Raw genomic sequence first — 422,410 nt, forward strand, 5'->3', positions numbered from 1 at the left:
CTTCTGGAGAGGTCAGCAGAAGCTGCTCTTCAGGCAGAACAGAGCCAAGAAGGCAGCTCCTACCTCAGCCATCTTCTTCTCATCTATGCCCTGCCAAGAGTGCAGCTCCAAGAGGGCAGATCCAAGAGGGCAGCTCCTACCTGGGCCATCTTCTCCTCATCTATGCCCCACCAAGAGGGCAGCTCCAAGAGGGCAGAGCCAAGAGGGCAACTCCTACCTGGGCTATCTTCTCCTCATCTATGCCCCCCTATGCTCCCCCACCATCTCCCTCCCCCCACACTCCCATACCCCAATCCTCCTAGGCAGAATGGGAGAGAGAAAGAAAGAAGGCAGGAGGGCCCATTCGCCTTGCCCGGGTCATTTCAAAGATGCTGAAGGCAGAAAACCCTCCTGGAAACACAGAGTGCCTGCAGGAGGCTCCACCTGCCACAGATGTGCAGAGGGGCGGGGCCCACCCCCTCACACCCACCCCCTCACCCCCTCACCCCCTCACCAGAGAAGACTCCTCATCTGTCTCTGCCTTAGTGATCACCCATGGGATGAGGGCTTCCTTTCTAACCCCTTCTCTGCCTTGCAATAAGAAACCTTGAGTTCGTGTGCACCCTCCCGGCAGGAGTTCGGCCTGTCCCTCAGCCCCTGCATCCCAAGCCCCCAGCTAGCCTGGGTACAGCCAGGGACCAGTCCCCAGAAGGGGAACCCCAAAATCATGGTCTTGAAGGAAGGGTCCCCAATAAGCCTCCTCAGGAGCCACCTCCAGACCCTGCCCTCATGCTTCCCGTCCTGCAGGCCGGGATGGGCATCTTCCCAGCTGCACCCTCACCCCCAGGGCCTCGGTGTGGCATCTGACTCACAGAACCATCACCCAGCTCTGTGTTCCACCACACACCACTGACAGTGACTCCCTCACCTGGGTTGGCTCCAAGTTGGCATTCAGCATCCTCCTGTACCCATTCATTCAACAAAGGATGGAGCCCCTAGTATGCACCAGGCTCATTCTTGGCACTGGGGACATGCCTATGAAGACAACAGATGAGGAGCCCTGCCGCTGTGGAGCTGATATTGTTAGAATGCTGAAATACTTCCACGCCGATTGCTAAACACCTATCCCACCCAGCACTTCTCGCCCCTACCTCCCCACGGCCCAGCACCTAAAGGTGAACCCCTGTCACAGCTCAGGGGGCTTCTAGGACCCTGCCCAGCTCCATGCCTGGTGTCCATCCTGATGAGCCAGCGCTGGCGCCACAGTGCTGTTAAAGATTTTGACTCTCACCCCTGGATGGCATATCGGTAGCCCATCCTGCAGGAATTAAATGAGAGCTTCTCTGTGCAACAGTCAGCATTGGCTTCCTCCCTTCCTTTCCTCCTTCCTGCCCTCTTCCCCTCCTCCCTTCCTTTCCTCCTTCTTTCTCTCCTTCCTTCACTCCCTCTTCCCCTCCTTCCTTCTCTCCTTCCATCCTTGTCTTTTCCATTCCTTTCTTCTTTGCTTCCTTCCCTCCCTCTTTCTCTACCTCTTTCTCTCCTTCTTTCCTTCTTTCCCTCTTTCTTTTCTTTCTGCTTTCCCTCTCTCCTTCTTTCCCTTCTACCTTCATTCTTTCCCCCTTCTCTTCCTCCTTCCCTCCTTCCCCTCCTCCCTTCCCTCCTTCTCTCCTTCTTTCCTTGCCTTCTTCCCTTCCTTCTTTCTCTCCCTCCTTCCCTCCTTCTCTTCCTCCTTCTCTCCATTCTTCCCTTCCTCCCTTCCTCCTTCTCTCCTTTCTTCCCTTCCTCCCTTCCTTCTTTCTCTCTCCTTCCCTTCCTCCCTTCTTTCTCTCTCTCCTTCCCTCCTTCTTTCCCTGCTTCCCTTCCTCCCTTCCTCCCTTCCATCCTCTTCCTCCCCTCCCTCCTTATCTCCCTCCTTCTTTATTTCCCTTCCTCCCTTCCCTCCTTCCTTCTTGTTTGAGGCCCAGGGTCTCCCTCTTAGCTACCTTACCCTCTCCAGACCTTCAGCTCTGGGCACAGATCTGAGAGACCACCTGTCAGTGCCCACAGTCTCCCTCCCTCCCACACAGAGCCATCTCCCGGATCCTGAGGGCCAGGAAATATGGAGAGCAGGCTCCAAGAGTGCCAACTTATCCCCCACCTCCCCGCCCTCTCCACTGCTCCCTAATGGACACTGATAGCCCATTCCCCTCTCTGCCTCCTCTGTCCCTCTTCCCAACACTCTTGGTTGGCTGCCCTGTCCATGGAGGGCAGGCCCCAGGGCTGGAGGAGGCTGCAGGGCGCTGGCCTAGCCCCTCCCAGGGTATGAGGAAGGGGAGAGGAAAAAGGGGGTGTGCCCCCTGCCAGTGTAGCCTAAAGCTGGAGAGCAATTAACTTGGCATTTTCAAACAAGGGCAGAGGAAGCGGGAGCCACAGGACTGAGTCAGCACATCAGAGAGGCGGTCGCCAAGCTGGCTCAGCTCATTAACAGGACAGGGCTGAGCCAACGAGAAACAAGGTCAGAGAGAAGGGGTGGGAGACCCAGATGAGATGGGCTGGGGGAGGACGAGTCAGGAAGGCAGCAGCAGGCCCCGCACCATCCCCGCCCTGCAGCCAGCCTGGATTCCATCCTGACTGCCCACTGCCCAAGATCCGCCCTCACCCTCCACGCCCCCACACAACCTCTGCCCCCACCCACCAATCGGCACACATTTCCCAAGCACCTGCTTCAGGACTGGAGTAAACCCCTCCAGGACTTGACCTTCCAGGAAGATGTGGGCCAAAGCCCTGGGGCCTAAGAAAGAGCACAGGGCTAGAGAGGATGGAGGCAGATGAGGGCCAGGAGACTTCATGGAGGAGGTGGTCTTTCAGTAGCTACATTTAAAGTAAGGTTGCATATCCTGCCTTTTTCCTAAAAGGAAACAAAGCAGCTGAATCCTGCTATGTGCTGAGTACCTTACCAGGTGCTGGAGGCACGACCCACATGGCCTATGATCCTTACCTCATCAGCCTGCAAGGTTCTCTCACTTGTAGAGGAGGTGAGAGGCACAGAGAGGCTGAGTGGGAGGTAGGGAGGTAAGTGACTCACTCAAACCCATATAGCTAGAAAAGGGCGGGGCTGGGATTTACACCTGGGTCCGTCTGACTCCGAAGCCTATGTTTTGTTTTGTTTTGTTTTGTTTTGTTTTGTTTTGTTTTGTTTTGTTTTTGTTTTGTTTTGAGACAAAAATCTCACTCTGTCACCCAGAGTCTCACTCTGTTGCCCAGGCTGGAGTGCAGTAGTGTGATCTCGGCTCACTGCAGCCTCCGCCTCCCGGGTTCAAGCAGTTTTCCTGCCTCAGCCTCCTGAGTAGCTGGGACTACAGATGCCCGCCACCACGCCTAGCTAATTTGTGTATTTTTAGTAGAGACAGGGTTTCACCATGTTGGCCAGGATGGTCTTGATCTCCTGACCTCGTGATCTGCCCGCCTCGGCCTCCCGAAGTGCTGGGATTACAGGCATGGGCCACCATGCCCGGCCAGCCTGTGTTCTTTCTAAGGCAGGGCTCCTGCAGGTAGGATTTGGCAAGGCTGAGAACAAGGAAGATCCCCAGAGAAGGCAGGGTGTGGGGACAAGGCCCAGATGTGAGAATAAATTGAGTGAGTTCCAGCAACCAGGCCACCAGCCAGGCTAGAGGTGAGGCTGAGATGTCTCCAGCAGCCTCCAGCAGCCCCAGGACAGGGCTTCACACTCAGGGGGTCAATGACCAACGTACCACAACTTGGGAGGATCTCCTGAGCCACACAGTAAAGCATCCTTGCAGACAAGAACCAAGAATGCACCAGAATATCACACTGAACCACGGCATCATGATTGCCAATTCTACTGGCCTGCCCGCCTTTCTTTTCTCCTTCCTTCTGTCTTCCCTTCCTTTCCCTCTTTCCTTGATTAATTATTGACCCTTGAGAGAGGGACCATCTCCAAGAGGCTGTGTGTGGCTCTCTCTGGTTCTGATGTTACTGCTCTTTTCTAAGTAAGGATGGTTTAGGCAGAAGGCTCAAGGCAGGGGCCACAGGCTGGGGGGAAGTTTAGTGACAGTCAAGAACTGGACAAAATCTCTGGAGTAAGCCACACCATAACTGTGTTGGCCATAAGACACGGGCTCCCAGTTGGGTAGAGTCTGGAGGAGGAAGGGATTCCCTTGCTCAGCTAAATTCCTGGTCTGAATTTCTCATTAGCATCAACCTCAGAAGTCCCCTCTTTCCAGTCTCATGATATGGCTGTCCCTATACTCCCATCTCCTCATCTAGATATAGACAGATCTTCCCTTTTCTTCATAGCCTGCTCAGGTGAGGTTAAAACATTCTGCAAATCAGTTTTATTAAAAAAAAAAAAAAAAACCAGCCGGGCGTCGTGGCTCATGCCTGTAATCCTAGCACTCTGGGAGATAGAGGCAGGTGGATCACGAGGACGGGAGATCGAGACCATCCTGGCTAACACCGTGAAACCCCGTCTCTACTAAAAATATAAAAAATTAGCCGGGCATGGTGGCAGGCGCCTGTAGTCCCAGCTACTCGGGAGGCTGAGGCAGGAGAATGGCATGAACCCAGGAGGTGGAGCTTGCAGTGAGCTGAGATCGTGCCACTGCACTCCAGCCTGGGCGACAGAGCAAGACTCCATCTCAAAAAAAAAAAAAAAAAAAAAAAAAAAGGTACATAAATGCAAAATCAATGGACAGGTATCCCAACACGTTTGTCGAATGATACAATTATTCCACTAGATTTCACTAGAGTAAGTTCTTGGAGGCAGGAGTTTTGACTTTTTGTATGCATCTGTATCCCTGATGCCTAGAAAAGTGCCTGCCACATAGTAGATGCTCAATACATCTTTGTTGAATGAATAAATTCATAAAGAAGGAATGGATGCGGCCAGTTCCAGTGGCTCACACATGTAATCCCAACACTTTGGGAAGCCGAGACAGGCAGATCACTTGAGGTCAGGAGTTCAAGACCAGCCTGGCCAACATGGTGAAACCCCAACTCTACTAAAAATACAAAAATTAGCCGGGCATGGTGGCGTGCACATGTGGTCCCAGCTACTTGGGAGGCTGAGGCATGAGAATCACTTGAACCCAGGAGGTGGAGGCTGCAGTGAGCCAAGATGGTGCCACCACACTCCAGCCTGAGCAACAGAGCCAGACTCCATCTCAAAAATAAAAAATAAAAAAATGGGGGATGAATGGAAAGAATACCTGCCCTGCTTGGTGCTAAACGTGGCTCTCCCCTTCACCAAAGCTCATTTCTTTCATTTTCAGCTCTATACATCTCCAACCTGATGAGGCCACAGGACTCCCTGCTGCCCTCAGTATGACTTACAAACAAGCCCCACCTCAAACCCACCCTCCTTCCTTTGCAGATTCCTTTCTCACCCCCTCCACTCTGCATCATACACCCTTCACCCTGCTGACCACACCAACCATACCAGCACTTGCTGCCATCCTCAATGACAACTGCCACCTGCTATATACCAGGCACAGAGGAAACACTCCTTTTGTGGAATCTACAAAGGGTGCTAAGCACTCTATGGGAATCACCTCATGCAATCTTCACAGTGCTGTACGCAGGTACTAACCTTGCACCCATTGGCCAGGTGCTGTGGCTCACACCTGTAATCCCAGCATTTGGGAGGCAGAGGTGGGTGGATCACCTTAGGTCAGGAATTCAAGACCAGCTTGACCAACATGGTGAAACCCCATCTCTACTAAATACAAAAAAATTAGTCGGGTGTGATGGAGGGTGCCTGTATTCCCAGCTACTTGGGAGGCTGAGGCAGGAAAATCGCTTGAACCCAGGAGGCGGAGGCTGCAGTGAGCCAAGATTGCACCATTGCACTCCAGGCTGGGCAACAAGAGTGAAATTCCACCTCAAAAAAAATAAAAAATAAAAAATAGGCTGGGTGTGGTGGTGCACGCCTGTCATCCCAGCACTTTGGGAGGCCGAGGCGGGTGGATCACCTGAGGTCAGGAGTTTGCAACCAGCCTGACTAACATGGCGAAACCCTGTCTTTACTAAACACACAAAAAAAAATTAGCCAGGTATGGTGGCGCATGCCTGTAATCCAAGCTACTTGGGAGGCTGAGACAGGAGAATCGCTTGTATCTGGGAGGCAGAGGTTGCAGTGAGCTGAGATGGCACCATTGTACTCCAGCCTGGGCAACAAGAGTGAAACTCCGTCTCCAAATAAATAAATAAATAAAGAAGATTGCACCAATTTTAGAGACAAAGAAACTAGGATGAGAGAGGCTCAAGGTTACACAACCGGTATATACCAGACTCAGACCATTAACTGTTTCCAAAACCCATGCCATCTACCTCTAAGAGTGATGGTGGACCTCTGACTCCCACCAGGACAGCTTTTAAGGTCTTCACGAAGCATCACATTCAAGAATTTCCATGACATTGAATTTGCACTTGCCCCAAAGACATTCATTCAATAAATCCTGAGCACCAACTATGTGTTCAGTGGATGTGTAAATGGTGGCCATCAGATCCTTGTCTTGGAGTAGTCATGGTCCTTGTGGTAGACGTCGCCTTTGCCTGGGGTCTGTGGTGCTGACAGCAGTCCTTCCATCTCTAATGCTGCGGTGTGTGCATCAGTCTAGGGAAACCCTCTCTCCTTTGGTTTTCCTGGACATGGGCTAAGGTGGCCTGCAGTTCTCAGCTTGCTTGCAGAACTGACCTGCCCAACAGGTCTTTTGCTCTAAGAACAATCAAACACAAGTTACCTTGCTTCCTAGAGAGCTCTCTGACAAGCCATCACTCAAGAGTTCCCCTTGAAGAAGGTGTTGTGGGGCCCTAACACTACACTCTTGCAACATAAACCACTTCACACACTTCAACAGTGAGAAACACCATCTCCTCCAAGCAAAGCAGCATGGTGTCCTAACGGAAGTGTCCAGCAGGCATGGGTCAGAGATGAACACATCATTCCACCTGAAAGGGGCGAATGATTCTACTTTCTGAAAGTTCCTAAGTGATTACTGGTCTACCCTCTCACTTTGCAAACAAGGACACCTGAGACCTGTCAGAGAAGGTTAGAGACTCATCCCACCTCCTAAGAGATGGAGCTGGGACATGGACCCGCTTTTCTGGTCCCATGTCAAGGGCCCCTTCCCAGGTCAAGGGCTCCTTCTCCTATCACGACATGCTCAATGTGACAGGGTCAGGTCAGCGCGGGTGCTGGGGTAGAGCAGGGTGGGGCCAGGCCTGATGTCAAGTAATAGCATAGCAGCCACCAAGGCGCCCTGGCAGGGTTGTCTTAACTTCAAGGAAATTGCAAGAGAATGTTGCTTCCCTACACACCTATTCTGGCAGCTGACTGGCTTTGGGCTTGTCTGGATCTGCTGTGGGCTTGCAGGGTCCTCATGCACCCAGGCCCACAGGGTCTTTGTCTGAAGGAAGGGTCCCATTTCTACAGCCAGGCCGGCGTAGAGGCCAGGAGGGTGGGAACAGCCCAGCTTGTCTGGAGGGGCCCAGAGTCTTGAGCATCAGAGCCCTGGGGAGCAAGTTGTCTCCTGCACCCAGGACAAGGGGGTGCAATGACACCCTGACACCTCCCCTCTTCTTCTCCCCAACCCGGCCCCCAGCAGAGCCAGTTGTCCTCCTCCCTAGCCCAGGCTGGGGGAAGTTTCTCCTGTTAGAGTTGAAAGGAGCCTCTTCAGTGATTAAGCCAGACCTGTTCTTCAAGTCCTCCAGCCATAATGAGATTTTTGCTGTTCCCAATTAGCTTACTTTTTGACAACATTGTGCCTTCTCTTCTGTCATTTCCTCCTGCCCTGTCTCAGCCCGTTGAAATGCGGCCCATCTTTTAAGACCCATTTCAAAGCTGGCCTCCTCCACTGTCCCTGTGGGCAGTCTCTCTCCCAGCCCAGAGCCTCTGGCCCCTCCAGACCCACACATCATTTTCTAGTGTGTGCTGTGACATTTGTAAATGTCTTTTTCCTAGCCCAGTGCCTGCCACAAAGAAAGCTCAAAATTAGTTTTTAATTGAATAAATAACTCCAACATACTCATTATGTTACAGATGAGGAAACTGCAGCTGGAAGAAGCTGAGTGGCTTCCCCAAGGTCCCATAGCTAGTCAGTGCCAGAGGCAGCTCCAAAACTCATAACAATTGTGATCCCACCCTGTCTTCTTTCCCTGACCCCATAACTCCTCTTACTACCTGCATCGAGCCAGAGGCCACAAGCTCAGGATCAGTGATTTTTTAATTGCCATATGTATCACACATACAGAAGAAGATATAAATATATAAGTACAGTTAAAAGGACAACAATCAGGGTCAGGTGCGGTGGCTCATGCCTGTAATCCCAGCACTCTGGGAGGCTGAGGCAGGCGGATCACCTGAGGTCAGGAGTTCAAGACTAGCCTGGCCAACATGGTGAGACTCCAACTCTACTAAAAATACAAAAATTAGCCAGGCATGGTGGCAGGCGCCTGTAATCCCAGCTACTTGGGAGGCTGAGCCAGGAGAATGCCTTAAACCCAGGAGGTGGAGGTTGCAGTGAGCCGAGATCATGTCATTGCACTCCAGCCTAGGCCACAGAACGAGACTCCATCTCAAAAAAAAAAAAAAACAAACAAACAAAAAGGATAACAATCAGTCACCTATCTGTGTCTCCACCACCTGGTTAAGACATGCAGTGTTACTGGTGCCTGGGAAGCTCCCGGTGTGCCCTTGCTCCCCCGCTGTGCCCCTCCTGCATTGCCCTGGAGTTAACCACTCTGCTAACTTTTGTGTGAATCATTCCCTTGCTTTGCTTTATGGCTGTGCCACTTTTATGTGTCTCCCTAACAATGTATCACCTTTTGCTTACACAGCTAGGTTTGTGCTTGCTATTCTGTTTTTCAAAACCACACAGGATCTGTGATCGCTGCAGTGCTTAACACTGTTACGTTTAAGTCTTCCCAGTGCAGTGAACTCTGAGCAGATGCCTGTTATAAAACCAGGCCACAAACACATGTACAGAGTCCTCCCATCAGATCTCACGCGCTCTCTCCTAAAAGCCACTTTATTTTAGGCACTGAATTAATGATATACAAATGACATGCACAGTGATGTGGAATTAGCATATGTCTTGGATTTTTTTTCAGGAAGAGATTTTGTATGTGTGTGGAAAAGTCAACTGCTCAGGCCCTTTCCAAACGGTTTGTTTTGATCCCAGTTGTCTGACAACGGGGACCTGCCCTTGTGTTTGGAGGCAGAAAAGAGCCCCCAGGAGCGTGTGAGGAGAAGCAGGCTCAGAGGGTCCCCCAGGCCCCTCTTCCCTTCCCCCACAGCCAGCTTTCACCACGGTGGCTTTGGCCCACAGCTGCCCTAGCCCAGGGACCCGATGGCAGGCAGAAGCAGACCTACTTTGGTTTCCATGGTAACCGCGGGAGTGCGCCGCAGCCAACAAGGCAGCTGGTTTGAAGGGTGTTGATCTCTCTGCAGACCAGCAAGGCAGAACCACTAGGGACCAGAGGTGGCAACCGAGCCAGAAGGAGCCACAGGAGCTGGGTATGCAAAGTTCACGGGGACCTGTCTGAAGAGCCCAACCGCTCTTCCCCAACCCTCTGCCACCCATCCACCCAAACAGAGGCACTCGCTGAGCAGAGCACATCCAGGCTCCACTGTGAACACAACTCAGACCCGCATTCACACCAAATACATCCCAGCTTCACATCTGTGGACCCATTTTCACCAAGGAGACACATGAAAGTGGCACAGCCATAACACAAAGGAGGGGAATGATTCACACAAAAGTTAGGAGAGTGGTTAACTCAGGGGCAATGAAGGAAGGGTCATAGTTGGGGGTTGGGGTGGCACAGGGAGCTTCCAAGGCACTAACAACATTCGATGACAAAAATACAGACCCCTGGGGCTGGGTGCGGTGGCTCATGCCTGTAATCCCAGCAATTTGGGAGGCAGAGGTGGGGGCATCACTTGAGGTCAGGAGTTCCAGACCAGCCTGGCCAACATAGTGAAACCCCGTCTCTACTAAAATTACAAAAATTATCTGGGCGTGATGGCTTGAGCCTGTACTCCCAGCTACTCGAGAGGCTGAGGCAGTAGAATTGCTTGAACCTGAGAGGTGGAGGTTGCAGTGAGCCGAGATCGCGCCATGGCACTCCAGCCTGGGCAACAGAGCCAGACTCTGTCTCAAAAAAAAAAAAAAAAAAAAAAGACTCCTGCATATAAATGCTTATTCACACATAGTATATAAGATTGACACCCAGAAAGATCCACATTCACCCCAATCACCTTATCTATACGCACCCCCCTACTGTACAGACACTGCTCAGGTGGGGCATGTACTCCATTCACCGCATGCATGCACAGACCCATATCTCCCTGACACACCTATGCCCACCTGTGTACTCACAGGGACACCCCCAGACACATACCCAAAATGCAGATCACAACCTCCAAATGTTACAACTCAGAAGCTGAGGAGCCCAAGCTTTCTGAAACGACTCAAAAACAAGATTGTGCTTCCATTCAGTGCTGGAACCAAATCACTAAACCCTAACAAAGACCCCCCAGGCTTGTTGCCTCGTAAACCAGGCCCATCATGGAGGGAGGCCTTTCTTCTTCTCTGTTTATTTACTCAGAGCAGTTTTTTCTATCCTCCATAAATGCCAAAAGGACAAAAATGTGTCACTCAGACTTGAAATAAAAACGCTTATGATAGCCTTACAGAGACACACACTCCTCTTTAAGACGCCCATGTGTGGTGCCCACCATGAGCATGCCCCACGAGGTGCGCCACCCACCACCCCACAAGACAAGGACAAGATGCCTTCTGGGTACTGCTCTAGGAAGGCAGGAAATGTTGTAAGAAGCACGGAGTATCTTGCTAGGCCGGGGGTCAGCTCCTGACCTGGCCGGGACACCTCACAGCCATAGACTCCATCCACATAGGCCCTTGAGAACAGGAGGTCACAGAGACACTTGTGGAGGACATTTGGTTGAGAATCTCTTGAAGCACATTTGAAGATTCGTGGCATTATTTTCAATATTGTCTTAATAATCACTTTTTTTTTTTTTTGAGACGGAGTCTCGCTCTTGTCACCCAGGCTGGAGTGCAGTGGCGCAATCTCGGCTCATTGCAACCTCCATCTCTCCAGCTCAAGTGATTCTCCTGCCTCAGCCTCCCGAGTAGCTGGGATTACAGGCACCCACCACCATGCCCAGCTCATTTTTGCATTTTTAGTAGAGAAGGGGTTTCACCACACTAGCCAGGCTGGTCTCGAACTCCTGACCTCAGGTGATCTGCCCACCTCCGCCTCCCAAAGTGCTGGGATTACAGGCATGAGCCACTGTGCCCAGCCGATCACTTCTTAATGTGCAGAAATTGAAAGGTGTATGTAGCATGTACACATGTCTGTATGCTTATTATAATAATGACCATATTTATTGGGCACAAAAGGTCAATACATGTTAGCTATTGTTATTATTGTAATTTTACATGGTTAATGAAAATAATGTAGAAGTAGGGGGTTGTTAAGATGAGCTTCCTTTATTTCCTAGGGTTTTGATTCAATAAACTCTTTTCAGTTTTAGCAGTAGCAATATTGCATTGTGCTGTATTTTACAAAACAATTTCACGTACACTATCTCCTTTCAATCCTGGAGCAGCTCCTGGGTGAGGGAATGATGCTGGGGGAGGGAGCAGGTCATAGATGAGTAAGACCCAGACCCAGGCCTTCGAGAGCTCACAAGCTAGTGAGGAAGGGTTCCAGGAGCAGCTTTGAAACCATACCACGAGGCCTCAGGTTGTCACAAAGGACCTGCCAAAGGCAGTGAAGCACAGGAAAGGGAGTCATTCGTTGCTCGGGAAGAATCAGGAAGGGCTGGATAATCAAAGAAAGCTTCACGGAAGAAGTCCCACTGGAGCCAGGCCTAGAAGCATAAGTAGATTGAGGCAAGCCAAGTTCTGGGCTGGAAAAGGGCACTGAGGTCCCAGGCACAGCTGCAGAACAGAAGTTGGTGGGCCTAGGTAGCCTGACTTGAGGGGCTGGGGCAGGAGCAGGGGGAAATAAAGCTGTGAAGGTAGACTGAGGCGGGATTCGGAAAGGCCTTGCACCAGAGGCCAAAGCATCTGGCCCCAGCAAATGACCAAGTGTTTGAAACAGCCAGTCTTGTGCTCCAGAGAAACACCTCACATACCCTAAGGTTAGTGGGGATTTAACCCGAGCATAAACCAGTAGGATTAAATCATGACATACACACAGAGAACACCTTTTTTTTTAAACTAGATTCTTTGATCCCATAGAACTACCCAACTCTTCTTGTCCCTACCATGACTTGTGGGTATCTGACCCTACTGTTCATGGAATTTTAGATTTTCCTGCTTGAAAGGGAAGGGACGGCCAGGCGCAGTGGCTCATGACTATAATCCCAGCACTTTGGGAGGCCGAGGCAGGTAGTTCACCTAAGGTCAGGAGTTCCAGACCAGCCTGGCCAACATAGTGAAACCCCATCTCTACTAATAATACAAAAAATTAGTCAGGCATGGTGGCAGGCACCCGAAATCCCAGCTACTTGGGAGGCTGAGGCAGGGGAATCGCTTGAACCCGGGAGGCGGAGGTTGCAGTGAGCCGAGATTGCGCCACTGCACTCCAGCCTGGGCAACAAAAGCGAAACTCCGTCTCAAAAAAAAAAAGAAGAAAGAAAAGAAAAGAAAAGAAAAAAAGAAAGGGAAGGGACTTTCTCTGTCTAAATGTCACTCCTGGGTCAGGCTGCTGTGTCCTCTTTTCCCAACGCTGGTGATTAGAAACTTCTTGCTTCTCTGCCATGGTGGTGGGCATGGTGATGTGGGGTACAGCTGGGAGCCTCAGGTCCACACGGGAGATTTAAGATTGCACCCTCTCAGGAACAAAGCCAGAGCCCCCGTCCAAACCCCTACACCTAGCTCAGGCCCTGACCCGTAGAAGGTTCTCCATAAATGTCTGCTGAACTGCCCTGCGTTGCTGGGTCACGCGAGGAAAATGGAATTAAGAGTCCGCTGACCCGGAGGGCTGGTTCCGGCGCACTATTGACTGGCTCCAGGGCCTTGAGCCGGGGATTTAACCTCTCGGCTTCTCGATTTCCTCGCTGGCAAAATGAATCTGATACCGCCCTGACCGCCCTTGCTTAGCAGGGGTGAGTCTCACTAGAGGCTGAAGGCGTGAGAAAGGCACAGAGCGCTGTCCAGGCAGGGAGCCACTCGGGCTGCCACCTCCCGCGCCCGCTGGAGACCGTAAGCCAGGAGAGCTGGCTCAGCCGTCAGCAATTACCTGCGCCCCGAACACAACACCTGCGCTCCACTTCCGCACAGGCAGATGGTGCAATCTGGCCGCGCCGCACCCTCCCGCACCCCACCCGCGGCGGCCTTGCCGTGACAGCGCTCGCGCCAGGTGTCGGTGTGCAGGCTGGTCCGGGACGCTGCGACTGCAGCCGGCAGGAACCCGCGCGAGGGGAAAGGGGCGCTGGGACCAGGCCATGGGATGCCCAAGGCACCCCTCTCAAGTCCAAGGGAATAAGGCCAGCTTCTCCTGGATTCTTAAAACCCCTCTGAAAGGAGAGCAGGGAGCAGGTATCAGCTCCCTGCGTTCCACGTGGAGAGACTGGGGCTCAGAGAGACGAGGTGGCCTGAGGATGGACACACACATATTAAGTGATGGGGGCGGAGGGAAGCCCAAGTCTCTAACTCCGGGTCCACCATTCCTCCCCGGGCTGGCACTGCTCTGACTGCACAGACCAGCTGACTCGTCTTGGGCAAGGGTGGAATTCTTCCTTTTGCCCAGGGCTGGCTTTGCCTCCTTCCACCCCGTGGCCTTGCCACTCCTGTGCCACCCAGCCTCCTCCCAAACACCACGCCCATCTCACATACCCTAAGGTTAGTGGGGATCTGAGCCAAGCATAAACCTGTAGGATTAAATCATGACATACACACAAAGAACACTTTTTTTTCCTTTTTTTTTTTTTTTTTTGAGACGGAGTCTCGCTCTGTCGCCCAGGCTGGAGTGCAGTGGCGCGATCTCGGCTCACTGCAGGCTACGCCTCCCGGATTCACGCCATTCTCCTGCCTCAGCCTCCCGAGTAGCTGGGACTGCAGGCGCCTGCCACCACGCCCGGCTAATTTTTTGTATTTTTAGTAGAGACGGCGTTTCACTGTGTTAGCCAGGATGGTCCCCATCTCCTGACCTAGTGATCTGCCCCCCTCGGCCTCCCAAAGTGCTGGGATTACAGGCATGAGCCATCGCGCCCGGCAAAAGAACACCTTTTTTTAAAAGTAGATTCTTCAGTTCCATTGAACTACCCAACTCTTCTTGTTCCCCAAGAATCGTGGGGAGCTGACCCTACTGCTCATGGAATTTTAGGTTCTCCTGCTTGAAAGGGAAGGGACTTCTGCTGTCTAAATGTCACCCGAGTCAAGCTGCTATGTCCTCTTTGCAGCCTGTAATCACCTATGCTGGCAATTAGAAACTCCTTGCTTCTCTTTCACTGAAATCCATCAGTCTCCTGAAGGACCCAGTCGTCCCTATTGGAGCCACACAACAAATCCACTCTGCCTTTTTCTGCACCATCCAGCCTGTGTTCGGAGGCAGCTCTGTCTCTTCCCAACCAAGGGCCTTCCTTCACCCGTTCCTCAGAAGCCATGCTTGCGAGTTCCTTTCTCTGTCTGCTCATGTCCTTCAGAGCTCAGCACAAACCTGGGTTTTGACCATGTGTCAGGCAGTGTGCTCAGTGCACGGCCTCCTGACAACCACCTCCAGAGACGAACACTACCGTTAGCCCCATTTTACAGATGAGGAGGCTGAGAAGTGGAAGAACTTAGTAGGAGTTACACAGCAAGCAGCAGAGCCGATGCTGCTTCTCCCCGCTGTGCCTTGTGACCCCCAAGGAGAGCTGTTCTCTCACCCAGCAGTTCCATTGAAGGACAAGGCCACTGTGCTTGGAGTCAAAACATCTGGCTTTGCACTCCACTGTGCCATTTATTTCTATTTATTTTATTATTATTTATTTATTTATTGAGACAGCGTCTCACTCTGTCACCCAGGCTGGCATCCAGTGGAACAATCTCAGCTCACTGCCACCTCCATCTCTTGGATTCGAGTGATTTGCCTGCCTCAGCTTCCTGAGTAGCTGAGATTACAGGTGCCCACCACCAAGCTGGGCTAATTTTTGTATTTTAGAAGAGATGGGGTTTCACCATGTTGGTCGGGCTAGTCTCGAACTCCTGACCTCAAATGATCTGCCTACCTCGGCCTCCCAAAGTGCTGGGATTATAGGCACCTGGCCCCCACTGTGCCATTTATTATTATAGGCACGCCTGGCCCCCACTGTAGCATTTATTATTGTGTGACCCAGGCAAGCCACATGTCTCAGTCTCCTGGTCTGTGAAATGGGGATTATTATAGTATCACCTTCCAGGCTGTTTTGGAGGCTAGGACGCATGTCTGCGTGACCTCAGGACTGGTACTCCACATTAGCTCCCACTTCCCCTCCCAACTGGCTCACAGGAGCTAGAGCAAATGAGGAGATTCATGCTGCACCCTATGGGGCTCGAGCACCTCCCAGGTTAGGGAGCCAGGTTCAAGCTTCCAGGTCCCCCACCTGGCGTGGAGTCACTCTCTAAAATGATTTGTCAAGTGACAAGCAAAAATATATTACCAATTTAAGAGTGTGATTTGCCTGCAACTTTTTAATCCTCGGGCTGTTGTTGAATAGATTAAAGTGTCTGCTTTGATCCATGCATTTAGATGGAAACATAAATATAGCCATCACTTATTCTCCCGGCCGCCAGGATGGGTGTCCTGCTGCATCACTCCGCTTCCCACCCAGCCAGGCTAATGCATGAGAATGTCCTTTTTGTCATTCACATCCCTCTTGCATTTCACCACTGACTCTTCTGCTCCGGCCAGCACCCCTCAGCCCTGCCTAATTTGACCACGGCTCACGCTGGGAGATCATCACCACGGAAAGGGTGGGGGCAGTCCCGCAGGGCTTCCCAGCTGCCCGATGCTGCAAACTTCCCCCAGCTTGGCAGAGCCCTGCAAGAATAAATCTCTGGAGAAATAGATTTTGAAGAGGAATTTGGTACATAGATCTTCTGTCAGCGGAGCAGACTCCGGCTCAGCTGTTTTTCAAGTTCGCTGCTTATCCAGAGATACATCTATTTTTACATGGATCTCTGGCGAGATTTCCTCTTCCCTCACAGGGTAGGAGGCCTTTGAGGGAGCCCAAGGGCTGGCAGCGGTGGTAGCCATGGGGACACGGGGCAGGGGGAGCCAGGGAGGGGCTGGTGCAGTCCTGGGCTTCCTCCACCTGCAGCATCCTCCCTCGGCCCTTCTGCTGAGCAATGGGACCGGCCTCCCTGAGCCTCTATCACTGCACTGGCCCCTCTGCGCCCCCTCCACCCACCCAAAGGCCCCAGCCATCTCCGTGACCCCCAAGCCTGAAGTCCCCTGAGGAGGCCAAGGGCTGGGCTGAGCTGTGGACAAGTGTTGGGCGTGGACACATACAAATGTGCACACTGGAGGGTCCCCACCATGTGCCCACAAAGACTGGCAGGGCCTGCCCACTGCCCCAGGTTCATCCTGGACCTACCTGTGGAGCTGCTGCAAACAGTAGGAGCCAGCTCTGAGCTGTGCCAGAGGAGAAATGGCTGGCAGGGGTGCCAAGCAGGGTGCTCTGGCAGGCAATTAGGCCCCAGACAATGGCCCGCAAATGTCAGAAGTGGCGGGAAGGCTGGAATTCACTGAGGCCTTGGGCATATGGAGGAGCACATGGAAGGGCACAGGGATGACCATGTGCCGATGGAGCCAAAAGCCATGGAGCTGATGCTTTCCTGCTCCCCATAGAGCCCTCTGGCAGGCTGGACACCCTTATGCTTCCTCTTCCCAAGTCCCCTCGAAAAAATCCCCTCACTCCAGGAAGCTCTGTGCTGTGAGGCCCAGCCCCCCAAGATAATCAGGGAAGAGAAGATAGTCCCAGGATAGGAATGACCGCACAGTGACTACATCTGCTGCCCGGCCTGGCTCTGTCCCTGCCCAGCTCTATCCCTGCCCCTTCCCCACAGGCCGGCCTCCACCTCCAGAGGGTTCTGTTTCCAAGATGCCCAGAGGTCCAGACCCAGCCAGTCCTGCCCAAGTACCCAAGCCCTGGGGGCAGACTTCCAGCCAGGAAGTAGCATTGGGCCAGGGTACAAACCTCCACCTCGTAGCCAGACCAGCAGGTCCTCCATGGGCTCAGCACTACCCAGCAATGATCATGGATCCACCCTTGGTCTCTTCCCCCTGAAGCTTCCAGTTCCATTCTCAGCCTCATCAGCCCATTCCCCTGTGAGAGCCTCGTCCCTGAAATTGTATCGCCTCTCTCTTCTTCCAGCTGTGCCAGTCTCTTCCTCTACCCTGCTTTCCAATGCCCCACGCCCGCCCCTTCTCTCCCTACATGCTGACACACAGTTCCTGTGGGCCCTGTTGAGCCTTTTATGTGTTCTTAGTCCTTCTCTCCCTCCTTCCTTGGCCCCTGCACTCAGAAATGCACATTCCCATCACTACCAACCATCCCATCACCAGCTCATGGCCTTTGTACACCCTCCTGCCGGGCCTCTGCTCTTCAGCTCTCCCTGGCCTCACAGATGGGACCTCGCCTGGCTCCTCTCCTTCCTGGGCCTGCTCTCTCTCTCTTTACTCTTCTTCCTCTTTCTACCTTTTCTTTGGTCATCCCCTATGGCTCTTGCCCAATTTTCTTTCTACCCTCTCTCCCCAAGCCCCAAAACATTGCTGCCATGTGAATGTCTCACACATTTGTATCACCAGGTGTGACATTTCTGGTGTCCTCAACTGCTCCTAAGATAGTTCCAGGTTGGCAGGAACTCTCCTGTTATCCCTAAGTCATCCTGTCTGCAACAAATGCATCATCTACCCTCAATAACCAGCTCCTTGGCTGGGCGCAGTGGCTCACGCCTATAATGCTAACACTTTGGGAGGCCGAGGCAGGCAGATCACTTGAGGTCAGGAGTTCGAAACCAGCCTGGCCAATGTAGTGAAACCTCATCTCCACTAAAAATATAAAATAATTAGCTGGACATGGTGGCGGGCACCTGTAATCCCAGCTACTTGGGAGTTTGAGACAGGAGAATTGTTTGAACCCAGGAGGTGGAGGTTGCAGTGAGCCGAGATCGTGCCACTGCACTCCAGCCTGGGCGACAGAGCGAGACTCCATCTCAAAAAATAATAAAAATAAATAAATAAATAAATAACCAGCTCCTCCTCCTAGAGTGACAAGTGAGGTTTTTTCTCTTGTTTCCTCACCGGATCCTAGGTTTACTCCTCCTTTCCCCTAACTCTCCTGCCCCTCACCAACGCACCCATGTAACCAATCATCATCCTCTAGTTGTCTTTGAAATGACTCAGCACCTGCCCAAGCCATTCCATTCTCATTACACCCCAGGTTCTAGCCCTTATTTCCATTCATCAGGACTATGGCAGGTGCTGCCTAATCTGCCCTGCCTCATACAGTAGGCAATACTGCCTCTCCCGCAAAAGTCCATGCCCTAATCCTGGAACCTATGAATACGTTACATGACATAGCAAAGAGGGTTTTGCAGATGTAATTAAGGTTACCAACCTTAAAATACAGAGCTTAGCCTGGATTATCCAGGTGGGAACACCTAATCACATGAGCCCTTAAAGGCAAAGAATTTTCTCCAGCTGAAATCAGAGATGAAGCAAAAGACAAAGTGCCAAAGGAAATGTGGCAGAGGCCGGGCACAGTAGCTCACACCTGTAATCCCAGCACTTCAGGAGGCCGAGGTGGGTGGATCACCTGAGGTCAGAAGTTCGAGACCAGCCTGACCAACATGGAGAAACCCCATCTCTACTAAAAATACAAAAATTAGCTGGGTATGGTGGCGCATGCCTGTAATCACAGCTACTCAGGAGGCTGAGGCAGGAGAATCACTTGAACTCTGGAGGCGGAGGTTGCGATGAGCTGAGATCGCGCCATTGCACTCTGGCCTGGGCAACAAGACTAAAACGCCATCTCAAAAAAAAAAAAAGGAAAGAAAGAAATGTGGCAGAAGGGAAAGCCAGAGAGCTTGCAAGCATGAGAAGAATTTGATGCACTGATGCTGGCTCTGAGATGTAGGGGCCCATGTGCAAGAAGTAGAAGAGGCCTCTAGGCAATAAGGGTGGCTCCAGCTTGCAGCCAGCAAGAAAATGGGATCTCAGTCCTACAACCACAAGGAATCTGAATGAATTTGGAAGCAGATTCTTCCCAAAGCCTCCTCATAAGAGCCCAGCCAGCTGACATCCTGATTTCAGTCCTGTATAATCTAGAGTGGAGAAACCAGTCAAGCCAACCTGGACTTCTGACCTGCAGAACTGTTAAGATAGTACATTTGTGTTATTCTCATCTGCTAATTTTGTGGTAATTTGTTGCAGCAGCAATAGAACACGAATTGTCTTCGTTCATTCCTGCTACTGTAACAAAAATGCTTTGGGCTAATTTTTTTTTTTTTTTACCAATTCCTCCATTACAGACTGGGTCATTTATAAACAACAGAAATGTATTGCTCACAGTCTTGGAGGCTAGGAAATTGAAGATCAAGGCACCAACAGATCTGGTGTCTGATGAAGGCCTGTTCCTCATAGATGGCACCTTCTCTGTGTCCTCACGTGGCAGAAGGGGCAAAGGGCAAACAGGATACATCAGGCCTTTTTCTAAGGGCACTAATCCCATTTATGGTGGCAGAGCCCTCCTGAGCTAATCATCTCCCAAAGGCCCCACCTCTTCATACCATCACTTTGGGAGTTAAGTTCCAGCATATGAATTTTGGGGACACCCATACTCAGACCATAACACTAATACACCTTACCATCATCCATTCCGCAAACTGCTGCTATAAGTCACCTTGCACCCCCGGACCTGTCAGAACTCCCAGCTGCATACCATGTATGCCCCAAACCCTCAGCCTGGCATTCAAGGGAGTCAGCCTCCAGATTTTCTTTTTAGCTCATCTGCCCCAGAAACCGCCACTTAAAATGCACTGGCCACCTTCACATCCTCCAGAATTGCCTCCAGCGTCCCACCTCCAGGTCTGTGCTCATGCTATGCTCTCATCTGGAATTCCTTCTCCTTCCCACCCCCTCCCCCAACCTCTCCATCAATCCAAATCCGCCCTCTGTTAAAGCCTCCTGTGAGCCCCCTCCTCCCAGAATCCCCCCTGAGCCCTCCAGCCTCCAGAGGCCTCTCTCCCCTCTGGTCTCGCTGCCTCACCCACTTAGCTCTCGGTGCACACAGCTTTGTGTTAGATTCTGTTTCTCCTCAAGACAATCTAATAGCAAGATCCACAGCTTTTACTTCTCTTATGTCCTCCACGATGTCTAGCGCAGTTCTGGATATAGAGCAGGGGCAGGAGAGCAACAGAAAGAGGTTGAGCTACAAATAAAATGAACCTGCTTCCAGCCAGTGCCCTGTGGAGCACTGGGTCCTAGATGTGACAATCTGAGGGCCCCCATCCGGCCAGGGCCTGGCTGCCAGAGGCCAGGAGAGAAGGCAGAGGCCTCAGGCCAGGAGGCTCCACTGAGTGTGGAGAGGGGGAAAGGGGCAAGAACAATTTCAAACCACATAGCAGCTCCCTGAGAAGGATAAGGGGCCTCTGAACCAGGCCAGAAACCAACCTGAGCCAGGAGCACTGGGCCGAGAGCACATCCAGGTCAGACACAAGAAGTTCAGAGCAGGAGCGGACAGAAGCCGATGGAAATAGGCAAGCTAGGCTCAGAGAGCAGGGCGGATCAGCCTACCTATCTGGCAGTGAGAGGGACAATGTGGGCTCTCACACAAAGCGACAGACACCCATGAGGATGAGGGCAAGGCTAAGCGGGGGTGGGGGAGCAAAGAGAGAAGAGATTAAGAAGGCAGGGAAAGGGAGGGCTGGAGCGGGAGGGTGAGAGAAGACAGAGAAAGGGTGTGGGGAGGAGAGGAGAGGCGGGGATTTCTCCCTTGACAGCCACCGTGGAAATACCACAATCCCTAGATGACTCCTAGCCCACCAGGGTTAAGGTGAGGTGAGAAGATGGCAACACCCCACCCCCCTGGCCACCACAACTAAGAAATTATGTAGAGTAATTAATCAAAAGCTAATGAGAAATGTGTTTTCTCTCCCAGCCTAGCCCCACATCATATTCTTATTAGCTGAGGTTATTACAATAGTAATCATGCATGCTCCAGGTGCAAATTGGGTTTTGTGCTCCACTGCCACCAATTTAGAAAACCATTAATGGCAAGATAAAGCCCCCATGGCTCCCGCCAGGCTGAGCCGAATCAACCTCCTGCAGGTTCCTTGCTCCCAGGGCCGCATGCCCATTGTCCAGGGGGCGCTCTTCTGAGCATCCCAGGAATCAGGAGGCCTGCAGGCAGGAGACAAACACTGAGGGTGGGTGGGACAGGGGCTGGGCCTGGGGTGGAAGATCTTAGACCTCTCTCTCTCTCTCTCTGTCCACACACACACACACACCGGTGTAGTTGCTAGGGCAGAGATAGCTCCATGAAACAAAGTATAAAGCCAGGTCTGCCTGGGAGGTCCAACCTTCCCAATTTTCTCTTGAGCCCTTCCCCCTTGTGAACCTGCCCTCTGGAAAGGGTTAACTAAATCTGTGGTTCCCAAACACAGGTACACAACCAGGGGCTGCCCTTGATAAAGTTTCCACTAGTAAAAAGAAGGGCAATGTAGTACATTTTTCACAAAGCTAAATGTACTCAATTTTATAGATGTTCTTTTTCTTTTTTCTTTTCTTTTTTTTTAAGATGGCGTTTCACTCTGTTGCCCAGGCTGGAGTGCAAAGGCGCAGTCTCGGCTCACTGCAACCTCCGCCTCACGGGTTCAAGTGATTCTCCTGCCTCAGCCTCCTGAGTAGCTGGGATTATAGGCGTGCGCCACCATGCCAGGCTAATTTTTGTATTTTTAGTAGAGATGGGGTTTCACCATGTTGGCCAGGCTGGTCTTAGACTCCTGACCTCAAGTGATCCGCCCACCTTGGCCTCCCAAAATGCTGGGATTACAGGTGAGCCAACGCACCCGGCCTAGACGTTCTTTTGTGTACTTAGAGAGCATTGTGATAGTATATAGATGTTCTTAATTCTGAAATTGTCCTTCCTATTTTGTTTGTGGTTTTATATCCATACATATACTTGTGTGTGTGTGTGTGTGTGTGTGTGTGTGTGTGTGTGTAAGGTATATATATAACCTTACCTTATTACTCAGGACTCATTCAGCTGCAGGGAATGGATTTAAAATTATATTGTAAAATTGGAGATGTATTGGTTCACATAACTAGAAAGAACATGGGAAAAGCAGAAGTCAGATGGTGTTGTCAGGCCTCTCTCCCCTTCTCCAGCTCTCTTTGCATTGTCCTTCTTCTGTCTTACTAAATTTGAGCTTCCTCCCTGGGGCAGCGTCATGGAAAGAATGGCCCCTGGGCTAGCATGGCCAAAGGCTGCTCTGGGGTACATTGTCACTGCTTAAGATCTCAGAGAAGAGAGAGCTTTGTTCTCCCTCCACACCCATGGAAAAGTTCAGGGCAGGGCTCCGACGGTCTCACCTTGGGCCATATATACATTCTAAGGCCAATCACTGTGGGATTGGCATGTTGGCCAGATCTGAGTCATAGGATTACTCCTGAGACAAGGTAACAGCTCTGCCCTTCTGCCCCACTAGAATAGGGCAACAGTCAGTGCTCTAGAGGAGGCAGGAATATGGTCATTGAAAAACAGGGGTAAGGGATCCCGGGCAAAGACCACAGACATCCACTATACCCAGAAAATTAAAATAAGAAGAAGAAAGTCTTGGGAGCTCCTGGGTCAAACACTGAGCCACCACGAAATGTCAGAGACTATTTTGCCCATGCAAATCTCCCAGGATTCACATAGAAGAAAGTTACATTACACTAACCAAAGCAATGAGGTGCCAATGGTAAGTTCTCAGCAAACTCACTAGTTGAGCTGAATATCAGAGGGCCTGTCTGTGACAGCAGAACATATTGGTGATTCCTCCAACCCATTCCAGATTATTCTGCACAGAAAACCAAAGTGTCGATCTAGAAGATGTTCATAGCCATAGTGCGATGAGAGTAAGCAGAGTGGTGGAGAGCAATTTCTTTACAGAGGAAACATTCCAGGGGCCCAAAGACCTCATGGAAATCCAGTCAAGACAATATTTCCAGAATACTAAGCCCTTGGGCAAAATGACCTCCCCATGGTCCCACAGAGTCAGCATGCCTATGGCTCATCCAGTCAATAGATCAGAAGTATGCTCAGAACATCCTTCTCTTAAGGGGTGCTGGTTTGGTTGTTTCTATCATTTATTATTATTTAGTAGTTTGAACCTGTTACCTGCATAAGTCTCCCCAATTAATAAACTGCCCCCATAGGCCTGACTTTGAAGTCTGTCTCTATTTTTTTTTTTTTTAAGACGGAGTGCAGTGGCCTGATCACAGCTCACTGCAGCCTCAACTTCCTAGGCTCAAGTGGTCCTTTCATCTCAGCCTCCCGAGTAGCTAAGACTATAGGTGCGCACCACCATGCCCAGCTAATTTTTGGGTTTTATTTTTTTGTTTCTTTGTTTGTTTGTTTTTGTGACGGAGTCTCGCTCTGTCGCCCAGGCTGGAGTCCCGAGTAGCTAAGACTACAGGTGCACACCACCATGCCTGGCTAATTTTTGGGTTTTGTTTGTTTGTATGTTTGTTTGTTTTTTGAGACAGAGTCTTGCTCTGTCACCCAGGCTGGAGTACAGTGACACTATCTCGGCTCACTGCAACCTCCGCCTCCCAAGTTCAAGTGATTCTCCTGCCTCAGCACCCCGAGTAGCTAGGACTACATGTGCACGCCACCACGCCTGGCTAATTTTTGGATTTTTTTAGTACAGATTGGGTTTCACCATATTGGCCAGGCTACTCTCGAACTCCTGACCTCATGATCTGCCCGCCTCAGCCTCCCAAAGTGCTGATATTATAGGCGTGAGCCACTGTGCCCAGCCTCTAATTTTTGTATTTTTAGTGGAGACAAGGTTTCACCATGTTGCCCAGGCTGGTGTCTCCACTTCTTACTGGCTATTTGGCTTTGAGAAAAACTAGTTGGCCTCCCTGACCCTCAATTCCTTCATCTGTAAAATGGGAATATACCTCCATGCACCTTCATAAACTGGCCTGAGAACACCCAGGAGGCCCAGAGACACTCTTACATTGTCTGGATTCACTTCACTGAGCACTTACTAAGTATCAGGCACTGTGTAAGGCAGTGTGTGTGAAGTGAGGACTTAGGTGGAGGTCTCCCTAAGAATGGTGGCGAGAAAAGACCCATGCCCAACATGCATGATGCAAAAGAGAGCGGGATACATGCATAAGCAAGGCATGAACCAAGCGCTGTGGGCATTTAGGGAAAGAAGGTATTGCTTCCAGCTAGTGGATAGGGCAGATTTGGTGGAGGAGGCTTCTTCTCTGGTCTGGAAGGACAGGTGAAATGTGGTGATGAAGAAGGTAGGGCATTCCACAGAGGCAACAGCCCACACTGAGATCTGGAGATGAGAATACTAAGAAGGCGGGGAGAGTACCTCCCCTGAATCTGGAGAAGGAAGGCAGCAGTTGGAAGGGTCCTCTCTTCTGGGCCATCCGCTTCCTCCTCCACTACCATATAGCTCTACCCTCTCCACTGTGTGTTCATGGGTGATGTTAGGTGGGCACAGCCAAGGGATGGCATGGAAGAGGGGTTATCTCAGGGCCTGTCCTAGAGAAGCTTGGGCCTAGGACACCCTCAACAGGACCATACATGTACCACCCCCGTTCTGCCACCTCCCTTTATCTGCCTCTCCAGCTTGGCCAAGGTTCAGTGGTGCTAATTAGCAGCAGTTAGCTCAGCTCCCCCATCCGGCCCCTCCGCCAGGGCAGGGACGTGACTGATCACTGAGGTTTCCTTTCTCTCCTGCAGGGAAGACACAGCAGGAAGCTAGAGGCAGGGGGCAAGAGGAAGGAGAAGCAGCTCCAGGAGTTAGCTGAGGTGGATAATAGAGAGGGAATGGACTTTGTTTGGACTAAACATTGTCATAGGCTTAAAGAGCTGAAGGCTTCTCTAGCTCCTGCTTGGGCAGGACTTCTGATAATAAGAACTCCTAGCAAGAAAGTGCTTGTAAAACCCCTCTCCTACACTGTCTCATTAGTTTAGTCCCCAAACAGCCATAGAAGACAGGCATTATCATTATATTATCATTATTATTGTTATTATTACTTAATGTCTTTCTTCCTTGGTCAATCTAAGATCCACAAGGGGCAGGGATCATGTCAACCTTGTCACGCTGTGTATCCTCAGTGCCACATACCGTGCCCAGCATAGAGGTGACATTCAATAAATAGTTGCTGGGTGGGTGGGTGGATGGATGGAAGGATGGATAGATGGAATAATGGATGGACAGAAAGGCAGGTGGATGAAGGATAAATTATCCCATTTTACAAATTAAGAAACTAAGGACCAGAGAGAAAAAGTGACTTACCCAAGACTAATCAGACAGCGAGTGACAGAGCAGCACCCAGTCCCAGTTCACAGCCTCCCCATCGGGCCTGCTCGCAATACTCAAACTGTCTCTCTTCTTTGATTTCTTGAACACAATCCACCAAGAAAGGTCCACCCTTCTGAAGATCTGATTCTCATCCTTCTTCCAGCAGCTGGTCAGAAGCCAAGCTCCTGCCAACTCGGCTCCCATAAAAAGAGCAGGATCCCGAGAGCCTAGTGACCAGGGACTAGAGACACAGAGGCCCTTTCTGATCACTGGTCTGGAAGAATCTGGCTGCCAACTGGTGAGGTAAAGGTAGACAGCGACAGCCAGAGTGCAAGTGCCCATGGAAGAGCTGGCACCGACGGCCCTGTGTGAGCAGCACAGCACTAGGAATCACACAGATGCCAGTTCAAAGCCCCAGCACTTGCCCTTCCACAAGCACCTGCCTCTGCAACGTCTTCCCTTCTTTCCTCCACCTCCATGCCCCTCACTCCCAACTTCTCCAAGCCCAGTCTCCTTATTGATAGCATGGAGTCATGACGGCTCTCACACACATTCCTCTGAAGGTTGAATTCGAGGAGGTGATGGGTCCTTTCACACCCAAGTCTGGTGATTTTCTCACAGCAGCCTCCCTGCCCCACCTCCTGACCCCGCCCACCACCCTAAGGGATGGAAGTTCTTCGTGCCTGGTTCTGTTCCTACCTCTGCCCCCAGTGCCACATCAGAGCCCTCTCCCCTTTGGCTCTGTGTTCTGAGGCAGCAGCCTGCTTACCTTCGCAGTCCCAGGATCAGTCCTCCGTCTCCAGACAAAACCTCTCCCACAGAGGGTTCTGTCTTCCTAGGAGGCCCCCTCAGATTTCCCACATAGACCCTGGGCGGGCCATCTGGCTCCCACTGTCCCTGTTGCCCTCTCTTCCTGTCTGGTTTTTCTAAAGCCCACATGTCTTTGCCCGGACCGGGCAGGAATCCTCTACCTCAGGCCCAGGAGCCCAAAGCAGGCCTCATTGCATTGGGGTTTGGAGGCGCACCTGCACATTTTCCAGGAAAGGGATCTGTAGCTAGAGGGAACCTCCCTAGAAAGCTTGAGCTTCACTGCCTGGAGACCCCCTCCCACCTTCCACTCTGCCATGAAAGACAGCTCAGGTTTCATCCACTGTAACTCAGTGTGAATTTTGCCCTTTCAGGTGCCCTGTTAACATGATTCCTCCCACCTGGCCTGACACCTATGTGGATTTCAAGGGCATAAGGCTCTGCCACTTAAATCGCCTCAACACCCCTGTCCCTTCCCCCGACTGTGGTCCTCAGCACAGGACATGGCCTTACTGCTCCACCACGTGCTTAGTATTCAAGCCATGCGCTGCCACCATGCTTCCCACCATGTCTCCTCCAAAGCAGAGCCTTCCGCGGTGTGCCCTGCAAGGTCCTAGTGGGTATCCTTGATGAGAACTAGATTCTGTACACAGTGGATGCTGCATCAATACTGTGGCCACTTAGAGGTTAGAGGGTGTATTAGTCAGGGTTCTCTAGAGGGACAGACCTAATGGAATAGATATATATATAAAGGAGAGTTTGAGTATTAACATATTAACTCACATGATCACAAGGTCCCACAATAGGCCATCTGAAGGCTGAGGAGCAAGGAGAGCCAGTCCGAGTTCCAAAACTGAAGAACATGGAGTCCAGTGTTCGAGGGCAGGAAGCATCCAGCACGGCAGAAAGATGTAGGCCAGGGGGCTAGGCCAGTCTCTCTTTTCACATTTTTCTGCCTGCTTATATTCTAGTTGCACTGGCAGCTGATTAGATGCTGATTAGATGCCCACCCAGATGAAGGGTGGGTCTGCCTTTCCCAGCCCACTGACTCAAATGTTAATCTCCTTTGGCAACACAGTTACAAACACACGCAGGATCAATACTTTGTATCCTTCAAGCCAATCAAGTTGACACTCAGTATTAACCATCACAGAGGGCCTATGGTTACAGCAGATGGAAATGGGGACCCTGGTAAAAGTGGGGATGCTGTAGAATCCTGGAGTTAACCTCTGAAAGAGATCCAAAGAGGTCATCTGATTCAAAAAAATTACTTCTTTAGTCCCTTCCATGTACCTAACACCGGAGACACAAAGATAGACAAGGCATGGTCCACTGAGATGAAATTAGTGTTATTCCTGTTGTACAGAAGAGGCAACTGAAGCCAGGTAAAGGTTAATGTCTGTCTAACTTACCAGCAGCTGGTAAGTAAAGGGGAGGAACTAGATAATACTCAAGTGCCCTGGCTTCTTTGGTTGATTCAAGGGTTCAAAATATGCCCCCAGTGTAGCTGCCAGCCTTGGGGCCAGCCTCTGTGTCCTGCTCCAGATGTGGCAGAATGACTGGGAGGGTTGCCTGCGAGTGGGCAGACTCTAGCACTATCAAGTCTCTGTTTTGCCTGAGGCACATACAGGGCTCCTGGCAGAGGAGAGTGGGCGAGAAGCTGGGAAGCCACAGCCTGTGAATGCAAATGAGGCTATTGCATAATTAATTAACATCAAACAGTTTCATTAAGAGATGGAGCTGTGCGGCGGTTTGTCTTGAAAAAAAATTGAAACAACAGAAATGGGACAAGAGAATGGAGGTTCCAACCACCTGGACCTAACTCAGAAGCGAACAATTCTAACCACTGAGGGTGGCGAGGGTGGCTTCAGCCCCCAAATCTTACATGTGGGCTTTCTGGAGCTCCTGTTGTCCCTCCTGGCACCTCCATCCAGGCCTCCTCCAGGAGCTGAGGTTTGGGGAAGGATGGTGGGCACTGCCAGGCGGAGCTCAGGGACCCACAGCAGCAGAGTGGGAGCTCACTGGGAACAGAAATCCCTAGCTTTGAACAGTGGCTTTGCCCAGGGAGGGTGCAGACACCCTAGACACACTCCAAGACTCATGCGCTCAGGCTCCAAAATGGTCTCAAAGCACTGTGGGACAGAAAGAAGCCACTTGGAAAAACCAAATCAGGGCTCTATTTATCTCTAAATCTCCATTTCTCCTCCCCTTCCCACCCCAACACCCACTCTTTCACTCTAAAATCCCCTGTCCTCTAAGAAAAAGGGCAGGGGAACAGGGATCTCCTTGCCACGCCTTCTAGGAGTTAATCCCACAAGGAAGGAGCCTCCTTGGGAACCAGGCCATAGGGAGTGGCCCCCCAGTTGCCTGGGCTAAGATCCCATGGGCAAGGGAGGTCACCTCTTAGAAGAAATCCTATCAACCCTTCATGACCTGGCTCCCGCTTCTCTTTCCAGCTGCCTCCTCATTCTCCCTGTGTTTCATCCCTATCAAGGCACTGCCCATTCCCCAGCAGCCACAGCCTCTCATGCTTCCTGCCATCCCTCCTGCCTTCAGGCCTTCCTACACTCCATCTTAGCAGCCTAGGGAGCTCCTCCTGTTTCATCAGTGCCCAGTTTAAATACCCCTCCTCTGGAAAACCTGCCCTGACTGCCCACACCCTACAAGATTAGGTATTTTTTTTCCCCTACGCTCTGCACAGTTTGTGTTGTAATTATTTGTTTACTTCACTGAGACAATGAGCTCCTTGAAGGCAGGAACCATTATCTTTCTTCAGCTTTGTATCACTAAGACCTGGGCTAGACTTTAAAAGTCTGTCTAACGAATACATATTTGAACTAAAAAGATCACAGATACCTCGTCTAGATGCCTGACTCTTGACAAATGTCTAAACTGTTCAGAATGAGACATTTATTCCCTTCCTGACTGTATCTCCAATCCCTGCGATTGAGAAGCAGTGGGGATGGGAGACGTGACCCTCAGCAGGGTGAGTTTCTAGGATCGTGAGCCCAAAGGCCCCGGGTAGTTCCTAACAGGGAGGTGCCTCGGGCTGAGCAGCTGCTGCTGCTCCATGGCAAAGGCTTGCGGTGCTGGAGAGAGCCACAGGCTCTCTTCCCCAGGTCGGGGGCCCAGGTGACCCATCCAGTTGTTGTGCAGGAATATGGAGGGGCTGAAGGGATCCCAGTACCTCTGGACTTCCACAGCAGCCGGGCCCCTTAGAGCATGCCACACAGCCAGCCACAGCCCTGCCTGCCCACCACAAGGGCCTCCCACCCAGCATCCTCTCCTCTCCTGCCCACCCTCTCCTGCTCCCCCAAACCTGCTGACCCCTGGTGGCTTTAGCCTTCCTTGAGAGAGCCAGAAGGGAGAGCATCCATTTTAAATTAACAAGGTTATTAGCAGTTAATTACCTGAGGTATCATTGTAATTGAAAAGAAAAAGAGAGAAGAGAAGCTCATAAACCCAACCCTTTCTTTTCACCATCCCTGGGGTGGTGCGGGTGACCCCGGCCCCCTCCCCACAATAGGGCCCTGCACACACCATTGTCCTTTCTTTCTCCATGTTCCTCCACCTGCCCCCACTTCACAGGGATATTGAGGAGAGGGAACCAGACCCAAGGAGAGCAAGCCACCCGCCCCGCAGGCACTTCAGGGATGCTGAGACACACTTGGAGTCCATAAATGCAGAGAGATTTATCTCATATTGGGGTGTGCAGGGAGGAGGCACAAATCTGAAGCCTTTAGTCAATATTTTTAGTGATTTTTTTTTCCCCTAGATTGTCCTGTTATTCTACAAGTTAGTATGGCTGGCATCTGTCAGCATTAATGATGTTTAGTCCCAAATTCACTGCAACCAGAGATCACAGACCATCTCCCCTCCCTCCTCCCCACTGCCACCCACCCCTGCCCTGAGGACACTGGGCTGCAGGGAGGGGAAGGGGTGCAGAGAGAACACAGAAGACCCCTCCCTCAGGCTGGCCATGTGAACTCCAGCACTTGCTGAAGAGCTCCTGAGGCAAGGATGCCACATGCCAACAGTTCTTGGGTTCGTGTCCTGTCACTGAGACTTCACAGAAGGAGCCCCAGACTCACGGAGTCCGTGAAGTAACCCACCTATAACCCTCACAGCAGCCTCCCATTCTCCCCAAACTCTTCCCTGCCTAGGGTACACCAGAAGGAGGAGCATAACCCAAGAGAGCCAAGAATCCCCCCAAAAAAAATCTCCCCCAAAGGCAAGCAGTAGGTGCAGGTGGCCCACACCCCCTGGCCAGTGGCCTTAGCAGCACTGCTGGGTGTCTGGTGTGGAGGGCAGTGTGGGGGCTGGACGGGTGAGCCCGAGTAGGAAGGCAGCACCCCCAGCTCCTTCATGCCTCTGAGATGCCCTGACTCCTGCCATACCCAGCCACCCTCCCTGTCCTCCTTCCCCCTGCCCCCTTTTCCTTTCCTCTGTAAGGCCCTGGCTCCCTCGCTTAGGCCAAGTCCTCTCTCCTCTGCTACCTACTTTCCTGGGCAGCACTCAGCCCCTCAGTAGTCAGCATTGTCAGGAGCAGACCCCTCACCTCCCTCTCAACCTTCTGGAAGCAACAAGGACAGACAGCAAAGCTGGGGAAGGGCAGAGCGCACAGAAAGCCCACACATAATCGCATATGTGCGCCAGTGTGATTGTATGAAGCATCATGTACATAACAGAAAATGGCATTCTCATGTTAGCCTTTTCAATTGAGCATTTACCATGTGACAGGTAAGTAACATTATTAGCCACATTTTATAAATGGAGAAATCAGGGTTCAGAGACCCTAAGTGATATGTCCAAGAATGAGATAGAGAAGGACATGAACCTAGGCAGTCTGTCTCCAAACTGCCTAACCCCTCCATTAATATGCCTTCCAACAATGTCTGCCGTGGTGGGGGTGGGGGTGAGGGTGGGGAGGAGATGGTCAGGAGTCAAGGTGCGTTTCAACTTTCCCCTCCCCACTCCGTGTGGGAGGCTGCTGCTCGACACAGCACCAGAGAGAGCCCTTCCTCTTCTCCCTGACAGGCTGAGGAACAAGGGGCAGAGTCCTTGCTAGGGAGGCCAAGCCACCGGGCACCGTCTCCCCGACCAGGGCCCTCACCCAGGGCGCTGGACCTCATCCTCCCTGTCCAGCTCCCTGCCCTTCCGTCCACACTCCCAAGGGCAAAGGGACCCCGCCGGGTCAGGGAAAGGAAAGAACCAGCCTTGCTCCCCTGTTTCCCCACCTGCAGAGTGGCTCCATCGCCCCACCTGCTGAGTCAGCGCTGTTCAGAGTCCCCTGGCACTAGCAAGGTCACCCATGCCAGGGAAGGCAGCCAGTGGGAGAGCAGCAGCGAGTGTGGGAAAGGGGCAGAAAGGCGGATGTACAACCCAGGACCTGGAGTTTGAGGTTGTGCCCAGGGCTGAGGGCAGGCCCAGGAGGGAGCCCAGAACCCTGAGGCCGGCCCTGGAACTGGGTCATCTGAGCCGGTGGGTGGGTCTGGTGAGCCACTGGATGTGGAATGTGGAAGCTGAGTAGGCATGTGAAACTGGAGGGGATGGATCTGACCCCTGCAGTCCCCAGAGAGCCAAGACGTTCCGGGAACCACAGCTTCTCTCCAAAGAAACCAGGACAGCTCAACCAGTCCTAACCCCTTTCCTTTCTTTCTCAGGAATGAATACGCCTGCAATCCAAAGGAGAAAACAAAGTAGGGAGGGAAGGAAGGAGCCTAGAGCCCGCTGCCCACCCTCCCCCGCCCCTACCCTGTGCATCTCTGGCCCTGGGATTTGCCTTCTCTGGGTCTCTGCAGGCTCCGGACAAGCAGGGATGTCAGACCTGACAGAGCTGCCCTTCTGATCACTCCCTGCCACTTACTGCCTTTGGAAAAAAATTACTCCACTCTCTGGGTAACAGTTTCTGAGTCTATAAAATAGGGATACCACCCACCTTGCAGTTTATTGCACAAATAAATGCCTAAGCCACGGCTATCACTCAACAAATGTTATTCCCACTCCTTTGCCTTCCCTACCAGCCTCCCAAAGCAGGAAAGCCCAGGTGTCTTGCAGGAGGAGTAGGCAAAGAACCTCTCTTCATTCCTGGTGGGCAGGACAGCAGATTCTCCTCTAAGCACATCAGTGGCATTGGTGGAGATAACTTGAGAAGTAATGGCATCTACTGGAAATCTTGCAGGAATAGTGGAATGTTGATGCCATGTGTTGGAGCATTCTTGGGAACATGCTGGAACGTTCTTGGGGGAACACCAGGTGCTCCTGGGTACACAATGTGATATCACTAGAAGCCCACTGTGAGGTATGGGAGCAACCTGGCACTACTGGGAGCTCACTGGGAATTACTGGAGTGTTCCTGGGATTCTGTGGGAAGTAGCTATGAATGCCAGTAGCCTGATAGGGATTCCATCAAAGAGATATTGGGGCAATACTGATAATGCTGAGTTGCTGGAGACATATTAGAAAGTGACCAGGAGCTCTCTGGAGAGCAAAAGCACATGGACTTTCCTAGGGCACTGTGAGAACTGCAGAGGGCATAATGGAGACACTGGGGACCACTAGGGACTCCTGGTGGGGTCTTCATGGGTCCCACCAAGTGCTGCACTCTGGGCTGTTTACTCTTAATGAGGGGCACAGGTGGGTGGGGGTGCAGCCCTCCCGGGGGAGCCAGAGGCAGGCCCACACTGCCCTGGAAGAAAGAGCCACTGCCCTTCAACTGTTCGGCAACCACAAATGTGTGCTTCCCAGGGGTGGCGGCAGCCTCAGAGGAATGGGAAGCTGGTTTAGAAAGTCGCTCTGAGGAGGGAAGCAGTTCCACCTTACTGCTAGGAGCCCTGCCTGGCATCAGTCCCCTCAAACTCAGACCCCAGGCCTTATCTCCACCCCCGAGGTGAGGGGACAGCCTGAAGTAGTGCGATTCAGGGGTCTCAGCAACAACACACCGCCCTCCGAGTAGCCTCAGAGCGTGGGCACTGGGGAGGGGTCTAGAAAGGATTTACAGCCAGTATCTGCCTGTTAGGACTCAGCAGAGAAGAGCCTTCTTCCCCATGGCACAGAATAGAGGTAGCAACAACCCAAGTCCAATGCCATAGGGTCAAATGTGGGTTCTTCCAACCTGCCCAGAGCCTGTGGGAATGAATGTAGACACAGCTGAATAACTGAGAAGTGCATCTCAGAAAGTCCGCAAGCAGGCGCCCGCTAACCAAAATGTTGAAAGGTAGAAGGTCAGGGTCAAGCTTCAGGATAGGGTCAAGCCTCCTTTCAAAAGATCTAGGTATGGTCAGAGTGAGAAATAAAACAGGCAAGGCAGATGAAGCGCCAAATTCAGCATGTTCAATATCAAATATTCAATAGCAGATATTCAATTCCCACTCCGTCCCAGGCAACTAAACCCAGGGTGGTCATTCCCAGGATTCCCAAAGCAACACCATCATCATCTCTCCTTCTTCCCTAGATCCCTCTTCTCAAAGAAGAGCATTGCTCCATGCCAGAAACCCAGGTGTCACCCAAGACGCCCCCTCGGTCACCCTCACAGTCACTGAGATGCTGCATCCTGCCTTTTCTGACTCATGACAAAGCTCTCTCCTCTTCCCGTGACTCTTGAGCCACACCTGATGGCTGCAGTTCATCGTCTTTCATACAGACAGCAGCAGCTGCCTCTGGGTGGGGACCCTGCCTCCAGCCTTGCCCATCTCCACACTGCTGCCAAAACGATCTTTCTAAAACACAGTGTTAGTCCTGCCTGCCACCCCAACAAAGTCCTTTCTTACCTGCTCAGAGCCCACAAAATCGTATTGAAATTCCAGGGAACAAAAGGCCTCCAACTCTACCACTCCCCAGTGCAACCTGTCCTCCTGCCATCCCAAATCCCTTGCCAGTCTCCACACTTCTATTCTCCTCCCTCCTCCGGGCCTCTGCGCGTGCTGTTCCTTTATCTGCCTCCCAACAGGGCTCGCGTTCCTTGAGACCATCTGCAGCTTTGCATCCCCAGCACTTGACGCGTAGAAGTGAAGTCTTGATGGAATAAATGAACTGATGAAGATGGGAAAGTGAAAGATTCCATGAGATTGTAGCATTTTCCCAGTTATAACAATGAGGAAACAGAGAGGTGATATAGCTTGTCCAAGGTAAACACAGAATCAGTACCATACCCCATCACCCTTTGCTGCCTCAGCAGAGCCCCAGAGAAACCAAAACAAAAGAAAAACAGAATAAGAACCCAGGAGGGGTTCAGGGTAGCATAGGGCAGGAGTCAGGAGCGGGCAAAGAGAGGAGATGGAGAAGGGAGTTTGTTGAAGGTTGGCAGCTATGGCTAAACAGTTCACAGTGAAGGGAGAGCCTTCAGAGTCCAGGAAGCTTTAGCCAGAAGTCAGAGGGGTGGACTTGCAGTCCCAATAGGAAAGAACTTTCCTCCTCCAGGAATCAGAAAGGGACTAGAGAAACCCAGGAACCAGAGTGAAGACATGAGGCTGGCAGAGAGGGGGTGGGAAGAGGGGCACTAGTGGCTGTGGTGACAAGGCTGTGTGCAGGTTATTAACCCTGGGATAACTGCGTGAGTCCTGAAACAGAAATAAACCTTTCTCACCTCCAAACCCTCACCAGGAAAAAAAAATTAATTTTACACCACAGTCTCAGGAAGAGAAATTTAGGGACACACAGGCTGGGCCTTTGGCCTGTGAAAACCTCAGCTTCTTAGCCCCGTTAGGAAAATCTGGGCTCTTAGAGAGAAGGTAAAGACTTGGATAATGCTATTCTCTCTATTTCTCACCTCCAACCCTCTTTTCTGAGTCCTCTACATCTTTCAAAGGCCAGATTCCCACCTTGGCCCTGTCCAGAAGCCTTCCCAACTGCCAGAATTTCCAGCATCCACTGTTCCTCTGAAGAGCAAAAGCTCTTCACCAGGCTCTTCACCTCCCAGCTTATTCTGTGGTCTTCTCTGGACAAGGAAGACCATCTCCCTAAGGTCCATGGTGACTGGGGGTGGAGCAGGGAGATGGATTTCCCATCATCAGCCACCTTTCCTTGAGCCTAGACCCAGTCCCATCCCCTCCTGCTCAGAGTTCAGGGCTCGGGGACTGGCAGGGGGAAGCTGTACTGTGGCTGGCTGGTATGTTTTGTCAAGAACATATCAGCTGCTTCCCTATTTGGGCAGGAGGAATCCAGGAGGGCTGCATGCCCTGGAAAGCACCTGGTGCTGCTGGGCCCAAAGAACTCGGCCTCCTCTGTCCCCTGCCTTGCAGCAGCCATGCCCACCCAAGCCAAAGTGACTCCTAAGCATTCCCTGCTGCGGGGCGCTTGGATGCAGGTTGAACATGGCTAAGGGCAAGTCACTTGGCTCAGGACACTGACTTAGTTTCTATGTGCCCAGCAGAGTCAGGGAAACTTGGACCCAAGGCAACCCTGAGGCCCCAGGCAGCATCATATACCTGTCTATCCTCCCTGGGACCTTTCAGCATTGGGGACGTGCCCTGTGTGTCGCTTCACTAAACCCTGAGGAATATGCCTGGCTGAATCAGGATGTGCCCACAGTTCCTCACCCAGGGGCCTCCTCACCAACACCCCTGACCCACACCTGAGGACTTAAATGACAGAGGTAGCAGCGGGCAAAAGGCCAGTGGAAGGCGGCAGAGAAGCTTTGCACAGCACCTGCTCCTCTATGGTGTCCAGCCTTTCCCCAACCCCAACCCACCCCTCCTCCTGTGCAGCCAGCTCCAGCCCCAGCCACAGAGCAATAAGGAGGAACTGGAGAAAAACCGAGGATCCAGCACAGACCGCCCAGGCCCTGGCCACCAACTCCTCCACCCCTGGCAGCACGGAGCCCCATCATCAGGCGCTAATTAAATCCCCCTAATGAGGAAATAAGGATGCAGGAGCCAGCTCCGCCATGGCCTCCCCGGCCCACCGCTCTCGCCTCTCCATCGGACTTATCACTCGTCACAGGATGTTTACAATAATTTTTAATTTGTGCAATTATTAATCACTTTTCTATCTGCCTCATTTGCATAATAATTAGTCATCTCACTGTTTGGCATGCCTGTGAATGACAGTGTTTTAAATTGAATTAAGATTTTAATATTCTATTTTCCTGCTTTCTTCCCCCTCCACACGCTAATCAAAGTCAGATTTGGCAGCGAGAGAGAGGGTGGGGAGGAGGTTGGCAGGCTCTGGACTTGGCCCGCTCTGCGCTCCCGAGAACTGTGCTAGGAGGAGGGCGTGCCTGTAGAAGGTGACAGCAATCCCCTCTCACCCAAATCCTGGCTCTTGAGGGGTTAACCCAGCCTTGGCTAATTGAGTAGAGGTAATGAGTGAGAAGTGGGCAAAGGCAACTGGGGAGGGAGGGAATCACACTGGCTCAGTGGCACCAGAGACCAAGAAAAGCACTTTCATTTATTTTTTTTCCAAATAGGCTGCTTTTTACAATGGGAAGTTGGAAAGCATATTACAGGTCTGTAATTGATCCCCGGTTACTAGTCTAGGTTAACTTTGATGGCTCAGAGTCCCCCAGGTAGAAAAACGCAGGCTGGCGCAGCCTAAAACCCATTTCTATTCTTCAGATGTACTGAGAAAACAAATCTCTGCAGTTAAGTTTGATTCCCCTTCCCCCTCTCCACACACCAACAAGGCCCTCTGCCCAGGCTGGACACCTAACAGACATGTACCAGGGGGTGTCAGATTTCCACTGACAAGGGGCCAGGAGCAAAGGCAGACTGCCCTCTGTCGGGGCAGCTGTGGGTTTATGGATCTCTTGCCCTCCAGCCCTCTCCTGACCACCCCAGGAATTCAGCTCTAGCCTAGAAAACGCCCTGCTCCATCCCGTCTCCCGCTGCTGCTGCCTCGCGTGTTGCCATGGCAATCCCTGTGGCTGCCTGGGATACCCACTGCTGCTCCAGAATTCTCTGCTTAAGCAGGGCAGCTCTCCCGCAGCCTGTGTGAGACACCGCCCTTTGCCATGGTATGATCACCAGCACGTAGCCTGGAAAGCCTGATACTGGCCTCTCCCTTCAGGTGAGCAGGGAGAGAAGATGGGAGAGAGGGGCTGGTACTGGGCAAGCAACTACAGGTCAGGCCACAACAGCTTGCGGGGCCAGACTCCAGCTCAGCAGGTCATGCTTCCCCTGGCCAGGGGAGCGGAGGGACCCCATCCTGGTACAGCAACCCCTTCCTCCCACAAGGATCAAGGTCTCCCAACTGCAAGAGGGGTCAAGGGAGGGAAAGTCTCCCACATGGGGAAGAGGAAATGAGGTCTTTCTGCCAGAGTTAGAACTGGGTGAGAGGAAGGAGGGCTAGAAGATTCCAGGAGCCCTTCCCCTTCACAGGACTCCAAGGCTGGTCTGAATTCCCCCCTGCAAGTCAGGCAGAGAAACTGTCAGGCATTCCTTGGGTCCCCTCTGGCCAGGGCATCCTGGGGCCGACCCATGAGTCCTCCTGCCAATGTATCCAGGAAGGCCAATAATCCACCCAGAAAGGCACCAGCCTCAGAGCTGGCAGTGCTAGGAAACTGCTTGCCCAGTCTTTGCCTGAAGGGGCAGGAACAAGAAGTGTCAGAATTCAGGAAAGGCACAGTCCAATCCAGGATGATGGGGAGTTTCTGAGAAGGTAGGCCCTGGGACTTTGGGCTGTGTCTCCCACCCAGACTAGAGGAAGCAGGCGGCTTTCTTATCCCATTGTGCGCCAGGCCCAGGTGAGCAAATCTGGTACAATCACTACTCAGGGGACCTTAGCCCTGTACGACAACCAACTTCACCCACCACAGTCCCAGCATGGCAAAAGGAGCTTTTTAGATAGTGAGGCACATAACAAGTGCCGCAGCAGCCTCTGCTGGCCGCCTTAGCCTTCCACACCTGACGCACGGCCGAAAACGCCGGCGGACCCTCGGAACTATGCTTACCATGAGTCCCCGCTGGCCCGGGACAATTCTGGTCTACAGCTGTTGTCTCTGCATAATTACTAATAGCAAGCACACACACCCTTCACTCTCAGAAGCATCCCAGTTTGGACAATAAATTCAGTGGCCTCTAATCGCAGCCAAGCGCAGGATCCCAGCAAGCCAAGCGAGAAGGTGGAGAGACTGAACATGGAGATGAAAAGCCTTCTCTCTGGCCTCAACCAGGGATAGCTGCTCCCTTTCAGTCATCACCAAAGGAGGAAATTCAGAGTCCCCAGCCCTGGGCCAAGACAGATGCATCTGGGTAGTCACACCTGAGGGAAGAGGGAAAGCAGGTATGCGGGCCGGGGCGGAACTAGGCGGAAGGAGGAGAAAGAAGGAAGAAAGAAGAGCAGGCGCAGCTGGAGGGTAGGAAGCATGAAGGAAGCAGAACGCTATGACTCCATGTGTCCAGCAGGTGGCTACACTGAGCGGTCTGTATCGGTCCATCCCCATTGCAGCCGGGCAGCCCCATCCAGCTTGCCTTGTAAGGCTCGGGGTGTGGCTTCCTGTCCTTCTGCAAAGCCCACCTAAGTCACAAAGCCCCTCTTTCCCCTTTACCCTACTTTTCATTCGCTTTTCTCCGAATGACTCCCTAGCCTGAATTACAAAATCACGAAGACATTTCACAAACCCCCATGCCCTCACCCCGCACAACCCCGAGAGACAAGAAAGAGACGCCAGAGCAGTGGGCTCCGGGGTAGTGGGATTCCTGGATCGCTTCCTCCTGGGCTGGTGCCTGCTTGATGCAGGGCTCCTCAGAAACCCCCTGGTATCTGCCCACCTGGGTTGGGAGTCCCTGAGTACAGAGGTATAGGGACCACTGTGGTTTTTTGTGGTGTGGAAGTGAGGTCATAGAAATCAGGGAATTTCTATATGTCTGTCATTCAGAGAAGTTAATGCAAATTAGCTGCAAAGTAAAAAACAAATGTACACTATTTACATCAGAAGTCAGCAGTTATGGCATTTGGGGGATCAGGACAGCAGCAACAGTCCACACTCCACAGGGCCTCATGAGGTAGTGAGAAGAGGGAGCCCCAGGCTGGTGCGGATGGGTTTTCCTGCACTGCTGCCCACCCCTGATTCCCCAGTCCCAAGTCACTCCAGGTGAAGCAATGGCCATATGTGTGGGAGGGAGGGGAAGTCACATCCTGCACTCAGGCAGCTTGCAGTCTGGTTGATGGCCTTTAGGCCCCAGTCCCATGCTTCCTCCCACCATGGCCCCCCAGCCTAATGCCAAGATTCTCCCCAGGCTGGGGCCAAAGTGCGATTTTATCCCCCTTTTTCCCAAGTAGGAGAGGATTATTGTGAAAAGGAAAAATAAGGATCACAGAATCCTTGGGAAGATTTCAAAGATGCCCTACCTACATCTGCATATCACTAATAAATAGCTGCTGAGTTCTGGAAGTTTACACTTGCCCAGTTCTTACCTGCAGTGGAACCTCAACCTAGCATTCAGTTTAATTCAACAAATTAAATGTACTGAGTGTCTTGTACAGGCCGGGCTTTGTGCCGGATGCTGAAGACTGTGGTCTCTGCCTTGAATAAGCCCTAAGTCTGGCCGGGGGAGAAAAACACGTCAAAAACACTGTAATTTGAAGAGACTCACATTAGAGTCAGGTAGGTACAAGTACAATAGGAGCAAGTCTGAAGAGGAAGCATTTGATTCTGCCACTCTGCGGGTAGCACGGGGGCCAGGGGGAACTCCACAAAGGAAGTGACATTTGAGCTGGACCCTTAAGGGTGAATAAGGATTTGCTAGGGAGAGGAAGACCAGCGCAGAAGCAGGAGCTTGGAAAAAAGCACAGAGGCCTCAAAGAGTGGTGCAAAGTCCAAAGGCTGTAGGGAAGAGGTCGATGAACCAAGGGCCTCGAGGCGGAGGAGACTGGACACATCTTGTAGACAGGGCTTCATCCTGAATCTGCTTCCCACACGACAAAGCAGTGGACCTTCCTGTTCTCAGGGGATCCTTGTCAATACTGGGATCATCATGCTTCCCCACCCTGTTTCCAAGAAAGCAGCAGGCTCCTGTGGCTGGGCCTAGGTTGGCTGGCAGAGCCCCTCCAGGAATATCTGACAGGAGAGTTCATGTGCTAATTAAGCATGCATCTGATATTGCAGACACGACAATCAATTAGCATAGCTGATTAGACACCTCCACGAATGAGCTGTGGTGGCTCCTGAATGCCCTGAACCCACTCTGGCCCACTCTCACTCAGAGCAACCGCCCCCGACTCACTCATTCATTTGAAGAAAGAGCAGAGGCTTTGGTAGAGCTGTGGTCTTTAGCCTCAGTTTCTTCACCTACAACATGGAAATATTAGCATTAACCTTGTTGGGTTGTTGTGAGATTAATATATGGAGAGTACCTAATTTTAGTGCCTAAGTTAGTACTTAATAAATGATAGCTATTAGTTCTGGGGTGTAATACCTTGGCTTTGGAGCTAGGGATTTGAAAATGAATAAGAAATAGTTTCTGGCCATAGGAACTCCCAACGCACAAAATAGTATGATAAATGCTGTCCTCAAAGTGCCATGAAAACTCAGAAAATGGCTGAATTGGTAAGCAGATCCTGTCCTGGGAGCAGTAGCAAGAGTTCAAATTCTCAGTTCCTAAGTATAACTGGGCAGACAGGGCCCTTCTAGCCCCTGCCACAAAGCCCGGGGGTCTCCTAGCACCTCAGATGAGTGCTTGAATAGTAGTTTTGTCTTTGCCAACAACTTTTTTTTTTTTGAGACAGAGTCTTACTCTGTCACCCTGGCTGGAGTGCAGTGGCTCAATCACAGCTCACTGCAGCCTCAACCTCCCAGACTCAAGTGATCCTTCCACCTCAGCCTCTCAAGTAGCTGGGGCTACAGGTGGGTGCCACCATGCCCAGCTAATTTTTTAACTTATTGTAGAGACAAGGTCTCACTATGTTGCCCAGGCTGGTCTCAAACTCCTGGGCTCAAGCAACCTACCCACCTCAGCCTCCCAAAGCACTAGGATCACATGCATGAGCCACTGCCCCCAGCCCACACTTTCTCTTTAATTCATATTAAAAGACTTTTCAAATTGACTCAGAAGCTAAGTCCTCTCCAGCATGAGGCCATGTTGGCCGGGCTCATCTGAGCCTCAGGAGTATAACCGGGCCCAAGTTGTAACCCCCATTCCGGCCTCCTCCTCTCCTGCACCAAGAAAAACCAGAACAAAGCTTAGCATCCTACCACTTTCATGCTGAGAAAGCATAGAAGAACAAGAAAGTAGGATTTCTAGAGGTTAAAGGTAACTATACTGAGTCCAAAACACCAACTGCACAAATAAAGAGATGGATGCAACATGGCTCCATCTCCTTTCTCACGATATGTGTAAAGGAGACACGGGAGCTTCTGACGATAGTGCAGTGGGAATCCGTGGTGTGATGTGGTCACCATGAAAGCTAATCCAGGCCGGCCATGGTAGCTCACACCTGTAATCCCAGCACTTTGGGAAGCCGAGGCGGGTGGATCACCTGAGGTCAGGAGTTTGAAACCAGCCTGGCCAACATGGTGAAACCCCATCTCTACTAAAAAATATAAAAATTAGCCGGGCGTGGTGGTAGGTGCCTGTAATCCCAGCTACACAGGGGGCTGAGCCAAGATAATGGCTTGAACCTGGGAGGCAGAGGTTGCAGTGAGCTGAGATTGTGCCATTGCACTCCAGCCTGGGCAACAAGAGTGAGACTCCATCTCAAAAAAAAAAAAAAAAAAAAAAAAAAAAAAAAAGAAAGCTAATCCAATCTTAAATACACTGATTAAAATAGAATATCTATCTAGGCCTTTTTTCAGACATCTCTCTCTCCTTCACAAGGAACTGCTCTCCTCTCTGCTTTCTTCTGTCTATTAAACGTTCCACTCCTTAACCCACTAAAAAAATTAATTAATTAGTTAATTAAATAGAATATCTAGCTGAGTGTGGTGGCTCATGCCTGTAATCCCAACATTTTGGCAGGCTGAGGTGAGAGGGAGCCCAGGAGTTCGAGACCAGCCTGGGCAACATAGCGTGACCCCCATCTCTACAAAATATTTAAAATTTAGCCAGGCATGGTGGTGCACACCTATAGTCTCAGCTGCTCAGGAGGCTGAGGCAAGAAGGATCTCTTGAGCCCAGGAGTTTGAGGTTACACTATACATATAAACACACACATACAAACACGCATAATGTCTACACTGAGGGAAGTGATACCCATTGTACTCTGATCAGCACACTTTGAACATTACGGCCCAGCTCACTCCAACTGGAATGAGTTCAGAGAAGTCAGTGTGAGACTCGAAATCATGCATTAAAAAGGATGGTTGAAGAAACTGGGGGAAAAAAAAAGTCAGATGGGCCCAGCAGCTTTCTTCTAATGGCAACATTATGGCTCTTCTAGGGTCCTGCATCCTTTTCCTCCTGCCTCTCCCTCTGGTGTCAGCCTCTGGCACAGGTTGTCACGCTTGGTTCTGCTGTTGAACTGAGGGTAGAGGAGAAGGATGAGGCCCTCTAGGGGAGGTGTCCATGAACACCATTAAACCTTCTGTGTGTGCTCATATGTCTATCACAGCACTGTTCACAATAGCAAAAATATAGAATCAACCTCAATCTAAGTGGCCATCAATGGATGATTGGATAAAGAAACTGTAGTATATATACACAATGGAATACTATTCGGCCATAAAAAAAGAATGAAATCATGGTCTTTTGCAGCAACATGGATGGAACTGGAAGCCATTATCTTAAGTGAAACCAAATCAGACACAGAAAGACATATATTGCATGTCCTCTCTTGTAAGTGGGGGCTAAATAATGCGTACACCCTGGGCACGGTGGCTCATACCTGTAATCCCAACACTTTGGGAGGCTGAGGCAGGTAGGTCACCTGAGGTCAGGAGTTCAAGACCAGCCAGGCCAACAACGCAAAACCCTGTCTCTAATAAAAGTATTAAAAAAAAAAAAATTAGCCAGGCATGGTGGTGTTTGCTTGTAATCCCAGCTACTCGGGAGGCTGAGGCAAGAGAATCGCTTGAACCCAGGAGGTGGAGGGTGCAGTGAGCTGAGATCGCGCCACTGCACTCCAGCCTGGGTGACTAAGTGGGACTCTGTCTCAAAAAATAATAATAATGTGTACACATGGACATAAGAGCATGGAATGATAGACAATGGAGACTTGGAAGGGTGAGAGGGTGGGAGGGGGGTGAATGATGAGAAATTACTTCATGGGCCTTATGTACATTATGCAAGTGATGGATATCCTAAAAGCCCTGAATTCACCACTACACAAGCTGTGCATGGAACAAAATTGCACCTCTATTCCATACATTTATACAAATAAGAATATAATAATTTCAAAAATAAAACTCCGTGTATGAAGATTAATTTCCTACTACCTTATTATGTAAAAGATTGTCTGCTTCCTTTCCTGTATAAGTTTTAATGCAAGACTCTCCTCCTATTAGCTTAATGCTGTGGGCCCAGGAAGGGAAACAGGTAGGGCACAGGGAGAAAAATTTATCCCAACACATCTAAAATTGTGTCAGATAGAAAGGAGTTAGTCTTTTTTTTATATAAGCCCCAAGTTGGATAATTCAGACAAATGGTGAAGCCATGGGGAAAGACAACTGGAAAAAAGCTAGAGTTGCTCAGGAATGGAATACATATGTTCAAATGTGAGTGGAACGGCACATCACATAAATGTGTTTTGCCAGGGGATCCTGGCACTGGGGTGAGTGTGAGGATTAGCTCTTGTCGAAGGCTCTTTCCAACTTTGATTCTAGGATTAATCGAATTAACACTGCATTTCCATGGTACTAGAGGGGAACAGCAGTTGAGCTAGTGAACTGATGGAAATACTTACACACTAATTGGTATGGGGAAGGTGGAATAACTAGAAGCCCTTTAAGGTATCTTCCAACTCTGAGATTCTTATTTTGTGATTCCAGATTCTGAAAGGGAGCCACTGTAGAGCTACTGGCAGATCTACACAGCTGACAAGATGCAGCTCACCCCTCTGTCTCAGGTCTCAGGACAACACCTGGTGTGTGCACGTGGGTGGGGGGTGGGTGTGGGAAGCAGAGATGAGGGCAGGAAAAGATAGACATCTGCAGGGCCAGAGCTTGGGCACACACACACACACACACACACACACACACACACACACGGTGGAGATCCAGAGTTGGACCCTTCCCTTAGCTGCTGGCCACAGTCATCTATTGTTGGGGACACAGCTGCCTCTACCTCCTCTCCCAAAACCAGTGCAGGCTTGAGGCAACCTAAGACACCAAACCTCAGAACCAAAGTCCATTTGCCAAAGCATAGGTGCCCCCTCAAAAGCTGGGGGACAGAAGATGGTGCTGAGCACAGAAGCTACTGCCAGCATGACCAGAAGGTATCACTTAAAGTGGCATCCTTCAGCCATCTCTGTGTGCTCTGAGACTGTGGATAAGAGTCCTCTAGTCACCCACTACCTGGCATCCCCCTCTCACTCCCCTCCCTGTCCCCAGAGCTCCTGCTCTCTGCTTCCCTCCCTTTAATGCAGGGTGGATAGGCAGAGAACACAGGACGCTTCCTGCCCTGGGCCCTGCTCAGACCTCAGTGGTTCAAACACAGCCCTCCCCACAGAGTTCTCACTACCTGCTCCCCATTATGACCACAGCCTCTCTGCATCACCCACAGGTAACATGGCCCTTGGCAGACTGCTTTCTCCATCCCACAGGACTCCCACACACCTCACCCCACTCTGCCTCCTCCACTTTATACTGGCCAAAAACGTGACTTTCTTAACAAGCCAAAAAGCTGCTCATCCTCTCCCAATATCCCACCCTTGAACTTTGAAGGCTGAGTCAAGAGTTTTACTTCTGTCAAAACACAGCCAGTGCAGAGGGCCAACCTTCTTCCCTCCCACTGAGGAACTGGAGGGGCTTCCTCAAGGTCTCATGGACACAGCCTTGCAGCTTTGGAAGCAGAGAGAGAACAAAACCCCTGACTCAATTCTCTTCCTCTTTTGCTCCTAGAGACTGTTCTTTTTCCTGCCCCTTAGGAGACACAGACACCGTAGCAACCGCACTAAGCCCAGCGGTAATGTGTTTTCCTATATGGAGTTCCACCCACCTATGCAGGAGTCCACCACTGACTATCTTCATCATAAGCCACCCTGCCCCCAACCAGCACTATGCTCAAAGGCAAAAGAAACAACCAAACAAACATGAAATGCTGGTGAAAACTGCTTTTGAAATTCCACATGCCCTTAAATGTTAAATGCAGAGAACTCCTCACCCCTCCCCACCCCCACCACTAGTTCTTATGTCCCCAGCTTCAAATAAATTCAAACTGGGTCCTGTCTGGACACCACCACCAGCACCCACCTCTCCCCTGACAAGGGGCAATGGGTAATAGAAGGCTACCATGAGACAGGCAAGAATCACTGGAACAAGCCAATCACTTCTCCCCCGCCTCTAGACACCCCCTCTCCAGGGGACAGAAGATCCCCACCTGTTTGACTACTCTTCTTCAAATAGTACATCCCTCAATCCCACCCAGCAAGAGACACTGGCTCTCCAAACACAGCCAGAGAACTGTGACCCTGGTGTTCAGGTAAAGCCAGGAATAAGACAAGAGAAGGATCAACAGAGACTGGGACATGTGCCACTGAGGCAGCAGACATGCTCTTTAAGTATCTATTTTAAGAAACTATTTATTAAGCACCTACTACATGCCAGACACTATGCTAGATAACTTTATTTCAGATCCTCTCAATAACCAGAAAGGGAGGTATTACCCTGATTTTACAAATAAGGAAATTGTGTGGCCAGGTGCAGTGGCTCACGCCTGTAATCCCAGCACTTTGGGAGGCCAAGGTGGGTGGATCACCTGAGGTCAGGAGTTCGAGACCAGCCTGGCCAACATGGTGAAACCCCGTCTCTATTAAAAATACAAAAATTAGCCGGGCATGGTGGCAGGAGCCTGTAATCCCAGCTACTCAGGAGGCTGAGGCAGGAGAATCACTTGAACCCGGGAGGCGGAGGTTGCAGTGAGCTGAGATTGCGCCACTGCACTCCAGCCTGAGGGACAAGAGCGAGACTCTGTATCAAAAAAAAAAACAAAAAATAAATAAATAAGGAAACTGTGGCTCAGAGAAGTTAAGTAACTTGATAGGAGGTAACATGGACTACTTTTTGATGACCTCTCACTCTAGGAGACTGACCACCACTGACTTCCCCTACTAAGCCCAATTAATGAAGGGAAGGTCAGAAGGACCCCCCCTCGCCCCCCCTCAACCCCCCACAAACTGAACTTCCCACTGGGGGGAGCAGCAGAAGGGAGCTGCTTTTCAGCAGTTGGAAGCCCAGGAGGAAATAGCCCCAGGAGATGTTAAATACCACCTGAAGCCCCTTGGCATGGCTCCATCCTGCAGCATTATTTTTACCCCGGGCAGCAAACATATCCAGCATGTGCAGAAGGAAACTGCCCCCGGCTGGCAGCCCACTACTTAATCTGCATGAAGAGCTGAGCTGGCCAAAGCAGGAGACGGCCATCCTGGCTGGCAACAGCACTGTCAAATTTGATGGGGACACAGTGACCAGGGTAAAGTGCCCAAGCTCTCTGTCAACAAGTAATCAGCATGAAGGTCCTATAACTTCAGGATGTATGGGGGAAAACAAGGAAGAGTTTATCCTGCTGGGATATCCCAACCCCCCTTTTCTTGGGAGACCCAGAAATGTGGCTCTCCCTAATCTACAACCATTCACAGACTGATCTCTCCCTGACAACAGAGGTAATGTAAGTACGCACTGAACATACACGTTTGACACACAGTAAGTACTTAATGAAAGAGAGCAATTAAAACAATAATTTTTTTCCCAGACAGGCATTCCTCTCTTCCCAGAGGTCTTGTCTACCACCTCCCAAGCCCCTGGCAAAAAGAGACAAGGGGCCAGGCGCAGTGGCTCACGCCTATAATCCCAACACTTTGGGAGGCAAGGTGGGCGGATCACCTGAGATCAGGAGTTTGAGACCAGCCTGACCAACATGGTGAAACCCGGTCTCTACTGAAAATACAAAAATCAGCTGGGTGTGGTGGCGCACATCTGTAATCCCAGCTACTGGGGAGGCTGAGGCAGAAGAATTGCCTGAACCCAGGAGGCAGAGGTTACAGTGAGCTGAGATCGCGCCACTGTACTCCAGCCTGGGTGACAGAATGAAACTGTCTCAAAACACACACACACACACACACACACACACACACACACGAGTCAAGGGCACGTGCCCCTCTAACACACTTGGTTAGGATCTTCAAAGCCGAGTTCCAAACTGAAACTACCAGCAAGCAGTTCTTCCAGGACTGGGGAACTCAGCTTCAAGTACACTAGGACCTCCTTGCAGAGGCTATGAGAACCCCTGGTAAGAACTGCTCTGGACAGGAAACAGTCCCTTGGACTGCCCCCTCACCTCTTACCTTGCTACTGGAGTGAAGATAGGTGGGGGTGACAACTGCAGGGAGAGGAATCTGTTGTTTAAATTCTGACTCTTTCCCAACTCAGAGCGATTTTGAGCAAGTTAACCTCTCTGCACAATTGCTTCCTCTCCTACTAAAAGGAAAATAAAGAAAACAGGCCCTGTTTACTAAGCACTAGAGATTGCATTTTTACGTGTGACAGGATAAAGTCACACACTTTGTAATTCCTTAGCTGACAGAGGGCGCTGGATGTGATATGCGGAGGGAAAGACTGACTCCTTTTTCAGCAGACTGCTCTCTGTCCCCTCCCAAGGGGGTGGGTTCACAGGTACTGCCTGAGTATCAACCTACCACCAAGATCGCCCACGTGCCCTTGTTTTCTGAAAGGGTGAAGCTGTATAAGGCCAAGATCAACACCATCAAGTTTGAATCATTCAGGAGAGATAAAGGAGAGACTGAGTCATTCCAGTCTATTACTACGTCTATTACTACTATTATATTCTATCTGAGCCAGAGTGTCTGCTCAGTGATTCTTCTTTTTTGTTGTTTTTACATTTTTTAAATTTTATTTATTTCATTGAGATGGGGTCTCATTGTCCAGGCTGGTCCTGAACTCCTGTGCTTAAGTGATCCTCCCACTTGACCTCTTGAGTAGCTGGAATTACAGGAATGCACTACCATTCCCGGCCTGTTTTAATATTTTTAAATTCAGATATAATTATCATACCATAAAGTTCACCCTTTTAAAATGTACAATTCAGAGGTTTTTCACATTGCTCATGGCTTCTTAAGTCTAAACTTGAAAGTGGAGGAGGCGCAAGAAAGGAGATTTGATTAAAAGGAAAAAAAAAATCTTCCACGTAGAGAAAGGTTTCCAAAGCCCAAGTAAGGGAGATTCTGGTCAAAACCTAAATACTAGGTCTCTCTCTTGAAAATCTTTTCCATATTGGAAACAGGATTATGTTCTAGATCTAAGGCCTACTATTATTAAGTGTGTATAGACCCAGGGCTCCGCTTTCGCCAGTCTAGAAAAGGCATATCACACTGCCCTCTAGTAGACAGCCTAGGAAATGACAGTCAGCTAGGGACTGGACAGGCTTGCGATCTCTGCCCTACAAGATGTGCTGTGTTCTCACACTTACAGGCAGAGAAATTGGAGGGGGTGGAGTTTTTAAATGTTCACTAATGCCTACTAAATAAACATAGAGCTCACCTGAAACAGAATCTAACTGCTTTCCCTACACCTTAATCTCTGCTTAAAAATAAATAATACATTCCTGCGCATGCCTGTAATCTCAGCTACTCGGAAGACTGAGGCAGAATTGCTTGAACCCAGGAGGTGGAGGTCGCAGTGAGCCGAGATCGTGCCACTGCACTCCAGCCTAAGCGACAGAGCGAGACTCGGTCTCAAAAAAATAAAAAATGAATAAATAAATAAATAATACATTCCTTTGTTAAGGGAAAAAAAGTGATTTCAGATTTCTAAAGCCTCTGAGCCTCTTAAGAGTGAGGTGTTCCTAAGAAACAGCGTGAGGGTCCCACAAAAATGAAGTTAAAACCCGAACCCATACAGAAACAAAACCTAGCTGTGCAGAAGGGGTGTGACAATGAGCTAGGAGTTGAATGCCTCCTCTGCCACCTTGGGAAGGCGAGACAGTAGGATCACAGCCCACAAGTTTCAAGCATGCCATAGCACTCCAGCCTGGGCAACACAGCAAGATCTGAGCTGTAAAAATAAATAAAGTACTTCCATCTCATAAATGCTGATTCTCGACACAATTCCAGTTTACATTTTATCTCCCTACCTAAGCCCTTCTCTGACAATCACTGGCCAGAGTTAGGGAAGAGACATCCCTAACTTGGTAGTGACCCCAACTGATACTCCCTTCGGGATTTTCAGGTCTCAAAACTATTTAAAAATCTATGTATGTCTCAAATGGCTGGGGGATGGACAGCCTTTCTTTACAAGTCTGAGAAGTATATAATGTGGCAAAGATAATATGTTATGTGTCCAACAACATCCATTTATCCCTTCTTCCTGATGCATATTATATGCCTCGGGCTCCTTTGCATTAAGAGGGAGCCTTGTGACTAGGTTCTTACCAACAGAATATGAGTAGAAGTGTGTGCCGCTTCTAGAGCTAGCCGGTAACATCTGCCAAGCAATCCTTCACGTTCTGCTCAACTCACTAAAATGGTAATGCCCAACACAACCTTGGAAGCCATAGTGAAGCTGGCATCAGCCTGATCCCTAAACAACTTCATAGAGTATCTCACTCCTACTTTCTCAACCTGAAACGACCTGCATGTTACACGAGTGAGCAGGGGGGAAACACATGTCTATTTGGAGTCTGCTTTAGCAGTTTAGTCTACCCTAACTAATATGGGTACTAAATGTCAATTCCATGAAACCAGACCTTGCTTCTGGAGCTGCACTTAGGGCTTCAGGTGCACAGAACTGAGTTATCACAGGCCTGAGTTCATGATACACGATCACTTTCATCCATGCAAAGCCCTCTTTGCTTCCCTTTCCCCGCTTCATTCTCCATTCTAGTCTCATTCTGTTCCCTCCCACAAACCTATTCTACTGATTAAGGTGTATATCCTCCTTATAAAATAATATCACTTCATGTGTTTATATAGCTGATTTTTGCTTTAAATTTCACTGTTCCTTATTTTTTCACTTGAAGTCTACCATTTCACGAAATTCCTAACAGCTTGCATTTGACTTAAAAAAAAAACTCCATTATATGCATATACCACATTTTACTTATCAATTTCCTTAGTGATGGACATCTAAGTTTTTTCCAAATTCTTGCCACCCAAACTATACATAGAAAAACATCCTTGTATCTACTCCTCAAGGATTTATGCAAATTTCTCCGAAGGATATAGCCAGGAGTGGAACTACTTTGAAGTATGTACATAAAGTATTAGTTATCTGTTGCTGTATAACAATTGTTATGGTTATAACTGTAACTGCTGTTGCTTACCTACCCTAAATGCAAACTTCCTTCCCTAAATGCTTGAGCAGCTTAAAACAATAACAACCCATAGAATGAGAAAAGTATTTGCAAATCATGTATCTAGTAAAGGACTTATAACCAAGATATATATAAAGAACCCTTTACGTAAGAGAGTGCCTGTGTATGTGTATATATAACCAATAACCCAAATGAAAAATGGGCAAAGGATTTGAATAAAGATTTCTCCAAAAGATATATAAAGATGCTCAACATCACTAGCCACCAGGAAAATGCAAATCAAAACCATAATGATATACCACCTCCCACCCATCAGGATGGCTATAATCAAAAAGACAAATAATAAGTGTTGGCAAGCATGTGGAGAAATTGGAACGCGCATACATTTCTTTGGAATAAGTTTGGCAGTTCCTCAAAAAGTTAAACATGGAGTTACATATGACCCAGCAATTTCACTCCTAGGAATATATCCACCCCTAGGAATATAAAAAAGAAAATATACATCCATACAAAAACTTATACATGAATTGTTCACAGCAGCATTATTCATAATACCCAAACAGTGGAAACAACTCGAATGCCCATCAAATGATGCATAAATAAAATGTGGTATATCCGCACAAGGGAATATTATTCAGCCTTAAAAAGGAATGTAGGGCTGATACATATTACAACATGGATGAACCTTGAAAACATTATGCTAAGCACAAAAAGCCAGACACAAAAGGCCAAATATTATATGACAGTCTCACTCATATCTTATTAATATATGAAAGTCCAGAACGGGCAAACTATACAGGCAGAAAGTAGATTAGTGTTTGCCTAAGGCTGGAGAAGTTAGGGGAAAGTGGGGAGTGACTGCTAATGGGTACAAGGTTTCTTGTACCCACAAGATGATAAAAATGTTTTAAAATTAAATGTGGTGATGGTTGCATAACTCTGTGATATATTACAAGCCACTGAATCATACACCTTAAGTGGGTGAATTGTGTAGTATGTAAATTATATCTCAATAAAGCAGTTTTTAAAAAATACTAAACATGGCCAGGCGCAGTGGCTCATGCCTGTAATCCCAGCACTTTGGGAGGCCGAGGTGGGCAGATCACGAGGTCAGGAGTTCAAGACCAGCCTGGCCAACATAGTGAAACCCCACCTCTACTAAAAATACAAAAATTAGCTGGGCATGGGCACCTGTAGTCCCAGCTACTCGGGTGGCTGAGGCAGGAGAATTGCTTGAACCCGGGAGGCAGAGGTTGTGGTGAGCCAAGATCACACCACTGCACTCCAGCCTGGGAAACAGAGTAAGACTCCACCTCAAATAAATAAATAAATACTAAACATTTATTATCTCAGAGTTTCTTTGGTTCAAGAATCTGGAGCTGGATGTTCTGGGTCAGGATCTCTCACGAGGTCGATCAGGGCTGCAAGCCTGAGGGAGGGCTTGAGTAGAGCTGGCGGATGCACTTCCAAGGTGATTCACTCCTACAGAAGGCAATTTGGTGCTGGCTGTTGGTGAGAGGCCTCAGAGCTTCTCTACCTGGGCCTCTCCAGAGGGCTGCTTGAGTGTCCTCATGATATGGAAGCTGGCATCCTCCAGAGCAAGGATCCAAGATAGCACAAGGCAGATATTTTAATACCTTTTATGACCTACCTTCGTAAGTCACACATTTCTAGTACATCCTATTGGTTACACAGGTCAACCTTATTTATTGTGGGAGGGGACTATACAAGGGTTTATATACCAGAGGGCAGAGATCATTAGGGGCCATCGTGGAAGCTGGCTGCCCTACTTGATGATAATGATGACAATGATAATAATAACAGCTAATAATTCTGTGACACTACTGTGTGCCAGGCATTGTTCTAAGCTTACAATAAACCTATGAGGTAGGTACTATTATGTCTATTTCACAGACGAAAAAACTAAGGCATAGAGAAGTTAACTGGCTTACCAAAGGTTACACAGCTAGCAAACGACATAGCTGGGATTCAAATTCAGGCAGTATAGCTCCAGAGCCACACTATTAAAAACTGCAATATCGCTCCCTAGGTATTACTTGATTTCAGTAAGTTTCATTCATTTGTTCTCCAAAATGAATACACCAGCTGAAATATTCCATGTAGCCGGGCACAGTGGTTCATGCCTGTAACCCCAGCACTTTGGGAGGACAAGGCGGGCGGATCACCTGAGGTCAGGAGTACGAGATCAGCCTGGCCAACATGGTGAAACCCCATCTCTACTAAAAAAACAAAAATTGTGTAGCGCATGCCTACAGTCCTGGCTACTCAGGAGGCTGAGGTGGGAGGATTGCTTGAACCTGGGAGGCAGAGGCACCACTGCACTCCAGCCTGGATGACAGAGTAAGACTCTGTCTTTTTAAAAAAAAAAAAAAAAAGAAAGAAAGGAAAAGAGAAAAGAAAAGAAGAGAAAATATTCCATGAGTTCTGATTCCCCATCAGATCAGTCTCTTGCTTATTTTTGCCAAACTAAGATGTAAGGTAGAAACTCAGTGTTTTAATTAGCGTATCTGTAATTACTAGTGAGGTAATATACTTATGAGCCACTCTGGTTTTCTCTTTAGATTTTACCTATTCATATTTTTGCATATTTTTATTTCATCTGTCTTTTTCTTCATGATTTGCAGAAGCTCTTTCTATATTCTATCCCTTGTATATGCAATCCTTGTCAGTTTTAGACACTGCAAATATTTTCTCCTAATCCGTATCCATCTTTAGCTTTGACTATGGGATGCTTTGCTAAATAGAAACCTTTAATTACAAAGTAATCAAAGCTATCAAATCTTATGCATTGTGCTTTGGGATCTTATTTAAGAAATTTATCTTTACCCCAAGGCACAAAAACATTTGCCATTTGTTCCTACTAGCTGTATATCACGTTATCTTTCATTTAGGTCTTTAATCACTTTGGGATTTTTGTTTTATATGGTATGAGGGTTCAACTTTATTTTTGTCCATATAATAAGCCAATTTTCTGAGCACTATTATCCATCTCTTCCCTACTAACTTGTGACACTATCTTTATCATACACCATGTCTCCAAATATCTGTGTGTCTATTCCTGAGTCTAGTTTAGTACTAATTCCTGTTTTCTCAGAGGAAGGATCTATCACTAAGAAAGTTTTTACTCACACTGCTTTCTAGATTAGTGAAAAATTCAACCACCACCCCCCAAATCCCCACAGGTTCAATATTAGCCTGTATTCTTCCCAAAACAGAATACCCAGTTAAGAAGATAATTTTAAAAAAATAAATACATGTTTATTTAAAAAAGAAAAAGAAAAACCCTACCAAGAACAAACCCTGGTCAATGAGAAATCAATGCTTCCTCTGAAAGCCAGCAACAGCCGGTGCTGTCACACCCAAGAAGTACAGGTACCTCAGTCCAAACATCAGGTCTCGAATATTCTTCTGTGGTCAAAACTGGCATTCAACAAGTTGCTGGTCTGTGTGGGCTCCAATTATTAGCACAGACAACTGTTACCACTGGATATCTCGCTGCCTATGCCCACTACCACAGCCCAGCCACCCCCACAGCCTCAGGAAAGTTACATATCCTCAACACTCCATTTGTAGGCAAGTTCCTCCACTGCCTTCTTGCTGGCAAGCCTGGCAAAGCGCTTCTGTTCAAATCCATTGGATCTGCAATCAAAAGAGACATACTATTCAGCTAGAACCCTGAAAGGGGCATTTGTTTCAAAAGAAAGGGAAGAGTTCACAATATAATGAAAAGGGGGGAAAGTAAGGAGTCATATGAAAATATTTTAGGCATGGCCGGGCACGGCGGCTCACGCCTGTAATCCCAGCACTTTGGGAGGCCAAGGCGGGTAGATCACGAGGTCAGGCATTCAAGACCAGCCTGCCTAATATGGTGAAACCCTGTCTCTACTAACAATACAAAAATTAGCCAGGTGCAGTGGCAGGTGCCTGTAATCCAGCTATTCGGGAGGCTGACGCAGGAGAATCGCTTGAACCTGGACAGCAGAGGTTGCAGTGAGCGGAGATCGTGCCACTGCACTCCAGCCTGGGTGACAGAGACTCTGTCTCAAAAAAAAAAAAAAAAAAAAAGAAAGAAAGAAACAAAAAAGAAAAGAAAATATTTAAGGCATATGCAATAGAATCAAAGGGACAAAATATATCATTCATCCTTTTCTTAGTCCTTGTTCACACCCTTCCCCCACTCTGACAGCTATTTCAAACGTTTGCCACTCTAAAAGCCTGGTTCTCTCTCAGCTGATGTCCACATCTTATATTTTATCCATTCATTACACAAACATTTATTGAATTTTCATTATATACTAGGTACCATGGTAGACACTACATGAAAATGAGTATGACACAGCACCTGTCCTGATGAACTCCCAGACTAGTGGAAGAGAGAGACATTTAAACAAATAAATTAAAAGAACAGCATAAACTCTGGTAGAAATACGCATGGGGTGTCATGGAAACAGAATGGGTATCTTAATCAGCTTGGGGGAGGTATGATAAAAAGGTGACATGAGGGTTGGGCAAGAATGATCAGTAAAGGCTCTGTGTTAACTACAGCACTGGGGATGGAAGGGCCAGAAAGGGTCTGGAGGTCATTTCAGAACAGAATGAGCAACAAGAACAAAGGCACGGAAATAAGAAGTGGCCTGGTATGTGCAGCAAACCAAAGGCAAACTGGTATGGCTGGAACCTGAAGTATGACAAAGGGAACAGCCATGAGTCAAAGTTGGAAAGGCGCAGAGGCCAATGCATAATGAGCTGCGTAGGCCATGGTAAAAAGCTTAGATTTCATCCAGAAACGATGGGTTTAAAGCAAGAACTTAAACTGCATTTCAAAGAGATCACTCTGGAGGGGATCTGGGGCAGGAAAATCACTGCAATGGTCCAGGCAACAGATGATGAAGGCAATGATAAAGAGGGACGGAAGAGAGAAGACACAGGAGGCAAAATTAGTAAGACTAATTAGCAGCACTAATTGATTAGGTACACAAGGACAAAGAAGGAGGAGGCAAGTTAGAGAGCACAAGAGTAGGAGCAGGCTTACAGTAGAAGCTGATGAGTTCAGCTTTGAATACAATGCATTTGAAATCTCTCAAGTCTAAATCAATAGAGAAATCCAACAAACAGCTAAATACACCAGACCAAGATGCAAATACTGATTTGGAAATCATGTACATATAGGTCATAGTTGAAAACATGACTAGGTAAGAATCAGCCAGAGGGAGCACATAGAGTGAGAACAGCTAAAAATTATGGATGGAGCCCTGGGAAAGACTTAAGAGGTGCACAGAGGAAGAGGAGTTTGCAAAGGTGGCCAAGAATGATCAGAGAAAAGAACCAGGAGTAGGGTGTCATGGAAAACAATACAGGGGTGAATTTCAAGGAGGTAGTGAGTGGACCTCAAATCCCTTTAATTACCATGCATTCTCTTGGTCTTCTTATCTAAACTTCTTAAAAAGCCTGTATTCACTATTTGTTTCCTCACTTTTCATTCACTCCTTAATACATTAGAACCTGGCCATTGTTTCACTACACAACGGAACTAGCCCTTTCAGGTCATCACTGACATTCCTTGTTGCCAAATCCAATGACTCCTCCTTCCTCTTCCCCAAATCAGCAAACAGGTCCCACCAGCTCACCCCTGACCACATCCCCACTTCCTATTCTCTTACTAACCATCCTTACTACCACTGCCTGCAAGTCGTAGTTCAGACACTCATTACTTTCAGCCTGAGCTACTGCAAAAGCCTTGTATCTGTTCTACTTCCAATCTTGTACCTTTCAAATCCTTCATATTACTGCTATAATGGATTTGTCTATCTAAAATGCAGAGCTGTTTTTAATCCTTCCGTGTCTCCCCTTTACCTCTAGGGTGAAGACCAAGCTCCTCAGATAGGCTTCCAGGGCCTTCTGTGATCACGGTCTGCCAACCTCTCTCATCCATCTCACGCTTTATGCTATCCAACAACAGCAAATTACTTAGGGACCCCCACCACCTGGTAACACCATGGTGTCTCATAGCCTTATGACTCTGCACATATAGGACCCTCTTCCTTTAATATCCTTCCTTTCCTTCTTATCTTGGCTGGTTACCAACATCCCTTAAAACTCAGCTCCCACATTTCATCCGTTAGGAAGCACTTCCTGATCACTCACATCCTCCTAAGGCTCAACTTACTCTTCCTTTGTGCTCCCAAAACATCTTGAAAATCTTCTATAGTAACACTAACCAAACAGCGTTGAAACTGTCTGTCTTCTATTCTAGATTGAAAGTGAGCTCCTGGGCTCAGGGGCTATCTCTCTTTAATCATGGAATCCCTAGTACCTACTACCTAGCTGCTTACACTTATAACATGTATGCTAAGACTTTCCCTTAAGGGATGAGTGGAGTGAGTAACAGAGGGCTTTAAGAAGGGAAGCTTGGCCGGACATGGTGGCTCACGCCTGTAATCCCAGCACTTTGGGAGGCCGAGGCAGGTGAATCACCTGAGATGAGAAGTTCGAGACCAGCCTGGCCAACATGGTGAAACCCTGTCTCTACTAAAAATACAAAAATTAGCTGGGCGTGGTGCTCACGCCTGTAATCCCAGCTACTCGGGAGGCTGAGGCAAGAGAATTGCTTGAACCTAGGAGGCGGAGGTTCCAGTGAGCCAAGATCGTGCCATTTTGCACTCCAGCCTGAGCAACAAGAGCGAAATTCCGTCTCAAAAAAAAAAGAAGGGAAGCTTATTATAAATGGCATCCTCTCCAACCTTAGAAGCATGGATGGTATTCCAAAGCACCAAGGAAACCACTGTTTTTTACCTTGGAAATAAGGTCTTAAGAGAGTTACACTAATATGATAATACAAAGGACATATGAATAACAAACACCAAATCCTAAGCAGAATCAGAAAACAAATTGCAGGAGAACTCACAGTGGAAAGAGCTTTGGACCAGAGAATCAGGAACGCAGAGTTCTAATTCCAGCTTTCTCAGGGAAATTGCATGACTCTAGGCAAACTGCTTATTTATTGGGCCTCAGTTTCTCTTTTTTTTGAGACGGAGTCTTGCTCTGTTGCCCAGGCTGGAGTGCAGTGGCACGATCTCGGCTCACTGCAAGCTCCGCTTCCCGGGTTCACGCCATTCTCCTGCCTCAGCCTTCCGAGCAGCTGGGACTACAGGCGCCCGCCACCACGCCCAGCTAATTTTTTGTATTTTTTTTAGTAGAGACGAGGTTTCACCATGTTAGCCAGGATGGTCTCAATCTCCTGACCTCGTGATCTGCCCGCCTCGGCCTCCCAAAGTGCTGAGATTATAGGCATGAGCCACCGCACCCGGCCCCGTTTCTCTTTCAATTAAGAGAGGCTGGGTAATTATCTTATGGGTTTTTCCAACAGATACTATATATCTGTTCCGGAAATATTCCCTTGCAGCAGGCCGAAAAGAGACAAAACTAGAAAAGATGATGAAAGATGAATAACAAAAAGAAAGCAAGGGTGACAAAGGGAAATAAGAGAAGAAATCTAGGATAAAATCAGAACAAGAAGTGGAAAAAAGCAACTGAGAAAAATGAAGACAAATTAAATACTAGTAAAAAAAAACTAGGTCAGGGAGAATTCTAAGTTTTGGGTCCAAAAATTAAAAAACAAAAAACAAAAACTCGGTAGCAGGGAACATCTGTAGGGTTGTGCTATAAAAAGATCTACTTCTGGCTGTATGTATGGCAAATGAGTGTTCTGAAAAATCCTCCTTCTACCAAAAAGCCTACATACAGTGAACTGCAAACGGAACTAGTAAGCTAGCCTGTAACCACAGCTACCCTAAAGATATCTGCCAAGATGAGGAACTACAGTCAACTTATAGATATCTGCCAATATCAGAAAGAAGAGCCTTAAATTTTTTTATTCTGGAGTTGGGGTCTCACTATGTTGCCTAGCCTGGACTTAAACTCCTGGGTTCAAGCGATCTTCCTGCCTCAGCCTCCCAAATAGCTGGTACTACAGACACACGCCACCACACCTGGCTGTTGGATTTTGACGGCACCCCGAGGGACAGAAGACAACGCCTTAGGCCCATATAAGGTGGGGAGACAGATTCTAGACATTGCAGAGTAACCCGAACAGACTAACCTATCCTCAGTTAGCAACTATAAAACCTAGACAAAACAAAAAAAATAGGTATTTGAAGGTGTGGAAGAGTGACCAAAAGTAAGTATGAACTGGATGAAGTCTATATGTGAAAAGAGATTTGCTGGAGGGCAACTTCCCAAACAGCATGGCTCATGAAGGCAGAAAGCCACAGGCTTACTGGCTTGAGGAATTAGTGCAAAGTGGGCAGAACAGCTAGGAAATTAGGGGGGAAATCTTGGAAGAGAAGGAACTACAAAAGAGATGAACCTCAAAATCTACATACAAACCCTAGTCAAATCCTTGGCTAACTGTTAAATGACACATGTGCAGAGAAAATACCATCAGGCCAATTAAAAAAATGGCAGCTAGAAACTAAAAGAACTGAGCAAAGATTGTAGCTGCCGTCCACTGCAAAGGAGACAGTTTGGAGTTCAGCTATGTTAACTACCTGCTAGAATAAAAACTAACACACTTAAGAGGAATACAGTGTAACAGAACTCAAAGTCTCTACAGTGTATCATTCATGATGCGTAGTAACAATTTTAAAAAGTGACCAGACAGGTAAATAAACAGGAAAATGTAATACACACTGAAGAAAAAGCTGTCAATAGAAACCAATCCTGTGGTGAATCCAATGTTGCAATTAGCAGACAGGACTTCAAAGCACTAATTACATATCATAAATATTTTCAAGAAGAGGAAAATGTCTCATAATGAACAGATGGGAAATCTCAGCAGAGAAATGTAAGCTATTAAATGGAAATTTTAGAGTTGAAAAACAAAATAAACCAGCTAAAACAAAAAATCCACAATTGATAGTAACTGATAGAAAAATACAAACACAAAAAACCCAGAATACAGGCGATCTAAGATCTAAACACCTTGACCTCACTGACTTTTATAAAACACTACCTTATATAGCTACAGAATATACGTTCTCTTCAAGTGCAAAGGAAACATTCAGAAGATAGACTATCCACTGGGCCATAAAACACACCTTAACAAATTTCATTTTTATTATTGTTTTTTGATACATGGTCTCACTCTGTCATCCAGGCTGGAGTGCAGTGGTGCAATCACAGCACATTGCAGCCTCGACCTCCCTGGGCTCAGTGATCCTCCCACCTCAGCCTCCACAGTAGCTGGGACTATAGGCGTGTGCCACCATGCCCGACTAATTTTTGTATTTTTTTGTAGAGACAGGGTTTTGCCATGTTGCCCAGGCTGGTCTCAAACTCCTAGGCTCAAGCAATCCGTCTGCCTTGGGCTCCCAAAATGTTGGGATTACAGGCATGAGCCACTGTGCCTGGCCAACAAATTTCAAAAGATCAAAATATTACAGTATATTATCTGACCAAAATGGAATTAAATTATAAGTAAATAGCAGTAAGATATCTAGAAAAGTCCAAATATTTGGAATTAATGCACTCCTAAATAACCCATGGAGCAAAGAATAAACCAAAAGGATAATTAGAAAATATTTTGAACAAAATCCAACATACATTCCTGAAAACAAAACTCTCAGCAAAACAGGAATAGAAGGGAACTTTAACTCCATAAAGGATATCTACAAAAAACCTATACAGCTACAACACATTTAATAAATGTGTTGTAAAAACTAAATGTTTTCTTCCTGAGATTAGGAACAAAGCAAAGATGTCTGCTCTCACTACTTCTATTCAACATCTGCACTGAAGTGCTAGCTAATGCAACAGGGCAAGGAAAAGAAACAAAAAGCATCTAGATTGTAAAGTAAGAAATTAAACTGTATGCAAAGATGGAAGACCCTCTAGGTACAAAATCTGATGGAATCTATAAAAAGCTATTGTACAAAGTGAGCTTTACCTGAAGGAAAACAACTGACAATACAGTGTAACAGAACTCAAAGTCTCTACAGTATATCATTCATGATGTCCAGTAACAATTTAAAAAAGTGACCAGACAGGTAAATAAACAGGAAAATGTAATACACACTGAAGAAAAAGCTGCCAATATAGAAACCAATCCTGTGGTGAATCCAATGTTGCAATTAACAGACAGGAAGGACTTCAAAGCACCAATTACATATCACAAATATTTTCAAGAAGAGGAAAATATCTCATAATGAACAGATGGGAAATCTCAGCAGAGAAATTAAGCTATTAAATGGAAATAGCTCAAGCAATGGAAATGCCAGTGATAACATTTAAACTTTCAAGTGTAAATTAGAATTCTGAAAAACTGTGAACTCTTTAACTTCCCATTATTTAAAGAGTTTTGTGATAAGACCGGAAGTGATGTTAACAAAAGTGATTTTCTGATATTGTATAGTGGAAATATGTCAACATTTGGAAGGTCTGAACAACTCAGCAAACCAATATTTTACAAATGACCAATGCATGATGTTATAAAATCATGCATGGGTAAAAGATCCACTCAAAGTATTAAAAAAATTAATATAACAGTAAGGAAAGTTCTTTGATCTGGTTTCAGGTTCCACATAGCTCACCTTTAAGAAACCAGCACTTGTTGAGTTTTTGTGTAACATTAAGAAATATAATATGCCTTCTCTTTCTAACTACCTATGTGTGAGGCTAAATTTTCTTTCTATACTTCAACTGAACAAATCACAACAGACAAATACAGAGTCAAGTTACCTATTATTAAGTCAGACATTAATGAGATTTGCAAAAATGTAAATCAATGCCATCCTTCTGTTTTTTCACTTGGAAAATGTAATTATTTTTCATTTAAATATACAGTAATTATGTTAACATAATTAGTTTATTTTTTTTTGAATGAATAAATACTTTTTAAATGTCTGAGTTTTAATTTATAATATGGTAAATATCAATATATATAATCCACATCAACAAAAGCTTTTTGAGGTCATCAGTAATTTTTAAGAGCGTAGGCCAGGCACGGTGGCTCAAGCGTGTAATCCCAGCACTTTGGGAAATCGAGGCAGACAATCATATGAGCCCAAGAATTCAAGACCAGCCTGGTCAATGTGGCAAAACCTCGTCTCTACTAAAAATGCAAAAATTAGCTGGATATGGTGACACATGCCTGTAATCCCAGCTACTCAGGCCACTGAAGCATGAGAATTGCTTGAACCCGGGAAGTGGAGATTGCACCACTGCACTCCAGCCTGAGCAACAGAGCAAGACTCTGCCTCAAAAAAAAATAAGAGTGGTTGGGCATGGTGGCTCACCTGTAATCCTGTAATCCTGTAAGCCTGTAATACCAGCACTTTGGGAGGCTGAAGTGGGCGGGTCACCTGAGGTCAGGAGTTTGAGACCAGCCTGGCAACATGGTGAAACTCCGTCTCTATTAAAGATACAAAAAATTAGCTGGGTGTGGCAGCGGGCGCCGGTAATCCCAGCTACTCGGGAGGCTAGGGCAGGAGAATCGCTTGAACCCAGGAGGCAGAGGTTGCAGTGAGCCGAGACTGCGCCACTGCACTCCAGCCTGGGCGACAGGGCGAGGCTCCATCTCAAAAAAAAAAAGACTGTAAAAGGGTCCTGAGATTAAAAAGTTTAAGAATTATTGTGCTAGATACTAAAACAATGTCCTTTAGTAGGCAAGAGGAGATGGGATCTAATATGTGAGTATACAAACTGACTTTGGATGGAAGCAAATATTCATCCATCATAACAGGAAGTTAGAGTACGTGGGTACAGATGTTGGTAGGTAGACAGATGAGGTGGGGTAGAGGACTGGAAGACATTAAAAGTGACTGCCTCCTAAAACCATAAAGTGAATAAAGATTCAGAGGCTACATTTTAAAGATATATCAGGTAGAAGGCTCCAGACTACAACTCATCACTCAACCCCTCTAAACCTTACAAAATATCATTAAAAGTAACCAATGTCCAAAACAAAGGGTGTCTTATCTGAACCACCTGAGGTGTTTGTCCAGAGCTTTAAAAAGTATTATGAAAAGGAAACAGAAGGAGGAGTGTTCCAAGCATGAGAAATAGGATTTGTGGACCTCAGAAAAAGAAGCAAGCAAAGTGCATATTTTTCACCTTGTGATTAAAGCAGAGAATGAAATAAAGTGTGGAGCAACTTACGAGTGGTTAGGGAAGGTTACAGTCAGGTAGAAAATGTAAGAAATACCCAGGCTTACCTGTCCACTCCGTCCCAGCGATATCCAGGCCAGATATTAAATCTGTTGGGAGGAGGTGCTGGACCACTGTAGCGAGGTCTCACTAATGAGAGGAGTAAGAAAAAAGTATTCAGTTAATGACATAGTTTAATTCAGAGCTGGATGGCAATGTGGAATTTTCCTTTTTTTTTAGTAGAGTCTCACTCTGTTGCCCAGGCTGGAGTACAGTGGCACGATCTCAGCTCACTGCAACCTCTGCCTCCTGGGTTCAAGCAATTCTCGTGCCTTAGCCTCCCAACTAGCCGGGATTACAGGCGTGCACCACCATGACCGGCTATTTTTTTTTTTTTTTTGTATTTTTAGTAGAGATGGGGTTTCACCATGTTGGCCAGGCTGGTCTCGAACTCTAAGGTGATCCACCCACCTCGGCCTCCCGAAGTGCTAGGATTACAAACATGAGCCACTGCGCCTGGCCTGGAAAAATTTTTATATAGAAAGACCAATTGAGTTGAATCTAAACTCACAAATACAATGAATTTAAATTATTTGGGAAATCCTTCTTTGCATATAGCTATGTATCAGCATCCTAATGATTCTCTCTTCACAAGTCACCTCCAGCTGATGATTCCCAGAAGTCCCACCTTTTTTATTCTTGTTCTCCTTGGCCTTATTCTTCTTGATGAAGTTGGCCATAGGGTCCCCCTCTCTTTCCTGTTCTCTTAGCATCCTATCCAGATCTTCGTCATCAATATAGCGGGCCAGAGGCTTTTGCATCTCTTTCATTGCATCCTCCACATTTTGTTGCTGTTGCCGGCTCTGGGCAAGCCTGGGCAAAAAGGAACCAAGAGTGTTTGCTATCCTGTATGACATTTCCACTTCTACACGAGATGGACCATACTGCTAAGTTTGGACAATCTCCTCTTTCTAGTACCCTAGGGCAAATACTGAGCAGGGTAAAATTCCCAGAATACCCACTAGAAGCGTGGAATATATCAATATCCTAGGAAGAAGATTCAGCACACCAAATTTCCCATTACTGATAACAGCTCTGAAGGCATAATAAGAAAGTGAGTGATCAGAAGAGCAGAGAAATGACTTGTTCCAGTCACTGCCATCTTGTTTACCCTTTCAGTGGTTCCCTTACCCTTTTCCCCACTGGGCATACAGCTCATCTCTCTCTGAGTCCTTTTCTGCTTTCCTCCTTTGCTCTAAACGTTCGAGTTTCAAATTCCTCTTACGACCAGACTTATCTCGAAATACGGTTTCAGCATATTGAAATTCAGCTGCAAAGGAAAATTATACTCAAATATCAGGATCAAAATCAGAAATAACATTCTAAGAGATCAAATCAACCGCTTGGGATTCTAATGCTAGATAAGAACTTCTGCAGCCAGACCAAAGTAGTTCCTACCAACATCTTGGTGCATATTGGCACTGGGCCCAAGAAATGGCATTTTCCTTTTTTTTTTTTTTTTTTTTTTGAGATGGAGTCTCACTCTGTTGCCCAGGTTGGAGTGCAGTGGCGCGATCTTGGCTCACTGCAACCTCCACCTCCCAGGTTCAAGCGATTCTCCTGTCTCAGCCTCCTGAGTAGCTGGGATTACAGGCATGCAACACCATGCCTGGCTAGTTTTTTTTTGTATTTTTGGTAGAGACAGGGTTTCATCATGTTAGCCAGGCTGGTCTTGAACTACAGACCTCAGCTGATCCACCCGCCTCGGCCTACCAAAGTGCTGGGATTACAAGCATGAGCCACCGCGCCTGGGCGAAATGGCATTTTTCAAGAAGGAAAGAAGCACTGGGATTCACTGAGAAATTACAACAATGCATAAAACCAGAGCTGAAATTTGATAGCAATTAAAAGTTCAAAATATCAGGTACAATAAGCTAAATTAAAAAAAAAAAAACAGTATGAGCCTAAATTGGTCTCTGCACTTTCATATTTTTACCTTCAAATGCCATGGTTTCTTGATCCTGTTCCTTGAGCTCCTGCTGTTCTCGCTGTATGTCAGTTAACACCAACCCAGTTTTAGCCCCAGAATACATGTGTGCAGCCTATGCAACGGAAAAGGGAGCATCCAACATTAATGAGATGATGTGACAGTAGGCTCCATGGGTACACAGTTAGTTGCATTTGTGTCTAATGACCAGCAATAATTAAACCTAAAACTCTAGCTTTATATTCTCAATAATTACCATAGGATTCAAAAACTATAAAAGAAAACCATCATCAAAACCATCAAGTTTAAGAATAAGCAGAAACACTAACAATATATTAAATGGAGGGCTACGCATTTGTATTTCTGACTTTTCAGTATATAAACTGCACACATGAAGACTATCTCAGGTCATCTGATCAGAAACCAGTATAAAGCACTAAGCCTTCCATTAGAGACCCATACTGATAAAATATTCCATTTACAGTACAAACTCAAGCAAACCTAAGATCCTTAAATTGTGGATATATTTCATGGTAATAACAGAAGATCTAACAAATGAAAACTTTTTGCTAATTTCCACTTAGCATCAAGATAGCAAATCAGCCCACGAATGAAGCACACAGTATATCTTGATATCCTTCAGCAACGAAATTGGAATAATATTAAGTTGTCCATGAACTAAATGGATATATAAAATGCCAAGAGGTCCAGCTGAAACAGAGACCTCTTTTTTCCCTAAAAAAGAAGAATCTCACTTCCTGGGTAAAGAACAGGCTGGTCTACCCTGCCAGGACCAGTCTTCTCAGAGTCTTCTACAGACAAGATTTACCTGATAAGTCTGCACTGGGGAGAAAAATGCACATCACAGGCTCTATCATTCTGTTTCTTAACCACTTACAAATAAGATTCCTTTACTACTACCAATGTTCTTTACAATATAATTACTCAAGGTTCATATGGATTTTGGGGTTTTTTGGCTAATTCATCAAGCCTTATCATGAATTTAAAACAAACCATTGACTTCTCAGACAACATGATTTCTAAAAGTGGTTTCATATTTTAAGTGCCTCTCCTTAAGCTCTGGATACAGAGACCTATAGTCCAATTTATACTAGTAAATCACTAACACTAGATGCTTACTTTGTCCCAGACACTGTGCTAAGAGTTTTACTTACACTGGCTTAATTATCATAACAACCTTACACAGTAGGTACTACTATTATCCACAATTTACAGATAAAGAAACTGAGGTTTAGAGATATTAAGCATCTTGCCCAAATCTCACAGACAGTAAGTGGCAGAAGGAGAATTTCTGTATGTGATCCGTTTGACACAATGCTTGTGCTCCAAACTTCACTCTGCAAATTACAGTCCTCGGTTTATTCCTAAGAAAATAGGAAGTTTTTCTAGACCTGTTAAAATGAGATTGTAGAATTAAGAGGCTATAAACGCAGAAGCTACTTGGGAAATCTGGTATCTGTAAGTCCATCTGGGATGGGTTATAGCCAGTTTGCCTTCAGAAGGAAAGACCTCCAAAGGTCCTTTTAACTAAGATTTACTACACTTCTCAGAGCTACATCCTTCTTCTTGGCTTGATTCTCTGGGACATATATAAAGCTGAGAGAGAAGAGTCACACGAAAAGAAGGACATGGCTCCTGAAAATCCTGACCTTCTTTCCAGGAGGCTGACTCCTTCGAGGCGGGGACAGGTCAGAATCAGAAGATTTGGTCCTCTGTCTCCTCCTTGGTGGAGAGAGGTCAGAATCAGAGCTCCGGTGTCTAGGTCTATTCCGTGGAGGTGACAGATCTGAATCAGAATCCTGGTGCCCTGGACTTTGTTTATGCCGTGGAGAAGAAAGGTCTGAATCAGTTGCTTTCTGGCAGTCACCTGGATAGGAGCAAAGAATCTGTGTGACTCTGATGTCCTCTAGGTGAAGAACTTACATGAAATCTCCTATGGCTGGGAGAAGAACCTAGAAATTAAAGAATTCCTTACATTATTATTATTTTTTTTTTTTTGAGACAGTCTCAGGCTGGAGTGCAGTGGCATGATCTCAGCTCACTGCAACCTCCGCCTCCTGGGTTCAAGCAATTATTGTGCCTCAGCCTCCCAAGTAGCTGGAATTACAGGTGTGTGCCACCACGCCCAGCTAATTTTTGTGTTTTTAGTAGAGATGGGGTTTCGCTATGTTGGCCAGGCTGGTCTTGAACTCCTGACCTGAGGTGATCTGCCCACCTCGGCCTCCAAAGTGCTGGGATTATAGGCTTGAGCCACCATGCCTGGCCAAAGAGTTCTTTAATCCCCTTGGAAGAATCTAAAAAGATAACTTACCAAGCTAATGTACAATATTTATTTAGTTTTCCTATGAAGAATTATCATTAACCTAAACATAAGTATGGATGGCACAGGAGAAGAGCAAAGTCAGAAACAACTTTTAAGACCAACAGGTAGAATATGGCATTCTATTCCCAAGTGACCACTGACTGTAACTGGTGTGTAAAATCTCCACACACTCCTCTATGTCAGTAACCCCACCCATGGAAAGACAAAATAACTTGTAGTCAGCTCTCCATAGTGTGGCAAAAGTCAGAAATACCTGGAATATAGTCTGATATCCTTGGACTAAAGGATAACAAAGTACTTTAATTTTAAAATTAAAATAGTTCCTAGGAACAAAAGAGGGAGTAAAAAATTTCACTGCACAGGCCTAAGTTCTAGCGACTGTATAAGCATCACAAGTCACCTCCCAAAGGGCATTCTGCAATATGTATCGACAGTCTTTAAAACGCCCACATCTTCTGACCCAGTACATCAACTTCTCAGCTTTCTAGGAAACTTATATAGAAGTAGTTGAATTTCGAGGAAATCTATCTAGAAGTAGATAAGGAAATAATCCAAAATGGGGACAACAGTTTATGTACAAGGATGTTCATTATAGAATTACAGAAGAAAAAACTTAGAAATAACCAAAAACATTCATTATTAGGAAAATGGTTAAATTTGTAATTAAACACTATTAAAAATTATACTAACATAAAGATGTTTTATGGCCTGAGGAAGACTACGTTAAGAAAGGACAGCAGGCAAGATTGCACATGCAATACAAATGTTCTACACAGCCAGAGCTCAACTATATAAAAAATGCAAACCAAAAAAGACTAAGATGACCCTGGCCACAACACTAACAATAATTGCCTCTGAATGACAGAATTTTGTGTCACATTTTATCTTTATATACTTCTGTACATTCCAAAGCTTCTGCAACAAATAAATTGTACTTTTATATGGGGTGGAGCGAGCACATAAAAAGACATATGAAAACCTTCCTCCCTGCCACCATAATTGTTCAACTCTCCCAAACCCAGCCTCTCACTTTTCAAAACTTTCCCAAAGAAATTCCATTCTTATACCTAATAAATCAACTAAACGGCCAAAAGAAAGCTCCCAGGGATACATACATCCCTCTCATGGACAGTCATATGCTCACCTTTGGAATCAAGCTGCTTCTTGTCTCCAAAATGGGATTTTGCTTGCTTTTTTCGTGGAGGAGAGATGTCAGGGTCATACTCATATTTGCTGTTCTTTGGGAATGACAAATGGGAGGCTCCTGACTCCTTCCAATGTGGAGAAGTCTTGCTAGAGGCTCTTTCTGGGGCTTTACCACTTTTGGTTCTGGGCAGGGAATAAGTGACATTAGGAGCCAAATCAGGGGAGTCATGACGGGCCCTTCTGAGTTGCTGTGTGTCTGAAGAGCCAAGAGTCCTCCTAGATGTGTCAGGGGAGTTGTTATGGACCCTTCTGGGGGAAGAGATATCTGAGGAACCATGACGGGCTCGCCTAGGAGGAGAGGGATCTGGTGAATCATGACGGACTCTCCTAGGAGATGCACCTGAAGAATTATGCTGAGGCCTCCTTGGGGGAGAAGGATCTGGAGAATCATGACGGGCCCTCCTTGGGGGTGAAGTGTCTGAGGAGTCATGACGGATCCTCCTGGGAGGAGATGTGTCTGAGTCATGACGAGCCCCTCTGAGGGGAGAAGGATCCGGGGTGTCATGACGGGCCCTCCTAGGAGATGGATCCGGGGTGTCATGACGGTCCTTCCTAGGAGATGGATCTGGGGTACCATGACGGACCCTCCTAGGAGATGAATCCGGGGTATCGTGACGAAAATGTCTGTTTGAGGGTAGGTCTTCGTTGTGGCCTAAACACAAATAACAAAGAGTCAGATTCCCACAAATGCTCTGTCCCTCTGTCCACCCCCACACCCAGTTTCAAAAGATGCTCCAGTAGCACATACCTCAGAACTGCTCAGAAAGCCCAAAAGGCCTGCACAGTTTTCTTGCTTAGGGGCAGCAAACCACCACTCATGAATATCTTAAGAATAACCCCTCCGCCTACCAAGTCATAAATTTGCAAAGCATTTTCAGCACATTTTTCATATTATACCCTTTAAGGTAAGCAGGGCAGGTACCCTTGTATTACAGCATGAAAACAGAGGCCACAGCCTCTGTTTTCAGCTGAGGAGCTGAGTGATTTCTTACCTAAGGTCACAGCTCCTAAAATGAAGACACAGGCTAGAATCCAAGTCTTCTAACTCCCAGTCCAATGTTCTTTCTAAAACCTCATTTGTGCAGAGTTCCCAGCTAGTGGCTCCTACTGATATTTTGCCTAGATACTTTATAGTTTGTACTCACTCTTCTTTCAATAGGTAAATTGACTAAAACGGTGAATATCAAAATAAAATGCTGTTAACTATTTAATCCATTTCACTGTGCTCTTTCTTAGAGAGGGGAAAAATCACCATAAAAAAGAAAGGAGCAAGTAATTACCAATCACCTACTGTGTGCCAGTGTTTCATAGAGATTACCTGATTCAATTCTCACAACAAGCCTAGGACATAAATACTGTCATTTCATTTATAGATGAGGAAGTTGATACTCAGAAAGATTAACTTGCCAAAGTCATATTGCTAATAAGTGGTAGAGGAATATTTAAATCCAGCTCTATTTGACTCCAGAGTCCATGTGCAATCTTTAAAATATGTAAAGCTTTAAAGTTAAAATACATAGTTTGAGACCTTCCATATTCAAAGGCACCACAGAATGAAATATCTATAGCAACTGGAACAGTTTCAAAATCCAGTTCTTCCTCTACCTCTATTTCTTGTCATTGAGCTCCACAGCCCAAATACAAATAAAAGCTGGGTAGGAACTGATGAATACTTGTTAAATGGATGAATTAAACCAAGTCAACTCCTTTACTTTGGGGAACAGCCCTATCTGATTGGAATCCACTCCACAGAGAAAAGTATGATGTCTGTGGGGGGCCTAACAGTAAATCTGAAGGAAGCAAGGGTCAGAGATTGGTAAGCGTACTTCCAATAACAAATTGGGATGGGGGAGTGAAAGCAAGGCAGAAGAAAAGGAGTGAGTGAGTGTGAGTGTGACTGTGTGTGTGTGTGACTGACCTTCTAAACATTCAGATACACAAGAAAAGGCACCGTGTGTATGTGTGTGTCTGTGTGTCTTCCTAGACAAACAGACATGGAGACCAAAAGATTCTCTTTGGAAAAGAATTCTGATTAGGCTACAAAAATCAAATACCTACTAGCAATTAAACAATTCTACAAATATTTATTAAAGGTAGCTCCTTGTGCTAGATAGGGGAATATCATGGCAAATAAGACTAGTCTATGCTCAAACAGATGTGACAAACAAATGCTTTTTATCCAATTCTCAAGGACTCAAATTTTTTTAAAGAGAGTTAAATTAAGATTATTAGCTTAGGAAGAGTCCAAAGTGGGCAAGTGGAGGGTAATGCACTATAAAACACCAATACTTAAGGAAAGAAGAGAGAAATTTACTAACACAAACAGAACAAAATACACTGGTCCTTGACCCCCCAGAAATGAGTTGCTTCATTGTGGAAGAGGATAGTGGTAGCTAAAGTCCCCAAATTCTGCTCCTGTTTCTTGTAAACTCCTCCCAAAGTCTTGCCTATACACCAAGTGCTCTCCTATTCTGAGTCAAAGAGGAATGGGTGCTCAAAGGCCTCCAAATTAGTCACCAACCTCAGTAATCCTAATGCCAAAATATAAGAGAAAGAGGAATATCTGGTCTATAAGTTCCTATGTCTTACTACCTCTGAAGAAGTCCAACTTCCTTTTTCCTGCTTTATTTTTCAGGATCAATGACATGCTAAAACAAACTATGCATTCCTCTAAAGAAAAGTATAGAAAAGGAAAAAAGATCTCCCCTACTAATGGAAATTTAGATTTATCTATTGTTGGAACTCACCTCCCAGAAGCTTCCATTTGGCACTGGAACGAAAGGCCTCCATCTGCTTTACCTCTTCTGGCCGCTCATCCACAAACTCTGCCACCTGTGAGAGTAAAGATTTCCTATCTTAGGAAATCCACAGGATCCAGCCAAGAAGCACTGTCTCAAGAACCTGAAGTTACAACCATTCCGATTCCTAACACAAGGGCGTACATATATCCAAAATGGTCATGAAGAAGTAAGTAGGGGTCTTCAGTTATGTTTGCTCCATAAACATCTGATTGTCACTGTATTGGTTTAATTGTAGATCCTTCTCTAATTAATCAATTACCCTGCAAAGGTTAATTTTTTTCATTACAAACCTTTTTATTAACCTGCTAGGTACACAACAGCCACTTGTAAACTAACAACTAAATTCCTTTTACACTTTTACTTCTACATTAACAGTGGAAACATAGGTGGCTCCCCCCATCATGCCTAGCACTAATCAAGGACTTTGGGTTTCTATGAATCCTTTCTTGTTGTAGGTAGTCACAGTGATAGGTTTTCTTGAATACAACCAAAAAGAGCCACTGAGATGTACACAGAATCATTAATCTTTAAGAGCTAAAACCACATTTCATATCTTCTAAACTTCTGAACAAATCAGAATCTTCTCTATAGTATTCCTAATAAGTGGTCACTCGCCCAATCCCTTCCTGACAAGGAACTCATTATCTTACAACACAGTCCACTGCATTTTTCAAAAATGTTAGAAAGTTCTTAGTTTTACTAGTACCGTATCTGCCTTCCTATAACTTCTTTGAATTCATTCTAGTTCTGACCTGTGATGTAAGTCCACATGACAAACTTTCAAGATTGCTGGCATAATAAATCCTAGTTACAGAGTAGCAACTATGTGCAAGGTACTGTGTTTTGTGGTTTACTCATATAATCTAACTCGATTCTCACAATAATCCTGTAAAGAAAGGCTCCACACTACTGAATAGCAAACTGATTCGGAGAAGTTCAGTAACTTTCTCAATGTCACAAGCTAACAAGTGGCAGAACTGGAATTTAAATCCAGGTCATAATAGCCCTCTACTTCTCCCAAAATCCTACCATCATTCTTCATATAACCCAGTTTTGAGATCTCTCACTGAGCGTTAAAAGCACAGGTTTCGGGCAAGATGAATTAAGATCTAAACCCCAGCTCGGCCACTTAGCATTTGTGTAACCTTTGGTAAATTATTCTAAGCCTCAATTTCCTCATTTGTAAAAGTGGGATTCAAAGGATTGCTATAAGGATTGAATGAGATAATTCACGTAAGCTTAGCCATGCTTGGTACATGATAAATGCCCAATAAATGACACCTATTAATTATTCCTGTGCTGCCACTGCTATCGTAATCATCATAATCGTTTTACCATTATTACTGGTGGTGGTGGTGATCTTGCAGTTACAAAAATGAATTCAGTAATCAAGATCTGTTTTAACCAATGCAGAGAGCAGTGGCACTAAAGCCTCCTTTGTTTAGGTTTTTGGGCCATCATAAAAGCAAGACAATATTATAAAAGAAAATGGCCAGGTGCGGTGGCTCATTCCTGTAATCCTAGCACTTTGGGAGGCTGAGGCGGGTGGATTGCTTGAGCCCAGGAGTTCATGACCAGCCTAGGCAACACGGTGAAACCCCGTCTCTACCAAAAACACAAAAATTAGCTGGGCATGGTGGCAGGCGCCTGTAATCCCAGCTATTTGGGAGGCTGAGGCAGGAGGTTCACTTGAACCTGGGAGGCAGAGGCTGCAGTGAGCCAAGATTGAGCCACTGCACTCCAGCGTTGGTGACAGTGTGAGAATATGTCTCAAAAAAAAAAAATAATAAAAACAATTATGAACTAAGTGAAAAGGCAAATGATAAAATACACCCACAACATAAGCCTAATGAACATATAAAAAATGATTCATTTCACTAGTGTTCAAAGAAACTGGGCCAGGCACGGTGGCTCACGTCTGTAATCCCAGCACTTTGGGAGGCCGAGGCAGGCAGATCATGAAGTTAGGAGATCAAGATCATCCTGGCTAACACAGTGAAACTTCATCTCTACTAAAAATACAAAAAATTAGCCAGGCATGGTGGCAGGTGCCTGTAGTCCCAGCTACTCGGGAGGCTGAGGCAGGAGAATGGCGTGAACCCGGGAGGCGGAGCTTGCAGTGATCCGAGATCACGCCACTGCACTCCAGCCTGGGCAACAGAGTGAGACTCCACCAAAAAAAAAAAAAAAAAAAAAAGAAACTGGATACCATTACTCACTTGCTAAATCAGCATAGGTTTGCTATTGGTTTTGTTTTGTTAATAATCCTTCAATATTGGTGGGGCATGTGGCTAACACCTGTAATCCCAACACTTTAGGAGGCCTAGGCAGGAGGATCACTTGAGCCCAGGAGGTCAAGACCAGACTGGGCAACACAGAGACCTCATCTCTACAAAAAATACCCAAAATTAGCCAGGCATGGAGGTGCGCACCTGTGGTACCAGCTACGTGCAGGACTAAGGTAGGAGGATTGCTTGCACCTGGAAGGTAGAGGCTACAATGGGGCATGATCACACCACTGTATTTCAGCCTGGGCAACAGAGCAAGACCCTGTCTCAAAAATAATAATAATAATAATAATAATAATAATAATAATAATAATAGTGCTCTAATATTGACGACGTAGGCAAACTGGCATTCTCATCACCTCTAGTGGGAGTGTAAATTGGTAGCACCTTTTGGAAAGCAACATGGGAATATAACTAAAGCGAACCATACCCTTTGATCCACTCATTTCATTTTATGGGAATAAAGAAATAAACTGATTTCTACAAATGATTTATGTACAACGATGTATGATATTTTATAAGTGGAAACAATCCATGTATCCAGTAACAGAACAGATAAAATATATATATTGAACTACTACATAACCGTTAAAAATCATACACTCAAAGAATATTTTAAGGTCTTACCAGAGTATCCACAACATATTATTTAGCAGAGGAGTAGACTCCAAAACCCTATGTACAATATGATCCCAATTATGTTCAAAAAAATAAAATACAAGCGTGTATAATCTCTAAAGAGAAAAACCTGAAGAGATATGCATCCAAGTATTAGCAGTTATCTTTGGATGGTAACATGCAAGTGTTTATTCTTTTAAAAACTTTAAACTTTTTTTAATTCCCAAATATTCTGTAATAAATATGCATTGCTTTTATAAAATTAAAAAAAAACAACAAACATTGTTAATATTTACTTCTTCTGACCAAAACTAAATTGGCTCCCTAAGATCACTATTTCCCTTCTAATTACTAGCAAGCCCTCTTTTAAATAATCTATTTTAGAATTTTGCTGGGAATTGGCCAGGTGCAGTGGCTCACACATGTAATCCCAGCCCTTCAGGAGGCCGAGGTGGGCGGATCACGAGGTCAGGAGATCAAGACCAACCTGGCTAACATGATGAAACCCTGTCTCTACTAAAAATACAAAAAAAAACACAAAAAATTAGCCGGGCGTGTTGGTGGGCCCCTGTAGTCCCAGCTACTCAGGAGGCTGAGGCAGGAGAATGGTGTGAACCCAGGAGGCAGAGCTTGCAGTGAGCCGAGATCATACCACTACACTCAAGCCTGGGCAACACGGTGAGACTCCGTCTCAAAAAAAAAAAAAAAAAAAGAATTTTGCTGGGAATTAATATTAAATACTCACTGGAATCCATCTTTACCAACTTTAGTGGAATTCAGCCTATCTACAGCTCTCCTTTCCACTTTGTTTCTCAGAAATTCTCAGCAATGGTTTCATGAACCACTGGGAGGTCATTTGCCTATGATTTTGTCCACCTGGCTCTTACTTACCCTTCAAAACTCAGTATTTACATCTTTCAGGATATCTCCCAACAGAATACAAAGTATGCTACCTCCCCGGGCTCTAATGGTACTTGGTACGTATGTGAAACATCCCCAACATTTACCATACTGTTGAAATTTATCTGAAATTCAGTTTTTCATTCTAGGGTATAATCTCTAAAATACAGCTATGTTCTATTAATCTACATATCTCCAGTACTTAGGCAAGAATATACAATTTGAAAGCTTAGTTAAAGCACTGAAAAAAGGAGCAAATAAAAAGTTCCCTATAACTGAACCTCAGCATTGTTTTTAAGAAAGATTCCAACAAAATGAACCACAGCTAAGTCTCATCATTACTCTAACACTGATGTCGAGAAGTCCTCTCTCTGTGATCCATCTCATTTCTAGGCTGATGGACCCTCCATAAAGAGACAAGTTGGTGTATAGGCATCAGCAAAGAAAACTATTTTAAACAGCTCTTTGGAAACTGTCACCTCTTTTCTGTTCTCAACTAACCCCCCTACAAATCTACCCTAAGCTGGAAAAATAAATTTGAGAAGCTTGGCCTGGCACAATGGCTCACGCCTGTAATCCCAGCACTTTGGGAGGCCAAGGTGGGTGGATCACCTGAGGTCATGAGTTCAAGACCAGCCTGGCCAACATGGTGAAACCCCATTTCTACAAAAATTAAAAAAAAAAAATTAGCCAGGCATGATGGCGGGTGCCTGTAATCCCAGCTACTCAGGAGGCTGAGGCAGGAGAATCATCTGAACCCGGGAGGCGGAGGTTGCAGTGAGCCAAGATCATGCCATTGCACTCCAGCTTGGGTGACAGAGCGAGACTCCGTCTCAAAAAAAAAAAAAAAAAGGAAATTGAGAAGCTTGCTTCATTTCAAAATCCTGACAGCCCCAAAGATACATACCACAGGCAAATCTCCATCATCTTCCTCTTCCTCCTTTTCTAGTTTGGTTGTGGAGATAGCTGTCCAGCTCACATCATCATCCACAATCCGCATTCTAAATGAGAATAAGAAGATCAAAAAGAGTCATTCTAGGATACCAGCATAAAAACATTTATCTATTGGTTTTAAAATAAAGTTCAAAATCCTACAGGATCCTGCATGGTCCAGTCTTTGTCTACAAGGTCAACTTCATCTCCTACTGCTACTTCCTTGGTTGAACACCTCCCTGGTCATCCTTTGGTGCTTAGAAAGGAGCCAAGTTCCTATCACATCAGTTTTCACATATGCAGTTCCTTCCCTCTGCCTGATCTACTCTTTTCAATCTTTTTCTTTTTTTTTTTTTTTGAGACGGAGTCTCGCTCTGTTGCCCAGGCTGGAGTGCAGTGGCACGATCTCAGCTCACTGCAAGCTCTGCCTCCCGGGTTCACACCATTCTCCTGCCTCAGCCTCCTGAGTAGCTGGGACTACAGGCGACCACTGCCACGCCTGGCTAATTTTTTGTATTTTTAGTAGAGACGGGGTTTCACCGTGTTAGTCAGGATGGTCTCGATCTCCTGACCTCGTGATCCGCCCGCCTTGGCCTCCCAAAGTGCTGGGATTATAGGCGTGAGCCACCGCGCCCGGCCCTAGTCTTTTTCTTTTTTGAGACAGGGTCTCACACTGCTGCCCAGGCTGGAGTGCAGGGACACCATCATGGCTCCCTGCAGCCTTGACTTCCCGGGGTTAAGTTATTCTCCCTACTCAGTCTCCCAAGTAGCTGGGACTACAGGCATGTGCCACTGTGCCTGACTACTTTTTTGTATTTTTTGTAGAAACAGGGTTTCACCATGTTGCCCAGACTGGTCTCAAACTCCTAGATGCAAGCAATCCACCCGCCTTGGCCTCCCAAAGTGCTAGGAAACTCTTTCTCATTCCAGGAAACTCTTCCTCATTCTTCAGGTCCTAACACAAATTTAACTTCCTTTGGCAAACTTTTCTTGACTGCTTCACCCAATTCCCTCACCATCCCACACTCACTCAAGACTAAGAACCCTTGTTAAAAACTCTTGGAATACTTTCATTGCATTTATCATAAAGAAAATATATCGATTAGTTGTGTAATTAGTTGCTTAAAGCCTGTATTCCCATTAATCTATAAGCTCCACAAGAACAGGGACTATGTTTTTTTTGTTCACAGAGGCATCCTCAACACCCTACAGTAACTGGAATACGAAATATTCAATAAATGTTTGTTACGTGGATAAACTATATAGCTGAGCCCAAATAATAACAATGACTGCCATGATGTGAAGTTATTCAAAAAGCCAGGGTCACTTAATGCAATCCCTCTAATCACAACCACCACTTAATAAAACCATTATTATTATTATTCTCATTTTAAAGATAAGGAAACTGCAGCTCAGTGAGATGAAACACCTTGCCCAAGGGTACACAGCCTATAAAGTGGCACAGCTAGGATTCGAACTCTGACCAGTGCTGCTCCAACACTCAAGCTACTTTCATCACATGGCACTGCCTCCAAAGGATCCACACAAGTCAGCGAGGCAGAAAGACGAAGACAATAATAAGGCAAGCACCAAACCAGAAAAGAACTTGGACTAGTTCTTTAGAACAATGTGACTTCACTGGGTATCTCAGTGCCTTAGGGTTACTGTAACAAAGTACCACAAATTGCGTGGCATAAAACAACAGAAACTCTCTCGCAGTTCTGGAAGCTAGCAATCTGAAATCCAGGTGTCTGCAAGGCCATCCTCCCTGGAAAGTCTCTAGCAGAGAATCTTTCCTTGCCTCTCCCAGCTTCTGGTAGCCCCAAGCATACCTTGGCTTTTGGCAACATAAATCCAATCCAATCTCAGCCTTCATCTAGACATGGTCGTTTTTCCTTTGTTGCTGTGTCTGTATCCATACTTCCCTCTTTTTAAAAGGCAAACAGTCATCTTGGATTTGGCACCCACCTTAATCAAGTATGACCTCATCTTAACTGATTACATCTCCAAAGACCCTATTTCTAAATGTCACATTCTGTGGTTCTGGGTGGAAAACGATTTGGTAGGGCCCACTACACTGGGCCACAAAGTTGTCCCATATGAAAATAATACCCACTTCATGGTAGTGTGGTGAGGCTTAAATAAACTTATATATGTTTAAATTTCTTATAATGGTGCCTGGCAAGAAAAGTATAACTATATAAATGTTAGCTTCTCACGTTAGGACTATTACTAAGAGTAACAGGAGGTGATCAAAGGTCTCTGATTCAGAACCAAGTCCTTGGGATCTGGGAATCCCCACAGGCAGGTACCGGGCCCTAAAGATCCAAGCACAGAGGCTTTGAATCCGCTCCATTATTCTCGAGGCACAATATTCATTCTCTATGGGAGAGGACGGAAGTCTACCAAGGCGGGAAAAGAGTAATCAAAGTTACACCCCGGCTTTAACGCACTGACGCTACTGCTCAGAGGCTCGAGATGTAAGCGGGGCGGCAGAGGCAAGGCGGGGGGCCTCAAGCGATGTGAGTGGGGCCCTGAGCATGAGCAGGGGTCGGCGGAGAAGCCGAGAGACCCGCCAAGAGGGAAGGAACTGCCGGGCGGCCGAGGGCGGAGTTGGGAAGGGGTGGCTAGACGTCGCAGGCCCCGCCCCGGCCGGTACCAACTCACCCCTTGCCGCCGGCCCCGCCAGGCTTCGGCCGCTTTTTGCGACGCTTGCGACCGGACTCAGATCCCCGGTCGACGCCGGCATCTGCCCCGGACAAGTAACGCTTCAGATACTCGGCCTTGGAAAGCGGCGGAGCTGCCGCCATGGCAGCGGCGGGGGCAGAGAGACGGGTCGGCGCTGGGGACAAAATGCCTCAACGCGTAACGGACGCCAGCCACCCGACAGGGCGGGGCCACGGCCGGAAGTGGCGGAGAGTGCTAAGAATCGCGCGGCTGGCAGGTGCGGCCACCGGGACGCGCTCGCAGGCTAGCCAGGGACGTGCGCACCTTCGGGGCGCTCCACAGCCCTGGGACGACGCCACCAGGTTTCTTCTCTTCATTCACTCACCCACCCACCCACCCATCCATCCAACCGCAGCAAGCGCTGTTCTATGAGGCCACAACCTGACCCAAAGGACCCCGCCCCCATCGGCCGCCTAAACTCCAGAGCACGAGCAAGAAAGTGGAGGGCCACGGGCTGCAGCGTAGCCGAGTTTGAATACTGGTTCCATAGCTGGCTAGCTGTACGACCTCGGGCAAGTTATCACAAAACAGGGAGAATCCCGGCACCTAACTCGGAACGGTCACAGGCTGAGATGATATTACTGTGTGAAGTGCGCAGAGCGGTGTTGGGCACATGGTCATCGGAACTATGTTCGTTATTTTTATAAGTATCTTTAAGTGGGGGGAATCTGCTCCACTAGGCTTCCAGGTACCTACCGTCCAAGAAAGGAAGCCAGGAAGTGCAAACCAACATAATTACTATGAAAAACGTAGTTTCTAAGACCTGTGTAACTCTTCTAGTGTTCTATTACAAGTAGCCCCCAGTTATCTCTTGAAGGAAACTGTAAAACAATCTTGCCAATGAGAAGGACGGACCTGGATCATTTTTTAGCATAGTAAAAGAGAGAAACCAGAGAGAATGAATTCTAACACTCAAGTTTTGGGGGGAAAGAAAAGACTTTATTCTTTGCAGGGGGTTTAGAGCTTTACCTGAATTATCTCATTTAACCCTCACAATTCTCAAATCGTTTCATTATCATATTTTACAGATAAGAACTGAAGCGTGGCAAGATTAAGGAAGTTGCTCAACTTCACATAGTCAGAACATGACTCTAGGGAGTAGAGGCTAGCGAAGTGGGGTGCAAGAGGTCATCCAAATTTCTTGAAATACCAGATCTTTTTACCTCATCATATATGTTAGATTGTCAGTTTTATCGTTTTCTTCCCAGCTTTATTATTTGACAAAAAATTATATATATTCAAGGTGTACAATGTGATGACTGGATATAATTATACATTGTGTAATGATTACCAAAATCAAATTAAGTAAAACATCCTTCACTAATTTATGTAGTAGTTCGGTGGGGGGGCACTTAAGCAAATTTGTCTTAGCAAACTTCAAGTAAACAATACAGAATTATTAGCTATAGTCAACATGTTGTACATTAGATTCCCAGAACTTGTCTTAAAACTGAAAACTTGTACCATTTGAGAGAGAAGTTTTAGTGTTACTGAAATCACAGACTTCTGACAGAATTTGCAGGATGCTATACACAACTACACAAAAGTGCAAACAATAGTTTCTTGGACCAAGAGTCAAAAAGGTCACTTTTTTAATATATTAGTCAAGCAGACAGGGCTATACTTTATAAATAAATACACATTATCTGGGGATAAGTGTTTAAAAAATTCTTTACTCATATAATACAAAACAGGCTTGGGGATCAGTCTTGAAGCATGAATTTTTACCCAGTGGGCCATGTTGAGGGGGTTGCAGCACAGGCCCAGAAAGGAAAGCAGGCTGGGGCTCTGAGGGCTTGTGAGACGAGGACGCTGGGCTGAGAAGATAGGGCTTCACTAGGCGGAGGGCCCCAGGGTACCCCATACACAAGCCTGCCTTGGCTTCTCGTCCAATTTGGTGCATCTCACACTACACAGCCCTGCCCCACCCTGGTGTCAGCAGGCATTCAGAAAGCCTCACACTTCTGCTCCAGTGAACACTGCCAGGATAGCCCTCTGAACTTCCACCCACCCATCTTCTGCCCATTTGTTTTCTTTGTCTTCAATTCCACTGCTACCCATCCTACCCCAGTCCCTTAGCCTGACAAGGCCCAAGTGTCTCCACCCTGTGCTGCAGGGCAGTTAAGCAGGATCAGATGCCGTGCCAATGGCCTGCTCTGAGCTTTGGCCTCTCTCTGCAGTTGTATCTAATAGAACAAATACAGTAATTGTGGAGCTGAGCTTAAAATATTCAGACCTCAGGTTTCAGAGTCTGACTGGCATGGGTTTGACACCTGCCTCTTAGAAGCTCTACTTCTGGCCAGGCACGGTGGCTCACGCCTGTAATCCCTGCACTTTGGGAGGCCAAGGCAGGTGGATCACGAGGTCAGGGGTTTGAGACCAGCCTGACCAACATGGTGAAACCCCATCTCTACTAAAAATACAAAAATTAGCTGGGTGCAGTGGTGGGCGTCTGTAATCCCAGCTACTCAGGAGGCTGAGGCAGGAGAATTGCTTGAACCCAGGAGGCAAGGCTGCAGTGAGCCAAGATCGCACCACTGCACTCCATCCTGGGTGACAGAGCAAGACTGTCTCCAAAAAAAAAAAAAAAAAAAAAATTAGCCAGGCATGGTGGCGTGCACCTGTAGTCCCAGCTACTCAGAAGGCTGAGGCAAGAGAATCGCTTGAACCTGGGAGGCAGAGGTTGTGGTGAGCCAAGATCACGCCACTGCACTCCAGTCTGGGCAACAGAGTGAGACTCCGTCTCAAAAAAAAAAAAAAAAAAAAAAAAAAAAAAAAAAAGCTCTGCTTCCTTCTGGAAGTAACCTCTCTGAGGCTGTTTTGTCACCTGTAAAATGGGGATAATTTTGTTTATCCTAATTATCCCCATTTTACAGACTAGGAAAACAAGCATTGGAAGTGCCAATACTAAACTGAGGTGAACGCACAAAATAAGCAGCTTTTTCTCTCCACAGTTGGAAACACTGCCATTTGCCTTAAAAAGAAGTGTGTAAAAAACATTTTTTAATAGGAATAAAGCCAAGTAGTCTTAGCCACCACTGCCCTAAATGTAAGCAGAGACACCATTTTCTGCAGTGTGCATCAGGCACATACCACAGGTGTACAAAGAAGGAAATATACTGATGTTAGAATGAAAGTGTTGCCATCATTAAAGTTTTCAGTTGGCCAAGTCAACTGCCCTTCATACTTGCTCCCAACACTCACCTCCCCTCCTCCACTCATCATGACACAGATGTACATTCAGTACCTACCTGTATGTTCGTCCACACGTCTAATGACCGAACATGGCTGCATTTCACATACTTGACCCATGAAAGTAGGAGGCGTGCCCTCATGCATGAACCACTTTCCTTTTTTAACACAATCACAAACCTTTTCCACTTAAATGTTACTCATGGCTGTGAAACTGAATCCACATGTTCCTGGCACTTTGACTCACCTACCCTGGCCTTAAAGCGAGACCCTTTCCCTATCTTTTTACCTATAGATGTTATCCCTAGTGTCCTAATAGGGTTTAATCTATGATGGAGGATTTTAACAGATTTTATTAACCATGTGTCATATGCTGGGTGCTGTGGAGCAAGACTCAGTTAACTATATGTAAGCTCCCATCCTGACACACTTTATGAAATGAGAAAGGAGCTGAAAGATAATTCAAGAGAAGGGTATGAAACTGAAGAATGCCTTGTCATCAAAGGGCAGGAAGTACCTTAGCTGGGTTATCCCAGTCTGGCACCTGGTCCTCAGTCTTCAAGTTCAGAAACTCAGGTCATCATTTCCTAGGAACTGGGTGGATTCTGGGAGATTGCCTCACACCAACCAAACTCACAAGAGATTCAGTAATAAGCCAGAGTGCCATTTTTTTTCCTTCACAATGGAAAATGAACCTGATACTGCAGTTTATCTTAACAGAGCACACCTACACTATGGGGAAGTCTACTTAAGAGACCAAATGATAGATCAGAGGGTTGTCTGGTAAACTTAGATTCCCAAGTCAGCTGGAAACATACCTAGAGATAATCTCTTAGGGTAGAATAGTTGCCTGTGAGAAGTTTGCCCAAAGTACTGAAGCTTTATAGTTTGAATGAGTCATTTGCTAACCTGAGTCTCCAAACACCTTACTCTCGCCCTCACTTACAGAAATTAGAGATACAGGTATGGAAGTTAGTCCCACATGATAGTAAGATGCCAAAGAATCTGATATGGAGAGATGTCTGAAAGCAGAACTCTCAGAAACAAATTTAGTAAGAGGGGAGGAGGCAAAGTGTCCAAATAAGAAATATTCAAAGTGAAGGGAAAACCAAGGGTACAGTATCTCGAGAGCCAAAAGAAGGGTTAAGAAGAGATGGTCCACTATCAAATGTGACAGAAATAGATAACACTTTCCAAGTGGAAAATCACTTGTGACCTTTGAGAGTAGTTTAACAGAGCAACGAGAGTAGATGTCTGATTGCTAAATCATCTCTAACTCATTCTTCAGAGTTAAGTTTGCAACACAGCCGGACGCGGTAGCTCACGCCTGTAATCCTAGCACTTTGGGAGGCCAAGGCTGGCGGATTGCCTGAGCTCAGGAGTTCGAGACCAGCCTGGGCAACACGGTGAAACCCCGTCTCTACTAAAATACAAAAGAAATTAGCTGGGTGTGGCGGCGTGCGCCTGTAGTCCCCGCTACTCGGGAGGCTGAGGCAGAATTGCTTAAACCCGGGAGGCAAAGGTTGCAATAAGCCAAGATCACACCACTGCACTCCAGCCTGGGCAACAGCGCGAGACTCTGTCTCTACCAAAAAAAAAAAAAAAAAAAGTTTGCAACACAAAGCAATAAGGTTTGTGATAACATCTTAATCAATGAACTGGTCTTTATTGAACAAATACCCTGCAGTCTGCACCACAGGAGTCACCTTTTGTTTATGAGAGGCAGGAGACTACAGTGCAAAGAACACTGGCTGGGAAGTCCAGGGCCCAAGCAGCAGAGTGTTCACTGGTCCTTAACTTTCAGAAGAACTGCAGAGAGCCTCCTTTCTCTCTGGATGAATGTGTTTCAACATTTCTAACTGAGAGTAGGGCTAACTGATCAGGTACCCCCACTGGCTCTAACCTCACAGCTCTAGCATTTGCAGTTCCCTCTGCCAGGAAATCTCTTCCCCCAGATACCCACACAGCTCACTCCCTGACCTCCTCCTCAGCTTTGCCCAAATGTCAAATTATCACCTTCTTGTTCAGAAGATCTTCCCTACTCCCCATTTCCTTGCACAACCCAGCCCCATTCCCTGCTTTACATTCCTCCATGACACTAATCACCATCTGATGTACTGTTTTCCTGATCTGTTTATTGTCATTTTTCCCCACTAGACTTCAAGTTCCATGAAAGAGATTTATTTTGTCCTCTGTTCTGTGGTGTGCTTGGCATAAAGTAGATAAGCAAGCATCTGCTGAAGGAATGAATTAAATGCCAGCTGCAATCCCCAAATTACAGTAGATACACGGGAAAATTTTCTTTAGGAGGCTGAATTCTAACAGCATGATATCAAACAAGGATAGGGTCAATACAGAGGCCAGTGCTGTTTGAAAGTCATCATTTCAATGGTAACTCCTTCACTTGTGCTGGACTCGGTCTCCCCTCAGGAGACTCCTTTCCTGTTCAAAGTCAGTATTTTATATACTCAAAACCAACAACAAACTCCAGGTGTAACTTTATTCCACCTTCTCCAACTTCAGAGTTCCAACCTTAGAGGATAGAGCATTATGTGGAAGGAGGGTGAGGACTTGATATGAAAAAAGTGATGACATACCCCTGGTTCATTTCTGGGTTTCCTCCTAGGCCAATTCAAAACTTCCAAAATAAGGTCAAGTAACACAATAGGCTCACACTTGCATCACAAGCTGTTTAGAAAGTGTGCACAGATCTCTGACTCAGACCAGATGTCCTCCCCACCATGGGCAAGGGCTGGTGGGAAAGACACTCCCAGCCTTCGCCTTCATCCAATACTAATAAATAACCTACAGAAAGAGCAGCGCTGGAGGCTGGCCCTTGAGCCACCCACTGCTACCGTTGCGGAGCCAGGCCTGCCTCATAGCCCTCTGTCTTCATGTCATTGAGCCCTAGCTCCTCATTTTGGTCAAAGGTGCGCTTGTAACGCTCCACCTTCATCTCAGGATCATCTTCAGGCGCATACACATTCTGCAAGGTCAAGGAGAGACAATCAGTGCCGCTGTGCCACTCCCCCTCTCTGCAGGCAGCTTCCAATTCCCACCTTCCCAAGAACAGAATGAGTTTTGGGTTTTTTTCTTTTTATTGGCCTCCAATTTCCCATGGCTAGACTGAACTAGTGGGTAGCAACAGAGCCCACATGGGCCAGGGGTAGAAGACCCCAGCCCCAGAATCAGGGAACAATCCACCTATTTTGTTATATCTGCACCTTCTTATGAAAAGTATGACAAATGGTCTTAATCTTGGAAAGAACTTAGAAGAGTTTTGCCTGACCCATGGTAAGTATCCAATAAATGGTAAAGGTACATCAATCACCAGACTCTCTCCTCAGTCAACTTAAAGCCTATCAGTTTCCTATCTTGGCCTCCGGACAAGGTACCATTTCTCCTCAATCCATAATCAGATTTGCAAAATGAAAACTCCAGAACTGGGACAAGAGCTTGACTACAGAAAAAAAAGGGGCCTCAGAGTATCCTTTTTTTTTCCTTCTTTACATACACTTAAAAAAAAAATCCCCTCCCACACCCCCCTCTTTTCTCCCTTATGTATCTTCTAACTTCTGCCTCCTTGGTAAAAAGCAGTCCATTTAGAATCAAGTCTTTCAGTTTCTAGGGAAATGATACATATTCAAGGAAGATCAGAAAATGTATCTCTATGAAACATCAGGGAAGGTCTACTATACCTGCAAGTAACTGTTTCCTGCTGGATCATCCATAATAAAGTGGGCCTTCATGTTACCTTCGATGATCTAAAGGAGAGAGAGAACACAGCAAGTAAATTTTACATAACCCCTGGTAAAAAGAGGCTATGTCGGGGGAGGGGGGAGGGATAGCATTAGGAGATATACCTAATGTAAATGACTAGTTAATGGGTACAGCACACCAACATGGCACATGTATACATATGTAACAAACCTGCACGTTGTGCACATGTACCCTAGAACTTAAGTATAATAAATATATATATAAATAAAAAAAGAAATGAAATAAATGAAAGTAAAGAAAAATTTTTAAAAAAAGAGGCTATGCCTGCCAGACAAGAACCAACCCAATTTATATTACAGAATCCCCAAAAGTTTTAAGAATTGGTGAAATTAGGTAGCTCTGAAAGTAGAGGGGAAAGGTTCTAAAATAAGGACTGTTAGAAAAGCCAACATCAGCAAGCTGTGGACTAGGGGGTGCTGGCCCAGTTGAAGGTAGAGGGAAAGGAATCAAGAACAAGTAGGTTAAATGAATGTAAGCTTATGGGAAACAGAATACATACACACCCCAGCCCCCTTCCCACAGCTCTCAGAACACTGCCAGCCAAGCCTTTACCCTCAGGCCAGGAAATGGAGCAGCCACAGTCATTTAACCTCCTTGTTCTTGAGTCCTTTCCCTCTACCTTCAACTGGGCCAGCACCCCCTGGTCCACAGCTTGCTGATGTTGGCTTTTCTAACAGTCCTTATTTTAGATCCTTTCCCCTCTACTTTCAGAGCTACCTAATTTCACCAATTCTTAAAACTTTGGAGGATTCTGTAATATAAATTGGGTTGGTTCTTGTCTGGCAGGCATAGCCTCTTTGTCTGACTAGCCCAAGAGGAAAGACCTAACAATTCTGGCATTGGAGGCCACCTCAGCAAAACAGCTAAGTTAAATTCCCCTGTAATAAGCCCCATGTCAACAAGGCTCACCCCCTACTCAGGTCTTTAGCCCGCTACTTGTAAGAAGACAATCAATGATTATCAGACATCTGAGCAAAGCCCTTAACACTGAAAGATGGGAAATCAAATGGGGAAAAAAAGGATGCAAGGAGAATAAAATGTCAAAAAAGATCCAACATCAGTATCAATAAGTGCTATATAAACTGCATGCTGAAAAAATTTAAAAAATAATAATCCTCAAGAAGAAAAAATACTACATCCTTAAGACAGGATGCTATTTTTTAAAAAGCTCCTTGGAAAATAAAAGTTTTAGTGGAAATGAAAACCTCAATTGAAGGGTTGGAAAATAAAGTTGAGGGAATCTCCCAAAGAAGAACAAAAAAACCAAGAAACCAAAAATAGGACCAAAAAAAGAGTAAATTATAGAAGACCAGACAAGTAAGTCTAATATCTAAAACCCAGGAGTTTTCAGAAAGAACAGAAAAAAAAAATCAGAAAAAAGATAATCTTCAATAGAATAATTCATGAAAGCTTCCTAGAACTGAACCACATGAGTTTTCCAGACTGAAAAAATACATCTACCAAGTGCTTAGCCCAGTGGATGAAAACTGACCCACACCAAGGCACACCCTGAAATTTCACATCAAAGGAAACGAAGAGATCACAAGACTAGGTCACATATAAAAGACCAGGAATCAAATGGCTTCAGACTTCTCAATAGCCAAAGTGGAAGACTATAGTACAATGTCTTTACCAAACTGGAAGACCATAGTGCAGTCTTCGAAATTCTGATAAAAAATTATTTCTATCCTAGAATCGTATTCCCAGCCAATAATCACTCTAGTGTGATAACAGAATAAAGACATGTTCAGATGTGGAAGGTCCCAGAAATTTTATTTCCCATGCACTTTTTCCCAGGAAGCTACTGGAGAAGATGCTCTAACAAAATAAGGGAGAAAAACAAGAAAGAAGACGTGGAATATAGAAAACCAGAAGAGGGCCAGGTGCGGTGGCTCACGCCTGTAATCCCAGCACTTTGGGAAGCCCAGGCAGGCAGATCACGAGGTCAGGAGTTCGAGACCAGTCTGGCCAACATAGTGAAACCCTGTCTCTACTAAAAATACAAAAAATTAGCCAGGCGTGGTGGTGTGCGCCTGTAATCCCAGCTACTCGGGAGGCTGAGGCAGCAGAATCGCATGAACCCGGGAGGCAGAGGTTGCAGTGAGCCGAGATCACGCCACTGCACTCCAGCCTGGGCAACAGAACGAGACTCTGTCTCCAAAAAAAAAAAAAAGAAAAGAAAACCAGAAGAAGAATCCCCAACATGATGGTTAGATGTTCAAAAAGTGGCAAGACATGAGCATGCAGCCTCCTGTTCACTGGAGCCCCAGGATTCTAAGTACTGACTGGCCAGTGACCTCTTACCTGGTCCATCTTCTGGCTAAACTCCTGTAGTCTCTCCGTCTGTCCAGGATTGGAACTGTCGCCCAGTGTGAAAGGATTTTTGGTCACCTGCAATAAATGATAATCCAAACTATGTGAATACTGGCTTTATATTTGTTAGGCCTGACCATAAACTAGGCAGGGGGTGACAGTGGGTGCCCTGTCAGGGAAACTTGGTTTCCATTTAGCCCACACCACCTTTCTGACCAAGGCAGTCACTCCTAGGAGTCTATGGGATAATGTGCCAAGATAACAAAACTGGCAATGTAAAACAAAATCGAAACATGTTCTTAGAATATGATCTCTGATACTAATTTGGAGAAGAAATGCAAAGAAAAAGTACAATTTACAAATACAAAATGCCCAACAGAGAATCAAGTGAAATAATTCATCAAGGAGATAAACATTTGGGCTAAGTCAACCCATACATGTATGTTTTTTATGTTGGGAAGTTTTAGGTGCTAGAAGGACCCTCATCCCCTAACTTTACAGTAAAATAAATGACTTGTCCAAGACCACAAAATAACTATAAAGTCCCAAAGTTAGGCCTGGAATTTCCATTCAACATTTCCCATAAACTTGTCTTCACCATCCAAAGTAATATTTAAGTCTCTTAAACCAGCTTTAAGGCAAAGAAACCCACAGTTACCAGCACCGAAAATTAGGATGTCTGAAGTCTTCCAGTCCCTCTTCACACAGCCAAATTGCTCAAAGGTGGTTTACACACTACTCAAGTGACTCACCAGTTCCCGGATGTCTTTCAGCAGCCCTTCCAGTGTGGTGAACTTGCCCCCGAGGACTGCCATTCCCAGTTCAAATTCTAGCTCTGGGATTTCCACACTGCAAGTCTCAGACTGTGAAATGAGAGGTCAGTTTAAGCTTTAAGTCAGAAGCAAAGAAAGCCAACCAGAGGCCTCCTGCCCAATTAATACCAGCAGTGATAGACTGCGGACAAGGGCAGCTGTCTCAGTTTTCTCTGACTCCCTTGTTAAAGCTTGAGACTCACTCCTGTCCATCTGAACCACGGGAATAGATCCAACTTAATAAAGGGAAACTCAGTCATAGCTTCGAGCTGTCAGGTATCCTGTCACTAGGGGACAGACAGAGAAGAGGACCCAGATAGACACTGGAGGCCAAAAAGCTACCAGGTCATCAGAAAGAGCTAACAGGGTCACCTTCTAAACCTGCAATTCCAATCTTAGATTAACTCCCTCTGCTCAGGGGTCCTCAAAGCCAGGGAAGTAGGAGATACCTCATGTCCCTGAACATTATTTCTAAAAGACAACTTCCCCTAGATAGAGACAGTTTATCTAACTTATGAGGACAACAGTGACTTTCCCAAGCAGACTGTTACCTTGAGGAGGTCTCTGGTCATATCTGAGGCATCTGTGATGTGGAGGGTGATCCTGGTGCCCAAGGGTTCTACTGCTCCTCCAGATTTCACCTGCATCGATAACAGTCAGGAGCAACAGAGAGAAGACCTGAGCCTCACTTGGTACCCAGGAGACCTGGAGTGTAGGCTTGGACATCCAATCAGTTAGGGCCATTAATAGCTACCAAAGAAAGAGCCTTCTAAACAGCAGTCGCCCAAACCAAAAACACCAAGAGCTGGCCAGGAACAGTGCCCAACCCTGGTAACGTGCCAAAACTTATCCCAAATTGCCAATAAACTCTGAATTTACCTTAAAAAAAAAAAAAAAAAAAAGACTTTTGGGGTTGAAAGAGACTTTTAAGCATTTATTGCAGTCCTTTCATCCACTGCATCCAATGTGTGGGTCTCCTTTATAATATTCTGGTTAAAGAATTTAATTAGCTTATACTCAGATACACTCAGGGGAAGGGAATTTATAATTCTCTAAGGCAGCTCATTCTATTTTCAGACAGCTCTATTGAGTTCTTCATTGTGAAGTCAAAGTCTGCCTCCCTGAACTTCCACACCTCTGAGGAGTGGGTCAAAAGACTTCTCTCTTCCATATCATCAACCTTTAATATGTCTTAAACAAGTTATAGAATCTCTAACTTTTCTTCTCTAGGCTAATTCCCATTCCTTCAAGGGCTCATCACCCTGCACTAGACCTAAGAAAAAGACCCAAGCTACTCTACACCCCCTGCCCCCGAGTACTGAAGTACTTAGGAAGAATGATAGTTAAAAGGGGGTTACCCTTAAGCTAGTCTTCTTCCCAAATAATGGCGCCCACCCACCTCATTGGTCCGATGCCCACAGTTCTCGCAGTTGGTAGCCATGATGATAACCTCCTTAAAGTGAGGGATTTCTGGAAAACGGAGTTAAGGAAATCTACTTCCAGGCGAACAAGACCACCATCTGGGGAAAAACAAAGCCAAACCCCACACAAACATATGCTGGTCCCAGAACTGCAGGAAATATTCACAAGAGGCAGCCCACAGAGTCCTCCAGAAGAGGGCAAGTTCCCAACCCATGGCAATCCCTGTTCACACATTTGAAGGCATGGCTCAGGTCACACACACACAGCCTAGTGACCATGGCCTAATTTTCTCTTTGAACACAAAACCCAAGGTACACAGTCTAATCAAAGATAATATCTTCCTTATCACTGGGTATAAAGCATGTGTTTTCCTTGAAAGGGATGCTCCCAGCCTGATTATAATCTTCATGCCTGAGTCAGATGAAGAGCAACCCAACTGCTTGGCAAAAGATACGTACTAGCTTCATGTTGGTCTGAGCGGGGGCATTGCATTCTGGGCAGTTTGTGCTGAACTGGAGCACCTGGAACACAACATGAGGACAAAGGGTGAGCCCTCCCAGATGGGATGTTCAGGCTAAAGACACTCAGTTGGTATGCTAGTGGTCATCTATGTTGGTGACAAGGAAGACAGATGCTGAACAGCATCAGTCTCAGCCCACAACTCTGCTCCTTCCTCACCAGTAGCCAATGTGACTCACTTCATTTCTGAGATCTTCCTCTTCTGGCTTCTCTGCTGGTGCTTCTTCCTAAAATAGCAAAGATGCAGGTCGCAAGTTGGCAGGTATACCTCAGTGTCCCCAACACCCTGCCCTGGAGTGGGAGAAATGCTCAGGTGCCACCTCATCAGTTATGTCAGGTGCCACCTCATCAGTTAGAGAAACCACAAAGTAAAGCCCCAACCAAAGGAAGAACAGGACTTAAGATAGGATCACAGCCACTGCCATCCTTTCTGTGAAGTTTACCCAAGTCCTGGACATAAGCAAGATGAGAAGCACAAACAAGCTGAGATAGGGCACACAGAGCAGCAGCAGCAAAATAAGTTCCACTGACTCCAAGCAATCCAGAGTGCGCGATAATTCCAGAGCATTCTTCTGGATCCTTCAGTCCACTTACTTGAAGCCCCAGCATCTCTTCCTGCTGTCGGGTCCGGTTGTAGTGTGTGATCACCAGGGCATCATCTTTCTGAGGAGCATGTGGGTTTTCCACAAAACTGTTCCCTGAGGGATCATCAATGATCTAACAAATGGGAGAAGAGAGAGTCACTGCAAAAGAAAATCATAAACAATCCTACATCACCTACTATCAGACCACGCAGGCATCACAGTGGAAAATCCCAGCAGTCTTAATGGTCCCTCCTCCCCTAATCAAGGGCAACTCCAGCCTCTCAATACTCACCAGAGTGAAAGGGGAGGCTACTTGCTTTAGCTCCTTCAGTTTGACAATGAACTCATCAATTCTTTCAGCTGTAGCATCTTTGTTTGCCTGCCATGAACAGAGAGTAAAGCATCAGCCCTGGTGGTGTACCTTATGCCCTGCCCCTTGTCATGCCCATGTTACTTCCATTAGGAAGTCACCACCTATCTCAGTGTGAGTGGAAACAGAGTGACTCAGGCTTCACAATGAGATGTAGCAAACAAGCCTGAAGTTGACGGGTGGTGACAGGTGAGCCTCCTTTTTCTCACTCATTCAACCATTTAGCCCAGGCACTCATGCCACGTTAGAGATATAATAGTATATATATCAGTCCTCTCATGGGACTCCCCAACCAATTAAGGAGACAAATAACTAAAGATGCAGCTATAATATATTACTTCTGTCATAATAAATATAAGATGCAGTGGAATACTCAGGAAACACAGATAACCCAAGGGGATTAGGAAAGGCTCTTCAGAGGTAATGTTATATTGTCTGATGAGGCCTGAATATATACTGAGGGAGGGAAGTGGAAAAGACAATAATTATAACATATGCAACATTCTAGCAGCTCCAGCACCACCATATGCTTACCCAGCAAGTTTCCAACACTTAGTCAGAGACTCTTCAGACACATGGGACACTCTATATAAGCAATTATTCCTTGAGCTGCTACAATCAGAAAACCCCAGCTTACCCTTCGTGCAGGCTGGTCCTGCTCCAGGCCAGAGATAGCACGGGTGATCAATCCTTCAACAGTGGTCAGAGCTTGTGAACAAGAACAAAAGACAAGTGTGACTTAGCCTCAGCTCTGCTATCAAGTCCCTGTATGACCCTGGGCAATTCACTTGAACTCTCTGGGTCTTAATTTCCTCATCTGTAAAATGAGAAGGCCAGGTGCAAGGTTCCATTCATGTCTGATAATAGTGATGCTAAAATTCTACAATAAACACACTATGGTATTACCATTACTTTCTACCATCTCGAGCTGTTTTACCTAAGCTTTCCACTCATGATTAACTAATGAAGATCACAATGATTACATGGTAGAACCCATACACAAACCACTAGACCTGGCACCAGGGGGTTTTGCAAGAAAGAGGGTAAGATTCTAGCTACATGCGAACAGCCCAAATACTCTGATCTTAAACTTACCTCCTTTCTGGCTAAAGGCAGGAATTTCAAAATCTAGCTCAGGAATCCTTGTGGCAGCAGAGTCAGTCTTCACCACTTCTCTGTTCATGTCCTGGGAAGAAAAGAATACGTTCAGTACAAAGAGACTGCAGAACAGCTTCTCCTCAAGTAATAACCAGACCGTCCCCTTCCATCAGACCGCAGCCCAGCTGTCTCTCCCTCTCGCCACTCCACAGGGTCCAGACTGCTCCTTTCGAATAGTACAGGTGGTGTGAGCCAGGCTGTCCAAATGGTGAGAATACTATTCATAACAACTACTGCTCATTTCATACCCTCAGACAACATTTACAAAGCATTTTCACAAATCTTATCTCACTTGAGCTGATGACAACACCAGTACCATTTTACAAAAGAAACTAAGGCTAGGAGACATAGGGGGATTTATTTAAGATCCGACCGCCTGGACCAGAGCTCTGACCCCAGTACCGAATCTCTCTCTAGAATACTGAGGTACCTGCTCTGAGGTCCTCTCACCTCCAGAGCCCTGACAGACAAAGTGTAGCGCACTCCCTGGTCCTGGATCCTGCCTGCCGACTGGATCTCCGTGTTGTTCCAGCCACAGTGCTCGCAGGAAAAGGAGCTCACTATTATTTCTCTGAAGAAGGGAATCTTGGTGAGCAGGAGGCGCGTCATGCCCTGGTGAAGTAGAAAGTAGCTAAGGAAAAAAATCAATGAAACTCCCTTTCCCCGCCCTACTATCTCCGGGCGCTCCTCGGGGTCCCCGGCCGGGCCCACCTGGCTGGGTCTGACCCCCGGCTCGTCCCGGCACAAGCCCTACCCACCCGCCGCTCGCGGCCGCGCCCCCGCCTCACATTGCAGTAACAGTTCATGCATAGCGACTCGATCTCGGTGGGCTGCTGCTCCTCGTCCTCGGCGCTGATGGGCCGGAACAGGTGATCAGGGGCAGGCGGCGGGGCCGGGGCGGGCGACGGGGCGACGGCAGCCCCCGGGGGCCCTGGTTCCACAGCCCCGCTGGCCGCCATGGCCACCACGCGCAATTCAGACCTCGGCTTCCTACTTCCGCCGCTCTCGCGGCCCCACCCCTCTCCCGTCACTTCCGCCAGCTGCCACCACCCCAAAAAAAGCCGCAGACTCCGGGCACTCGGGGAACAATGTCGTCAAGGGCTCCCGGTTCCCGGGTTTATATGGCTCGAACCTTACATCGCCAGCCGGATCCACCTCAACTCAGCCGTCACTTCCCCTAAGACGTCCTCTTAGAACCAGGGCACTTTTTTGCTCCTTCACAATAGCTCCACCGCACGGGGTTCTATTGGTCCCTACGTCGGTCTACAAGAGCCTTGACGACAAGGGGCTGGACTTGTCCCTGAGGAATCCCTGAGAAGGTGCGCCCGGAGCCGGGCTGCTTGGTTCCAGTGTTGGGCCACATACTGCTTGCGTGCTAGGTCGCCCCTCCGGGTGGCTCAGCCTCTTCCCCTCTCTCACAATCCCTGAATCCCTCTGTCCCTTTCTGTTCTTCCCACTCCCTATTCTGTCCTCATCACTACCTTCCCCAATCCCAGCCTCAAGTACACAGCCCTCATTTTCACTCCTACCTCCTCATCCCCATCATAGCCCTTGACCTATGCTTTTCCAGTTTCCTAACAACAACAAAAACACCTTTTATTATTTCTACCTTTCTAGCACTTCCTCTCTCCAGGTGCTGGGTCCACAACCCAGTTCTGTTGCCAACATTGTCAAAATCCACGGTGTCAGGGAAGACCAGCCTGCAGGCATGATGAGCCTACATATGTGTGGGGTCTGTGCTATGGGGTTGGGGAGCAGGCAGGTGCTGAGAACCCGGGGACAGTAGGCTGAGCTGGGAGGAAAGGGGGCCGGACAGGGAAGTCCAAAGACAAGGAGCTGTGTTTACCCTTTCCACGTCCTCCACCACACCCCAGTTTCAGTTCCCAGGGGATCTATAGGGAGCATTGGTGCCCCTGAGTGAGGGGAGTCCCCAGAAGAGAGTCCGGCATAAAAAGAGGCCATTCAAACTCTAGAACAGCAGGAACAAAGGAGGCAGCCCACCTCAGGAATCTTAGGTCCACCAGGGCCACAGCTCTTCCAGACACAGCCTGCATTCCATGCACAGTGTCCTGTGGGGGAGCAGGCTAGTGAACAGTGCAGGTGCAGAGGAAGGGCCCGTAACCCAGGCCCTCCTGCCAGGTGTGACAGACAGCCGTTGTCTAGCCAGGATCCCTGAAGCAGAGCCCAGCCAGACCCCCTTTGACAGACCTGGACTGGGAGTGGGTGGATGAGAAAGAGCAGCAAGGGAATGGAGTGGGTGATGGGTGTGCTTTGGGGATAGTGGTGAGGCCACTGCTTTCAGACATGGTCCAAATGAGAGTCACGCCAGGCAAACTTCTATCATAAACATCTATTTCATTTGAGCCAGAAGTCTAGGCTTCAACTTGGGAACCCAGAGGGAGGGGCTGGAGATGGGGAGAGCACACAGTATGCTCCCCAGAGGGTTTAAGGAGCTCCCACAGTTGGGAGGGTTCAGTCCCTTATTTAGGTGTAGAGCTATGTCAGGAAACATGGGCTCTGCCCTCTCCTATCACAGCCCACACCTTTCGTACCCACCAGCATCAGAGCCAGCAGGGATATTCACACACCATCACATGTTCTCCCCATGATATTCTCTTTCTCCCTTCTATTCCCCTGATAGCTGCCATGGCAGCCCTGGGGAGACAAGTGCTCCTCTCTGTGGACCAGCTGTAGCAGTGGCCACCAGGCAGCCAGAAGTGACTAGAGCCAAACTCCAGGATGTAGTGGCACAGGCTTCCAGCATCACGGCAAACAGGCTTGCAGATAATCACCCACATGCATGGTGCCTCTCCCTCCCTACTCCCTCACCCTTGAATGGAGTAACTCATGAGCATTCCCAAATGAGCACTGGGAGGCTGGGTTTGCAAAGCCTGGTGAATGTAATGCATCCAGATTGGGGAGTCGCAGGAGGCTGGATGTGCAGGAGACAGCAGCCCCTTTGGTGGCCTCCCTGTCCTGCACAGGACCTTCCACCCTCCACCCAACAGGCCACTTTCAAGGACTGAACCATGCTAGAGGCTCAGAGCCAAGGCTCCCCAGACAAGGAGCTGGGAATGGGCCTGGGCAGGTAGATCCTCAGGGGTCCCCCAGATGGCTGTGGCCCTGGTCATGAAGGCTGTGAGTGATGTCTTCCCACAGGTCATCCAGACGGGCCTGCAGCTTGCTCAGAACCTTGCCACTGTCTGTTTGTTGAAACTCTGGGGCGAAGGCACTGTGGCCTGGTGGAGGTGGCGCCAGCTGCTGCTGGACCTCCTCAGTCTCCTGGTCGATGGCGCGAGTGAAGGCAGCTATCTGCAGGTAGGTGTCCTGGCGGAAAGCCTGAAGTCGCTGGCGCACCTCCTCGGAGAGCATCTGGGGGTCCGGGCCGGCCCCTTCCTCAGTCCCAGTGCCTGCAAAGGCTCTGCTGAGCTCTTCGCGCAGCTGGTCCAGGTTCTGCTGGATGCGTGCGTGCAGGGCCTTGGCCTTGAGCGTGAGCTTCCGGGAGAGCACCTGCACGCAGCGACTGAGGCGCGCGGGGCTGGCGGGGGCGTGCGGAGCCACACTGCGGTGCAGCTCCTGCACGTGGCGCCCGATGCCGCTCACCAGGCTCTCGGCGTATGGGTGGAAGAGCTCTTTGAAGCGGCCGGTGTGGTGCACCACGCGGCTCTGCAGTCCCTGCAGCAAAGCCCAAGCCTCGTCCACGCCCCCCAGCAACTGGGCCTTGGTGTCTTCCCCCACCACGCGCAACTGCTCCTGCAGCTCCTGCACGCGCAGGGCCACCTGCTCCATCAGATCCATCGTGTAGGGCTTCAGTTGCTGCCGCAAGCCCTCCAAATTCCAGCCCACCAGCTCGTGCGCCTCTGCCATGTAGGGCTGGAGGCGAGCCTTCACCTCCTCCAACTCCTCCTGCAGCTGCCGCCGCATGCCCACCGGGTCCTGTGGGAGCCGAGGAGCCTCGCTCCCACTCAGAGGCCTCAGCTTTTCCAGGAACTTGTTCATATTGTTGAGGTCTTGCTCAAGGCTGTCTTTCAGGGTCCTGGAGAAGGGGACAGATATCCAGGCCGTCAGACTGCTAGCCTCCATCATCTCCTTTGTCCCCAAGTCATCGCGCACTGATCCTCTGGGGGAACCAAGGACGCAGGGCGTTGGCCCCAGGGTCGAGGGCTCTTGTCCTAGCCCTGGCCAGTAACAACTCACGCACGAAGCACAAACACATTGCCCATACAAATCCAGACCTACAACACTCTCCAAAGAAACATAGATGCGCCACATCATCCTTTGATTCTGGGGACTGCAGCGGGCGTCCTCCCGATTGATCCCAGGTCCCGCGCCTCAGTGAGCAAGGGGGCAACAGCTACGGAGTTGTCAAGGCGGGGGCTGCAGGCAGAGGGCGCTAAAGAGCCCAGGATGGCCGGGATCTGCAGACAGAGCTAGCACCGCTCCTTTCCTCTGTCCCAGCAGCGGCCACAGAGGTTGAGGCAGCAGAGGCAGGTCATCATGGCATGGCCCAGCTGTCTCCTCCCTTCGCCTACACCCCTTCCCCTGGGCACTCACGCGGGCTCGCGAGCCATCTTCTGCTGATGGATCTGCTCCACCCTGCCTTTGTCCCCGCTGGTCTGGCTGAAGTAGTCCCAGAAGCCTTTCCGTGCCTGGGTGGCCGAAAACGCTGTGGAGAGGGACTAGGTAATCAGGGCCTGGGCTCTCCTCCCCCAGGGTGGACAGGGCCCTCTGGCCAGCCTCCACCCACACCCCCACGTTGAAGTCAGGGTCGGAGACCCACCTGAAAGAAGAGCCAGAGCCCAGGTGAGCACGGCAGCCATGCTTGCCATTACCTGCTCTGAGAAGACAGGTGGAGGGAGGCCTGGTTAGGGGAAGAAGGAGACGAAGGGACATGGCGCAGGGGACTTGCCCAGGGGGCCTCTGCAGGGGCAACTGCCCGAAATCCTGTTACCCCTTCCTTGGGCTGGGGAGCACAGAGCTGTTGGGGCTCAAGAGGACTGACCTAGGTGAGTCAAGGAGGCTAGGGTGTCTTCCTCAGACATGGGAAGAGGGCGTGCTCTTGCTACCTCAGTCACATAGCAGGGAGCGTGGTGCTCTAACCCCTTCGCAAAGGTCCCAGACCCCAGGAACAGTTCTCTAGGCCACTTCTACCACCTCTCCCCTGCCCACCTGTCTCCCTCCCTCCCATTTCATGGTGGAAAAACTGAGCCATAATGAGGGCGAAGAGGCAACTCTGCCAAAATGTTCCAAGAGGACGTCTTAGGGGCCACCCCAGGCTCTCCCCTGAGGCCACCTGCAATGCCCTCCCTTAGGACTGTGACCCCCATCCCTCTGCCCCAGCTGCTCACCTGCTCACGTCTGGGCACAGAGAGCAGACATTCTGCTTTATACTCCAGGGCCCTGAGCCTCTGGCACCAATTGCTCTGAGTAAATACCACGTGGAAGTTCAAAAGAAGTTGACCTCAGCTGCCTCCCAGCACTCACCTCCTGCCCTTTCCCTGGCACCCAGAGGGTTAATGAGTGCCCTGGTATCAGGGGCTGCCCCAGTAGAGAAGTGCTTCCCAGGAGCTTTACGGGGGATGGGGCTGAACTCCTCACCCAGTTTCTCCCAAACCCCATGACCTTTAACCTTCCCACTGACCTGCTGGCTGGCCCACCAACAGAGAAGAACCTGTTTGTCTGCCAAGGGCCCCTCTCTTACACAACTACCCAGAGTCACTGTGTCCCAGCCGGCAAGATGGACAGTGTTCACCTACCAGCCAGAACCCGAGCAGCCCCTGAAAGCTTCACTACAGGTTCCGCAGGCATCCTCAGCCAGCATTCATAGGGTTAAAGACCAACCACATCCCTCTTTATGAAACAATCCTGGAACAAGCAAGGGAAGCCAGGCAGGGTGAAGATGAGATGGCAAGAGGCATCTGGGCCAGGGACTCTGAGCCCCAGGAACTGGAGCGAAAGTGAGATTTGCCCCATGAGGAAAAGCTGAACTCCACTCGCAGGGCCTCTGAGGAGAGCAAGCCCAAATGCTCAGATCTTCTCTGATGACACACCCACTCCGTCTACAGTACTCATACACACGTTCACAAGCTCCCGATTCTTGGTCCTAAATGCATCTTGAATCAATCCCCTCTCCTCCATTTCCACTACCATCATTGCACCAGTTGTCTGTCACCTTGATTGCATTCATAGCCTCCAACAGGTCTTTCTACCACACTCCTGCCCATTTAATTCATCCTCCACTGTGGCTCATCCTGACTCATTTCCAGTCTCATCTGCTGCCACATAAAACCACGGCATTCCCTGAGCCTTTATACAGGCTTCCCTCTGCTTGAAATAGCCTATCCCCTGGTGAATATATATTCATTTTTTAGAGTTAGTTTGTATTAGTTAGAATTAGACTTGGCTGCAAGGGACATATATATGTGTGTATATATATACACACACACATGTATATTTTATATTCTTGCATACATATATGTATATATATGTGTGTGTGTATATATACACATATATATATACAAGATACTGCTCTTACCACTCATACTGACATCCCATTGGCCACAAGTTAGTCACATGGCTACACTTAGCTGATATATATGTGTATATATATATGCAAGAGAATAGCTTAAACAAAATGGAGTCTTATTTCCTTCTCATGTAAATGTAGGCCAGCTCGGGCTGCTTTTATCTTGTTGCACTATTATCATCAACAAGACGCTCATATCCAAGTTCCAGCTGCTTCACCTCCAGCTACCAAGTTCACCTCCCAGGGAACAGGAAGGAGGAAAAGGAGAAGGACATGTTCCTTCCTTTTAAAGACACATCCCAGATATTGCCATTACCACTTGTACTGACATCCCATTGGCCACAACTTAGTCACATGGCTACACTTAGCTGAAAAGGAGGCTGGGAAATATAGTTTTTATTTTGGATGGCTGTATGCCTAGCTGAAAAAGGACTCTATTACTCAGGAAGAAGAGAAGAAAGGATTTGAGGGAACAGTAGTAGCCCCTGCTACACAGCTCCAGTATCACTCTGAATGCCTTCTTCGGCCTTCACCTTTTTCTGCTCTGGAGATAAACTGATTCCACATTATTCACACAACACTGTATATTCCTGGATTATAGCACTTACTATCTAACTGCACAATAATTTGTTGATGAATCCGAGAGCTCTTTGAGTGCAGGGGCTTTTTCTTATTCATCTCTATATCCACTAGTATGTTTTGCACAGTGCCTACCTACTACATACAAAGTTAAGTGACTGAATTCAATCATTCATTTGATTTAGGAACTGAGGTTTGAGGAGATCAAGTGGCCTGTCCATCATCACGCAGTAAGAGTTGCAACCAGAATCAGAACCCAGGTGCTTGGCTCTGGTGGTTCAAGAGAGCAGACTATGACCAAGTCACAAAGGGGCTTGTGCAAGCAGTCACTGAAAGGTACATGATGGAGAGATCACTCAGGAGGGTGGCCAGAGAGAAGGCAGAGGAACTATTTAGGGATATTTTAATAATCCAAGTGAGAAATGAAGGCCTGAAGTATGGCATAGCAGTGATGGTTGATAGGTAAGTATATATTGAGGGCTACTAAGGCAGCAGAGTTGATAGCACTTGGTGACTGATTGGATGAGGAAGGTGAAGGAGAGGAAAAAATCCCAATGATTCCCAGGTTTCTGAGCAACTAGGGGGATGATATTTTCTTTCACCAAAAAAAATAAGCAGGTTGGGACAGGAAGTGAGAGCTCAGATTAACAGGAGTCCTAACTCGAACCTAAGCTGGGTTTCAGATAGGCATAGGGCAAGCCCAGTTGAGGTCTATTTGCTTAATGGCTAAGAAGCCTCCTAAGAGAAAATTCATTTGAAAGGAAAAAAAGCAACAGGAGCTACCATCCAGTCACAAAACCACAGTCATGAAAAGAGAAGAGAGACTCAGAGTATTTGGGAAGGGAACATTTCCAGGGGTTGAAAAAATGTGGGAGTGGAGAGCCACTGAAATTGACTTTGGGTGATTACTTGTACCCACAAGCTAGTGTGGCCTTGTGCCCAAAGGCTGTCCACTGGAGATGTTCTGGCAGTTGGATACATATGTCTCAAGCCCAGGAGAGAAGTCTCGGCTGGAGACTGAGTTTTGGGAGTCATCAGCAGATAGGAGCAGTGGAAGACTTGGGAGTAGATGAAATCTCTAGGGAGAGTACATGGCAGGAGAAAAGAAAAACGCTGAGGTCAGAAAACACCAGTATTGGCCGGGTACAGTGGCTCACGCCTGTAATCCCAACACTTTGGGAGACCGAAGCAGGCGGATCACTTGAAGCCAAGAGTTTGAGACCAGCCTGGCCAACACGGTAAAACCCTGTCTCTACTAAAAATACAAAAAAAATAGCCAGGTATGATGGCACACGCCTGTAATCCTAGCTACTTGGGAGGCCAAGGCTGGAGGAGTGCTTGAACCTGGGAGGTGGAGGTTGCAGTGAGCTGAGATAGGGCCACTGCACTCCAGCCCGGGTGACGGAGCGGGACTCCATTTCAAACAACAACAACAACAAAAGAAGCCTTTGGCAGAGAAAATTAACGCTTTCCAAAGATCCATGTGCTGTGCTGTACTTCCCAGACTCCTTTGCAATTAGATTGGGGCCATACAGTTAGTTCTGGCCAATGGGCTGTGAGCAGAACAAAATGGGTTACTTCTGTTTGAGGACAATGAAGAGTGGATGTGAGTTCTCCATATTTTTTCCTTCCTTCCCCTACAGTGGAAGCAAAGAACTCCAAGCTGGCACTATTACAAGAGGGAGAGGGTCTATATTCTGAGTTAGTGCTTGGAGCAGCACCTCCCACCTAAAAGAGGGGCAGAGAAGTAGAAGTATAATCAAAATAAAGAAGAATCACAGAAAGAAAATATATTAGTTAAATTATATATTTGGCTGCTCTGAGAGAGACCCAAAATAACAGTGGCTTACAAAAGCTGGAAATGTATGTTTTCTCCCATACAAAACTTCACGCTGGTATGGGAGCACTGCTCCACAAAGCTGTCCAGGGTCCTAAGTTCCTTCTGTCTGGAGGTTCTAATATCCCTATGTGTTTCCCTTGTCCACATGATCTAAGATAGCTTACCACCATGTCCACATCCAGCCACTGGAAAGGGGGCAGGGTGGAGGAGAGGAGAGTGTAGAATGTACTCTCCTTTCTTTCTTTTTTTTTTTGAGATGGAGTTTCGCTCTTCTTGCCCAGGCTAGAGTGCGATGGCACAATCTCGGCTCATCACAACCTCCACCTCCCAGGTTCAAGCGATTCTCCTGCCTCAGCCTCCTGAGTAGCTGGGATTACAGGCATGCGCCACAACGCCCAGCTAATTTTGTATTTTTAGTAGAGACGAGGTTTCTCCATGTTGGTCAGGCTAGTCTTGAACTCCCGGCCTCAGGTGATCCGCCCACCTCGGCCTCCCAAAGTGCTGGGATTACAGGCGTGAGCCACTGCACCCAGCCACTCTCCTTTCTTTTAAGGACAAAACCTAACTTCTTCTCCCATCTCACTGGTCAGAACTACTTGTAAGGAAGGTTAGGAAATGTCATCTTTGTTTTGAATGGGCCTGAGCTCAATGATCAGTTAAAAATCAGGGATTCTACCCTCATACATTGCTGGTGGGATTGTACAATGGTGCAATTTCTTTGGAAAACAGTTCGGCAGTTCATTAATGGTTAAACATGGAGGAGTTCTCCTATGACTCAGCAATTCTACTCCTAGGTATAAAACCAAGACACATGAAAATACACATCTGCACAAAAACTTGTGCATTAATGTTCATGGCAACATTATTCATAACAGTCAAGAAAATGGAAACAACCCAAATGTCCATCAATTGATGAATGGATAAACAAAATGTTACCTATCCATATAGTGGAATATTATTTGGCAATAAAAAGGGTTGAAGTACTGATACCTGCTACACCACAGATGAACCTGGAAAACATTATGCTAGGGGAAAAAAGCCAGTCACAAAAGACTACATGTTGTAAAATCTCATTTGTATAAAATGTCCAGAAAAGACAAATAGGTAGAGACAGAAAGTAGACTGGTGGCTGCCTAGGGCTATTGAGGGGAGGGGAGGTTGATTGGGGAGAAATAGTGAATAACTGCTAATGGGTGTGGGGTTTCTTTGTGGGATGATGAAAAAAGTTCTAAACTTAGTTTGTGGTGATAGTTGTACAAATCTGTGAATATACTAAAAACCATTCAATTGTAGTGAATGTTATGGTATGTGAATTATATCTCAATAAAGATATTTCTAAAATCAGGGATTTTATAACTGAGAAAGAAGGGAAGAATAAAGTTGCAGAGGAGACTTGCAGCCTCTGCCACACCAAGGACGAAAAGGTTTCAAGAGTGAAGAATTAATGGCTTCCCACCATGGCAGACTGAGCTGAGCTGAGGCTGTGTTTTCAATGCTTTTCTATCTCTACTCTTTTTTTTTTTTTTTTTTTTTTGAGACAGAGCCTTGCTCTGTCACCAGGCCATACAGTGGTGTGATCTCGGCTCACTGCAACTACCGCCTCCCGGGTTCAAGCGATTCTCTTCCCTCAGCCTCCCAAGTAGCTGGGAGTGCACACCACCACACCCAGCGAATTTTTGTATTTTTAATAGAGATGGAGTTTCACCATGTTGGCCAGGCTGATCTCAAACTCCTGACCCCAAGTGATCCGCCCACCTAGGCCTCCCAAAGTGCTGGGATTACAGGTGTGAGCCATCCCCCTGGCCTCTATCTCTACTCCTAAAAGAACCATTTCTGACCACTTAACACCCATTAGAATGTTATTTTAAAAAATAAAATAAAAGCCAAAAATAGCAAGTGTGGGTGAAGATGTGGAGAAGCTGGACCGCTTGTACGCTGCTGCTGGAAAGGTAAAATGGTGCAGCTATGGTGGAGAACAATACGGCAGTCCCTCAAAAAATTTAATCTAGAATTACCTTATGACCCAGCAATTCCACCTCTGGGCATATATCCAAAAGATAAAAGCAGGGACTGGAGCAGATATTTGTATGCTCGTGTTCCTAGTAGTATTATCCACAATAACCAGGGGGTGGAAACAACCCAAATGTCCATTGACAGATGAATGAATAAACAAAATGTGGTATATACAGACAACAAAATATCACTTAGCCTTAAATAATGACAATCGGGGGCCAGGCATAGTGGCTCACGCCTGTAATCCCAGCACTTTGGGAGGCCGAGACGGGCAGATCACTTGAGGCCGGAAGTGCAAGACCAGCCTGGCCAATATGGTAAAACCCCGTCTCTACTAAAAATACAAAAATTAGCCAGGTGTGGTGGTGCATGCCTGTCATTCCAGCTACTTGGGAGGCTGAGGCACGAGAATTGCTTGAACCTGGAAGGCAGAGGCTGCAGTGAACTGAGATTGTGCTACTGCCCTCCAGCCTGGGTGACAGAGCGAGACTGTGTCTCAAAAAAAAAAAAAAAGAAAAGAAAAGAAAAGGAAATCTGACACATGCTATAACGTGGATGACCCTTGAAGACATGATGCTAAGTGAAACAAGCCAGTCGTAGAACGACACATACTGTGATTCTGAGGTATCCAGAATAGTCAGATTTGTAGAGACAGAAAGTATAATTCTGGTTTCTAGGAGAAGTGAGGAAGGAGAAGGTATTGGTTAATAGGTACAAGTTTCTGTTTGGGAAGATTAAAAGTTTCTGGAGCTAGATAGTGGTGCACAACAGTGTAAATGTATTTAGTGCTACTGGGCTATATACTTAGCTACAATGTACAATAGCTACAATGGTAATTTTTATGTTATGTATATTTTGCCACAATTTAAAAAGGAATTTCTCATACTCTAATGGTTTTTTGCTGATAACCCAAACTTAAAGAGCCTGTGCTGTAAAATACAACTGCGCTGGATTGTCTTTTTGCAAATAGCATTATCAGTGCCCTTTCTAAGGTCTTTTATGAGATGCAGAGGGGACACTTGGAACTATTAATACATTTTCTAGAATCCCTTCTCTATATGAGCCTAGGTTAGAGTCAGCCAGCGTGAGACGGAAGAGGAGAGGCCATTATGTTTCAATGCCGGTTGCAGACAGAAGCATGGACAGGCTTGGAGTTTAAAGCAGCTTCTGGGTGACCTTCCCAGGAATCACATGCATTGATATTGCAGGCATAATAAGGCGAGCTTCCCATTTGTAGCCACTTACTAATGAGCGTTTGAGAGTCACTCCTTCTGAACTGCAAACCAAGGTGGTCACTCCTCCAGCCCTTCCAAGAGTTGGATAAACCTTTAATTTTTTGTTTTAAAGCCTTTCATACTTGAAATACGTGGAATGGCTTTTGTTTTTCTGACTGAACCTGGATTGATACAATGGGTAGATGCAACACACACTCATGCTTCCCTGTTTGGTGGCATCTTATAGTTTCAGTGTTGAACATGTTTTGAGTTGGTTGGAGGTATATGTATATGTGTATGTGGTATGTGCTTTGTGTGTGGAACCATTTGAAATAATTATAGCCAACATGACACTTCACTCTGAATACTTCAACATACATTGTGAAAAATAAGGACTCTTTTACAAAAGAAAAAAACATTATCATACCTTTGAAAATTAACACAATTCCTTAATATCATCTAACATATCCTACATATTCAGATTTTCCCCAAAATGCTTTCATAGTTGTTTTTCTCTCTCTGTAAATTCAAGCTCTAACACATCTCATCTGGTTGTTATCCCACTTTAGTTTTTAAATTTAGAACCGTTCTCCCCAACCCCACCATTTGTTTGTTTTCATGACATTGATTTTTTTTTGGAAGAGTGCAAGGAGGACATCTTGTAAAATGTCCCACATTCTGGATTTGAGTGATTACTTTCTCATGATTAGATTAAGGTTAAACATTTTTGGCAAAAATACTAGGTGATATCTGGCCATTCTTACTGTATCCTAGCTGGAGGTTGCACTCTATTTAGTGATGTTAAGTTTGATCACTCCGTTAAAGTGATAACAACCAGATTTCTCCATGGCTAGTAAAGTTTGGTTTTTTACGTTATTGATAAGTAATTTGTGGAGCAATACTTTGAAGCCATGTGAGCATCCCATTCTGCAACAATTTTTCACCCAATGGTTTTAGCATTCATTGATGATCCTTGCCTGAATCGAATATTATCCTGAGAGTTGCCAGATAGTGATTTTTAAAAAATTCTAGGCCAGGTGCAGTAGCTCATGCCTGTAATCCCAGCTCTTTGGAAGGCTGAGATGAGAGGATCACTTGAACCCAGGAATTTGAGACCAGCCTTGGCAACATGGCAAAACCTGTCTCTACAAAAAAAAAAAAAAAAAAAAAAAAAAAACTAAAAATAAAATACAAAAATTAGCCTAGCATGGTGGCACACATGCTTGTAGTCCCAGCCACTCAGGAGGCTGAGGTGGGAGGATCACCAGAGCCTGGGAGGTTGAGGCTGCAGTGAGCCGTGATCAAGCCACTGCACTCCAGCCTGGGCCACAGAGTTGCCCAAAACAAAATGAAAACTTAAAGAATTCCATCATTCCAGCTACATTTATTATCCGATTTCTTCTGTAAGTAAGAGCTTTTAGGGAACTTGTTCTTAAATCCAGAGACTTTGAACAGATTCCTTCCAGGTGAACTTGTTTGTGCTGCCCTTTCCTTGACTGTCGTTTTGTATCACAGTGTTTGCGGATAGCTGCATTTTTAAGAGAGTTGCCCCTCTATTTTGTTTTGTGTTTTTGTTTTTTAATACACAAGAATTGCTGACTCATTCTGGATGTGTAGTAAGAAGGATTTTAAAATGTAGATTGGTAAAGGTTAGCAGGTACCTTATTCCTTACTGCTCAGCAGCAGCACTTTTGCCTTAAACACATGGATTAAGCAAGTGTATGGGTCTCAAATAGACACTTGATATGCACCAAGTGAGAAGATCTTCTAGAGTCTTTCTTTTGTGACCTGTTCTTTAAAGCAACATTATGACTTCTCCTTCTGAACAGTAAGTATTTTTTTTTTTTTTTTTTTTTTTTTGGCAGAGTCTCACTCTGTCACCCAGGGTGGCTGGAGTACAGTGCTGTGATCTCGGCTCTCGGCAACCCAGTCACTTGGGTTCAAGCGATTCTCCTGCCTCAGCCTCCTGAGTAGCTGGGATTACAGGCGTGTGCCACCGTGCCTGGCTAATTTTTGTATTTTTAGTAGAGATGGGGGTTATTCCATGTTGGCCAGGCTGGTCTTGAACTCCTGACCTCAGGTGATCCACCCACTTCGGACTCCCAAAGCTCCCAAAGTACTGGGATTACAGGTGTGAGCCACCACACCCGGGCCAAGTAAATCTTGTTACAAATTGTTCTCCTTCAGTCTTGTCTTCTAAGAACTCAGATGTAAACTGTGAGGTAGCAGTCTTTACTTGGTGTTCCTGGACTCCATCTCAGAACGCACCAAAAACATCTATATGATTGTGGAGCCACTCTACATTGTTTCTACTGCTATCACCAGACCTTAATGGAGGTGTGGGTTTTTTAAAAATCAATATACATCTCAAATACATTTCAGAAAGAAAGGTGTTTATGCTTAACGCAGTGTTAAAACTATCCCAGCAAGAAAGTAGTAACCTGTGTAAGCATTTTTTTGTTTCTTTGCTTGTTTGTTTATTTGTTTTTGAGACAGGATCTCACTTTGTCACCCAGGCTAGAGTGCAGTGGCATGATCACAGTTCACTGCAGCCTCAACCTCCCAGGCTCAAGCAATCCTCCAGCCTCTGCCTCAAGCAATCCTCCAGCCTCTGCCTCCCAAGAATCTGTAGTTTCTGGGACTACAGGAGTGTCCCACAACACCCAGCTGATTTTTTATTTTTTTGGTAGAGAAAGGATCTCACTATGTTGCCCAGGCTGGCCTTGAACTCCTGGGCTCAAGCAATCCTCCTGCCTCAGCCTCCCAAAGCACTGGGATTACAGGCATGAACCACCATGCCTGGCCTTTTGTTTGTTTTGAAATAAGTTCTATTTGTCAAAAAGAAAGAGAATTAAATAGAACATCTATAAGTGAAAAAAATATAGTCATTATAATATAAAACACATTTAGCTACAGTTGGAGAGAGAATTAGTAAGCTAGAAGGTAGATCTGAGAAAATCACACAGAAAGAATCACAGAAATAAAAAGGAGGATATTGACCAGGCACGGTGGCTCATGCCTGTAATCCCAGCACTTTGGGAGGCCGAGGCGGGTGATATTGGCCAGGCATGGTGGCTCATGCCTATAATCCCAGCACTTTGGGAGGCCGAGGTGGGTGGATCACCTGAGGTCAGGAGTTTCAGACCAGCCTGGCCAATATGGTGAAACCCCGTCTCTACTAAAAATACAAAAATTAGCCGGGCGTGGTGGTGCATGCCTGTAATCCCAGCTACTTGGGAGACTGAGGCAGGAGAATAGCTTGAACCTGGGAGGCAGAGTTTGCCGTGAGCCAAGATCATGCAATTGCACTCCGTCCTGGGCCACAGAGCAAAACTCTGTCTCAAAAAAATTAAATATAAAAAGGAGGGTATGAATAGACGGTAAGAGACATGGAGGACAGAATGGGAGGTCCAATATATGCCTGTAGGATTTCCACGAAGAGAACACAGGGACTGTGGAAGAGGCAATATTCAAAAGATGATGGCTGAGAAATTTCAAACATTGAAGCAAGATGTGACCGGAATCCTCAGGTACAGGAAGCATCCTGAGTCTTGGTAGGAAAAATTAACACACAACCAAATGAGGACACATCGCAGGAATCTGCAGAACACTGAAGGCAATGGATATCTTAAAATCAACCAAAGAGAAAGACTAATGATCTACACACGAAGCATGATTAAACCGGCAACTGATTTATCATCAATGTACCTTCTAAAGACTGAAAGGAAATTAATGGCCAACCAAGACTTATACTCAGGTGAACTATTATTTGAGAGGAAGAAGTTAATTTCAGAGAAAGAGAGTTTACCACTCACAGATCCTCACTGAAAAGAACTACTAAAAATCTGAAAAGGAAACAGAACCCAGAAAAAAGGAATAGGATAGAAGGAGACATGGGGAGCAATGAAATTAGTAAACGTTTAGGTAAATCCAAAAAACATTAGTGAAAATACACACACACACACTTATGAGACTAGTTTTCACTAAAAATTGGTCAAATAGTGGCAATTTCATATAGTTCTACCTAACAAAAATGTATTTACACATAGTTTAGTTTGTGGGGGTTTTGTTTGCTTGTTTGTTTGTTTGTTTTTTGAGACAGGGTCTCACCGTTGCCCAGGATGGAGTGCAGTGGTGTAATCACTGCAGCCTCGACCACCCTGGGCTCAGATGATCCTCCCACCTCAGTCTTCTGAGTAGCTAGGACCACAGGCATACACCACCATGCCCAGCTAATTTTTATATTTTTTTGTAGGGACGGGGGTCTCGCTATGTTTCCCAGGCTGGTCTCGAACTCATGGGCTCAAGCGAGCTGCCCGCCTCGGCCTCAAAAGTGTTGGGATTACAGGTGTAAGCCACCCTACACCTGGCCAAGTTTATCTCATTTCCTACTGTACTCCCAGTGCCTAGACCAGTGCTTATCACATGGTAGGGAGGGCTCAAAAACATCTATTGATGAAGGGACTACTTTGGAGGAGGTGTTAAAAGTAATGAGGAACTAAAATATCAGACCGAAGCAACCTGGAAATGGGAAAGGAGAGATCAAAGTGAAAGCATTCAGCAGCCTTTGCATTATTCGGGAGGAAGATAGGGATATTGATTATCTATAGACTTTGTTAGGTCAGACAAGAATATTAAAATTTTAAGGATAACCCATAAAACGAATAGAAAGAATGGATAACTTTTAAACTAGTATATGGGGAAGAGAGACTAAAGAGCATCCGATTGACTTCTAGTAACGGACGGTGGATTAATTGCATGCATTAGCCTCTGCTGTTCTCTGAAATCTCAATAACGTGGCATTGAAGTGCACTTTTTACAAAATGCATAAACCCAAAGGGAAAATAGAAAAGGAGACAAAAATAACAACATTTGGGAAGCTGGAAAGCTTCCAAATGATCAAACGGTGGTGACAGGCACACCTGACATGAATTTTGAAGCAGCAGTGGAGAAAGCCAAGAAGGCCCCTGATTTTCACTACTAAACTCTCCAAATGCTCTGACATTAGTGTCAACATTCTTCTGGAAGAGTGGGTGGCAGTGGGACTAGAAATATGGCAGTTGGTCGAGAGTCTGTTTGAGAAGCAGCTGTTCTCTTCAACTCTACTTGGCTGGGTACCCCCAAAGCAGCAGAAAACCAGATGCTTATTCTCTCTGAAAAGGGTAAAAGAGTGGGACTCCGGCCTGGAGAAAACTAGGTATTGTTGGGGGCCAGGGTTTTTGTGCTAAGAAAAATTAAGGAAAACTTTATACATTAAATTTTGAGGCTGGGCACAGTGGCTCATGCCTGTAATCCCAACACTTTGAGAAGGCAAGGCAGGAGGATCGCTTGAGCCCAGGAGTTCGATACCAGCCTGGGCAATGTAGCGAGACCCAGTCTCTGCAAAGAATACAAAAATTAGCCAGGTATGGTGGCACCTGTGGTCCTAGCTACTCAGGAGGCTGAGGCAGAAGGATTACTTGAGCCCACGAGTTAGAGACCGCAGTGAGCCATGATCATGCTACTGCTCTCTAGCCTGGGCGACAGAATGAGACCCCATCTCAAAAATAAATTTTTTTAAAAGACTCCTCAGTTCACCATCTTTCCCCATATTGAAAATGGAACAACATTCTCCCTGAGAAATTTGGCTGGCCCAAGGAAATAGGCCTAAAGAAACTGACTTTTGGGGGTTCCCTGCTCTCCAGATGGTCCCTCCTAAATTGAACCATGGACTCAGGATTTCACATCAGCTTCTTCTAATTTATGCAGCTTTCTTCTAATTTACTGTGGGGTTTTTTCGGTGTTTTTTGTTTTGTTTTGTTTTTTGAGACAGGGTCTTGCTCTGTCATCCAGCTGGAGTGCAGTGGTGTGATCATAGCTCACTGCAGCCTCAAACTCCTGGGCTCAAGTGATCCTCCCACCTCAGCCTCCTAAGTAGCTGGGGCTACAGGCATGACCACCACACCTGGCTAACTTTTTAATTTTTTGTAGAGGTGGGGGTCTTGACATGTTGCTCAGGCTGGTCTTGAAATCCTGGCCTCAAGCGATCCCCCTGCCTCAGCCTCCCAAAGTGCTGGGATTTCAAGCATGTGCCACTGTGCCTGGCTAAGAATACTTAAAGGTGAAGTGAGAAGTTCACATGATGTCATATCAGGAGGTACACAATGGCTACTTGTCCCACTAATAGCAATCCTTAGTTTTTTCACTTCGTGAGGTGGTCACTAGCAGACCTCTTGGTTGGAAAGATAGGTTATTTCCCTTTGTAATTAACAAGTAACAGAATTGGGATACTTTGGCATCTTAAAATACCTTGGCAACCTGATGAACATAGCATACATTCAAGATTTTTGCCTGAATTAATTATTACATTAGAAGAGTTGCAGAATGAGAATGTTCTAATTCTACTATTTCTTTTATATATTTCAGCTGATGTTATTCTATGAAGAAAAGCTCCCTCATCAGTGAAGATGAACTGCACTTCTTTCTAAAGAGGCAATGTCAGACGGGCACGGTGGCCTATAATCCTAGCACTTTGGGAGGCCGAGGAGGGTGGATCACCTGAGGTCAGGAGTTCGAGACCAACCTGGCCAACATGGTAAAACCCTGTCTCTACTTAAAATACAAAAATTAGCCGGGCATGGTGGCACATGCCTGTAATCCTAGCTACATGGGAGGCTGAGGCAGAAGAATCGCTTGAACCTGAGAGGCAGAGGTTGCAGTGAGCTAAGATTGTACCACTGCACTCCAGGCTGGGTGACAGAGTGAGACTCTGTCTCAAAAAAAAACAAAACAAAACGAAACAAAAAAACAGTTGACAGTAGTTGTTTTTGTAGAGTGAAAAATAGAGGTGGGGGTTGAGATACTGCTGCTATTTTAAACTAACTTGTAGATCTGTTTGACTCTTTTTTAAAAAACAATTTTTTGGAGAGATGAAGCCTTGCTATGTAGCCCGGGCTGCTCTCAAACCCCTGGCCTCAAGTGATCCCCCTGTCTCGACCTCCCAAAGTGCTGGGGTTACAGACATAAGTCACCACACCTGGCTCTGTTTGACTCTTTATGTGCAGTTTGAACTTTTTAACTGAATTTTTTAAAAGGTGTGAAATTAGTCTTTAAAGGAACACAAAACCAACAGAGAAGCAAGCAGGAAGATACAAGAAGCAAAGAAATATCATAGTAAAATGAAAATACAAAATAATATGACATAAATAAAACAGTAATCACTATCAAATTAAATAGATTAAGTGAGCCCACAAGGCATTGTCTCTGGGACTAGTCCGCTGGGTCGAAGTCCTGCCACTTATTGGTTCTGTGACCTTTGGCAAATTAACTTCTCTGTGATTCCATTTCTTTCTTTTGTTTTCTTTCTTTCGTTTTTTTTTTTGAGACAGAGTCTCACTCTGTCACTCAGGCTGGGTGCAGTGGTGCAATCACCAATCACAACTTACTGCAGCCTCCACCTCCTGGGCCCACGCGATCCTCTCACCTCAGTCTCCTGAGTCCCTGGGAACACAGACATGTGCCACCCTGCCAAGCTAATTTTTAAATTTTTTGTAGCGATTGGGTCTCACTATATTGCCTAGGCTGGTCTCAGACTCCTGAGCTCAAGTGATCCTCCCGCCTTGGCCTCCCAAAGTGCTGGGATTACAGGCATGAGCCACTGCACCCAGCCTCAAACTCTGTAAAAGGGGAATAATGATAATACTTGCCTCATAGGGCTTGTGGGAAATAATGCTTTATTACTGTAGGTTAAAAAGCACACAAACATGCTTGACACAGTAGGTGCTACATCAGTTTACTATTGTTGTTGTTTTCAGATTGGATTTTATAAAAACTCTACTTATTTGCAATTTATAAGAGGCATACCTAAAATATAATGTCAGAGAAAGGTTAAAAAGTGGAGCCAGGGAAGGAATTTAAGAAGACATACCAGACCAATAGTAATCAAAAGAAAGCAGGTATGCAATGTAACATCAGAACAAATAAGCTTTGCTTATTTGGATTGATAGGGATAGATAGGATTGATAGGGATAAAGCAGATCATTATTTAATGATCAAAGAAGAAATTTGGCTGGGCGTGGTGGCTCACACCTGTAATCCCAGCGCTTTGGGAGGCCGGGGCAGGGGGATGGATCACAAGGTCAGGAGTTTGAGACCAGCCTGACCAAAGTGGTGAAACCCTGTCTCTACTAAAAATACAAAAAATTATCCGGGTGTGGTGGTGCATGCCTGTAGTCCCAGCTACTCAGGAGGCTGAGGCAGGAAAATCATTTGAACCGGGGAGGCAGAGGTTGCAGTGAACTGAGATCGCACCACTGCACTCCAGCCTGGGTGACAGAATAAGACTCTGTCTCAAAAAAAAAGAAAAAAGAAGAAGAAGAATAAATTCACTGGGAAGATAAAACAATTCTGAACCTGACAACATAGTCTCAAAATACGTAAAGCAAAAAGCCACTGAGTCCCAAAGAGAACTTGACAAATTTGGTAGGAGATTTTAATACCATTTCCTCAAACTGATGGAATCACAGAAAAAAAATATAAGAACAAGTCAGCAAACTTGATATGGAAAGAACAGCATCCCCACCTGAGAGTCAGCAGCCTCCATGCAGGAGGACCGAGGGGAAGCCAGGGAGCAGGGCAGCCTGAGCCAAGGCCAAGCCCAGTTGAGGACAGGAAGTGGAAGGAGGCACCTAGGAAGGCTGAAGATGCAGAGGAGTGTGTTCCAGAGGCAGTGGGAAAACTGGGAGGGAATAGTTCTCGGGATGTTGGATAGAGAGAATAAGCAAAGAACAATGCAGGAAGAAGAGTGGGGTGGGAGGCCGTGACCTTGCTAGAGAGCCTTATGTTTTGGGCTATGACCAGGGCTGACAGAAGTGTGAGGCATGGCGGGTTCAGAAGAGAGATCAATGATGCATCGCACATCTCTAAAGCTGATGAAGGCAGCAATTGGCACTGAGGCCAACCTGGTTGGGACTCAGAGAGGTGGGACACATATTGTGTGCCAGGCACCCTGCCACATCTTGGAGAGAATAAGACACAAACCCTCATCTAGTGGGTTGGGGAAATGATGCAGGGCTCAGTGTGGCTAGCGCGTTGGGGTGGGAAGCAGCCTGGGCACGCCCACAAGGCTCTCTGCCTTCCAGAATCTGGCCCAGTTGGGTTTGAAAAGATTTAATGACAATGAGCTCTCTATGGACCTACCTTGTGCCCAGTATTTACCTTTCTTATCTGTAACGCTCAAGTCAATACTCTAAGGTAGGAATTGTTATCCTCATTTTATTTACAGAGAAACTGGAGTTCAGAGAGATTCTTGCCCAAGGTCTTGCCCTGGGCCAATTCCAGGTCTATCTAACTCCAAAGTCCATGCTCAGTACACTGTCTCCTGCTTGGGAGCAAAGAGAGGACTTTGCTCCTAAGACCAGACCCATACCACAAAGAGCCTCAACACTTAACTACTGGGAGAAAACACCGTCCTAAGTAAAAAGCCAGGTGCTCTTCCCCTTACCCCAGGGGGTTTAGGATTTGGGAGAAAGAGGCCTGATGGAATATAGGGGTACCAGGTCCATGTGTTAACTGATCTGGGTACAAGAACAGTAACTCAAGGCCAGCCAGGGAAAGAACAGCCAAGCCGAGGCACAGCTGCCAAGTCATCACCTCTCGTTCCTTGTCCCACCATGCCTTGTCTCAGCACGAACATAACCCCCTCAGTTTCCCTCTTCTCCTGTCTCCTGCATAGGCAGAACCAGTTCTGAGTGATAGCCAGGACAGCAGGTCCTCGGGTCCTCAGGCTTGCCACTACAACCTGTTTACCCTGCGCAGACCATGATCCATCAGGTCGAGAAATGCCCCACTGCTAGATGTTTGTGTCAAAAATGCCTGCCGGTGGTGCAACAGCTGGGTGGGACCAGTGACGTGGACTTGAGTGCCACAAAATGTACCGAACACATTCTGAGTCAACATAGTGATGGTGTGCCAACTCCAGATAAAGATTTTCATTATTATTTGTTTGGGTTTTGTTTATATGTACTCCTCTTCATCACCAAAGATTTGAGGCTACAGAAAATGAAAATTGAAATGGTAATAAAAGAGAGGGGCTTGCAGAGAGGACCACAGGATGGGGAAAATAGAAATAATCGCAGAAAATCATGACCCGATGAAGAGCACAATCATAGAAGCACTAACAGATGACAAGGTTGCCAGATCTTCACCATTGGTTTTGGGTTTCGTGAAAACCCGCGAAGAGAGGGATTCAGTCAATTACATATTTTTTTTCCTTCTTTCTTTTATTTTTATTTTTTATTTTTTCTTGAAATGGAGTCTCATTCCGTCACCAAGGCTGGAGTGCAGTGGTGCAATCTTGGCTCACTGCAGCCTTCACCTCCTGAGGTTCAAGCCATTCTCCTGATTCAGCTTCCTGAATAGCTGGGACTACAGGCATGAACCACCATGCCTGGCTAATTTTTGTATTTTTAGTAGAGACTGTCACACGCGAGACAGGGTTTCACCATGTTTGCCAGGCTCTTGAACTACTGACCTCAAGTGACCCGCCCACCGCAGCCTCCCAAAGTCCTGGAATTACAGGCATGAGCCACCGTGCCTGGCTTGTTTTAATTTTTTATTATAAACAACACTGTGATGAACATCCACATAGCTAAATGCATGCATTCCATGATCATTTTCTTAAGATAATTTTTTTCTTATTATTTGTGTATTTATTTATTTATTTTTGAGACGGAGTCTTGCTCTGTCACCCAGGCAAGAGTGCAGTGGCACAATCTCGGCTTACTGCAACCTCCACCTCCCAGGTTCAAACAATTCTCCTGCCTCAGCCTCTTAAGTAGCTGGGATACAGGCACAAGCCACCAAGCCCAGCTAATTTTGTATTTTTAGTAGAGACAGAGTTTCGCCATGTTGGCCAGGCTGGTCGCCAACTCCTGACCTCAGGCAATCGCCTGCCTCGGCCTCCCAAAGTGCTGGGATTACAGGCGTGAGCCACCTCACCTGGCCTTAAGATACATTTTTGAAGGGAAGAACATTTTCTGTCCAAGTACATTCCTGTTCACAAACCCTTTTCCATAACACTGGAGACTTCCTGGGGAGGTTGGAACCAATGGCTTAGACTCCAAAGGAATGAATGTACCATAAAGCTTTCAGCAATCTTCTGTCAATGCTACTTGTATAGACTTCCAGACAAACATTGAAGATTGAATGCATGCATCTAATTTCACTTTTTTTTCCTGAAATCCTCCTGAAACTATAATGAAGAAATGTTTGGGAAAAGATGTAGCCAGGCACTGTGGCTTATGCCTGTAATCCTAGCACTTTGGGAGGCCAAGGTGGGCAGATCGCTTGAGTCCAGGAGTTTGAGACTAGCCTGGGCAACATGGCGAAACCCTGTCTCTACTGAAAAAATACAAAAAATCAGCCAGGCATGGCAGACCTGTAGTTCCAGCTACTCAGGGGGCTGAGGTGTGAGGATCACTTGAGCCTGGGAGGTAGAAGCTGCCGTGAGCCCTGATTGTGCCACTGAACTCCAGCCTGGGCGACAGAGTGAGACCCTGTCTCAAAAAACAAAAAAAAAAAAAAAAAAAAAAGAGACGGGATCGGGAAAAGGAAGAAAAGACCACAGCACAATTTTGGATGTTAGAAAGCAAATGGACCAGTTGTGACTGATTTAGCCGGCCTTGGGAATGCTGGTCATGAGCTGGCAGTGAGAAAAGATGAGTTCCAGCCTGACTTACACCGCTGGATTCTCAAAAGGCGAAGAGATGATAGTAGGGCTCCTGCCAGCCCACGCTGCACCTGTGTGTGCAATAGAAACAGCCTCCCCTTTCTCAAGACACTCTACAGCCGTCTGCCAGAAATTTGACATGATAAATATACAAATCTGTCATGTCTACCCTGTGAGGGAGGTGGCCTCAGAATGATACAGTGCACAGCTTGCACAGCCATATATGACTGTCCTGAATTGGGACACCAGTTTCTACTGAAAGTAGAGGTGACGGAGGAGGCTGTCATAAAACATGAAAGATTGGTTGAAACTATTTAAGGAGCAGTTAGAGCTTTAGCTTCCCTGTCTCACCTTAGTAGAAGACTGGAAGTTTATTCTCTTGAACGTCAGGCAGAGTTGAGGGCAGGAGACCTGTACTAGCAAGAGGATTAAATCAAAGTATACCCTCTGAAATGCTGAATCACCCTCCTGCTTCTTCCACTTGGCCCCAGGGACACTGTATTCAGGCCTTTACCCTCCAGGCAGAAGAGTGAAAGACATTTCTTAGGGGAATATGTCCAGCTCAAGAGGTAAGACCCAAAGATTTTCACAATGGGGTTCCCCAGCTAAACATCTCAGTGGATCACCCTGCAGTGACATTCATAGTCAATAAGTACTACGCACGTATTGGAGCTTCAAATCACCTTTAAAATCTCCCATTCTTTTCTTTTTTCTTTTTGAGACAGAGTCTCGCTCTGTCACCCAGGCTGGAGTGCAGTGGTGCGATCTCGGCTCACTGCAAGCTCTGCCTCCCGGGTTCACGCCATTCTCCTGCCTCAGCCTCCTGAGTAACTGGGACTACAGGCACCTGCCACCACGCCTGGCTAATTTTTTGCATATTTAGTAGAGACAGAGTTTCACCATGTTAGCCAGGATGGTCTCGATCTCCTGACCTCGTGATCCACCCACCTTGGCCTCCCAAAGTGCTGGGATTACAGGCGTGAGCCACCGCTCCCAGCCCAAATCTCCCACTCTTAAACTTAAGCAACCAAGGATTACCAGTCATTTGAGGAAAGATTCTAACATGAAAGATAGAGACCCAAAACAAACAAATATTTAAAAAGGAAGTTAGAGAAAACTGAGAATATACAGAAAGAAGAACATTGAAAAATGCCATTAATAACATCAGAGAATGAAAAGATTACATTGATTAAACAAGAACAGGATAGTATAAAAAGACCTTCACAGAATAACAATAACAAAAACTCTTAGAAATTAAAAAAAAGATAGTAGAAATAAAAACTGAATAGAGAGTAAAGAAATAGTTCAGAAAGGGAGAGCATGTAGAGATTGAAGTAAGAACAAAGATAAGAAAATGAGAGGATCCACGCCGGGCGCAGTGGCTCACGCCTGTAATCCCAGCACTTTGGGATTTAATATAAATATATTAAATATTTTAAATAATATAATTTTAAATAATATAAATATATTAAATATATTAAATATTTAAATATATTAAATATTTAAATCTTTTTGTCTTGCTGAGTTGTATGAGATATATATATATTTATATATAAATATAGATATAAATACATATAAATATAAAAATATATATATATCTCATACAACTCAGCAAGACAAAAAGATTTATTAAATTCATTCAGTCAACAAATATTTATTGAATACCTACTAAGTTCTAGTCATCATGCTAGGCACTGACTGTTCAAGAATAAACATAGACAAGACTTCTGCCCTTTCAGAAACCAGCCAAGATTCTTCAACCCAAGGCAGCTGTGAAGTATAACACATCTCTGGCTCAATTTTCTCCATATGGTTTGGGGTTCCATGAATGAGTCTGTGGGAAGATTTCCTGTACGTAGAATGCATGTATAAAGGAATAATTATTCTATGGTTCGAAAGAGAAAAAAAGTAAGATCAAAGTGTAGAAGCTATGTTAAGAAAGATTCCAGTTTAATGATTTTTGAAAGAGCAGTAAAAATAAGACCAAGATGTGGAAGCTGTATTGAGAAAGATCCAATTTAATTCTAATAATCTTTAACAGAATTGCCCAAAGATAGAATGAATTGTTTTGAGAGATGGTACAGTTAGCTGTCAGTGGGAGTGTTCAATACTAAGCAAGATTCACTCGCTCAACCATTGAGTGATGACCACATGCAGGCACTGTGCTAGGCTCTCTGTATTTTCAGTAAGCTATTGTTGTACAACAAAGCACCCTAAAACAGTGTCTTAGAACAACAGTAAATGTTTATGATCTCTCACAAAGTCTGTGGGTCAGCAGCTTGGCTGTGTGTTTCTGGTTCAGAGTCTGTCATGAGGTTGCATCTGAAGGCTTGGCTGAGGCTGGAGGATCTGTTTCCAAGGTGAATCACTTTACATGGCTGGCAAGTTGGTGCTAGCTGTTTGGAAGGGGCTTCAGTTCCCCCCTGTGTTGACCTCTTCACAGGGCTGCTTGCACGTCCTCCCAACATGGCAGCTATCTTCCCTCAGAATGAGTGATCCAAGAGAAATCAAGGTAGGTGCCACAATGCCCTTTATGATCTAGACTTAGAAGTGAAATACCATGACATAGCCTATTGATCACACATCAGCCACCATTGTGAGGGCTAGCTACCACATCCTGCAAATACAATGATGAACAAACAAATGGTGTGCCTGAGCTCGAGGGCTGTTAGCCTAGAGTTAAGATCATTCCTTAAATGATATCAAAGGAATTAGGGCTGAGAGACAAGGTTGTTCCCTCCAACCCTAATGCCCTGTGATCTTATGATTCCAGGTCCTAGGTCTTTTGTTCCCATATCACCAATCCATTATCTCAGAACCAGCAGCTCACCAAACCCTCGCTCCTCAGATGTGGGCCATTCGGGGGTTTTTATTGTGCCCCTGCATTGTCAGCTACTTGTCATCACACAGCAAGATAGCATGACTCCACCCTGCACGCTCTCAGACAGGAGACAAGGGAGTGCCCAAATAACCCTAAGCTTGTTGTTTCTGTCCCCAGGACATACCTCAGCCTCCTCCTGGGAGCACAGGGCATACTATGATAACAGCAGGAGGACACGGCGTCCCCATGCAGGAGCTGCTTTTGATCCTGCCAGGACAATCCCTCAAGAGCAGCAAGGCCCTGTATGTACAGGAAGAGAGTGGCCCTCAGATCACTTCCCTTTGCCCTAATCAGGGCCACGTAGTACACCAGAGACCTCAGGGGTAGTGACCCTGGATGTTCTCAGAGGACTTCTGACCTTTGAACTTGGGGATGGGCATAGGAGTGTGGCTAGCATCTCAGCCTGGCCCAAACCAGTGCTGGTCAGCATGCCTTTGAGGCACTAACCCAGGCCCACAGAGGAGTCATCTACTTCCAAGTCACCTGAGGAGCCAGTGGTGACCAGGGAGATAATGGCCTGAAATTGTGCTGGCTCTGAGGGACTGTTGGGTAAGCTAATGTGGGCTGGGCTGGAGTTCAAACACACCTCCCTGGTGCCCACAGGGACCTCCCAGCACACGCTCTCCTATGGGTCTCAATGATTCAGTCTTTCCTGGTGGCATAGACTGTAGCCTGGAGAAGCTCTGGGGAATATTTCTTTTCTTACTTATTTCTGGTTTTAAAAGTACTACTCTCAGGATGACTATTGTTAAAAACAAAATAAAACAAAACCAAAAAATAACAGAAAACAACAAGCGTTGGAGAGGCTGTGAAGAAATTGGAACCCTGGGCGTCACCAGTGGGAATGTGAAATGGTGCCACTACTATAAAAAAACAGTTTGGCGGTTCCTCCAAAATTTAAATATAGAATTACCGTGTGACCCAGCAATTCCACTTCTGGATATTTGCTCAGAAGAATTGAGAGCAAGGACTGGAAAGATATGTGTACACCCCCATTCATAGCGGCAGTTTTCACAATTGCTTAATGGATAGAGTTTTCTGTTTGGGGTGATGAAAAGATTTTCAGAAATAGTGGTGGCGGTGGTTGCACAACATTGTAAATGTAATTAATGCCACTGACTTGAACACCTATAAATAGTTTAAATGGTAAATTTTATGTTATAAAAGTAATACTAAAGTGGTGGCATTTTTTTCTTTTCTTCTTCTTCTTTTTTTTTTTTTTCTTGAGACAGGGTCTTCCTCTGTTGCCCAGGCTGGACTGCAGTGGCATGATCTCAACTCACCCCAGCCTCAACCTCCTGGGCTCAAGCAATCCTCCCACCTCAGTCTCTCGAGTAGCTTGGACCACAGGTGTGCACCACCACACTTGGCTAATTTTTGTATTTTTTGTAGAGACAAGTTTTCGCCATGTTGCCAGGCTGGTCTCGAACTCCTAGGCTCAAGCAATCCACCTGTCTCAGCCTCCCAAAGTGCTGGGATTACAGGTGTGAGCCACCACACCTGGCCTAAAATGGCATATTTTTTTCTTTCTCTTCTTTTTTTTTTTTTTGGAGACAGAGTCTCACTCTGTCACCCAGGCTGGCAGTGGCATGATCTCGGCTCACTGAAATCTCCGTCTCCCGAGTTCAGGCGATTCTCCTGCCTCAGCCTCCCTAGTAGCTGAGATTGCAAGCACGCACCACAAAGCCCAGCCAATTTTTGTATTTTTAATAGAGGAGGGGGTTTCGCCATGTTGGCCAGGCTGGTCTTGAACTCCTGACCTCAAGTGATCCACCCGCCTTGGCCTCCCAAAGCGCTGGTAAAAAAAAAAAAAAAAAAAAAAAAAAAAAAATCCCATTCCACCACTTGCTAGGTAATGTACCTCACCATTCTGAAGTGCCTCTTCCTCATCTATTGTGTCTTTGATGTGATGGTCGATCATGAGAATTATATGAGCCAATATGGTAATATAAGGTGGTTTTTAAAAGCACCTCACACTACCAGCATTGCAGTCAGCAATGAATTGCCATCCTTGCATTGAAAAGCTCTACAACCGTTGCCACTGGGCATTTCTTATTGGCCATCATTTGTAGGGGGCTTTCACCTCCTCATGTATTCCCTGTTTTCCCTTCTGTGACCTCCCCTCCTTTCCTACTCTTCATTACCACCTCAAATGCCAGTGCAGGGAATGCACGGAACAATTGACTCCATCTCTCTGCCTTGTGGTCTCTTTCCAGCCAGTTCCTCTGGGTGTCCTGGTCAACAGCTAGCATGCACTGTCAATGACATTCTCTCTTTCAGAGGTATTCTAGGTCTAACTGTTAAGCTAACAGGATTTTCACTTCCTTACACGTTCACATACCAATATGTATGTGTGTTCCTTGACCGGGTTGTAAAGTACATAATAGTTGAAACCTTGCTTTTTTTTTTTTCATAAAATATCTTGGACATCTTCCCATAAATAAACAGATTCCCCAAACCAAACCAGAGTGTTTTGCTTGAACTCAGGACCTCATGAGAGATCTGAGACCAGCTGTTAGAGAATCTCTGAGAAGGGCAGGTAGAGGCTGTTGCCCAGGTCCCCAGTCAGCTCAGCCGCTGGAGAGGAGCAGAGGACTGACTGGCCACAGGGGGACTAAGTCCACCTGCTAGCTCAGAACAGGAGGAAGGCTGCTTTCCTTGGAAGATGGGACCAACCCTAATGAGGACTAATAAGTGTATCTCAGACAAACCAATTGACCAACTGGAACAGGCCAGAGATGAGGGTGTGTCTTCCAAGGCCCAAAGCAAGAGAAACATCCCTAAGAGGGAAGGGGTGTGTGGGGTGTGTCAATCAAAGTGATGTGTGTGTGTTTGTTTGTTTTTGAGACAGAGTCTTGCTCTTTCACCCAGGCTGGAGTGCAATGGCCTGATCTCAGCTCACTGCAACCTCCACCTCCTGGGTTCAAGCAATTTTCCTGCCTCAGCCTCCTGAGTAGCTGGGATTACAGGCGTGTGCCACCACACCTAGTTAATTTTTGTATTTTTAGTAGAGACGGGGGTTTCACCATGTTGGTCAGGCTGGTCTCGAACTCCCTATCTCAGGTGATTCACCCACCTCAGTCTCCCAAAGTGCTGGGATTACAGGCGTGATCCATCACGCCTGGCCTCAATCAAGGTTTTTAATTGCTAGCCACAGAAACCTACTCTGGAAGACATAATCAGAAGATGAACTTACTGACATATTTCCAGGAATTTCAAGGAAATGTCTAGGAAAGCTGGAGTACTTGGTTTGGAAAATAAACAAGAATAAGGGGAGCTGAGGGAGAAACATGGCCATGCTCATGCCACAGAACTAGAGTGATGGGGACGGCTGTGCTGTCACCACTGAGCCAGGATGGGGACAGCCCAGTTTGCCCACCAGCCACTGCCACGCCTGGTCCCTGGCCTGAGGCTCTAGCCTGGCCGCAAGCTGCCTGTTGCTGCCGCACTGTTCCTGCCCACCCCAGAAAAGATTCTCCACTGTCTCTGTTTCTTTACACCAGTCTGGGGCAATTACATCTGATTTGCTGAGCATAGGTCCCATGTCCCATGCTGGAGGTAAGCGAGGCTAGAAGGCAGGCGACTGGAGTTGTTAGTGTCTGTAATGGAGGCAGCCTCTGACTCCCACCAAAACTCATCAGCGAGACACTTTCGAAACAAAACAGGAGAGCTTCAGAGGCTGGGAAAGTGTCTTAGATCTTTTGGGCTTCTATAACGAGACACCAAAAACTGGGTGGATTACAAACAACAGACATTTATTCCTCATAGTCCTGGAGGCTGGGAAGTCTAAGAGCAAGGCACCAGCATATCCCGTGTCTGGTGAGGGCCCACTTCCTGGTTCATAAATGGCACCTTCTCGCTGTGTCCTCGCACGTGGAAGGGGCAAGGGATTTCTGTGGGGCCTCTTTTATAAGGACACTAATCTCATTCATGAGGGCTCCCCCTTCATGACCTGATCACCTCCCAAATGCCTTCTCTCCTAATGCCATCACCTTACAGATTAGAATTGCAACATAGGAATTTAGGGGGACGCAAACATTCAGTTCACTGCAGCAGCCAAAAGCAAAGTTACTACCAAGAGACCTCTGCCAGACCCAGGGGATTGATGAGACATCTTGGTACAGGAAAGAGAAGGCATTCCTCATCCAGGAGGACGAGGACTGTGGCAGGACCCTCAGAGACCTGCAGGATGGCCCTAAGGGTGGTGGGAGAGGTGCACGGGTCTAATCCAGGATTCATATATAGATATATTCATATCTATATTCATATAGATATGAATATATATATATGAATATCTATACATGAATATCTATATGAATATCTATATATGAATATCTATATGAATATCTATATATGAATATCTATGAATATCTATATATGAATATCTATATGAATATACATGAATATATGAATATATATGAATATATGAATATCTATATGAATATATATGAATATCTATGAATATCTATATGAATTATATATGAATATCTATATGAATATATATATGAATTATATATGAATTTATATATGAATATATATATGAATATATATATGAATTATATATGAATATATATATGAATATATATGAATATATATATGAATATATATATGAATATATATGAATTTATATATGAATATATATGAATTTATATATGAATATATATATGAATATATATGAATTTATATATGAATTATATATGAATATATATGAATATATATGAATATATATATGAATTATATATGAATATATATGAATATATATATGAATTATATATGAATATATATATGAATTATATATGAATATATATGTGTGTGTGTATATATATATATATATATATATTTTTTTTTTTTTTTTTTTTTTTTTTGAGACAGAGTTTCTCTCTTTTTGCCCAGGCTGGAGTGGTGCAATGGCGCGATCTTGGCTCACTGCAACCTCCGCCTCCTGGGTTCAAGCGATTCTCCTGCTTCAGCCTCCCAAGTAGCTGGGATTACAGGAGCCCACCACCACGCCCAGCTAATTTTTTGTATTTTTAGTAGAGACGGAGTTTCACCATGTTGGCCAGGATGGTCTTGATCTCTTCACCTCATGATCCACCCACCTCGGCCTCCCAAAGTGCTGGGATTACAGGCATGAGCCACCGCGCCCGGCCCAGGGTTCATATTAAGAACCAAGTTCTGGGAGACACTGAGGCCCCCAGGGGTTCTGGAGTCAGCACTAAACCAGGCAGCCCTCAGGTGAGGTCTGAGAGCATCTCAGAAGCTTCCAGACCCTCTTGGAACCCGGCCCACCCTGCATCTCACTTCCTTTTGGTGACTCGTTGCTCTGTTTGGCCTCATTGGCCCTTTCCTAAAGCCATCCAGTAAACCTCCAGGTGCCTGGTGGGTTTGTCAAGGTGTTTCCCCATAGGTTCCTGTGCTTCTAGTGGGGGTAGGTATCAAAGTGGCCGCAGCAGCCTTACTGGCCTGGTATGCAGGAGCGAGAGCAGCTGGGGCAGGGGAGACCCGGGGGTCTACCCTTGGCCAGCTGTGGCGGTCTCATTAATAGAGTGTGGCCTGGAGGTGAGCGGGATGAGGAAGTCACATTTACTGCAGCACCAGCTATTGCACGGTTATTCTGTGCCTGATGTTAAGTGCTTGACTCCGTTGCTCCATCAAACCTTCAGCACAACTCCTCTCTAAGCAGAGGATTGTCATTACCCATGTCTTCCAAAAGAAGCTCAATTATTCGCCCCACATCACCCGGTAGTCGGTCAAAAAGCCAGGATTCAAACCTAGGCTTGTCTGATTCCCAAGCATACATCCCTCCCACCAGGCCAGCACCAGGGGCCAGAGGGGTATAGGCCTGGGCCAGACCATGCTGGGGGCCACTACCCTGAGGGCACCTTGAGAGGGAAGGAGGAGGCCCCAGGACACCCTCCAAGGGGACTTCCCCCTCCTCCTTAGCATGTTCCAGGCCTCTTCCAGGAAAGCCCTGAAGGGCCTGCATCCCCCTGTGGCGAGGAAAGGGAGGTGGCTAGACTCGCAGGGCTGGGGTCCACGGGTAACAGGCTGTGGAGTCGTTTGAGACAAACGCTTGAACTGGCTCTTTCCTTGTGAGGTTTTCGAGTCTCTAAGGGTGGGGTGAAAGACCACTCCAAGGCTGCAGCTGCCCACAGCTGGCTGTGCTGATGAGACTGCTCAGGCCCCCTGACTCTCTGCCCCTAACCCCAGTGGCTGCAAACTCAGCCCCAAACTGGCAGGCCACCTGGCAGGAGGCCCCTGGACAGAGCAGACCAGGGCCCCGCAGGCTCCAGCACCTGCTCTGCCCCTCCTCCCCAGACTCGTCTCGGTCCCCAAGCCTCAATCCCCAATTCTGGATGGAGACCACAGGTTTAGCAGTCAAGAAAGTTCTGAAATAAGCATGAATCGCTTTCATAATGGAACTGGGGTGGGGTGGGTTAAATGACACTACATGAATAAGTTAAAGGCACTGAAGATCTCGTGCAAGGAGGAACCATCTCCCCCAGTGTACTGTGAGCCCCCCAGGGCCAGGGACCCTGTTCTGCTCGCCTCCAGGTGTCCCCCTCAGTGTGAGGCAGAGTCGGGCACATGGCTGCACAAAAGCTGTTTGCTGGTTGTCCGGTGCCTAGAATAATGACTGGCGCATCGGAGGCATTCAATGCATATTTGTTGGCTAAATGAATATAAGTAGGTTGCATATTTTGTCTTGGGATAATGTGTGACATCTTTTTCTGCCTCCCCTTAGAGGACTCCCCATGTACTCGCCTCCAGTCCACCAGGCCCTTACCTCTCCTGCAGTCTCATCTCCCCAATCCTGGGTGTCTCCTGCCAGGCCGCTGCTAAGCTCTGCCCAGTCATGGTTACCTCCCCACCTCCCCAGCTGCAAGGAGGATTCATCCGGCAACCAGTTGAGGCTAGATTCTCAGCAGCTTTATTGAATATTGAGAGGTGGTCTCACCTCCCACTGGACATGTGTCCTCAAGTTCATACCAGAACTTCTTTGGGACAGACAGACAGACAGGTGGCAGGGCAGGGCAGGTGTCCACGAGGGTGGGGCCAGTGCACCAGGGGCAGCTCAGCTCTCCAAAGGGGCCAGCATCTGCACCTGCTCCTGCTGCTGCTCCTGCTGCTGTTCCTGCTGTTGCTCCAGCTCAGGGAGGGAGAGAGTCTTGTCCTGGCTCTCTTTCTCCTTGAAGGTGCTGAAGAAGGAGTTGACCTTGTCCCTCAGGTCCTTCTCCAGGAAGCTCAAGTGGCCTTCCACGTCCCCCGCATGGGGGCCCAGTTTCTGCCTGAGCTGTTCCATCTGCTGCACCAGGGCTTTGTTGAAGTTTTCCCCGTAGGGCTCCACCCGGCGTCGGAACTCCTCCACCTGCTGGTCCAGGTGCCCACCCAGCTCTGCCAGTGACTTCTGCAGCCCCTCGGTGTTGCCCCTCAGGTTGCCACGCACGTCCTCGGCCAAGGGCGCCAGCCTCTGCCGCAGCTCCTCGGCACTGGCCGAGATCCTGGCCTTGAGCTCCTCGGCGTTCTTCTTCATCTGGAAGGTCAGGCCCTCAAGCTGGTGGTTGAGCTTCTCCTGCGTGTCCTGAGCATAGGGAGCCAGGCTGCGGCGCAGCTCCTCCACGGTCTGGTCAATCTTGACTTTGAATTCGTCAGCGTAGGGCGTAAGGCGTCCCTTGAGCTCCTCCACGTTCTGGTCGATCTTGGCCTTGAGCTCGTCGGCGTGGGGCCTCAGCGAGGCCTGCAGGCTGTCGGCGTTCTCCCGCAGCACTCTCTCCATGCGCTGTGCGTAGGGGGTCAGCTGGCGCCGCAGCTGCTCGGCCTGCGTGCTGACCTGGGTGCGCAGCTGGTCCGCGTAGGGCTCCAGGCGCTGCTGAAGCTCTCGCAGGTTGTCCCCGATCTTCTGGCTCACCTCATTGGCATGGGGCAGCAGCCGGGCCCTCAGCTCCTCCAGCTCCTTCCCAATCTCCTCCTTCAGTTTCTCCGAGTCCTTGGCCAGGCGTTCATGCAGCTCGGTGGCAAAGGGCACCAGCTTCTTCTGCAGGTCACCTGCGTAAGTGTTCACTTCTCCAAGTTTGTCCTGGAAGAGGGCACTGTGGGGAAGGGCACAAGGAGGCCACGTTACATTTGGCATTTACACGGCAAGACTTTGTCTGCTTGTATACCACTCGCCTTATGCACACGTGCTAGGACAGGTGAGTGCTCAGAGGTACCGAGTTCACCCTCCCTATGGTGGTGCAGATTGGAGAGGATGGGTGTCACAGACTAAGTTACGATGCTGAATTTCTATCTCAGGATCTCCCACATAGTTTGTCTCAGAATCTACCCACCATGTCACCTCCAGCAGTTTGCTTTCCCCTCCTTGTCTGCAGAGGGTGGGACTTTGAGGTCCTTCCCAGAGGGAGTGTTCTGGGCCATAGGATCACATTGTGTAACACAATGTTGTCTTCTTGACCTCTGCTGGGGTCTTCCAGTGGCACAAGGTGCTGCTTTCCTTGCCTGTGCCCAGGGGCCTCCCAAATATTCCCACCTCCCTCCCCTTGATTCCACTGGGGCCTGTCTTTCTGAAACGTATTAGAAATCAGCTCACGTGACATTTTCCTCCCTCCCTCTCTTCCATGAGCCTGAATGATAGGATGTGGCCATTTGTCAAACTCTAGAACGTCAAAGCAAAAGGACATGGCAGGGATTATTCGGTCCAAACTTCCGGTTTACATATGTGGATCCTAGGTTCAGAGGCCCGGCCAGTTAGTGGCAGGGCAGTGGGTATCCTAAGCTCAGGGCTCCTGTCTCTAAGCTCAACCCTTGCCAGTACATTGCATGGCCTTTAAGAATTCCCCGTCACCACCGCACACTGTAGTCCCTCTTACTTGAGTTGCTGGGTGAGTTCAGATTTCTGGAGATGTTCCACGGCCTCCTTGGCATTGTTGCTCAGCTGGCTGAAGTAGTCCCACATCACCGTGGCCACCTGGTCAGCACTGACCTCAGCCCTGGCTCCTGGGTGGTAACAGAGAGCAATTCATGAGGCCCCGTCTCCTGTGTGGCCCCTCTGCTCCAGCTCTGAGCTGCAGACTGGATGATGGTGGGGGTGCCTCAACCTGCCATTTTCCCTGTCTGAGCTTAGCTTTTTGGAAGCCACAGGGATATGTGAAACTGGTATAGCACCAATGCCAATGGGCCCACCACTGGGACTGGGCCAGCTCTCCTGTGAGCCACTTGGCAGCCAGGCAGACCTCATGTCCAGCTGGGGGCTGATGGGCACTCAGAAGTGTCCTTTTGCTTTGGCTCAGCCTCCATCCTGCACTACTCAGAGCAGCAGCCCAGGAGTGCCATCCAAAGACAGCTTCTACTCACCGGCGACAGCCACCAGGGCCAGGGTCAGGACCACGGCCTTCAGGAACATCCTGAGCTGCTTGCTGGGCTGGAGGAGTTTCTTGCCACACTGGATCCTCCCTACAATCAGGGGAGCTGACAGAGAGGTCCTCAGGAGAGCTCACCTGCGCTGCAGTGGGAACTGACTGAAGCTCAGAGCCAGCCAGACATTTAAACTCTCTCCCTATCGCCACCCCCCTGGCTGCCCTCCCCTCCTCCTTCCTCAGTGTGACTCCACGCTGGAAGGTGACACATTCCCAAGAGGCCTCTTGGACTTTTGTGACCCTGAGACTACGTGGAAGCTGACAGCAGATCAGGGCTCAGGCGATAGTTAGAAGTGGTGGCTGTTCCGTGCGTGGGCACCCCCACCCCCACCCCACCAACCTCAGCATGGAAGGGAGGAGGGGAACGGAAAACAGTAGGAGAAACACCTCAGGGAGCCCATGAGCCCGGGACTGATGCCTCGAGGCCCTGCTGGCGGCTCTGGGTTTGTGCCGGGCTCATGGGGGGCAAAGTCCACATCTCCTCTGTCTACCCCAGTGAAGACAGGTCCCCCCAGTCTCCACATCCGCCACTAATGCTGACTCCATCTCAGAGCACCAGACACTGGAGTGGGACCATCCAGGACTGCAGACAGCATAGTGAGCTAAAATCTAGGTCTCTTGTCAAGGTACACCCAAGAGGAGGGGGCCCTGGAGAGCCTTTGGGCAGATGGGTGTGGGAGACAGGGCCTTGTCCTGAAAGGGTTAATTGTAGAGTGCTTCATGTCCCACTCCCATGCTGTGCCTCCTTGGTCTAGTTATTCAAAGCCCTGAGCTTCAGTTTCTCCTCTGAACAATGGGATGGTTCAGTACATTAAAGAAGACATTGCTTGCGAAGTGGGTAGTACGGTCATCTCTCAGTCTCCATGGGAAATTGATTCCAGGACCCTCTGCAGATACCAAAATCCATGGATGTTCAAGTCCTTGATATAAAATGGCATAGTATTTGCATATAACCTAAGCACAGCCTCCCACATACTTTAAATCTCTAGATTACTTATAATACCTAATACGACGGAAATGCTGTGTGAATGGTTGTTATACTGTATTGTTTAGGAGGTAATCACCAAAAAAGTCTGTATATGTTTAGTACAGGTGCAATTTTTTTTTTTTTTGAGATGGAGTCTTACTCTGTCACCCAGGCTGGAGTGCAGTGGCACGATCTTAGCTCACTGCAATCTCTGCCCCCCAGGTTCAAGTGATTCTCCTGCCTCAGCCTCCTGAGTAGCTGGGATTACAGGCACCCACCACCACGCCCAGCTAATTTGTGTATTTACAGCAGAGACGGGGTTTCACCATGTTGCTCAGGCTGGTCTCCAACTCCTGGCCTCAAGCAATCCTCCCATGTGGGCCTCCCAAAGTGCTGGGCTTATAGGCGTGAGCCACTGCGCCCTGCCCAGATGCAATTTTTTTAAAACATTGTTTTTAATGGAGATGGGGTGTCGCTATGTTGCTCAGGCTGGTCTCCAACTCCTGGCCTTAAGTGATCCTCCAATCTCTGCCTCCTAAAATGCTGGGCTTACAGGCATGAGCCACTGCACCCGGCCCACAGATGCAATTTAAAAAAAAAAATATATATATATATATATATATATTTTTTTTTTTTTTTTTTTTTTTGAGATGGAGTCTTGCTCTGTCACCCAGGCTGGAGTGCAGTGGCACGATCTCGGCTCACTGCAAGCTCTGCCTCCCGGGTTCACGCCATTCTCCTGCCTCAGCCTCCCAAGTAGCTGGGACCATAGGCGCCCGCCACCACGCCCGGCTAATTTTTTTTTTTTTTTTTGTATTTTTAGTAGAGATGGGGTTTCGCCGTGTTAGCCAGGATGGTCTCGATCTCCTGACCTCGTGATCCGCCCGCCTCAACCTCCCAAAGTGCTGAGATTACAGGCGTGAGCCACCACGCCCGGCCTAAAAAATTATTTTCAATCCAAGGTTGGTTGAATCCATGGACACAGAAACCAAGGATACAGAGGGCTGCCTATAGAGCTCCTGGCACAGAGTAAGCTCTGAAAAATAGTTGCTGTTATTATAATAATCATACTGTATAATAATCATACTGTGTTCCTGATTTGGAGCAAAGCAGGGAGGGTAGCAGAGTGCTCCCTCCTCTAGTGAGAGTGGCAGAGTGAGACTCAGCCCTCTGAGGGGCGCCAGGTGGGCCAGAGGCAGGGTGATGGGTGGGACCAGCCTGAGGCCTGACTCCTGCCCTTCTTGCCCCCCAGCCACACTCCCTGGGCAGGAGCAGCTGGCTTGAGCAGAATCTTGGGACCTGAGGCTCTCAGGGGACCTCCCATTGGGGGATGGAGGGCAATGGTGGTGGTGCCCAGGAGGTCTTCTACTTAGATGTCTATTGGATCTCTAAATGAGGCTGCATGCATAATCACACACAAACATCCACTGAGAAGGTGACACACCACGTCAGCATGGGTCCCTCTGCCGGACCACACCACTCCTAGTGACTATGAGGTGACATCCAGGCACGTTGCACTATTGGCTCCTGTCGGTGAGTGCAGTGCCTGACAACAGTGAGCTACATTTATTTGTAAAAATGAACGCCATCAGAGTAGACCACAATTGTACTAACTCTAATTTGCTTTGTGTTCATTTTTTCAGTTTCCAGAAGTGGCTTAATGTTTCCTAGGGTCAAAGGCAGTCAAATGACCTCCTGACTCTGGCACCCCTTCTGCTGGGTCCCCACTGCCCTGTAGTGGTCCCCACGCTACCATGCTGCCTCCTTTTTGATGCAGCCTGTGCCATCTCTCCGTGATTGTTGGGGTCAGATGCTGGAGTCCACTCCCTGGCTTGGCATCCAGGCTCCAACACGTACTGCCTGTGTGTCCTTGGGCAAGTCTCATAACCTCTCTGAGCCTCAGTTACCTTGGTGAGACATAACCATTGTACCTGCCTCCTAGGCTGTGAGGATTCACTGAGATGATCTTATAGTGCTTGCAACAATGTCTGGCACATAGGAAAAGTGATCACTAAATGTTAGCCACGTCTTACTCCTGCAAGGCTCACCTCCCTGGAACCCATCGGTCCCAACCCTGCTCCTGAATCAGGCACAGTCCAGCTTGCAGCGGGAGCAAAGGTCAGTACTCAGTGCCCCTGTCCCTTCCCCAGGCCAGAGGGGAGGAGGAGACTGAGTCACGAATGACACCTCAGCCGCAGTTTGACCTCCAGGACTTACAGTCCTAGCAGCCGGTGCCACTAGCATGTGAGAGGTCCAGAGGCGCTTCTGTCTCACCCGCCCGCCTGGGTGCACCCATGCTGGGAGCGCCTGCACCATTTGAGCATGTCCGAGAGCATCCACCAGAGTGTGTGTGGATTCACAGAAGTGTGCAAATCACTAAGAACCAAGGGACTGGCACAGCCCATGCGTGCACCCACGCTCGCGAGGGGACCTGCTGCCTTTCAACGTGGCGGGGACGTGACCTGTTAATGAATGTATTTACTTCCCAAAGTCTGAGGGTACGTTTTGCATCAATCTGTAGATGGATTTGTTTTGGGGAGCAGGGAGAGAATGAGAGCCCCCTGTGCTCAGTCTTAGAGGGTGCAAGTAGCTGATGGGAAGAGCAGACTGCCTTCCAGCCAGGCCTGGTCCTGTGAGTCAGGGACGTCCATCTTAGTGGGCATGAAAGGCCTGTGTGATCTCGAGGGAGACATCGCCTCTCCAAGCCTCTCCTTATCTGTGCAACAGGCAGACTTAATGATTGGTGAGGCAATGAGGCTGATAGCTCAGCATTAGCTACAGCCACCCCTCCTGGCCAACCACACAGGGATCAAACCAGGGGTCAGTCCAGAGGTCAGAGTCAGGAGCAGACAACTCAGATCCAGCCAGGGACAGGCAGGTCACACGGACATGTGCCTCACGTATGCTTCAAGGGGCCCTCCCCCGGGCAGAACTGAAGGACAGCTCCTGTTGCCATAGGAGGGAGCTGGGTGAGATACTAGGAGGAACTTCCGGCATGATGATGTGTGATGAACAAGGGCCTCTGGCCAACAGGTCTGAATCAGGGCTGCCCAGCCCAGCCTGGTGGGAAGGGCATGGAGCATGGGGGCTCATGTACTAAACCTCACCTGGACACAAGGTGAAACAGCCCAACCCCAGAGGACCATTTTTGGCCCCGGATGGTCAAATCCCCTCTTCCTCCCATCTACCACTGGCTTCTCCCTGGAGCAGTCTTCATCCCAGGGGAGCCATGATGGGAGAGAGGGGCAGCGCAGGCTGGCCACCAAGAGATCCCCTGCCGGGGTGCAGGTTGGACTGTTGGTGAGGGGCCACAGGTATTCTCAGGTACCAAGCCCTTGGAAGGAGACAAGGTACCAGGCTTCCTGGAGGTGTGCTACATCTAGCTCAGCACCCTGCCAGGTCTCTCTACCCACATGTCCTGACCTCCCTGGGTCCGTTGCCATGCGGGAGAGAGAGGCCAGGCTCCTCCAGACCCTCTGCAGAGATGGAAAGGCTTGGAGGGTCTGGGGCCACGGGACCCCGCCAGCCCATTCTAGCACACCCGGGCCCATAGACCTTGTTGCCTGCCCCTGCCTGGATCTGGGTCCCCACTGTGCCTTTGCCTCTGGGGCTATGGAGCAGGCCGCAGCAGAAGAGGAAAGGGCATCCCCAATACCAAATCCTCCAGTGACCACTTCTTCACCTTCTACCCCACCACCAAAGTCTGCAGGAGACTTGAGACAGGTTTGTTCTGGGCGTGTGACTGATGCCTCTATAGGGGTCTCAGTGCTCTAAGCCGTCTGGTATTTGCCTGGGGTGTGTGAAGACCTGGATTAAGGTTCCCAGCCTTACTACTAATGGGCTGTGCACTTGGAGCCCTTAGAGCCTTAGGTTTCTAACCTATAAAATGGACTTAACGTCTACTTCACAGGGTTCTATTTGCATTTTAACAGAAAACAAAGTCTTAAGTCAAAGGAATGAATCTCTCTCTCTCTCTCTCTCTCTCTTTTTTAGACCAAGTCTAGCTCTGTCACTGGAGTGCAATGGTGCGATCTCTGCTCACTGCAACCTCCACCTCCGGGGTTCAAGCAATTCTCGTGCCTCAGCCTCCTGAGTAGCTGGGACTACAGGCGTGCATCACCATGCTCGGCTAATTTTTTGTATTTTTAGTAGAGACTGGGTTTCGCCATGTTGCCCAGGCTGGTCTCGAACTCCTGGCCTCAGATATCCGTCCGTCCCAGCCTCCCAAAGTGCTGGGATTACAGGCATGAGCCACTGTGCCCAGCCAGGAATGGATCGCTAATAGAGGAATTCCAAGTCTCACCCACCGATAAAGAATTCTGAGGGCAGAGCCGGGCCACTTTCTCAGGCCTCTGATTTCATACTGTGGTGTTAGTTACTTCTGAGAGGACAGCTTGCTGCCAGAGCTCTATTTTTTATGTTAGAGGCTCCTTCTGCCTGCAGACTCTGCTGTCTGGGAAGGGCACAGCGTTAGGAGGGAGAGGGAGGTGTGAGTCCCTCCATGGACCCGCTGCTTTGTACTTCTCTATCTCATTTCCTTTTCAGCACCACTCTGGGCAATCAGTATTCCAGCCCCATTTTATCCTCAGAAAATTGAGGCTCTGAGATGTTATCTCTGTGACCTGGGTCCTATTACGTGCCAAAGGCATCATTTAAGCCTAAGATGTCCTGGCTCCAAGGTGTCAGCATCTGGAAGACAGGCGCCCTCATCCTGCCATCCCTGCTGCGGCTTCACTGTGGGCCCAGGGGACATCTCAGCCCCGAGAAGGGTCAGCGGCCCCTCCTGGACCACCGACTCCCCGCAGAACTCCTCTGTGCCCTCTCCTCACCAGACCTTGTTCCTCCCAGTTGCTCCCACAGCCAGGGGGCAGTGAGGGCTGCTCTTCCCCCAGCCCCACTGAGGAACCCAGGAAGGTGAACGAGAGAATCAGTCCTGGTGGGGGCTGGGGAGGGCCCCAGACATGAGACCAGCTCCTCCCCCAGGGGATGTTATCAGTGGGTCCAGAGGGCAAAATAGGGAGCCTGGTGGAGGGAGGGGCAAAGGCCTCGGGCTCTGAGCGGCCTTGGCCCTTCTCCACCAACCCCTGCCCTACACTAAGGGGGAGGCAGCGGGGGGCACACAGGGTGGGGGCGGGTGGGGGGCTGCTGGGTGAGCAGCACTCGCCTGCCTGGATTGAAACCCAGAGATGGAGGTGCTGGGAGGGGCTGTGAGAGCTCAGCCCTGTAACCAGGCCTTGCCGGAGCCACTGATGCCTGGTCTTCTGTGCCTTTACTCCAAACACCCCCCAGCCCAAGCCACCCACTTGTTCTCAAGTCTGAAGAAGCCCCTCACCCCTCTACTCCAGGCTGTGTTCAGGGCTTGGGGCTGGTGGAGGGAGGGGCCTGAAATTCCAGTGTGAAAGGCTGAGATGGGCCCGAGGCCCCTGGCCTATGTCCAAGCCATTTCCCCTCTCACCAGCCTCTCCCTGGGGAGCCAGTCAGCTAGGAAGGAATGAGGGCTCCCCAGGCCCACCCCCAGTTCCTGAGCTCATCTGGGCTGCAGGGCTGGCGGGACAGCAGCGTGGACTCAGTCTCCTAGGGATTTCCCAACTCTCCCGCCCGCTTGCTGCATCTGGACACCCTGCCTCAGGCCCTCATCTCCACTGGTCAGCAGGTGACCTTTGCCCAGCGCCCTGGGTCCTCAGTGCCTGCTGCCCTGGAGATGATATAAAACAGGTCAGAACCCTCCTGCCTGTCTGCTCAGTTCATCCCTAGAGGCAGCTGCTCCAGGTAATGCCCTCTGGGGAGGGGAAAGAGGAGGGGAGGAGGATGAAGAGGGGCAAGAGGAGCTCCCTGCCCAGCCCAGCCAGCAAGCCTGGAGAAGCACTTGCTAGAGCTAAGGAAGCCTCGGAGCTGGACGGGTGCCCCCCACCCCTCATCATAACCTGAAGAACATGGAGGCCCGGGAGGGGTGTCACTTGCCCAAAGCTACACAGGGGGTGGGGCTGGAAGTGGCTCCAAGTGCAGGTTCCCCCCTCATTCTTCAGGCTTAGGGCTGGAGGAAGCCTTAGACAGCCCAGTCCTACCCCAGACAGGGAAACTGAGGCCTGGAGAGGGCCAGAAATCACCCAAAGACACACAGCATGTTGGCTGGACTGGACGGAGATCAGTCCAGACCGCAGGTGCCTTGATGTTCAGTCTGGTGGGTTTTCTGCTCCATCCCACCCACCTCCCTTTGGGCCTCGATCCCTCGCCCCTCACCAGTCCCCCTTCTGAGAGCCCGTATTAGCAGGGAGCCGGCCCCTACTCCTTCTGGCAGACCCAGCTAAGGTTCTACCTTAGGGGCCACGCCACCTCCCCAGGGAGGGGTCCAGAGGCATGGGGACCTGGGGTGCCCCTCACAGGACACTTCCTTGCAGGAACAGAGGTGCCATGCAGCCCCGGGTACTCCTTGTTGTTGCCCTCCTGGCGCTCCTGGCCTCTGCCCGTAAGCACTTGGTGGGACTGGGCTGGGGGCAGGGTGGAGGCAACTTGGGGATCCCAGTCCCAATGGGTGGTCAAGCAGGAGCCCAGGGCTCGTCCAGAGGCCGATCCACCCCACTCAGCCCTGCTCTTTCCTCAGGAGCTTCAGAGGCCGAGGATGCCTCCCTTCTCAGCTTCATGCAGGGTTACATGAAGCACGCCACCAAGACCGCCAAGGATGCACTGAGCAGCGTGCAGGAGTCCCAGGTGGCCCAGCAGGCCAGGTACACCCGCTGGCCTCCCTCCCCATCCCCCCTGCCAGCTGCCTCCATTCCCACCCGCCCCTGCCCTGGTGAGATCCCAACAATGGAATGGAGGTGCTCCAGCCTCCCCTGGGCCTGTGCCTCTTCAGCCTCCTCTTTCCTCACAGGGCCTTTGTCAGGCTGCTGCGGGAGAGATGACAGAGTTGAGACTGCATTCCTCCCAGGTCCCTCCTTTCTCCCCGGAGCAGTCCTAGGGCGTGCCGTTTTAGCCCTCATTTCCATTTTCCTTTCCTTTCCCTTTCTTTCTCTTTCTATTTCTTTCTTTCTTTCTTTCTTTCTTTCTTTCTTTCTTTCTTTCTTTCTTTCTTTCTTTCTTTCTTTCCTTTCTTTCTTTCCTTTCTTTCTTTCCTTTCTTTCTTTCTTTCCTTTCTTTCTCTTTCTTTCTTTCTTTCCTTTTTCTTTCTTTCCCTCTCTTCCTTTCTCTCTTTCTTTCTTCTTCTTTTTTTTTTAATGGAGTCTCCCTCTGTCACCTAGGCTGGAGTGCAGTGGTGCCATCTCGGCTCACTGCAACCTCCGTCTCCCGGGTTCAACCCATTCTCCTGCCTCAGCCTCCCAAGTAGCTGGGATTACAGGCACGCGCCACCACACCCAGCTAATTTTTGTATTTTTAGCAGAGATGGGGTTTCACCATGTTGGCCAGGTTGGTCTTGAATTCCTGACCTCAGGGGATCCTCCTGCCTCGGCCTCCCAAAGTGCTGGGATTACAGGCATGAGCCACTGCGCCTGGCCCCATTTTCCTTTTCTGAAGGTCTGGCTAGAGCAGTGGTCCTCAGCCTTTTTGGCACCAGGGACCAGTTTTGTGGTGGACAATTTTTCCATGGGCCAGCGGGGATGGTTTTGGGATGAAGCTGTTCCACCTCAGATCATCAGGCATTAGATTCTCATAAGGAGCCCTCCACCTAGATCCCTGGCATGTGCAGTTCACAATAGGGTTCACACTCCTATGAGAATGTAAGGCCACTTGATCTGACAGGAGGCGGAGCTCAGGCGGTATTGCTCACTCACCCACCACTCACTTCGTGCTGTGCAGCCCGGCTCCTAACAGTCCATGGACCAGTACCTATCTATGACTTGGGGGTTGGGGACCCCTGGGCTAGGGGTTTGCCTTGGGAGGCCCCACCTGACCCAATTCAAGCCCGTGAGTGCTTCTGCTTTGTTCTAAGACCTGGGGCCAGTGTGAGCAGAAGTGTGTCCTTCCTCTCCCATCCTGCCCCTGCCCATCAGTACTCTCCTCTCCCCTACTCCCTTCTCCACCTCACCCTGACTGGCATTAGCTGGCATAGCAGAGGTGTTCATAAACATTCTTAGTCCCCAGAACCGGCTTTGGGGTAGGTGTTATTTTCTCACTTTGCAGATGAGAAAATTGAGGCTCAGAGCGATTAGGTGACCTGCCCCAGATCACACAACTAATCAATCCTCCAATGACTTTCCAAATGAGAGGCTGCCTCCCTCTGTCCTACCCTGCTCAGAGCCACCAGGTTGTGCAACTCCAGGCGGTGCTGTTTGCACAGAAAACAATGACAGCCTTGACCTTTCACATCTCCCCACCCTGTCACTTTGTGCCTCAGGCCCAGGGGCATAAACATCTGAGGTGACCTGGAGATGGCAGGGTTTGACTTGTGCTGGGGTTCCTGCAAGGATATCTCTTCTCCCAGGGTGGCAGCTGTGGGGGATTCCTGCCTGAGGTCTCAGGGCTGTCGTCCAGTGAAGTTGAGAGGGTGGTGTGGTCCTGACTGGTGTCGTCCAGTGGGGACATGGGTGTGGGTCCCATGGTTGCCTACAGAGGAGTTCTCATGCCCTGCTCTGTTGCTTCCCCTGACTGATTTAGGGGCTGGGTGACCGATGGCTTCAGTTCCCTGAAAGACTACTGGAGCACCGTTAAGGACAAGTTCTCTGAGTTCTGGGATTTGGACCCTGAGGTCAGACCAACTTCAGCCGTGGCTGCCTGAGACCTCAATACCCCAAGTCCACCTGCCTATCCATCCTGCGAGCTCCTTGGGTCCTGCAATCTCCAGGGCTGCCCCTGTAGGTTGCTTAAAAGGGACAGTATTCTCAGTGCTCTCCTACCCCACCTCATGCCTGGCCCCCCTCCAGGCATGCTGGCCTCCCAATAAAGCTGGACAAGAAGCTGCTATGAGTGGGCCGTCGCAAGTGTGCCATCTGTGTCTGGGCATGGGAAAGGGCCGAGGCTGTTCTGTGGGTGGGCACTGGACAGACTCCAGGTCAGGCAGGCATGGAGGCCAGCGCTCTATCCACCTTCTGGTAGCTGGGCAGTCTCTGGGCCTCAGTTTCTTCATCTCTAAGGTAGGAATCACCCTCCGTACCCTGCCTTCCTTGACAGCTTTGTGCGGAAGGTCAAACAGGACAATAAGTTTGCTGATACTTTGATAAACTGTTAGGTGCTGCACAACATGACTTGAGTGTGTGCCCCATGCCAGCCACTATGCCTGGCACTTAAGTTGTCATCAGAGTTGAGACTGTGTGTGTTTACTCAAAACTGTGGAGCTGACCTCCCCTATCCAGGCCCCCTAGCCCTCTTAGGCGCACGTGAAGGGAGGAGGCCGGATGGGCTAGAGGTTGGAGTAAGATGCAACGAGGCACTATTCTTGGCTCCACCACTTGATATCAGCCTCAGTTTCTTACATGTAAAGTGGATACAACCGTACCCCCTCCACCGTAGGTTTGCCGTGAGATTGAAATGAGAGAGCGTTCGAACCGTTTGGCACAGCACCTGCACGTAAAGATGCTTGATCAATGTTGTCATGATTACAGTTGAGCTGACTGGGCCCTTGGGACCCGGACTGGAGTGGTGGGGGGCAGTGTCCTGGGACCAAAAAGAAGCACAAGGTCTCCCAATAGAGGCTGCTTCCTTTGTGTCCCCACCACCCGAAAGATGTCAGGTCAGAGAGCCCGAGAGCTGCAGATGGCTTGAGTAGGGCTCCACTCTTCAGATCAAAAAACTGTGGCCCGGAGAGGCGAAGGCACTTGGCCAGCATCACAGAGCCAGCACGTGGCAGGGCCAGACCTTGAGCCCAGGTCAGCTGCGTGTATTCTGCTCAGTTGGTGCAGAAAACAGTTTTGTCACTCCTATGTCAGGTGTTAGGGACTCCTTTACAGATCTCAGTGGCATCAGTACATCCAGCCCCACCTGGAGACTGCTTTCTCTCTGAAAATTCCCCAGGGCTTCTCTCTGGGCTGAGAGATCTCAGCACCCGTATCTAGAAAATGTTCCCACCCAGACCTGGCTGGATGACTGCTGTTGTAGCTCTGGAAGGTTAGGAACTAAAAAGCCCACTCCTTTACCTAGGGTAGCTAAGATACACTGGAGATGGGGACATGGGGATGGGGCCGATTATCCAGGGGCCTGCATGAGGGGGCAAAAGGCCCTGCAGAGAGAGGGTAGGGAAGGCACTGCCCAGATCTGTGAAGCCATGTGCGTGCACGCGGGGACATTCAGACATGAGTGCAAGGAGGGACCGTGAGCAGGGAGGTCATGTGAGAATACACAGGCATGCCTGCACACCCATGTGAACTTGAGTGCCAGGCCACACACTCTTTTTTTTTTTTTTTTTTTTTTAGCTGGAGTCTTGCTCCGTCGCCCAGGCTGGAGTGCAGTGGCATGATTTCGGCTCACTGTGACCTCTGCCTCCCAGGTTCAAGCGATTCTCCTGCCTCAGCCTTCCTAGTAGCTGGGATTACGGGTGCAAGCCACCATGCCCAGCTGATTTTTTTTGTATTTTTAGTAGAGACAGGGTTTCACCATATTGGCCAGGCTGGTCTCAAACTCCTGGCCTGAAGTGATACGCCCACCTCAGCCTCCCAAAGTGCTGGGATTACAGGCTTGAGCCACCGCACCCGACCCGCGCACTCTTTTCAATAATCATGGATGGCCAGGGGTGCAGGGTCTAAAAAGCGCGGCCTAGCCCATCCTGCTGTTCACTGGGCAAGCGACGTCACAGGTCCAGGCTTCAGTGTCCTCATCCATGCTCTGCGTCTGATGGCAATCTAGCCAGGATGTGGGGAAGGGAGGATGCAGTGAGAGCACAGATATGAGAGCATCTTGGAAATAAAAATGTACCTGCAAGAGGTGGTGGTGAATTTTCTTACTCAGGCCAGCTTCTGCCAGGGCTGGCAGAAAGAGGGGGTGGCATGGCATGGAGCCGCAGGGGGTGGAGGACTGGCTTCCACTGCTGTGCCTGAGGAAGCCGCGGCTGTTTCTGGGCGGGATGGGAGTAGTGGGAGGGGGATACTGGCCTTGTGAGAAGAAAAGGGAAGTGTCTGTTTGAGAGGTTTTTGAATTAGTAAAGGAGGACAGGCGCAAACTCCAAGCGCTTCACTTGCACCCGGGACCAAACCCCAATCCCAGTGGCTGGCTCCCTGAGGCCGCCCCGCTCCGTCCCGCCCCGCTGACAGCGGCTGGGCTGGAGAAGGCTCTATACGGACACACCTCTGGGGACGGGGAACCCACTGCTCCCAGCTAAAGCAACCCTGTTTCCTGGCCCGCCTCAGACAGGGCTGCAGGCCTTGTTTGAGCCCCTTTCAGGGCACCTGGCCTTGGATTGTCTGTGGCTTTGCCTGGTCCGCTGTGACTTCCTTTCTACTTGAGCCTTGCTAAGGCAGACTCTACTCCCTCACTCGTAAGCAGCCAGGCGTCCAGCAGGTCCTCCAACGTCGATCTTGGCCCTAAGACGTCCAGTCTGGGCACGGAGTTGTTGAGATCCGGCAGGAAGTCCCTGCTCCAGGGCCAAAGGCCCCACCCGGGCTCCCCCGGATGTCCCCGCACCCCCCTCTATTCTCCCAAAAGAAAGAAGCTGCTTCCCACTTTGGAAACGTTTATTCTGAGCACCGGGAAGGGGGGCGGCGGCGGGCGCCTCACTGGGTGTTGAGCTTCTTAGTGTACTCCTCGAGAGCGCTCAGGAAGCTGACCTTGAAGCTCTCCAGCACGGGCAGCAGGCCTTGGCGGAGGTCCTCGAGCGCGGGCTTGGCCTTCTCGCTGAGCGTGCTCAGATGCTCGGTGGCCTTGGCGTGGTACTCGGCCAGTCTGGCGCCGCCGTTCTCCTTGAGAGCCTCAAGGCGCGCGGCCAAGCGCTGGCGCAGCTCGTCGCTGTAGGGGGCCAGATGCGTGCGCAGCGCGTCCACATGGGCGCGCGCGCGGTCGCGCATCTCCTCGCCCAGTGGGCTCAGCTTCTCTTGCAGCTCGTGCAGCTTCTGGCGCGCGCCCTCTTGGAGCTCTGCGCGCAGCGGCTCCACCTTCTGGCGGTAGAGCTCCATCTCCTCCTGCCACTTCTTCTGGAAGTCGTCCAGGTAGGGCTGCACCTTGGCCTTCACCTCCTCCAGATCCTTGCTCATCTCCTGCCTCAGGCCCTCTGTCTCCTTTTCCAGGTTATCCCAGAACTCCTGGGTCACAGGGCCGAGCTGTTCGCGCAGCTTGCTGAAGGTGGAGGTCACGCTGTCCCAGTTGTCAAGGAGCTTTAGGCTGGAGGGTGAGACAGAAGGGTTGAGGGCTGGCCTCCCAGCGCCCCAGCCTATCAGGGGTGAGCCCTGGGTGACACCTGTCCGCGGAGGTGCAGTGGCCTAGCATTTCCAGTACACTCTCAACCAACACCCCTGCCCCGCCAGGCCATGCCCCGTTGTGCAGCTGGACCGAGGCACAGAGAGGAGCTAAAAAGGAGACAGAGCTGGGACTAGTGCCCAGTTACGTTGGTCTCCAAAGTGGGCCCTTGAAGGACCTCGCTTCTATGCCTCCAGCGCATTCTCCTCTCCGAAGACAGCCCACAGTCTTGCTGGGCAGGAGCAGAGGAGGTGGTGAAGAAGGGAAAGGGGCTTGCTACACTTGCAGGCACAATGTGGCTCTGTGATCACGCATCGGGCAGCCCTGGTCTGTCCTTTGCAGGGGACATGGGCTGTGACCCTGCCTGGAGATCCCATTCCAGTTTCTCCATCCAGACCATCTGTGGGGCCCAGCTCATCAGATATTAGGTGAGGACTCGGCCAGTCTGGCTTCAACATCATCCCACAGGCCTCTGCCCCCTACCCCTGCCCTCAACCCCAGGCTGGGTCCTTACTTTAGCTGTTTTCCCAAGGCGGAGCCTTCAAACTGGGACACATAGTCTCTGCCGCTGTCTTTGAGCACATCCACGTACACAGTGGCCAGGTCCTTCACTCGATCCCAGGGGCTCTGGGGGGGTTCATCTTGCTGCCAGAAATGCCGAGCCTGGCTCCCTGAGGGTGGGAGGGGAGACCCAGATCAGGCCAGCTGTGGGCTGAGATCTGAGCCGAAAGGCCAAGCTTGGAGGTGGGGGAGAGGGGGCCAGTGAGAAACCTGCTGCCTCTGCCCAGGAGGGTGGGCCACGGGGATTTAGGGAGAAAGCCCCCCGATGGTTGGCTCCCTAGGTTAGGGGACACCTACCCGTCAGGAAGAGCACGGCCAAGGTCAGCACCGCAGCTTTCATCCTGAAGGGCCGTGGGGGACCTGGAGGAGAAGAAGGGCCTGGCTGAGTGGGGTGCCTTCAGCATGCAGAAGCCCCGTGCTCCCCCACTCATTGCAGCCAGGTGAGGAGAAGGGCACAGAGCGGGAGAAGACCTCAGGTACCCAGAGGCCCGGCCTGGGGCAAGGCCTGAACCTTGAGCTGGGGAGCCAGAGTGACCGGGGCAGGCAGCAGGACGCACCTCCTTCTCGCAGTCTCTAAGCAGCCAGCTCTTGCAGGGCCTATTTATGTCTGCAGCCAGGGTCTGGGCTGGGAGGCTGATAAGCCCAGCCCCGGCCCTGTTGCTGCTCACTGGTCCTGGCAATGTGGAACTTAAGAGTTCAAGGATCAGCTCTGTCCCTGGGGCTGGGCAAATAGAGTGGGCAAACAGCAAGCTGCGGGGGCTGCAGGGCAGGGGTCAAGGGTTCAGTGGGGGCGGGAGGGGAGTGTCTGCAGGCTTGCAGGTCTCCCGGGTGGGGTCGGGGTTCCCTGCACTCATCCCCTTCCCCTCCATGGGAGTGTGTGGGCAGTTGCCATTGTCCATTGTGTTGGCAGAGGAGGGGAGGGGAGGGACGCTGGGACTCCTCCACCAAGGAGACTGCCTCCCCCACCACCAGCATTCCAGGGAGACTACTTCACTCCCCTCCCCCTTCCCCCGCCCTGTCCTCCCACCAGTGCTCTTCTTTAGTCCCCAGCAGGTCCTCCAGGCCTCTCTCCAAGCCTCCCAAACTGGTAAACCTGGGGAGAGGGGAGAGCCCTCCGTGGCTCCCAGACTGAGGTTTCGGAGACCTCTTGCATTTCAAAACACTCCAGAGATCAATTCGGAGCTGCCAACTTTTAATTTTGTCATGTAAAGATATTGTCCGCCTCCAAAAAACCCTCACCATCTACAGTGACCATCACTTCAAAAAGGAAAGGCTTTAACAAAAAAGGGCATAATCTCAGAATTACATTACAGAATTGAAGCCCCTTAGATTGAAGACGTCTCCCTTTGCATTGTTCACACTTATATTTGATCACGCACAGGTGTGACTGGATCTCAGCCCTTGGGAAGCCCTGGTGTGGGGAGAAGACCTCTGGGCAAAGGAAGTGGCAGGAGACCTGCTTTCTCATTTCACTTGGCCTCCATCTTGCTGGAGGAAGATCGTGGGCAAGTTATATAATCTCTCTGAGCCTCGGTTTTCTATCTGCAAAATGGGGCAAGAATGGTCAGGGTTGTTGGAGGCCCCTGAGACAGCCTGTGAATGTAAAGTGCTGTGTGTCCGTTGGTGTTTGCAGCACCATCTTGTCAGGTTTCTCCTGGAAGGCCCAGACCTCCCCCAGCAGGTTACTGATAGGACCTGAGTCCTAGAGCCTGTGATGCAGGCTGAGAGGAACTGTGACATCACTCCAGCCTCTCCCCATGCCACCATCTCACAGATGAAGAGACTGAAGAGCACAGAGGGACTTTGCCCAGAGGCTGTCATCTCTCAGGGAGTTAGAAGAAAGGCTGGACCTAGAACCCAGTCTCTGGACTTGGGATGCAGGGCAGAAATGTACCCTGTACCATCACTCCAGGAAACTCCCTAACACTAGAAACCAGGCTGACATCTCTGTTTACCAGATCAGGGAGTGGTCGGCCTCATGCCTTTCACTTCAGAGAAGATTCTGGAGCCAGAAAACCTCAAATCTAAGGGTCAGGCAGGTTCAAATCCAGCTGCCTGACCCTGGATGAGTTATGATACATCACCTCCCCACACATCAGTTTCTGATTGAAGATAATGATAGAATATGCCATCGCCCTGAGTTATGGCAGGGGTTACTGTGTGGCAAGCAGAATAACGCTCCCCAAAGATGTCCACAGCCTCATCCCTGGAACCTGTGGCTTTGCTACCTTCCATGGCAAAAAAAGATTTTGCTAGTGTGATTAAGGACCTGGAGATGGGGTGGTTGGCCTGGATTCTCCAGGTGGGCCCATTGTCATCACAGGGGTCCTTAATTATACAAGAGGGAGGCAGTGGCCTCAGAGTCAGAGAAAGAGATGTGAGGATGGCAGTGGAGATCAGACTCGTGACTGCTGGAAGGGGGCCATGAGCTGAGGGACATGAGCAACCCTTCCCTAGAAGCTGGAGAAGGCAAAGGATTTTTCCCTGCAGCCTCCAGGAGCACAGCTCTGCTGCCACCATGATTTTAGCCCAGTATGACCCATTTTGGACTTCTGTCCTCCATAACTGTAAGATAATAAATTTGTATCGTTTTAAGCATGAACTTTGAACATATATGCAAAACTGTTAGAAAGGTACCTAGCACTTAGTAAACAGTAACTATTCTGTTTTCTAGAATCCCAGTTTCTGGTAATGTATTCCCTTATTCCCACTACACTTGCTTTATCAGATCTGAGACCTCAGCTTCTGCAGCAGGCATGAAGGCAGCAGTCCCACATCTCTCTGCTTGTCCTTGACTTGCAGTTGCTGAGATATGGAACATCTTTTCTAGGACTGAAGTGGCCCCAGATGTCTATGGGACTGTGTAGACAGGGAGGTGGCCTTGGTGAGCCATCAGCCTGGGCTGCCTACTTGACCATCCCAGCTGTCTGTAGCTTTAGAAAGTGGGAAGGTGGCTGGTCCCCTGCTGGGACAGCTCACAGGTGTCTCGGGCCAAGAGAGCGTCTTTTCTTTTGGGGGGTAGAGTTTGTCCCAGTCAGCACATGGGGGAATCTCAGAAGCTTACTGGTTGGACTCCAAGATACTTGCCAGTGTTTCACCCTTCTCTTTGGTTTGTTACTAAAATGATTGTTATGGCTAAACCTAGTATTTAACATTTGCGCAGTTCTTTGTGGCCAAAGCACTTTCACAACTTAGAATATCCCTATAAGGCTGGAGGCCAGATTTTACCCTTGTGATTTTTGCCTGTGGGAAAACTGCAGCTCACAGCTGCCCTGCATCCTTCAGCGGTTACTATTTAGCGCTGGCAGGGGTGGGAATCGGGAGGCCTGGCTTCTAGTTCTTTGAGGGTGGCCTTGCACCCTTGCGGAGCCTGCAGCCTTTGCAGTCTGATCAGGGACTTCTCAGTTTCCTGGCTCAGGGACTGCGAGGCATCAGGATAGGGGGTGCTGTTGAACAGCATCTTACCAAGCAGGCAGTTTCCTTTTCTAAATATACTTATTCACCAGGGTGGCTACTCCATTTTATTGCAAGGTATTTGGCTTAAACTAGTCTAAGCCCCCTTTACTAATATTTTGGAAAGGAAGGAGGTCTTTCTGGACAGAGCTGATGGAAAAATACATAACAACAACAACGACAATAACAAACTGGGTTGATGACACACTCAGACTCAGGGTCCAGCCAGGCATTGTTCAAGGCACTCAGTGGCCACGGGTTGGACTGTTTGGTGGCTGCGGGGCCCACAGTGTAGGCCCCTGTTTCCACCCATTTCTTTCCCTCGTCTTGGGAGTCTCCAGAGCGACTGCTCCTGAACAGGGTTACCAAGTCCTGGCCCTGGATGCCCTGACATGTGTAGGAGTGTTGGCGGTGACCGCAAGAGTGGATTTTGCACAGAAAGATTAGCAACTCCTTTCACAATTTATGTCCAAACATACTGGTCCATCTGTATCGGGAGGACTCTGTCCCCTGCTAGGTCTGGCACATAACAGACACCTGCCAAACATCTGCTCAGTGAATGGCACTGGCACCCTAGAGGGAGGGTCACCAGCCTGGTCATAGGGAGGAGTGGGTCCTGGGAGGGGAGGCAGTCTCATACCAGCCCCTGCTCAGAACGTTTCTTCTGGGAGCACGTGGTATGAGCCAGAATGAGAGTTAGGGAGGGGAGGTGGTGACTGAGCAGGGGAGACAGGACCCCCACCCCCAGTAGTTCCTACTTTTGGCAATTTTGCTGCAGCTTTTGTGATAGAGCCCCAAGTTAGACCCTTGGGTGGGGCACCGTAGCCAGCTATGCAAGATTCTCTCCTGCCCTCCTGCTTGGAAAAGACTAAGGCCAGGACAGAGCTCATCTTTGATCAGCAGGAGGGAAGCACAGTAGCCCTCTGAGTTCTTGATCTTTGCAGTTGGGGTGGGGTGGGGGCTGGCACAAAGTCAGAAAGAAAACTGTGTAGAGCACGGTTTTCTGTCAACATGGCTCCTGTTTTCTGGAGCTAAGCTCTCCAGTCTGTATCCAGGAGCCAGTGCCCTGCTTCCTACAAAAGCTCACCCTACCTCTGGTCCAAAGGCACCCTGGCTGATTTTAGGAGGGAGTGGCACCTATTGCAACAGGTGCTACAATTTGCTGGAAGGCATCTGGGTATTATCACTGTTTGATTCTAGAGACTCACCTAGTCTTGCATGACAGCGTATACAGACTCAGAGGAGTTTTAGAAGGCCCTTCTTTTTTTTTTTTTTTTTTTTGAGACGGAGTCTCGCTCTGTCGCCCAGGCTGGAGTGCAGTGGCGGGATCTCGGCTCACTGCAAGCTCCGCCTCCCGGGTTCACGCCATTCTCCTGCCTCAGCCTCCCAAGTAGCTGGGACTACAGGCGCCCGCCACTACGCCCGGCTAATTTTTTGTATTTTTAGTAGAGACGGGGTTTCACCGTTTTAGCCGGGATGGTCTCGATCTCCTGACCTCGTGATCCACCCGCCTCGGCCTCCCAAAGTGCTGGGATTACAGGCGTGAGCCACCGCGCCCGGCCAGAAGGCCCTTCTTGAGAAGGCTCTTTTCTTCTCTAATCTAAATGGCCCTACAGCAACTTTCTAGCCGCCCTCATGGACTTGAAATCTTTCTTTTCTCTTTGCAGGAGTGCAGTGGTGCGATCACAGCTCACTGCAGCCTCAAACTCCTAGGCTCACATGATCCTTCAGCCTCAGCCTCCTGAGCAGCTGGGACTACAGGCATGTGCCACCAAGCCTGGTTATTTTTTGTAGAGGTGGGGGTCTTGCTATGTTGCCCAGGTTGGACTCCAACTCCTGGGTTTACCTAATTCTCCTGCCTCAGCCTCCTGAGCAGCTGGGATTACAGGCGCACGCCACCATGCCCAGCTTGGAAGGCTTTCTAAATTCCCTCCTCTCATTCTTCCTTCTGTGAACTCAGATGGTCTTTCCAGCTTCAGTAAGCTTTCTTCATAGAAGACCTTCAACCACCTGTCTCTTAGCCATGCCTGGAAACTTGCTGGAAACTCTACCCTGCCCTTTGGAGTTCAGGTGTGGGATAAAGGAGAAAACTATAGGAAAATTCCACCCCCGCTCCGCTTTTTTTTTTTTTTTGAGATGTAGTATCCCGCTGTCACCCAGGCTAGAGTGCAGTGGTGCAATCTTGGCTTGCTGCAGTAACCTCTGCCTCCTGGGTTCAAGCCATTCTCCTGTCTCAGCCTCCTGAGTAGCAGGGACTACAGGCACCTGCCACCACACCTGGCTAATTTTTGTATTTTTAGTAGACACGGGGTTTTGCCACATTGGCCAGGCTGGTCTCAAACTCCTGACCTCAGATGATCCACCCCCATCGGCCTCCAGAAGTGCTGGATTTACAGGCGTGAGCCATGCCAGGCCCCTCCCTTTCTTTCCAAATACTTATTTGGCTATCCTTTCACTCGGCCAATGGGGGTCACGTCATGAAGGGTCCAGCCTGTGTCCACTCTTTAAGGATCCTTCCCTGTACTCTTCAAAAGTGCCCTTTCAAGGAAGCTGTTTTCCACCTGGCCCAGCAAATTCAAATGCTCCCTTCTGACAGGGCAGAGTCCGAGCTGGGTGCCCAGGGACACAGTGTGAAGCAGAGTTCAGGCTTCTAGAGAATGCGAGTTTCTTAAGTCACTCAAAGCCCCACCCTTAGCCTGGGAGACCTCTCCAGCCTCCACTGCTCCAGCTCCCACCTACCTGAGGCTTCTTCCAACTAGACTCCAAACCACAGGCAAATAATCTATCAGCCTAAGAACACAATCAGGCTCCTATCTACACAACTTCCTGCTGTCCAACTAAGTAACCAAGTTGTAAGTAAGTGCCTCACAAAAGGAAGGACAAAAGGCAGGACAAAAGGTCTTAGCAACTTGAGTCTGGAGATTTTTTTTTTAATCCTTTTTAGTTCAACATAAAATGAGAAAGAAAAAAATATTTCTGACATTTTCAAAGAACAGAAATAGGAAAGTATGTTCATATACATTCAACGTATACTGCACATATTGGTTACTACAATACAAAGCAATGAGTTTTTTTTAAAGTGTAGTTTGCAAGATGGCACGGTTAGTAGGCTCACTGGCTTTCATCTGTTGTTGCTGGAGGGTGCAGTCTGCTCTCCCATACATACAGTACCATGTAAACACATCAGGCTGAGCGCGTGGTGGTGGTAGGGCAGGTTGGGGGCATAAGAGTTGGAACAAGCGCAGATAAGTCAACAGCTTTTTAGGGCTTTCTTGGTAAGCCCCCTTCTGGTGAGTAGTTGGTGACCCCACCAAGTGGAGGGGAGACTGGGGACCATGGAAACATGGGACAGCTCCCACGAAGGGCTCTTGCACTGCAGAATTCCACTCAAGGGATCTTGGGTCCAGGAGCCGAGCTGCCAGTATCAGTGGAGAAGGACAAGGTGCATGGGGATCCCGCCAGCAACATCAGGATGGCCATGCCGGGCACCCGCTTTCCTCTGTGCAAATTCAGGATGAAAGACTAGGAGGGGACTCGGGACCTCTTGCTCTCCTTTCCCAGAAAAAAAAAGGGTGGAAGAGTCAGTGTATTCAAGGTCTCTCTCTTGTTTTGAAGATCAGAAGGAGATAACCCAGACCCTCTCTCAGCCCCAGCCAGCAGAGAAGACTTTGGTTTCTAACAATGAAGAGAAATAAAGATAACACAAATAATAGCTACTGCGTATGCACTGCTTCAACTGGGGAAAGGAGACCACTGCATCTGTCACTGGCACAAGTAAGAGCTGTTCACAATTACAATGCCTAAAGGAAATACTTTGAACAAAAGGTGCAAGTCACAATTCAAATAGAACAGAATCTGGTTAAACATTTCTCATTTAAACAAAAATTCCTTTTCTCTTTATTTATTAATAATGATAATAACAATAATATCAACATTTACCAAAAACAATTTCTACATGATCAAGAATTAAAATATAGGGGCTGAGGGTACCCAGTGGGGAAGAGGAGGTTAGGAGAGAGGCAGGGCCCAAGGCAACCTCCTACACTTCTTCCCTGTGACAAAGAGGCTGAAAGAGGAGAGCATATATATATATATTTTATATATATATTATATATATAATATATATATAATATATTATATTATATATTATATATATAATATATATATACACATATATTATATTATATATATACACACATATATAATATATATATGGAGAAACAATCCTTTTTATAGCACAATATAAAATGAGAATGAAAGATGCCATAGAAAGCATAGTGCACTGCTGTTGGGTGTTCAGTCCATGGATAAAACCAGCAGGATGATAAAGGCAACCAACTTTCCAGGTTACAAGAGGGGAGCTGAGTTATCCACCAAAAGCAAAGGCTCAAATTGAGACATCCTAACTGGCAAACCATCTATGCCAGGTCATTCTCAGCCTCCGTGCCAAACTCTTCATATGATCTTGGCTAGGACAGACATGTTTTCCGTGGATCCCAGCAGTAAAGACCTCTCTGCGTTCCAGGCTTGGGGGTTTCTCTTTTTTTGTTCTTTTTGTTTTCTAAGTGCCAGAAGCCGTCACCCTTCCTCTCTCCCTTTGCCTGCCATTAGGATTCCAGAGGATGGCATCCTTTAGTATTTGCTTTCACAGAAGAGCAATGCAGGGGGATGGAGGGTGCTCTGCTGATGAAGGCTAGGGAGGGAGTGGCCCTGAGGCCGCTGGCCTCTGAACTCTAACTGCTTTGCTCTCCTGTTTCAAAAAAGGAACGAAAGAAAAAAAAGAAAGGAAGAAAAAAAAGAAAGTATATCACCTCTGGAAGAAAACATACCAAAAACAAAACAAAACACAAACCCCCAAACAAAACAAAAAACCACCAACTCAAATATACTTTCACAAAAGATGGAGAACATGGATTTCCTTCCTGTTTATTTCCTTGGTGACTTGGTCATACAAGCAAACATGGCAAAACCCTCTCAGAACCCAAAAGAACAGCACACGGATGAACCAAATGTGAGGAAAGCAGCTGTGATATTTTGGGTGGAGAGAAACACAAGGGCAATTTGGCACAACGCTGCTAGATACTGTGGGTTTACAATCAACCTTTTCATTCCCAAGCTGTACACAAAACCTGGAATAAAGCAGACACAGAGGAGAATTAGTTTGAAAAGAGAAAGGCTCAAATATTCCATTTAAAACCTTTTAAAAAATGCAACGGGTTTACTTTCCCTCAGGTGTTCAGGTAGCTTGCCATACTGAGGCTCTGATGTGGATTTGCCAAGTGGCTTCCCTTTCATCAGGCCTCTTCTGTCAAGGATTTTCCAGATACAACCAATGGTGCCTGCTGTGTACTCTTTGCATTACTCCAGCCAAACAAGCCAATTTCCCCATTCTTTCTACCATGGGCCTCTCATCACACATTTCCCTAATCTGGAATATCCTGCCACTTGCTTCTGTATGGCCTTAAAAAATATGGCTGGACATATTTTCCTGCCAGGTTTTGTCTTTTAGGACTGAGTTTAAGGACTTCCTCCTTTCCTCATTATGCTGACCGGAGGTCACCTGCATCCTCTGGAGCCGTAGCTCACTTCTGTCGCTATGAAGGCTAGAGCACCTGTAACACACGGCGAGTCTTGTGTCTTATTCCCATAACCGAACCAAGAGACTGTGTTTAGCATTTCTTCTGCACACCCCCACCCCTACCTCGCGCCCTAAAACTAGCAGCGTCGTTAATGAAAAGCAAGAAACTGTGAAGGCCACGAGGGGAGGCGTGGTACTGTCGACTGCACTGGCCACCACAACACATGGGCTGAAGCTCCTGATGGGATTGGGAGCAGGCACTGGGCCACAGGGCTGGTTTGGCTCTGGCCAGGGTGACACTCACTCTCTGTTTCTTGTTACACGCCTGCCTGCTCCATGCTGAAGGAGACTTCGGGGTGCTTGTAGCTGAGCAGAATGTCTGTAATACACGTAGATGGATAGCAAGAGGAGTTTAAATGCTGGCTGCCATCACTCAGGTCTGGGTGCTCATGACCTCCCAGGCTTGCCCCACATTCTGCAAGACCAAAAAGAACGTATGAGGTTGGCAGGGAACTGGGGGACTAGGAGAGCAAGGGGGAGAGAGAGGAGGAATTGAAGGCAACCTGTCGAGCATCCCACAGCCTGACTCCCAGCCCTGAATTCTAGCTCACAGCAGGCCCTCAAGGTGTTGAGTGACGATGGGCGGGGGCCAAGATTCTTCCTATATTCTCCTCTACCTGTTCTGCTTTTTTCCCTTTTCCTTTACCCTTTCCCATCCTTAGGTAAGATCAACTACTGTAGTGTGAGAGAAGATAGAGGACTCCTTCAGAAAGGATCACCTCTTAAAGAGTGAAAGGGAGAATAATTTTACTGCCTGCAGGCACCCATTCCTGGGCACTGTCTGTCTTCCAGACACTGTGCTAAGCACTTGATACTCACTAAGCCAGCCAGCCCTCAGGGCACAATGTAGGATAAAGGCTCTATCGTTTTTGCCACTTTACAGATGAGGATCTCGGGGTCCAGAAAGCCAAGTGCCTCACCTGCAGAGCCTGAAAAGGACAGCCTTGGGACTGGTGGCAGACCTGCCCCGCCCAAGGCCTACGCCTATTATTTGTTATGACACCCTCCCTTGACTGGCTCCAAGAAGAGGTAGAAATGTGCCATTAGGACCTGATGCCCTCTAAGCAGAACTGGAAAAAGTGATTGAAGGCATATCATCACAGAGATGAGAGACAGGAATGGGAGAGCCCTGTGCCATCTGGCCAGAAGCCACACCTCCTTTACACACCCACACTCAGGGAAGACCAGTGGGGAAAGGGGCTGTGTCCAGAACCTGTGGGATGCTGTGGCTCTACCTCCCCATGAGCTCTTCCTACGAAGAGAGGAGCAGTTACGGAAGATGGAGGGAGGCCCCTCCAGGAACTTCTCTGGAGTGCCCCATGCATAAGGCTCCTCACCCTCATTTTCCCCATCCTGAAACTGCTGGCTGCCCATGAGCGAAGACTGACTGAGAACTGCATCCGACATCCGGGCAGAGCTAAGTGCTTTCCCAGCCACGAGACTCATTCCTGGCAAGTTATCCAGCTGTACCTGCAGAAAACAGTTAAGAGAAGAAATAAGCACACAAGACACCACTCTCAGGCAACCCCTAGAGACAGCTGGTCCTTCTGAAGGAGCCCAGGCAAAAGACAGCCCGGGGCCCCACTCCAGACTCCTTCCTCTAAAGCACCACCCAAAGGGGGTGCTCCACAGCGACAGTGTGGGAAGCTGCTTGGCTCTGCCCAGTGGGGGGGCTGAGGGTGGGGCGGATGTGGCAAATCTCAGCTGGTGGTGACATCTTGATACCTACATGGCCTTCTAAAACCAGGTTTCTGACCTATCCCCATCTCCACTGGGACTTTGTCTTAGGACAGCACCGTCCAGTCACACTCTGCAGTGATGGAAATGTTCTCTGTCCTGTCCAATATGGTAACCAGTAGCCACAAGTGGCTACTGAGCACTTAAAGTGTGACTGGGCTGGGCACGGTGGCTCATGCCTGTAATCCCAGCACTTTGGGAGGCTGAGGCTGGTGGATCATGAGGTCAGGAGATCGAGACCATCCTGGCTAACACGGTGAAACCCCGTCTCTACTAAAAATACGAAAAATTAGCTGGGCTAAAAAAATTTAGCTCTACTAAAAATACAAAAAAGGGTGGCGGGCGCCTGTAGTCCCAGCTACTCGGGAGGTTGAGGCAGGAGAATGGCGTGAACCCGGGAGGCGGAGCTTGCAGTGAGCCGAGATTGCGCCACTGCACTCCAACCTGGGTGACAGAGCAAGACTCTGTCTCAAAAAATAATAATAATAAAAAATAAAGTGTAACTGGTGTGACTGAGGAACTGAATTTTAAATTGTTTTTAATTTTAATTGGTTTAGATTTGAATAGCCACATGTGGCTAGCTACTAGACTAGCACCACCCTAGGAAAACAAAACTTTGCTGAGGCCCACCAGCTCCCCTGATCTGAGTAAGCTCAATGTAGCTGCTGAAAAATAACCAGAAGCCTATGGGCTCATTTGCTGGGGCCTGAGTTTAGACTGAGAAGAGGTTTAATAACCAAAACTACAGGGAACAGATGGCAACTATTTCTGATTCTTTGGTCTAAAATTTGGAGCATAGATTCTACTTGAATTAAGGTTTGGTCTGTTAGGGTGACTCAAAGAAAATGCTCTTAAGGTAGGCGAATTGCCTGAGCTCAGGAATTCGAGACCAGCCTAGCCAACATGGTAAAACCCCATGCCTACTAAAAATACAAAAATTAGCCAGGTGTGGTGGCAGGCACCTGTAGTCCCAGCTACTCAGGAAGCTGAGGCACAAAAGTCACTTGAACTGGGGAGGTAGAAGTTGCAGTGAGCTGATATCGCGCCACTGTCCTCCCGCCTGGGCGACAGAGTGAGACTCCATCTCAAAAAAGAAAAAAAAAGAAATGCTCCCCACCGTTTCCAGAAAGGCTGAATGCTGACTGAGGAGAGCGGCCAAGAGAGGCTACCCCACATCACTATACTCTGTTTCAAGGCTGGGACTGGGAGGATCCACCTCTGTGCAGCAGGTGGGACCAACATACATAAGCATCGTCGCTGTTCTGGATCGTGTGGTGTCTCTGGAGGGCCCGGGGCCTGTGGTGCTCATGGACGGAGGGGCGTGCTGGGTACCCGAGCCCATTGTGATCCGGCAGCTCCACTGCTTGTCCTGGAGAACTTCTATCCATGCAGTTCCCTATGACAGGCTCTGAGGAGACACAGCAGAATAGAGTCAGTGGGGCGGAACTTCTCCCAGCACTGGAAACTCCCATCCAAGAAATGTCTTGCAAGGGACAATGGGCAAGGCTGAGGAGATCATGTACACCAACCGCTGATCCTCAGCCGGCGTCATGGCTTAGAGGAGCCTGGACCAGCCCTCCAAAAGACGAGCTGTAGGGGAGGGGACCACACCCTTAGGGAAAAAATTCCACGTAACAGGGCATGGCTGGACCCCACCGAACCTTCTCTTCTTTCATTTCTCTGTTGAATTAACAGTGATCTATTCCCAAACCTAAATGCACATGAGAATTACTCTCGGAGCTTTCAGGACCCTCTAGCCCTAGAGGATGCATCTGTTCTGTGGCTGGCTGCGTCCTCTCTCCTCCCCCGGTGACCTCAGTGTACCACGCTGCTACTCTCCTCTTTCTACTTCTCTAACTGCTGCTTCTGACTCCTTTGATGGCCCCTCCACCCTTTCTAAGCAAGTACTCTCCACATTTTTGTCCTTGACCTTCTCTCTCCCCACACTTACTCTGGCAACATCATCTATTTTCATGGCTGTACTGCCTTTATGTAAAGAATTACTGAAGTGCTCCTTTAAGCCCCAGATCCATACTTCCAGCTACTTACTAGGTATCTTTCCCTGGATATCTAACCAGCATGTAACACTTACCATGTCCAATTCCAAACCCATCCACTTCCCCCATAACCTGCTACTCCTTCAGACATTGTCGTTTTGATGCCTCATTTTCCAAATCTTCCAGGCATAAGCTCTTGGGGCCACTATTGATTCCTTACTCCTGGTGCTGAATCTAACTCTGCAATGCTGGTCACTTCAGTCCCTTTGTTGCCAATCTCATGGAAACCTGATTACCTCTTGCCTGGATTATTATGCTAGCCTCATAACCAATCCCCTACTACTACCCTACAAAGACCAACCGTTCTGTAGTCCATTCACTTTCATTTTACAACACTGCCCTGGGCTATCTTCCAATCAGTGTCTCATATTCCCCTCTCCATACATTCTAAGCTCTAGTCAAATGGGACCACTTAACTGTTCCCCATCTATGCACAATTCTATGCATTTGCCCTCACTGTTCCTTCTATCTGCAAATAACTGATTCTTCTGCCTTCACTCCTGCCAATCCAAAGCAACTCATCATTCTACATCCATTATCATATGCTATTGTTTTTATTAAACTTTTCCTTTCAAACAGAAATAGATCATCTCTTCCTTTAAACTTCAAAAGACTTTGTCTCTGATTGCTCTAACATTATCCTTGGTACCATGTTCAATTATGTACTTAATCATTCACATTAGACTATAAATTCTTTGCAGGCAAGAACTATATCTCATGTATGTCTGTGAATCTTCAGTGTTCTAGAACATTGTCCTATACCCAGTATTATGATCTCTTTCACTGATGTCAGTAAATGCTCTTTAGGCCGGGTGCGTGTAATCCCAGCATTTTGGGAGGCCGGGGCGGGTGGATCACCTGAGGTCAGGAGTTTGAGACCAGCCTGGCCAACATGGTGAAACCCCACCTCTACTAAAATTACAAAAATTAGCTGGGTGTGGTGGTGTGCACCTGTAGTCCCAGCTACTCAGGAGGCTGAGGCAGGGGAATTGCTTGAACTCAGAAGGCAGAGATTGCAGTGAGCCAAGACCATGCCACTGCACTCCAGCCTGGGCAACAGAGTGAGACTCTATCTCAAAAAAGAATAATAAAAATAAATACTCTCTTAATATGGGTTACTATCCTGTCAGAGCATACCATTCTATGGACTAGAATTGGAGAGAAAAAGGAATGAGTACTTCTTCTTGATCAAGGATAGTCAAGAAGACTATCAAAGCCACACCTATGTTGACAGGATCCTCCTGGTAGCACTTTTGACTTCAGTCTTTAAAAGCCTGGGACTTGAAAATAAGTTGTGTTTGCTTGGTTGGTTTTCTGAGTTAAAGCTTCTTGGAAACTACTGAGCTTATCTTGGATGAACTGACTCTTGGTGGGACTAAGTTTAAAACAAAAGCTCTTAATAGCAAACACAGCTGTAATGCTAACTGTGCCATTCCAATGATCTATTTAAATAATGAAAGTAAAGCATACTTCTTGAATGTTGGGTAAAGGATTTCAGGTCTCTGTATTTCAATGGTTTTCTATAATGATTAAGGTTAGGCTGGGACTTAGGGGCAGAGGCAGGATGGAAAGGGAGGGGAGCTAACTGACATGCCCATTGCTAGTAATGCAAGACATTCTGGAGAAAAATTAGAGGAGGGAGCTTCCCAGCTACCAAAGATGATGGCAAGTGAGAAATCTTTTGAAAGTTCTCTGAGCAAAGAGGTAAAAGGAACAGCCAGAAGCCAACTATTTTGCTACAGAAAGCTAAAAGCCAGCAGAGAGAAGATAAAAGAAAACCTACACCAGGACTTGCTCTGTGGGATTAGCCCGCCCGTCCTACCCACTCTGCCCAATTCCTCTCAGTGGGCACTGCTCGCATGTTGGCGCCAGGGCCAACCAAAAACCACTGGCAGGAAGTGGGGCAACATGGTTGTGTGGGAGTGAGGAAATGGTGATTCTGTCTGCTTTGCCAAGAAGCAATGCGAGCAGCCGCTTCTTACTTTTTCAAAAACCTATATTGTCTTCTTTGATAACTAACATCATCCACTCAATTCCTCGGGGTGCTTTTTTCCTTTAAGCCTGATTATATAGTTGGATGCAAATCTCATCAGTTGCATCTCTTTGCTCTCCGCAAGGACAAACATGAGCGCTCTCCTGTTTAAAGATTTTTAAAACATCATTACTAACCATGAGGAAACAGCAAAGCTAACAAAATGTATATAGTCCTGGTTGGAGCCTTCCTGCCTCTTCTGGAGGCCTCAGTGTTTTGGTTTGTTTGCTGTGTCTTTTAAGGCTCTTTTCCTTCCCTCTCTCAGACTTGTTTTTATCCCTGAGAATGGGGCCTCTGCAAACCAAAACACCCACCCTCCTTTGGGCTCTGCCTTGTCTGCTGTCTTCCCCGCCTTCAGGTCTGATGCCTGTAGGCACCAAGACAGAGCAAGCAACCACCTGACAAATCATGTAGGGGGCCTTCCTGACTCCCAGCCCAGAGCTCATCCCTCAGCCAAGCTGGAGTTGAGCACAAGGGTCATGAGCACAAGTTCTGGGGTCAGGAAGAGTTGGCCGTGAATCCTGGCTTAGCTGCTTCCTGAGGAGCAGGAGCTCGGGCAAGTTATCTTGCTTTGCTGGGTCTTAGTTATCTGTACAACTGGACTGACTCCATGGGTGTGGAGTGCTTCATAGAGGTTACTACACTGTAAAGGCTCAATAAAGTCTAGCATGATTTATATTCAGTTTAGAGATGTTATTTCTGAGTGCATAAGGACGTGCTGAGTCAGCTGACAAAAACAAACAAGGAAATTGATTTAATCACAGAACCCTGCTTGCAGAATTATGAGGGACAATATACCCATATGTAAATGAACAAATGACTCAGGGAAACTTTAATTTCCAGGAGAAGCCTCTGATTCAGGACAGACAAATGTCAGTTAAAAGCCAGATGAAAAAGAGTATTAATAGGAGTCAGGGGATACCCCAGGGCTCTGTCTGCTCAAGTTTCAGTATCATCAGTAGGTCAAAGACCTGGAAGGGCTAGCATCTTTCACTTGGCAGCTGTGCTTGGAGGGTGCAGAGTGGGCAAGGAGGCGTAAAGGAAAAAATACATGACCAGGGGATCAGAAAACTTGAAGTCAGGACCCAGCTCCCTCACCAGCAAAGTGTTGGCAAATCTTTCAGCTTCTCCTCAAGGTTCCTGATCTGAAAAATGACGGTTGTTTGGGGGCTCGAAAAGACAACACATGTGAAAGAGTCTTTAATCAACTGTAAAAGACCAAATAAGTCAAGTCTGATTTTTGGTAAGAATGCTGACCCTGAGTCTAGAAGTCCTTTGTGACACTCTATAAATAAGACCCTATCGACCATTTTGGGGGGTACAAACAGACTAACCCACTGCCCAAGGAACATGACATTCAGGATCAAATCTTTGGCAACCCTTTATGCCAATTCAGCAGCTACCAAAGTCATGGAGGAAAGATGGTTCCCAAGAGCTACATGCTCGAATATTTATCAAACTAAAGCTAAGAGAGTGCAGAGGTGGGATGATCGTCCGATCACACAAGGGGAAAAGTGCACAAATGGACACAATGCACGCCACCCACCTTCCCGGGGAACTTTGGGGCAACCTGCACAATTCTCTATTGAATCTGTCAATGTTGACTCGTCCTGACTCACTTACTGGGTTTTGAGAGAAAATGGGAGCAATAACGTGACTGCATACTCCCCTTAAAGGTTCTGGGGTAACCCCTCCCACTCTGTCAGCATTTTACTGCTCTATGAGGCCTGAGTAATAAAGCTGAGGCTGACTGAGCTCAGAGAAGAGGATGTGGTTTTCTTTGTGAGTTCCAGTTGGTAATCTCATGGTGTAGATTGGTTATGCTGCTGTGTTTATTTGCAAAGTCAAAAAGATCAAGTGTGTGTACCACTATAGAAGAAAGACAAACCTTGTTTTTCCTTCTAGGGTGGCAGGCAGGGAGATTACGGACAGCATGGGGCATGTGAAATCCTGACACTTCTACAAATTGGGAAGAAACCTTTGGCATGCTGCCTGCTTAGTGCTCTCACAGTGCCTGGCCTCATACTGGCTGGTGGCAAATCGCCATCAAGGAAATAGGTAACCATGGACACTGATATGATGGCATCTAATTTTCCTTTACTAATACCAATATGGCTGGGTGTGGTGGCTCATGCCTGTAATACCAGCATTTTGGGAGGCCAAGAAGGGAGGATTGTTTGAGCCCAGGAGTTCAAGATCAGCCCCGGCGACATAGCAAGACCCCATCTATACCAAAGGAAAAAAAAAATTAGCTGGGTGTAGTGGCACGCGCCTGTAGTCCCAGCTGCTCAGGAGGTTGAGGTGGGAGGACTGCTTGAGCCCAGGAGGTCGAGGCTGCAGTGAACCGTGGTTGCACCACTGCACTCTAGCCTAGGTGACAGAGCAAGACCCTGACTCAAAAAGTAACTAAATAACACCAACAATCCCTGTTCATCTACCCTTAAGAAATGCTAAGAAGATCACACTAGCTCTGCTCTTCTCAGTGATACTTCTTGCAGCACTCAGTACCTAGCACTTCATAGCAAAGCTGTTTATGAGCTTGTTTTACATCCCCTAGTAGAGTAGAAGCTCCCTGAGGACAGGTTATCCTTTCATCTCTGCATTCTCACAGCACCTACAGTAGAGTCTTGTGCAACACAGTTGAGATGGAGGGACCATTAAAAGAAACAGCAGGCATTCCTTCCTGGCAAAAAGGTTGAGAAGAGTGAGCTCCCCCACTTGCCTGCAGAGTGGTGGGGGCACAGCATTATAAGCCTTTCGTGACAGAAGTGAACAGCAAATTATCTGATGATTTTTTCAGTAAAGTAAAAATGTAAGCTCTGGAGTTTTTAAAAGAAACCTGAAAGCCAGGCATGGTGGCTCATGCCTGTAATCCCAGCACTTTGTGAGGCCGAGGTGGTTGGATCACTTGAAGTCAGGAGTTCAAGACCAGCCTGGCCAACATGGTGAAACCCCGTCTCTACAAAAAAAAATTAGCCGGGTGCGGTAGTGCACACCTGTAATCCTAGCTACTTAGGAGGCTGAGGCAGGAGAATCGCTTGAACCCAGGAGGGGTAGGTTGCAGTGAGCCGAGATCGTGCCACTGCACTCCAGCATGGGTGACAGTGTGAGACTCTGCCAAAAAAAAAAAAAAAAAAAAAAAAAACTTGAGTTTTTTTCACAGTACAGCTGAATCTAGACGATGCATTTTAGAAAACCTCTGTCCTTAGCTTCTACTAATGCCTTCATGTACACTGTACTTCAAACCAGCCAAGCCTGCTGCTGTCCTTGGAAAATTCCTTGAGACAGTCTCACCCATTGTTCTTTTCTCTTGCTTCTCCTCTAGATCCAAATGGCAAACCTTCTTCATCCACCAGGACCCAACCCACAGGCTACTTATTGCTGGAAACCTACGTTGTTCCTTGGATTGAAGTAATCTCTCCCTCCTCTGGTGCGCCCACAGCACTTGCACCAACAGTGGGTACTCAACAGACTAGCGTGCCTGCCGAAGAAGGGGTCCTCTGACAATCAGGGGACAATGGGGAATTATGCTCTCCAGACTTTCTACACACACAAGTCACACAGGAAGGAAGGTAAAGAGAAACTAGAGAAAATAATTTTTGAAGAAAAACATTTCAGGAAGTATTGAAAGTACACGGTAACTCAGCCTGGGGCAGGGGTGGAGGGCAGCAGCACTGTTTGCTGCAGCTATGCTCCTTCCTCAGTGCCCTGCACACCCGGGACTTGCTCGGTGAGCATCTCTCGTGTCAGTGACAGCTAGTGTGAGTACTCTTATGTTCAGCTGCCCCTGACTACCTCTTGACTTTGGGGACAAGTTACTTAATCTCTGTGCCTCCGCTGTTTCACTGGTAAATGGGAATAAGAGTTGGTTATTCTAGGGTTGTAGGGTTGTTGTAAGGATTAAATGAATCCGTATGTGAACAGCATTTGGTGCCTGGCACATGTGAGCTCAGCCGGGCGCGGTGGCTCATGCCTGTAATCCCAGCACTTTGGGAGGCCAAGGCGTGCGGATCACGAGGTCAGGAGATCGAGACCATCCTGGCTAACACGGTGAAACCCTGTCTCTACTAAAAATACAAAAAATTAGCCGGGCGTGGTGGCGGGCACATGTAGTCCCAGCTACTCGGGAGGCTGAGGCAGGAGAATGGCGTGAGCATTGTAGGCAGAGCTTGCAGTGAGCTGAGATCGCACCACTGCACTCCAGCCTGGGTGACAGAGCAAGACTCCGTCTCAAAAAAAAAAAAAAAAAGAAACGTGAGCTCATCTCCTTTTCATGCCAACTATAGTGTGCTAATCTGCTGGAAGCTTCCATTTGCAGGGGAATCTTTTCCACAACATCCCCATACCATTATCCCACCTCTGTTAGAAAGCTCCCAGGCTGCTAAGGCAGCCTGTTCTGGAGAGTTCTTATAAAGGTCTTCCACAGGGTGTTGAAATTTGCTGCAACTTCTATCTTGATCTTGGTTCTGCCCCATAATATGAACCCAGAAAAATCTAATCCCTTCTTCCATCTAACAAGCGTGATGTTTCTCTTAGTTTTTCCTCCCAATCCTAAACACCCTCAGGTCTGTTAACCATTCCACCTATGATCTGGTTCTGAAAGCTCCCACCCTCCTATGTCTACTAAGAATACAGCAGCCACAGGTGAACACAGTACATCTCACTGGAGCCAATCTCTCAGCTGGATGACACCCATCTGTTCAAAAGGTCAGGATTGAATTGGCATTTCAGGCAACAATTCCCCCCTAAGAGCGCATAATGAGTACAACCTGGCACCACCAAGGCGTTTTCACAGACACCGCTTTACAGCAAGGCCTTCTCTACTGCTCTGTGCTGCAGGACCGAATTCCCCCTGGGGCTGAGTTTTCAGCACTGACTTTAAATGACAGGGCAGGAGATGCAGGTAGTTCCGGGGAGGGAAGGATGGAAGAAACTGCTCAGTCTCAGGGTTGTACAGTTTACAGATAAATTGCTTTTTATTCCCTTGGATGGCAATGGTGAGGAGTGGTAAATTGCAAGATTCCTGATTTTGTCTAGGATGAATGCCGTGATGCTAATGGAACTATATTTTCTAAGTATAACTTACTAATTGCAATCCTGATCTCCTTCAGAATGATAATGAATATACTCATTAATTATAAAGTGGTACAAAATGAAATGATAATGGGGGCCCTTATGATGCTGTAATATTCTGCATTTAGCTCACTAATAAAACGACCAGAGTAATAATACCTCACATTTATGCACTGAACTCAAACATTTCAGATGATCTGAATGTGCCTCTCTCTCTCATGCAAACATTATGTAGAAACAAACACATATATACATGTTTTCATCTCCACAGATACACCGTAAGATACTCCATTGTTCCTCCAACACCTTCTTCACAGATGAGGAAAATCAGAATCAGAGGGATTAAATGACAAAGTTATCGTATTTATGATAGCTGCAAGAGCAGAATTAAGGTGCTCTGACTCTTGTTCCCACACTATTTACACTAAATTATGTTGGGCTGACTTTTTTTCTATTGCACAAGTTTAAAGTTAGCTGTTTGGATGGCAGTCAGGAATTTCTGGATTCCAAGAAACTGTGGTATGAATAAGGGAAATGGATCATCTATCTTATTGACTAAGTGTTAATTTTGTATCATGGTCCTTTGATTTTGAAAATGGACCCCTTGCCCACCAATACCCACTTCCTACATGCTTCTCCCCAAGAAGGTCGTGAAGCTCAGAAATTCTTTTTTTCTTAGGAACACAGAATACTAGCTGAAAAAAGATAACATTACTGAGTCAGTTGATTAGGGCAGACTGGCCCAGGACTTCCACTGTGAGGAGACACTTACCTCTGCTGGGCACCTTATTTTTACTGAATGCAGCAGTTGGCTGATGACCATAGGGATGTATCCCCAATTCTTGGGCATGACTCACAGTTCCTAGCAAAGATTCAGGGTCCCCAGGTCCACCGGTACTCAAGAGCAGAGGGCTGTCATGGCAACCTTTGGTCAATGTACTTGAACTCTTACTGTCTTGGAAGCCATCCTTGGCCCCCTCACACGAGCAGTCCTCCTCCATGCTCTCTGAATGCATCAGTGCCGGCTGGTGAGCATACCCGTGGGGCGGGGTGGGTGAGGAAGCCTGTGAGACACATTCTTGTGCCCTGATTTGTAGCAGATGCTGGGGGCTGGTGTGATGGTGATAAGAGTCAGCATTTTGATAAGATAAAGCCTGGCGCTCTGTCATGCTCTGTCCCCCAAGGCTGGGAGCCAGACTCCCCGCATCCCCTTGGTTCATGTGCCTGAACAGTTCCTGGTATTCTTGCTGTTGCTGCTGTTGCTGCTGCTGCTGCCGTTGTTGCTGCTGCCTTTTAATGAGCTGTGCAAACTCTGTTGGGGGCAGCCGGATGTCCGAGTGGCCGGTGAGCGAATGCCGGGGAGAAAGCAGTCCTTGAAGGATGTGGGGTACCTGCTGGTGTCTTGTATAGTCTGGCGGCGTGGGAGACAGCAGGGCCTGCTGTAGTGCCGACGTGGTATAGTGTGGCGGCTGCTGATGTGCACTGGGAGGGAAGGTGGGGAATTGGTCAAGTGGAGGGACTTTCAGGGCTTGGGTTGGAGAGAACCCCACTCCTGTTGAAGGGCTGTAGCTGCTGGGGGAACCCCGGGACTGGTCCGAAAACAGATGGGGGTGTAAATGCGCCTGGTCGTAGTTAGCAGGGGAGAACCGATTCACGTTCAAGCTGCAGACACAAAAGGGAGTACCAGACATCCATGTAACAAGTACTAGACTTCCTGGGAACAGCTCCTCCTCCTCAGTAGGGAGAACCCACTGGTACAGAGAACTGTGGTGTGACAGAGAAGTGGCAGATGTATGCATTGTCCCTATTTATTCCATTACTGGCTTGTCCAGTAACCTCCAAGGGACTGAGGGCACTGCGTGGGTAATAGATCTAGCTCATTTTGAAGGAAGCAACTTCAAGATGCTCCCTTCAAGAAAAGGGGAACTGGAATTTTTATACATTCCTCTAACAGGCCATTTTCTTCTTTGCAAGCAAATAATAAGGTAGCAAATAATAAGGTAGCTTTCCCATTTTCCACCTCAGTCTCATTAGAATTTTAACCCTGGGTCAATAAAAAGCTGACAAGTTCATTCCAAACCCAGCATCCTGATTTTAGAAAGCGTGAAACAAGAGCACAGCCTAGTCAGACCCATTCTCCTTCCCTCCTTTTCTCTCACTCTGCTAAGGGGCTTCCTCCCACCTGGATCCCATGCATAGATGGCTGGGTGACGTTAGGCGGTCTTACCTGTGAGCCTCTGCACTGTCAGCACTCAGCTGCTTGGACAAGGGACGGTGCCCATAGCTGAGGGTGGCCATCAGGTTGGTACGGTGCTGCATCTGCATCTGACCAGCACTGGGGCTGATGGAGATGCCGCGCCCACTGGAGCCTGCAGCTGTGCCTGGCATGTTGCTGAGCATGTCAACAGGCTCTTGGACTTGGATGGTGACCTGCTGTGACTGAGCAGGCTGCTGCATACCCAAGCAGGTTAGTGCCACGTTGGGAGGAGAGGAACAGTTCTCAGGTTGCTGCTGAAAGATTGCACTGCGGGAAGGTAAGCCTTGAAACTGGGAAGAAGATGCAGCCCCTGGAGAGAAAGGAACCTCAGAGTGACCAAGTGCCCAGGCCACCAGCCAGCCAGAAGTAATGAGAGCTAATGAGAATACTCAGACGACATACCAGCTAGAACAGTGCTTCTCAAACTGCACTGAGCATAGGACAAGTCTGGAGAACTTGTTAAACAGAAGATTCCTGGGTCCTATCTATATAATTCTGTTTCAAACTCTGATTCAGTAGGTCAGGATGGGCCCCTAAGAATTTGTGTTTCCAACAAGTTCCCTTAAAAGCTGGTCCATGGATTACATGGGGTAACTCGGATCTAGGCAGTGCTTCTTGAACTTTCACATGCACACAAATGGCCTGGCATCTGGTTAAAAATGCAGACTCTAGGCCGGGCGTGGTGGCTCACACCTGTAATCCCAGCACTTGGGAGGCCGAGGTGGGCGGATCATGAGGTCAGGAGTTCGAGACCAGCCTGGCCACCATGGCGAAACCCTGTCTCTACTAAAAATACAAAAATTAGCTGGGTGTGGTGGCGGGCGCCTGTAATCCCAGCTACTTGGGAGGCTGAGGCAGGAGAATCATTTGAACCCGGAGGTGGAGGTTGCAGTGAGCCGAGATCATACCACTGCACTCCAGCCTGGGTGACAGGGGGAGACTCCATCTCAAAAAAAAAAAAAACAGACTCTAACAGGTCTGGAATACGACCTGAGATCTTACTTTTTCTCCCAATATTGGTGGCTGGGGGACCCCACTTTAAGTAGGAAGAGCCTAGAGGCCAATTCAGACTCTTCTCAAGGATCCTAGGGAGACTGACTAGGGACGTAGCTCGTGGAGTGTTACTCAAGAGATCCTAAGACGGCTGACCTCTGAAGACTCACAGTCACATTATACTTATCTTCACTCCCATCTGTACACCCACAAGAGAGGGGCCCACGTGTATAGTAGACAGCCAAACGGAGGCATGTCTATAAGGAAGGTTCTGGTAGCTGCTTTTTATTTGGTAGGGCTGGAGGTTTTGTTAAAAATATTAATAATAGTAAACCTTTATTGAGAACTATTTTGTGCCAGAGACTGTTCCAAGTGTTTTACGTATATCTACATACTGTACCATAATTATCCTCAGTTGACATTTGAGAAGTAATATGGTTTGGCTCTGTGTGTACCCACATCTTGAAGTGTAGTCCCCATGTGTCAAGGGAGGGACCTGGTGGGAGGCGACTGGATCACGGGGCAGTTTCCTCCATGCTGTTCTCATGATAATGAGGGAATTCTTGAGATCTGGTTGTCTGATAAGTTTCTGGCGCTTTCCCCTGTGCAATCTCTCTCCTGCCACCATGGAAGATGAGCCTTGCTTCTCCTTCTGCCATGGTTGTAAGTTTTCTGAGGCCTCCCCAGCCATGTGGAACTGTGAGTCAATTAAACCTCTTTCCTTTATCAATTACCCAGTCTCAGTCAGTTCTTTAGAGCAGTGTGAAATGGACTAATTCAAGAAGTCAAGTTAACTTACCCAAGGGTTTACAGCTAAGAAACTGATGGAACCAGGATGCAAACCAAAGCAGCTTGGCTCTAGAGTCCATACCCCTGAATACTATGTTATTCTGCCTTTCAAATGGTTTATGGTGCTCAAAACTGAGACCATCATTTTTTCCCATGTGGCATAAAATGAACTGTTTGGTCTGAACCTCTCCACTCACCGTGAGGCTGGATCATGGCACTGCTCATGGGGGGAGGACTATTACTGGGCTGCCTGAAGAGATGGTTGTTGGGGTGGTTGGGGGGTGGGCTTGAAGGCTGAATCCTTAACCTTAAAAATAACAAAAGAGATACACAAAGAAGCTTCCTAAGGTGACAGTACAATCTTAAGTTTCAGCCATACAACATATATCAGTGGAAACTATTTTTTTTTACTTTGATAAGCCTCATGTTAGAAAAATATACATAAGCCATCCACCACAGTGTATTTAAAACCTATCTACATCTTGTTTGAAAAGAACTCAGCCAAAATGGCAGAGTTCATTGTGGGCCTATGTCTGGCTCCTGTATTAGATATCAGATTACTTTGCTCATGGGGCTAAGGAAATGAAGTGGCACAGGAAGTTGGGATTTCAAGAAGGCTCCTGAAATTTACAGTGGTTTCTCTCCTTTTCAAATAGATTCTTGCAAGATGAATGCTCAAGTCAGTCCATATCTCCCAGTGAGTCAAGCCAAGGGTACCAGGCTATCGAGACAATGGCTTAGGCACAACACAAAATGACTCATACCTCTGGAGCTGATGGGTAAGGAGGGCTGGCTGATTTTCACATGCAGCCTGAAGAGGTGGAGATGGCTGAGGAGGACAGATAGAGTCCTAAAACATATATGGGGAAAGGAAAAAAATTATTGTGAGCTTGAAGATTACTCAGAGCTATTCTCAGGAAGGGAAGAAACAGAAAGAACTATCTGTGTCTCAGATTTATGCTTTTGTTGTTCACCAGAAGGTCTGATTACCTTTACTCAAACATGTCAACCATAAACAGACCTCAAATCCACTTTGCACTGAGTGGTCTCCTCCAAAATGCACAGGCAAATCAGCCTGAAAGCAAACTCCAAACAAGTTGGAGAAAGCAAAGAGTGAGGGCCTACTTGAATTTGTTGCTGGAGAATTTGATGGTGCTGCTCCTGCTGGTATAACATATGCTGCTGCTGGGTCTTCTCCAGGGTTCTTTCATCAATCTGCCCCCCGTACATCTTCTGCAGCTGCTCACACTCCTGAAGGGAAAGTAGTTAATACAGATGGGATGCAGCCAGACCCGCCTCATGCAGTGATTTCAGCAGATGCAGATCTGCCTCCAAGCTCTCATGGGCAGAAAGAGCCGCAAGAGAACAGTGTCCTTGATGAGCAATTAACTCATTTACCTAAGTATCTGGTGCACTAAATAGATTCACATCCTGTTCTGTATGAATGAATGGAAAACATCAAGGATGGCCTTTGTATGAGTACAAGTGTCCAATGTGAAATCTGTGTACAAAGCACACGCCATTGGAAGCTTGGTCATCAGGAAGGCAGAAAGGAAATTGGCTCTTTATAGAATCTTTATAGTACAGAAACATATAGAGGTACATTTCCTTCCTCTGAGAGTGCCGTTCCATACCACCTGGAGAGAATGCCAGGTGGTAACAATGTACAGCAGGTTTAATCAAGACCCAGCATCCTAAATCATGCGCAGAGTGCCAGGCGCGCAAGGTGGCTCACGCCTGTAATCCTAGCACTTTGGGAGGCCGAGACGGGCGGATCACCTGAGGTCAGAAGTTCGAGACATAGCCTGGTCAACATGGTGAAACCCTGTCTCTACTAAAAATACAAAAATTAGCTGGCATGGTGGTGCACGCCTGTAGTCCCAGCTACCCAGGATGCTGAGGCAGGAGAATCTCTAGAACCCAGGAGGCGGACGATGCAGTGAGCTGAGATTGTGCCACTGCACTCCAGCCTGGGTGACAGAGCAAGACTTGGTCTCAAAAAAAAAAAAAAAAAGTAGCACCTTCTCTGGTGGTTCCCACAGAAACCCAAGCCCAGAAATTCCTTTCCAATGAACTAGAGACAGGAGAAAAATTTAGTCCCTTCACAGGGGAAGGAAGTTTGATCCTGGGGAGGGCTGTACATAACACAAAGTAAAGAAAGTGCATTAGAAAGCTATACTTTCTTTTTCTTTTAAGACAGAGTCTCGTTCTGTTGCCAGGATGGAGTGCAGGGGTGTGATCTTAGCTTACTACAACCTCTACCTCCCAGGTTCAAGTGATCCTCCCATCTCAGCCTCAGGAGTAGCTGGGACTATGCTAATTTTTAATCTTTTGGGGGAGAAAGGGTTTGCCACGTTGCCTAGGCTGGTCTAGAACTTCAGGGCTCAAGCAATCCTCCCACGTTGGCCTCCCAAAGTGCTGGGATTATAGGCGGGATCCACTGCGCCCGGCCCAGAAAGCTATACTTTTTTAACCTATAAAACTGCAATGTTGCTGACATAAAAGGGGTACGTTTACCACCCCAGTCCTCCTGCAATCCTGGCCTCTGTCACCCATGCTCCTCCAGGGATGCCTGCCACCTCTTCCATTACCTGCTGCAGCTGTTTGATGCTGCTGTTGTTGCCCATTTTTTCCAGGTGAGCTTTGAAGGCCTGGATGCTCGCAGCCCCATCTGAGAACCGGCGCACAGGGGAGAAACGCTCCGTAGGGAGGTGCAGAGTGTTGGAGTCCTTGTAGGTAGAGCTGAATATATGGGAAGAGAAGGTTAGAGGCTAGGACTCAGGGGCTTTGACCAAATCACACAGGGACTGCTGTTCCAGATGAACATAAAGACGGCTGGCTGCCCAGGTAGCCCTGCATATTATGCCACTTTCATGCCATTTCCAGACATCAGTCGTTTCCCTAGCCTGCTTCCCTTTAGAGGGCTCCAGGTGTACATCTTCCATTTCTACTTACCTTCGGTTGGCTTACTTTCCAAGCCTGGTGAGGTCCCGAGATCAAGTACATCCAGTTCTTATAAATACACTAGGCCAGAGAGAAAAGCTTCTCAATATCCTCCAGGCCAGACTGTACAGAAGCTCTTGCTTTTATAATCATATGTCTATCTAGTGCCTTTAGAAACCTTAAATTCACCATTTGAGCCAAAGTTTTCCCTGAGCAATGATCTCCGTATGGCCAGAGGGAAACAACAGTCAGTTTTGTGGTCAAAGGTCTGGCCTAGAACTCATAGGTTCTGTGACAGAAAATAGAAGGTGGCGATTGGGGTGGGGGAAAATGAAGACTTCTGATCCTGGGATGGAGACAACAAATTCTTAAGGAATGTGGGCCTTGAGATCCTGCACGTACCTGGTCAACAAATAAGGTCACCTACTGTGAAAATCAACTTCTCAGAGCAGCAGCACTCACCCAACCTCCTAATGAAAGAGGAATCATATGGATTACCTTCAAAGACCCCACTGCTCAACTGGAACACAGCCAGAATCTTACAGAAAGAAAGAACAAGCTATTGATAAGGAATGCCTAAGACAGCATCGGGGTTAGAAGCTAACACCTACTCTTGTGACCTGATGATCAGAAAGAGATGTTTATGGGCTGAGGTAAGCAGATAAAAGACTGCCAAGGCAGCAGCATTCCAGTAGCAGATGGAAAGGATCAGGGTTTCATGTCCAGGGCAGAGATGCCATTACACTGAACTTTGGATGAAATGATGTGCTACCTTGCCAGTGATTCATTTGGGACTGAAGCAGAACCACAGCTCAGGAAGCAGGTTAACAAGCGAGTTCAAATACAATGCAGACAGCGCGGGACCAGGAGGAATCTAATGACCGTGCAGAGGTATCCAGAGAGTTCTGGCAGCAGGTGAAAGCCTTTTACCCTGTCTTTGCTAATGATGGCTTTTGTTTCAGACTCTACCTGAGGCTTGACCCAGCAGTGAGCTAATGAAATGAGCACGAACATGTATTTGGTTCAGCAACACAAAAAACAAATGAATTTGGCGGGCCACAATCCAGGAACAGGGATCATGAAGGCTGTGTTGAGAAGCATTTCCTTATAACTTGTCATTTCTGTTTCTACTTCAGGTTGAAGTAGAAGCAAGTAAGTACTATTTTCTCCTAAAATTTGATTCCTATGCTTTCAATGTTTTCTGAAATGGACATGTTTCTGATCCCCTCAGAAAGCCATGTTCTTCAAGTAGCAATACAGTCTTTCTGCACAAAAATAATTCTCTCCCATCACAGAAAATCCCAGGTCCAGGTATTTCATGACTTTTTCAGAAGCTCAGGTTGTGAAGAGACTGATACCCAGGTCAGTCCAGCACAGTAACCTCAGAGGAACGGTTCTGATGCAGTTGCTCATTTGAGAAGCACTGATAAGTATCAATTGTGCTTGATTTTATTTTTATTTGCAATCACACTCAAATTCAGGATGGCCTCGCATTAGGCTGATACTCCCACACTATACTCTTCAAGGAGGGACTTGGTTTCCCACCTGGATAAAATCTATCTTGTGTTAGTTTAAAAAAATTTTTTAGTTACACTTTTTAAAACATTTTTAACCTTAAATTACACATTTCCAGAAATGAAAAGGTTGATTAGACCACTCTTCTGTTTCCATGTTGAACTTCATCTCTTCTACCCCAGAAGGATAGCTATATATACTGTTCTTTAATCATTTCCTCCAGAAAATGAAAGGAATTCAAGAACCCATGCAGGCCACCCGTATTCCATGTTTTATAGCCTTGGAAAGTTTCTCATTTCCCCTGAAGACTGGCTTTAATCTCTTTTGCTGCATATTTGTATAGTGATCCCATCAAGACATGCTGGGTTTGCACAAATGCCCCATCTTATGCAATTTGCCACTCATAAAACATCATTTTCTTCCAATTCAAATAGGCTTGGCCACAGGCAACCCTCAAAACACCAAAAAGGTTCACATGAAAACAGACAGCAGATAGATTTCCAGCAGGCAAGGCCTTGACAATGACTCTAGGCAGGGTGGATATCACACAGACAGAGCTGTGGTCCAGTGTGGACCTCCTTGAGTAACAAATGTCAACAGAATATAGGGTCTGTGATAAAGCCTGACTCTGGAAATGTGACGATCTTCATGTTCCCCTCATAAGAAGACCTCCTGAGGAACACCTAGCATTCAACAAGGATACCTAAAGGACTTCAGCTAAACAACAGACTCAGACAAGGGCTGAAACATTAAGTGTCAGGCTGTGGAGGAAGGGAAGAAGGAGACAAGGAGAAAAGAAGGAATAAAGGGTGTATTAGATACCAGTGTAGAGCTTGAAGTTATGAGAAATCACAGGAAACGTATAGGGGAGGAGAAGGCAGGTCTCCAGTAATCACTCAAAGTGCTCTTTATTTATTTATTTATTGAGACGGAGTCTCACTCTGTTGCCCAGGCTGGAGTGCAGTGGCATGATCTCGGCTCACTGCAACGTCTGCCTCCCGGGTTCAAGCAATTCTCCTGCCTTAGCTTCCCGAGTAGCTGGGACTACAGACGCCCACCGCCACACCCGGCTAATTTTTGTATTTTTAGTAGAGATGGGGTTTCACCATATTGGCCAGGCTGGTCTCGAACTCCTGACCTTGTGATCCACCCGCCTCGGCCTCCCAAAGTGCTGGGATTGCAGGCGTGAACCACCGTGCCTGGCCTCAAAGTGCTCTTTAGTGTGTACGAACACTGTAAGTCCTGAGAGACTTTCATTAGAAAAAGCCTGTCTTTCTGTGCCATCAGAGTTTTATTTGAGAATTGTCATTCTTGCTACTCCTGACAGACCATTTTTACCAAGTTACTCATAGTCATTTATGAAAGCTTATCTTCCTTCTTTTAGGGTTCCAACGTGGCACTAATTATGTCCCACTCTGCTCAGAGTTCACTTGCCTCTGCTGATTATGTTGATGCCAAATGGGTAACCAGCCTCAGTAAAAAAAATGTGTCAAGCTTGCCAGTGCAAGCTGGCTGCAAGATTTCATAACACCACATATATAAACCTAGTTTCCTTGGAATCTGATTGCTTTTCAACCTTCCCAAGGCTGCTTTTCAGTGTCCTCCCCAAAAGACAGAAATAAAATACGCTCTAGTAACTGGTGGTGGCTTTGAACGTGTGGGCCATGAGCTTGGGGATAGCTTCGGAGTGGCCAAGACTGAGATTTTTAGTCATCAAGATAGTCACAGAAGATAATCATCTTCTTCAACTAGCAAAGTGTCATTCCGCAGCTGCTTCCAGGCTTACTTGGAGTCAATGAAGTTTTCTTGGTCAGGAAGGTTAAACTTGCTTTTATTTCTTCAAGAGAATGGATTATAACCATAACCGAACCTAGCAAAAGATTTTTGCCATCAGAATATTGAAAGAATGACCTCTTAAATACATCGCTCAAGAGGATCTCTGCTCTACTATTCAGAAGGGGCTTTGTCTTCATTTCCAGGCTGGCGGTTCAATGGTAACACGATATGAAATGCTCATTCTTTTGAAGGTGATGGATTATTAAAGGTCAAGTCTATCGATATGGCTAAAAATCTTCCTGTTTCCAGGTGGCCTTCTGAGAGTTTCACTTTCTTGCAGGTCTCAAGTTCAATTTTATCTATGAATCAACATCTAGAATCATGGGAATCAAATGCAGACAATAAACAGGTCTGCAAGGTAATGGGAGAGAGGAATCTCGCATTGCTCCAGGGCGCAGTAAAAAACCTTTGCCCTGTGCATTGCTTACTGCAAGGAGCTGAGAAGATGTGAGTTCAGGATGACAGCTGGCTTCTATTTAAAGCCACGATGCTAGTCACCGTCGCTGTGAGACTAATCAGAAGGGTGCCTGTCCGATGAGCCTCAAGGAGCTCGCACAGCTCATGTGGCTACTCACCGATGCTGATCAGGTACCAGGTGAGGAGGCCAGACCCGGGAACGGAAAGGCTGCTGTCCTAGCTGCCGTTGTAGGTCCGGTGGGATCTCAGCTGTAGGGTTGGTCATGGCCAGTGTATGTCTTTTGGACCTATTTGCCAAGTACCTGCAACAAGCAGGAGCACATTTCATAGTAAAAAAGACAGACAGGAATATTCCTCCACAAGAAGCATTAGAAGTTAATCCAAAGCACTCAATGAAATAGTGCCAGAGCTCACGAAGGCTTGATGGCAAACAGATCCCTGCCTGGATGGAAGTGAGACACGTCTAACTGGCCAACAGAAGTTGGCTTGACAATGAAGTGGCTGAATTTTGAACCTAAGAATAGCCATTGAAGAGAAGAGAGAAAGTAGATCTAGCTCACAAAGATGAGATCACTTTTCCTTGCTTCATTCTACTCGGTAGAAGAATTTATTTTCTCCATGTTAATTTATTCATCTTTTCCCTCCAAATTTCCAAAATACAAGTCAGAGGAAATGAGCCCTAAGGACTATTCCTAGAGATGAACCTGGGGAGATATTCAGAAGGACTCTGTGCATGTCTCTCGATCTCACAGGCCCCAGGTTTGAGACTTTCTTCACTACAGGTCACAGAAAACTGATCCTTCCATTTGAGGATAAATGAATTCCAAAACCACCCTTTCCCTCTCGCTTGGTGACTATAACTCAATCATCAGAGAAGAAAAACTGATGTTGTCCTTGGGGAACCAACATTCTGTGGAGGATGAAGAAATAAAACCACATGAAATGTTTAGTTAGGGAGGGAAAAAGCAAGGCAAAAAATAAAAACAGAAGAGTCTCACAAGACGAAGAGTTCCCAAACTGATGGCTTTTATTCGGAAGATCTTTCAGACCCAGCACTTAGTTAATACCATCAATAAGATATTGTCCCTCTTTGTCTGGTGGATGACTTCCTCCACCGCTGCTGCTCTTCTGGAGGCATGAATAAAAGAGGCACTACACCTTTTTTATTACATCAAAACTGATGGGCATTATACCCTTGAAATGTTGGTCTAAAGAAGAAAGAAGGTAGACCTGGAGGAAGGAAAGTCTAAGACAAAGAAGATAAAATATTGCTGTCTCTTTTAAGGTAGAAAGGCAGTAAATTTCCTGATTTCTCATTTCTTCATGACCCAGTAGGGCCCATTTGTAACCTTATATACCCTCTTATCAGCAAACTATAGAAACAACAGCATCAAGGAAAAAAAAAAGTTACCAGAATTTTCCTTCTATTGGCCAAGCTGTAGAAGGAGCTGGCCCACCTGCCAACACCCCTGTTTGCCATGGTTTTCTTTCCACATAGGACCAGCTGCTTTCTGAATAGCAGCTCTCACACAGAGCTACTGGGGATAGGATGAGAGTCCTAGCCAGCAACTGGCAGGTTCTTAAAAAATGGTCTCATTTCATTCTTAACTATCTTGCCCCTTTCAGCTAAAATCAGTTAACAGACTGTAGAGTAATCAGTGTTATGTGAACTTGCCAAAGAGTAAGCCATTAATGTTTTAATAACCATTGGATAAAGACACCCAAAGTTCCCCAAAAGCCCATGAAAACCATTTTATTTCAACTTCCCTCAAAGGAAAAAACATATAATCTTGAAGAACACCTGTATTTCTGGGAAAATACATGCTGGATTCTGGTGAAACCCCCTCCCCGGATAATAAGAAAATCAACTCCCACAAGGGGGCATGCATGGAGCTAAGGACCAGGGCTAACGGAACTGAGGCCAAATGAACAGTACAGCATGCCTGATGGTCACTGCCGTTCTCTGTGAGTTAGGCATCTCTCAACAAGGTTCTGTAAACAATGGATATTTGCATCTGTCCCTGGCCCGAATCCCATATTCTCTTTTTCAATATCTCTTTGTTGGTACAAGGGGGTGGAAGAAGCACACAGCAAACAGTACAAGAGGTATTCATTCTCCTGGAAAGGAAAAGTCCATGCCAGAGGTCCATGGCCAGACTAGCTAGGATCACTGTCATCCCACATCTCCAATTCCTTTTCAGTAAACAGTTCTTGGCAGGTACGAGCAGGCTTTGTGCCTTGTGAATACTATCAGAGTTGCAATATGAAGGCAGGGGACAAGGAAGAAGGAGGGAGGAAAGAAAAAGTTCTTATGGTTATTGCTGTCACTTAGGGGACTTCCAATGGTGCTTACAGAAATGACATTTTCTGGGTAGTCTTCTGTTACTTCCATGTGGGGTGGAACATGCCATCTGGCTTGAGCAAAGAGACCACACAAATGTTGAAGCTGCACTCTACCACCTCCTTGGGCAGAGGTGACCTTTCGCTGGTTGCAGGGGAGCCTGCCCAGGGGCTTCTGCAAGCACTGCCAGATGTCACATTACCTCTGCACAGCTTCCTGGTCTGGCTCCCCGTCTGAGCTCTCCTCGTCCACAGGGGTAACTGCTGGCACTGCCTGAAGAGAGACAGGAAGGAAAAGCTCAAGGTGGCAGCTTATTCTGTCATGCCTCTTACTCTAGTAACTGGGCTTGGGGCAGGACTTTCTGTTAACTTTCTTATTTACAGAACTTTTCTAGACTCCTGGGTTATACAGGATTTTCATATACCTATTTTTCCATTTTTACCTTGCTTAGGTAATACTAATTAGAATTTCTTCCTCTTATTTATCTTCATTCATTCATTTATTAATCTAACAAATAGCCAAATGCTTACTGTTACAGGATAAAATGTGAATTTACAGACATAGACCTTGCCCTCATTTTACAGTCTAGTAGAGGATAGAGACAAGTAAACAATTACAAAATAGCATGATCAAGTCTTCTAATGGGGGTGTTTGGGAATTAAGGAAGGCATCCTGGAGGAGGTAGCACCTAGCAGGAACCTGAAGGATGCACAGGAGCTGGTCAGGCAAAGAGGGACAGGAGTTACAGGTTTCCAGGCAGAAGAAAAGAGAAGGCCTGTAGGTGTTTGAGGACCCGAAAATACAGTAGAAGATTGTTTACCTGAAATGTCTAGGACTTGACCTGTTGTTTCATATTAATGTGATTTCCGGAGTTTAAATGTCTTAACTCCAGGAAAGCATAGTGAATTACTGAAATTACATTTTGGTACATAAGATACAATTGTGTAGTATCAATTCACTGCTTTAAAATAGTTGTTACTCGCCAAAACATGTGAGTGAAATGAGAACCACCACAATGCTTGTATCACTGTGACTTTCCCATCTGCATCCTTGCTAGCTACCCATAGCCTGGGTGCCCACATCATCACCATGCCCCAGTCACTAGAACAAAAATCACACTTCAATTATTATAAAAGAGTATTTTACAAAATGGCTAATTACAAAACAAAACAAAACAAAACACTCCTGGAATAATTTTGTCGGAAAGCTCCCAGGGTTCCTGGATCCCTTCCCACAGTTCTACAAGGGTGGAGTGAACAGGGTGAGGCAGGAAGTGGCTGTAGATGAGGCAGGAGAGGAACGCTGTGGCCAGTGACAAATGGTCTTGAATAACACACTAAGAAGTTTGAGGAAGAACAGTGGTGAATCACTAAAGGATTTTAAGCAGGGGCATGATGTTATAAAGATTTATATTTGCAAAAGCCAGCTTACTCTAGCTGCAGTGTGAAAAGGGCTGGTGGCAGGGATCAGGGGACATGACTGGAAGCAAAGAAGTCAGTTAGGATGCCGTGGTGTTCATCTACACAATGGATGACAGTGACCTGAGTTAAGGAAAGGAAAGTGGAGAGGATGTTTCATTCACAGGCACTGGACAACTGACTTGATATGGCAAATAAGAAAGACAAGAGTTAAAGATAAAATTCACATCCCTAGCTTGTGTAACCCGGAGAATGACAGTGCCATTCACTGTCACCCAAGAGGAGGAGCAGGTTTTACAGAGTCATGGTAAGTTCATTTGGGACATGCTGAATTAAAGTTGTGAATACTTGTGGAATAACCAACTAAATCTATCCCATAGGCAGTCATGTACACGTATGTGTAGAACTCAGAGGAGCATTCTGGGCTGGAGAATCAGAGAGTAACTGAAATTACAGGAGTGGACAAACTCATCCAGAGAGAGTACATCAAAGGACATGGGAATAGGGCCTAGGATAAAACTCTGGGTTTTGCCAACCTCAAGGAACAAGCAGAAAGGAAATGTGAAAAGGAGAGGTGGGGGAAAACACAGGGAATGTGGTGCCACAGACACCAAGAACAGAAAATATTTCAAGGAAAAAAGAAGTCAACAGTGATTAATACAGTTGGGACGTCCAAAAAGATAAAAGGTTAAAAATGTCCACTGAATTTATCAACAAGAACTTGTTAGCGACCTTGGCAAAAACAGTTACAGTAGACACAGTAAGTCACCCCACGTCCCATAAAGCTGACCATGATCCTTCCAAACCTGTCTTGCCCATCTCTGAATGCCTCTGCCACCTAATTTTCCATGTTATTACTGTGGTACTTAATCACATATGATCTTGTACTATTAGTCAAATACTTCACATATGTTGATCTTGTCAGTGATGGCAAGGGCTATGATATATAATTCTTTCATTACTGAAAGTGTGGCCCATGGACCCATGCCCACAAACTGTTTTGTTACCAATTCATGATAAGGTAAGTACAGAAATCAACAAAAGGCTTTCAGAAACTTTTAGCAATTTAAAAAAATAAATAAAGAGACACTTTTAGCAATTTAACAGAGTAATTTTGTCTGTTGAACTCAATAAAAAATGCCTTGTATTTTATATGTGTTTAAATTTTCACTGTTCTAATGTTTCACTTTTACTATATTTTACAAGGGATTAACCCATGATGGATTAAAGGAGGGAAAAGGGTCCTCAAAGCAGCACTGCCCTTACAACATCTCCAAGGGTGATGGATATATTTACTACCCAATCTTATGGTACTATGAGATTGAATGAATAAATGAATGAATGAATGACCTATGACAGGAAAATAAACAGAACCCAAGGGAGAAAAAAAATCTCTGAATGTGACTATCATATGAAGGACATGTGACTAAGATAACTGACTCGGCTAAAGCTGTGGGAGCAAATCATCAAGTGATCCAGGTTATGCCAAACATGTGAGGTGTGTTTATCAATGGAGAAAGCATTAGTGAAAAGGCAATTTTGGAAGCCAGTCTAGAAACCAATTAATTTAAGGGCACTTTGGCCTTCTGGCAGGGAAAGGTTGCCTGGGAGAAGGCTCTGAGTTAGGCTGCTACCTGCCCCAAGCTGGCAGGAGTGCAGCTGGACTTAACCAGGGTACCTGTGAGCGCCCATTGAGGAAAAAGCTCTCCAGGAGTGGAGTTCAATGTAGAAATAACTTGGCTAAGTAAGTAAGTTCGCCAAAAATAAAGTGTGGAAAACTCTACTGGCCTGAAGAAAATGGGCTGGAGCATCCTAAGTTTGGAGAAAAAGGAAATTCAGACATGTAGGTTGGCCCTGGGTTCCCAACCCCAGGCTCACAACCTTTTTATCAAAAGCCTCTGAGACAGTGAATTGGGCTCTGTGCTGCTACTCACTGGTGTCATGGTGACAAGCGGAGAGGGTCCCCGTGGGCGCTTCAGCAGCTGCTGGGCATGCAGTTGGATGTTGGCTCCTCCATCTGATGCCCTCCGGCCAAGGGGGCCCATTCCATTCAACAGCTGTAGCGTGGGCGGCTGTAGGAGAGACTGCTCCTGCCAGGAACAGAGTGGGGAGGACGGACCATGAGATGAGGGGAAGGCGGGGAGAAAGGGGCAAGCCACTCATCTATGGAAATTAAGGGAGCCATGGGTCATGACAGAGACTAGAGGACGCTTCCCGCTCACCCGAGCTACTTTGCAAGATAAATCATCTTTCTCTATAAGTAAACCCTTAAGTCCTAGGGAAGGTGCCTCATAGCCTCTCAAAGGAAGCTCAAGTTTGTTTCTTCTGGAGCCAGCCCTCTTCCATGTCTAGGTACCTTGTACTCAAGTTGCCCGGTTGGTTGCAAGTTTTGCATAGGCAACAGGTTGTGCATGAAGTTCACATTAGGGGCCACCTGCAGGAATGGAGCCTGGGGGTTGACTCCAGGAAAGCCAGGTAGGAGCTTCTGCAGATCTTCCATAACTTCCGTGCTGATACAAAACAGAATGACAGAGAAGTTTAGTTAACATTCTTACTCAAAAGTGCTTATATCCCAAAACTGATGGCATTGCTATGTTCAGTACAACTTATTTTATTTTCTTCCTGAATTTATGTTTCTCTTTAAGATCCTAAAGCAAAGCAAAAGCCTAAAGTGTGGAATTTAACTCTCTGCTCCTTTACTATTTGGGACGAAGGATTGCTATTCTTTATTGGCCATTCATGTAAAACCAACAGCTCTGAGCCAAGAGGAAATAGTGGCACCAGTCCAGTTCAGGTTTTCAAATCCTGGAGGTGAACACCAAGTTTCTGGAGAACATGGGCCATCCACTAAGATAATGGCTGCCTGAAGTAGCAACTGATTCACCAGGGAAAGAATGCAATTACTCTTGTCAGTGCTGATAGGACAGATAAGTACTAGATGTACAGGGCTATCTTGCTACAATGATAGGTTTTACAGCATACTTTAAAGTAAGACATCTTTCCACTAACAGAGCGACTCAGGGCTCCACCCCTTTAAAGCTATCTCAGTCTGTGGAGCCAGAATGTTCCCCTATTGCCTATTTGATCATAGGCTGAGAACAAGAGACATAAAGCAAGCACATCAGCAGGCATGGGAGTCTTTTTTGGAAATTCACTGGAAGAAAAGAGATATTTATAAGAAAACCAGCTTTGCCCTGATTTGACCTCTCAGGAGAATTCTTCCCACAACCTTCTCTTCCTACTCAGCAAAGAAAAAATCCAGAAAAGAGGTAAGGCTATTTTAATGTTGAGAGTCTTCAACCGTGGAACAAAAATGGGGCGAGCTGGCCTTCAGTCCATTTTTTCCAGTGTGCAGGCAGCAGGGAACATCATGAAAGACTATTTTGGGAAAACACTTTGGGAAACTGTTGTTATTGGATTTTGGATCCTTATTCATTTAAATTTTAATTGTCTACATACATAAGTTACATCATATCATTTGTCCACTTGGCCACTGGATTAGATCTCCTCTGGGGATACAATGTAGTAGGAAATGTGCCATGGTAGACACTGAAAGTCAGGTGACAATTCTTTGCCCCAGTGTTAGTGAGGGCTGTTGGCCGGATACTCACCGTGGGTCAGCCACACCCACTGTGTGCCTCCTCATTGACAAATAGCGCACCAATGCTTCAGGGGAAGGCTCTTCACCCTCATCACTGTCCAAATTCAGTGTCCCATCCGGCTGAGGTGGAGGGAAACACCATCGAGTTAGAAATCAGAAGGAAGGGAAGCAAGGATATGGCAAAGAAAGTGGTTTCAGCTGACAGCTCCCACAGGTTGCTACTTGCCTCCACAATTTGGTTCTCTGGGTTGATCAGCTGCACCTGGGGAACGCTGATGTTCATAGCAGTACCTGCCTGCTCCGCCTGGAAAGCAGTACATACATATACACGCATACCTTTAACACTAGAGAGAAATAATGAGTCTTTCCAAGTAGTCTTGATTGCTAAAGTCTATGTTTCCCTGATTACTAAAGTTTTTGGTTCATCGGCCCTTAGAAGTCACAACAAGGAAGCATCCTGTGAAGAGGATAGCATCGCCTCATGATTTGCTATTTCTTCAAAAAAACAAAAGGCACAACTATTGTTGCTCATCCCTCCTCTCCATCAAAAAAGGTTCAGATCTTTGATTGGCCTCTGACAAAGGAAGAGATGACAAATGGGAGGAGACAGAGGTAAGGAAGAGCAAGAAACTCTCGACTTAGGGTTAGTGAGCAACAGCTAACCTTTACCCCCCTGGTGTTACTTGTCCTGAACTAGGTCACTGGAGTTATTGCCCACCTGGATATTGACTGGTGCTTGAAAGGCCAGGGCTCGGGGCATGCTAGGAAGTGCTCCGAGACGCAGGGTTTTATGTCTCTTATGTCGATCACACAGCAGGCTGTAGATTGCACTATAGTGATCATAGGCATCTGATCTTAATGACTACCAAGAGAGAAGGGAAAAGAGTACAAAACCCTGGTGAAATGGCATGTTGATGACCAGAACCCTTTCAGTAATAACATTAGCCAAAGCACCTTCTTTCCTTCTTTCCAAGGCCCAGGAAGGGGCAGAGGAAGAAAAACAGGAGGAAAAAAAAGGCCCAAGTTCCCGAGAAGGCGAAAAATGGAAAAAGCAGGTTAGAGGAACTGCTACATCCCACTTTGTTCTCCACTCCTTCGGAGATACCTGCAGTGTCTGTTCTTTGTCCAGTCCCATGTCCTCCATGGCCAAGAGGACATCCTCATTCAGGGGGTCCACCTGTCTTTCTTCCTTTAGTTGTTGGCATTCAGCTATTAACTGTAACATAAAAAGGAGGAAGCTGTCAACCCCCCAATTAACCACATCAAATGTGGCACAGCATATATAATGACCAACCTGTTCCATGCCCTCTGGCTTGGGATATTTTTGGCCTCAGACAAAGTCTAAGGAAGAGAGCCCTGAGTGATCAGCTGTAAACAGACAACAACTCACTGTTTCCTGAGCTCCCTGGCATACCTGGCATGGCCATAGTGGTTTAAATAAAAGCATGCTACAGAAGCCACTGAATTGAGCACACTAAGACAAGAGGAAGGCGACATCCCCATGGTAGGTAAGCTGCAGAACTGCAGGCTGTGCTATCTCAAAAGCCAAAAACAGACGATAATTTGGGGACACATGGTAGGGAACCATGATCACTATTCTCCAGCAGTTTAACTGGTTTTACATTCCTTCTTGCTTGCTTCACGTGCTGCTTTAGTGTTACATAATAGTTTGTTCCCAGTGTCCGCCTTTCAGGTTATGGCCTGATTACAATCACATGCAAAGGAGGCTGCAGCAGCTTTCAGAGGAGTCCCCTGCAGCAGCGGTTCCCAGCTCACCCTGTCAAAGTTGGGATCGGCGTCCCCTAGCTTCATCCACTTGTGCTTGCAGATCTGCTCCATGGAGAGGCGCTTATTGGGATCTAACACCAACATATGGCGGATCAAATGCTCACATTCTGCAATGGACAAACAGCCTGCCTTCAGTCTCTGGTGAGGGGAGGCACCAGGGGAGTAGAGGAACCAGGGGCAAAGCCAGCAGGGAGGCTATCCAACTCCCTGCTTCTAATTTTGTCTCTCTTGCTCTTTGATCCTTACCTATTCTGTTGCTTATGCCACCAGAAGGGGCTAAGCAAAGGCAGAGAGAGGTGGAGAAAAAGAAACTCAAGTGTGGTAGTCTGGTTGTTGCCTTCACCAAAAGGCTGACCAGAAAAGGTCTGGGGATAATCCATGGATTTCATTTATTTATATTATGTATATGGCCCTATTTAACACAAGTAATGAAGAGTAGAATGGCCTCTAAAGAGATTCAGTATCTTACAAGGTTCTCAAAATATTCAGTTCTATCCTCCTAAATGTACCACCACGCGCATACTAATGCTTTTGGCTTAGGTGTGCAATACCCTTCTTCAAAACTCAGGGAACTTGAATTTCTGATGGCACAAGGTGTGTGGGGAGAGAGCCACAGGCTACTTCTCTCCTATGCCCTGGGATTCAGCTAGCCTTATTTATCATTTTCTTCTCAATGTTATTTAAATAGTCATAGGTATTTAAAACTGGGCTGTGAGCTACAGATATTCAGATCTATAGAAATTTTTCTCTGGGAGCTCGTATTACAGATTACATTGCAGAAAGAACAATGGATTCAAAATCAAGAAACGTATATTCTGATTTCAAAACCACCCTCTAAGTTTTCTCATCTATAAAATGTGGCTACTGAGGGTGATGAGAGTAATAGTTGTGATGAAGGCAGTGATGATGATACCAAAACAGCACTATTGATGCATCTTCTGAGCATTTTACAATTATTATTTCCTCATTTAATCTACACAGCAATCCTAGGAGGAATGTACTATCATTGTTCCCATTTTAGGAATAGCAAAAACCAGGCACAGGGAGGTAAAGAAACTTGTCAAGGTCACATGGCTATTAAGTCAAACCAGATAGCCTGACTCTTCACCTGGTTCTCTTAACCACAATGCTACCCTGCCCCTGTGGTGCAGAGTTGTTGGGGGATCCAAATCCCCCAACACTAATTCAGCACTGAACCATTAATTCAACATCTTTATCCAAGCCACCATTTCTGACTTACACGCTGCAAAAGTCTCCTACCCGGTCTTTCTGCTTCCATTCTTTCTCCATTACAATCTGTTTTCTATAGAGAGGCAAAAGGAATTTTTCCAAAGCATAAATTTGGGCATATCACCACTTTGCCTGTAACTCTCCAATCTCTTCCCATAACCCTCAGAATGAAATCTAAAGTCCTGGGCCTCCAAGGCTCCTACTTCTCTCTCTCCCTTTTTTTTTTTTTTTTACATAGAGTCTCGCTCTGTCACCCAGGCTGTGGAGTGCAGTGTGCGATCTCGGCTCACTGCAACCTCCGCCTCCTGGGTTCACGTGATTCTCCTGCCTCAGCTTCTCCAGCAGCTGGGATTACAGGCCTGTGCCACCACGCCCAGCTAATTTTTGCATCTTTAATAGAGGCGAGGTTTCACCATGTTGGCCAGGCTGGTCTCGAACAACTGACCTCAAGTGATCCGCCTGCCTCAGCCTCCCAAAGTGCTGGGATTACAGGCGTGAGCCACCGCGCTTGGCCCCCTACTTCCCTCTCTGACCTGGTTTCCTGCCACTATGCACATTTCTAGTTTTTGCACATGTTTAACACACTCTCATCCAATGGCCTTTACATGTGTTTTTTTGTTTGTTTTTTCCTTTAGTGGAAATGGCCATTCCTCAGATCTTCATATGATTGGCTCCTTGTCATTCAGGTAAGAGTTTAAACGTCACTTCCTCAGAAAGCTCTTCTTTAACCATCTACTCTAAGATGGGCCTCCAGTCACTCTCTATTACATCACATTCATTGTCTTCACGCAAATGATTTCTTTGGGAAACCATCTTGTTTATGTATTTACTTATTGTCTGACTCCTCCACTGCAATGCAAGGCCCATGTCTTTCTTTCTGTTGTACCCAGTATCAACTCTCCAGTACCTAAAATGGTTATTATATCTAGACACTTAGGAGCTGCATAAATATCTACTGAATATGTAAATAAATATTTGTTGAGTATTTAATCAAATGAGATTGTAATTGTGAAAATTTTTTTAAAATAAAATTTTCTATAGGTTTTTAAATTTTCTGCTTCTATTTAATCACAACCGTCCTGAAAACAAAACTGGCCAGTGAAAATAACAACAACAGTAAGACATTATTACAAAAAACTACTTTTGATATACCAAGCACTGTGCTTACCAACTTTATTACATTTAACCTTCACAACAACCTTAACTTAGAGACTATAATTAGCTCCACTTATAAATGAAGAAGAAACAAGATTTTGAAAGTTAACATATTCAACATGGCAAAGAAATGGTAAAGTTGGGACTTCTAAGCTGTGCTCTTGACTACCCTATTATACATCTCCACATGGATATAAATTGATCTACTTTTCTAGGGTGAATTCAACTCTTCAATTTCTATACCATTTGGCAAACACCATTCTATATTACTGTTGTGAAAAGAATACTACAAGTAACTAAGATAAATTACTCTTATTTTAATTTACTCTAACTTCAAAAGATAATACAACAAAGTTCCTATATCAAAATGATTTCTTACATCAGGCATCAATTTGTTGTTGCTTTACAATTAAAACTATATTCAAATGCAGTGTACATCTCAAAGACTTCTACATTCCTATAGAATAAAGTAAATGCCATCTACAACAGTACGCTTTATTAAAATTACATTTCCAGAGTAGTAAGGCTAGAGCCACAACTGTAGCAGCACCTGTATAGATTATAAATGTCATTGACACATATGTTTATCGTTTGCAGTTACTTAAGAGGACAAAAGTGTTCTTAATTTAGGAAGTTGTTAAAGACTCCTGTGTAGGGAGAAGGCTAGGACCAAACTGTTGTTAAGGCCTCTAGATGGCACTCTCCTGTTTTCCTTTGGTCTCCACACACAATTTAGTGCATAAGATGACCAAAGCTGAATGGTGTTCAGTTACAGGCTTGCTTTAAAACAGATTTTTTCCAAGGCAATTTCCTTAAAAGCAAACAACAATAACAACAACACCACCACACACACAACCAAACCAAAAACAGTACCATAATAATTCCTAATTAGAAGATATATCTAGTTCAATTTCAGGATCTTGAAACCTCTATTCAGTCATCCTTAACCATTATTTGGCCTCAGATGCCTTGAAAATTCTCCAAAAAAAAAAAAAAATCTGCACAAGAATTTATACACAAGACCTTGCATGTAACTTTAGACTACTCAACGATGTCCTATGAAGCCTGCATAGATCCCCCAGACCCTGGTGTCTACAGGCCCCAGATTAAGAACCAAAACAATTCTTGGTTACAGTGTCAAGGGCAAGAGCTTTTTAATCTTGACTATCCTACATAATATCGAACGTGCCAAGGAACAGAAATTTAACATTTTTCATATGTGGTGCAGATGGAAAATATGACAAAATGCAGAAAGCTAGAGTATCATCATCAATTCATATTTCCTAAGTGTCATGTAGTTCATGAAATTAAATTCAGATGAGATTTGAAGACACCATTCTACATAAAACATGGAAACAGGGTGAAAACGAGGGGAATAGATGCTCTCAAACCTAAGAACACAATCACCCACAGGACATTCAATTTACAAGCATGGAAAGATGGAGCCCTCACATTAAACAAAACATCAACTTTTCCAGATACCAAGAACTACTCTATTTTATTGTCTAAAAGGTCCCTGTTGGCCAGGCATGGTGGCTCACGTCTGTAATCCCAGCACTTTGGGAAGCTGAGGTGGGCAGATTGCTTGAGGCTAGGAGTTCGAGACCAGCCTGGCCAACATGGTAAAACCCTGTTTCTACTAAAAATACAAAAATTAGCTGGGTGTGGTGGTACACACCTGTAATCCCAGCTACCCGGGAGGCTGAGGTAGGAGAATGGCGTGAACCTGGGAGGCGGAGCTTGCAGTGAGCCGAGATCGCACCACTGCACTCCAGCCTGGGCGACAGAGCGAGACTCCGTCTCTAAAAAAATAAATAAATAAAATAAATAAATAAATAAAAAATAAAAGGGCCCCATTATTTGCTCCCACCCAAAAGGCAGGGCCTCTGATGCTAAATGAAACTGAACCACTTTGGGCAATGCAAGAATATGCTCCTCTGCTTGTGTGTGCCAGAGAAGCAGCTTCCCTTCAGAGCTGCTTTCATCTGCTCCATGCAAGACGCCAAGCGGTCTCCGCAGTGAGAGTCACTGTGGGCCCAGGAAACCTGATCTGCCAACAGAACGTTAACTAGAGGATGTTCAGCACAGGCCTTGCCCTGCTGCGCTGCCAGGCATTTGGATGACTTTGTGGGGAGAGAGCTGCTGTATGGGCAGGGTCCTAAAATGAGAATTAAGTTGACATAGCCAGTGTGAGTCCGTATCTGTGAAAGCAACATTTTTTTTCTTTTTTTTTGTCCTTGATAATAAAACAAATTTCTCTAAGTGGTTACAACAAACCAAAACAATTCTTGGGAGATAAGTCTTCTCCATAAGCCGTGTGGATTTGACTGAAAATAGTAATGTCCCTTTGGCATACCAAGAGAGCAAAAATGAGAGAAAGATACATAGAAAAGAGTAAAAAAAATAGGGAAGAAGAGAATGAAAGACTAATAGAGCAATTCATTCAACAATATTATTTAATCATTACTAACATTTATTGACCATTTACATGATAGGCAAAGTGCTAAACCCTTTAAGTTAATTTAAGCATCTACTTCACAAACCAACCCAATACTATTATCTCAATTTTATAGACAAAGAGAATTTAAAATCAGAGAAGTTGAGAAACTTGATCAGATAATAAGAGGCCAAAGCAGAATACAAATTCTGGTCAGTCTTACTCCAGGGAGCTCTTAACCTACATGGTACCTAAAATAAACACATTATTGGTATTCTGGGTTATGAAAACAAACCAAAACAATTCTCTCCTCTGGCAGATCAGATGCCATGTCATCTTCACAGGTTCCATCATGACAGAATCACCCACAAGCTAGGTTAGTACAAAATGGGCCAGGCAAATAGATGGTGCAAAGACCAAGAACTAGCTTTAAGGGGAGACGGCAAGTTGGATGGATTAATGAGGCAGGGACATGAGAACACTAAATGGGGAGCGTTGTCTTATTCATAATTTTGCTGGTGAGGATTAAATACACTGTGGTAGAGCAAACTTATTTATATACTCTAGTTGTTGCAAGGTGATGAAGACTATGATGGAAGGCTTGAAACAGAAGGCTTCCCGAATCAAGGATCAAAGATAAGAGGAGATAGGTAAAAATTTAAGGAACCAGATCATCAGACTCTTCAGGCTGATCCTATGAAGGAGGGAAAGCCATTTGTCCCTGAAACCCTGCATGTGACACCAAAGAACAGAACATGGCAAAACAATCCTTTCCAGCTCTGTGGTGAGCAATGGCATAGAAGAAACTGAGTCATGGATTCTTTCTGACCACATAAAGCTGCTTTGAGCTGGTGGAAACAGAAGACATCTGTGTACCAGAAGGCACAGAAAGGCTTTCTTGCAGGCAAGAAAGTGCATGCTGCTTACAGGTGCTCAGAAGAAGGGGATGATCTAGTTTCTTATGTACTTGGTCCAGTCAATGGTAGGTGTGTTCAAAGGTAATTCTAAAGCACCCAGCCCAAGAGTTCTATATTTTCAATAATTTAAACAAACTTCTTAAAAATGTTTACTTCTTAGTAATGAATTGCTTCTGGCACAATTCTCACTTCAAAGAGGGTTCTATTTTTTCTAAATTTCAAAATCTAAAAAGGAAACAAAAATAAATTGGCGATTAAATCTCTGAAACATGTTTCTATGGAAAATGAATTACTTGACAAAAACCTTTTAAAAGTTAAATGACATTAAAGTCTTAAAGTTTTCAGAACAAGGATGCTATGCAATACACTGCTTGATGCTGTTATCCACTCACTTTGTCCAGCTCGGGTACCAGCCCTGGGGGAGAAGTGATGCTATTATAGCAAACAGAACAAGACCAATGGATGGCCTGCAACAGCAATCTCAGGATGGAGCCACATGGCTTTGATAAGAGTCTATCCCTGTATTTTAGATGTTCTGGATTTAAAAAATGTTTGTCTCAGAGCACCTCTTTAATGCTGCCTGCCTTTTCCTAAAAGACAAACTGCACACAAAACATGCTGTTTTTCCTCATGAAAAGAAAATAAAGTCTGTTATAATGTCCTGATCTTGTTATAACATGGACAGAACAGTGTGACTATCTTGCAGTGCTATGATCCCTGCAGAAATAATTAAAAAGTAAATCAATAAGAAACCAGGGGTGTTTTCTGCCAAGATACCTTCTTTTGCTAAGAAGCCAGCCAGAGTTAGGAATCTTCACTCTGCTTGTGGACTAAGCCCTAAAAATGATGTTTTATTAATACGCTCAAGAAACACTGTCAATGTCAACTGCCAGCTAAGATCAAACCTATTTATTTAACATAGTCACTATTTAAAAATGTAAACAAATAGACAAATGGTCCTCAAAATAAGACATTTGGGCCCGGCATGGTGGCTCACGCCTATAATCCCAGCACTCTGGGAGCCCGAGACAGGCAGATCACTTGAGGCCAGGAGTTCAAGACCAGCCTGGCCAACATGGTGAAACACAGTCTCTACTAAAAATACAAAAATTAGCCAGGCATGGTGGCGTGTGCCTGTAATTCCAGCTACTCAGGAGGCTGAGGCAGGAGAATCACTTGAACCCGGGAGGCAGAGGTTGCAGTGAGCCGAGATTGTGCCACTGCATTCCAGCCTGGGTGACAGAGTGAGACTCTGTCTTAAAAAAAAAAAATGACATTTGTATATATAAATAACATACAGTAAATGTGCTAACCTATAGATACATTCAGAGATTGTATAAATGTTAACTATAATAATACAAAATACAGGGATTTTGTTGTTGCACTGAAATTTTGTTATTTTGGGTACTGCTAGAACAATGGTGTTATAAGGATTGGAATGCTTTTATTCTATACATTAAATTTTGACATATTACTGCTATAATAGAAATAAACATTTCTAAATACCAAGTTAAAGGACTAGTTATTTATTTTTATTTTGAAATGGAGTCTCATTCTGTTGGCCAGGCTGGGTGCAATCATAGCTCACTGTAGCCTCGAACCCCTGGGCTCAAGTGATCCTCCTGCCTCAGCTTCTCCAGTAGCTGAGACTACAGGCACACACCACCACATCTGGCTTTTTTTTTTTTTTTTTGATGGAGTCTCGCTCTGTCGCCCAGGCTGGAGTGTAGCAGTGCGATCTCGGCTCACTGCAACCTCGCCTCCCGGGTTCAAATGATTATCCTGCCTCATAAACGATAATATGCCTCCTGAGTTGCTGGGACTACAGGTGCATGCCACCACGCCCAGCTAATTTTTTGTATTTTTAGTAGAGGTGGGGTTTCACCGTGTTAGCCAGGATGGTCTTGATCTCCTGACCTCGTGATCTGCCCATCTCGGCCTCCCAAAGTGACATCTGGCTATTTTTTTTATTTTTATTTTTTAGAGACAGGGTCTTGCTATGTTGCCCAGGCTGGCCACCTTGATCTCCCGGCCTCAAACAATCTTCCCATCTCAGCCTCCTGAGTTGTTGGGATTACAGGTGCATGCCACCAAGCCTGACAAGGATGTAGTCAATGCCACAGTTTTACACAAACAAAGAAAATACACAACCTTGGAACTTAACCTATGACAGCACTGACTGCAGTAAGATCCGACTCATAAAAAATAAGCATTGAGATTAGCTTCTCTTGACACAATGGCACTAAGAAAAAACTGTCATGTTTTGAAACATTTATTTTCAGTTGCTCGGGGGAAGAAAAATGGAAGTCCCACACTTCAGTAAAATTTCAAAAATGATATTCCAACAGTAAGATATCAGAAAAGAAGGTGGAGAATTATCCATTTAACTATAAATTCCAACCCTAGTGGTTTCTGCAAATTATTGTAATCAGAATATCCTGGAATAGAAATAAAGTTCTTTATATCTCTAAATTCTGTGAGACACTTTCAGTGACTGAACATAGAGGCCATAGGGAGATGGCCTGGAACACTTTCGCAAAGAGATGGAGCCCATAAGAAAAGTTTCTTTAGGAATCAATAAACATGCACTGAGAGGCTTTTCTCTTCAGTTTTACCAAGTTTATCAACCCGAGACAGACCACAAAGAAAAGGTTTTGACCCATGTATATCCATTTATTAGAAAAATGACACCTATTTCTTGAACTTCCTTACTTTCGATCAGTTTTTCTAGGTGGGCATGATGCTGCCAGAATTAAAATTCAGAAATCAGGAAATCCTGGCCTAAAGGGTAGGGATGCCAAGATTTAGCTCTAGCCCAACCCTGAAAAGATCCTGGCTTGCTATACTGTTTTACAGGAGGCTGTCCATCTTGTGGTTTACATTCTAGTATCTTTTGACTCCTAGTATCAGTCATTACAGTTTAAGAAAATTCTGCCTCCAGGTCCAATACAGAGTTCCTGCTACTCGTTTTTCAGTAAGTAATCCCGATGCAGACAAATATATCCATTCTATGACTCTCTTGATTCTTGGACTAACTTACTATGTATTTATTGAGAATGAAAATACAAACACATATGGTTAGATGGTCTCTGAAGCCAGACTGCCTGGGTTCAAATCTCAGCTTTGCCACTTACTAGATGTGCATCTTGGGCATGTTACTTAACCTTATCATGCCTCAGTTTTCTTATTTATCAAATAACCTCTCATACAGTTTACCTCATAAAACAGCTTACCTCAGACAGTTGTTCTGAACATTAAATAAGGTAATGCAACAGTGCCTGGTACATAGAAAGTGGTCAATAAATGTTGACTATTATCCATATCTCTGAAGTCCTTCCACTTGGAATGTCCTTCTTTTATTTTTCTATTTAGGGTTGCCATAAGCCAGGAGACAGCTGGTTTGAAAAGGCTAATAATAAATAGGGCAGTACCACTATTTATCTACTGGTTTTTAGTTATGTTAGGTCATGGGAATGAACACGGCTGGCCTGTTTCACTCTGAAGTAGTTCTTAACCTCTTTTCTGACATCAGCTGTGATTTCTACATTCACTGACATGAAAGCACTACATAGATTTTTCTCTCTGGCGGTGCAGTGTGTCTCAAAAGGTATGAGAAAACTGCTTTGAGGACTCTGAGCCCCTCGGTATATGGAGACTTGGTGGGTGAGCCAATTTAATCCCTTGCCCCATTGGTTCTAAACAAAGTGCTTTTAGCCAAGCAAGATGCTGTGTGGTTCTTGATGAGTAAGCCTATCAGGGCAGAGTTGTTTGCCTCTAAGTAGAAGCTTTTTGGCAGTAGCTGCAGGTTACATTCTCCATCAGAAGCATTATGTAAGCCTGGGTTTTGCGTTCCCAGTAATAAAATGCTCATGCAGTATTACAATTAATTAAGTCACAATGAAGTCTAATCAATAAAGACTCAAAAATATTGTCCACAAGAGATCTCTATGCCTTCACTAACGCTGCAGTTTTTTCACTGTAAATTAATTTTCCTTCAGTTAAATAAACGATCTTAGTATGTCTGCTAGCAGGTGGTACAACAGGGGAATAGGGTAAACTAGGCTTTAAGTATGTTGTTAAAAAAATATATTGAATGAATCTGGTGCTCAAAAAATTTAAGTTATTTGCATCCATCGGTGGAAGGGCAGATCAGAGGAAATATTTGCCAACACATGAAGCCAGGCCAGGTTTCACCTTCCACAACAGCTCAAGAAAACAGCAAGTTTCAACTTTTAATCCTTCTATAATTTAGACTCAGGGTTTTATCAAACTGCTCTTTGGGATGCTCTGAGAAGTTTAATCCAAAAACACTGGCCTGGATCAAACTTATTTTACTTAAGGAATAGGAAGCAAACTCTACAGTAGATCAAAACACCCTTTTACACCTAAAAGTCATTTGACTTGGTCACCTTCACAATAACTCATATAACAAAACTACATAAAACCATGGCTGGGCGTGATGGCTCACGCCTATGATCCCAGCATTTTGGGAGGCAGAGCCAGGCGGATTGCTTGAACCTAGGAGTTCAAGACCAGCCTGGGCAACATGATGAAAATCTTGTCTCTACACTAAAAAAAAAAAAAAAAAAAAAGTATATAAAACCAAGTGGTTTGATGAATAAATAATTTAGATCATGTTAATAATATAATACAAGAGTCTGGCAGGGCACGGTGGCTCACGTCTGTAATCCCAGCACTTTGGGAAGCCGAGGCGGGCAGATCACTTGAGGCCAGGAGTTCAAGACCAGCCTGGCCAACATGACGAGACCCCGTCTCCACTAAAAATACAAAAATTAGCTGGGTGTGGTGGCACGCACCTGTAGTCCCAGCCACCCAGGAGGCTGAGGCAAGAGAATCACTTGAACCCAGGAGGCGGAAGTTGCCGTGAGCTGAGGTCGCACCACTGCACTCCAGCCTGGGCGGCAAAATCTGTCTCCCAAAAAAAAAAAAAAACAAGAGTCTGATATAAGATTCCATAGTTAAGTAGTGATGACTCAGTTTTTCATTCAAAAACACTTACTGAATGCTTATGTCTTACCAGGGGCTGTCAGGTTTTATGGAAGGTATTGAGTGTAAAACACAGCTCTGATAATCAAGAGGCTTACATTCTAGTGGGGAGAGGAGGAAGACACATACATAATTATAAAAACTAGGTGGTATACAATCAACCTAGCCTCAAATAAATCCTCTTTTAAATGTATGCCACTGTCATTCCAACTTGAAAATATATGTCTTTAGTACATCTCAGGATGCCTATGAAAGGAAACTTGTGTCAAACAAACAACACCAGGCATAGAAATATACATGAATTGTGAGGATACTTCATTCCACACATTACTGACAATAGAGAGCAGCTTAGAATTCTTGAGCTAACTATATCCATTTGCAGAGCATGGCCTCCCACACAGCTGTATGTAGCTACTCTGGAATTCAACTTGGCTAGAAGCAGCTACATGGTAGAGGCTTTGCCCTCTGGTCTTCCAAGTGATCATTTAGAACACTATACCAGCTCTGCTGGAGTTTCTAGACCCTTCAGGAAGAAAAACAGATAAACTCAGCTCAAGCCTATGACAACAGCTGAGAAAAGGAAGGATCTTGTGCATAAGGAATTCTCTCAATCACGCTATCTCCCGTAATACAGCAATAGCAGCTGGCCTCACAGGCTGAAAAGCAGCCAGCACTCGCCTCCATCAGAAGACTATGCTCCAGGTCTACTGAGATACAACTGTGCCCAGAAACACGAGGCGTAAGCAGAAAAAGGACTCTGGGACAGACTCTAAACTTCCTTCACCTGACACTTTCTGGTACTTGAAGGTTGTCTAAGCTAAGAAAAGCCTAAATAACCGATGAATTCATTTTCTGCTATGCCTTATCCTTTTGAAGTATTCTCTAATGGGCCTTGGGATTTAGGCCTATGACATTCAGCAATGCCAAGCACATGTATATTACCAAGGGCCAGAGAGATCATATTGGTAATATAGCAAGTATCTACTGACTTCCTACCCTGGTTGTTTCTCATTCTCTGTACTAATCATACAAAAACTTGTATTGCTACTTAGGGAATTATTTAACTGGGATTAAAGAGCGACTACGTTTAGGATAATCCTGTTGGCTTTCTCTGAGTCTTGAAGCTTTCAGGTTAACTAACATCATATTACAAATAATAGTTCTAAGCAGTTAGACTGTTAGTTTATTTCTAAGCACTAATAGACAGTGTGGCTGACAGCATGCTTAGCTGTTTTCTAGGACCCCCTATCTGAAGCCGGCTCCGGGAAGGGTTCAGTAAGAATCTCTTGCCATGGTGTGAGGTGATGGGGGTGGAGGATAGAAAAGATCCAAGTTGCTCACAGGAAACACTGTGGACATTGGAAAAGTAAAGGAAGTGGTTTATCTTGCTCTTTTTGCAACAGTATGGTGTAGTAAAACAAACACTAAATTTGAATACTGACCTAGTTACTTATTACCTGTGTGGCTTTGGCAAGTTAACTCATTTCTCTAAACTTCAGCTTCCAAAACTTCATCAGCAAGATGATAAAATATGTGCTATTACCTATTCTAAAATATAGTTATGTAGCTCAAATTAGATTAAGTAAAAGAAAATAATTTAGGTTGCGTATGCTGGCTTCTGCCCATAATCCCAGCACTCTGGGAGGCCAAGGTGGGAGGATTGCTTGAGGCCAAGAGTTCAAGACCAGACTGGGCAATGTAGTGAGACTCATCTCTACAAAAAATCTTTTAAAAAATTAGCTTGGAATGGTGGCACAGGCCTATAGTCCTAGCTACTTTGGAGCCTGAGGTAGGAGGGTTGTTTGAACCCAGGAGTTTGAGGCTACAGTGAGCTATGGTCATACCACTAGGCTCTAGCTTAGGTGACAGAGCAAGACCCTGTCGCCAAAAATATAAAAACTGAAAAATTGAAATATTTTTAAAAAATATATTGGCTGGGTGCAGTGGCTCACACCTGTAATCCCAAAACTTTGGGAGGCCGTGGTGGGCGGACTGCTTGAGTCCAGGAGTTCAAGACCAGCCTGGGCAACATAATAAGATCCCATCTCTACAAAAAAATACAAAAATTAGGTGGGCGTGGTGGCGTGCGCCTGTAGACCAAGCTACTCAGGAGGCTGAGGTGGGAGGATGGCTTGGGCCCAGGAGGCGGAGGCTGCAGTGAGCCAAGATCACGCCACTGCACTCCAGCCTGGGCGACAGAGATCCTGTCTCAAAAAATAAACCTATTAAAAAAGAAATTATTTTATAAACTCAAAAGCCCTAAACAAATGTAATTATTTGATATTACTACTGATATTATGATTTGGATAAGACTACTCTCCAGAGGGGCTTTTGGAGTCAGTGTTCGAACAACCCTATGCATTAATTCATTCAACAAATATTTACTGAGTGCCTACTAGAACTCAGGCACCGTCCAAAGCCCTGGGAACATAACAGTAAACAAAAACCAAATGCTTATTATGGTCAAGTGGTGATAGGAGGTGAGGAGACAATAAAGTAAGTGCTATGAAGAAAAAGCAGAATTACAGAAAGAGAATGATGGGGGTAGCCAGGACAGGCCTCTCTGAGGGGACCTATGACTCCTCTCTGAGGGGAATGTATGTGTTTGGCAAGTCTGAGAAACAGCAAGGAAGGCCCTGTGACTGGAGCTCAGAACCGGAGGTGAACAGTAACAGGAAATGAGACCAAAGAAGGGGCAATGACAGCTGTGCCTTGTAGGCCATAGTAATAATGACTCCTTGAATTTTATTCTGAATGTAAACAAATGCCACTGGGGATGGGGTGGTTCTGATTCAGATTTCATATTTACTAAGTCCTACTACACACCAGATCCTGTGGTAGGTTATTGACAGTTGTGAAAAAGACATGTTTCGTCTGTACTTTCACTAAGTTCAGTCTGGTGTGGAAGACATACAATGAAAGAAGTAGTTACAATATAAAGCTTGGTAAGCACCACGATAAGAGAAAGTTTAGAGACATGAAGAGTGAATAGAAATTATCTAGATTCTTATTTCTATCCAATCTAATTTTTTTTATTCTGAATTCTAGAATACAGGAGTGGGTGGAGTGGGGTGGGATAGGGAAGATGTATTCTCGGCAGTGGGAAATGCTCCAGAAAACAGAACTTGTTCAGGGAACGAGAAGAAAATTAGGGTGACTGGTGGGAGAGTGGGAGCTGGGGCTGAAGAGCTAGGCAGGAGTCAGGTTATAAAGGTATTTCTATGTCATTGTTTCTGAAATAGCAGATAGGAGATCAATTTAGTAAGTCGAAATCAGCATTTTTTAAAATGGAATAGAATAAAATATATTGAAATGCACTGTACATAGTAAGGTAAGTTTTGCTTTTTTAAAAAAATTGTTTGCTGGCTGGGCGCAGTGGCTCATGGAGGTCAAGGAGGGAGGATCGCTTAAGGTTAGGAATTCAAGACCAGCTTGGTCAACAGAGAGAGAGTCCATCTCTATAAAAAAATGTTTAAAAATTAGACGGGCATGATGGTGCTTGGTGCTTGCCTGTAGTCCCAGCTACTTGGGAGGCTGAGGTGGGAGGACTGCCTGAGCCCAGGAACTGGAGATTGCAGGAAGCTATGATCACATCACTGCACTCCAGCCTGGGTGACAGAGCGAGACTCCGTCTCAAAAAAAAGTCTTTTGTTTTCAGTCATGGTGGTATACGCCTCTAGTCTCAGCTACTTGGGAGACTGAGGCAGGAGGGTCACTTGAACCCAGGAGTTCGAGTTCAGTCTGGACAAAATAGCAAGACCCCATCTCTAAATCAAGCAAACAAAGCTTTTGTTCATTTGTATCTATATATGCGTGTTCTGGGTCACAGTATAAAATGTACTTTTTTCTTATCATAGCCAAAAATGTTTGTAAGCCAATGCTTTGCCACCTTATGGAGTAAACTTTACCTTAGAGGCAATGGTAAACCACTGAAAAGTTTCAGGCTAGAAAATGATATAATCAGATTTGTGTGTTTAAGTAAGAGAGAGAGAAAGAGAGAGAAAATGTACGTGTATGTGTGTGTGTGGTATGTTTTATTTATTTATATGTTTGTGTTCTGGAAAGATTAGTCATGTAGCAAAGTTGACAATAGATTAGAGGGGGACAAGACTGGAGCCAGGAATCCATATAATTGGCTATTGTTTAATTGAGGCAAGGGAAGATGATAGTATGGTCTTAGAAGTGCCTACATGAATGGAGGGTTGAATTGACAGGATTTGGTAACTGATCAGCTGTGGCACTGGTGAGAGAGGAAACATCAAGGCTTGTGCTGGCCTTGGTCAGATGGTGATGCTATTCACTAAGGCAGCAAATACAGAATAGAGCAAATCTAGGGAGGGGGAAGTCAAGTTCATTTCTGAATATGTCTCCATTGATCTGACTTCAATACATGAAAGTGAAGATAATGGTTAGCAAATACTTGGATATGTCGCCCTAGATCGAGAGGTCTGGGACAAAAAGTTAACTGAGGACTGATCACCACAGTGATCAGTGAAGCTACAGCAGTAAATAACATGGCTCCAGAAAGATGTTGTAAAGATGAAAAGATCTAAAGGATGAGCAGAGAAAAATAAGTCTGGTAGAGAAGATGGAGAAGGTGCTTCCAGAGGACAGGAGGAAAACTGGAGAATATGGCGTCTCAGAAGCAATGAGAAAAAGTGTTTTAAAATGTAATGAGTGACTCAACAATAAGAAAATAAAACAACCTGAAGTTAAAAACGACCAATAGACCTGAAGAGACACCTCAACAAAGATATATAGATGGCAAATAAGCATAAGAAAAGATGCTCATCCTCATACATCATTAGAGAATTAAAAATTAAAACAACAATGAAATATCACTATATACCTATTAGAGTGGCCAAAATCCAAAATGCTGACACCACCAAATGCTGACAAGGATGTGGCGCAGCAGAAGCTCTCACTCATTGCTGGCAGGAATGCAAAATAGCATAGCCACTTTGGAAGACAGTTTGGCAGTTTCCTACAAAACTATCCATGCTCTTACCATATGATCCAGGAATTGTGCTCCTTAGTGTTTAACCAAATGAATTAAAAATTTATGTCCACACAAAAACCTGCACAAAGATGTTACAGTAGCTTTATTCATAATTGTCAAAATTTGGAAGCAACCAAGTCATCCGTAGGTGAAAGGATAAAGGGTGGTACATCCAGGCAAGGAAATATTATTCAGTGCTAAAAAGAAACGGGCTCTCAAGCCATGAAGAGACATGGAGGAACCTTATTGCATATTACTATTTGAAAAACACCAATCTGAAAAGGCTGCATCCTGTATGTTTCTACCCATATGACATTCTGGAAAAGGAAAAACTTGTGGAGACAGTGAAAGGATCAGTAGTTGCAGGGGGTTAGGGAGAAATGGATAAACAGGCAGAGCACAGAGGATTTGGGGGCAGTGAAACAATTTTATATGTATTATAGTGGTGAATACATGTCACTATACATTTACCAAAACCCACAGAATGTGTAACACTGAGAGAAAACCCAAATGTAAGCTATGGACTTTGGGTGATAATGTGTCAATGCATGTTCATTGATTGTAACAAACATACCACTCTGGTGGGGCACATTGATTATGACAGGGGTCAGCAGGGGAGGGAGGCAGGACAGCACAGAGGGTACATGCAAACTGTGTACCTTCCACTCAATACTGCTGTGAATCTAAAGCTGCTCTAACATATAACTCTAAAGAGACAGGGCACAGTAGCTCACACCAATAGTCCCAGCACTTTGGGAGGCCAAGGCAGGCAGATCGCCTGAACTCAAGAGTTTGAGATCAGCCTGGACAACATGGCAAAACCCCATCTCTACCAAAAAAAAAAATTAGTCAGGCATAGTGGTGTGTGCCTGCAGCTCCAGCTATTTGGGAGGCTAAGGGAGGATCACTTGAGCCTGGGAGGTCCAGCTGCAGTGAGCCACGATCACACCACTGCATTCCAACCTGAGCAACAGAGCAAGACCCAGTCCCAAAAAAGGGAGTTAGGGAGGAAGGGAGGAAAGGAGAGAGGGAGGGAGGGCAAGGGTGAAGTGTTAATCACTGCTGGGCAGTGATTAAGAAAAAGACTAAGGATATGCAGTTGATCAATAACGAGATCACTGGTGACCCTGGCCAGAGCAATACTGGACCACTTCTCTGCTTCCTTTTATAGTAAACTGGAAAGAGCGTGTCGTCTATTTTCCTTCTATTCCTTTTTTGTTGCAACCACATGATTAAGCTTTTGCTCCTGTTCCTCTGCCAAAAGTGTACTTCAGAATCATTAATGATCTAGGAAGGTGAGGGTGTGGGGGGATAAAAAAGAAACAAAATCATTAACGATCTCCACATTTCTAAATGCAACATTCAGTTCTCAGTCCTCTTACCTGACTTGGCAGCAGCATTCACTCCCCACAGCTCCTCACTCCCTCCTCCCTCCTCCTGGGAACAGTCTCTTCACTTGTCTCCTAGGACAGCAGGCCCTCTGGCTTACCTCACCAGCAACTCTTATGATACCTCTTCACCTGCTTGTTCTCTAAATAGCGGTATGTTCCAGAGTTTAATTCATGGACCTCTTCTCTTCTCTGTAACCACTGCCTAAAAAGTGAGCTCACCTCATGGCTTTAACTATTATCTATACACTGGGGATTCCAAACATACATCCCCAACCCAGAATTCTCTCCTAAATGCGACTGCCAATTCATATCTTAACTCTGATGTCTAATGTGCACCTCAAACATGACATGTCTAAAACATCTCTCCAAAATGTAAGTATTCTTCCCCAGTCATCCCCATCTCAGTTGGCAGTAAAACCATCCTTCCATTTGCTCAGGATAGAAACTCTGGAGTCTTTCTTTCATATCAAATCCAACACTAAATGTTATTGGAGCCAAAATACCTGGGTTCAAATTCTACTTCAGCCACTTGGTAGCAGTGTTATCTTGGGAAAATTGCCTAATCTCTCCTGGCTTCAGTTTTATCACCAGTAAAATGGAGACAATAATCTTGTGTATCTCATAGGGTTGTTAAAATAATGAAGTGAGTTAATGTTTGTGAAGTGCTTTGAACAGTGCCTGCCACACATGGTAGGTAGCATCTCTTGAATCTGATCACTTCTTACCATCTCCATCTCGACACCCCAGACTGGGAACCAGCCACCAACATCTCTTATCTGGACTATTGTAAAAGTCTCCTCCTAACTGGTGTCCCTCCTTCAGCCTTTGTACCTTTTAGCCTACCGGCAACATAGCAGCCAAAGTGATCTTTTTTAAACAAAAGTCACTGCAAAATTTTTCAATTTTTTTGTATGTTTGAAATTTTTCATCATAAAATTTGGAAAAAATAAAACTCAGATTACATCACTCCTGTCAAAACCCTCCAATCCTGTATACTTCAGTCACAGTAAAATCTAAAGTCTTTACATTAACTAGGCCCTAAAATTAAGCTCCCTCTTACCTCTCTGACCTCATCTCTCTTCCTCATCTCTCACCGCTCCTTCCTTCCAGGCACGCAGGCCTCCTTCCCGTTCCTTCACATGCAGCCATGCTCCATCCCCGCGGCCTCTGCGCTGACCCCTCAACAGCCAGGGGGTGCTCTTCCCCGGACTGCACAGCATTCACCCTCACCTTCTTTCAGGCTTTGCTGAAAGGTCCCTTTCTCCATGAAGGGGTTTTCATGTAACTTACCAACCACTATCCTAACTCCTTCTCTATTTTATTTGTCCCACAGCATTTAGCACTATCTTCTACACTATGACGTTATCAGTTCAAAGGAGCCAAGTTAAATCTACTCCAAGGTTCACCTCTTTGTTCTAAAATGCAATTACCATGGGCTTCTACCTTGTTGTCAACCCAGTGGACACATGTTCTTCCTTAAAATGAAAACAGATGATTAAGCAAAACTATATGACTTTTTGCGTTCTCTAAAATGTTCCCTTCTTATGTGCAAATAAATGGTGATAAAATACTGTTAATTCTGAGTATCTTGTATCTATTTTCGGTGTTAAATTTTTCCAAGACCTGCCTACCTTACTGCCCACTCGTTAAATAAAATTTTTTAAATTTGATTCTGGAGGACAAAGAGCACAGAAATAGGAAATGAAGCAGTAGCAAGACTAAGATGCAAAGCCTACTTTATCCTTGGCATTTAAAACCACATTGCAATGAGAACCCAATAAGTGGAAATATCCTGAAAAAGGGTAGGAAGACAGAAGTGAAACAAAAGCATTTATTGCATTACTGCTATGCCATGGGCCTACTGAGTCTTCACATACATTATCTCATTTAATCCTTACAGTAATAGCAGCCCTCACAAAACTCTCAGCCAATTTATAGATGAGGACACTAAAGCTGAGACAGACTTAGGGCCCAGATTCAAACCCAAGTAGGGCTCTCTGATGCCAAAACCTATATACTGTTTCTACAGAACCTTGCCTCCTGGAGGCATCAGGTCAGCAAGCTGGAGTTAAAAAAGGTTGTAAGTGGGCCATTTATACTCCATCACTAAATTCCTGGGATAACTGAGTGGGTCTAACTTTCATGAACCCATTCATAGCTGTGTGCTAGCGACTCCCTTACCTGTGGACATAAAAAATGGGATGCGGAACTTTCCACTCAGCACGCGGGCCCGCAGATTCTGCAGTGTGCTTCCATCAAATGGCAGGGCACCGCACACAAGCACGTAGAGGACAACTCCAAGGCTCTGCATCCCAAACAGAGAGGATGTACAATTAATCACATCAGGGGAAACAAAAAAGACTACTGTAGTGTGTGTATGCAGATGATGGTGAGTCATGCATACGATTATGGAACAAACTTTTTCTTCCATCTTAGAACAGTTAACAATCTTCTTTGCTTCTAGGCATTAATTTAGGGTAACATCCTGAATTTTTCTCAGTACTCATTCTCTGGGGATAAGGTAAGTGGCCACAGTAGAAATAATCTCTCTTCTTGGCAACGGCCCCCATCCAAGCTGGCCCTTGGGCTTCTTTTGCAAATGCAAAGGGGAAATTTGAAATATGTGGCTCAGTCCACAAGGTAAGTATTGGAGGAAAGATTTTGCACGAGTAGGCCGGGTGCAGTGGCTCATGCCTATAATCCCAGCATTTTGGGAGGCCAAGGCGGGAGGATCACCTGAGGTCAGGAGTTTGAGACCAGCCTGGCCAACATGGTGAAACCCTGTCTCTATTAAAAATACAAAAAATTAGCCAAGTGTGGTGGCTTGTGCCTGTAATCCCAACTACTTGTGAGGCTGAGGCAGGAGAATCACTTGAACCTGGGAGGTGGAGGTTGCAGTGTGCCAAGATCATCCTGCTGCTCTCCAGCCTGGGCGACAGAGTGAGACTCTGTTTCAAAAAAAAAAAAAAAAAAAGGCTTTGCACAGGAATTGGGACTTGAAAGAACAGGTGACCAGGATCTCAATTCATGTTGCATCATTATGTATCCTTCAGGATGCGAATAGCTGTCATCAACCAAGGGTAGCTAATGCTGTGGGGTATAAGAGAAGGCAGTTACTTACCCAGATGTCCACTTTGGGCCCATCATATTCTTTTCCTTCAAAGAGTTCAGGTGCAGCATAGGGAGGGCTGCCACACCAGGTCTTCAGCAGCTGCCCAGGAGTGAAGAGGTTACTGAAACCAAAATCTAGAAAGGCAAATGGACATAATTCGTATTATTGTAACCTTTTATTATAACTGAGCAAACACTAGTCTCTAGTCACTAAAGATTCCAAATCATTGTCTGAATATTAAATGCAAAAAGAGAACATTTAGAAACCACATAGCCAGACACTTAAAACAATAATAGTGAAACAGAGATATAGATGAGCTGAAATATAAACATGATCAGTTTATGTCAGCAAAAATAGTACTGCTCCCTTCATAAACCTAGGCAGAATAAAGCGAGTGGTACTTGTTCCTTTAAGAATGCAAATGGGCCTGGGGGCAGTGGCTCATGCCTGTAATCCCATCACTTTGTGAGGCCGAGGTGGGCGGATCACGAGGTCAGGAGATCATTCTGACCAACATGTTGAAACCTCCTCTCCACCAACATACAAAAAATTAGCCGGGCGTGGTGGCGTGCGCCTGTAGTCCCAGGTACTCGGGAGGCTGAGGCAGGGGAATTGCTTGAACCTGGGAGGCAGAGATTACAGGGAGCCAAGATGGCGCCACTGCACTCCAGCCTGGGCGACAGAGCAAGACTCCGTCTCCAAAAAAAAAAAAGAATGCAAATGAAACTGGATGATGTTAAGACCACATTAGAATCAGGAAACACATGTAAGCCTACTCAGCTGGACCCAGAATTTTTTTTTTTATTATACTTTAAGTTTTAGGGTACATGTGCACAATGTGCAGGTTAGTTACATATGTATACATGTGCCATGCTGGTGCGCTGCACCCACTAACTCGTCATCTAGCATTAGGTATATCTCCCAATGCTATCCCTCCCCCGTCCCCCCACCCCACAACAGTCCCCAGAGTGTGATGTTCCCCTTCCTGTGTCCATGTGTTCTCATTGTTCAATTCCCACCTATGAGTGAGAACATGCGATGTTTGGTTTTTTGTTCTTGCGATAGTTTACTGAGAATGATGATTTCCAATTTCATCCATGTCCCTACAAAGGACATGAACTCATCATTTTCTATGGCTGCATAGTATTCCATGGTGTATATGTGACACATTTTCTTAATCCAGTCTATCATTGTTGGACATTTGGGTTGGTTCCAAGTCTTTGCTATTGTGAATAGTGCCGCAATAAACATACGTGTGCATGTGTCTTTATAGCAACATGATTTATAGTCCTTTGGGTATATACCCAGTAATGGGATGGCTGGGTCAAATGGTATTTCTAGTTCTAGATCCCTGAGGAATCACCACACTGACTTCCACAATGGTGGAACTAGTTTACAGTCCCACCAACAGTGTAAAAGTGTTCCTATTTCTCCACATCCTCTCCAGCACCTGTTGTTTCCTGACTTTTTAATGATTGCCATTCTAACTGGTGTGAGATGGTATCTCATTGTGGTTTTGATTTGCATTTCTCTGATGGCCAGTGATGGTGAGCATTTTTTCATGTGTTTTTTGGCTGCATAAATGTCTTCTTTTGAGAAGTGTCTGTTCATGTCCTTTGCCCACTTTTTGATGGTGTTGTTTTTTTCTTGTAAATTTGTTTGAGTTCATTGTAGATTCTGGATATTAGCCCTTTGTCAGATGAGTAGGTTGCGAAAATTTTCTCCCATTTTGTAGGTTGCCTGTTCACTCTCATGGTAGTTTCTTTTGCTGTGCAGAAGCTCTTTAGTTTAATTAGATCCCACTTGTCAATTTTGGCTTTTGTTGCCATTGCTTTTGGTGTTTTAGACATGAAGTCCTTGCCCATGCCTATGTCCTGAATGGTAATGCCTAGGTTTTCTTCTAGGGTTTTTATGGTTTTAGGTCTAAGGTTTAGGTCTTTAATCCATCGTGAATTGATTTTTGTGTAAGGTGTAAGGAAGGGATCCAGTTTCAGCTTTCTACATATGGCTAGCCAGTTTTCCCAGCACCATTTATTAAATAGGGAATCCTTTCCCCATTGCTTGTTTTTCTCAGGTTTGTCAAAGATCAGATAGTTGTAGATATGCAGCGTTATTTCTGAGGGCTCTGTTCTGTTCCATTGATCTATATCTCTGTTTTGGTACCAGTACCATGCTGTTTTGGTTACTGTAGCCTTGTAGTATAGTTCGAAGTCAGGTAGTGTGATGCCTCCAGCTTTGTTCTTTTGGCTTGGACCCAGAATTTTTATGTTATATTTACTTCTTATGACAAACACATCTATGACCATTTAAAAATTAGACAAAGTGACATTATTATAATTAAGTAGTTTATTCAAAAGGAAGAATATGCAACTTATTTACAAACTGAAGCAAGAATGCTTACATTTTAATTTTAACTCTCCTTGTGCTTCAATTTTCCTCCCTTCTTCTCTCCCTCTCCTACTGCTACAAGACGCAGCAGATGGGAGGTAGCAGGGATGAGTCTTCAGGAGCTACACTAAGACAATGAGCAAGGATGGCTGGCCAAAGGATTGAGTCTCTGGTGTAGAAATGCTTTTATTTATGTATGTGTACCCATGTGACAGGCTAGAAATCCCTCATGCCCCAGGGACACCATGCTCCCTGAAATCACAGCATCTGAAAATGTTAAGCACCCACCTACTCTCTGAAACCCGTCCCTCTCTTTTCCAGTTTTACTCTTGTTGACAACTCTCCTTTTGCTATTTGCTTTCCTTCTTTCTACCTTCTACAGAAGGTGTTTTTCAGCAGGCTCTGCTGATTTTAACTGCCTCTCCTTGCTCTATGTTTTCTCAGGGCTAACTCTTTTAATCTCGCTACTTCTACCAGCATTTGATATAAATACCCCAAATTTATATGTCTGGCCCTGGTACCACTCTTAAGTTCTTGGCATGAATCCCCAATACTTGCTTGGGAAGAAACACCTCAAACCCACCATTTTCCAAAGTCATACCTGCGCTTTCAGTGCTTTTACCCTCATTAGTGACATCACCACCTGTGTTACTAGAAACACTGGAGTCATCTTCAAGTCCTTTCTCCCTCGTTTCCCATTTCAACCTGGTAATAAAACTCTTACTGCTTCAACTCCATGTGTCTTGACTCCACCTCCTCTTTTCTATTTCCATTTCTACCACTGCAGTTCATACTCTTATCATCCCTAGCTTGACTGATGCTATTGCTTACTTCCTATTTCATTTTCCCCTAAGCTATCCATTCATAGCACAAAGTTACACAAACCAGATCCTGTTACCTCCTCGCTCAAAAAACATGGGCTGCCTCCCTTCTACTTACAGAAGAGTCTTCATCTCAGCATTGTCATTTAAGGCCCTTCACAACCCAGCTCCATCCTATGTTTCCAATTTATCCCTGGCCATGCTAGCATCACTAGACTATTCACATCCTGTGTTTACATGCCTTCCACATGCTATTTCCTCTCTGTACCATGCCTTTTCCTTTCTTTTCCATCTTTAAAGTATCACTCATTTTCAAGGCCCAGTCAAATATTACTTCCTGTATGAAGGCTTAACTGATTTCCACCAGAAAACACCATGTCAATGGCTTCCTCCTCCGTGCTTCCACAGCCTTTTGTTTACGCCTCTACATCCCATTACTGTTCTGTCATATACATATACATATATATTATTTATTTTTTTTTTTTTTTTGAGACAGAGTTTCACTCTTGTTGCCTAGGCTGGAGTGCAGTGGTGCGATCTTGGCTCACCGCAACCTCCACCTCCCAGGTTCAAGAGATTCTCCTGCCTCAGCCTCCCAGGTAGCTGGGATTACAGGCATGCATCACCATGCCTGGCTAATTTTTGTATTTTTAGTAGAGACGGGGTTTCTCCATGTTGGTCAGGCTGGTCTCGAACTCCCGACATCAGGTGATCAGCCCACCTCGGCCTCCCAAAGTGCTGGGATTACAGGCGTAAGCCACTGCGCCCAGCCTCTGCCTTATATTATACTTAATTGTATTGTGTGTTTATACCCTCCATTAATTAGTAAATGGAGGAGATACCGTTTTATTTATCCTAGTCTCTACACAGTGGTTCTAATACATAGCAGAGACTCAAGAAAGGGTCACGAAATTAAACTGCAATAAAATAACTGGGCCAATCCTCTTGTCACCTCCTGACTACTGGAGACTTCTCAAACTGACAATGGCAGCTGGCCAGCAACGAGAGCCTCTGCCTCCTAGCTGTCCCTCCCAAGGTTCTAAAATTAACTTAATGATCATAAGGGGTGTGGCAGTCAGGACCACAAATAGAATCATTATAGCTTCTTCTATGAGAAGATGAATACTCTCATTCATTAATGGAAATAAATAATACTTCTTCTGTGAAGTCCTCCTGGATCCCCTACAAGAAATGTCCCCTATCTACTCTGTCTGTACTTTCTTTCCCTTTATTATTTGAATACATAAATAATGTATTCTTCTAGCTCCTGAAAAACATCCTCTCTTGTAAAGATCTACCCTCTCTCTCTAGTTCCTTACCTTATTCTTCTCTCTTTCACAGTATCTAACAGTGTTTAACACAGTGGGCACTTAATGTTGACTATGAACAAAACTGCATTTAATGCTCTACCAACTAACCTGCAACTTTTGAAACACCGTAACTTTCACTTACAAATTAAAGTCTGCACACACTGGTCACTATTAAGATTTTTTTCTTAGGAGAGTGGGAACAGGTTGCTAAAAATCCCAACAACTGAGATTCAGCAAAGTTGACGTCTCTGGGAATTATCCAGAAGGAAGATCCTTAGGTTTGCAAAAATAAAAGACAGAAAAAAGATCCTTAGATTTGCAAAAAACCTTCACCAGGTCCTTTTCCATGATCAGCCTTCCTCTTCTCTCCAGTGCAGAGGAGAAATGCGAATGATTCTGTTCTGCCTGATGGATTCTGGCACTGGAATGACTGGATAACAAACTCTAGAAGAATCATGGCTAGAAGAATCATGGAGTTTTTTGTTTGTGTTTTCAATGGAGCATGCAACAGGCTAAGCAATGAATTTAAACCAGTTGAGTTTAAATTCGCCTATAAGCAGATAAAATGTACAGACTTCTCATTTTGAACCACTAATGTTTAGTAACCTTTCTAGCATGTTACTTTGCCAGGGAGGTGAAGGCACAAACCTAATAGTGTGAGCTTGTTATTTTATCTACCAAACAGGAAACTGTTACAAAGAAAACAATATCAAAGGGAACCAGCTTCAGCAATGTCTGCAGGCTTAGACTGCTAATAGTTATAAGGATTTTATATGAGAAATGAGTGTATGAGAATGAATGATATATTACAGCCAGACAACTAGAGAGAGCCACATCTGCAGAAGCACCTGCTTCCACTATGTTACATCCAAACAGCTGGCTTCAACAGCTAGACCCAATAACCAAATGCAAGATTTCTGTAAGATTCAACAACAACCAAATACTACTGGCTTGCTCTCATCTCCTATTATGCACCAAACAAAATCCTCTAGTCTCAGAAACCTGTCGAGAGGTCTTCTATAATCATTCCAAGTATTGTTACTCCCAACTCTAAGGTGTACATTCAAGCAAAATCTTGCTATTCCCTGCCTACAAGACACCTTTTACCCCCCAATTATGGGCAGATTCCTTTAATTACTGAGCCTGCGGTATCCTAATTCTTTCTTTAACGTACCAAACCTAACAGGATCTGATCCACTCTCCCTTTTCAATATACATATTATTATAAATTGACGGTTTCATTGAAAGCATATCGCTGTCTTCTCTTCCCTACCAGTGGCTCTTTACTAGTATTTCACATTAATCTTCACTATTGCTATGCATCTTGTAAGTTAAAATTCTGTCTAATTTGCTGCCCATTCAGCTATAACATAACTTATTTTCTGAACATTTAAATTATCCGTGTGGGAAAGCCTCAAATTATTACCATGTACTAAATCTGGAAGTCATTTTGAAAATTCAGTGCCTTCCAATCAATACTTCTGGGACTGAGTAACTGTGATGGGAGAATACCTCCTCTTCATTCTCTTAGCTGCTTGCCTTTGGGGACATTTTGCTGCACATTTTAAGAGGACTGGAAAGAAAAATACAGTTAAAACAAACTAGTCTATTTTAGGTTCTGTTGATAGTTTAGTGATGTACTAGGGGAATGCTGGGGTGTGTGGTAGGAAATGGAGGTGGGGAACAGATAGACATGGAACAGAATCACTAAGAGCTTTGCTGTTTTCAGTTATCTACATGTATAGACAACTGGAAAAAATTGAAAGATCATCCAAGTTGGAGGAAAAAAATTCTCATAACACAAATTCAAGCAATGAGTAAAAAAGAATGAGGAAGAATTCTCACTGGCTTAAGTCAGAAATGCCAAAGAAAAAGGTAAAGAAAAACTTTTTTTTTGGAGATGGAGTCTTGCTCTGTTTCCCAGATGGGAGTGCAGTGGCACAATCATAGTTCACTGAAGCCTTTACCTCCTGGGCTCAAGCCATCTTCCTGCCTCAGCCTCCTAAGTAGCTGGGACTTCAGGCAAACACCACCATGCCTAGCTATTTAAAAAAAATTTTTTTGTAGTGATGGGGGTCTTGCTATGTTGTCCAGGCTGGTCTCAAACTCCTAGGCTCAAGCGATCCTCCTGACTAGGCCTTCGTAAGTGCTGGGATTACAAGCAACAGCCACTGCACCAAGCCAAGAAAAGCTTTAGAGCTTAAGTTTGATCTGAACTTGAACCTAGAAAACCATTTCTATTTAATAGGCTTTTTCATCTTATTTTGGCTCTGGAGCTACTCTAATTCACAATATCTTTCATTATTTACTAAAGCTTCCTATTCTTAATGTCTCTTTTATAAGTCTCTAAGTAAGTTCCTCCATTTCCTTCACTCTTTATGTAACATGTATTTATGGAACTCTTCCAATGGGAATAGCAATGTGTTAGATCTTCTAACAAACCAAAGGCATAAAACATAGTTCTAGGGAAAGGCTCAAAGGAAGCAGAACTTGGTTGAATGGCCAGGATCTGGAGAGGCAATGAAGGAAGGTGGAAAGGGTGCTCTGAATGGCAGTCAGGAGGGAGCACGAGCAAGGGCAGAACACTTAGAATTAACTCGCTAAGTTCAAGTGACAAGCAAGACACTGCCCTGGGTACAATAAAGGGTTTGTAGGGGCATATGGCAAGAAATAAAGAGTGCACAGCAGCATCATGCCAGATAAAATACAGCTTCAAATGACAGAATGAAGACCTTGGACTTCATCCTGTGAACCATTACTATTTTTTCTTTCCTTTTTTTTTCCTCCACATTTAAAAATTTTATTAGACTTCAGATACAAAAAAACTTGATTATGAATTTATTATAACCTTTGGCTCATGACACACTCTCCATGCTCCACTCATTTACTGCTTTTATTTCAATTGTTTTTTCCCTACAGCATTATTGAGATAAGGAATACGAAATATATTACTTCATATTCTTAATGTCTCTTTTATAAGTCTCTCATAAAATATTTTCTTATAAAATGTTATTCTTTTTTCTTTTTAATTTTTAAATTTTAAAACATAGAATAAAATAGAGACAGGGTCTTGCTGTGTTGCCCAGGCTGGTCTCGAACTCCTGAGCTCACATGATCCTCCCACCTCGGCCTTCCGAAGCGCTGGGATTACAGGCATGAGCCGCTGCACCTGGCCATAACATATTTCTTGTATTCCATATCCCATACAATTCACGCATTGAAAGTGTAATGCCCAGCGGCTTTTAGCGCATTCACAGAGTTGTGCGACGATGACCACAATCAGTTTTAGAACATTTTTCACCTTGTAAGGAAAAGGCAGTGAAAAAACCAAAGAAGAAATTTTAGAACATTTTCATCACCCCAAAAAGAAACCCTGTGCTAATTAGGAGTTACTCCCCAACACCCTTCAAGTCTTTCACCAATGGCCCAGCCCTAGGCTTTCTACTTTCTGTCTCTATGAGACTTGTCAATTTTGGACATTTCACATAAATGGAATCATACAATATATAAGCTTTAGTGTCTGGCTTCTTTCACTGAGCATAATATTTTGGAGGTTCATCCATGTTGTTGCCTATGTCAGCACTTGAGTCTATTTTACTGCTGAATAACATCCATGGTATGGACATTCCACATTTTATTTATCCATTCATCATCTGTTGAACATTCAGGTTGTTTCCACTTTGCAGCGACTAAAAATAATGCTGCTATGAACATTTATGTGAGTTTCTGTGTGGCCATATGGTTTCATTTCTCTTGGATATATACCTGGGAGTGGAACTGCTGGGTCATATGGTAACTCTGCTTAACTTTTTAGGAAGTATCCAAACTGCTATCCAAAGTGGCCGTACCATTATACATCCCTACCAGCAACGTACAAGGATTCCAATTTCTCCACATCTTTGCCAACACTTATTGTCTTTATTATTATTACTTATTATTGTCAATTCAGCTGTCCCAGTGGATGTGAAATGATATCTTACAGTGGTTTTCATTTATATTTCCCTGATGGCTAATAATATTGAGCATCTTTTCATGTGCTTTTCAGCCATTTGTATATCTGCTTTGGAGAAATGTCTATTCAAATCTTTTGTGCAGTTTAAAATTGGTTATCTTTTTATTATTGAGTTGTGAGTGTTCTTTATACATTCTGGATACAAATCTCTTATTAGATATATGATTTGCAAATATTTTCTCCCATTCTGTGGACTTTCATTATCTTGATGATGTCCTTTGATGCACAAAAGTTTTAAATGTTGATGAGGTCCAACTTATCTGTATTTCCTTTTGTCACTTATGCTTTTGGTGTGAATATAAAGGTACCAGTAAAACACAGTTCTTTCTGAAGAGGTTTGAGAGCCACACTTACAGGCAATAAGGAGTTGCTAGGACTTCTGAGCAGGCAGGTGAAGTGGTAAAATAAACTAGAAAGCAAGATTAGGTTAGGTGTGAGGTGAATATTGAAGGCTGTGATCAGATGAGATATTGAAAATGAAAAAAACAATTCAAAAGATGTTCTGAAAGGAGCGGACAGTACTTGATAACAAACAGAATATATGGGATGAAAAAGAAGGAGAAGTAGAGAATATGGCCCTGAGCAGATGACAGACTTAAGGAAAGCAGAAGTTGGTTTGGGAAGAAAAAAAATTACTTTTTCTTTATGTCCTGAGTTTGAGAAGGTGATCAGAAATTTAAGTGAAGATATTCTGAGAAACTGAATTATAGTAGTAAAAGGATAAAATATTTTTGAAAGAAAAAGTAGAGAAAAGGGAAGGATGAGAATTAAGGCTTCGAAAACACCCAGAGGTACTTCCTATTCCCTAGGTGCGAGAACAGAAAGAGGATGCAGCAAAAAGGAGAGAGAAAGCGCGGCTAAAGGAAGAAAGTCAGGAAAATGTAACAAGGAAGCCGAGAGAGCAGAAAAGCAGAAAAAGGTGGCTTACAGCATCCATGTAATCTCATCCAAGTGTTATGTAACTTTGATCTGAGGGAAAACAAATGATGACATAATTATTCTCGATGAGAAATGGTATCATTTTCCCCTCAGAATTTTTGTTTATTTGTTGTAAAGACAGGCTACATCACAGAAATGGACTACAAATATAATCCAGATCCATTCAGAGTTATCTACAATGTCAAGCTGTGAATAAAATTAGGCATTTCTTACCAAGATTGATGACAACCAACAGATACTAATCCTAAGTTATATACAAATATATTCAGAGTACTTAGAAACGAACGTCGTGGCCATGCAGGTGAGTGGCAAGAGCCCTGGAGGGAGCCATGTATCCCAGAAAGACTTGGAACTGGACTGTCCTTGACTCATCTCTCCAGTGCAACAGTTTTCCTATTTGTGCTGCACTTTGCAGTATTAAACAGTTGTTTTTCAAAGGACCTTCTGTTGAGTGCTGCGCTACAGCACCTTGTATTTATTACCTCATTGAGATGAGCATTATTTTTGTTTTATGCCTGAGACGTGAGGTTCAAAAGTAACATTCCCAAGTATAAAGGTTAAAGAAAAATTAGTATGAATCAGATGCAGCCTATAACGCCAGTTCTCAGTGCCCTCAAAATCCAGCCCCACATTGTGCTTTCAGCATCATGTATGTGTTTATATTTAAGTTCACGTACATCCCATAATTATTTTTATTGAAATTTAAAAATTTGCCAGGCACAGTGGCTCACACCTGTAATCCCAGAACTTTGGGAGGCCAAGGCTGGCGGATCACTTGAGGTCAGGAGTTTAAGACCAGCCTGGCCAACACGGCAAAACCCCGTCTCTACTAAAAATAAAAAATTAGCCAGGTGTGGTGGCAGGTGCCTGAAATCCCAGCTACTCGGGAGGCTGAGGCAGGAGAATTGCTTGAACCCAGGAGGCGGAGGGTTGCACCAGAGTCGAAATTGCACCCTGCACTCTAGCCTGGGTGACAAGAGCAAAACACTGTCTCAAAAAAACAAAAAACTTGCAAATTCCTTAGTTATTACAGTTTACTGTTTTTCATTTTATTATTGACTGCCACCCTTTGCTCTGCTTATGTTAATTCCCAAAGACACATAATGCTTCAGGAATACTGCGTCAAGTTTCTTTTAAAAACATGCATAGAAAAGAATGGTAGACACTGTATATCAATGGGAAAAGGATAAATTTCTCAAAAAGTGGCACAGGAACAACTCGTTATTCATATGGAAAAAAATTACAGAGGCTGCCATCCTCACACTCTATCCCCAAATTAATTCCAGGTGGATTATAGCCCTAATGTGAAAGGTAAAACTATCACGTTTTTATTTAAAAAAAAAAAAAAAAAGCAGGTATCTTTACGGCCTCAGGGGATGGAAGAATTTCTCAAACAAGAAACAAAAAGTGCTAATCATAAAGGGAAAAGTGGTAAACTTCGTTACATTAGAATTATGCCAAAATTTATACACACGTTAAACAGAAAGTGAGAAACCACAAAGTGAGGGAGGATATTTGTAACTTATAAAATAAAGGACTCGGCTGGACGTGGTGGCTTACTCCTGTAATCCCAGCATTCTGGGAGGCCAAGACAGGAGGATTGCTTGAGCTCAGTAGTTTAAGACCAGCCTGGGCAAATACAGGGAGACCTCGTCTTCACAAAAACTAAATATAAATTAGCCAGGCATGGTGGTGTATGCCTGTGGTCCCAGCTACTCGAGAGGCTGAGGCAAGAGGATTGCCTGAGCCTAGGAAGCCGAGACTGCTGTGGGCTGTGATCACGCCACTGCACTGCAGCCTGGGTGATGGAGTGAGACCCTATCTCAACAACCAACCAACCAATCAATCATCAAAAAACAAAAAACAAACAAACAAAAAAAACAAAGGACTTGTATCCAGACTATCAAAAAGAAACAAACTCCTATAAATCAATAAGACCAATAGAGAATCCAGTAGAAAAATGAGCAAAAGACTATTGACAATTGACAAAAAAAGGCCAAGAGACACAAAAAGAAGCTCAATCTCATTATTAAAGAGAAACAGTAAAAATTAAAACCACAACAAGATAATCATTACACAGTTGCCAGATGGGCAAAAATTTAAGAGTAGATAATAACAAGCACTGGAGAGGACATGGAGCAAGTGGAACTCTCACACCTACTGGAAACAGTTCAGCATTACCAAATAAAACCTAAAAACACACACCATATGACCCAGCAATTTCACTTCTCAGTTTACACTCTTAAATGTTTAAGAATACACACTAATGTTTAAGAGTATACCAGGATAAATGTTTAGGAATGTTCGTTGCAGCTGTTAGTAAGTGCCCCAAACTGAAAGCAATAGGGGCTTCTGCTTTTAAAATAGCTATTAATAGGTACAATGGAAAAATAACTTGTGGTATATTCATATCATGGAATACTATATAGAAATAAAAATGAATAAATCGCAGCTATACAAACAACATGGATAAATCTCACAGACTGTTGGATGAAACAGACAAAAAATAATATAATCAATATGATTCTATTCATGTATCATTCAAAACAAGCAAAACTATATTGTTTAAGGATGGACCCACTACACATTATATTCAGTATAAATGGCATCCCTTGGAGCAAAACTCCTAAGTAATGCATTACATCAGTGGCAAAACTACTAAAAGAAAAAAAAAAACACCTATAAAGTAGAGCACATAAGTGATTAACACAAAAGTACAAAAAAAATTTTTTTTCTCTTGGGGGAAGGATATGGTTGTGATGAGGTGTACAGCCTGGCTGATGAAATTTTCTAGTTTTTTGACCTGAGTGCCAATTACTACACAGGTATTTGCTTCTAGTGATTCACTAAAGTATACACAGATGCTTAAAGAAAATTTATGTATAAACATAATATTTCATAATAAATGAAAGACAAAAGAGACAAGAATAGCTCCTTTTCCTCCTCCACTGCTATTTCTCGCCACTTGGAACCACTGCTCTGGGATCTAAGCTCCACAATCATTAGGGCTTTTGAGGGCAGAGGTTTTTCTCACCACTGATTTCCTAGGGCCTAGCACAGTGCTGACAGGAAGAGAAAGCACTCAATAAATATCTTAAAACAACTCACTGACTAACTAAGAACAGAGAGGGTGGGAGAAAGGGAAGAAAAGAGCGATACAGTTTGAAATAGGAAATGAATGTATCAGAACTCAGAGTGTAGGAACTGGGAACTACTTGGTAAGACAGAGATCTCAACTAAAGTTTTTGTTGAAAATAGCAATTTTCATATATGAAGAAAAACTGTAATCTAGGAAGAATATATACAATGATGAAGTTTCCAGTTATCATTAAATATAATTTTAAAGGAAGAGTAAATATTTTAGTGATAGGTATAATCATTAATGCTAAAATGGCAATTAGGTGTGAGTGATATGCTTATTAGTCACATGATTGAAAATATTAGTATTACTCCCACACTAATAACTATTTCTCAGTAACCCATATTAGTAAGAGACAAAGCTAGTATACACTACATATAATTTAAAAATTCATTTTTGTCTATAATATCACTTGCTTCCTTAGTTCTAACAAGAGCTGTTAACGAAGAACACTAAAAAAAATTAGGTTTTCCTTCTTTTCCTTCAATATGTAAACTATCAAATGAAAAAACATAGCCAGAAAAGAAGAAAAAAAAACCTAGATAATATTTTTAAAAACCTGTATAACTGAAAGTTGACATAGTTTTAGTAATCTTTCAGATAATCTTAACTCTCCCCATTTTTTTTTAAGAATCTATTTTTTTTCTGATTATAATCTTTAAGTTATTCAAATCCCAAAGGTAAGCAGCCAGTAAACACACAGAGCCTCATCATCTCCCCAAAACCACAGGCACTTTGTATTTGGTAACAATCTTCTTTCACCATTCCAGAGCTCATATCGCTCTAAGGAACACCGGAGTGCTGTACTGCTCCAGCTCAAGTCAGCCTGGGAAAGAGAAAGGGACAAGGCCTGGGATCATTACCACTAGCTGGATTCCAGAAGACATAAAGTAAACTAGACTACCATAAGCTGAAGTTTAGTTCACATGGCTCAAGATGAAGAGTGCTAGCAGGCCAAATGCTGGTGAAATATAAAGGAAAAAAAATCCAGAAGAATGACAACTTCAATGTAAGTGAAAAACAAGAACAACAACAACAAAAAAAACACAGAAACTTAAGGCAAAGAAAGGATTCCCTGTACGTTCAAAAGGTTAAGTAAACACACTTTGAAGTTTTAGAATGCAGTAATAAATGCCAAAGAAAAAGTGAGGATTGTGCTAATACCAAGAATTGGTGAGATCATAAAACAATATGGTGCCTGGTGAAGCGGCGCACACCTGTAGTTCCAGCTACTTGGGAGGCTGAGGCCAGAGGATCCCTGGAGCCCAGGAGTTCAAGGTGCAGTGAACCATGATCATGCCACTGCACTCCAACCTGGGTGACAGAGCGAAACCCTGTCTTTTAAAACAAAACAAAACAAAACAAAAACAATATGGGGTAGATCAGGTAAATTATGGTACATCTACTTGATGTGCACTCATTAAAAATGATGAGGCCAGGTGCAGTGGCTCATGCCTGTAATCCCAGCACTTTGGGAGGCCGAGGCAGGTGGATCACCTGAGGTCAGGAGTTCGAGACCAGCCTGGTCAACACGGTGAAACACCATCTCTACTAAAAATACAAAATTAGCTGGGTGTGGTGGCACATGCCTGTAGTCCCAGCTACTTGGGAGGCTGAGACAGGAGAACTGCTTGAACCCGGGAGGCGGAGGCTGCAGTGACCCGAGATGGTGGCACTGAACTCCAGCCTGGGCAAGACAGAGCCAGACTCTGTCTCAAAAAAAAAAAATGATGACTATATGGAGCAACATGGGAAATATAAAATTGTAAATACACTGATTATAAGTATGAAAAACATGCATAGTAAAAAGACAAAAGAAAATGCATTCAAAATGTTAACAATGGTTTCAGAGGTGGGATTGCAGCTTGAATATTTAAAACGGTTTTGTTGCTGTTTAAATTTTCTATAGTATGCTTACATTATTCTATAACTAAAATTTTTATTTTAAGTATAAAGACTTTAAGACATCATCTTGAACAATAAGAACAAAAACACTGAGCAGTTAGTTTTATGTAATTCTCAGGTACTGATGCCGATAAAATACTTGATATCCCTTACTGCTTATTTACTGGCAATGGGAAAGATGTATGACCTACAGAGTCAACATTAAAATGATGAATATTCTAAAGAGTTACGGAAGAACAGGGAGAAACAGAAGAAGCTGGTTAAGATGGATACGCACACCTACACAACAGAAGCCATATGAGTGGAGCGAAGTTGGTCTCTTCATGTGGCCATGGTCATTTATTTCTCCACTCGCAAGTGGCTCTCAATATAATTTGTTAAGTTGCTTTCCAACCCCCAACACCCTAGTTGGTTAGCATTTGTCCGCAGGCTGAAATGGCAACTTAAATCCCTTTCTCTTAATACAGAGCAGGAGACTTTAATTTGAACCATATGACTGTCTTCTAGGAAGGCTTAAATACCAGAGCTTACTATCAATTTTGAGACTTGGAATTCTTTGTTGGAGGTGAGATCAGGAGCCTGGGGATATATAAGGTAGTGATAACTGATATCCCTAAAAATAAGTATATCATCAACTGGATATGTCTATGTGGTAAGGGAAAAGAGCAAAACGGGCGGCATTAATTTATAAATCAGGGCAACTGCAACAGGCAATTTTCTTATTTGGTCTACCACTTTAGAGCAATGAACTTGACTTCTTTTTTGGCTAACCAAAGAACAATCCAAAGCAGATGTAAACAGATTAGGCACAACTTTCCAGCCAGTACTAGTGTTCTCAGTGTCTCTAAGGCAATACAGTACAGCTTTGAGCGACGGACAACCCTGCTTTCCAAGGGTAACTTGTGCTTCACTTCCTTGCTGTATAAGTAAACAGCTTGGAAGCAGGGAGCAGAGGGGAAAAAGTGAAGTGGGAAGATATTTACTTACCCTAAATGAACAACCTCACCAAAAATCACTGTGACAAGATCCTTCATGTTTTCAAAGCTAAAAGCTTCTGAGGATTCACAATCCCAATACTGCATTTGCAATTAGAGACCCAAAGATGAAGACAGAAATAATTAGGTCCTTGATTAATTTCCAATTATTAGAAATTTCTAATAATTAGAAATGTTGCTGCTAGAAATGATGCAAAGAACCAAAGATCAAGACTGGTGTAAGAACAGTATATAAATAGGATTTAGAATGTTCTCCTGACTATTAAAATGGAACATGACGCTAATAAGGAATTAAATCTGCTTTTCCTATATAATGTCACTGGCCAAACCATATGACCTAAGGGCTTTATTTGAAATTGAACAAAACAAAAGTCAAGTGTGTGGATCTCAGAATTGTGGTAGTGACAAAGGATGAGTTTCAAAGTTCTCAGAAGTCACAATATTAGTTCACTCTTAAAAACAGATATTGGGAAGTCCTCAGGATTTAGTAATCACTTCAACCCCTGGCTGAACTTCCTCACTAGGAGCTAATAGAGAAGTAATGCCAAAAACTCCTGACTCACAGCCTTAGCATATATACACAAGAGAAAATTCCTTCAAGGAAAAAAAAAAAATCAAGTAATCATCTTATTTGGGGGGAGATTTGGATCAGCATTATATTGGCATTTCCAATGAGTGACTTATGTATTTTTATCCCAAAACACCTTAGCAGGTACAATAGCTGAACTCAGCTATTTTAAATGAAGTAATAAACCAGTCTTCTCCACTCTATTTATTTTAGATAGCAACATCCAACCCTTCTCATATAAATCCCCAAACACCTCCTCAATATAGGATCTTTGCATCAAACTCAGTACTGACTAGATGTATAAAGGAAAGGATTATAATGAGACACTTTCTACAACACATGCAAACAGTACTCATCGGAATTCTTAAAAACATTAATGAGTATATCATAGTCATGATTGTAAAGAATATCAACAAGAACAATAAAAGCCTAATCATTTAATCAGGTAAGTTTCTAATAATGATAGGTGAGCATGGTATACAAAATTTTAGTGTGCCTTTTATAGAACAGGATGAATCAGTGTCCCCTTAAATTCTCTTGAATCACTTGAACCCAGGAGGCAGAGGTTGCAGTGGGCAGAGATCGGGCCACTGCACTCCAGCCTGGGTGACACAGTGAGACTGTGTCTCAAAAAAACAAACAAATAAACAAAAAACCACAAACAAAAAAACAAAACAAAAACCTTTTTCCAAATTAAAAACTAAGACATATGGTCTGATAAGCAGAAGCCTACTTTTAGAGAAAAGAAGATAGGATTGTCACTTAAGAAGCTCTAAGGTGTTACCTAGAAATTAAGAGTAGGTAACAAAATACTATCTTAGATTAAAGCTAATAGGAAACAAACAAACAAAAAAAAACTTCAAATGAGAGCAGACATCTGAAAAGTAACCCAACTGAAAGGTGATGTGAAAATATGATAATGGGAATAAAGTACTCCCCTTCTCAATTTTTTTTTTTTTTTTTTTTGAGATGGAGTCTCACTCTGTCGCCCAGGCTAGAGTGCAATGCCACCATTTTGGGTCACTGCAGCCTCCACCTCCTGGGTTCAAGCAATTCTCCTGTTTCAGCCTCCCAAGTAGCTGGGACTACAGGCATGTGCCACCACAGCTGGCTGATTTTTGTATTTTTAGTAGAGACAAGGTTTCACCATGTTGGCCAGGCTGGTCTCGAACTCCTGACCTCAGGTAATCCGCCCAGGTCCCAAAGTGCTGGGATTACAAGCATGAGCCACCACGCCCGGCCTGCCTCCTCAATTTTTTGATGGACCACAAATGTATTCTCAGTACAAGGTGAACAAGACAGACATGGTCCCTGCCCTCATGTAGCAGATTAGTCCAGTGGGGGAGATACACATGAAACAAGCACACATGTAACTATATAATTATAACCACTGGATGAGTTTTAAGGAAAAGTTCCAGAGGGGCAATTGGTATATTCTAGAGAAATGGGGCTTTCCTGAAGAAGGTTCTATCAACAGTTCAGAGACTCACTCAATCTGATCAAGAAAACCATGGTATACTTGGATTAGAATGTAAAGAAATCAGTACAGTTACCTTTTTATTTTCCAGCTTTTCTGACTCACAAACTCCTTTCAAAGGAATGTATTATCTTAAAAACCTCCCGGGAAAGAAATTTTAAAAATAATTTTGTCATTTTTCTATGATTTATGATACAGAAGAGACTTTAGCTAAAAGACATTTTATTTTACATTAGTACATTAAAAATTAATTTAAAAGTTCACTATGAATTTTAAGACAAATTCATATTATCCCATCATACAAGTGACCCACACTATTTATTTCAATTATTCAAGAAAAAGTATTTATTTAAAATTGATATATCATGTTTAGTAGGAAGCCATATATGTGTGTGTGTGTGTGTGTGTGTGTGTGTGTGTGTGTATGTGTATTTTTTCTTTTTGATGGGGCGGGGGGGCAGGCGGTGGGATAGAGATGGGGTCTTATTATGTTGCCCAGGCTGGTATGCAGGGATCCTCCCGCCTTGGCCTCCCAAAGTGCTGGGATTACAAGCATGAACCACGGCACCTGGCTTTGGAAGCCACAAATATACTGAGATTATAATACACAAAACAGATGAATACTTTTCATGACCTAGGATTTGGAACACTTACATGTTTGAACCTAAAAACCAGACTTGATTAAATGAATTATTTTCATGCCTTGCTTTTAAATAATGAAATGGATTAACAAATATTGGGTCATTACTTATTAGCACTTCTTTGCAAATAATATACTATGAATGTAGATAGTCTTTATTCCCAATAAATCAAACTGGATATAATATAGATAGATAGATATAGATACGGATATGTGTGTAAAAAATGTATATACATGTGGTATATACATATTTTGTGTGTATGTATGTAATGTAACATTTTTAAACTTTGTTTCTTGAGGCCCTAGAAACAATTTGATGTGCTGTGTAAGAACCATGGCCAAACAAAGACAAATCATGAATTTGGTGAAGGTTGTCTTGAGGCATTACAGAATTATCATTTTTATCCTCATCAATTTGAATTTCAACATTAGTGTTCTTTATGCTTTATATAATCCAGTGATCCATAATAGATGTAAACTTAATAAAATACAATGAAAAACTGTACCCTGGTCAAAGCTATTATGATAACCAACTACTTGAACAATAAATGGAATGACCAAGTCATAAGCATGCTCATTAGCGCCCTGCCAGCAGGTAGACTCGATTTATACTCAGAGGCTCTCAAACTATTCCATTTAAGAAGGGCGGAAAGACCTAAGTAATTATTTCATTTATTAACTTCTAAAAAATAGAAAAGTCATTATCACTTTGTATGACATGAATCTCTTGGAACACTGAAAATCTCTGAGGATTCAGAAGTCACTGGCTGGGAAAAGATCCTGTATACTACTTGAGATGGTAAATTAAGGATGGTCTGTGTATAACCTCCGCAAAGACGAGCCAAAGACCACTCAAATCAGGATATTTTAAAAAGACTAGATGAAATACCCATGCCTACCACTAGCAAACTGTACTTTTTGATGCTAAGAAAACTGATACAAATATTATACTCACTCTCTTATGATTTTAAGAGAACTGATAAGGTATATTTCAGAACTCATAAATGACAACCAGATTCTGATATAATGGGGACCTTTACTAATATTCTGCCACCTTGCAAAGGCTTGCCTAAAAAGTCAGCCTCACTCTTTTTGACATTGCTTTAATTTTAAATTTCTATAATATCACATCAAATTTTTTTTTTTTTTTTGAGACAGAGTCTTGCTCTGTCGCCCAGGCTGGAGTGCAGTGGCGCAATCTCAGCTCACTGCAAGCTTTGCCTCCCGGGTTCACGCCATTCTCCTGCCTCAGCCTCCTGAGTAGCTGGGACTACAGGTGCCTGCCACCACGCCCGGCTAATTTTTTGTATTTTTAGTAGAGACGGGGTTTCACCGTGTTAGCCAGGATGGTCTCGATCTCCTGACCTCGTGATCCGCCCGCCTCGGCCTCCCAAAGTGCTAGGATTACAGGTGTGAGCCAAAAAAAAAAAAAAATTTTTTTTTTAGGTCAGGCACAGTGTCTCATGCCTATAATCCTAGCACTTTGGGAGGCTGAGGCAGGAAGATCACTTGAGCTCAGGAGTTCAAGACCAAACTAGGCGACAGAGCGAGACCTCATCTCTACAAAAAGTAAAAAATTTTATTGTTTTTTTTAAGAGACAGGGTCTCGCTCTGTCGCCTAGGCTAGAGAGCAATGGTGTAATCATAGCTTACTGCAGCTTCAACCTCTGCGGCTCAAGCGACCCTCCCATCTCAGCCTCTTGAGTAGCTGGGACTACAGGTGCGTGCGACCACACCTGGCTTCCAACACGCTTCACACAACACAATAAAGACTCCCTCAGAATCAGAGTGAAGGAGCACTCTGGGTGATTCGTTAGTCCCTTCCCAACATCAACTTGCATTTGAGGAGCTTACGATCCTCATGAGGACACATGACCTTGGGCAGACTTATATAAACGTTCTTAGAGTTCCTATAAGAACTGTAAGTTTCTATAACTTTTCTATAGTTCTTATAGTTTCTATAGCCACTAATAAAAGTAAAACACTACTCTAAATGGATAGAATATCAATGTTCTTCTAAAACTTCTTAAACTAGAAACTACAGGTAAGAGGCTGGGCACAGTAGCTCATGCTTGTAATCCCAACAGTTAGGTAGGTGGGGTGAGAAGATCTCTTGAGCTCAAAAGTTCAGGACCAGCCTGAGCAGCAAAACGAGTCCCATCTCCACAAAAAATTTAAAAATTCGCCAGGCATGGTGGCAAAACACCTGTAGTCCCAGCTACTTGGGAGGCTGAGGTGGGAGGATCCCCTGAGCCCATGAGTTCAAGGTTACAGTGAGCTATGACTGCACCACTGCACTCCAGTCTGAGCGACAGGAAGGGAGGGAGGGAGGCAAGGAAGGAAAGGAGGAAGGGAAAGAGAGAGAGAGAGAGAGGAAAGAGAGCGAGAGAGAAAGAACGAAAGAAAGAAAAGGAGAGGACAAGAGAGGAAGGAAAGAAGGAAGAAGAAGGAAGGAAAGGAAAGGAAAGGAAAGGAAAGGAAAGGAAAGGAAAGGGAGAAACAAACAAACTATAGCTTAAGTGTACACCTAATTTCCTTAAACCATACGTTGCTTGAGATTTTTCAAAGCTGTCATTTTCTGCAGCTTCAATAAAATGCCGATAAAATTATTTTTCTTTGTTCTAGATATTATACAGATTAAGATGAAACTTTGGCTTTTAATCATCACTGCTCATGTTTTATTTATATTTTGTTTTATTTTAATGGGCAAATTACAATAGTTGTATATATTTACAGGGTACATCGTACATGTTATGATACATGTATACACTGAGGAATGATTAAATCCAGTGAATTAACATATCCAGCACTTCACATACTTATTGATCCACACTTTATTCAATGCTGTGCCCAACACAGTCTCAGAGACAAAGAGCAGTCTGAAATTTCCAGATGCTTTGGTAGGTCAGAAGCGCATGCCATCCACCCTCTTACACTCCGCTCAACTCCCTTTCCCTGTAGAGGGAGGAGGCAAGCTTTTGGGCTCAGGCTTCTCCTACACTTTTTTTTCCACCCCCACCCCCACAAGACCTCAAAGCAAAAGCTTCCATTTCTTTTCTGCCCTTTGCTTCTCTCCCTTTTTCTATTCCCAACCTCTCATTCCCCCTTTTTCTAATTATCCCCAAAATAAGTGACGTGCAATTAATAGATAATGGCATGAAAATCCTTGAGGCTGAGGAAAAGTAATAGAGAAGTCACTCTGCACAAACTAGAAGTGTGAGTAAGAGGAATCTATGGTTGAGCATCAAATTCTTGATTCTCAGCTTCTCAGGCTGGCCTCTGTTTACACAGCCTCAGGTGTTACACTTCAGTGTTCCAAGATATACGAGAAACCGTAGGCTAAATAGGGTGCACCTTCCTGGAACATCAACGTTTTTTCTGTGTTAAACTAAGTTAATAATCTTAATATTAAAAAATATAGATATGACATTAAGTAGAATACAAATTTGTAAAGTTCTAGTCTCAGGAATAGGATTCAAGAGAGATAATATTTCAAATTTTCTTTTCCCAAGGGTCAACGTGCAGGAAGGTTATTTAGAGCCGCTTCTTGGTAATGGTCATATGCCATTTCAGGGCAAGAACACAGGTCTAGCTATTAAAATTCCTAGACTCTATTATGAATTCAGGACAAACACAAAGGCCTCTCTGGTCTCAATTCACTGGACATGTCAACCTGGGAGGTGCAATGAATGATAGCCTAAAAAGAGGGCATTAGAATCATGAAATACAATTTAGATTGATATAATGAGTATTGCATAACTACTTCCTGTGACCAGTCAGAGGCACTGTCAGTCAACACACTGTGGAAGGGTACTCAAAAATCCAAGGTTTCCAACCTTTCTTTTCTATATGATGGTATCTCAGTATATTCATACTAAGGGTGAAAGGTCAATTGAGTTAGGAAATGTTTTAATTTCTCCCTAAAAAATAATAAAATGGTCTAGCTCTCACTGCATTAAGGTCAAAATTTTCCATGGTACCTTAAATCCATGCTCTGAAAATTCTTTCCAGGATATTGGCCTTTCTATAGTTGCATTTCTGATCTTTGCTGTCTACTGATTGCCAACTAAAACAATAACACGAGAGTGGAAACTATCTCATGGAGACCATTCTGGGAGTCGACATTTAAAGACAAAAGTTTCCAACTTCCTTAGGTTTAAAAAAAATGTTTCCACAATTTTCAGAACATTCTTATAACGTCTAAGCATTTGAAAGAACTTTTCTTCAGGGAGTAAGCCAGCTACATTTCAGTTTTTTCTCAGGCAATCTATTTTAAATATAGACACCTTGCTACTTAATCTTTGGGGACAAGGACATTAAAATTACTTTCGAATAGCAATACATTAACCATTTTCAAAACACCATTTTTTTGATAGCTTAATATAATCCATCAGTAAGAAAATTTCATTTCTTTATTTCTAAACATATCTTTCAAAATTCCCTCTTCCTGGTCAAGACATATGATTGGTTATCTGGTCCTAGAAATTCTCGCTTGCTTTCTCTCTTGAATTTGTTGCCGTTTTCTTCCTTTGCATGTTTACTGCCACCATCACCCTCATGCGGGATTTTACCATTCACAGCCTTTAACTGGCCTTCCTATTACCAGGAGGCCCTTCCCTTCCCTCAGCTTCCAGCTTTTTGCCGTCTCCATACTGAATTGGATTAATTAAGCCTTATATCTTATATTCAAATGATTTCAATCTAATATAAACATCTACTGCTCCTGCCTTCTCGGGGAGACTCCTCTCCTTTAGCCTTCCCTTCCACTGAGCTGCTCACCCTTTTTTTTTTTTTTTCAAATAGACCTTGTGCATTCTACTGCTGCCCACGCTGCTCCAACTCAGTGCCCACTGGAACCTAAATGAAATCCCACATCCTAACCACGTGCAACTGGCCTTTGCCATCTCTCTCACCCCAACTTCTTCCAATCCCCATTTTATTCATTATCTCCAGCCATGCTGGACTTTCTTCTACCCCTTTCTTCTATGTTGAATTTATCTCTCTCAGGCCTTTGCATTGTTCTTCTTTCTGCGTGGAATGTTTTGAAGATCCTGGCTAAAAGCAGTACCTCTCGCACAAATCATTCTGCCATGTTACTCGAGTTTATCTTTGTCACAGCCCTATGAGAGCTTATTTGTGTTTACTGTCTATTTATCCCCATTAGAATATAAGTTCCAAGGGGTTATCTTACTGACTGCTGTACCCCCGTGCCTGTATCAGTGTCTGCAACTGACAGGTGCCTTATTAACACTTGCTGGAATTCTCTCCTCTACACCTGATCATCCAATCACATGACACTGGACGCACCTCAAATGCCATGTCCTCAATACAATATTTATGTCCTTTATCAGTACCGCCTGAACTTCAGTTCGACAAAGCTGGGGAGCACCTGCTACAGAACAGGCATGTATGAGCCAGTGGGAGTGTGACAATAAACAGGACATGGTTACAGTCCTTGTGGAACTGACAATCTTGTGGAATCTTACAAACTACAGTACTTCTATCATCCTCTGAACTCCTATGCTAATTAGACTGTACAATTAATGTGATAATGAGTCATGACATGCCTTGTAACATCTCTTCTATTGTATCCAACTATAATTTGGTAGCTGTTAAGGATACTATCATCCAGCGATGCCGGCTCCATGCTGAGTGAGCTGTGTTGTGCCTCGTCAGTCCTTCAACTGCTCTTCTGTGGATCCTTACACATCTCAGGCAAGAAAAGTTAAAAGTCGGAGGCCAAGAATCCTACTCTTTTCCCAGCATTGGGGTTCTCTATACCTTGCCTGGGTGCTCTTTACAAGAAATTCAGAAGTTTTGGAGAGTTAAAAGTGCCAGAAGATGAAGAGATTTTACTTTTTTAATAAGATATATTTGCATGCCAATAAAATTAGGTGATACATGTAAAAATGCTTTGTGAAGTACATTATATATATGCAAAGCATAATTTTGGTGTTACCAACTTTTCAAAGATCTAATGTTTGCTGCCCATATAGCCTCAGTTCTTTAGGGCTGGAGTCACGTTTCACGCTTCTTTTTTCTCTTCTGTGCCATTATGCAAGGAGGCTTCGTTAACAAGTAAGATTCTAGATTACCTCCACAAATTCTTAGTTCTAGACTTGGTAACTGCCTTTAGAAATAAAATTCTTTTTTTTTCTTTTTTCTTCTTAATAAAAAAGAGATGGAATCTCACTATGTTGCCCCAGGTCTCAAAATCCTGGCCTCAAGTGATCTTCCCACTTCGGCTTCACAAAGTGCTGAGATTACGGGCATGAGCCACCTCTCCCTGTCGTAAAATTCTTTATTCTGAAAATGATCAAGGCTTCTTCTGTATTACTAATGACAGAAACATCTCTTTAAAAATTCTACAGAAGACAGGTTTGCTACTGCCATTAAGAACACGGATTTGTTACTAATAATTCTAAAACCAGAAAGAAAACAAAGTTATTCACCTGGGCTTTATTCTCTCTAGAAACAGAACTAGAACAAAAATTCATAAATAAGAATTAAGCACAAAAAAAATCATAAACAGTGGAACAATGGTTCAATCTTTTTTTTTTTTCAGTAGACAAGGTATCACTATGAGGCTAGACTCAAACTCCTAAGTCCAAGTAAGACTCCTGCCTTAGCCTTGATCTCAACTAGCTGGGACTACAGATGCATGCCACCTTGCTCAGCTGAATCTTATAGTATTTATGACTGAAGATATAACTTATACTATAATTATAACTTATAATATCTATAACTAATATCTATCTATCCAGGGAACACTTATTCTCTCGAAGAGAACTAGTATGGACAGTTGTGATAGCTAGCTTTTTACAGTATCAAATATCAAATGTAGGCCAGGCACGGTGGCTCATGCCCATAATTCTAACACTTTGGGAGGTTAAGGAGGGAGGACTGGTTGAGGCCAAGAGTTTGAGACCAGGCTGAGGAACATAGTGACAAAAAATGTTTAAAATTAGCGAGGTGTGGTGGAACATGCCTGTAGTCCCAGCTACTTGGGAGGCTGAGGCAGGAGGATCACTTGAGCCCAGGAGGCTGAGGTTGCAGTGAGCCATGATTATGCCACTGCAGCCTGGTCAACAGAAGGTAACCCAGTTTCTTAAAAAAGAAGGGGGAAGGGGCGGGCATGGTGGCTCACACCTATAATCCCAGCACTTTATGAGGCCAAGGCAGGAGAATCGCTTGAGGCCAGGAGTTTGAGACCAGCCTAGGCAACATAGTGAGATTCTGTCTCTACAAAACAAACAAACAGTATCAAATGTAAATCACCACATTAATACAAAATGTAAAAATAAATTAATGTAAACACAAATATCCACAGACCAATTTATTCATCTTCTACACGAAACTGGATGCATGATTATTTTCATTAAAATCACTTAAACAATGGCATACAGAAAACATGAATCTTTTATACTTCCTAATCTGAGTTTTATTAGTTCCAAGTTATTTTGGTACTATAACATATACGATTATTTTAAAGATGAGCTGCTTACGACTAATTTCTCCTTTTCTTTTCTCTTTTTTTTTTTTTTTTTTTTTTTTTTTGAGATGGAGTCTCGCTCTCTCACCCAGGTTGGAGTGCAATGGCGTGATCTCAGCTCACTGCAACCTCTGCCTCCTGGGTTCAAGTGATTCTTCTGCCTCAGCCTCGTGAGTAGCTGGGATTACAGGCACCCGCCATCATGCCCAGCTAATTTGTGAACTTTTGTAGAGACCGGTTTTCACCACGTTGGCCAGGCTGGTCTCAAACTCCTGACCTCAGGTGATCCACCCACCTTGGCCTCCCAAAGTGCTGGGATTACAGGCATGAGCCACTGCGCCCAGCCAAGACTAACTTCTTAAAATAAAACCAAAAAACCCTTTTTCTCTCTTGCATGTTTCTTTCATATATAGTAGTTTCTTCTTACTGACATTTAAGATACTTTACCAAAAGGGAGGCCATTGAAAAGATCAGGAATCTGAAAGTTACTTTTGGCTTTTAGAATTAAAGTTGATTTCGTTACCTATCTGACCTTATCCTGTCAAAAACATCCAACCTACCTCTCCAAAATTAGTCATGTTCTAGTTGGCTTCAACTAGAAGCATTTCTCCCACTAGTCCATTAAGTTCAAAAAAGAACTGGGAGGTGAGAATGATAATTCTATTTAATTTATGTGCAAGAAAGGAGGTTCAGGCAATGACTGAGAAACTGAGTAACGATGGCATATAAGAGAAAGACTGCATGAGCAAAGCTAATGTTAGGTATTGTAGCAGGCCGCAAAACTAGAGGTGCTCATTTATTTTTCTGTTTTGCTCTTAAAACAAATAATAAAAATGTACGCTTTGGGTTAATGAACTTAAAAATCTTGCCAAAGTATATGTGTTAACACAGAGAGAGCCCAAGGCTGGCTGCCAGCACCCCGGAGTCTGTAATTATATATCAGCAGGTAGACACTCTCATTGTGACTCCTTGAATTTGTTTTAACTATTAACAACAACAACAACAGAAAAGTCTTTAAAAATCTCCTTACCAAATATTTCAGTAGAGTTTCCAACTTCAATTATCAATAATCTCTGTTTTTACTCTGAGTTTCTCAATGTAAAAACTAAAGGATATAAAATTTCCTTAACAGCCGGGCGTGGTGGCTCACGCCTATAATCCCAGCACTTTGGGAGGCTGAGGCGGGTGGATCAGGATCTTGAACTCCTGAGGTCAGGAGTTCAAGACTAGCCTGGCCAGCATAGTAAAACTCGTCTCTGCTAAAAATACAAAAAATTAGCAGAACGTGGTGGCGCATGCCTGTAATCCCAGCTACACGGGAGGCTGAGGTAGGAGAATCGCTTGAACCTGGGGGAGGCAGAGGTTGCAGTGAGCGGAGATCATGCCACTGCACTCCAGCCTGGGCAACAGTGTGAGACTCCATCTCAAAAAAAAAAAAAGAAAAAAAAGAAATTTCTTTAACTAAATCAAAATCATCCTAAATTCAAAATCAAGAACCAAGGGAGCATTAAGAAAATTTTTAATCTTGGGTCAGCGGACGGAAAATAAAACTAGAGAATATAAAGAAGGCCTTCTTTTTGTTTTGTTTTGTTTTCTACTGAAACTTACTATTTGTCATTAAGAATTGCAAACTATACTACTAAGAATGAACAACATTCTCTTCATTAAGCCTTTTTCAAAACACACAAGACAAAGCTCCCCTTTGGTCAAGGTGTTCCACACACTCCCACTGCAGCAGGCCCCACAGCTCGCAGCACAGTGGTGCACCATGGACTCGGGCACAGAGCCCAAGGAATGGAGATGACCCCAGTCTTCCCTCCTTCCCCACCCCAACTACACCCAAGGAGAAAGGATATGAGGAAATAAACTATGTCTTCAATGCTTGGTGGGGGCTGGGGGTGTCCTCTGCTATCCAGGTGGGCTGGTCAGTGCAGAGTGGGTGGTGCGTGTCCAGAGGGCCTTCTTTTAATTCACTACCCTAATCTATAATCCAAAGAGCCTTACAGTGACATCTGTGGCATGTTGAATAATGGCCCCCAAATACATCTATATCCCAATCCCCCATACTTGTGAATGTGTTACCATACATGGTAAAAAGGACTTGTATTAACATGATTAAAGATCTTAAAATGGGGAGATGAGGACAGACACGGTGGCTCCCAGCACTTTGGGAGGCCAAGGTGGGTGGATCGCTGGAGACCAGGAGTTCGAGACCAGCACGGCCAACATGGTAAAACCCCATCTCTACTAAAAATACAAAAGTTAGCTGGGCATAGAAGCGCGCACCTGTAGTTCCAGATACTCAGGAAGTTGAGGTTGCAGTGAGCTGAGATCACGCCACTGCCCTCCTGCCTGGGCAACAGAATGAGGCCCTGTCTCGAAAACAAAAACAAAAAAAGGTGGGGGTGGGAGAGAGATGATCCTGGATTATCTGAGACAGCCCAATGTAATGACAAAGGTCCTTGCAAGAGGGAAGCAGGAGGGTCGGAATTAGGAGTAGGAGATGTGACAATGGAAGCCACAGGTTGGAGTGAAGGAAGGAAGGGGCTGAGCTAAAGAATGCAGGTGACCTTTAGAAGCTAAAAAAGGCAAGGACACATTTTTCCTTCAGAGCCTCCAGGAGGAACAGCCCTTGCTGCTGTTTTAACTTTCACCCTGTGAGACCCAGCTTGGACTTCTGACCTCCAGAACTACAGGCTAACAAATCTGTGTTTTTCCAAGTCATTAAGTTTGTGGTAATTTGTTATAGTAATAATAAGACACTAATCAATCTTTTATTACAGTTTTAAGGGTTGTGAAGTTTAGTAGGTATTATTAGTATTAATTTAATTGAAGCTACAACAAATAATTACAAAAGAAGGTTTGAAATTGCCAGGCTTTTCCATGCCACACACCTTTGTGGGAACTACCAGTATCTATAGAGCTTTGGAGAAAATAAAACCGACATGAGAGCAAAGGAAAAACATGATTTTATATAAGATAAAGAAAGCCTTTAATTCCTGTGTACTCTGTAATAAGCTAGTGCAGGAGTGAAAGAACTTATAAATGATATGAAAGTTCTAAACAAAAGTGTAGCTGTCAGTTTCAGATATATAAAAAGCTAGGTGATGCTCCAGGATGTAAAAGTGAACAGGCTTATCTACACAAAAGCAACTCTCAGAAGAATTGTGACCCTGCAAAGGTACCCTTAGGTAACTTTGACCTATGATAAAAATCCAAACTCTCAAATCCCACCTCTACTAAGGAAGAAAATCCTTAGAACTGCTTTATACCTTGCCTTTTCTAGACAATTACATTCTAGCTATATTTTAGTTTTCTATATGAGATGTCCTTCCTTTTATCTGGGAGACCGGGGATACACGATGCTATACCGGAAAGTGTCGGCAAACATAAATGGCTTATTTTCATATTTACAGTTTCTCTATAGATTGCAGTCACTTAATTTTATTAGTAAATGGTGAGTCTGTATTCATTAGGCAAAATGCTGATAGTTTACTAAAATTAAGCATGAACAGATCAAGGCAGTGAAAAGTGCTCTCAAGGCACTGTCAGATAAGCAGACTAGTAAAATTTGAGAAGACAAAAAGCTGGACTGCCTATAAGCCACTCTAAGATCTATTTTTCCTAAATTATCATACAATTACAGCCTTTAGAATAAGTATGCTCTGTGTCAGCAGTGACATAAATCAACCTTCTCAAGTGAAGGTGAGAGGGTATACAATTTTAGTAGTTTTCCTTTCCACTTTATTACATATTTTATTTCTTATGTAAAAAAGGACCCGTTAACCAAAGTAATAGTATTTTAAATATCACCTTTCCCTTCTTTCTCCCCAGCCTAGTTCCAGCTGATACTACATTAAAAATAAACAGGCCGGGTGTGGTGGCTCACGCCTGTAATCCCAGCACTTTGGGAGACCAAGGCAGGCAGATCACTTGAGGTCAGGAGTTCAAGACCAGCCTGCCCAACATGGCAAAACCCCAACTCTACTAAAAGTATAAAAATTAGCCAGGCGTGGTGATGCGCACCTGTAATCCTAGCTACTTGGGAGGCTGAGGCAGGAGAATCGCTTGAACCTGGGAGATGGAGGCTGCAGTGAGTCAAGACTGCACCACTGCACTCCAGCCTGGGCGACAATGAGACTCAGTCTCGAAAAAAAAAAAAAAAGGGCAGGGGAGGGGAAGTACTTTTAAAGTTTATCAATTTTCAGGCTATTTTTTTTTTCATCTTAAATTGTCCTTACTTTCACAATAGTTCTTTCTGAAGAGATGGAAACAGATAATCCCTTGCTTATAGAACCCCAAGGAAAAGCTCCTTTGTCCCTATCTGACATCCTCAGTACAGTTCTCACCTGCTATTTTGATATTCAGATTGGCATCCAGAAGTAAATTTTCAGCTTTTAAATCACGATGAACAATGTTCCGACAGTGACAAAAATAGACAGCTGTGACGATCTGTTTGAACTTCCGACGTGCCTCCTTTTCTGCCATTCTACCATGGGCCACCAGGTGGTCTGTGTTGAAGAAGAATACAGTCAGTTTTCATTTTGGACACTTGTGTAATTTCAAAAGGTAGACTTAAGGAGGGCTACAAGGGGCCCTCTCGAGTGAGTTAAAGAGGCAAAATGAGCAATGAGAGAACAACACATTGATAGTCCTGGTTTGCATCTATCAAAATTCATTAGTAATAAGTATCCAAACTATTTTAAGTATAAATCCTGTTATACAAAAGTATGCATAAGAACACACTTGTACTTTCATTAGGAAAAGAGAGTTCTGGTGTTTTTCAAGGGTCATAGAACTCACTACCTTTCTTTTCATATCCTCACTGCAGAAGACTGCACAGACATGAGCAAACACACACATGAAGATAAGTATCAGAAATATTTCCTGTGTTAAAGAGGAGGTAAAAAAGCAAGGCCCCAATATTAAATCATTTAAGGAAAGGGTGGACAGAAATTCGTCACTGCTAGGGGGAGAAAACTCCTCGACAGAGCACTCTGTTTAGGTTACTATCTTTCTGCTTTCTCAAAGTTCTTCGATTTGACATAAAAACACACTTACTCGGTAACTGTTCTCTGGAGTGCATAGCGATATACCTACATCTTTATATCTGCATTTATGGGGCTCACCAAATGGTTCTTACAAAATGATAATTTTTACAGATAACATCAATCAAAAACCAAGTGAAGTTTCTACCAACTCAAATAAAATCATTTCATTGGCCATGTTGTTAACTAAGGTATATCAAAAGAATTTACATGTGATAAAATCATAATACTATAAAGCAGGCTATCCTCAATATTCAAAAATGATTTGATGGATTAGCAGGTTCTTTAAGAACTTTCTAATAATAGCAGTAGGTTTATACCAAACCAACAACATACATATCTTTGACTCAGTTCTTTATCAAACCAACAACACATATAGGTCATGACAGCTAGTGGGATTAGAAATGTCAGCTATGATACAGTTGTTCTGTTAGAAATGTCTAATAGTCTCATGAGCACTGTCCTTTAATCAACTGATCTAGCTGGGAAAAGGACATATTTGCCATCCTAAGCATCCTGAGACAGTAGGAAAGTGAAAAATGAGGGAATATAGATAAATATATTGTGATTTATCAACAGTTTTGGTAGAATACACAATTGTTTTGGTGACATCTCACTCCCTCACAGGACCAGTCAGGTGTATCTTTCCTTCACCACAAAGAGGAAGTTCAGGGTAGCACATATTTACTAGCAATAACTGCCAAGACTGAGCGCTTGTGGCAAGAAATGGTAGGGGAGAAGGTTGAAGAAGGGGAGTTAGATGCCAGCCCATCTACAGAGCAGATTGCAAAATAATTCAAACTGCATTCTGACCACAAGAAATATAACATTCTGGAATGCAAATACTGTAGTCACTTTAAGAACATATCTTATATGTAGATAATATAAATCATTAAGAAAGATCCTCAAAGGAATTATTGTAATTTTTGTTCGCCACACACAAGGCTTTTGAAGCATCTCCCTCAAAAATACAAGTCATTGTTATAGCCAAGATTATCGATTTAATAGAAGAAAAAGGAGAAAATAAGAAGTCTTCCACTTAGCAGTTAAAAGGACTAGAATCAAGCTTTCCCTGGGAGGTCAGAGGTGGGGATAAGTAAGCTCCCACTCGGGTGTGTTTAGGCTTCCGGTGAGGTCTGCTATGAACTTTAAACAACACGAAGTCCAAACTAGGGAGAGTAACTTAACAGAAGCTGTGAAAGAACTGGCCATCCATCAGAGGTAGAATGCTATGTTTTAAGAGGCCATTTTCTAACAGTACCTGCTCCTCTGACCCCCTATTTCTCTTAACCCAAGGCCTAATTATTCTAATAATATGTTTTAGTTGCTAAACCTTGTCTAATTAAAGAGCTTTGAAGAGACAGCTATTCTTGAGAAACATAAAAATAAACCCTTATGAAGGTTTACCATCAGAAGCTCATTTGGCCAAGCTACCCATTAATTAAAATGCCCAAGAGACATTTGTCTGGCAGTAAATACTAATTACCAGAACACATCAAAGTGCTTCTTAAATGCTGCAGAATGATTAATTTCACAATTTCCAAAATAAGTGATTTCTTTTATTAAGAAAGTCTTTATAAATTTCTAAGTACCTTGTTTTCCTAAAGTGATTGGAAAGTTCTCAAAACTGTTATACGGGCCAGAAGCTGCTGGAATGCAGCCTAGTTCTGTTTTATCTCTACAGTGACACATCAGTTGTCCCTGGACAAATCATTTATCCTGCCAATACCCCCACCTCTTGATCTTCTAAATACAAGTAAACTCTGTTGCATGCTATACCCAAAGAAAGAACAGAATATTTGGGAATAAACGTGTACTCTGATTAAGAGTATCATACGTTAAAACTTTCACTTTCAAAGATGTTGCAAAAGACATTTTTGAAAAGGTCCACTGAATACTATATAGGGAATACTTAAACATCTAGTCAATAGAGCACAAAGTCCTTCAGGATTCTGCAGAGCTTAAAGGTGATTTTCTACACATCGATTGTCACTGTTAATGGTTCTGGTTAAAAGGTAGCTGTAACAGCGCACTGGGTAGTACAGCTTAAACTATAATACTTTCCCCAAAGTTACCTTCAGTACCCCTATAGTTATAGATACAAAGAAGATAAACAAATCACTTTTTTTTTTCCCCTGGACTCTAAATACACTTACGGAACAAATCACTTTTTTTTTTTAAAGTGTTCACATTAGATATTTGCTCCTAGCCATTGTGTTTAGGGTTCAAGTTTTCTTCTCTTTGGGAGCACTGTGCTCTTCACATGCAAGCTCCTTCCAGTGGCTCAATCGCATTCAGACCTCAGCCTCTGCCCTGATTTTTGCCCATCTTATCCCCCCAACCCCTACTCCCATTGGTTTGCTTTCACTGTAAACCTACGAGGTCTAGTGGGTGTGCCAGGAAGCCAGCAGCCTGCAGTGGTTTTCACTCCCTGCTGAAAATCGCCTTTCAGCTGCCTGCTGACAAATAGCTGCTTTATATTCGTATATGCTCTAGAGGCAGGCAGCAAACATTCTTCAAGTTCAAATGTGATATTTAACTTTCAGTGAAGAAATCCAGAGCTGTAGACCAGCCTGGACTTAACACATAGTCACAGCATTTTTACAAATACTGCAGTACTTTCAGAAGGCAAATGAAACCAAATGGCTCCTGAATCCACTCAATACGCAAAGTAAAATGTACGTTGAACCTTGTCAGGATAAACTCCAATTGCAAGGAACTCCAGAGTTGTTCTGCTTCTTCCAGGCAATTCAGTGAACTACCTCTCCTAAATACTGAGACACAAATACTACCCATATCCTCATCCCAATCATCCACACTGCAGCCATGCCCCTAGCTAGAGTCCTGCCCCCTCCCCACCCCCACCAATCTAAACAAACCTCAAGTAGACACCTGCTGCATAAAGTCAAGTCCATCACACTAAGCTTTTTTCACCATCAATCAACTACTTATCTATTTAGTTGCCATTATAGGTCTGGGACAAATTTAAAGTTTTCTTTGACCACAATTTCACTCCAAACATGTACCCAGACAGGGATGAGGTGACTCTCGGTTAAAAGGAAAAAAAATGGTTCTCCTGTTTCAAGTGCTTTTCAAAAGTAAAAAGTAAAACAAAGTAAAAAAAAGTAAAAAGTACTTTTAAATTCTCTTTCTCACTTTCCCATGACCATGACTTGGCATTGGTCTTCTTTAATCTTTTTGGTCTGCCCTTCCTTGCAAAATGAAAAGAAGTAAGTGACACTAAGAGATTTACATACCCGACGAAGAGTAATATTGTTAGAAGTACAGGAAATCGATTTTGAATTTTCTAAAGTATTAGAGCACCAGCACGTAAGTTTGCTTCAGAATTCACTGTTTGTAATTTTGTCCCAATCTTACTCAGGAAGAAAATATCTTGTGGTACATTTAGGTTCTGACCTTTCAAAGAGCAAAAATACACAGAAGCCAGTCTTACCTTCCCTAGGCCAGCTTCAATGGAGTGTCAGAGGTATGCCACTAATGGGATAGTGGTGCGGAGCCAACATTTCTTAAAATAAGTCACTTTTCCACTCTAAACAGACAGTGTCTCCATTTGTCTGCTAAGTCTACAACTCATAGTTGATGCAAAACACTAGCTGAAAATGAACATACCCTGACAGCAGGACAAGCAATAGGCAGAAATACCACATTTCAGTGAAGAATGAACCCAGCCTAGAAAAGGGAAAAGGCAGTATGTGTGCTCATCTTCATCTTAGGTGACTACCTGAAAAAACTTCTGCCAATTCCAAACTAACCACAGCTAGTAGTTCTTTGCTTTGCCACTCAGTTCTATCATTTCTTCTTCCTACACCCATGGAAACGACTTCCTGTTTATCAAACAAACGCTTCTTTCCAAAAAAGCAGGGCGAGGCCAAGATAACTCAGCTCCCCCTAAGCAGGTTAATAAGAGTGCAGTCACTTTAATATCCTATTGTCCTCTAACTCCCAGGCGTGGCTGCCACTGACTAGAGGAAGAGGGTTTGTCATTTTGTCTTTCTTGCCAAGAATCCAACTACCTCTTACCGGGCTTCTTGACTTGTTGCTGCTTCTTGTTACTATCTCTTTTCTTTGCTCCTCCATTGACCAGGCCAAAAACTTTTATGGCATCTTTCATTCTTCTCTTTCTCTCACACCCTGCATCCTATCCATCAGCAAATTCTATTAACTCTACGTTCAAATCATATTCAGAATCCAACTATTTCTCACCCCTGCCTTCACTCCACTCTAGTGCCACCAGCCTCATTTAACAGCAACTACCTCACTCCTAGATTTCTGCAATAACCTCCTAGGATTACTCCTCAAAAGAGCAGCCAAGGTAGTAATCTTTTTTTAAAAACTTTTTATTTTGAGATAATTATAGATTCACAGGAAGTTGCAAAGACAGTGCAGAGAGGTCCCGTGTACCCTTCGCCCAGTTTCCGCCAATGGTTAAATCTTATATAATTATAGAACGATATCAAAACCCAGAATTTGACATGGGTACAATGCGTATGTATAGTTCTATGTCACTTTATCACATGTGTAGATTTGTGGAACAACAACTGCAATTACTACAATAGCAATTACAACTATTCGGACTCAGTCATTACTGAGTACTCTCACATATATGCCTGCATGTGTAAACGGATCTTGCCTTTCCCCTGTTCAATTTTTTGTATCAAAAAAAGATACAAAAATATTTCACCACCACAAAGATCTCCGTTGCACTACCCCTACACAGTCATGCTTGTTCCTCTATGCCCCACCATCCCTAACTCCTAGAAACCACTAATCTGTTTCCCATTTATGTAATTTCATCATTTTAAGAACACTATATAAACAGAATCATACAGTCGGCGACCTTTTGAGATTGGCTTTTTTATTTTCTTGTTTTTGTTTGTTTGTTTTTTGAGAAAGAGTCATTCAAGCTGGACTGCAGTGGCAAGATCACGGCTCACTGCAGCCTTGACCTCCTCCCACCTCAGCCTCCCAAGCAGCTAGGACTACAAGCATCTGCCACCATGCCTAGCTAATTATTTAGAGGTAGGGTTTCACCAAGTTGACCAAGCTGGTCTCAAACTCATGGGCTCAAGTGATATTCCTGCCTAGGCCTTCCAAAGTGTTGGGATTACAGGCATAAACCACCATGACTGGCCTGATATTTTTAGTCACCATAATGTCCTTAAGATCCATCCAAGTTGATGTGTCTATTAACCTTGCTCCTTTTTTTTTTTTTTTTCTTTTTTGAGGCAGAGTCTCACTGTCACCCAGGATGGAGTGCAGTGGTGCAATCTTGGCTCACTGCAACCTCCACCTCCTGGGTTCAAGTGATTCTCCTGCCTCAGCCTCCCAAGTAGCTGGGACTACAGGCGTGCGCCACCACACCCGGCTAATTTTTGCATTTTTAGTAGAGACAGGGTTTCACCATATTGGCCAGGCTGGTCTCAAACTCCTGACCTCGTGCTCCACCCGCCTCAGCCCCCCAAAGTGCTGGGATTACAGGCGTGAGCCACTGCACCTGGCCCCATTTGCTCCTTTTTACTGCTGAGTAGTACAGCATGGAATAGATGTACAAGAGTTTCCTTATCCATTCACCTACTGAAGGACATTTTGGTTGTTTCCAGTTCTTAGCTATTACAAAGAAAGCTGCTATCAACAATTAAACAATTGTGTATAGAATTTTATATGAATATAAGTTTGCATTTTCTCTTTTCTTCCTTCCTCTCTCTCTCTCTCTCTCTCAAGAGACAAGGTCTTGCTGTGTTGCCCATGTTGGAGTGCAGTGGCCCAATCATGGCTCATTGTAGCCTCAAACTCCTACACTCAAACAATTAAGTCTGCATTTCTATGTAGCAGGGTAATTCTCTTAAATCTTAAATAAGATCACATCATTTTTTTCTGTCAAAACCTCCGGATGGGTTCCCAGCTCATGACCTTTGACCTTACCTTCTTTCACTGGCTCTTTTGTTCTACTATAATCACATATGCCACCTTGCTATTTCTCAAACACAGCAGAAATACTCCTGCCACAGGGCCTTTGTTCTTTCTATTCTTTCTACTTGGAATGCTCCTCCCCAAATAGCTGCATGATCTTTTACAAAAGTATAACCTTCTCAGAGAGGTCTTTCCTATCTCTATTGTCAGCTTACCTCCTGATATTTCAATTTCATATTCACTTCCCCTACGCACTTTATCATTTTCTAACAAATGACACATTCTACCCTACTTAGTTGGTGTACTATCTGTCTTCTCCACTAGAAAACAAGCTCCATGAGGGCAGGCATTCTTGCCATTTTGTTCAATACTGTGTCTAGTACAATGAACGGTATCTGACGCATATTAAGCACTTAATAAGTATTTATTAAAAGAACAAAAGATGATTGAATACATTCCTATCCCTGTTTATTAAAACTATTTCCTGAACCTTAGATTTTATTAGCAAAATGAATGCTAAATGCTATTGCTCACCTCAATGAATTCAAGAGTCTTCCCAACTAATCTAAAAAGGCACACTAACATATATGACCTGTCTTCATATATCCAAGTCTGTACTTGGCATACAAGCAAAAAGTATACTAAATTTTCTTCTGTCTCTTCCAAATAAACTAAACTTTTTCCCTGAGAGTTTTGAGACAACACAATTTCTTCGTGAAACACATTATCACAGGATATGCTTTAGTTTTGAAAATGTGGAACTAGAACTATTTTTTTCTATGCCTCCTTATTACACATAAAATAGTACTCTGCCTATGATGGATACTTAATAATTATAGATTAGGCCAGGCATGGTGGTTCACACCTATAATCCCCGCACTTAAAGACCAGCCTGAACAGCAAAGCAAGACCCCATTGCTACAAAAAATTTAAAAATCAGCCAGGCATAGGCCGGGCGCGGTGGCTCACCTCTATAATCCCAGCACTTTGGGAGGCAGAGGTAGGTGGATTACCTGAGGTCAGGAGTTCAAGACCAGCCTGGCCAACATGGTGAAACCTCATTTCTACTCAAAATACAAAAAAAAAATTAGCCGGGTGTGGTGGCGCATGCCTATAGTCCCAGCTATTCGGGAGGCTGAGGCAGGAGAATCGCTTGAACCTGGAAAGCAGAGTTTGCAGTAAGCCGAGATCGTGCCACTGCACTCCAGCCTGGGCGACAGAGTGAGACCCAGTCTCAGAAAACAAACAAACAAAATCAGCCAGGCATGGTGGTATGCACCTGGTAATCTGTTGAGAGGCTGAGGCAGGAGGATCACTTGAACCCAGGAGTTCGAGGCTGCAGTGAGCTATGAGCATGCCACTGCACTCCAGCCTGGGCAACAGGGCAAGACCCTATCTTTAAACTATTATTAATAATGATAAATTATTATTAATTATATTGATTATTAATACTTATTAATTTATTATTATAAATTAACTCAAGGAATACCAATGAGAGAAGAGACTATAAGCTTTTACAAAAACACTTTTTTTACTCTTCATTTTGCTATTAAACAAGGTTTGTAAACTACACACTTTTTAAGTTGTCTTCATAAAAAACATGCCATCCTTTTCATATCAAGTCCATTCACAGTAATGTATAAGGAAGGATTTGTTTTCTTATGGCTTCTTAAAAAGTATTTCTAGACTAAGCATAAACCCAGGTAGGCTTTGAAATAGAATCTCATATATTACAAAAGGCCTTTCAAAAATGTTATTCAAGTTTTCTCATATAGTACCAATGTTTCTCATGCTACACCAAGGTATTAGCAATACTTGGTTTGCTAATCCTGTAACAGAGGTTCTAATCAGATCCTAGTATAACCTGCATGCTCCAAGTCAACAGAGGTACCTTTCGATTTGTTAAAATATTGACTATCAAAATGTTGCAATCCTAGCTCTAACTAGTCTTCCAAAGGGAACAGCTCAAGTACATGTCTCCAGGGAATTTTATGTAGCATGAGATGGTAACTAATGCCAATACATAAGGCTAATGGCTTCCAAATTCACTGTTTCTAGTCATCTAACCTCCTGAGCTCCAAACTCCTGTTTTCAAATGTCTACTGAAAAACTTCATCTAGGTATCATAAATATATCTAAATTTAGGCCAGGTGTGGTGGCTCACACCTGTGATCCCAGCACACTGGGAGGCCAAGAAGGGAGGATCACTTGAGTCCAGGAGTTCAAGATCAGCCTGGGCAACATAGTGAGATCCCATCTTTATTTTTATAATTTAAAAAAATTTGAAAGATATCTAAATTTAACATGGACCAAACTGAACTAGCGTTCTCTTTGTTTGTTTGCATTTTTGAGACAGAGACTCACTTTGTCATCCAGGCTGAAGCGGGGTGGTGTGATCTCGGCTCATCACAACCTCTGCCTCCCAGGTTCAAGTGATTCTCCTATCTCAGCCTCCCAAGTCACTGGGACAACAGGTGCCACCATGCCCAGCTAATTTTTGTATTTTTAATAGAGACGGAGTTTCACCATGTTGGTCAGGCTGGTCTCAAACTCTTTACCTCAAGTAATGCACCTACCTCAGCCTCCCAAAGTTCTGGGATTACAGGCGTGAGCCACAGCACCTGGCCTGAACTAACGTTCTCTTTATCTTCCTGCTGTAACCTAGTTCTCCTCCTGAATCCCTATTACCATCATCTAGATGTCCATGAAAGAAACTTTGGAATCATCTTCAACTCCTCTTTCTTCCTCACTCTTAACATCCAATTACTTACAAAATACGCTAAATTTTCGACTTACATTTAAAGAGTATGCCTCCTCTTCTCTATCCTTCAGGTTTCCCTTTCTGCCCATCATCCTTTACATTGTTACCAGTTATTCTAACACATTTCTTTGGTCGTGTCATTCATTTAACTTAGAACTTTTCAACAAAATCTCACAGCCTACAATATATAGTTCTAATTCATAAACATAGTTCACCTGCATGTGTACTTGCTGTTTCACCAACATGCTGTACACTTTGCTCAGGGTTTTACTTCTTGCTGGAATGCCTGTCTCCTATTCTCATCCCCATCCCCAGCTGAACTTTGGAATTCAAGGTTATCCTTTAAAGTCCAGCTTAAAGGTCATTTCTCTGAAGCTAACCCTAACCTACTCACCCGCCCTAGAAAAACTGCTCCATAATTTGTGTCTAATGACATTTAATCTATCTGCCTCTATGACATCAGCAAACAATTATATTACAGTAATTTCTTATCTTGTGTGTCTTCCCTCCTAGCCCATGGATTTTTGGTCCATGGATGGGTTTATATCCATGAAGCACTGCAAGACGTAGAAAAATATGTAGAGTGTGTTTCTGTTTGTGTAGGAAGGAAGGGAAAATACAAATATGCATGTGTATGTATATGCATATATTTATTTAGATTTGCCAAAAGGAATAATGTTAAATAAATGGTTACTTACGGAAAAGGTGTGGAAGCCAGACATATGAATGCACCTTGTTTTGTAGCTTTAACTTTGGAAACAAGTAATGTCTTACATAACTGAAACAATTCAGAATTGAATCAAATAGAAGAACATTTCTAAAAATTGAAAGCAACCTGTAAAAAATCAGTAGATTACGGTACATAATACCTAACTATACATAAAGTTAAAAGTATTCTGCTAGAGCAGCCCAAATAGACTAAGACAATTCTTCATGGGATATATCCTAAGAACAAAAAGAACCACAAGTCTCCTTATTATTTGTAATACTACTGGTATTGTTTTCAATCAATCAGTCTCTCCCCTCACTCATATCAAAAAAGTGACTATGTTAACGTCATCTGGAACCACAATTTTCAACATAAGGGAAAAGAGAACTAAAGATATAATATTTAAGAAGTAAAAATGCTGAAATCTTACATTTTAATTGGAGTGTTAGTATAAACTTGTTTCATTTTCCTCTCCATTAAAAATATATATTTCATAGCTCTGTCCCCTCCTCTAAGCAATAATAACCCAGTAGCACTAACGAGCATCCCTGAGGCCCAAATTCTGGTCTTTAAATGCTATTTTCCATTTAAAGAAACCAGAGTTGGCTGGGCACGGTGGCTCACGCCTGTAATCCCAGTGCTCTGGGAGGCTGAGACAAGTGGATCACTTGAGGCCAGGAGTTCAAGACCAGCTTGGCCAACATGGTGAAACCCCGTCTCAACTAAAAATACAAAAATTAGCTGGGCATGGTGGCGTGTGCCTGTAGTCCCAGCTACTCGGGAGGCTGAGGCAGGAGAATCACTTGAACCTGGGAGGCGGAGGCTGCAGTGAGCTGAGTTCACACCACTGCACTCCCGCCTGGGCAACAGAGTGAGACTCTATCTAGAGGGGAGGGGAGGGGAGGGGAGGGGAGGGGAGGGGAAGGGAGAAGAGGGGAGAAGAGAGGAGAGGAGAGGAGAGGAGAGGAGAGGAGAGGAGAGGAGAAGAGAAGGAGAGAAAAAGAAAAGGAAAAGGAAAAGAAGGGGACGGGAGGGGAGGGGAGGGGAGGGGAGGGGAGGGGAGGAGAGGAGAGGAGAGGAGAAGGAGAGAAAAAGAAAAGGAAAATGAAAAGAAGGGGACGGGACGGGAGGGGAGGGGAGGGGAGGAGAGGAGAGGAGAGGAGAGGAGAAGAGAAGGAGAGAAAAAGAAAAGGAAAATGAAAAGAAGGGGACGGGACGGAAGGGGAGGGGAGGGGAGGGGAGGGGAGGGGAGGGGAGGGGAGGGGAGGAGAGGAGAGGGGAGGAGAGGAGAGGAGAGGGGAGGGGAGGAGAGGAGAGGAGAGGAGAGGAGAGGAGAGGAGAGGAGACCAAACCAGAATTCCTAGGAGAAATGTTTGATTCCATGTCTGGTACAGGAAATGTTCAAGATAAGCATAGGACATCTTGCCTAAAAGCAACAAAAATATCAAAGACTATTGAGCTCACATCAAAAGGACACAGGAGTCAGCCTGAAGAGGCTCCAGGCTCCCACTGGCTAAGTGGAATAATTTCAGTTTCAAAAGAAGAATGACTTAATGGACTGAAGCACATAAAATATACTAAAATCCATAATTGCATAATTATGTTACAAAATAGAAAACCAACTTCCTTAGTCTCCACTGGAGATTGCAGAGAACCAATTCATTATTCTAAAAACTGATACATAAGGAAAAGAAAGAATCAAGCATTTATCTTGTCATTACTATAATTTCTAAGTAGTTTATAAGGCAAAGTTCTTTACAGAAGAAGAATAACTCATAAATGTTGAATGAATGAGAGAATTCAAATAATCACCATTTTGCAACTTCTTTTTTGTTTTGTTTTGTTTTTAAGACAAGTCTCACTCTGTCACCCAGGCTGTAGTGCAATGGCGCGGACTCAGCTCACTGCAACCTCCGCCTCCTGGGTTCAAGCAATTCTCCTGCCTCAGCCTCCCAAGTAGCTGGGACTACAGGTGTGCATCACCATGGCTGGTTAATTTTTGTATTTTCAATAAAGACAAGGTTTCACCATGTTGGTCAGGCTGGTCTGAAAATCCTGACCTCGTGATCCACCTGCCTCGGCCTCCCAAAGTGCTGGGATTACAGGTGTGAGCCACCAAGCCCGGCCTTGCAACTTCTAATGAAATAGCTAGGCAACTAAATGACAGGAGTAGATAAAACATTACGTAAAAGACTGATGGGAAACTTTATAAAGGATCAATTTGGTGAACAATAACTATACCTGAAGATTATTCTAAGTATCACTAAAAGTGGGAAAATCAGATATTATACAACTCTTGAAGTGATGCAATAAAAAACTATGGAGCACTCCTGCTTCCCCTCCAAAAACTGAACTAAGCAAATTCCTAAATATAACTTCCACTTTCCAAGAAACACTGAACTACAGGAACATGTTGAATGACACAATAAATATATGATCAGCCAAATTCCAAATGTAGGACATTTTTTAAGACAATCCAGTTTCTTACATAAATAGATAGCATAGAAAAAAAGTAAATGTTTGTAGGGAAGAGATGAGGTTGTCACAGATTATTTAAAAATTTAGATTATAAAAAATTTAGACATTTTTCAACTCAATGGATGTATGGATTTCTTGCATCGTAATTTGTACAAACTATAAGAAGATGTTTTGAAACATCTGCAGAAAGCTAAACATGCCCTGGCTATTACATGATAGTAAGGAATTACTGTCAATGCTGTTGTATGTAAGAATGGCATTGTAGACTTCTGTTTTGATTATGAAAGAACAACTGATATTGAATTTACTTTACCTAACTATAGAAGCTGGGCTGTTTGTAGACACTGGATAATAACAAACACAGGGTTATGATTTTCAGAGAAAGTAAATGTTAATGTAGGAGCCAGGCAAAAATATTCCTTTAAGGTTTTTTTGTTTTTTTTTTTTTTTTGAGACAGAGTCTCACTCTGTCACCCAGGCTGGAGTGCAGTGGTGCGATCTTGGCTCACTGCAACCTCTGCCTCCCATATTCAAGTGATTCTTGTACCTCAGCCTCCCGAGTAGGTGGGACTATAGGCGTGTGTCACCACGCCCAGCTAATTTTTGTATTTTTTAGTAAAGACGGGGTTTCAACATGTTGGCCAGGCTGGTCTTGAACTCCTGATCTCAAGTGATCTGCCCATCTCAGCCTCCCAAAGTGCTGGGATTACAGAAGTGAGCCACCATGCCTGGCCCTTTGGGATTTATATATACTCAATACAGCAAAAATAATTTGATTTGTTCTCTGGGGCTCTTATTTTTATGTCATGGTAGAAATGACTGGATGATCAGACTATAAATGAATGTTTTAGTGTAAAGTGAGGTCAAAGCACAGGTGGCTTCCTCATACATCTTGGCCAGTTACAATATAAATGCTGGTCACAGACCCACCCCCGCCAGCTCCCCTCCTTCATCCATGCATCTCTCCACTTGCACACTCCTGGTGGGGGCATTAAAAAAAAAAAAGGATAAATAAATAAAATAAATGTTAGTCATATCTGATATTAAGAAAACAGAACAAAAAATGAATAATAATAAATGGGAAATTAATTAGGGAAATAAATACAAGTCAATTATTTTGATTCAGAGTGACTAAAGTTCAGTAGCATGGTTACTTGCTTGTTAGGAGACCCTTAGAAAATAGCTAAGTTTTTGTTTGTTTGTTTGTTTGTTTTGTTTTGATTTTTTTGAGACGGAGCCTCGCTCTGTCCCCCAGGCTGGAGTGCAGTGGCGCAATCTCGGCTCACTGCAAGCTCCGCCTCCTGGGTTCAGGCCATTTTCCTGCCTCAGCCTCCCAAGTAGTTGGGACCACAGGTGCCCACCACCATGCTCGGCTAATTTTTTGTATTTTCGGTAGAGACGGGCTTTCACCATGTTAGCCAGGATGGTCTCAATCTCCTGACCTCGTGATCCGCCCGCCTCAGCCTCCCAAAGTGCTGGGATTACAGGCGTGAGCCACCGCGCCTGGCCGAAAATACCTTTTTTAATAATCAAAGGAGTAAATAAACTAGTGGGAAAATGGTAGTTTAGTTGTGAAGACATAAAGGATGCTGCGGATTAAATAAAAACATGTAAAAAAAAAAAAAAAGCCACAACAAACCAGTACATAGTAGTGTTCAAACAAATGTGTTGTATTCTTGAACTTCCAGGCAGTCACAAGATAAAATAACCTATGTGAAACACTTAACACAGTATCTTGTACACAATGGTTATGCAAGTTAGTCTTTCTGATCCTCTGTCCTAATAGTTTTTGAGTGACCTATGGCATAAATGAATGGCTTTGTGAGAAGTTCAGGGTTCCATACATGTTGGCACCATTAAGAAATATTATTTTTAAGACACTGAGAATGTTCATAATAAATCATACACATTTCAACAGACTCCTCTTAAATTAGTAATTTGTTTTAAATGCCCATGAGTTCTGCCTGGTATTCAGGAAATTTTGCTTGATAAAGTGCTGGATTTATGACTTCATGGTCTCAAATAGGAAGTTTGGGGATATATATCTAAAGATATCAGAGTGTGGAAGTTTTAAATTATAAATTTAGTGGTTTACAAAACTAACCAGTTTCTCAATTCTGTTTGTAACATTAAATAAACCCACACTGTCATCACTGCTCCTTCATAATATAAGGCTGAATAGTATGCAAAAATAAACTGGATAAGTCAATTGAATGAGTAGTAAATATTCATGAAATAACCAATTACTGAAGTCTATTTATTACACTGCTTAGAATTCATAATCTTCAATATGTCTTTCTCTATACAGTTACCCAAAAAAGGTGCTTTCCCCATGTCAAAAACTCATTTAACTAAGATGTTATTAAATAACATGCAAATTCCATGCTTGACTTAGTTATATTTCATTATGACACAATGAAATACATTTACTGAGTGCCTACTATATGTTAGACACTACATTAAACAAGGAAGACACAGATGAATAAAACTTAAACGCCATAATCAGCAATCCAGTGATGTTCTTTCATTCACTTAGTATTTTATTCAACTTATCAATAAATATTTATGGAACATGCATTCCCTGTAGGCACTATTTTGAGTATTGAAGATTTGGTAGGAAACAAAAATGACAAAGTCTTTAATGGCACGTAAATTTTATTGACTCAAGACAGTAAAAAAACAAATAAATATATGTCAGTTCATGATAAAAACCAAAAAGAAAAGTAAAGCAAGACAGAGACTACAGAGCAATGGGCCAGTAGGAAGAATGAGATTTTAGACAGCATGGTGAGCAAACACCTCTCTAATGAGATAACATTTGATAAGAGACTGGCAAGAAACAGGAGAGACAGCCATGTGGATATGTAGGAAAAGAGTAATTCAGGAAGAAGAAATGGAATATATGGTCTTAAAGCGGGAGCACAGCGAAGGGTTTAATGAAAAAGAAAGATGCCGATGTGAGGAGGAGAGTGCTAGGAGCTGTGGTGAGAGACAGCAGGAGACCAAATTATATAATCTTATAGGCTATAGTAGGAATTATAAATTTATTCCAAATAGATGGGAAAGCCAACAGAAGTAGCTCAGTGGTAAGGTCCCACTTGAATTTTAAAAGAATCCTTCTAGCTATAATCGGGGGGGAAGTCAGGGCAGATTCAGAGAGACTATTTAAAGGCTACTGCAGTGATCTTAGCAAGACATGATGGTGGCTTAGACCAGATTGGTAGTTATGGAGGTGGTGATAAGTGATTGAATTCAGCATATATAGTCTTCCCTCTCTATCTGTGGGCACCACATTCATGGATTCAATCAAGCCCCTTGGAAAATAGTCAAAGGAAAAAGAAATGGACCAGAGTCTAAATTACCAGTAAAAGACAAACTTAGAAATGAAAAAAAAAATTACTTCAAAAAGTGCTATAGGAGAGGTATGTTCAAAGTGAAGAAAAAAAGGTAATTAGCTATTTGGCAAAATCAGAGCAGAGTTCACAGGGGGAATAACATTTGAGATGGGTCACAAAAGTTAAGGAGGGACAAAGAGGGCAAAGAAGGGCAGCAGGGCTTTTACATCGGGGCCAACACCTCCCATTGATAATCACTTTTCCAACCAACTCCTCTAAGACTAGCAATTCCTTTACAGGCCTCTTGAGGTAAAAAGGGACAATATTCCACCAGGGATTAGGAATTAATGTAACCTCTTCAAGGTCTCCACTAACAATACTACGCCATATGTTTGGGCAGCTGGTATACTCCCTTTCTGCCTCTCTTGCCTTCACATTCATCAAAGACACTCACCGAAACCTAGTTTGTAGTCTATTGCGCCCTCCACTCAAATTCTGCCATCACCTAGGGAATGTGAACATCAATGAGGATAACTTATTTGACAGTTTGCTTCATGGTTCCTTTAGCCTTCTTTCTCTCCGGTGACCTAGAACTCTACCAATGTATAGCAACTATTCCTATGGCCACATCTTGAACTTGTCTTTGCTTGACATTATTTTAACTCTGAAATTCTAAACTTCCCCCTCTCTTATCTTAACCTTCTAAATTAGCACTATCAAATAAAATACAATGTGTGCCATTTATATAATTTCAGATTTTCTTGTAATCACATTTAAAAGTAAAAAAAAAAAGCACTCATTTTGAAAATCAGTAACTTACTTTAACCAAATACATCAAAAGATCATTTCAGAATGTAATCAATAAAAATAATAGCAATGAGATAGGGTACCTTCTTTTTTCATAGTAAGTCTTCAAAATCCACTGTGTATTTTATACTTTATAAGCGTATCACAACTAAAATACTAAGTTGTCTATAGCCAAGGTGTAATGTAGTTTTATCAAAATAAGAGTTGCGTTTAATAGAAAAATATTTTAGACTCTGCAGAGTGAAGAACTTGGCCTTACCCAAAGAGAAGGCCTGGCCTTCCCTTGGCTTCTGGGAAGCAGTCTCTGGGTTCTTGGAATGTTATGTCTGCTCGGAGTGTCTCTGTCTGGGAGCCTTGGGTCATGCCAGAGAGTCTAATAACATGATTTAGGCTGGGATTCGCCACACCCATATAGTCTCAGGGTAGAGGCTGGATATACATTGTTGGCTGCACAACAGCGTGACTTGACGTGTGGGCTTTGGGTCACGAGCATCAGTTGACCGAGACACACAGATCAATCATGTGAGCAATCAATCAATCAATCAATCAGGCTTATGTAAAATAAAAACACTGAACACAGAGGCTGGGCTGAGCTTCCCTGATGGGTACTGCTCTGTACACAATGTAACACATCAATACCAGGAGTGTAACATATCTTGTATCCACATGGAAAGGACAACAAAAGTTCTGCATTTCGTACTTCTCCTGGACTCTGCACTTCCTTCCCTGGCTGATTTTAATCTGTATCCTTTACCTGTATTAAACCAAACCGGGAGTATATTAGCTTTCAGTGAATTTTGTGAATCCTTCTAGCTATTTATCAAACTGAACCGGTTTTGGGAATTTCCTGAACTTGTAGGTGACAGCAGAGTGAGGGGTGATCTTGGAGACTATGCTCTCTTAGTCTGTAGTTGGCTAACTCTCACAGCTGGCCTAAAACTTTTCATAATACCTCAGTTTTTAAATTTAAATGTAAATTAAATTCAAAACTCAGTTCCTCAGGGGCACTAGCTACATTTCTTTTTTCTTTTTTTTTTTTGAGACGGAGTCTCGCTCTGTCCCGTAGGCTGGAGTGCAGTGGCTGGATCTCGACTCACTGCAAGCTCCGCCTCCCGGGTTCACAACATTCTCCTGCCTCAGCCTCCTGAGTAGCTGGGACTACAGGCGTCCGCCACCACACCTGGCTCATTTTTTGTATTTTTAGTAGAGACAGGGTTTCACCATGTTAGCCAGGATGTTCTCAATCTCCTGACCTCGTGATCCGCCCGCCTCAGCCTCCCAAAGTGCTGGGATTACAGGCGTGAGCACAACAGCAACATGTGGACAGTGGCTGTCGTGTTGGGCAGTGTAGTTTTAGACTTTCATCTCTCCAACCTTCATATGCCCAACACACTAACACACTTGCTTTTCAACTTCATCTAGACCTGTAGCTTCATGAATTCTTTTTTTTTTTTTTTTTTTTTTTTAAATAACAGAGAATTTCTCCATGTTGCCCAGGCTGGTTTCAAACTCCTGGGCTCCAGTGATCTGCCTGCCTGGGCCTCCCAAAGTGCTGGGATTAGAGGTATGATCCACCATGCCCAGCCAGCTTTAAAAATTCTTATTTAAGATCAGTCATCCTGGTCTCACTTGCCTTCCCAACCCACTTCAGCCTAAGCCCAAAAGCCCACACTTTAATTACATTATTGCTAGTGGCCTCAAAACCCTTGTCACCTGTTGCCTCTTCATTTGCACATGTCCTGTAAACTCTAAACAGGATCAGTCCAATTGTCTGTCTTATTCAATTTACACACAGGTAATTGAGCATTGGTGGTAGGGGAAAAAAATCACTCAATTCTGTATAATGGAATAACAAGTTAACTGTTTCCTATCTCTAAGGCCTTTAATCAACTTATTTAGCTATTCTTAATTGCCCTCTCTCTCATTCCTCCCTGCAGCTAATTTCACTTTCTCCATGCTGATCCAGGTCTCTACCCTCTCACCCTTAATTCATCTGATAACATAATCTGCTACTCTCAATAGAAAATTATATGAAAAGCATGAAACATCTTTTTCACATTCTTCTACCTAAAAAATTGCCTACACCCACATGCATCCTTTATCTTCTATCCTTCTTCATGTGCAAGGCTAATTTCTTGCAATTATGCTCATCCCTCAGTTCCTCATTGATCTTGCTTTAGAGATTGTTTTCCATATCAATTATTTTCAAACTCATCTTCCCCACTACTGCATCTTCAACCTCAACCTGTAATCAAGTCTCATATTTAAACGAATCAAAATAAAACAAACCCCTCCTTATTTCCTGTCAAGTATCAAGAGGGTCTGAGATCTCACCATTTCTGCAAGCTAATAACTCAACCTGCCACAATTACATGGGTGATGGCAGAAGATAGGAAACCCCTCTGTCAGAGACAAAAGACTTTGTCACTTACGGCACAGCAAGCAGCATGAACATCAACATATTTGCTTCAGTTCCCCAAGCCCTAATTTTCACAGGGCACTGCAAAGGGGACCAGATGACGCCTACACACACAGTCGGGTCCATTATAGGAGAGGAACCCTGAGCTTGGAGCTTAGGGAATCTTTCACACTGGGCAATAAACAGATCTTTGAGCTGTGGAGGGAGATACTATCTCTGTCTTTCAAGGGTGCTCACTATATAAACATCCTTGAGAAAACAGTCTAGAACAAAGGCAGTCAGTGCCTTACTCATGAAACATGAAGAAATGTGAGATATCCGTGGAGAACTCTCTCCCAACAACCTTGCTTCCTGTACAAACTACTGTCTTCTCCCTTCTTTCCTTCAGAGCAATGCTTCTCAAAATAGCACCCAATGCCTCCACTTCTTTAACATCTGTCTCCACCTCTGCCATTTTATTAATATTTCCCTAGCCAGGCCAGGAGCGTTGGCTCACGCCTGTAATCCCAGCACTTTGGGAGGCTGAGGCGGGCAGATCACAAGGTCAGGAGATCAAGACCATCCTGGCTAACATGGTGAAAACCCATCTCTACTAAAAATACAAAAAATTAGCCGGGCATAGTGGCGAGTGCCTGTAGTCCCAGCTACTTGGGAGACTGAGGCAGAATGGTCTGAACCTGGGACGTGGAGCTTGCAGTGAGCCGAGATTGCGCCACTGCACTCCAGCATGGCCACAGAGTGAGACTTCGTCTCAAAAAAATATATATATAATATATAAATTATTATTTATATATAATATATTATATATAAATTATTATTTATATATAATATATTATATACAAATTATTATTTATATACAATATATAATTATTTATATATTTTATATATAATTATTATTTATATATTATATATATATATAAAGTCAGAGAATATGCTACAACATGTCAACATGTTCTAGCAGTCAGAGAAAGGAGGCCCAGCAAAAGATACTAAGAAGGAACAGTCCGAACAATAGAAGAATCAGAAGTTGAACATTTGTGGAAGTCAAAACTAAGAGCTTTAGAAGGAAACAGTCAAGAATTCAGATGCTACAAAGAGGTCAAATGAAGTAAAGACTATCAATTTGCAACCAGAACACCATTTTTTACTTTAGCTAGGGAAATATATATATATATATGTATGTATGTATGTATGTATGTATGTATGTATGTATTTTTTTTTTTTTTGAGACAGAGTCTTGCTCTTTTGTCCAGGCTGGAGTGCAGTGGCACGATCTCGGCTCACTGCAAGTTCCGCCTCCCAGGTTCACGCCATTCTCCTGCCTCAGCCTCCCAAGTAGCTGGGACTACAGGTGCCCACCACCTTGCCCAGCTAATTTTTTGTATTTTTAGTAGAGACGGGGTTTCACCGTGTTAGCCAGGATGGTCTCATCTCCTGACCTCGTGATCTGCCCACCTCAGCCTCCCAAAGTGCTGGGATTACAGGCATGAGCCACCGTGCCTGGCCTCTATTTCTTCTTAAGTCAGTTGTTTCAACAGTTGGTATCTTTCTAGGAATTTGTCCATTTCATCTAAGCTGACTTTTTTTTTTTTTTTGAGACAGGGTCTCACTCTGTTGCCCAGACTGGAGTGCAGTGGTGCAATCATAGCTCACTGCAACCTCCACCTCCTAGGCTCAGGTGATCCTCCCACTTCAGCCTCTCGAGTAGCTGGGACTACAGGTGTGCACCACCATGCATGGCTAATTTTTCTATTTTTTTTTGTAGAGATGGTGTTTCACCATGTTGCCCAGGCTGGTCTTGAACTCCTGAGGTCAAGCAATCCACTCACCTCAGCCCCCCAAAGTGCTAGGATTATAGGCATGAGCCACCAAGCCCAGCTGATTTGTTGATGTATAGTTGTTCATAATATTCCTTTATAATCATTTTTATTTTTTTTTAAGACAGGGTCTTGCTCTGTTGCCCAGGCTGAAATGCATTGGCACAATCATGGCTCACTGCAGCCTTGACATCCTGGGCTCAAGTGATCCTCCTGCCTCAGCCTCCTAAGTAGCTGGGACCACAGGCTCATGCTACCACATCCGGCTAATTTTTTATGTTTAGTAGAAATGAGGTCTCACTATGTTGTCCATGCTGGTACTGAACTCCTGGGCTAAAGCAATCCTCCCACCTCAGCATACCAAAGTGCTGGGATTATAGGCGTGAGTCACCATGCCCAGCCCATTTTTGTTTCTTAAGGGACTGTAGTAATGTTCCTTTCTTTCACTTCTGATTCTAGTCATTTCAGTCTTCTCTTTTTCTCTTCTCTCTCTCGTCAATCTAGCTAAAGATCTGTCAATGTTGTCGATTTTTTCAAAGAACTATCTTTTGGTTTCACTGATATCCTCTATTGTTTTTCTATTCTCTATTTCATAATTTCTGCTATAATCTTTATTTCCTTCTTTCTGCTTGGCTTCAAGACACTAGAAGAGGAAGAACAAACTAAAACTGAAGCAAGCAGAAAGAAGGAAATAACAAATATTATAGCAGAAATTATGAAATAGAGGATAGAAAAACAACCAACTATAATGGAATGAAATTGGAAATCAAGAGTAGGAAACATTCGGGAAATTCACAAATATGTGAAAATTAAACAACACACTAATAAATAAATAATGAAACAAGACATCAAAAGTGAATTCAGAAAATACTTTCAAATGAATGAAAATGAAAATACGGCATACTAAAACTCATGATATGCAGCCAAAGCATGCTTAGAGAGAAATTTATAGCTGTAAAATGCCCACAGTTAGAAAGATCTCGTATCAATAACCTAAGGAGCTATGACTACAGGCGCATGCCACCATGCCCAGCTAAAAGCTAGATTCTTCTAGTGAAGTTTATTTCTCCATATTTACAGTGTTCAGCCTCTAATGTGATTCCTCTGGAACAGGCAGCTTCGGTATGCCTACAGTTAGTTACCTTGGGATCACAGTGTTTTTGCTAGGACTTTCTTCCTCTCATTTACTGACCATACTCAGCCGTTAAACTCCACTAGTTGCTGGCTGATTGCCCTTTTGTTTTGAATAATGCCCTGGGGCACAAATTGGTCTACAAACAATACAATCAAATTCTGGTTCCTTTGAAGAAATAATTTTTGCCATCAGTGTTTTTTTGTTTTATTTTTGTTTTTATTTAAGACAGGGTCTCCCTATGTTGCCTATGCTGACCTCCAACTCCTAGGCTCGAGCCATCCTCCTGCCTGAATAGCTAGAATTACAGGTGTGCACCCAGCCAGTGATTTATTTTCATTCTAATCCCAGAGAAGCTCTTTCTAAATTAATTCATTGGTTCTCCCCCTGCGAACTAGCAAACCTACCATTTGGCCTGTTTCATGAATCTCTTCTCAAATGTCCTTTACCACAACCTCCACTGTTCTTTTTCTTTTTTCTTTTCCCTCTACTGTTCTTGAGAGTACAATCAGGTTTGAACTTCTTCACTCCCTGTTGCAAATGAAGTCAGTTCCTTTGGGAAGAAATTAGGAGCTGTTTTATGGTTTGTTTTTCTCCACAGGTAAAAATCTCAGAGTTAGGGCTCTGGAGCTGGGGTTGGGGACAACAGCAAACTTCTCTGAGTGACGCTCCCACTCTAGGAACTGAGAGTTTGGTGGATGGAGAGCGGGGGAGGACAGCAGCCTGGGGTCCTCTCAGCTTGCCTCTCCTAGCAGCAAAAGACAGTGAAACCACTGTCTTAATACCCAAGGCAAGAGTGATCTGGGTCCTAGTATTCTCGGCATACCTGATCAAGTTCCACAAGTGGGGGCTGAGTAGAAGAAGGGGCCCCCATCTCTTAACTGCACTTCTCCAGGACTCAGCAATAGGCAGCTCGGGGCAGAATGAGAATTGCTGATGTCCAAATCCTCCTGGGAAGAAAGCTGCTATTCAGATGCTGGAGAGAATTGAGGAGAAGTGACAAATAAAAATTACAGGAGACCATTGTTTTCGAATAAACTTCTGCACTAGGCACCAACAGACCAAACTAAATATCAAAATGGAGTCACTCATGCTAAAGTTCCAAAGCGAAAACTAGGTTGTTATCTGACCTGAGAAATCAGGAGAAAGAGATAACAGCCAATTTCCCAAACAGCCCAGTCTAAAATCTTTAACTGGCACAATGATGAAGTTCCCTCTGCTTTAATCCTTACTAAAAAAGGTAGCCCGAAGTAACCTGATGTTAACTGGTTAATTTTCTATTGTTCTGTTTAAAAGTAACCAATACACTGTTCAGACTTCTTAAGCCCTTCTGTCCATAAGCCAAACTCTTCTGCTCAACTTACTGGAACACTTATTCTATGAAATGAAATGTTGTCCGATTCTAGAATCGCAAATAAAGCCAACTGGGATCATCAAACTAAACTTGCAATTTTGTCTTTTGACAGAAGGAAGCCCTGCGTTCTTGGCTGCAGTAGCCTGGACGGGAATTTCCACCTTGCTGACCAGACTTTGTTTCTTACCGAATTTGCACAGATGTTCTTGAATAATGTTCCTTCATTTTCTGCTTACTCTTAGGACGATTTCCAGAGACTTTAAATGACTGGGTTTTGTTTTCTTTAATAGTTTTCACTTGTTTCAGCAAGCAAGGCAGGTCAGCAGAGCTCCTCACACCTTGACGGCAGAAGTTGATCTCTCTCTCACATGAAGGCGTAAGGAAGCACTGTGCTAGAGCTCTATATATGCGATCTCATTTAATCTTCACAACTATAATACAAATATTCTAGATCTTACCTTATACAGACCTGGAACCTGTGCACCAGAATCATCTAGTAATTTGCTCTAAGTAAAAGGGCAAATAGGTGACAGAGATCTGATTCAAACCTAGGTCTAAATACATCCAAAGCCCAGGTTTTCTTGACTAAGCCCCTTTCATCTTTTTTACACAGACATTTTTAAAAATCAGAGCTCATGAGACAGTTCTATCCCTGTGCAGTCTCAATAATTTCTTTAGGTAATACACTATTTTCTTCCACATCTGGATCTTTTATAATAATATTACTTAATAGTATCAATAATAACATTTCAAATTCTATTGTTATATATTACATAATATGTGTTACAATATATAATTATAGGTTGGTGCAAAAGTAATTGCGGTTTTTGCCATTACTTTCAATGACAAAAGCCACAATTACTTTTTCACCAACCTAAAATATTTTGTTTTTAAAATAACATTATCAGAAGTGGTATTCTGTTTGTTCATCCCTTGAGGTACATTCACATGAAGTCCAGGACCAAGAAACGGATCTCTCTAATACTGCTTCCTGCTGGGTGCAGTAGCTCATGCCTATAATCCCAACACTTTGGGAGGCCAAGGCAGGAGGATTGCTACAGCCCAGGAGTTCACAACCAGCCTGGGCAACATAATGAGACCTAATCGCTATAAAAATTTAAAAATTAGCCTGGCATGGTGGTGTATACCTACAGTCCCAGCTACTCAGGAAGCTAAGGCAGGAGGATTACTTGAGCCCAGGAAGCTGGGGGTGCACTGAGCTGTGATCCCGTTACTGCACTTCACCTGGTCAACAGAGCCAAGACCCTAGCTCAAAAAAGAATAAATAAATAAATAAATAAATAAATAAATAAATAAATAAATAAAATCTGCTTTCTTAAAGAGTAAGGTAGATTGATGTGCCCTGTGTTTGGGTCTTTTTTTATTACAAACATTAAGATGACATGATCTTTTTTCTCCCCAAATTACCATTGTTTCCCCACCAATAAATGTCGTTCTATGAAATAAAATACCTAACAGGCAGCTCAAGGATTTGGGAGATGTTTGACTTTTTATAGAATAAAACTTGTAAAAAGGTATCTTCCAGCCTGAACAATATAGTGAGACCCCCGTCTCTACTAAAAATTTAAAAATTAGCCAGGTATGCTAGTGCACAGCTATAGTATCAGCTACTCAGATGGCTGAGGCAGGAGGATCACTTGAGCCCAGGAGTTCGAGGCTGCAGTGAGCTAGGATTGCACCACTGCATTCCAGCCAGGGCAGCAGAGCAATACCTTGTCCAAAGAAAAAACCTTATCTAGATAATGAAAGTTTTCTATTTGCCTTTGTATACATTTGTGATCTTAATTAAGGCAGGTTTATCATAACATGTGCCTGGAATGTCAGACCATAGTATAGTCTCCCAATAACATGACTGCTATTTCTCTCTCTCCAAATATTCTCTCTTGTGCTTTCATTTTCTGGTTCATAAATTTCCATATAACCATGCCCTCCAGGAAGATTTCCCTGATCTCCAAGAGTTAACCAAACTGCCATCTGCACTACTGTTCTCTACTATACAGAGTTTTACAGTTTCCATTCTCATCTTCAAAGTAATATGTTGATTTCCCTGTCTGTTTTCCACCAGATTTCTCCACGGAAAGGAAAACCAGTGTCTTAATTGAGTCAGCATCTCCAAGGCACATGATTGGCATATAATTATCATACATAGTGAAGGCCTACTATACCTTCTTGACAAACAATGCTATCCTTCAAATCTTGTAATGCTTTCATTTCTTTAAAATAAAGTATCCCCTCCCATACTATATTGAGTATAAATTTCTATCACCATTAGCTTTGACATTAACTAATCACATATACAAAGCCAATTAAATATAAAATTAAGAAATAATGATACCTCTTTTAAAAAGGACTAGCACTTACCCTAAAGATACTTTGACACACAAAAAAACACTAGATCGCTAGGGAAACTTTAAAAACACAAACACACACACACACACATCCATGCAGCCACAACTGACTAGTCATTAATAAGAAGATTCATTTTAAAAGTGATTCTATGCTTTTAAATACATTTTATCGTGCAGGAAGGAGCAAATGTTTAAAATAAAAATTAAAAAATTTTAAACTAGCAAGTGTTCATATTGATAAATTTTTTTTAAAATGAGGAAATTAGACAAATAAAGTATATAAAGAAACTTTTCTCTGTAGTTAGTTGCCAAAAGAAAAAATAAAAGACACATCAATTTAGATTTGGAAGTTTACCCTTTAACTCTACTTGGCTCCATTTATCACTGTTAGAAAAAAAATCGTTTTGTCAGTTTTTAGCATCTTAAAAATCAGATTTGTCAGTAACAAAGTCTCTTGCTTATTTCTGACATTGTGCTAAAGCTAAGTGTGAGAGGAAAATATAGCTACTGAAGGCAGAACCCCCAAAATTACAAGAATTACTGAGGGGAACTGTGAACACATGGTAAATAATATAGTTACATGTTATATTTAAACAAAGTTTAAGGAACGCACTCGGGTGAGATTATGTGCTCTAAGTGGCTCTTTCTGACACAACAGAGGCCCACACACTTGTGTGAGTTCTGTCGCACTTGGTAACCTCAATTAAAACCTGCAAACAGGAAAGACCCTAAGTCCCACGTTCAGAAAGGATGCTTGTTTTTGGAGATCTTTAATCTCAACTGTCAGCGCCTGACTGAAATAAACAAAACACCTTTGCTAAGGAAACAAATGTGTTAAAGGGATTTTACTAGATTAATCAAAACAAATTAAAATGCCTTTGTTGATAGAAAATGGCAGGATTGAAGAACAGCATCAAGTGACTGCTGCTCAAGTGACAAAGGCACTGAACAGCTATTTTAGGTTTGCCATAGTGTGCTCAATAGCTGTTTAAAGAATGCAATAAATGTACTTACCAAATATTTCCCCTCCACTAGCATATTCTGTCACCAGATAAATCATCCGTTCTGTCTCCATAACCTGGTGCAAAGGCAGGAAAGTGACAGACAGTGACACAAATGACAGGCTGATACAGGAAGATAAACTAATGACTCCTCTTTTCTCATTTGAAATATTAATAACCACTATAGATTAAAGAAAATTTAAAACATTTTTGGGGAAACAAATATAAATGTTATTAAGAAGAAAGGGAAAATTAGATATTCCTCCAAGTTCTTAAAAGTAGGAAACATTTATTGCTTGAGAGAGATAGGCTTTTTGATGTTCCATGAGGTCTCTGCAATCTCTTAAGCTCCATAAAACTGAGAGGCAAAGAAGTTGTCAAGAACCAAAACTTAAACTTCAGATTCAACATCAATCATCTGAAGCACAAAAATGCCCTATCAAATCAAAAAAAAAAAAACTAAAGCAAAAAGAAGCCTTTGGGGAAAATAATGGGAGTCACATAAGAACGCCACAGAAATCACATATGTCTTTCTTTTTTTTATAGAAATGACAACTTTCCTTTCCACTGCCCATTTATTTGAAAAAAAGAGAACAGTAATTTAAAATACTCAACCTTTTAAAGTAACGTAAGTGATTTGTGTTTTGTCTTGGTCCCTTTGTTGCTCCTTTTTAAAATTCATTGTAGTATGTTGTCAGTCCTTTCTTCCTTTTTACATTTTCCATCAAACATTTTTAAAAGTAATAATGATTACATACACTCATTATAAAACAAAAGACCAAAGGCTTTCCTCTTCCCAATCTCCTCCATCTCAATCCCCAGAGGAACACTGTTCTCTGCTTATTGTATATCTTTCTACAACAGTGCTGTCCAATAGAAATATAATATGAACTGCATATATTATTTTAACTTTTCTAGTAGCCACATTTAAAAAGGAAAAAGGAAAAGGTGAAGATAATTCTAATACTACTTTTTATTTACCCCAATATATCCAAAATACTATCATTTCAACAATTCTTTTTAAAATTATTTTTAGTTTTACACTTAAATTAATTAAAACTAAATACAATTAAAAATTCAGTTCCGGCCAGGCGCAGTGGCTCACGCCTGTAATCCCAGCACTTTGGGAGGCCGAGGTGGGTGGATCACTTGAGATTAGGAGTTCGAGACCAGCCTGGCCAACACAGTGAAACCCCGTTTCTACTAAAAATACAAAAATTAGCTGGGCGTGGTGGCACATGCCTGTGATCCCAGCTACTTGGAAGGCTGAGGCAGTAGAATCACTTGAACCCAGGAGGCGCAGGCTGCAGTGAGCAGAGATCATGCCACTGCACTCCAGCCCGGGCAACAGAGTGAGACTTCGTCTCAAAAATAAATAAATAAATAAATAAATAAAATTTAAAAAACCCAGCTGCCAGAAAGCAAAATTAAAGCTTGAAAGAAGGCACTGCTCAAAGCTAGCACTGGACCTGTGGAAATCCTCATAGGCTAATCTTGGGTAAGACAGGCAAACTTGCAGAATTCAGTTACAAGGGTAATAGCTATAAGTCAACCTCTTGAGAAAGGTCAGCCTAAGCCCCACAATTATTTAAAGATGATTTATTTTAAAAGGTAAGGTCAAGAAATTTATTCAGCCCATCAGGATAGGAAGGAAGCTGAGGTTAGACACCTGTGAGCTCACAGATATAGGTCTTCAGGCAGCACCAGGAAGCTTTCATAAGTTTGCTTGTGGGGCAGAAGGTAGGCGTTGTTCAACATAATTTAGGCTGATAAATTTCAACAGGTCTGCTCCTGTTGACCTAATTTCATTATGTGAGCAGCTGATGCCAGGGAAGAGCTCTAACGCTGTAGTTTTAACCACACATGTTAATATCACAACATGTTTTCTTTTCCATAAAACTAAGAGGCTACGAAAGCTTGCCCATAGAGCCTTGGGTGTACTTTCTCCACTTTTACACATGGTCCTATGTCTGGGCCAGTAACCATTTACTGCAGACTAACAGCAGCAAAATAACCAAGTGGGTGGCCACGTCCTTCAGAACTAAGAGATGGCTGTTCTGGCAGAAAGCAGCAAGTAGAGTTGGGCCTATGCAGAGGCAAAGTTCTCGGCTGCCAACACATTGCAATTTGAGAAGCATCCCGAAGCCCCACCTCTCCCAAAATATCTCTTTCACCAGCCTGCTAAGGCAAGGTCCTCTCCTCCTATCCCGCTTGAAATTCCAGCCATCAGATTTACTGCTTTTGTAGTTATGCTAGGGAATCATTTTGATGATGGCATGAAATATGCATGTTTCTTGGGAAGACCAAAAAAAAAAAAAACTAAAATAGAAATCTCTCCTATTGGAGAGATCTGGTCACTTGATCTGGTCTCTTGATTATCAAAATAATTACTACCTTGGAAAACTAAGTCTACAATCCTATTAGAATAGAAAAGAGGTAGGTTTTGATTGATCCAAGAAGCAGTCCTTTGCCATAACAATTTATAACATGATCACAGAAACTAGTATTCAAATAATGCTATTAAAAAAATGTTATATTCATCTCTAACTTTTCACCTCTCTAAATTCTCTTCTTTTTGAGTTTCCCATCCTGTGTTAGAACTCTGAACTAAATAAAATAAATTCTCATCATCTTCTGAATTAACATTTTGTGTAGTTGTTGCTAAGAATGGCATCAAATTTTAAAGAACAAATTAAAAAGACCTACCTGGGTAAGGAAAACGTACTAGTAAATGGCCAGGGGAAACTTGAGGATACTAAGTGCTGAGCGCGTAAACAGAAGGGTAGGAAAGATAGCAGGATTAACATAGAAACAAAAAAAGTCACAGATGTTCACCCACCCACATTTCTTCAAAGGGAGCCATACATACAATATTCTGGGTTCTTTGCAGCTATCTGCTATACACTAATGATCCTACCTGGTAGAGCCTGATGATATGGGGGTGGCAAAGCATCTTCATAATTTGAACTTCCCGGAAAATCTTCTTCAAGTTTTCTTCATCCAGCTGGGTCTTATCTATGATCTTGATAGCAACCTGACAACAGAGGGAAAAAAATTACTCTGATGCATTATTAAAAGCAGTTTACTAAGAAAAATTAGGTTCACTTTAAAACATTACGTTCCATAAAATATAAGCTGCCAGTATTCTGTTTACAGAATGTCAATGAGGAAAATTAATTTACTCTTTTTAAAAAGATAGGAAATGGATTCCTAGCAAGTTGGTCTCAAAGGAACAGACTCCAAAAGCTAATGGGTCTTCTGCCATTTCTTCAATTGCTTATACGGTAAAATCCTATGAAAAAATACTTTATTACTCCATAGATGTCGTTACGGTCTGGGTCAAATCATGTTTCAGTGCAGAGTGGTATACAGGGTCTCTCATTAAGACAAGAAGCTTTAAATAAAATAAAAAATTTTTAAAAAGGCAAGAAGCTTGTATCATAAATACATGGTGTCTTACTAAGGTTCTATGAGAACTTTCACAGGGGCTTTACACATCTCACCAGATGCTTGTAGAACTCAATAATAATAATAATAGTAGCAGTGATGGTGGTGGCAGCAGCAGTAGCAGCATCTACCATATACGAAATGTTTACTATGGGCCAGGCATAACTCTTAGTGGTTTGGAAGTACTAACTCATTTAAACCTCCTAACACCCACCTTATCATTAACCTTGCTTTAGAAATACAGAAACTGAGGCACACAGAGATTAAGTAATTAACCCAAGATTAAGTAATTTACACCTAGTATGTGGCAGGTGCAGGATTGAAGCCTAGGTAGCTTGGCTTTAGAATCAAATTCTTAATAAGAATGTTATAAGAATCTGAAGATCTTTCTTTAGCATACATGCACTGCATCATAAAACATATCTTTCCAATGTGCCCCCTTTTAATAAGATACTCATCAGCAAATACATTTTAATGAAGAATGAACGATGAAGGACTTTTAAAAATTTACTAAATCTAAACTTCCTCAGTGAAATACTTAAAATATTTGTGTTGCTCCAAAATATGTCTATATCTCAGTTTCAATTATGTAATCAGTATGGAAGCAATACTGGTTAGATGAAGAACCTAGACTAGTCAAACTCTAGTCCTCTCCAAATCTTAACATTCTAAGATTCTATGCACCAGAGAGGTAAAGGGAACATATACAGTACTTACTGAGGAAAAAATCAGGAAAACAAAATTACAAAAGTAAAAATGTTTAGCTCAGAGAAATAAAGACTGTTTGGAGCCATACGTGGCAGATTATTCAGATGTATAAATGGCTGGCATAAAAGTAACTTTATCTGAAGCTGTTTCAGGTGTTAAAATGAGGACCCACGGGAGAAAGGCACAGGGAGATAAATTTCAGCTGTACTCAAAGAGCATTCAAGCCATGCCTAACGAGGGAGTGTGATGAAAGGAGCTGGGTGTGGCTGGAGCTACAAGGATTAATCAGACACAGCCTAAACTTCAAGGAGATCACAGTCTAAAAAGGAAAAAAGATGTGTGGAACTGAAAACAATGCAGCATTGGAAGTACAAGCAATGGAGCTATGTACCAGGTATAACAACAGACAGAGGATGGTGAATGACCTTCACCTACAGGAGAAGAGGTAGAAAAAGTCTGGGAAAGACTTGACAAAGAAAGCAGAATTTCACTACAGAGAGAACTGGGATAGGCAGAGAAGAAGGTAGAGAATTTAATGAGGATCTCACCAGCTGCTTGGTTTCCTGTAAGAAGTCTTGGATAATATAACCCTTGACCACCTGCATTTCTACTTCTCCTCATTACTGCACCAGATCACATACAAGACCTTAACTCCACAACTGGTCTAGCATCTGCTCCTGCTTCTCTCAGGACAGCTCCCAAAACAACAACAAAAAAAATCATGGTACACAATGTCTCTTCCTAGAACAAATAGCTTGGTCTTAATAGTCATTATTAATAAAATCTTACATGTGAATGGCACCTTGTAATGTACAGAATGCTTTCATAAATATAACAAGCTTAGAAACTTGCAGATATATCCCCATAGCAGAGCTGCCAAACAGCTGTAATCCCAGCACTTTCGGAGGCCAAGGAGGGCAGACTGATTGAGTCCAGGAGTTCAAGACCAGCATGGGCAATATGGTGAAACCCCATCTCTACTAAAAAACTTTTTAAAAATTAGCCGAGCATGGTAGCATGTGTCTGTAGTCCCAGCTACTCAGGAGGCTGAGGTGGAAGGACAGTTTGATCCCGGGAGCTGAAGTTGCAGTGAGCTATGATCGTGCCAGCAACAGAATGAGACCCTGTCTCAAAAGAAAAAAAAAGAACTTCCAAACAAGTGTGTTGGAAATGGGTTACAAGCAATAATGGATCACCTCCAATCTCAACTTTCTGTGCATGCCATGATGTGCAAAAGGTGGGAAGAACTGCTAGGATTTATTTACCTTAATAACAGAGGGCATCAACTGTCTAAGGCCTGTGCCTGAAATCTTCCACCTCTGCCCACCCCCTACTAATTGATGGCATGTACAATGTAACTGGGGAAAAGCGGGTGACCTTCAGGTTAACTTATGAAATTTGTGCATTCTTTCACCTCCAAGAGATCACAGGGAGTCATATAGTGGGGCCTCCCTGATTCACAAGGCACTCACTCTAAATTTCATTTGCATTCTGAAGCAATAGGATCTTCATAATGGTAAACAGAGATTGTGTGGCTCCCAGTCAGCCACACAATCACGTGGGTAGATAACAATAGAGTGAATTAAATGCATTTCTGACTTACCATATTTTCAACTTATAATGGGTTTATTGGGACGTAACCCATCATAAGTCAAGAAATATCTGTACTAGCAATAATGCCTTTTGTTGGCTATAATTAACAATAATTTATTACATATTTCAAAATGGCTGAAGGAGATTTGAAATGTCACCAACAGAAAGACATGATAAATGTTTGGGGTAATGGATATCCTAATTACCCTGATTTGATCATTACATGTTGTATCCATGCAGCAAAATATCAAATGTACCCCATAAATATGTACTATAATAAATAAATACATACATACATGAATTTTACAAACAAATGTACTTCATCTTTTCAGGAAAAATTGCATTGAATATAATCTGTTCTTAGAAGGCACGTACAAAGAAGTTTTAATAGATTAAAACATCAAACTCCTGTCTACTCTTCAGTGAGAGTTCAGATTCCAGAAGACATTGAAAAGTGAAGCTTTGGGCCAGGCACGGTGGTTCACGCCTGTAATTCCAGCACTTTGGGAGTTAAAGGCAGGCGGATGGCTTGAGGCGAGGAGTTCAAGACCAGCCTGGGCAACAAAGTGAGACCTCATCTCTACAAAAAATAAAAAAATTAGCCAGGTGTGGTAGTGTGTGCCTGTAGTCCCAGTTACTCAGGAAGCTGAGACAGAAGGATTGCATGAGCCTAGCAAGGGTGAAGTGAGCCGTGATCACGCCACTGCATTGCAATCTGTGCAACAGAATGAGACACTTTCTCCAAAACAAAAAAACAAAACAAAACAAAAAAACCAAAGTGAAGCTTTATTTAGCAGTTGAATATAGTACTGAAAGCAAGGACTCTGAAGACAAGCTACTTAGATTCAAAATCTTGGAACTATCCCTTAATATATAACCTAGAACAGGTTACTTAATTTTCCAATGGCTCCCTATCTGTAAAATGTGGGCAACAATGGAACCTACTTTAAAGTGATTTTGGGGATTAACAAAGCTAATACATGCAACCTGATTAATATAATGCCTGGCACAGTAAACAGGCAATATATGTTAATTACAGGTAGTGCTGTTGTTATTTTATTTTCTTCTGGAATCAAGCCTTCAACTTTAGGCATTCCTTGGCAAGGATTAGATTTGCTTCACTAAGCAACATAATCCTGGATCTGAAACACATCAATTCCTTATTCAAGGGACAAATTGAGGGACCAAGAAGCAAAATAGCTAACAATTTGTGGGCAGCATTCAGAACCAACTGGCTGCCGCCAGCTGATGTGGGAAGAACATGGAAAGAACAGAGCTGGAAAAAAAATAAACGCATTCCATTCAGGAAAGTCACAGTGAGCCATAGGATGGAACCCACAGCAAGACCCGACCCTGAGGGCTGTGGCAGAGAGACACTGGTCTACTTCTTCACAGCAGGCCAGGCTCCCCTTGCCAACCCTACCTACTAGCTAACACCTGAGAGGAGAGAACTTACTGTTGCTTGGCAATGGCATAACTGCCTGATAAGACCACTTAACAGGGAAAGGAACTCAGCTCCTACCTTAGCTGCAAACTGGAAAGTGGGAGTTTTCTAAAAAGCAGAAAAATAAAGTTGGAACAGAGAAACTGCCAAGTCAGACAGCAGGTGGCTGGCACACAGGTATGATTGTTTTGAGAATATCTAAACAGATAAATGAGTATGAGTTTCACAGCTACAGATTACTGAAGACTATATAATAAAGGTTTTGGTGTAAAGTACACACCAGTTGCTTGAAAAACTGAATGTGTCCACAACAAAGGTAAATCAGTAGGTAAAGAAAAGATAAACTCTCAAAGAATGTTATTATATTGGGGTTGAAAATCTATAAATCTCCTAATTGTACTTACATATGAAAATTATAACAAAGCAGAAAACTTCCAACATGTTACCAAGAGACCATATATTTCCTAAGTTTGCCTGTTCTACACAGAATTCTTTTATCTTCCAAAGAGCATGATTTTGTAAATTGACATTCTAATATTAATTAAACATGACACTGTATCAAGTATGCTACTAAAGAGATAACAGATTGTGAGAGTCCTTAATTTCCCTACTCAAGACATTCCCATTCAACAAATTCTTCTGTTTCAATTGGCATGTGGTAGGAAAAAAATTAAATTTAGATCATGCCAAATTTAAAGTCATAGTTCTTTATTATTCATTCTATGAGAGGAAAAATTACTATTTCTCCCTTTTAATTCTCACTTCTAAAAAACACAGTTCTTTTTAACTCAACTCACTTTTGTAAGCACAATAATGTTCATAGTGAATGAAGCTGAAAAAAATAGTGGTTTCTTCACAACAGGCAATAAATTCACTTGCATATTCTGACACCATATTTGTAAGCAAGATACGGCAACAGAGTAAAAGACAATGAACTAAGGGACAGTTCAGCATTAAGATCAAAACAAACCACCCTTCCCCATCAGAAATAAATGCCCTATAGCAGATAGTACGGATTCAGGGATATGCCAGGACAAATGGACAGTTCAAGAAAGAACTACGTAGGAGGGAAATGCAAAGATCACAAGGGCTCAAATTCTTCCAAGACGAGAAAGAGGATCTCCTTACACTGGTATGCAGATGAACATACAGTAATTTCAAAGAATATAGTGAGCAGACTGCATGCTTTTTAGAAGGAAAGAGAAAACATTACAGTTTGAAGAAAAGCTTATTTTTTTAAAAAATTTGTTTTAAGGAAAGAGCTCTATTTCTTTTAGAAATGTCTTTAGAATTTAGGCAGATATCAAACATTTTGTCATTGTAAGCTTTTTTCAATGGGGTTATGTTTTTATACTAACTTCTGTAGCAAAATTTTTATTCTCTATTTTTATGACAAAGCTTATCTACTCTAGAACATTCTCGGCTCAGCTCTACAACTATTTTATGATCTAGATCTGTACAGTGTAATACAGTAGGCACCAGCCACGTGTAACTATCCAGACTGATGCGCTATAAATGTAAAATATATACCAGATTTCAAAGATAGTAATATAAAAAAGAATTAAACTATCTCCCTGATACATTTTTATATTGATTACATGTGGAAATTATAATATTTTAGATATATTAGGCTAAACAAAAGATATTAAAACTAATTTCACCACTTTTTACTTTTTTAATATGATTATTTAAAAATTGTAAATAATATATGTGCCCTCTTTCTCTTGGACGGCACTGATCCACATAATGCCAACAGGCTACATAATTAATCTACCAGTTAAAGGACGTATTCCTTGAAAATGACTTCTGAAATCATTGACTTGATATTGAGAATTGCCAACTGTCTATCTCACAGAAACCTGGCCCAAGTTACAAGGCTCTCAATGCTCAAACATTGCCTTGGGAGAAAATCTCAAATAAGGTCTCAAAAGTTATATTCTAGGAGCTCAATTTAATTCAATTTTTAAAATGTCTATTGAGCAACTGACTGGTTTACTGTACTGCCCTTGTGTGCAGCCATTCCCAGGAGGGGTTCTCTCAGAGAATTAAGTCTTACAGCCTTAAGACAGCAGTTCCCAAACTGTTTGGTCTCAGGACTCCTTCTCTTAAAAGTTAGGAGAAACTTCAAAGAAGTTTTGATTATGTGAGTAATATCTTTCAATATTTGCTTAGAAATCAAATTAAAAATCAGAAATTAAGACAAAAATTTAAAAGACACGTGTATACAACCACACATCTCCTTGGTCATCAGAGCAATTGCAGCATCATACATAGCATAGTCTCTGGAAATCTCTATTTTATAATTGTGAGAGACTATGAATGAAAAGTGAAAATAATGTTGTGGCATTTCTTTAAAAATGGTTTTGACCTAGGGGACCCACTGAAACAGTATTGGAGTCTATGACATCCCTGAATCAAACTCTGAGAACAACTGCCCTTAAAGCATCACTGTATGTAATGAATTGACTTCTCTTCAATGCATCTAGAATAGTACCATGTTTGGGAGAACTGAGAAAATAGTCACTCAATTTTCTTTTCTATAGGGCATAATGCTTTCACAGGACCCAGCTAAGAATGGCTGGCTAGAAAGGAACTTAAGTACCTTTGGAATCAGCCTTAATGAAAAAACATTTTTATTTAAAATTTACTAGAAAATAGAATTGTCAACAGAAAACAAATTTAAAAGAACCCCAAACCAACACAAGCTAGGCTCTTGAATGCAACCTGTTACACATTAAATGGCCATGATTAATAACGTGCCACATGACCAAGGTCAGGATGTAGGCTGGCCACATTCTTGGGAAGATCCTAACGTCTGCACTGTTACCCAGGCTGGAGTGCAGTGACACGACCATAGCTCGCTGCAGCCTCAACCTTCTGGGCTGAAGCCATTCTCTCACCTCAGCCTTCTGAGTAGCTGGGACTACAGGGACACACCACCACACCTGGATAATATATATTTTTTAATTTTCTGTAGCAACAGGGTCTCACTATGTTGCCCAGGCTGGTCTCAATGGATCCTCCCACCTCAGTCTCCTAAAGTGCTGGGGTTACACGCAACAGCCACCACACCTGGCTTCCAATTTTTTAATTGAAGTCTATATTTCAGCTTGAAACAATTAGTCAAATCAAGTACTAAGGGGCAAAACAGGGATGTATATTTGGAAAGAACAGGTTATTCTATTCATTATACACACCAATCACAACTGTTTCTGGGAAAATATGCAGCTGTCAAGCCTAAGGAATGGCTGGGATGCAAGGATGCTAGCCAACTCGAGACACAAGGACTCTACATGGCCAGCAAAGATAAGGGTCAGGCAGCTTTCAATAAACTCCACAGAAAGTGGTTAACAACTATAATTTAAAATGTATAGCACTCCAGGCACGGTGGCTCATGCCTCTAATCCCAGCACTTTGGGAGGCCGAGGTAGGCAGATCACTTGAGGTCAGGAGCTCGAGACCAGCCTGGCCAACATGGTGAAACCCCACCTCTACTAAAAATACAAAAATTAGCCAGGTGTGGTGGTGGGCACCTGTAATCCCAGCTACTTGGGAGGCTGAGGCAGGGAGAATCGCTTGAACCCAGGAGGCGGAGGTTGCAGTGAGCCGAGATGGCGCCGCTGCACTCCAGCCAGGGCAACAAGAGCGAAACTCCATCTCAAAAATAATAATAATAATAATAATAAAATACAATAAAATGTATAGTGCTTTTTAGGTGAGTGGTTGAACTTTTATTTTTCTGCCCTCTAGGCTGTACTGAATGGTGACTGTAAAATAGTTCATGCATTTCCAATGTCTGGATAGAGAACAGAAAGTTTACTGAAAGTGGGAAAATAAGTTGGAAAATGGTATACTGTGCAAAATTAGTAAATGGTATCTGAAGCAAAGGAAATTTTCTGTGATTACTTGAAATTCAAGATATAGAAGAGAAATTTTTAAAGACAAAAAGAAAATGATTTCTCAGTTCCAGTAATTCCCATCTGGTTGACATTTACCCTCTCAGAAAACAGAAGCCTACGAGTGTCTCCAATATTATGAGCAACTCTCTCAGGCATACTGACATGATTGTTATTGTTGCAAAGTGCCAACAATGTTTTATAGTTAAATCAACTCTTGTCCTACAGGTTTATCACTTAAATGTATTCAACAATTTTTTTTTTTTAAAAAAAAGGAGTGGAGGAAAAGAGAGTTGACAATAAAAATAAAGGTCAATCAGGATTATTTACAAAATATAGATATTCAATTTTCTATTTTCAGGTGTTTATTTCAGATTAAACAAATTGCAGAAGTTTAAGAGGGAGATACTTAGAATGGGATTGATGGCTTAATTTTAAGGTTAAGGAGCTGTTGAAAAGGATGCCTCAAAGCCCTAAAAAAAAGAGAGGGAAGAGGCCAGGTGCAGGGCTCACACCTGTAATCCTAGCACTTTGGGAGGCTGAGGCGGGCAGATCACTTGAAGTCAGGAGTTCAAGACCAGCCTCTCTAACATGGTGAAAACCCGTCTCTGCTAAAATATATATATATATATATATATATATATATATATATATATATATATATAAATTAGCCAAACATGGTGGTGTATGCCTGTAGTCCCAGCTACTTGGGAGACTAAGGCAGGAGAATCGCCTGAACCTGGGAGGTGGAGGTTGCAGTGAGCCGAGATGACACCACTACATGCCAGCCTGGGTGACAGAGCAAGACTCCGTCTCAAAAAAAAAAAGAGGGAAGAGCAGGAAAGAAGGAGGACAGAAAGAGAATGTAGGACAAACAGGAAACACTCTGAATAGAGAGAAAGGATTGGGCAGAAAAGTATTAGGGATCTGGGGAAGAAAAGGGCAAAAGCTAAATGGTTTAACAAGGCAGTTCTAATAGTTCAAAATGGCAACCAAAGAACACTGTCTAAGAAAGTGGCATAATGACAAAATAGGCCGGCCTGGTGGCTCATGCTGTAATCCCAGGAGTTCGAGACCGGCCTGGGCAACACAGCAAGACCCCCAACTCTACAAAAAATTTTTTAAAAATTATCCAGCCATGATGGCATATGCCTGTAGTCCTAGTACTCAGGAGACTGAGGTGGGAAGATCATTTGAGTCCAAGAGCTCAAGGCTATAGTGGGCTGTGATCACGCCACTGCACTCCAGCCTGGGCGAGAGGGAGACCCCATTTCAAAAAATAAAACAATAAAAATAATAAGAATAACAATACAGGTTGAATATCCCTTATCCAAAACGTTATGTTTCATATACACCTTATACACATAGCTTGAAGGTAATTTTACACAATATTTTAAATAATCTTGTGCATTAAAAACAAGTTTGTATTAAGTGCTTATGCATAGAATTTTCCACATGGTGTCATGTTGGCACTCAAAGAGTTTAAGATTTGGGGGCATTTTTCGTTTTTGAATTAGGGGTGTTCAACCTACAACTTATAGAAATATTTTGAAATTTTTAAAAAAGTAGTTTATTTCCAAAGAAAAATGTCAAAGTTATGGTGGGAAATTAAACTATAAAAAATGAAATTTTGCACTTTGGGAGGCCGAGGTGGGCGGACTGCCTGGGGTCAGGAGTTTGAGATCAGTCTGGCCAACATGGTGAAACCCCGTCTCTACTAAAAATACAAAAAAAAAATTAGCCAAGCATGGTGGCGTGGGCCTGTAGCCCCAGCTACTTGGGAGGCTGAGGCAGGGGAATTGCTTGAACCAGGAAGGTGGAGGTTGCAGTGAGTCAAGATCACACCACTGCACTCCAGCCTGGTGACAGAGCAAGACTCTGTTTCAAAAAAAAAAAGAAAAAGAAAAAGAAAAAGAAAAGAAAAAAAGAAACTTTAGTCCCAGGACAGAAAGACGGGAAATAACTTGGCAATAGGGCCTAAAATACAAGGTTGTCAGAAGACAAAAAGCTGAATAAATTTTAAGATGAATTTTCTTAATGAGTACATGCTACTCTTTCCTGGAATGCCAACTCACAGGTAAAAATAACACAGACTCACAGAAGGATTGTACTCTTCCCAAGAACAGCATTTGTCAAGAAGCCTGTGTACTGTTAAGCACATTTAGATGTAGAACCTAGAACGCTCCAAGACTTAAGGCTCCAGCTGAAAAGAGAGCTGAACTCAACTGCCGTAACATAATTTTCTTAAACTTCCCCTATGGAGATTTATTATATTGGGTATCTTGCTAACCTTACAATGGTAGTGCTGTTCCTGTTGAACAAAATCAGCAACAGTTCATATTTTAAATTGTTTTAAATTATATCAATATGCCCTCAAGGACTAATAACACAGTCTGCGTGAAGTAGCAGGAGCTGAGTGAACCAAGGAAACAGAAAACAGTTGAAAAACTATCCTAAACCCTCATCTCTTGACATCTCCCAATTATTTGACAATGAAGACTAAGGAAAAACAGGAAGCAATATCCATTTTCAGACTGCATTTCATCCTCCTATTTCTGAAAGTCTCACTTGTAATGCATCCTCGGATGTCAGTAGTGTGCTCATTGTTTGTCAAAAGGTGCATCGTTGTGAAATCATGCATTTCTTGTCTGGATGTTTATGATACCAGACTATCTTCCCTGAGCAGCCTGGAGTAAGAAGCCAGCCTCCCTGTGCCCATCAGGAACATGGCACCAACTACCTTCCAAGGTGTTTTCCGAAGAACAGGTGCACACTACCAGCGCTGACAGATAATGCCCCTCTGGGATTCCTTCAAAATGGAATGTTTTGTGTGATGGCTTGTGCATTTATTCCAGTTTCAATGAGTTCCTTATATTTAGTAATCATCACATTTTCAAGTCAAACAAATGTTATTTCCATAATGAATGTTTGCATTTCATGTGATGAATAGTGTAATTTAAGTAACTTAAATCAATCCCTGGAAGTCTAATAGTAAACATTAATTAATTCTTAAATTTCTGGGTTTTTTTGTTTTTGTTTTTTGAGATGGAATCTCGCTCTGTCTCCCAGACTGGAGTACAGTGGCGCCATCTCGGCTCACTGCAACCTCCACCTCCTGGGTTCGGGCAATTCTCCTGCCTCAGCCTCCCAAGTAGCTGGGACTACAGGCGCGCACCACCATGCCCGGCTAATTTTTTGTATTTTTAGTAGAGATGGGGTTTCACCATGCTGGCCAGGCTGGTCTCAAACTCCTAACCTTGTGATCCACACACCTTGGCCTCCCAAAGGGCTGGGATGACAGGTGTGAGCCACCGTGCCTGGCCAAATTTCTGATATTTATTTTAAAGGTGGTAAGCGGACAACTGATAAACAACATTGCCATAGAAAAAACTGAGAATGATTCCACTGAAATATAAAATTATTATATAGGTTAAACATAGCCACAACAGATGTCAAAAGACAGCTACATGAAGTATATGCTTAATATAACAGAGTTAACATTTAACAAGATTCTTTGTGTTTTCCTGTAGCAGGATTACAGACATCCTAAATACTGACCTTCTCTGATGGTCCTAAATTTGCATTAGAGTACAAGTGTAGAATTTCAAAAAGATGCTAAGGTAGAACCAAGGATTTTATGTAAAGGAAATTGTCGTAACTGTGTATCAATTCATTAAAGTATTGAGTATAGTTAATAACATTGTGGGTTTTTAAAAATCATTAAAAGCATCCACAATTTAAGTAAAACCCAACTATTATACTATTAGCCCCTCTTTTATGTCTTATGACAATACTACTTTTAAGCCAATTAACATGACCCCTAATTCATTGCCAATGAGATCCAAAAGAATCTCCAGATATCAGAAATAGTTTCATTTAAGATAGACAGACGGCCGACGCGGTGGCTCATGCCTGTAATCCCAGCATTTTGGGAGGCCGAGGCGGGTGGATCACAAGGTCAGGAGATTGAGACCATCCTGGCTAACACGGTGAAACCTCGTCTCTACTGAAAATACAAAAAATTAGCTGGGCGTAGTGGCAGGCGCCTGTAGTCCCAGCTACTCGGGAGGCTGAGGCAGAAGAATGGCGTGAACCCAGGAGGCGGAGCTTGCAGTGAGCCGAGATGGCACCACCGCACTCCAGCCTGGGAGACAGAGCAAGACTCCGTCTCAAAAAAAAAAAAAAAAAAAAAAAGACATATTTGCATAAATATTGTTCTAGGAAAATAAGAGACCGTAAGTAACACATCCCCACCAAAAAATCATAAGGAATGAGATTTATGAGATGAGAAAATGAAAATGTAGAGAGCTAGAAGGAAGTAAAATGTTAATTGATAATAATGTCATAATAAAACTAATTATCCCTCCATATTTAAAAGTCTTTGTGCAACTTTCCTGAGGTCTCTGGGTCACAGGTTTCTTGATAGATCAAGTTGGCATTTTTTGAAACTAAGAGATCAAGTTGGCATTTTTTGAAACTAAGTAAAAAAAAATCCCTTCAATGAATCAAATGTACTTTTCTGGGTAGAAAACAGCACAGAATAAGGAGCTCAGAGTGTAGGAAGGATATAAAAATGATCATACACAGCAGTAGAAACTTTTTCCTTCTGAACAAAATCACACATAAACCCTAACACATAAGACAGAAAAAAGAGTATCCATCCTGGTTACAGACAAAACTTTTTAGAAGCCTAGGGCTCTGCAGAACAGTTTGGAAATCACTGTGACAGCAAAAAGACGAATGCAGTGGGTGCTGAGATTGAGAGTTCAATTTCCAGCTGTATCTCTAAGATATGTTTGTGACCTTGGGAAAATCACTTTACCCCTCTAATCCTCAATGTTTTCATCTATTACATGACTTGAAAGCAGAGGTATCAGCTGGGCACAGTGGCTCACACCTGCAATCCCAGCACTTTGGGAGGCCAAGGTGAGATGATCGCTTAAGCCCAGGAGCTTCAGACCAGCCTAGGCAACATAGTGGAATCCTGTCTCTACAAAAAAAATTTCAAATTGGTTGGGCACATTAGCATGTGCCTGTGGTCCCAGCATTTTGGGAGGCTGGGGCACAAGAACTGCTTGAGCTCCGGAGGTCAAGGCTGCAGTGAGTTGTGATCAAGCCACTACACTCCTAGCCTGGGTGACAGAGTGAGACCCTGACTATAAAAAAGAAAGAAAGAGAGTTATCAAGATAAGGTTCTCACTGTGCCAATTCCTAATTCGAACTCTGGGAGACTTGGGTTTTGACTTTTTTAAGTTTTTAAATTGACATTTAAGTCCTAAGGGTTCATTCACATAAATCAGAATCACTACTAGTCATACAACTCTCAATCTTGGTTAGTTAAAGTAATCAAGCCATTTAGTTTTAGTTATTATTTCTTTTATTTTCTCTTATCTGTTTATTATTTACTTATTTTTGTAAAGATGAGGTCTCACTATAGTCCAGGCTGCTCTCAAACTCCCGGGCTCAAGCAATCCTCCTGCCTCAGCCTCCCAAAGTGCTAGGATAACAGGCATGAGCCACCACGCCCGGCTGTATTTGTTATTTCTTTTAGAGACAGAGTCTTGCTCCGTTGACCACGCTGGAGTGCAATGATGTGATAATAGCTCACTGCAGCCTCAAACTCCTGGCCTCAAGAGATCCTCCACCTCAGCCTCCTGAGTAGTCAGGACTACAGGCATGTACTACCATGCCCAGCTAAATTAATTTTTTTTAAGAGAAGGGTCTTGCTCTTTTGCCCAAGCTGATCTGGAACTCCTGGCCTCAAGCAATCCTCCCACCTCAGGCTCCCAAAGCACTGGGGTTACAGGCATGAGTCACCACACCCAGCCCTAAGTCATCTAGTTTTACAGTGCTATATAATGTAGGACCATATGATAATAAGCAGAAAACTGCATTTACCACATTTGAGATAACCTTGGTGAATAAGTGTTTCTTTCCTCAATTAAATACATTAAAACTAAAGCATAACACCACTGTTTGCCCAGAAAAGCCTTGGCATTTGCTAATATTTTCACTATTGGTAAAGTCAATGTTTCCCACTGTTAAAACTAAGAACACTAAATAATAATATTGACATTAATTTCCATCCCACTTACAGAACAAACAATGGCAGACTAAATTAAATGGAATGTGAAACGGGCAACAAGTAGGTCAAATTAATTAAACTGTAAATTACAACCACACCAGAAAGACATGAACACAGAAACCAAGAATCCGAGTCTAAGAAATGTTGCATAATCCAATGTCAGCCAAATTTGACGATGTTTCCATTATCAAATTTCTCACTTAGAAATGAGAAACTCAAAGAGTCAATTTTAGTTTGTTTTATATTTTTTGTTTTAGACTAGTTAATTCCAATATATTAAACATAAGCATAGTAAGAATAGGTAAAATATACTGAGCACCTAATATGTCCCAAGGCACTAAATTTTTTTGTTACTTTTTGTAATGAAAATTTTCAAATATTAACAAAAGTAGACAATAAAATAATTCAAAGCATCAATCAGCTTCAAGAATTATTACTTTATAGTCAATTGTTTTATCTATATCTCTACCAAGTTTCTCCAAAATCCCAATCACCGTATCATTTCATCTGTAACTACTTCAATATACCTCAAACAGGAGTCTTTCTCTTTTTTTAAACATAACTATGACATCTTTACTGCACTTGAAAAAAATGAGGAATAATGGCCAGGCGTGGTGGCTCACGCCTGTAATCCCAGCACTTTGGGAGGCCGAGGCGGGTGGATCACGAGGTCAGGAGTTCAAGACCAGCTTGGCCAAGATGGTGAAATCCCGTCTCTACTAAAAATACGAAAAATTACCTGGGCGTGGTGGCACGCGCCTGTAATCCCAGCTACTCCAGAGGCTGAGCAGAGAACTGCTTAAACCTGGAGGGGCGGAGGCTGCAGAGAGCTGAGATCGCCTCACTGCACTCCAGCCTGGGCAACAGAGCGAGACTCGGTCTCAAAAAAAAAAAAAAAAGAAAAGAATAATTACAGGCATTAACTCTTAACCCATACAACAACCCTATGGAGTAGGTACTATTATTCTCATTTTACAGATGTTTCTGAGACACCTACCAATGAAGTTATGTGCCCTGGATATACAGTACTGAATGGCAGAGGCAGGAATCGAAGCCAGACAGTCGAGCTCAAGAACCTGAGCCCTCCACTTCATTATGTTTTGCTCCTTCTCAAAAGTAGATTTTATGGTAATGAGTTGTTAAATATAAACAGAGATAATTGACTAATAAAAGAATGGATGACTGACAGCATCAGACTTTAGCAAAATTTTGAAACAAGGAAAACATATCCCCGTATTTCACCTATCCTCCAACTTCTTTCTTCATCCCCAGCTGGTATGCTGCATTGAACAGCTCTACCTACCTCCATTTAACCTTGTACCCAATATTTTTAAAAGTAAAGTTTATTCTTTTTACTACAACCAGCTCTATTGGGTTAAACTAACATTTGGGATGTACTCTGTGACTAATTTTCATCAAGACAGACTTACTGGATGCAGTCCTACTCAAAATTAAATATTCTCTTCAGAAGTCATATTATGAAATATATACACCTACTATGTACCCTCAAAAAAAATTAAAAATAAAAATAAAAGTCATATTCTGTGTGACAAACAGACCCCATGATGACTGGCCCCCAATGGTTCTCTCTCACACACACATACACACACACACACACATAATGACAGACCTATTCATGCCTTTATGTAATATCCTCCCTTTCTTCCAAGTGGAGCTAGAGAGCTTAATGAAGTAAATGGCCATGTTACGGAAGCCCTCAGGAAAAGGAACTGTGGGTGGCATCAAAGAACTGCGGGCAGTCTCTCTAGGATCAGTCTCTTTAGAAGCCCCAGCCAACAGCCAACAAAAAGCTGGGATCCTCACTCATAAAGCAATTCTACCAACTACCTGAACGATCTCGTAAGTAACTACTTTCCCAGTTAAGCCTCCAGGTGACAATGCAGTCCATTTAATACTGTACAGCCTTCTGAGACCCTGAGCAGAGGGCTCAGCTAAGCCATGCCAGGACTCAAGACCCATGGAAACTGTAAGACAGTAAATGTGTGCTGCTTTAAGCTGCTAAATTTGTGGCAGGTTGCTACATAGTAATAGAAAACTAACAGCTCATGGTTCTTTATAAGGTAGACAACTATCATCTCCAAGAAATTCTAGGCCAAGGAAATCTCTTCCATAATTTATAGTACAGAACTGTAGCAGTTTCAAGCAAGAGTTCAAGCATGTGAACAAAACTAAAGCTCTTTCTTGAGAAAAGCTTTGCTTTAGCCTTACTTGTAGAGATTCCAGCAAACTCTGTGTAAACATAGGTAAGCTCTCCACTGGAAAAGTAAATATGTCAGGCTCCTTAGTTTACCAAACAAAGTTACTTTTTTCAATTGCACAAAATGCTATCAAAAGCATGTGCATCTAATGACTTCCTTCCAGACAGTACATTATGAAAGGGGGGGAAAGAAAGAACTTTACAGTGGAAAAACTTGACAAACACTACCTGAGCCAGGTGATCAAGGTTAGCATCAACAGTAATAAGTCATGTTGATAGTATGTGCCCTTGGTATGATGTGATGAAAATGGCGCTTTACCTTGGTTATCTTACCACTCAAAACCTATAACCCCAATCTAATCATGACAAAGACATCAGACAAATTCCAACTGAGGAGCATTCTACAATACCTGACCAGTACTACTCAAAACCATTAAGGTCATCAAAAACAAGAAAAGACTGAGAAACTGTCACAGCTAAGAGAAACCTAAGGAGACATGGTGACTAAATGGCGTGTGGTATCCTGGACAAGATCCTGACACAGAAAAAGGACATTTTGGTAAAAACTAACGGAATTTGAGTAAAGTATGAACTTTAATAAGGATGTACTAATATTGGTCCATTAATTATGACAAATGTATCATATTACTGTAAGATAATAAGAATAGAGGAAACTGACCGTGGGGTATTTGGGACCTCTGTACTGTATCTGCAATTTTTCTACACATCTAAAGCTATTCTAAAATAGTTAACTGCAAACATCATAATGGAATGCTCTGCTCTTCTAGCACTACATTCAAATTCAGTCTTAAATTGTTTTGTTAGGAAACTTCTATTTAATGTTGGAGATACCAGACTAAACAACAGCTTTCTGCTTTCCGTCAGTTCAAGTAACCAGATCGCTTAACAAACAACATTTCTTCACTAGACTCACTAGACCTATATCCAGAATCAAAATGGTTTCCATATAAAGAACACTTTGGAACCCTTTTTTTCCCCCTTTTGAAACAGGGTCTTTGTCACCCAGGCTGGAGTACAGTGGCACGATCACAGTTCACTACAGCCTCAACCTCCTGGCCTCAAGTGATCCTCCCCAGCGACTGGGCCTACAGGCATGTGCCACCATAGGGGTTTCTGTTTGTTTGTTTGTTTGTTTTTGTAGAGACAGTGTCTTGTTATATTGCCCAGGCTGGACTCAAACTCCTGGCTGTAAGTGATCTGCCTTGGACTCCCAAAGTGCTGGGATTACAGGTATAAGCCACCGTACCTGGCCTTGAAATCTTTTTTAAAAATGTATTATTGAAGAATTTTTCTTTTAGACATAGTTTTGTGAACCTGATATCAAGTCACAGGGTATTAAGTTTTGACTTACAGTGTGGTGCTGGGAAATCGGTTTTCTCAATTGTATTTTTTCCTTTTATTTAATAATGTTAGTTAAGGAATCCATGTTTTCTTGTTGGCCTGTACTGCCAGAAAGCAAAAGCTAAGTGAACTGTGGTAGCTCTACTTAGCCTAAGTTTTCTGGTAAAATAGTATCCATCTCTCCTCTTCCCTAGACTATTTGGCCCTAATTCTTTTAAATTTGTTTTAATCTGTTGATCTTCTGTTAAAGATACCTGAAACTCTTTCTGAAAGTAGATTTTTTTAAAAATTGACAAATATTTAGCCCGAACGAGGACATGAAATTCATTAACAAGACAAATAATCACATTAGTATTTCTCCTCAGCAAGAATTTCCCTGCTTTCTTTGTATTCTAGTTATTTAAAAAAAAAAGCAGCTTTATTGAGATATTCACATACCATGCAATTCACCAATTTAAAGTGTAAAATTCAACGTGTTTTATAAATTCACAGGATAGTGCAACCATCACAATCTAACTGAACATTTTTGTTCCGACTGAAAAAAACCTCATACCTGTTTAGCTGTCACTCCTCATTCCCCCACTCCTATCCCTCCACCAGCCCTAGGCAACCACTAATCCACTTTCTTTCTATAAATTTGCCTATACTAAATATTTCATCTCAATGAGATCATACAATATCTGGTCCTTTTGTGACTTGTTTCTTTTACTTGGCATAATGTTTTCAAGGGGCATTCACCTTGCAGCATGTATCAGTACTTCATTACTTTTTATTGCCAAATAATATTCCATTGTATGGATATATTAATTTTAATTATCCATTCTTTAGTTGATGGACATTTTGGTTGTTCTGCTTTTTGGCTATTATGAATAATGCTGCCATGAACATTCATAAAATTTTTATGTGAATGTGTTTTCACTTATCTTGGGTTTATACCTACCAGTGGAATTGCTGGGTTATATGGTAATTCCACTTTTAACATTTTTTGGAACATTAAACATTTTGAAGAAATGACAAAGCTGCTGCATCATTAAATTCTCTCTCACCAGCAATGCCAGAAAGTTCTACTTTCCACATATCCTAACCAACACTTGTTATTGTCCATCTTTTTTTATTACAGCCATCTTAGTGGATACGTGGTATCTCATTGAGGATTTCATTTGCATTTTCCTAATGACTAATGATGCTGAGAATCTTTCCATGTGTTTGTGGACTAACTGCATACACTTTGAGGGGCATTACACATTGAAATCTTTCCTCTATTTTTAAATTATTAGACTTTTTACTATTGAGTTATAAAAGTTTTTATATATTCTAGATACAAGTCCCTTATCAGATGTACGATTTGCAAACATTTTCTTCCATTCTATGGGTTGTCATCAATTTTCTGATGGTATTGTCTGCAGAACAAAAGTTTTTAATTTTGATGTAGTCCATTTATCTATTTTTCCCTTTGTCCCTTCTGCTTTTGGTAGTCTATTTAAGAAACCACTGCCTAACTCCAAATCAGGAAGGTTTGCTCGTATGTTTTCTTCTCTTCATAAATGTGAGAGCTAAAACTATAAAACTCTATGAAAACTCTTAGAGAGTTTTGTGGTCCACTTGAAGTTAATTTTTGCATATGGTATAAAGCAAAGGTCCAACTTCATTCTTTTGAACATGGATATACACTTATTCCAGCACTGTTTGGTGAAAAGACTCTTCTTTCTCCAATGAATTATCTTTGCAGACTTAACAAAAGTCAAATGACCATAAGTGTAAGGTTTTATTTCTGAATTCTTGAATCTATCCCATTTATCTGTCTGCTAGGACCACATTATCTTGTTTCTTCTAGTTCTTGACATTCCAGATATTGATAGTTATCTTCCTCTGCTAAGGCTGGTGTTTAGTGAAGTTGTGTGAGCCCCCCTACAGGGCCTAGGACCCAGAACGCAGTTGTGGTGTTTTAGTAACTGTTAATGAATCAAATGAAAAGATTTCTGATTGTGGTTTAGGAGAATTTTTTTCTATTTTAAAAAATGTCAGTAGACAAATATTAAAAATTGTTTTCACAATAAACTATCAAATTAGCAAAATAACAACAGGTAAATATAACTAACACAGAACTAAAATAAGTTACAGGGCAGTGACAATGATAATGGAATAATAGTTTGGACTAGTCATCCAGCTGATTTATTAATTAATGAGAATATATGTTTATATTCCAACTATTTCTTTTTAAAAAGGGCTGAGGTGTTTACAAAAATCAAACATATAAAATAGGACAATTAAAAATAAAAAATAAATAGGTATTTCATCATTATTTTCCCAAAGCCATAGAGCCTTGGGAAAAGGCCAAATATTTCCGGATCAGCAGACATGCAAAGGCTTCATTAGAATCAAGTCCACTAGCCTACAAGCAGCACACACAAGGGAAAACTTCTCTCTTCTTCCTCCCTCCCTCCCTCCCTCCCTCCCTCCCTCCCTTCCTTCCTTTTCATACAGACAGAGTCTCGTTATGTTGCCTGGAATGGTTTTGAACTCCTGGGCTCAAGGCATCCTCCCTCCTCAGTCCCACAAAGTGCTGGGATTACAACCATGAGCCATCATGCCCAGCCAGAAATTTCTTAGGTGAGTTGGGCTCTTCAAAGAAGAATAGATACAGGAAGTTCTGGCCCTCGCCTCCCAAAAATCTCTGCTTTTTAGTTAAAAAAAGACGAAGAAATCTAGGGTTTCTTTGTCCTCTGGTTCTTCCAAAGTAGGTCAGGTCTGTGTGTAATTATTGGGTTTCACATTCCTTCGGAAAAGGAAGAGATGTCAATTCATGGAGGTATTTAACAAACAGCAGATGCAGGCTAGGGCTAGGGGCAAAAGAGTGCTTCTGCTCCTGAACAAAAAATAAAAATAAACAAACTAAGAAACAGTCTTTGGTTTTTAACAATAATAAGCTAATTTTAAGACAGGTAGAATAAAAGGCCTAATTTCTCATTCTAAGGCTACAACCATTGAACTTAAGCTTGTGGATGAATTCTCCTAGTTTCATCTTCTTCCTAGGCACGCTCTCTATTTAGCAAGGTTGACATAAAGAAATTCAGGAAAAAAATGAAAAATATATTTACTGTAAAACTTTATGTGCAAGAGCATGTACCAAAAGATTAAGAATTACTATCTGCAAGCCGGGTGCGGTGGCTCACGCCTGTAATCCCAGCACTTTGGGAGGCCGAGGCGGGTGGATCACGAGGTCAGGAGATCGAGACCGTCCTGGCTAACACGGTGAAACCCCATCTCTACTAAAATTACAAAAACTTAGCTGGGCATGGTGGCATGCACCTGTAGTCCCAGCTACTCAGGAGGCTGAGGCAGGAGAATTGCTTGAACCGGGGAGGCGGAGGTTGTGGTGAGCCGAAATCGCACCACTGCACTCCAGCCTTGGTGACAGAGACTCCGTCTCAAAAAAAAAAAATTACTATCCGCATTACCAAAAGTCTTCTTCAGAAAAAAGAATCACCTCAGGGTTCCTTTCAACAACAAGCTTATAAAAAATTTTATTGTAAAATATGTCATATTCAAACCATAGTTCCTACGTACTCTTCCATTCCCCAGTACCACCTCATCCCACTCCAAGAAAACCACCATCCTGAAGTTTGTTCATTTGCTTTTCTTTATAATCTTACCATATATGTATCCCCAAACAACATATTGTTTAGATTTGCCTGCATCTAAACTTTATGCAAATAGAATCATACTCGTTTTTTTTTTGAGGCAGGGTCTCACAATGATGTACAGGCTGGAGTGGAGTGATATGAGCATAACTCACTGTAGCTGTAAACTCCTGGGCTCAAGAGATCCTTCCACCTCAGCCTTCTGAGTAACTAGAAATACGGGTACACACCACCATGCCCAGATAATATTTTTTTTAATTTGTTGTAGGGAAAGGGTCTTGCTATGTTGCCCAAGCTGGTCTTGAACTCCTGGGCTCAAGGGATCCTCCTGCCTCAGCCTCCCAAAGTGCTGGGATTACAGGCCTGTACCACTGCACCCACCCCGTATTTATTATTTCTAACTGCCTTTTTTGATCCCCACTATTTTGGAATATTCCTCTACGAAGATGCATGTAGTGGCACTTAAATTCCTTTTATGCTCAGAGGTCACCCTTTTATAAATATACCAACTGTATTTATGCTTTACAGTTGCTAGACATTTGAGTTGTTTGGATTTTTAGCTACTATGAACAATAATTAAAATATTCTTACATATGTCTCTTAAGCCATGCGCACAAGAATTTCACTAGGGGACATACCTAGGCATCACTAGGTAAAGCCAAATTGTTTTCAAAAATGAAGGTACCTAACAGTATGACTGCTCCTACTGCTCATATCATCTCTAACAACTGTAACTATATTTTTAATTTTTCCCTGTTTGGTGGGGGAAAGGAGACGAGCAGGAGATAGACAGTTCCTTGCCATTTTAATTTGCATTTTCTTGATTACTAAAAGGGTTGAGGATCTTTCATATGTTCATGAACCATTTGTTTCTACTCCTGTAAAATTAACTTTTTCATGACTTTCCTATTTCCATTTTTCCTAATTTTTTTTTTTATTTGAGGAGTTCTTTTATATTCTGGCTAACAAACCTTTGTTAGTACATTTCCCAAGTTGTGGCTCACCTTCTCACTCTATGATGTTTCTTTTTTAAAGTAAACTTTTAATGGATCTATAACATATATGCAAAAATGTGGCCAAATTATAAGTGTAACTCACATAAACAAAAGCAATTTGGGTCCTCAATAATTTTAAAGAGTAGGCTGGGTGCAGTGGCTCATGCCTATAATCCCAGCACTGTGGGAGGCCAAGGTGGGCAGATCACTTGAGGTCAGGAGTTCAAGACCAGACTGACCAACATGGCAAGACCTCATCTCTACTAAAAATACAAAAACTAGCCAGGCGTGGTAATGGACACCTGTAGTCCCAGTTACTTGGGAGGCTGAAGCAGGAGAATCGTTTGAACCTGGGAGGTGGAGTTTGCAGTGAGCCAAGATCATGCCAGTGCACTCTAGCCTGGCCAACAGAGCAAGACTCCATCTCCAACAAACAAAGAAAAAAAAGAGAGAGAGAGAGCATAAGGCATAAGGGATCCTAAGATTTAAAAAGTTTGGGATCCACTAGATCAGACAGATGTTATCGTCTCATTCTCTATGTCACTAAACCTCTCATATGTTCCATCTCTTCTTTCTCTGTACTAAATTCTAGAAATTTTCTTCAGATCCATTTTCCAGTTCATTAATTTACTCTACTCTGTATCCTCTTTCCACTGTATTTTTCGCTGCAAATGCTCCTCAATTTACAAGGGGCTTATGTCCTTATAAACCCATCATAAGTTGAAATATTACTAAGTCAAAAATGCATTTAATACACCTAGCCTACCAAACATCATAGCCTGGTCCACCTTAAATATGCTCAGAACACTGATGTTAGCCTACGACTGAGCAAAATCATCTTACAGGGGTGTCCAAGGGAGGGAACACAGGCTTGGGTTCTTAGTTCCTGTTTCTGGTTGGTTCGGTAAAGCCCCTTCCTCAACCCTCTTTTCCGCTTATCACTAGAGAGAGAAACTAAAAACAATGGCTTCACACTGCTAAAAGCCTAAAACAAAACAAAACAAAACAAGGTGGTTTAGACAGCTTGAATTCTAACACAAGGCCTATTTTACAATAAAGTGCTGAATATTTCATGAATACTGTACTGAAGTATAATTTCTACTGAATGAATATCACTTTCACACCATCGTAAAGTTGAAAAATCATAATCAGGTCAGCTGAGGTGGCTCATGCCTATAATGCCAGCACTTCGGGAGGCCGAAGTGGGCAGATCACTTGAGCTCAGGAGCTCAAGACCAGCCTGGGCAACATGGTAAAACCCTGTCTCTACTAAAAATAAAAAACTTGCTGAGTATAGTGGTGCCTGCCTGTATTCCTAGCTACTAGGGAGACTGAGGTGGGAGGATCACTTGAACCTAGGAGGCGGAGGCTGCAGTGAGCTGAGATCATGCCACTGCATTCCAGCTGGGCAACAGAGCAAGACCCTGTCTCGAAAAAAAAAAAGAAATAAAGAAAGAAAAATTACAATCAGATCATCATCATAAGTCTGGGGGCATCTGCATGTTTTTTATTTCTAGAAGTTCTACAGAGACTGAGTTCTTCTTCCATATTTTCCTCATCAGTTTTAAGAGTCTCCTCATCATATTTTTAACCTCCTCCTTTATTTCTTTAAACATCTGTAGGCTTTATAAGACTGATGGTTACCACCGATGTTTAGTTACCTGTCAATCGATGCATATCAAACCACTCCAAAATTTAGTGGATCAAAATAACAATAATTACTTATTTTGCTCACAAATTAGTAATCTGTTCAGGGCTTAGAGAGAAGAGCTTGCCTCTGCTCCACATGGCATCACCCAGGGCAGCTTGATAGAGAACTGAAGGATCCACTTGCAGGATCGCTTACTTAAAAAGATGGCAAGTCAGTACTGACCATCAGCTGGAAGCCTATAGCTGGTGCCACTGGCCTGAGACCTCAGTTCCTTTCCACATGGATCTCTCCATGGGCTTCTTCAGAGTATGCTGATGGGTTCCAAGAATGAGCATCCCAAGAGAATAAAGAAATGTGTGGTATTTTTATGACTTAGCCTCAGAAATGAAATAATATCACTTCTGTCATATTCTTTTGGTCAAAGCAGTCACAAAGGACTGCCCAGCTTCAACAGAAAAAGATTCTACTTCTTGATAGTACAATAGTGAGGTTCTAGAAGAGCAGGAGTCAGGAAATACTGTTTCCATATCTGGAAAATAGAATCTGCCCCATCTGACTCAAAATAACCAACTCATAGTTGCTTATTTTCTTACGCAAACTCACATTTCTTGCAACTTCCTCTATTAAAAGTCTTTAAGGCCTGACTAGAAAGTGTGTTTTCGCCAGGCGTGGTAGCTCATGCCTATAATCCCAGCACTTTGGGAGGCCGGGGCAGGAGGACTGCTTGAGCCTAGGAGTTCAACACTAGCCTGGGCAACATAGCAAGACCCTGTCTCTAAAATTAATTAATTAATTTAAAAGAGATATGAATTTGATTCTCCCAGACACTGGGAACCATAACCAAATAGGAATACTTTCAACTAAGTTTTCAGTTTAGAGATTTTCAGTCCTCACAGGTAGTATAAAATCTGACTGCAAATCTTTGAGTATGGGCGTCTGCTTAGGCAATCACATGGGAGGCTTCTTTCCCCTCTCCAACCAGATCCAAGACAGTAAGAGGCAAGTCTCTGCATGCAGGACATCTTGGACATCTTTTTTCTACTCATGCACTGAAGACTTGCACCCTCCAGGGTCCCAGTTCCATCTGGGACAGTCTCCAGTAGGACCTTCCACTATGCTTAGGTACTACTTGTCTCTTGTCCCTCCACTTTCCTCTAATCCTACAAGAAACCCTCAGAACCACCACCACCTTCAGGGCTTCCTCTGCCTTATGAAATGATGCTTTTTTTTTTTTTTCAGACGGAGTCTCACTCTGTCACCCGGGCTGGAGTGCAGTGGGGCAATCTCAGTTCACTGCAACCTCCACCTCCTGGGTTCAAGCAATCCTCCTGCCTCAGCCTCCCGAGTAGCTGGGATTACAGGCGCCTACCACTACGCCCAGCTAATTGTTTGTATTTTTAGTGGAGACAGGGTTTCACCATGTTGGCCAGGCTGGTCTTGAACTCCTGACCTCGTGATTTGCCCACCTCGGCTTCCCAAAGTGCTGGGATTACAGGCGTGCGCCACTATGCCCGGCCTCAATTATTTTTCTTACACTAGTTCCAGAACGTTATATGTATATTATATGTGCTCATACATTTTTACCTTTCCTAGCCTCATTTAAAAATGTTCCAGCTGGCTCACACCTGTAATCCCAGCACTTTGGGAGGTTGAGGCGGGCAGATCACAAGGTCAAGACATCAAGGCCAACATGGTGAAAACCATCTCTATTAAAAATGCAAAAATTAGCTGAGCATGGTGGCACACACCTGTAGTCCCAGTTACTCAGGAGGTTGAAGCAGGATAATCGCTTGAACCCAGGAGGCGGAGGTGGCAGTGAGCTCAGATCACACCACTGCACTCCAGCCTGGGTGACGGTACGAGACTCCGTCTCAAAAAAAAAAAAAAAAAAAAAAAAAATTTCTGACCCGAGGGGATTTCTCTGAATATCTAATCTACTATATTACTGAAAAAGGAATTACTCATCATTCATCTTATTTCATTTCTTAAAAATTGAAATATAAAAAATTAGCCGGGCGTGGTGGCAGGCACCTGTAGTCCCAGCTACTCGGGAGGCTGAGGCAGGAGAATGGCATAAACCCGGGAGGCGGAGCTTGCAGTGAGCCAAGATTCGGCCACTGCACACCAGCCTGGGCGACAGAGCGAGACTCTGTCTCAAAAAAAAAAAAAAAAATTGATCGGCCAGGCATGGTAGCTCACACCTGTAATCCCAGCACTTTGGAAGGCTGAGGTGGATGGATCACTTGAGGTCAGGAGTTCGAGACAAGCCTGGACAACATGCCAAACCCATCTCTACTAAAAATACAAAAATTAGCCAGGCATGTTGGAGGGCGCCTGTAATCCCAGCTACTCGGGAAACTGAGGCAAGAGAATCGCTTGAACCCAGGAGGCAGAAGTTGCAGTGAGCCGAGATTGTGCCACTGCACTCCAGCCTGGGCGACACAGCAAGACTATCTCAAAAAAAAAAATTGGTCAATAATTTCAAGAATACATCTGTATTTTAATAAGGCAGCTATGTAAAATATATCAGTTGAATGAAAATGCTCTGGAAAATGTTCTTAACATACTTCCTATAAAGCAAATCCGAGGGAATTTAAACTTATTAGAGGTGCTAACTTCTGCCCCGATACTTCACATGTTTTAAACACTATTGGGAGCTGTGCCCCTGTATCTACTGTAAACATGGTCTAGAACTGAACCACAACTGAAGAAAAGCAAAGCAAAGGAAGGCCGGGCATGAGGGCTCACACCTGTAATCCCAGCACTTTGGGAGGCCAAGGTGGGAGAACTGCTTGACCAGCCTGGGCAACATGCGAAATCCCATCTAAAAATTAGCCAGGTGTGGTGGCACACGCCTGTAGTCCCAGCTACTTGGGTGGCTGAGGCAGGAGGAGCACTTGAGTCCAGGCGGCTGGGGCTGCAGTGAGTCATGATCATGCCACTGCACTCCAGCCTGGGTGACAGAGCAAGACCCTGACTCAAAAAAAAAAAAAAAAAAAAAATTAAACCATGGTAGCATTCAAGGTTCAAAAGAAGCAGCAGCGGTTTGTGGGGGAAAAGGGATCTGTAAACCACTGGGATAAGAACTTTTAAATGTTAGATCTCCCCACCACACTGAAAGTGATGGCTACAAATTACCATATTCCCAAAAAGATGACAGCCAAACTCATATATCCCAGAAGAGAAATAGCTATTTTGGCTATTAGTAGGCACTGGCAGTAGGCTTAACAAGTCACTGAACAAACCATTTATTGTTATTCATCTTGAGCAATATGACCTTTTAGCTCAGCCTACTAAACGTCACAGTGGTCCATAAGGGGAAAGGCTACATGGATGCAAATTCCTCAATGCAATTTACCCTATAAGCAGCATGCGTTTCCAGATTCTTCATCCTACTTCACTTCGCTCCCCTCTGGGTCATAATAGAACTTAGCAGATGTCAGAATTTGCTATGAATAAACTCTGGAGCCCAGATACGAAAGCTCAGCAAAGTATGCATTTGGTGCTGGCAAAAATGGTTGTTTCGTGTACTGATTTGGATTTGCTAACTTAGAATATCTACGGTTTCAAAAACGTGGCTAAGATTGATTGTTGAGTTTTTTTATAAGTTGGAAAAAAAGCAACACACACACACACCACAGACACCCCAAGACAGGCCTACAAGTCTTCTGAGATCATCCTTCTCTCCATACCAACAAAATACCAAGGCCATTACGCAATTTGTGGTTTCTTCTCATAACTGAAGAAATTAATAGCTTTTGGATACAAAACTTAGATAGCTTTACCCTGAGATATTTTCCTAGCCTTGGATCTCTGTGTATAGAGTCCAGAAGCACCAGTTACCGCACTCCCAAATAGGGACCTACAAAAGGTTCTTTCAGTCACTGGCAAACTTTCTTCATAGCGAAACTTCAAAAATGTCTTTTGGAAAAGTTTTCTATGTGTGAAAAGAGTCTGCAGCAAATCCCTGTTATATAATGGTTTATATTACCAAGCTAGTGGTATTCATCTATTTTGTGTTTTATCTCATGTTTATTGGTAGTTGTTTTCCTAATGTTAAAATCAAAGTGTTAGGCAACATAGCAAGACAGACAATAGGGCATGGAGAATTCATTTAGCCTAATGAGATGTTACCAAGTTTAAAGAGTCAAACCTAGAAGAGGGAACTGTGCAGCTCCAATTATAAGTGATCTGACATACACAGATTTGGGAGGCAAAGTTACATTCTCTATGATGCTGGCTGTGGGTTTGTCAAAAAAACAAAAAAAGTTACATTCTCCAGTTTTAGGCAATGCAAGTCTAATCTACAGCACAGTTATGAGGTTTCCCATCTGAATAACAAGAATATTTATATAAATTCATTACAGCCTAGAAATTAGTTAATCTTACTAGTTGAGTTTGCGCTTGTAAATTAGCACTATGCTTACTTATCCATCTAGACATCAAAATGCTAGTCAGTGTAGAGGTACAGTATAATTCAATCTGTTTTGGTCTGCTTTATGTCAAACTGTTTTGGCCTCCATTTGTATCTTTGGAAATAACCTTCATGTATGTCAAATAAAAACAAACAAATAAGAAAACTTAAGCTTGCATGTATGATACTAAGAAAACTGGGTTTTTCTTTTTCTAAATTTCAATTTATTTAGGGCAATAATGAACACGAATCAAGAGAAGCCATTGTTTAGGGAAAATAAACACTTTGTAATATAGTCTTCTAGTACAGATTAGAAGTACAACTAATAACTGTTCAATAAATAGAATAATTACAAACAAAAAGGTCCTCATTTTTCCCTACATAGAAATTGAAGAATTTACTGACATGAACCTCAATCCAGTTATTTCAGATGCGGGCTATTGGAAGAAAATCAATTTATAATTTCAGATACCTCTATTAAGGTCACACAACCAGATCTGGGTTTCTACTGGGCTGTGGTAACTCACTTTATTTAGTGAAATGACCCATCAAGGGCATCAATCATTCTGGTGGCAAAAAAAAGTCAACATAATTGTGATATTTTAGACATATAGCGTTTACTTCAGCCCACTCTTCCTCCTTTCTCTGAAGAACAATTTCTAAAAATTATACTCTAAACTTCTGGTTTGTAGTGTCAGGCAGACACTCCCAATGCCATTAACAGTGCAGAAAAAGGAAAGAACACCTGGGCTTGGGGCAGCAGAGTGACACTGGCATCCTAACTCTGCAACTTAGTCTCTTACCTGTAATAACAACTACTTTAATAAGGTTGCTATAAAGATTACAACATAAAATGTAGCTGGCATAGAACAGATAACTAGTCATTATTAGCTGTTCTTGTTGTTGTTATTATTACCACTAATACTGTTAGTATTATTCTACTTTCCCTGATGAGTCTCTATCCCATTTCCTGGTAATTGCAAACATCTGTCACTTTATTTAAACCTCCTAACCAACCTGAGCCCCCTAACTTTCAACAGATGACTTAGCTTTGAGCTTAACAGAGAAAACAGACAAGAACTTCCTTTATGTATCTATACATTGTCATGCACCCAATCTTTCCTTTACTCTTTCTTCCCAGAAGCAGGTCTTTCCTCTAACCTCAGGCATGTAATAAGTACCAAGTAAGTGTTAGTCACTAGCTATTGTCATCATCCTCAAACACAAGGAATAGCAATTTCCAAACTGCATTACAGAAGACTGACTGATACTCTAATTTCGGGGTTGGCAACTACCAACACTCATGGATCATGAAGAGTGGCTACCAGTTTTACTGGATTACTCTCCTCTTCATGTTCAACATCCATTTAGCTGTCATAAAGAAGGTCAAGTTCTCAAGACAAAAATGAAAAAGCTAAACAAATACTGGCTCAAACTCATAGAAACAGAAAGCAGAATGGTGGTGCCAGAGGCTGGAGGGAAGGGGAAATGAGGAGTTGTTACTTAATGGGTACAGAGTTTCAGTTTTGCAAGATGAAAAGAGTCCTGGAGATTGATTGCACAACTATACAAGTGTACTTAACACTAGTGAACCGTACACTTAAAAATGGTTACAATGCTAAGTTTTATATTATGTGCATTTTACCACAAAACAAACAAACAAATTGGTACTAGCTCAGTGACACTCCAATATGACCCCTCACCAACCTCTGCCCTAACTTCATTTTCTGGAACTCTATTCAAATTAGGGTTAAAACTTGCCATTTCAATTTGTTCAAACAAATTCCTGGCCAGCATCTAAGAGAAATGTGTGTATTGTATGTCTTCATAAAAGATTAAAAAAAAAAAAAAAAACACAGAGAGCCTGTTTCTAAGGTATATTTTGGGGGTTAGGATTGAATAGATGTTCTGAGAGATAATGAGTACAACATCTACCTCCTTCAATCCAGCAGAAATAAATACAAAAATAACTCTTCAAGAGTACTACTCAAACTGCCAGTATTCTGACATCAGTAAACAAGATCCTTGGGGCAGAGGTATGGAAAAGAATAAACAGGTACTAGGAGAATGCCCTCTTAACACAACCTGCTTTCATGGAACTCACCACATGAAATCCATGTGGTAGGAAAAAATTTACTTGAGATGCAAATATTTATAAAAACTACGCTTTAGATAAAGACCATCTATTTTTAGGAGAGAAAATATGCAATAAAACTAGCACAGCAACAAACTAAAACACAGGGGGAGGAGGTAGTAGTAAACCACGTCCACCAGAATAAGAAACTATACTTTTGACTGTATTTTTAAACTGAAATATTCACTCTTTACCTCAAACTGTTGAAGAATCATTATGCAGAGAACACGGTAAGTTGAAACACATGCAAATACATGTGAACAAAGCTGTTTGGTTGTATTCACAGAACTTATGTGTGGTTTGGATGGTACAACTAGCACTAACTTCATGAGGTATGTAAAGGACGTTACCTCGACACAGCACCACGTACTGTGAGAAGTAGAAAGATCTTTGGAAATTTCTTATTCTAACCTAACCCCTTTGTTTCACAGATGATGAAACTAAAGCAAAGAGGGAGCAAGCAAAGCCTAAGTACAAAATAAAGAGATCCTGGTGCAGAAAAATGCAGTAACGCCTGTAATCTCAGCACTTTGGGAGGCCAAGGCAGGTGGATCACAAGGAGATTGAGACCATCCTGGCTAACACCATGAAACCCCGTCTCTACTAAAACTACAAAAAATTAGCCGGCACGGTGGCAGGCGCCTGTAGTCCCAGCTACTAGGGAGGCTAAGGCAGGAGAATGGCGTGAACCCGGGAGGCGGAGCTTGCAGTGAGCCGAGATGGCGCCACTGCACTCCAGCCCGGGCAACAGAGCGAGACTCTGACTCAAAAAAAAAGAAAAAAAGAAAAATGAAGTAACTTTCTAATGATAATTTTTAAAAGAACACATTCAGAATAGCCACAAAGTATCAGAAGAAACATTATAAGAGAAAAAACATTGGCCCAGCCAGTGGTGCTCACACCTATAATCCCAGCACTTTGGGATGCCGAGGCAGGTGAATTGCTTGAGCTCAGGAGTTTGAGACCAGCCTAGGCAACACAGCAAGACCCCATCTCTACAATAATAATAATTTAAAAATTAAAAAATTAGCCAAGCATATTAATGTGCACCTGTGGTCCCAGCTACTTGGGAGGCTGAGGTGGAAGGATTGCTTGAGTCTTTGGGGTTGAGCCTTCAGTGAGCCATGATCATGCCACTGCACTCCAGCCTAGGTAACAAAGCAAGACTCTTTCTCAATAAATAAATAATATATATATTACATATATATGTATAAATATAAATGTGTGAGAGTTTTATGGAGAGGAGTACAAAACTTCACTGAAAAATCTAAAAGAAGACAACATATGCCCTGTACATCAATGAACCTAAATACTGGAAGAAAAAACAAAACAAAACAAAAAAAAACCCTCAAGTCTCCCTTTCTGTCCCTACATAATCCACACTCTAGTCTGTCTCCCAAATAAGACTACAATAAGTAAAGGAGTATTCTCCTGTATTTGGTGGTAATAATGGCAAGAGAACACAGATGGAAAAAAACATGAGGATAAACCAGGAAAACATGTCTTACCCAAGCAGTTTAAACTTTAAATGCAGCTTTCTAGTCTATGATGCCCAGCCAGCAGCACCTTTCCTTCCACTTTTTTTTTTCCCCGCATGTTCGAATGTCTCTCAGATGATATGTGTTTCCAAGCAGTTCTCTATTCGCTTTTTAAATCAGTAAGGTCTTTTAAAATGCAAAGTCAACTTTGGAAACAATGTGGGCCAGCCAGAAACTAATTTAACATTGTAACTTTATAGCTCACCATACACTTATTTAAGGTCTGCACAACCTTGCAATTTAGTACTCTGCCACTCTGCCTCTTGAAAATAAGCAAAATGTTGCTGGCTCAACACAATAGAAACTATCGTTCTAAATCCCAAGAGCAAACAAGTAGAACCAGGTCAGTCCTCTGAGACCTCCAGTACCAAAAAGATACAGTATCAGTAAAATCCTAATAAAAATTATAAATTGAAACTAAAGGCAACCCAAGTTTTTTTTTTTCAATTAGTATACTAGAAGTAAAGAAGGGATTGGAAAAATTAAAATGAAAAATTAGACTTGACTGTGAGTTCCTATTACTGTGAGTAGTTACTGTGAATACCCTGACTGGGAGTTCCTATGACTTCCCACTACTGTGGACTTCCAAATTAAAAATATCAGGCAGATTTTGACACATGAAGTAAGATGTGGTTGGGCAATTAACAAGAGTAAATTTTTAAGTTAAGCAGATAGTTTCTGAAAGTTTAACTTGAAAAGGTAACTAAAAACACACATAGGATTTTAGGTTCAAACACTACTACAAACTGGGAAGTAAAAGCAATTGAAATTTCAAGTCTAATAGAACAATTTCTGTGTCTCAATCTTTTATTATATAGGATCCAAGGCAGCTGAAATTTAAATTTCAGTCTGAAAACAGTGGCAAAAGACCTTTTCTTCTCACTCAGAAAAAAATAAGCTTGGAACAGTAGACCTTCTGTGAGAAGGCAGCAGGCCATTCTGTATTTCAGCGGGGTCGTCATATAAAGAAAAGGCTATGACTGAACACATGAACTATGCAACTTCTTGGCAGCAATACATGTACTTACCAATACCAATCACTGTTGTGATCCCGCCTAGCCAACTACCAGCAAGTCTGCACTAAGTCTACAATTCAAAGGTGAGAACTTTCCTGAATAAAACCACTGTGGAGGCCAAGAGTGTCTAGACCTGAGGAGGAGTAGACCTGCCAACATCAGAGCACTCCCCAGTTCAAAGAATGAACTTCTTTTTCCCTTTGAGAGATAGAGATAATGCTGTGAATGGGGCCAAAGGTCAGGAGGCTTACCAAAACTGGGTATAACCTACATACATTAACGAGTCAAGCAACAAATCTGAACTCAGAATACGTGGTCTAATACCTTAGTATAACAGTGCAAATTACTTTATTGGCAGTATATTGAAAGTAAATTTTTTAAAAAAAGAAAACATTAATAGGCCACTACTCACTCGATCACTCTTCCCAGACACAAGTATCTCCAACCAGACAGCAATAACTTCCACATTCGTACCTCCAGGCTTCGTATTTCCAACAGCCACCTCCACAGTATTACCTTTGTGTCCTTGGGTACCTTAAACTCAACCCATCTACAACTAAACTGATTATATTTTCTTCTCCTACCAAACCTCCTCTTCCACACTGAATTCCCTTGTCACCTAAAAGCACTGTTTGGACAAACCAATAACTTCCTAATTAATCTACTTAACAAGGTCTCCTCCCCTCCACCTCCCAAAATCATTAATCCTTCACATTCCATTAATTTTCTTCTACAATGAAAGCTGTTACCACAAAATAATCACTACTATTTTTCAGCTACATTTACAGTGTGTCAAGAGCTGTGCTTTACATATTATCCCGTTCAATCAAATCCTCACAACAGTTCTTTCAGGTAGGCATTATTATGCTTGTTTTACAAATGAATTAAACCAAAGTTTAAGGCTCATCCAAGGTCAGAGAGAGAGCTGGTTAGTGGGAGACTAAGGATTTAATATCAGGCACTCTTTTAACCAATATAAAAGTAACCTGCCTTGGCTGGTCATGGTGGCTCATGCCTGTAACCCCAGCACTTTGGGAGGCCAAGGTGGGCGGATCCAAGGTGGCCAGGAGTTTGAGACCAGCTGGCCAACATGGCAAAACCCCGTCTCTATCAAAAATACAAAAATTAACCAGGCATGGTGGCACACGCCCGTAATCTCACCTACAAGGGAGGCTGAGGCATGAGAATCACTTGAACCCGGGAGGCGAAGGTTGCAGTGAGTCGAGATCATGCCACTGCGCTCCAGTATGGGCAATAGAGCAAGGCGCTGTCTCAAAACAAACAAAAACCCCTGCCTCATTAGAGAATGCTTTCTAAAAATTGAGGGAAGGGAGAGAAACAGGTATAATTTGAACACTCTAATAACTAAGTTACAAATTCATTATTTAACATATAGTTTCAGTCAAGAAGTACAAATAATTCTATACTATTAGAGATACTCTCAAAATACTGATCTGATCTAAAAGGTCTAACCAACCTATTACTTAAATGATAAAGTAAGTGAAACTATTTCACAATCGGCCTTCAACCTATCTTTCAACTAGATTTTCCAATATTCCCAGCCACTTTCCCCTCCTATCCCCATACTTTTTGGTACAAACCACTATACACAGCTAGTAAGGCCCATTCAATCTCCTATCACCAGGTCTATGGCAAATTTTTTCAATGCAGCCTTCTCTGACATCTTCAGGCAAAATTAACTCCTCCTTCCTCTTGCTTTTATGGCAGGTTTTTCATTTCTAACTCATAGCATACATATCTATATACATATACACCCATACACGTATATCACTAAATTTATTACAGACACCAAAAAAGGGGGTAAATCTTGTCTTTCTACGTATTTAGACATACATACAAAAAACTCGTGGCCGGGCATGGTGGCTCATACCTGGAATCTCAGCACTTTCGGAGGCCAAAGCGGGCAGAACACTTGAGGTCAGGAGTTCGAGACCAGCTTGGCCAACATGGTGAAACCTCATTTTTACTAAAAATACAAAAAATTAGCCAGGCGTGGTGGTGGGCGCCTATAATCCCAGCTACTCAGGAGGCTGAGGCAAGAGAATTGCTTGAACCCAGGAGGTGGAGGCTGCAGTGAGCTAAGATCCTACCAATGCACTCCAGCCTGGGCAACAGAGCAAGACCCCCCCCCCCAAAAAAAAACACCTCATATATTTGTGTGCATTTACAGGGAAAGGCATTTATATAGCAATTCTTACTATTTCTGATTCTATTGTTTCCTTTCTTATCCACTCCTTACCTATATCCCATACACTCTACAGCATTAAAAAAACAAAATTACATTGAGGCCAAAGTAAAATACTTCCAAATGTAAAAATAAATGATATGGCAATTAGCACTACTGTTAGGATGGACCATGCAGCACCCAATACATATTAATTGTACAATCTGTTTCATTTGTATACAGAGAAGCAGGGCTTTTCACTGTGCTTTACCCAGCAGAAATGGTTGTCTTTGCCTAGGATGCTAAAGGATCAAGGAATTGGAATTCAAAAAGTTATCACTAGGTCAGGAGCAGTAGCTCATGACTATAATAATCCCAGCACCTCGGGGAGCCAAGGCAGGAGGACTCTTGAGCCCAAAAGTTCAAGACCAGCCTAGGCAACATGGAGGGACCTCATCTCTACAGAAAAATTTAAAAATTAGCCAGACATAGTGCCATGCACCTGTAGTCCCAGCTATTTGGGAGGCTGAGGTGGGAGGGTCACTTAAGTCCAGGAGATAGAGGCTGCAGTGAGCCGTGATCATGCCACTGCTCTCCAGCCTGGGTGACAGAGTGAGATTCTGTCTCAAAAAAGTATCTCTAAAGGACCAAATGTGAACAACAACTAAACAGATTTTTATTTTATTTTATTTCTACTTTTATTTTTATTTTAATAAACAGAGTCTCACTATGTTGCCCAGATGGGTCTCAAACTCCTGGCCTGAGGTGATCCTCCCACATCAGCCTCCCAAAGTGGTGGGATTACTGGCATGAGCCACTGCACTCACCCAAAAGCTAGATTTTTAAAACTTTAAAAACCCCTCCCCACAGTAACAGAAATGCTTTTAACAGACACAACTGATTTTTTAAAAAAATAAATCACAGCATAACCATCTAGAAACGCAACTATGCCCACCATTTTCAGACTGTTTTTTCCTATACAACACCTTACATTCCTAAAATAGCTTAATTATGGAATTCCTGGTTTAAATGGACAACAATTTCTTTATTATTGTTTAACTTTAAAAAAGAAAACCAACCTAGAAACAACAGAATAAATTTAGCCTTATATGGATGAAACCCTGTTATAACTGACCTAAAAATACAGGTTACTTAGCTTCTAAAAATGATTTTTTTTCTTCCCATCCTTCTAATATATTCTAAAAAGTATAGAGGAGCAGATATTTAGGAAAACATGTATATTCCTTTAGTGCAATCCTAAAGCAGCAATGAAAAAACAACTTGAGTAATGGGAGGGGTAGTGGAGAGGAAGAGGGGCTGAACAGACGTCAGCAGGGTGCAAGGGGAGGATGGGTTGCCTAGGAAACCAAACAGTAAAGAATGAGCGGAAAAATCATTAGCTGAAAAACCTCTGAAATGCTTTTACAAGAGCTCAATCCTTCATCCCAAAAGATGTACAGCAAAGAGACCAATTGTCACAAATGACAAAGGGAACTTACAGCGTGACAGCCAAGCAAGTGCCTTTTCCGAACTGTGTGGCACACAGACATCAGGAGGAGCAACCATGAGTGAGTTACACATCCGTGACGAAACAGACATGTGTTTGTGTGCATGTATTCTTTCAGAGAGCTTTTGTTGGCTTAGCATTTAAACAGGTATAAACAGTATATTTAAACAAGTATAAATATAAAAAACCATTCCTATTTATGATACAACTAGGGTAAAGAAAATCAAACTTCAACAAATTTATGAAATTAGCTAGCCTCCCTTCTCCAGCCTTAAAATCTATTTAAAGTTGTTTTGATTTTTCAGTTATTGAATTACAAAGTGTTATTTGTAAGTAACCAGTAACTGTTTTTGAAGAGTCTGAAATGGACAAACCTCTTTGAAGTCTCCAAGCCAAACCTTTGTCCTAAGATCACTAAGCCACATTGTAGGTAAGGAGATAGGGAATTAGCAAGGAAAAAAATACATCGAAGGAAAGAATGTTAATCTTCCTTTCTCTGAAAAACACTTTAGAGCATAGTGGTTAAGATTCTGGTTCCTGGAGCCACACTGACTGCTCTACTCCTTCCTCGTTTTGTGACCCTAAGAAAGGTGCTTGCCCTTGCTGGGTATCAGCATTCTCACTTGTTACGGTGAGGATTATAACAATATCAAACTCACAGGGCAGTTGCCAGGTTTAGATGAAATAATGATTCATGACAAAAAGTGCTTGGTGGTAAGGATTCAATAAATGATCACGAAATCCCTTTGGGATTAGCTAATTAATCTCCTCATCTTGACCACAATCATATGTACTATAAGCCATCACTGTCGGACTAAACTGCGACAAACACTCCTGTTACAGAGCACCAGGAATCTACGTTTACTCACACCAAACTAAAACATACGGGTTCAGCTTTTAAGGCTCTCTAAAAGTTTTCCCCACGCTACCTATACAATTATTAATACCAACCCCAAAACAATCTGTTTTTGTCCTGCTATTCTTCATTCCTCAAACAAAACAGCCCCAAATTTTTGTGTCCACCTCTGCAGCAAGCTCAGTTTAAAAGTCCCGTTTTCCAGGCACTTCTCACCTCTACTTTCACTCCTTTTTTTTTCTTTTTTTCTTTAAGACAGAGTCTCAGGCCGGGCATGGTGGCTCACGCCTGTAATCCCAGCACTTGGGAGGCTGAGGTAGGTATGTCACCTGAGGTCAGGAGTTTGAGACCAGCCTGGGCAACATAGTGAAACCTTGTCTCTACAAAAATACAAAAATTAGCTGGGCATGATGGCGCATGCCCGTAATCCCAGCTACTCAGGAGGCTGAGGCAGGAGAATCGCTTGAACCCAGGAGGTGGAGGTTGCAGTGAGCCAAGATCGCACCATTGCACTCCAGCCTAGGCGACAGAGCAAGACTCCGTCTCAAAAAAAAAAAAAAAAAGACAGGGTCTCACTCTGTCACCCAGGCTGGAGTGCAGTGGCGTGATCTTGGCTCATTGCAACCTCCACCTCCCAGGCTCAGGAGATCCTCCCGCCTCAGCCTCCCGAGTAGCTAGGACTACAGGTGTGCACCATCACACCCAGCTAATTTTTGTATTTTTGTAGAGACAAGGTTTCACTATGTTGCCCAGGCTGGTCCCAAACTCCTGCGCTCAAGGCATCCACCCACCTCAACCCTCCCAAAGTGCTGGGATTACAGGTATGAGCCGCCACACCCGGCTCACCCTACTTCCTACCTGTGCAGATCTTATCTACTATTCTAGATACACTTCAGATGTTTTGGAAGTCCCCAATATTCTAATCGTCTAGTGATTGCTCTTAATCCTCTCAACAACCTGGCTCCTAAGAATAAATTTATATATCATCTATTTTGTCTGTTAGCTCTAACTCTACAATAATTATCTTCTTCAGGGGAGGAATGGCATCTTCCCTGAAAAATCATCCACAGTATCTAGCAAAGTGCTGTGTACACTTTGATAAGCCTTTATTTCACTTGCTTATTTTCAACATCTAAAATAAGGAACAAGTCAGGTGTGGTAGAACCTGCCTGTAGTCCCAAATACTTAGAAGGCTGAGATGGGAGAATCATTTGAGCCCAAGGAGTTCAAGGCTAGCCTGGACAACATAGTGAGACTTCATCTTAATTAATTAATTAATTAATTATTAAAAAGGAACAAAATTCTGGCTGGGTGCAGTGGTTCATGCCTATAATCCCAGCACTTTGGGAGGCCAAGGCAGGCAGATCATTTTAGGCCAGGAGTTCGAGACCTGCCTGGCCAACATGGCAAAACCCTGTCTCTACTAAAAATACAAAAATTAGCCAGGTGTGGTGGTGTGTGCCTATAATCCCAGCTATTCGGGAGGCTGAGGCATGAGAATCGCTTGAACCTGGGAGACAAAGGTTGCAATGAGCCGAGATTGTGCCACTGCACTCCAGCCTGGGTGACAGAATGAGATTCTGTCTCCAAAAAAAATAGAAGAAGGAACAAAATTTTATTCAATAAACAATAAATAATAAATCTCCATTTCATGTTATGGCTTGATTATGTCAAGAGGGTGAAAATAAAAAAATATTATCTTAAATATAGCTGCACTTTTGTGGCCAGAAAAATATCAATAATTTATATAAACTTGCTCAAATACAGTGACAGGAGAAGGGGGAGACCCAACAGGATTAAAAATATGACAGTTCTCAGGCCGGGCACGGTGGCTCACGCCTGTAATCCCAACACTTGGGGAGCCCAAGGCGGGTGGATCACCTAAGGCCAGGAATTCAAGACCAGCCTGGCCAACATCATGAAACCCCATCTCTACTAGAAATATGAAAATTAGCTGGGTGTGGTGACGGGCACCTGTAATCCCAGCTACTCAAGAGGCTGAGGCATAGGAATCGCTTGAACTCGGGAGGCGGAGGTTGCTGTGAGCCAAGATCGCGCCACTACACTCCAGCCTGGGCGCCAGAGGGAGACTCTCTCTCAAAAAAAAAAAAAAAAAAAAAAAAAAAAGACATTTCTCTATTTCTCTACTTGTTATAAAAAGAATAAACAATAGATGCTATCTAGCTATTCTCAATTAAGTTGTTAATGAAAAGTATTCAAGCTCAAAATTTAACAGGTTCATGTTCTCTGACCATATGCACATCCATCCACAACAATATCATAGAGGACCTTCTCATTTTTTCCCATTATCAAAAAAGAATTCCCAAATCCACCCAAATGAAAGCAATTTTACATCTCTCTGATGTGAACAACTTGAGCAAACAAGATTCAGGGGAACCACTGGCCATTATTATTAGATTACCTCTTTAAGATATCTTCACTGCCAGTCTTCCTTCACCTTGCCATACACTTGACTCCTTGGCAACTAGTTTAAGAGCAGACATCAATCCATGCGCACAAGCAGGTGTGCTGAGCAAAACACTAGCTATATACTCAGCCAGCCCATATGGGTCTAACAGGTGGGCAGTCAGTCTGCTTGACAAGCCAATCAGATGCAGGCAAAAAGAAGACCCCAAACAGCTGACTTAGCTCATATGTGTAGTAATCATTCATTCAACAAATATGCAAGGCACTAAATGCATATCTACATCTATGTACCGTATTCTATATCAAAACACTTTATTCAGTATTATAGGATAAAAAGTTCTTAAATCACAGTACTTACTGACTTAAAAATTTGATAAAAGGAATAAAATATACACTATTAAAGAAGCAAACATTTATTAATTTATATTTTGCTTTGATTCAGAAAAAGTTTATGGTAGCTTACATAAGTACAACTGGATAAAATGACTAAAGAAAAAGATTAGGAAGGTGATATTCTGAAAAGTGAGATATCAGTATACTAAAATGAGAACATTAACATTCTTAACATTTTCCCAGAGATGGCCAAATGTACAATGTAAAGAAAATAGTATACAATGAATTTAGAGGAAAAACAGATCTCATACGACCAGGACAGTCAAGAAGGGGACAAAAACGGCACAAGAGTGCCTTTGTTGACAGTGAATGTTAATTCCATTTTATTTTATTCTTAGAGATGGGGTCTCACTTTGTCACCCAGACTGCAGTGCAGTGCCATAATCATAGCTCATTGCAGCTTTAAATTCCTGGGCTCAAGCAATCCTCCTGACTCAGCCTCCCAAGTAGCTAGGACTACAGGTGCACACCACCCAGTAATTCTTTTTATTTTTATAAAGACAGGGTCTTGCTATGTTACCCAGGCTGGTCTCAAACTGTTGGGCTCAAGTGATCCTCCTGCCTCAGCCTCCAAGAAAACAACAGTTTATGTTTTTACCTCCACAGGTAGTGTATATGATAATTTAAAAAAAAAAAAAAGCTATTCCAATATGCAAGGAAAGAAAAGTAAGTAAAATACTGACAACTTTGGGAGGCTGAGGCAGGCAGATCACAAGGTCAGGAGTTTGAAACCAGCCTGACTAACATGGTGAAACCCCGTCTCTACTAAAAATACAAAAAATTAGCCAGGCATGGTGGCGCACGCCTGTAGTCCCAGCTACTCAGGAGGCTGAGGCAGGAGAATCACTTGAACCCTGGAGGCGAAGGCTGCAGTGAGCTGAGATCATGCCATTGCACTCCAGCATGGGCGAAAGAACAAGACTCCGTCTTAAAAAAAAAAAAAAAAAAAAAATTGACAACCGCTCTTGGAAAAATATCTGAAATTCCTCCTCTTAGCTATAATGGATTTGGGATGTAAAGAGAAACAAATATTTAAAATCTCAATTTCACTATCATGAGAGTCAGGGACTTCAACCATGATCTCATAAAGAAAAAAAATGGCAGGACAAAGGTATGGCTTTCACCATTTCCTCAACCAACTTTATCACTCTAATGCCTCGAGAAAGCCCAGCTAGGGCCTGGCACACAGAGGTTTCATTTAATCTAGTGCTCTGCTCTTTCCACAACTCTAAGAGCACTGAAATTTTTAGAGCCACAGAATCATAAATCTATAGGAGTACAGATATATAAATTTTTGTTTACTATAAGTATGAAATTATTGATCATACAAATATAGAAACTTAGTCAAAATCCCAAACTAATCCAAAAAGCTTAATCAAACTAAAAGTGTATAGTTAGACAATTATTTTTACTAAGTGACCCATTTTGAGTAAGTTAAGATAAAACTGACAAATACAGGTAGCCTCAAGAACAAAGGTATATAAAATCAAGGCAAATTCCAAATCCAATTCCAGATTTAAACAACTAATGAGAGTGTTTAGTTTTTACTTCAGAAGATGTATGAAAAATATAGTTTCACAAACACAAGGGAACCAAACTTGCCTAGAGTTTGACCATATTGTTTAAAATGTTAGAACAGTTCTGGAATCATAGGTTTGAATCCAAAGTTTTAAAGCATTTTGTTTCTTATCAGTTGATATACTTCACTTGTAGGTCCATCTCTTCTTTATGCTAAGTTGTACTAACAGAACAGACATTTTGTAATTAAGACATATATGTGTTTGCACTCCAACTACGGTTGTAAACTTAAATGTCTGACTTTTCTGAAACTCAACTTCAATTCTTTCTAAAAAAAATTTTTTTAATCTGTGATTCCTCTGAGCACAGGGCAATCATCAATGACAACTAAGTTTCAAATTCTAACTGCCCACTATTGAATTTAGATGGACACCTGTTTGCATCAGTTTGAAGTGCAACATATTCATATGTCTTGTGAGATCTCTTTTCATTTTCATCTCTTTGTTTTTTGTGGCATTTTGTTTTCTTTTCTTTTCTTTTCTTTTTTGTTTTTTCAGTAGAGATGGGGTTTCACCAGGCTGGTCTCAAACTCCTGGCCTCAAGTGGTCTACCCACCTCAGCCTTCCAAAGTGCTGGGATTACAGGCGTGAGCCACTGCACCCAGCCCATTTTCATTTGTTTTCTCCCTCTTCTAAACAACATTGCAGTAAATACTCTTATGACTACATTCTTGTTTTGACCTACTATTATTTCTATAAGACAAATTCTTAGAAATGAAAATCCTAAGTCAAAGAATATATACTTTCCAGGTTGTTGATACATTATTGAGACATACCATTACTAAATTATTTTCCATTGAAATCATGCCTACCTAGTCCCCAAATCCCAGAGCAACAGTGGGCATAATTTGTTTAATAAAGTTTTTCCATTATGGCAAGTAAAAAAGAATGTAGTTATAATTGCCATTTGTTTGATTGTGCATGATATGTAAGTAAGGTAAATATCTAATATTAGATATGTATATTAGATAGTTATAATTTTTTTCATTGTTGCTAAAACTTTCTATCAGGTCACATTTAGCTCAAGGGCCTATTGCCCAACCTTAATTTTAGCAAGCTTATATAAAAGGGGAAAGTACAGTATGGAATAACACTGTTCTACTATTTCTGTCTTAAAAACGACTTCCTCAAACCTAATGTTGGGCAAGATAACATCTCCATTACTTATGCTCCAATACAGAAGATGTGCACAGGAGACTTGACACAATACTGTGAATAATAAAATCTATCTGCAATTAGCTACACATTGTTAGAGTTTGTAAGTCAGATCAAGCCACTTGGGATTTGTTTGTTTTTTAACCACTTTCTTAGATATCCCTTTTAAAATCTTAAGTGCCTTTTAATGCACAGTTCTGTCATGAAGCCAAGAAATAATAAAATAAGGGGAATATCAATTCTGTCTAATGCTGTCAGATTACTAAAACATTAATGATGAAGCATCATATTAAAGTGATGTATCTTATAAAAGTAACATTAGATCCCATCAAATTATAACTGATTCATCTCTTCCTACCTTGCCCAAACCAAGCTGAAAGACAAAGTAGCTTTCAGGTTCAAGATTTTCTCTAACTTGTCCAATTTATTCAGACACTGCCAGGACCAGCTCCAAAGTGATTACCTGGTTTTTAATGAATGCATTTCTTACAGACTATTAATGTGCTTCCTGATGCCAGCATCGCTGGAAGGGAATAACTAGCCCAATGAGATCATTAGTCATTGACACCAGATTATAGTAACATTAGGAAATGACGACGGGTTGCTTAGCTGCAGTTTTCCAAATGCTGCTAGGATAAAGAGAACTGACAGTAATCACCTCCACAGAGAATCACAGACTAAATCTATCCATTAAACAGTGTTCCTTCATCTTCTCAGCAAAGGAGCTCAGCTACAGAAGTTAACCTTCTTGGCAAACATTCTTTATCTATAGGAACTAGATTATAATATCACTATTCTATCTCCCTCAAAGTTCTTCCACTCTAGTGGGTGGGGCGATAGCACGGAAACCTTCCTCTTCTCTGAGGTTTATGTCACTTGACTGTATGACTATCTAAATTAATGTCTTGACTAATTTCTAGGTCATCTTTCAATGTATAAAAAGTAATCTGAGGCCAGGTGCAGTGGCTCACGCCTGTAATCCCAACACTTTGGGAGGCCAAGGCAGGTGCATCACCTGAGGTCAGGAGTTCAAGACCAGCCTGACAAATATGGTGAAACCCCATCTCTACTAAAACTACAAAAATTAGCCAGGCATGGCGGTGTGCACCTATATTCCCAGCTACTTGGGAGGTTGAGGCAGGAGAATCACTTGAACCCAGGAGGTGGAGGTTGCAGTGAGCTGAGATCGCCCCACTGCACTCCAGCCTGGGCAACACAGCAAGATTCCATCTCAAAAAAAAAAAATTTAAAATAAAGTAATTTGAGCTGGGCACAGTGGCTCACGTCTATAGTCCCAGCTACTTGGGAGGCTGAGACAAGAGAATCACAAGCCCAGGAATTGGAGGCTGCAGTGAGCCATGATCACACCACTGAACTCCAGCCCGGGCAACAGAGCAAGACCCTGCCTCCAGGCCTCAAACGATTCTCCCACCTCGGCCTCCCAAAGTGCTAAAATTACAGGCATGAACCACTGTACCTGGCCTAGGTCATTATTTCTTGCTTGAATGATTACAATAGTCTTCTAACAATTAATGAGTCTCCAATGAATACAATACTCTCCCTACCTTCAGTCCACCTTCTACATTGTCACATGAATTAACAAAAGCAAACTTGATTCTATCTGTCCACCTAAAAAAAGAAAAATCAGAAGTTCCCCATTATCTGCAGAAACAAATCCACACTCCTCAGCATCAAGTACAAAGCTCCTTCATTGTCTGGGCTCCACTGATTTATCCTTTCCCATTGCCTGCCACTTCTTCACACTGACATTGCGCTTTGGTCTTAAGAAACCATTTGCAGTTCCCTGAACTTGTATGCTTTTTCAAACCTGTCTTTTTATCTCACCCAAAATTCCTTTCCCCACTTTTAAAGTTTGCCATTTGAACATTGTAGTAAAATCTAGAAAACTTCTAGACCAAGCTTGTCCAACCCAGCCTGTGGGCTACATGCGTCCCAGGACGGCTTTGAATGTGGCCCAACACAAATTCATAAACTTTCTTAAAACATTATCACACTTTTTTGCAATTTTTTTTTTTTAGCTCATCAGCTATTGTTAGTGTTAGTGTATTTTTATATGTGGCCCAACACAATTCTTCCAGTGTGGCCAGGGAAGCCAAACAATTGGACACCCTTAAGGGACAGCCCTTAAGTAGGCTGAACTTAAGTTGCAAACATTGAGATAAAACATTAGTCTCCACCTGCCCAAAATACCAGCATCCGTCTTAGATCATTTTCCCAAACAGAAGCAAAATCTACTTGCTTATTTAAGTTACTTTCACTAAGGTCCATCTGGGCAATAGCTCCTCATTCTACACAATAAGCCTGCATCTTAGTCCATTACAAGAAAAAAAAACCACATTCTGGAAAAAGAAAAAAACATTTCACAATATTGGCTTCATAATAAATACATTTTAACTTAAAACAGTATGAAGTAGAATTTTTAATATAATAAAATGCTTGTCACTAGCAGTTCTTTTATAGAGAACATGTAGGAGGAAGGCTTGTCATCTGACAATATCTACCAGGTTAGCATTATGCAAGTATCTGAATTAATAAGCAGAAAGTAACAGTTACTGTCACCAAAAAGTCTGTATCCCTAAGTGAACTCTACTGTGAAATGAGGTGGAAGTTGTGTTTTTCCTGTTCTAAAATCCAACATGCTCACATTCCTTACAGGTAGCCAGTACTGATGAAGTCCGGATTTGCCAGCAATGAAAAGCAGTCAGTGTTCTGCCTTAAGCATACACGCCGTGTCAAGTAAATGCTGCCTTTGTAGTTGCCAGAGCAATAGCCACCACCAATAACAACAAAAATGAGGTAGCTGAGAGAGAACAGTGTGCCTACCACAGTAACATCTCGTTTCCTATGATACTGATTTTTGCTACATTAAGTCTCTTGCAACGAATGATAAGAAATTCACATTGACTTTATCAGATCTACACTACTCAGAATCTGACCGGGTTTACATAGAATTGACCAAGCTGCATGTGCCCAACTCTCACATACTTCTGTTCAAGAAGCCTTTAGTAAATAAGAACATAAAAGAAAAGCTTGACTCAGGCAGATCTGGTTTGGAATTCAAGCTCCAACACACTGGTTTTGCACTTTGGGCAATTTGCTTAACATCTTAAAGCACAATTTTTCTAGTATAAAATGAGGGTAATAAAAGTATGACCTGAAAGTACCTCATAAGGTTGTTCTCAGGATGAAATAAAAAAAAAAATATATTCAATGCTGGCTGGGAGCAGTGGCTCATGCCTGTAATCCTAGCACTTTGACGGGGCGGAGGCAGAAGGATCACTTGAGGCCAGGAGTTCAACACAAGGTAGGCAACAAAGCGAGACCCCAACTCTATTTATTAAATATATATATTTATTCAATGCCATGCCAGGCACACAGTAAGCACTATATAAACATAAGCATACGTTGTTGTTATGGTATTTCATTTTGCTGGTGTAGCTATTCTACTTGCTTTAGGTAGGGTCAACATCACAGAGGGTCATAAATTCCACACACAAAAAAGAAACAATTCAAGCTGAGAATTTAAAGTCGGAGCAACCTATTTATTGACAGACTACAGATGAGGAGTATAGATTGGTCCCCATTGCTGAACATTATACTTTAACGAGAAATGTTAAAACAAACAAACAAAAAACTCTGATTATCCATGTGCTACTGCTGCCTTCGTCTGAGCATCTATCTACAAAAATTATGGAGAATATGGGGAAAAAAGCTAAGAAATTAAAGTATTTATTAAGTAACAGAATGCCACCATAAGATTCACATATATTAAAAATCCTCTCCAAATATCATCTGATCATCCACTGATTAGAAACAAAGTTGACAGAATGCAACCCTGAATTTAACTTGTCTGAACTAAGACAGGACTGATCCTTAAGCACTGACAGGCAAGTTCAATGAATCTACCTTTAGGACCATAGGTTGATAAAGGTAACTAAAGGCAGGGAGCAGTGGCTCACACCTGTAATCCCAGCATGTTGCGAGGCCGAGGTGGGCAGATCGCTTGAGCCCAGGAGTTTGAGACCAGCCTGGGCAACATGGTGAAACCCCATCTCTACAAAAAATACAAAAAATTAGCCAGGCGTGATGGTGCACACCTGTGGTCCCAGCTACTCAGGAGGATGAGGTGGGAGGATTGCTTGAGCCCAGAAGGTCGAGGCTGCAGTAAGCCAAGATTGTGCCACTGCACTCCAGCCTGGGTGACAAAGTGAGACCCTGTCTCCAAAACAAAAAAAAAGAACAACGTTATTTAGACTATCCAAACAGGGACCCTGAAAATACTTGGGTAAGTGCATTTTGCTAATCAATTCTGACAAAAGATAATGGGGTGGAGGAAATAACATAGAGGCACTATTATTAAGACCTGACTCATTACTTTCCTTCAAATCTTACAAGGGAACAACCACAGAGTCACAGGAATACTTCTTCCCACCTGTCAATAACTTTACTCCAACCAACTCTTGTAAGATTCCTACCTCTTCTCCTCATCCCACCTTTGGCCAACTCTAGTCCAATTCCTGCTGGGCAATAAGAAAGGAAACAAGGTTAAAGCCTATGGGAAAACAAAGAGGTCCCAAAACCAAAGCTTTCTAATTAAAGCTTAATGTCGCATGATGTGAGCAATGAAAGGCATGTTAGATAAATCTAGTACGGCTACCTCAATTTAATTGGGAAGGAAATGGTAAATGTTGCCTAGTCTCATACAGCTAGTTAAGGGCACAGCCAGGCAGGATTAGAACTTAAAACCCCTATCTCCTAATCCAGTGTTTTTCCTACTATATCATTGAGATCAGTTTTTAAAAGACTGTATCAATGAACTCTTCTCCTTTTTTACTATATAATACTCAGAATATAAAAACAAAATGTGGGCTGGGCATGGTGGCTCACACCTGTAATCCCAGCACTTTGGGAGGCTGAGGCGGGCAGATCACCTGAGGTCAGGAGTTCGAGACCAGCCTGGCCAACCCAGGAGGTGAAGGCTGCAGTGAGCCGAGATCGCACCACTGCACTCTAGCCTGGTGACAGAGCGAGACCCCGTCTCAGAAAAAAAAAAAAAAAAAAAAAAAAAGATAAAAAAGATCTTCACAAACATTTTTAAATGGTAAAAGGAAAGCATGGAGGTGGGAGGTGTTTTTGCAAATACAGGACTATAAAGATCCCTGCAAGAGCCAGAACCTAAACGTTTCTTAGAAACAGAACAGTGACTGGTTCACTGGGTCAGTAACCTTCAGACTCAGTAGAGATCAATGCACAGATTTTGAAGTCAGGCTCTCTTGGGTTTGAATCCAGTCATGTCATTTAATAACTCTGGAACTTCAGGTATAACCACTCTCTTAATTTACTTATCTCTAAAATGGGATAATAACATCTGATTCATAGAATGAGAGTAATAAAAATCTTACTTCTATTACTATCTTTTGCTGCTTTTGATAATATAAAGTATCACAAACCCAAAGGACATAATAGTTATATAAGCAGCAAGTCAAAATGACCCCAGGAAAGATGCTTCAGCAGAAAGAGGCAGGATATCCAGCATGTTAAACACTCCATTCAAGCAAAGGAAGACGAAGGCTGATCTACTGAAACTGACACCACTGCAGTTATTAGTGAACAGAAGAATCTCCACTGTAGGGCTAAAGTGAGGTGCTGGGAGAATGACCAAGAATACAGGAAGGAAGAATCATGATGCCACAGTAAAGGGAGGGAAGGGAAGGAAGGGGAACAGAAAGCAGAGGCCAACAAATAGTGTTCCTTGCTCAAACTAAACAGTTCTATACTTTCATTTAGAGTTAACTACTAATAATTAAAAAGAAAAAAGCAGAGAACAAATGAGTTTGAATACACAGCCTTCCCCTGGTCTTTGGCACAGCAGGGTTAAGCATTCCTAAAGATCATATAGTCTAAAATGGAATATCACAAAGACCTCTACCACAATACATTGAAATTGATTAAGTGAAAGGAAAGAAGGCTGCTCAATGGATGTTTCCTTATGGGCTATGTAGCTTTGATCAAGAGGGGCAGAGATTCCATATCTACCCAACAGCAGAATGCAGGTAAGCTCAATGTCCAAGTGTTGTGATCAGGCTTGGGCCAGGATTTATTCAAAGTCTCTCCAAAATACTCCACTTGGAGACTACTCAAAACAAAGGATCCTTCTATTAAACAAGGAAGGGGTATGAGGAGTGAAAGTGCGAGGTGGTGAGGGAGATCAGAAACTTAAGCTGCTGCACACTGCGGCTCACACCTGTATTCCCAGCACTTTGGGAGGCAGAGGCGGGAGGAACCCTTTAGCCTAGGAGTTGCAAACCCAAACAAACAACACAGTGAGACCCTATCTCTGTGTTTAAAAAAAAAAGAAAGAAAGAAAGAAAAAAAAGATCTTCACAAACAATTTTAAATGGTAAAAGGAAAGCATGGGGGTAGGAGGTGTTTTTGCAAATCTAGGTATTTAGCTCAGGCTGTCTAAACTCACTTACCTAAGGATGGGATAACAAAAATGCACACTGGCCATGCTGCTCTATTTTTCTCCCATAATGAAAATAGTAACTTTCACAGGAAAGCCCTTGGCCCAGATTAATCTTGTTATTAAATACTATTAATACACTTACCATAAAGGAAAATAAAGTGATTTGAAAATGATCCTAGCAAAGCCACCAATAACAGAGCAGCCAAATTAATCCAGGAATTGCAGACTTAAGCCTCAAAACTGGATTATCACCCTCAATTCACTACTATCCCATGGTGTTCCCTTTGGACATGCTCGTGCTTACAGCAACAGTTTTATATTGAAAATAAAAGGATCGGCTGGGCACAGTGGCTCACGCCTGTAATCTCAGCACTTCGGGAGGCCGAGGCAGGTAGATCACCTGACGTCAGGAGATTGAGACCAGCCTGGCCAACACAGTGAAACCCTGTCTCTACTAAAAATATAAAAATTATCCGGGCTGGGTGGTGAGCACCTGTAATCCCAGCTACTTGGGAGGCTGATGTGAGACAATCGCTTGAACCTGGGAGGCAGAGGTTGCAGTGAGCGAAGATCACGCCACTGCACTCCAGCCTGGGTGAGAGAGCAAGACTCTGTCTCAAAACAAACAAACAAACAAAAAAGGATCAAAACAATATTTTGGTGAACTAAATAAAACCAGTTTGCTTTCTTGTCACCAAAAGGACTCTCTTTCCCACTCCTCACCAATTCAAAGCAACACACCTGTACTCATGATAGAGGTGAAGGAAGGGAGAGGAGGGGTGAGCACACAGGTGTACATGTGCCAATGCACACTCAATCACAAGCGTTTGTGTTATGTGTGTTGGGGGATCCTATACTCCATTTTATCTTTATAGCTGCCCCCTCAGGGACTCACAATTAATGTTATGGAGTGTCATACTAACTTTTAGATTTAGATAATTTTTTTCTAGAAATTTGACATTAGATGAACTGTAAGAGTTCAGAATATGAGCTCACCCTTCTGTCAAGTTGTTCAATCTTCCTCATTAAAAAATGCACTGCCACCCAGGTGTGCTGGCTCATGCCTGTAATCCCAACACTTTGGGAGGCTGAGGCGAGTAGATCACCTGAGGTCAGGAGTTCGAGACCAGCCTGGCCAACATGGTGAAACCCCATCTCTACTAAAAATACAAAAATTAGCTGGGCATAGTGATGTAATCCCAGCTACTCAGGAGGCTGAGGCAGGAGAATCGCTTGAACCCGGGTAGCAGAAGCTGCAGTAAACTGAGATCGCACCATGGCACTTCAGCCTGGGCAACAGAGAGAGACTCCATCTCAAAAAAAAAAAAAAAAAAAAAAAAAAAAAATTGGGAAGGAGTTAGACATATCAAAAGTCTAACTGAAGAAAAAGCCTAAAATTAACCATAAAATTTGGGTTCATTCCAAAACAAGTAGGCAATTTTGCCCTAAAGCCTAAATAATTGCCAAAGGAAAATAAACTAACATTTATATGCTATGCTAAGCACTTTCATCTGATTTAATCCCCACAAGAACCCCAATAGATGGGTAATATTATTCCATTTCATAGCTGGGGAACCTGTGGCTTGGAAAAATTAAGTAACTTGCTCATTAAGCTAAAATTTGAACCTAGGACTTCCTGACTCCAAACCCTATATACTCTTTCTATTATAACCTTGCAAACTCACAAGTTTGTTAACATAAAGGCAAAAGAGAAAAGTCAAAACTCCTAAACTACAAAAATATCAACTCGAATTCTGCATGGAGAAAAGTCAAACCCTCAATTCAATTAAGGACACAGGGTACTATATGTATATTTGATTAAAAGCTTTCTCTGCAGAAAATGAACTCTGGTTTCTTTTTAAAAATATTAATCTCAAACTCCAGAATTACCTCAAAATCCTTTTGGAAATGGGCTTAATTCTACGCAGTTAAGACAGAAAATAAGGAAGGCATTTGAAAAATGTTTGGTTAAATAATGAATAATCAAATCCAGCACAGAGTTATGGCTTCTGAATCAGAAAACTAAATTGCAAATAGCCTTGCATTTGGTAAAATTACTTTCCTGAAGCCTGTTGTGAGTCTGCAATTCTACCAAAAGTACAGAAACTAACCCAGAAATAAATTATTAAAAATTAGACTAATTAAAATAGGAAAACATAGATAACAGTTGGTGATTTTAAGAAACTATGATGTAGCCAGGTGCGGTGGCTCACACCTCTAATTCCAGCACTTTGGGAGGCCGAGGCAGGTGGATCACCTGAAGTCAGGAGATCAAGACCAGCCTGACCAACATGGCGAAACCCCATCTCTACTAAAAGTACAAAAATCAGCCAGGTGTAGTGGTGTGCGCCTGTAATCCCAGCTACTTGGGGGGCTGAGGCAGGAGATCACTTGAACCCAGGAGGCAGAGGTTGCAGTGAGCGAGATTGTACCACTGCACTCCAGCCTGGGCGACAGAGTGAGACACTGTCTCAAAAAAAAAAAAAAAAAAATCTATGATGCAGGGCCAGGCATGATAGCTCATGCCTGTAATCCCAGCACTTTGGGAGGCCAAGGAGGGAAGATTGCTTGAGCCCAGGAGTTCGAGACCAGCCTGGGCAACAAAGCAAGACCCTGTCTCTACAAAAAATGAAAAACTTAGCCTAAAGTGAGGCACTGGGAATGGTGGCACGCACCTGTGCTCTCAGCTACTCAGGAAGCTGATGCAGGAGTATCACTTGAGCCCAGGAGGTTGAGGCTGCAGTTAGCAATGACAGCACTGCTGCACTCCAGCCTGGGTGACAAAGCAGGTCTCAAAAAAAAAAACAAAAAACAAAACAGAGAAACTCTGACGCAAAAGTCAAGATTTATTGTTTAAAATATAACCAATTCATAAATACCATAAAAGGCACAATTACTTTATAGGCCACCAATCAAAGTACACTATTATTATAGCATTCTCTAATGTATCAAATCAATATAAAACCTTTAAGAGATTCCCTACTTAATGATTAGTGAATCTTTATCACCTTCCTGAAAATTTTCTGAGTCTAAATTTTTAACCAACTAAATATTCAACTACTCCTCAAAAACATTTCTTTCAGATGCTTTGTTTTAATGCTGATAAGGTACTATTCTTGTTTACTGCCCAACTTCTAGATTAACACTTACCAATCCCACAAAACCTTATCAACCTCCAAAGCCTACATTTTGAAGATGCATCTGGAAAAAAATATCTAAAAATTTAAAAATAACACTAACGACAACATCTATTACCAGTTCATCCCCAAAGAAGCTGATTCTGGCTGCATGGAGAAAAGGGTCACATGATCATCAAGGGGACGGTGGGAAGTGGCTTCTTCCTGGGAAGCCCAGTACCCAAAAAGCCTCTCCCAGACAGGCTTCCCCTCTTCCTTATTCACAATGGGCCCTCCTTCATGAAGATGAGAGAGGGAAGGAAAGAAAGGGCAGCAAATTAAGGCTCCAATGCATTCAGAATTTACTCTTTCCCATTCTCCCATTCCAAATACCTATAGCACTTTCAGCATGAGTAATGAAGGTTTTAGAGATTCTTCTCTGCAAAACAATGGGTGGGGTGGGCAGAAAAGTGTGACTTCCCCAGTCCTGGAATAAAAGCTGTGACAGGTATCCCCCATGTGGAGAGCACCGATAAGCCAGGGAGGACTAGGATGCTGTGTTCTCATGGGTATTGGGGGTGACCAGTACAAGGCCTGCTGAGGGTACTCAAATCTGACTTTCCTTTTTTCTGTGCCTAAACCACCTACATCACCAGGGTTGTGTCAGTTTACTGTGGGACTCTTCTCTGCTGGCTTATCAGGCTGTATGGCCACCATGCTCCCAGTCCCTGCCACCATGGCCTTGGTCCTCTTTAATTTTTCCTTTAAGTATTTAAGTGCTATTTCCTGGGGAGGAAGGTCAAAGTAAATAACCCCACTTCATTAAAATGACTGAGTCTTAATTAAAGCGACTCAGTCCACCAAAAAATAATTTTTTAAAGAAAAAAATATATGTAAATAACATATGTATAAATGTACATATACATATACTTTAGATTGAGAAATGTCAGAGACAAAATGTAGGCCAGGCACGGTGGCTCATACCTGTAATCCCAGCACTTTGGAAGGCCGAGGTGGCTGGGTCACTGGAGCTCTGAAGTTCGAGACCAGCCTGGCCAACATGGACAGATCCTGTCTCTCCAAAAGCTACAAAAATCAGCTGGGTGTGATGGCGCATGCCTGTAGTCCCAGCTACTCAGGAGGCTGACGTGGGAGGATCGCTTGAGCATGGGAGGCAGAGGTTGCAGTGAGCCAAGATTGCGCCACTGCACTACAGCCTGGGGGACAGCGTGAGACCCTGTCTCAAACAAAAACGAAAATAATCACCCTCCTCCTGAAAAAAGGAAATTATAAATTTTAAAAGAAGAAAAAAGAGATGAAATCTGCAATCTCCACACTCCTTTTTTTTTCCCCCTGTAAACAGAAGCTGCAAACTTTCTGCATTAAGGATGCTGATGTGCTGCAAATAGATTAGTCAAGCTAAACCACAGCGGAGTGAGAAGGGGTAATAAAAAGAAAGGCAGAAAGGGACTGTCTGAGCACGTACATATGAGTATGAGTGTATTACGATTACATTCTTAATTCCAAGAGATGATTTGGGATGAGTCATTGTTTTGTACCAACAACAGTAAAATTTCTGTCCATTGTTACACATAACAGAGAGTGGATTCTGAGTGGTTATTTTCTACAGAAATTAAACGGAAATTTTTTTTTTTACCCCGAACCAGAAATTCTGTTGAGATTGGTGAGATTTACAAAGAATTCAGTACCATTTATCAGCCATGTGTTAGTACTGAGAGAAGCTGTTTGGGATTTACTGAGGATTCACATAAAAAATTCTGCAAGGTATAGCTGAACAACTACCACAAAATAAGGTTTCTGGCCAGGCATGGTGACTCACGCCTATACTCCCTTGGGAGCTTGGGGAGCTGAGGCAGAAGGACTGCTTGAGACCAGGAGTTCAAGACCAGCCTGGACAACACAGCAAGACCCCATCTTTTAATTTTTTTTAATTAGGCATGGTGGCAGTACCTGTAGTCCCAACGACTGTGGCACTCCAGCCTACGCAATAGAGAGAAAGAGACTCCAACTCTTAAAAAATAAATACATAAAGTTTCCTGCTTGGCGGTCTGGCTATCAATACAAGCCCAATCTGGTTATCCCCTAAACACTTTTTATTTTCAGAAACAGGATCTCACTCTATCACTGACTGGAGTGCAATGACATGATCACAGCTCACTGCAGCCTTCATCTCCCAAGCTCAAGTGATCCTCCCAGCCTCCCAAGTAGCTGGGACTACACGCATGTACCCCCACACCTGGCTAATTATTTTTATTTCTTTGTAGAGGCAGGGTCTCCCTATGTTGCAGGCTGGTCTCGAATTCCCGGACTCAAGCAATTCTCTCATCTCAGCCTTCCAAAGTGTTGGGATTATAGGCATGAGCCACCATGCCCAGTCCTCAAATACTTTTTAGAAAAGTTTTTTTAATGTTTTCAATGATGCCAGGCAGCACCATTATATTGGAGCATAGAGGGCATCCTAAAGCCAATGGCCCCTGCTTGGCTTACAGAAGAACTAGAATCTTCATTACACCATCATACTTGTAACTGTTAACTTTTCCAAAGCTGTATTTGACCTTATGTTTGAAGAAGGCTTTCCATACTTTAACTTCAGACTACTTTTTCATCATCTTCTAATGCTAAACTGATTCATCTTCTGTCCCTAAAAATGACCTGTACTTTGCTATTTCCGTATCCTTGCTTACACTGCTCTGTCCACAATTCCCTCTTTCCCATTTTTCTCCATACATAGAAACAATCCTTCTCACTGCTCAATCCTAGCTCACCCTGGTAGCCTTCCTTCTTTGACTACCTCAGTCAACAAAAGGTTCTCTGTCCATCCTCACAATCTCTATAATAGTAATTGTCCAGATCTCTCAATTGGGCACTTAGGGAAACAAAACAACAAATACTATATTTTCACTGACTCATAATATATTGAAATTCTTAGGGTTTTTTTTTTTGCCATTACTGCTTTTTTTTTTTTTTTTTTTTGAGACAGAGTCTCGCTCTGTTGCCCAGGCTGGAGTGCAGCGGCGTGATCTCGGCTCACTGCAAGCTCTGCCTCCCGGGTTCACACCATTATCCTGCCTCAGCCTCCCGAGTAGCTGGGACTACAAGCGCCCGCCATTTGCCATTACTTTTAATGGCAAAAACCACAATTACTTTTACACTAACCTACAGAAGAGCCCTTAAAAGTTATTAGAATAGTAGGTACCCAACTTTTTAATCACCAAAGATAGTTTCTGTTATTTAATACCTTCCCCCTACTCCTACCACTCTTTGGTTTCTAAGTTAAAGTCAGAAGGCCATGTTATTTAAAACTTTGTATAAGGTCAGGCACAGTGGCTCACGCCTGTAATCCCACCACTTTGGGAGGCCAAAGTGGGCAAATCACCTGAGGTCAGGAGCTCGAGACCAGCCTGGCCAACATGGTGAAACCTCGTCTCCACTAAAAGTACAAAAAATCACCAGGGCATGGTGCCACACGCCTATAATCCTAGATAGGCTGGGACCCACTTGAACCCAGGAGGCAGGGGTTGCAGTGAGCCAAGCCTGTGCCACTGCACTCTAGCCTGGGCGTCAAGAGTGAAACTCCATTTCAAAAAAACATAAAAAAACTTTGTATACCAAACTGGGATTATCAATAAACGAAGTGTATTTTTTTGAAAAACTAAGTTAAAACTTTTATTGTAAATCAAAGCTGTTAAACTCAGTTCTCACACAGAAAGGACACACGACTCCAGTTAAAAGCAAAGATATTTTATTTTTTGGTTAACCTGTGTGGCATCACCATGGCTAAAAATGTATACTTTTAGCTTTAAAAAAAAAATGCTTCCAGTGCTATCTACTCAGACCCCTTATCAATCTGAGGAACCAAAATCAAGAACTACATACTTAAGCCAATCCCTTATTTTACTGATAAAACTGAGACCCAGAGAAGGAAAGGAGATTTCTAAAATCACAAAGGTGGTGTCACAGCCAGGTCCCCAAAAGGACATGGATATAAGTCTCCAGATTCTGAGGGGGGGGGGGGGAGGGTGTGTGTGTGTGTGTGTGTGTGTGTGTGTGTGTGTTTTATTTCTTTTTTTCTTTTCTTTTTTTTTTTTTTTTTTTTTTGAGACAGGATGGTCTTGCTCTGTCACCCAGTCTGGAGTGCAGTGTTGTACTCACGGCTCACTGCAGCCTCAACCTCCTGGGCTCAAGTGATCCTCCCACCTCAGCCTCCCAAAATGCTGGGATTACAGGCATCAGCCACCAGGCCCAGTCCAGTCAGTGTTCTTTCTATTACATCGTGCTGATGCCAAGGGCCTTACTTACACAAACAGAATGTTGATTATTTTAGGGCAGGAACCAAGTCTTACATCTCTTAGTATCTACCACTGACTCTTCTACATAGCTGAAGTCACAATAAATATTTGTTTACTAATTACATATAATCAACTAATACCTAGTTATCTAATAATTTTAGCCCTTAAGAAATCTAAATGTGAAAGGCAAAGCAATAAAACTTTTAGAAGATAATATTAGAGATTATCTTTATGACTTTATGTCATAACTCACAGAAAGCACTAATCATACAGAAAAAAAGATTAAATTTCATTACAACATTAAAATTAAGAATTTATTTATCAAAAGACACAACTAACAGGGAAAAGACAAGCTACAGAGGGGAAAAAAGATATCTGTAACAAGTACAATAAAAAAAAGGGGGGCTCATCTCCAAAATATAGAGGGAACTACCGGCCAGGTATTTCCTCAACAATTTATTAACAAATAAGATTTGTATATATTCAAGGCATACACCATGATGTTTTGATAGATGTATACATTATGCAATGATTACCATAACCTAACCAATTAACATGAAGAACATTCTTTTCATTTTATTTTTTAAATTAAAACGATTTTTAAGTGGGTAGTTCACACCTGGAATCTCTCACTTTAGGAGGCCGAGGCAGGTGAATGGCTTGAGCCTAGGAGTTTGAGACCAGCCTGGGCAACATGGCAAGACCCTGTTTCTACTAAAAATATGAAAATTAGCCGATCACGATAGTGTGCACCTTTAGTCCCAGCTACTCAGGAGGCTGAGGCAGGAGGATCACTTGAGCCCAGGAAGTTGAGGCTGTAGCAAGCTGTGATCACGCCACTGCACTCCAGCCTGGGCAAAAGAGCAAGGCCCTGTCTCCAAAATACACAAAAGTTTTTAATTTAAAAAAAATTTTTTTAAGAACTACCACAAGTCAATAAAAGACAAATAACCCAAAAGAAAAATGTGCAAAAGACTTGAATATCACAGCTAATAAACTCATGAAAAGGTGCTCCTATTGTTAACCAGAGAAATGCAAACTAAAACCACAATGAGATACCACTATATTCCTACTACATTAGGAATTTTTAATTTAATTATTTAAATTTTAAAATTTTAAATTTAGAAGTTGACAACAGCAAGTGTTAGAGAAGATCTGAAGAAATGGGAACTCACCTATACTGCTGGTGAGTACCTTAAACTGCTATAACCACTTTATTTATTTATTTTTATTTTTTATTTTTGGAGACAGAGTCTCGCTCTGTCACCCAGGCTGGAGTACAGTGGCACGATCTTGGCTCACTGCAACCTCCACCTCCTGGGTTCAAGCAATTCTCCTGCCTCAGCCTCTGGAGTAGCTGGGATTACAGACATACAACCCCATGTCCAGCTAATTTTTTTTTTTTTGAGACGTTGTTTCACTCTTATTGCCCAGGCTGGAGTACAATGGCACAATCTCAGCTCACTGCAACCTCCGCCTCCTGGGTTCAAGTGATTCTCCTGCCTCAGCCTCCCAAACTAATTACAGGCATGTGCCACCATGCCCAGCTAATTTTGTACTTTTAGTAGAAACGGGGTTTCACCATGTTGGCCAGGCTGGTCTCGAACTCCTGACCTCAGGTGATCCGCCCACCTCAGCCTCCCAAAGTGCTGGGATTACAAGCGTGAGCCACCGTGCCCAGCCTACAACCACTTTAGAAAAATGTTTGACAGGCTGGTCCTATGGTAGTGGGTTATCAGAACTTATTAACTTTAGTGTCACTAAAGTTGGTATACAACCCCCCATTGCTAAATTTGACTGGCTTTTAAAAAAGAAAAAAGTTGGGCAGTAGCTAATAAACTGAAGATAAAGAAATCCTGGCTAGGCATCATGGTTCACATCTGTAATCCCAACACTTTGGGAGGCCAAGGCAGATAGATCACTTGAGGCCAGGAGTTCAAGGCAAGCCTGGCCAATGTAATGAAACCCCGTCTTTACAAAAAATACAAAAATTAGCCTAGTGTAATGGTGTATGCCTGTAATCCCAGCTACTCAGGAGGCTGAGGCAGGAGAATCGCTCGAACCCAGGAGGCGGCCCTTGCAGTGAGCCGCGATCACGCCACTGCACTCTAGCCTGGGCGACAGAGAGAGACTCTGCGAAAAAAAAAGGAAGGAAGGAAGGAGGGAGGGAGGGAGGGAGGGAAGGAGAGGGAGGGAGAGAGGGAGGGAGGGAAGGAAGGAAGGAAGGAAGGAAGGAAGGAAGGAAGGAAGGAAGGAAGGAATCCCATGACCTATCTATTTTTGGGTATATCCCCAACACAAATATGTGCTGAGATGTGCCAGAATAAACACATAAGAAAGTTCTTGAGCTAAGCACAGTGGTTCATGACTGTAATCCCAGCTAATTGGGAGGCTGAGGCAGCAGGATAATCTGACACCAGGAGTTCAAGACCAGCCTGAGCAAAACAGCAAGACCCTGTCTCCGAAAAAATTGTTTTAATTTAAAAAATAAAATAATGTTCTTTATGTTAATTAGTTAGGTTATGGTAATCACTGCATAATGTATATATCTATCAAGACATCATGGCGTATACCTTGAATATACACAAATTTTGTTAACTGTACGTCAATAAAGCTGGGAGGGTGAGGAAATGTTCTCAGCTGCAAATTCATAGTATCCCCAAACAGGAAAACACCCACAAATGTCCACCAACAATAGAATGAAGAAATAGTGGCATATTCATGCAGTGGAATACTATACAGCAATGAAAAAGAACAAACTACTGCTACACATAATAGAGAAAAATATAAAACAGGATGTAAGAAGCTGATACAACAGAATACATATTGTGTAATGCCAATTATATAACGCTAAAAACTAGGCAAACTATATTGTTTAAAGATGCTTGTTTAGGAAGTAAATCAATAAAGAAAAGCAAAGAATTAGCTGAGTGCAATGGCACGTGCCTATAGTCCCAGCTACTTGGAAGGCTGAGGTGGGAGAATCACTTCAGGCCAGGAGGCCAAGGCTGCAGTAAGCCATAATCATGCCACTGCACTCCAGGGTGACAGAGCAAGATTCTGTCTCTAAAAAAATAATAATAAATAAGAAGAAGAAAAAGAAGTGAATATCAAAAAGTTAGCATGTTGATTGGACACAGCACACAAAAAGCTGGCTCCTAGGCATGCTAAAAATGTTCTATTTCTTGATCTGTGTGTTGTATATAGGAGTATTTATAACAGCTCATTAAGCTGTGTATTTTATTATACACTTTTCAGTATACCTCTTTTCTTTCAAAACAAAAAGGTTTTTGAAAGTGCTAAGCACAGGCCTAGTACATAGTAAACATTCAATAAAACAAATGTTTTTTTAAGGCAAGATACTATCAAATTGGTGTAACACACATTGAAAGAATCAAAGTACCTGTGAGTATGAAGAAGTCACACATGAAGTAAAAGTCATTTACTCCTGATTAGGTCATCATTCTAGTAGAAAAAAAACTGGTTATACAACTCCTTTGCACCTAAAGGAGGTAGGATCTACAAATCCTATAAATGAGAAAGGTCGTATGGATTTCAATTAGCTACTTGGAATTGAACAAATTAATCTCTATAAATCTCAGTTTCCTCATCTGTCTGAGAAAATACCTGTCTAGATAGCTTATCATGAGGTTCAAATTAAACAATATTTGTAAAAACACTTTATGAATGGCAAAGTACCAAATGTATAGCATTATTAATATACTATTACATGACATGATTTTAGATATAAATAAATCGAGCATGAGAGGAAATACCATAGAACATGAAAATACGAACACTTCATATCCTGCTTTTCATTTAGGATTTGGAAAACACGATGTCCCTAAATTGGTATAAAATCTTCGGGGGTAATATGAGAACAGAGGAAACCCCAGATAATGTGAAAATTGAGTAACAGCTTGGGGGGAAACCCGCAGCTGATATCTCAACACAGTTGTCCCTCGGTATACTGGGGGACTGGTTCCAGGAAGGACCCCTGAGTACACCAAATTACACACACACTCAAGTCCTGCAGTCCCCCGAGGAACCTGCATATACAAAAAGTTGGCCCTCTGTACAGACAGGTTTCACATCCTGCAGATACCACTGTTTTGATCAGCATTGGGATGAAAACAAATCCACATATAAGTGGATTGTTTTAAAAAGAAAAAACGCAGCTCAAACCTGTGTTGTGCAGGGGTCAGCTCTACAACAGCATTCACTAATTCTGACCAAATGACAGTTCCAAAAGAGAACTCCACCCTTAAAATACTGTTGACTTCATCCTAAACTGGATTATCTTTGATGGCAGGAACTAATCTAAATCATCTTCATGAGATGCTTTAGGTGTAACACAAATGGAACAGGAAGGAAAGAGCTCCAAACCAGCCTAATTAACTGCAGTCCACAGCAAGTGGGCAAATGTTGCTGGGAAGGAGGCAAGAAGAAGAAATGCTATGGCCAGAACACTCAGAAAATGGCAACTCTAAACAAGACTGAATTATTGTATCATTGTTTTTATTTTATTTTATTTATTTTTTTTTTTTGAAACAGTTTCACTCCGTCACCCAGTCTGGAGTACAGTAGTGCATCTCAACTCACTGAAACCTCCACCTCCTGTGTTCAAGTGATTCTCCTGCCTCAGCCTCCTGAGTAGCTGGAATTACAGGCGCCTGCCACCATGCCCGGCTAATTTTTGTATTTTTAGTAGAGAAGGGGTTTCACCATGCTGGCCAGGCTGGTCTTGAACTCCTGACCTTAGGTGATCCACCCGCCTTGGCCTCCCAAAGTGCTGGGATTACAGGGTGAGCCACTGCACCTGGCTTTTATTGTAACTTTTTTTTTTCCCTTAGAGACAGAGTCTTACTCTGTGGCCCAGGCTGGAGTGCAGTGGCATGATCTCAGCTCACTGCAACCTCCACCTCCCGGGTTCTAGCAATTCTCCTGCCTCAGCCTCCCAAGTAGCTGGGACTACAGGTGCACACCGCCACACCTGGCTAATTTTTCATATTTTAGTGGAGACAAGGTTTCACCGTGTTGCCCAGGCTGGTCTCGAACTCCTGAGCTCAGGCAATCCACCCACCTCAGCCTCCCAAAGTGCCAGGATTACAGGGTGAGCCACCGCACACGGTCTTTATTGTAACTTTATTTTTTTCAATTGTAACATTTTAAAGGAAATGTATATATCACAGAATTTCAGAAAGGGAATGGACACCAATACAAGTACTAATTTTACAAATGAAGAAATGTGAAGCCTCAAGAGTAGAACTGACCTACTGGTTACAGTAAGTAGCTGTTTTATGAGTAAATAATTACTAAGTAAATTTTAAAAGTAAAAGTCTTGTAATAAACAGTCACGGCTCATTAACAAAGCTCCATAAAAACTGAAATCTCCTCATCTCCTGCCAATATTTAAACTTGGCAGTCAACCCCTTCTTTTTTTTTTTTGAGACAGAGTCTCGCTGTTTCCCAGGCTGGGATGCAGTGGCGTGATCTTGACTCACTGCAACCTCTGCCTCCCGGGTTCACGTGATTCTCCTGCCTCAGCCTCCTGAGTAGCTGGGACTACAGGCGCGTGCCACCACGCCCGGCTAATTTTTGTATTTTTTAGTACAGACGGGATTTCACCGTGAATCCAGGAGGCGGAGGTTTCAGTGAGTTTAGATACACCACTGTACTTCAGATTGGTCAACAGAGAGAGACTCCGTTTAAAAAAAAAGAAAAAAAGGAAGAGAAAAGGAAAGCAAATAAAACAGTTTATTGATACTATTGAGCCATAAGGAGCTACACTATTTGTACTTGAAAGATAACAGCCATTCAAAGCTGTACCTTCCCCAAAGAAAAGCCCCACCTCAACCACATCAACTGCTACTAGCTAAATAAAAACATACAACCTTCCAAACCCGGGGTTTGACGAATGAGCCAGATGAAACTACACATTCATTTGCTCGAAAAAGTAAGTGTAACAGCCAACTCAGCCGTTTATCAGAAGGCACAGGCCCTTGAGAAGAGCATCATGGGTCGCGGTGATATTTGTATGTGTATATGTGCATATATATATACACATACATATATCTCCATGGTTCCTGGCTTAAAGCTCCTATATAACCCTTGTAATTTCCTAAGTGACTTTGGTTAAAATACTGTATTCGGCCTCTTGCCACTGGTTCCTGAACAGCTCCAGAGTGATAAAAGCAAAAGACAGTCTTTTGCTATTTATAACAAGCCCCTTTCAACCACACCTGAGCTTATGTTAATGAGATGATTTTTGCAAAGTCCCTAGATAACCACAGGACTGGTGGCCAATTGCCAGGGGAATCAACCCTGTGCTCATACAGTTAGAACTCAAAACCCCACCCTCAACCTCCAGGGAAAGGAGAGGGGCTGAAGGTTGCACTGATAACCAATGGCCAATGACTTAATCAATCATGCTTACCTAATGAAGCCTCCATAAAAACCTAAAAGGGGGCATCCAGGAGAGTGAAGAGGAACACATCCACTTGCTGGGAGGGTGAGGCACCCCAGCTCTACCGGGATGGAAGCTCCTGCGTTCAGTACTCTTCCAGGCTTTGCCCTGGGTATCTCTTCATCTGGCTGTTCACTTGTGTCCTTTAAAACATCCTTTCTAATGAACTGGTCAGTATGTTTCCTGAGTTCTGTGAGCCACTCTAACAATTTCATGGAACCCAATAAGGGGATATTGGGAAACCAGTTTATAGCCAGCAGGTCAGAAGCACAGGTAAAACCACCTGGAGCCTGTGACTGGCACTGAAGACTGGGGACAGACTTGTGGGACTGAGCCCTCAATCTGTGAGATCTGACGCTATCTCCAGGTAGACAGTGTCAGAACTGAACTGAACTGAACTGCATTAGAGGACACCAGCTGGCAGCTGCTGCAGAACTGGTTGACTGCTTGGTGTGTGGGGACACACTCCCACACATTTGGTCACAGAAGTATTTTGTGTTGAGAGTACAGGAGAAACCAATTCTGTTATTCCTATATTCTAGGAGTCATCCACAGTCATTCGAGCAGTTTCTACACGAGAGAAGAAAGTCTACTGCATCGTAGTAAAAAATAAACATTAAACCTTCAGAACTATTTGCACAAAAGAAAAATGGAATCACAGGTCAGGTGGGGAAGGAGTGGTGCTTATCAAAGGTCAGCCACTTAGTACAAATTTGCTAAACTGCCTTGGTCAGAGCACATTGTCAGAACCCCACTCTTTCCACAGAATTTTCCAAACATTAACCCATGTCCGTAGCACGCTGATGAGGTAAATGATGTTTTACAGATAGGGAGGAACAAAAAAGTGAGGGCCTGGCTGAGCCAATATTCTCTCTGCCTTTTAGTTAGCATACAGATCTCTGTTTATTATTCTAGAAAGCTGTTCTCAATTTCACACATAGGGGATTATGTTTTAAGATGTAAAGTCTATATAAGGGCTGCTTTGCTTACCACTATCTTTGTCAACCATTATCAAAAACTCCATTAATTAAGCTAGGCACCATGGTGTGCACCTATAGTCCCAGCTACTCAGGAGGCTGAAGCAGGAGAATCCCCTAGGAACTCGAGTCCTGTCTGGGCAACGTAACAAGACGTCATCTCTAAAAAAACAGAATAAAATAAAATAAATCTGGGCACAGTGGCTCACACCCAACACTTTGGGAGGCCGAGGCAGGAAGATCATTTCAGCCAACGTGTTTGAGACCACCCTGGATAGCACAGTGAGCCTCTGTCTCTACAAAAAAAAAAAAAAAAAAAAAAAAAAAAAAAAACCTAAAAATAACAAAATAACAAATAAAAAATAAAAATAATCCATAAATTAGTTAAGAAACCAGCTTTTGAGCACCTTCTACCTGTAACAACAGGCCTGCCTACAAAGAAAATATTAGTTTTAAGTAAATCCTACTTTATTTTATTCTACCCATTGCTACAGAAACAAAGATCTGATCATTTTGTAGTTGGGTATGTCAAAATCTTTTTATTATACAAGTAAATGTGTCTAGAGATTGACTGGAAAGAGGCACAAGGGAACTATCTGGGATATAGAGATTTTCTCTATTGATTAAGGTGGTGGTTATAATAATTCATCAAATCTCATTAAACTGTATATTTAATATCTATGCATTTCCTGGTATATAAATTTTACCTAAAAAGTTTAAGAGTCAAAGACAATTATTTAATAGTGAAACCCCTGAGTTGGGAAACACAAAGGGTAAACCCCATATAATTAAAAAAAGACAAAAAGCCTAACTGAAAAAACATATTCTTTCCTTTGGTCTACATTTCAACTTCTGTGTACTGATTAATTCTTGAAAAATCAAATACCCATGGGGCTTTCATAACACCACTAAGCAGAAAGGAGAGGGTCTCAGGGCAGAGTGGACACTTTCATCTGCCTGTGAGCATATAAACCACATTCATCAACTAGAGCTGCCCCATCCATCAGCCAAAGCAAAAACAAACTGTCCTTGTGTCAAAACGCAACATAGAAAGTCACCCTGTGATATCTCCTCTGAGACGGGTTAAGAGAAGAAGAAATGAATTGAAATCTCATTTATAACCACACGGCCTAAATTAGTCTCTCATAGTCATCAATGAGATGCTTATCAGATTGTGGAGGGCAAGGGAGGAAATGTGAAGAAGTTAAAAAAAAAAAAAAGGTACAAATGTAAGTAACTAATATTGTAAGTGAAAAACCCACTTCCATCTTACCACACAGGTTTATTTTGTTCAGAAACAAACGCAAAGTGAATACATAACTGGATCTATTTCAAGGGTTAATATAATAAAAATACCTTTACTCTGGAAGCAAAAAGAGTTCCTTCTTGATAGAAATGCCAGGTTTAACCATTGGCAGATTGTAGAAAACACAAATGACAACTAAGATAACTAGTGTGGGCTAAACAATAACATTTTCACTTTTTGAAATAACTCCAAGGCAACTCCAAAGTCAATCATTCTTATTAGCAGTTGTTGAGGCCCAGAAACCGATACCTCAAAATATGGCACTTTGACATGCTGAACTGTACAATCCTCAAGGCCTCTCTGACCATCCCCTCACCACCCCCAAAGCACAGGGAGAAGTTGTTCTCTGAAGTTCCCTTATCTGCCTAAATCTGGACCTGCCAAAGAAGAAAATAGTTATCTCTGTCCCTTCCCCGAGTTTTCATTAACTGAACTAATATTGCAGGAAGAGAGACTGAAGTATGTCAATACACCTGATGATTTTTTTTTTTTTTTTTAGACAGGGACTCACTCTGTCGCTCAAGCTGGAATCACAATCACAGCTCACTGCACCCTTGACCTACTGGGCTCAAGTGATCCTCTAGTCTCAACCTCCCTGGTAGATGGGACTATAGTCATGTGCCACTATGCCCAGCTAATATTCTTAAAAACAAACAAACAAACAAACAAACAAACAAAAAAAAAAAAATATATATATATATATATATATATTGCACACTGCACTATGCCAGTGCTTGGGAGTAACTTTTATCTTTTTTTTGACACAGGGTCTCTCTGTGTCACCCAGGCTGGAGTGCAGTGGCGCAATCTCACCTCACTGCAACCTCCGCCTCTAGGGTTCAAGTGATTCTCCCACTTCAGCCTCTCAAGTAGCTGGGATTACAGATGTGCGCCACCGTGGCATAACTAATTTTTTGTATTTTTAGTAGAGACGGGGTCTTGCTATGTTGGCCAGGCTGGTCTTGAACTCCTGGCCTCAAGTGATTCACCTGCGTTAGCCTCCCAAAGTGCTGGAATTACAGGCATGAGCCACCACACCCGGGCCTGGACAGACTTTTGTCACAAACCACTATCTGCTCTGTAGGCCCAAAAAACTTTGTCCCAGACCACTGTATATTCTCCAAGCCCACTGAATAACTTTAAAAATCATTTACTAGCCCTGTAAAATCATCCATACCTCCCCATCTCCCTTCCTCTAAAAACAAGGGTACATAAGCATCTGTACCCCACTGGGTTGTGGGCAATCTCTCTGTGATTTTCCTCCATACATGTTAATAAAAATGTTTATGCCTTTTCTCCTATTAATCTGACTTTTGTCAGTTGATTTTCAGCTAACCTCAAAGGCGGAAAGGAAAACTCCCCTTTCACTCCTACACAGTCTTTAAAAAAAAAAAAAAAAAGCATTACCAATATTGGCTGCATAAATATACTAATAATAACACATGCTCATTTCTGCCATTGTGCCTCTTTTCCCTAAAGATTACTAAAAATAGCCACCTTAGCAAAGAAGAATAAAGACTATCTTGGAAGATAAACAGGGCTTCAATAATGCCCCATAACTCTAAACTGATGTAAGCCTGCAACAGCTGTAAAGTCATCAGGGATTCATCAGGTAACACCACCAAAGTTAAGGTTGCAATATTTTACAAACTCACAGGCTGAAAAATTCCTTAAAAACCATCTGGCTGGGCATGGTAGCTCACACCTGTAATCCCAGCACTTCGGGAGGCCAAGGCAGTTTGTTTGCTTGAGCTCAGGAGTTCAAGACCAGCCTGGGCAACATGGCAAAACCCCAACTCTACCAAAATATACAAAAATTACCCAGGCGTGGTGGCATGTGCCTGTAGTCCCAGCTACTTAGCAGGCTGAGGTGGGAGGATCACTTGAACCCAGGAAGCGGAGGTTGCAGAGAGCTGAGATCAGCGCCACTGCACTCTAGCCTGAGTGACAGAGTGAGACCCTACCTTAAAAAAAAAAAAATCATCTAATGCAGTAGTTTGCAAGCTTTAAGTAGCTATGGAATTCTACCCCATTCTTTAAAAAACAAAAACAAAACCTCAAAAGTTTATATCAGATGTCTTTCCACTTTCTTTTTGTCCAGTCATACTAAAGGGACACAAACTCATCCATCGGTAATAACATGCAGTAGTTTCTCAACTGTCAATGAGCAACTACTACCTCACTCAGTGTGGATACTCTGGTGCAAAGCTAAGCACCTTTCCCTATATTTCAATCTTCATTCCACAAGCAAACCTGGAGGCCACTCAAAAGAATCCTAAGACTCTCTGTAAATGTAGCTTGAAAAAAATCACTGATCCGGTCCAACCCCCTTATTTCATAACTGATACCCATAAAAGTAAAATGAGAGACAGCATGGTATGACTGAAAGGAAAGTGATAAAAATCAATGCTAGTTCTAGCCCTTACCGGTATGTGACCTTGAGCAAATCTCTTAAAGTCTTTGAATTTTAGTTTCCTCATCACAAAATGTGAATAATCATATCTATGCCCAATACAATTTTTTTTTTTTGAGACAAGATCTCGTTCTGTCACCCAGGCTAGAGTGCAATGGCACAATCTCAGCTCACTGCAACTTCTGCCTCCCAGGCTCAAGCCTCTGGAGTAGCTGAGACCACAGGCATGTTTCACCACACCCAGCTACTTTTTTGTGTTTTTGGTAGAAACAGAGTTTCACCATGTTGTCCAGGCTGGTCTTGAACTCCTAATCACTCAAGTGATCCACCTGTCTCAGCCTCCCAAAATGCTGGGATTACAGATGTGATCCACCACACCCAGCCTATACTTTCTTTAAAAGTGCTCTGCAGACTGCAGAGCATTATATAAATTAAGGTTATTATTTTTATTGTTAGGTGATTATTAACCAAGATGACGTGGTGAGTCAAGTGCACAGTCAGACCTGGAACTCAAATCCCCTGACTACCTCTCTAAGGCTTTTTCCACAACTTTATGTAACACTTGTGTTCAATACTAAGCCATTGTTATCAAATTCTCAAATTTGGGTTTTATACTAACCATTTGTATTGAAAAAAAATGGTGCCATGCATAAAACAAAATCCTTTAAGATTACATGAAATAAATGTAAACCCAAGGAATTGATGGTCTATCCAAGCCAAAAGGGGGAAATGTAGATAAAGGATATACAGTCGTGCACCATATACCAACAGAGGTCCTGTAAGATGATAACGCTGTATTTATACTGCACCTTTCCTGTTTAGCTGTGTTTAGATACACAAATACTTAACCGTTGGGTCACAACTGCCTACAATATTGAGTTAGGAAAATGCTGTATAGGTTTGTAGCCTAGGAGCAACAGACCATACCACATAGCCCTAGGTGGGTAGTAGGCTATACCATCTAGGTCTGTGTAAGTACACTCTTATGATGTTCCCACAAGGAAACAATCACCTAATGATGCATTTCTCAGAATGTATCCCCATCGCTAAGCAGTGCGTGACTATACTTGCATTCTACAATATGATATATCATGAATGGTTGTTAAGGCACTAATGAAACAATTTTGACCATTCTGAGCTGCTGTGTACTATTGACATGCTGAAGAAAACCAAAAAAGCCCATAATGTGGCTAAATAAGAACTTCAGCATGTACATATTGATCAGAACCCAACTATGATTTTTAACAATTAAAAATGTCCCAAAGCAAAACATGGTTGAACCTCCAGGTCAGATGTAAATATAATTTGATGAAGTCATCTAACCTACAAATTACATATTAATAAATGACTGAATGGGCATACCTCTGCCACAAGCCTTACGTGGACAATGAAGAGAAGGCTGGTGCTGGCAATTTAGTGCTCTAGTGTCTACCAGCTCTCCAGCTGCTAAGCTGTCCCTTTCATCAATCTAAAATGAGTCATCATTGTTTCACCCGTCTAAAGGGCAAGGCAAAAACAGTGAAATTAAGAAACTCCATGGAAAAAAGAATGGAGAAAATAAAGCCAGAGATGTCATTAAATGTAATACAAGTAAGGGGGTAAAAACATATTATTCAAGGAATTTCTAGGGCTAATGCAAAGCTACTTCTTACGGAAAACTTGGAAAATACTACCAACGTAATTTTGTTTCAGAACACAAGAATTTTTTCTAAAAAGTTGTGTTTATAAGCTCATGCATATTCATAAAGTGATTCATTTGGTAGGAACATACAGTCATCCAGATGCGATGAAAAAGCAACAGCTTTAAATGCTCAATCTACCCATCAGACTTAAAGGTTATAGTAGCATTTCTTGAAAACACATTAGTCATCTCTGCTCTAACTATACATCTCTGTAGAGAAAACATGGAAAACAGGGTTGACTGGTAGTACACAAGTTTGTCACTGCTGATCGTTAGAAAAGTCAAACCACATTCAAAAATAATATGGAACACTATTAATATCTGCATGTTTCATCATCCTGTAAATTTCACATCCTAGACCATAAGCATCACAAACAACTTTCAGGGAAGGCTGTTTTCTTTTTTTTTCTTTTTTTTATATCTGTTTGTTTGTTTGTTTGTTTGTTTGAGATGGAATTTCACTCTTGTCGCCCAGGCTGGATGGAGTGCAATGGTGCAATCTCGGCTCACTGCCACCTCCACCTTCCAGGTTCAAGCAATCCTCCTGTCTCAGCCTCCCGAGTAGCTGGGATTACACGCGCCCGCCACCATGCCCAGCTAACTTTTGTATTTTTTTTTAGTAGAGATGGGGTTTCACCATGTTGGCCAGGCTGGTCCTGAACTCCTGACCTCAGGTGATCCACCTGCCTCAGCCTCCAAAAGTGCTGGGATTACAGACGTGAGCCACTGTGCCCGGCCCAGGGAAGGCTGTTTTCTAAAACTGACTCCCCCTGACCCATCTTCAGCGTCTGAGCAAGTGATGAGACAATGGGACAATAAAGCAATGGGTCAACAATGGCAACCAAATTATAGCAAAACCAAGTAAATTGATCTTGTAATTGATGAGTACGTCTACCCAAAGTTTTAAGTAATTCTCCTCTCACTTCGTTCAAGACAATGCATTATGCATGTGCAGCCTACATATAGAAGATGCTTTTTATTACTGTTAACAATATTAACTAAAATTTGCAGAATATTTATTTTAAAAGCACTTTTATTATTACTACTACTACTGTTAATAGTATTACTACTACTACTACCACCTCCCTTTTGCAAAAGAACTAAAGATCAGAGGAGGGAAACAACCTGCTTAAAATTATATCAACACTAAGAAATGACGGTAGGACTCAAACTCAATTCCTATGACTCCAAAATCTGTGACTTTTTTCTTAAAGTTAAACCCTTTTTTCATTTTTCAGCATGAAACCCTTCATTCATTCACTCATATCTTCATCTACTCAAGAAATATTTATTAAACACCTACTACATGCCAGATGCTAATCTCAAGCCCTCAGGAAACAATTAAGAGTACACAGTTCCTGCTCTAGGCGGTAGAAAGCATGTGTTACAATCTAGTATAATAGGGACAGCTTAACAACAACAACAAAAGTACACCAATGTAGGAGGTGGCAGAAAGAAGTAGGTACATGGCACAGTGGGAACACAGACAAGGAAGCCCTTAACAATTCCTATAGAGGGCTTGCTTTCCATAGGAGGTTATGATGTTACCTGAATCTTAGGATGTGAAAGAAATCTGGCAAATGGATAGAAGAAAGAAGCATGTCAAGGAAAAAAAAAACATGAGCAAAAGCATAAAGGCCTGAAAAACAATTCTAATATGTTGAGGAAACTAGCTCAGCATGACTGGGAGCCATATCAGGCATGGCCAGGGATAAATCATGAAAGTAGCCTGGAGGAAGGAAATCAAGACCAGGCTCATGGGTGCCATGCTACAGAGAACAGGCTTTATTTTACAGGAGACAGAAGACAGTGACGGTGAGAAACATGCTGACATGCATGCATTAAAATGACAAACTGGGCCAGGCATGGTGGCTCATACCTGTAATCCCAGCATTTTGTATATTTTGTTTTTGAGATTGAATCTTGCTTTGTCACAGTGGTGTGATCTCGGCTCTCTGCAACTTCCACCTCCTGGGTTCAAGTGATTTTCCCGCCTCAGCCTCCCGAGTAGCTGAAATTACAGGCACCCGCCACTACGCCCGGCTAATTTTGGTATTTTTAGTGGAGACAAGGTTTCACCATGCTGGCCAGGCTGGTCTCGAACTCTTGACCTCAAGTGATCCGCCAACCTCGGTCTCCCAAAGTGCTGGGATTACAGGTGTGACCCACTGTGCCCAGCCTATCCCAGCACTTTGGAAGGCAGATGCAGGTGGATCACTTGAGCTCAGGAGTTTGAGACTAGCCTGGGCAACATGGTGAAACCCTGGATCTACAAAAAATTAGCTGGGCATGGTGGCAAGCACCTATAGTCCCAGCTACTTAGGAGGCTGAGGTGGAAGGATGAATTGAACCCAGGAGGCAGAGGCTGCAGTGAGCCAAGATTGCACCACTGCACTCTAGCCTGAGCAACAGAGCCAGACCCTGTCTCAAAAATAAAATTAAAAATTAAAAGACAAAATGGTTTTAATGTGAAGGATGAAACTGAGGGATGGAACTAGGTCAGAAATGGGCGTATCAGTTAAGACACCAATGCAGCAGTACAAAAAATATGAGGGCCTAAATTAAGGCAGTGGAAAGGGGAGGTAACAAATTAGAGAGCTATTTTGGAAGCAGAATCTTAAAATGTAATGATTGACCAGTGGTACACAAAATTCAAGGAGAAATCTAGGCTAACTCCCAAACTTCTGGCTTCTACCACTGGATGGGTCATACTGCCATCAGTGGAGATGAAGTTAGTGTGGTTGGATAATGAGTTCAGTTTTGGATAAGGGAGTTACATTTGTGATGGCTATGTAGCATAAGGTAAAAATATCTAGTATGGTGTTAGAACTGGTTCCCAAAACTCAGCAGAGATATGGGATTTAGGAGTCATTATGATGTAAACTGTAGTTGAAGGCAAGGGGCTGGTTCTGATTAGCTCAAAGAAGAATATACATAGAGAGAAGAGGGAGAGCACAGAACCTAAGGAAACCCAGATATCTAAGGAGTAAAGAGAAACAATTTTGGAAAGCTGAGAACAGAGTTGTAGGAGGAGAGCCAAGAAAAAGTGTTTGGAAACCTTGAGTGAAGGTGAGTAACATGAACATTTATTTTCCTAGAGAAAGGAGAAATGTAAGAATATAAAAGGGGCATAAATCGAAACTATATTTCTGCAAAGTATTTTGGCAATGTATAGTTAACAAAGGCCTCTAAGATGCCCACGTCGTGACACAGTAATTCTACCTCTAAGAATGTATTGTAAGGAAGGAATCAGAAATCCTGACAGAAGTTTACATACAAAAATGTTTCTCACAGCATTATTTGCAATAGCAACAAAATGGAACTACTTTAAACATATGAAAGGAATGGTTAAATAAATTACTGTACATCCATACAACAAAGATTATGAGCCATTTAAAATCTATATTCATGGATAATTTTAAGTGATAAAAATACTCATGATATTGAGTATTGTGAAAAAAGCAAGACACAACTGCATATTCAGTTAACTATATAATATAAAAATGCAGAGGGCAAAAAAATGTATAAAATACAACAAAATGTTACTGGAAGTTATATACAGTTATTGAGATCACATGTGGTTTTTTTCTGCTTTAGCCTTTTTTCCTGCATTTACTGAATTTAATGATATTATTTTTTCCTTTAAAACAATTTGTTTTAAGACACAGTCTCATTCCCGTTGCCCAGGCTGGTGTGCAGTGGCAGGACTACAGCTCACTGCAGCCTCGACTTTCCAGGCTCAGGTGATCCTCCCACCTCAACCTCGCAAAGTACTAGGATTACAGGTGTGTGCCAGTGCACCCAGGCTTTTTAAAAATTAAACTCTATTTTGAGATATCTCACTGTGGTTTTAATTTGCAGTTCCCTAACGGCTAATGATGTTGAACATCTCTTCATGGGGTTACATGCCATCTGTATATCCTCTTCAGTGAAATGTTCCTTAACATCTTTTGCTGTTTTCTAATTGGATTACTTGGGGTTTTTTAATACTGAGTTTGGAGTTATTTATATATTCTAGACAGTAGTCTTTATTGGATATGTGGTTCAAAAATATTTTCTCCCAGTCTGTAGTTTGCCTTTTCAGCCTTTTAACATGGTCTTTAGCAGACCAAAATGTTTTAGTTCTTATGAAGTCCAACTTACCAATTTTTCCTTTTCTAGATCATACTTTTGGTGTCAAGTCTCAGAACTCTTTGCCTAGCTCTATATCCTAAACATTTTCTCCTGTTATTTTCTAAAATTTTTTTTAGTTTTATGTTTTACATTTAAGTCCATGATCCACTCTCAGTTAATTTTTTTATAAGGTGTGAAGTTTAGGTCAGATTTTTCCTTTTTTCCTTTTTTTTTTTTTGTCTTATAGCTGTCCAGTTGCTCCAGCACCATTTATTTAAAAGGCTATCCTTCCTGCACTGAATTGCTTCTGCATCTTTATCAAAAATCAGTTGGGCAATGGCCAATGAATACAGCATTTTATTTTATTTTATTTTATTTTTATTTTATTTATTTATTTGAGACAGAGTTTTGCTCTTGTTTCCCAGGCTGGAGTGCAATGGCGCGATCTTGGCTCACTGCAACCTCCACTGCACAGGTTCAAGGGATTCTCTGCCTCACCCTCCCAAGTAGCTGGGATTACTGGCATGTACCACCACACCCGGCTAATTTTTTTTTTTTTTTTTTTTTTTTTTTGTATATTTAGTAGAGACGGGGTTTCACCATGTTGGTCAGGCTGGTTTCGAATGCCTGACCTCAGGTGATCCACCCACTAGGCCTCCCAAAGTGCTGGGATTACAGGCGTGAGCCACCGCACCAGGCCAGCATTTATTTTTTAAGTGATGATCATGTTCTGGAATTAAATGATGGTGAATGTTATACAACTTTGTGAATATAATAAAAAACCACTGAATTTTACAGGTATGTAAGTTATATCTCAATTTAAAAATTTACTGAGGATATCTGTATAGGTCTCTATTCTGTTATTCCTGCTTTTCTATTCTGTTTCATTGATCTTTGGTCTATCCTTCTACCAATATTACACAATCTTGATTACTGGAGCTATACAATAAGTCTTGAAATCAGGTAGAGTGATTCCTCCAATTTTTTTATTCAGTTTAGCTATTCTAGTTTCCTTGTATTTCTACACACAATTGATAATAATCTTGCCTATATCTACAAAAAATCTTCCTGGGCTTTTGATAAAAATTGCATTAAACTTGTAGATTAATTTGAGGAGAACTGACATCTTTACTATGTTGAGTCTTCCAATCATGAACACAGTATCTCTCACTATTTTGGTCTTTGATTTCTTTCATCAGCATTTTGCAGTTTTCAGTATACAAGTAAGTCCTATATACGTTTTGTTAGATATATGCTCAAGTATTTCTTTTGATTGAACTGTTATAAATGGTATTGCATGTATTTCCATGTGTTCACTGCTAATATATAAAAATGCAATTGATTTTTGTTTTTTTGTTTTTGTTTTGCCTTGTTTAGAGACAAGGTCTTGCTCTGTTGCCCAGGCTCCTGGCTAGAGTCCAGTGGCATGATCATAGCTCACTACAACCTCAAACTCCCGGGCTCAAGCAATCCTCCTAGCTCAGCCTCCCGAGTAGCTGGGACTATGACACGCATCACCACACCCACCTTTTCTTTTTTTTTTTTTTTTAAAAGAGATGGGTTCTCACTATGTTGCCCATAATGTTTATGAGATTAAGTTCATCTTTTTTATCTGAGTAGTATTTTATTGTATGAATATACCACCATTTATTTATCTGTTGGTTATTTCCAGTTTTGGGCTATAATCCAAAATGCTTTTTTCAAACAATAGGCTATATATCATTAATGTCCGTTTATCAGCAGTATAAAATATCTTACCATAAATATTAATAAAAGAAGCATTCATATATAAAATATAGATATTTCAAACCCTACAGAGGGCCTTTTAATGATTAAATATTTTGTCCTTACAAAAAGGTCCAGGTAATTACACCCATGAGGTTAACCTGCCTTAGTGCAGGACTTAAAATAAGGCTTCTCCTGCCATCTCTCTCCATTTGTAGAATGTGAAATTCTTTAAAATGCATCCTATATTAGGAATACTATAGCTGTGCACTGGTGTTTGTTCTCTTCTTTAAACTCGGGACCGTATATATCTGCTCAAATTGCCCAAGTATACATATGCTGCACTCCATCAAGTGTCAGGCCACATTCTATCAGCACAGCGTGACTGCCTATCAGTGACAATATAAGTGAGCTCTATTTGGATCCCTCTTACCCTACCTTTTATATTTATGACAGCATTATCATAAAACTCCAATATTCTTCAATAACTTACATGTTTGTTGTAGGATAAAATTATTACCCTCAATGAACTACATAAAAATATAGAAAAAATAGCTGGGTGCAGTGGCTCACACCTGTAATTCCAGCACTTTGGGAGGCCAAGGCAGGTGGATCACGAGGTCAAGAGATCAAGACCATCCTGGCTAACTCAGTGAAACCTCGTCTCTACTAAAAATACAAAACAAAAAAAAATTAGCCAGGCGTCGTGGTGGGCGCCTGTAGTCTCAGCTACTCAGGAGGCTGAGGCAGGAGAATGGTGTGAAGCCAGGAGGCGGAGCTTGCAGTGAGCAGAGATTGCGCCACTGCACTCCAGTCTGGGGGGAAAGAGCGAGACTCCGTCTAAAAAAAAAAAAAAAAGAAAGAAAAGAAAAGAAAAAAAAAGAAAAGGAAAAGAAAAGAAAACATTTTCAGATTTGAAGAAAAAAATCTGATAATGGATATAAGAAGATTGATCAGGCTCAAGGCAAATTATTAATTAGTATTAGAAACCAACACCAACTGGTTCTTCAACCATTATCAAACACATTGATAACAGTATATGAAATGAAGGAATCTCACATAAATAATGTAATAGCCATTTGTCACTGGAGGTCACCTTTTATGACAAGAAAAATAATCCCACGTTCTTCATATGTTTAATGAAGTTAAGTTTTATAAAACAGATTTATAATCGCTGCCATGTATCATTCTGGGGGAGAAAAAAACAGTAAGCACAAAAAGAAAGCCTAAGATTATGGACAGAAAAAAAATTCAAAGAAAACTTAAATCTAACAACAAAAATACCATAGCACTGTATAAGTTATCACATAGAACATGAAGAACTAGTATACATTCCAGAGGAAAAGCTTGTTAAATCCTACACTGCTAACACTATAACTATATTGAATAAACATACTGCCCCTTAAATATAATTAGCACCATTATTTGAAAACAGAGACAAGAGAAAAGCATCTATAAGACTTGAATGATAAAAGCTGAAATTATGTGAAATCCTTATACTTCAGGCAAGGACATGAATGCTAAAGATCTCAAATTTTCTCAGTGACATGCAAGTAAATGAAAGTAAAGATACGGTTTATTTGTAAAACACGATGCACAATTGAAGGGAGAAATTAAGTATTTAGATCACTTTTTAGCATGCCCTCAAGTAAGTCGGCCAAAACATAATGAGATCAGTACTGGTGGTTAAGAAAAGAGTAACACCAAAAACTTCAGAAAAAGTGGGTCTTATAAAGGCTGTTTCCTAAATGTAGTAATGTATAAGTAATCATGCCATGCTCCACAGACAAGCAAGAGATGTTAAGAAGATGCCAGCACGATTCCAATTATCAATTGTATTAAGGCATGGTCTTTACATTTCAAACTTTACAGAGTTACCTGGAATTATACAGTAAGTTCCAGAATCTCCTCTTTCATTTGTGAATCTGTTCGCTACCCAAAGGCAAGTTCTATTATAAATAGTCAATTAAGATCCAAAAAAACCAAACTTATTTTTTGCTTTTGGTTAACAAGAAATTCCTTTAGCTTAATTGTAACATGGCTACAGCAATCAGTGTACCTTGCTAATATTTTTAATAACTTTGTAACATAAGGTTGTGATGTTACCATGTTTTACAACTGCAAATAATGCAATGATAAAACTGAAAGTTTTGAACTGAACTTTTTTATCTGAGTAATATTTTATTGTATGAATATACCACCATTTATTTATCTCTTGGTTGTTTCCAGTTCTGGGCTATAATCCAAAATGCTTTTTTCAAACAATAGGCTATATATCATTAATGTCCATTTATCAGCAGTATAAAATATCTTACCATAAATATTAATAAAAGAAGCAGTATAAACAAAATCTGTTTATTTTAAAACTGAGTGAATAAAAGGCAGAGATAGGCAATGAGGAAATGAGGAATTTTTTAATGATGCAGATAATATGTTCTAAAATATAATGAAGACCTAAATTAGCTGAGAAATGTGTTCAACAATCACTCCAAACTAAGTATGAATTAATGATTCTATCAATTCATTAATTCTATTAAATCTATTAATGATTCTATTAAACATTAATGATTCTATTTGCAAATTAAAACTTCCTGCTATTCCATTTTAAAGCTTTGGCTATCCCCCATCTGTGATTTTTGTACTGGTTATTTTAACTCAATGTCTGTCAGTTCTTTTCATTTGTAAAATGCAGATAAAAGTAACTACCTACATTATAGGGCTATTGTCACCCAGGCTGGAATGCAGTGATGTGATCATAGCTCACTGTAACCTTGAGCTCCTAGGCTCAAGCGATCCTCCCACCTTAGCCTCCAGAGTAGCTGGGACTACAGGTGCATGCCACCATGCCCGGCTAATTGTTTTAATTTTTTTTTTTAATCCAAAATGTGTTTATTGAGATGGTTTCCCACTCATCTTGATTCAGAGTGCTTTTAGTGCTGCTTCCTCCTGAAGGAACATCCTTCTGTAAGCCTTGCTTTTCCTCCTGTAGGCTGGCAGAGGACAGTGGAGCAGCCAACACACAAAACTACCGTTTGTGCATGGCTAAAGACCGTGATGATTTTATAGCATCCTGGGCATTTCACATCCATGAAGCAGGAATTGGGGCTCTGCACCAGGCGTTTCTTCTTGTGTTTCCTCTTCTCCTTTTCTGGAGAGGGATGAAGGAGACCCTTTGCAAGAGGCATGTTCTCGTGTGGGTAGGTCATCACCGCCGGAAAGGTTAATTTTTTTTTTTTATAGTCAAGGTCTCACTTTGTCACCTAGGCTTGTCTTGCAACTCCTGGCTTCAAGCAATCCTTTCATCTCAGCCTCCCAAAATGTTGGGATTGCAGGTGTGAGCCAATGTGCCCAGCCAAAAATAAAATTTAAAAAAAAATAATGTAGGTAGTTTCTCATAGTAACGTAAAGAATATGTAACCTGTGTTTTCCTGAAAGTTGAGGGAAAGCTGAGGCAGCTAATGGGCTCATACAAAGGTTTGGAAGACCCATTCTGACTACCTAAAGGAGAGTCAGCATTCTGACCATTCTGATTGTGCTTATAGAAGAGTCAGAACTTGTGAAGAAAGAAGCCTTAAAATCCAAGGTAGTAATCATCCTGGGAAATATTTCAGGAAATAACTTAAGGTTTGTATTTTCCCCTAAAATTGTTAGAAGAAAAGAAATGAAGATCTACATATATGCTCTTTTAGAGCTGAGAATAGCTTCTATAAAGCAGAATTTTAGACTTTTCTCCCCAAAGGAAAATAGGCATATTTATTGTAATTATTCTATCACAGTCAACTTGTGTTAACATATCGTTAATTCTTCCAGAACTGCTACATGTCACCAAATCAAAGCCAGTGTGAAAAATATATTAAATGACTCTTCGGCAAAATACGGTTTCCAATGGGGCAATGAAAAACATGAAATAACTCAGATGAAAGTTGGGATAGTATATAAAAATACGCAGATTCTTTTTCAATGTGAAACCTCTGATTCATTAAGAAATAAATCCCTTAAAGGAAAACCAATACCATATGAATCAATCAATTCATTTCTAATGTAAGAATGGGTACAACAAAATTTAAATGTGTTTTATACAGTACTAATTAGTCATGCAAGATCTTAACATTTTGCTTGTTTGCCTGCCCCCATACCTAACTACTATATATCATTTGTTTCTATCTTTAAAATATTTGATCATAGAAATTAAGCCTAAGAATATTGGGGGCTTTTTTCCCCATAAGAAACTACTCAAGGTAAGTATTACTCTAGGAAAATTGTGTTGCCTGGTCTTTATCCAGAATCTTGGTTGTGTCTGCTGCAAAAAAGGGAAAAACTGCTTTTTCAAGGCCATAGCAAACACAGCATGACATGAAAAATCTAAAAGATTCTGAGAGTTAGGAAATCTTCTAAAGGATCCTCTCGCCATTTAAGAGGCAGGAAAACTTCCCAAGGTAAACCAGGGAAAAATCAAGAGTCTCTGTAAAATATATAGCAATATAATAAATTCACAACAGCCCTTGCCTTCAAGCAGCATACATTAACAATAAAAGTCAACTACAAGAGATATCAGAAAGCAAAACAAGACTAATTGCCACATGACTCAGAGACAATTAGGCTATTTCAGTTCAAAGGAGGGAATGATCATCATGAGCCAGAATAGCTGAGAAAGCTTCACTAAGGCTGAGAAGCAACTTAAGCTGTCAGGAATAGGTGTTAGTACTGAGGACGGGGCAGCTCACTCTGGCCCCATGTTTAGACTCCTGTCTTCATTGTCCTGACTCCTGAAGAAGGATATGGCAAAGGATGTGAATCTGACAGCTTTTAACAACATAAGGCAACCAGCTTTGAATTTGCCTCCTGTGTAAGTGGGGTGATTGCCCTAGATAAAGCAACAGTTTCCAAGGCAGAAAAAAAGAGATGATAATCCAGCAGAAGAAGAAAAACACACACACAAAAACCAACAGAACCACCACAAAGCCAAGTGATTCAAACACCTGACCCTGGTTTCCTTGCCAAGAAACAAGTTAATTCCTATGCTAAGCACCTTTCCTCTGTTTTCACATTTCTTCTGTTTTCAAATGCTGAATTCAACAAGAAATCATAAAATCATACCACTTTAGTAGTTCTGAAAAGTTTTATAATGCCTCTTTTTTGTTGTGTACTATGGGGTGGAAAACTCTTTTGTCTTATTCCTGAATCAAGAAAGTAGAAACCTTTGCCAGAATCATTTGCACTAGATAAGTGAATTTGCATATCAGACCATATTTTTAAAAGCAGAAACATCCTGTATAGAGACTCTCCTTATAGAATGACTGACCTGCCTTGGCCTAAGGAAGCCTTCTCCCCCTCTTCCAAGCACAATCTTCCTGTTTTCTCAGCCTCATCTGAACCCGCTCAACCAAACAAAGAACCACTCAAACAAAATTTCACAGAATACCAACTTTAATAATTTCTAGCCAAATCAACACAAACTGTGGCTCTGGCCTAGAATAAACTGCTACAAGATACTTTTTTTTTTTTTTTGAGACAGAGTCTCGCTCTGTCTCCCAGGCTGGAGTGCAGTGGTGCAATCTCGGCTCACCACAGCCTCTGCCTCCCAGGTTCAAGCGATTCTCCTGCCTCAGCCTCCAGAGTAGCTGGGATTACAGGCACCCGCCACCACGCCTGGCTAATTTTTGTATTTTCAGTAGAGACGAGGTTTCACCATGTTGGCCAGGCTGGTATCGAACTCCTGACCTCAGGTGATCCTCCTCGGCCTCTCAAAGTGTTGGGATTACAAGTGTGAGCCACCGCACCTGGCCGCTACAAGATTCTTTATTTGCAATGACTCTCCTCTCCTTTTACCTTTGTTAATAATCACTCATTTCTTCCCCACAGATGCATCAAAGCTAAGATTCTTCGAAATATCCCACATGCGGCCAGGCGCAGTGGCTCATGCCTGTAATCCCAGCACTTTGGGAGGCGGAGGCGGGCATATCATCTGAGGTCAGGAGATCAAGACCATCCTGGCCAAAATGGTGAAACCCCATCTCTACTAAAAATACAAAAATTAGCCAGGCATGGTGGTGTGTGCCTCTAATCCCAGCTACTCGGGAGGCTGAGGCAGGAGAATTGTTTGAACCTGGGAGGCGGAGGCTGCAGGGAGCTGAGATTGTGCCACTGCATTCCAGCCTGGGCGACGGAGTGAGACTCCATCTCAAAAAAAAAAGAAAAAGAAATATCGCACATTCACGGAGCATCTTTAGATCAGAATCACCTCGGCTCTACGTTGAGACTACTGTAATTCTTAGCACAAAGACAGAAAAAGTTGACTCAAGGCTGTCATTTAAAAGAAAAAGCATAATTAATAAACCTTATTTGATAAATAAAAAGATACCTATTGTCTTCATATTACAAACACCGAAAATAAAGCTCAACAATGAAAAAATATATTTTTTTAATTGTGTTTGTTTGTAGAGGTGAGGTCTCGCTATGTTGCCCTGGTCTTGAACTCACTTAAGTGATCCTCCCACTTCAGCCTCCCATAGTGCTGGGATCACAGGCGTAAGCCACCATGCCTGGCAAGAAAATGTTCAGAACAAACCCTACAATTAACTCAGTTCATGACAGACTTGTTACTAATGTATGATGTTTGCAGTGTATAAATGGTGCAATGTACACTACAATTCTCACTGCATATTATAAACAGACATGTTACTATGAAGTTGAGGGAGTGGAAGAAAACAGACTTAATGCTTTAGCTGACTAAAATCGAAAGGTCCACATTCAAAAGACATATTTTTTTAAGAAATTAGGAGTTAATTTTATGTTAAGTAAAACCTATTGTATCATAAGTAACATTTGTTGGGCACTTAATATGTAGTAGGTACTATAGCTAAGTGCTTTACATGATCATCTGATTTAATCCTCACATAGACACTAAAGAAGTAGTTACTATTATTTTACAAAGAAGAAAACTACGGTTTACAACTGTTAAGAAACTTGCCCAAACTGCTAATAAATGAAGAAGCTGAAACTCCCATCCAGGTTTTCCTGACTCCAAAGCCTGGACTCACCACTATTTCTTCAACAAGGATAGCAGCAGGTTCTAGTGTATAAATAAAATAAACACAGTGACTAAACACATTTCCCCACACACTCATCTCTACCACTCCCACAGCCCACCTGAACTCTAGCTAATTGTTCTTAGTCACTGAAAACATTACATGGCTAGATAAATGATAAATGTCAGCTTTGAAAAGGGGAAAAGAAAGTGCCTTATGAGCTTGAGCCACAGATGATGGGCCCTCTTTTTCAAAGCCTTGTCTGCTCATTTGTTCATTCAAATCTCACTGAGCACCTATCATAGCAAGCAGTACTGTATAGTGATAAAGAGCAGAAGAATGCTTAGGTTCAAATCCTGGCGCCATCACTAACTGAGCATGTGACTGAGTAAGTTACTCTACTTCTTCACTACATTAATTATCTAAAGCATTTAGAACTGTGCTCGTCATTTATTATAGTAAACAACAAATGTTAGCTGACATTATTACTCTGTTAATAATGTTACTAGGCAATAGCTAAGCTACAAGCTTCTGGGTGATATGGCATGCTATTCCCTCTCTTCTGAAGCTCGAAATCTAAGACATGTGCATAAATAACCACAAATAAATCTGTAAATAACACTATAGGTATTAGTACATAAATGCTACAGATGTGCCAAGGAAGAGATTACTTCTAGCTAAAGATATCAGGGAAGGTCTCATGGAAAAGGTGCACTTGAGCCAGACCATAATACAAAAAGTAGAGGAGAACATTCCACATACAGAATATAATCATGGAATAGTAAATTGAGCTCAAGTGAAGACTTACCATGGAAGACTGGTGATGAATAAACCTGGGAATGTAGATAAGATTAGGGACCAGATTATCCAGAAACTTAAAGATCCAAATAAAGAGTTCACATATAAATACTATCATCATATTTTCTTTTCTTTTCTTTTTCATTGTATATATTTAAGGTATACAACACAATGTTTTTATATACTTATATATAGTGAAATGGTTACTATAGTCAAGCAAATTAATTTATCCATCACCTCACAGTTACCTGCCTCCTTTTTTTTTTTTTTTTTTTAGCAAGGGCAACTAAAATCTACTCTCAAAAAAAATCCCAGTGCAATACAATATTATTAACTATAGCCCTCATGTTATACATTGGATCTCCAGAATATCGTATTTTAAAATGTAAGCTAGTATTAATATTGCTCAAAGTGGAATACACATATAAAAATGTAAAAAGAGAGAATTCAGATCTCCAGAATATCATATTTTAAAATGAAAAAAGAAAGAATTCCCCCAATTTGGGGGATAGCAGGAAGTACTGTAAGAGATGGGGAAAAAAATAGCAAAGCAAGTCAGAGGAGATGTGGAAGAAAGCCAGGTTTCACAGGTAATGCATTTATATAGACCAGCTTTCCTCAAACTGTATGGTAGTCACATAAATTTGAGAAAGGCTACATGCCCCACCCTCATCTAGCCCTTCAGGGATCCACAAGACACTGGTACTTCAAGACCTCTCAAATGACCTGTAATTTTAAAACTAATTTTGTCCACTCTATATATTCCCAAACTTATTTAATAAAAAAAATCCTTTTCCTCCTAATATATTTAAGCAATGAGGGATACTAGTGTTCTACAAAACTCATTCTAGAAAACTTTGATGCTAAAATATCTGAAAATAATTGGGAAAAGTATGATGCCATATGAGATGAGATGGGAGATGTCTTAACAGTTCTATAATCATTTTTCAGAAAGACTTTTCCAAGATCACAGACTACTCTGGAAGTCTAATTTTGTTTTTACCCTAAGAGGCAAGTAAACCAACTAAAGGAGTTCTATAAATGATTATCATGCTTTGTTTTCTACCTGGCAACACAACTTTTAAGACTAAACTCTGACAACAATACAATTTGAATTACTTCTGATTTCCTTGTCCAAAGATGCCCTAAGGATTTCAAGAAGTATTTTCCTTTACTGATCAGAAAAGGAAACAGGTAGAGCCCGTTTATCCCTACTCTTTTTTTTCATGTCTTTTTCATCTTTTTCTCTCCAGTTTACCATTTTCCATTCTCTATTCTTCCATTCATATGTAATTTTCCCTTTACTGGCCCACTTTTGTCCCATGTACTCATGTCCTCCTTATTTCTCCCAGCTCCCTGCTCAAATTATTATCTGGAGCCTGGGGACTGCCATTATGACCAAAGAGCATGTTCAACTGCTAATAACTGACTTCGAGGGTTACAGAAGGCTCATGATATGCTATAGTTCCCCCATTTTTAGCCTACAGTAGACACTGCCCATTCTGCCAAAGCACTCTTTCTCACTAAACCCACAGTGCTCTCAACAGCTACTTCTAATCTCTGGAAGTTAAAACCTATTTGCAGACAGGTCCTATATGTTCTCATTTGTATTCTTTAGATCTATTGGCTGAAATGTGAAATACGCTAGTAAACGCAATTCGCAGGTAAGAAAGGAGGCACAATGGTTAAAGGCCAGAGTGTTGTCTCGCTGCACATCTACATGTGTCTGGTTCTTAAAAGTCAGTGTCTGCATTAGAAGCATTTGAGGAACAGTACAGGACTTTGCCAAAATACCAGTACAACCAGGAATCCTCGTATACTTAACACACATAAGGATAAATAAAAACAATGAGGATAAACTTCAAAACAACCTTGAGACATTTTATTTTCCAGGAGTCTTTCCTCCACACTGACTACCCGAATGTTTTCAGTAAGCATTTTGCTGTGGTTTCTCAGTTAGATTTCATCTAAATATGAGTAATCATCCTAATTAAGAAAAGCCAACTGGCTAAAATGCTAAAAGATCAAGCCCTCCCTTAAAATAATATCTTTCTCTGTTCAACTAAGAATGTGGAGTGCAACAGCGTGAAGGAAAATGTTAAGACTCATTCAATGATGGCACATAACTAAACCAATTAAGATAAATTTTAAAAGTTGTTTACTTAGTAGCCGCCAAATTCTATAAGGAAAATAACTGTTGGTGCAATTATGCAGTTTTGTATCTCATTAGCTGCCACAGTGAAAGATTATGTATTGTGCAACAATGATATCTGTTGAACCAATAAAATCAAAAGCTACTGTCAGCAAGCTGCGTTTATATACCTCTTAAATCAGTAAATCTTTTTTCTTCTTTTAAAACCAAGATATGCCCACAAGAGTTCCCAAAACAGCTTCCATATTAAAATTATAAATTATTGACTTGATGAGCTTCTCTAACCTGTGAAGTTGGAGAAACAGTAGTTTTTGATTCAGCAAAGGGCATTCCCACCATCCCTCCGAACGTGCCATGAAACAACTCAATAGACTAAAGATGGGGAAAGCTTAATGACTGAAATAAAAATAGATAAAAAAGGAAACAGAGTAGTTTCTACACTGCAATTCACTTCTACTTTTTCCATCTCAACATTAAAACATATATATCATCTAAACAAAAACTCATTACCACATAAAAATAAGGTGGAAGTTCAGTCTTCAGCCTGGATACTTACACTGCAGTCTCCCCACTCAATGAGGCTTAAGAGGCTTAAGCAAAGTTTTAAAAAAATACTGAAATCCATCTGATATTCAACACATGTAACTAAACAGTACAAGCACTACCATTTTACAAAACCAATTCTAGATGACATATTCATAGGAGTTTCCAAAAAATGCCTGAACTCTTCATAATCCTGCTAAATATATTAACCATGCCTCAACATTGCGTGACTATAACAAAGCTTAGCTTCTGTATCATATCACTACTAAAATCAACATTCAACTGAACTGTTCAGCCATAGGGTTTCATGTCTAATTAATTATTTAACCATATCTAGGCCTCCAAATCTAATTTATCTTTTCCCTGGTTCTGAACCTCAGTTACATTTTACAATCTCACTTTAGTTACTTTCTGTCAGCCATCTCAAATCCTGTGTGAAACAAAACACAGTATAAACGATGTTTTATTCACCTTTATGCCATTAACATTTAGTGCAGTACCTGGCACACAAGTTCTTAATTCATGTTTAACTGGCTTGAAGGCTACTGCCCCAGTATAGTTCTGACTCAATAAAAACTTATGTCAAATGACCATAGCAAATATTAGTAATGTTCGTTTTGAGATGGATCAGAAGCCTCATTCCCTGAATCGATGTTCCTGATGATGATTTTGTCAATAAGCAAAGGAATGTAAAAGACTACTTTTAAAACTATTCTATTTCTTGAATCTTTTCAAAGGAAACAAATTTATCATTTCATGTTTACATAATAAATATTAAAATGCAAGTGAATGAAACAAATTTCCAAATTATAACTCCAATACCATTATTTTTACTTACTTTTTAATTTTCACTTTCTAAACTTTCTGGGGGACAGGTGATAAAGAAAACTATGCTTCTAAAAAAGTTTAGTACTTATAAAAACCCATCTCAGTGATCATAGCAGACTTATACTTTTCTTATTCTATACACAGCAAGGTATAGTATCTCTAAACTATAATTCCTGCTTAGACAAGATTAAGAGTCCCAGTGACTAAATTTTAATTATGATTCATTTAGACAAGCCAAGACATACAACTAGACAAAAAGTAAACTGCTGACTTAAGAGATTTAATAATACAAAAACACAATAAAGCCTGCCAGGAAACAGTATTTCCCTCCTCGGCTTTAAATAGCACCAAGCCTGGTCACTTTAACAGACCTCTTCACCCCACATTTTGTATCACCAAGAAAAAAAAAAAAAGTTAAAAACTTGAGGGCCCAGTCCAGGTTTTCTACCTAAAAAAGGCAAATCATCAGCCTTTGGGCAACATAGGGAGACCCCGTCTTTATAAAAAGTAAAAAAAGAAATTAGCCAGAAGTGGTGGTATACGCTTGTTGTCCCAGCTACTCACAGGTGAGGCAGGAGGATCACTTGAGCACAGGAGTTCGAGGCTGCAGTGAGCTAGGATTGCGTCACTGCACTCCAGCCTGGGCAACAGAGCAAGACCCCCATTTCTAAAAAACAACATGGCAAATCAGTCAAACTATCCGATACTAAGGCTAATAAATAATTGGTAATAACATCGGCAAATCAGCCATAGAATTTCCTCAGTTATCTTTCTTGGCTTCAAACAATGGGGACCATATTTAAGAACACACATAGGAGATAAAGACTGGTTAGATAGATGATATTTGCAGATGTTAAACCATCACAAGCTAATTTCACTCATTTCAACATTGCTCTTCCCCTTCACCTCCAAAGCACAAGACAGAATCAGTCTTCTATTCTAAGAATTGTTTAGAGAGGATTTGTCAATATATAACCAAATATCTGCTTAGTGACGGGAAAAACCTCTGTTCGCCAGCCAAAGGACTTGTGAGAATGAGAGCTACATGTGGCTTCTCCCCTCTCTGGCCTCCTAATTCCACATCAGTTTGTAGTTATTCTTGTACTACAAGAGTATCAGTTTCAGAATGTAAGCCTCATAAGCTCCCAGGAAAGCCATTCTAGTGGAACTGTTCCAGAGTTTCACTTTAGCTCCATAAGGAACCTAAGAAGCCCCGCCCATAAGAGTGAACGGTAATTGCTCCGTTGGTTTCCACCTCTGACCTATAAAGACCAAAGCCTGAGCTGTCTGTAATCCATAAGCCATTTTAATATTCTGCTAGAACACTGCAAAAATGTGGTTTTCACTAGAGGCACTGGCATGAAGCTGAAATTGGTATTCTCGCTTACTAATCCTGTGTAGTATTTGTTCTAATTCTCAAAAGTAGAGGAAATTCTCTTTTTAAATAAAAAGGGCAGTGGTGAGACCCACAACACTTACGACAAGCCATATAACAGACTGTCCTAATCACACTTAGATAAATAATTAGTAAGCTACTCTTCTCCGCATATTACAGTAAGTAATCTACTCCATTATTTTGGCATCTGTTTCTTAAAATCTGCTGCACCTATCCCTTCTAAAACGCATATACTGTGTAAAAATGTATGAACTCTAAACTTCACAGGTAGAAAATCATCCAGTTTAAACTTTTTTTATATGAGGAAACTAGAGTTCAAATGCGTTAAATGATTTAGCCAAGGTCATACGTTCTGTGGCAGACTCAGGATGAGAATTAGGGTGTCCTGACTTCCAGTCTAATGTTTTTTATGATCACATCAACTAGACAATGAGAGAAAGCCCTACCATTCATTGGTGGTAAGTGCAGTGGGCACTGTTCCTATCCATCTGTCTTTCACAATATACAATTCCTCACTGTTCTGCACAATAGCCTATGTGGTAACACAGCACATATGAGCTAAACTACCACTCAAGGGTCATTTTAACAAGCATGACACAACACTGAGGCACAATGCCCATGTTAAGCAAACAGCAAAATACCATGACACAATTAAGGCTTTATTTAAGCCAAACCATGTATCTATGCCCCTGCTTCACCATTTAACTAACAAGCATCTTGAGGGCAAAAATTATTTCTTCTTGATCTCTATATCCTTTGCGGCACTATTCAAAAGTTTTGCTCACATACCTGCTAAAACAAATTTAATGGGGGGAAAAAGGTGTCTCCTTGAATATTCTTAGGTTGACATCTAAAATTTTCATTACAAGTTTTAATCACTGCAAAGGTTATATTTTCATTTATATATCAATCTATGTCTATTTAGAACTGACACCTAAAAACACTATTATATTGCTAATTTTAAAGCTATTAAACCTACTATATTGGTGAGGCAAAGTGGCTCACGCCCATAATCCCAGCACTTTGGGAGGTGGAAGGAGGTGGATCACTTGGGCCAAGGAGTTCAAGACCAGCCTGAGCCACATGGCAAAACCCCGTCTCTACAAAAAAATACAAAAATTAGTCACACACGGTGGTACTCGCCTGTAGTCCCAGCTGCTCAGGAGGCTGAGGTGGGAGGATTGCTTTAGCCTGGGAGGCAGAGGCTGCAGTGAGCCAAAATCGCACCACTGCACTCCAGCCTGGGCAACAGAGCAAGACCCTGTCTTAAAAACAAACAAACAAACAAAAAACCCTACTGTATCACTAATTCCAATAAAATCTAAACACCTGGGCAATCTGATATCCCCCATCCTATATTTTAAAACTGTAACAGAATCTTTTTTTCCTATATAAAATGCTATGCCATTTATCGGTCTCCCTGAAACTGTATTTCTATTCTGCTTCTTCCACAGTATTTAATATAACTTTTATCATACTTTCCTTAATGAAAACATGTATATTATTGTTTATTTATGTTGGATTGTGGTATGGTTACTATTATAGTAAAACACAATCGATGAAGACAATGCAAATGTTACAAATTTTGAGAACTAAACATAAAAAGTAATTTCCTTTTTTGGAGATGCATCTCTTAATAAGATGTATGGAGGAAGATACCTTGATAAAAGGAAGTTTCACACGTGACACTAGTGTTTTGACTATCCCTTTGTTAGAATCCTGGAGGATTTTATACCTCATAGAAAGGTACAATGGTGAGATTCAAGATGGGTGAAAGGTATGGCTGTCTTCTGTTAATCATAAGAAGGCACAGGGCTAAAGGGAGGGTAGGGAAGGTGGACTAGCATTATATCAGTGTTGCCTTCAAACAAGTCAATTTCAGGAAAGAGTATAAATAAAATATAGAGAATCTGGAAATTTATTCTCTTAAAACAGTCCAAGCCTAGATATTCTTAGACATGTCCTCCAGTTTGAGATCATGGTTCTAAAGCACCAGACTTGGTTCATTTATCGGAACTCAGTAAATACTTGTTGCATTAAAATAGTTCAGGGCCAGATGTGGTGGCTCATGCCTGTAATCCCAGCACTTCGGAGGCCGAGGTGAGAGGACTGCTTGAGCCCAGGAGTTTGAGACCAGCCTGGGCAACATAGTGAGACCTCATATTTACTTATATAAAAAATAGTAACAATATAAATTAAATGAAATTAAATTGTTTATGAAAAAATGTTATTCAATGAGAACATCTAGATCGTACTGATTTTTTTCTAATCAAATGATAAAGTCTGTTGTGAGGATGAAGCAAGATGGTGAATGTAAAACACTGAGAACAATGCCTGACAGCCTCAGTGTGTCCTACCTGCCATTCATCTTAATATTAGTATTCTTAGGCAAATCTTATTCTTTCTCTCCATCTCCCCTACATTTATTTAAATAAGACTAAGGTCTTATTCAGACATGGAAATACGATTTATTTCTAAAACCTTAAATATAGTTCACTCTGCTAAGGAATAATGGTTCAGAATGACCATCTATACTTCATCTTGGTACTATTTTTTATACATACTATGACTTTCACATCACAAGCATACAGGTTAACTTGAGAAAAACCAGAAAGCTATTTATGCAAATAATGGCAAAAATAAGTAGGCCATTGGTGAAAATCATATTTTTGACACTTAGATGAAACCCCAGATTTATTTACCTTTAAAAAGTTAATGAAATACATTTAATTATACAGACATAAGGTCAATTAAAACTTTCCAGGCTGGACGCGGTGGCTCACGCCTGTAATCCCAGCACTTTGGGAAGCCGAGGTGGGCCGATCACCTGCGGTTGGGAGTTCGAGACCAGCCTGACCAACATGGAGAAACCCCATCTCTGCTAAAAATACAAAATTAGCCGGGCTTGGCGGTGCATGCCTGTAATCCCAGCTACTCGGGAGGCCGAGGCAGGAGAATCACCTGAACCCTAGAGGCGGAGGTTGCAGTAAGCAGAGATCGGGCCATTGCACTCCAGCCTGGGCAATAAGAGCGAAACTCCGTCTCAAAAAAAAAACTTTCCCATTAATTCATTATTAAACCAACTTCTTTCTCCCAGTATCTACTAAGAAAGGTCTATGCGGTACATATCCAAGAAAAAAATGCCAGGAACTTTGGCCTATTGAATTTAAGAGTGTCAGAACCCACGTCCTTTAAAATACTTCATGACTAGCCAGGCATGGTGGCTCACACCTGTAATCCCAGCACTTAGGGAAGCTGAGGCATGTGGATCATGAGGTCAGGAGTTCGAGACCACCCTGACCAACATGGTGAAACCCCGTCTCTGCTAAAAATACAAAAATTAGCTGGGCGTGGTGGCGCACGCTTGTAATCCCGGCTACTCAGGAGGCTGAGGCAGGAGAATTGCTTGAACCTGGGAGGCAGAGGTTGCAGTGAGCTGAGATCGTGCCACTGCACTCCAACCTGGGTTGTCACTGGAGTGAGACTCCATCTCAAAAAATTTTTTAAAAAAATACTTCATGATTTCTCTCAGTTTTTTTGTCTAGCATCTAAAAGATTTTTAGGGGTTGTCAACTCTTTAATAATATATTTATAAAAAGTAGTTGATTCCAACCACCTCCATAAACACCATATATTAGGGGATAAATTCTAGGGAGGGATATAAAGTTTAAAAAGATACTTTCCATCTGGACGCAGTGGCTCATGACTGTAATCCCAGCACTTTAGGAGGCCAAGGCCGGGAGATCACTTAAGGTCAGGAGTTCGAGACCAGCCTGGCCAACACAGTGAAACACCATCTCTACTAAAAATACAAAAATTACCCAAGCATCATGGTGCATGCCTATAATCCCAGCTACTTGGGAGGCTGAGGCATGAGAATGGCTTGAACCTGGAAGGCAGAGATTGCAGTAAGCCGAGATCGCGCCACTGCATACCAGCCTAGGTGACACAGCAAGGCTCCATCTCAAAAAAAAAGAAAGAAAGAAGCAAGGAAGAAAAGGAAAAGAAAAAAACCTTTTTTACCCCTGAAAATTTTATTCAAAATAGAGTTTTAAAATGGATCAGTCTAGGTGCAATGGCTCACACCTAGTCCCAACATTTTTGGAAGCTGAAGTGGAGGAATCACTTGAAGCCAGGAGTTTGAGACCAGCCTGGGCAACAAACCGAGATATCATCTCTATACAAATTTTAAAATTAGCCAGGCATAGTGGCACGTGACTGTAGTCCTAGCTACCCAGGAGCTAGGATCCTCCTCCTGAGGATCACTTGAGCCCAGAGTTCAAGTTTATAGTGAGCTAGCATCACAGCACTGCACTCCAGCCTGGGCGTCTGAGCGAAAACCTGTCTCTTAAAAAAAAAATAGGATCTTATATTATAGTATAATTATATAAGATAGCAGCCGGGCACAGTGGCTCACGCCTGTAATCCCAATGCTCTGGGAGGCCAAGGCAGGCGGATCACCTGAGGTCAGGGTTTGAGACCAGCCTGGCCAACATGGCAAAACCTTGTCTCTTCAAAAGTACAAAAATAAGCCGGGCATGGTAGCAGGCACCTATAATCCCAGCTACTTAAGAGGCTGAGGCAGGAGAATCGCTTGAACCTGGGAGACGGAAGTTGCAGTGAGCTGAGATCGCGCCATTGCACAACAGCCTGGGCGACAAGATCAAGACTCCATCACACACACACACACACACAAAAAGATATCACCATTGGTGAAAGTTGGGGGAAGGGTATACAGGACTCGATGTACTAATTTTGTAATTTCCTATGATTCTATAATTATTTCAAAATAAGCTGGGTGTGGTGGCTCATGCCTGTAATCCCAGTACTTTGGGAGGCAGAGGCGGGCAGATCACTTGAGGTCAGGAGTTCGAGACCAGCCTGGCCAACAGGGTGAAACCCCATTTCCACTAAAAATACAAAAATTAGCCAGGCGTGGTGGCACACGCCTGTAATCCCAGCTACTCAGGAGGCTTGAGGCAGGAGAATCGCTTGAACCTGGGAGGCAGAGGTTGCAGTGAGCCGAGATCACACCACTGCACTCCAGCCTGGGCAACAAGAGTGAGACTTCATCTCAAAAAAAATAAATTAAATAAATAAATAAACAGATAAATAAATAAATAGTTTTTTTTTAATGGATCTTAAAGGAGAGGCAAAATTTCAAAAGGTAAAATGTTCTGGGTAGATACAAACATAAAATGCAATTCACATTATAGGACTCACAACTAGGCCAGGTAAGCTACACAGCTCATTCTAGGATATAGTGGAAGATAAGGTAGAAAAGGTAACCAGAGTCAGACTGCAGAAGAGTCCTGTGATGGTTAATTTTATGTGCCAAGTTGACTAAGCTAAGGAATGGCCCAGACAGCTGATAAAACATTTCTAGGTGGGTCTCTGAGGGTATTTCTGCAAGAGATTAGCATTTGAATCAGTAAACTAAATAAAGAAGACCCACACTCACCAATGAGGGTGGGCGTCATAATCTGTTTACCCTTTTCCACCCAGAGAGAGCAAACGGCAGAGGAAGAGCAAATTCACTCTTTCTTCTTGAGCTGGGATATCCATCTTCTCCCACTCTTGGACATCAAAGCTCCTGGTTCTTGGGTCTTTGGACTCCAGGACTTACACCAGCACACCACCCCTTCCCAATTCCCAGGCCTTCAGCCTTGATTCCCCTGGTTCTCAGGACCTCAGACTCCAACTTAATTACACCACCAGCTTTCCTGGTTCTCCAGGTTGCACATGGCCTATCATAGGATTTCTCGGCCTCCATGATCACATGAATCACATGAGCCAACTTCCATAATAAACCTCCTCTTATACCTATCTATGTATCTATTATATATATAAAATAAACCTCTTCTATATCTATAGATATAGATATGGAAACTTATTATGAAGGTTTTGGGGTTTTTTTCCTTGTTTTTTGTTTTTTGAGACCGAGTCTCCCTCAGTCACCCAGGCTGGAGTGCAATGGCGCAATCTCAGCTCACTGCAACCTCCACCTCCTGGGTTCAAGTGATTGTCTGCCTCAGCCTTCCAAATAGCTGGGATTTACAAGTGCACACCACCATGCCCGGCTAATTTTTGTATTTTTAATAGAGATGGGGTTTCAACATGTTGGCCGACCTGGTCTCAAACTCCTGACCTCAGGTGATCTGCCCGCCTCAGCCTCCCAAAACGCTGGGATTACAGGCATGAGCTACAACGCCTGGCCTATAGAGGTTTATTACAGAAATCCATCTATCCAGGCCGGGCGTGGTGGCTCATGCCTGTAATCCCAGCACTTTGGAAGGCTGAGGCAGGTGGATCACGAGGTCAGGAGTTTGAGATCAGCCTGGCCAACATGGTGAAATCCCGTCTCTAATAAAAATGCAAAAATTAGCCGGTCGTGGTGGCAGGCGCCTGTAATCCCAGCTACTCAGGAGGCTGAGGCAGGAGAATTGCTTGAAACCGGAAGGCGGAAGTTGCAGTTTGCAAGATAGTGCCACTGGACTCGACTGGGCAACAAGAGTGAAACCCTGGGAAAAAAAAAGAGAAAAAAAGAAAGGAAAGAAATCTCTCTCTCTCTCTCTGGAGAATCCTAATACAAGTCCAGAATGACAAGCTAAAACTTGGAACTTTCCTTGTATATGATGGGGTATTTTGCGAGGATTTTTTATAATGCATGAGAAAAGTCAAAGTAAGGCTTTATAAATATTAATATCATAGCAGTAGGCAGGAGAGACTGCAGCGAACCTAAAGGTAGAAAGACCAGTTACTATTGCAGTAGCCCAGGCATGGTGGGGTGTTAAGGGTTGGCAGTAAAACCTGACCATAAGGGGCTTAAGAGTTTAATACCCTGAAATCCTCTATAAAGAGTCTATCTCCGGCATTCATTCTGAGCTCTCTATCATGTTTACAATAAAGAAATCTCTTCTCTGAATCACATTTTAACATTTCAATCTTCAGCAGGTTTATAAGAAGAAAGTGGAAAAGGCAGAAACAGCTCTCTTTATTATCCCCAACAAAACAAAAGTCTTATAGCAGCCTTTGTGGCCTTGGATTGTATCCCTTTAAGCAAAAATAAATCAGAAGTCCTCTTATGCTCTGGGATTAACCTCCTTCCAATGACTACATGCTGTCAGTTACAATCTACCTATTGCAGATAGGAAGCTTCATTGTAATAGCAAATTTCTGGTTGAAGAGCTTGCTAAGGTCCAATCCCAAACAGCTTTGTGGCTCTAATGCCGTAGTTTCAGAAAGCAATACTTTCCAGATGCATGCTGCTGACTGCTGCAATGCAGGAGGACCTGGCACTTTATTCTGGGCTACACAAACAGCACATCTGATTGTTTACTGGGTCCCACTGTGTACTACATACTGATGACACAAAGATGATTAAAATAGCCCACCTTCAAAAAAGCCACAGTCTATTGGGAAATATACACAAAAAAGTAACTGCAGGCCGGGCGCGGTGGCTCATGCCTGTAACCCCAGCACTTTGGGAGGCCGAGGTGGGTGGATCACAAGGTCAGGAGTTCAAGACCAGCCTGGCCAACACGGTAAAACCCTGTCTCTACTAAAAATACAAAAATTAGCTGGGCATAGTGGCATACACCTATAATCCCAGCTACTCAGGAGGCTGAAGCAGGAGAATTGCTTGAACCCAGGAGGCGGAGGTCACAGTGAGCCTAGATCATGCCACTACACTCCAGCCTGGGCAACAGAGCAAGACTCTGTCTTGGAAAAAAAAAAAAAAAGTAAAGTGGCAAATGCTATTATAGGTAAGTATGTAAGAAATGCTTTGAGAATAATAATAATAGCTATATTTATGAAGTACTTAGTAATATGCAAGCCCTTTCAATGCATTTTCCCTACATTAATTCACTTAACCCTCACAGCAAGACTAATATTACTCATTTGTTATAAATGAGAAAACTGAGACACAAAAAAGTTAAACAGTTTCATCCCAGTTATATACAACTACCTTAATAACAAAGGCAGTCTGGCTCCAAACTCAGGGATTTTAACTTACCACTATATTGCCTCTTTCCCCCCTCCCACCCTACCCCCTCCACTGAGACAAGGTCTTACTCTGTCACCCAGGCTGGAGCACAATCATGGCTCACTGCAGCCTCAAACTCCTGGGCTCAAGTGATCCTTCTCCCTCAGCATCCAGAGTAGCTGAAACCACAGGCATGTGCCACCATGCCCAGCTAATTTTTTTAGTTTTTGTAGAGATGGGGTCTTGCTGTATTGCCCAGGCTGGTCTCGAACTCCTGAGCTCAAGCAATCCTCCCTACTTGGCCTTCCAAAGTGCTGGGATTACAGATGTGAGCCACCACACCCAGCATTTTCTTTCTATTTTTTTCAAAGAGACAAGGTCTTGCTATGCTGCCCAGGCTGGCCTCAAGCAATCCTCCTGCTTCAGACTCCCAAGTAGCTAGGACTGTGGGTATATACCTCTCACCAGCTTATATTGCCTCTTATAATGAGGGACTAACTAATGTTGCCTTGGATGGCAGTTAAGACTAAAGAGAAAAGAGCGTAGAAGATATATTTGAGACAGACCACTGAAGAATCACCAGGAATTCACCAGACAGACTAGATGTTTGGGGTGGAAGGCTGAGTGCTTATTAGCAGGGAGTGCTTGAGGGGACAACCCTCTAAGCAAAAAGAAGGCAGGTACAGCAACAGCAGGTCAGGGACAAAGGTATGAGATTTAGAGTACAGGGTGCAGTCACAGAACAGTCAGTAGTCTGCATATACTGTAGGACCCATGGGTCCCAGAACAAGAGGGGAGGCTCTAAAGATGACTGTGGTGTAGTGGGCCTTGGAGGCTTTATATTTCAGGTAAGAGAGACCCATCAGAGGCCTTTCTGCTGAGTGATATGAGCAGATCTACCTACTATAAAGATAACTCAGGATGAAAGGTACAAGATGGCCAAGAGGCCAGGAGAGCAATTAGGAGATTACCACAATAATTGTGTCAAGAAATGATAAGGAGTGGTTGGATGCAAGCACATGTTTCGGAAGCACAATCAACAGTACTTGATAGGCCAGGTGTGGTGGTTCACACCTGTAATCCCAGCACTTTGGCAGAGGTGGGAGGATCACTGGAGCCCAAGAATTCAAGACCAGCTTAGACAACATAGTGAGACCCCATCTCTATAAATAATTTTAAAATAAATAAAAATTAAGATGTTTAAAATGAAAATACAAAATAACAGTACTTGCTGACTGGTTGCATATGAAGGATAAGGAAGACAGGCAGACAGGCAAAGCTATCCTGAGGCTCTTTTTCTGGGCAGAACAGGACAAAAAGGGGATCAGCATTTAAAAGGAATAATAATAATAGCAACTAATATTTATTAAGATATTAGTATATACCAGCACTATGCTAAATACTTTTACAAGAATTATCTCATTTAATATTGATAAAATAAGTTCATTATCACCCTTTCATAAATGGAGAAATGGAGGCTTAAAGAAAATAAGTAGTTTATTCACGGACACAGTCACTAAGCACTGAAGCCACAGAAAGACTCTGACTTTAGATAAACTGAGTTTAAGATATCTGGGGAGGCATCCAAATGTAGATTTCTAACAGGCAGCTCAATATTTTTGTACGAACTTAAGCTAAGAGTACCACAGATACAGATTTATAATAACAATGTAACTATACTGTTGTTACTATTCCTATTATTAGCATTTATTAAGCACTTAGTGTACATGAGACACTATTTTAAATGTTTTACACACATTATTCATTTACTCCACACAATCCTGAGATAGGTAGCTCTAGTCTCCCCACTCTTACTTACAGAGAAAGAAACAGAAACATAGAGACAAAGTAAATCATTCCGTGTCTCTTAGGGAGAAAATAATGGAGCCAGATTCAAATCCTGGTCTCTCTGGTTTGGATGAGGGAACAGAAGAGAAGGTGGGGCTACAGGTGGGTTGGATAGAGGAGCCAAGGACAAAATCCAGAAGAATATAATCGCTTAACAAGTAGGCAGAGAAACAGGCACTATCTCATAGGATGGTTGTAAAGATAAGTAAAAGCACACAAAGGACTTGGCTAGGGCCACAGTTTGAATGTCTCCGCCTCTAAAAGTCAGATGTTGCCAACGTGATGGTATTAAGAAGTCGGGCCTTTAAGACATCATTAAGTCATGAGGGTTCCTCCGTTCATGAATGCAATTAGGTGCCCTTAAAAATGGGCTTGATGGAGGGAGTTACTCCCTTTTTGCCCTTCTGCCTTCTGCCATGTGAGGACACAGCATTCAAGGCATCGTCTAAGAAGCAGAGACCAAATCCCCATCAATGAACCTGCCAGTGCCCTCCCAGCCTCCAGAACTATGAGAAAATAAAATTCTGTTATTTATAAATTACCCAGTGTCAGGTATTCTCCTATAGCAGCACAAAAGAACTGACAGCAACCAAAGCTCTATCAGTTTGGAGGATGTGCTACAGGATGAGGAGACAGAAGAGAACCAACAGGGAAGTAGATATATTAAATGGAAAAGGATTAGTTAATAAAACAAAGTCCCTGGATTAAGAAAATGTGGCACATATACACCATGGAATACTATTTAGCCATAAAAAAGGATGAGTTCATGTCCTTTGTAGGGACATGGATGAAACTGGAAACCATCATTCTCAGCAAACTATCGCAGGGACAAAAAATCAAACACCGCATGTTCTCACTCATAGGTGGGAACTGAACAATGAGAACACTCGGACACAGGAAGGGGAACATCACACACTGGGGCCTGTTGTGAGGTGGAGGGAGTGGGGAGGGATAGCATTAGGAGATATACCTTATGTAAATGATGAGTTAATGAGTGCAGCACACCAACATGGCACATGTATACATATGTAACAAACCTGCACATTGTGCACATGTGCCCTAGAACTTAAAGTATAATAAAAATATATAGATAGATATAGATATAGATATAGATATAGATATAGATATAGATATAGATATAGATATAGATATAAAGTCCCCAAGAAGAAGTGGCAGAATGGGATCAGGACAGTGCAGGTGAACACACAGAGCTTCTATCTCACCTGCTAACGAAAGTATAAACTTGTCTGGAGGATGGTCTGGCCAACTCTTACCAACATTTCAAATATGCCCATCTTTTGATCTCCTCTTCTAAAACTTGGCTGTGCATATATACCAACCAAGGATATACCTACAAATTCAAGGATGGTCCACCTTTGGCAATATTGGTGAAAATGAAAAATGGAAGGAACTTAAAAGTCCATCAATAGGGGAAACGTGAAATAAAGTAATACACATCTATATAATAACATTTTACATAGCCATTTAAAAGAAACAGGTCAATACGCTGACATGAAAATATTTCTATAGTTTATTTTTTAATTAACCATTTCTTTAGAGATAATTGTAGAGTCACAGGCAGTTGTAAGAAACAACAGAGATCTCCTGTACCCTTTACCTTGTTTCCCTCAATGGAGACATCTTGTGAAACTATCGTTCAATATCAAAATTAAATTTTTAAAAAACTTAGATAATACTACATACATTACCCTTGTGTATTTTAAGTGTCCACAAAATGTGTACATGTACAGAAGAAGATTTAACTACTAGCAGTTGACACCTGGAAGTATAAAACGTTAAAGGAGGAAAAAATGGAAGACGTATACCTTTACTTTATGTACATCTGCACTAATTTTTCTTACGAAGTACATAAATTACTCCTAGAATATACAAGGCAAACAGGTAGAGGGGTTAGATTTTGAAATAAGTACAGGCACCTATTCTTTTAACCAAGGGAGTTTAATATTTGGAAGCAGTGGGGAGGAAAAGTGAAAAGGATCACACTGAAACCCTCTATTTCCTCAATTTAGTAGACTGGCAAGCTGTGATTCATTCAATAGGAACAAGTACTCGGTCACAGACTACTCCATGCCAGGCTCCGTCCTAGGCCATGGAAATTAACCAGACAGGTATGATTTCTGACCTCGAGGAGCTTAGAGCCTACCAACAAAGGTAGGCATTAACAAAAAACATTACACAGTTATACTCACCATTACAGTAGAGCACAGCAGTTTAGAACGTGGGCACTGGGGTCTGCCCGGGTTCAAATTCCAACTCTGCTACCAAATGGCTGTGTGACTTTGGACAAGTGACTTAACATTCCTCACTTCAGTTTCCTCATCTATAAGATGCAGATAATTCTAGGTCCTACTTATTTACCCACCTATACAACTCATAGGGTTGCTATGAAAACCAAAAAACTTCCTATGTGTAAGTGCTAAGAACAGTCTCTGCAACTCATAAACACTCAAAGGTTGCTGCTATTATTGTTGTTACCATCATTACTATTAATAATTTCAGAGGGAATCTAATCTACCTTTAGGCAAATGGAAGGTCAGGGAAAACTTTCTTGAGAAAGGAACACATAAGCTAAGTCCTTAAGATAAATACAAATTAAACATGCCAAGAAAAAAGGTGTCCAGCAGAGAAAAGAGCATATACAAAGCCCTGTGCTAAGAATGAGCTTGGCATGTGAAGGATCTGAAAAAGGGCCAGTGAAGCTAAGGCGCTAAGAGGACAGAGATGAGGCTAGAAAACCAGAAAGATCCTGTTAAACTTAAGAATTTTACCTCTGGCCAGGTGCAGTGGCTCACACCTGTAATCCCAGCACTTTGGCAGGCTGAGGCAGGCAGATCATGAGGTCAGGAGTTCAAGACCAGCCTGACCAACATGGTGAAACCCCATCTCTGCTAAAAATACAGAAAGTAGCGAGGCATGGTGGCATGCACCTGTAATCCCAGCTACTCAGGAGGCTGAGGCAGGAGAATCGCTTGAACCCAGGAGGCGGAAGCTGCAGTGAGCCGAGATCACACCACTGCACTCCAGCCCGGGCAACAGAGCGAGACTCCATCTCAAAAAAAAAAAAAAAAATTACCTCCATCTTTATAATGAACAGTATTGTACAGGAAATAACATAATAGATTTGTTGTTTTCTCTCTTTTTAAAGGTCACTCTGCTGAAGTGTAGAATCAGCTGCAATGGAGGAAGGTGACACGAACCAAAGGAAAATGTGGAAAGATTTAGAAAGAACTGTCATTCTGGTGAAGGAGAAATGAAATCAACTCCAAACAAGTGAGAAAACTACTAAAGAGAATAATAAGCACAGATGAGGCTAAAACCCATGGATTAGCAAAAGAACAAATTAATATGATGAAATCATTTCTTCAGGCCCTAGAGCGGGAACACAGAAAAAGGGCAGTACTGTTAATCCACAGCTGGAGATCTGCATGGCATGTGGGAAAGAAGAACAAAGATGCAGGAGAACTGCGGATACTGATGACTCATTGAAAGTGACCAATTATGGCATCCATATGGGATAAAGTGATGCCAGGAAGAATGTCACAAATTGGGAGACAATGGAGATTTAAGGGGCTGGCGGCCTCAGTGAAATGAGAAAATAAACTCAGCAAATGGAAGAACTGAAAAGACAGGAAATTGTGTTCAAAGAGAAAAATTTACAGATTTGTAATTCCAGAAGTGGACGTTTGGCCACAGAAATAAATTGCTACAGAGAAGTGGAAGAACAGATAGCTGGGAGAAGAAAGACCAAGTCAGATGAGATTAAGATGCTGGACAAGTAATCAACATGGACATTAAAGGCATACAAAATCACAGAGTAAGAGAAAATGATTTAGAAGGAATAGGAATTAAAGTCTCAGTTACAGTCTTAATATCACACTATAAAGAATGTGTTTTTAATTATATGGAATAAAACAGGATGTCTTGCTAAAAACAAAGCTTAATCTATTTGTTTAGCCAAATAATTTTCAAGGACTTCCCTGAATAGCCATTCCTGACAAAAGCTCTTAGAGAGACAAAGAAAGAAGCTTTCTTAACTTGATGATTATTTGTCACAACCAGACAGCAAGCAACATATTTAATGGTAAAAAACTAAAGGCATAAACAAGCCACAGGCTAGAAGAAAATCTTTGCAAAATACCTATCTGGTGAAGCACTGGTATCCAAAATATACAAAGAACTCTTAAAACTCAACAATAAGAAAACAAACATCCCAATTTTAAAATGGGCAAAAGATATGATCAGATACCTCACCGATATATACAGATGGCAAATAGTGTATGAAAAGATGCTAAACATCATATGTTACTAGGCTACTGCAAATTAAAACAACAACGAGACACCACATACCTATTAGAATGGCTAAAATTCAAAGCAGTGACAACATCAAATGCTGGTAAGGATATAGAACAACAGGAACTCTCATTTACTGCTGGTGGGAAAGCAAAATAGTACAGCCACTTTGTAAGACAGTTTGGCAGTTTCTAGAAAACTAAACATTCTCTTACTATATGATCACGCAGTTCTGTCTTTGGTATTTAGCCAAATGAGCTGAAAACATATATCCACACAAAACCTGCAGACAGATGTTTATAGCAGCTTTATTCATAGTTGAAAAAAGTTGAAAGCAACCAACAAGTTCCTTAATAGGTGAATGGGTAAATAAACAGTGGAAATCCAGACAATGGAATATTAGTGCTAAAAACAATGAGCTATCAAACCATGAAAAAACTTGGAGGAAACCTAAATGCACTTTACTAAGTGAAAAAAAGTCAATCTGAAAAGGCTACATGCAATAATGCCATTCTGGTAACATCAAAACTATGGAGACAGTAAAAAGATCAGTGATTGGCCAGGCGAGGTGGCTCATGCCTGTAATCCCAGCACTTTGAGAGGCCGAGGCAGGCGGATCACCTGAGATCAGGAGTTCGAGACCAACCTGGCCAACATGGTGAAACCCCATCTCTACTAAAAATATAAAAATTAGCCAGGCGTGGTGGCGCATGCCTGTAATCCCAGCTACTCGGGAGGCTGAGGGAGGAGAATCGCTTGAACCCGAGAGGCAGAGTTTGCAGTGAGCCGAGAGCATGCCATTGCACTCCAGCCTGGATGACAAGAGCAAAACTCCATCTCAAAAAAAAAAAAAAAAATCAGTGATTGCCAGGGACTGAGGAGAGGAAGGGATGAATAGGTACAGCACAGGGAATTCTTAGGGTAGTGAAATTATTCTGTATGATACTGTAATAATGGATATGCAACATTACAAATTTGTGAAAACTCTTACAAATGTGCAACACAAACTATGGATTCTAATGTAAACTATGAATTTTAGTTAATGTACCAATATTGCTCATCAATTGTAGCAAATGTACCACACTAATGCAAGATGTTAATATCAGGGAAAATCGTGAGGACAGGCAGAGATAATGGGATATGTGGGATTTCTCCGTACTTTCTGCTCAACTTTTCTGTAAACTCTAAACTTCTCAACATAAAGCCTGGCCAGATGCTGTGGCTCACACCTGTAATATCAGAACTTTTGGAGGCTGAGGTGAAGGGATCGCTTGAGGCCAGGAGTTTGAGACCAGGCAGGGCTAACACAGTAAGACCTCGTCTCTATCAAAAATTAAAAATTAGTTGGGCATGGTGGCACACACCGGTAGTCCCAGCTACTCAGGAGGCTGAGGCAGGAAGATGGCTTGAGCCCAGAAGTTCAGGGCTGTGGTAAGCTGCGATCATACCACTGCACTCCTGGGCAACAGAGCAAGACCCCATCTCAAAAAATAGATAAAATAAAGCCTATTCATTAAAAAAAAAATTTTAAGGTATTACCATTTGAGTCACACAAGAGAAGATAATGTCTGTTGTGTGTGTGTGTGAGCGAACACGCATGTGGTAAAGCAATATATTCGAGAGGTTCAGAGTGCAAACTCTGCTTGGGCTCAGTCTGGCTCTTCCACTTAATGGTTGCGTCACTTTGGGTAAGTTATAAACTTCTCTAAGTGTCAGTTTCTTCACTGGCAAATTGGGGATAATAATCATCATGGAGTTTTAAAGATTAAACGAGTTCACAGATGTAAAAGCACTGACCAGAACAAATTAAGTACTCAATAAATCTTAGTTCCCTGTAACTCAACATAAGGTCTATGAACCCATAAGTCAACATTACCTGGGAGCTTGTCAAAATGCAGACTCTCAGGCCACTCCAGCCCTACTGAGTCTTCATTTTAATAAGATCCTCAGGTAATTGCTGTGCATATTTAAGTTGAAAAGCACTGTATTCGCTGGTATGATTATTATCAATCATAAGCTATTCTTTGAAAATGTCAATAAATAAGCAGAAATATTAGAAGAGTCCAAATTATTATTTGCTGATGATACGTTACAAAAAAAGAGAATCAATTATAATAGTTAATGAAATTTTGAAACATATTCTAAAGATACAGTAATTAAAACAAAGTATAGGCACATAAATAAATAAAGAGTGTATGTTAATATGACCGTTTCAAATAAGTGAGTAAATGATAAACTGATAGGGCAATTGGGTATAGATTTTTTTTTTTTAAATAAAAAAGTCAAGCCAGGCACAGTGGTTCACGCCTGTAATCCCAGCACTTTGGGAGGCGTAGGTAGGCAGATCATTTGAGGTCAGGAGTTCAAGACCAGCCTGGCCAACATGGTGAAACCCCATCTCTACTAAAAATACAAAAATTAGCCAGGCGTGAACTCCACTGTGCCCGGCCTGCTAATGTTATATTTTCAGTAGGAAATAGGCTAATATTTCAGCAGGCTAATATTTTCAGTAGGAATTACAAGCTTTCTGATTTTCCCTCGAAAATTACTTAACCCTTTGGAAATATATTCTCACGTTATCCAAATTTTCCTAAGAATTCTTAAAGTAAAAATATGTCAAATTTTGTCCTCCCCAAATGGGCCACAACGTGCATTTCCATTGGCCCTCTGATCAAACCTAGTTCCAGTTTAGTTTCAACAATGAACCATCTAAGCCAGGCAAGAAATTTAACAACATAACACCAAATATCGGCCCAAAATGGAACCCATAGGTCCAAAATATGCCTAATAGTAACAGACAGCAATTGTTTAAAAGTAATTGCAAAGAAATACAGTAAGTCCAAATTCACTTTAGTTTCAATTCTGAATCATTTCTCAATCTCTAAACTGGAAAAAAAAAATTTAGCCATTTGTCACCTCTGACTAAATACAGGCTAAATGCAGGCTTCAGTCCCCAAATCACTAAGTGTGGAAAAAGTGCATGCCTTCAAGAAAAGTGCCAACGGGAGGATTTTCCCAGAAAGAGTGGTTCACATACACAGTAGGAAAATCTTGTATAGGTAACTTGGCTACCAATTTAATTCCCTCAACCAATTTGGAAACTAATGGAAGTAAATGACTAAGAACTAAAATACATCAGACAGCATGGAAAAAAACATACGTATTAAAAGCACACAATGTGATTTAAGTTTGTTTTTAATTGCCTTTTGCTGAAGTTGGAATATTAAATTCTTTTGCTGCAGATAAATCAGAAATCAGCTTTACTGGTTTCCTATAATGTTGCACTTAGAAATGTTCAGCTGCTATAATGAATTACATGACTACTTAAAGGGGTTTCTTACTCCTTGTACAATATTTAAAAGAATGTATTACATGTATATCTGCCTTATACTAACTAATCTTCATATCATTGGGTCTAAATTATTAAAGTGATATAAACTACCAGTTATTGGAATTAAACACCCTCCCCTTTCTCTAAAACTGTTAGCTTCAATGAGTACCCACGTCTCAGAAGCTATGACCATAACTACACTGAAACCATAAATTAGTGAGATTGGAATTCCCCCACAAAGGAGGGGGAAGATTCAATACCTTTTCTCATAGCTGTAGCAGGCAATACTCTCTTGGTTTCTCAGAACCACTAAGTACGGCAGTCTCCTCTGCCCAATGTAAAGTCAGCTGCCAGGCTATCTGTAACCAAACCGTAGAACCTAGTTTCCCTTTCTGAAAAGGTAAATAATCCTTCTGGCCTGATTTACCAATAAAGATGTGAGTAAAAAGAAATTATCAAGGAGAGCATACCCAGGCTTTAACTTCTTAATGAAGTTTCTTTTTTTTTTTTTTTTTTAGATGGAATCTCACCCTGTTGCCCAGGCTGGAGTGTAATGGCATGATCTCGGCTCACTGCAACCTCTGTCTCCCGGGCCTCAGCCTCCCAAGTAGCTGGAATTACAGGCATCCACCACTACGCCTGGCTAATTTTTTGTATTTTTAGTAGAGACGGGGTTTCACCTTGGCCAGGCTGTTCTCGAACTCCTGATCTCAAGTGATTCGCCCCACTTCAGCTTCCCAAAGCTAGGATTACAGGCATGAGCCACCACGCCTGGCCTGAAGTTTCTTAAGATTCCCCATCTTATAAGAAAAAGACAAACCTTGTTGGTAATGTTAATACCAATAAGTACAAATTGCACGCTCCATATCTCATATTCAGTCAGAAAAAAAAAATTAGCCTTCAGGGACACTGATAACTTTATTATATGTTAATGAATACAGTATCAAAAACATCTGGAAAAAGTACCCCTGTTAAAGAGCACAGCATTAAGAATTCACAGAGGCTGCTCAGGATAAAGCCAGGTCAAAACTAAGGTCAACATCCTTCAGGGTTTTCAATGTCAGGGTCATTCATGTACTGAGACTTAAACTTGATCCTGAGTATAATTTGTCAGTAACTGCCAAGAATTTAAAAAAGGAAAAACAATAATTTAGAGTGCCTGTATTATCTAATTTATAGTAGACTTCATTAACACCAGAGAAACATCACAATTCCTATACCCCTACAACTTTTTAATTATCTCTTCAAGACATCTTAAATGAAAACAGCATATTACTTATTGCCTCTCACTCTTAACTCCTTTTTCTTTATTCTTTGAGATTGCTGACTCAAAGCCATCTTGGGCAATAAAGACTGGTTCAGCATTCTTCCAACTCATCTAAAAAACATTTTACATTTAGTGGCAGTTCAGTCTTTAACCACAGATCACATTTCTTTTCTACTGATAAGCACTGTCACAAATCAGAATTAACAATACAATTTTAGCATATTATCTTATCAGACTTCATAATTCTCCACTGCTGCCTAGATCTTGATTTTTCAACTCTTATACCTACAACGGCTGCTTTTTAAAAAGGCATCTTAAAACAGGTCTTTCATTTAAGTTCTTTCTACAGCAAAGGCAGGGTAATTAGTAGCTAAATGGCTTACAAATTGAGCTCTCTTCAAACACTAAAAATATTACCTAAACTAATATATCTGAACTGCACTTGACTTTTAATTGCTAAAATTCTCGTGTTAGATAAAACTCAGGAATTGATCCCATAGAAAGTAACTTTGTCGGCCAGGCGGTGGCTCACGCCTGTAATCCCAGCACTTTGGGAAGCCGAGGTGGGCAGATCACGAGGTCAGGAGTTCAAAACCAGCCCGGTCAGCATGGTGAAACCCCATCTCCACTAAAAATACAAAAAATTAGCTGGGCAAGGTGGCACACGCCTGTAGTCCCAGCTACTCGGGAGGCTGAGGCAGAAGAACTGCTTGAACCCAGCAGGCAGAGGTTGCAGCGAGCTGAGATTGCACCACTGCACTCCAGCCTGGGTGACACAGGGAGACTCCATCTCAAAAATAATAATAATAATAATAATAACAATAATAATAATAATAATTTCGTCTCTAGTGATTCTTACCCAACATAAAATGAGACGTAGCTTGGTTTCTTCCCTTGTTCTGATAAACCCCAAACTACTTTATTATTTTAAAAAATGAAAGAACAAGTGAAGACTGGATATTAAATTTTAATTATAAACTATTTTAAACAGTAAAATTAAAAGTCCATTAGTCTATTAGAATAATCACAGTAAATACATCATGTTAATAAAAGAAATGAATTTTTCATTTTTTTTACAGCAAATCAGACAACTCAATAACTTTTGAAAACAATCCATGAAAACGAATGTTAAACCTGGCACTGTATTTCATTTGAGGGCATGGAAACTTTACAGTGACTTAAGACAAAATATTCTATACAGCGGAGTTGATCAAAATAAATGCTTTTTAAACACAAATTTAGTATCTTCAATATCTTCAAATTTAAAAATAACTTTCATAAATTGATTTTTTTTTTTTTTTGACACAGAGTCTCACACTGTTGGAGTGTAGTGGCACGATCTCAGCTCACTGCAACCACTACCTCCAGGATTCAAGCAATTCATCTGCCTCAGCCACCCTAGTAGCTGGTATTACAGGCATGCACCACCACACCTGGCTAATTTTTGTATTTTCAGTAGAGACAGGGCTTCACTCTGTTGGCCAGGCTGGTCTCGAACTCCTGGCCCCAAGTGATCTGCCCACCTCAGTCTCCCAAAGTGCTGCACAATTACAGGTGTGAGCCGCCAAACCTGGCCCATAAATTGATTTTAATGAAGTTTATTCCCTGAGCCAATATTTCTTTATTTATTTTTACTCCTATCAATCTAAAATTCCTGGTGTCTTATGCCAAGGAATCCGGTCTTCACTAGAATACTTTATTTTTCTTTTCTTTTCTTCTTTTTTTTTTTTTTGAGATGGAGTTTTGCTCTGTCACCCAGGCTGGAGTGCAGTGGTGTGACCTCAGCTCACTGCAACCTCCGCCTCCGGATTCAAGTGATTCTCCTGCCTCAGCCTCCTGAGTAGCTGGGATTACAGGCACACGCCACCATGTCTGGCTAATTTTTGTATTTTCATAGAGATGAGGTTTCACCATGTTGGTCAGGCTGGTCTCAAACTCCTGACCTTAAGTGATCCACCCAACTCGGCCTCCCAAAGTACTGGGATTACAGGCGTGAGCCACCGCACCTGGCCTCTAAAAACTCTTGCTCTTCAAAAGACACTGCTGAAAGAATGAAAAAATAAGCCATGGAATCGGAAAAAAAAAAAATCTTTGCAAAGCGTAAAGCATTTATATAACACAGGACTTGTATCCAGGATATATAAAGAATTCTCAATATTCAACTATAAAGAAACAATCCTTTTTTTTTTTTTTTTGGAAAGACAGGGTCTTGCTCTGTCACTCAAGTTGGAGTGCAATGGCACCATCACAGCTCACTGCAGCCTTAAACAGCTAGGCTCAAGTGATCCCCCCACCTTAAACTCCTGAATAGCTGGGACTAAAGGCACATGCCAAGCACCCAGCTAATTCTTAAGTTTTTTGTAGAGACAGAGTGTCGCTTGTTGCCCAGGGTGGTCTCGAACTCCTGGCTTCAAGTGGTCCTCCCACTTTGGCCTCCCAAAGTGCTGGGATTACAGGCATGCATGAGCCACTGTGCCCGGTCAGCCCATTTCTTTTAATGAGCAAAAGATCTGAACAAATGCTTCACCAAAGAAGATACACAGCATGAAAATAAGTACATAAAAAGATACTCAATATCATTAGTCATTAGGGAAATGTAAATTAAAACCACAAGATACCATGACACAACTATTGGAACAACTAAAATTTAAGATATATCATTTTAGCAATGGTAAGGATTTAAAGCAACTAGAACTCTCCTATCTCATATATTGCTAAAGAGAATATAAAATGGTACGGCAACTTTGGAAGACAATTTGGCAGTTTCTTTAAAAGTTAAACATAAACCTACCAACCATATGACCCAGCCATTCCACTGTAAGGTATTTACCTAAGAGAAATGAAAACATACATCTACGCAAAGCTGTACATGAAGTTCATAACAGCCTTATTCATAAAAGCAAGAAAACCAGACACAATCCAAATGTTCATCAATAGGTGAATGAATAAACAAATCTTGTTACATCCATACAATGTAACACTACTCAGATTACCACTCAGCAATAAAAAACAACAAACTCTGATACAAACAACAATAAATGAATCTTAAAGAATGCTGATGAAAGAAGAGTACATCCTAGATGAGGCCATTTATATGAAATTCCAGAAAAAGCAAAACTAACCTATGGTGACAGCAAATCAGTGGTTTTCTGGAAGTGGAGGAGGATGAGAATGAATGCAAACAGTGCTACTGTAACTTTCTGCGAGACTGAATTGTTCTGTATCTTGATTGTATGGTTATTAAATGGGTGTGTATATTTGTCAAAATTCAAATTGTAAACTTAAAATGGTTCAATCTTATTGAATGTAAATTATGCCTCAATAAAGTTGATTAAAAATATCAAAATGTGGCCAGGCACGGTGGCTCATGCCTGTAATCCCAGCACTTTGAGAGGCCAAGGCGGGAGGATCACTTGAGGTCAGGAGTTCGAAACCAGCCAGGCCAACATGGTGAAACCCCATCTCTACTAAAAATACAAAAATTAGCTGGGCATGGTGACAGGCACCTGTAGTCCAAGCTACTGGGGAGGTTGAGGCAGAATCGCTTCAACCCGGGAGGCGGAGGCTGCAGTGAGCCGAGATCGCGCCACTGCACTCCAGCCTGGGCAACAGAACAAGACCCTGTCTCAAAAATAAATAAATAAATAATTTGTAAAAAATAAATATTAATTCTGGTCCCTGAATAACTTTTGGAACACTGTGGAAATAACAAATTTATGTTAAAAAGAATGTAAAGGCTACAAAGTCAAGTTATACTCTCTATGCAAAAGCCTGCAACTAAGAATACACAATATTATCATCAAACCAAATTAATAAATACTTAGGTAGCTTAAGGGTCAAAAATGGTTCCCCACACCCCAAAAATGGCTCCTTAAGGTCTATAAGATCAAGCCCAAATGTCTCAACTAAAAATTCATGTCCTTTATGAAATGACCCCATCCTACCCATCAAAAATATCTTCTGTTCCCCAATCCAAATTCATCTATTCTCCACCAAACATAGTATTTTCTCTCCCTGGAATGCTATCCCCATATTACTGTCAGCAATTCAACTTTCAATGTTGTTTAAAGATGATCCGAACATCCACTGGCCTAATAAAAAATGTCTTTGTGGTCTGGCATGATGGCTCATGCCTGTAAACCTAGCACTTTGCGAGGCCAAAGTAGGAGGGTCACTTGAGCCCAGGAGTTTGAAACCAGCCTGGGCAATATAGCGAGACCCTATCTCTAAAGTAATACAAAAATTAGCTGGACAGGTGGCGCATGCCTGTAGTCCCAGCTACTCAGGCAGCTGAGCCCAGGAGGCTGAGGCTGCAGCGAGCCCAAGCGGTTGAGGCCACAGTGAGCCATAAATGCACCACTGCACTCCAAACTGGGTGACAGAGTGAGACCCTGTTTCAAAAGAAAAGCCTTTGGTTATTCCTAACCCAAAATGTTCTTTCCTTTCTCTAGAATTTCTTATGTTTGGCCAGAACTATAAAATATGACATATAATTTTAAACCACATTTTCCTATTCTCTAATTATGTTTTGCTTTTTAAATCTTATTTCTTCACCTATAAGGAGGAAGAGCCTTAAAGATGGGTAGTATGACTCCTACCCTGTTGTAACTTACCACACTGCTGGGAAAATAGCAGGGCTTGTTCTCTCAGTGATGCTGCACTACAGATAGATTGAAACTTAAGGGGATGGAAATCTAAACTGCATTCCCATTTGGAAACATCAGCATGAATCTATGGCTTTACTTGCCCATCTAAAATTAGAGAGAAAGAAGATAAAGGGGTAGGCTTGACAATTCTGCCAGTTCTGGTAGTTGTTAAGATTTTTTTTTGGGGGGGGGGGGGTTTGTTGTTGTTATTTTATGGAAATTTTCAAACATATATATAAGTAGAAAGAAATAATACAATGTGCCTCTTGTACCCATCAGCCAGCTTAGACAGTTATAAATAAATACATGGCCATTTTATCTATACTGCTGACCACTTCTTCCTTTCCCCCAGCAAATCTCAGACACATTCCGTCATCCATATGTATTTCAGTATATATTTCTAAAAGGTAAGTACTTTTTGTCTGCAATATGACCACCATACTACTGCCCCATCTGAAGAGAATAATTCCTTAACATCAGATACCCAGTCAATGTTCAAACTGCCCCAATTATCATATAAGTTTTTTAGCAACTGGTTTGTTCAAATCACCATCTAGAATTATTTCAGAGGGAAATAACGGTTTCCTTGTCTCCTGCTCTGTGGTCTTTTACCCCTTCAATTTCATATACTTACCTTCTTAATTTTTAAGTGTAGGCAAAAGAGCATTTCCTTCCCCCAGTACCCTCTATTCTCCTTCTTAATAAAGAATATATCCCTTCTATTTCCAATATTGAAGTTTGCCATTACCTCAGAGCTTTTAGCACATTCAGAAAAACATTTAAGTCAATCACACAGCCTCCCTCCTTCACATTTAAGTCGCCACATTCATTTACTACTCAGGAAGAGTTTTGATCTCTAACATCATAAAATGTAAATAATGTTGGCCCATTAAAAGATTATTTTCTATTTCTAAAAATCTTTATGAGAAATTCGATTTTGATCTTTAAGTTATTACATTCTCCGCTTCCCATTTTAGGTGAGTTACTTTTAACACTTCATGAACTAAGGCATAGTGATAGGGCATTTAAGCCCAAAAGATTACAACATGCTACTAAGAGATCAACATTAGCTTAGCTCTATTCCTTAGTCATGAAATGCATCCCTCATTATAATGTCACAAGGAGAACTAGATGAGAAGCTATGCAATGGTAACCTCAAATACAACCCCTTCACTAGAAAACAATATAAATGCAAATAGTGAATCAGTAAGGTCATTTCCACTCATTTTTAGCACAGATTAACAGAAGCAGATAACAAATATTAGGCAAACAACTAGAAGGAATTTTTTTAAAGGGATAATCTACCAGGCATGGTCGCTACTGCCTGTAATCCCAGCTACTCAGGAAGCTAAGATAAGAAGATCACTTGAGCCCAGTAATTCAAGGCTGCAGTGAGCCATGATTGTGCCACTTTACTCCAGCCTGGATGACTGAACAATACCTTTTTTTTTTTTTCTTTTTTGAGACAGAGTTTCACTCTTGTCGCCCAGGCTGGAGTGCAATGGCACGATCTCGGCTCACTGCAACCTCCATCTCCTGGGTTCAAGAGATTCTCCTGCCTCAGCCTCCTCAGTAGTTGGGATGACAGGCGCCCGCCATCACACGAGCTAATTTTTGTATTTTTAGTAGAGACAGGGTTTCGCCATGTTGGCCAGGCTGGTCTCGAACTCCTGACCTCAGGTGATCCACCCGCCTCTGCCTTCCAAAGTGCTGGGGTTACAGGTGTGAGCCACTGCGCCCGGCCCTTTTTCTTTTTTTTTTTTTTTTTGTGACGAAGTTTCACTCGTGTTGCCCACACTGGAGTACAATGGTGCGATCTCAGCTCACCACAACCTCCGCCTCCCGGGTTCGAGCAATTCTCCTGTCTCAGCCTCCCTAGTAGCTGGGATTACAGGCCCCCGCCACCACACCTGGCTAACTTTTTGTCTTTTTAGTAGAGACGGGGTTTCACCATGTTGGCCAGGTGATCCACCCACGTCGGCCTCCCAAAGTGCTGAGATTACAAGCGTGAGCCACTGCGGCCAGCCCAATACCATTTCAAAAAAGAAACATAAAATAAAACAAAATAGAAAATAAACTAAAAAGCAAGGCATTATCTCATCACTACTTCTAAGTCCCAAGAGCTACTAGTAACTTCAACATTCAGCAGGGCAGACTGAAATCAAAACCTTTGGGCTCAGTATTGCAAAAAAAAAAAAAATAACATGACAGTCTCTGTCCTTAAGGAACTATACTCTAGCCAGTAAAACAAGATATTTAAACAATTAGCCCACAGTATAAGAAATTATATCAATAAATGCTAAATTGTATGAATCAGATTTAAAGTAGCATAGGTCAAAGGGATAGGTTTGCAAGGGCCAAAGAAGTCAAAGGACTACATGAAGATCGGGCTTCCACTGAACCTTGAAGGCAGGGCAGACTAGATAAGTAACACTAGGATAAACTGCAAGCTCATAAGGACAGAGGCCATGCCTCTCTCTCTTGCTTACCAACGAATCCCAATGTCTGGCACAGTGCCTAGAACACAGTGACACTCAAATATTTGTAGATGAAACAGAAGGATAAATAGAAGGAAGAAGGGGAAGAAGAAGGGAGGGGAAAAGAGAAATTCCAAGAGTTGTTGTTTTGTTTTGTAAGACAGGGTCTCGCTCTGTCCTCCAGGCTGGAATGCAGTGGTTTGATCATGTTCACTGCAGCCTCAACCTCCCAGGCTCAAGCAATCCTCTCACTTTGCCTATTGAGTAGCTGGGACTACAGATGTGTGCCACCATGCTTGGTTAATTTTTTTTTTTTTTTTTTTTTTTCAGGAGAGAGAGAATCTCCCTATGTTGACCAGGCTGGTCTAGAACTCAAGGAATCCTCCCACCTCAGCCTTCCAAAGTACCGGGATTACAGGTGTGAGCCACCACACCCAGCCAAGAGTTGTGTTTGTTTGTTTGTTTTAATGAAAGATTAAATGTGGCAATATAATGAGGCAGTGAGGAAACACACACTGGTGAAAAATAAGGTAAAACAGGTAGAATTAACTCAAATCACTGATGGTTTTAAAGTTCGCCAAATGAGGTTTAATATTTAATCTCAAATACTAAAATGACTATATCCACAGCCAGGCGTGGTGGCTCACACCTGTAATCCCAGCACTTTGGGAGGCCAAGGTGGGCAGATCACCAGAGGTCAGGAGTTCGAGACCAGCCTGGCCAACATGGCAAAACCCCATCTCCACAAAAAATACAAAAATTAGCCAGGCCTGGTGGCATGTGCCTGTAATCCCAGCTACCAGCGAGGCTGAGGTAGGAGAATCGCTTGAACCAGGGAGGCAGAAATTGCAGTGAGCCCAGATCATGCCACGGCACTCCAGCCTGCACAAGAGCAAAACTCCGTCTCAAAAAAAATAAAAATAAAAATAAAAATAAAATAACATGACTGTGTCCAAAAAGCATATTGTTACATTTCCACTTTTAAAAACTACTAACTAAAAGTGTAAACAGCTATTTTCACTAAGATAGCTATTCATCTTTTAATATCATCGGGCAAACCTGGAAAATGTGCTAACATTTCTCCAGAGGCGAACCCATACCACTCGCTAATACATATGAAAGATTTTGTCCCTAATATTTTTACTATCTGAAAATGTGAATGGGTTATCACTAAGGTCATCCTCTTTGGTAGTTGTGTAATCAAATGGCTGAGGCTTACCACAATTAAGGCAAGAGACAAGAGAATGTAACCCAGCAGAAAGCCAGTGACTAATGCTGAGTCACAGTTTCCAAGTGATTATTTAACCAAAATGTCAACCTCTCATACTAACAATTCCCTACAATGGTGGCTGAAAGTAGATCAAAGGTATTATCCAAAAAGTATACATCAGTATTTTGCAGGATAATGCTAAGGGATTGAGGCCAGTAAAGTCTAGTTGGACCTAGCATTTATAAGCCCAAATTTGCTAAGTCAAGGAGATTCTTACCTCCTCAAACTTTACAGTGGGAGAAGAATTCATGATTATGTTGATCTCAGTATACTTGGATCCTCCAGATAACACCCTCTTGCCAAAAAGTTCCAGGTCCTGGCTACTACCAGCTACAGTCTTTAGTGGCAGCTATATAATCTCAATATAGAAGGACTTTAGAAAGAAAAACCTAATGAGGGAAGGGAGCATTGGAAATTTTATCTTAAGGCTCTACATATGCACAGCAAGTGCATTACTTAAATTATATACACATTCATCATGAGTTTGCGAGCTCTCAACATCTCCAATGCTCATTTTCCTTAGCATTCCTTCTACTCTTTCAGCCCAAATCATCCATAACAGACAAGTTGTCTGGTTACATGCTAACACTCATCCATACTCATACTTTCTGGTTATGTACAGCTGTGATTAGAATTCTACTGTCCAATTTTGATGCCTAATACCTGGTATCGTGGAAAGAACAAGAGCCCTGGAGTCATATAGACCTACTTATAAATCTCAGCTCTACCACTTACAAGGTAAAGAACTTTGGACAAGTTACCTAAGTGAAGCTCATTTTTCTCAATAGAAATTAGGTAAAACAATAGTTACTTTGTAAAAAGCTGTTGAAGGCTAGCAAGAATTATATGAAGTATACAGAACATAGGAGGCACTTAGCATACAGCAATTAAGATGGAAGTCTATTGACCAGACCTACACACAGGTTTCCAAATAGTATTAACTATATAATGAAAGCATGAATCAGCTTCACACGTCCTTGTCTCTCTACTCCCAGTTGTAAGATGACTTAACTGCTCCTCCGGAGGAAGAAGGCTGTTTCTCAGTCCTCAGTCTTAAGCCAAAATTGACTAACATTACAGTTATCTCCTTACCATTAACATGTTTGCTACCACAGCTGCTAAGAAAATTTTATGTTTTCACTATGGCCTATGTTCTTGTTTTATGGTCTTGACCAATATTTTTAAGAGACAGGGTCTTGCTCTGTTGCCAAGGCTAGAATGCAGTGGCACAATCATAATTCACTGCAGCCCTGAACTCCTGGGCTCCTACCTTATCCTTCCTAGTAGCCCAGCCTCCTTAGCAAATCGTGAATGCTGTTTCACTCTCAGTCTATTCTAGGGAGCTCTGACAGTCCCCAGCTTCTCCAGAACTACCACTCTTTGGCTTACCATACTACTGTACTCCAAGATGGCAATCAAACCATAGTGCTCTGCCAGTGCCTAAGTGCCTTTATGTCCCTGTAACAGGCTGATGTCCAGTTCCACTTACTCCTAGCAAACAGGATCCCAATTTCTAGAATGACAGATACATCCCTATCTCAAGCTTGCCCCACCTAGGTCTACTTCCTCTTATTTTCCCACCCCCACTTCCCTACAGCCCCACAACAGTATATGTATTTTGGGTAAAGTAGACAGATACTCAAATAGGAGTCAGAAGACCTTGGTTCTACCTCTACTTCTGCCACTTTACTAGTTATGAAGTGATAAAATGTTGTACTTACCTTACAGGAAGGCTCAAATAGACATTTATGAACATGTTCTATAGATGTATTATTATTATAAGTATAGCAAGTTTCTATTATGACAATATTTACTTGTCAATATAAAACCCTAACATATTTTTTTAAATCCTCTAGCATTGTTTTATTAGCAACAGCTTAGAAACAACTCAAGGCCAGGCGTGGTGGCTCACGCCTGTAATCCCAGCACTTTGGGAGGCCCAGGCAGGAGGATTCCCTGAGGTCAGGAGTTTGGGACCAGTCTAGCCAACATGGTGAAACCCTGTCTCTACTAAAAATACAAAAAAAAATTAGCCAGGTGTGGTGGCATGAGCCTGTAATCCCAGCTACTGAGGGGACTGAGGCAGGGAAATTGCTTGAACCAGGGAGGTGGAGGTTGCAGTGAGTCAAGATCGCGCCATTGCACTCCAGCCTGGGTGACAGAGAGAGACTCCGTCTCAAAACAAAAAAAAAAAACAACTCAAATGAAATATCTAAAAAATATATATAATACATCCTTTCATTGGAATACCACGTAGCTTTTTTAACATTAGATACGAGAGTGAAAAAAGTAAGATGCAGACTATTGTATATTATTTACTATAATTTGTGTTAAAAGAGGAAATAAGTAGTAGATATTTACATTTACTTCTATACACATAAACTATCTCAAGACATATAAGACACAGATAATATCAACTGCCCCTGGGAAGGGAAATCTGGATGATCATGGGGTATGTGTGAACAGGATACTTTTCACTGTATTTCACTCTTCTTTAGCTTTTATGATTTTGAACCTAATAGTTCCCTAAATGGGGTAGGCATAGCATCTCCTCATACAACTATAAACCTGAGAAATAAGCTGAACCATTAATGAGGATGACAGCATATCTGACAACTCATTTCCTGGGCCAGCCTCAAACTCACAATTACCACCACCTAAAACAAATTACATTCCCTTCCATGATCTCACCAAGTAACAAGAGTTAATTTATTCCTTCTAGGCAAACTTCCTGACTTGCTATACGTATCTATGTGCTATGTATATCCACATTCTATGTTATTGATTATTTTTTTTTCTTTTTTTTTTTTTTTGAGGAATCTCAGCTCTGCTGCCCAGGCTGGAGTGCAGTGGCACGATCTCGGCTCACTGCAAGCTCCGCCTCCCAGGTTCACGCCATTCTCCTGCTTCAGCCTCCCAAGGAGCTGGGACTACAGGTGCCCGCCACCACACCTGGCTAATTTTTTTTTTATTTTTAGTAGAGATGGGGTTTCACAGTGTTAGCCAAGATGGTCTCGATCTCCTGACCTTATGATCTGCCCACATTGGCTCCCAAAGTGCTGGGATTATAGGCGTGAGCCACCAAGCCTGGCTTTTTTTTTTTTTTTTTTTTTTTTTTGAGACAGTTTTTTGCTCTTGTTGCCCAGGCTGGAGTGCAATGCACGATCTCGGCTCACTGCAACCTCCACCTCCTGGGTTCAAGCAATTCTCCTGCCTCAGCCTCTCTAGTAGCTGGGATTACAGGCGCCTGCCACCATGGCTGGCTAATTTTTGCATATTTAGTAGAGACGGGGTTTCACCATGTTGGCCAGGCTGGTCTCCAACTCCTGATCTTAGGTGATCCACCCACCACAGCCTCCCAAAGTGCTGGGATTACAGGTGTGAGCCACTGCACCCGGCCAGTTACTGATACTCGTAAAACTTACCGTTGCAGGGTTCCATCACAAGCCTTGGAAGAGCTCTCTAAATCAGAACACTTCCTACCTTCAGGGCCTGTTGAGGATCCATTCCAATGCTAACTTTTCTGAACCAAGGACTGAGTTCTCCCTCTTAATCACTCAAGATTCACCACAGGACCCCAGCAAATCATTAATTTGAACTCCAATGATTAAATGAGCACAATGCAGACCATCCCCCTATTTACAGAAGAGTAAATTATGTTAATTTCTTCAATTTAGCAGAAAGGCATTCTTCCGAAACCTTTCAGAACAACTGTTATTTACCAATTTACCAAGGCAACATTCTCCCAAAATAAAATTTTAAATGATATTGCCTTAAACACAATTTTTTTTTTTTCGAGATGGAGTCTCACTCTGTCACCCAGGCTGCAGTGCAGTGGCGCGATCTTGGCTCACTGCAACCTCCACCTCCCGGGTTCAAGCAATTCTCTGCCTCAGACTCCCAAGTAGCTGGGATTACAGGCACCCGCTAATTACCATACCCGGCTAATTTTTGTATTTTTATTTTGTATTTTTAGTAGAGACGGGGTTTCACCATATTGGCCAGGCTGGTCTTGAACTCCTGACCTCATGATCCACCCGCCTCGGCCTCCCAAAGTACTGAGATTACAGGCATGAGCCACTGCACCCGGCTGCCTTAAACATAATTTTAATTATTCTGGAATGAGACCAGGTGTGGCTGCTCATGCCTATAATTCCAGTGCTTTGGAAGGCCAAGGTAGGATAACTGCTTCAGGCCAGGAGTTTGAGACCAGCCTAGGCAACAAACCGAGACACTGTCTATACTAAAAATAAAACCACTAGCCAAGTGCAATGGTGTGTGTCTGTAGTCCTAGCTATTCAGGAAACTGAGATGGGAGGATCACTTGAGCCCAGGAGTTTGAGGTGACTGTGAGCTACAATCACACCACACTGCACTCTGGCCTGGTCAACAGAGCAAGACCCTGTCTCTAAACAAAACCAAAAAACCATTCTGGAATGACATGACAGGACATGAAACACTGCTCAAAACAGCAGCTAATGCTACCTCCATTCTTGCTCCCTATGGCAAGCAGGTTATTTTTGGACCTAGCCTATGAAGCAGCACTTTGTTGACTATGAGCTTCATCCTCTGAATATTCCTTTCACATTCAACCTTGGTCCTCGCTTTCTGGTGCCGAGCTCCAAAACCTCAATGGAATACATAATGAAATGTTGGGTTACTTTAGGGCAAAAGGTTAAGCCTACAAAAGCTTTCTAATTGGGAAATCTCTTCCATGAAAGCATACAGAAATTTGCTGACTCTTTCTTTTCCTAATAGCTATTTGCTTTCTTTGGAAAAAATCTTCAGTCAAACACAAAAGCCAACTACCTAGCAAAGCTCAAATACAGACAGGTGTTTTGCAAGCACAGTAAATCTCAAGGGTAACAAATCAACAAGAGATAATATCTACTAATAAGCTGCTTATTGCTGTGCTGGGAGAGTTAACTGCCTAAAAATCTCTCAGTTAAGACTAGCATTGAGGAAAAAAAAAATTGTAATACAACTAAAAGAAAAACAAGCTCATTTTCTACCCAGAGAAAATGTGCAAAGGGAAGAACCCCTGTAAGTCAACTATTCTGCTACATAAAAACCTTTTATTCCAGAGTTATTTTCAGTGTCACTTAATTCCAGGGTGGAGACTAAGGGTCCCAAACAAACCTGTGTGTGTATGTGTGTATTTTTCTAGCTTAATAATTCTAAAATCCACGGTTAGGCTTTTTCAGGAAAGTCTGAAAGTCACAAAACCCCTATTATGCTCTTTGAGAACAGAATGGGTAATCATGTGAAAATACATTTGTAAATTAGCAGTTATTTAGAATAAACAATTTCAATTGCAAAGAAAGCAAGGATTTTATCACATTAGGCATGCCTTGTTCCATTAGCTCAGTTCCCTAGACCTTAAACTTCTCTGATGCTCACAAGACCCTGAAGTTGGTTCCTACATGAGAAAGACATTACAGAAAATCCCAAGAGAATGCTGTATTTCAGAGTTTAAGAATTTCTGATGTTCTACAGAGAAAGGAGGCTACACTAAAGAATAAGAAAGTGATTATTCAGCAATGTTATCTGAACTTAATGCAAGTCACATCCAATGAATCAGTCAAATACTGCATGCCACAGGAAGGTAACGTGTCATGCACAAGGTGGGAGGATCAAGGTGGCTAAACTGAAATCTGCATAACACCTTTTTTTTTTTTTTTTTTTTGAGACGGAGTCTTGCTTTGTCACCCAGCTGTAGTGCAGTGGCATGATCTTGGCTCACTGCAACCTCCACCTCCCTGGTTAAGCAAGTCTCCTGCCTCAGCCTCCCAAGTAGCTGGGATTACAGGCCCAGCTAATTTTTTTGTATTTTTAGTAGAGATGGGGTTTCACCATGTTGGCCAGACTGGTCTCAAACTCCTGACCTCAGGCAATCCGCCCGCCTTGGCCTCCCAAAGTGCTGGGATTATAGGCGTGAGCCACCACACCCGGCCTGAGAATTGTCATATTTTTAATTAAATTAAATTAAAATTGTCATATTTTTAATTTAACCCGAAATCTGCAAAACACTTTTAAGTAATGTCTTTTCCACTATCTGCTTCGACATCAGTGGGGTGCCAACACAATCATCTCGATACCTTTTCTGCCACCTACCCCTCTGTGTATTTTGCATTAGAAAACTGTGAGAAAAATGTTGCTTTTCTAGAAATGCCCAAAGTTATAAAATGAGAGTTTTTTAAAAGACACTAAAGAGGTCATGCCAGAATTAAGTATGATATCCTAAAAAAAAAAAAACTCTTTACACCAAATAACACCCCAAAAATCATTTCTGCTTTGCAGGCTGACTTTCAGAATGGATTAAGTGTTTAATTGTTAAGTTAAATGAATGTTTCCAAAGGTATAGCAAAAAGTTTAATAAAGGAGATTATAGAGCTTCCCAAACTGTGGTATAATATATTTAAGAGTGCTTAAAGCTGGCCTCCCAAATATACTTTAAGTTGTATAAAGCTATCATAATTAAAGCTGTACAGTATCAAAGCAAGAAAAGACAGCACACTCAATGGATTAGAATTCAGAAATGTACCTAAGTATCTATTGGAGTTTTGTAAATGATAGTGTTGCTTTTTAAATCAAGAAGGAAAAGAGCAATTATGCAATTAATTGTGTCAGGAGAAGCTAGAGACCTGGAGAAAAACCTAGACTCATTTATTCAATAAATGGAGGGTGTATTACAAGGCAAGCATTGTGCTAGACACTGAAAATAAGAGCAAGGGAAAAACAAAACAACACAATACATTGCCCTCATGAGACTTACAGTCAAGTAGGAATAAGCCATTAATAATCACAAAAATAAATGTAAATTTACAACTCTAATAAATTCTACAACTCATCCCCTATCTCATTTGGTTTATATCAAAATGCATTTCACATGAAGCAAAGATTTACATTTAAAAACAAAACCATAAAAGTAGTTGAAAAAAATGGGTAAATATTTTTATATAATTAGAATTTTAAAAAGCAAGCCATAAAGAGAAAAAAAAACAGAAAAATCTGACTATAAAAATAAAAGCATTTTCATTTTATATTAGACACACACACAAAGTCAAAAGACAAAGAAAAATATCAGTAATATATTTTATAAGGTAACTAATTTCCCTAATATTAAAAAGCTATTACAGGCCAGGCACAGCAGCTCATGCCTGTAATCCCAGCATTTTGGGAGGCTGAGACATGAGAACCATTTGAATTTGGGAGGCAGAGGTTTCAGAGAGCCAAGATTGCACCACTGTACTCCAGCCTGGGTGACAGAGTGAGACTCCAACTCAATTTTTTTAAAACATTAATAATAATAATAAAGCTATGACAACTGATGAATAAGAAAAAGCCAAAAGCCCAACAGAAAAGTAGACAAAGCAGAAAGACAACCAACAGACAAATTAAATGATGCTCGAATGTACTAATAAGTAACTACAAATAATAAAATGACATTTTTTCACCTGTCAGATTAATTCCCTAAAAAGGCTATTTGCCAGGGTTAAAAAGAACAGAAAAATCACTGTCATACACTCTCAAGCTGAGTGAATTGGCATGGCCTTACTTGGAGGGTGATGTGGCAACATCTTACATGATTTTAAGCACTCATACTTTGATCCAAGCATTCCACTTCTAGTAAATTATTCTATACAATTACCAAGAAAATGAAGACTCTGGCTTTAAAAGAAGATCAGAACATTGTATATATCATGATGGAAAAGAATACATAACTTTTGAGACGTTGACTCTAGGTCACACTAAATAAAATTCTTTTATTTTTTAAAATAAGTCTACGTGTTTTGAATAGTAAATACTGCAATAGCAAATAAATGGAATAGAAAAAAAAACCACTAGCACAAGTGTGCAAATATAAATGTGCAGAAACAACTTACGTAAAATTTGTAATTAAAACAATAAAATCTGGGCTGGGCACGCTGACTCACACCTGTAATCCCAGCACTTTGGGAGGCTGAGGCAGGGGGATCACTCAAGGCCAGGAGTTCGTGACCAGCCAAGCCAACATGGTGAAACCCCGTCTCTACTAAAAATACAAAAATTAGCTGGGTGTGGTGGCGCGCACCTGTAATCCCAGCTACTTGGGAGGCTGAGGTGGGAGAATCACTCGAATCTGGGAGGCAGAAGTTGCAGTGAGCCAAGATCATGCCATTGCACTCCAGCATGGGTGACAGAGAAACTCTGTCTCAAAAAAATAAAACAATATCTAGAAACAACCCTAAAATCTATCAATAGGCTACTATGTAAAGTATAGTATATCCATAAAATAGAATACTCTGCAGCCATTAAAATGATTGAGACAAGGACAAAGTGTACTGACATGGAATAATGTTGGAGATATACTATTAAATGAAAAAACAAGTGGCAAACTAGATTGTGGTATGTTCCCTTTTTTAATTAAAAAAAATTTTTACCATGTGAATGGGGAAAAAATCTGGTTATAAATAGTTAATGTTTTCTCTGGAGAGATGAGGAACTTTCACTTTCTTTGTTATACATTTTGTAAGGTTTGATTATTTTGTAAGACACATGTATTAGAGAGGCAAATACATAGACAGATGTTTTTAAAGTCTTTGAGGCTAGAGGCCGGGCGCAGTGGCTCACACCTGTAATCACAGCACTTTGGAAGGCCGAGGCAGGCGGATCACAAGGTCAGGAGATCAAGACCATCCTGGCTAACACGGTGAAACCCCGTCTCTACTAAAAATTACAAAAGATTAGCCGGGCGTGATGGCAGGTACCTGTAGTCCCAGCTACTCAGGAGGCTGAGGCAGGAGAATGGCATGAACCTGGGAGGCGGAGCTTGCAGTGAGCCGAGATGGCGCCACTGCACTCCAGCGTGGGCGACAGAGCGAGACTCCGTCTCAAAATAAATAAATTAATCAAAAAAATAAAGTCTTTGAGGCTAGAAAACGTCCCGGGAAAGAGAGAGCTATATGAACATGGGAGAAAGTACAGAATGAGCACAGAGGAAAATAATCTCAATAAAACATATAGTTTCAGAGTTTAAACAACTATATAAATTAAGAAACTAGAGAATCAAAATTAAAGACACTTGTGCTGCAAACAACACTACCAAGAAACTGAAAAGACAACCCACAGAATGGCAGAAAATATTTGTAAATCATGTATCCGATAAGGGACTTGTATCCCAAACATAAAGAACTCTTACAACTCAGCAATAAAAAGACAAATAATCCAATTCAAAAATGGGCAAAGGATGTTAATAGACATTTCTCCAAAGGAAATATACAAATGATCAACTGGCACATGAAATGATGCTCACTACCATTGTTCATTAGGGAAATGTAGATCAAAACCACAATGCAATACTTCTTCACATCCACTAGGATGGCTAAAATCAAAAAAAAGAAAATAAGTTTTGGATGTAGACAGAACAGAAACCCTCATACATTGCAGGTAAGAATATAAAATGGGGCAGCTACTGTGGAAAACAGTTTGGAAGTTGCTCAAAACCTTAAACAAGGAGTCACCACATGACCAAGCGATTCCACTCCTAGGTATATGCCCAAGAAAAAAATGAAAACATGATCACACAGAAATTTGTACACAAATGTTCAAGACCATATTATTCATAATCGCCAATAAGTAGAAACAATGCCCACCAATTCATGAATTGATTTTAAAAATGTGGCGTATCCATACAACATAATATTATTCAGCCATAAAAAAATAATGAGATTCCAACATATGTAAGAACATGCATGAACCTTGAAGGCATTACACCAAGTGAAAGAAGTAAAATACAACAGGACACCCACTGCATAATTCTATTTATATGAAGTGTCCAGATGACGTAAATCGATAAAAATTAATTTGTGGTTGCTTAGGGCTGAGAAGAGAGGTTGAAGAAATAAGCAGTGACTGCTAATGGGTACCATGCTTCTTTTAAGGATAATGAAAATGTTCTAAAATGTATTATAGTGATGGTCGCACAGCTCCATGAATACACTTAAAAAAAATTGGGTGAACTGTATGGTCTGTGAAATGTACCTCAATAAAGCAGTTGAAAAAATTATAAATTAAAGAGAAACTGGAAGCCCCCTGAGGTTAAGTAATTTGCCCAAAGTCAAACTGCTGGCTAGTAAAAACTGGAACCAGAAACATCCCGATTCCCGCACCAGTCTCAGTTCTTTAACTACAGATTGTCGCAAGCAACTCTGATGGGCCAAAAAGGTTCCACAAAGAGCTGGAAAAACAGAAAACCTATTCTTATCCTGGTATCAGGATAAGAAAAGGAAGAGAAATTTAGGTAATGCAACTAAATTTTGGTTTTCAAAATTTAATGTGACTCCAAAATGGATGCGTGGCCTAAAAATCTAACAACCATTGATGTAACCTCACTGCTATACGAGGTTGTGACTTGGTATAACAATACCCCTTTTACTAAGAGCTCAATTAGAGCAGGGCACTGGATGCAGCTGCTGCCTCAAAAGAAAGGAGGAAAATGAGATCGGAAGAGGCAGTAGGCTAAAATCACTGGCTACCCTTTTGCATGGTCAAAGGCCAATGAGTAACATGCTTCAAACAAGTTATTTTATTCCTGAGAACTGTGAAATCCTTTAAAGAGATCCTAAAGTACCATCCCAACATTTAATTACCTCCCAGAATTACCATACACATGTAAGATATTTAGGTATAATATATGAAAGTGTTGTTTCTGCAGCTGACTTGGACCCAAAGATCATTGCCAGAATACAACTACCCCATTTGACTAGAATAACAATATCCCTGTTGATGTAGAAATGGAAAGTAAGCCAAGAACATACAATCACTAAAAACATTATTTTGAGAGTTTAAAAAAATGAAGTACCAAAAAAATTCAACTATTGTCGGAATGCTGCTTATGCAATATTAGAACATTCTAACAGAAGGAAAAGACAACAGGAGGCAAGAAGCAGAAAGAGAGAAGAAATCCTGCAGGTGTCCAACTCATCCTAATAAGAAACACACAGCTCTGCTCCTGTCTTCCACAATAAAAACAGTTCTGTTTCTTGCAGCATATGAACCAAGATTGCTTCCGCCAGAAACAGAAAACAACTTACTACAAGAAAATGTCAACTTGTTCCACAGAACACTACACTAGCAGTGAACAGATATAAACCTCTTAAACTAAAGAGTTTGGCCAGTTTCTTCACCAAGTTTTTAATACCACTGACTCATTACCAAATTCAGCTCAGTTCACACAAATTCTAACATAAGTGGACAAAAATACCACCTCGAAGTACACACTATAAATAATAAAAGATTCTATAAAATAACTTGTCCTCAAATTTCTAACAGCTTTGACTTCTTTATCATTTTAAATTAACGCAGAAGCTCTCTTAGCCCACCTTCACTCAACCAACCTGCCAAAATAATCAATGCTTCTCCTTGTCTCAGTAAAGCAACCAATGCCCCCAACATGCAAACTGGCCCCAACTAATAACAGCTGTCTCTTACTCTTATAAGCTTCTGCTGCTCCCATTATTAAGTTTTTTGGTTTTTTTGTGGTTGGTTTGTTTGAGATGGAGTCTCGCTCTGTGGCCCAGGCTGCAGTACAGTGGCAGGATCTTGGCTCACTGCAACCTCTGCCTCCCAGGTTCAAGCAATTCTCCTGCCTCAGACCTCTCGAGTAGCTAGGATTACAGGCATGCACCAACACACCCAGCTAATTTTTGTATTTTTAGTAGAGACAGGGTTTCACCAGGTTGGCCAGGCTGGTCTGGAACTCCTGACCTCAGGTGATCCGCCTGCCTGGGCCTCCCAAAGTGCTGCAATTACAGGCATGAGCCACCGCGCCGGGCCCAGCCTCCCGTTATTAAGTTATATTCTTACCAATAATTAACTGTTTTTTTCCCAAACCTATTTATACCAGTTGCTCATTATTACAGTTATGTAATTTAATTAAATAGAATGTAAACTGATGAAAAATTAAGGAGATACGTTTCTATGAAAACTTCATCAAATGCTTAAAAAGACATAGTAAATTAGACGTGAATGAGATGAGTATAAAAGACTGGGAAGGAGTCATAAAAATCAAGAGGGATGCTGTACTAATATTGCTTCACAAATGCCATTAAATTCATGTTCTGCTTTAAAAAGCAAACAAAACTGGAAATTATAGATAATGAATTATGGGTGTATTTAATGGAAACAAAATTAAGGAACTCCAACTAGGGCACACAAAGAAAAAGCCTTGGCCCTGCATCAACAGGTTAACAAAATATTAACCTATGTTAACAAACATTAATATTTAATATTAACAAAAAACATTAATGTTTGTTAACATAGGTTAAGATATTTTGATATTAACCTATGTGCTAATCAATCTTTCTTTCTTTCTTTTCTCTCTCTTTTCTTTCTTTCCTTTTTAGAGACAGGGTCTCTGTCACACAGGCTGGAATGCAGTGGCGCAACCATAGTTTACTGCACTGTAATCTGGAACTCCTGGGCTCAAGCAATCCTCCCAGCTCAACCTCCCAAGTAGCTAGAACTACAGCCACTTACCACCATCCACCGCTCACTTATTTTTATTTTTTGGTAGAGATGGGGCCTCACTACTACCGTGCTGCTCAGGCTGGTTTTGAACTAGCTAGCCTCAAGCGATCCACCTACCTAGACCTCCCAAAGTGCTGGGATGGCAGGCATGAACCACCATACCCAGCCCTGGGGTTTGGTTTTGTTTGTTTGTTTAAAGAATCTTCATCTATTTAGAGATACATGCCAAAATATCTACCGATGAAATGAAAGGATTCTGGGATATGCTTCAAAATCCAGGAAAAAAGCGGGGAAGTGGGAAAGGTATAAATGCAAGATTGGTCACAAGATGACAACTGTTTAAACTAGGCGACAGGCACATAGGGGTTCATTATATTATTCCCTCTACTTTCATTTATGTTTGAAATTTTCCACAATACATACTTTTTAAAAGAGTAATGCATGAGCCAGGCATGGTGGCTCATGCCTGTAAGCCTAGCACTTTAGGAGACCGAAGCAGGCGAACTGCCTGAGCTCAGGAATTCGAGACCATCCTGGCCAACATGGCGAAACCCCATCTCTACAAAAAATACAAAAATTGGCCGGGCATGGTGGCATGTGCCTATAGTCCCAGCTACTCAGGAGGCAGAGGTTGCAGTGAGCCGAGATCATGCCACTGCACTTCCAGCCTGGGCGACAGAGCAAGACTCCGTCTACATAAAAAAGAAAAACCAAAAAAAGATTAATGCATGAATATATATTTCTGATTTTCCTGCTTTATCAGTTTTTCCCCTCAATTAACTAAGCACATCATAACCAAAACTTACTGTATAGGAGGGCTTCTATTGGAGATAAAAGAAAAGCAGTTACCACCAAATGTCCAAAACACAGATAATTCCACAGTCATAACCCCACAACATACTAAGCACAATATCCTATATGGCCCAATTACCCTTGAAAATCTCTTAACCCATAAAGTACAATGCACACAGCAAATTTAAACATGATAGGACTGCTGCATTACCATATTTATTCATATAACTTTCTCCTTCACAATCTCCTTGACTATCTTTTCACCATTAAAACGAGGGAGGAGCAATTTACAACTTTTATTAATCTCTGAAATTCTCACGCTGGTTTACCAAAAAATAGTTATTTAAAAATCAATGGTAGGCTGGGTGCAGTGGCTCACGCCTATAATCCCAGCACTCTGGGAGGCCGAGGCGAGTGGATCACGAGGTAGGAGTTCAAGACCACCCTGGCCAGCATGGTGAAACCCCGTCTCTACTAAAAATACAAAAAAATTAGCCGGGTGTGGTGGTGGGCGCCCGTAGTCCCAGCTACCTGGGAGGCTGAGGCAGGAGAATCTCTTGAACCCAGGAGGCAGAGGTTGCAGTGAGCAGAGACTGCGCCACTGCACTCCAGCCTGGGTGACAGAGTGAGACTCCGTCTCAAAAAAAAAAAAAGTCAGTGGAGAGGCAAGGTGCAATGGCTCACTCCTGTAATCCCAGCACTTTGGGAGGTCGAGGCAGGTGGATCACAAAGTCAGGAGTTGGAGAGCAGCCTGACTAACACGGTGAAACCCCGTCTCTACTAAAAATACAAAAATTAGCCAGGTGTGGTGGCACGTGCCTGTAATCCTAGCTACTGAGGAGGCTGAGGCAGGGGAATCACTTGAACCGGAGAGGCAGAGGTTGCAGTGAGCCAAGATCACGCCATTGTACTCCAGCCTGGACAACAGAGCGAGACTCCATCTCAAAAAAAAAAAAAAAAAAAATCAATGGTTTGGGTGATCAAGAGTCTGTTTCTCATTAACCTTTCTTCTTCCCTTCAGCAATTTCTCCAGTTTGGGTTTTTGTCCCTTTATCAAAGATCAGGAGAGAATGATGATTTATAAAAAGCAAGTAAAAGGTGAGACTTGGCCGGGTGCGGTGGCTCATGCCTGTAATACCACCACTCTGAGAGGCTGGGGGCGGGGGGTGGATTACTTGAGGTCAGGAGTTCAAGACCAGCCTGGCCAACATGGTGAAACCCATCTCTACTAAAAATACAAAAATTAGCCAGGCGTGGCTATGGGCACCTGTAATCCCAGCTACTAGGGAAGCTGAGGCAAGAGAATCGCTTGAACCCAGGAGGCGGAGGTTGCAGTGAGCCGAGATCGCACCATTGCACTCCAGCCTGGGTGACAGAGCAAGACTCTGCCTCAAAAAAAGGTTAGATTTACACTTGAATTCTTGTCATTCCTCTTCCAGGTTTGGTACAGGGAAAGATGGATTACACAGCTGCTATAACCTTCTCCTGACTTGTACTATATCTATGGGACTAGGTTTAGAGGTGTAGTAGAGACTTAAAAGCCCTACACCCCCAAGCCAACAAAGGCAGATGGGGAGACAGATAAGATAAAGAGAGCCAGTGTGGCTTGCAGTGAGCCAAGCCTGCTCATACACTGCTCAGGAGGTTAATTCTAGTGCAGCCTTTCTGGAAAGCAATGTGGCAATATACATATTAGGTGCCGTACAAGCATGTGTTCCCTTTGGCACGGTAATTTCCCTTTCAACAATATATCCGGAGCAAAAAATCAGAAGTACATCAAAGACTTGTGCACAACAATGGTTATCACAGAAAATTTGTAAAGTGAAAAACTAGAAATAAAATTATAAAAAAGATTCAAAAAATAACAGCAATGTTATGGTAAAGTAAAACTGATGTTGGCCAGGCGTGATGGCTCACACCCGTAATCCCAACACTTCGGGAAGCCAAAGAGGGAGGATCATTTGAGCCCAGGAGTTCAAGACCAGCCTAGCAACATAGCAAGACCCCCATCTCTACTAAAAATAAAATTTTTTAAAATTAGCTGGGCATGGTGGCATGCACCTGTAGTCCCAGGTACTCAGGAGGCTGAAGTAGAAGGATGACTTGAACCTAGGAGGTGGAGGCTGCAGAGAGCCATGATCACATCACTGCACTCCAGCCTTAGGTGACAAAGCGAAACCCTATCTCAAAAATATAAAAACAAAAAACAAAAAACTAAGGGATTTGAATTCAAATTGCAAGACTTACTTTAGATACACTGATCTTCCTAATAGTAAAAGTTTGAGATATGCCAAAAATCAATTACTAGCCCAGAAAAGCTGTGAAATCTCCTTACTCGGAGATTTGTGAGAAAAAGGTAGAAAATTACTTTTCTTTAACATCTTAACTATAGATAGGAAATTCCAATAGTAAAAGTCAAAAGATGTATTAAGGGTATAAAAACAAACTCAGCTCTTATTTTTAATCCTTATATTCATGTACTCAATGAATATCTGCAGACATTGCACGAAACATAAGGAATACAGCAGTGAATAACAGATTAAAATTCCGGCCCCCACAGGGCTTACATTAGATTATCACACTGTGCCATCCTAATGAGCAGTATAAGTTAGGTTAGGTATTTTTCTTTGGTCCTTTTTTATTTGAGAAGTGCTCTGGCTCTGTTGCCCAGGCTGGAGTTCAGTGGTGCGATCATAGCTCACAGAAACCTTGACCTCCTGGGCTCAAGCGATCCTCCCACCTCAGCCTCCTGAGTAGCTGGGACCACAGGCATGCACCACCACACCCCTGGTTATTTTTATTATTATTATTTGCAGAGATAAGGTCTCACTATGTTGCCCAGGCTGGTCTCCAACTCTGGGGCTCAAGTGATCCTCCTGCCTCAGCCTCCCAAAGTGCTGGGATTACAGGCGTGAACCACTGCATCTGGCCAGGTATTTTCTTTTTTTACTTTTAAGTAAAATTATGCTTGGAAATTTCAAGTATGTCAAAGCACTGTCAGAAAATAAACGGCATCTAGCACTTGGACTAATCCAGAGATGCCCTTAATAAATGTTTATAAGAGTAAGAAGCTGGCCGGGCGCGGTGGCTCACGCCTGTAATCCCAGCACTTTGGGAGGCTGAGGCGGGCAGATCACGAGGTCAGGAAATCGAGACCAGCCTGGCTAACACATGGTGAAACGCCGTCTCTACTAAAAATACAAAAAATTAGCTGGGCGTGGCGGCAGGCGCCTGTAGTCCCAACTACTCTGGAGGCTGAGACAGGAGAACGGCGTGAACCCGAGAGGTGGAGCTTGCAGTGAGCCAAGATCGCGCCACTGCACTCCAGCCTGGGCAACAGAGTGAGACTCCGTCTCAAAAAAAAAAAAAAAAGACTAAGAAACTGTGTGACTCAGGTATTGGGGTGGCAAGAAGACTTCATTTCACTGAATGCTCCTTTGTACCTTTTGAATTTTGGGCCATATATCATCCATTTCTATTTCTGATAATTTTGCACGTTTATTGGATGGATGGATGGAATAAAAAATTTCTTCTCCAAAAAATTCCGTCTCAAGAAATGTGGGCAACTAACCTACATTTTCACATTCAATTCTGGGGGGAGCTATGAAAAGTAAAGTATACTGCTGGTAAACATGCGCTGGAGCTGAAACTAGACAGAAATTTGATAATTTTTCAGAACTTCATCAAAACCTAAATTTAGTTTAAAATAACTGGCCGAAAGTATCCAACTGAGTGAGCTCAGCCCACACAGACAAGCTTCAACAGGCAATGAGTCTGCTTCTCTTTCCGTTTCAACTTCTGGGAAATGTGGCTAAGTATTCACAATCTGATTCCTACCTCTTTGAAAAGCCTAAGTCTGAGATAAAATACCATCAGTGTCCAGAGGCTCCTTGTCTACCACGGATCACACACCTGCTAAACACAAATATGTTCCTAACATAACTTACTGATGGCTCATCCAACAGTTCCGTACTCGCTTCCGCAATTCTATTCTGAACAGATCCAAAAGAAGTCTTTCAAGCTAATTCATTCAAGACTGTTGAGACTTCTCAAGGACATTGCCTACGCCATTTATTTAGCAATATTTTATTAGATTAGGATAAAAGCCCATTTGAATGTATATAATTTTCACCCTCTTGATGTTATCAGTCATCCACGGGACTGTATGACTACATTATTATCCCAGAAAGGGACCAAGCTACTCGCTATTAGGAGGAACCAGGGACTCACCTACCTGATAGGTGAGATCATTCATCTGGAGAACAGCCATAGCCCACAGACCAGAAACTAGAACTATATTAAGAAGAATTCCTTCTTGTGTTTACTTAGGATAATGAAAAAAAAAAAAAAGAGGAACCCTTGATATAAATGGTTCTCTTGACCCTCACCTGTGTCATCAAGGTATATATCTAGATGACCAGTTCTCTTAATGAGTTATAAGATGTCACCATCCCTGGAAAGTGTTAGTCATTTAGTAAGTGAGGAGCCCATCTAAGAAACATACCCTCAAAGGTAGATCAGACCAGCCCAGCAGAACAAATGTATAATTACCAATATTCCCTAGGAGTTAGCTAGATATAATGACATGAGAAAACTACGTAAGGCAGACTACTTTTACGGTCATTGCATGCTGTGTTTACTTCTTTCCCTTTTCATTTTCTTCATATCTCAGTCATGCCAAGGGGCATCTGACTAGCAGATTTAAAGGCAAAGCAGTGGACCCATAGGGTACTAAAAGTTAGTGGCAAAGGTGACAGAGTGGTATAATGCCAAAGGACAGGTGAAATACAGGGTTGGAATATTTACTCTTCCTCTCTACTCGGAAATGTTTCCTCTCATCATGACATCTCGCTTTTGGTTTGTCTTATAGAAAGGATAAATATCTTAGACTTTAATTGGTATAGGTGTATCTCGCTTCCCCAGTAAAAAAGCAAGTGCTCAGAAGGCAAGGGCACTGTTTTCTGTGATTAGAGAAGTCAGGGTAGAATTAAGTAGGAGTAGTGATAACTGGATTCTAACTCCAGCTCCCCCACTAACTACCTATAAGACTCCGGGAAAATGGGAGTGAGGAGAGAGATGAGCCATGAATCTAATGGATAATTGGTCTAAATGACTTTAAAAGTCCGTAAAATCCTGAGGTTTTTTTTTTCTTTTTTTTTTTTTTTTTTTTTGAGACGGAGTTTCACTCTTGTTGCCCAGGCTGGAGTGCGACGGCACGATCTCGGCTCACTGCAACCTCTGCCTCCTGGGTTCAAGCAATTCTCCTGCCTCAGCCTCCCAAGTAGCTGGGATTACAGGCATGTACCACCACGCCTGGCTAATTTTTTGTATTTTTAGTAAAAACAGGGTTTCGCCATGTTAGCCAGGCTGGTCTCGAACTCCTGACCTCAGGTGATCCACCTGCCTCAGCCTCCCAAAGTGCTGGAATTACAGGCGTGAGCCACCATGCCAGGCAAAACCTGAGATTATAAATTCTGTTAAGTCTGTCTTTCCAGACTGTGGAGAAGACAGAACTAGAATAGAACCTCTCTAAGGTCTTTTTCATGCCCAATAAATCAACAAATACTTGTTAGTTGATCATGCTTAATTTATGTGCAATTTATGTCAATATTCCTCTACAGTGAGAAAGAATATAAGTTGTTAAAACTGAACTCCTCCCTTGTGCCAAGAAATGCATCAGAAAAGGATTCTTGCTCTTAACCATAAAATAACCAGCATGAGTTGCTGTTTTTCTTTTGGTTTGTTTTCCTGAGACAGGGTTTCACTCTGTCACCCAGGCTGGGATACAATGGTGTGTCCATAGTTCACCACAGCCTCAGACTCCCAGGATCAAGTGATCCTCCCGCCTCCACCTCCCAAGTAGCTGAGGCTACAGGTGCGCACCACCACACCCAGCTAATTTTTAAATTGTTTGTAGAGATGGGATCTCACTATGTTGCCCAGGCTGGTCTTGAACTCCTGGCCTCAAGTGATCCTCCTGCCTCATGCCCCCCCAAAGCACTGGAATTACAGGCATGAGCCACCACATCCAGCCACGTTTTAAAAACATAAATTAGGTGATATTAGTGTTCTGCTTGATACTCTCTGATGTCACCCCCGTGTCACACCCAATTCCATAAAATGGCCATAAGACCCAGATGATCTGGCCCCTCCTACATGTCTGGCCTCATCTTTTCCCATCCTTCCACTTGTTTGCTAAGGTACCATGGCATCATGACCTTGTGTCTAATCTTTGACCAAACCAAACTCACTTCTGCCCCATGGCCTTTGCACATGCCATTCCTTCTGTAAGGAATCTTCTGTCTTCCAAATCTTCCCAGGTTGGCTTTTTCTCATCACTCAGGTCTCAGCTCAAATATCATCATCTTGGAAAGAAAGGTCTTCCCTGACCACTCTATCTGAGGCAGCAGCCCCCCCCAGGGATTCTCTAGTCCGTTTATTTTCTTCCTGGTATTCATTCCTATATGAAATTTTTAATTTTTTTACATGTCCCTTGTCTGTCTCCTTCTACTAGAAAGCTCCAGAAAGGCAGATGCTTTTTGTCTCCCTTGTTCATTGGTGCACTCCAGACCCTAGAATGGAACCTGACAAAAAATTTTCATTCAATAAATGTGTTGAATGAATAAATGATTAAGGGAAAGGTTCCATCTCTATGCAGATGTCTTAGGTGTTGTTTTACAGTTACAGTGGCTCTGGTGAGTAGAAAGCATTTCTTTTTCTTTTCAAAGCATCCATTTTGTTCTCTTTTACGCGATGAACTAGAAAACATTAGCCAGACTGAAGCCTGAAAAATGAAAACAGCACTTCTGGCACAGAAATAACTAGTCTGGGCACCTCTGGCTTGAGCGAGATCTATGACTTTCTAGGGAGCTGGCACCAAAGTCAAAATGTTAAAATAAACATCTTTGATGTAGAAAATGGAATACTGGTATTTTGACTCTGGAGAGACTAGTCTCAATCAGTCTTAGCTCTTTACAAAATTTCAAAAACGTTTAGCAACCCCATCACCACTGTATCAAACTGAACATAATCATCTTTCAATAGTCACTTCTAGATTGTCTAGGGATGGGGCTATCTTCCTCAAATGTATCTAATGTAAATTCTGCTTTCAATTTCTTTTTGACATAATTCTCTCCTACTTACCAAATGAATCTTGTTTTCAGTTTTCTAATGGGTGAAAGCATCATCTCATGTGCTTCGTTAAACTCTTCTTTAGAGGTGAAAATAATGCTTTTAGCCCACTTTGACTTGTTCTCCTCATGGAAATGAGTTTGCACTAAACCACACCGATGTGTCTGGCTAGTCAATATTTGGAAAGGGGTCATAGGGCAAAATGTCTTCTCTGTGTAATATTTAAAGTTAAGAATTCTGACCTTGGCCGTCTAAGGCCTTTGCTTGTGCACGCAAGGGCAAATGTGTCCTTAAGCTTGCAGAAACATTTCTTAAATATTTCACTTAAACCTAATTTAAGTGGACCTCTGGAGAAAAGACTGCACTCAACTCTGTTCCATCATCAACATAACAAAAATTAGTTACACAAAACACACTGAAAATTCAAGGCAGCCCAAAGCAAAAGCCAGTGTTGGTCACAGTTTTCATTAGATAAGTCACATTGCTATTTAAAAAAAAAAAAAAAAGTTTAACTAATGAAAATTTATGTTTTAAAATGCTGATTTCATGAGATTAGCCAGCCTGTACCCTATACAAATTAAATCCAACTATCTCAAAGTGGCACCTGCAATAGTAGCAAACTTTTTTTTTACCAGGAAAGTCTATCGTCAGGATGGCATCTACCTACACAAAACTAATGGCATATACATTCATGAATCGTGCCCAAGGGGTGAGAAGCAAAAAAAGGAGGACTATTATTATGTCCATAATATTATTATGTTACTAAAACATCTGATAACGATGATGATGATGGTAATATTTACGTCATGCTATTAGGGCACCATGCTGCTCTAAGAGCTTTACATACACTATCTTCTTTAATCTTCATAACACCTAAACTTGTGAGGTAAGTACTACTGTCATCCCACTTTACAGATGAGGAAACCCAAGCACACAGAAGTTAAATAACTTCTCACAGCCTAAAAATATCCAACTATTAAGCAGCAAAAGATTCAAACTCAGGTTGCTTTATCCAAAGCTGGAACTCTTACCACAAACCAATAACAGGCAAGTGATATATATTTGTTGAAATATAGTTTAAACGTATTTGGCCAAAGGCTTTTATAGTCATGCATACTTTAAAAAATGCATATGGGCCAAGCATTTGGGTTACAGACTCATGCCTGTAATCCCAGCACTTTGGGAGGCTGAAGCAGGAGGATCACTTGAGTCCAGAAGTTCAAGACCAGCCTGGGCAACATAATGAGACCCCCATCTCTACAAAAAAAATTTAAAAATTAACCTGGTGTGGTGGTATAAGCCTGTAGTCCCAGCTACTTAGGAAGCTGAGGCAGGAGGATCTCTTGAGCCTGGGAGTTGGAGGTTACAGTGAACTCTGGCAGTGTCACTGCACTCTAGCCTGGGTGACAGAGTAAGACCCTGCCCCAATATTTTAAAAAAGGAAAAAAAATGCATACAAAATCTATCTACTCTTTGTTCCCAATCATCCAACTAGTGAAGGTATAATTAGGCACAGGCAACAGACTACCTGCAATTTGAGAGCAGAAAACATTCTTTTTTAAAAATATCTGTAATACTTTATAGTTTCCTACCAAAAAAAAAAACAGAGCCAGAGAACCTCAGGCTAAGTAAGGCTCTTCCAAAGAAAAGGAAATCAAAGCAGGTAGGACAAAGACAGCCAGGGTGAGCTACTAACCAAAGTATGTCACAGCTGAACATTCTCTCCTGGTAACTGTTCTGCAGTGCCGCTCTAAGCACTGCAGTGCTGCCAATATGAAGTCTGAGCTCATGAATGCCGTGCTGCAAAAGTAACCAACAACCAAATAGGAAAAGCTTCACTTTTCTCTACTGATTTTATTCATCCCAGGATCCCACTCTAGACGGTTTGAGAGTTAACAGAATTTGGGAAAGGGCCAGCTTAACCACGCAGTATTGGATGGAGTGCAGTATCCTACTCAATAAATGAGGTTTACTTTAGTCTCTTAGTTCTTGGAATGGGTCATGTGTGTTTAAAAAAAAAAAAAAAAAAAAAAAGGAGGGGGATCATAATTATTTCTAATGTTCAGAAAATACCTATTACCTAACCTCCTTCAGCCAACACAAGTATCATCTGAATTACCTCTGTCTGACTGTTATATATGGTTATAAGAAAACCCAGACCATTTCCTACAAGGGGAAAAAAAAATCACACACCTCTAAAAGACAAAACAACAAATGACACATTCTGGAGACAGATGGGGGAAAAAAATAACTCTCTGTTTCCAAATGACCCCTCTGCAGAAGTAAGATAAAGGCTGCAGTGCATGGGGAGAAAAAAAATCAACCTGAGTTAACTGAAGCAGCAGCTTCGGCAACTTCTAGTACCTATGCACCTTCACCATTGTTATATAACCAAACCATAACCTTAATAGGCCATCGTACTGTATGTCGACAGCTGTTAGGCACATCTAAGCTGTCCGCATTTGAGAACCCCTTCCAAAGTGGATTCAGAGAAGCATGGAGCAGGCCAAAATATGCTCCTAGTTCACCCAGAGCACGTGACAACTCCTTGTGAATTAAGCTTCACTCATGTAGTCAGAGTAATTTAAGCAGCAAAAGATATAGCACTTGTAACTGTAACTAGGAAATTGCACACTGCTACAGAAACACAAATGAATGCTGGTGTGGCTCCTTCACACATGCAACTCATTGTCCAAGCCATTTCAGTCTCATTCAAGACTTTGAATATTTCCATACATAGGAATTGCACAACTGCATACCACAAATGATCAAAGATAAAAACCAACATAAACAGTGACACCCGTTTGTAAACAAGCCAGTGTTTAAAATGCTGCAGTCCTAAAGGATACCAAGGTCTCAGAGAAAAACTATGAAAAACACACGCACGCACATATACACACACATGAAAATTAGAAAGCGGGCAGACCAGCCATAATTAGGCACTGGCTTTGCTGACTACTGAAGATAGAAATGTCTCTTTTATATTAAAGCCAAGAATCAACTGTTTGCAATTACATTTACGAAAACATTCAACCCTGTCTGTAACAGATTTTATCAATATTTTGGTGTATCCAAGGGCTGGAAGATTCAAAATTCTTTAAATCATGAAACCATAAACCAGGCAACCAATTAAGTTCATGGAGACTATCCCCCAGAGGTCAGAGCAAAATAACCACAGGAGCACAAAGTGATTACACAGAAAATAGGCAGAAAAAAAGGAAAGAAATAGCAAAACAAGGAACAAGGCATATTGTTTGTAAATGTAAGTTTGCCTTGGCTAATAGTCAACTAGACTGGAAACACGGTGAGGGGCTGGGGTGGCAAGTGAGGAGCACACCAAAGTCTTGGCTCAATCGACTTCCCCTGACTTCCCCTCAGGGTCTGAGGGAGCCCTGGACTTTGGTATCTCATTCAGCTCTGACCTGCAGACTGGAGGCCCTGTGATAAAAACGGACAAAAAGGCTGAAGAGGGCCCTCCAGAGGAAGTGAAACTGACCAATCAATTCGCCACAGCCACCCACCCTGACACCCTGGTAAGAAGGGCCCCTTGTAGCCTCAGGCAGAAAGATGGTGGGGAAGGAACTTCAGGTTGCAAGTGATCAGGAGAGAAGGCCTAGATAAGTCACTGGCTTCAGAAAACAAGCCACTGCCAAAAAAGCAAAAACAAGGTAGGTCATGACAACCAGAGGCTAGGCTGAGGAGGTGAGGGGAATTGATGTGGCTTTGGTAGGAGGCGGCAGCAGCTGTAAGGGTTCTTCATTCCTCAGGCTGAGGGAAAACACAAGCTGCAGTTCTAAACATAATGAATGACTACATTAAAAGTATTCATTCAAGTAAGATATTGAGCAAAGAAAATTTTAGAGTAAAAATGGGCTTTGCGGGTTCCACCAAAACCAAAAGATTCCTCCTGATGTCTTAGATTCCAGTCCTCCCAACGAAGGCTACATGAAAGTGCTACCATATTTCCTCAAAGAATTTTACATGCATACATATATAGCTTCCTAATTGACCTTGGCCAATTTCACTCCTATAGCGCCTCAAATCCCTTTGAGAACTAAGGGCTCGATGAGTGTAATCTCCCGGTGTCTGGGTTCTTCAATCACAAGCTTCCCCCCAACCAGTAAAAGCCCACCCTGGGTTCTACAAAGCCCACAATTCCCGACCCTCCAACAACTAAAAATAACCAGCAATCAGCTCTCCCAAATTGTTTAACCCCTGACTACCTAGTGCCATCATAAACCTGGGACAGCCCCCACCCCCACCTCACTCCCCCATTCCCTGGGCCCCTTCCTGTGGACAAGCAAAGCAATTTCCCCCTTATTTCCCCATTTTCCTCATTGCCTCCTCCACTAATCGTGTCTCCTCGGGATCCCCTTCGCACCATCTATCAGTCTTAGATGATCAAATGCGGATTCCTGTCTCTGTCTTAAGGCACCAGGATCCTGGGACCTCCCAGCGCCCTGCAGACGTGCACATTCCCAGTCCGTGCCCCAGCCGTCCTGGGTCCCCTTACAAGCCCGGGTCTGCCACTTCACCCTTGTTTTTCCCCATCCTCCGGGTCCACATTTCATATGCCCCTGCCCTCATTCCCTTATGATTCCCTAGCTGCTGGTTCCAGAGTCTTCTGGGCTTACAGTCTCCCGGCCCTCGGGGAGTTCCGACCCCTTCTTTCCAATCATCCCCTTTACCCGCCTGCCCTCAGCCCCGAGGACCCCTCCCCGCGCCCGGCTCCTGGGCGCCGGTGCTCTGTGCCCTCGGCCCCCTGCTTGGAGTTCCGCCGTCTCGAGTCCCAGGTGTCCCTAGCTCCGCGCCCGCCCCGCCGCGGCTGGCTCCCTCCCGCCTCCCGGCCCCCAACGCTCCCACCACGCGCCGCGCTCGCCGCCCCGACCCCCCGGCTGGGGGGCGCGGACCTCTCCCGGCCCCGCCACGCTCCGACTGCCGCCTGGCCCCTGCGCCGGTACCTTGGCCTTGGTGACGAGGTGCGTGGCCCGCTTGACCACCGCGAAGTTGCCCTTGCCGATGGTGCGGTCGATCTCGTAGTAGCCGATACGGGCGGGCATGGGTCCGCGGGAGGCCGGGGCTGGGGGACGCGGCTGGCCGGCCGCAGGGGACACGGCAGCGGGGGCGGCTGGGGACCCCGGCGCGGGCGGAGGCAGCAGGCGGCCCGCGGGCCCGGCTCCCCCAGTCCCGGCCCCGGCAGCCCCGCCAGCTCCGCTCGCCGCCGCCGCCGCCATCTTGTTGTGCAGTGAAACCTCCGGGGCCGCGGGGAGCCGGCTCGGGGGAGGGGGCAAGGGGGGGCGGGAAAGGGGGGGCCGCGGACGTCACTCGGGGAGGCGGGGCGCTTTCGCCGACCGGCGCCCGGCTCCATGGCAACCGCGGGTCACGTGCCGACGCGCGTCACTGCCCGGAGCCATGGCAACCGTGACCTCACCGGCGGGCTCGACCTTCCCGCGTGGGCCCCGGTTCCTGAGGCGCTGGCTCCCGGGTGCCCCCCTCCGGGAGCTGGCGGTGGGAACCTTCGATGGGCCCCCAACCTCGAAGTCTCCGCCACCTTTCCCGAGTGGGGGGCGCAGGATGCCCGACCCAAAGCCAACCCCCCACCGCCGCTCGAATCGCCAATGTGACCTCTGCTGTGACCTCTGTCCCAGTTCAACGATCACCCAACCTCCCTTAACAAAAAAAAAGTGTTTCCTCATCACCAAAAATACCAGCGTTGTCCCACTTTAGCCCTTGAGGCCACAAATGCAGGAATAGCTACACTCTTGAAGCAACTGTAACCAAGTTGGTAACAACGCAGGGGAATTCTTCGGTAAAATTCCTTCCTCTTACAAAATCCAGCTCACCCTGCACAGTCAACCTAATTGTCACCGAATATAGGAGAATGGGGAAACTAGGATTTGCGTGTTCAAGGGCGGACAAGCCAGTCCAAACAGGCATTCCAGTCATTGGGTGGGTGACAGCCAAAGAAGGTACGTCATTTTCCTTCCTACCACCCCCATCTCTGAACAATTCTACAGGGATGTCTGTCAGAGTGCCTACATACTATTTCTGTTGCTTGTATAACCCTGATGAAGCAGTGGTGCGCATTGTCCAATGAACCACGTCGTGTTTAAACAACAGTCGGTTAAGCAAAATAAATAAGTAAATAATAAAAATTCCATCCTTCCTAGTGACTCTCCGAGGACATTGAGGGTCATCAAGTTAATAACTCCAGCAATTTCATATCTCTTTTTCTTCCCTTGCCTATTACCTGCATCCTTCATAGCTCCCAGGCTTCCTCCTCCTCTCTCCCCTTCCCTTTATTAAATAGATTAACTTAGCTGCTTTAGGTGAGGGTTGCAGGTAGGAAATCAGACTGTCAACAAAATAGTCTTTGGCAGGCTGGGTGGAAAGGAGGGAAGATTGTGAATATTCCAATGTTAAAATGTATTCCTTTGGACTAGTCCTGATCCATCCATATCTATGTCTCTCTCAATGGTAGAACTGTATTGTGAGGTCACTGCATGCACAGTATTAAAAACTGACACCCAGGGCACTGTAAATGTGTGGAAGGATAACTCGTGTTTACTCGCTGACCAAAGAACACCTCCTGGTGCTCCAATTCCCTATCCAACCATGAGTAATGGCTGGGACTTAAGATGGGACAGAGGGGTCATCCCACAATGGTCTTGGATCTATTCCCTGGTAGCTGTTCCAAACTGCCAACACAATTAACACTAATTGGCTCCCTTATTAGCAACTAAAGATAAGAATGAAGTGGGCCTTGGCTTCTTGCATTGGTTAAGCCCTTTCATCAGCTGAGCTCATTCCATCCCAGATAAATGATGGGGTGTGACCTGCCTCTCCTATCACTTCATGGCTCTCAGCTGCCTCTAGCAGGGACTATAACTTTGGTGCTGGGCTTCACAGCTGCAGTTTTTGGGTTTTTGTTTTTTTTTTTAGACAGAGTCTCACTCTGTCACCCAGGCTGGAGTGCAGTGGTGCAATCTCAGCTCACCACAACCTCCACCTCCCAGGTTCAAGCCATTCTCCTGCCTCAGCCTCCCGAGTAGCTGAGACTACAGGCGCACACCACCATGCCCGGCTAATTTTGTATTTTTAGTAGAGACGGGGTTTCGATATGTTGGCCAGACTGGTCTCGAACTCCTGACCTCGTGATCCCCCCGCCTCAGCCTCCCAAAGTGCTGGGATTACAGGCGTGAGCCACCGTGCCCAGCTACAGCTGCAGTTTTACCATCTCCCTGGGTGTCTCAACAGAAACCTTAGCTGGCTAGTAAAGCAAATAAAAAAATCTTTCACTGTGGAAGCTGCAGGAGCAGCACTGAAACCATTCTTACTGATGACTGTATGATCACAGAGTGTCCTCCACTAATGGAGGTAATTCGAACATCAAATATCAGAACTTTTGCTACTCTCTCAAGAGTGTCAAAAACAAAAACAACTCTGGGAAGGACCTAGAAAATGCAGCATTGTTCTAATTTCCACAGAGAAGAAGCAGATGACTCTTGTCCCTCAATAATGACCAGAACATATGCTGTGTGCTGTGTGTTATGTCACTTACGCTCCTTTCCTGTATAGATTGAGGTCACTAGATGGTGTTTCTGATTGAGACTTTGGTAGAGACTTGCTGGAGATCTCCTTGAAGAATAGTCCTCTTTGGCACAAAGAATATAGAAAATTAGAGAAGGGAGTAATCAAAGGAGATCATCAGGCAAAAAGGAAAATAGTTTAGATGTTTACGTTTAATAAGGATTTATTGAGTACCAAGAACTGAGTTAGGTTCTGAGAGAAACTCAGAGGAAATAGCAATCTGCCACGCGTTATGCTAAACAGTGTACCTAAGGGAACTCACTTAATCTTCACAACAACCTAATTAGATGGTTTGTATTATATCTCTATTTTGCAGATAAGGAAAATGAGGCACATAGGGATTAGGGGAATTGGCCAAAATCACAGAGCTAGAAAGTGATAGAACTGGGATTAAAACCCAGGCAACCTACCTCTGGAACCTAGGATCTTCCCCATTGTATTATAATCCCTGTCAAGGTAGGAGCCAGTAGGAAAAGTGGTCTCTCCATTAAGTTCAGGGTGACTGGGCTCAGTTTCGACCCAGGGAAGAAGAGTATTTTGAGAGGTCTTGAAAGCAGGACAGAGCAGGTAGCAGAAGCGCAGGAATAAAGACAACAAGACAGTAAGACTGAATGAAGTGCCTGCGATGGCTTCACTTGTAAATAGCACCAAGAAGAGTATCATGGCTTATTGTGTAGAAGTATTTCTGGCCCTTGAGGCCACACCTGTAATCCCAGCACCTTGAGAGGCCGAGGCGGGCGGATCACAAGGTCAAGAGATCACGACCATCCTGGCCAACATGGTGAAACCCCGTCTCTACTAAAAATACAAAAAAAATTAGCCGGGCATGGTGGCACATGCCTGTAATCCCAGCTACTCGGGAGGCTGAGGCAGGAGAATCGCTTGAACCCAGGAGGCAGAGGTTGCAGTGAGCCGAGATCGTGCCACTGCACTCCAGCCTGGCAACAGAGCAAGACTCCATCTCAAAAAAAAAAAGAATAAAAAAGAATATAGGCCTGGCCAGGCACAAGTGGCTCACACCTGTAATCCCAGCACTTTGGGAGGATGAGGTGAGTGGATCACTTGAGGCCAGGAGTTCGAGACCAGCCTGGCCAACATGGCAAAACCCTGTATCTACCAAAAATCTTTAAAAAATAGCCAGACTTGGTGGTGCATGCCTGTAATCCCAGCTACTTGGGAGGCTAACGCACAAGAATTGCTTGAACCCAGGAGGCAAAGGTTGCAGTGAGTCGAGATCGTGCCATTGCACTCCAGCCTGGGCAACACAGTGAAAACTCCTCTCACAAAAAAAACAAAATACAGGCCTATAAGTGTTGTGTTCCTGTCCTGAAGAAGACTCAGAGGAGTGGCTTGGGGGTGGAATTCTCAGAGCCCCTGTAATGCAAGACAAAGGCAGAGAGATAGACCCTTCACCCAGCTCCTAATCAGCCATCATTACCAACTCACCCTTTTCTGAAAAAGCAAAAGATAGATTCAAAGAGGAAAACGAGACATTTTCCTATGTAATGTCATTGTGTCCTGTTTCCAGAATTTGAAAAGAGCAGACCAAGTTATTCTCAATGACAGTGATAGGAACTTGGAAACTTTTAGAAGTGATACAGAATGTCTGAGGACCTAAGGTCTGACCTGAGAGTGATACAAACAGTGAGATGTCACATATTTTCAGTGATTTTCAAAGAACACTTAGGCTGCCTGCAGAGCAGTTTACCTGCAACCTGAAAGAAAATTGCAGCCTTACAATGTTGCTCCTTAGACTCTCGGAGCATGAGGACTTGAAGAAAGCCAGGCTTTGCACTTTTTATTGGTCCAACTCATTACTACTCTGAAAAAAAAAAGAAAAAAAGCTAAATTTATACATGCAATGTTGATACAGGAGCATTATTCAGAAATTCTGTATGCCAAAAGACAACATCGTAGTATATTTACATGCTACTAATTCCCCAAATAAGGAAATTACTCGCTGATTATAAATTCTGCCATCACATAGGAATCAAGGCACTGTTGGACACACATTGAACACTCCAAATGCCCTGGTTCTGTGGGTGAGCTGAATGCACACATTCTCTCTCTTAAGACTGTGTTCTAGATGGACATGGTGGCTCATACCTGTAATCCTAGCACTTTGGGAGGCCGAAGTGGGTGGATCATTTGAGGTCAGGAGTTCAAGACCAGCCTGCCCAACTCAGTGAAACGCCGCCTCTACTAAAAATACAAAAATTAGCCAGGCATGGTGGTGGGCACCTGTAGTCCCAGCTACTCAGGAGGCTGAGGCAGAAGAATGGCTTAAACCTGGGAGGCAGAGGTTGCAGTGAGCTGAGATCATACCACTGCACTCCAGCCTGGGTGACCGAGCAAGACTCTGTCACAAATAATAATAATAATAATAAAAAGACTGTGTTCTGCATCACCACCTCAGCTGTGTGGCTTTTGCCTTTTTCCTCGTCTTTCTCAGATCCACCTGGTCACATCCCAATTTCCCCAGGGCATCCGAAGCAGGTCTGAGCAGCCAAGGATAACTACTTAGTCTCCTGCTAGAAAATATCTCAGGTAGGTTGTATAAGGGAAGCTAAGTAAGCTTTCAGTCAACGACTTTCTGTTCAGTCTGCCCACATTGTTCTTTTTAATGTAGCCATTCAAGCTGTGATGCAAAACATAAAAATTGCCCTTATTACTTTGCATATGTTCTAGGATATGGTTGAAACATTTTTAGATTATTATTAATTATCCTTTGAATAATCCAAAACATCTTCAGGCTGGAGTGCAGTGGCGCTATCATAGGTCACTGCAGCCTCAACTTCTTGGGCTCAAGTGATCCTCCTGCCTCAGCCTCCCGAGTAGCTGGGACTACATGTATACACCACCATGCCTGGCTAATCTTTTTTTTTTTTTTTTTTTGAGACGGAGTCTCACTGTGTCTCCCAGGTTGGAGTGCGGTGGCGCGATCTCGGCTCACTGCAAGCTCCGCCTCCCGGGTTCACGCCATTCTCCTGCCTCAGCCTCCCAAGTAGCTGGGACTACAGGCGCCCGCCACTACGCCCGGCTAATTTTTTGTATTTTTAGTAGAAACGGGGTTTCACCGTGTTAGCCAAGATGGTCTCGATCTCCTGACCTCGTGATCCGCCCGTCTCGGCCTCCCAAAGTGCTGGGATTACAGGCGTGAGCCACCGCGCCCGGCCCTGGCTAATCTTTTAATGTTTTTATACAGACAGGGTCTTGCCATGTTGCCCAGGCCAGTCTCAAATTATTGGTCTCAAACAATCCTTCTGCCTCAGCTTCCCAAAGTGTTGCGATTACAGGTGTGAGCCACTGAACTGGCCAAGTATAATTTTCAAAAGGTCTTCTTCAACCTTAGATGTGACTGTATTATCATTTGGGATCAATGTCTTCCTTGGGCAAATATACCTTTGGTTTTATAAGAAAAATCAATGGCAAAATACATTTAGTAAAGAAAAAAAATCATCTAGGACAACTTTTTTTTTTTTTTTTTGAGATGGAGTCACGCTCTGTCACCCAGACTGGAGTATAGCGGTGCAGTCTCGGCTCACTGCAACCTGCACATCCTTGGTTCAAGCAATTCTCCTGCCTCAGCCTCCCAAGTCCCAAGTAGCTGGGATTATAGGCACCCGTCACCACGCCCAGTTAATTTTTGTATTTTTAGTGGAGACAGAGTTTCACCATATTGGCCAGGCTGGTCTGGAACTCCCGACCTCAGGTGATCCACCCACCTCGGCCTCCTAAAGTGCTGGGATTACAGGCGTGAGCCACCACACCTGGCCAGGACAACATTTTTAATAAAAGTGTGTTCCTTAAGGTGGAGGATCCCTTGTTACCCTGTAATCAACTCTCTAATATTTATACTACTAATTTTTGTCTTATAATTTACTTATTTCTCCTAAGTAAAAAATATGATATTCAACAAATATTGATTAAGATATTGACATATTTGGATCCTTTTCTTTCCCTTGAATATCAAAGTGTACCTAGATTCTAGAAAGTCACCATGTTTCACCGAAAATGAAGGCATACTTCAAAGGTCTACCTAGGGTGAAAGTTTTCCTTATTTCCCTAGCTCTGCACTTACAAAACTGCATTTTTCTTCTTTCCCTTCATCTTCACATCTATTCTCACGGAAGAGCCGTCTCTTCTGCAGCACCTGCCTTGGGAACTGCCTCTCAGTTTTCAAAGCTCACCTTCACACAGCCTGGTGTGTTTCAGGTGACAGGACAGATGCTCTGCTTTTAAAGCAGCTTCCTTGCATTAAGGGTCGGTTTTGAGCCAGGCACAGTGGCTCACTCCTGTAATCCCAACACTCTGTGAGACTGAGGTGAGACGACGGCATGAGCCCAGGAGTTCAAGACCAGCCTGGGCAACATAGCAAAACCCCCATCTCTACAAAAAAAATTAAAAATTAGCCAGGAGGGGCTGGGCACGGTGGTTCACGCCTGTAATCTCAGCACTTGGGAGGCTGAGGCGGGCGGATCACGAGGTCAGGAGATCAAGATCATCCTGGCTAACACGGTGAAACCCCATCTCTACTAAAACTACAAAAAAATTAGCCGGGCGTGGCAGCCAGCGCCTGTATCCCAGCTACGCGGGAGGCTGAGGCAGGAGAATGGCCTGAAGCCGGGAGGTGGAGCTTGCAGTGAGCCAAGATCGTGCCACTGCACTCCAGCCTGGGGGACAGAGCGAGACTCCGTCTCAAAAAAAAAAAAAAAATTAGCCAGGAGGCTGGGCGCGGTGGCTCACACCTGTAATCCCAGCACTTTGGGAGGCCACGGCGGGCGGATCACGAGGTCAGGAGATGAGACCATCCTGGCTAACACGGTGAAACCCCGTCTCTACTAAAAATACAAAAAATTAGCCAGGAGTGGTGGTGGGCGCCTGTAATCCCAGCTACTCGGGAGGCTGAGGCAGGAGAATTGCTTGAACCCGGGAGGTGGAGTTTGCAGTGAGCCGAGATCACGCCACCCCACTGCACTCCAGCCTGGGCAACAGAGCAAGACTCCATCTCAAAAATAAGTAAAAAAAAAAAAATAGCCAGGCATGGTGGTGCATGCCTGTGGCCCAGCTACTTGGGAGGCTAAGGTGGGAGAATCACTTGAGTCCAGGAGGTCAAAGCTGCTGTGAGCCGTGATCACACCACTGCACTCCAGCCTGGGCAGCAAAGTGAAACCCTGTCTCAAAAAAAAAAAAAAAAAAAGTGGGTTTTGCTTAAGTTTTCTACCAGCCTTTTCAGCTGTTGGCTAAGAACAATTTATACTATTGGGATTGGTTTCTGTAGGTAGCTGACTTACCTTTGTTTGCTTCATTTCTGCCACAATTTTTCTCAAACTAGAAAATCCAGTCTTCTACTTCTTGAGGCCAGATTCCTATCCCTTGGCTGCAGAGACACCTTCTGGTTGAAGTCCTAAACTACATGATGCGTAACGAATACTCCCTTTTCTTTTCTGCTAAGGAAGGCTTTCTAGTCCTTTCTATTTAAACTGTAGGCCATTGAAAACCACAAACCCGTATAGGAGCCAGAAAGCTGGAATCCGAATGGAAGCTGGCTTCAGGAAGCTAGATTTCTTTATGGCCAAATACAAAGTACAGTGGGGGCCAGGCGCGGTGGCTCACGCCTGTAAACCCAGCACTTTGGGAGGCCGAGGAGAGCTGATCACAAGGTCCGGAGTTTGAGATCAGCCTGACCAACATGGTGAAACCCGTCTGTACTAAAAATATAAAAATTAGCCAGGCGGGGTGGCACACGCCTGTAATCCCAGCTACTCAGGAGGCTGAGGCAGGAGAATAGCTTGAACCCGGGAGGCAGAGGCTGCAGTGAGCCGAGATGGCACCACTGCACTCCAGCCTGGGCGAAAGAGTGAGACTCCGCCTCAAAAAAAAAAAAAAAAGAAAGTACAGTGGGGTAGGCTTACAATTGTGTTTTAGGCTTAAGTAGCAGTCCATGCTGTGTGTGTTTGTGTGTGTATGTTTTGAGACGGAATCTGGCTCTATCACCCAGGCTGGAGTGCAGTGACATGATCTCAGTTCACTGCACCCTCCACCTCCGGAGTTCAAGTGATTCTCCTGCCTCAGCCTCCCAAGTAGCTGGGATCACAGGTGTGCACCACCACACCCAGCTAATTTTTGTATTTTTAGTAGAGACAGGTGTGGTTTTCACCATGTTAGTCAGGCTGGTCTCAAACTCCTGACCTCAAATGATCCACCCGCCTTGGCCTCCCAAAGTGCTAGGATTACAGGCTAGAGCCACCACGCCTGCCTTTTTTTTTTTTTTTTTTTGAGACGGAGTCTTGCTCTGTTGCCCAGGCTGGAGTGCAGTGGTGCAATCATAACTCCCTGAAGCCTCCAACTCCTAGGCTCAAGCTATCTTCCCACCTCAGCCTCCTGAGTAGCTGGGACTGTAGGCATATACCACCACACTTGTCTTAAAAAAAAATTTGTCTTTTGGTTGGGTGTGGTGGCTCACATTTGTAATCCCAGCACTTCGGGAGGCTGAGGCAGGTGGATCACCTGAGGTCAGGAATTCAAGACCAGCCTGGCCAACATGGTGAAACCCCATCTCTAGTAAAAATACAAAAAATTAGCCAGGCGTGGTGATGCGTGCCTGTAATTCCAGCTACTGGAGAGGCTGAGGCAGGAGAATTGCTTGAACCGGGGAGGTGGAGGTTGCAGTGAGCCGAGATTGCACCATTGCACTCCAGCCTGGGCAACAAGAGGGAAACTCTGCTTAAGAAAAAAAACTAAGGATGAAGTTATTTCCATTTATTTTTATTTAAAAAATAATTTCATTCACTTGGCACATTTAAGAGCCAGGTCTGTTATCTTCTCTGGAAAATCACTCCTACCTAATGAGGTCGTTAGGAGAATTAACTTATAAATATGTAAAGGGACCTAGATTAGAGCCTCGTACATCCTCCCTCTAAATTCCAAAAGTAGGTAAACAATAACATACTGGTTTCCAAATCACTTTCAAAAGATTAGGAATGATTGAGAATAGAATTAGGGCTGTGAAAATGGATTAACTTCAGAGTTAAAAGAAAGTTGTGGTTTAAATGTTTCGATTTGGTTTACTAAACATGCATAGTTCAATCTGTGGAATGTGGATATATTTGTGTTTGTGATGCAACTCTGCATGTCCAATGAAAACATTCTTACTCTCAAATTTCATAACGTAGTTGTTATCCCCACTTTATAGATGGTCAACTTACTTTATCTATCTGATGATTGGCTCCTACAGCCAGTAAGTGGTGAAGCTGAGATGTAATTCCAAGGCTGCTGATCTCCAAAGCCAGTTGTCTTTCCAAATATTAGAATATACTAGTGTCTGTGGTCTGTTAAAAAAAATGATGACAGTGCCTTTTTAAATAAAATTTAAAGCATGTACATGAAAAATACTAAAACACTTATATAATTGCTATGTAACAATCTGCTTAACAAATTGTGTGCACTCCCAAACTTTCTGCATAATGCAAGTGCTTTGTGAGAAGTCTATATGAGCTCTGTGGGAAAGATCCAATCCTGGTGGCATTTTTTCCCCTAAAATTTATTTAATATAATATATGTAAAAAACAACAAATTATATGTATACCATTTGTAGGTATTGTGCAATAATCTGCTTTTACACAGTGAAACACTCAGCCGGGTTTGGTGGCTCACACCTGAAATTCCAGCACTTTGGGAGGTCAAGACAGATGGATCACCTGAGGTCAGGAGTTCAAGACCAGCTTGGTCAACGTGGTGAAATCCCACCTCTACTAAAAGTACAAAAATTATCCAGGGATGATGGCAGGCACCTATAATCCCAACTACTCGGGAGGCTGAGGCAGGAGAATCGCTTGAACCTGGGAGACAGAAGTTGCAGTAAGCAAAGATCGCGCCATTGCACTCCAGCCTGGGCGATAAGAGCGAAACTCTGCTTCAAAAAAAAAGAAATGAAACACTCATATATGACTTTTAATTGTTTTCCAAAATAAAACTAAAATGTTCTAAATTTATTATTTTATTTATGTTTTGAGACAGTGTCACTCTGTCATCCAGGTTGGAGTGCAGTGGCACAATCTCAGCTCACTGCAACCTCTGCCTCTGAGTTCAAGTGATTCTAGCGTCTCAGCCTCCTGAGTAGCTGGGATTACAGGCATGTGCCACCATGCCTGCCTAATTGTTTTGTAGTATTTTTAGCAGATAGAGTTTTGCCATGTTGGTGGGGCTGGCCTTAAACTCCAGAACTAAAGTGATCCGCCCACCTTGGCCTTCCAAAGTGCTGGGATTACAGGCATGAGCCACCACGCCTGGCCCCATTTAGTTTTTAAGTTAAAAATAAGGGCAGGAGCCGGGAGAGTAGTGCCAACTATAGTCCCAGCTACTTGGCAGGCTGACACAGGAGGATTGCTTGAGCTCAGGAGATCAGCGCTGCAGTACGCTATGATCACACCTCTTAATAGCCACTGTGCTGTGCTTTAGCCTGGATAACAGAGCTAGACACCATCTTTTTTTTTTTTTTTTTGAGATGGAGTCTTGCTCTGCCAGGCAGGCTCGCGTGCAAGGGCACAATCTTGGCTCACTGCAACCTTCACCTCTTGAGTTCAAGTGATTCTCCCACCTCAGCCTCCTGCATAGCTGAGGCTACAAGGTGTGCACCACCACGCCTGGGTAATTTTTCGTGTTTTAGTAGACATGGGGTTTCACCATATTGCCCAGGCTGATCTGGAATTACTGAGCTCAGGCAAACCTCCAACCTCGGCCTCCCAAAATGCTAAGATTACAGGAGTAAGCCACTTTGCCTACTCAGAGACACCATCTCTTAAAAAAAAAAATGAGTGGGCAGGACATGATGACGAAGGGTAATAATGTGTTCGGAATTGGTGGATTCTTGGTCTCACTGACTTCAAGAATGAAGCCGCAGACCCTCGCGGTGAGTGTCACAGTTCTTAAAGGCGGCGTGTCCAGAGTTTCTTCCTTCTGGTGGGTTGACGGTCTCGCTGGCTTCAGGAGTGAAGCTGCAGGCCTTTGCCATGAGTGTTACAGCTCTTAAGGCAGCACGCCTGGACTTATTCGTTCCTCCCGGTGGATTCCTGGTCTCGCTGGCTTCAGGAGTGAAGCTGCAGACCTTCGCAGTGAGCGTTACAGCTCATAAAGCCAGCATGCACCCAAAAAGTGATCAGCAACAAGATTTACTACAGAGAGTGAAAAAACAAAACCTCCACAGCAAGGAAGACTACCCAAACGGATTGCCACTGCCTATTCCGGCAGCCTGCTTTTATTCTCTTATCTGCCCCACCGCACCCCCCCTACCCTGATTGGTCCATTTTACAGAGAGCCGATTGGTCTGTTTTACAGAGAGCTGATTGGTCCGTTTTGACAGGTGCCGATTTGTGTATTCACAATCCCTTAGCTAGACATAAAGGTTCTCCAAGTCCCCACCAGATCAGCTAGACACAGAGTGCAGATTGGTGCATTTACAAACCTTGAGCTAGACACAGGGTGCTGATTGGTGCACTTACAAACCTTGAGCTAAATACAGAGTCCCGATTGGTGTATTTACAATCCCTTGGCTAGACATAAAGGTTCTCCAAGTCCCCAATAGACGCAGGAACCCAGCTGGCTTCACCTAGTGGATACTCCACTGCATCCGCAGGGGGAGCTGCCCACCAGTCCTGCGCCCTGTGCCCCCACTCCTCAGCCCTTGGGCGGTCCATGGGACCAGGCGCTGCGGAGCAGGGGGCGGCACTCGTCGGGGGAGGCTGGGGCTGCCCAGGAGCACACGGCGGCGACGGGGAGGCTCAGGCATCGCAGACTGCAGCTGCAGCTGCAGACCGAGCCTTGCCCCACAGGGAGGCAGCTGAGGCCCGGGGAGAATTGAAGTGCAGCGCCGGCGGGCCGGCACTGCTGGGGGACCTGGCGCACCCTCCTCCGCTGCTGGCCCGAGTGCTAAGCCCCTCACTGCCCGGGGCGGGAGGCGCCGGCCGGCTGCTCTGAGTGCGGGCCCACCAAGCCCACGCCCACCAGAACTCAAGCTGGCCCACAAGTACGGCAGGCAGCCCCGGTTCCCGCTAGTACCTCTCCATCCACACCTCCCTGCAAGCTGAGGGAGCCAGCTCCGGCCTCGGCCTGCCCAGAAAGGGGCTCCCACAGTGCGGTGGCGGGCTGAAGGGCTCCTCAAGTGTGGCCAGAGTGGGCGCTGAGGCCAAGGAGGCTCGGAGAGCGAGCGAGGGCTGTCAGAACACTGTCACCTCTCAATAGCATTTGAGCCATGTGGTGTGGGCCTCCCACCCAATTCTAAATCCCCTACACAGTAGAGCCAATTTCTACCAAAGCTGGATGTGGAAACCAGAGTAGTTATAGATATTCTTCCCTTACAGTTCATACCAACTTTAGAAACAGTTTTGAGTTCCCTAAGATTTTTTTTCTGATAACTTCCAAGCACGGGCTGGGCATGGTGGTTCACGCCTGTATTCCCAGCACTTTGGGAGGTCTAGGCGGACAGATCACTTGAGTTCAGGAGTTCAAGACCAGCCTAACCAACATGGAGAAACCCCGTCTACTAAAAACACAAAATTAGCCAGGTGTGGTGGCGCATCCTTGTAATCCCAGCTACTCAGGAGGCTGAGGCAGGAGAATTGCTTGAACCGGGAGGTGGAGGTTGCGGTGAGCTGAGATCGCGCCATTACAATCCAGCCTGGGCAACAAGAGTGAAATTCCATCTCAAAAAATAAACTGACATGAAGTGCTTGCCCATGCCTGTGTCCTGAATGGTATTGCCCAGGTTTTCTTCTAGGGTTTTTATGGTTTTAGGTCTAACATTTAAGTCTTTAATCCATCTTGAATTAATTTTTGCATAAGGTGTAAGGAAGGGATCCAGTTTCAGCTTTCTATGTATGGCTAGCCAGTCTTCCCAGCACTATTTATTAAATAGGGAATCTTTCCCCATTTCTTGTTTTTGTCAGGTTCGTCAAAAATCAGATGGTTGTAGATGTGTGGTATTATTTTTGAGGGCTCTGTTCTGTTCCATTGGTCTATATCTCTGTTTTGGTACCAGTACCATGCTGTTTTGGTTACTGTAGCCTTGTAGTATAGTTTAAAGTCAGGTAGTGTGATGCCCCCAGCTTTGTTCTTTTAGCTTAGGATTGTCTTGGCAATGCGGGCTCTTTTTTGGTTCCATATGAACTTTAAAGTAGTTTCTTCCAATTCTGTGAAGAAAGTCATTCGTAGCTTGATGGGAATGGCATTGAATCTATAAATTACCTTGGGCATTGTGGCCATTTTCACGACATTGATTCTTCCTATCCATGAGCATGGAATGTTCTTCCATTTGTTTGTGTCCTCTTTTATTTTGTCGAGCAGTGGTTTGTAGTTCTCCTTAAAGAAGTCAAAGCCAAAATTGACAAATGGGATCTAATTAAACTAAAGAGCTTCTGCACAGGAAAAGAAACTACCATCAGAGGCTGGGCGCAGTGGCTCACACCCGTAATCCCAGCACTTTGGGAGGCCGAGGCGGGTGGATCACGAGGTAGGGAGATTGAGACCATCCTGGCTAACACGGTGAAACCCCGTCTCTACTAAAAATACAAAACATTAGCCGGGCGTGGTCGCGGGCGCCTGTAGTCCCAGCTATTCAGGAGGCTGAGGCAGGAGAATGGCGTGAACCAAGGAGGTGGAGCTTGCAGTGAGCAGAGATCATGCCACTGCACTCCAGCCTGGGTGACAGAGCGAAACACTCTCAAAACAAAACAAAACAAAACAAAAAACTACCATCAGAGTGAACAGGCAACCTACAAAATGGGAGAAAATTTTTGCAATCTGCTCATCTGACAAAAGGGCTAATATCCAGAATCTACAAAGAACTCAAACAAACTTACAAGAAAAAAACAACCCCATCAAAAAGTGGGCAAAGGATATGAACAGACACTTCTCAAAAGAAGACATTTATGCAGCCAACAGACACGTGAAAAACTGCTCATCGTCACTGGCCATCAGAGAAATGCAAATCAAAACCACAATGAGATACCATCTCACACCAGTTAGAATGGCGATCATTACAAAGTCAGGAAACAACAGGTGCTGGAAAGGATGTGGAGAAAGAGGAACACTTTTACACTGTTGGTGGGACTGTAAACTAGTGCAACCATGTGGAAGACAGTGTGGTGATTCCTCAAGGATCTAGAACTAGAAATACCATTTGACCCAGCCATCCCATTACTGGGTATATACCCAAAGGATTATAAATCATGCTGCTATAAAGATACATGCACACGTATATTTAGTGTGGCACTATTCACAATAGCAAAGACTTGGAACCAACCCAAATGTCCATCAATGATAGACTGGATTAAGAAAATGTGGCACATATACACCATGGAATACTATACAGCCATAAAAAAGGATGAATTCATGTCTTTTGTAGGGACATGGATGAAGCTGGAACCATCATTCTCAGCAAACTATTGCAAGGACAAAAAACCAAACACCACATGTTCTCACTCACAGGTGGGAATTGAACAATGAGAACACTTGGACACAGGAAGGGGAACATCACACACTGGGGCCTGTCATGGGGTAGGGGGAGTGGGGAGGGATAGCATTAGGAGATATACCTAATGTAAATGACGAGTTAATGGGTGCAGCACACCAACATGGCACATGTGTACATATGTAACAAACCTGCACGTTGTGCACATGTACCCTGGAACTTAAAGTATAATAAATAACTTCCAAACACCAGGTATTTATGGATTCATTGTTTGGTAGAATTTAAACTCTCAGAGCAGGGTATTCAAACTCCTTTGCAACCTGGCCTCAACCTACTTTTTCAGCCTGTCACGTTTCATTTACTTTCCCACCCACCTTTCCCCACCCAGGACGACTGCAGGTTGTGTGCTTACTCCTTAACTTCTACTCAGCTTTTCCTTGTATTTGGAATACCTTGGAAGCTTTTCCATCTGTTATTTAAAATTCTACTACTCCTTGGCCAGGCACGGTGGCTCATGCGTGTAATCCCAGTACTTTGGGAGGCTGAGGCAGGTGGATCACGAGATCAGGAGTTCGAGACCAGCCTGACCAACATGGTGAAACCCCGTCTCTACTAAAAATACATATTAGCCGGGCGTGCTGGCACCTGCCTGTAATCCCAGCTACTCAGGAGCTAAGGCAGGAGACTCGCTTGAACCCGGGAGGCAGAGGTTGCAGTGAGCCAAGATCGCACCACTGCACTCCAGCCTGGGCGACAGAGTGAGACTTTGTCTCAAAAAAAAAAAAAAAAAAAATCCACTACTCCTTTAAGGTACAGCTAAACTCAGGATTTTTACAATCCGTAAAAATGTTTCTGGGTCTCCAAACATTTTGCCCATTCAGAACATAGAGGATTGCCTGAGCTCAGGAGTTCGAGACTAGCCTGGACAATATGGTGATACCTCGTCTCTACTAAAGTACAAAAAAAATAGCCAGGCGTGGCAGTGCATGCCTGTAATCCCAGCTACTCGGGAGGCTGAGGCAGGAGAATCACTTGAAACCGGGAGGCAGAGGTTGCAGTGAACTGAGATCACACCACTGCACTCCAGCCTGGGTGACAGAGTGAGACTCTGTCTCAAAAAAAAAACACAGGCTTTGGAGATGAAGTCCCTGGGTTCAAATCCTGGCTCCATAACTTATTAGCTGTGTGATCTTGAGAAAATAACCACTCCAGGCCTCTGTTCTTCAACTGCAAAATAGATAAAATAATAAAACCTGTCCAGGCGCCGTGGCTCATGCCTGTATCCCAGCACTTGTGGGAGGCAGAGGTGGGTGGATCACTTGAGGTCAGGAGTTCGAAGTCAGCCTAGCCAACATGGTGAAACCCCGTCTCTACTAAAAATACAAAAATTAGCTGGGGGTGGTGGCTGGAGTCTGTAATCCCAGCTACTTGGGAGGCTGAGGCAGGAGAATCATTTGAACCTGGGAGGCGGAGGCATAGTGAACCAAGATTGTGCCATTGCATTCTAGCCTGGGCAACAGAGCGAGACTCCATCTCAAAAATAATAATAATAAAACCTATATCATAGGAATGTTGGAAGGATTAAATAAATTACTATATATGAAGTACTTAAAATAGTGCTTGGTACAAAATTGGTGCTCTGTAAAATGACTACAATTATTATAATTATTAATCTACTGTAGCTTTTTTTTTTTGAGATGAAGTTTCACTCTTGTTGCCCAGGCTGGAGTGCAATGGTGCAATCTTGGCTAACCGCAACCTCCACCTCCCAGATTCAAGTGATTCTCCTGCCTCAGCCTCCCGAGTAGCTGGGATTACAGGTGTGTGCCACCATGCCCGGCTAATTTTGTATTTTTAGTAGAGACGGGGTTTCTCCGTGTTGGTCAGGCTGGCCTCAAACTCCCGACCTCAGGTGATGCGCCCACCTCTGCCTCACAAAGTGCTGGGATTACAGGCGTCAGCCCACCACGCCCGGCCTATTGTAGCATTTTTAAGTGGAACTTGCATTTCGTGTATGGCTGTCAGTCTAACTAGACTGCAATCCCCAGAGTCAGGAACCATATCTGTTTAGTTCACAACTCTATATCCAGCACATAACATTGTGCCTGAAAAAAAAATTATATAAATGTAAAAGTTTTATGGAGAATACAAAACATCACTGAAAAACCTAAAAGAAGACATATGCCATGTGTGTCAATGAACCTAATATTGAAAAAAACCTGTCTCAAAAAAAAAAAAAGGGTTGGGCGCGGTGGCTCACGTCTGTAATCCCAGCACTTTGGGAGGCTGAGACAGGCGGATCACGAGGTCAGGAGATCGAGACCACTCTGGCTAACACGGTGAAGCCCTGTCTCTACTAAAAATACAAAAAATTACCCGGGCGTGGTGGCAGGTGCCTGTAGTCCCAGGTACTTGGGAGGCTGAGGCAGGAGAATGGCATGAACCCGGGAGGCGGAGCTTGCAATGAGCCGAGATCGTGCCACTGCACTCCAGCCTGGGCCATAGTGTGAGACTCCGTCTCAAAAAAAAAAAAAAAAAAGAAGACACTTAAGCTGCATAAAAGCTAAAAATAATTTCCCTGGCTGGGCGAGGTGGCTCACGCCTGTAATCCCAGCACATTGGGAGCCTGAGGCAGGTGGATCACCTGAGGTCAGGAGTTAGAGACCAGCCTCACCCATATGGTGAAACCACGTCTCTACTAAAAATTAAAAAATTAGCTGGGCATGGTGGCGCGTGCCTGTAATCCCAGCTACTCGGGAGGCTGAGATGGGAGAATAACTAACTCAGGAGACAGAGGTTGTGGTGAGCCAAGATTATGCCATTGCACTCCAGCCTGAGTGACAGAGGGAGACTCTGTCTCAAAATAATAATAATTTCCCCAAAAAGGTAGTTGAATCTCTTTCTGTCCCCAAGACAGGTAGGAAGCTTTATTTTTTTCTCTGCCATTGTTTATTAGATCCTTTCTAACAGGTCTAGGTAAAATAAAGCCTTTTTTTTTTTTTTTTTTTTTTTTTGAGACGGAGTCTCGCTCTGTCACCCAGGCTGGAGTGCAGGCCTCTTAAAAAGTGTCTGGGCCGGGCATGGTGGCTCACGCCTGTAATCCCAGCACTTTGGGAGGCCGAGGCAGATGGATCACAAGGTCAGGAGTTCAAAACCAGCCTGGCCAATATGGTGAAACCCCATCTTTATTAAAAATACAAAAATTAGCCAGGCATGGGGGCAGGTGCCTATAATTCCAGCTACTTGGGAGGCTGAGGCAGATAATCACTTGAACCCAGGAGGCGGAGGTTGCAGTGAGTTGAGATTGCACCACTGCACTCCAGCCTGGGTGACAGAGTGAGACTCCATCTCAAGAAACAACAGCAACAACAACAACAACAAAACTTGTGTGCCCGCTCTTGCCAGTTGTAT

General features: G+C 43.4%; 7 protein-coding genes, 3 long non-coding RNA genes, 1 other non-coding gene and 2 pseudogenes across 45 annotated transcripts, besides 37 other annotated features; 4 read left to right on the plus strand and 9 right to left on the minus strand.

Annotated features, from left to right (window-relative positions):
- Window positions 15,432-16,318: an enhancer, noted in NCBI's record as "OCT4-NANOG-H3K4me1 hESC enhancer chr11:116580386-116581272 (GRCh37/hg19 assembly coordinates)". NCBI's record gives its function as "activates a minimal SCP1, AML or CMV promoter by ChIP-STARR-seq in naive and primed H9 embryonic stem cells {active_cell/tissue: H9 hESC(naive and primed)}" and the evidence as "EXISTENCE:reporter gene assay evidence [ECO:0000049][PMID:30033119]".
- Window positions 38,696-38,745: a silencer, noted in NCBI's record as "silent region_3921". NCBI's record gives its function as "represses an Ori minimal core promoter by ATAC-STARR-seq in GM12878 lymphoblastoid cells {active_cell/tissue: GM12878}" and the evidence as "EXISTENCE:reporter gene assay evidence [ECO:0000049][PMID:35858748]".
- Window positions 48,729-48,828: a silencer, noted in NCBI's record as "silent region_3922". NCBI's record gives its function as "represses an Ori minimal core promoter by ATAC-STARR-seq in GM12878 lymphoblastoid cells {active_cell/tissue: GM12878}" and the evidence as "EXISTENCE:reporter gene assay evidence [ECO:0000049][PMID:35858748]".
- Window positions 53,935-78,749, minus strand: BUD13 (BUD13 spliceosome associated protein). 3 transcript variants are annotated; one of them, NM_001159736.2, is made up of 10 exons: window positions 78,584-78,749; window positions 75,891-75,984; window positions 71,124-71,208; window positions 68,717-69,028; window positions 66,497-66,714; window positions 64,836-64,941; window positions 64,031-64,169; window positions 63,528-63,712; window positions 62,908-62,989; window positions 53,935-54,337 (listed from the first exon to the last, which is right to left on the minus strand). In NM_001159736.2, exons 1-10 carry the CDS (start codon window positions 78,724-78,726, stop codon window positions 54,244-54,246), a joined length of 1,458 nt encoding a protein of 485 aa, NP_001153208.1. In that variant the 5' UTR covers window positions 78,727-78,749; the 3' UTR covers window positions 53,935-54,243. The 3 variants fall into 3 exon arrangements, with proteins under 3 accessions (NP_001153208.1, NP_116114.1, XP_011541337.1); NM_032725.4 differs by having other exon boundaries at window positions 68,315-69,028; XM_011543035.3 differs by having other exon boundaries at window positions 68,315-69,028; window positions 77,749-78,749.
- Window positions 78,888-79,087: a silencer, noted in NCBI's record as "silent region_3923". NCBI's record gives its function as "represses an Ori minimal core promoter by ATAC-STARR-seq in GM12878 lymphoblastoid cells {active_cell/tissue: GM12878}" and the evidence as "EXISTENCE:reporter gene assay evidence [ECO:0000049][PMID:35858748]".
- Window positions 79,208-79,297: an enhancer, noted in NCBI's record as "active region_5554". NCBI's record gives its function as "activates an Ori minimal core promoter by ATAC-STARR-seq in GM12878 lymphoblastoid cells {active_cell/tissue: GM12878}" and the evidence as "EXISTENCE:reporter gene assay evidence [ECO:0000049][PMID:35858748]".
- Window positions 79,233-79,967, plus strand: BUD13-DT (BUD13 divergent transcript). Its single transcript, NR_186226.1, has 2 exons — window positions 79,233-79,273; window positions 79,672-79,967. It is a non-coding gene; the product is annotated as a BUD13 divergent transcript (long non-coding RNA).
- Window positions 79,561-93,785, minus strand: ZPR1 (ZPR1 zinc finger). Of its 3 annotated transcripts, NM_003904.5 has the most exons (14): window positions 93,582-93,785; window positions 93,244-93,405; window positions 92,731-92,821; window positions 92,273-92,343; window positions 91,558-91,644; window positions 91,276-91,398; window positions 90,861-90,908; window positions 90,617-90,683; window positions 90,140-90,210; window positions 89,292-89,381; window positions 88,681-88,791; window positions 87,920-88,006; window positions 85,534-85,599; window positions 79,561-84,821 (listed from the first exon to the last, which is right to left on the minus strand). In NM_003904.5, the coding sequence occupies exons 1-14, from the start codon at window positions 93,750-93,752 to the stop codon at window positions 84,687-84,689; spliced, it is 1,380 nt and encodes a 459-aa protein (NP_003895.1). In that variant the 5' UTR covers window positions 93,753-93,785; the 3' UTR covers window positions 79,561-84,686. The 3 variants fall into 3 exon arrangements, with proteins under 3 accessions (NP_003895.1, NP_001304015.1, XP_047283760.1); NM_001317086.2 differs by lacking the exon at window positions 93,244-93,405; XM_047427804.1 differs by lacking the exons at window positions 79,561-84,821; window positions 85,534-85,599; window positions 87,920-88,006; window positions 88,681-88,791; window positions 89,292-89,381 and having other exon boundaries at window positions 90,143-90,260; window positions 90,621-90,683.
- Window positions 80,661-80,830: an enhancer, noted in NCBI's record as "active region_5555". NCBI's record gives its function as "activates an Ori minimal core promoter by ATAC-STARR-seq in GM12878 lymphoblastoid cells {active_cell/tissue: GM12878}" and the evidence as "EXISTENCE:reporter gene assay evidence [ECO:0000049][PMID:35858748]".
- Window positions 93,488-93,737: a silencer, noted in NCBI's record as "silent region_3924". NCBI's record gives its function as "represses an Ori minimal core promoter by ATAC-STARR-seq in GM12878 lymphoblastoid cells {active_cell/tissue: GM12878}" and the evidence as "EXISTENCE:reporter gene assay evidence [ECO:0000049][PMID:35858748]".
- Window positions 93,772-93,995: a silencer, noted in NCBI's record as "fragment chr11:116658726-116658949 (GRCh37/hg19 assembly coordinates)". NCBI's record gives its function as "represses an EF-1alpha promoter that drives an FKBP-Casp9 reporter gene in an ReSE screen in K562 erythroleukemia cells {active_cell/tissue: K562}" and the evidence as "EXISTENCE:reporter gene assay evidence [ECO:0000049][PMID:32094911]".
- Window positions 93,772-94,087: a biological region, named in NCBI's record as "ReSE screen-validated silencer GRCh37_chr11:116658726-116658949".
- Window positions 93,808-94,087: an enhancer, noted in NCBI's record as "active region_5556". NCBI's record gives its function as "activates an Ori minimal core promoter by ATAC-STARR-seq in GM12878 lymphoblastoid cells {active_cell/tissue: GM12878}" and the evidence as "EXISTENCE:reporter gene assay evidence [ECO:0000049][PMID:35858748]".
- On the minus strand, window positions 95,129-98,182 carry APOA5 (apolipoprotein A5). Of its 3 annotated transcripts, none has more exons than NM_001166598.2 (4): window positions 98,142-98,182; window positions 97,574-97,630; window positions 97,348-97,459; window positions 95,129-96,829 (listed from the first exon to the last, which is right to left on the minus strand). In NM_001166598.2, exons 2-4 carry the CDS (start codon window positions 97,620-97,622, stop codon window positions 95,890-95,892), a joined length of 1,101 nt encoding a protein of 366 aa, NP_001160070.1. In that variant the 5' UTR covers window positions 97,623-97,630; window positions 98,142-98,182; the 3' UTR covers window positions 95,129-95,889. The 3 variants fall into 3 exon arrangements, with proteins under 3 accessions (NP_001160070.1, NP_443200.2, NP_001358833.1); NM_052968.5 differs by having other exon boundaries at window positions 97,574-97,654; NM_001371904.1 differs by lacking the exon at window positions 98,142-98,182 and having other exon boundaries at window positions 97,574-97,641.
- Window positions 96,808-98,593: an enhancer blocking element, noted in NCBI's record as "candidate insulator 11-1-2; CTCF association and DNase I hypersensitivity in multiple cell types". NCBI's record gives its function as "blocks activity of the beta-globin HS2 enhancer when located between the enhancer and the Agamma-globin gene promoter in a lentiviral reporter assay in K562 erythroleukemia cells {active_cell/tissue: K562}" and the evidence as "EXISTENCE:reporter gene assay evidence [ECO:0000049][PMID:24098520]".
- LNC-RHL1 (lncRNA regulator of hepatic lineages 1) lies at window positions 118,671-119,944 on the minus strand. The gene is made up of 2 exons (XR_007062898.1): window positions 119,678-119,944; window positions 118,671-119,215 (listed from the first exon to the last, which is right to left on the minus strand). It is a non-coding gene; the product is annotated as a lncRNA regulator of hepatic lineages 1 (long non-coding RNA).
- APOA4 (apolipoprotein A4) lies at window positions 126,462-129,066 on the minus strand. Its single transcript, NM_000482.4, has 3 exons — window positions 128,905-129,066; window positions 128,421-128,547; window positions 126,462-127,643 (listed from the first exon to the last, which is right to left on the minus strand). The coding sequence occupies exons 1-3, from the start codon at window positions 128,951-128,953 to the stop codon at window positions 126,629-126,631; spliced, it is 1,191 nt and encodes a 396-aa protein (NP_000473.2). The 5' UTR covers window positions 128,954-129,066; the 3' UTR covers window positions 126,462-126,628.
- Window positions 131,054-131,420: an enhancer, noted in NCBI's record as "Amplicon_123_11:116201218-116201584 (NCBI36/hg18 genome assembly) insert fragment". NCBI's record gives its function as "drives selective reporter gene expression in differentiated C2C12 myotubes {active_cell/tissue: C2C12}" and the evidence as "EXISTENCE:reporter gene assay evidence [ECO:0000049][PMID:22144875]".
- Window positions 131,054-131,569: a biological region, named in NCBI's record as "skeletal muscle cis-regulatory module in APOA4 and APOC3 intergenic region".
- Window positions 131,275-131,569: an enhancer, noted in NCBI's record as "tiled region #10241; HepG2 Activating DNase matched - State 5:Enh, and K562 Activating DNase unmatched - State 8:EnhW". NCBI's record gives its function as "activates a minimal TATA promoter and a strong SV40 promoter by Sharpr-MPRA in HepG2 cells, with weaker activation in K562 cells {active_cell/tissue: HepG2 | K562}" and the evidence as "EXISTENCE:reporter gene assay evidence [ECO:0000049][PMID:27701403]".
- Window positions 135,189-136,121: an enhancer, noted in NCBI's record as "H3K4me1 hESC enhancer chr11:116700143-116701075 (GRCh37/hg19 assembly coordinates)". NCBI's record gives its function as "activates a minimal SCP1, AML or CMV promoter by ChIP-STARR-seq in naive H9 embryonic stem cells {active_cell/tissue: H9 hESC(naive)}" and the evidence as "EXISTENCE:reporter gene assay evidence [ECO:0000049][PMID:30033119]".
- On the plus strand, window positions 135,669-138,834 carry APOC3 (apolipoprotein C3). Its single transcript, NM_000040.3, has 4 exons — window positions 135,669-135,702; window positions 136,332-136,399; window positions 136,535-136,658; window positions 138,526-138,834. Exons 2-4 carry the CDS (start codon window positions 136,345-136,347, stop codon window positions 138,644-138,646), a joined length of 300 nt encoding a protein of 99 aa, NP_000031.1. The 5' UTR covers window positions 135,669-135,702; window positions 136,332-136,344; the 3' UTR covers window positions 138,647-138,834.
- APOA1 (apolipoprotein A1) lies at window positions 141,513-143,384 on the minus strand. 8 transcript variants are annotated; one of them, NM_001425093.1, is made up of 5 exons: window positions 143,367-143,384; window positions 143,107-143,169; window positions 142,763-142,919; window positions 141,948-142,173; window positions 141,513-141,902 (listed from the first exon to the last, which is right to left on the minus strand). In NM_001425093.1, exons 2-5 carry the CDS (start codon window positions 143,147-143,149, stop codon window positions 141,570-141,572), a joined length of 759 nt encoding a protein of 252 aa, NP_001412022.1. In that variant the 5' UTR covers window positions 143,150-143,169; window positions 143,367-143,384; the 3' UTR covers window positions 141,513-141,569. The 8 variants fall into 8 exon arrangements, with proteins under 8 accessions (NP_001412022.1, NP_001304950.1, NP_001412021.1 ...); NM_001318021.2 differs by having other exon boundaries at window positions 141,513-142,173; window positions 142,763-142,875; NM_001425092.1 differs by having other exon boundaries at window positions 141,513-142,173; window positions 142,763-142,911.
- On the plus strand, window positions 141,879-161,491 carry APOA1-AS (APOA1 antisense RNA). The gene is made up of 2 exons (NR_126362.1): window positions 141,879-142,001; window positions 161,052-161,491.
- SIK3 (SIK family kinase 3) lies at window positions 149,164-404,190 on the minus strand. Of its 22 annotated transcripts, none has more exons than XM_011542722.2 (25): window positions 403,905-404,190; window positions 262,710-262,826; window positions 259,806-259,869; window positions 232,981-233,142; window positions 202,955-203,079; window positions 202,015-202,138; window positions 182,686-182,804; window positions 182,015-182,125; window positions 181,628-181,771; window positions 181,136-181,213; window positions 180,920-181,029; window positions 179,665-179,818; window positions 179,243-179,398; window positions 176,093-176,163; window positions 173,708-173,851; window positions 169,430-169,580; window positions 167,964-168,089; window positions 167,603-167,688; window positions 167,036-167,145; window positions 165,027-165,366; window positions 163,572-164,281; window positions 154,882-155,045; window positions 153,238-153,370; window positions 152,145-152,315; window positions 149,164-151,391 (listed from the first exon to the last, which is right to left on the minus strand). In XM_011542722.2, the coding sequence occupies exons 1-24, from the start codon at window positions 404,175-404,177 to the stop codon at window positions 152,158-152,160; spliced, it is 3,930 nt and encodes a 1,309-aa protein (XP_011541024.1). In that variant the 5' UTR covers window positions 404,178-404,190; the 3' UTR covers window positions 149,164-151,391; window positions 152,145-152,157. The 22 variants fall into 22 exon arrangements, with proteins under 22 accessions (XP_011541024.1, NP_001353615.1, XP_011541025.1 ...); NM_001366686.3 differs by having other exon boundaries at window positions 163,572-164,461; XM_011542723.3 differs by lacking the exons at window positions 262,710-262,826; window positions 403,905-404,190 and adding exons at window positions 255,476-255,621; window positions 255,895-256,044 and having other exon boundaries at window positions 163,572-164,461; window positions 259,806-259,849.
- Window positions 158,721-158,790: a silencer, noted in NCBI's record as "silent region_3925". NCBI's record gives its function as "represses an Ori minimal core promoter by ATAC-STARR-seq in GM12878 lymphoblastoid cells {active_cell/tissue: GM12878}" and the evidence as "EXISTENCE:reporter gene assay evidence [ECO:0000049][PMID:35858748]".
- Window positions 185,817-185,866: a silencer, noted in NCBI's record as "silent region_3926". NCBI's record gives its function as "represses an Ori minimal core promoter by ATAC-STARR-seq in GM12878 lymphoblastoid cells {active_cell/tissue: GM12878}" and the evidence as "EXISTENCE:reporter gene assay evidence [ECO:0000049][PMID:35858748]".
- Window positions 196,330-196,389: an enhancer, noted in NCBI's record as "active region_5557". NCBI's record gives its function as "activates an Ori minimal core promoter by ATAC-STARR-seq in GM12878 lymphoblastoid cells {active_cell/tissue: GM12878}" and the evidence as "EXISTENCE:reporter gene assay evidence [ECO:0000049][PMID:35858748]".
- Window positions 201,012-201,091: an enhancer, noted in NCBI's record as "active region_5558". NCBI's record gives its function as "activates an Ori minimal core promoter by ATAC-STARR-seq in GM12878 lymphoblastoid cells {active_cell/tissue: GM12878}" and the evidence as "EXISTENCE:reporter gene assay evidence [ECO:0000049][PMID:35858748]".
- Window positions 201,753-202,254: an enhancer, noted in NCBI's record as "OCT4 hESC enhancer chr11:116766707-116767208 (GRCh37/hg19 assembly coordinates)". NCBI's record gives its function as "activates a minimal SCP1, AML or CMV promoter by ChIP-STARR-seq in primed H9 embryonic stem cells {active_cell/tissue: H9 hESC(primed)}" and the evidence as "EXISTENCE:reporter gene assay evidence [ECO:0000049][PMID:30033119]".
- Window positions 207,072-207,272: a silencer, noted in NCBI's record as "peak1483 fragment used in MPRA reporter construct". NCBI's record gives its function as "represses an SCP1 promoter by STARR-seq MPRAs in K562 erythroleukemia cells {active_cell/tissue: K562}" and the evidence as "EXISTENCE:reporter gene assay evidence [ECO:0000049][PMID:32103011]".
- Window positions 254,251-254,310: a silencer, noted in NCBI's record as "silent region_3927". NCBI's record gives its function as "represses an Ori minimal core promoter by ATAC-STARR-seq in GM12878 lymphoblastoid cells {active_cell/tissue: GM12878}" and the evidence as "EXISTENCE:reporter gene assay evidence [ECO:0000049][PMID:35858748]".
- Window positions 270,162-270,362: a silencer, noted in NCBI's record as "peak1484 fragment used in MPRA reporter construct". NCBI's record gives its function as "represses an SCP1 promoter by STARR-seq MPRAs in K562 erythroleukemia cells {active_cell/tissue: K562}" and the evidence as "EXISTENCE:reporter gene assay evidence [ECO:0000049][PMID:32103011]".
- Window positions 285,991-286,191: a silencer, noted in NCBI's record as "peak1485 fragment used in MPRA reporter construct". NCBI's record gives its function as "represses an SCP1 promoter by STARR-seq MPRAs in K562 erythroleukemia cells {active_cell/tissue: K562}" and the evidence as "EXISTENCE:reporter gene assay evidence [ECO:0000049][PMID:32103011]".
- Window positions 285,991-286,210: a biological region, named in NCBI's record as "MPRA-validated peak1485 silencer".
- Window positions 286,151-286,210: an enhancer, noted in NCBI's record as "active region_5559". NCBI's record gives its function as "activates an Ori minimal core promoter by ATAC-STARR-seq in GM12878 lymphoblastoid cells {active_cell/tissue: GM12878}" and the evidence as "EXISTENCE:reporter gene assay evidence [ECO:0000049][PMID:35858748]".
- Window positions 286,361-286,410: an enhancer, noted in NCBI's record as "active region_5560". NCBI's record gives its function as "activates an Ori minimal core promoter by ATAC-STARR-seq in GM12878 lymphoblastoid cells {active_cell/tissue: GM12878}" and the evidence as "EXISTENCE:reporter gene assay evidence [ECO:0000049][PMID:35858748]".
- Window positions 316,601-317,253: an enhancer, noted in NCBI's record as "H3K27ac hESC enhancer chr11:116881555-116882207 (GRCh37/hg19 assembly coordinates)". NCBI's record gives its function as "activates a minimal SCP1, AML or CMV promoter by ChIP-STARR-seq in naive H9 embryonic stem cells {active_cell/tissue: H9 hESC(naive)}" and the evidence as "EXISTENCE:reporter gene assay evidence [ECO:0000049][PMID:30033119]".
- RNY4P6 (RNY4 pseudogene 6) lies at window positions 321,659-321,753 on the plus strand (annotated as a pseudogene).
- Window positions 326,822-326,931: an enhancer, noted in NCBI's record as "active region_5561". NCBI's record gives its function as "activates an Ori minimal core promoter by ATAC-STARR-seq in GM12878 lymphoblastoid cells {active_cell/tissue: GM12878}" and the evidence as "EXISTENCE:reporter gene assay evidence [ECO:0000049][PMID:35858748]".
- Window positions 341,502-341,848, minus strand: RPS27P19 (ribosomal protein S27 pseudogene 19; annotated as a pseudogene).
- Window positions 364,075-364,124: a silencer, noted in NCBI's record as "silent region_3928". NCBI's record gives its function as "represses an Ori minimal core promoter by ATAC-STARR-seq in GM12878 lymphoblastoid cells {active_cell/tissue: GM12878}" and the evidence as "EXISTENCE:reporter gene assay evidence [ECO:0000049][PMID:35858748]".
- Window positions 369,001-369,110: an enhancer, noted in NCBI's record as "active region_5562". NCBI's record gives its function as "activates an Ori minimal core promoter by ATAC-STARR-seq in GM12878 lymphoblastoid cells {active_cell/tissue: GM12878}" and the evidence as "EXISTENCE:reporter gene assay evidence [ECO:0000049][PMID:35858748]".
- Window positions 369,291-369,390: an enhancer, noted in NCBI's record as "active region_5563". NCBI's record gives its function as "activates an Ori minimal core promoter by ATAC-STARR-seq in GM12878 lymphoblastoid cells {active_cell/tissue: GM12878}" and the evidence as "EXISTENCE:reporter gene assay evidence [ECO:0000049][PMID:35858748]".
- Window positions 370,172-370,372: a silencer, noted in NCBI's record as "peak1487 fragment used in MPRA reporter construct". NCBI's record gives its function as "represses an SCP1 promoter by STARR-seq MPRAs in K562 erythroleukemia cells {active_cell/tissue: K562}" and the evidence as "EXISTENCE:reporter gene assay evidence [ECO:0000049][PMID:32103011]".
- On the minus strand, window positions 382,155-394,540 carry LOC124902763 (uncharacterized). The gene is made up of 2 exons (XR_007062899.1): window positions 390,836-394,540; window positions 382,155-390,753 (listed from the first exon to the last, which is right to left on the minus strand). It is a non-coding gene; the product is annotated as an uncharacterized LOC124902763 (long non-coding RNA).
- Window positions 402,698-402,747: an enhancer, noted in NCBI's record as "active region_5564". NCBI's record gives its function as "activates an Ori minimal core promoter by ATAC-STARR-seq in GM12878 lymphoblastoid cells {active_cell/tissue: GM12878}" and the evidence as "EXISTENCE:reporter gene assay evidence [ECO:0000049][PMID:35858748]".
- Window positions 404,069-404,118: a silencer, noted in NCBI's record as "silent region_3929". NCBI's record gives its function as "represses an Ori minimal core promoter by ATAC-STARR-seq in GM12878 lymphoblastoid cells {active_cell/tissue: GM12878}" and the evidence as "EXISTENCE:reporter gene assay evidence [ECO:0000049][PMID:35858748]".
- Window positions 404,199-404,378: a silencer, noted in NCBI's record as "silent region_3930". NCBI's record gives its function as "represses an Ori minimal core promoter by ATAC-STARR-seq in GM12878 lymphoblastoid cells {active_cell/tissue: GM12878}" and the evidence as "EXISTENCE:reporter gene assay evidence [ECO:0000049][PMID:35858748]".
- Window positions 414,940-415,174: a silencer, noted in NCBI's record as "fragment chr11:116979894-116980128 (GRCh37/hg19 assembly coordinates)". NCBI's record gives its function as "represses an EF-1alpha promoter that drives an FKBP-Casp9 reporter gene in an ReSE screen in phorbol 12-myristate 13-acetate-treated (for megakaryocytic differentiation) K562 erythroleukemia cells {active_cell/tissue: K562(+PMA)}" and the evidence as "EXISTENCE:reporter gene assay evidence [ECO:0000049][PMID:32094911]".

The sequence above is a fragment of the Homo sapiens genome, chromosome 11 (assembly GCF_000001405.40).
Source record: "Homo sapiens chromosome 11, GRCh38.p14 Primary Assembly".
NCBI classification, from domain to species: domain Eukaryota; kingdom Metazoa; phylum Chordata; class Mammalia; order Primates; family Hominidae; genus Homo; species Homo sapiens.

Bases quoted from the DNA above. Each gene is read 5' to 3' on its own strand.
- APOA5 (NM_001166598.2), bottom strand. From the start codon at position 97,622: ATGGCAAGCATGGCTGCCGTGCTCACCTGGGCTCTGGCTCTTCTTTCA. The intron at 97,460-97,573 runs GTGGGTCTCCGA...CCCTCTCCACAG, and splicing joins GGCTCTGGCTCTTCTTTCAG to CGTTTTCGGCCACCCAGGCA. The intron at 96,830-97,347 runs GTGAGTGCCCAG...CCCCTTCTCCAG, and splicing joins AAGATGGCTCGCGAGCCCGC to GACCCTGAAAGACAGCCTTG.
- APOC3 (NM_000040.3), top strand. From the start codon at position 136,345: ATGCAGCCCCGGGTACTCCTTGTTGTTGCCCTCCTGGCGCTCCTGGCC. The intron at 136,400-136,534 runs GTAAGCACTTGG...CTCTTTCCTCAG, and splicing joins GGCGCTCCTGGCCTCTGCCC to GAGCTTCAGAGGCCGAGGAT. The intron at 136,659-138,525 runs GTACACCCGCTG...TGACTGATTTAG, and splicing joins CAGGTGGCCCAGCAGGCCAG to GGGCTGGGTGACCGATGGCT.
- APOA4 (NM_000482.4), bottom strand. From the start codon at position 128,953: ATGTTCCTGAAGGCCGTGGTCCTGACCCTGGCCCTGGTGGCTGTCGCC. The intron at 128,548-128,904 runs GTGAGTAGAAGC...GTTACCACCCAG, and splicing joins GGCCCTGGTGGCTGTCGCCG to GAGCCAGGGCTGAGGTCAGT. The intron at 127,644-128,420 runs GTAAGAGGGACT...CCTTCCCCACAG, and splicing joins GAACTCACCCAGCAACTCAA to TGCCCTCTTCCAGGACAAAC.
- ZPR1 (NM_003904.5), bottom strand. From the start codon at position 93,752: ATGGCGGCCAGCGGGGCTGTGGAACCAGGGCCCCCGGGGGCTGCCGTC. The intron at 90,211-90,616 runs GTATCTTTTGCC...TCCGTTTTCCAG, and splicing joins GACCAACATGAAGCTAGTAC to AAATCCCTCACTTTAAGGAG. The intron at 84,822-85,533 runs GTATAGTAGACC...TTGACCTTGCAG, and splicing joins CAGGAAACAGTTACTTGCAG to AATGTGTATGCGCCTGAAGA.
- SIK3 (NM_001366686.3), bottom strand. From the start codon at position 404,177: ATGGCGGCGGCGGCGGCGAGCGGAGCTGGCGGGGCTGCCGGGGCCGGG. The intron at 182,805-202,014 runs GTAAGGGAGTCG...TGTCCATTGCAG, and splicing joins CCCATTTTTTATGTCCACAG to AATGTGAGCATTTGATCCGC. The intron at 173,852-176,092 runs GTAATGTGACAT...TGCTTGTTGCAG, and splicing joins GACCAGGAAGCTGTGCAGAG to GTACTTGGCAAATAGGTCCA.
- BUD13 (NM_032725.4), bottom strand. From the start codon at position 78,726: ATGGCGGCAGCTCCGCCGCTTTCCAAGGCCGAGTATCTGAAGCGTTAC. The intron at 69,029-71,123 runs GTGAGTTCCAAC...ATTTGTGTTTAG, and splicing joins CAAATGGAAGCTTCTGGGAG to GCCACAACGAAGACCTACCC. The intron at 66,715-68,314 runs GTGAGCATATGA...GCTCCTATCCAG, and splicing joins GAAGCAGCTTGATTCCAAAG to GTGACTGCCAGAAAGCAACT.
- APOA1 (NM_000039.3), bottom strand. From the start codon at position 143,149: ATGAAAGCTGCGGTGCTGACCTTGGCCGTGCTCTTCCTGACGG. The intron at 142,920-143,106 runs GTAGGTGTCCCC...TCCCACCCTCAG, and splicing joins GGCCGTGCTCTTCCTGACGG to GGAGCCAGGCTCGGCATTTC. The intron at 142,174-142,762 runs GTAAGGACCCAG...CTCACCCTCCAG, and splicing joins GCCTTGGGAAAACAGCTAAA to CCTAAAGCTCCTTGACAACT.